We start from the raw sequence: 576,716 nt of genomic DNA on the forward strand, positions 1-576,716 counted from the left end.
TATGTGACAAAGCCGCTGATTTTGACACACGCCTAGCTGAAGCCAAGGCTAATAGCATGACCACTTTCCACGTGAGAAATTTTAACTCCACGGTTTTTAGTGGCTCAAACCAGTGTGACTTCAGGAAACTCAACACCACGTTAAGATCCCAAAGTGCCACTGGAGGCACAAAAGGGGGTTGAATATGCAGCACTCCCTACACAAACGTCTGGACTTCAGGAAGAGAAGCCAGTTCTTTTTGAAAGAAAATGGATAGGGCCGAAATCTGGACCTTAATGGAACCCAACTTTAGGCCCAAAGTCACTCCCGACTGTAGGAAGTGAAGGAAACGGCCCAGCTGGAATTCCTCCGTAGGGGCATTCCTGGCCTCACACCAAGCAACATATTTTCGCCATATACGGTGATAATGTTTAGCCGTCACGTCCTTCCTAGCCTTTATCAGCGTAGGAATTACCTCAACCGGAATGCCTTTTTCTGCTAGGATCCGGCATTCAACCGCCATGCCGTCAAACGCAGCCGCGGTAAGTCTTGGAACAGACAGGGCCCCTGTTGCAACAAGTCCTGTCTTAGAGGCAGAGGCCATGGGTCCTCTGTGAGCAACTCTGGATACCAAGTCCTTCTTGGCCAATCCGGAACAATGAGTATTGTTCTCACTCCTCTTTTTCTTATGATTCTCAGCACCTTTGGTATGAGAGGAAGAGGAGGAAATACATAGACCGACTGGAACACCCACGGTGTCACTAGTGCGTCTACAGCTATCGCCTGAGGGTCTCTTGACCTGGCGCAATATCTCTGTAGCTTTTTGTTGAGGCGGGATGCCATCATGTCCACCTGTGGCAGTTCCCACCACCTTGCAATCTGCGTGAAGACTTCTTGATGAAGTCACCACTCTCCCGGGTGGAGGTCGTGCCTGCTGAGGAAGTCTGCTTCCCAGTTGTCCACTCCCGGAATGAACACTGCTGACAGTGCTCTTACGTGATTCTCCGCCCAGCGAAGATTTCTGGTGGCTTTCGCCATCGCCACCCTGCTCCTTGTGCCGCCTTGGCGGTTTACATGAGCCACTGCGGTGATGTTGTCTGACTGAATCAGCACCGATTGGTCGCGAAGCAGGGTCTCCGCTTGACTTAGGGCGTTGTATATGCCCTTAGTTCCAGGATATTGATGTGAAGGCAAGTCTCCTGACTTGACCACAGACCTTGGAAATTTCTTCCCTGTGTGACTGCCCCCCACCCTCGGAGGCTTGCATCCGTGGTCACCAGGACCCAGTCCTGAATGCCGAATCTGCGGCCCTCTAGAAGGTGAGCACTCTGCAGCCACCACAGGAGAGACACCCTGGCCCTGGGGGATAGGGTGATTAACCGATGCATCTGAAGATGTGATCCGGACCACTTGTCCAGTAAGTCCCATTGGAAGGTCCTCGCATGGAACCTGCCGAAGGGAATGGCCTCCCTTCCCAGGACTCGAGTGCAGTGATGCACTGACACATGTTTTGGTTTTAATAGATTCCTGACCAGTGTCACGAGCTCCTGAGCTCTCTCTATCGGGAGATAAACCCTTTTCTGGTCTGTGTCTATGATCATGCCTAGGAGAGGCAGATGAGCTGTAGGAACCAACTGCGACTTTGGAATATATAGAATCCAGCCGTGTTGCCGTTACACTTCCAGAGAAAGTGATACACTGTTCAGCAACTGCTCTCTTGATCTCGCTTTTATGAGGAGATCGTCCAAGTACATGATAATAGTGACACCTTGCTTCCGCAGGAGCACCATCATTTCCGCCATTACCTTGGTGAATATTCTCAAGGCCATGGAGAGACCAAAGGGCAACGTCTGAAATTGGTAATGACAATCCCGTACCGCAATTCTGAGGTATGCCTGATGAGGTGGATAAATGGGGACATGAAGGTATGCATCCTTTATGTCCCGAGTCACCATAAAATCTCCCCCTTTCAGGCTTGCAATGACCGCTCTTAGCGATTCCATCTTGAATTTGAACCTTTTCAGGTATATGTTCAGGGATTTTAAATTCAATATGGGTCTGTCCGAACCATCTGGTTTCGGGACTACAACATGGTCGAATAATAACCGCCTCCTTGTTGAAGGAGGGGAACCTTGACCACCTGTTGAAGATACAATTTGTGAATTGCAGTTAACACTGTTTCCCTCTCGTGGGGGGAAGCCGGCAGGGCCGTCGGTGAGAGGGCATCTTCTCAAAGTCCAGCTTGTATCCCTGAGACACAATATCTATTGCCCAGGGATCTAACAGGGAGTGAACCCACTTGTGGCTGAACTTACGAAGGCGTGCCCCCACCGGGCCTAGCTCCGCCTGTGGAGCCCCAGCGACATGCGGTGGATTTTTGTAGAGGCCGGGGAGGACTTCTGTTCCTAGGAACTAGCTGTGTTGTGCAGCTTCTTTCCTCTGCCCCCGCCTCTGGCAAGAAAGGACGCACCTCGGACTTTCTTGTTTCTTTATTCGAAAGGCTGCATTTGATAATGTCGTGCTTTCCTAGGCTGTGCAGGAATAATAAGGCAAACTATCAGAATTACCAGCTATAGCTGTGGAGACCAGGTCCGAGAACCCTTCTCCACACAATCCTCAGCCTTCCATATGCCTCTTAAGTCGGCATCATCTGTCCATTGCATATTCTACAGGACACGTCGAGCAGAGATCGACATAGCTTTGACTCTAGGACCCAGTATACTCATGTCTCTTTGGGCATGTTTTATATATACATATCTCTTAAGACAGCATCTTTAATATATATATATCTCTATATATACATATATATATCTATATGCATACTAGGGTCTCAATCTCTGCTGATAAGGTACCTGTCCACGCTGCCACAGCACTATAAACCCATGCCGACACAATCGCCGGTCTGAGTAGTGTACCAGAATGTGCACGCTATCTGCAGGATCCCTGAGAATAGCTGTTACTTTTTGGGCAAACGTGACACCCTAGGGGAAGATTCCCATCATATCCTGGCCCTAGTGGGGAAAGGATACTGCCTGAGAATTCTTTGTGGGAAACTGCAGTCTCTTGTCTGGAGATTCCCGCTCTTTTTCATCATGAGAGGAGGGAAATTTACCTCAGCTTTCTTCCCCTTAAACATGTGTACCCTTGTGTCAGGGACAGATGAGTCATCAGTGATATGCAAATCATCTTTTATTACAATAATCATATATTGAATACTTTTCTGCCATTTTGGCTGTAACTTTGCATTATCGTAGTCGACACTGGAGTCAAACTCTGTGTCGATATCAGTGTCTATTATTTTGGATAGTGAGCATTGAGAAACTCTAAAGGTCTCTGTGACATAGGGACAGACATGGATAGATTTCCTGTCTGTTCTCTAATTTCTTGTGCAATAAATTCACCTTAGCACTTAATTACACATATCCAAACAGGTGTCGGCATTGTCGACGGAGACACCCTCTCACACACGTATTTGCTCCATCTCCTCCTTAGGGGAGCCTTTTACCTCAGACATGTCGACACACACGTACCGACACACCACACACTCAGGGAATGCTCATCTGAAGACAATTCCCCCATAAGGCCCTTTGGAGAGACAGAGAGAGAGTATGCCAGCACACACCCCAGCGCTATTAACCCAGGAATAACACAGTAACTTAATGTTAACCCAGTAGCTGCTGTTTATATTGATTTTTGAACCTAATTATGTGCCCCCCCTCTCTTTTTACCCTCTTCTACCGTGTAACTGCAGGGGAGAGACTGGGGAGCTTCCTCTCAGCGGTGCTGTGGAGAAAAAACATGGCGCTGGTGAGTGCTGAGGAAGAAGCCCCGCCCCCTCGATGGCGGGCTTCTGTCCCGCTTTCATGTACAATTTTGGCGGGGGCTCATACATATATACAGTGCCCAACTGTATATTATGCCAACTTTTGCCAAAGAGGTCTCTAATTGCTGCCCAGGGCGCCCCCCCTGTGCCCTGCACCCTACAGTGACCGGAGTATGTGGGTTTAGTGTGGGAGCAATGGCGCACAGCTGCAGTGCTGTGCGCTACCTCATATGAAGACTGGAGTCTTCTGCCGCCGATTTCGAAGTTTTCTTGCTTCTGTCACCGGCTTCTGTCTTCCGGCTCTGCGAGGGGGACGGCGGCGCGGCTCCGGGATCGGACGACCAAGGGTGCGATCCTGTGTACGATCCCTCTGGAGCTAATGGTGTCCAGTAGCCTAAGAAGCAGGACCTATCTTCAGTGAGTAGGGCTGCTTCTCTCCCCTCAGTCCCACGTAGCAGAGAGTCTGTTGCCAGCAGATCTCTCTGAAAATAAAAAAACCTAACAAAATACTTTCTTTTTAGCAAGCTCAGGAGAGCTCACTAAGTAGCACCCAGCTCGTCCGGGCACAGATTCAAACTGAGGTCTGGAGGAGGGACATAGAGGGAGGAGCCAGAGCACACCAGTATCCAATTTCTTTCTTAAAGTGCCCTGTCTCCTGCGGAGCCCGTCTATCCCCATGGTCCTTACGGAGTCCCCAGCATCCACTAGGACGTTAGAGAAAAATATTTTTGCATAACACTTAAGGTCACTGGGAGAACTGTCGGTACCCTTTACACAGCAGATAAGCAGTTGCCAACTATCAAGCTTACCTTTAATGCAAGTCAACATACCTATCTCTCCTTTTCTCCTACTGCTCTCTGAGAGGTTGGAAATGTTTAGTTCTAGTGACAGGTTCACCTCTGATAACTGAGACACTATCCTCTCCTGACTGGAAATAGGTTTGTTAAGTACTTAAATCTGAAATCTCTCTCTCTCTGTATATATATATGGGAATAGCCTAGTTCCCTAAAACTTGCGCCCTATACAGCGAAAAGCTCTATTTTAACTTGTGAACGATACACACTATGTTTGCTGTTTCTTCTTTTACATGTTATTCCTAAAATGATGAACACCGGCTTGAAGTTTTGATTTACCAGATAAGTTTCCAAGGCCATATTAATAACCTTTCAACCTACCTGAGCATTTCCGTTATAATTTTCATCACACTCATTAGCGCTTGTATTCTCCACTACCTATTGTTTTCTATGTGTTTACCATACACTAATCTTGTATTACGAGCTGCTACTCTTAAAAGAGCTAAACGAGTGTTTTCCTTCTTACGGTTTCCACCGCACGTTTGTACTGTAGCGCCTAGGTCTCTATTTCTCTCTCTATATATATATATATATATGTCTATCAGCAAACAAAGAAAAAGGCGTCACTCCAGGACTTTTTAAAGTGCAATGTTGCATTGTATTAAAACAAATCACAGGTCCAACGTTTCGGGGCCCGTAGCCCTTTGTCAAGGTGTGAATAAGTGTAAGGTGAAAAACCTCTTACCTTTAAAGCTGGTTATCACCACGTGAGGGGAGATGCTTCGGCCGCGCTGTCTGACGCTCCGGGGGCCGGGGGTTTCCGGCGCTGAGTGAGTGACGTCCCGCTAACAGCGCCTGCCTGCTCCGGCGCCCCGTTGCCATGACATTACGTCTGGACTACGGCTCAGTCGCCGTGGCAACCTGGCCGCTATCCATTGCGCTGCGCGCTGGGGTCTGCAAGAGAGAGTACAAACTAAAAGTAAATCGTATACAAGTTTAGATTATTACATGGTGCGCAACCTATACAGTGCCTTTATATGACAACAACTAGGTCCTCCATAACCTACAGCTGATAACATTAACCAAGCTGGTTACCAGTATTTATTTGCAAATATTTGGATTAATCAAGGACCCCTCCATTACCACCGTATCTGACCCCAGGGATGTCATACCTATACCGACCGTGGGGAGATTATCCAGCGTGAGGTGGTATTACCTATGGACTCAATCCAATACTAAACCCATCACCACTAATAGAGATGTATGGAATTAGAGGGTACCCTCCACCTCCTAACACTACACATTAACATTAAATGTAGCATAGTCCTTTAAGGGCCACTTCTTCTGTGGGTTCACAACTCTTGGCTCACTTCCTGCTCAATGTATTCCACAAGATCTGCTCATTCAGTCCATTAGGCTGGATAGTCTCCAATTTGAATATCCACCTGGCCTCCATTTTTAACAGCTTTCCATCTCTGTCTCCTCCTCTCAGGCTATGGGGGACATGGTCAATAGCCATATGTCTCATAGAGCTTAATGGGTGATGTTTGTCCGCAAAGTGTTGAGCCAGTGGTTGTTCTGATTTCCCACTTTTAATGGCTGCTGATATGGCAGAGCGATGGAGCGCCATTCTTTGTCTCATATTTCTAATAGTTTTACCTACATATCCTAGCCCACATGGGCATAGGATGAGGTAAACTACATGAGTAGTAGTGCAGGTCAGGATATGTCGGATGCTAAAGGTTTGTTCTCTTTTGGGGTGCTTAAATGTATTACCTATCATCATCGACTTGCATGCTGTGCATCCCAGGCATTTATAGCACCCTGGTGCTTTAGTGAGGAAGTTCATCGGTATATCTACTCCATAACCGGTGATGTCTGAATGCACTATACTATCTTTGATGTTCCTTCCCCTAGTGAAGCAACACATAGGTCTTTTTGTTTTAAAGCATCTAAGTATATCATCGCTTGCCACTATAGGCCATAACGCTTTGGTGGCTCTTTGGACTACCGGACTTGAGGTGCTGAACTTGCTCGTCCATGGTATCACGTCTTTAGAGGTTTTCTTAGTTTTAATCAGCAAGGTACTCCTCTCTAGGGACAGCACTTCTCGTTTCTGGTCCTGTAGCATTATTCGGTCATATACACGTTCTGCAAACCTTCCACTACCTTGTTCAATTCAGCTTCCAATGTGTCATAATTACTATGGATTCTCGCTGTTCTCATTAATTGTGACCTTGGTAGACCCCTAATTAAGGGCTTCGGGTGGTGGCTATAAGCCCTCAATAGTGTGTTTTTATCTGTAGGTTTGGAAAAGAGGGTGGTGGAAATGTGGTTGTCCGTAATTCTCACTGTGACATCGAGGTAGTTCATAGTTTCCGAGTCATTCTGGTATGTGAACTTGATGCAGGTTGCACTTGTATTGATGTCCTCCATCACTCTCCTGAACTGTTCCGCTCCCCCTGTCCATAACATAAACACGTCGTCTATGTAACGGCAGTATAGCAAAATGTGCTGGGCTATATTGTTATCGTCAAAGAATATTCTTTTTTCTTCCTTGAACATAAATACGTTCGCGTACGCCGGTGCGACGCTGCTGCCCATTGCACATCCATTTAGTTAACAAGAAAGGGAGGGAATACTGCACAGGATATAGTAAATATAAGTGAGTGATATTCTAAAACCAAAATCAAATGATTGCAAGAAAACAATGTTTTCTAATTCTGATATTGCTTGGTGGTGCACCCTGAGTCAGTATGAGAACATAGGACAATAAGGAGAAAAGAAGACTCTTTTGTGGGCGCACTCTTAACTTTAAATGAATATAGGAATTAGTCAGAATAGATTAAAAATTCATATTTTAATAATTTAACAGAATTAAGATGATCAGTGGTTCATAAAGAAAATAATGGTCAAAAAGATAATAATATATTCAAATAGCACAGAGTGCTGATACAAGATGGAAACTGAATTCCGGCTGACGGAAGAGATTCTGAATGTTTGTAAACAAATAGTTTACATTTTAGATGGTACGTTCTACTGATAAACAAAACACTGTTTTATTTTCCCTGTCAGGGTATAATTAATACAAATAATACAGTCTGGATACTGGTTATACTTATAGGTAGTATAAGGGTGGAAAGTAACATGGCAGTGTGAATCTTCTGTCAGTAGTAGACACTGTGTATGCTAAACCAATAAGCTCTACTAAACTGAGTATTCCTCAATGGTCACCCACTTGAGTACTGACCCAGCCCAACACTGATTAGCTTCCGAGATCAGACGGCTTCGGGCGTTTCCAGTGTGGTATGATAGTAGAGAGAATGAACAATAATTGGAAGCTCTGGAATCACTGATGAGAGTTCACGAATTTACATAGTTATTCAGGACAGATATCAGAGATAGAGGAAACCAGATGGATCTGCTGCCAATGTTAGACAGGGACGTGGCCCTGAATCAATGGTGAGAGTCCACAAAATAAAGAAAAGAAAGAAATAAGTAAACAATGCTTGTAATTTTGGCAATAATGGAATGAATTGTAACATCAATTCTATAATTGGCTGGATTCCTATAATGTAGTAATCAGAAACTGCCTAGGTATAGGATGTCTGAGATAAAGAGACAAAAGACAAATGGAAAAAGATAACAATGTAACCAGCAGACTATATAAAAGTATCCAACTGCAGGATGTTAATAATAAAGGAAACAGAAACAGATTACAAGGAGACTGTAGCCAAATTACAGTGGTGTATCCTGACTAGAACAGGTCTATTAGGGTTTTGATTAAATCACTGCCAATATCATAATGCATGTACAATGAATAATACATTGTGATATAAAATCAATTAGTGTTACTGATATTAATGTAGCTGGCAATGCTGGAAAAAACAGCTTATTGCCTGGAAAACCGCGAATGTAACCTAATTCAAACGAGAAAATAATAAATTGTTCACACAAGCAGGTGAAATCAAATGTACAGCCAGTGCGGGCCATCAACTGCTGATATGCACCATATAATCAAATAAATATGTGAAGGTGAAAAAAGAGCTGATATTACCCGCGCTGGGTATAAGGGTGGAATAACCCCTTATATAGTCCTGTAGACCGTCTCGTTTATACGGGTGCCGCTGGCTTGGTAGAGCCCCTGGTGTCTCGAGTCGTGAGAGAGGGGAAGGCGCCGCCGGCCTGGTGGTGACCCTGGCGGGTGCGGGAAGCCGTCCGCTGCTTCAATCGGTTCCGAGACGGGGAAGTCAGAAGAGGCGCAAAGCGCAGGCAGGTACTGGAGAACGTCCGTTACTCCGGTCAGCCAGGAGAAGGAAGGGTGATGTCGGAAGACGCGTTTCACCCGTCCACCGGGCTTGATCACTTCCTGTTGAGGTCTGGATCCCAGCGGTGTTTTTAAGAGCAGATTAATCTGGATCTTCCAAACAAACGGACGAGTGTGTGTCCTTTGATTAGCTGCTGGGAACATATGACTTGAATCCTCCGAATGAATTGCAGATTGCACTGAATCAATCGTTGATTAACAGGAGAAGCCATAATTCATGTGAAAAATAAAAGGAAAAAAGAAGGGGGGGTTTTTAAAACACAACCAAAATAATAATCTTATTTAATAACTAGAATTTGTAAGTTATAGATCATAACCAAAGAAATGCATTTAGATGTTGGTGATTGCAGGTGATTTATTTGACACTGCAAGTATATTAACAAAAATAAAATAACTAATAAGTAGCCTAATTTACAGCTACAGACTGTCTCATTGAGGCTCAGTAATCTAGCTGTCATCAGCTGAAACTGAGACACCTTATTAACGTTAATTAGTTCTATTAGTGAGCAATGTCTGTTCGGAATTAGGACTGCAGACAATCTACCAAAATCAATAATCCAGGCAGATAATAGGTAATAGACACTGCCCGCAATCATCTGTCCAAAGGCTCATTAATTCAGCAAGCAGCGTCCTTCACATTTTTCTCATTACGCTATTTTATTTTTGTTAATATACTTGCAGTGTCAAATAAATCACCTGCAATCACCAACATCTAAATGCATTTCTTTGGTTATGATCTATAACTTACAAATTCTAGTTATTAAATAAGATTATTATTTTGGTTGTGTTTTAAAAAAAAAAACCCTTCTTTTTTCCTTTTATTTTTCACATGAATTATGGCTTCTCCTGTTAATCAACGATTGATTCAGTGCAATCTGCAATTCATCCGGAGGATTCAAGTCATATGATCCCAGCAGCTAATCAAAGGACACACACTCGTCCGTTTGATTGGAAGATCCAGATTAATCTGCTCTTAAAAACATCGCTGGGATCCAGACCTCAACAGGAAGTGATCAAGCCCGGTGGACGGGTGAAACGCGTCTTCCGACATCACCCTTCCTTCTCCTGGCTGACCGGAGTAACGGACGTTCTCCAGTACCTGCCTGCGCTTTGCGCCTCTTCTGACTTCCCCGTCTCGGAACCGATTGAAGCAGCGGACGGCTTCCCGCACCCGCCAGGGTCACCACCAGGCCGGCGGCGCCTTCCCCTCTCTCACGACTCGAGACACCAGGGGCTCTACCAAGCCAGCGGCACCCGTATAAACGAGACGGTCTACAGGACTATATAAGGGGTTATTCCACCCTTATACCCAGCGCGGGTAATATCAGCTCTTTTTTCACCTTCACATATTTATTTGATTATATGGTGCATATCAGCAGTTGATGGCCCGCACTGGCTGTACATTTGATTTCACCTGCTTGTGTGAACAATTTATTATTTTCTCGTTTGAATTAGGTTACATTCGCGGTTTTCCAGGCAATAAGCTGTTTTTTCCAGCATTGCCAGCTACATTAATATCAGTAACACTAATTGATTTTATATCACAATGTATTATTCATTGTACATGCATTATGATATTGGCAGTGATTTAATCAAAACCCTAATAGACCTGTTCTAGTCAGGATACACCACTGTAATTTGGCTACAGTCTCCTTGTAATCTGTTTCTGTTTCCTTTATTATTAACATCCTGCAGTTGGATACTTTTATATAGTCTGCTGGTTACATTGTTATCTTTTTCCATTTGTCTTTTGTCTCTTTATCTCAGACATCCTATACCTAGGCAGTTTCTGATTACTACATTATAGGAATCCAGCCAATTATAGAATTGATGTTACAATTCATTCCATTATTGCCAAAATTACAAGCATTGTTTACTTATTTCTTTCTTTTCTTTATTTTGTGGACTCTCACCATTGATTCAGGGCCACGTCCCTGTCTAACATTGGCAGCAGATCCATCTGGTTTCCTCTATCTCTGATATCTGTCCTGAATAACTATGTAAATTCGTGAACTCTCATCAGTGATTCCAGAGCTTCCAATTATTGTTCATTCTCTCTACTATCATACCACACTGGAAACGCCCGAAGCCGTCTGATCTCGGAAGCTAATCAGTGTTGGGCTGGGTCAGTACTCAAGTGGGTGACCATTGAGGAATACTCAGTTTAGTAGAGCTTATTAGTTTAGCATACACAGTGTCTACTACTGACAGAAGATTCACACTGCCATCTTACTTTCCACCCTTATACTACCTATAAGTATAACCAGTATCCAGACTGTACTATTTGTATTAATTATACCCTGACAGGGAACATAAAACAGTGTTTTGTTTATCAGTAGAACGTACCGTCTAAAATGTAAACTATTTGTTTACAAACATTCAGAATCTCTTCCATCAGCCGGAATTCAGTTTCCATCTTGTATCAGCACTCTGTGCTATTTGAATATATTATTATCTTTTTGACCATTATTTTCTTTATGAACCACTGATCATATTAATTCTGTTGAATTATTAAAATTTGAATTTTTAATCTATTCTGACTAATTCCTATATTCATTTAAAGTTAAGAGTGCGCCCACAAAAGAGTCTTCTTTTCTCCTTATTGTCCTACATCAAATATTTCCCATCAAATAGGAAGTAATTTCTGTGTAGTGTCAGGTATAGGAGATGCATAAACAGATCCATGTCCACATCACTCATCTCCTCTTCTCCTAGGAATTCTTTGGTCGCTAGTAGTCCCTCACTGTGGGGTATACTAGTATAAAGGCTGCAGACGTCCATCACACACATCTGTGTGCCTGGTGGAATTATCCCGACCTTGCTCAGTCTGGCCAGGTCACAATTAATGAGATCAGCGAGAATCCATAGTAATTATGACACATTGGAAGCTGAATTGAACAAGGTAGTGGACAGGTTTGCAGAACGTGGATATGACCGAATAATGCTACAGGACCAGAAACGAGAAGTGCTGTCCCTAGAGAGGAGTACCTTGCTGACTAAAACTAAGAAAAACTCTAAAGACGTGATACCATGGACGAGCAAGTTCAGCACCTCAAGTCCGGTAGTCCAAAGAGCCACCAAAGCGTTATGGCCTATAGTGGCAAGCGATGATAAACTTAGATGCTTTAAATCAAAAAGACCTATGTGTTGCTTCACTAGGGGAAGGAACATCAAAGATAGTATAGTGCATTCAGACATCACCGGTTATGGAGTAGATATACCGATGAACTTCCTCACTAAAGCACTAGGGTGCTATAAATGCCTGGGATGCACAGCATGCAAGTCGATGGACTGAATGAGCAGATCTTGTGGAATACATTGAGCAGGAAGTGAGCCAAGAGTTGTGAACCCACAGAAGAAGTGGCCCTTAAAGGACTATGCTACATTTAATGTTAATGTGTAGTGTTAGGAGGTGGAGGGTACCCTCTAATTCCATACATCTCTATTAGTGGTGATGGGTTTAGTATTGGATTGAGTCCATAGGTAACACCACCTCACGCTGGATAATCTCCCCATGGTCGGTATAGGTATGACATCCCTTGGGTCAGATACGGTGGTAATGGAGGGGTCCTTGATTAATCCAAATATTTGCAAATAAATACTGGTAACCAGCTTGGTTAATGTTATCAGCTGTAGGTTATGGAGGACCTAGTTGTTGTCATATAAAGGCACTGTATAGGTTGCGCACCATGTAATAATCTAAACTTGTATACGATTTACTTTTAGTTTGCACTCTCTCTTGCAGACCCCGGCGCGCATGCGCAATGGATAGCGGCCAGGTTGCCACGGCGACTGAGCCGTAGTCCAGACGTGATGTCATGGCAACGGGGCGCCGGAGCAGGCAGGCGCTGTTAGCGGAACGTCACTCACTCAGCGCCGGAAACCCCCGGCCCCCGGAGCGTCAGACAGCGCGGTCGAAGCATCTCCCCTCACGTGGTGATCACCAGCTTTAAAGGTAAGAGGTTTTTCACCTTACAATTATTCACACCTTGACAAAGGGGCTACGGGCCCCGAAACGTTGGACCTGTGATTTGTTTCAATACAATGCAACATTGCACTTTAAAAAGTCCTGGAGTGACGCCTTTTTCTTTGTTTGCTGATATTATATTCCTACGGAGGGCACCCAGGCGAATGTGAGCAAGGACCAGGAGTGCCGGGCACTACACAAGGATATATATATATATATATATATATATATATGGCAAATACCACTGACTCATCACATAATCTCCTGAACCATGAGGCTGGACTTCCTTGTCATGGCAGAGCAGTCCATTATTCAAATAGGGGAGCCACACCCAGCGATGTTTGACAGTGTTTAGGCGTGCCAAGTGTGCCTGCGTCTGTGTGCAGGTGCTTGCGTATGCACGCGCACCCACTGAAACCAATGGAGCGAACGCCAGCTGCGACCAGTCGCAGCCAGGCACGTTTGCACTATGCCGCTATGCGTATGCCCGTGCATATGCATAGCGGCATAGATGAGTGTGGCTACATCTGTATGAACAGGGCAAAAGACCCAACCAACGCTGGCTCCTCCACCAGACCAGACAATGTTTCCGCCACCTGACGCGGAATCTCCTTGCAAGCAGTACATCAAGCATGCATTACCTCCTCCAGGCTTAACCTTAGGAGTTTTCCTCTCAGCAGACATTTTTACAGACTTTTCCAAAACAAAATACACAATCACATCATAAGTTCTGGAACATGTGGGTTAAGGGGGCAGCTTGCCCCCCCCCCCCCCCCCCTCCTAAAAATACTGGGTGCAGTACAGCCACCATCTACAGTACAGATAATTTGGCCTGTGTAAGGATGGAGACAATTCTCTTTCCAGCTTCTCCGCCTTCTCCCTCCCCTCAGCCTTTTTCCGCCCGCCTCCAGTGCCCTTCTCCCCCTGCACCAAGCTTCAGCCCCTATGGTTTGTGGTTAGTTACTGTGGGCTGGCTACTCCTCTAGTACCAGCCCTGCATCCTTCTTATCTCCCACTTCATATGTTCCTCACCTCTTCACCTGCAGCTCCGCTTTGTCCTCCTAACCCTTCCCTCATGGCATCCCCTGACCTCAACCAATTTCCAACTGGGTTCAGCTGCAAATGTACCATGTAAAGTCTCATCACCTTCCATGCACAGCCTCAGCCAGGGTGTGAGCTATAAGTAGATCTTACCTATTCGTCTTCTACATAAAGTCACTCACATGTTAAAGTTATGTTTTGGGGCATATTTATTATACAAAGTTTGTTGGAAATCGCCCAGAAAATCAGGATACCCTGAAAATGTAAGTATCCCCTGAAAGTATTACCGGGATTCTGCAGCAGATATCAAATATATGTACTGCACTTTCCCTGTTTCCCATCACAATAGTGATGGTATTAGCCACTGAAGCCTATATAGCACACAATTTACTGGGAGAGTAAAGTAAAGTGATCCCTGATGCAATCACTTCTGCTTACACATAGTTGGGATGGGATCCTATCAGAGCACCTGACCCTGGATATGCCAAATGACAGCAATAAGAAATTCTATTTATCATGTCTAAACCTCAATAAACAGTAAATGGGCCCCTTAATGTTATATTCTTCTTCTAATACACTATTCTCTGCATTCCCACGGTGTCCGCTATGCTGATTTTTCCATAAATATGTGCATATGTATATATAGAAATATCTAGATAGATAGATAGATAGATAGAGAGACAGAGAGAGATAGATAGATAGATAGATAGATAGATAGATAGATAGATAGATAGATAGATAGATAGATAGAGATCTTTGTCATCAGGTAGGTGGTGTGGTGGGTAAGTTCAGCTGGAGCGACATTCAGCGACAAAGGCGCGCCAAAATTAAATTATATCTTGACCCCCCTCCCCCCAACCAAAAAGGTTGTAGTGCCCCTGCACATTATATATAGAGCAGAAAACACAATACAGTAAAAAACTGAAATGGAAATAAAGTGACTTAGGACCTTATTCAGAGATAGACGCAGATCGCTGCATTGGCAGCCAGATCTGCGTACCTCTCCTCACATGCTGGGGGTAACCAGCACAGGAGAAGGTTGCCCAGCATGTGTGAGGCCGCCTCCCGATGCATCTACAGTTAGATTGCGGATGCATTGGAATTAAGGTCTGTGCAGATACCGGGTTCCAAATCACTCAGTCATGGTGGTAGATGAAAAACCAACACTGGTTTATTAAACAGAATGGGTTATAAACAGCTCAGCACACCTCTGTAATCCAATTCCACATGACAACTCCCACTACAAACTCCTGACAGAACATTATTTCTTAGTCTGGGAGCAGAGAGTCTCTTCTAGCAATACAAAGTCCCAGATAAATCCAATATAATGGGTTCCACAGCAGATCCCTGACAAAACATTACTTCTTAGCCTAGGGTCAAATAATCTCCCTCCAGCTCTCTGGGTAGCTCTATTTATAACCCCAAAAGCTTCATATTGCAGGATCTTGAAGCATTGGAATATAATACATATTCTAATCAAGGTGATTACATCAGCCAGCAAGCCCTCCTGTCTGGTCAGCTCACTGTAGGGTGTAAATAAAAAGGGACAATGGCACCTTATATGACTCATCCTCTGAGTGTCCACTGTGGTGTATGAAAACAATAGGAAACTATAGGTCTAACATAAATACATTATCTAAAGGGTAACAGATAACATAACACAATTGCATATATTAACAATATTAAGGTTGATTAAACAATATTAGGTGAGCAGCAATGTACATGTTAAGGAAAATTAACAGACAAATTGAATGTATACGGATATGGGTATAAAAAGTACATATTTGACACGGGAAATGAGGCATAGCTATATTAATTGTCACAGACCTCTCATTTCCTCACAAGGTCAAACCCTGGCAGCGCAGGCCAGCTGTGGTCAGGCAGTCGGCTGCCATTTTTTAAATTGGGCGGCTGCATATGATGTCACGCAGCCAGCCTAAAAACAGTCTTGGCTCGCCCCCACCCCCTACAATGCTGCATCACCGCCCCGCGAACGCCCGCAACTGTCAATCACATTGCAGTCGCATCCATCGGAGATTCGACCGCAATGTATGTGACCGCACAGCCGCTGCATAGTTTGGTGAGTCTTACTGACCTATATATATATATATATATATATACTTGTTGGATGGACCGGCACTCTACTCCTCAAATGACAGCCATACCCCGGTGCCCTCTGGAAAACTTAGTATAGACGCCTCTTTCAAACAGCAGCGGCACTCGTGGGATTCGTAATCAAGAAAAACGTGTATTTCACATCAAAATCATAGCCGACGTTTCGGGGCTCGCACGCCCCTTTGTCAAGGTGAGTAACACACAAACAGTACACAAGTGATTACCTTTATGCTGTGAAGAAGCCCGCCAGTGCGTCCCGCTCGGATCAGCGCCACGGACTTCCGTTCTGTTGCTGGTCCTTCTCCTATAACATCACCCGCCATGCGCCGCCCAGTCGTCTTGGCAACCGCAACGCTGGCCGGCCCCGTCAACCAAATGGTGCTCATTCCATTCTCCCCATACTCCGGAAACACCCACAGTGTTAGAGAACCAGTGTATCTCTATAGCAACAGAGACCCTCCACCTTATGGAAAAATAGATACTAAATGACAATAAACTAAAAAATTGTAAAAATTATCTCTTAAAACTAGTTAGACAACTGCGATGATTGAAGTAGAGGCAGGACCGTTTATTGTCATTTAGTATCGGCTATGATTTTGAGGTAAAATACACGTTTTTCTTGATTACGAATCCCACGAGTGCCGCTGCTGTTTGAAAGAGGCGTCTATATATATATATATATATATATATATATATACTACTCCAATTCAGCCGGCACTCCTCGCTGTAATGACAACTGGTCCTGGTGCCTCATGCAGGAATATCCATATAGCAATACAAAGACAGCCAGGCACTCCAAGGACTCTTCTGCAATCACCTTTATTGGTGTGTTAGTACCGCCAGATCATACATAATAGAACCTGTGAAGGGGAGCTTAACGCCGCCGCTCGTCCGAGCGGCGTGCGTTCCATTACCCGGAAGTCATGCGCCGGCTGCGTTCCACCAGCCGGAAGGACCCAACAGTCATTGCGGCCGTTACCCTGTATCGCGGTATAGACCCACTGTGCGGCGTTGCTAAGCAACGGCCGCAATGACTGTTGGGTCCTTCCGGCTGGTGGAACGCACCCGGCGCATGACTTCCGGGTAATGGAACTCACGCCGCTCGGACGAGCGGCGGCGTTAAGCTCCCCTTCACAGGTTCTGTTATGTATGATCTGGCGGTACTAATGTGGGCCCTGCGGATATGAATATTCATTGGGGACTTAGTATATTCCTCTCTTTAATATGGGAATAGGGTGATTTACCAGTTTGCCTGGGCTGATTGCACTTCCGGTTTTGTACTCATATAAGGCATGCAGTGCTCTTTAGGAAACACACAGTCACACTGAATGGACGTCTATCTTTTGCCTCCAGTGGTAAGAGTTACTATTGCCCTCTCCTGATGAGTATAGTTCTGATTGTTTGGCTTGATATCAGGTTTGGTTTATCTTTGAGATGTTTTTTATGATGCATTACTCATATTACAGAGGGTTTATTGACTGATGTGTCCCTGTATGGATAATTGCCCGGGAATTATGTGTGAAGTAAGTAGCATTCTTTATTAAACTTGATCTTGATGAAATCAGGTGTTATCTAGTATCACACCTGACTTTCATTATGTTGGGAACTTTGAATATATATTTGTTGTCCCCCTAATAGGGCTCATATGCCGACTTCGCCGTCTGTTTTATCACAGTGTTGTACTGTTGAGTTATTTCATCCTAGTAAGTATGTTACCAGTACCCTTTTGGTGATTGGTCCTTGTTGGGTTACTTTTCTTCACCTTACCTGGTATCCAAGATATATATTTATATGCTTGGTAGTATTTTTCTTGGCACTTTCTTTATTTTGCATATTGCACTTTAGTGGTGAATTTCTGATTGGGCCCGTGAGACTGATTGTATTTATTTATTTCATGTATCTGTTATTTGGACAGGTTATGACTTTTTTGCAATACGAAAATATGTATGGCTTGTCTTGATAAAGGCTCTGCTTGTTGAGCCGAAACGTCGACCCAATAAAGCCAATTATGATCTAAGAAAATACGATTGGATTGGATTTGTGAAGGAGAGTGCCCCCCAGGAAACTGGAACTACGACTATATATGTGGATCCACCGTGATTGTGTGGACTCTACTGGGTGCACCCCGCAGTTGACCACACACGGATGTGAGTGCAGGACTCCCTTGGATATATATGTATATATATATATACTGCTCAAAAAAATAAAGGGAGCACTTAAACAACACAATGTGACTCCAATACAATCATACTTCTGTGAAATCAAACTGGCCACTTAGGAAGCAACACTGATTGACAATCAATATCACATGCTGTTGTGCAAATGGAATAGACAACAGGTGGAAATTATAGGCAATTAGCAAGACACCCCCAATAAAGGAGTTGTTCTGCAGGTGGTGGCCACAGACCACTTCTCAGCTCCTATGCTTTCTGGCTGATGTTTTGGTCACTTTTGAAAGCTGTCGGTGCTTTCACTCTAGTGGTAGAATGAGACGGAGTCTACAACCCACACAAGTGGCTCAGGTAGTGCAGCTCATCCAGGATGGCACATCAATGCGAGCAGTGGCATGAAGGTTTGCTGTGTCTGTCAGCGTAGTGTCCAGAGCATGGAGGCGCTACCAGGAGACAGGCCAGTACATCAGGAGACGTGGTGGAGGCCGTAGGAGAGCAACAACCCAGCAGCAGGACCGCTACCTCCGCCTTTGTGCAAGGAGGAACAGGAGGAGCACTGCCAGAGACCTGCAAAATTACCTCCAGCAAGCCACAAATGTGCATGTGTCTACTCAAACGATCAGAAACAGACTCCATGAGGGTGGTATGAGGGCCCGACGTCCACAGGTGGGGGTTGTGCTTACAGCCCAACACCGTGCTGGACGTCTGGCATTTGCCAGAGAACACCAAGATTGGCAAATTCACCACTGGCGCCCTGTGCTCTTCACAGATGAAAGCAGGTTCTCACTGAGCACATGTGACAGATTCTGGAGACGCCAAGGAGAACGTTCTGCTGCCTGCAATATCCTCCAGCATGACCGGTTTGGCAGTGGGTCAGTAATGGTGTGGGGTGGCATTTCTTTGGGGGGCCGCACAGCCCTCCACGTGCTCGCCAGAGGTAGCCTGACTGCCATTAGGTACCGAGATGAGATCCTCAGACCCCTTGTGAGACCATATGCTGGTGCGGTTGGCCCTGGGTTCCTCCTAATGCAAGACAATGCTAGACCGCATGTGGCAGGAGTGTGACAGTAGTTCCTGCAAGACGAAGGCATTGATGCTATGGACTGGCCCGCCCATTCCCCAGACCTGAATCCAATTGAGCACATCTGGGACATCATGTCTTGCTCCATCCACCAACGCCACGTTGCACCAGACTGTCCAGGAGTTGGCGGATGCTTTAGTCCAGGTCTGGGAGGAGATCCCTCAGGAGACCATCTGCTACCTCATCAGGAGCATGCCCAGGCATTGCAGGGAGGTCATACAGGCACGTGGAGGCCACACACACTACTGAGCCTCATTTTGACTTGTTTTAAGGACATTACATCAAAGTTGGATCAGCCTGTAGTGTGTTTTTCCACTTTAATTTTGAGTGTGACTCCAAATCCAGACCTCCATGGGTTAATAAATTTGATTTCCATTGATCATTTTTGTGTGATTTTGTTGTCAGCACATTCAACTATGTAAAGAACAAAGTATTTAATAAGAATATTTAATTCATTCAGATCTAGGATGTGTTATTTTAGTGTTCTACCGGTAAATCCTTTTCTCTTAGTCCGTAGAGGATGCTGGGGACTCCAAAAGGACCATGGGGTATAGACGGGATCCGCAGGAGACATGGGCACACTATAAGACTTTGAATGGGTGTGAACTGGCTCCTCCCTCTATGCCCCTCCTCCAGACTCCAGTTAGAGAACTGTGCCCAGGGAGACGGACATTTTGAGGAAAGAATTTATTGTTTAAACACGGTGAGTGTCATACCAGCTCACACCTCGAACATGCCGCAGAACGTGGCATTCAATAGAACACCGGCCAACGGCATGAAAAATATACAGCAATATGCTGACCGAAAATGTAACACAACCTGTATGTAAACACGACCAATAATAGCATACCGCAGGCCATGCATGAATAACGTCAGCAACCGACTTGACTGAAAAGAAACACCACATGAGTGTAACCACCAACAGCTGCAGATACAGTACGCACTGGGACGGGCGCCCAGCATCCTCTATGGACTAAGAGAAAAGGATTTACCGGTAGGTATTAAAATGCTATTTTCTCATACGTCCTAGAGGATGCTGGGGACTCCAAAAGGACCATGGGGTTTGTACCAAAGCTCCAGACAGGGCGGGAGAGTGCGGACGACTCTGCAGCACCGATTGAGCAAACCTGAGGTCCTCATCAGCCAGGGTATCAAACTTGTAGAACTTAGCAAAAGTGTTTGAACCCGACCAAGTAGCTGCTCGGCAAAGTTGAACCGCCGAGACTCCACGGGCATCCGCCCAAGAAAAGCCCACCTTCCTGGTAGAATGGGCCTACACTGACTTCGGTAATGGCAATCCAGCCGTAGAATGAGCCTGCCGAATCGTATCACAGATCCAGCGTGCAACAGTCTGCTTAGAAGCAGGAGCCCCAATCTTGTTATGAGCATACAGGATAAACAGAGCCTCTGTTTCCCCAATCTGAGCCGTTCTGGCAATATAAACATTCAAAGCTCTGACTACATCGAGAGACTTCGAATCAGCCAAAGCTTCAGTACCCACAGGCACCACAATAGGTTGGTTCATGTGAAACGCTGAAACCACTTTCGTCAGAAATTGTTGCTGAGTTCCCAATTCCACTCTATCCACCTGGAAGATCAAATAGGGCTCTTGTGAGACAAGGCCACTTATTTCGACACCCGCCTAGCGGACGCCAAGGCCAACTGCATGACCACTTTCCAAGTGAGACATTTTAACTCAACCTTTCGTAAAGGTTCCACCAGTGTGACATAAGAAACTGCAACACCAAGGTCCCATGGTGCCACTGGGGGCACAAATGGAGGTTGGATGTGCAGCACCCCTTTCACGAAAGTCCAAACTTCTGGAAGGGTGGCCAATTCTTTTTGAAAGAAAATTGATAAGGCCGAAATCTGCACTTTAATGGAGCCTAACGTTAGGCCTGCATCCACACCTGCTTGTAAAAAAAGGAGAAAACGACCCAGCTGAAATTCTTCCGTAGGGGCTTTCTTAGATCCACACCAAGACACATACTTCCTCCAAATACGGTGGTAAAGCTTCGCCGTTACTCCCTTCCTATCCTGAAGCAATGTGTGAATGACTTCAACGGAAATACCCTTTCAGGCTAGGCTATGGCGTTCAACCGCCATGCCGTCAAACGCAGCCGCGGTAAGTCTTGATACACGCCGGGGCCTAGCTGTAACAGGTCCTCTCGTAGATGAAGAGGTCAGGGATCTTCTATGAGTAAGTCTTGAAGATCTGGATACCAAGCCCTCCTTGATCAGACCGGAACAATGAGGATCGCCTGAACCTTTGTTCTTATGTTTATCACCTTCGGAAAGAGTGAAAGTGGAGGGAACACATAGACCGACTGAAACACCCACGGTGTCACGAGGGCGTCCACTGCAATTGCTTGAGTGTCCCTTGACCTGGAACAATATCTCGGAAGTTTCTTGTTGATGCGAGACGCCATCATGTCTAACTGAGGAATTGCCCAAAGACTCGTCACTTCTGTGAAAACTTCTTGATGAAGAACCCACTCTCCTGGATGGAGATCGTGTCTGGTGAGGAAGTCTATTTCTCCGTTGTCAACACCCGGAACGAAGACCGCTAATAAAGCGCTTACATGTCTTTCCGCCCAGCGGAAAACTTTTGCAGCTTCTGCCATTGCCGCTTTTCTCCTCGTTCCGCCCTAGCGGCTTACTTGCGCCACTGCTGTTAAGTCGTCTGACAGAATTAAGATGGGCAGATCGTGAAGAAGATGTTACGTTGTAAATAGCTCTTAATTCAAGAATGCTTATAGCAGACAAGCTTCCCGGCTTGACCTTTTCCCCTGGAAATTCTTCCCCTGGAAAGACTGCTCCCCAGCCTCGGACACTTGTATCCATGGACCCCAGGATCTAATCCTGGATCCCGAACCTTCGTCCCTCTAGGAGGTGAGAACTGTGCAGCCACCCCAGGAGAGATATCCTGGTCCTGGAAAATAGGACTATTTTCCGGTGCATGTGCAGGTGAGACACGGACCACATGTCCAACTGGTCCCGCAAAAACCACTCTGGCATTTGACCTGCTCACCGAATGGCCTCGTAGGCCGCAACCATCTTCTTCATCAACGGAACGTACAACAGGACAATGTCCTGATCCTGACCCAACTATTGTATGGCGTCGCATACTACCTCCCTGTCCAGAGGAGAATCGGTAAGACCTATTTGAAAAAACAGTGAGGGAAATCATCTGGAAACTCCAGTATGTCCCCCTTTGGACTCTATTCTTAACTCACTGGTCCAAGTCCATTCTAGGACTGACTGAAGAGTACTAGACGAGTTCTCACCGGTGTGGGCTCCAGCAAGATAGACCCAGCGACATGCGGTGGATGTGGTAGAAACAAGGGACGATATCAACTTCTGCGAACTTGAAAAGGCTGCAGACCTCTTACCTTTTCACCTTCCTCTACCTGCAAAGAAGGGAGGGAAAAAACGGTATCCAACCGGTCAATACGACTGCATCCCACAAAAATGCGTCACCAACCGTTGTGAGGGAACATAGCTCAAGAAGGTAGACTTACCAGTGGTATCTGCCGAGATCAACTTAACAAAGCCATCCCCAAACCATGTTACACCTTCATAGGGAAGATACTCCAGTATTTCTCGGAGTCAGTCCATACCTCTTGTAGTCGCACGGCAGCATGCTGCAATGTTCTAGATAAGACCCAACTTAAGGAGTATCCCATCTCTCCCCAGGGAAATTGTATCGGATAACAAGATAACCGACCATCTCTGAATACAAGCACTCCCCCATGCTTATGTAATGCAGATTTCATCAAAGCATATAATTAAAATATCACTTAGTTTCCTGTATACGATCCTTTGTGACAGGGCCCCGTGCAGACCAGGGGTTACTTTCACTTTATTCTATCCACGGCGGAAAAAGAATAAACACTCGTACTCCTCGTGAGGATTTAAGACCATCTCGTCACGGCTGACCTAGAGCTTTATCAACAGAGCGACCAGCACATGAAAAGGAATAACTTTACTTCAGCATTCATTAGAAATCGTAATATGAATATACATATTTAAATACACATATACACACATATTCTATATATACATCATACGTATATGTATTTTGTCAGGAACAGCAGGGTCCCTAGTGACATTAATGTGTTTTGAATGTGTATGAACATGTACTGAATGTCAATATTGTGGATCTAAGCAGGAAACATTATGGTCGACATAAGACATAGTATTCGTCGACAACAGGGAGTAGTAACCGGGCAAAATAACATTCTTGCGACCCCGAGGGGTCTGCGGGAAATATTCAATGGATCCGTACCCTACATATATATATACATATACAGGTATAGGTTTTATGTTAATTTACACCCAGTCACACAGTCGGTGCCGACAGGGTCACCCACTTACGACTGTGTCTCCCATACAGTGTTTACTTTGGAAAAGCTTACAACTACCGACATGCTGACACTTCATCTACTGAATCCAGTACCATCAGGAGTCGGCAATGCCGACAGAGGGATTCCCATAGCTGTTTGTGGCAGTGCACTCACACATGTCGACACAGGTGTACTAAATCGCTATAATGGGTAGATTCCAGTATCTGACAGGGAAAACACAGAACTTTTAACAACTCATTAACCACATGCTCATATATATATATATATATATATAGTGCTCCATATATGAACCCATAGTGCACCAAACAACTGTGCCCCCCTCCGTTTTACACTGTTAGCCACAGTGTTTTGACGGGCCAGCGTCTCTGTGAGGAGAAAATGGCGCTGTATAGAGTTGTGAGGGCTAAGCCACGCCCCCTTCTCGGCATACTTCAGTCCCGCTGATTTTTCACATTTTATACTGGCGGGGTCTGTATACAGTGCCTATGCACTGTATACTGCTTTGCCAGGATGTATATATGAGGTATGTCAAAGTCAGAAAAATATCACGCTGCACATTGCCATATATGCACCTCATGCGTGTGCCCGCTGCACGAGCATGAGCTCTCCCGTGCATGCGTATACTCGCAGTCACGTGCACTCGCAGGCGCACGGTATGCGCATTTACGGTAGAGTTTGTGTTCGTCTAGCGGGCGACTCAATCGTAACATATTTTAGTTATATAATGTATTTTGTAGATTATGGTCCCTTTGATAGAATCTGAAAGTTTAGTTAATATAGCATGTTCGGGGACAAGGAGATTCCTCTTTGTTTGATACGAAGGGTCAGACAGGGGTTACACAGTGGTGTTTAGTATCCATCGGAAGAGAATATAATTAGCAATATTCCGGTGTTGGTTTGAAGCGGATTATTCGCTCGTGCGTATAGTTATGGACATAAGAAGTTTATGGACATTTACTATATTTGCACTTTATTACCCATGCGGCGGGAAACCCAGTTTCCCTCCCACCTGAGCAGTTTGAAATAGTCACAGCCCACCTGTATGAACCAACCTATGACCTTCTGTTATAATGCAGAGACGAATTCCTGTGTCCAATGAACAATAAGAATGTAGGGACCATTGTACTGTATTGTGTGTAGTGTATAAAAAGACAAGCCGATCTGGGCCAGCTCTCTACTCTACACAACGGTTCTCATCACTGATAATCGGGAGCTGTATATCCAGAAAGGCGCTTGCGATTGTTCCCCTTGTGCGTAAGTTCTCTGCAGCCATATTTATCTCCTATTTTGTTGTAAGCCATTCTCTCTCTCTTTCCCCCTTAAATGTAATTGTGTCTTTGTTGTATTTTAACGTGTAGTAACTCTGTTAGGTATTTTATGTTAGTTTGGTAGTGTATAACTTGTATTGTGTATTCTTTTGCGATTGAACGTTCATTCTCTCCCTTAAAAGGTGTTAGACCCTTAGACCGGTATTTGAGTGTTTATTATATTGCTAAAGGGTTCTCAGAGCGTAAGAGTCGCTCATACAGCTTTTAAACTAACAAGGTTACACTGTGTTGCTTTTACACCTTATCACTGCACAAAGGTTTAACTCTGTGAGTGTCAGCGCCGCTCGTGATCTCCTCGTGGTCTCGAGCGTCCGCTACGCTGATAGCGTATCATTACGTTAGTCGGCAGCCTATAGCGTGCTTGCCTTTACGCTTTAAGCCGTGAGCGAACGTGCCGCTCGTGCGTCTCGTCCACGGCTAAGCGTTTGTTACGCTACGTGCGTACTCTTACGGTATTCCATACGCCAATTGCGTACTGTGTTCATTAACCTTTTAGAGTGTTTTAATATAGGATATATATTAGGCTTTGACAATTGGGGGCTCGCCCGCTCTTCACATATCTGCACTAGGTAATTTCAGCAGACATTATCGGTCAGCAAAGGGCGGGAGGTAATATTCCTCGTAGTGCTGACCAGATAAGCGTCTGCTTCGCTTAGTAAGGAGTGCTGAAGGAATCCGGAACCGGAAGGTAAGAACAGTACGTTATTGTCCTTTAAAACCTGTTTAGTTTCTGTTTTGCGAACGTACGCATAAGCACACACACCTGTATTCCTTGTTTAGCATTATTTGTCCGTACCTCATTCTCCTGATTGCCACACACTAGTGATAAACGTGCTGAGACATTTGTTGTTATTAATAGTTAAAAGATAAAAAGTAACATTTAAGGGAATAATTGTAAAAGGCACGCACACAATCTCGCCTAGAATACAAGGGAGATTTGAGTGGTGTTCAGTGAAGGATTACTGTTAAAGATCATTCACATTGATAAACGTGTAGTGTGTTACTGTGGACGTACTTGGTCTGCGTACACGTGTCCTTACAAGGGCAGGGCGTACGCAACGCAAGGGTCAACGCACGGAGCGTATATCACGCAACGGAGCGTACGGATACGCCCACATAATACAAACCGCACGATAGTATTGTTTTAATAGGCGATAAGGAAGTAACGCGAAAATAACACAAATCTATCTCAAATCCAAAAGTTTAAAGTTAAAAGAAAAAGACTTTCTCTGTTGCAATTCTTCTGGGTTAGACTATTACTGAATGAAAGGAATTCTGTACAGAAATAAGAGTGTTCGAATGTAAGAGTGTGTATATATAAGATTTCTCTTTTATTACGGAAGTGGGAACCATAGGCCAGTAGAAAGAGGTACACCAGCGAGAGTGATATCGTGGGGTGGCTTGGGAGGCGTCCCTTGTTAGTCTCGACATATTAATGAGCAGTAGAGTCTGCTGTACATAACAGACCAGGAGGTCACAGACCAGGAGGTCACAGAACAGGAGGTTCAGGTACAGCAGACTAGAAGTAGAGAGCACAACCGAAGAGGGTTGGTGCGAGACCCATATAGGCCAAAGAAGCTCATCGCTGAAGGAATTTGCAGCAGAAATTTTCAATTCCACTGATCGTTCCGCACATAAGATTAGTTGCTTGTGTGCAGATACGATTGTACCGCATGTGATTGTGTGCATTAGCGTGTCTTGAATTCAGAAGAACGCTGCTTGCACATTGTTAACGTGATTTGTGTAATTTTTTTATTTTAAGGGAAGTAGCCTGATCACTCAGGGACATTCCAACAACCGATACTTGCTGGGGACTGGAAGGTCCAACACACCCCAGTAAATAAAGGTTCATAGGGGCCCTAGGTTGGGTACAGCAGCTCTGAGTCAGTGATTGCAGTACTGGCCAACGTGGGCGGAGTTAAGTGGGCGGACCTTGAGGCAAAACCCCCACCGCAGCCTTACCCCAGACTTTTTGTAAGGGTTGCCGAAGACCCTGATTTGAAGTCAGAGGTAGTGAAAGCAGCACCTGCAGAGATGGGGGCCAGTTGTTCAGGTAAGGGGCGATCAACCGAGGTTCAGGTTGATTTGGTAAACCGACCAATCGGGTCGGCAAGGTATATCATGTGTGAGAAATATGGTCATCACACAGAAAAGTTGTGCAATGAATGGGAAAGGATGACTGTGCATGACGGGGAAAAGTTTCCCCGGGTAGGTAGTTTTAACCCAGAAGTGTTACAGAATTTAAGGAGAAGAGTGTGCCTGATTAAATCTTCAAAAAGGCGTATTAGACATTATGACTATTTAAAATTGTGGCAACAGGAAAGTGAAATGCAAAGAAATTTAACTTACATATCTGACTCTCATCTTGGGAAGAGAGACATGGCAATGGAGAGGATTATGGCTGCAGAGAATGGCACAATGGTGTACGATAAAAATGCACTTAGTAACTGTATTAAGAATGAAAGTAACAAATGTAATAATGTTTATAAAAATGAAAGTGTAAAAATTACAAATATTAACCTGTGCAAGTCGCACCCCATGTCAAACTTCCCTCAGGACTACAAGCAAGAAAGTGAGCCCAGCACGATGTCGGCACCTTTTCCAGTAGCCATCCTACCAGACATCCAGGTGGACGCGACCAAATCGGTAAAGGCAGTAATCAAACCCCCTAACGGAGGGTCAGGTGAGGTCGTGTCCACAGGTACGTACGGTGTTATATATCACGCACAAACAAATGTACCTCATATTGTAGAACCAACGCAAGATGATGTAATTGAATTTAGTCCTGTCAGGGTGATCACAGTCCCCAATGGGAAGACTGACGCTCAGGGAATCATTCCCGCCAGGGACAGTGCAATGCGCCGTCCCTGGTCCCGGATGGAATTGAGAGCAATTATGTCTGAATTCCCTGATCCTAGGAAAGATCTAGTTGCATGTCAGAGATTTATTAAAGAACTAGGAAACTCCACAGAACCCACCAACAAAGATTGGCGGACAGTGCTGAGGGCATGTTTGCCCTCCAGTGTTGACCCTGCGAAATTTATTGCTGATTGTAAATTAAACACAGAGGTACCTCGTACGGAGGAACACAATCAGGAATGTATTAAGCAGATCAACCAGCAGTTAGGAGTATATTTCCCAGCCATTGCCAAGTGGAACAAAATCCTCTCCATAAGACAGGGAGAAAGGGAAAGTACTTCTGACTACTTCAATCGAGCACTGCAAGTAATGGCTAGAGACACTGGGATCACAGACATCAAAACAAATGCACAGCATAAAGAAATAGCGGTTAAGTTATTAATGAATGGTTTAAAGGAGGTGTTGAGAACAAGGGTACAGACCACCAACCCAAACTGGAGAAATATCTCGGTGGCTACATTAAGAGAGGCCGCTATTGATCATGATCGGAACATCACCAGACACAGGGAGTCACGGAGTAATAAGCTGATGGCCGTAAGTATACAGGCTCTAACCAAAAGGCCACTCCAGCATAAGCACCAAACCCCTGCGAGAAATTCAAATGTGGTAGTCTGTTACAATTGTCATAAAGAGGGACACTTTGCAAGAGATTGTAGATCAAGAAATATACAAAAGTCATATCAACCCCCTAGACAAGAGCACGAGCAGAATTATGACAAACCAAATTATAATCAGGGATCATATAGGAAGAATTTTGGGCCACACCCATGATATGTAGTCAGGAAAGGTGATCATTAGGACTGATGGTAAGCCTGAGGTTATTGTTAATAAATTGGGAGGTCATTCCCTGGAGACACAGAAATGACCGGGGTAAAATTTGTTAAGTATCTGTAAAATGTTTTTTTTTTCTCCCCATCTCTGACGGTCATCGGCAGGACTCAAACATTACATAGCTACTTGGTCTTTGCAGAAGTCTACCAAAACCCCAGCATGACCTACCCGCATCAATGTATCCTGGCCAGATACAAAGGGTGGAGTTTGGAAATGCTGGTGGGAGGGACTGCGCAAAGATACCATTGGACATGTAGGTGTGACAGCCTGATGATGAACGGAAGAACTGACAATGTTTTTTTCCTCTCTTGGAAAAAATGTTTGAATTTTTTTTTTCTGTTGTTGTTTATTGTTGATTTATGTGATGCATATATATATATATGAACGGTTCTCTCTCTCTCTTGTTGTTTTTTTTTCTCTATCTCTCTTCTTTCTCACGTTCTCATAACGTTACAGATGGTATGTCACACATTAGTTGGACAAATGGTAATGCAAGATTTATTCTCCTTACAGAAAGAGCGCTGAGCTAGAAGAAATATTGTATCACCAGAATGTTTAGAAGACTGAGAGACAGCACCTTTGAGATGACAGCAGAACAAGAAGAACAACAAGACTAGAGAACTAATTATCGTAACAAGTTTCTCTCCCCCTCAAACTGTTTTTCTGTACCCCCATTACAAATTTCTCCTTTTCTCCTCCTGTAAGATGGACTTGCCCCAAGAGACTGTGATATGGATTTTCCTGTTGACCATGATGTTGACCAGAGCAGTCTGTTTCGGTGAGAGTACCAGTGAGGTCGAGAAAGGATCCAGAAGGGTTTCTGATGACTGAGACGGAGGTGTAAATTTCCAATAGCAACACAATCACCGAGCAAAGGCGAGTACCGGAAACGATCTAGCAGCCATGTTAGTTGTAAACATTGTAAAGGATTGTTAGCTAAAGAGAACTGTATCTGTAGACTCTGTGACAGTGTAGTTGAGGAGGGGTGCATCAAGAAATGTCAGTCCAGTTTTAATATCCACATGGACCAGCATCCATTGAGTGACTATCACTCCTTAGTGGGTAAAGTGTTAAATCAGACAGATTGTTGGGTATGCTCTCAAGTACCTCAAGGCCATAGCAAATCAGGATTAGTACCATTCCCTTTAACTATAGGGGAGGTACTTGAGCTAAGTGGTGGGAGGCCGGTGGACAGGAGGTTTAATATCTCCAGTCCTCCTAGTTTGAAGCTCCACCAATATCATGTGGATAGATCCCTAGTATGTTTTAACATTTCCAATCCCCGAAAGCCGGGAAATTGGGAAGTGTCATGGAATAACAAAACCATGACCTTTTCATATAGAGCCGATAGAATGCCTACAGATACAGAACTTATACGCCACATAGCCGATAGTGGAAAATATTTCCGATATAGGTACACCCTAAGAAGTAGGACCATGAGAGTTGGAGAAGTATCACCAGGATACTGTGCCCAGATCGTACAAACTGATAGGTGTACTAAACAGATGGGAGAATTAGGGTTAGGAGAGTTCACATGGAAAATGTGTAACATGGTAATGACATATTCAGTCCCATATGTTCTCCCCGATGATGCATATTGCATATGCGGGAGAAAGGCGTATGAGCGGCTTGCCCCAAACTCAGAGGGATTGTGTTATATTGAAAAAAGTACCGCCTGAAGTAATGACTGTATCGCATAACAAAATTGATTTGATTTACGACCCAACCATTGAAACCACGCTGTGATAAAAGGTGATTCCACGACCTGTTTCTTTCACCCGTTTCTCCTTTGTTTTCCTCCAAGGTACAAAGACATCCGCTTGGAAGAAGGATTTGACAACCTTTTACACAGACAACTGATGGACTATGCCATAGACCCCCCATATCCCTAGTAACTTTAACTTTACGCTAGCCCAACATTTTTTGTAAGTCTATGGACATTGAAAAAGCTTTTTGCACACCGTTTATAGCAAAAGCATCGGGAGACTACAGTCAACATGTACATCGAGACAAGACAAGACAAGACACAAGACAAGACCTCAATCGGCAAATGTATATTAAACTCACATAGTTTATGACTGCATTTACCATAATTGCTTCTTATCTTCATCTCTACAACCTTCAGGTAATGACACACATAGTCGATAGGGAATATAGGCACAGATATCAGCACTCACATATCCCCCCATTCATGTATCATCAACTAAAATGTGCTCCCCCATTTTGTTGCAACCAAAAGCCGAAAAGAGCTCGGTAAAGTTTGACAGCCCATCCACAGACCCGTACCACGGGATAAGAAGGAATTCAAATGTATACTTCGCAATACCTCGAAGCTTGATTTAAAACACGTACGGCACGATGATACATGACCCCCCAAACATGGATTCATACACACATGCTTCTGCTATCTCACTAGGTCATACCGTTTTCCTACCTTCTTCTCTTCTCCCCTACCCAATCATAGAAATGTATTATACATGACATATATTTTTCTCTTTTTGAACTGTTTTAGGAAGTGGCAGTTATTGGTGACCGCCAAAGGGTGGACTGTCAAAGTCAGAAAAATATCACGCTGCACATTGCCATATATGCACCTCATGCGTGTGCCCGCTGCTCGAGCATGAGCTCTCCCGTGCGTGCGTATACTCGCAGTCGCGTGCACTCGCAGGCGCACGGTATGCGCATTTACGGTAGAGTTTGTGTTCGTCTAGCGGGCGACTCAATCGTAACATATTTTAGTCATATAATGTATTTTGTAGATTATGGTCCCTTTGATAGAATCTGAAAGTTTAGTTAATATAGCATGTTCGGGGACAAGGAGATTCCTCTTTGTTTGATACGAAGGGTCAGACAGGGGTTACACAGTGGTGTTTAGTATCCATCGGAAGAGAATATAATTAGCAATATTCCGGTGTTGGTTTGAAGCGGATTATTCGCTCGTGCGTATAGTTATGGACATAAGAAGTTTATGGACATTTACTATATTTGCACTTTATTACCCATGCGGCGGGAAACCCAGTTTCCCTCCCACCTGAGCAGTTTGAAATAGTCACAGCCCACCTGTATGAACCAACCTATGACCTTTTGTTATAATGCAGAGACGAATTCCTGTGTCCAATGAACAATAAGAATGTAGGGACCATTGTACTGTATTGTGTGTAGTGTATAAAAAGACAAGCCGATCTGGGCCAGCTCTCTACTCTACACAACGGTTCTCATCACTGATAATCGGGAGCTGGATATCCAGAAAGGCGCTTGCGATTGTTCCCCTTGTGCGTAAGTTCTCTGCAGCCATATTTATCTCCTATTTTGTTGTAAGCCATTCTCTCTCTCTTTCCCCCTTAAATGTAATTGTGTCTTTGTTGTATTTTAACGTGTAGTAACTCTGTTAGGTATTTTATGTTAGTTTGGTAGTGTATAACTTGTATTGTGTATTCTTTTGCGATTGAACGTTCATTCTCTCCCTTAAAAGGTGTTAGACCCTTAGACCGGTATTTGAGTGTTTATTATATTGCTAAAGGGTTCTCAGAGCGTAAGAGTCGCTCATACAGCTTTTAAACTAACAAGGTTACACTGTGTTGCATTTACACCTTATTACTGCACAAAGGTTTAACTCTGTGAGCGTCAGCGCCGCTCGTGATCTCCTTGTGGTCTCGAGCGTCCGCTACGCTGATAGCGTATCATTACGTTAGTCGGCAGCCTATAGCGTGCTTGCCTTTACGCTTTAAGCCGTGAGCGAACGTGCCGCTCGTGCGCCTCGTCCACGGCTAAGCGTTTGTTACGCTACGTGCGTACTCTTACGGTATTCCATACGCCAATTGCGTACTGTGTTCATTAACCTTTTAGAGTGTTTTAATATAGGATATATATTAGGCTTTGACAGGTATAATTGATGCCCAGGGCGCCCCCCCCTGTGCCCTGCACCCGTGTAGTGCCGCTTGTGTGTGGGAGCAATGGCGCGCAGCGAGACTACTGCACGGTACCTCAGAGACTCTGAAGTCTTCTGCCATCACTGAAGTCTTCTGTTCCTCTAATACTCACCCGGCTTCTTTCTTCTGGCTCTGTGAGGGGGGTGACGGCGCGGCTCCGGGAACGAGCAGCTAGGCGAACCAAGTGATCATATCCTCTGGAGCTAATGGTGTCCAGTAGCCTAAGAAGCAGAGCCTTGAAATTCACAGAAGTAGGACTGCTTCTCTCACCTCACTCCCACGATGCAGGGAGCCTGTAGCCAGCAGGTCTCCCTGAAAACAATAAACCTAACATAAAGTATTTTCAGAGAAACTCAGGAGAGCTCCCCTAGTGTCTGTCCAGTCTCTCTGGGCACAGAGTCTAACTGGAGTCTGGAGGAGGGGCATAGAGGGAGGAGCCAGTTCACACCCATTCAAAGTCTTATAGTGTGCCCATGTCTCCTGCAGATCCCGTCTATACCCCATGGTCCTTTTGGAGTCCCCAGCATCCTCTAGGATGTATGAGAAACTATGATATCTGCGCAAATGTCTTTGGACACACAGCTATCTGCAATCCGGTGAGTCTGTCTTCCAGTTCACAGTACACTGCTACAGAAGGCAGTCAAAATCCTGAAGATACACAGACAACCAGTGAAGTCTGCCCGCCATCAACCCTGATAATTGAGGACACACCTGACAAAAGCGAAGCTGAACATGACACATCCACCCACCTGTCCACGCATACATCTAGCCATAACAGCAGTGGGGTGAGCGCAAATGAGCCTCTCGCTGACTCGTTGTGCTCGCCATGCTGCACTCGCCGTGCTGCGGTGCCCGCATGTTATACCCCTTTCACATCGCACAAATAACCCGGTACCGACACGGCATATTGCCGTGTCGAACCGGGTCAGTGTGCGATGTGAAAGCACACTGGGCGATTTAGCGGGTCGCCTGACTCGGTAAATCAACCCGGTAAAAAAGAAGGGTTTTACCCGGGTTGATTACCGGGTCAGGTGCGGTGTGAATGGGAGCCGTGTCGATGCGACACGGTTCCCATTCACAAGATAGGGAGAGGCGGCGCTGGAGATGAGCTCATCTCCCGACACCGCCTCCACCCCCGCCCCTGCTGCTGCTGCGGCCTCCGTTGTCATGGCAACCGACCCGGCATATTGCCGGGTCGGGAAGCCTGCAACGGAGCGCAAATGCCGGATCCCACCCGGTAAGTACACGTTTGTCTTACCGGGTAGGACCCGGCATTTGCGGTGTGAATGCAGCATTATTCTCCCAAATCTATCTCTCTCTGCATATGTTATATCTGCCTCCCCTGCAGTGCACATGGTTTTGCCCAAATGCTAAAAAAAAGCCTGCTGCGATCAACTTGGAATTACCCCCCCAAAGTTCAGAGCTCAGTGTATACCGCAATTTAACTTGAACTTATGGGCACATTTATCAACGAGTGATACATTTCACTGTGAGCGATAAATTGCACCATCCAAACAGTTCCCAGATGTTTTTTTTCTTCTAACAGATGGCAGTTAGGAGCTGATTGGCCGGAGCAAATTATCATTCACAGTAAAATTTATCACTTGTTGATAAATTACCACAGTGTGGTTAATACAAGTGTTTATGCACAACTGTTTGTGCATTATGTTTAATTATAATGGTTTACGTTATTGCAATTTTTGTTTGGGATGGAGGTGGTACGGGATGAGTGAGGGTTTCTTATGGCTTTTGTGTTTAGTTTGTATAGTGTGTACAAAATTCAAAACAAAGTTATTTTTGTATTTTATACTGCAGGGATACTGTGGCTATATATTGGTGTAATTGCATCTAAAAGCCTACCAGTGTGCATTTTTGGGGGGGAATTCAAGTTATATGAAACTATATGCATAATGTACCCAAATGTGCGTATCAGTAGTCTATGTGTTCCTTGTTTGGGAACTAATAGAAACGATTGTTTCCCCATATATACACATGCTGTTAATGTGTTTCTTTTTTTGGCTACAAATTGCACCTAAAACACAAAGGTGGTAAACAAAATATAATTAACCAAACATGTTGTGATTACTTTTCTAATACTCAACTTTCCTAATACTGATGAAAGGGTTGTAACTACTATTGTAACAGTGATGCAAGGTGTTCCGTAATAGTGTCACGGATTTGTTCTGCTGTGGAGTTTGTGTCAGCACCAAAAAATGCACATCCAACAGATGGGTTTCCAACATCAGGGTCCTGCACAGTCCACTAAGGTAGCAATAGTTCATTTTTCTCTTACGCCCTAGAGGATGCTGGGGACTCCGTAAGGACCATGGGGTATAGACGGGCTCCGCAGGAGACATGGGCATTCTAAAGACTTTAGATGGGTGTGCACTGGCTCCTCCCTCTATGCCCCTCCTCCAGACCTCAGTTAGATCCTGTGCCCAGAGGAGACTGGATGCACTGCAGGGGAGCTCTACTGAGTTTCTCTGAAAATACTTTTGTTAGGTTTTTTTATTTTCAAGGAGCACTGCTGGCAACAGGCTCCCTGCATCGTGGGACTGAGGGGAGAGAAGCAGACCTACTTGATAGGCTCTGCTTCTTAGGCTACTGGACACCAGTGTCGTCCTCGCTGTTCGTCCCGAAGCCGCGCTGCCGTCCTCCTCACAGAGCCGGAAGATAGAAGCCGGGTGAGTATAAGAAGAAAGAAGACTTCACAGGCGGCAGAAGACTTCAGATCTTCACTGAGGTACCACACTCACACACACAGAAGGCACTGTAAGGGTGCAGGGCGCAGGGGGGGGGCACCCTGGGCAGCAATAATAACCTCAAGGGACACTGGCTAGCATGTTAGATACTGAAAAACCCCGCCAGTATAAAGAATTTGAGCGGGACCGAAGCCCGCCGTCGAGGGGACGGAGCTTGATCCTCCAGCACTAACCAGCGCCATTTTCTCCACAGCACGCTGCAGAGAAGCTGCTCCCCGGACTCTCCCCTGCTGAGCAAGTACAGAGGGCAAAAAAGAGGGGGGCACATTTAATTGGCGCAGTAAGTGTAATATTTATCTATAAAAGCGCTGTACAGACTGGGATTTGGTTCCAGTGCCAAGTGGCGCTGGGTGTGTGCTGGCATACTCTCTCTGTCTCTCCAAAGGGCCTTATTGGGGGGCTGTCCCCAGATTTGTATATCCCAGTGTGAGGGGGTGTCAGTACGTGTGTGTCTGCATGTCTGAAGCGGAAGGCTCGTCTAGGGAGGAGACAGAGCAGATGATTGTGGTGTCTCCGTCGGCATCGCCGACACCTGATTGGTTGGATATGTGGAATGTTTTAAATGCTAATGTGACTTTATTACATAAAAGATTGGACAAAACAGAGTCCAGGGAAATAGCAGGGAGTCAATCCATGGCTTTGACTGTGGCACAAGGCCCTTTGGGGGTCTCATAAACGTCCCCTTTCCCAGGTAGCAGACACTGATACCGACACGGATTCTGACTCCAGTGTCGACTATGATGATGCGAGGTTACACCCACGGGTGGCCAAGAGTATCCATTATATGATTATTGCAATAAAGGATGTTTTACATATCACAGTAGACCCCTCTGTCCCTGACACAAGGGTCTGCATGTTTAAAGAAAATAAACCTGAGGTAACGTTTCCCCCATCTCATGAGCTGAACGCCTTATTTGAAAAAGCTTGGGAAACTCCAGACAAGAAACTGCAGATTCCCAAGAGAATTATTATGGCGTATCCTTTCTCCTCACAGGACAGGTTATGGTGGGAATCCTCGCCCACGGTGGACAAGGCTTTGACGCGCTTGTCCAAAAAGGTGGCGCTACTGTCTCCGGACACGGCAGCCCTCAAGGATCCTGCTGATCGCAGACAGGAAACTACCTTAAAATCGATCTATACACATACGGGTGCCTTGCTCAGGCCGGCAGTAGCGTCGGCATGGGTGGGTAGCGCAATTGCAGCATGGGCAGATAACTTGTCATCTGACATTGACACCCTAGATAAGGATAGCATTTTATTGACCTTGGGTCACATTAAAGACGCAGCGTTGTATATGAGAGAGGCTGCGAGAGACATTGGGCTGTTGGGTTCAAGAGCCAATGCCATGGCAATTTCTGCTAGACGGTCCCTGTGGACCCGCCAATGGACGGGTGATGCCGATTCAAGGAGACATATGGAAACTTTACCTTACAAGGGTGAGGTTTTATTTGGGGAGGGCCTCGCGGACCTGGTTTCCACAGCTACCGCGGGTAAGTCTTCTTTTTTGCCTTACGTTCCCCCACAGCAAAAGAAAACACCTCAAAATCAGGGGCAGTCCTTTCGGTCGCATAAGTCCAGAAGGGGTCGGGGCTCTTCCTTCCTCGCCAGAGGTAAGGGTAGAGGGAAAAGAACGCCTGCTATGGCTAGTTCCCAGGAACAAAAGTCCTCCCCAGCTTCTACAAAATCCACCGCATGACGCTGGGGCTCCACTGAGGGAGTCCGCGCCGGTGGGGGCACGTCTTCGACTCTTCAACCAGGTCTGGGTTCAGTCGGATTTGGATCCTTGGGCGATCGAAATTGTATCCCAAGGATACAAACTGGAATTCGAAGAAGTGCCTCCTCACCGATTTTTCAAATCGGCTTTGCCAGCTTCTCCCCCAGAGAGGGAAATAGTTTCAGCTGCCATACAAAAGCTGTGTCAACAGCAAGTGATTATCAAAGTTCCCCTTATGCAACAGGGGCAAGGGTACTATTCAACCCTATTTGTGGTCCCGAAGCCGGATGGCTCGGTCAGACCCATTCTGAATCTAAAATCCCTGAACCTGTATTTGAAAAAGTTCAAATTCAAGATGGAATCTCTCCGGGCAGTGATCTCCAGCCTGGAAGGGGGGGGGGGGGATTTTATGGTATCACTAGACATAAAGGATGCATACCTTCATGTCCCCATTTATCCCCCTCATCAGGCGTACCTGAGATTCGTTGTACAGGACTGTCATTACCAGTTTCAGACGTTGCCGTTTGGGCTTTCCACGGCCCCGAGGATTTTCACCAAGGTAATGGCGGAAATGATGGTGCTCTTGCGCAGGCAAGGAGTCACAATTATCCCATACTTGGACGATCTCCTGATAAAAGCGAGATCGAGAGATCAATTGCTGAAAAGCGTGTCGCTCTCCCTGAGAGTGCTGCAGCAATACGGCTGGATCCTAAATCTACCAAAGTCGCAGTTGTTTCCAACGACTCGGCTATCCTTTTTAGGCATGATTCTGGACACGGGAAAATAGAGGGTTTTTCTCCCAACGGAAAAAGCCCAGGAACTCCAGAACGTGGTCAGAGACCTGCTAAAACCAAAAAGAGTGTCAGTTCATCAATGCACTCAAGAACTGGGAAAAATGGTGGCGGCCTACGAGGCCATCCCCTTTGGCAGGTTCCTTGCGAGGGCTTTTCAGTGGGACATTCTGGACAAGAGTCCAATTTTTGCCAAGGGATGGTGGTGGTCCTGATGAAGCTGGACTGTACTCATACCAGTGAAACGCGTTGAGCTTTTTCCACATCTATCTGGACTCCACTTTCCAAACAGACCTACAGGACCACCACCATCCCTTGGCAAAAATTGGACTCTTTCTCCCTTCTCTGGATAAAGTATACATAACCGGTTTGGCCCACACCTGCAGCTTTAAATGGACTTGTCCTAATGCTGATGCCTATCTGTGGATCCGGTAATTATCTGCAAAATACAGTACATCTACTTTGGGAGATTGTCCTAGCCTTAAGGATTGGACTTTGGTCATATAGGAAAGTGGCATATTGCACAATCAAGTTTGTCCAGATTAGACGAATGAATTTTACCAATTAGTGGTAATAGAGATATATTCCTTTTTAATTGTTTTTATATGAATTGTTAATAAATTGTTTATAATTATATACACGAAGCAAACCATCTCTTACTAATTTATCAGTCAGCGCCGGTATATTCATTTATTCATTTTATCCGCACTCTCCCGCCCAGTCTGGAGCTTTGGTATAATCCCCATGGTCCTTACGGGGTCTCCAGCATCCTCTAGGACGTAAGAGAAAATAAGATTTTAAACCTACCGGTAAATCTTTTTCTCCTAGTCCGTAGAGGATGCTGGGATTGTATATAGTTGTTGCTTACATAAGGGTTATGTTACAGTTTAGATCTTTGGCTGATGCTGTTTTGTTCATACTGTTAACTGGTTTCGTATATTCCATGTTGTATGGTGTGGATGGTGTGAGCTGGTATGTATCTTGCCCTTAGATTAACAAAAATCCTTTCCTCGTACTGTCCGTCTCCTCTGGGCACAGTTCTTTAACTGAGGTCTGGAGGAGGGGCATAGAGGGAGGAGCCAGTGCACACCCATCTAAAGTCTTTAGAGTGCCCATGTCTCCTGCGGAGCCCGTCTATACCCCATGGTCCTTACGGAGTCCCCAGCATCCTCTACGGACTAGGAGAAAATAAGAATTTACTTACCGATAATTCTATTTCTCGTAGTCCGTAGTGGATGCTGGGGACTCCGTAAGGACCATGGGAATAGCGGCTCCGCAGGAGACTGGGCACATCTAAAGAAAGCTTTAGGACTATCTGGTGTGCACTGGCTCCTCCCCCTATGACCCTCCTCCAAGCCTCAGTTAGGATACTGTGCCCGGACGAGCGTACACAATAAGGAAGGATTTTGAATCCCGGGTAAGACTCATACCAGCCACACCAATCACACCGTACAACTTGTGATCTGAACCCAGTTAACAGCATGATAACAGAGGAGCCTCTAGAAAAGATGGCTCACTACAGCAATAACCCGATTTTTTGGTAACAATAACTATGTACCAGTATTGCAGACAATCCGCACTTGGGATGGGCGCCCAGCATCCACTACGGACTACGAGAAATAGAATTATCGGTAAGTAAATTCTTATTTTCTCTAACGTCCTAAGTGGATGCTGGGGACTCCGTAAGGACCATGGGGATTATACCAAAGCTCCCAAACGGGCGGGAGAGTGCGGATGACTCTGCAGCACCAATTGAGAGAACTCCAGGTCCTCCTCAGCCAGGGTATCAATTTTGTAGAATTTTACAAACGTATTTGCTCCTGACCAAGTAGCTGCTCGGCAAAGTTGTAAAGCCGAGACCCCTCGGGCAGCCGCCCAAGATGAGCCCACCTTCCTTGTGGAGTGGGCATTTACAGATTTTTGGCTGTGGCAGGCCTGCCACAGAATGTGCAAGCTGAATTGTACTACAAATCCAACGAGCAATAGTCTGCTTAGAAGCAGGAGCACCCAGCTTGTTGGGTGCATACAGGATAAACAGCGAGTCAGATTTTCTGACTCCAGCCGTCCTGGAAACATATATTTTCAGGGCCCTGACAACGTCTAGCAACTTGGAGTCCTCCAAGTCCCTAGTAGCCGCAGGCACCACAATAGGTTGGTTCAGGTGAAACGCTGAAACCACCTTAGGGAGAAACTGAGGACGAGTCCTCAATTCCGCCCTGTCCGAATGGAAAATCAGATAAGGGCTTTTACAGGATAAAGCCGCCAATTCTGACACGCGCCTGGCCCAGGCCAGGGCCAACAGCATGACCACTTTCCATGTGAGATATTTTAACTCCACAGATTTAAGTGGTTCAAACCAATGTGACTTTTGGAACCCAAAAAACTACATTGAGATCCCAAAGTGCCACTGGAGGCACAAAAGGAGGCTGTATATGCAGTACCCCTTTTACAAACGTCTGAACTTCAGGGACTGAAGCTAGTTCTTTTTGGAAGAAAATTGACAGGGCCGAAATTTGAACCTTAATGGACCCCAATTTCAGGCCCATAGACACTCCTGTTTGCAGGAAATGTAGGAATCGACCCAGTTGAATTTCCTCCGTCGGGCCTTACTGGCCTCGCACCACGCAACATATTTTCGCCAAATGCGGTGATAATGTTTTGCGGTTACATCCTTCCTGGCTTTGATCAGGATAGGGATGACTTCATCCGGAATGCCTTTTTTTCCTTCAGGATCCGGCGTTCAACCGCCATGCCGTCAAACGCAGCCGCGGTAAGTCTTGGAACAGACAGGGTCCTTGTTGGAGCAGGTCCCTTCTTAGAGGTAGAGGCCACGGATCATCCGTGAGCATCTCTTGAAGTTCCGGTTACCAAGTCCTTCTTGGCCAATCCGGAGCCACGAATATAGTGCTTACTCCTCTCCATCTTATCAATCTCAGTACCTTGGGTATGAGAGGCAGAGGAGGGAACACATACACTGACTGGTACACCCACGGTGTTACCAGAGCGTCTACAGCTATTGCCTGAGGGTCCCTTGACCTGGCGCAATACCTGTCAAGTTTTTCCCAACGGTTTATAATCATGTGGAAGACTTCTGGGTGAAGTCCCCACTCTCCCGGGTGGAGGTCGTGCTGAGGAAGTCTGCTTCCCAGTTGTCCACTCCCGGAATGAATACTGCTGACAGTGCTATCACATGATTTTCCGCCCAGCGAAGAATCCTTGCAGCTTCTGCCATTGCCCTCCTGCTTCTTGTGCCACCCTGTCTGTTTACGTGGGTGACTGCCGTGATGTTGTCCGACTGGATCAACACCGGCTGACCTTGAAGCAGAGGTCTTGCTAAGCTTAGAGCATTGTAAATGGCCCTTAGCTTCAGGATATTTATGTGAAGTGATGTCTCCAGGCTTGACCATAAGCCCTGGATATTCCTTCCCTGTGTGACTGCTCCCCAGCCTCGCAGGCTGGCATCCGTGGTCACCAGGACCCAGTCCTGAATGCCGAATCTGCGGCCCTCTAGAAGATGAGCACTCTGCAACCACCACAGGAGGGACACCCTTGTCCTTGGTGACAGGGTTATCCGCTGATGCATCTGAAAATGCGACCCGGACCATTTGTCCAGCAGGTCCCACTGGAAAGTTCTTGCGTGGAATCTGCCGAATGGGATTGCTTCGTAGGAAGCCACCATTTTACCCAGAACCCTTGTGCATTGATGCACTGAGACTTGGCTCAGTTTTAGGAGGTTCCTGACTAGCTCGGATAACTCCCTGGCTTTCCCCTCCGGGAGAAACACCTTTTTCTGGACTGTGTCCAGGATCATCCCTAGGAACAGAAGACAAGTCGTCGGAACCAGCTGCGATTTTGGAATATTGAGAATCCAATCGTGCTGCCGCAACACTACCTGAGATAGTGCTACACCGACCTCCAACTGTTCCCTGGATCTTACCCTTATCAGGGAATCGTCCAAGTAAGGGATAACTAAAATTCCCTTCCTTCGAAGGAATATCATCATTTCGGCCATTACCTTGGTAAAGACCCGGGGTGCCGTGGACCATCCATACGGCAGCGTCTGAACTGATAGTGACAGTTCTGTACCATAAACCTGAGGTACCCTTGGTGAGAAGGGTAAATTTTGACATGAAGGTAAGCATCCTTGATGTCCCGAGACATCATGTAGTCCCCTTCTTCCAGGTTCGCAATCACTGCTCTGAGTGACTCAATCTTGAATTTGAACCTCTGTATGTAAGTGTTCAAAGATTTTAGATTTAGAATCGGTCTCACCGAGCCATCCGGCTTCGGTACCACAACAGTGTGGAATAATACCCCGTTCCCTGTTGCAGGAGGGGTACCTTGATTATCACCTGCTGGGAATACAGCTTGTGAATGGCTTCCAAAACTGTCTCCCTGTCAGAAGGAGACATCGGTAAAGCCGACTTTAGGAAAAACGGCGAGGGGGAGACGTCTCGAATTCTAATTTGTACCCCTGAGATATCACCTGAAGGATCCAGGGGTCTACTTGCGAGTGAGCCCACTGCGCGCTGAAATTCATTGAGACGGGCCCCCCACCGTGCCTGATTCTGCTTGTAAAGCCCCAGCGTCATACTGAGGGCTTGGCAGAGGCGGGAGAGGGTTTCTGTTCCTGGGAACTGGCTGATTTCTGCAGCCTTTTTCCTCTCCCTCTGTCACGGGGCAGAAATGAGGAACATTTTGCCCGCTTGTCCACGAAAAGACTGCGCCTGATAATACGGCGTCTTCTCATGTTGAGAGGCGACCTGGGGTACAAACGTGGATTTCCCAGCTGTTGCCGTGGCCACCAGGTCTGAAAGACCGACCCCAAATAACTCCTCCCCTTATTAAGGCAATACTTCCAAATGCCGTTTGGAATACGCATCACCTGACCACTGACGTGTCCATAACCCTCTACTGGTAGAAATGGACAACGCACTTAGACTTGATGCCAGTCGGCAAATATTCCGCTGTGCATCACGCATATATAGAAATGCATCTTTTAAATGCTCTATAGGCAAAAATATACTGTCCCTATCTAGGGTATCAATATTTTCAGTCAGGGAATCCGACCACGCCAACCCAGCACTGCACATCCAGGCTGAGGCGATTGCTGGTCGCAGTATAACACCAGTATGTGTGTAAATACATTTTAGGATACCCTCCTGCTTTCTATCAGCAGGATCCTTAAGGGCGGCCATCTCAGGAGAGGGTAGAGCCCTTACAAGCGTGTGAGCGCTTTATCCACCCTAGGGGGTGTTTCCCAACGCACCCTAACCTCTGGCGGGAAAGGATATAATGCCAATAACATTTTAGAAATTATCAGTTGTTATCGGGGGAAAACCACGCATCATCACACACCTCATTTAATTTCTCAGATTCAGGAAAACTACAGGTAGTTTTCACCGAACATAATACCCCTTTTGGTGGTACTCGTATTATCAGAAATGTGTAAAACATTTTTCATTGCCTCAATCATGTAACGTGTGGCCCTACTGGAAGTCACATTTGTCTCTTCACCGTCGACACTGGAGTCAGTATCCGTGTCGGCGTCTATATCTGCCATCTGAGGTAACGGGCGCTTTAGAGCCCCTGACGGCCTATGAGACGTCTGGACAGGCACAAGCTGAGTAGCCGTCTGTCTCATGTCAACCACTGTCTTTTATACAGAGCTGACACTGTCACGTAATTCCTTCCAACAGTTCATCCACTCAGGTGTCGACCCCCTAGGGGGTGACATCACTATTACAGGCAATCTGCTCCGTCTCCACATCATTTTTCTCCTCATACATGTCGACACAAACGTACCGACATACAGCACACACACAGGGAAAGCTCTGATAGAGGACAGGACCCCACTAGCCCTTTGGGGAGACAGAGGGAGAGTTTGCCAGCACACACCAAAGCGCTATATATATACAGGGATAACCTTATATAAGTGTTTTTCCCCTTATAGCTGCTGTATTGTTAATACTGCGCCTAATTAGTGCCCCCCTCTCTTTTTTAACCCTTTCTGTAGTGTAGTGACTGCAGGGGAGAGCCAGGGGAGCTTCCCTCCAACGGAGCTGTGAGGGAAAATGGCGCCAGTGTGCTGAGGAGATAGGCTCCGCCCCTTTTTCGATGACTTTTCTCCTGCTTTTTTATGGATTCTGGCAGGGGTTAAAATTCATCCATATAGCCCTGGGGGCTATATGTGATGTATTTTCGCCAGCCAAGGTGTTTTTATTGCTGCTCAGGGCGCCCCCCCCCTAGCGCCCTGCACCCTCAGTGACCGAAGTGTGAAGTGTGCTGAGGAGCAATGGCGCACAGCTGCAGTGCTGTGCGCTACCTTGGTGAAGACAGGATGTCTTCTGCCGCCGATTTTCCGGACCTCTTCTGTCTTCTGGCTCTGTAAGGGGGCCGGCGGCGCGGCTCTGGGACCCATCCATGGCTGGGCCTGTGATCGTCCCTCTGGAGCTAATGTCCAGTAGCCTAAGAAGCCCAATCCACTCTGCACGCAGGTGAGTTCGCTTCTTCTCCCCTTAGTCCCTCGATGCAGTGAGCCTGTTGCCAGCAGATCTCACTGAAAATAAAAAACCTAAACTAAAACTTTCACTAAGAAGCTCAGGAGAGCCCCTAGTGTGCACCCTTCTCGTTCGGGCACAAAGATCTAACTGAGGCTTGGAGGAGGGTCATAGGGGGAGGAGCCAGTGCACACCAGATAGTCCTAAAGCTTTCTTTAGATGTGCCCAGTCTCCTGCGGAGCCGCTATTCCCATGGTCCTTACGGAGTCCCCAGCATCCACTTAGGACGTTAGAGAAAAAGATTTACCGGTAGGTTTAAAATCTTATTTTAAGTTCACAGATGTTGTGCAATATACAGCACGCAGCTACTACATTAGGCATGATCTTTAGGTCAACATCATTTCGCTTCAGCAAACAACGCCATCTTCCTTTCAACCTGCCAAAGGCGTTCTCTACCACCATCCTTGCCGTACTCAGGGTGTGTGTGTATGTTTCTTTTTCAGGGCTCAACTGGACCTGTTGGGTGTAGCCAGAGGCGTCAGAATGGGGGGGGGGGGGGGGCAAGGGGGCAGCTTAACCCCCCCAAACATGATGGAGGCGCAGGTGCGAGAGAACGTTTATTTTCTGATCCCCGCAGGCGGTTTCAACTTTAAAAGTAGTGTGAAAAAAGTGTAACTGAGCGCTGTGTTCATGTGTGCAATATGAAGGAAAAAAGGGAGGAAATATAGTAGAAGTGAAGAGAGAAGCTGGAGAGTGCAGTGGGTGCAGTAAAAGAAATGAGAGAAAGGGTTAAGGATGGACACAAGAAATGGTTAAAAATAAACAAACAAACAAACAAACATGTGAAACACATGTATGACATAAAAAGACAATGGTCTAGTGACCCAATGTTTACAGCCCCTTCTGGGTGTTTGGTGTGGAGCTGGTTGGAGAAACAAATAGTCCCGCTTCAAGTGCTGTCCCTGGCTTACCCTAAGACAGGTCCTGCTGTGTGCGCTATGCGCTCTGGCCGGAAGTTCGGGTCTTTGGCTTCCGGTGACATCAGACGCTGGTGGCGGTGCTTTCTCCTTCTCTTGTGTCTGCTCCCACACTGTAACCAACGCGTTTCGAATCCTGTTGGATTCTTTCTCAGGGATGATGTGTGATTGTCTGTTTTGCTTCTTTTATTGATAAAACTTTAATAAAAAAACTGAAAAGACGGAAGTAGCCGGAACCGGAAGTGCCGTTTCCGGCGGCAACCATATGGTAAAAAACTATTCCTAAGTTGTCCTTATAGATGGGAAATAGAAAAAGGAAGAATAAGAAAGGAGGAAGTTTGAGTAATATATGTGGTGAGAAAAATAATGATAAATGAAAATAAATTAAATGAATATTAAAATAAATAAAATAAATTAAAATAAATAAATAAAAATCAAAAATAGAAAATAGTAGCATAGTAAGAGTAAATTATAAATAAAGATAAAAAAATAAAAAAAATGAATACAATAAAAAAATAAATAAATATGAAAATAAAATAAATATAAAATTGAATAATAAAACTAAAAAATGCATAATGTGATGAAGTGTTTGTGATGGTAATTTTTTAGAGGAAAACCTTAAGTTCAATATCAATGTTCAGACTATGAGGTTCCAGTATTTTCATCTTGTAGACCCATTCTGTTTCTTTTTTCTTTAAGGAATCAACTATGTTTTCGCCCCTCCAGTGGGCACTGATGTTCTTAATGCCAATACATTTTAGGCCTGCGGGGTATTTGTTGTGTTTGGGCAAGAAATGTGCAGATACGGTGTGTGTTTTGAAGCCCCTTTTTTATATTGCAGACGTGCTCTGCAATTCTGGTTTTTATTTTTCGTTTGGTTTGTCCTATATATTGTTTTTTTGCAGGGACATTCCAGTAGATATATTGCCCCTTCAGTCTGGCATGATATCTGGTCTTGTATTCTAAATTCTTCCTTCATTGTGTTTGATGTAAAATGTGTGGTTGGTTTTGTTGATGTAAGCCGATTTTTACAGCTAGCACAGTTTGTGCAATGATGGAATCCTTTTGTTTTGTTTGATGTTTTCGCTGTCGGAAGAATCGGTAGGTAACTGCTTGTGAATTGTTGCTTTAAATTGTAAGCTTTTTTGTAGATTATTTTCGGGTTTTTTGGGATGGATTTTTTCAACCAAGATATAAAGAAAATCCATACAAGCTAATCAAACAGTCATATAACAGAGGAACGAAACAGGCAAGGGATGATTAACAACAAGATTATGAAGATCTCATCAACAAAATTGAGAGGAGGGATGAAAATGTAGGAAGGACAAAACAACAAAAGAGATACTATGAAAACAAAGTTTCAAGTGACGATGAGGAAGATGACCAAGATTTTTTAGAGACAGTTTGGGTTGCAGTAAACCCGCCAGACTATGTACTCTCAACACAGAAGAAAAGAAGAAACATCACATTTACAGAAAGACAGGAATAAGAGGGGGGAAAAGGAAAAAGAACCCAACAAAGACCCCAATAGATGACCATACAGGATCAGAAACTATATTTAATTTAAGTAAGAAGATCCTTACAAAAGACAAAAATAACGTACTAAGAAAAGGCTTGAAATTTGCACCCCAATCAGGTATCAACAAATTCAACCGCTTCAGCGATACACAAAAATTCGTCAGAAAGCTATGTATAAAGAAATTCTTCACAATAGATCAGAAAGAACAAGCCATAGCACCCGTAACAGAATTCATACACACAAATCTAAAACCTCCATCAACTTTCTTTCCGAGTCATATCAAAGGTCCACATATCACCACTTTTCAAACTTTGGTGGAAAAAGAAATAGAAGACCTACCAGCAAAAGCAAAGAAAGAATATAACTTCACAAAATAAGAAAAAAACGCACTCAAAAGCTTAACAGATCACACTATAGTAATAAAAGCTGCAGACAAGGGAGGAGGAGTAGTCATCCAAGATGTCGAAAAATACAAACAAGAAGCAGAATGGTTACTTTCAGACGCAACAACCTACAAAAAATTATGGGCGGATCCAACAGATGAATTCTCAAGAAAACTACAGGACCAAATGGAAGAAGGATTGGAATTGGGAATTATCACCAGAAAAGAACATGACTACATTTGTACAAAAAACCCAAGAATACCAACCTTCTATCACCTACCGAAAATACACAAGAACCAAGAAACACCACCAGGAAGACCAATTGTGTTGGGAATTGGGTCCATTTCCTCTAACCTATCAAAATATATCGACCAATACTTGCAAGATCTAGTCGGAAACAAAGAAGCTTCTTGAAAGACACCACCAGCATCCTACAAGTTCTGATTACCATCAGCTGGCAACAAGGCTATTTATTGTGTACAAGTGACATCAAATCCCTTTACACAGCCATACACCATCAAGAGGGATGCGAGGCAACAAGACTTTTCCTTTCCACACAAACCACAATCACAAATATGCAAATAAACTTCATCATGGGCAGTATCGAGTACATTTTACATCACAACTACTTCTGGTATGAAGGAGAGTTCTACTTACAACAGTGCGGTACAGCGATGGGTACATCATTCGCGCCAAGTTACGCAAACCTGTTTGTATCATGTTTGGAAGACCTGAACATTTGGGATCACAACCCCCACCTGCACAACATCGTATGTTGGCATTGTTACATTGACGACATTTTCTTCGTGTGGAAAGGAACCCAAGACGACCTGACCAAATTCATCAAACACATCAATAATAACACAATGAATCTCGAATTTACAACAATTTACAGTAAAGAAAGCCGTTTTTCTGGATCTAGAGATTTACATAAAAAAAAAACAAATTCAGATACGAACACACTTCAAAACAGTGAATGGCAACACCATGTTATAATACAGCAGCAACCACCATAGACAATGGATCGAGAACATTCTGAGGGGGCAGTTCTGCAGACTGAAAAGAAACTGCACAGACGACAATGTATTCGAGCACCAAGGACAAGACATGAAAAACAAATTTCTACAGAAAGGATACAAGAACCACCTACTAGATCAACAATTAGAAAAAGTAAGAAGATTTAAAAGGACGGAACTCCATACATTCAACTCAAAGAAACAGAATAAAGACTTACTACTATCATTCATAACACAATTCAACAGCAATCACAAAGAAATTGAACAAATCCTCAAAAAACATTGGCATATTCTATTCCTGGATGAAGACTTGAAAAAATCCATCCCAAAAAACCCCGAAAATAATCTACAAAAAAGCTAACAATTTAAAGCAACAACTCACAAGCAGTTACTTACCGATTCTTCCGACAGCGAAAACATCAAACAAAACGAAAGGATTCCATCATTGCACAAACTGTGCTGGCTGTAAAAATCAGCTTACATCAACAAAAACCACACATTTTACATCAAACACAACGAAGAAAGAATTTAGGATACAAGACCAGATATCATGCCAGACTGAAGGGGCAATATATCTACTGGAATGTCCCTGCAAAAAAACAATATATAGGACAAACCAAACTAAAAATAAAAACCAGAATTGCAGAGCACGTCTACAATATAAAACGAGGCTTCAAAATACACAGTGTATCTGCACATTTGTTGACCAAACACAACAAAGACCCCACAGGCATAAAATTTATTGGCATTCAGAACATCAGTGCCCACTGGAGGGGCGAAAACATAGTTGATTCCTTAAAGAAAAAAGAAACAGAATGGATCTACAAGATGAAAACATTGGAACCTCATGGTCTGAACATTGATATTTAACTTAAGGTGTTCCTCTAAAAAATTACCATCACAAACACTTCATCACATTATGCATGTTTTAGTTTTATTATTCAATTTTATATTTATTTTTATTTTCATATTTATTTATTTTTTTCATTTCATTCAGTTTTTTTATTTATAATTGACTCTATTAGTATTCTCCTATTTTCTATTTTTTATTTAGATTTTTATTTATTTATTTTTTATTTATTTTTATATTCATTTAATTTATTTTCATTTATCATTATTTTTCTCACCACATATATTACTCAAACTTCCTCCTTTCTTATTCTTCCTTTTTCTATTTCCCATCTATAAGGACAACTTAGGAATAGTTTTTTACCATATGGTTGCAGCCGGAAACGTCACTTCTGGTTCCGGCCACCGCCGGAAACAGCACTTCCGGTCCCGGCTACTTCCGTTTTTTTAAATTAAAGTTTTATCAATAAAAGAAGCAAAACAGACAATCACACATCATCCCTGAGAAAAAATCCAACAGGATTTGAAACGCGTTGGTTACAGTGTGGGAGCAGACACAAGAGAAGGAGAAAGCACCGCCACCGCCGCCACCAGCTTCTGACGTCACCGGAAGCCAAAGACCCGAACTTCCGGCCAGAGTGCATAGCGCACACAGCGGGACCTGTCTTAGGGTAAGCCAGGGACAGCACTTGAAGCGGGACTATTTGTTTCTCCAACCAGCTCCACACCAAACACCCAGAAGGGGCTGTACACATTGGGTCACTAAACCATTGTCTTTTTATGTCATACACGTGTTTCACATTTTTTTTTTTAACCATATCTAGTGTCCATCCTTAACCCTTTCTCTCATTTCTTTTACTGCACCCACTGCACTCTCCAGCTTCTCTCTTTACTTCTACTATATTTCCTCCCTTTTTTCCTTCATATTGCACACATGAACATAGCGCTCAGTTACACTTTTTTCAAATATTGATCTCTCGATTCATAAACTGAGCTGCTCACCACAAGTGCAGAAAACTATTATTATATCTTTTTTAAAAGTAGTGTACTGTTACAAGGTGCATTCTTCACTGATGCATAAATGGGGGAGGCGTGGCTGTGGGATGTCCCAACAGGCTTTGCATAGCCACGCCTCCTCCCAGTAATGCATACTGAAGACGCACCTCCGCTAAGGTAGCTGGCTAACTGCGCCGGACGCCCCCTGATGTCAACATGAGAGTTCCCCTTCCAGCCTGTAGTCCGGGAGACAGATGATTTCCTCCTTTGTCAGTGCACGCTCTCCAGAGGATGCCCAGCATCTTCAGGTGCACATCGCAGCAAAGAGCTTGCATCTGCAAGTGCTAGCACAGAGCGGCGACCGCCCACCCGCAATATGCCTTAGGTAACTGCTAGTGAGGAAATGCCCCCCCTCATCTCCCCTTACTCTTAAATAATTTAAATGTGGCCTGACCTCTGGAAGGCGGGGCTTAGCGTCTTCACCCACCCTCTGAGGTGCGCCGTCTCACTAGTACAGAAGAAGGGGGGACCCACCGCACCCTGCGACAGCCGGCTACCTTTACAGATGCAGCCGCCCACGCAGATGCGGAGTATGGGGGGGTTGTATGTGGTTGCAGGAGAGGAGACTGCAGCAGGGGCGCCAAAACAAAATCCCAACTCCCCCCCCCCCAAGCCTGATATTATTCTGATGCCCCTGGGTGTAGCCCTTCATAATCCAGTGGCGTAAAGGGTATGCTGCATCCCCGATGATGTGAATGGGGATCTCCACCCCATTCGCGATCTTAGAATACTGTTTTCAAATGGGGAAAAGAATATATTGCAGAGAAGTCAGTCAAAACTATAATAAGATGGGAATAAAAAATGATTTAGGCAATTATATGCAAGAATTACAGCTAAAATACAACACATAAGAGAAAAAGTAAAAAATGTTTACCTCTTTGGGGTACAGACAGCCATCCTGCTTCTCTTCTACAATGTTGAAAAGATCTGAATTGGCAAGAACTCGGGAGCCATGAGATCGTCCTGGCCAGCCAATAAACACACCTAGGAAACTAAAACACAGTTAAGTTTAAAAAAGTTATACTGTAAAACACCCATGCAACTCATCCCACCCAAAAAAAAACCCACTTACCAATATTTGTGGTCCACAACAGCCTGTAATATGATTGAGTGCCATCCTTTCCTGTTAAAATAGTCTGCATGGTTGTCACGTGGGGCAATAATGGGGATGTGTGTACCATCGATCGCTCATGCACAATGCTGATAGCTTCGCTTCACAAATCCTTTTATGGTATCCTGTAAGCGCTGTCCTTGTGCTAAAGATATGAAGCACTTGTATAAGGTAGACACCATTGCCTGAGTCACCTGGTGGACTATGACACAGACTGTAGAGATCCCAACACCAAACAGGCATGAGATTGTGCGGTACTCTCCCGGGGTAGCATACCACCACAATGCAATGGCTAGCCTCCTGCTTGCTGCGATGGGTCCCCTAAGGTTTTCTGCATGTCAAGTGCTGGGGTAAGTAAGCCCAGGATGTAATCAGTTGCTGCCGCACACAGCAGATCGGACAACAGGAGGAGAAGGAGCTTATACCATCCGGGGTTTGCCGCATCCACCAGAAGTCTGTGTCTGCAGCCGGACCTCCTATAATGCACCTCACTGCTCCAGAGTACTGTTCCTCTGTGTTTTCCGAGACCCTGTGAATACTTTTTAATCATTAAAATTTTTTATGTGGATTACCTAGTCTGATGTGGAAAGATGATCTGTTAAAAGAAACTGCTATATGAACGCGGGATCGAAAGCTCATGTAAGTGCTTTTTCTCAAGTGTATCTACCATCGTATACGTGTCTATGCTACCCAGTGTTTGGGTCCAGCCCTAAAGATACCTTTCAGAGTCTGCGGATGAGAACCCGAATGAGGAAAGGGTGCGAAACTGGATCACGTACTGACTGACCGTACGCGTGCCCTGACGCAGGCGCAGGATCTCCAATGAGGCGGCAGAAGTCCTGCCCGGTTCGTCGAAGATTCTTCGAAAGGTGGGCATGAATTCTGGATAGTTAGATAAGATGGGATCCATCCTCTCCCACAAAGGTGAAGCCCATTCCAACGCTTGCCCGGTAAGTAAAGAAATTATATAGGCTACTTTGGTTCGTGCTGATGGTAAGTTGGCCGACTGTAGTTCGAACTGGATTTCGCACTGGTTAAGAAACCCGCGGCATTGTTTTGGATTCCCATCAAATTTACTGGGAGGTGGCAAATGCAAACGTGGAAATGGTACTGGTACAGGAGGAAGCGGGACCGGAAGTGCCAATGTGGGAGCAGCTGTAGATACTTGAGGGCCCGTCATGGCAACACAGAGAGAATCGAGACGTTCGGACATACTCTGCATGAACTGCACGATTTGAGATTGTGTGGCCTCCTGCTTACTTAAGCGAGACCAGATATCTGCAGTTGAATCCCCTCCTGAGGCCTGATCACCCGTCGAATCCATTGGGCCAGTGCTTACTGTCACGTCTGGCAGGGTTTGAGGATTCGGCAGCTGAGATTTGCCCGAGGAGGTAGCAGGCTGTGAATGAACCAGATGAGGGGGCTGGATATAGTTCCTTCGCATGGGACACGGAGCAATGAAGAACGTAGGCGGGGTTTGAGAGTCAATGGAAGGAATTTATTATGTACAGGGCTGAGGTAGGGAACTGAGGCTGAAGCACAATGGTTAAAGACGTGGCTGGAGGTGAAGAACTGCGGACTGTGATTTGAAAGACGAGACTGTAGATGATGAACTGTGGAACTGTGAATGGTAGTTGAAAACGTGGCTGGAGACAAGGACTGTGGACTGTGGTTTGGAAAACGAGGCTTGAAGATAATAATCTGCAGGCTGTGGTCAGTGGTTCAAAGGCGTGGCTGGTGAAGGAGATCTGTGGAGTGTGGCTTGAAAGACGAGGCAGAAGACCCGGGGCCGACTGTGCCCAAAGAGTCTTACTGGACCGGGTTTTCCAGGAGCGCTTCCACAGGCAGTAGCAGGCAAGAAACGGCAGGGCTGCAGCAGCAACAGAGAACCGACCAAGCAGGATCAGGAGGAACCAAGATACAGCAGGAATCCTGGGAGCACAGGCTAAAGCACCTACAACAGGGTTGTAACTTGAAGCACTGGCATCCCTGTCCTAAACCAGCCCCCTTTTATAGGGAGAGCTTCCCTGGATTGGCTGGAAGAAACAGGAAACAGGAACTATGCTTAAAACTTGGTCTCCAACATGGCGGCGCCCAGTAATGCAGACCTTTTTGCAAAGCCACATTGCTCACTGCCCCTGGTCTCCAAGCAATGGTTCAGCGAGAGCGACCCGCTGTAACGGCGTCCCGCCGCCACGAGCGGACCCCCTCACTGCCGCTACTGCTGCCCACGGATCCGGCGCAGCAGCCCACCTCCGCTGCTGCCCGCACAACGCCAAGGAAGCCAGCCCCGCGGCCCCAGCGTACCGGTAAGACTCCGGACGCTGACATTCTTGCTTCAACTTCCGTATTGCCCTGGGAAGGAGTGACACTGGAGGGAACACGTATAGGCAGCCGAAAGTTCCATGGAATTGCCAGTGCATCCACAAATGCTGCTTGAGGATCCCTTGTCCTTGCTCCAAAGACCAGAACCTTGTGACTGTGTCGAGATGCCATCAGGTCTACATCTGGTAGGCACCACTTGTCCACTAGGAGTAGAAAGACTTCGGGATGAAGACTCCACTCTCCGGCGTGCATGTCCTGACGACTGAGGAAGTCCACTTCCCAGTTGAGGACCCCCGGAATGAACACTGCCAATATGGCTGGCAGATGGCGTTCCACCCATTGGAGGACATTTGACACTTCCATCATTGCCATGCGGCTTTGAGTGCCGCCTTGATGATTTATGTACGCCACCGTGGTGGCGTTGTCTGACTGTACTTAAACAGGCCTGTTCTGTACCAGAGGCAAGACCAGTGTCAACGCATTGAACACTGCCTGCAATTCCAGAATGTTTATTGGGAGGAGAGATTCCTCCCTGGTCCACCGACCCTGGAGAAAGTGTTGCTCCAACACTGCACCCCAACCTCGCAGACTGGCGTCCGTTGTCAGGAGGACTCAGTTGGAGATTCAGAAGGGACGGCCCCTGCTCAACTGTTGGTCCAGTAGCCACCAGCTCAGTGACAGACGAACCTCCGGAGTCAAGGAGATCATTTGAGACCTGATCCGATGAGGCAGCCTGTCCCATTTGGAAAGGATTAACCTCTGCAGGGGGTGGGAATGAAATTGAGCATACTCTACCATGTTAAAAGCCGACACCATGAGGCCTAGTACTTGCATCGCCAAGTGTATCGACACTCTCTGGCGAGAGAGGAAGCATAAGATCTTTTCCTGAAGTTTCAGGACTTTCTCCAGAGACAGAAACAATCTTTGGCTGTGTGTGTCCAGCAGCTCCCCCAGGTGCACCATGCTCCGAGCAGGGACCAGTGAGGACTTCTTCCAGTTGATGAGCCACCCGTGGGCTTGTAGGAATTGGACCGGAATCTCCAGGGGCCTGAGGAGGATCTTGGGAGTTCGCTGGAATCAGCAAGTCATTTAGATACGGCAGGATCCTGATTCCCTGACGACGGAGGAAAGCCGTCATCACGGCCATGACGTGGTAAAAATCCGAGGTGCCATGGCCAGTCCAAATGACAGAGCCTGGAACTGAAAATGAAGGTTGCCAATAGCAAACCGCAGATATTGATGATGCAACATGGCAATAGGTATGTGCAGGTAGGCATCCTGGATGTCCAGGGGTTCCATGGCCAGCACAATAGAGCGCAAAGTTTCCATACGGAATTTGGACAAACTTGTTCAATTATTTGAGGTTGAGGATAGGCTGGAAAGACCCATTTGGTTTTGGAACTAGAAACCGGGTCGAATAGTATCCCCTGCCTCTCTGGGACAGAGGTACTGGCACAACCACTCCTGTTTCCAGGAGAGATTGTATAACCAGGTGTAGAGCTTACGATTTCAATGGATCCGAAGGAATAACCGTTGAACAGAACTGGTGAGGGGTCGTCTCTTTAAAGAGATTGCGTGCCCGTGAGAGATAACTTCCTGCACCCATGCGTCTGAAGTGGTCTTTAATGAAGCCTGGGCGAACTGCAGAAGTCAGCCTCCCCCCCTGCGGTCCCCCAGGAGGAGGCCTGCCCCATCATGCAGCAGGCTTGTCTTGTTTGGAGGCAGGCTGATAAATGGCCCAGGATTGTTTAGATTTGGGCTTAGTGGTTTTGGAAGTACGAGCCTGTCTTGGGTACGCCTGACCTTTTGCTTTACTTGGAGGTCGGAAGGAACGAAAAGTGGTACTCTTAGCCCACTAAGTCCACAGTTGCTGCCGCACACAGCAGATCGGACAACAGGAGGAGAAGGAGCTTATACCATCCGGGGTTTGCTGTATCCACCAGAAGTCTGTGTCTGCAGCCGGACCTCCTATAATGCACCTCACTGCTCCAGAGTACTGTTCCTCTGTGTTTTCCGAGACCCTGTGAATACTTTTTAATCATTAAAAACTTTTATGTGGATTACCTAGTCTGATGTGGAAAGATGATCTGTTAAAAGAAACTGCTATATGAACGCGGGATCGAAAGCTCATGTAAGTGCTTTTTCTCAAGTGTATCTACCATCGTATACGTGTCTATGCTACCCAGTGTTTGGGTCCAGCCCTAAAGATACCTTTCAGAGTCTGCGGATGAGAACCCGAATGTAAGTTCGTTTCCATTGGTTACGGTGTGTTAGAAGACTACAACTTTTGCCAGAGAAAGTTTTTTCCTAAGGAAAGACTGTTTAATTCAGCATACAGCGCCATGCACACTCAATACAATTTTTTCATATGAGATATTGTCTGGCAGTGTCATAACAATCCTGAGGTATCTCATCCTCAATTGCCTGAACCCATGCTTCAATTCCTTTTGCTGCCCAAGAGGCAGCCATAGTGGGTCTATGTACAGCACTGGTAATAGTGTAAATAGACTTTAGGCATCCCTCCACACGCATATCTGTCGGTTCCTTCAGTGAGGTGACAGTGGTGACAGGCAGAGTAGACGACACCACAAGACGGGCGACATGAGAGTCCACCGGCGGTGGAGTTTCCCACTTGTTACTCAACTCCGCAGGGATAGGATAACGAGCTAGCATCTTTTTAGACAGGGAAAATTTATTTCCTGGAGATGACCAGGATTCCTGACGTATGTCAATTAAAAGGTCAGAATGTGGTAAAACTACTTTAGCAACCTTCTGACGTTCAAACTTATCAGGTTTCTTAGATGTAACAGGAGGCTCAATGTAATTGTCAATTTGGAGAATCAGCTTGATAGCCTCCACAAGGTCAGGAACATCAACCTGGGTTGTAGATTCCTCATCAGAAGCAATTGTATCAGTGTCTGATGGATCAGTATATTCCCCATCTTCATCGGAAGAATTATCCGTAATATTAGTGGATTGTGAGGAAGAAATGGCCCGCTTAGATGACCCCTTGGCCCCAGAGGGACGTGGGGTGGACTTTTATTTAAATAAAGTCTGATTTAATTGCTGTAACTGGGTAGACAAAGTATCCGCCCATGGCGGATTAACAACAGGGACAAGATGTGGCTGTAATGGCACAGGAGGCCCCACAGGGGGTGTGAGACGCGATACAAGCGTAGTCAGTATAGTTGAAAAAGCTGCCCAAGGTGGGTCCTGATTGGCCCCCAGCGCCTGAACCAGCAGCTAACACTTCCCCCACTGGTGAATCGGTGACAACAGCACAGCATGATGCAGGAGCGTCCTCGGATGTCCCACCTGTTAGGCGCCGAGGGTCCGCCCGTCAGTGCGGCCCGGCGCCTAGCAACTAGGGACGCCGCAGACAGCCGCCGGCTCCCTAGCAACGCTAGACGCCGGGCGCACGGAGCCGATCAGACCCTAGCAACGGGGACGCCACGGTCGGACCGCGTTCCCCGTTGCTGGGTCTTAATTAATCAGTGCAAGTGTGTTCTGGCCGTGCTTGTAACCAGGCTTGTAACCCCTGGCCTGGTTGCTTAGTCAGAGGGCCCCTTGTTATCACCCTGTCTCGGATTTCCCTTTGTCTCCCATTAAGACCTGAGGGGGCATCGGGGTTGGGCAGACATAATCCGCCCTTCGAACGCGGCTGCCATGGGCTCAAGCAACCATAGTCTCGCAGGGGATTTCTGATAACACGGGCGAGACAACGGAGTTAGGGCGCCAGGGGTTACTAGGCTTTCCTGCTCCCGTAACCAGCATATCTTTCCAGTACCCAGACCTCTGCCATAAGATCTCCTCTGGTCTGGAGTACGGGAATCATAACATTATCACCGGCCAACAAAAAAAAAAAATTTAAAAATTAAACAGGAGTTAATTTTTTCCCTTATTCAGTTGGGAGATTTGTCAGCCTCATGAATCCCACCGGTGTTGGGCCAAATCCTGGCCAGCTTTTAGTTAGCCAGATTCAAGAGCTTACCCAGATGGTTCAGGATCTGTCCCTTCGGGTGAGGTCACAGGAAGATCTGTTACGGACTTCCCCGAGGGTCATTCCTGAACCAAAAATGCATCTGCCTGACCGTTTTTCTGGGGATAGAAAGCAGTTTTTTAATTTTAAAGAGTCTTGTAAACTGTATTTTCGTTTAAGACCAGTCTCCTCAGGTACGGAATCTCAGCGGGTAGGAATTATTATTTCTTTGCTACAGGGGGATCCTCAGACCTGGGCTTTTGGTTTAAAGACAGACGATCCGGCTTTATTGTCTGTAGACGCCTTTCTGGGGTCTTTAGGGCTATTGTATGACGACCCTGATAGAGAGGCATCCGCCGAGAGTCAGTTGCGTGCTCTCAGACAGGGTAGGAATCCCGCAGAGATTTATTGTACGGAGTTTCGCCGTTGGTCGAACGACTGTGGATGGAATGACCCAGCCCTGCGCAGTCAGTTTCGCCTCGGCTTATCCGAGTCTATAAAAGACAGTCTCCTTCAGTATCCCGCTCCTGAGACTCTCGATAAACTCATGGAGCTCTCTATTAAGATTGATCGTCGTCTCAGAGAGCGGAGGGCTGAAAAAGGAGCATCTGTCGGGTCTACTCCTTGTGTTTTTTCCATTCCTGTGGACATAGAGGAGCCCATGCAGATAGGCCTCTCCAAACTGTCTCCTGAAGAAAGAACCAGAAGGCAAAATTCTGGTCTTTGTTTATACTGTGGGGGTAAGGGACATTTTGCCCGTAGTTGTCCGAACAAATCGGGAAACGCCTCGACCAAGTGAGTTGTGAGGGGGTTCACTTTGGTCTGCAGCTTATCTCCTCAAATAATTCACTGTTGGTTCCAGCTAAAGTTTCCTTTGGCAGCCTCTGTTCCTCGGTCTCGGCTTTTGTGGACAGTGGAGCTGCAGGGAACTTTATGGATTTAACATGGGCCAAGGCCTTAGGTATTCCTCAGTTAGCCTTGGGTAGGTGTATCACCATGCATGGTTTAGATGGGAGTCCCTTGTCCAATGGGGTTATTTCTCTCTGTACACCTCCTGTTCTACTTTCGGTAGGAGCTCTGCATTCTGAAAAGATTGAGTTTTTCCTTACCCATTGCCCAGCAGTTCCTGTGGTTCTGGGTCACCCTTGGCTGGCCTTTCATAATCCCATCATTGATTGGCAGTCGGGGGAGATCTTACAATGGGGTACCATCTGTAATAAGGAATGTATTACGCTTCCCATCAGAATAGCTGCTGTCATTCCCGCACCCATTCCTGTGGAATACCAGGATTTTGTTGATGTGTTTTCCAAGGGCAATGCGGATATTCTGCCTCCCCATAGGCCTTATGATTGTGCTATTGAGTTAATTCCTGGTGCCACTTTGCCTAAGGGAAGGTTATATGCATTGTCCGGACCTGAAACTGTGGCCATGAATGAGTATGTTAAAGAAAGCCTAGGGAAAGGATTTATCAGGCCATCTAAATCCCCTTTAAGTGCAGGCTTCTTCTTCGTGGAGAAGAAGGATGGATCACTCAGACCTTGCATTGATTTTAGAGCCTTGAATAAAATCTCAGTAAAGAATACTTACCCTTTGCCGCTGATTTCTGTCCTCTTTGATCAGCTACGTTCGGCTGTGATTTTTTCTAAGATTGACCTGAGAGGAGCATATAACCTTATCAGAATCAAGTCAGGGGATGAGTGGAAAACGGCATTCAGTACTCAGTCAGGCCACTATGAGTATCTGGTTATGCCATTCGGCCTGTCCAACGCTCCGGCAGTTTTCCAGGATCTCATTAACGATGTGCTCCGTGAATTTCTTGGAAGATTCGTTGTAGTCTACTTAGACGATATTTTGATATATTCTGACTCTATAGAACAACATGTTACCCAGGTGCGTCAGGTTCTAAAAAAATTACGTGAAAATCACCTATATGCCAAGCTGGAGAAGTGTGAATTTCATGTCACGGAGGTATCCTTTTTAGGGTACATTATTTCCCCTCGGGGATTCTGTATGGAACCAAAGAAGCTCCAAGCCATCCTTAGTTGGGCGCAACCCACCAATTTAAAAGCAATTCAGCGCTTTTTAGGGTTTGCGAATTACTATAGAAGATTTATTCACTCTTTCTCTGACCTAGTGGCTCCCATTGTGGCATTGACTAAAAAGGGAGCAGATCCTACCAACTGGTCACGTGAAGCAGAGTTATCTTTTCAGGCCTTGAAACAAGCCTTTGTCTCAGCCCCTGTCCTCAGACATCCCAACCCAGAATTGCCTTTCATTGTTGAGGTTGATGCCTCGGAGGTTGGAGTAGGGGCTATCCTATCTCAGAAGGATCCGGATTCCCTAGAATTACATCCCTGTGCCTTTATGTCCAGGAAATTCTCGTCTGCTGAATCCAACTACGATGTTGGTAACCGGGAATTACTGGCTATTAAATGGGCTTTCGAGGAGTGGAGGCATTGGCTTGAAGGAGCCACTCATACCATTTCAGTTTTGACTGATCACAAAAATCTTCAATACATTGAATCAGCTAAACGGCTGAATGCCCGGCAAGCTCGTTGGGCTTTATTTTTCACTCGTTTCAAGTTCATTATCACCTTCAGGCCAGGTTCCAAGAATACCAAGGCAGATGCCCTGTCACGCAGTTTTCTTCCAGTTCAAGACAACAGTCCTGTTACTCCCATACTTCCGTCTTCAGTCATTCGGGCAGGCCTCACACAAGATTTATTTACCCAGTTAAAGCAGCTTCAACATCAAGCTCCTGGAAATACTCCTGCTGGTCGTCTTTATGTCCCCGAGTTTTTGAGAGCAACGGTTTTGACGGAGTTTCACGATAGCAAAGTTGCAGGGCATCCGGGGATCGCTAAAACCTTTGAATTAGTTTCCCGCTCGGTATGGTGGCCTGGTCTTTCCAAAGACATTAAGTAGTTTGTTTTTTCTTGTCAGGTCTGTGCGCAGCATAAGGTTCCCCGTTCCTTGCCTATCAGTCAACTTATGCCCTTGAATGTTCCTCTTAGGCCATGGTCTCATATTTCCATGGATTTTGTGGTGGACCTCCCTCTGTCAGCCGGATGCCGAGTCATATGGGTGGTAGTGGACCGTTTTAGCAAAATGGCCCATTTCATTGCTCTTCCCCGATTGCCATCTGCCCAGGGATTGGCAGTCTTGTTCCTCCGCCATGTTTTCAGACTCCATGGGTTACCCACTGATATTGTTTCTGATCGGGGTCCACAATTCATTGCACAATTTTGGAAGTCTTTTTGTGCCTCATTAAAGATGAAATTATCTTTAACGTCTGGCTACCATCCCCAATCCAACGGGCAGACTGAGCGAGTTAATCAATCATTAAAACAATATTTGCGTTTGTACTCGGCCAAACTCCAAAATGACTGGTCTGAGTTTCTTCCGTTAGCAGAGTTTGCTTACAACAATGCCTGTCATTCCTCCACCAATGTATCTCCATTTTTTACAGTTTTTGGTTTTCACCCCAGAGCTAATTCCTTTTTTCAACATTCCTCTGTCTCCTCACTGACCTTGACCTCTCATCTCAAACTCATTTGGAGAAAAGTGCACCTGGCTCTCAGAAAAGCGGCATTTCGGGAGAAAAAAATTTCTGACAGGCTCCGGCGGCCATGCACTTTTAAAGTTGGAGATAGGGTATGGTTGTCGACTCGCAACATTAAACTTCGACAAACCTCAGCCAGATTGGGTCCTAAATTTATTGGACCATTTCATATTATCAAAAAAGTCAATCCAGTGGCTTTCCGGTTACGTTTACCAAAAACTTTACGGATCGGAAATACCTTCCATTGCTCCTTGTTAAAACCATATGTTTCGTCCAGTAGATTTCCTCGCAAGATCTCTCAGGGGAAATCACCAATAGATGTACAGGGTCAACAGGAGTTCTTAGTGGAGAAGGTTCTCGATTCCAAGTTGTCCCGGGGTCGGCTTTATTTTTTGGTACATTGGAGAGGTTATGGTCCAGAAGAAAGGTCTTGGGTCCTGGATGAGGATCTCCATGCCCCGAGGCTCAAAAGGGCATTTTTTCGAGAATTTCCTCAGAAACCTGGCCTTAGGGGTTCCTTGACCCCTCCTCAAGGGGGGGGGGTACTGTTAGGCGCCGAGGGTCCGCCCGTCAGTGCGGCCCGGCGCCTAGCAACTAGGGACGCCGCAGACAGCCGCCGGCTCCCTAGCAACGCTAGACGCCGGGCGCACGGAGCCGATCAGACCCTAGCAACGGGGACGCCACGGTCGGACCGCGTTCCCCGTTGCTGGGTCTTAATTAATCAGTGCAAGTGTGTTCTGGCCGTGCAGCATGCAGCTGCACGGCATCATTGTGTGATTGCCCTGTATGGATCATGATTGGAGGGCTCCCAGATTTAAGCACTCTCAGGACTTCTCACAGACGCCGGTGATAGCTTCCTGTTTGCTGTGTCAGTTACAGAGAGTTTCCAGTCCTGCTCAATCCGGTTGTTCCTGTCCTCAGTGATCCAGTACTCGGAATTTGTCATCTATTCCTGGAGTCCGACCGAGCACCTTTAACATCCTGTGGTGTTCGTGAGTCGCGGCGTAGCCGTGTGTTGCGGCTTGACCGCTTACTATTTATTATTTAGTTTCTTTGTGTTCCGGAGCTTTTGCGGAGGATTCCGCTCCCACAAATCCACTCTGGTATCCAGCGGTGCTGGATAGGAGTAACGGATCAGTGGATCTTTTGGTTGTCCTTTTCCCTGGCGGTTTGTCCGCACATACTTTTGGTTTAAGTTAGATAGCTTGTAACCCCTGGCCTGGTTGCTTAGTCAGAGGGCCCCTTGTTATCACCCTGTCTCGGATTTCCCTTTGTCTCCCATTAAGACCTGAGGGGGCATCGGGGTTGAGCAGACATAATCCGCCCTTCGAACGCGGCTGCCATGGGCTCAAGCAACCATAGTCTCGCAGGGGATTTCTGATAACACGGGCGAGACAACGGAGTTAGGGCGCCAGGGGTTACTAGGCTTTCCTGCTCCCGTAACCAGCATATCTTTCCAGTACCCAGACCTCTGCCATAAGATCTCCTCTGGTCTGGAGTACGGGAATCATAACACCACCCTGTGTAGCAGACATTGTATGGGATGTGGCCTTAGGATGTAACACAAAAAAACAGCAAATAATCCCCTGTGTTTTGTGACATTAAATAAAGAGCACGAACAGAGGATTTATGTGGTGTGGGGTGACTGAAAAACATAGTGAGAAATACAACCAGTATACCCTGTGAAGCACTATATATTATATGAGACCCTGACGCACCTAGTTCCCCAGGGTACAGAATATAGTGATAGCAAACGTGTGATACACAAGAATGGAATCCACCCAGCAACTACAGTGCCTGGTACAATGCAGGAATTATCACATATAAACAATAAAACTGCACTGGACTAGTAATTACATACAGGTATGTATGTATACAGATATAACAATGCACAGTAAACACTGGATGTATATCACAGAATACTTGTACTAAATATTCAGATAGCAGTACACTTGTTCTTAACTAACACTGTTTAAAATGACATGTAGAATACTTAAGTGTCTGTAAATGCACAGCGCTGATGATACAGGCGGATTTACAGAGGAGACAGTGCCCAGCAGTCCCGGAGGGGTGTAGTATGGTATGCCGGTGGCCGGGATCCTGGCGGACAGCATACCGGCGCCAGGATTCCGACCGCCGACATTCCGACAGCTGGGCGAGTGCAAATGAGCCCCTTGCTGGCTCGGTGGTGAGTATTTATTCTCCCTCCAGGGGGGTTGTGGACCCCAAAGAGGGAGAATAGTTGTCGGTATGCCAGGTGTCGGGATTCCGACACCGGTATACTGAGCGTCGGGATCCCAACAGCCGGTATACTGAATACCACCCGTCCCGGAGATCAGCCCAGCTCTGTAATGGCGCCAAAATCTCTTCAGGGAGTGAGGGAGAGAGAGAGATGCAGCTCCAGGGTGGAAACACCAGTAGTAGATGGCGCCCGGAGCTGGGGGAGGGGCTACAGGTCAGCGCCTTATCCCGACTGCTGGACTTCACCAGCGAGTACTGTGGAGCCTTTAAAAAAAATGTTTTTAATAAATCCGACCTGTGCTCCTTGCCCTGGTCCATATAGTGGGGTCCCTGTGCGACAGTGTCCACGCCAGCGGTGCGGTCTGTCTCCTGGGACCGCGACTGGATCGCAATTTACCGGCAGGTCCCACCTGGGGGAACCTCTTACCTCCTCCCTTTAGTGCAGCCACGCGATCCTGGAGAATGACAGCGGTGATGTGCCTGAAAAACCGGTGTGTCTCCACTGCAAGTACCCGGAAACCAGGCCGCGGGAGTATGCAGAGCCGCTGAGGGAGGTGATGGAGCCGCAGCACAGCAAGTCATAAATACATAGAAAGTGCTGCGGCCCTTGAAGTCTTCTAAAAAGCTCTTTTCAGGGCTGCCTATCGCAGCCCCACCTGTTAGTGACCTGTACTGCAGGCACCAACTTACAAACTGAGCTCCAGTGCCTGGAGGCGGGGTTTATAGAGGATTCATTGACTTTCTTGTATAAGTGTTTTCTTTCATAGAAATTTGGGCGGTTGATGAATTTAAGTACACAATTTCACCATTTTAATATTAAAATTTTTATTATTAGATATTTTATTTTATTATCTAATAATTATTATTATTATAAGATTATTATTATTTTAATTGTTTTTAACTTGATTATGGTGCATTAAATAGGGAGGATTTTATAACTGGATTTTAATGCCTACCGGTAAATCCTTTTCTCTTAGTCCGTAGAGGATGCTGGGGTCACCATTACAACCATGGGGTATAGACGGGATCCGCAGGAGACATGGGCACTTTAACACTTTCAAAGGGTGTGAACTGGCTCCTCCCTCTATGCCCCTCCTCCAGACTCCAGTTATAGGAACTGTGCCCAGGGAGACAGACATTTCAAGGAAAGGATTTATTGTTAAACTAAGGTGAGATTCATACCAGATCACACCTCAAGCATGCCCCACAACGTGGCATTCAACAGAACACAAGCCAACGGCATGAACAATTTCAGCAACAGGCTGACTATAAACGTAACACAACATGTGTGTAACCCAATAATAACTGCAGATACAGTACGCACCGCGACGGGTGCCCAGCATCCTCTACGGACTAAGAGTAAAGGATTTACTGGTAGGTATTAAAATCCCATTTTCTCATACGTCCTAGAGGATGCTGGGGTCACCATTAGAACCATGGGGTTATACCAAAGCTCTAGAATGGGCGGGAGAGTGCGGATGACTCTGCAGCACCGATTGACCAAACTTGAGGTCATCATTGGCCAGGGTATCAAACTTGTAAAACTTTGCAAAAGTGTTTGAACCCGACCAAGTAGCTGCTCTGCAAAGTTGCAATGCTGAGACCCCCCCGGGCAGCCGCCCAGGACGAGCCCACCTTTCTAGTAGAATGGGCCTTCACCGATTTCGGTAATGGCAATCCAGCCGTGGAATGAGCATGCTGAATCGTATTACTTATCCAGCGTGCAAGGGTCTGCTTGGAAGCAGGACACCCAATCTTGTTGGGAGCATACAGGACAAACAGAGCCTCCGTTTTCCTAACTGAGCCGTTCTGGCGACATAAATTTTCAAAGCTCTGACCACATCCAGAGACTTTGACTCAATTAAGGCGTCAGTAGCCACTGGCACCACAATAGGTTGGTTCATGTGGAAAGATGAAACCACCTTCGGCAGAAATTGCTGACGAGTCCTCAACTCTGCTCTATCTTCATGGAAGATCAAATAAGGGCTCTTGTGAGACAAGGCCGCTAACTCAGACACCCGCCTTGCGGATGCCAAGGCCAACAGAATGACCACTTTCCAAGTGAGGAATTTCAACCCCACCTTCTGTAAAGATTCAAACCAATGTGACTGAAGGAACTGCAACACCACGTTAAGATCCCATGGTGCCACTGGGGGCACAACTGGAGTTTGGATGTGCAACACACCTTTCACGAAAGTCTGAACTTCTGGAAGGGAGGCCAATTGTTTTTGAAAGAAAACCGATAAGGCTGAAATCTGTACCTTAATTGAGCCCAACTTTAGGCTTGCATCCACACCTGCTTGTAGAAAATGGAGAAAATGTCCTAGCTGAAATTCTTCCGTAGGAGCCTTCTTGGATTCACACCAAGAAACATATTTTCTCCAAATACGGTGGTAATGTTTAGACGTTACTCCTTTCCTGGCCTGAATAAGTGTGGGAATGACTTCACTGGGAATACCCTTTTCGGGCTAGGATTTGGCGTTCAACCGCCATGCCGTCAAACGTAGCCGCGGCAAGTCTTGATACACGCATGGCTCCTGCTGTAACAGGTCCTCGCGTAGAGGAAGAGGCCAGGGATCTCCTATGAGTAATTCCTGAAAATCTGGATACCAAGCCCTCCTTGGCCAGTCTGGGACAATGAGGATCGCTTGAATCTTTGTTCTTCTTATGATCTTTAGAACTTTTGGAATGAGAGGAAGTGGAGGGAATACATACACCGACTGAAACACCCATGGTGTCACCAGCGCATCCACTGCTATTGCTTGAGGGTCCCTCGACCTGGAACAATATCTCTGAAGCTTCTTTTTGAGACGAGATGCCATCATGTCTATTTGAGGAATTCTCCAATGACTTGTCACTTCTGTGTAGACCTCTTGATGGAGGCCCCACTCTCCTGGATGGAGATCGTGTCTGCTGAGGAAGTCTGCTTCCCAGTTGTCCACTCCTGGAATGAAGATCGCTGACAGAGCGCTTGTATGCTTTTCCGCCCAGCGGAGAACCTTTGTGGCTTCTGCCATTGCCGCTCTACTTTTTGTTCCGCCCTGGCGGTTTATGTACGCTACTGCTGTTACATTGTCCGACTGGATCAGTACGGGTAGATTGCGAAGATGTTCCGCTTGTAGAAGGCCATTGTAAATGGCCCTTAACTCCAGAACGTTTATGTGGAGACAAGTTTCCAGGCTTGACCATCTTCCTTGGAATTTTTCCCCCTGTGTGACTGCTCCCCAGCCTCGGAGACTTGCATCCGTGGTTACTAGGATCCAGTCCTGGATCCCGAACCTGCGCCCCTCTAGGAGGTGAGAGCTGTGCAGCCACCACAGGAGTGAGATTCTGGTCTTGGAAGAAAGGATTATCCTTCGGTGCATGTGCAAGTGGGATCCGGACCACTTGTCCAACAGGTCCCACTGAAACACTGGCATGGAATCTGCCAAACTGAATGGCCTTTTAGGCCGCAACCATCTTCCCCAGCAACCGAGTGCATTGATGGATTGACACTCTTGCTGGTTTCAGAATTTGTTTGACCAGACTCTGAAGTTCCAGAGCCTTTTCTACTGGAAGAAAAACTCTCTGTAGTTCTGTGTCCAGTATCATTCCCAAAAACGACAACCGCGTCGTCGGAATCAACTGTGATTTGGCAAGTTTAGGAGCAAACCATGTTGTTGAAGAACTGTCAGGGAGAGTGCAATGTTTTGCACCAACTGGTCCCTGGATCTCGCCTTTATCAGGAGATCATCCAAGTACGGGATAATCGTGACTCCTTGCTTGCGAAGGAGAATCATCATTTCCGCCATCACTTTGGTGAAAATCCTCCGAGCCGTGGACAGACCAAACGGCAACGTCTGAAATTGGTAATGACAATCCTGAATTGCAAACCTCAGGTAAGCCTGATGCGGAGGATAAATGGGAACATGTAAGTAGGCATCCTTTATGTCCACCGACACCATAAAATCCCCTTCCTCCAGACTGGAGATCACTGCTCGGAGAGACTCCATCTTGAATTTGAATTTTTTAGGTAGAAATTGAGGGATTTCAGGTTTAAGATCGGTCTGACCGAGCCGTCTGGCTTCGGGACCACGAACAGGCTTGAATAAAAGCCTTCTCCTTGTTGTGACGGGGGAACCATGACAATGACCTGATTTTGACACAACTTTTGTATTGCGTTGCATACTACCTCCCTGTCCGGAAGAGAAGTTGGTAAGGCCGATTTGAAAAATCGGTGAGGGGGAACGTCTTGAAACTCCAGTTTGTACCCTTGGGATACTATTTGTAAAACCCATGGGTCCAGGTCCGAACGAAACCAGAACTGACTTAAGAGTTTGAGACGTGCCCCCACCGGTGCGGACTCCTGCAGAGGAGCCCCAGCGTCATGCGGTGGAGTTGGCAGAAGCCGGGGAGGACTTCTGCTCCTGGGAGCCCGACAAGGCTGGTGATCTTTTACCTCTTCCCCTTCCTCTAGTAGCAAGGAAGGAAGAACCTCGCCCTTTTCTGTATTTAATGGGCCGAAAGGACTGCATTTGATAGTGGTGTGTTTTCTTTTGTTGTGGAGGAACATAAGGCAAAAAGGATGACTTACCCGCGGTAGCTGTAGATACCAAATCAGCGAGGCCGTCACCAAACAAGGCACCACTTTTATATGGTAGAGATTCCATATTTTTCTTGGAGTCAGCATCAGCATTCCATTGGTGAATCCACAATGCTCGCCTAGCTGAGACTGCCATGGCATTGGCTTTTGATCCCAAAAGGCCAATATCTCTCGCAGTTTCCTTTAGGTATGCTGCAGCGTCCTTGATATAACCCAGCGTCAAGAGGATGCTATCCCTATCTAGGGTATCTATATCAGATGACAAGTTATCTGCCCACTTTTCGATAGCACTACTCACCCACGCAGATGCAATGACAGGTCTAAGTAGCGTACCTGTGGTCGCATAAATGGATTTTAACGTAGTTTCTTGCTTACAATCCGCAGGGTCCTTAAGGGCTGCCGTGCCAGATGACGGGAGAGCCACCTTTTTAGACAAACGTGATAGGGCCTTGTCTACAATGGGGGGTGACTCCCACTTTTCCCTATCCTCAGAGGGAAACGGATTCCTTTTGGGAATCTGAAACTTTCTGTATGGGCTTTCCCAGATTTTTTCATATAGAGTGTTCATTTCATGAGAGGGAGGAAACGTTATCTCAGGTTTCTTTTCCTTATACATACAGACCCTTTTATCAGGAACAGCAGGGTCCTCAGTGATATGTAATACATCTTTAACCGCCACAATCATGTACTGAATGCTCTTTGCCAATTTTGGATCTAATCTTGAATCACTATAGTCAACACTGGAATCAGTGTCCGTGTCGGTACCAGTGTCTGCCAACTGGGCAAAAGTACGTTTTTGTGACCCCGGGGTCATAAAATAACACATCCTCCACAGATTTCTTCCATGCCTGGGTCTGAGACTCAGACTTATCTAATCTCTTACTAATAAGAGCCACATTAGCATTCAAAGTATTCAAAACATTTACCCAATCAGGAGTCGGCAGTGCCAACAGGGTCACCCCCAAAGCCGTTTGTGTCCCTAATACAGCCTCCTCCTGGGAAGAGCACTCAGACATGTCGATACACGTGTACCAAACGCCCACAGACACACCGGGCATATAGGGGACAGACCCACAGTAAAGTCTGTCAGAGAGACACAGAGGGGATTTGCCAGCTCACAACCCAGCGCCAAATTGACGGGTCTGAAAACACAAAAAAATGCCCCAGACCTGTAGCGCTTTAAATATCAAATATATTGCACCAAATTATACTGTGTGCCCCCCCCCCCCGTTTTGCACCATGATACTTGTCAGCAGTGTGAGGAAGGACCAGCGTCTCTGCAGCCCTGTGGAGAGGAAATGGCGCCGAGCTGAGAGTGAGCTGTGAGGAAGAAGCTCCGCCCCCTTAAAGGCGCGCTTCTGTCCCGCTTATTTTAATAAATAATTATACTGGCGTGGGTTAGGACGGTGCCTTGGCACTAATGTCCCCCCTTGCCAGTGGAAATTGAGGATTTTTGCTGCCCAGGGCGCCTCCGCGCCCTGCACCCTTCAGTGCAGTGTGTGTGTGGGAGCATGGCACGCAGCGTTCTGTTCGTTGCGCGGTACCTCAGAATGTCGTCACTGAAGAAGTCTTCTTTTCTTCTGCTACTCACCTGTCTTCTAACTTCTGGCTCTGTAAGGGGATGACGGCAGGCTGTGGGAGTGAGCATCTAGGCGTACCCAGCGATCAGCACCCTCAGGAGCTAATGGTGTCCTGTCAGCCAGAAGCAGAGCCATTGAACTCACTAGAAGTTGGTCATACTTCTCTCCTCTAAGTCCCACGAAGCAGGGAGATTGTTGCCAGCAGCCTCCCTGAACATAAAAAACCTAACATAAGTCTTTTTCAGAGAAACTCAGTAGAGCTCCCCTGTGGTGCATCCAGTCTCACTGGGCACAATTCTAAAACTGGAGTCTGGAGGAGGGGCATAGAGGGATGAGCCAGTTCACACCCTTTGAAAGTCTTAAAGTGCCCATGTCTCCTGCGGATCCCGTCTATACCCCATGGTTCTAATGGTGACCCCAGCATCCTCTAGGACGTATGAGAAATCACAGTAAAGCGAAGTAATGAATGTCGATGGGCATAACAAGCTATGACAATCTTGATTTGGGGTGTAGTATTGTATGCCGGCGACCGCCGGCATACCGACAGCGCGGGGAGTGCAAATGAGCCACGATGCGGGCACGGTGGTATGCACGCCACGCTATTTATTCTCCCTCCAGGGGGGTCGTGGACCCCCAAGAGGGAGATAAAGTGTCGGTATGCCGGCTGTCGGGATTCCGGTGCCGGCAAACTGAAGACCACCCCTTGCTTTGTTATGTTAACACATGGGAATTTACATTATGTTAGGACTAAGATAAATAAACCTGTATTTGTTTTAACTACCTATTACAATAAATAGCGATTTAATGTACCCATAGGTGGCATATACATAGGTGGTATATATTTTCCATCATTTTCAAAAATGTTGTATGACTAATCAATGTATTTCATAAAAGAGTAAATAAAATAAATAACACGTGAGAACTGTGAGGAGGTATGCCAGGTCCCCTGTGCTCAGCAACACTGCCCAGCCCCATACTACTAGGTACTACTAGTGCTGCTACACCGACGACTCACTCAGTTCCACACACATTCCCAGGTCAACCAACAACACAGCAGCATCCCCGCCCGAACATACGGCATTGTGGGAAATGTAGTCTTGGCCACGCCCTGATTCGTCCGCAGAGAACTACAACTCCCGGAGTCACCCGTTGGCGGCTCCACTGTCCTGGCAGGTTTGCTGCCTACGTGTCTGCGGAGTTCAGGGTGGGCAGGAAGAGATGAGACCGATCAGACTGACAAGATGTGGCTGAGACCGGAGGAGGTGCTCTTGAAGAATGCCTTGAAGCTATGGGTGACCGAAATCTCCAACCCTTATTTCGTGCTGCAGAGAAGGAGGGGGTATGGCGAGGAAGGAGGGGGGCTGACAGGTACATGATCATCTGGGTGTACATGCCAAAGTCAGCAGCAGCGGGATCCCAAAGATACACCTCATGCATCACACTATATATAGTGACATTGTCACATAGTGACATACTGTGTATATGTGTGTGTGTGTGTGTATATATATATATATATATATATATATATATATATATATATGAGTGACACACACACACACACACACACACACACACACACACACACACACACACATATATAAAATCTCTAATAATGTCTTGTTGGCATATGAAGGCGTCCTTTGCCAGCTGCCGCTTCGTTAATATATAAAAAGAAAACACAACCACAGAAGACAGCTGCTCATGCAATGTTGTGGATTTTCTATTGTTAAACTCCTTATATTGCTTAGTAGTATCTTAATTATTTTTAGCACTACCGCTACATTTTATTTTGTATTAACCAAGGTTTGGAATGGGTTAATTAGTTTCTATGCCAGACTGTGTTGCCGGAAGGGCTTGTAAATAGTTAATAGACTGCAGTCCGTGTCATTGGAAGTGTCGCTGGTAGTAAATGTATACTTTCCTGTCAGCGTTTCAGCTCCGCTTTTATCCATTTTATTCCTCAAGGGTAAAAATATAGTTCTATCAACAGATGGATGAGTCGCAGATCCTGTTTCCAGTAAGGAACGTGTATGTCCTCCGTCTGGGTTTCTCCTTTGTGAAAAACTTTTGGGAAATGAAAACTAAATTTAACAGATCCATGGATTTATTTAAATCCTTCGATCTTCCTAAAATTTGCATTGGGGACCCAAGCTGTGCGCGTGTGTCACAATAATTGGATGTGTATCTACGGCAGTGTTTTTAAACCACTGTGCCATGGCACACTAGTGTGCCCTGAGCAGTCTCCAGGTGTGCCGCCATAGAAGCAGCGCCAGGCATGTCAGTGTTTTGCCACGACTGAGGCCCTGGAACGATCAATACTGGTGGGTTTAGTGGTTGCAGAATCGGTTCTAATTTTGGGCCCGGACACTGTTGGGCTCTTCTGGCTTTCTCAAATGTGGCTCAGGCGATACCTATGGAGAAGCTGCGAGATGACATCCTAGGACACGCAACTGCACCATGCATCACTATTATATTTGAGTGTGCCTTGGCAATATTTAAATCTTGTTCAGTGTGCCGCGAGTTGTAAAAGGTTAAAAATCTCTGATCTACGGTGTAATGGTTAGCATTACTGCCTCTTAGCGCTGAAATCATGGGTTCAATTCCCACAATGGCCCTAATTGTGTGTAGTTTGTACATTCTCCCCGTACTTGTGTGGGTTTCCTCTGGGTACTATGATTTCCTCCCACGATCCATAAATATACTGGTAGGTTAATTGGCTTCCTATACAGGGAATATAAACTGTAAGCTCCACTGGGGCAGGGACTGATGTCAATAGAAAAATGTTCTCTGCAGAATATGTGTGCGCTATATAAATAATGTGTATAATTAATAAGAAATTAGGTGTTACAGGAGAACTAGTAATTGGGATCCGTCATTCTCCGCATTGCTAGTCTTCACCTGACCGCAGGTGTTTTCTCACATGGCCACGAACTCTGCGGTGGCCCAGTCTGTCAGTCATGTGCAGTGTGAGTCATTGGCAGGGGGCTCACACAGTGCGTGACAGACGGGAAAGCTTTTGCCGACTTATTATGGTTTCCAAAGAGAAGTTTTTGTTATACAATTGGAATTACTGGACAGTATATCTGGCCTAAATTTTCATTTAGATTAAATTATGTCTTCAAAACATATACTATACTGTAAAGGGCCCTACTCATTTGACGATGCGCCGCCGAGGTGCCCGACGGCCGATACGGCCGACGAGCGACCCGGCGGCAGGGGGGGCAGTGACGGGGGGAGTGAAGTTTCTTCACTCCCCCCGTCACGCGGCTGCATTGAAGTGCAGGCAAATATGGACGAGATCGTCCATATTGGCCTGCATGCACAGCCGACGGGAGACCAGCTATGAACGAGCGCGGGGCCGCGCATCGTTCATCGCTGGAGTCTCCACACTGAAAGATATGAACGAGTTCTCGTTCATTTATGAACGAGATCGTTCATATCTTTCAGAAAATCGGCCAGTGTGTAGGGCCTATAAGAAGAAAGAGCTATTGTGCTCACCTACTATCCTTACTAAAGCTAATGTTATGCCCTGTACATTTTTATCAAGATCAAACTGTTCAATATTTGACACTGTTTATAGACTATCTAGCGTGTTTATAAATCGTCTTTGTTTGTTTATTGGTATAGGTGATGTTTTGGTAAGAAAGAATAAGTAAAACAATTGGGGGGTATCCAATTACCCACGATCGTGTCGAGGACGCAAAAAACAGGTGTTTTTTTTCTGTTTTTTTCTTTAATCACCCTATCCGGCTAATTGGATACCGCCCTTGGTGTTTCAAAATAAAATTGTATTGTCTGCAAACTGTTGCTTTAACATACAGGTCCTCAAACTCTGTCATCCGGAGCCCATACAGTTCATGTTTTCTAGGTCTCCTGACAGTATTGCGGGTGAAATAAATAGCTCTACCTGTGGATCTTTTAAAATGTGTCCGTGAGCAATGACTACACCTGCAGGGTATCCTGGAAAACGTGAACTGTTTGGGGTCCCGAGATTGAGAACCACTGCTTTAACAGGATTTTCATCTTTTGGATAAACTTTAATTAATTGACCTGTACAAGCCTTCCTTTGACTTTTACTAAACATGTGGCTTTCTAAATGACTCTTTATGTTTTTTCAGCTGTTTTTTTTTTTTTTTTTTTTTTTTTTGTAGGAACAGCAAATATTGAAAAGAGAAATTGGTTGGTTTTTACTTTGGGAATTTGCACAAAGTTGTTGTATCCAATCCAAAGATCAAGGCTGTGCCATTCCCATAGACCAGTGGTGCCCAACCTCGGTCCTCAAGTACTCCCAACAGTTCGTGTTTTTTCAGGTCACCTAGCAGTTGAACAGGTGTATTCATTACTCGCTGACACATTTTAAAAGACCCACAGGTGGAGCTAATTATTTCACTTGCAATCCTGTGAGGAGACCTGAAAAACATGAACTGTTGGGGGTACTGGAGGGCTGTGGTTGGGAACCACTGCTCTAGACCATAAAAAAATACAAAAAAAATAATAATTGAAAAACCATACATGCTGCTCGTATATATACAATGCTGAAAAGCACACAAAGAAGATAGGTAGAAAGGCAATTAGGTGAACGTTCGAAAGGTCATGCACATGCTACTAAATTAATGTATTCTGCAGGTGGGCATGCCCTTCATGGTATCTTGAAGAAGATTTATACAAGTTTAAGAAACGTGTCATTTTATTTGATGTGATTTTTGTGGCACAGAATATTTACACCTGTTAAGCTTGACAAGAATTTAACTGATATATCATTTTCTCAGTTGGCAGAAAGTGTGTAATTATTTTCAGTGCTAGATTATGTGGGTGTTTAATATTGTAGACACAGACTGGCAGTGTTGTATCTGTAGGAACAGTAGGAATATAATATAGTTTGCCAAACATAAACACTGGCTTGCCAGCTTTTTCTTTTTAGCGGCATCTGGTTTTTATGATGGACTAACTGCAGTTTATATGTTTCCTCAGGAGTAGTACATTTTGTTATAAGAAGTCTTTATCACAGACCTCTTACAGGGAAAATAGTTTGTTTCTTTAGAAAAATCAACAAACGACTTAATAATTTTGTGGGGTTTTCATTTGTATCTGTGTGTATTGTGTGAGAAAAATCAAACAATGTTTCTCTTACGTCTTAGAGGATGCTGGGGTCCATATTAGTACCATGGGGGTATAGACGGGTCCACCAGGAGCCATTGGCACTTTAAGAGTTTAATAGTGTGGGCTGGCTCCTCCCTCTATGCCCCTCCTACCAGACTCAGTTTAGAAAATGTGCCCGGAGGAGCCGGTCACAGCTAGGGGAGCTCTACAGAGGTCTTTTGGTAAAGAGTCATTTTTTCTTTCAGGTTTCTTTTATTTTACAGGGAGGCTGTTGGCGACAGCCTCCCTGCAGCGTGGGACTGGGGGGGGGGGGGGCAGTGTCCGCCCCGCGGGGTCTTGAGCCACTGCTCCCGCTGACTGGACGGTGGCTCCAGAGGGGTCTGATCGCGCCCCCGCCGCAGGGGAAAGCTCGCCCCAGCAGCAGGCCGCCACCCCCTCAGAAGCTGAAGTGTGGCGAGTCAGTCACTGTCCCCCCTTGCAAGCGGGGGGACAGTGTGAAGAGGTCTACGGGTCAGGAGCGCGGTTGTTCGCGCGCTCCTGGTAGGCTTAGCGGTACCTTGGTGTGGCGCTTGGGGGGGAGCGCCCTGGGCCAGCTCCAGACCCTACACTGGTTTTCTTCAGCGTGTCGGGGTCTGCGCCATTGAAGGGGGCGGAGCTTCTCCTCAGAGCGTACCCAGAAGCTTTCAGCGCCATTTTTCCTGCCTGCAGCCACGGTTCACTGGATCCAGGTCCCTCCAGAGCTTTCTCCAGCAGTCTGTACGGTACCAGGGGGCTGTAGAAGGGGGGGGGGCGGCTGCCTAAAGGCTGTGTCACCTATTAAGGGACACAGCGCTTGCCATTATGCAGGATGACACGGACACCGACTCTGACACTGCAGACGGTGATGGGGAGATGTTGCGGGGGACGGCAACGCTTGCCAGGGGGGTGCAGTTGATGATTGAGGCTGTTAGGGATGTTTTACACATTTCAGGCACAGCTCCGGAACAGGTGGAGGAGGCCTTCTTCACAGATAATAAGAAGCCCCCCCTCACTTTCCCGGCATCCAAAGAATTGAATGCTATCTTTGAAAAGGCATGGGAAACTCCGGAAAAGAAATTCCAGATTCCCAAGAGAGTCTTGGTGGCTTTTCCCTTCCCAGAGGAAGATAGGAAGAGGTGGGAGTTCCCGCCGATAGTCGACGCCTCTGTATCCAGGCTGTCCAAACAGGTAGTTTTACCGGTCCCGGGATCTACCGCGTTAAAGGACCCGGCAGATCACAAGGTGGATGCTACGCTGAAATCCATTTACACGGCTTTGGGGGCTATACTGCAGCCTACAATAGCCTGTGCTTGGATTGCTAAAGCTATTGCCAGGTGGTCGATCACTCTGCAGGAGGAATCGTCTACGCTGGACAAAGGTGACGTTGATTTGTTTTTACGTAATATTCTGGATTCTGCAGGGATCCTGGTGGATTCCATGAAGGACCTGGGTTTCATGGCTGCGGGGATCTCCTCCATGTCAGTCTCTGCTCGAAGGGGTTTCTGGCTGCGCAACTGGTCTGTGGACGCGGAATCCAGGAAGTGTGTGGAGGGCCTTCCGTACAAAGGTCAGGCTCTATTTGGAGAGGTGCTGGATGCGTGGATTGCCACAGCTACCGCGGGTAAGTCTCCTTTTCTCCCCTCAGATGCAGCGGCTTTGAAAAAGCCCTTTTCATCTAACACGTAACACTCCCTTCGGGCCGCGCGGCCTAGGAAGAATAAGCCTTCGAACACCTTCTTTAGAGGTGGTCGTGCCAAAGGAAAGAAACCCGCTCCCGCAGGTTCCCAGACCCAGAAGCCCGCTTCTGATACCCCTAAGTCCTCCGCATGACGGTGGAGAGCTAGGCCTGGAGGAAGGTCAGGTGGGGGCGAGACTCCGGCAGTTCAGCCACGTCTGGGTGTCGTCGGGTCTGGACCCTTGGGTTCTGGATATAGTGTCCAGGGGGTACAGACTGGAGTTCCAAGAGCCCCCCGCCTCACCGTTTCTTCAAGTCAGGCTTACCAGCGCTGCTGGCAGACAGGACAATTCTTCTGGAGGCCATCAGGAAATTGGTGTCAGAAGTCATTGTTCAGGTCCCTCTTCAGCAATGAAACAAGGCTTATTTTCTCTGGCTGGGTCCACAGGTTATCCACAGGATAACATTGGGATATGCCGGAGCGACAGGGGAAATGGCACCAAACGGTCACAAGCTTTCTGGCCTCCCAGGATGCATCGGGGCTTCACCATATAATCCCGCCCACTGACTCAGTCAAATCAGTTTTTTGTTTGGTGCGGCAGGAGCCGGACCATGGTCACAGGGCTGCTGTTAATAAAGTAGCCCAAAGCTTTTATTATTTTATTTTTATAGTCTTACTATGTTTTTTCAAGTGACTTTTCTTAACAGCGTCTTAAATGCATATTAGAAAGAGTCGCTCCCACAACTCCCCACCGGGTCGCAACAACGCTTACCTTTGCGGTACAGTGCTGTCTCGACGGACGTCTGTGTCAGATGTTCTAGCAGGTCCAGCAGACGTAACCAGGCTGTGGCCGGAGCATGGGGGGAAGGTAAGTCTATGGATTTCCTCTTACTAGAGGGGTCCGGACACAGCTACACTGTATTGGTGGAGACTACAAACAGTGTGTTGATGCGCCGAACACTCTCTGGTGCGACAGCGCTACGCTCTAGGGATCACAGGCGCCAGGACTAGGAGAGGCCGCGATCCTTAGAGTTTAAGTCAACAGGGGGATTCAGACGCTCTCCTGGCCGCCCCTCCTCCGAGTTCATGACCAGTTTCCGCGTGTCTCCCGTCCATGAACTGAATGACCTCACTTCCGTCTCAGACGCTACCACGAGGGTACTCTGTCGCAGCTTAGATGCTGCGGTTGTGTACACTAGAGATCCCGCCTAGACAGAATCGCAGGCCTTTGCGTCTGCATACACGTGGAAGTCGCTGAGCGTCTGTGTCCGTCAGCAAAGTTAAAAACAGGATTTGGTTTAACAACCAACAGAGCCACCGTGGAGTATGTTCGGACAGACTTTGTCTTCAATAGCGGACAGGTTAACTCCGGCAGCACCACCCCAGGGGTTAGGTTACACTATTAACCCATACATGCAGCTCCCTTCCTATGGTTTGGTTCCAGTAGCTTCTACAAGTAACCAAGGGACAGGTAAGACTAAGACAGCCCAGTAAAAGGTATAAGATTCCGAAAAAATGGGGTTCTTATGATCCATTTCCAGCTGCGGATTGTTCGAAAAGAGAAGTTCCTCCGAAAGTAGATGCACATGTGCTGTGACTTGTGCATAAATCTGCTTTACCACTGTCATCTACCTCACTAAATGATGTCACAGACAGAAGGGTAGATAGCTTTTTGAAAAATATATTTTCTCTCTCAGGAGCAGTGGTAAGACCTGCTATGGCTTAGGCATGGGTAGCAAAGGCAATGGGCGAATGGATAGAGGAACTAGAAAATGGTCTCTCTCCTCCTAATAGGGAGCAAGAGTATCATTTAAGCCGTTTAAGACAATCTGCCCAATTCTTGGAAGAAGCGGCAATTGATATGGGTACAATCGCTTCTAGAGCATCAGCCCTGACGGTAGCCGCTCGTAGAGCAATTTGGCTGCGCACTTGGAAAGCAGATGCTGAATCCAAGAAAGAATTGGAAGCATTACCTTTCATTGGTAATATATTGTTTGGGAAACGATTGTCAGATATTCTAGAATCGGAAGCTGAGTCAAAGAAGGTCAGATTTCCGACTAGTTATAACCCTAAGTCTAGGGGGTTCAAAGTTTCAGCCATTTCTATGGCAAGGCAAAGCAAAGGCTAAGGAGGAGTCTAAGCAACCCCAGTTCAAATCCAGGGGTAGGAAGCAGTGGGCTAGCAAAAAGCCAGCTTCCAAGCCTGAACAGAAACCATCAGCCTGAAGAGACGGGCCTCCGCCTGGAGCATTCCAGGGTTGGGGGCCGACTCCTTCGTTTTGCACACATATGGCAACAGTCGACGACAGATGCTTGGGTGCGGAAGGTGGTATCTCACGGGTATAGGTTCCCATTCAAGAGGCAGCCTCCTCAAAGATTTTTTTGCACCAGCCCATCTCGTATAGAGTCGAAGGCCAATGCCCCGCAAGAAGCAGTCCAAAAATTGCTGCAGTCAGGTGTGATTGTCCCAGTACCTCCATCACAAAGGGGTAAGGGGTTTTACTCCAATCTATTTTTGATTCAGAAGCCAAATGGGTAATTCTGACCAATTCTCAATCTCAAAATGTTAAACAAATACATTTGGATTCCAAGGTTCCACATGGAGACATTACGCTCCATAATGTTGGCTATGAAACCGGGAGATTACATGGTATCTCTGGATGTACAGGATGCTTACCTACATGTGCCTATAGCACGGTCTCATCAGTGTTACCTCAGGTTTGCCATCCTTCAGGAACATTTTCAGTTTCAAGCCTTGCCCTTCGGGCTAGCAACAGCACCCAGGGTGTTTACCAAAATGATGGTGGTTATGGCGGCTTATCTCCGCAAACAGGGGATAAGAATATTCCCATACCTCGACAACCTGTTAATCCTAGCACATTCGCAGGAGTTACTTTTGAGCCATCTTCAACAGACAGTAGTTTGTTTACAGAGACACGGGTGGCTCATAAATTGGGAAAAGTCGTCTCTGAATCCGTCACAGCGGATGGTTCATTTGGGGGCCATATTGGATTCAGGTCTACAGAGAGTATTCTTGCCAGAGAAAAGGATAGTCATGGTGCAGGTCATGACTCAGGAAGCGTTGCGCACTCAGACAATGTCAGTCCATGCAGCATTGCGACTGTTGGGTCTGATGGTATCAACCTTCGACATGGTGGAATATGCGCATTTCGACTCCAGACCATTGCAGCACCTTATTCTGACCAAATGGAACGGAAATCATCAGACGATAAAAAAGCAGATGATAAAGTTTCCAGTAAACGTAAAAAGGTCTCTAGCGTGGTGGCTACAGACAGACCGTTTAAACAATGGGAGACCCTTTTGGATAAAAGAATGGCAAGTCCTGACAACAGATGCCAGTCTTCAAGGCTGGGGAGCGGTACTCGAAAGCCTTTGGTTCCAGGGAAAATGGTCCATAAGGGAAAGTTGCCTGCCAATAAATCTGTTGGAAATAAGGGCCATTTATATGGCTCTAGTTCAGGCAAAGGACAGTCTGCAAGGAAGACCGGTCCAGATTCGCTCAGACAATGCCACAGCAGTAGCATACCTCAATCATCAGGGAGGAACTCGCAGCAAAAGATTGAAGGAGGAAGTAACTCCCATTCTAAGATGGGCAGAACTTCATCTTCCAGCATTGTCAGCAGTATTTGTCCCAGGTGTACTGAACTGGGAAGCGGATTTTCTCAGTCGACACACCATTCAGGAAACCGAATGGGCATTACACCCAGAAGTGTTTCAGACCATAGTGAACAGATGGGGTCTACCAGAGATAGATCTCATGGTGTCTCGTCTAAACAACAAAGTTCTGAGTACGGATCAAGAACAAAGGATCCCGGAGCGGTCCTTGTAGACGCACTGTCGGTAAAATGGAAATTTCATCTGGCGTATCTGTTCCCTCCAATATCTCTGTTACCCAGAGTAGTGAGAAAAATAAAGCAAGCAAAGGGAGCCATAATTCTAATAGCTCCAGCTTGGCCAAGAAGGCATTGGTACACAGATCTACTGAGAATGTCTGTGGAAGCACCAATACTGCTCCCTCAACGTCCAGATCTGCTAATGCAGGGTCCTTGTTGTCACAGCCATATGGATCGTCTGTCTTTGACGGCGTGGCTGTTGAAACCTCTATCTTAGAGGCTAGAGGATTTTCAAAGCAAGTAATTCAAACTATGCTTAGAGCAAGAAAGCCTTCTTCAGCTCGTGTTTATCACCGAATATGGCAAGCCTATATTCATTGGTGTAGTGAAAAAAGTTTGAATCCAAGATCTTTCCAGGATTTTGGATTCCCTTCAAGCAGGATTGGATAAAGGTTTGAAAGTTGCTTCCTTGAGAGTTCAAGTATCAGCATTAACTGTATGGTTTCAGCGAAAGATTGCGGACTTGCAGGATGTGCGTACTTTCTTTCAGGGAGTTGTACACATTCAACCTCCATTTGTTCCTCCTGCAGCTCCCTGGGATTTGAATCTAGTTCTTAAATTCCTTCAGGGACCTCCGTTTGAACGGAGAGCACATCTTAAATGGTTAGCGCAGGCCTGGCCAACCTGTGGCTCTCCAGCTTTTGTAAAACTACAAGTCCCATCATGCTTTGCCACAGTTTTGCTATTAGGGAATGCTAATACTATGGCAAGGCATGCTGGGATGTGTAGTTTCACAACATCTGGAGAGCCGCAGGTTGGCCAGGCCTGGGTTAACGGTTAAAGTACTCTTTCTACTGGCAATGGCCTCAGCTAGAAGAGTATCAGATTTAGGAGCGCTGTCGTGTAAGTCTCCTTTCCTAAGTTTTTTTCCAGATAAAGCAGTTCTCAGAACTAGATCTGGTTATCTTCCGAAGGTGGTTTCACCTTAATGAAGAGATTGTAGTCCCAGCTTTTCAGGTATCAGAACTTTCTGCGGGAGAAACGTCGCTGGACGTAGTCCGAGCATTAAGAATCTACATAGATCGTACTAGTGCCATCAGAAAAACAGATTCTCCCTTCATCCTCTACGGATTCATCGAAGAGGATGGCCTGCTAGTAAACAGACGCTCGCAAGATGGCTCCGAATGGTAATATCAGAAGCTTATTCTCATGCAGATCTCCCTACTCCGGCTAATGTCTCTGCTCACTCTACACGTAAGATAGGTCCTTCATGGGCAGCACAACAGGGTGCTTCAGCAGAACAGATTTGTAAGGCAGCCACATGATCTTCCATGAACACATTCATTAGACATTATGCCTTGGATACTTTTGCCTCTCATGACGCAGAATTTGGGCGAAAGGTCCTCCTGTGTAATCAGGAGCGTCCCCACCTCTAAAACTGGCTTTGGGAATCCCAATGTTATCCTGTGGATAACCTGTGGACCCAGCCAGAGAAAGAGACGTTATGGTAAGAACTTACCGTTGATAACGGGATTTCTCTTATGTCCACAGGTATCCACAGGGGTCCCACCCTGACTCGCCTGATTTGAGGATCTTGACAATCACTAAACCTCTTCCCTCTTGTATGGAAGGGTGTGCATGTGTGTTCTTATCGCCTAAATAGGTTTCTACCTGATGCTCCTGCCTAATCGCTGTGGAAAGAACTGATTTGACGGAGTCAGTGGGTGGGATTATATGGTGAAGCCCCGATGCATCCTGGGAGGCCAGAAAGCTTGTGACCGTTTGGTGCCATTTCCGCTGTCGCTTCGGCATATCCCAATGTTATCCTGTGGATACCTGTGGACATAAGAGAAATCCCGTTATCAACGGTAAGTTCTTACCATAACGGTAAATATTCGAACCTTTTTGTGGTACTGAAACCGGATGGTTCGGTATGGCCTATTCTAAATTTAAAATCTTTGAACCCTTTTCTCAAGGAGTTCAAATTCAAGATGGAATCTCTGAGAGCTGTCGTTTCAGGGCTGTCGGAGGGGGAGTTCCTGGTGTCCCTAGAGATCAAGGATGCCTACCTCCACATTCCCATTTGGGCGCCGCATCAAGCTTATCTCAGGTTTGCGCTGATGGACGATCACTATCAGTTCCAGGCGCTGCCGTTTGGCCTCTCAACAGCACCAAGGATCTTCACCAAGGTGATGGCGGAGATGATGGTTCTCCTCCGCAAACAGGGGGTGAACATAATTCCATATCTGGACGATCCCCAGATCAAGGCGTCATCCAGGGAGAGGTTGTTGCGGTCCATCGCGCTCACGACACAGCTGCTCAGGAAGCACGGTTGGATCCTGAACCTTCCGAAGTCTCATCTGGAGCCGACAAGGCGGCTGTCTTTCCTGGGAATGATCCTCGACACGGAAGTGCAGAGGGTATTTCTCCCGGCAGAGAAAGCATTGGTGATTCAAACAATGGTCCGGGATGTCCTATGGTCTACCCGGGTATCTGTTCATCAATGCATACGCCTTCTGGGAAAGATGGTTGCCGCCTACGAGGCTTTGCAGTACGGCAGGTTTCATGCTCGACCTTTTCAACTGGACCTCTTGGATCAGTGGTCGGGCTCTCACCTACACATGCACAAGAGGATACGCCTGTCTCCAAAAGCCAGGATTTCACTCCTCTGGTGGCTGCAACTTCCACACCTTCTGGAAGGGCGAAGGTTCGGAATTCAAGACTGGATCCTTCTGACCACAGATGCAAGTCTAAGAGGTTGGGGAGCGGTCACTCTGGGGGAAACCTTTCAAGGACGATGGTCGGATCAAGAGTCACTTCTCCCAATAAACATCCTGGAACTCAGGGCCGTTTACAACGCCCTTCTGCAAGCAGCACACCTTCTACAGGATCGGGCTGTTCAGGTGCAGTCGGACAAAGTGACCACAGTAGCCTACATTTACCGACAAGGCCGTACGAAGAGCAGAGCTGCCATGCCAGAGGTGTCAAAAATCCTCATCGGGGCAGAAAGGCACGCGGTGGCGATGTCGCCGATATTCATTCCGGGTGTAGACAACTGGGAAGCAGACTTCGTCAGCAGACACGATCTCCATCCAGGGGAGTGGGGCCTCCATCCGGAGGTGTTCAAGAAGGTAACCGGTTGGTGGGGGGTTCCTCACATAGACATGATGGCCTCCCGCCTCAACAAGAAGCTACGGAGGTACTGTTCCAGGTCAAGAGACCCACAGGCGGTGGCGGTGGATGCACTGGTAACACCTTGGGTGTTCAAGTCAGTGTATGTGTTCCCTCCACTTCCTCTGATACCAAAGGTTCTTCAACTCGTGAGAAGAACAAAGGTTCTGGCAATCCTCATTGCTCTGGACTGGCCAAGGAGGGCTTGGTACGCGGATCTGCTGGATCTTCTACTGGAAGATCCGCGGCCTTTGCCTCTTCGGGAGGATCTGCTTCTGCAGGGGCCGTTCGTTATCAAGACTTACCGCGGCTACGTTTGACGGCATGGCGGTTGAACGCCAGATCTTAACTCGGAAGAGTATCACAAGTGAGGTTATTCCTACCCTGATACAGGCCAGGAAGGGGGTAACGTCTAAGCATTACCATCGCATTTGGAAGAAATATGTCTCTTGGTGTGAGGCCTAGAAGTTCCCGGCGGTGGAGTTTCAACTGGGACGTTTTCTCCTTTTCCTGCAAGCAGGGGTAAATATGGGACTAAGACTGGGCTCCATCAAGGTCCAGATCTCTGCTTTGTCCATCTTCTTCCAAAAACAATTGGCTGTTGAAAGGGGTTCTGCACATCCAGCCTCCCTTTGCGGCGCCTACGGCTTCATGGGATCTTGATGTGGTGCTGCAGTTCCTACAATCTGCTTGGTTTGAGCCTCTACAGGAGGCTGATCTCAAGTTTCTCTCGTGGAAGGCGGCGGTCACCTTGTTGGCCTTGGCTTCTGCACGACGCGTGTCGGAATTAGGGGCTTTTACAAGATAAAGCCCCCATCTGATCTTCCATGAGGACAGGGCGGAACTTAGAACTCGTCCACCGTTCCTACCTAAGGTTGTGTCGGCTTTCCACATCAACCAACCAATTGTGGTGCCAGTGGCTACTGACTCCTCAATTACTTCAAAGGCCTTGGATGTAGTGAGGTCTATGAAGATTTACGTGAAGAGGACGGCTCGTCACAGGAAAAGTGACTCCTTGTTTGTCCTCTATGATCCAAAGAAAATTGGATGTCCTGCTTCTAAGCAGTCGATTTCACGCTGGATCAGGTTCACTATCCAGCATGCTTATTCCACGGCAGGATTGCCGTGTCCGAAATCCGTAAAGGCCCACTCTACTCGTAAGGTGGGCTCTTCCAGGGAGGCTGCCCGGGGTGTCTCGGCGATACAACTCTGCCGATCAGCTACTTGGTCTTGGTCGAACACGTTTGCCAAATTTTACAAGTTCGATACTTTGGCCTCTGCTGACCTCCAGCTTGGTCAAGCAGTGTTGCAGGAGCCTCCGCGCTCTCCCTCCCGTACTGGGAGCTTTGGTACATCCCCATGGTACTAATATGGACCCCAGCATCCTCTAGGACGTGAAAGAAAATAGGATTGTAATTACCTGAAACGTTAAATCCTTTTCTCGTAGTCCGTAGAGGATGCTGGGCGCCCGCCCAGCGCTTCGTTTTCCTGCATTGGTTATGGTTCAGTGTTACCTGGTTCCTAGGTAAGTTCTGCGTTATTTACTGTTTCAGCTGTTGCTGAGTTGTTCCGGCATGTTGGCCAGATTTTCATGTTTGTGTGAGCTGGTATGAATCTCACCACTATCTGTGTAATTCCTTCTCTCGAAGTATGTTGTCTCCTCGGGCACTGAGTCTGATAGGAGGGGCATAGAGGGAGGAGCCAGCCCACACTATTAAACTCTTAAAGTGCCAGTGGCTCCTGGTGGACCCGTCTATACCCCCATGGTACTAATATGGACCCCAGCATCCTCTATGGACTACAAGAAAAGGATTTACCATTTCAGGTAATTAAAATCCTATTTTCTCTAGCATCCATAAGGGATATTGTGGAGACTTAGTACAATAGGGTCCAAAGGAGCCGGTGCACTTTAAATTTCTTCACTGGGTGTGCTGGCTCCTCCCCTCTATGCCCCCTCCCACAGTCAGGAGAGGATGCACATCTCTGCAGCTCTAGAGAGTTTTTTTTAAACTCTTATTTTCAGTATGCTGTTTGGGCAACAGCATACCTGCACCGTGGAAGTTAGGGGGGAGGGGGCGGTCTCTTGCACTGCGAAGTGTCAGAGCCGCTTCCCCGCTGCAGGACCACCATACTGAGAGGTTGTTTGTTCAGTGGGGCACTGCGCCTTAGCTGTCGCAATCGCAGCACGCCGCACACCCCTAACATACCTGAAGGTGACGACAGAGAGTACAAACCGGGGGCCCCGCTAGGGGTGTCCCCCGGTTCATGGTGCGGCTGAACGTGGGTGCGGCATACGGGACCCTCCTGGGGGACACATGCTAGAGCCCCCTGTGTAAACTGGCTAGCGGTGGCTTAAACTAGCACTTGTGTGATGGTTTTTAAGCACTTTAGGAGACATTGCCAGTATAATAAAAAATCTGTAGCTTCGGCGCCATTGGGGGGGTGGAGCTACATCAGAGCGGGACCAGCTGCATTTTGTCACCTTCCTCTGCTTACTGCAGCAGCAGCAGGCGCACACAGCTCTTCCTGACACTCAGAAAATGCTGGAAAACTGGTACAGGGTGTAGCAAAGGGGGAGAGCCGCTATTGTACACAATCTGTGTCCTATACAGGACAGAAATCATTAGTGTTTCACTGTGATATAGTAAGCGGACAGCCTCACTGGGGCTGTGTAGGTGGGGTGTGCTTGTCTTCTCTCTCTGTATGTCTCTCTCTCTCTCACATACAGTAAGGGCAGGCTTGATAAGTTTTACTGTCTGTGTGTATTTCATTGTGATTTACTGTGAACATGGGTAAATACAAACAATCCAGTGTGTGCCACACCAGATTCGCTCCCTTATCTGATTCTGTTTCATGTGAACAATGCAGCCAATCTTCACACCTCAGTGAGGGGGCTGGGGGAGCGGGTACAGAGCCCTCCTGGCTAGGGTCCCTTAAGAATATGATGTCTGATATGTCATCACAACTCTCTGCTAATGTTCAGAAAACTCAGCTACTACAACAGGCTGTTGCAGACTTTACTGCTAGGACAGATGTTACACAGTCCCCCCTCTCTAACTCAGGACCACAAAAGCGTGGTTTACCTGCTCTATTCTCTAATTCAGATGAGGATATACAGGAGGATGGGGAAGACTTGGATTCCGTTTCTAATCAGGGTATTGAACCCCTCATTCTGGCTATACGGGACGTGTTAAAGCTCCCTCTAGAGGACGCTGCATCACAGCAGTCGTTTTCTTTACTCAAAAACAAGCCTAATGTCACTTTCCCTGAGTCTGCAGAGTTAGATGACCTATTTAAGTTAGCCTGGAAAATTCCAGACAAAAAATACCAAGTGTCAAAAAGGTTTTTGCACACTTTCCCATTTGCTCCTAAAGGTAGGGAATTCTGGGAAGAACCCCCGGGAGTTGATGTATCAATCTCCCAACTGTCAAAAAAGGTGGTTCTGCCTGCCCCAGGCTCCTTTACCATTAAGAACCCTGGGGACAGAAAATTAGAGACTACACTTCCTGTAAGTCTATCTACACAGCAGCAGGTGTATTGCAAAGGCCGGTAATAGCGGGTTGCTGGATGACCCATGCCATTCACACGTGGGCTTCTCAAATTCAGGAGGGCCTCTCCAGGGATATGCCTCTGGTCACTACGGTGACTCTCCTGAAGCACATTCAGGACACTGCACACGTCCTGTGTGACTCACTCAAGGAGATGGGCAATATTAATGCTAGGACTTTTGCCATGGCAGTGTCGGCGTGCAGGGCCTTGTGGTTGCGTCAGTGGATAGCGGATGCAGAATCCAAGTGCAGTGTGGAATCGCTCCCCTTTTCTGGGTAATGGCTCTTTGGGTTTGAGTTGGATACGCAGGTTTCTAAAGTCACTGCAGGGAAATCCACATTTCTCTGGGGCCCCGTCGGCTAGGCATTCCTACCAGGGGTCGTCTGTTCAGTCCTTTCGGTCTAACAGATTTCGATCTAGGGCCAGAGGTGCCTCCAATACGGCTAGAGGCACCAGAGTTAAGACAAGAAGACCTGCACACGCCAGTTCTCAGGAACAGAGCACCAGTTCTGCTTCCACTAAGTCCTCAGCATGACGGTGCCCACCCACCCCAAGGGGATCTCGAGGTGGGAGCTCGACTGCGTCATTTCAGCCGAGTCTGGGAGGTTCCCTGTCAGGATACCTGAGTCATACTCCAAAGCATACCAGCTTTGGAGTATACGCAAGTTACGTTACAACAGGCCATCCAAAAGTTGGTCCAGTCCCACGTCATTGTTCCAGTACCAATACCACAACGAGGAAAGAGTTATTACTCCAACCTGTTTGTGGTACCGAAGCCAAACAGTTCGATAAGGCCCATTTGAATCTAAAGTCCTTGAACCCTTACCTAAGGGTTTTCAAGTTCAAAATGGAATCCATGAGAGCAGTGATTGTGGGCCTGGAAGAACAGGAATTCAAGGTTTCCGTGGATATCAAGGACGACTACCTTCATATTACAATTTGGCCACCTTATCAGGCTTATCTGAAGTTTGCCCTACTGGACGATCACTACCAGTTCCAGGCACTGCCTTTCAGCCTGTCCGCAGCTCCGAGGGTATTCACAAAGTTAATGGCGGAGATGATGTTCCAGCTCCGGGTCCAGTGGGTCAATGTTGTCCCTTACCTGGACGATCTCCTGATAAAAGCAAGACCCAGAAAGCTTGGTTTGCTCCATATCGACTGCACTATCCAACTTCTGTCAAACCATGGGTGGATTCTCAATTTACAGAAGTCCCACCTGGAGCCAACTCATCGGCTCCTGTTCATGGGTATGTTACTGGATACTGTGGCCCAGAAGGTGTTCCTCCCGGAGGACAAAGCAAGAACACTTCAGGAGTCCGCTTGGTGCTCCGACCTGCTCGAGTATCCATCCATCTTTGCATAAGATTGGGGAAGATGGTTGCCTCATACGAGGCGATCAAATATGGGAGGTTCCATGCCAGAACATTTCAATTGGATCTCTTTAACAAGTGGTCCGGATCACAGATGCACCGGATGATATGGCTGTCACCTCAGGCCAGGATTTCCCTCCTGTGGTGGCTGCAGTTCTCCACTCTACTGGAAGGCTGGAGTTTTGGGATTCAGGATTGGACCCTCCTCATGATGGATGCGGGTCTGAGAGGATGGGGAGCTGTTACCCAAGGGGCTCAATTTCAGGGCAGGTGGTCAGCCCACAAAGTCCTCCTCCCGATCAACATTCTGGAACTTCATGCGATCCAAGTACAGTCGGACCACGCCACAGCAGTGGCGAACATCAATTGGCAAGGAGGGACAAAAAGCAGAGCCTGCATGCAAGAGGTGTCAAAGATACTCCTCTGGGTGGAAAGAAATGCAAGATCAATGTCAGCAATCTTCATTCTGAGAGTGGTCAACTGGGAAGCGGACTTCCTCAGTCGTCACGATCTCCACCCGGGAGACTGGGGACTCCACCATTAGGTGTTTCAGCAGATCATCAACCGGTGGGGCTGCCCACAAATAGACATGATGGCTTCTCGACTCAACAAGCAGCTTCACTGGTATTGCTGATGAACCAGGGACCCTCAAGCGAGGGCAGTAGATGCACTGGCCTTACCGGCTGGTCTACCTGTTTTCCTCCGATTCCGTTACTCCCAAGGGTGCTCAAGCGAATCAGAAATCAGGGAGTCCGGGCAATTCTGATAGCCCCGGATTGGCTTCGGAGGGCGTGGTACGCGGATCTTCTGGACATGTCCATCGAAGACCCTTGAATCAAGATAATGTTAATGGGACAATTATCATGTGCAATTATCCTATGCAGGGGCGTCCACTGTGCAATTATAGCAAAATTACGATAAGGACAATTATCATATGCAGTTATCCTATGCAAGGGCGTCCACTTGCATAGCCAGGATAAAGTGGTGATATGCGGTGATGCAGCAATTATAGCAATCCTGTTGCTGTTATAATTGTTGTATACTGGTTTGTGTGTTCAACATCAATAGTACAGTACATGTAGCCTCTAACAATTTATATCACACACACCGATCCAAATTCTCACTATGTATGAGCCTCTAAAGCCTGAACGTACATTTGCAAGAAAATTCTTACAACGTGTCAGAGAGGCTATAATGAGAGAGAGAGAGAGAGAGAGAGAGCGCAAATAAACAGCTGAAAATGTTTTCAATAACCATAGCAGACGGTAATGTACATGAGGGTAATTAAATAGCAGTCTGCTGCAAAATTAAAGCTAAAACACAGCTTAAAGATTCTTTGTACAATAATCTGCCATTGGGCCTTTGATGCCACTTATGAATATACCAATTTACTCCCAATACCTGTTGGGTACCACACAACTCCAGCACCTCTTGGAGCAACCAGAATATGCACATGCACTATAAAATTCAGATAGCTGTAGGACTTAACCTATCCGTGATAAGCACATAGAAACATTGTGTGAAAAAATGACTCACATAGTATCAATTTCTCCAGCGGAAAACTGTTAGATGTCTATGTATATATACACATACACAGGCAACATCTCAATGCATTGATTTAAAGCAGATTAGTACCCTAGTGTGGCTGCAATAATTATGCTAAAAAGTTTTTATAGAAGGTATAGGGGATGTGTTCATACGATACCAATACCAATCCTGCTGTGGGAGCTTTCTGTGGCCAATTACCACTGGTAAGTCCTACTGGTAAGTGGCTCCGGAGGTGCGGTGGAAATGAAGCCGTAATCTGACTTCAGTGTAGAGGGTGTGGAGAGGTTGTCAGCTGTTTCCTTAACGCCGCTGACTCTGATCCGCATGCAGCCGCTGCTCTCCAAGATAGTGCAGCGTGTAGTCGCGGTGTATCTCCCGACTCTCAACGGCTTACCGCCGTTGCCTGGGTAACTGTCCCTGAGTTCCGGTATTTGCGATCACGTGTGCGCACCACGTGACCGCAGAATAGAGTGACGTACGTTTCGCAGTGTAGCTTGGTCACAGAACGTGTAGCTATACTATTCACGTACAACTTACTCCTACAATCACTTTTTAATAGTGAACTAATAAAGTTATGTTTTATCAGAATTGATTAATATATATCTAATCCTCTGAATTAGAGTGCTCCCGCACAAGAGTCTACTTTCCAACTTTCTACTGTTGGTTTTTCTTAGTTGATACCTCTTTGACTCTCGGGAGCACCACTGATAGCAACATATATTTGCAAAAGGATTATCAATCCACATGCACAAGGTTTCTGTATCCATAAGCAATTTAGCTTTCAAATCAGTTTTTCAGAGGGCATTAAAAGTTTATTGTAGACTAGTGCGGTCCCAAAAAAAGCCTTTTTTTCTGTTCCTCAGTCTCTGAAGGCCCACTCTACAAGATCGGTGGGCTCTACCTGGGAGGCTTGCCATGGAGTCTCGGCCTTGCAACCGAGCTGCTACCTGGTCGGGGAGGAACACTTTAAGTTCTACAAGTTTGACACCCTGGCCAAAGTGGAAACCCAGTTTGGGCAGCCGGTGCTGCAGCAGTCTCTGCACATTCCCGCCCGTTCTGGAAGCTTTGGGACGTCCCCATCATACTAAGTCTCCCCAATATCCCTTATAGATGCTACAGAAAATAGGATTTTAATTACCTACCGGTAAATCCTTTTCTCGTAGTCCATAAGGGATATTGGGCGCCCGCCCCAGCGCGTTGACTTTTCTGCAGGGCCTCTTTAATATGGTTACCTGTTCAGCTGTTGCTGTTACCAGGCGTTGTTGTTATGTTCCTTCTCTCATATATGTCCTTTCTCCTTCGGGCACTGTTTTACCTATAACTGCCTGTGGGAGGGGGCATAGAGGGGAGGAGCCAGCATACCCAGTGAAGAAATTTAAAGTGCACCGGCTCCTTTGGATCCCGTCTATACCCCATCATACTAAAGGGCTCCATACACTTATGAGACATGCCGGTCTGACCAGGCGATCACCCTGGCAGCCTCCTGGGGGGGCAGGATCGTCCAAGATACATCGTATGCTGTCCTTTTGCATACCATGTATCCTGGGTGATCCCAGCCATGCCTGCGGGGTCGGACATGATTGAATGTGCAGCACATTCAATCTGAAGGATCCGATCCGATGCTCACGGGAACGCGCATCGGATCGGAAACACCTCCAAAATGCCCGATTTCATCCAATCTATCGGGCCGAATGCCCGAAATCGGATGAAATCGGGCATTATCGTCCTAGTGTATGGGGCCCTTAAGTCTCCCCAACATCCCTTATGGACTTTTAGAAAAAAATTTACCGGTAGGTAATTTAAAATCCTATTTTTAATGCCATAATTACCGGAAGTGTGCGCAGCCGCTCAGCGTGCGATCTTTCAACAAAACCTTGCAGTTAATTGAATATGCCTTAAATTATTACAGGTTACTTTTTAATCCAAAAATAGCACCGTATGGCTCTATATACCCCTAGTGACTTTCTAATTCTTTTTGACACAGTACATTTTGAGAGATGCAGAAAACATTTTTTACAACTTACAGTATGTTTTTTTACTGAGCACTGTTAGCCAAACAAATTAATATATATACACACACAGATGGAGCCACGCTAATCATGGCTCCATCTGCGACTGAGTGCATCGGTGTGGCGGACTGCCGGGCACGAATGGGATGCGCGTGCGTTGTAGCTGTGTACGCACCCCATTTAAAGTGAATGGCAGTGTCTCTGTGGCTCGCCGGCGTGCCTGGGTGCAGGTGTGTCCAGGCACGCCGGGTGCCCCCACCTGCGATGTGTATATATACAAGGTGATTCAAAAGTCGCAGTACACCCTTTTGTTTCAAAAACTGTGCAGTAAATGGGAAAACGGAATACTCCAATAACGTATGGGTGAGGTGGGCTATCTTTTAGGGTATGTACTGAATATGGGCGCCATCTTGAAATTGTCCATCTTGACCTATGTCCGTTTTTTCAAATGGAAAGGAGGTTGTGTAACATTTCAAAGAACATCAGAATTTGCAGAAAAGTTTATTGCTGCGTACAGATTTGAAATAGCAGTTATGGATCAAAAGATACAACACTTTTTTTTTTTCTTTTCTTTTGTTGCAGGTAACTGAAGATGGCTTTGACAAAGGAGAAAATTGAGGTCATTTTGATGTCAAACGTCGTGTGCTGCGTTGTGGGCTCTTCAAAAAGGTTGCCAAAACCATTGTTGAGGTTGTCTTGTCAGTAGAACTTTTTGGCCGACCACTCTGTGACTTGTCAGCCACAGTCCCAGTTTCTCAGAATTTGGAAATTAGGTACCTGACAGTGTTATGTGAAATTGGAGGTCTTTCTGGGTGCCAGTTGTTAAAATCTGCAGCTATGACACAGAAACTTCAAAATGACCTCAGTTCTCTCCTCTTTTGTCAAAGCCATCTTCAGTTACCTGCAACAAAAAAAGTGTTTCTCTTTTGATCCATAACTGCTATTTCAAATCTGTTTGCAGCAATACACTTTTCAGCAAATTCGGATGTTGTTTGACATGTTACACGACCCCCTTTCCATTTGAAAAAACTGACTTAGATTTAAGATGGCCAATTTCAAGATGGCACCCATGTTCGGTAAATACCCCAAAAGATAGCCCACCTCACCATACCTTACTGGAGTATTCAGTTTTCCCATTTCCAGCACAGTTTTTGAAACAAAAGGGTGTACTGTAACTTTTGAAACACACGCACACACTTTGATTAACTATGCCACAATTTTTTGTAGTCCCTTCATCCCCGGCGGCAGTTCTAGCCTCAACAGTGATAAGGGACCCTTTGTCCCCAGCGGTTCCAGCATCCTCTGCGATTTTAGGTCCCAGCATTCGTGGTGGTTCCAGCACCCGCGGTAGTTCAAGGTCCCTGTATCCTCAATGGTTTCACCATCCACAGTGAATTCAATCCCCTGCGTTCCCGTCAGTCCTAACACACAAGCAGTCACGCACACTTTAAGTAAGACGCAGTGTTAAAGCAGATTAACTTATAGGAAGAAAAGCAATACCTTAAACGTATATCTGTACAGGGCGCTGCGACCGCTAAGCGTGTGTGAAACCCCTAACAGATGCGTACACGTTGCGTGCGCACGCCGTCACACTGTAAGCACAGAGTAGCTACACGTGAGGCGGAATACACTTTATAACCCCTAGCAGGAAAGGGACACGACACCAATTGTATTTAAATATGTTGGGATCCGACCCACCAACAGTTATTTACTAAACAGGGGGTTACAACAATAATACAATCACAATAAGAGAAGAGGCTACAATCAATGGATACATATACGTTTGTTCGCCAGCGCCACCCGGTTCCGGTCCTCAGTCCATCTGGATAGATGACCTTCAGAGAATGTGTTTGACCGGCCAGGCAGCGTGGCTTTTATACATTAGTCCAAATCATGAAACAATGGAATATGTAATCTCTTTACCTATGTGTCAAAGGGCTGGTCATTTACAGTACAGGAGAGGGGTCATAGGTCGGTTTGAATAGGTGGGCGATGCCTGGTCCAGGTGCACTTGCAGATGGTCTCCACTGGGTTCCCGCCGAATATCAGAGTACAGTAAATACAGTGTAATATTAATATTCTGTTCCTGCGCATAGATATGCGCAGGAGCGTGCTATCTTCTGCAAACTGCTACCGGAATATTGCTCTTAAAATACTGTACAGCTGGATACCAAACACCACCTCCTAACCTAATTTTGTCCCCTCATATCCTGTAAAGGTGAATCCCTCTGTTGTTGTACCTTTTAAACAAATGAAACTCGCTGGTGTGGTGCGTGCAGACTATGTGTACATTATGTGCTATGTGAATTAAATATAAGATATGTCTTTGTGGCTTTTCCATGCGAATGCATATGCTACCGTAATTACTCATACCACGCACTAACACGCAAGACCGCGTGAGTGATTATGCGCAGCTTGCGAGTATGCGCACGCACGGCAGAACAAACACCCGCACGGAGGCCATCTGTATGGTGTTTGTACGTGATGAGTGTGCCTATAATATTTTCGACTTCGACAGCAGGTTTTTGCAGTCCATGCATCCTTGGCGGTTCCAGCATCCCCTGTGACTTTAGATCCTAGCATCTGTGGTGGTTTCAGGTCCCTGTATCCCTGGCGGTTCTAGCCTCAACATCGATATCGGGTCCCTTTGTACCTGGCGGTTCTAGCTTCCCGTGCGATTTAAGGTCCCAGCATTCGTGGTGGTTCCAGCATCCGTGGTGGTTCCAGGTCCCTGTTTCCCTGGCAGTTCTAGCCTCAATAGCGATATCGTGTCCCTTTGTTCCCGGCAGCTACAGTATCCCCTGCGATTTTAGGTGCAAGCATTCGTGGTGGTCCCAACATCCATGGTGGTTCCAGATCCCTGGCGGTTCTAGCCTCTTACATCCTTGCTGCAATCACTCTAAACAGCACTTCAAGTCATGCCATGACGTGTCGGTACTCTGTAGCGAAAATGCATTTTAGATGCAATGGAATGAAATAGGATGCACTAGCAACTTCTGCTGAATATAAAATGGTATGCAGCATGCCTATATTTTGTGTGTAATTGCGGCTGTATCTGAATAGGAACTGCCACAATTGTGTTTTCCAGGAAAATAGATCATGTGAAATATATTTTTTTGAGCATGTGTTTTGAATATTTTGTGCAAAGTAAATGTTGTTTCTCTTACGTCCTAGAGGATGCTGGGGCCACATTAGTACCATGGGGTAACGACTAGTCCACCAGGAGCCATTGGCACTTTAAGAGTTTGAGAGTGTGGGCTGGCTCCTCCCTCTATGCCCCTCCTACCAGACACAGTTTAGAAAATGTGTCCAGAGGAGCCGGTCACAGCTAGGGGAGCTCTCCAGAGTTTAGCTAGAGTTTCTCTAGTAAAGTTATTTTTTAGAGTTTATTATTTTACAGGGAGGCTGCTGGCATCAGCCTCCCTGCAGCGAGGGACTAAGGGGTGGGGGGGGGGGGGGGAATTCTGTCTGCCCTCACCTGTGTGTGTGTGTGTGTGTGTGTGTGTGTGTGTGTGTGTGTGTGTGTGTGTGTGTGTAGAGTGGTGGTCTCCTTTAGCTATGTCCAGGGACACTGTGTCATATGCTGCAGAGGATTTGTCCTCCCAGGATGATCCCATTCCATGTAATCAGGTTAGCACTGGTTTAGCACAGATACCAGCAAGCTGAGTGGTTTTCCTCTATCAAATCGAGGGTTGCAAGTAATGAATCCGCAACCCAGGTATTACAGAACTCTGTGGCAGTATGGCCGGTTTCTGGTACCTCAGGACGCTCCGCTATATACCCCCATAAGCGTGCGCTTGTGCATGTCACACAAGACGACACGGATACCAATACTGACACCACAGATCGTGATGGGGATGTGTCACGGGGGTCCGCCCCCCCCCCCCCCTTGCAAAAGGGGTGCAATTGATGATAGAGGCTATCAGGGATGTGTTGAATATTAATGATACCACACCTGACAAAGTTGAAGAGGCCTTTTTCACTGAAAATTAAAAAAGCCTCACTAACCTTCCCTGCGTCAAAGGAATTGAATGCTATATTTGAGAAAGCATGGGAAAACCCTGAGAAAAAATTCCAGGTCCCTAAACGGGTACAGGTGGCGTTTCCTTTCCCTGAGGAGGATAGGAAAAAATGGGAAAACCCGCTGATTGTTGACGCATCTGTGTCCAGACTCTCAAAGAAGGTGGTTTTACCTGTTCCAGGAACTACCGCCTTAAAGGAGCCGGCTGATCGGAAAATTGATAACACACTTAAATCAATGTACACTGCTTCAGGGGCCATATTATGTCCCACTATTGCTAGTGCATGTATTGCAAAGGCTATAGTAAAGTGGTCGGCTACCTTACTTGAGGATTTGGATACGGATGATGTTGCATTATTTTTACGCAACATACATGATTCAGGTTTTATGGTAGAATCCATGAAAGACCTGGGTTCCATGGCTGCGGGACTGTGGCTGCGCCAGTGGTCGGCCGACGCGGAATCCAGAAAAAGTGTGGAGTCCCTACCCTATACAGGTCAGGCTCTCTTTGGGGAAGCTCTAGACGCATGGATATAGATGGCTACAGTGGGTAAGTCTCCGTTTCTTCCCTCGGCAGCACCTGCTCCGAAGAAATCCTTCTCTTCATCTGCAACACAGTCCTTTCAGCCTAACAAGCCTAGGAAGGCCAGACCGTCCAATACCTTCTTTAGGGTTGGTCGAGTTAAGTCCAAGAAACCTGCCGCTGCAGGTTTCCTGGAACAAAAGCCTGCTTCAGTTACACCAAAGTCCTCCCCATGACGGTGGACCGCACAGCCTGGAGGTGGGGCCAGTGGGAGCAAGACTCTCAGTTGCGTCTGGGTATCGTCCGGCCTGGATCCTTGGGTGATAGATATTGTATCCCAGGGATACAGGCTGGAATTTCAAAGTCTCCCTCCTCATCGTTTTTTCAAATCAGGCTTGCCAGCTCTGTTGGCAGACAGCACTGTATTACAAGAGGCTGTCCAAAAGTTGGTGGATCACAGGTCATTGTGCCAGTTCCTCCTCCTGCGCAGGCCACAGGTTACTATTCGAACCTTTTTGTGGTACCGAAACCGGATGGTTCGGTCAGGCCCATTCTGAACCTAAAATCATTGAACCCCTTTCTAAAGGAGTTCAAGTTCAAGATGGAGTCTCTCAGGGCGGTGATATCAGGTCTGGAAGAAGGGGAATTCCTAGTATCCCTGGATATCAAGGATGCGTACCTCCACATTCTGATATGGCTGCCGCATCAGGCTCCGTTTCGCATTGCTGAACTGTCATTTCCAGTTCTAGGCCCTGCCATTCGGCCTCTCCACAGCACCGAGGGTTCTAGGCCCTGCCATTCGGCCTCTCCACAGCACCGAGGGTGTTTACCATGGTGATGGCAGAGATGATGATTCTTCTTCGTAAACAAGGGTTGCACATCATTCCATATCTGGAGGATCTGCTGATAAAGGCATCGTCCAAGGAGAAGCTGCTGCATTCCATTGTTCTCACAACACGCCTCCTCAAGAGTCATGGTTGGATTCTGAATCTTCCAAAGTCACATTTGGAACCAACCCAGAGGTTGTCCTTTCTGGGAATGATCCTGGACACAGAAGTGCAGAAGGTGTTTCTTCCACAGGAAAAGGCGTTGGTAATACAGACTATGGTCCGAGATGTCCTGAGGCCAGCCCGGGTGTCTGTTCATCAATGCATTCACCTGTTGGCAAAGATGGTGGCCTCTTACGAGGCTCTCCAGTACGGGAGGTTCCACGCTCGGACCTTCCAACTGGGTCTTCTGGACAAGTGGTCGGGATCTCATCTCCACATGCACCAGAGAATTTGTCTGTCGCCGAAGGCCAGGATTTCGCTCCTCTGGTGATTACAATTACCTCACCTTCTGGAGGGCCGCAAGTTCGGGATTCAGGATTGGGTCCTTCTAACCACGGATGCGAGCCTTCGGGGGGGGGGGGGGTATTCACTCAAGGAGTAACTTTCCAAGGACGGTGGTCAAGCCTGGAAGCCGGCCTGCCCATCAACATCCTGGAACTAAGAGCCGTCTACAACGGTCTTATTCAGGCGGCCCCTCTTCCAAGAAATCGGGCCATTCAAGTGCAGTCGGACAGCGTAACAGTGGCTTACATAAACTGACAGGACGGAACGAAGAGCAGAGCGGCAATGTCAGAGGTGACAAGAATATTCCTCTGGACAGAAAAACACCTGTTGGCGCTGTCAGCCATCTTCATTCCGGGAGTAGACAACTGGGGAGCAGACTTCCTCAGCAGACACAATCTCCATCCAGGGGAATGGGGTCTCCATCCGGAGGTATTCAAGGAAATAACAGACCTTTGGGGATTACCCCAAATAGACATGATGGCCTCTCGTCTCTACTGCCAAAACTGCGTGTCTCCCAAATACTAATCCTTCTGCTCCGAAGGCTAAGAGTACCACCTTTCGTTCCTTTCGACCTCCAGGGAAAGCAAAGGGCCAGGCGTATCTGCGACAGGCTTGTGCTTCCAAAAGCACTAAAGGGCCCTACAGACATGCCGATCCGCCAGATGGCGGATACGGGCGACCCGGCGGCGGGGGGGCAGTGACGGGGGGAGTGACGTTTCTTCACTCCCCCGTCACGCAGCTCCATTGAAGTGCAGGCAAATGTGGACGAGATCGTCCATATTGGCCTGCATGTACAGCCGACGGGAGACCAGCGATGAACGAGCGCGGGGCCGCGCATCGTTCATCGCTGGAGCCTCCACACTGAAAGATATGAACGAGTTCTCGTTCATTTATGAACGAGATCGTTCATATCTTTCAAACAAATCGGCATGTGTGTAGGGCCTATTAGCCTAAATCTAAATAATCCTTTGTCAGCCTGCTTCCAAACAAGACATGCCTGCCGCATGACGGGGCGGGCCTCCCCCTGGTGGGCCCCAGGGTGGGAGGCCAACTTCTGTAGTTCGCCCAGGCCTGGTTAAAGACCACTTCAGATGCCTGGGTGTGAGAAGTTCTCTCACGGGTACGCAATCTCTTTCAAGAGACGTCCCCCTCGCCAGTTTTGCACAACGGTTATCCCTGCAGATCCGTTAAAAGCGCAAGCTCTACACTTGGTTGTGCAATCCCTCCTGGATACAGTAGTAGTAGTGCCGGTACCTCTGTCTCAGAGAGGCAGGGGATACTATTTGACCCTGTTTCTATTTCCGAAGCTATACGGGTCCTTCCGGCCTATACTCTACCTCAAATCATTGAACAAGTTTGTGAGAGTATCCAAATTCCATATGGAAACTCTGCGCTCTATAGTGCTGGCTTTGGAACCTGAAGACTATATGGTATCCCTGGACATCAAGGATGCTTACCTCCACATATCTATTGCCATGTCGCATCAGCAATATCTGTGGTTTGCTATTGGCAACCTACATTATCAATTCCAGGCACTGCCTTTTGGATTGTCCACGGCCCCTTGGATCTTTACCAAGGTCATGGCCGTGATGACGGCTATTCTCCGCCATCAGGGAATCAGGATCTTTTCGTATCTGGACGACTTGCTGATCCTTGCAAACTCCCCAGAGGTTCTCCTCCATCTTCTGGAACTGACTATCCACTTCCTGCAAGCCCACGGGTGGCTCATTAACTGGCAGAAATCCTCACTGGTCCCTGCTCAGAGCATGGTACACTTGGGGGCATTACTGGACACACACAACCAACGTTTGTTCTTGTCTCCAGAGAAGGTTCTGAAACTTCAGGACAGAATCAGATACTTCTCTCTTGCCAAAGAGTGTCGATACACTCGGTGATGCAAGTACTAGGCCTCATGGTGTCGGCTTTCGACATGGTAGAGTACGCTCAATTTCATTCCCGCCCTCTGCAGAGGTTAATCCTTTCCAAGTGGGACGGCCTGCCTTATCGGATCAGGTCTCAAATGATCTCCTTGACTCCGGAGGTTCGTCTGTCACTGAGCTGGTGGCTACAGGACCAACAGTTGAGCAGGGGCCGTCCCTTCTGGATCTCCAACTGAGTCCTCCTAACAACTGATGCCAGTCAGGGTTAGGTCGCGGTGTTGGAGCAACACTCTCTCCAGGGTTGGTGGACCAGGGAGGAGTCTCTCCTCCCGATAAACATTCTGGAATTGCGGGCGGTGTTCAATGTGTTGACACTGGCCCTGCCTCTATTACAGAACAGGCCTGTTCAAGTACAATCAGACATAAATCATCAAGGCGGCACTCGAAGTCGCATGGCAATGCTGGAAGTATCAAAAATCCTCCGTTGGGCGGAACGCCATCTGCCAGCAATATCGGCAGTGTTCATCCCCGGAGTCCCCAACTGGGAAGAGGATTTTCTCAGTCGTCAGGACGTTCACTCCGGAGAGTGGAGTCTTCATCAGGAAGTGGACAAGTGGGGTCTACTATATGTAGACCTGATGGTGTCGCAACACAATCACAAGGTTCCGATCCTCAGATCAAGGACAAGGGATCCTCAGCAGTGTTCGTGGATGCACTGGCAATTCCATGGAACTTTCGGCTGCCATACATGTTCCCTCCAGTATCACTCCTGCCCAGGGTACTACGGAAGTTAAAGCAAGAAAGAGGAATACTACTTCTAGTCGCTGCAGCGTAGCCCAGATGGCATTGGTTCTCAGACCTGCAGGGACTATCAATAGAGCGTCCTCTTCTACTTTCTCAATGCCCAGATCTCTCGTTCAGGTCCCTTGTGTCTATGCGGACCTGGCCAGACTGGCTTTGACGGTGTGGCTCTTGAATCTTCACTCCTGAGGGCCAAGGGATTTTTTGAGGCGGTTATTCAAACTATGTTAAAGGCCCGCAAACCGGCTTCTGCACGGATTTATTACAGGGTCTGAAACTCTTACTTCACATGGTGTGCTGCTAAGAATTATGATGCCTATTCGTTCAGAACTTCTAGGCTTTTGGCTTTTCTGCAACAAGGCCTAGATTTAGGCCTTCTTCTGGCCTCCCTCAAGGTTCATATATCTGCCTTGTCGGTGTGGTTTCAGAGGAAAATTGCGTCTATTCCTGACGTTCATACTTTTACTCAGCGTGTTTTACGGATTCAGCCTCCCTAAGTCCCTTCTGTGGCTTCACGGGATCTGTCTGTTGTCTTAAATGCCCTACAAGAGTCTTCATTTGAACCTCGAGTCTGTGGAACATAAATGTCTTACGCGTAAGGTCATGTTTTTATTGGCTATTGCCTCAGCTAGGAGGGTGTCGGACTAAGGCGCTTTGTCCTGTCGTCCACCCTTTCTGATTTTTCACCGGGACCAGGCAGTTCTTCGAACTCGCCCTGGTTAGCTACCTAAGGTGGTATCATCTTTTCATCTTAGCCAAGAGATTATGGTTCCTGCCTTTTATTTCTTCTGGTTTGTCCTCCAAAGAGCGGTCTTTGGATGTGGTACGTGCTCTCCGTATTTGCGTAGAAAGGACTGCATCCCTCAGGAGGTCAGATACCCTTTTTGTACTTTTTGGTTTTCACAAACGTGGCTGGCCTGCGACTAAGCAAACCTTGGCCAGTTGGATTAGAATGGTGATTGCACAAGCCTATGCACAGGCTGGTCTTCCAGCTCCTGCTGCTATTAAAGCCCATTCTACTCTGTCTGTTGGACCTTTTTGGGCGGACGTCCGCTGAACAATTGTGCAAGGCGGCTACATGGTCCTCAGTGAACACGTTCATCAGGTTCTATTCCTTTGATACTTCCGCCTCCCAGGATGCTTCCTTTGGACACCGGGTTCTTGTGCCCACTGCAGTGCATCTCCTCCCATGAGGAACTGCTTTACAACATACCCAATGTATTCCCTGTGGAATCCCAGTGTACCCCGCTGCAGAAAAGGAGATTTATGGTAGACTTACCATGGTTAAATCTCTTTCTGTGAGGTACACTGGATTCCACAGGGCGCTCACCCTGACGCACTAAGCTTCTTTGGGTTTGTATGACATTAGCCGCTAGTCCCTTCTCCTGTCGTGAGAATGTGGTTCTATGTGACTAACATCTACCATCTTTTACCTGCTACTGCATTGGACTGGTTAACGAAACTGTGCTCCAGTGCCTGGAGGCGGGGTTATAGAGGAGGCGGTGCAATGCATCCTAGCAACAGTCAAAGCTTTAGCCTGTTGGTGCCTCGGATCAAGATCCAACTCTACACCCCAATGTATTCCCTGTGGAATCCAGTGTACCTCGCATAAAGAGATTTAACCATGGTATGTCTACCATAAATCTCCTTTCTTTATCATCCACTAGGGGTCACTGGAGTACTCTTGGGATATGGACGGGCTTCCGTAGGAACAGCACTGAATATTTAAATTTAGAAACACTCCACCCCTCCATATCCCCGAGCACTTCTCAGTGTTTTTTCTGTGCTGCACGTGGCAACAGCTTGGTAACTGAAGTCACGGTTACTTGAAGAAATTTTTATTTTTTATTTTTCATTTTTTATTTTTTCTACTATTTGACATCCCTTTCCCCCTTCCAAAAGGCAGGGTCAGGGATAGTGCAGCTGCTGATAGCAGCACGGGCGTGTCGGGCCTCTCTGAAAGAGCTCCCTCACAGCCACACACGCACACAGCCTCCTGCACAGGCTGGCCGGCGCTTGTTTAAGAAGCCCCGTCGGAGCCTCCGCACAACTGCAGGATTCAGGTATGTGAAAGACGGGGCGGTCAGCTCCCGCTGCCGCCCCGAGGTGTGGGGACATTGTTAGTGCTTAGCGCTCCAGGCGTCTGTCCACGCCGCTGCTCTCCCCACTCAGCGCCCTCCCAACGGCCACAGCAGACCTCCGTGCAGGCGCTGATCTCCTCTCAGAGGCCGCCGGCCGCCGCAGCTCTCTCGCTCACGGGGCTGGCCGCCGCTATTACTCCGGGTCCCATGACACGCGGCTCACTCGGGCTCACAGCGCTCTACGATAACCGCGGGGGCCCCACACGCTGCGCTGCCGCTGCTCTGAGTCGAAAAGAGCAGGCAGCCATTACAGGGGGGACAAACAATAATAAATACAGGGGCATATGAAATACTGCAGCAGCAGATAAGAGGCTGCAGGGATTGTTGCATTATAATCAGTGAATGTAACCAGCACTAAGATTATATGTATAAGATAGCATGGCAGCCATGTTTAACCATGCTTCCTGTGTCTTCCTGCTGTGATTCCAGAACGTTCCTGTCCTACATCTCTACTCCACCGGAGGCGCAGGGGTGTTAGAGGGAATTTGGGATCACATTTCATAGTACTGGCCACGTGTACTGCACTTGGCCAGATATATATACAGAGACACCTTATTGCTATTTTACTGAGTCGTGCAGGTGTCTGTTTTTTGTGTATTGTATTGTCTGTCGCCATAATGAGTAAGGCACCAGCAAAAACTAAAAAACATAATTGCAAAGTATGTGGCATGCATCTACCACATGTACAGTATGTTTTGTGGATTCCGTTCAGAATACCATTTCTGCGCCAGTTTTACAACCAATGTCCTCACCGGACCCTCCGTGGGGTATGTTAGTAAATGTACTGGATAGATTACAGACAGAAATGACCGCTGCTCGTCTGGAGCGAGAAACGATAAGATCTGAGTCTAGGGTGAGACCGCCAGAACTACCGGAGGCATCTCAGCCTTGCGTAAGGTCCAAATCCATTTTGGGCAAACGGGATAATTTTCATATGGCTTATGATTTTCCAGTGTCTGCTATGTTGCATTCTGACGATTCCATGCCAGACCTCACGGAACACGATGAGGGTGAGGAGGGCGAAGTGGAGTCAGATGGCGAGGATGTTAACAGTTCCGGCATTGATGATCTCATCAGAGCGGTACGTCAGTCTCTAAGGTTTCCTGAAGCTGAGCAGCCTCTCACCAATGATCAGGTCGTATTTACTAAACGACGGAAGACGCCAGTAAGTTTTCCTGTGTCGGATTCTCTAAATCAGATGTTAGTAGAAACACGACAGAATCCAGATAAACGGTTTTCTATACCTCGCAGATTTAAGTCTAGTTATCCGTTTCCAGACTCGGTAACGTGTACATGGGAGAATCCACCAATAGTTGATTCTTCAGTGTCAAAGCTTACCAAGAAATTAACCATACCAGTGCCAGCAGCTACTACGCTTAAAGATCCTTCAGATCGCAAGATAGAAACTATGCTAAAATCCATGTATGTAGCAGCAGGTGTGATGCTAAGACCTGGATTGGTTGGCATTTGGGTAACTAAGGCGCTCATAATATGGCTTACAGAACTCAAATCTTCTCTACATGATGAAAACCTAATAATTCTTGTAAATCAAATGATTGAGGCTGTAGAGTATCTCTGTACAGCGTCTACTGACGTCTGTCAGCTCACTTCTCGTATTTCATCGTCGCTAGTTACGGCACGAAGAGCACTCTACCTGCGTACTTATCAGGCGGAGGCAGAGGTCAAACGAAGTATAGAGGCGTTGCTTTACGATGGCAAGAAGGTACGCTGGACCTTCGTTCAAATCCTTTAGACCTCAGCTCTTTCGAGGACGTGGCAGAGGAACAGCCACGTCTGCTAGACGTGGTCGAGGACGTGGTTTCCATCAAACCAACACAACTCGCCAAGACGCTAAGGTTACCGACAAGCCAGTGGCATGACGGGTTACCAGCCCATCTCGGTTCTCCAATTGTGGGAGCACGCCTTCAGACGTTCCATGTGGCGTGGTTCCACACATCCGCGGAGGGCTGGATCCGCAATTTAGTGTTAAAAGGTTACAAAATAGAGTTCGACTGTCTTCCGCCTCTGCGGTTTTTCAAGACAGGATTGCCTCTGTCGGACGACAAGAGGACGGTTTTGCAAATTGCCATTCAGTCCTTACTGGATTCGGCAGTGTTGATTCCGGTCCCTGTACACCAACAGGGTCAGGGTTATTATTCAAGTCTGTTTGTGGTCCCGAAGCCGGATGGCTCAGTCAGACCAATATTGAACTTAAAGGGGCTCAATCAGTACGTAACTTACTACAGATTCAAAATGGAGTCTCTACGTTCGGTGATTGCGGGGTTAGAGACCAAGGAATTTATGATTGCGCTAGACCTCAAGGATGCGTACTTACACATTCCAATTTGGCAGCCTCATCAGAAATTCTTGCGGTTTGCAATACGCCAGAACCATTACCAGTTTCAGGCTCTACCGTTTGGCCTGTCATCAGCGCCTCGGGTATTCACCAAAGTGATGTCTGTGATGATAGCTCACCTCAGATCCCTGGGAGTGACAATAGTTCCGTATTTAGACGATCTGCTCATCAAAGCTCCGTCTCAACAGATACTTACCCAACATGCGCTGCTAACATACAATGTACTGGTTCACCACGGTTGGATTGTAAATTTCAAGAAATCGCATCTAATTCCGTCTCAACGCCTTCAGTTCCTAGGTATGATTCTCGATACGGTCAATCAAAGAATTTACCTACCACAACAGAAAGTACAAATGCTACGCCATCTAGTAAAATTAGTGCTCAAGCCACGCACAGTGTCGGTACACTTGTGCATTCGCCTTTTAGGCACAATGGTGGCAGCTTTCGAGGCGCTTCAGTTCGGAAGATTTCACTCTCGTCCATTTCAGCTGAACGTGCTTGCCCAGTGGTCGGGCTCGCATCTGCAGATTCACCACAGGGTGAGGTTGTCGCCAATAGCAAGAGTATCTCTGCTCTGGTGGCTCAAGGAACACAATTTAACCGCAGGAAGACGGTTCGGAGTTTGGAATTGGATAATTCTAACTACGGACGCCAGTCTCAGAGGTTGGGGAGCGGTAATTCAAAATTGTCAGCTCCAGGGTCTCTGGGCGGATCACGAGAAATTGCTGTCTATAAATGTTCTAGAACTCCGCGCAATTTACAATGCGCTACGACAAGCAGTGCACAGGATTCGCTCTCAGCCTGTCCAAGTGCAGTTGGACAATGCGACGGCGGTCGCATACATCAACAAACAAGGAGGAACGAGAAGCCGCATGGCAATGCGGGAAGTAGCTCGAATCCTCAATTGGGCGGAATGCCACCAGGTGATATTGTCGGCCGTGTTCATTCCGGGAGTGGACAACTGGGAAGCCGTTTATCTCAGTCGTCGGGATTTTCATCCAGGCGAATGGTCATTAAATCCAGAAGTGTTTCACATGTTGGTTCAGCGATGGGGTTATCCTCAGGTGGACCTGATGGCATCTCGACACAATCACCAAACGTTCCAGTATGTGTCCAGAACAAGAGATCCAAAGGCAGTGGCGGTGGATGCTCTCACTGTCGCGTGGCCGTACAGTCTTGTGTATCTGTTTCCACCGTTTCCGCTGCTCCCTCTGGTGCTAAAACGGATCAAAAGAGAGTCGGTCACAGTCATACTAGTGGCGCCTCATTGGCCTCGGAGAGCTTGGTTCTCGGATCTCCGAGGATTACTCGCAGACGATCCTTGGCCGCTCCCGATACGTCCAGACCTGTTACAACAGGGTCCGTTTCTTTACCCCGATTTAGCGCGGCTGCGTTTGACGGGGTGGCTGTTGAGACCGCCCTCTTAAGAAGAGAGGGCATTCCAGATTCAGTTATACCAACCATGTTACGAGCTAGGAAGCCGGTTACGGCAGCTCATTATTACAGAATATGGCGTGCCTATATAGGTTGGTGTGAAGCTCGGAAATTTCCGACATCAGCTTTCAAGGTAGGCCGCCTGTGGTTGTTTCTACAAACAGGGTTAGATGGAGGATTGCGTTTATCTACACTAAAGGTGCAGGTATCTGCTTTGTCAATTTACTTTCAAAGACGATTGGCTCTATTGCCGTCTATACGCACTTTTCTCCAAGGTGTACTCAGGGTACAGCCTCCATTCATTCCACCTACAGCGCCATGGGACTTGAATCTGGTTTTGGAGTTCTTACAGTCTTCATATTTTGAACCCTTACAACAAGTGGATATAAAGTTTCTCACTTGGAAAACAATTTTTCTTCTAGCTTTAGCTTCGGCAAGGCGTGTTTCGGATTTGGGTGCCTTGTCATGCAAGCCACCGTATTTGGTGTTTCATGATGACAGAGCGGAACTTCGGACGAATCCCGCCTTCTTACCAAAGGTAGTGTCATCTTTTCACATCAATCAACCAATAGTAGTTCCTGTGTTGACAGCACATTCTGGAACTCTGGATGTGGTACGCGCATTATGCGTTTATGTATCCCGAACGTCTTCAGTTCGTAAGACGGATACGTTATTTGTTCTCTATGATGCTGCCAAGATAGGTTGGCCAGCATCTAAACAAACTTTATCCAGATGAACAAAACTGACCATACGTCAGGCTTACCTTCATGCTAGGTTACAACCGCCTACGTCAGTAACCGCTCATTCCACACGTTCTGTGGGAACTTCATGGGCAGCTGGTCGTGGGGCTTCTGCGACGCAGCTTTGCCGGGCGGCTACATGGTCTTCAGTGCACACGTTTGTGCGCTTTTACAAGTTTGATACTTTTGCGGCATCAGCATCTTGCTTTGGCCGCCTAGTGTTACAAGTGCCAAACAGCTCTCCCGCCCACGGGGGAAGCTTTGGTACGTCCCAAGAGTACTCCAGTGACCCCTAGTGGATGATAAAGAAAATAGGATTTTGGTACTTACCAGGTAAATCCTTTTCTTTGAATCCATAGGGGGCACTGGACGCCCACCCAGAGCAGTTTTACCTACTTGTGGTTAGTTCTGAGGATCTTATGGTAACACAGTTTTACCTACTTGTGGTTAGTTCTGAGGATCTTATGGTAACACACTTTCACCGACTGGTTCAAATTACAAGTGCTGGTTAGGGTGTCAACTGTTTAGTTGTCAGTACCGTTATGTGTTAACTTCGTTATTGTCAGTTATGTTATATGTAATACTCCATTGTCAACATCTCTATAGTTCCTGTTCGGCTCAGTAAAAAACACTGAGAAGTGCTCGGGGATATGGAGGGGTGGAGTGTTTCTAAATTTAAATATTCAGTGCTGTTCCTACGGAAGCCCGTCCATATCCCAAGAGTACTCCAGTGCCCCCTATGGATTCAAAGAAAAGGATTTACCTGGTACTGTAAGTACCAAAATCCTATTTTCTCTATCGTCCTAGTGGATGCTGGGGTTCCTGAAAGGACCATGGGGAATAGCGGCTCCGCAGGAGACAGGGCACAAAAAGTAAAGCTTTTCCAGATCAGGTGGTGTGCACTGGCTCCTCCCCCTATGACCCTCCTCCAGACTCCAGTTAGATTTTTGTGCCCGGCCGAGAAGGGTGCAATCTAGGTGGCTCTCCTAAAGAGCTGCTTAGAGAAAGTTTAGCTTAGGTTTTTTATTTTACAGTGAGTCCTGCTGGCAACAGGATCACTGCAACGAGGGACTGAGGGGAGAAGAAGTGAACTCACCTGCGTGCAGGATGGATTGGCTTCTTGGCTACTGGACATTAGCTCCAGAGGGACGATCACAGGTACAGCCTGGATGGTCACCGGAGCCGCGCCGCCGGCCCCCTTGCAGATGCTGAAGTTAGAAGAGGTCCAGAATCGGCGGCTGAAGACTCTGACAGTCTTCTAAAGGTAGCGCACAGCACTGCAGCTGTGCGCCATTTTCCTCTCAGCACACTTCACACGCTGTCACTGAGGGTGCAGGGCGCTGGGGGGGGGCGCCCTGGGAGGCAAATGTAAACCTATATACTGGCTAAAAATACCTCACATATAGCCCCCAGAGGCTATATGGAGATATTTAACCCCTGCCAAACTTCACTAAAGAGCGGGAGACGAGCCCGTCGTAAAAGGGGCGGGGCCTATCTCCTCAGCACACAGCGCCATTTTTTCTCTCACAGAAAGGCTGGAGAGAAGGCTCCCAGGCTCTCCCCTGCACTGCACTACAGAAACAGGGTTTAAACAGAGAGGGGGGGCACAAATTGGCGATATAAATATATATATAAAGATGCTATTAGGGAGAAACACTTATATAAGGTTGTCCCTATGTAATTATAGCGTTTTTTTGGTGTGTGCTGGCAAACTCTCCCTCTGTCTCTCCAAAGGGCTAGTGGGGTCCTGTCCTCTGTCAGAGCATTCCAGGTGTGTGTGCTGTGTGTCGGTACGTGTGTGTCGACATGTATGAGGACGATGCTGGAGGAGGCGGAGAAATTGCCTGTAATGGTGATGTCACTCTCTAGGGAGTCGACACCGGAATGGATGGCTTATTTAGGGAATTACGTGAGAATGTCAACACGCTGCAAGGTCGGTTGACGACATGAGACGGCCGACAAACAATTAGTAACGGTCCAGGCGTCTCAGAAACACCGTCAGGGTTTTTTTTTATAAAAAACGCCCATTTACCTCAGTCGGTCGACACAGACACAGACACGGACACTGAATCCAGTGTCGACGGTGAATAAACAAACGTATTCCTCATTAGGGCCACACGTTAAGGGCAATGAAGGAGCTGTTACATATTTCTGATACTACAAGTACCACAGAAAAGGGTATTATGTGGAAGTGAAAAAACTACCTGTAGTTTTTCCTGAATCAGATAAAAAATAAAAAATAAAATGAAGTGTGTGATGATGCGTGGGTTTACCCCGATAGCAAATATTGGCGTTATACCTTTTCCCGCCAGAAGTTAGGGCGCGTTGGGAAACACCCATTAGGGTGGATAAGGCGCTCACACACTTATCAAGTGGCGTTACCGTCTCCAAATACGGCCGCCCTCAAGGAGCCAGCTGATAGGCAGCTGGAAAAATATCCTAAAAAGTATATACACACAGACGGTGGTTATACTGCGACCAGCGATCGCCATCAGCCTGGAGATGCAGTGCTGGGTTGGCTTGGTCGAATTCCCTGACTAAAAATATTTTATTGATATAGAGCATTTAATAGGATGCATTCTATATGTATGTATGCGAGATGCACAGAGGGATATTTGCACTCTGGCATCAAGATAAGTGCGTTGTCCATATCTCCCAGAAGATGTCATGGACACGACAGTGGTCAGGTGATACAGATCCCATACGGCACATGGAAGTATTGCCGTATAAAGGGAAGGAGTTATTTGGGGTCGGTCCGTCGGACCTGGGGGCCACGGCCACAGCTGGGAAATCCAACCTTTTTACCCCAAGTTACATCTCAGCAGAAAAAGACACTGTCTTTTCAGCCTCAATCCTTCCGTTCCCATGTGGGCAAGCGGGCAAAAGGCCAGTCATATCTGCCCAGACATAGAGGAAAGGGAAGTAGACTGCAGCAGGCAGCCCCTTCCCAGGAAAAGAAGCCCTCCACCAGTGGGGGGGTAGTCTCAAGAGTCTCAGCGCGCAGTGGGATCACTCGCAAGTTGACCCCCAGATCATACAAGTATTATCCCAGGGGTACAGATTGGAGAGTCGAGACATTTTTTCCTCGCAGGTTCCTGAAGCCTGCTTTACCAACGGCTCCCTCCGACAAGGAGGCAGTATTGGGAAAAAATTCACAAGCTGTATTTCCAGCAGGTGATAATCAAAGTACCCCTCCTACAACAAGGAAAAGGGTATTAGTCCTCCACACTATATTGTGGTACTGAAGCCAGACGGCTTGGTGAGACATAGTCTAAATCTGAAATCTTTGAACACTTACATAAAAAGGTTCAAATCAAGATGGAGTCACTCAGAGCAGTGATAGAGAACCGGAAAAAAGGGGACTATATGGTGTCCCTGGACAGCAAGGATTACCTCCATGTCCAAATTTGCCCTTCTCAACAAGGGTACCTCTGGTTCGTGATACAGAACTGTCAATATCAGTTTCAGACGCTGCCGTTGAATTATCCACGGCACCCCGGGCCTTTACCAAGGTAATGGCCGAAAAGATGATTCTTAAAAGAAGAAAGGCATCTAAATTATCCCTTACTTGGACGATATCCTGAAAGGGACAAGTTTCCAGAGAACAGTTGGAGGTCGGAAAAGAACTATCTAAAGTAGTTCTACGACAGCACGAGTGGATTCTAAATATTCCAAAAATCGCAGCTGTTTTCCGATGATACGTCTGCTGTTCCTAGGAATGATTCTGGGCATAGTCCAGAAAGAGGTATTTCTCCTGGAGGGGAAAGCCAGGGAGTTATCCGACCTAGTCAGAAACCTCCTAAATCCAGGCCAAGTATCAGTGCATCAATGCACAGGAGTCCTGGGAAAAATGGTGGCTTCTTACGAAGCGATTCCATTCGGCAGATCTCACGCAAAAACTTTTCAGGGGGATTTGCTGGACGAATGGTCCGGATCGCATCTTCAGATGCATCAGCGGATAACCCTGTCTCCAAGGACAAGGGTGTCTCTTCTGTGGGGGCTGCAGAGTGCTCATCTTCTAGAGGGCAGCACATTCAGCATTCAGGACTGTGTTCTGGTGACCACGGATGCCAGCCTGAGAGGCTGGGGAACAGTCACACAAGGAATAAATTTCCAAGGAAGTGTGGTCAAGTCTGGAGATTTCTCTCCACATGAATATACTGGAGCTAAGGGCAATTTACGATGCTCTGAGCCTAGGAAGACCTCTGCTTCAAAGTCAACCGGTGCTGATCCAGTAGGACATCATCATGGCAGTCGCCCACGTAAACAGACGGGGCGGCACAAGAAGCAGGAGGGCAATGACAGCAAGGATTCTTCGCTGGGCGAAAGATCATGTGATAACACTGTCAGCAGTGTTCATTCCGGGAGTGGACAACTAGGAAGATTTCCTCAGCATAAATGAATTCCACCCGGAAAAGTGGGAACTTCATCTGGAAGTTTCCACATGTTTGTAAACCGTTGGGAAAGACCAAAGGTGGTTATGATGGCGTCCCACATGAAGCGCCAGGTCTAGAGACCCTCAGGCAATAGCTGGGACGCTCTGGTAACACCGTGGGTGTACCAGTCAGTGTATGTGTTCCCTCCTCTGCCTTTCATACCCAGTGTATGGAGAATGATAGGAAGGAGAGGAGTAAGAACTATACTCGGGGTTCCGGTTTGGGCCAAGAAGAACTTGGTACCCGGAACTTCAAGAGATACTAGAAAGGATCTTGATTCAGCAAGAATCATGTCTGTTCCATGACTTACCGCAGCTGCGTTGACGCCAGGGCGGGTGAACGCCGGATCCTAAGGGAAAAAGGCATTCCGGAAGAGGTCATCCCTACCCTGGTCAGAGCCAGGAAGGAGGTGACCGCACAACATTATCACCGCTTAGGTGAAAATATGTTCCATGGTGTGAGGCCAGGAAGGCTCCACGGAAGAATTTCAACTAGGTTAATTCCTACATTTCCTGCAAGCAGGAGTGTATATGGGTCTCAAATTGGGGTCCATTAAGGTTCAAATTTCGACCGGTCGATTTTCTTCCAGAAAGAAATTGGCTTCAGTTCATGAAGTCCAGAAGTTGTTAAGGGAGTACTGCATATACAACCCCTTTTTGATGTCTCCAGTGGCACTGGGCGATCTCAACGTAGTTTGGGATTCCTAAAATCACATTGTTTTAAACAACTCAAATCTGTGGATTTGATATATCTCACATGGAAAGTGACCATGCTGTTGGTCCTGGCCTCGGCCAGGCGAGTGTCAGAATTGGCGGCTTTATCTCACAAAGCCATATCTGATTGTCCATTCGGACAGAGCAAAGCTGTGGACTCGTCCCCAGTTTCTCCCTAAGGTGGTGTCAGCGTTTCACCTGAACCAGCTTATTGTGGTGCCTGCGGCTACTAGGGACTTGGAGGACTCCAAGTTGCTGGATGTTGTCAGGACCCTGAAAATATAGTTTCCAGGTCGGCTGGAGTCAGGAAATCTGACTTGCTGTTTATTCTGTATGCACCCAACAAGCTGGGTGCTCCTGCTTCTAAGCAGACTATTGCTCGTTGGATTTGTAGTACAATTCAGCTTGCACATTCTGTGGCAGGCTTGCCACAGCAAAAAATATGTAAATGCCCATTCCACAAGGAAGGTGGGCTCATCTTGGGCGGCTGCCCGAGGGGTCTCGGCATTACAACTCTGCCGAGCAGCTACGTGGTCGGGGGAGAACACGTTTGTAAAATTTTACAAATTTGATACCCTGGCAAAAGAGGACCTGGAGTTCTCTCATTCGGTGCTGCAGAGTCATCCGCACTCTCCCGCCCGTTTGGGAGCTTTGGTATAATCCCCATGGTCCTTTCAGGAACCCCAGCATCCACTAGGACGATAGAGAAAATAAGAATTTACTTACCGATAATTCTATTTCTCGGAGTCCGTAGTGGATGCTGGGCGCCCATCCCAAGTGCGGATTATTCTGCAATACTTGTACATAGTTATTGTTACAAAAATCGGGTTATTGTTGTAGGAAGCCGTCTTTCAGAGGCTCCTTTTGTTATCATACTGTTAACTGGGTTTAGATCACAAGTTGTACGGTGTGATTGGTGTGGCTGGTATGAGTCTTACCCGGGATTCAAAATCCTCCCTTATTGTGTACGCTCGTCCGGGCACAGTACCTAACTGGAGTCTGGAGGAGGGTCATAGGGGGAGGAGCCAGTGCACACCACCTGATCTGGAAAAGCTTTACTTTTTGTGCCCTGTCTCCTGCGGAGCCGCTATTCCCCATGGTCCTTTCAGGAACCCCAGCATCCACTACGGACTCCGAGAAATAGAATTATCGGTAAGTAAATTCTTATTTTCTCATTCGTCCTAGAGGATGCTGGGGACTCCAAAAGGACCAGGGGGTATAGATGGGATCCGCAGGAGACATGGGCACTTTAAGACTTTAAATGGGTATGAACTGGCTCCTCCCTCTATGCCCCTCCTCCAGACCTCAGTTAGATTCTGTGCCCAGAGAGACTGGACACACACTAGGGGAGCTCTACAGAGTTTCTCTAGAAAAGACTTTTGTTAGGTTTATTATTTTCAGGGAGCACTGCTGGCAACAGGCTCCCTGCATCGTGGGACTGAGGGGAGAGAAGCAGACCTACTTCTGTGAGTTTAAAGGCTCTGCTTCTTAGGCTACTGGACACCATTAGCTCCAGAGGGTCCGATCACTTGGTGCGCCTAGCTGCTCGTTCCCGGAGCCGCGCCGCTGCCCCCCTCACAGAGCCTGAAGAGAGAAGCCGGGTGAGTAGCAGAAGCAAGAAGACTTCAGAGGCGCAAGAAGACTTCTGATCTTCGGAGGCAATGCGCATCGGTCGCGCTGCGCGCCATTGCTCCCACACACCAACGACACTATATGGGTGCAGGGCGCAGGGGGGGCACCCTGGGCAGCAATTAAACCTCATTTTGGGCACTGGCATGACAGTATACAGTGCATAGGCACTGTATACAGACCCCCGCCAGTATAAATAAACGCGGGACAGAAGCGCGCCATGTAGGGGTCGGGGCTTCGTCCTCCAGCTCTAATCAGCGCCATTTTCTCTCCATAGCAAGCTGCAGAGACGCTGGTCCTGGCCCTTCACTACTGTATCAAGTAACTGTGCAAAAGCAGGGGGGGCACAGTATATTTGGTGTTGTATTGATTTACATATAAAAGCGCTGCTAGGTCTGGGGTTTGTAAATTCTTTCAGACCGGGTGCGGCGCTGGGTGTGAGCTGGCAAACTCCCTTTCTGTCTCTCTGAAGGGCCTTACTGTGGGTCTGTCCCCTATAGCTCAGTGTGATTGTGAGTGTCGGTACACGTGTGTCGACATGTCTGAGGCTGGATGCTCTTCCCAGGAGGAGGCTGGTGCGGGGGCAGAACAGACTGTGGGAGTGACTCCGTCGGCACCGCCGACTGCTGATTGGGTGGATATGTGGAATGTTTTAAATGCAAGTGTGGCTTTGTTGCATAAGAGATTAGACAAATCTGTGTCTCAGAACCAAGCATGGAGACAATCCATGGGAGATGTTTTGTAACAAACTCAGACTTCAGGGTCTCAGAAGCGTATGTTTACCCAGATAGCAGATACAGATACCGACACGGATTCGGACTCCAGTGTCGACTATAATGATGCCAAGTTGAATCCCAAACTGGCTAAGAGCATTCAGTACATGATTGTGGCTATAAAGGATGTGTTACATATCACTAAGGACCACGCTGTCCCTGAGACGAGGGTCTGTATGTTTAAAGGAAAGAAACCTCCCTCTCATGAACTTAACGCTCTTTTTGAAAAGGCTTGGGAAGCTCCTGACAAAAAGTGGCTGATTCCCAGGAGAATTTATATGGCATACCCGTTTTCCTCTGAGGATAGGTTAGGGTGGGAGTCATCTCCCACGGTGGACAAAGCTCTGGCGCGATTGTCCAAGAAGGTGGCGCTACCATCCCCTGACACGGCAGCCCTTAAAGATCCTGCAGATCGTAAACAGGAAACTACTTTGAAATCTATTTATGTCACTACGCTGCTTGGGATCAAGGGCCAATGCCATGGCAATCTCGGCTAGGAGGGCGTTGTGGACTCATCAATGGAATGGTGATGCTGATTCTAAAAAGGCTATGGAAGCTCTGCCCTATAAAGGTGGAGTTGTGTTTGCAGAAGGTCTCGCGGACCTGGTTTCTACAGCTACCGCGGGTAAGTCTTAATTTCTGCCTTTTGTCCCTACACAGCAGAAGAAAACGCCTCACTATCAGATGCAGTCCTTTCGGTCTAATAAATTCAAGAAAGAACGAGGGTCCTCCTTCCTTGCTGCTAGAGGCAAGGGAAGGGGAAAAAGTTTCGCCGGCTGTGGCTAGCTCCCAGGAGCAGAAGTCCTCCCCTGCTTCTGCTAAATCCACTGCATGACGCTGGGGCTCCCATGCGGGAGTCCGCACCGGTGGGGGCACGTCTTCAGCTCTTCAGTCAGGTCTGGGTTCCCTCGGGCCTAGATCCTTGGGTGCTGGAAATTGTGACCCAAGGATACAAACTGGAGTTTCAAGACGTGCCCCCACACCGATTTTTCAAATCGGCCTTGCCAGCTTCTCTTCCGGAAAGGGAGGTAGTGTGTGCTGCAGTACACAAGCTGTGTCAGCAGCAAGTCATTGTCGCGGTACCCCTGTCACAACGGGGGGGAAGGTTTTTATTCAAGCCTGTTCGTGGTCCCGAAGCTGGATGGTTCGGTCAGACCAATTCTGAACTTAAAATCCCTCAATCTGGTTTTAAAAAGGTTCACATTCAAGATGGAATCTCTCCGAGCAGTGATCTCCAGTCTGGAAGGGGGGGATTTTATGGTGTCAGTCGACATAAAGGATGCTTACCTGCAAGTCCCCATTTCTCTAACGTCCTAGAGGATGCTGGGACTCCGTAAGGACCATGGGGTTAGACGGGCTCTGCAGGAGACATGGGCACTTTAAGAAAGACTTTGGATCTGGGTGTTCACTGGCTCCTCCCTCTATGCCCCTCCTCCAGACCTCAGTTTGATACTGTGCCCAGTGGAGATTGGGTGCTTTCAGGGAGCTCTCCCGAGTTTCCTGTGAAAGAAAGCATTTTAGTTAGGTTTTTTATTTTCAGGGAGCCTGCTGGCGACAGACTCCCTGCATCGAGGGACTGAGGAGAGAGAAACAGACCCACTTCTCTGAGTTTCAGGGCTCTGTTTCTTAGGCTGCTGGACACCATTAGCTCCAGGTCTCACCCTCGCCGTCCGTCCCAGAGCCGCGCCGCCGTCCTCCTCGCAGAGCCGGAAGAAAGAAGCCGGGTGAGTATGTGAGGAAAAGACTTCAGAGGCGGCAGAAGACATGATCTTCATAAGAGGTAACGCACAGCAGTGAAGCGGTGCGCCATTGCTCCCATTCACCTCAGACACTTCGGTCACTGTAAGGGTGCAGGGCGCAGGGGGGGCGCCCTGGGCAGCAATAAACACCTCAGGTGGCAAATACACATATATACAGTGCTGGGCACTGTACATGTATAAAAAGAGCCCCCGCCATGTTATTAGTAATTTTGAGCGGGACAGAAGCCCGCCGCCGAGGGGGCGGGGCTTCTCCCTCAGCACTCACCAGCGCCATTTTTTCTCCACAGCACCGCTGAGAGGAAGCTCCCCGGACTCTCCCCTGCTTGACACACTGTGAAAGAGGGTTTTAAAGTAGAGGGGGGGCACATAATTGGCGCATATACATTATACATAAGGTAAACATTCTGTGTTTTTTCCTGGGTCATATAGCGCTGGGGTGTGTGCTGGCATACTCTCTCTCTGTCTCTCCAAAGGGCCTGGTGGGGAACCTGTCTTCAGAAAAGAGCTTCCCTGTGTGTGTGTGGTGTGTCGGTACGCGTGTGTCGACATGTCTGAGGTTGAAGGCTCACCTAAGGAGAAGGGGGAGTGTATGAATATTAGGTCTCCGTCGGCAGCGCCGACACCTGACTGGATGGATATGTGGAATGTTTTAAGTGCTAATGTTAATTTATTGCACAAAAGATTAGGCAAAGCTGAAGCTAGGGTACAGTCAGGGAGTCAACCCATGTCTGTCCCTAAGTCGCCGGGACCTTCGGGCTCTCAGAAGCGCCCACTATCCCAAATAGTTGACACAGATACCGACACGAATTCAGACTCCAGTGTCGACTACGATGATGCAAAATTGCAGCCAAGGGTGGCTAAATGTATTCGATATATGATTATCGCAATTAAAGATGTTTTGCATATTACTGAGGAACCCCCTGTCCCTGACACGAGGGTACACATGTATAAGGGAAAGAAACCTGAGGTCACCTTTCCCTCCTCACATGAGCTGAACGAGTTATGCGAAAAAGCGTGGGAAACTCCAGACAAAAAACTGCAGGTTCCCAAAAGTATTCTAACAGCGTATCCTTTCCGATCACAGGACAGAATACGGTGGGAGGCCTCCCCTAGGGTAGACAAAGCTTTGACACGCTTATCAAAAAAGATAGCGCTCCCGTCCCAAGATACGGCTACCCTCAAGGATCCTGCTGACCGCAAGCAGGAGGTTACCTTGAAGTCCATTTACACTCATTCTGGTACGTTGCTCAGGCCGGCAATTGCGTCGGCCTGGGTTTGTAGTGTTGTAGCAGCATGGACAGATTCTTTATCAGCGGATATTGAGACCCTTGATAAGGATACCATTTTAATGACCCTAGGGCATATAAAAGATGCTGTCTTATATATGAGGGATGCTCAGAGACATTAGTTTACTGGGTTCCAGAATAAACGCTATGTCCATTTCTGCTAGGCGTGTCTTATGGACCCGACAGTGGACGGGGGATGCCGACTCAGAGGCATATGGAGTTTTTGCCGTACAAGGGTGAGGAATTGTTTGGAGAAGGCCTCTCGGACCTCGTCTCCACAGCTACGGCAGGTAAATCGAATTTTTTGCCTTATGTTCCCTCACAATCTAAGAAAGCACCTCATTATCAAATGCAGTCCTTTCGTTCAAATAAAAGCAAAAGAGTACGTGGATCGTCCTTTCTTGCCAGGGGTAAGGGCAGAGGAAAAAAGCTGCACAACACAGCTAGTTCCCAGGAACAGAAGTCCTACCCGGCCTCTGCAAAATCCAATGCATGACGCTGGGGCTCCCCTGAGGGAGTCCGCTCCAGTGGGGGCACGTCTTCGACTTTTCAGCCACATCTGGGTTCAATCACAGGTGGATCCCTGGGCAATGAAAATTGTTTCCCAGGGATACAGGCTGGAATTCGAAGAGGTGCCTCCTCGCCGGTTTTTCAGATCGACGCTACCAACTTCTCCCCTGGAAAGGGAGATAGTGTTACAGGCGATTCAAAAATTGTGTCTTCAACAGGTGGTGGCCGAGGTTCCCCTGCTTCAGAGGGGGAAGGGGTACTACTCAACCCTGTTTGTGGTCCCGAAACCGGACGGTTCGGTCATACCCATTTTGAATTTAAAATCCCTGAACCTTTACTTAAAACGGTTCAAGTTCAAGATGGAATCGCTCAGAGCGGTCATCGCCAGCCAGGAAGGGGGGGATTTTATGGTATCGCTGGACATAAAGGATGTATACCTGCATGTTCCCATATATCCTCCTCATCGGGCGTACCTGAGATTTGCGATACAGGATTGTCATTACCAATTTCAGACGTTGCCGTTTGGGCTTTCACGGCCCCGAGAATTTTCACCAAGGTAATGGCGGAAATGATGGTATTCCTGCGAAAGCAGGGTGTCACAATTATCCCGTACTTGGACGATCTCCTCATAAAAGCGAGATCACGGGAGAAGTTGCAGAACAGCGTATCCCTTTCACTGAAGGTGTTACAGCGACACGGCTGGATTCTCAATATTCCAAAGTCGCAGCTGGATCCTACGACACGCCTGTCCTTCTTGGGCATGATTCTGGACACAGACCAGAAAAGGGTTTTTCTTCCGGAAGAAAAAGCGCAGGAACTCATGACTCTAGTCAAGAACCTGTTGAAGCCGAAACAAGTGTCAGTGCATCATTGCACTCAAGTCCTGGGAAAAATGGTGGCGACATACGAAGCCATTCCCTTCGGCAGGTTCCATGCACGGACTTTCCAGTGGGACATATTGGACAAATGGTCCGGGTCACATCTGCACATGCATCAGCGGATCACCCTGTCCCCCAGGGCCAGGGTTTCTCTCCTGTGGTGGCTGCAGAGTGCTCACCTTCTAGAGGGCCGCAGGTTCGGCATTCAGGATTGGATCCTGGTGACCACAGACGCGAGCCTCCGCGGTTGGGGAGCAGTCATACAGGGAAGAAATTTCCAAGGCCTTTGGTCAAGTCAAGAGACTTATCTTCACATCAACATCCTGGAACTGAGGGCCATATTCAACGCCCTACGTCAAGCGGAGACCTTACTTCGCGACCGACCGGTGCTGATTTAGTCGGACAACGTCACCGCAGTAGCTCATGTAAACCGCCAAGGCGGCACAAGGAGAAGAGTGGCGATGGCGGAAGCCACCTGAATTCTTCGCTGGGCGGAGAATCATGTAAGTGCACTGTCAGCAGTGTTCATTCCGGGAGTGGACAACTGGGAAGCAGACTTCCTCAGCCGACACGACCTGCATCCAGGAGAGTGGGGACTTCATCAGGAAGTCTTCGCACAGATTGCAGGTCGGTGGGGATTGCCCCAAATAGACATGATGGCGTCCCGTCTCAACAAAAAGCTACAAAGGTATTGCGCCAGGTCAAGAGATCCTCAGGTGGTAGCTGTGGACGCCCTAGTGACACCGTGGGTGTTCCAGTCGGTCTATGTATTTCCTCCTCTTCCTCTCATACCCAAGGTGTTGAGAATAATAAGAAAAAGAGGAGTGCGGACAATACTCATTGTTCCGGATTGGCCACGAAGGACCTGCTATCCGGATCTGCAGGAAATGCTCACAGAAGATCCGTGGCCTCTTCCTGTAAAACAGGACCTGTTGCAACAGGGTCCCTGTCTGTTCCAAGACTTACCGCGGCTGCGTTTGACTGCATGGCGGTTGAACGCCGGATCCTAGCGGAAAAAAGTATTCCGGATGAGGTCATTCCTACGCTAATACAGGCTAGGAAGGGCGTGACATCTAAACATTATCACCGGATATGGCGAAAATATGTTTCTTGGTGCGAGGCCAGGAATGCTCCTACGGAAGAATTCCATCTAGGCCGTTCTTCACTTCCTACAGACTGGAGTGAATTTGGGCCTAAAGTTAGGCTCCATTAAAGTTCAGATTTCGGCCTTATCCATTTTCTTTCAAAAGGAATTGGCCTCTCTGCCTGAAGTACAGACTTTTGTGAAGGGAGTACTGCATATTCAGCCTCCTTTTGTGCCTCCGGTGGCGCCTTGGGACCTTAACGTGATGTTAAGTTTTCTTAAGTCACATTGGTTTGAACCACTTCAAACAGTGGAGTTGAAATATCTCACTTGGAAGGTGGTCATGTTGTTAGCCTTGGCTTCGGCTAGGCGAGTTTCGGAATTGGCGGCTTTATCACATAAAAGCCCCTATCTGGTTTTCCATATGGATAGAGCGGAATTGCGGACCCGTCCTCAATTCCTACCTAAGGTGGTCTCATCCTTTCATATGAACCAACCTATTGTCGTACCTGTGGCTACACGGGACTTGGAGGATTCCGAGTTCCTTGATTTGGTCAGGGCTTTGAAGATTTACGTGGCCAGAACGGCTAGGATCAGAAAAACAGAAGCACTATTTGTCCTATATGCAGCCAACAAGGTTGGCGGCCCTGCTTCAAAGCAGACTATTGCTCGCTGGATCTGTAACACGATTCAGCAGGCGCATTCTACGGCAGGATTGCCGTTACCAAAATCGGTTAAGGCCCATTCCACTAGGAAGGTGGGCTCGTCTTGGGCGGCTGCCCGAGGGGTCTCGGCACTACAGCTGTGCCGAGCTGCTACTTGGTCGGGGTCAAACACCTTTGCAAAGTTCTATAAATTTGATACCCTGGCTGAGGAGGACCTCTTGTTTGCTCAGTCGGTGCTGCAGAGTCATCCACACTCTCCCGCCCGTTTGGGAGCTTTGGTATAATCCCCATGGTCCTTACGGAGTCCCAGCATCCTCTAGGACGTTAGAGAAAATAAGATTTTAAACCTACCGGTAAATCTTTTTCTCGTAGTCCGTAGAGGATGCTGGGCGCCGTCCCAAGTGCGGACTATTTCTGCAAGACTTGTATATAGTTGTTGCTTTCATAAGGGTTAGGTTATAGTTTCGTCGGTTATGGACCGATGATATGTTGTTGTTCATACTGTTAACTAGATTGTATATCACAGGTTATACGGTGTGGCTGGTATGAATCTTGCCCTTAGATTAATTAAAATCCTTTCCTCGTACTGTCCGTCTACTCTGGGCACAGTTTCTCTAACTGTGGTCTGGAGGAGGGGCATAGAGGGAGGAACCAGTGCAGACCCAGATCCAAAGTCTTTCTTTCTTAAAGTGCCCATGTCTCCTGCGGAGCCCGTCTATCCCCATGGTCCTTACGGAGTCCCAGCATCCTCTACGGACTACGAGAAAAAGATTTACCGGTAGGTTTAAAATCTTAATATATCCTCCTCATTAGGCGTACCTGAGGTTCGCTGTTCAGGATTGTCATTACCAGTTTCAGACGTTGCCGTTTGGTCTTTCCACGGCCCCGAGGAAGCACGGGTCACAATTATCCTGTACTTGGACGATCTCCTGATAAAGGCGAGATCAAAGGAGCAGTTGCTGAAAAACGTTGCACTCTCCCTGACGGTTCTGCAGCAACATGGCTGGCTCCTACATTTGCCAAAGTCACAGTTGATTCCGACAACACGGCTATCGTTCTTGGGCATGATTCTGGACACGGAAATGCCAGAGTTTTTCAGTGGGACCTGTTGGACAAGTGGTCCGGGTCCCATCTACACATGCACAGGAAGATATGCCTATCTCCCAGGGCCAGGATTTCTCTCCTGTAGTGGCTCCAAAGTTCTCACCTCCTAGAGGGTCGCAGGCTCGGGATCCAAGATTGGATCCTGGTGACCACGGATGCGAGTCTCCGAGGTTGGGGAGCGGTCACACAGGGGGAAAATTTCCAGGGAAAATGGTCGAGCCAAGAAGCTTGTCTACACATAAAAATTCTGGAATTACGGGCCATTTACAACGGCCTGGTTCAAGCGGAACATCTGCTTCGCGGCCTACCCGTCCTGATTCAGTCGGACAACATAACAGCGGTGGCGCACATAAACCGCCAAGGCGGAACAAGGAGCAGAGCTGCGATGGCGGAGACCATAAGGATTCTTCGCTGGGCGGAAAAACATGCAAGCGCTCTGTCAGCGGTCTTCGTTCCAGGCGTGGACAACTGGGAAGCAGACTTCCTCAGCAGACACGATCTCCATCCAGGAGAGTGGGGTCTTCATCAAGAGGTCTTTGCAGAAGTGACGAGTCGTTGAGGACTTCCTCAAATAGACATGATGGCGTCTCGCCTCAACAAGAAGCTTCAGACGTATTGTTCCAGGTCAAGGGACCCTCAAGCGATAGCAGTGGACGCACTGGTGACACCGTGGGTGTTTCAGTCGGTCTATGTGTTCCCTCCACTTCCACTCATCCCAAAGGTGATAAGGATCATAAGAAGAACAGGGGTTCAGGCGATACTCGTTGTTCCAGATTGGCCACAGAGGGCCTGGTATCCGGATCGTCAGTAATTACTCATAGGAGATCCCTGGCCTCTTCCTCTAAGAGAGGATCTGTTACAGCAGGGGCCGTGCGTGTTCCAGGACTTACCTTGGTTGCGTTTGACGGCATGGCGGTTGAACGCTAAATCTTAGCTCGGAAGGGTATTCCCGGAGAGGTCATCCCCACTCTACTGAAAGCTAGAAAGGAGGTAACGGCGAAGCATTACCACCGTATTTGGAGAAAATATGTGTCTTGGTGCGAATCCAAGAAACCCCCTACGGAAGAATTTCAGCTGGGTCGATTTCTCCATTTTTTGCAAGCTGGTGTGGAGGAGGGCCTAAAGTTAGGACCTATTAAAGTGCAGATTTCGGCCTTATCAATTTTCTTTCAAAGGGAATTTGCCTCACTTCCAGAAGTACAGACTTCCGTGAAGGGCGTGCTGCACAGCCAACCTCCATTTGTGCCCCCAGTGGCACCATGGGACCTTAACGTGGTGTTACAGTTCCTTACGTCACATTGGTTTGAACCTTTACAAAAGGTTGAGCTGAAATTTCTCACTTGGAAAGTGGTCCTGCTATTGGCCTTGGCATCCGCGAGGCGGGTGTCGGAATTGGCGACTTTGTCTCACAAAAGCCCCTATTTGGTTTTCCATGTGGATAGAGCGGAATTGAGGACTTGTCAACAATTCCTCCCTAAGGAGTTTTCTTCATTTCACATGAACCAACCTATTGTAGTTCCTGTGGCTTCTGAAGCCTTGGGTGATTCAAAGTCTCTCGATGTGGTCAGAGCTTTGAAAATGTATGTAGCCAGAACGGCTCGTATCAGGAAAACTGAGGCGCTGTTTGTCCTGTATGCTTCCAACAAGATTGGGGCTCCTGCTTCTAAGCCGACTTGCACGCTTGATTTGTAATACGATTCAGCATGCTCATTCTACGACTTGTTTGCCGCTACCGAAAGCGGTAAAGGCCCATTCCACTAGGAAGGTGGGCTCGTCTTGGGCAGCTGCCAGGGGTGTCTCGGCGTTACAACTTTGCCGAGCAGCTACTTGGTCGGGTTCAAACACTTTTGCAAAATTCTTCAAGTTTGATACCCTGGCTGATGAGGACCTCATGTTTGCTCAATCGGTGCTGCAGAGTCATCCGCACTCTCCCGCCCGGTCTGGAGCTTTGGTACAATCCCCATGGTCCTTTTGGAGTCCCCAGCATCCTCTAGGACGAATGAGAAAATAGGATTTTAATACCTACCGGTAAATCCTTTTCTCTTAGTCCGTAGAGGATGCTGGGCGCACGTCCCAGTGCGGACTCTATCTGCAGTACTTGATGTTAGTTATTGCTTTGGTTACACAAAGGTTGTGTTTTGGTTCAGCCTGTGGCTGATTTTTTGGGGTTCATGCTGTTAACTGGTTAGTTGAATGCCATGTTGTACGGTGTGTTGTGGTGTGGACTGGTATGTGTCTTACCCTTGGTTAACAAAAATCCTTTCCTCGAAATGTCCGTCTCCCTGGGCACAGTTCCTATAACTGAGGTCTGGAGGAGGGGCATAGATGGAGGAGCCAGTTCACACCCATTTAAAGTCTTAAAGTGCCCATGTCTCCTGCGGATCCAGTCTATACCCCCTGGTCCTTTTGGAGTCCCCAGCATCCTCTACGGACTAAGAGAAAAGGATTTACCGGTAGGAATTAAAATCCTATTTTTTTACATACTTTTCTTGAAAATGTAAAGCAGTAGATGTCACAGATATCTCCTGCTCAGATTTCAGTCCCGATCTGGCCCGCTATTCCTATCACTATGAGGAGTTAAACTTATCAAGCTCTGAAAATACTAGAAGGAAGAGAGTCTACAACAAACATTTATATTTTATAACTATCCATGTATACCAGTTAATGTCTAGCCTGAGAGTTATCAGTAATTAATAATAATATTAATTACCTGTCTTTGGCGGTTCTACTCTATCTTCACTATATTCCTTGTAGCAAAGATGACCTCACAGAAGACCAGAGATGTAGTTTGCTTCGCTGTTCGACCTCACATTTTCAACCATGAAGAAGGCCCACCAGAAAAATATAAGAGGCGTGTGTATGTTCCTGATATACATGCATATTTACAATGATTATTTCTTGATATTTTGTCACAAAAAATGCAGTGCTGTACACAAGTAATTTATATTAGCACCTGCCCCATAGGAGCTTACAGTCTAACACACAAACAATCTGACACACACACACACACACACACACACACACACACACACACACACACACACACACATACACAAACAAATTCACATTGTGTTGCATTCATATCTCATTGCACCTGCCCCTGTTGGCAGGGTGAATTCGCACTATAACAGCTAGATTTTTGGAACAGCAATCTTAAACTATAACAAATGTGACAATGGTATAATCACAAATGCCAAATCTAACACTAATTTATGCAATGCTGTACCTAGACTATGTTGTTTAAGTTAGTTCTTGCTCCATTGGAACTTACGGTTTAAAGTTCCTAAAAGACGCGTAGATTAACTAAGCCACTTCAACAGCGATATCAGGTCCCTGGCGTTTCTAGCATCCCTGGCGATTTCTCAGCATTCGTCGTGGTCACAGCATCCATGGTGGTTCCAGGTCCATGTAGCCCTGGTGGTTCTAGCCTGAACAGCGATAACAGGTCCCTTTGTACCTGGCGGTTCTAGTTTCCCGTGCGACTTAAGGTCCCAGCATTCGTGGTGGTTCCAGGTCCCTGTTTCCCTGGCAGTTCTAGCCTCAATAGTGATACCTGGTCCCTTTTGTCCCTGGCAGCTCCAGTATCCCCTGCTATTTTAGGTTCCAGCATTCGTGGTGGTCCCAACATCCATGGTGGTTCCAGATCCCTGTCTCCCTGGCGGTTGTAGCCTCTAGCATACAGATGTGTCCTCTTACATCCTTGCTGCAATCACTCTAAATAGCGCTTCAAGTCATGCTATGACGTGGTGTTACTCGGTAGCACCGTTCATATTTTGTGTGATTTTATTTTGCAAAAATATGTTTTAGATGCAATGGAATGCAATATGACGCACTAGCAGCTTCTGCTGATTAAAATTTTATGCAGCATGCCCATATTCTGTGTGTAATTGCGGCTGTATCTGCATCGGAACTGCCACATTAGTGTTTTCCAGGAAACCACTGTAGCATAACCGTTTGCATGCAAATACATTTGCAGTCACACACAGAATATAGGCATGCTGCATACCATTTTAATCAGCAGAAGCTGCATGTGTAGCCTATTGCAACTAAGACGCATTTTCACAAAATAAAATAGCAAAAAATAAGATGCTCGGCATTATTGAATCATGTGGCACTCACGCGTAGTGGTTAACGCAACTTATAGCGCACAGAGCAAAGATGTAAAAAGACACATTTGTACGTGGCGGTTCCAGGTCCGTGTATCCTTGGCGGTTCTAGCGTCAACAGCGATATCAGGTCCAATTGTCCCCGGCGTTTCCAGCATCCCCTGCAGTTTTAGGCCCCATCATCTGTGGTGATTCCAGATCCCTGAATCCCTGGCTATTTTAATCTCAACAGTGATATCAGGTCCCTTTGTCCCCTGGTGGTTCCAGCATCTTCTACGACTTTAGGTCCCAGCATTTGACACTGCAGGTGTTTGCAGTCCATGCATCCCTGGTGGTTCCAGCCTCAACAGCAAACTCAGGCTCCTGCATTCCCATTGATCCTACTCCACAAGAATTCTCACACACACACTGGATTTAGTAAGCCACAGTTTCTTGCAGTCCCTGGATCCTCAGTGGATGCAGCATCTATGGCCATAGTAGGGCCCTGTATCCCCGTTGGACCTAACACACAAGCATGAGAACCGCCTAATACAAAAGCTTTCACTCACACACTCTATTACATTTACTAAGCCTCAGCAGTTCCAGCATCCATGGCGATTTAATGTCCTTTCATAACTGTCAGTCCCAGTATTCACGATGGTTCCAGGTTCCAGCATCCATGGCTATGTTACTTTGCTGCATGTCCAGCAGTTCCAGTATCTCCTGCGGTTTCAGGTCCCAGCATCCTCTGCACTTAGGGGTCCGTTTATTATCACTTCATTTTAACAAAAGTCCCTAACCCTATGAGGACCTAAACTTAACAAGCTCTGAAAATACTATAAGGAATAAACTCTATAGCAAACATACATAGTATATAAATATCCATGTATACCAGGACATATTACCACTAGAGATGAGCGGATTCGGTTTTACTCGGTTCTCAAAACCGAATCTTATTGGCTATCCAAAACACGTGACATCCGTGAGCCAATAAGATTCGGTTTTGAGAACCGAGTAAAACCGAATCCGCTCATCTCTAATTACCACGCCTCTGCAGCTCTAGAGCTAATATCTAGCCTGAAAGTTATCAGAAAGTAATAGTAATATTAATTACCTGTCTTGGGTCTGCTCTTGCTGAGGTTCATCTTTTTTTCCTGACTTGACTCCTACAGAAGTGGATGGCTGAATATGTACAAGTGGGGAGACGTATGATATGAGATCCAGCTCACATCGGTCTGCAGCTGAAGTCTGAGTTGCAGTATCTTCTTCAGCACGTGCTATGTTGTAATGATGATCTCACAATAGTAACTGACGCTGACCTCACAATAGTCCACAGATGTAGCAGCTTGGCTGCTGACCTCATATTTTCAATCATGGAGGTGGCCCACCTGAAAATATTTAGATGCATGAACATTTTAATTTCTATAGCATCTCCAATATATGCAGTGCTGTACGGGAGAACAGGTATGGGTCATTGGGTCGACAGTCATTAGGTCGACCACTATTGGTCAACATGCATTAGGTCGACAGGGTTGCTAGGTTGACATGGTCATTAGGTCATTAGGTCAACATGGTCTAGGTCGACATGACAAAATGTCGACATGAGATTTAAAAAAAAAAATGTGGTGTAGTTTTCTTCGTAGAGTAACCGGGAACCCCAATTAGTGCACCGTGTCCCCTCGCATGGCTCGCTATGCTTTGGGCAAGGTGCCCCGCACCGCTACCGCGGCACTCGGCATAGGTTACCGTTCCCAATTGTAGTCCACGTGGATCGTAAAGTATGAAAAAGCACAAAAAATTAATTTTAAAAACAAACAAACTCATGTCAACCTAGAACATGTCAACCTAATGACCATCTTGGCCTAGCAACCTGTCGACCTAATGCATGTCGACCAATAATGGTCGACCTAATGACCGTAACCCCGGGAGAAAACAACACATCCATGGCAGTCCTACTGTCTAAATTTGCTAACAAACACTATCAATGCAGCATGCTTTGCACTCCAGAATTCTAAAGGTTCAGTGCTGTCAGGTATCCTCCTGAGCCAGGGCAGTACAAACACGTACATAGGGGGGTATTCAATTAGTGCCGTTTTTTGACCAATCGAAAAAACTGGACCTTTTGCCCATTTCTCTGACGTCCTAGTGGATGCTGGGGACTCCGTCAGGACCATGGGGATTAGCGGCTCCGCAGGAGACAGGGCACAAAAGTAAAAGCTTTAGGATCAGGTGGTGTGCACTGGCTCCTCCCCCTATGACCCTCCTCCAAGCCTCAGTTAGATTTTTGTGCCCGGCCGAGAAGGGTGCAATCTAGGTGGCTCTCCTAAAGAGCTGCTTAGAGTAAAAGTTTTGTTAGGTTTTTTATTTTCAGTGAGTCCTGCTGGCAACAGGCTCACTGCATCGAGGGACTTAGGGGAGAGAAGTGAACTCACCTGCGTGCAGGATGGATTGGCTTCTTAGGCTACTGGACACCATTAGCTCCAGAGGGAGTCGGAACACAGGTCTCACCCTGGGGTTCGTCCCGGAGCCGCGCCGCCGACCCCCTTGCAGATGCCGAAAAGTGAAGAGGTCCAGAAACCGGCGGCAGAAGACTTTTCAGTCTTCATAAGGTAGCGCACAGCACTGCAGCTGTGCGCCATTGTTGTCAGCACACTTCATAGCAGCGGTCACTGAGGGTGCAGGGCGCTGGGGGGGGCGCCCTGGGCAGCAATGATAGTACCTTATTCTGGCTAAAAATACATCACATATAGCCCCTGGGGGCTATATGGATGTATTTAACCCCTGCCAGGTCTCAGAAAAACGGGAGAAGAAGCCCGCCGAAAAGGGGGCGGGGCCTATTCTCCTCAGCACACAGCGCCATTTTCCCTCACAGAAATGCTGGTGGGAAGGCTCCCAGACTCTCCCCTGCACTGCACTACAGAAACAGGGTTAAAACAGAGAGGGGGGGCACTTATTTGGCGATATGACTATATATATTAAAATGCTATAAGGGAAAAACACTTATATAAAGGTTGTCCCTGTATAATTATAGCGTTTTTGGTGTGTGCTGGCAAACTCTTCCTCTGTCTCCCCAAAGGGCTAGTGGGGTCCTGTCCTCTATCAGAGCATTCCCTGTGTGTGTGCTGTGTGTCGGTACGTGTGTGTCGACATGTATGAGGACGATGTTGGTGAGGAGGCGGAGCAATTGCCTGTAATGGTGATGTCACTCTCTAGGGAGTCGACACCGGAATGGATGGCTTATTTAAGGAATTACGTGATAATGTCAACACGCTGCAAGGTCGGTTGACGACATGAGACGGCCGGCAAACCAATTAGTACCTGTCCAGGCGTCTCAAACACCGTCAGGGGCGTTAAAACGTCCTTTTACCTCAGTCGGTCGACACAGACACGGACACTGACTCCAGTGTCGACGGTGAAGAAACAAACGTATTTTCCTTTAGGGCCACACGTTACTTGTTAAGGGCAATGAAGGAGGTGTTACATATTTCTGATACTACAAGTACCACAAAAAAGGGTATTATGTGGAGTGTGAAAAAACTACCTGTAGTTTTTCCTGAATCAGATAAATTAAATGAAGTGTGTGATGATGCGTGGGTTTCCCCCGATAGAAAATTATTGGCGGTATACCCTTTCCCGCCAGAAGTTAGGGCGCGTTGGGAAACACCCCTTAGGGTGGATAAGGCGCTCACACGCTTATCAGAACAAGTGGCAGTACCGTCTCCAGATAGGGCCGCCCTCAAGGAGCCAGCTGATAGGAGGCTGGAAAATATCCTAAAAAGTATATACACACATACTTGTGTTATACTGCGACCAGCGATCGCCTCAGCCTGGATGTGCAGCGCTGGGGTGGCTTGGTCGGATTCCCTGACTGAAAATATTGATACCCTTGACAGGGACAGTATTTTATTGACTATAGAGCATTTAAAGGATGCATTTCTATATATGCGAGATGCACAGAGGGATATTTGCACTCTGGCATCAAGAGTAAGTGCGATGTCCATATCTGCCAGAAGTTGTTTATGGACACGACAGTGGTCAGGTGATGCAGATTCCAAACGGCACATGGAAGTATTGCCGTATAAAGGAGAAAAAGACAACGTCTTTTCAGCCTCAGTCCTTTCGTCCCCATAAGGGCAAGCGGGCAAAAGGCCAGTCATATCTGCCATGGGATAGAGGAAAGGGAAGAAGACTGCAGCAGGCAGCCCATTCCCAGAAACAGAAGCCCTCCACCGCTTCTGCCAAGTCCTCAGCATGACGCTGGGGCCGTACAAGCGGACTCAGGTGCGGTGGGGGGGGTCGTCTCAAGAGTTTCAGCACGCAGTGGGCTCACTCGCAAGTGGACCCCTGGATCCTACAAGTAGTATCCCAGGGGTACAGATTGGAAATTCGAGACGTCTCCCCCTCGCAGGTTCCTGAAGTCAGCTTTACCAACGTCTCCCTCCGACAGGGAGGCAGTAGTGGAAACAATTCACAAGCTGTATTCCCAGCAGGTGATAATCAAAGTACCCCTCCTACAACAAGGAAAGGGGTATTATTCCACACTATATTGTGGTACTGAAGCCAGACGGCTCGGTGAGACCTATTCTAAATCTGAAATAGTTGAACACTTACATACAAAGGTTCAAATCAAGATGGAGTCACTCAGAGCAGTGATAGCGAACCAGGAAGAAGGGGACTATATGGTGTCCCGGGACATCAGGGATGCTTACCTCCATGTCCCAATTTGCCCTTCTCACCAAGGGTACCTCAGGTTCGTGGTACAGAACTGTCACTATCAGTTTCAGACGCTGCCGGTTGGATTGTCCACGGCACCCCGGGTCCTTACCAAGGTAATGGCCGAAATGATGATTCTTCTTCAAAGAAAATGGACGATCTCCTGATAGGGGCAAGGTCCAGAGAACAGTTGGAGGTCGGAGTAGCACTATCTCAAGTAGTTCTACGACAGCACGGGTGGATTCTAAATATTCCAAAACCGCAGCTGTTTCCGACGACACGTCTGCTGTTCCTAGGGATGATTCTGGACACAGTCCAGAAAAAGGTGTTTCTCCCGGAGAAGAAAGCCAGGGAGTTATCCGAGCTAGTCAGGAACCTCCTAAAACCAGGAAAAGTGTCAGTGCATCATTGCACAAGGGTCCTGGGAAAAATGGTGGCTTCTTACGAAGCGATTCCATTCGGTAGATTTCACGCAAGAACTTTTCAGTGGGATCTGCTGGAAAAATGGTCCGGATCGCATCTTCAGATGCATCAGCGGATAACCCTGTCTCCAAGGACAAGGGTGTTTCTTCTGCGGTGGCTGCAGAGTGCTCATCTACTAAAGGGCCGCAGATTCGGCATTCAGGACTGGGTCCTGGTGACCACGGATGCCAGCCTGAGAGGCTGGGGAGCAGTCACACAGGGAAAAAATTTCCAGGGAGTGTGATCAAGTCTGGAGACTTCTCTCCACATAAATATACTGGAGCTAAGGGCAATTTACAATGTTCTAAGCTTAGCAAGACCTCTGCTTCAAGGTCAGCCGGTATTGATCCAGTGGGACAACATCACGGCAGTCGCCCACGTAAACAGACAGGGCGGCACAAGAAGCAGGAGGGCAATGGCAGAAACTGCAAGGATTCTTCGCTGGGCGAAAAATCATGTGATAGCACTGTCAGCAGTGTTCATTCCGGGAGTGGACAACTGGGAAGCAGACTTCCTCAGCAGGCACGACCTCCACCCGGGAGAGTGGGGACTTCATCGGGAAGTATTCCACATGATTGTGAACCGTTGGGAAAGACCAAAGGTGGACATGATGGCGTCCCGCCTGAACAAAAAACTGGACAGGTATTGCGCCAGGTCAAGAGACCCTCAAGCAATATCTGTGGACGTTCTGGTAACACCGTGGGTGTACCAGTCGGTGTATGTGTTCCCTCCTCTGCTTCTCATAACCAAGGTACTGAGAATTATAAGACGTAGAGGAGTAAGAACTATACTCGTGGCTCCGGATTGGCCAAGAAGGACGTGGCACCCGGAACTTCCAGAAATGCTCACAGAGGACTCATGGCCTCTGCCGCTAAGAAGGGACTTGCTTCAGCAAGTACCAGGTCTGTTCCAAGACTTACCGCAGCTGCGTTTGACGGCATGGCGGTGGAACGCCAGATCCTAAGGGAAAAAGGCATTCCGGAAGAGGTCATTACTACCCTGGTCAAAGCCAGGAAGGAGGTGACCGCAAAACATTATCACCACATGTGGCGAAAATATGTTGCGTGGTGTGAGGCCAGGAAGGCCCCACGAAGAAATTTCAACTCTGTCGATTCCTGCATTTCCTGCAAACAGGAGTGTCTATGGGCCTCAAATTGGGGTCCATTAAGGTTCAAATTTCGGCCCTGTCAATTTTCTTCCAGAAAGAATTGGCTTCAGTTCCTGAAGTCCAGAAGTTTGTCAAGGAAGTATTGCATATACAACCCCCTTTTTGTGCCTCCAGTGGCACTGTGGGATCTCAACGTAGTTCTGGGATTCCTCAAATCACATTTTAAACCGCTCAAATCTGTGGATTTGAAATATCTCACATGAAAAGTGACCATGCTGTTGGCCCTGGCCTCGGCCAGGCGAGTGTCAGAATTGGCGGCTTTGTCTCACAAAAGCCATATCTGATTGTCCATTCGGACAGGGCAGAGCTGCGGACTCGTCCCCAGTTTCTTCCTAAGGTGGTGTCAGCGTTTCACCTGAACCAGCTTATTGTGGTACCTGCGGCTACTAGGGACTTGGAGGACTCCAAGTTGCTAGATGTTGTCAGGGCCCTGAAAATATAGGTTTCCAGGACGGCTGGAGTCAGGAAAACTGACTCGCTGTTATCCTGTATGCACCCAACAAGCTGGGTGCTCTTGCTTCTAAGCAGACGATTGCTCGTTGGATTTGTAGCACATTTCAACTTGCACATTCTGTGGCAGGCCTGCCACAGCCTAAATCTGTCAAGGCCCATTCCACAAGGAAGGTGGGCTCATCCTGGGCGGCTGCCCGAGGGGTCTCGGCATTACAACTCTGCCGAGCAGCTACGTGGTCGGGGGAGAACACGTTTGTAAAATTCTACAAATTTGATACCCTGGCTAAAGAGGACCTGGAGTTCTCTCATTCGGTGCTGCAGAGTCATCCGCACTCTCCCGCCCGTTTGGGAGCTTTGGTATAATCCCCATGGTCCCTCCATTGAGTGTTTTTTTCAATGGTAGTGTGCGTTACACCATTCCATCCAATGATTGGAATTGCACATGGCGCTCTGTGGCATGTGAGCCCCTATTAGACAATGGAAACGCAACCCGTGAATCTCCTGTCAAACAGTTCTTGTGCTGACATCGTTTTGTGCATCAGAACTCTGTGGTTCTGTTCTGTGATCCTGTGTGAGCTACTGCTTGCCAGAATTGTTTTTGCTGCTAGATGTTCCATTTGAAAACTGACTCTTTGGAAAGGTCACATGCTATGTCATTGTCACATTTAAAGTTACTTAAGCACTTCCAAATAAACCGTTCTAATGTAAATGTTTGACTATGGAGATTACATTGCTATATGTTTGATTTTATGCACCTGTTAGCAATCAATGAATGTGGCTGTGATTCAGGGATTCAGGCCTGATCACAGTTCTGCAAACTTAGCTGTCCCGTGTTCAGGTAGGAGCTGCCTCCAGGGGGAGTGTAAATTTGCAGTGCAAGTGTGCAATCCCAGGTGTACGCCGGGCTGCAAAAATCCACCGTGTGCAGAGCCCAGGACTTACTCCTCCAGTGCGATGAGAACAGGCTGATCGGGGCCAGAGCTGACGTCAGACCCCCCCCCCCCCCCCCTTCCCCCCAGAAACACTTGGGAACGCCTGTGTTTTTCCAGACACTCCCAATAAACTCTCAGTTACCACCCACAGACGGCCTCCACCTGTCAATCACCTGCAAACGCTCTTGCGATTCAATATTTTGTTTATCGCTCACCGGCGATGCCCTTTGTTGTTGTCCGACGAGCATGCGCATTTGCGGTGCATGCACAGTTAGTACCTGATCGCCCGCTGTGCGAAAACAACAGTGATCAGGAATGAATGAGGCTGTAGGTCAGGCATTCCCAACCTCAGTCCTCAAGGCGCATTAAGGCTGGGGCCACACATAGCGTTACAGAACGGGACCCGCTTTGCTGGAAGAAGGGTTTTGTGTTCAGACGGATCCTGTTCTGCCGGATGCCGCAGAACGGTATCCGGCCAGTGCCACGACGGGATTTCAAATAGAACATAGTGCGACAAAGCTGCACTGTGTGAACACATACATTCAAATGTATGTGTTCAACTTGAAATCCCGTCGTCCTGTCATCCGGCTCAACCTCAGCATGCTGCGGTTGGATCTGTCAGCTGTGGCACCGCCGCATATGTGTAGACGGCCGCATAGGAGTCCTTGTGCAGACTCCTTCCAACCAAGCGGGTCCCGCTGAACAGGACTCGTTGTGCCACTCTGTGTGGCCCCAGCCTTTCAGTCCAGGTTTTAGTGTTGTTCAGGCTTGAGAACAGGTGACTTTAATTAGAACTTCAGTTGTTTTTGATTTAAGCACCTGTGCTGAAGCCTGGATATTACTAAAACCTGCACTGTTAGTGTGCCTTGAGGACCGAGGTTGGGAATACCTGCACTAGGTAGATGGAGTGTCCACATACTTTTAGCCATGTAGTGCAGAGGTTCCTAAACGCATTCCTCAAGGCACCCTAACAATCCAGGTTATAAGGACAGATGACTTCATTAGTACGTCAATCAATGTGATTCACTCATCTGTGCTCAACCATGGATATCCTTGAAATCCGGACTGCTAGGGTGCCTTGAGGACTGTGTTTGAGAACCTCTGATGTAGTGTATTAAAAGAAAATGTCAAAGTAAATTTCTCTGTAGATGGTGTTATGTTGTATTACTCTTCACAGCATGTTTTGATTTTTTTAGTAAATACATGTGACATTTGTTTGAGAAATTGTGTGCAAAGGGTCCATTCCTGCACGTCTGGTACAACTTCTCAAAAGTTAAATAGCTATGGATGGAGAGCCTCACCATCCCTGGCAAAACAAATCCACATAACCCATAATGTCCCTATGCACTCATTTAATCAAAGTTTCCCAAACTCCACCATTACAGTACAGGTTTTAAGGACATCAAGGCTTGAGCACAGGTGACTTAATTAGTACCTCAGTCAGTTTGATTTAACCATCTGGGCTCGAGCATGGGTATGCTTAAAATCTGGACTGTAATGGTGGAATCAGACCAGTGCAATCACATACCGGATAGTGTCATCCTGGTAAAATCCCCACCCTCCTACCCTAAGGGTGTTTACTCTGGCATAGGTTCTATTTTCCCTCTAAGGGTGTCGTGGACACCCATAGAGAAGGAATCGCCTACCTCGCCGGTATGGTGCCCCTTTCATGATCCCGACGTTGGTATTGTGACCACTGGGATCCCGACTTTCGGTATGCTAACCGCATACCCGTCAAACATCTCTTTTTTGCAGAAAATGTGCCTTATTCGCATCGCTGTGTGACGTGTACGCACAAGCAGCTTATGCTGATTAAAATGATATGTGGCATGCTTAGATTCTCTGTGTGACTGCAGCTATATCTGTATATGAGATGGTATGTTACAGTGATCTCCAGGAGAACACTGTAACATAGAATTTTGTATGCAGATACAGCTACGGTCACACACAATATAGGCATGCTGCATATCATTTTAATCAGCATAAGCTAATTGCTATATGAATATGATGCACAATGTGACACATTTAAATTGAAAAAGTCACATGTAAAGACGCTCTGAGCTACCGAGGCACTCCATGGCGTGACTAGAAGGGCTGTTTAATGTGACTGCAGCAAGGATGTAGGAGGACACATCTGTATGTGTTTTCAGATTGCAAATACAATGATTTTTTTTTTCTTGTGTGTTTTCAGATGTATGTGTGAAAAATGTATGTCACTGTTCTATTGTTTCTTCATGAGTAAAATCGTATGAAACTCTTAAGGGGGGTACTGATGGGAGAGATGTGTGCTGCGCGATCTTAACACAGACCGCTCAGCACAGCATGATAGGCTGAGCGAGGGGGGGGGGGGCGCGCTCACTTCACACAGCGCTGAAGTGAGCGATCCGCTAGATTGAGCCTGTATGCAGGCTCAATCTAGCACCGGCGATAGCGATGCGCGCTATCCCTGGGGGGCATTCACACGGCAGATCCGTGCTTAAAATCTAGCAATCTAGTCAGATTGCTTAGATTTTAAACACTGATCTCTCCGTGTGTACCCCCCTTTAAAGTACAATGACAGACTCTCTTTATGTATTTTATCATTTTATCTGTCTGTTGTGTATATCCTATACTAATGACTAACCATTTGTATTTCCATCTCCTGGCCAGGTCTTCTCGTTGGAACTCTTGATGCTGTAATGGATTCAACTGCTAAAGTAGCACCATTTAGAATTCTCCACCAAACCCCTGATTCTCAGGTGTACTGGTCTATCGCATGTGGTGAGTACAGAAGATGCTCCACTTGGAACATTTTTTCAGCAGCTTGATTTCTGTATTATCCCTTTATCTAGAAACTAGCCATCATATAGGTTGCATTTTACTGTAGCTTACCTGCACCACACGGTCCTACAGTGGCTGCAGCATGATCCTAACAGTGTGCTGCTTGGAAAGGTGGATCTATGTCATTTTCTGAGGGCTGTTGTAGTGCTTCATGCAAGAGTTTATTGGCTTCAGTAACCCTGGCATGTACATTAAACCAGGTCCGCACAATATATTAAAGAAGTTCTTCACCTGAAGGAAGAAACTAACAATTTACTGCCTTGTGAAATTTGGGTAATCACCACTCCGCAATCCATGTAAATACAGCTGGTCTTTTCATTCCCCACGGTTGTTTCTCACTGCAGCTTGTTTGCAGAAGGCAGTACAGTAACTTGAACTGTATTATCTAACCTGCTAACTTAGATTAGATGTCCAATCCTATTATAAACTGCCGCCAGTTATGCTAGCATTTACACATCCACTACAGTGTGAGCTGCCGGCAGTGAACAGACACCCCAGATTTTGAACAGACACTGGATTTTGAGAGAGGATTTACTATTACAGGTTGAGTATCCCATATCCAAAATGCTTGGGACCAGAAGTATTTTGGATATCGGATTTTTCCGTATTTTGGAATAATTGCATACCATAATATCATGGCGATAGGACCCAAGTCTAAGCACAGAATGCATTTATGTTACATATACACCTTATACACACAGCCTGAAGGTCATTTAGACCAGTGTTTTTAATAACTTTGTGCATTAAACAAAGTTTGTGTACATTGAGCCATCGGAAAACAAAGGTTTAGCTCAAAAAATGCTGTATTTCTAAATATTCTGTACTTCTGAATATTTGGATATGGGCTACTCAACCTGTATTTCACGTTGTACTTTGTACAGTGCAAGGGTTTTTCTTATAGGGAAAGAAGTATCCCCTTTTAACGGTTATATAATTCTGCATGTCATTAAATTAACATTCTGTATTCTTTTTTTTCTCTTTTTTGTTAGCTTAAAAATTGTAGGCTCCCCTTTAATTAAATAAATGACGCAGCTTTCATATTTTTTTTTCCTCTTTTAATCCGCAATATTTCTCAAAAATGAACAGTTGTGTTTTTGTTTTTTGTTTACTTTGTCATGATGCAGTGGAAGTGTGAGAATCTCTAGGGTCTATGTGTGATTACACAACCATGTTGCTTTCTTGCTATGGTGCTTTCACACTCTGCTCTGTCCAGTCTTATCAGTACTTCATGGTCTGCCATTAGGGAATGGTGTCTCTACAAAGGCTATGACCACACAAGCTGCAGAAATGTTTTGAAGCTGAGGGTTAAAAAATAACCTGTCCAGGACAGGATTCTCCAGCACGTAATATTCTGAAATATCTCAATGGGGTTTAGTTTGATATCCCGTTGTTTGGGATGCCGGTGGCGACATGACCAAACCCGTGAATCCCGACACGTTTGGGGGGGTGAGTAGGCTAACACTCTCTCTCTCTCTCTCTCCCCCAGAACCCCCCTTCTCCCCCTATCCTAACACTAACCCTCCTCAGGTGGCGGCTAGTGCTTAAATTTTTTATTTGGGGGAGGGGGGTTGTGGCTAGGGCTAAATTTTGGGTTTTTTTGGCATTCTGGTGACAGCCAGCAGCTGGGGTGCCAAACGCATCCCCCATGAACATGACAGTGACATGTTTGACTAGGATGGGTAGAATATATGAAATTGTTGTTTTTTTTATTTTTTTTTATAATATAGTGTGATAATATGTCAAATACATGCAGCATTAGACCTTTTTTGTTTCTAGTTTTGAATTGTTTTCCAAAACCATTTGTGCACCATGGATATATTGTAACAGAGGTAAAAACAGACAAGCTGCATACTGTACTTATTTTATTCTCCATCTTCTGTTCATATTGCAGTGTGTAGAACTTCTTTTTACTATGTCATTTACAATTATTTTACTCACGAGTGAAGAAAACAAACACATGAAATCTAAAATGTTAAAACTTCAAGAGTTAGGCCACTTAAATTATTACATCAACCTGGTTACCATGACATTTAAGGTTTGTGTTCATGTGACTGCCAGTCACCATAACGACGGCGCGGATCCCGGCCTTTACATGGCCCGGGTGTGAGCGCAAGAAAGCCCCTTCGTACTCGTTGCGCTTGCCACACACTGGGCTTAGTGGCTCATTGCGCTCGTCACAGGTTCTATTCGCACCGTATGGGTGTCGTGGACACCCGTGAGTTGGAATAGTCCCTGTTGGTTGGCATGCCGACCGTTGGGCTGTTCACTGTGTGGGATCCCGGCGTCACTCACATAACAGCATCCCATATTTACTTACCTGGCTATGATTAAATGAATTACCCCTGCAGACTCTTCCCATGTGACAGAGCACACTACCACTAGACCGGTTATTTATACAACCATGTTGGGTGCTGTATGAACCGATGAATGTGCTTGAAAGGTTATCCATTTGTTTGGAGACCCAGAGGCAGATTTTGATTGTGATATGTAGCAATGAGGAGTCCATCAGAGTTTCATTGATTGACTCCTTACATAGTTCTTGTAACATATGTTCCACAGATTTACAGCATCAAGTAAAGTTAAGCAATTAATTTACTCACTGCATAGATCCATACTTGTCTACCTGACCCTCTCCATGAGGGAGAAAATGCTCTGTTCCTGGACTTTCCTGGTAATGTATGATTGCCATCACCTGTGGTGAAACACCTTTCTTATCAATTAACTAGCTCACCACAGGTGATAGCAATCATACATTACCAGTGATAAAGCCTAATTTATATCCTATATTAAACACGCTAAAAGGTTAAGAGGCTCAGTACTCAATTGGCGTATGGAATACCGTAAGAGTACGCACGTAGCGTAACAAACGCTTAGCCGTGGACGAGACGCACGAGCGGCACGTTCGCTCGCGGCTTAAAGCGTAAAGGCAAGCACGCTATAAGCTGCTGACTAACGTAATGATACGCTATCGTAGCGGACGCTCGAGACCACGAGGAGATCACAAGCGGCGCTGATGCTCACAGGGTTAAACCTTTGTAACAATATCATAAACAATGTACTTATATTGTAAACCTTTGTGCAGTGATAAGGTGTAAATGCAACACAGTGTAACTTTGTTAGTTTAAAAGCTGTATGAGCGTATGTGACGCTCAGAGAACACTTTTAGCAATATAATAAACACTCAACTACCGGTCTAAGGTTCTAACACCTTTAAGGGAGAGAATGAACGTTCAATCGCAAAAGAATACACAATACAAGTTATACACTACCAAACTAACATAAAATACCTAACCGAGTTACTACACGTTAAAATACAACAAAGACACAATTACATTTAAAGGGGAAGGAGAGAGAGAATGGCTTATAACATTAACAAGAGACAAAATGGTTGCAGAGAACTTACGCACAAGGGGAAACAATCGCAAGCGCCTTTCTGGATATCCAGCTCCCGATTATCAGTGATGAGAACCATTGAGAAGAGTAGAGAGAGCTGGCCCGAGCGAGTAATCCGCTTCAAACCAACACCGGAATATTGCTAATTATATTCTCTTCCGATGGATACTAAACACCACTGTGTAACCCCTGTCTGACCCTTCGTATCAAACAAAGAGGAATCTCTTTGTCCCCGAACATGCTACATTAACTAAACTTTCAGATTCTATCAAAGGGACCATAATCTACAAAATACATTATATGACTAAAATATGTAACGATCGAGTCGCCCGCTAGACGCACACAAACTCTACCGTAAATGCGTATACCGTGCGCCTGCGAGTGCACGCGACTGCGAGTATACGCACGCACGGGAGGGCTCATGCACGTGCAGCGGGCACACGCATGAGGTGCATATATGGCAATGTACAGCGTGATATTTTTCTGACTTTGACAGTCCACCCTTTGGCAGTCACCAATAACTGCCACTTCCTAAAACAGTTCAAAAAGAGAAAAATATATGTTGTGTATAATACATTTCTATGATTGGGTAGGGGAGAAGAGAAGAAGGTGGGAAAACGGTATGACCTAGTGAGATAGCAGAAGCACGTGTGTATGAATCCATGTTTGGGGGGTCATGTATCATCGTGCCGTACGTGTTTTAAATCAAGCTTCGAGGTATTGCGAAGTATACATTTGAATTCCTTCTTATCCCGTGGTACGGGTCTGTGGATGGGCTGTCAAACTTTACCGAGCTCTTTTCGGCTTTTGGTTGCAACAAAATGGGGGAGCACATTTTAGTTGATGATACATGAATGGGGGGATATGTGAGTGCTGATATCTGTGCCTATATTCCCTATCGACTATGTGTGTCATTACCTGAAGGTTGTAGAGATGAAGATAAGGAGCAATTATGGTAAATGCAGTCATAAACTATGTGAGTTTATGATACATTTGTTGATTGAAGTCTTGTCTGGTGTCTTGATGTACATGTTGACTGTAGTCTCTTTGGGCTTTTGCCAAAAATGCGAGCAAAAGCTTTCTCAATGTCCATAGACTTACAAAAAGTGTTGGGCTAGCGTAAAATTAAAGTTACTAGGGATATGGGGGGTCTATGGCATAGTCCATCAGTTGTCTGTGTAAAAGGTTGTCAAATTCTTCTTCCAAGCGGATGTCTTTTTACCTTGGAGGAAAACAAAGGAGAAACGGGTGAAAGAAACGGACCGTGGAATCACATTTTCATCACAACATTGTCTCAATGGTTGGGTCGTAAATCAAATCAGTCGTTGTTATTACAGTATCTTCACTTCTTAAACTCATCACTCGGGCGCTACGTTTACACTTTGTTAAAACCCGAACGCATCTAAATATCAGACCGACCAATATGATGACACCCAGAATACACAAAAGAAATTTCCCTACATCCATGATAATTCCTTGAGCCCATTCTCCTAAACCAGAGAACCAATTTCGCGGGTTCAACCATGACACCCAACCGGTCAGCTCATTACCCACAGCAGCGAGGGTGAGATTGTGTCTCCTGCGGAACTCCCACTTTAATTGGAGAATGTCGTCCATCTTTTGGTCTATGACCTCGACCGGGTCCTCGGTGCTATTTGTAATGTAATTGCAGCATTTTACGCCGTACTGCGTTGCCAGTGTGACACAATATCCACCTGTCACTGCCGTGAGATAATTAAGAACCATCCTATGCTGAACCAGTTTGTTTTATAAGCTTGGAGCTCCCTTCCGGTATACCTGAATGTGTCATCATACATTTCAGTGATATTGTCTAATAAATTTGCAAGCGCAGATATATATTTATAATTTATCACTCCTCTGGCGGTACGAGTGATATCTAACGCGATTAGGAATTGAATCCCGGTGGATTCATGGATCAGGTCAGAGGCCGGATGCTCTGTTCTTTCTATCAGGTGCCGTTTAACGATATGCTCGTAATGAATGTGAGTATAAGGAGCTTGGGCACTGCGGTGAATATCCTTCATTTTAGTGTGGGATACGGTCATTACCTCAGGCAGTACTTTTCCAATATAACATAACCCTTCTGAGTTTGGGGCAAGCCACTTATACGCCTTCCTCCCGCATATGAAATATGCATCATCGGGGAGAACATATGGGACGGAGTAGGACATAACCATATTACACATTTTCCATATGAAATCTCCTAACCCTAATTCTCCCATCTGTTCAGTACACGTATCTGTTTGTACGATATGTGCACAGTACCCTGGTGATACTTCTCCAACTCTCATGATCCTACTTCCTAGGGTATACCTATATCGGAAATATTTTCCACTACCGGCTATGTGGCGTATAAGTTCTGTATCTGTAGGCATTCTATCGGCTCTGTATGAAAAGGTCATGGTTTGGTTATTCCATGACACTTCCCAATTTCCCGGCTTTCGGGGATTGGAAATGTTAAAACATACTAGGGATCTATCCACATGATATTGGTGGAGCTTCAAACTAGGAGGACTGGAGATATTAAACCTCCTGTCCACCGGCCTCCCACCACTTAGCTCAAGTACCTCCCCTATAGTTAAAGGGAATGGTACTAATCCTGATTTGCTATGGCCTTGAGGTACTTGAGAGCATACCCAACAATCTGTCTGATTTAACACTTTACCCACTAAGGAGTGATAGTCACTCAATGGATGCCGGTCCATGTGGATATTAAAACTGGACTGACATTTCTTGATGCACCCATCCTCAACTACACTGTCACAGAGTTTACAGATACAGTTCTCTTCAGCTAACAATCCTTCACAATTCCTTCTATTGTCAATGCTACCAGATCGTTTTCTGATACTCGCCTTTACTCGGTGATTATGTTGTTCTTGGAAATCTACGCCTCCATCTCTGTCATCAGAACCCATTCCAGAACCTCTCTCGACCTCCATGGTACTCTCGCCGGAACAGACTGCTCTGGTCAACATCATGGTCAACAGGAAAATCCGGATCACAGTCTCTTGGGGCAAGTCCATCTTATAGGAGGAAATGGAGAAGAATGAGAAGGGGGAAAGAAATAATTGAGGGAGATGGGATGGGAAGTGGAGAAAAACAATAAAAGGGAACAGGGAATCGACAACTGCCTCCGATCTTATTATTCTCAATGCTCAGGTGCCGTCTCAGTCCTCCTGAAACAGACACTCCAGTGATACAACTTCCTCTACCGTCTGTTCTTTATCACGAGACCTCTCTGGATCAGCAACCTTCTTACAATGGGACGAATGAACCCAAGTCTCTCTCTCGGCAACCTTCAATGCTGTCGTGCTAATCAATAAGACTTGGTATGGTCCTTCCCATCTGTCAATAAGGCAACCTGAGCGTAGAAAATTCCGTATCATTACATAATCCCCAGGTTCAATGTCATGACAATTACTATCTGGCAGATCAGGAATCACCAACTTCAAATTGTCATTCTGATTCCTTAGCTGTTTACTCATCTTAACCAGGTATTTTACAGTCACTTCATTGTTACACTTCAAATCATCCTGAGGGTTAATCATAACATGCGGTTGTCGACCGAACAGAATTTCAAAAGGGGACAGATTAAGAGGGGACCTGGGAGTGGTTCTGATGCTGTATAATACAATGGGCAAAGCTTCTGGCCATGTCAATCCTGTTTCTGCCATAACTTTGCTCAATTTATTTTTAATAGTGCTGTTCACTCTTTCTACCTTCGCACTCGCCTGGGGGCGGTACGGAGTGTGCAGCTTACTATCAATTCCCATCAACTTACACATTCCTTGAAAGACATCACCTGTAAAATGGGTACCCCTATCACTTTCAATTATTCTAGGGATACCGTATCTACACACAAATTCCTGCACAATTTTCTTAGCAGTAAACATAGCGGTATTTGTGGCCGCAGGAAATGCTTCGACCCAATTTGAAAACACATCTATACAAACTAGTACATACTTCAAATTTCGACAAGGGGGTAATTGTATGAAATCAATTTGTATTACCTGAAAAGGGCCGCCTGTAGGTGGGATATGAGATGGTTCTGTTGGTATTGCCTTTCCGATATTCTTCCTCAAGCAGGTGAGGCATGTCATTGCCCTTTTTCCCGCATGGGAAGAAAATCCTGGGGCGCACCAATATGCTCTTACCAACTTGCACATCCCTTCCTTGCCTAGATGAGTCAGCCCATGTGCTGCTTCCGCTAAACTTGGAAGGTATGCTCTGGGTGCCACTGGTTTACCCTGCCCATCTGTCCAGAGTCCTGAGGACTCCTGGCCATATCCTTTTGCCCTCCAAACTGCCTTTTCCTGTGTGGAACACAAATTTTGCATTTCACACAATTTCTGTGTGTTGACGGTATTAAATACCATCAGTTGTGTGGTGTCTGTCTGTCTGGGGGTACCAGCTGCTAACTTAGCAGCTTCGTCTGCTCGGCTGTTACCAAGTGATACCGGGTCTTGGCTATATGTATGTGCTTTACACTTGATAACAGCCTCTCTGTCGGGTTCCTGTATCGCTGTTAGAAGCCTTTTGATGTGAGCTGCATGCGCTACCGGTGTACCAGCTGCCGTCATGAAATTTCTGAGGCGCCATAGGGCTCCGAAATCATGGACTACTCCGAATGCGTATCTAGAATCGGTATAGATATTGGCTGATTTGCCCTTAGCCAATTCACATGCTCTGGTTAGGGCAACCAGTTCAGCAACCTGGGCTGAGTGAGGTGGGCCTAGCGGTTCTGCTTCTATGGTGCCTTGGTCATCTACGACTGCGTATCCAGTACACAAGTCTCCCGAGTCCGTCTGTCTGTGACAACTACCGTCAGTGTAGAAAGTAAAATCTACATCTTCCAGTGGGTTGTCACTGATGTCAGGCCTTGCCATGAAATTTTGGGTCAAATATTCCATACAATCATGCATGTCTTTTCCTATTCTAAATCCTCCTTCACCATTACTCTCATCCTCCACCCTTTGTGCCTGTCCAGGCACACCTGGGAGATACGTTGCAGGATTTAATGCGCTGCATCTCTTTATGGTGATGTTTACGGGGGCCATCAATGCCAATTCCCATCTTGTAAACCGCGCTGATGAGACGTGTCTGGTTTGAGCCGAATTTAGCAAGGCTGACACTGCATGCGGTGTATGGATTGTGAGGTTGTGTCCTAGCACTACATCTTCGCTTTTCGTTACTAGCAATGCTATCGCAGCGACACTTCGCAAGCATGTGGGGAGGGATCGCGCTACCGTATCTAGCTGAGCGCTGTAGTATGCTACCGGCCTGCTGGCATCACCGTGCTTTTGGGTTAGGACGCCTGCCGCGCAACCAGCACTTTCTGTTCCGTACAGCTCAAAGGGTTTCCCATAGTCAGGCATACCTAATGCCGGTGCCTGTGTTAGGCACTGTTTAAGTCTCTCAAATGCCATCTAGGATTCGTCTGTATGCGAGATCCGATCAGGTTTGTTTGATGAGACCATCTCCTGCAAAGGTAATGCTAGAATGGAAAAACCTGGGATCCAGTTACGGCAATACCCACACATTCCTAGAAACGTTCTGATCTGTTGCTGGGTTTGTGGCAGAGTCATGTCTCGAATTGCTTGAATTCTATCAGCGGTCAGGTGTCTCAGTCCTTGTGTCAGGCAGTGTCCCAAATATTTTACTTTAGTCTGGCATAATTGCAACTTGTCTTTGGAAACCTTGTGTCCTGTGTCTGAAAGATGAAACAGGAGCTGTTTCGTATCTTTCAGGGATGCTTCCAGTGAATCTGAACACAGTAGTAGATCATCCACATACTGTATCAATATTGATCCACTCTCTGGTTGGAAAGACTGTAAACAATCATGCAAAGCCTGTGAAAATATACTTGGACTGTCTATGAAACCTTGTGGTAATCGAGTCCATGTGTATTGGACTCCTCTGTATGTGAAAGCAAACAAATATTGGCTTTCAGGGTGCAGAGGTACCGAGAAGAAGGCGGAGCAAAGGTCAATTACAGTGAAAAATTTCTCAGTGGGAGGGATTTGCATAAGGATGACAGCTGGATTTGGCACTACGGGGAACTGACTCTCAACTATTTTGTTAATCCCCCTTAGATCCTGCACTAGCCTGTAACCCCTCCCCCCACTCTTTTTCACAGGGAAGATGGGACTATTGGCAGTGCTGGATGTTCTTACCAGGATGCCCTGTTGTAGCAAGCGCTCTATTACGGGGTACACTCCTAACTCCACCTCTGGCTTCAGAGGGTATTGTGGGATTTTTGGAGCTATCCTACCATCTTTTACTTGCACAACGACTGGAGCTACGTTTGCCATTAATCCAGTGTCTTGTCCATCTTTAGTCCAAAGTGACTCTGGTATTTGGGATGTCATTTCTTCTACCTGGGATGGACTCCTATTTATCATAAGGGTATGTGACATTAATTTTGATGGGGAGTCTAGCATATCTTGTACTTCCTGGGCGTGTTTCTCAGGTATGTCTAAGAATACACCTTCAGGAGTACAATAAATGACGCACCCCATTTTACACAATAAATCTCTTCCCAGGAGATTAGTCGGTGCCGATGCAGCCAGCAAAAAGGAATGCTTGGTATGCAAAGGCCCTATTGTAATCTCTGCTGGTTTGCTAACAGGGTAGTGCTGTACTATTCCCGTTACTCCCATGGCTGGAATTGTCCTACCAGTGGTTCTCATGCCCACTGTCGAATTTATCACTGATTTGGCCGCCCCCGTATCTACAAGGAAATTTAATGGTTTACCAGCTACATCAATTGTGACCTCGGGTTCACTTCCAAGACTCGCAATTAATTTCACTGGCTGCAGATTACAGGTATGGCCACACCCCTATTGGGTATGGTGACCTCCCTGAATCGCGCTGGCAGCAATTACTTGTGGTGGGGGTAGATGGGAACTATCAGAGATTTGCCAGTCTCTTCTTGGGGGATGCCTTTTTGTTTCCCCTGCATGTGGCTCATAGCTCCACCTCTGCGGTCCTTGATCCCAATGTCTCGTATCAGGTCGTTGTCTAGGGGATTGATATGAATTTTGCCTTTGTTTTGTTTTACAATCACGTGACATGTGTCCCTCTCTGTGACAACTATAACATTTTATACCTCTCGACTTACCCACAGGGGTCACAGTTCTGGGCTGAGGTGGTGGCCCAGTAGTAAGAGCCTGTATGCTTACAGCCATTAATTTATCACTCTGTGACTCCCTGTGTCTGATGATATTCCGATCATGCCCAGCAGCAGCCTCTCCCAATGCATCCACCGACATACCTCTCCAATCAGGCCTAGTGGTTTGTATTCTATTCCTTAAAACATCTTTTAGACCGTCCATTAATACTGAAACAGCTACTTCCCTGTGGTGTACATTAGTTTTAATGTCATCTATACCAGTGTACCTAGCCATATCCTGCAGAGCCCGGTGAAAATACTCTGGTGTGGATTCACCTTCTTTTTGTTTTATTGTAAAGATTTTATTCCACTTTACTACTGCAGGAAAATATAGCCCTAACTGTAAATTGATTCTCTTTACATTATCCTGATTATACTCGTCTGTTAGTGGTACTTCCTCATCTAACTTACAATCAGAGATAAACTTTAACGAATCAACATTGGGGTGTAAACATGCCCTCAAAACTGTCCTCCAATCTTTGTTATTTGGCTCTGCAGAATTTCCTAGCTCCCTAATATACTTTTGACATGCAACTAAGTCTTTCCTAGGATCAGGGAATTCAGACATCATTGATCTTAATTCTGCTCGGGAAAAGGGACAGTGCATGGCGATGTTCCTGACAGGAGTTGCTCCTGAAGTGTCAGTTTTCCCATTTGGCACTGCTATTACCCTAACAGGATTAAGTCCAACAACATCATTCTGAGTAGATTCTACAACATGTGGTGAAATGGTTTCAGCATAGTGTATGGTGCCGTACTTACCAGTCGATACGACCTCACCTGTCCCTCCGCTAGGGGCCTTTGATACTAATCTTTCGGGTTGGGTCGTGCCCACTGCTGTTTCTGATATGGTGGCTGCTAGGGAGAGTGCTGATATTGTTGTGGGCTCATCCCCTTGGTCACAATCCTGGGGAAAATTCAAAACAGGGTACAACTTGCACGGATTAGTGTTAGCATTAATTACTTTAGTTACATTATCTTTAACTTCTATACATTTAACATGACCCTGAGTGCCATTCTCTGCAACCAATTTCTCTCTAGGTATGTATGGTGGTGGTGGTGGGTGTGCAGTGGCTATCAGTTTCCTGATAGGGTTAGATCCAGTGGCTTGCGCCAACCCCCTTTGTATTTCACCTTCCTGTTGCCACAATGTTAAATAATCATAATGTCTAAAACGCCTTTTTGAAGATTTAATCAGGCAAACTCTTCTCCTTAAATTCTGTAATACTTCTGGGTTAAAACTACCTACCCGGGGAAACTTTTCCCCGTCATGCACAGTCATCCTTTCCCATTCATTGCACAACATTTCTGTGTGATGACCATATTTCTCACACATGATATACCTTGCCGACCCAATTGGTCGGTTTACCAAATCAACCTGAACCTCGGTTGATCGCCCCTTACCTGAACAACTGGCCCCCATCTTTGCAGATGCTGCTTTCACTACCTCTGACTTCAAATCAGGGTCTTCGGCAACCCTTACAAAAACCAAGATGTCCGGGGTAAGGCTGCGGTGGGGGTTTTGCAACGAGGTCCGCCCACTTAACTCCGCCCACGCTGGCCAATACGGCGACCAAAGTTCCCAGAGGTTCCGTACCCAACCTAGGGCACCTAAGTACGTCTACTTGCTCGGGCGTGTGGGAGTGTCTTACCCTCCCCAGCAAGTATCAGTCGCTGGAATGTCCCTGAGTGATCAGACTACTTCCCTTAAAATAAAAAAATTACACAAATCACGTTAACAATGTGCAAGTAGCGTTCTTCTGAATTCAAGACACGCTAATGCACACAATCACATGCGGTACAATCGTATCTGCACACAAGCAACTAATCTTATGTGCGGAACGATCAGTGGAATCGAAAATTTCGGCTGCGAATTCCTTCAGCAATGAGCTTCTTTGGCCTATATGGGTCTCGCACCAACCCTCTTCGGTTGTGCTCTCTACTTCTAGTCTGCTGTACCTGAACCTCCTGGTCTGTGACCTCCTGGTCTGTGACCTCCTGGTCTGTTATGTACAGCAGACTCTACTGCTCATTAATATGTCGAGACTAACAAGGGACGCCTCCCAAGCCACCCCACGATATCACTCTCGCTGGTGTACTTCTTTCTACTGGCCTATGGTTCCCACTTCCGTAATAAAAGAGAAATCTTATATATACACACTCTTACATTCAAACACTCTTATTTCTGTACAGAATTCCTTTCATTCAGTAATAGTCTAACCCAGAAGAATTGCAACAGAGGAAGTCTTTTTTCCTTTTAACTTTAAATTTTTGGGTTTGAGATAGATTTGTGTTATTTTCGCGTTACTTCCTTATCGCCTATTAAAACAATACTATCGTGCGGTTTGTATTATGTGGGCGTATCCGTAAGCTCCGTTGCGTGATATACGCTCCGTGCGTCGACCCTTGCGTTGCGTACGCCCTGCCCTTGTAAGGACACGTGTACGCAGACCAAGTACGTCCACAGTAACACACTACACGTTTATCAATGTGAATGATCTTTAACAGTAATCATTCACTGAACACCACCCAAATCTCCCTTGTATTTCTAGGTGAGACTGTGTGCGTGCCTTTTACAATTATTCCCTTAAATATTACTTTTTATCTTTTAACTATTAATAACAACAAATGTCTCAGCACGTTATCACTAGTGTGTGGCAATCAGGAGAATGAGGTACGGACAAATAATGCTAAACACGAAATACAGGTGTGTGTGCCTATGCGTACGTACGCAAAACAGAAACTAAACACTTTTTAAAAGACAATAACGTACTGTTCCTACCTTCCGGTTCCGGATTCCTTCAGCACTCCTTACTAAGCGAAGCAGACGCTTATCTGGTCAGCACTACGAGGAATATTACCTCCCGCCCTTTGCTGACCGATAATGTCTGCTGAAATTACCTAGTGCAGATATGTTAAGAGCGGGCGAGTGCCCAATTGATAAAGCCTAATTTATATCCTATATTAAACACGCTAAAAGGTTAAGAGGCTCAGTACGCAATTGGCGTATGGAATACCGTAAGAGTACGCACGTAGCGTAACAAACGCTTAGCCGTGGACGAGACGCACGAGCGGCACGTTCGCTCACGGCTTAAAGCGTAAAGGCAAGCACGCTATAAGCTGCTGACTAACGTAATGATACGCTATCGTAGCGGATGCTCGAGACCACGAGGAGATCACAAGCGGCGCTGATGCTCACAGGGTTAAACCTTTGTAACAATATCATAAACAATGTACTTATATTGTAAACCTTTGTGCAGTGATAAGGTGTAAATGCAACACAGTGTAACTTTGTTAGTTTAAAAGCTGTATGAGCGTATGTGACGCTCAGAGAACACTTTTAGCAATATAATAAACACTCAACTACCGGTCTAAGGTTCTAACACCTTTAAGGGAGAGAATGAACGTTCAATCGCAAAAGAATACACAATACAAGTTATACACTACCAAACTAACATAAAATACCTAACCGAGTTACTACACGTTAAAATACAACAAAGACACAATTACATTTAAAGGGGAAGGAGAGAGAGAATGGCTTATAACATTAACAAGAGACAAAATGGTTGCAGAGAACTTACGCACAAGGGGAAACAATCGCAAGCGCCTTTCTGGAAATCCAGCTCCCGATTATCAGTGATGAGAACCGTTGAGAAGAGTAGAGAGAGCTGGCCCAGATCGGCTTGTCTTTTTATACACTACACACAATACAGTACAATGGTCCCTACATTCTTATTGTTCATTGGACACAGGAATCCGTCTCCGCATTATAACAAAAGGTCATAGGTTGGTTCATACAGGTGGGCTGTGACTATTCCAAACTGCTCAGGTGGGAGGGAAACTGGGTTTCCCGCCGCATGGGTAATAAAGTGCAAATATAGTAAATGTCCATAAACTTCTTATGTCCATAACTATACGCACGAGCGAGTAATCCGCTTCAAACCAACACCGGAATATTGCTAATTATATTCTCTTCCGATGGATACTAAACACCACTGTGTAACCCCTGTCTGACCCTTCGTATCAAACAAAGAGGAATCTCTTTGTCCCCGAACATGCTACATTAACTAAACTTTCAGATTCTATCAAAGGGACCATAATCTACAAAATACATTATATGACTAAAATATGTAACGATCGAGTCGCCCGCTAGACGCACACAAACTCTACCGTAAATGCGCATACCGTGCGCCTGCGAGTGCACGCGACTGCGAGTATACGCACGCACGGGAGGGCTCATGCACGTGCAGCGGGCACACGCATGAGGTGCATATATGGCAATGTGCAGCGTGATATTTTTCTGACTTTGACACCAGGAAAGTCCAGGAATAGAGCATTTTCTCCCTCATGGAGAGGGTCAGGTAGGCAAGTATGCATAGATCATCTATTTATGCTGTAAAGGTAGCAGGTACTAATTGAGTGTGTAGGAGTAGGGGGGTGGGGCAACAGATAAACCCAGGCTGAGAGCTTTCAGAGATGCAGACATTACAGTTTGATTTAATGAATTTATCTCTGACCAAAGTACACCAGCACATTTATATGTCTTAAGTTGACTTATTTGAATGGATGCAAAGGGAGGTAGTTACTCAGTCTGTTTTATGGAAGGATTACTCTAGAATTCCTGGCTCTCATACTGGCATTTTCTTTCCTAAACCAACCCACACACTCTTGTTTGTGTTTAGTTGGAAGGCTAAAATCTGCTGCTCATAAGTGAGTGGGAGGGTTCTGCAGGGACTGCATTTCATGTAGCTGCGGGAATACTTACTTTCCATTATCATACACTTCATTTCTGTGCCATTCACATGCATATCTGTTTACAGTAAGTAAAATACGAACCTTTTCTGCTTCCTGCAGAGAAATCGAACACAATTCCGGTTTTAAAGGTCTGCTGTGAATACAATAGAGTGGGTTGAGTGGAGTTTTGACTTGCTTTATTTCAGCTATAATGCTCTTCTGTTTTAGGAGCTAACAGAGAGGAGATTTTGAAGCACTGGCAATGGCTGGAGCGGAATCTTATGAAGACATTGACAGTGTTTGACTCAAGTGATGATATAAATAGCTTTGTTCAAGGTAAAATTAGAGTAAGTACATTTTAAGTTATATTTTCTTTTTAGTTGTAAATATACTAACTAAAAATAACAAGGGCTCCATTTAAGAACAGGTCATTGCCCCTTCAGCACTTGGTAGTTCTGTATTTAGCAAACAGCGGTAAGCTTAACTTATTGCTGAAAATTACTGTACAGTCCCCATGCTGACAATAGGTATCCAGTGAAGCCTTGCTTTTCTGCGTTCCTAACGGGTCCCATTACTATGCAAATGTCTGTACAGGCCCCATTGCTGACAATAGGTATCCAGCGAAGCCTTGCTTTGCTGCGTCACTAACGAGTTCCAGTGCTGTGCAAATTACTGTAAAGTCCCCATTGCTTACAATAGGTATCCAGTGAAGCCTTGCTTTGTTGAGTTCCTAACTGGTTCCATTACTATGCAAATATCTGTACAGGCCCCATTGCTGACAATAAGGATACTGTGAAGCCTTGCTTTGCTGAGTCCGTAACGGCTTCCAGTCCTGTGCAAATGGCTGTACAGTCCCTATTGCCGACAATTTGTATCCAGTGAAGCCTTTGTTTGGTGAGTCCCTAACGGGTTCCAGTACTATGCAAATTACTGTACAGTCCTCATTACTGACCATAGGTATCCAGCGAAGCCTTGCTTTGTTGAGTCCGTACAGATTCCAGTACTATGCAAATGACTGTACAGTCCCCACTGCTGACAATAGGTATCCAGCGAAGCCTTGCTTTGCTGAGTCCCTAACTGGTTACAGTACTATGCAAATGACTGTACAGTCCCCATAGCGGACAATAGGTATTCAGCGAAGCCTTGCTTTGCTGAGTCCTTAACGGGTTCCAGTATTATGCAAATGACTGTACAGTCCCCATTGCTGACAAAAGGTATCCAGTGAAGCCTTGCTTTGCTGAGTCCCTAATGGGTTCCATTATTATGCAATTGACTGTACAGTCCCCATTGCTAACAGTAGGTATCCAGCGGGGATGCGGTCAAGATGCCGCCGGCCGGAATCCCGGCGGTCGAAATACCGACGCCGGAATCCCGACCGCCACAATCCCGACATATTCTCCCTCTGTGGGTCTCCACGACACCCATAGAGGGATAATATAATAGTGTGCCGAGCGTAGCGAGGCACCGTGCCCGCAAGGGGCTGCATTCCGCTCGCCACCCCTGTCGGGATTGTGTGGTCGGGATTCCGGTGTCTGTATTTCGACCGCCGGGATTCCGGCCGGCGGCATTTAGTACTGATCTCATCCAGCGAAGCCTTGCTTTGCCGAGTCCCTAACTGGTTATAGTACTATGCAAATGACTGTACAGTGCCCATAGCGGACAAATAGGTATTCAGCGAAGCCTTGCTTTGCCGAGTCCCTAAAGGGTTCCAGTACTATGCAAATGACTGTACAGCCCCCAATGCTCACAATAGGTATCCAGAGAAGCCTTACTTTGCTGATCCCTAACAGGTTCCAGTACTATGCACATATGCAGACGTCTGTAGCACATAAATCAGCTGCCCGTCAATGGCAGTGGTAGGCTGCCAGCAGCTCAGCAGAGGACCACACGAGATGGGGGGCACTGTGCGATCTCACCAAACAGGTAAGTCAAGTTACATACTGGCAGCATATTTGTAACAGTTGTCCAGTGTTGGTCTTTGATGTAGTACAGGCTCCTTTAAGTAAAAATAGGATTTTGGTTACCTACCAGTAAATCCTTTTCTCGTAGTCTAGAGGATGCTGGGGTCCACATTAGTACCATGGGGTATAGACTGGTCCACAAGGTGCCATTGGCACTTTAAGAGTTTAAGAGTGTGGTCTGGCTCCTCCCTCTATGCCTCTCCTACCAGACTCAGTCTAGAAACTGTGCCCCGAGGAGACGGACATCTTCGAGAGAAGGATTTAACACAGATAGTGGCGAGATTCATACCAGCTCACACATAGAAGGCACATCAAGCTAACTTAGCTTGAAAACTCAGCAACCGCTGAAAAATTACTTACCAAGTAACAATGCAGTACTTAACTAAAAACAAAGTTGTACTGAACCAGATAACAATGGCGCCCAGCATCCTCTACGGACTACGAGAAAAGGATTTACCAGTAGGTAACCAAAATCCTATTTTCTCTAACGTCCTAGAAGATGCTGGGGTCCACATTAGTACCATGGGGATGTACCAAAGCTCCCAGAACGGGAGGTAGAGCGCAGAGGCGCCTGCAAAACTAATTGACTGAACTTCAGATAATCAGAGGCCAAAGTATCGAACTTGTAGAACTTTGCAAACATGTTTGACCCAGACCAAGTTGCAGCTCGCAAAGTTGTAACGCCGAGACACCCCGGGCAGCCGCCCAGGAAGACCCCACCTTACGAGTAGAGTGGTCCTTGACAGACGTAGGACACGGCAAGCCTGCCGTAGAATACGCATATTGGATAGTGAACCTGATCCAGGGAGAGATTGTCTGTCTGCTTAGAAGCAGGACACCCAATTTTCTTGGGATCATACAGGACAAACCGAGTCCAATTTCCTGTCACGAGCAGTCCTCTCCACATAGATTTTCAGAGCCCTTACAACAACCAAGGACTTTGATGAAATTGAGGAGTCAGTAGCCACTGGCACCACAATAGGTTGTTGATATGAAATGCTGACACAACCTTCGGAAGAAACTGCTGACGTGTCCGGAGCTCAGCTCTATCTTCGTTGGAAGATCAAGTATGGACTTTTACAGGACAAAGCCCCAAACTCCGACACACGTTTAGCAGAAGCTAAAGCCAACAACGTGACAGCCTTCCATGTAAGAAATTTGATCTCAACCTCCTGTAGAGGCTCGAACCAGTCTGATTGGAGGAATTGCAACACCACGTTAAGGTCCCAAGGCGTCGTAGGCGGTACAAAGGGAGGTCGGATGTGCAGAACTCCCTTCCAAAAAGTCTGAACCTCTGGGAGGGCAGCCAATTGTTTCTGGAAGAAAATGGATAGGGCAGAAATCTGGACCTTCACAGATCCCAACCTCAAGCCCATATCCACACAAGCTTTTAGGAAGAGGAGAAACCATCCCAATTGAAACTCCACCGCAGGTAATTTCTTGGCTCACACCAAGATACATATTTTCTCCAAATTTGTTGGTAATGTTACTCTTTTCCTAGTCTGTATCAGGGTAAGAATAACCTTGTTCGGAATGCCCTTCCGAGCTAGTATCAGGCGTTCAACCTCCATGCCGTCAAACGTAGCCGCGGTAAGTCTTGATAGGCGAACGGCCCCTGCTTGCAGCAGGTCCTCCCGAAGAGGGAGAGGCCTCGGCTCTTCTAGCAGTAGATCCAGAAGATTTGCGTACCAAGCCCTACTTGGCCAGTCTGGAGCAATGAGGATCGCTTGAACCTTTGTTCTCCTTATGAGTTTTAGAACCATGAGTTTTAGAACCCTTCGGATGAGTGGAAGTGGAGGAAAAACGTACACCGACTGGAACACCCACGTAGTCACTAGGGCGTCCACCGCCACTGCTCGACCTGGAACAATACCGCCGAAGCTTCTTGTTGAGACGGGAGGCCATCATGTCGATCTGGGGTACGCCCCAAAGATCTGTTACCTCCTTGAACACCTCCGGATGGAGACCCCGCTCCCCTGGATGGAGATCGTGTCTGTTGAGGAAGTCCGCTTCCCAGTTGTCTACTCCCGGAATGAATATTGCTGACAGCGCCAACGCGTGCTTTTCTGCCCAGAGGATGATTCTTGTTACCTCTGCCATTGCAGCTCTGCTCTTTGTTCCGCCCTGTCAGGTTATGTAGGCCACCATTGTCACATTCTCCGACTGCAATTGAATGGCCCGATTTCTCAGAAGATGGGCCGCTTGGAGAAGACTATTGTAGGCGGCTCTTAGTTCCAGAATGTTTATCGGCACCACCTTCCTTGGAAGGTTTCCCTTTGAGTGACTGCGCCACAGCCCCAGAGAGTTACATCCGTGGTTAGAAGGATCCAGTCCTGAATCCCGAACCTGCGGCCCTCCAGAAGGTGAGGTAATTGCAGCCACCAGAGGAGTGAAATCCTGGCCTTTGGCGACAGACATATTCTCTGGTGCATGTGTAGATGGGATCCCGACCACTTGTCCAGGAGATCTAGTTGGAAGGGCCGAGCGTGAAACCTTCCCGTACTGCTGATTTTGGAAGATTCAGGATCCAACCATGTTCCTTCAGAAGCTGGCTCGTGAGTGTTATGAACCGTAACAGCTTCTCCTTGGACGATGCCTTCATCAGCAGATCGTCCAGATACGGAATTATGTTCTCCCCCTGTCTGTGGAGGGGAATCATCATATCCGCCATCACCTTGGTGAATACCCTCGGTGCTGTGGAGAGCCCGAATGGGAGGGCCTGGAACTCAAAAGGACAGTCCAACAATGTGAATCGAAGATAAGCTTGATGCGGCAGCCAAATCGTAATGTGGAGGTACGCATCCTTGTTATCCAGGGATACTAGGAATTCCCCCTCCTCCAGACCTGATATCACTGCCCTTTAGAGACTCCATTTTGAACTTGAACTCCCTCAGAAAGGGGTTTAGTGATTTTAAGTTCAGAATGTGTCTGACCGAACCATCCGGTTTCGGTACCACGAAAAGGTTCGAATAGTAACTTTTGTTTTGCATATGAGTTGGTACTGGTACAATAACTTGTGCTTCCACCAACTTCTGGACGGCTTCTTGCAGGACAGTCCTGTCTTCCAGCAGAGCTGGCAAGGCTGATCTGAAAAATCGGTGAGGAGGGAGATTTTGAAATTCCAGCCTGTACCCCTGGGACACAATATCTTGCATCCAGGGGTCCAGGCCGGAGGACACCCAGACATGACTGAAATGTCTGAGTCTCGCTCGCACCGGCCCCACCTTCGGGGCGTGCAGTCCACCGTCATGCCACTTTGGTGTACCTGAAGCAGGTTTCTGTTCCTGGGAACCTGCAGCCGCAGGTTTCTTGAACTTGGGCCGACCTCCGGAAAGAAGGTGTTGAACGGCTTGGCCTTTCTGGGCTTGTTAGTCTGAAAGGGCTATGATGTAACATAAGAAAAGGGTTTCTTCAGAGCAGGTGTAGCTGAGGTGTGTAGGGTAGGGTCTCCACACTTCTCCTGGATTCCGCATCGGCAGACCACTGGCTCAACCACAGTCCTCGACGAGCTGCTACTGACATGGAGGAAATCCCCGCAGCCATGGAACCCAGGTCTTTCATGGATTCTCAGAAGAGAAAACAGAATTGCCTTACAGTGGTGCACATTAATTCATATAAAACATAACTTTTTAATTCATATATAGTGGTTAAAAACTTGCGAAATATAAAAGACAAATACTAGTGAAGAAATAAAGAAAAGTGTTTAAAATATGACTCCCTGTGCACTGGTCATCCACCAATGAAAATTCTATATAATTGTTTATTATATCGTATTCACGTAATGTCCGTGTCAACTTGTAATGAGCACATGCAATATTGAAGTTTGTTCAGTCAGCCTGAGTATGTGCGGCACTTTTGTGCCTGCAAGTGATCTCCATGAATGTTTGTATATGTCAATACACTATAGCAATGTTATATATTGGAGCATGGAGCAGATCTATATAGTCCAAGGTAATGCTATACCCGATATTCTTTATGTATACCAATTACCTGTGGAGGGACTTGCTCTTCACTGACAGCGTTGTGCAGGCAGGAAAATGGTGCTGAATGCTGCTGGGTCCGCTCTGAGGAGAAGCCGCCCCCAAAATGGGGCTGTCTTCCCGCTCTTCATAGGATTATACTGACCTGAGGATTTATGCTGGCTGAGATCCGGGGACCCCGACAGGCTGTGTGTCCAATGTAGGGTATAGGCGCTGGCTCAGGGCATCCCTCACAGTGCCGCACTATGTACCGCTGAGCCTCTGGAGCGCAGTTAATACTGCGCTCCTATCCTTATGCTGCCATCTTCACACTGGCCCCCTGCTTGCTAGAGGGGTCGGTGACTCACTCGCCACAAATCTTCCCCTTCCTTAGTCCCACGAAGCAGGGAGGCTGTTGCCAGCAGCCTCCCTGTAAAATAATAAACTCATAAACTTTACTAGAGAAACTCTGTAGAGCTCCCCTAGCTGTGACCGGCTCCTCTGGGCACATTTTCTAAACGGAGTCTGGTAGGAGCATATGACACAGAGTCCCTAGACAGGAGAAGTGTGGAGAACCTACCGTAGGTCAGGCTCTATTTGGGGAAGCATTGGATGCGTGTTTTTCCACGGCAACCGCGTGTAAGTCACCTTTTCTTCCCTCAGCTACGCCTTCTACAAAGAAACTATTTTCTTCCTCTACATCGCAGTCCTTTCGGACCACTAGAACAAAAAGGTCCATACCTCATACCACCTTCGTTAGGGGTGGTCGTGCAAAAGCCAAAAAGCCTACACCTGCAGGTTCTCAGGACCAGAAACCTGCTTCTTGTTCCTCAAAATCCTCAGCATGACTGTGGACCGCACAGCCTGGAGGACGGGCTGGTGGGTGCGAGACTCAGACGTTTCAGCAACGTCTGGGTGTCGTCCGGCCTGGATCCCTGGGTATAGGATATTGTGTCCCAGGGGTGCAGACTGGAGTTTCAAGAACTCCCGCCTCACCGATTATTCAAATAAGGCTTGCCAGCATTGCTGACAGACAGGGCGATCCTACAGGATAGCATCCGAAAATTGGAAATGTCACAGGTCATTGTCCCAGTTCCACCGCGTTTGCAACGCAAGGGTTACTATTCGCACCTTTTCGTGGTACCGAAACCGGATGGTTCAGTCAGACCAATTTTGAACTTGAAATCGCTAAACCCTTACCTGAGGGAATTCAAATTCAAAATGGAGTCTCTGAGAGTGGTGATTTCAGGGCTGGAGGAGGGAGAGTTTCTGGTATCCCTGGATATCAAGGATGCATACCTCCACATTCCGATTTGGCCGCCACACCAGGCTTATCTCAGATTTGTACTGTTAGACAGTCACTATCTGTTTAAGGCATTGCCGTTTGGCCTCTCCACAGCACCGAGGGTGTTCACCAAGGTGATGGCAGAGATGATGGTTCTCCTCCGCAGACAGGGGGTGAACATAATCCCATATCTGGACGATCTACTGATAAAGGCGTCGTCCAGGGAGACGTTGCAGTCCAATGCTCTCACGACTCATCTGCTCAGGAAACACGGTTGGATCCTGAACCTTCCAAAGTCACATTTGGAACCGACAAGGAGATTGTCTTTTCTGGGGATGATCCTCGACACGGAAGTGCAGAGGGTGTTTCTGCCGGAGGAGAAAGCATTGGTGATTCAAACAATGGTCCGGGATGTCCTGAGCCAGCCCGGGTATCGGTTCATCAGTGCATTCGTCTTCTGGGGAAGATGGTTGCCTCCTACGAGGCTCTACAGTACGGAAGGTTTCATGCTCGGTCCTTCCAGATGGGTCTCCTGGACAAGTGGTCGGGATCTCATCTACACATGCACCAGAGAATAAGTCTGTCGCCGAAAGCCAGAATTTCACTCCTCTGGTGGCTGCAAATGTCTCACCTTCTGGAGGGCCGCAGGTTCGGGATTCAGGACTGGAGCCTTCTAACCACGGATGCAAGCCTTCGGGGCTGTGGCGCAGTCACTTGGGGAGAAGCCTTCCAAGGAAAATGGTCAAACTGGAAATCCAGTCTTCCGATAAACATTCTGGAACTAAGAGCTGTCTACAACGGTCTTCTCAAAGCGGCTCATCTTCTGCGAGATCGAGCCATTCAAGTGCAGTCGGACAATGTAACGACGGTAGCCTACATAACCCGATAGGGCGGAACGAAGAGCAGAGCTGCAATGTCAGAGGTAACAAGAATCATCCTCTGGGCAGAAAAGCACGCGTTGGCGCTGTCAACAATCTTCATTCCAGGAGTAGACAACTGGGAAGCGGACTTCCTCAGCAGACACGATCTCCATCCAGGAGGGTGGGGCCTCCATCCGGAGGTGTTCACGGAGGTGACAAATCTTTGGGGTGTCCCTCAAATAGACATGATGGCCTCCCGTCTCAACAAGAAGCTTTGGAGGTACTGTTCCAGGTCGAGAGACCCACAAGCAGTGGACGCCCTGGGGACTCCGTGGGTATTCCAGTCAGTGTACGTGTTCCCTCCACTTCCACTCATTCCAAGGATTGTAAAACTCATAAAGAGAACAAGCGTTCAGGCGATCCTCATTGCTCCGGACTGGCCAAGAAGGGCTTGGTACGCCGATCTACTGCTGGAAGATCCGAGGCCTCTTCCTCTTCTGGAAGACCTGTTAAAACAGGGATCGTTCGCTTATCAAGACTTACCGCGGCTACGTTTGATGGCATGGAAGTTGAATGCCAGATATAAGCTCGGAAGGGCATTCCGAACAAGGTTATCCTTCCCTGATACAGGTTAGAAAAGGAGTAATGTCTAAGCATTACCATCGCATTTGGAAGAAGTTTGTCTCTTGGTGTGAATCCAAGAAGCTTCCTACGGTGGAGTTTCAACTGGGACGGTTTCTCCTCTTCCTGCAAGCAGGTGTGGATATGGGTCTGAGGTTGGGATCTGTAAAGGTCCAGATTTCGGCCCTATCCATTTTTTTCCAGAAACAGCTGTCTCCCCTCCCTGAGGTTCAGACTTTTTTGAAAGGGGTTCTGCACATCCAGCCTCCCTTTGTGCCACCTACGGCACCCTGGGATCTTAACGTGGTGTTACAGTTCCTCCAATCGGATTGGTTCAAGCCTCTACAGGAGATTGAGGTCAAGTTTCTCACATGGAAGGCTGTCACTTTGTTGGCCTTCGCTTCTACTAGACATGTGTCGGAGTTGGGGGCTTTGTCCTGTAAAAGCCCCTACTTGATCTTCCATGAAGATAGAGCTGAGCTCCGGACACGTCAGCAGTTTCTTCCGAAGGTTGTGTCTGCATTTCATATCAACCAACCTATTGTGGTGCCAGTTGCTACTGACTCCTCAATTTCATCAAAGTCCTTGGATGTTGTAAGGGCTCTGAAAATCTATGTGAAGAGGACTGCTTGTCATAGAAAATCGGACTCTGTTTGTTCTGTATGATCCCAAGAAAATTGGGTGTCCTGCTTCTAAGCAGACGATCTCTTGCTGGATCAGGTTCACTATCCAGCATGTGTATTCTATGGCAGGACTGCCGTGTCCTACATCTGTTAAGGCCCACTCTACTTGTAAGGTGGGTTCTTCCTGGGTGGCTGCCCGGGGTGTCTTGGCTTTACAGCTTTCCCGAGCAGCTACTTGGTCAGGGTTGAACACGTTTACAAAGTTCTACAAGTTCGATACATTGGCCAAATTTTAGGTCCTCAGAGGCCAATCAGTTCCGTGCTCTCCCTCCCGTTCTGGGAGCTTTGGTACATCTCCATGGTACTAATGTGGACCCCAGCATCTTCTAGGACGTAAGAGAAAATAGGATTTTTACCTACCGGTAAATCCTTTTCTCGTAGTCTGTAGAGGATGCTGGGCGCCCGCCCAGCGCTTCGTTGTCCTGCAGTAGTAGTTTGTCTCAGTACGACTTTGTTCTTAGTTAAGTACTGCGTTGTTACTTGGCTAAGTAATGTTTTCAGCTATTGCTTAGTTTCAAGCTAGGGGATCCTCATAACAAGCATCGATATTCAAATAGAGCAGATGAATTCCCAAAAATCTGAAAGATAAGTGCCTCTTTCCCCAATATGTATGGGTATAAAATAAGAGGCACCATTAAACACAGACCATAGTGTAGTAGTTTTGATAAAAACACGCACTGGTTTTAATGCACAGATAAAACTTACAAGAAGTTAAAAGAACAAAAGCATGTCATAAAAGACTTCATGGGATAACACAGATGTTATATCACCCAACGATTCCTTGCAGCCACAGCAGATGGTATTGGTATCTCCAAGTGTCCACTAGCATGCAGGATAACAGTGGGTAATTGTGTCCAGATGTCCCAGGGTCAGTCACAAATTAAAAACAAGAGCCACGCTTAACGCGTATCGGACCAAACGTCCTTCATCAGAAGCGTGGATTAATGGCTCCAAACTGGTGTTTTTATACCGTACTGATTGATGGTCCCAGCTGTCTCCAATTGTCATCCGCTCGTTTGCGCTCCGTCCAGCGCACATGCATGATGACAACCCGAAACCGGAAGTCGTCGGTGCGTGTCACCTGCGTTCCACATACCCGGAAGTCTTCAAATCGACTTTCCTTCACTGTAATACGTGGATATCCTTGCTGTTTATATGCGTTTCACTGACCAGGAAACGCACAGAACCACCATCCAGTCATTCCCTTGTACAAGGATCTCATAACAGATATGACATAGAGTCCCGGACTGTGCAGTAACACATTTCCCAGGGGAGGATTGGGACGCCGGGATATCGTATGTGCTGAAACACACTACCCGGCTTTTGCCATCCGACGAGCGGATGACAATTGGAGACAGCTGGGACCATCAATCAGTACGGTATAACAACACCAGTTTGGAGCCATTAATCCACGCTTCTGATGAAGGACGTTTGGTCCGATACGCGTTAAGCGTGGCTCTTGTTTTTAATTTGTGACTGACCCTGGGACATCTGGACACAATTACCCACTGTTATCCTGCATGCTAGTGGACACTTGGAGATACCAATACCATCTGCTGTGGCTGCAAGGAATCGTTGGGTGATATAACATCTGTGTTATCCCATGAAGTCTTTTATGACATGCTTTTGTTCTTTTAACTTCTTGTAAGTTTTATCTGTGCATTAAAACCAGTGCGTGTTTTTATCAAAACTACTACACTATGGTCTGTGTTTAATGGTGCCTCTTATTTTATACCCATACATATTGGGGAAAGAGGCACTTATCTTTCAGATTTTTGGGAATTCATCTGCTCTATTTGAATATCGATGCTTGTTATGAGGATCCCCTAGAGTGAATCTCCATACTCCATTCATTTCACCAATGAGAAATACCTTTATTAAGGGTGAATGCATTTTATTACTAGTTGTTCACACACTTTTGCATGTCACTTGGTGAGCGCTATTGTCATATGTGAAAGTTTTCTTTTTCCATTGTTATATTTCTTGAAGTGTGGGATACACCTCTTTTTACACTTGATATAGCTGCACTCCAAGTTTATTGCGCATACTATTGAAAACACCTGCTGTACCTAGTTTCAAGCTAGTTAGCTTGGTTTGCGTTGTTTGTGTGAGCTGGTATGAATCTGGCTACTATCTCTGTATTTCCTTCTCTCGAAGTATGTCCTTCTCCTCGGGCACAGTTTCTAGACTGAGTCTGGTAGGAGAGGCATAGAGGGAGGAGCCAGCCCACACTCTTAAACTCTTAGTGTCAATGGCTCCTTGTGGACCCATCTATACCCCATGGTACTAATGTGGACCCCAGCATCCTCTATGGACTATGAGAAAAGGATTTACCGGTAGGTTATTAAAATCCTATTTTTTCTAATATACTGTCCCTCCTCCACACACTGAAACCATCTTTTATCTTCTTGCTGGTTGTTATGGGCATCAAGCAATTCTCACTTATCTTTCACCAACATGAAACTGCAAGTGCGACTAGCAATTCATGCTTAACAGCAAGTTCTCAATGTACTTATGTTATCAATAGTGAAACAGCATCTATGTTAGGAATATATTAAGGAGGTTATGGAGAATAAGTAAAAATGTGTGGGAGTGATGTCGGTGGAATGAGGAGAAACTGCATATCCTCACTTTGCAATTTCTTTTAAGGGACTCATTGCTGAAGAAGGAAAGGGTTCCTTTGTAAAAGAAGAGGATCCTGAAAAATTCCGTGAAGCTCTTTTGAAGTTTGAGAAATGCTTTGGGCTGCCAGATCAGGAGAAGCTGGTGACCTATTACTCATGCAGCTACTGGAGGGGGAGAGTGCCCTGTCAGGGATGGCTGTATCTAAGCACCGACTTCCTAAGCTTCTATTCATTCCTGCTAGGCTCCGAGTGTAAGTCTGTTCATTAAAATTGGTCCAAATAAATTAATTGTAAACCAGTCCTTTTTTTCTTTTTTTGAAAAATCTGATTGTGTGATTTCAGTAGTATAGAGGAAATATAGATGTGTGACAAAGTCCCGTATCCCTGTTCCATTTGCCATCTTCAACGTACATAGAATGTCATTGAGAGTTCAGAGCAAGTAAAGACCGAAGGACTGCAGGGGGGCTATTTAGATTTGAAATAATCTATTTTGATTACTGGGCACTGGGCGTGTTAGAGCTTCTTATGGATAATAAATATCATTCTAATAATGGAGAGATTACATCAAATATATATTTTATATAATGGCACAACTCCTCCTGCTCTGTAATTTAGAGATATGATCTGTCCTCTTTAAGACGGTTGTCTTAAGAAGAAAAGCTCTATTCCATGATGTACAACTTTCACTTGTATTCTGCTGTAGTCTAAATCAATTCTTCTCAAAAGCATGTTTTCCAGGTCCTCACAGAATCACAAGTGACATACCAAGAACCACCTGTGGATCTTTTAAAATGTCAGTCCGCAATGGATACACCTAGAATATATAGAAAACTTATATTGTTATACCCCTTTCAGGTACAACCTGGCTGAGACTCCTTTCATACTGGCGGCCCATCCTGGCTTATTGCCGGATTGGTGGAGTCACCGCCAACATGTGCCGGGCGGCGCTTGGAGAGGAGATGATCTCCAAACGCTGCCTTTGCCTAATCAGCGATCCGGTGCCAGGTTACATCAACCTGGTTTACCCGTTCACACTGCACCGCGAGCCGAGGTGAAAAATTCGACCCGGATAATTTCTCTTACGTCCTAGAGGATACTGGGGTCCATTTAGTATTATACCCCACTAGGAGCCATGGGCACATTAAGAATTTGACAGTGTTGGCTGGCTCCTCCCTCTATGCCCCTCCTACCAGACTCAGTTTAGAAATGTGTGCCCGTAGGAGCCGGTCACGCTGAAGGAAGCTCCTGAAGAGGTTTCTGCATTCATTTTTTATGTTATTTTCAGGCAGGGCTGGTTGGCACCAGCCTGCCTGCTTCGTGGGACTTAGGAGGGGGGAGGGGTGGGGGGGGGGACGGCGGCTCAACCTCTTGAAGGGTTAATGGTCCTGTTCCCCGCTGACAGGACACTGACCTCCTGAGGGAAATATTCGCAAGCCCCACTACGGCGAGCGTACATTACCGCAGCACGCCGCCACCCCTAACAGAGCCAGCAGAATGAAGAGTGGTGAGTACTGAGCCAGCGTCCCGGTTATCGGGGCGCCAGCCATTATGGTGGCACGAGGGTATGGAAACGCATGGCTTCTAAACTGCTCTGAATGCGTCTCCACAGTACACAACTGTGTCTCAGTACACTGTACACAGTACCCAAACTGGCAAACACAGCCTTAAAACGGTTCTGCTCCATTTTAAGCACAAAAATGACCTCCGCCAGTATAAAAAAAAGCGGGAAGACCGCGCGCCATGGAAGGGGCAGGGCTTCACTATGAGAGGGTCCAGCAGCTCACCAGCGCCATTTTCCCTCTGCAGTGGGCACAGACGCTGACTGGCAGGGACACGCAGCTGCTCCGATGTGACTCCAAATTACATCAGCGGTACCAGGGGGTCATAGCAGGGGGGGAGCGACTATTAGTGTACTAAGGGGGTCATTCCGACCCGTTTGCACGCAGCGGTTTATCGCTGCGGGGCAAACGGGTGTGAAATGCGCATGCACGACGGGCGCAGTGCGCGTGCTCGACGTTGCCCGGCGACCCCGTTGCGACTTACAAAGGAAGATTTACAAAGGTTGCAGAGCCGACCGCTACGAAGATTGACAGGAAGGAGGCATGCCAGGACGGATCCGGACCGTTTGGAGCCGTTTTCGGGGAGTGGTGAGTATAACGCAGGCGTGTCCAGCAGAACGGAGGGCGGAAGAGTGACGTCAAAGCCGGGCCCATCATCGTTGGATCCATTGCAGGTATAGGCCTAGTCTAATTCTGCTTGAAATATTTCAGCTTGGCAGGGCTGCACAAGCGATCACAGCCCTGCTAAGCTAAAATACACTCCCCCATAGACGTATACTAGTTCATCGCAGCAGCAGCAAAAAGTTGCTGGCTGCGATCAACTTGGAATGACCACCTAAGTCCCCTATCAGGGTACTTAGTCTGCGACCCGGCTAAGCTTGGCATTAGCGGTAAGGGCGCGGTGGGGACTGGCTCCAAACAACTCTGTGTCTCCCTGAAGGGCTCTTTGTGGATTACTTGTGCTTAACCTTTTCCTGTGTGTGTGCGCTGTCACATTTACATTATGTCAGGCGAAGAGTGTGTTTCTTGTACAGCGGAGTGTTCCTCTTCACCAGGGGGCTCACTACTGGGTACTCAGGGTTCACAGAATAGTGGGGCTGAACCGGAGTGGGTTAATTCTCTTAAAGGAATGATCTCCACTCTTTCTACCAAATTTTCCCGCAATGAGAAAGAGACGCAATACTTAAAACAGACTGTGGATGAGTTTATGAAAAGACTCAGTCCCCAAAACAGCGTCTCAACCTCTCCCATTTTTCCACAAAAGCGATCTCTGGCCCATATCCTGCAGTCTGACTCTGACAGGTCAGACATGGATGAGGGGGAGGTGGACTCAGTGGGGGAGGGGGGGGGGGTTTGGGAAGATGCAGCTCTGCCACAGGGAATAGAGGCTCTTATAGAGTCTGTCAGAGATGTTCTGCATATTCCTGATAAGGTGTCAGAGGAGTGTGAGGAATCTTATTTCAATTTAAAAAAGTAGTCCTCAGTTACTTTTCCTCTGTCAAAGGAATTGAATACCCTGTTTGAAGAACCATGGGCTAATCCTGATAAGAAGTTTCAGATCCCTAAAAGGTTGCCCTCATCTTTTCCTCTGGAGGATAGGAAAAAATGGGAAAATTCACCGATAGTGGACGCATCAGTCTCTAGGCTGTCACGTAAAATTGTATTGCCTGTTCCTGGTGCAGCCTCCCTAAAAGACACGGCTGATCGTAAAAATTGAGACTACACTCAAATCATTGTACACAGCTGCTGTGGTGGCCCAAAGACCCACTATTGCATGTGCGTGGGTCACTAAAGCCATTGCTAAATGGTCAGGTAACCTAATTGAGGGGTTAAATTCCTTATCTAGGGGGGGTGTTGTCTTACTCCTGCAGCATATACAGGACTCTGCGAACTTTATGGTGGAAGCCATAAAGGAAATAGGTGTGCTTAACGCACGCACCACCGCTATGGCAGAGTCGGCACGCAGGGGCTTGTTGCTACGCCAGTGGACCGCTGACGCGGTCTCCAGGAAAGGCGTGGAAGACCTACCATTCACGGAGAGGCCTTGTTTGGAGATGAATTAGACAAATGGATCTCCACAGCTACTGCGGGTAAGTCTACGTATCTTCCAACCAAAAAGACTTATTCAGCTCCTAAGTTACAGTCCTTTCGGACGGCCAAGTTCAAGGGCAAATCCAGATGTGCTTCTATGTCCTCCAGTGGCGCAAGAGGTAAACCACGCAAACCAGCAACAGCAGGTGCTCAGGAACAGAGCTCAGGCTCTGCTTCCTCAATGACTTCAGCATGACGGTGGACCGCAATGCCTGGAAGGCTGTCAGGTGGGAGCCCGACTACAATTCTTCAATCAGATCTGGTCAAATTCGTGCCAGGATCCCCAGGATCCCTTATTTCCTAGGGCTACAGACTGGAGTTCCAAAAGCTACCAGCTCACAGATTCTTCAAATCAGGATTGCCAGTTTCACAAGAGGCAAGTATAACTTTACAGCATGCCATCCAAAAACAGGTACAGACTCAGGTCATTGTTCCAGTTCCACCTCATCTACTAAACAAGGGGTACTATTCCAACTTGTTCGTACCGAAGCCGGACAGTTTGGTAAGACCAATTCTGACCCTCAATTCTTTGAACCCATACTTACGAGTGTTCAAATTCAAGATGGAGTCTCTGAGAGCGGTGATCTCAGGTCTGGAGGAGGGGGAATTCCTAGTGTCTCTGGATATCAAGGATGCGTACCTTCATATTCCGATCTGGCCACCTCATCAGGCTTATCTCCGGTTTGCACTGCAGTACTGTCACTACCAGTTCTTGCCATTTGGTATCTCCACGCCATCGAGGGTGTTCACCAAGGTGATGGCAGAGATGATGTTTCTACTCCGCAAACAGGAAGTGAACATAATTCCGTACCTGGACGATCTCCTGATAAAGGCACCGTCCAGGGAGAGGTTGCTGGACAGCATTGCTCTCTCAACCAAACTCCTCCATGATCACGGGTGAATTCTGAACCTTCCGAAATCTCACCTAGAGCCAACACCGAGGCTTCCATTCCTGGGAATGATACTGGACACGGACTCACAAAAGGTATTCCTTCCGTTGGAAAAGGCATTGGTAATCCAGTCAATGGTTCGGGATGTCCTGAAGCAAACCCGGGTGTCGGTGCATCTGTGCATTCGTCTTCTGGGGAAAATGGTGGCCTCTTACGAGGCACTTCAATATAGAAGGTTTCACGCAAGACCTTTCCAGCTCGATCTGTTGGACAAATGGTCTGGATCGCATCTTCACATGCACCAGAGTATCTGTCTGTCGCCAAAGGCCAGGATCTCCCTTCTGTGGTGGCTGCAGTGTTCTCACTTCGTCGCAGGACGGAGGTTCGGAATTCAGAACTGGATTCTGTTAACCACAGACGCAACCCTCAGAGGTTGGGGAGCAGTCACTCGGGAGTGCAGTTTCAGGGTAGTTGGTCAAGTCAGGAAGTCATCCTTCCAATCATCATTCCGGAACTCGGGGTCATATACAACGCCCTTCTGCAGGCCTCACATCATCTTCAAGATCGGGCAATTCAGGTCCAGTTAGACAATGTAACGTCAGTAACGTACATAAACCAACAGGGCGGAACGAAAAGCAGAGCAGCAATGTTAGAGGTGTCAAGAATTATCCTCCGGGCAGAAATAAACGCTGTGGCGTCGTCAGCGGTCCTTATTCCGGGAGTAGACAACTGGGAAGCAGACTTCCTCAGCAAACACGACCTGCACCCGGGGGAGTGGGGCCTTCACCCGGAAGTGTTGAGGTGCTTGACAAGTCGATGGGGATATTCACAGATAGACATGATGGCCTCTCATCTCAACAAGAAGCTCAGGCGGTATTGTCCCAGGTCGAGAGACCCACATGCGGTGGCGATAGAAGCCCTGACAACTCCATGAGTCTATCAGATGGTGTACGTGTTTTCTCCACTTCCTCTGATCCCAAGAATTCTAAAACGAATAAAAAGGAAGAAGGTTCAAGCAACACTCATTGCTCCAGACTGGCCAAGAAGGGCCTGGTGGTATGCGGACCTTCTGGAGATGCTCCTTGAAGATCCGTGGCCTCTACCTCATTGCGAGGATCTTCTGCAACAGGGCCCGTTCGTCTATCAGGACTTACCGCGGCTACGTTTGACGGCATGGAAGTTGAGCGGCTGATTCTAGCCAGGAGAGGGATCCCTAACAAGGTTATCCCGACTATGATCCAAGCCAGGAAGGGGGTAACGTCTAAACATTACCATCATATTTGGAAGAAATATGTCTCTTGGTGTGAAAGCAGAAATTATTCTGCGGTGGAATTTCATCTGGGACGTTTCCTGCTTTTTCTGCAGGCAGGCGTGGATGTGGGCCTGCATCTGGGCTCCATAAAAGTCCAGATTTCGGCCTTGTCCATTTTCTTTCAGAAACAATTGGCTTCTGTCCCTGAGGTCCAGACGTTCTTGAAAGGTGTTTTGCACATCCAACCTCCCTCTGTGCCTCCCACGCCTCAGGACACTTGCAGGGGTGCCTAGGTTGGTGGTCCAGGACCAATTAAAACATTTTATAGTCCATGTAATAGGCAAAACCAGTGCTGTTGACTGTCAATCATAAAATATGTGGTCAAACAGAAGCAAATCTGGTCCCTCACCACACAATTGAACCTAAAGATGGTATCTAAAAACAATTTACTTAATTTAATACTTCCTTCTAAATTTCTCAATAAGAAACTTTTGGCCTAGGTGAGCCATGAAAAAAATTCCGATACTCTATGGCGCCATGATTCAAAAAAGTTTGGGAACCACTGTGCTACACTAAATTATTGATAAGGTTGTTTAAAAAAAAAAAAACTACTGCTCCCAAAAGTTCAACTTGCTTTTCACACACCAGATTGGTGGGACTGCCAGTGGACTGATGTAGTTAATTACGCAATAACCTCAGATAGCATTAAAGATGGCCATTTCACAGATCTACTATAGTAAAAAAAAAAAAAAAAAAAAAGATAACAAAAAATAAATGTACTCCACCAAGGCTGTGGCCCTATCTTGCAAACTATAATCCAGAGGTATCATTTTCAAATGTGTTTAATGTCACTCTTTTGTAGATGTTATACAGTAGAATGCAATGGCAAAGACCTTGTTTATGATTCCCTTTTATAATTATAACCTACAGTAAATAAATCCATTTTACGTTGTATGTAAAAGCAACGGTGCATATTCAAACCTCCATATGGATGCAGTGCTTGAAGCAAAGTTCTTCAAGCACAGCATCCATATGAGGTTAAAGTATACAGGGTTGTTTGGCCAGTAGCAATGGTCTGTTTTTCCTTCTGCCTCACAGCGGATGGCCTGATCGTTTCAGAGATTTATAATCTACTTTTTAGCTCAAGTGATAATCCTCTCGGGTAACGCTCGCTCCATGTGATTGTTTTATTACATTTGAGCTGCCTAGCAGATTTTCTGTCTCCTCTTATAAAAATCATTATAACAACATTGAGCAGAACACATCTGATTATGTTACACCATCCGAGCATGTAGAGCGTTTAGGAATCTGAGGCGGGGAGAATCTGAATAACACAAATCCTGTCATTTGTACTGTTGTGCTCAGCAATGTGTAGTTAAAATGTCCAAAAATCTTTAAACTGTGCATGTATAGTAATATTCAGTTGTATTGTTTTATCCCAGTTAAACTCATCATCTCATGGGACGAAATCTCAAGACTAGAGAAGACCTCCACCGTTCTTCTCACCGAGAGTATACATGTTTGCTCCCAGGGGGAAGACCATTACTTCTCTATGTTTATGCACATCAATGAGACCTTTCTTTTGATGGAGCAACTTGCAGGTTATGCTATTAGAAGACTTTTCGACAAGGAGAAATTTGAAAATGATCCCATATTGAATGATCCTATGCAAATCACAAAGAGGTAAATGATGACATTAAATATATGTATGCTTGATCATCTAAATGATTACTAACCAACATTTGATTCCCTGTTTTGTCATATTCACACATTCTCCGGTTTCCCTGCTCTACTTGTAAGTGGCCCAGGCTCTTCACAGTGTCAACATGGCTTTATGTAGCCATAAACAGAAAAATTATGCCAAGGGACTATCAGCAAATATAACAAAGTTCCATCTGACTAGTATTCAGTGCAGAGACTAATTAGTTCTTCACACTAGTCCATGTCCAAGTTTAGGTTACGATCTATATTCCATACGGACAGACACATACTGGTTTCCATGTTGGATGGGGGCCAACCTTCTGATCATCACCTGCGGGGACCACCCCTTCTAAAGATTCTAGAGATATGAAAAAAATGTGGTACTCTAACCATAGTTTCTCTATCGTCCTAGTGGATGCTGGGGTTCCTGAAAGGACCATGGGGAACAGCGGCTCCGCAGGAGACAGGGCACAAAAAGTAAAGCTTTTTCCGATCAGGTGGTGTGCACTGGCTCCTCCCCCTATGACCCTCCTCCAGACTCCAGTTAGATTTTTGTGCCCGGCCGAGAAGGGTGCAATCTAGGTGGCTCTCCTAAAGAGCTGCTTAGAGAAAGTTTAGCTAGGTTTTTTATTTTACAGTGATTCCTGCTGGCAACAGGATCACTGCAGCGAGGGACTGAGGGGAGAAGGAGTCAACTCACCTGCGTGCAGGATGGATTGGTTTCTTGGCTACTGGACATCAAGCTCCAGAGGGACGATCACAGGTACAGCCTGGATGGTCACCGGAGCCACGCCGCCGGCCCCCTTGCAGATGCTGAAATCAGAAGAGGTCCAGAATCGGCGGCTGAAGACTCCTGCAGTCTTCTAAAGGTAGCGCACAGCACTGCAGCTGTGCGCCATTTTCCTCTCAGCACACTTCACACGGCAGTCACTGAGGGTGCAGGGCGCTGGGAGGGGGGCGCCCTGGGAGGCAAATGAGTACCTATAAAGGCTAAAAATACCTCACATATAGCCCTAGAGGCTATATGGAGATATTTAACCCCTGCCTAATTTTTCTAAATAGCGGGAGACGAGCCCGCCGGAAAAGGGGCGGGGCCTATCTCCTCAGCACACGGCGCCATTTCCTCTCACAGCTCCGCTGGTCAGGACGGCTCCCAAGTCTCTCCCCTGCACTGCACTACAGAAACAGGGTAAAACAGAGAGGGGGGGGCACATTTATGGCGATATTTTGATATAACAAAGCAGCTATAAGGGAGCACTTATTATAAGGCTATCCCTGATATATATATAGCGCTTTTGGTGTGTGCTGGCAAACTCTCCCTCTGTCTCCCCAAAGGGCTAGTGGGTCCTGTCTTCGTTAGGAGCATTCCCTGTGTGTCTGCTGTGTGTCGGTACGTGTGTGTCGACATGTATGAGGACGATATTGGTGTGGAGGCGGAGCAATTGCCAAATATGAGGATGTCACCCCCTAGGGAGTCGACACCAGAATGGATGCCTTTATTTATGGAACTACGGGATAGTGTCAACACGCTAAAGCAGTCGTTTGACGACATGAGACGGCCGGACAATCAATTAGTGCCTGTCCAGGCGACTCAAACACCGTCAGGGGCTGTGAAACGCCCTTTGCCTCAGTCGGTCGACACAGACCCAGACACAGGCGATGACTCCAGTGGTGACGGTGACGAATCAACCGTATTTTCCAGTAGGGCCACACGTTATATGATTTTGGCAATGAAGGAGGCGTTACATTTAGCTGATACTACAGGTACCACTAAACAGGGTATTATGTGGGGTATGAAAAAACTACCTATAGTTTTTCCTGAATCAGAAGAACTAAATGACGTGTGTAATGAAGCGTGGGTTGCCCCTGATAAAAAGCTGATAATTTCAAAGAAATTATTGGCATTATACCCTTTCCCGCCAGAGGTTAGGGAGCGCTGGGAAACACCTCCTAGGGTGGACAAGGCGCTAACACGCTTATCTAAACAAGTGGCGTTACCCTCTCCTGAGACGGCCGCACTTAAAGATCCATCAGATAGGAGGATGGAAAATATCCAAAAAAGTATATACACACATGCAGGTGTTATACTACGACCAGCTGTAGCGACTGCCTGGATGGGCAGTGCGGGGGTAGTTTGGTCAGAATCCCTGATTGAAAATATTGATACCCTGGACAGGGACAATATTTTACTGTCGTTAGAACAAATAAAGGATGCATTTCTTTATATGCGTGATGCACAGAGGGATATATGCACACTGGCATCACGGGTAAGTGCTATGTCCATTTCGGCCAGAAGAGCTTTATGGACGCGACAGTGGACAGGCGATGCGGATTCAAAACGGCATATGGAAGTTTTGCCGTATAAAGGGGAGGAGTTATTTGGAGTCGGTCTATCAGATTTGGTGGCCACGGCTACAGCCGGGAAATCCACCTTTCTACCTCAAGTCACTCCCCAACAGAAAAAGGCACCGACTTTTCAACCGCAGCCCTTTCGTTCCTTTAAAAATAAGAGAGCAAAGGGCTATTCATATCTGCCACGAGGCAAAGGTCGAGGGAAGAGACAGCAACACGCAGCTCCTTCCCAGGATCAGAAGCCCTCCCCGGCTTCTACAAAAGCCTCAGCATGACGCTGGGGCTTCTCAAGCGGACTCGGGGACGGTGGGGGGTCGTCTCAAAAATTACAGCGCGCAGTGGGCTCACTCGCAAGTAGATCCCTGGATCCTGCAGATAATATCTCAGGGATACAGGTTGGAATTAGAGACAGATCCACCTCGCCGTTTCCTGAAGTCTGCTTTACCAACGTCCCCCTCCGAAAGGGAGACGGTTTTGGAAGCCATTCACAAGCTGTACTCTCAGCAGGTGATAGTCAAGGTACCTCTTCTGCAACAAGGGAAGGGGTATTATTCCACTCTTTTTGTGGTACCGAAGCCGGATGGCTCGGTAAGGCCTATTCTAAATCTGAAGTCCTTGAACCTGTACATAAAGAAGTTCAAGTTCAAAATGGAGTCACTCAGAGCAGTGATAGCGAACCTGGAAGAGGGGGACTTTATGGTATCCTTGGACATCAAGGATGCGTATCTCCACGTTCCAATTTACCCCTCACACCAGGGGTACCTCAGGTTCGTTGTACAAAACTGTCACTATCAGTTTCAGACGCTGCCGTTCGGATTGTCCACGGCACCTCGGATCTTTACAAAGGTAATGGCCGAGATGATGATTCTTCTTCGAAGAAAAGGCGTATTAATTATCCCATACTTGGACGATCTCCTAATAAGGGCGAGGTCCAGAGAACAGCTAGAGATGGGATTAGCACTGTCTCAAGAAGTGCTAAAACAGCACGGGTGGATTCTGAATATTCCAAAATCCCAGTTAATGCCGACAACTCGTCTGCTGTTCCTAGGGATGATTCTGGACACGGTTCAGAAAAAGGTTTTTCTCCCGGAGGAAAAAGCCAAGGAGTTATCCGAGCTTGTCAGGAACCTCCTAAAACCAGGAAAGGTGTCTGTACATCAATGCACAAGAGTCCTGGGAAAAATGGTGGCTTCTTACGAAGCAATTCCATTCGGCAGATTCCACGCGAGAATTTTCCAAAGGGATCTGTTGAACAAATGGTCAGGGTCGCATCTTCAGATGCACCTGCGGATAACCCTGTCTCCAAGGACAAGGGTGTCTCTTCTGTGGTGGTTGCAGAGTGCTCATCTATTGGAGGGCCGCAGATTCGGCATACAGGATTGGATCCTGGTGACCACGGACGCCAGCCTGAGAGGCTGGGGAGCAGTCACACAAGGAAGAAACTTCCAGGGAGTATGGACGAGCCTGGAAACGTCTCTTCACATAAACATTCTGGAACTAAGAGCAATATACAATGCTCTAAGCCAGGCAGAACCTCTGCTTCAGGGAAAACCGGTGTTGATCCAGTCGGACAACATCACGGCAGTCGCCCATGTGAACAGACAGGGCGGCACAAGAAGCAGGAGTGCAATGGCAGAAGCTGCAAGGATTCTTCGCTGGGCAGAGAATCATGTGATGGCACTGTCAGCAGTGTTCATCCCGGGAGTGGACAACTGGGAAGCAGACTTCCTCAGCAGACACGATCTTCACCCGGGAGAGTAGGGACTTCATCCAGAAGTCTTCCACATGCTGGTAACCCGTTGGGAAAGACCAATGGTGGACATGATGGCGTCTCGCCTCAACAAAAAACTGGACAGGTATTGCGCCAGGTCAAGAGATCCGCAGGCAATAGCTGTGGACGCGCTGGTAACGCCTTGGGTGTACCAGTCGGTGTATGTGTTTCCTCCTCTGCCTCTCATACCAAAAGTATTGAGAATTATACGGCAAAGAGGCGTAAGAACGATACTAGTGGTTCCGGATTGGCCAAGAAGGACTTGGTACCCGGAACTTCAAGAGATGATCACGGAAGATCCGTGGCCTCTACCTCTAAGGAGGGACTTGCTTCAGCAGGGTCCCTGTCTGTTTCAAGACTTACCGCGGCTGCGTTTGACGGCATGGCGGTTGAACGCCGGATCCTAAAGGAAAAAGGCATGCCGGAAGAAGTCATTCCTACTTTGATTAAAGCAAGGAAGGAAGTAACCGTGCAACATTATCACCGAATTTGGCGAAAATATGTTGCGTGGTGCGAAGATCGGAGTGCTCCGACGGAGGAATTTCAATTGGGTCGATTCCTACATTTCCTGCAATCAGGATTGTCAATGGGTCTCAAATTGGGATCTATTAAGGTTCAAATTTCGGCCCTGTCGATTTTCTTTCAAAAAGAATTGGCTTCAGTCCCTGAAGTCCAGACCTTTGTTAGGGGAGTGCTGCATATACAGCCTCCTGTGGTGCCTCCAGTGGCACCGTGGGATCTCAATGTGGTTTTGGATTTCCTAAAATCTCATTGGTTTGAACCACTAAAAAAGGTGGATTTGAAATATCTCACATGGAAAGTGACCATGCTTCTAGCCCTGGCTTCTGCCAGGAGAGTGTCAGAATTGGCAGCTTTATCTTACAAAAGCCCATATCTGATTTTCCATTCGGACAGGGCAGAACTGCGGACTCGTCCGCATTTTCTCCCTAAGGTGGTGTCAGCATTTCATCTGAACCAGCCTATTGTAGTGCCTGCGGCTACAAGTGACTTGGAGGACTCCAAGTTACTGGACGTTGTCAGAGCATTAAAAATATATATTGCAAGGACAGCTGGAGTCAGAAAATCTGACTCGTTGTTTATATTGTATGCACCCAACAAGATGGGTGCTCCGGCGTCTAAGCAGACGATTGCTCGTTGGATCTGTAGCACAATCCAACTTGCACATTCTGTGGCAGGCCTGCCACAGCCTAAATCTGTAAAGGCCCACTCCACAAGGAAGGTGGGCTCATCTTGGGCGGCTGCCCGAGGGGTCTCGGCATTACAACTTTGCCGAGCAGCTACGTGGTCAGGGGAGAACACGTTTGTAAAATTTTACAAATTTGATACTCTGGCTAAGGAGGACCTGGAGTTCTCTCATTCGGTGCTGCAGAGTCATCCGCACTCTCCCGCCCGTTTGGGAGCTTTGGTATAATCCCCATGGTCCTTTCAGGAACCCCAGCATCCACTAGGACGATAGAGAAAATAAGATTTTACTTACCGATAAATCTATTTCTCGGAGTCCGTAGTGGATGCTGGGCGCCCATCCCAAGTGCGGATTATCTGCATAAATTGTACATAGTTATTGTTAACTAATTCGGGTTATTGTTGAAGGAAGCCATCTTTCAGAGGCTCCGCTGTTATCATACTGTTAACTGGGTTTAGATCACAAGTTGTACGGTGTGATTGGTGTGGCTGGTATGAGTCTTACCCGGGATTCAAAATCCTCCCTTATTGTGTACGCTCGTCCGGGCACAGTACCTAACTGGAGTCTGGAGGAGGGTCATAGGGGGAGGAGCCAGTGCACACCACCTGATCGGAAAAAGCTTTACTTTTTGTGCCCTGTCTCCTGCGGAGCCGCTGTTCCCCATGGTCCTTTCAGGAACCCCAGCATCCACTACGGACTCCGAGAAATAGATTTATCGGTAAGTAAAATCTTATTTTCTCTAATTTCCTAGAGGATGCTGGGGACTCCGTAAGGACCATGGGGAGAGACGGGCTCCGCAGGAGACATGGGCACTTTAAGAAAGAATTTAGTTCCTGGTGTGCACTGGCTCCTCCCTCTCTGCCCCTCCTCCAGACCTCAGTTTGATTCTGTGCCCAGAGGAGCTGGGTGCTTTTCAGTGAGCTCTCCTGAGTTTGCTGATAGAAAGTTTTTTGTTAGGTTTTTATTTTCAGGGAGCTCTGCTGGCAACAGACTCCCTGCATCGTGGGACTGAGGGGAGAGAAGCAGCCCTACTCTCTGAAGCTAGGTCCTGCTTCTTAGGCTACTGGACACCATTAGCTCCAGAGGGATCGGTACGCAGGATCTCACCTTCGCCGTCCGTCCCAGAGCCGCGCCGCCGCCCCCCTCGCAGAGCCGGAAGACTGAAGCCGGGTGAGTATGAGAAGCAAGAAGACTTCACAGGCGGCAGAAGACTTCGTGATCTTCACTGGAGGTAACGCACAGCACTGCAGCTGTGCGCCATTGCTCCACACACCTACACATACTCCGGTCACTGTTAGGGTGCAGGGCGCAGGGTGGGGCGCACTGGGCAGCATTTGGGACCTCATTCTGGCAAATGAACATATATATACAGCTGGGCACTGTATATATGTAGGAGTCCCCGCCAAAGAAATAAAATTTAAGCGGGACAGAAACACGCCGCCGAGGGGGCGGGGCTTCTCCCTCAGCACTCACCAGCGCCATTTTTTCTCCACAGCACGCTGAGTGGAAGCTCCCCAGGCTCTCCCCTGCTGATACACGGTAGAAGAGGGTTGAAAAGAGAGGGGGGGCACATAATTAGGCGCAAAAAAGTATATAAACAGCAGCTACTGGGTTAACATTAAGTTACTGTGTTATTCCTGGGTTATATAGCGCTGGGGTGTGTGCTGGCATACTCTCTCTCTGTCTCTCCAAAGGGCCTCGTGGGGGAACTGTCTTCAGAAAGGACATTCCCTGTGTGTGTGGTGTGTCGGTACGCTTGTGTCGACATGTCTGATGTGGAAGGCTATGTGGGAGAGGAGCGGGATCAAATGAATGTGGTGCTCCGCCGACGGCGCCGACATCTGATTGGATGGATATGTGGAAGGTTTTAAATGATAATGTAAGTTCCTTGCATAAAAGATTAGACAAGGCTGATGCATTGGGACAGTCAGGGTCTCAACCCGTGCCTGATCCTATGTCGCAGGGACCGTCGGGGTCTCATAAGCACCCACTATCCCAAATTGTTGACACAGATACCGACATGGATTCTGACTCCAGTGTCGATTACGATGATGCAAAGTTACAACCAAAGTTGGCTAAATCACTCCGATATATGATTATAGCAATTAAGGAGGTTTTGCACATCACAGAGGATTGTCCCTGACACAAGGGTTTATATGTATAAGGGAAAGAAACCTGAGGTAACTTTTCCCCCCTCACACGAATTGAATGAGTTATGTGAAAAAGCTTGGGAATCTCCAGATAAAAAACTGCTGATTTCCAAACAGATTCTTATGGCGAATCCTTTCCCGCCAACGGACAGGTTACGATGGGAATCCTCCCCTAGGGTGGACAAAGCTTTAACACGCTTATCCAAAAAGGTAGCCCTGCCGTCCCAGGATACGGCTACCCTCAAGGATGCTGCTGATCGCAAACAGGAGGGTACCCTGAAGTCCATTTATACACATTCAGGTACCTTGCTCAGACCGGCAATCGCGTCGGCCTGGGTCTGTAGTGCAGTAGCGGCATGGACTGATACCTTATCAGAGGAGTTTGATACCCTAGATAGGGATACTGTTTTGTGGACCCTGGGGCATATTAAAGACTCTGTTCTTTATATGAGAGATGCTCAAAGAGACATAAACGCTATGTCGATTTCGGCCAGAAGGGTCCTGTGGACTCGGCAATGGACAGGTGATGCCGACTCAAAACGGCATATGGAGGTTTTACCTTACAGGGGTGAGGAATTGTTCGGTGAAGGTCTCTCGGACCTGGTCTCCACAGCTACGACTGGAAAGTCAAATTTTTTGCCTTATGTTCCCTCACAGCCTAAGAGAGCACCGCATTATCAAATGCAGTCCTTTCGTTCACAAAGAAACAAAGTCCGAGGTGCGTCCTTTCTTGCCAGAGGGAGGGGCAGAGGAAAGAAGCTGAACAATACAGCTAGTTCCCAGGAACAGAAGTCCTCCCCGGCCTCTGCAAAATCCACCGCATGACGCTGGGGCTCCACTGGGGAGTCGGGGCCAGTGGGGGCGCGTCTTCGGAATTTCAGCCACATGTGTGTTCACTCCCAGGTGGATCCCTGGGCAATAGAAATTGTGTCTCAGGGCTACAAGCTGGAATTCGAAGAGGTGCCTCCTCGCCGGTTTTTCAAATCGGCCCTACGGTCTTCCCCCCTGGAGAGGGAGATAGTGTTAAATGCAATATAAAAATTGTATCTTCAGCAGGTGGTGGTCGAGGTTCCCCTCCTTCAACAGGGAAGGGGTTATTATTCAACCATGTTTGTGGTTCCGAAACCGGACGGTTCGGTCACACCCATACTGAATTTAAAATCTCTGAACCTATACTTGTAAAGGTTCAAGTTCAAGATGGAATCGCTAAGAGCGGTCATCGCCAGCCTGGAAGGGGGGGTTTTTATGGTGTCACTGGACATAAAGGATGCGTACCTTCATGTCCCCATTTATCCACCTCATCAGGCGTACCTAAGATTTGCGGTACAGGACTGTCATTACCAATTTCAGACGTTGCCGTTTGGTCTCTCAACGGCTCCAAGGATTTTCACCAAGGTAATGGCGGAAATGATGGTGCTCCTGCGCAAGCAGGGTGTCACAATTATCCCGTACTTGGACGATCTCCTCATAAAAGCGAGATCAAGAGAGCAGTTGCTGAACAGCGTATCTCTTTCACTGAAAGTGTTACAACAACGCGGCTGGATTCTCAATATCCCAAAGTCGCAGTTGGTTCCTACGACTCGTCTGCCTTTCTTGGGCATGATTCTGGACGCGACCCAGAAAAGGGTTCATCTACCGATAGAAAAAGCCCAGGAACTTATGACTCTGGTCAGGAACCTTTTGAAATCAAGACAGGTGTCCGTGCATCATTGCACTCGAGTCCTGGGAAAGATGGTGGCCTCATACGAGGCCATTCCCTTTGGCAGGTTCCATGCGAGGACTTTCCAATGGGATCTGTTGGACAAGTGGTCCGGATCACATCTACAGATGCATCGGTTGATCACCCTGTCCCCCAGGGCCAGGGTGTCGCTCCTGTGGTGGCTGCAGAGTGCTCACCTTCTCGAGGGCCGCAGATTCGGCATTCAGGATTGAATCCAGGTGACCACGGACGCAAGCCTCCGAGGTTGGGGAGCAGTCACACAGGGAAGAAATTTCCAGGGTCTTTGGTCAAGTCAAGAGACTTGTCTGCACATCAACATCCTGGAACTGAGGGCCATTATACAACGCCCTACGTCAAGCGGAGGCCTTACTTCGCGACCAACCAGTTCTGATCCAGTCAGACAACATCACCGCAGTGGCTCATGTAAACCGCCAAGGCGGCACAAGGAGCAGAGCGGCAATGGCGGAAGCTACCAGGATTCTTCGCTGGGCGGAGAATCATGTAAGCGCACTGTCAGCAGTGTTCATTCCGGGAGTGGACAACTGGGAAGCAGACTTCCTCAGCAGACACGACCTACACCCGGGAGAGTGGGGACTTCATCCAGAAGTCTTCGCACAGATTGTGAGTCGGTGGGAACTGCCACAGATAGACATGATGGCGTCCCGCCTCAACAAAAAGCTACAGAGGTATTGCGCCAGGTCCAGAGACCCTCAGGTAGTAGCGGTAGACGCCCTCATGACACCGTGGGTGTTCCGGTCCGTATATGTATTTCCTCCTCTTCCTCTCATACCCAAGGTGTTGAGAATAGTAAGAAGAAAAGGAGTGAGAACAATCCTCGTTGTTCCAGATTGGCCACAACGGACCTGGTATCCAGATCTGTAGGAAATGCTCACAGAAGATCCGTGGCCTCTTCCTCTAAGGCAGGACCTGTTGCAACAGGGACCCTGTCTGTTCCAAGACTTATCGCGGCTGTGTTTGACGGCATGGTGGTTGAACGCCGGATCCTAGCGGAAAAAGGTATTCTGGTTGAGGTTATCCCTACGCTGATAAAGGCAAAACATTATCACCGTATATGGCGAAGATATGTTTCTTGGTGTGAGGCCAGGAATGCTCCTACGGAAGAATTCCATCTGTGCCGTTTCCTTCACTTCCTACAAACTGGAGTGGGTTTGGGCCTTAAATTAGGCTCCATTAAGGTCCAGATTTCGGCCCTATCCATTTTCTTTCAAAAAGAATTGGCTTCTCTCCCAGAAGTTCAGACTTTTGTTAAGGGAGTACTGCATATTCAGCCTCCGTTTGTGCCTCCGGTGGCGCCTTGGGACCTTAATGTGGTCTTGGACTTCCTAAAGTCACACTGGTTGGAACCACTGAAAACGGTGGAGTTGAAATATCTCACTTGGAAGGTGGTCATGTTATTAGCCCTGGCTTCGGCTAGGCGAGTGTTGGAATTAGCGGCTTTATCACATAAAAGCCCCTATCTGGATTTCCATATTGATAGAGCGGAATTGCGGACACGTCCTCAGTTCCTGCCAAAAGTGGTTTCATCCTTTCATATGAACCAACCTATTGTGGTGCCTGTGGCTACACGGGACTTAGAAGATTCCGAGTCCCTTGATGTGGTCAGGGCTTTGAAAATTTATGTAGCCAGGATGGCTAGAGTCCGAAAAACAGAAGCACTGTTTGTTCTGTATGCAGCCAACAAGCTTGGCGGCCCTGCTTCAAAGCAGACTCTTGCTCGCTGGATCTGTATCATGATTCAGCAGGCGCATTCTACGGCAGGATTGCCGTTACCTGAATCGATCAAGGCCCATTCAACTAGGAAAGTGGGCTCTTCTTGGGCGGCTGCCCGAGGGGTCTCGGCACTACAGCTGTGCCGAGCTGCTACTTGGTCGGGTACAAACACCTTTGCAAAATTCTGTAAGTTTGATACCCTGGCTGAGGAGGACCTCATGTTTGCTCAATCGGTGCTGCAGAGTCATCCGCACTCTCCCGCCCGTTTGGGAGCTTTGGTATAATCCCCATGGTCCTTACGGAGTCCCCAGCATCCTCTAGGACGTTAGAGAAAATAAGATTTTACTTACCGGTAAATCTATTTCTCGTAGTCCGTAGAGGATGCTGGGCGCCCATCCCAAGTGCAGACTTTTTCTGCAATACTTGTATATAGTTATTGCTTCAATAAGTGTTACGTTATTGTTGCATCGGGCGTGAACTGATGCTATGTTATTGTCATACTGTTTACTGGATTGTTATCACAAGTTATACGGTGTGATTGGTGTGGCTGGTATGAATCTTGCCCTTGGATTAACAAAAATCCTTTCCTCGTACTGTCCATCTCCTCTGGGCACAGTTCTCTAACTGAGGTCTGGAGGAGGGGCAGAGAGGCAGGAGCCAGTGCACACCAGGAACTAAATTCTTTCTTAAAGTGCCCATGTCTCCTGCGGAGCCCGTCTCTCCCCATGGTCCTTACGGAGTCCCCAGCATCCTCTACGGACTACGAGAAATAGATTTACCGGTAAGTAAAATCTTATTTTTGTTAGCGTATACACAAATTCAGTTATTTGAATTAATGAAGTAATGGCCTGACCATGCTAAATGGGGACCTGTGAAATCTCAAGTGAACGTGGCTGATGGGGACATAATTTTACATATTATTTCCATAGTTCACACAAATTCCCTTTTTATTAGTGGGGACCTTGCAACAAGTGTATTACTAATGACAAATGACATGCATCTATATCAAGTAAAGCCTCAGATTATTGAATTTGTTTAAAAAAAAAAAAAAAAGTGTTCATCTACAATTAAGGGCTCTATTCAATTCAATGTGAATTGAATTGAGCGCAAAGAAGTCCCTGGAGCTTTTCAGTTGATCGCGCTGTTTTCCCTGACAGAAGGATTTCTTCTCACACCCCTCCTGAGGTGCGAGCAGAAACCTGACAATTTTAGCTGCGATGCTGTTTTATCTTTGCGCCAGGCACTAGTCGGAGAATGCTGGTTCTTGTGACTGAACATCCGTGAGTACCGGCATTCTCTGACATAACAGCACTCTTAATTGAATAGCATCAGGACTTCCTTCCCAGCGCCATTCAATTTGTGCTGAATTGAATCGAGCCCTAAGAATTTTAAAGATACATTAGTTATACATAGTGGTGCAAGTAGAAAATAATTCTTAGTGGTACTGTGTGCCAGAAAATGGGTGTGGTCACATGGGGCATGGCCAATGAAAATGGGGGCGTGATACACATATGCCCCAAATAGTGCAGTGCCAGATACACATATGCCCCCAATAGTGCCAGATACACATATGCCCCCACAGTGCCAGATACAGATATGCCCTCACATTGCCAGATACACATGCCCCCTCAGTGCTAGATATGCCCCCACAGTGCCAGATACACATATTACCCCACAGTGCCAGATATACCCTCACATTGCCAGATACACATATGCCCCCACGGTGCCAGATGCACACATGCCCCCACGGTGCCAGATATGCCCCCACATTGCCAGATACACATGCCCCCGCATTGCCAGATACACTTGCCCCCACGCCGCCAGATACACACATTCCTCCACAGTGCCAGATATTCCCCCACATTGCCAGATACACATATGTCCCCACGGTGCCAGGTATGCCCCCATATTGCCAGATACACATATGCCCCCACAGTGCCAGATATGCCCCCAGCAGTGCAACTCACCGTTGTTGCTGCTGCCTGGGGCCGGCACTGTCTGCTGCTGCTATCGGGGAGAGGAGAGCACAGCACGCGCCGCTCCTGCCCTCAGCCTGGTTTCCTCCTGCTGCGGCGTTCTGTATCTCAGATCTGGCGCGGTCCGCGAGCCAATCAGAGCTCGCTGTCCGGCAGTGGCGACTCCTGATTGGCTGCCGGTTTGCGAGCTCTGATTGGCTCACGAACCAGCGTTTTAATCTAATGCCACCGCTGGACTTGATAGAGGAGAAACCGCCAGTCACCAGGCTGACTGAGCAGGCAGGAGAGGAGAGGTGCATGCTGCGCTCTCCTCTCTAGAACAATGTGTCTGCAAGGTGGTGGCCTGGCGGTACTGCGTACCGGCTGGTAATTTCGTACCGGTACTCAGTACCGCGTCATACCTGCTGCACTGGTTTATACATCAATAACAATTGAAAATATGAAATGTAGCTAAGTTTAGTTCATAGATAATGTAGAGAAGTAACATGAGGCCATGCAAATGGTGCTAGTGATGCATTACTTGGATAGAACACCTAGTACTTTCACTGGCCTTTCCCCGTAACATAAAGTCACGGCCACGCCCACTTACTAAAGCTGTTGGGAGCTCCTCCACAGACCTCTGTCCACCCCTTCCCCTGTATTCCAGCAATCCCTCACTATGACTTGACCTCTATCCTCCCTGTCTCCAGCTCTGGTTGCCATCACTTTATCTCTGCCCCTTATCTGTACCAATCTTTTGGAGATGAGGCAGCAGCAGCCCCTCTCCTCTTCTCTCCCCTGGTCTGGCTGTGCCTGCTCTCCGAGCACCTTTCACTCCTCTAGTGACTCGTCCTCTCCCACGGCCCAATCTCTGCTCCCTCACCATGCTCTTACATCCGCACTGCCCCATCACTGTGCTCCTACATCCACACTGCCCCGTCACTATGTTTCTACATCCACACTGCCCCCTCACCGTGTTCCTACCTCACTATGCTCCTACATCCACATTTCTCTTACGTCCTAGAGGATGCTGGGGACTCCGTAAGGACCATGGGGTATAGACAGGCTCCGCAGGAGACATGGGCACCTAAAAGAACTTTCTAATATGGTGTGCACTGGCTCCTCCCTCTATGCCCCTCCTCCAGACCTCAGTTAGATCTTGTGCCCAGAGGAGATGGGGTGCATTACATGGAGCTCTCCTGAGTTTTCTGTGAAAATAATTTTGTTAGGTTTTTATTTTCAGGGAGCACTGCTGGCAACAGACTCCCTGCGTCGTGGGACTGAGGGGAGAGAAGCAGACCCACTTCTTAAGCGTTTAAGGGCTCTGCTTCTTAGGCTACTGGACACCATTAGCTCCAGAGGGAGTCGGAACACAGGTCTCACCCTGGGGTTCGTCCCGGAGCCGCGCCGCCATCCTCCTCACAGATGCTGGAAAAAAGAAGCCGGGTGAGTATTAGAAAAGAAAGAAGACGTCAGGCGGCAGAAGACTTCAGATCTGCTCCCACGTAACACACACACACATGGCACTGATGGGTGCAGGGCGGAAGGGGGGGGGGCTCCCTGGGCAGCAATAAACCTCGTTTTGGCACAAAAGGATGTTATTAGGCTGCTGAGGCAGTAAATAAACGATTCCCCGCCATTATTTTCAGATACAGAACGGGACCAAAGCCCGCCGCTGGAGGGGGCGGAGCATGATCCCTCAGCACGAATCAGCGCCATTTTCTCCACAGAAGCTGCAGAGAACGCTGGCTCCCCGGACTCTCCCCTGCTGAAGAGCTCAGAGGGCTGAAAAAATAGAGGGGGGCACATAATTGGCGCAGTGAGTGGGGGAAATCAATTTATATATAAAAGCGCTTTCTGGGTTTTCGTGGGTCAGTTTGGCGCTGGTGTGTGCTGGCATACTCTCTCTCTGTCTCTCCAAAGGGCCTTCTTTAGGGAATTGTCCCCTTATAGTAATATCCCAGTGTGTGTGGGGTGTCGGTACGTGTGTGTCGGCATGTCTGAAGCGGAAGGCTTATCCAAAGAGGAGGTGGAACAGATGAGTGGTGTGTCACAGTCGGCGCTGCCGACTCAGGATTGGATGGATATGTGGCATATGTTAAATGCAAGTGTAGCTTCACTACATAAAAGGCTGCGCAAAGCAGAGTCCAGGGTGTCGACAGGTGTTCAATCTACGGATGGCACCGACTCACAGGACCCGTCGGGGTCTCAGAAACGTCCCTTCTCACAAATAGGGGATACAGATACCGACATGGACTCTGATTCCAGTGTCGACTATGATGAAGCAAGATTGCACCCCAGGGTGATAAAAAGTATTCAGTGCATGATTATTGCAATAAAAGATGTTTTACATTTCACTGATGAGCCCTCGGTGCCCGACACGAGGATACACATGTTTAAGGGAAGGAAACAGGTTATGAATCTTCCTCCTTCCCATGAACTAAATGAGTTATGTGAAAAAGCTTGGGAAACTCCAGATAAGAAGCTGCAGATTCCCAAAAGGTTCTTATGGCATACCCTTTCCCTACACAGGACAGGGTACGTTGGGAATCCTCTCTCACAGTGGACAAAGCCTTAACACGCCTTTCCAAGAGGCGCTACCGTCCCCTGACACAGCGGCCCTCAAGGACCCTGCGGACCGCAGGCAGGAGACTACATTAAAGTCTATTTACACACATACTGGTACTTTGCTTAGACCGGCAATTGCGTCGGCATGGGTATGTAGTGCAGTAGCAGCGTGGACAGATACCCTGTCAGCAGACCTTGATACCCTTGATAGGGATACAATTATGTTAACATTAGCTCATATTAAGGACGCAGTCTTATATATGAGTGACGCTCAAAGAGACATTGGATTACTGGGTTCGAGAGCCAATGCTATGGCTATTTCGGCAAGAAGAGCCTTATGGATCCGCCAATGGACGGGGGATGCAGAATCCAAAAGGCATATGGAGGTTTTACCTTACAAAGGTGATGTATTGTTTGGGGAGGCCTCGCGGACCTGGTCTCCACAGCTACCGCGGGTAAGTGTACCTTTTTACCTTTTGTTCCCCAACAGCCTAAGAAACCTCCACAATATCAGATGCAGTCCTTTCGGTCGCATAGATCCAGAAGAGGTCGGAGCTCCTCTTTCCTCGCCAGAGGTAAGGGTAGAGGCAAGAGGACACCTGCTTCGGCTAGTTCCCAAGAGCAGAAGTCCTCCCCGGCTTCTGCTAAGTCCACCGCATGACGCTGGGGCTCCCCTGCGGGAGTCCGCACAGGTGAGAGCACGCCTTCGACTATTCAGCCAAGTCTGGGTTCAGTCAGACGTGGACCCTTGGGTGATAGAAATAGTCTCCCAGGGTTACAAGCTGGAATTCGAAGAGGTGCCCCACGTCGATTTTTCAAGTCTGCCTTACCAGCTTCTACCCCAGAACGGGAAGTAGTGCTGGCTGCAATTCAAACGCTGTGTCAACAGTGAGTGATTATCAGGGTTCCCCTGAGCCAACAGGGAAAAGGGTATTATTCAACCCTATTTGTGGTCCCGAAGCCGGATGGTTCGGTCAGGGCCATTTTAAATCTAAAATCCCTAGGCCTGTACTTGAAAAGATTCAAATTCAAGATGGAATCGCTCCGAGCGGTGATAGCCTGCCTGGAAGGGGGGGATTTTATGGTGTCACTGGACATAAAGGATGCTTACCTTCATGTCCCCATATATCCCTCTCATCAGGAGTACCTGAGATTCGCGGTACAGGATGGTCATTATCAGTTTCAGAAAATTATGGTGATCCTGCGCAAGCAAGGAGTCACGATTATCCCATACTTGGACGATCTCCTGATAAAAGCGAGGTCAAGACAACTACTGGAGAACGTGTCACTCTCTGAGAGTGCTTCAGCAACAGAGTTGGATTCTCAATCTGCCAAAGTCACAGTTGGTTCCGACAACTCGACTGACGTTCCTAGGCATGATACTGGACATGGAACAAAAGAAAGTTTCTCTATCGTCCTAGTGGATGCTGGGGTTCCTGAAAGGACCATGGGGAATAGCGGCTCCGCAGGAGACAGGGCACAAAAAGTAAAGCTTTTTCCGATCAGGTGGTGTGCACTGGCTCCTCCCCCTATGACCCTCCTCCAGACTCCAGTTAGATTTTTGTGCCCGGCCGAGAAGGGTGCAATCTAGGTGGCTCTCCTAAAGAGCTGCTTAGAGAAAGTTTAGCTAGGTTTTTTATTTTACAGTGATTCCTGCTGGCAACAGGATCACTGCAGCGAGGGACTGAGGGGAGAAGGAGTCAACTCACCTGCGTGCAGGATGGATTGGTTTCTTGGCTACTGGACATCAAGCTCCAGAGGGACGATCACAGGTACAGCCTGGATGGTCACCGGAGCCACGCCGCCGGCCCCCTTGCAGATGCTGAAATCAGAAGAGGTCCAGAATCGGCGGCTGAAGACTCCTGCAGTCTTCTAAAGGTAGCGCACAGCACTGCAGCTGTGCGCCATTTTCCTCTCAGCACACTTCACACGGCAGTCACTGAGGGTGCAGGGCGCTGGGAGGGGGGCGCCCTGGGAGGCAAATGAGTACCTATAAAGGCTAAAAATACCTCACATATAGCCCTAGAGGCTATATGGAGATATTTAACCCCTGCCTAATTTTTCTAAATAGCGGGAGACGAGCCCGCCGGAAAAGGGGCGGGGCCTATCTCCTCAGCACACGGCGCCATTTCCTCTCACAGCTCCGCTGGTCAGGACGGCTCCCAAGTCTCTCCCCTGCACTGCACTACAGAAACAGGGTAAAACAGAGAGGGGGGGGCACATTTATGGCGATATTTTGATATAACAAAGCAGCTATAAGGGAGCACTTATTATAAGGCTATCCCTGATATATATATAGCGCTTTTGGTGTGTGCTGGCAAACTCTCCCTCTGTCTCCCCAAAGGGCTAGTGGGTCCTGTCTTCGTTAGGAGCATTCCCTGTGTGTCTGCTGTGTGTCGGTACGTGTGTGTCGACATGTATGAGGACGATATTGGTGTGGAGGCGGAGCAATTGCCAAATATGAGGATGTCACCCCCTAGGGAGTCGACACCAGAATGGATGCCTTTATTTATGGAACTACGGGATAGTGTCAACACGCTAAAGCAGTCGTTTGACGACATGAGACGGCCGGACAATCAATTAGTGCCTGTCCAGGCGACTCAAACACCGTCAGGGGCTGTGAAACGCCCTTTGCCTCAGTCGGTCGACACAGACCCAGACACAGGCGATGACTCCAGTGGTGACGGTGACGAATCAACCGTATTTTCCAGTAGGGCCACACGTTATATGATTTTGGCAATGAAGGAGGCGTTACATTTAGCTGATACTACAGGTACCACTAAACAGGGTATTATGTGGGGTATGAAAAAACTACCTATAGTTTTTCCTGAATCAGAAGAACTAAATGACGTGTGTAATGAAGCGTGGGTTGCCCCTGATAAAAAGCTGATAATTTCAAAGAAATTATTGGCATTATACCCTTTCCCGCCAGAGGTTAGGGAGCGCTGGGAAACACCTCCTAGGGTGGACAAGGCGCTAACACGCTTATCTAAACAAGTGGCGTTACCCTCTCCTGAGACGGCCGCACTTAAAGATCCATCAGATAGGAGGATGGAAAATATCCAAAAAAGTATATACACACATGCAGGTGTTATACTACGACCAGCTGTAGCGACTGCCTGGATGGGCAGTGCGGGGGTAGTTTGGTCAGAATCCCTGATTGAAAATATTGATACCCTGGACAGGGACAATATTTTACTGTCGTTAGAACAAATAAAGGATGCATTTCTTTATATGCGTGATGCACAGAGGGATATATGCACACTGGCATCACGGGTAAGTGCTATGTCCATTTCGGCCAGAAGAGCTTTATGGACGCGACAGTGGACAGGCGATGCGGATTCAAAACGGCATATGGAAGTTTTGCCGTATAAAGGGGAGGAGTTATTTGGAGTCGGTCTATCAGATTTGGTGGCCACGGCTACAGCCGGGAAATCCACCTTTCTACCTCAAGTCACTCCCCAACAGAAAAAGGCACCGACTTTTCAACCGCAGCCCTTTCGTTCCTTTAAAAATAAGAGAGCAAAGGGCTATTCATATCTGCCACGAGGCAAAGGTCGAGGGAAGAGACAGCAACACGCAGCTCCTTCCCAGGATCAGAAGCCCTCCCCGGCTTCTACAAAAGCCTCAGCATGACGCTGGGGCTTCTCAAGCGGACTCGGGGACGGTGGGGGGTCGTCTCAAAAATTACAGCGCGCAGTGGGCTCACTCGCAAGTAGATCCCTGGATCCTGCAGATAATATCTCAGGGATACAGGTTGGAATTAGAGACAGATCCACCTCGCCGTTTCCTGAAGTCTGCTTTACCAACGTCCCCCTCCGAAAGGGAGACGGTTTTGGAAGCCATTCACAAGCTGTACTCTCAGCAGGTGATAGTCAAGGTACCTCTTCTGCAACAAGGGAAGGGGTATTATTCCACTCTTTTTGTGGTACCGAAGCCGGATGGCTCGGTAAGGCCTATTCTAAATCTGAAGTCCTTGAACCTGTACATAAAGAAGTTCAAGTTCAAAATGGAGTCACTCAGAGCAGTGATAGCGAACCTGGAAGAGGGGGACTTTATGGTATCCTTGGACATCAAGGATGCGTATCTCCACGTTCCAATTTACCCCTCACACCAGGGGTACCTCAGGTTCGTTGTACAAAACTGTCACTATCAGTTTCAGACGCTGCCGTTCGGATTGTCCACGGCACCTCGGATCTTTACAAAGGTAATGGCCGAGATGATGATTCTTCTTCGAAGAAAAGGCGTATTAATTATCCCATACTTGGACGATCTCCTAATAAGGGCGAGGTCCAGAGAACAGCTAGAGATGGGATTAGCACTGTCTCAAGAAGTGCTAAAACAGCACGGGTGGATTCTGAATATTCCAAAATCCCAGTTAATGCCGACAACTCGTCTGCTGTTCCTAGGGATGATTCTGGACACGGTTCAGAAAAAGGTTTTTCTCCCAGAGGAAAAAGCCAAGGAGTTATCCGAGCTTGTCAGGAACCTCCTAAAACCAGGAAAGGTGTCTGTACATCAATGCACAAGAGTCCTGGGAAAAATGGTGGCTTCTTACGAAGCAATTCCATTCGGCAGATTCCACGCAAGAATTTTCCAAAGGGATCTGTTGAACAAATGGTCAGGGTCGCATCTTCAGATGCACCTGCAGATAACCCTGTCTCCAAGGACAAGGGTGTCTCTTCTGTGGTGGTTGCAGAGTGCTCATCTATTGGAGGGCCGCAGATTCGGCATACAGGATTGGATCCTGGTGACCACGGACGCCAGCCTGAGAGGCTGGGGAGCAGTCACACAAGGAAGAAACTTCCAGGGAGTATGGACGAGCCTGGAAACGTCTCTTCACATAAACATTCTGGAACTAAGAGCAATATACAATGCTCTAAGCCAGGCAGAACCTCTGCTTCAGGGAAAACCGGTGTTGATCCAGTCGGACAACATCACGGCAGTCGCCCATGTGAACAGACAGGGCGGCACAAGAAGCAGGAGTGCAATGGCAGAAGCTGCAAGGATTCTTCGCTGGGCAGAGAATCATGTGATAGCACTGTCAGCAGTGTTCATCCCGGGAGTGGACAACTGGGAAGCAGACTTCCTCAGCAGACACGATCTTCACCCGGGAGAGTGGGGACTTCATCCAGAAGTCTTCCACATGCTGGTAACCCGTTGGGAAAGACCAATGGTGGACATGATGGCGTCTCGCCTCAACAAAAAACTGGACAGGTATTGCGCCAGGTCAAGAGATCCGCAGGCAATAGCTGTGGACGCGCTGGTAACGCCTTGGGTGTACCAGTCGGTGTATGTGTTTCCTCCTCTGCCTCTCATACCAAAAGTATTGAGAATTATACGGCAAAGAGGCGTAAGAACGATACTAGTGGTTCCGGATTGGCCAAGAAGGACTTGGTACCCGGAACTTCAAGAGATGATCACGGAAGATCCGTGGCCTCTACCTCTAAGGAGGGACTTGCTTCAGCAGGGTCCCTGTCTGTTTCAAGACTTACCGCGGCTGCGTTTGACGGCATGGCGGTTGAACGCCGGATCCTAACGGAAAAAGGCATGCCGGAAGAAGTCATTCCTACTTTGATTAAAGCAAGGAAGGAAGTAACCGTGCAACATTATCACCGAATTTGGCGAAAATATGTTGCGTGGTGCGAAGATCGGAGTGCTCCGACGGAGGAATTTCAACTGGGTCGATTCCTACATTTCCTGCAATCAGGATTGTCAATGGGTCTCAAATTGGGATCTATTAAGGTTCAAATTTCGGCCCTGTCGATTTTCTTTCAAAAAGAATTGGCTTCAGTCCCTGAAGTTCAGACCTTTGTTAAGGGAGTGCTGCATATACAGCCTCCTGTGGTGCCTCCAGTGGCACCGTGGGATCTCAATGTGGTTTTGGATTTCCTAAAATCTCATTGGTTTGAACCACTAAAAAAGGTGGATTTGAAATATCTCACATGGAAAGTGACCATGCTTCTAGCCCTGGCTTCTGCCAGGAGAGTGTCAGAATTGGCAGCTTTATCTTACAAAAGCCCATATCTGATTTTCCATTCGGACAGGGCAGAACTGCGGACTCGTCCGCATTTTCTCCCTAAGGTGGTGTCAGCATTTCATCTGAACCAGCCTATTGTAGTGCCTGCGGCTACAAGTGACTTGGAGGACTCCAAGTTACTGGACGTTGTCAGAGCATTAAAAATATATATTGCAAGGACAGCTGGAGTCAGAAAATCTGACTCGTTGTTTATATTGTATGCACCCAACAAGATGGGTGCTCCGGCGTCTAAGCAGACGATTGCTCGTTGGATCTGTAGCACAATCCAACTTGCACATTCTGTGGCAGGCCTGCCACAGCCTAAATCTGTAAAGGCCCACTCCACAAGGAAGGTGGGCTCATCTTGGGCGGCTGCCCGAGGGGTCTCGGCATTACAACTTTGCCGAGCAGCTACGTGGTCAGGGGAGAACACGTTTGTAAAATTTTACAAATTTGATACTCTGGCTAAGGAGGACCTGGAGTTCTCTCATTCGGTGCTGCAGAGTCATCCGCACTCTCCCGCCCGTTTGGGAGCTTTGGTATAATCCCCATGGTCCTTTCAGGAACCCCAGCATCCACTAGGACGATAGAGAAAATAAGATTTTACTTACCGATAAATCTATTTCTCGGAGTCCGTAGTGGATGCTGGGCGCCCATCCCAAGTGCGGATTATCTGCATAAATTGTACATAGTTATTGTTAACTAATTCGGGTTATTGTTGAAGGAAGCCATCTTTCAGAGGCTCCGCTGTTATCATACTGTTAACTGGGTTTAGATCACAAGTTATACGGTGTGATTGGTGTGGCTGGTATGAGTCTTACCCGGGATTCAAAATCCTCCCTTATTGTGTACGCTCGTCCGGGCACAGTACCTAACTGGAGTCTGGAGGAGGGTCATAGGGGGAGGAGCCAGTGCACACCACCTGATCGGAAAAAGCTTTACTTTTTGTGCCCTGTCTCCTGCGGAGCCGCTATTCCCCATGGTCCTTTCAGGAACCCCAGCATCCACTACGGACTCCGAGAAATAGATTTATCGGTAAGTAAAATCTTATTTTTCCTCACGTGGGAAAAAGTCCAGGACCTCCAGAACATGGTCCGAGACCTGCTAAAGCCGAAAAGAGTGTCAGTTCATCAATGCACTCGGATTCTGGGGAAAATGGTGGCAACTTACGAGGCCATTCCCTTCGGCAGGTTCCATGCAAGGACGTTTCAATGGGATCTTCTGGACAAATAGTCCGGGTCCCATCTACAATTATCAAAAAATAACACTGTCCCCCAGGGCCAGGGTGTCTCTTCTATGGTGGCTGCAAAGTGCTCACCTTCTAGAGGGTCGCAGGTTCGGCATTCAGGACTGGATCCTGGTAACCACGGACGCGAGCCTCCGAGGATGGGGAGCAGTAACCCTAGGAAGAAATTTTCAGGGACTGTGGTCAGACCAGGAGTCCTGTCTACACATCAACGTGTTGGAACTAAGGGCCATATACAATGGCTTTCGACAAGCGGAGGGTCTTCTTCGCTACCTACCGGTTCTGATTAAATCGGACAATGTCACAGCAGTGGCTCATGTGAACCGCCAAGGCGGGACAAAAAGCACAGTCGCAATGGCGGAAGCCACCAGGATTCTTCGCTGGGCGGAAAATCACGTAAGCGCTCTGTCAGCAGTCTTCATTCCGGAGCAGACTTCCTCAGCAGACACTATCTCCATCCAGGAGAGTGAAGACTTCATCAAGAAGTCTTTGCAGAGATAACGAGTCTCGGGGGAGTTCCTCAAGTAGACATGATGGCGTCACGCCTCAACAAGAAGCTACGGAGGTATTCTGCCAGGTCCCGGGACCCTCAGGCAATAGCAGTAGACGCTCTGGTAATACCATGGGTATTCCAGTTGGTCGATGTGTTTCCTCCTCTTCCTCTCATCACAAAATTGTTGAGGATCATAAGACGAAAAAGAGTACAGACAATTCTCATTGATCCAGACTGGCCTCGAAGGGCCTGGTACTCAGATCTTCAGGAGATGCTCACAGAAGATCCTGGGCCTCTTCCTCTGAGAGAGGACCTGTTACAGCAGGGGCCCTGTCTGTTCTAAGACTTACCGCGGTTACATTTCACGTCATGGCGGTTGAACGCCGGATCCTAGCTGAGAAGGGTATTCCGGAGGAGGTCATACCTACTTTAATAAAGGCTAGGAAGGAGGTGACGGCAAAACGTTATCACCGTATCTGGCGGAAATATGCCTCTTGGTGTGAAACCAAGAATGCTCCTACGGAAGATTTCCATCTGGGTCGTTTTTCGCCACTTCCTACAGACAGGAGTGGATATGGGCCTAGAGTTAGGATCTGTTAAAGTACAGGTTTCGGCCCTGTCGATATTCTTTCTTTCTCTTCCAGAAGTCCAGATTTTTGTAAAGGGAGTGCTACACATCCTGCCTCCTTTTGTGCCCCCAGGGGCACCATGGGACCTGAACGTGGTGTTACAGTTCCTTAAATCACACTGGTTTGAACCCCTTCATACGGTGGAGTTGAAGTTCTCACCTGGAAGGTGGTCATGTTGTTAGCCTTGGCATCTGCAAGGCGTGTGTCAGAATTGGCGACCTTGTCTTACAAGAGCCCTTACTTGATTTTTCATGTGGATAGAGCAGAAGGGAGGACTCGTCCTCAATTTTTACCTAAGGTGGTGTCTTCATTTCATATGAAACAACCTATAGTGGGTGCCTGTGGCTACGAGTGACTTGGAGGATTCCAGGTCCCTGGATTTAGTCAGGGCCTTAAAGATTATGTAGCCAGGACGGCTAGAATTCGGAAAACAGAAGCATTGTTTGTCCTGTATGCTGCCAACAAGATTGGCACGCCTGCTTCGAAGCAGAATATTGCGCGCTGGATCTATAACACGATTCAGCAGGCTTATGTTACGGCTGGATTGCCGTTACCGCATTCAGTAAAGGCCCATTCCACTAGGAAGGTGGGCTCTTCTTGGGCGGCTGCCCGGGACGTCTCGGCATTACAGCTTTGCCGAGCAGCGACTTGGTCGGGTTCAAACACTTTTGCTAAATTCTACATGTTTGATACCCTGGCTGATGAGGACCCTAGCATTTGCTCAGTCGGTGCTTCAGAGTCATCCGCACTCTCCCGCCCGATTGGGAGCTTTGGTATAAACCCCATGATCCTTACGGAGTCCCCAGCATCCTCTAGGATGTAAGAGAAAATAAGATTTTAAACCTACCAGTAAATCTTTTTCTCCTAGTCCGTAGGGGATGCTGGGCGCCCGTCCCAGTGCGGAAAATCTGCAAGACTTGTATATAGTTATTGCTTACATAAGGGTTATGTTACAGTTAGAATCGGTCTTGGACCGATACTGTCGTTTGATCATACTGTTAATTGGTTATGTGTATTCCAGGTTATATGGTATGATTGGTGTGGGCTGGTATGAATCTTGCCCTTAGATTAACAAAATCCTTTCCTCGTATTGTCCATCTCCTCTAGGCACAGTTCTCTAAACTGAGGTCTGGAGGAGGGGCATAGAGGGAGGAGCCAGTGCACACCATACTAGAAAGTTCTTTTAGGTGCCCATGTCTCCTGCGGAGCCCGTCTATACCCCATGGTCCTTACGGAGTCCCCAGCATCCTCTACGGACTAGGAGAAAAAGATTTACCGGTAGGTTTAAAATCTTATTTTCCCCCTTAAGCTGGGTACGCACTGTCTGGGTTTATTTTTATTTTTTTGATTGGGACAGGGTAAATACTAGCTGCTTTATTTTAACACTGCAAATTAGATTTCAGTTTGAACACACCCCACCCAAATCTAACTCTTTCTGCACATGTTATGTCTGCCCCACCTGCAGTGCTCATGGTTTTGCCCATTAGAGAGACATTTTATTTTGCAATCAACCTTGAATTAGGCCCATTTTCCATAGAAGTCCCTGTGTTATATCCGCCAGCAATAACATAACTGTGTTTCCTGTTTGTATGCTGTGGTCTGTGTATTCCTGCATTTTATTTTTATGCATGCTCTTTATGGTGTTACATAGGACCTCATGTGGCTTTTCCAGTAGATGTGGAAATAAAAGTTTCAGTATGCCCTGGGGCAGTCTTCGCTGGGACTGCTAGTTCCATCATGGAAGGTCACAAATCGCCTGCTTCTGCTATAGAGGTATAGAGATGTGTTTTATATATATATATATATATATATATATATATATCTCACAAGTTCCAGGTCGTAGAGGGTGCACTCACACTACGATAATTTTGTCAATCACAGTCACATAGTTATTGAGGGAAATGGATAGCCTTGTTGTCGACGTTTCGATTCAATAATAGAGTCTTTTTCAAGACCGGCAATAAAAGTAATCCACAGACAACGTATACAGATTCATTGTAAAATGTGCATCTGCAAGGAAAACAAAAATACAACTTAGACTAAGCCTCCCAGGACCCAGCGTGGCACATGGATAATACTATCAATAAGTCAATAGATCTCAAAATAAATAGAGCAGGTACCAGAAGGAGCCAAACACCAGAAGGTTCAGGGTGCATATTTCAGCTATCACAACAAAGTAATCAGTGTGCACACACCCATAATGTGTATCACTCACGTTTCATATAAAGGAGAAACCTCAGGCCATCGGCTCAAAGTGGAACGGCAGTAGAGCCGAATATCAACATATACTGTATAAACACAATTTAAATTTTAACGCTCAATATGATGTTCATATGATTCAATGAATAGACCCCTGGGCTTTCGCAGTATGTTTTGGGTCATTGTCCATCTCTACTGTGAAGCACCATCCAATAAATTCTGTAGAATTTGACTGAATCTAAGCAGACAGTGTATATCCCCATACACTGCATAATTCATCAGACGGCTTCTGTCTTCTGTCATAAACAATAGTGACTCGGGAAATTTACTAAGCAGTGATAAAAGTGGAGAAGTGAGCCAGTGGAGAAGTTGCCCATGGCAACCAATCAGCTGCTCTGTATATTTTTATAGTATGCAAATTATAAATGTTACGTCAATGCTGATTGGTTGCCATGGGCAACTTCTCCACTTTTATCACTGCTTAGTACATGTCCCCCTCAGTGCCATTGGAAGCCATGCAGGAACATGCCATCAAATTGCCTCAACTGTGTTTTACAGAAGATGTACTGTATGCTTCAGATCATGAGCCATTCTAAGCTTTCTCCATACTTTTTTCTTCCCATCATTTTGATATAGGTTGATCTTCATTTCATCTGCCCAAAGAATGCTGTACCAGAACTGGAGTGCCTTTTTTTTTTAGATATTTTTTGGTCAAGTCTAATCTTGTCTTTATATTTTTGAGGTATATGAATGGTTTGCACCTTGTAGTGAACCCTCTGTACTGTATTTGCTCTTGGGAAGTCTACTCTTTGTTGTAGACTTTGATAATAATGTCCCTACCTCTTAGACAGTGTTCTACACTTGACTAGATGTTATGAAGTGTTTTTTTTTGTCTTTACAATGGCAAGGATCCTGCAATTATCCAAAACTATTGTCTTCTGTGGATGTCCAGGGCATTTTGTGTTGCCAAGCTCACCAGTATGATGTTTTCTTTTTTTATTCTCAGAATGTACCAAACTGCAGATTTGGACACTGCTAAGGTTCCCACTCTCTTTCTGAGATTTTTTATTTTTTTTTGCAGCCTAAATATTTCCTCTTTCACTTGCCTTGAGAGCTTTTTTGAGGGCATGTTGTGGGTTCACAGCATAAGCTTCCAAATGCAAATGCCACACTTTGGAATCAACTCCAGACCTTTTGTCTGCTTAATTGATGAAGAAATCACAAAGTAATAGCCCAGACCTGTCCATGAAATAGCTTTTGAGTCAATTGTCCAACTACTTTTGGTCCTTTGAAAAAGAGGGGGCTACATATTACAGAGCTGTAATTCGTAACCTTTGTGACAAGCAAGGGAAGGAGGAATAAAAGCTGCACTGCATTTTGACTGTCCAACCAGTGCCTGTGTTACAAATGGTTCAACACCGTTTGAGTGGAAATAGTATACGGTTATTAGCACATGTACAAGGAAGTTGCTGCGCTTCAGTGGCAAGTTCTCCTGAACTGCAGGCCTCCTTAAAAGTGGGACTCCCACAGTTCTGCTATTTAGGGGTGATGTTGGCTATAAATATGTTTTTAACGATCATTTTTCAGTTACCATACTAAGGGCCAAATTCAGTTAGGCTTGAAAGATTACCGCTCAATGAAAAGGATGGCAGCCTCGGACTTTTACGCCTGGAACTATTCGGCAACAACCCATTTTCTCACACAGTAAAATTGCGGCTAACACATGTTAACCCGTTGGTTCCGGTACAAGTACCCAGAGCAATGAGTTTACGCGTTCATGGCACTTACTGCGGATTTTCTGTTCAGGCCCGAATAGAAATCCGCCTTAGGTGCAGCCTGTGCGCTGTAATTTAATATCCCCATCCACCGCATTAGCTCACGGTTAATTACCCCAGCTAATTGAATCTGGCCCTAAGTATGTAAAATGGTGTTATTCTGTAACATTTGCAATTGATTGCTCTCTCCACTAGAGGTCTGGAAAGACGAGTTCACAGTGATCACTTCACTACCTACTTCAGACTGCCTAAAGAAGAGACCTTGCAGGAGGTGCATGAGTGTTTTCTGTGGATACCTTTCAGCCATTTAAATACTCTGGGAAAGATGTGCATTTCTGAGAACTACATTTGTTTCGCTAGCCATGATGGTAGTCTGTACAGCACAATTATTCCATTGCGAGAGGTAACGTTACATTACAGATTCCAAAGTAAATGTACATTTTACCGTGATAAAAGAATGCAGGAAGCGAGAAAAAATATCTTTTGTTATGCTACAATTATGGAATGTACTTGGGGTCTAATTCAGACCCAATCACTGGTACAACAGCGATTGCAAGCCTGAAGCCCTTTCTGAAGGCGCGTACGCACAGTAAGACCCAGTGAGATGCGAAAGCAGTCAGACAGAGGCGGTCACGGGTTGTGGCAACGGTGTTAGAACGCTGTTGCTGGGGCGCAGTCTGGACAATGCAGACATGTCCGAACCGTTGCAGGGGGCGGGCCGCGGCGGCTGCGTGGCATCACATGCAGCCACTGCGTCCCAGAATGCAGCGGGCAGGGAGCTGCTTGGCGGGTACGAAAGCATCGCACCTGTGTGTGTGGGAGGGGGGGGAGCTTGACATGCGGGGTAGACTGGCCCTGTGCTGGGCGTCCCACCGCATGTCAGTGAAACTGATCTGACCCCCAGTAGATTAACAGTTATAGTGCACTGCAGCATTCACGAGACGCTGCAAGTTGTATCCAGCACCATGAGGAAGTCTGTATTGCCTGTAATACCACTGCTATTATAGCTGCATTTTATAGATGTAGATGTTTATTCAGTTGCAAGGGTTTGTGCATATAATATATGTGTATATATAATATTTACACACACACACACACACACACACACACACACACACACACACACACACACACACACACACACACACACACACGGGAAGGGAGAGTGTAGCTGCCAGCACCCCATGTACATGAAAACTTTTTATTGGAGGGTCCGTGGCTACACCCCCCCAAATCTGGCCACTCCCCCTCAGTACCCATCCCCTTTACCACTCTCGGCAGCCCTGCACACACACATACACAAGCCCTTACATGTGAAATCTGCACCTGTTGTTTAAAGTGATAGCACTTTACCTTTCTGACATTTCTGCTATTTTATTCTTCTTTACTGTTCTAGTCTATTCATGTGTTTTTCATTTGCAGATTATTGCCATAGAAAAGTCTGATGCTACTACAAGGGCGGCTACGATTAGTACAAAAGGAAAGAATATATTCCGTTTCACTGATGTGCGAGATTTTGATTCTCTGGTCGCAAGGCTGAGGACCAAATGTGCAGTAACAAGTCCGCAGCATACTTCAACTGAGGTAACTTGTCATTCATCCCATAAACTACATCACATGTATCACCAAAAAGCTACTGGATGTAAAATTGCACAGAGAAAATAAACATTGTGTGCTAGGTTGTCATAGCCTAGTCCAGCTCCAAAATGTAGTGTAAAATGAGCTGGCTTGTATGTATGGGGAGCAAGCTAGCGTGTGTGCTGTGGAGTAAGCTAGTGTGTTGGTGAGTGCTGTGTGTGGGTGTGCAGCAAGCTAAGGTGTTTACTTTGTGTGGGTGTGTGCTGTGTGTGGGTGTGCAGCAAGCTAAGGTGTTTTCTTTGTGTGGGTGTGCAGCAAGGTAGTGGGTGTGCAGCAACTAATGTGTGCGCTGTGTGTGGGTATGCAGCAAGCTAGTGTGTGCCCTGCATGTGGGTGTGCAGCAAGCTAGCATGTGTGGGTGTGCAGCAACTAGCGCATGCGCTCTGTGTGGGTGTGCAGCAAGCTAGCATGTGCGCTGTGTGGGTTTGCAGCAAGCTAGCGTGTGTGCTGCGTTTAGGTGTGCAGCAAGCTAGCGTGTGTGCTGCATGTGGGTTTGGAGCAACTAGCGTGTGTGCGGTGTGTGGGTTTGCAGCAACTAGCGTGTGTGCTGTGTGTGGGTGTGCAGCAAGCTAGCATGTGCGCTGTGTGGGTGTGCAGCGAGCTAGCGTGTGCGCTGCGTTTAGGTGTGCAGCAAGCTAGCGTGTGTGCTGTGTGTGGGTTTGCAGAAACTAGCGTGTGTGCTGTGTGTGGGTTTGCAGCAACTAGCGTGTGTGCTGTGTGTGGGTTTGCAGCAACTAGCGTGTGTGCTGTGTGTGGGTTTGCAGCAACTAGCGTGTGTGCTGTGTGTGGGTTTGCAGAAACTAGCATGTGTGTGGGTGTGCAGAAAGGTAGCATGTCTGGCAGTGCAGCAAACTAGCATATAGGTGTGCAGCAAGCTAGTGTGTGCACTGTGTAGCAAGCTAGCGTATGCGCAGCAAGCAAGCTTGTGTGTGTGTGTGTGTGTGTGTGTGTGCTGCAAGCTAGCCTGTGTGCTTCCGCTTTTTTCCATCCCCAGCGACTTTACAGTGGAGAACTTCATCTGAATCGGCATCGGAAGCAAGCCGCGACCGGAAGTCCCGTTCTGCCGTGTTCAGCCTCTTGCGGAGACAGAGCAAGAACATAAGCACTGCCAGAATCCGCACGACAAGAGAAGGGGGGCCGTGAGTGGCGGCCGTAAGTCCCACTCCGTCGAGCTCGGCTACCAGCAGCATGTATCGAGAAGAACACCGCAGGGTAAGATAGGGAAAGTGTTTCTACCACCCGATGCCGGAACTGTGCTTTTTAAACAGATTTCTGCTGCGGGGTACACTGGGCTCCACAAGTCTGGACAATGGGGTGTAGAGTAGGATCTTGATCTGAGGCACCAACAGGCTCAAAGCTTTGACTGTTCCCAGAATGCACAGCGCCGCCTCCTATATCACCCCGCCTCCCAGCACAGGAGCTCAGTTTGTCAGTTGGTGCTGCAGTAAGCAGGCACTTAACAGAGGGGCTGCTCCAAGCAGCCCTGAGAAAAGCTTTTTATGAGGTAAAAAGTGAAGACTTCAAGGGCAGCAGCGGTGGTAAATGTCTTGTGACATTCACTGCTGCAGCTCCAGCTCTCCCCAGCGGCGCTGTACACTCCCGAGCCCTGGTTGCCGGGTACCTACAGCGGAGGCTCCGGTTTTCTTCATGTTAGACACACACGGCTGGGGCTCTCCAGGATCGCGTGGCCGCACTTCGGGAGGTGGTAAGTGGGTCCCGCTCGCGGGACCCGGTCTTTATCGCGATCCGGCGCGGTCAGTGGACACTGTGGATACAGGCGATCCCACTAGATCACCAGGGCATGGGCGCAGGTCAGGTTTTCTCTTAAAACCGATTTTAATATCGCCCACAGTACCTGGTGGTTTTGCCAGCAAGGGGGATAAGGCTTAGACCTGAAGCCCCTCCCTCAGCCCCAGGGCGCCATTTCCAGCAAGTGTTCCCGCCCTGGAGCTGCATCTCTGTCTTTTCCTCACTCCCTGTCAGTGTCTGCGGTGCCATTACTCCTCAGCTCACTGTTCCTGGGACTGCTTGGGCAAATCCTCCTATGTAAAGCCGCCTGGTTGTCAGCGCAGTGCCTTTACATGACACTTAAGTATTCTACCTGCCTTTTTAGTCAGTGTTAGTAAGAAAGAGTGCATTTAGTCAGGGGTACATAATACAATTACCCTTTGATATACATCCAGTTTCTTACTGTGTAGTGTTATATCTATTGACTATATAGCTGTGTAAGCTAGTCCAGTGCAGTATTATTGTCTGTACTAACCTCTGCATTGTACAAACTGTGACTAGTTGTGTGTGCATTGATAGCTGAGTGGTGTCCATCTCGTGTCTTTCACTCAACTTGCTATCCCTATATTCTATAACCTGAGGGGGCTTGGTGTGTCAGGTGTTATTTAATATAGGATTTTCACAAAGATAGACTGTATTACGTATTTTTCTCTGCGATTTAGTCACCATATCTCTCCTTTATCTCTGCTGGTGCTGACTACACTGCGCAGGGGTTTGGGTTTAGGGATATAGGGGGTAATTCCAAGTTGATCGCAGCAGGAAACTTTTTAGCAGTTGGGCAAAACCATGTGCACTGCAGGTGTGGCAGATATAACATTTGCAGAGAGAGTTAGATTTGGGTGGGTTATTTTATTTCTGTGCAGGGTAAATACTGGCTGCTTTATTTTTACCCTGCAAATTAGATTGCAGATTGAACACACCACACCCAAATCTAACTCTCTCTGCACATGTTATATCTGTCCCCCCTGCAGTGCACATGGTTTTGCCCAATTGCTAACAGAATTCCTGCTGCGATCAACTTGGAATTACCCCCATAGTGCTGCTAATAATTGTACTGTGTTACCTCATACTGCAAGTTATATCATGTCTGCTTCTGAGGGTAACGGTTCTGGGGCGGAACACACTGCTGGTGTTCCTGAAGCCACAGGCACATATGGGGAGAATTTAGCAGCTGTGGGCTCTGGTTCTGGGGGCTCCTTGGACTGTGGCAACGGAGGCACATATTGACCCTCCGTGGGACGCTTTTTCCACGCTTCTGCATACGCTAGTTCATAAACTAACACCCCCTATGGGACCCCCAATGCCGGTTCAACCGTATGTGGTCCCTGCAGCTAACCCGCCGTGGGTGGACGATTTATCTGCTCAATTAAAGAAGTTGAACCAGTCCCTGACTACTAAAAAGTCTGACCATCGCTCGCCTAAGTCCAAGAGGTCCTCTAAGCGAGCGCTCGTCTCCTCACAATCCACTGCTGTCACTGACACCTCGTCTGATGAAGACAGCACATACACTGACCCCACAGGTTCTGACTCCGATACGGCTGATGGGGAGGGTAGTTCACATGTGGATGTTCCTGATCTTTTGGAGGCTATTAAGTTAACTCTGCAGATTACGGATGATCCCGAGCCATCCGTTCCTCCTAAGAAACCAGATAGGTTCAAGCATCAGAAGGTGATTAAACAAGTGTTACCTCACTCTGACCACCTAGTGGTTATACGTCAGGAACCCTGGCAAAGCCCAGGGACGAAGTTTGTGCCTCAAAAGAAGATGCTGGCTCGCTATCCCCTCGCGCCAGAGCTGTCTAAGAATTGGGAAACGCCTCCTCCAGTAGACTCACATGTGGCTAGGATGGTGGTTTTCTCAGCTCTACCTGTCACATCTCTAAAACAGCCTACGGATAAACGTGTCGAGGGTTGTCTAAAAGCGATTTACACCCTCATGGGTGCTGCACAAAGGCCCACTATTGCAGCTACATGGGCGGCAGAGGCTATTGAAGCATGGGCCTTGGAGTTAGAAGCTGAAATCTCCTCTGACCATGCTAGACAATGCTTGTCCTATATTGTCACAGCTTCTTGCTATATTAAAGAGGCGGCTTCTGATGCCGGTATCCTAGCAGCCAAGGCCTCTACTACGTCAGTCCTGGCTCGCTGGATATTGTGGCTGAGATCCTGGTCTGTGGATCTGGACTCTAGAAAAACCCTGGAGGTACTCCCTTTCAAGGGGGATATTCTGTTTGGGGAGGACTTAAATAAGATAGTGGCTGACTTGGCTACTGCCAAAACTGCCTGTCTGCCTAATACAGCTCCTTCTGTGTCGAAGGCCAAAGGCATGTCCTTTCGCCCCTTTCGTCCTTCAGGTAAAGCAAAAGGTCAGGCGTACCATAAGCAGGCCCACACTTCCAAACCTGGTAAGCCGAAGCCCAAAAGAGCCTGGGCTGCACGTCAGCCAGCAGCCAAGACCGATAAGCCTGCCACATGACGGGGCGGGCCTTCCCCTGGGGGATCCCAGGGTGGGGGGCCGGCTTCTAGGGTATACCCAGGAATGGTTGAAGACCACTTCAGATGCCTGGGTACGGGAAGTCGTCACTCGAGGTTACGCTATAGCCTTCAAAAACCGACCCCCTCATCGATTTTGCCAGACAGACGTTCCGTCGGACCAGACAAAGGCAAACACTCTGCATTCGGTGGTACAGACCCTCCTGGATACAGGAGTCGTAGTACAGGTGCCTCTTGCTCAGGGGGCCGGGGGTACTATTCTCCGCTGTTTCTAGTCCCGAAACCGAATGGGTCCTCCCGGCCCATTCTCAACCTCAAGTCACTGAACAAGTTTGTGAAGGTTTCCAAGTTCCCCGGGGCAGGGGCGCCGCCATGACACCCGGCATCACGTGGGCGGGGAGCAGGTGACGTCATCAGACTGTTCCGCCAATCCAGCGGAGGCGGGAGATTCAAATGCAGACGCCGGGCAGAGCCTCGGCGCCTGAGTATCGTCTTTTCCCCTGAAGTGGATGCCAGTGCTCTTATTCCCGGCGAATCTCTCTGCAGTCGTACCCAGGCCCGGCGACAGGGGGGGTCAAAGGGGACACCCGTCCCGGGCCCCGCCGTTGTTAGGGGCCCCGAGGTCCAGGCAGCGGGCAGCAGCGGGTGCAGTGTAAAAAATAAAACAGTTTTCTCCCGAGTCCCGGCGCGGGCCGGGCGCCGCCGCCGGCCACTGCGTAGTGATTAAAGTGCCTGTGTGTGTGGCGGCCCCCGTCGCCCGCACACCCCCCCCCCCGTCCCGAGTTCAGTGTGCTGCTCAGCATGCGTGTTTGCGTGCGCGCCCCCCTCACCCTTGTCTCTCGAATCGTGTCACTGTTCACCCCTCAGTGACCCCAGCCCGCCCCCAGGTCACCTGGCAACAAGTCCCCAGCCAGAAATCTCGGCTGGACAGGTCACCTGCTATCCTGTCAGCCAGTCCCCAGCCAGGACCGCCCCTCCAGCGTCCTCACCGCACGCTGCCTCCCTGTCTCTCTCTGCTGGGTGAGTGAGGAGCCGGATTGAGGCACGGAGCGCACAGCAGGAGCTGCCAGCCAGGACGAAAGGTATGAGGGGAATGTTAAAAATAAATGTACAGCATGTATGTGTTTTTTTAAAACTGTATTATGCAGGCCCGGCGACAGGGGGGGTCAAAGGGGACACCAGTCAGGCCCCGCCTTTGTTAGGGGCCCCAAGGTCCAGGCAGCGCGCAGCAGCGGCTGCAGTTTATAACAAGTGTAAAAAAAAACAGTTTCCTCCCGGCATCGCGGATTTGCGGGCCGGCCGCTGCAGAGTAATTTAAGTGCTTGTTTGTGTTTGCAAGCGGCGGCCCCCGCCGCCCCCCCCTCCCGAGTTCCGTGTGCTGCTCAGCTCAGCCCGCATGCGTGTTTGCGTGCGCGCGCCCCCGCCCCCTTCTCTCCCGAATCGTGTGTGCTACTCACCTCACCCCTCAGTGCCCTGTTCACCCCTCAGTGACCCCAGCCCCAGGTCACCTGCCAACCAGTCCCCAGCCAGGAAGCTCGGCTGGACAGGTCACCTGTTAACCTGTCAGCCAGTCCCCAGCCAGGACCGCCCCTCCAGCGTCCTCACCGCACGCTGCCTCCCTGTCTCTCTCTGCTGGGTGAGTGAGGAGCCGGACTGAGGCACGGAGCGCACAGCAGGAGCTGCCAGGACGAAAGGTATGAGGGGAATGTTAAAAACAAATTTACAGCATGTATGTGTTTTTTTTTAAACTGTATTATGGAGGTAATTCCGAGTTGATCGCCCATAGCAACTTTTTGCTGCTTGTGCGATCAACTAGACGCCGCCTATGGGGGAGTGTATGTCAGCATAGCAAGTGTGCGATCGCTTGTGCAGCCCTGCTATGCTAAAAAAGTTTTGTGTAAAACAAGACCAGCCCTGCAGTTGCTAACCCTGTGCGATGATTCCAGCGATGAAGGTCCCGGAATTGACGTCAGACATCCGCCCTCCAAACGCCTGGACACGCCTGCGTTCGCCGAATCCACTCCCAGAAAACAGTCAGTTGACGCCTTGGAACGCCTTCCTCCTTTCAATCTTCTTGTGGTTGCTGCTGCGACCGGTTTCTTCGTATGCGGCATTGCTGCGGCAACAACGCGCCTGTGCAATGCGGCTGCCGAGCATGCACAGAACCGACCCGTTCGCACCGCTGCGATGAACCGCAACGTGCGAACGGGTTGGAATGACCCCCTATAAGTATTATTAGTAGTAGTAGTACAAACACATAAAAAGGTCCTGTTGGTATCTGTAGATCTTTGTTTTGCTTAGTTTTGACTGGTTGGCTAACCCTGATGTACAGTACATAAGACGAGCCAAGAAGCTAGAAATCACAGTACAAAACAGGACACCTTTATGGTTAGTGATACCGCTGTGCAGGGGAGGATTAAGTGAAGGAAGAGTCTAGATCAGTGTTTACCACCCTCAGTTCTCAAGGCACACTAAGGCTAGGGCCACACATAGTGGCCAATGCAAATGGGCACCTATGCAGGCACCCACACATGTGCGGCAGTCCCGCCGGCGGAGGATCCAAACGGTTGGGCCGGACGACGGGATTTCAGTGTGAACACATACATTTCAATGCATATGTTCACACAATGTGGCTGTGCCGCACTGTGTTCTATGAAATCCCATGTGTCACTGACCGGATCCTGTTCTGCGGCATGCCGCAGAACAGTATACGTGTGAACACAACCACCTCCCAGCCAAGTGGGTCTCGTTCAGCGGGACCCGCTTGGCCGCTATGTGGGGCCCTAGCCTAACAGTCCAGTTTTTAAGTATAGCCATACTTGAGCACCGTTGACTTAATCAGTACCTTTTATTTTGATTGTGCACAAACATAGATATATCATATCCTTAAAACATATACTATAAGTAGTGATGTGCACTGGAAATTTTTCGGGTTTTGGACTCGGGTCCGCGGCCGTGTTTTGGATTCGGACGCGTTTTGGCAAAACCTCCCTGAAAATTTTTTGTTGGATTCGCGTGTTTTTTTACAAAAAAACCCCCTCAAAAACAGGTTAAATCATAGAATTTGGGGGTCATTTTGATCCCATAGTATTATTAACCTCAATAACCATAATTTCCACTCATTTTCAGTCTATTCTGAACACCTCACACCTCACAATATTATTTTTAGTCCTAAAATTTGCACCGAGGTCGCTGGGTGGCTAAGCTAAGCGACCCAAGTGGCCGACACAAACACCTGGCCCATCTAGGAGTGGCACTGCAGTGTCAGTCAGGATGGCACTTCAAAAAAATTGTCCCCAAACAGCACATGATGCAAAGAAAAAAAGAGGCGCACCAAGGTCGCTGTGTGACTAAGCTAAGCGACACAAGTGGCCAACACAAACACCTGGCCCATCTAGGAGTGGCACAGTTCTTTGCTGTGCTTTTGAAATCTTAACTCTTTTAAGTTTTCTAGCAGGAGGATGAGTGCTTCCATCCTCAGGTGAAGCTGAACCACTAGCCTTGAACATAGGCCAGGCCCTCAGCCGTTCCTTGCCACTCCGTGTCGTAAATGGCACATTGGCAAGTTTATGCTTCTCCTCAGACGATTTTGATTTAGATTTTTGGGTCATTTTACTGAGCTTTATTTTTTGGGATTTTACATGCTCTCTACTATGACATTGGGCATCGGCCTTGGCAGACGACGTTGATGGCATTTCATCGTCTCGGCCATGACTAGTGGCAGCAGCTTCAACACGAGGTGGAAGTGGATCTTGACCTTTCCCTATTTTACCCTCCACATTTTTGTTCTCCATTTTTTAATATGTGGAATTATATGGCAGTAATATATCAATAGCAATGGCCTACTACTATATATACTGCGCACAACTGAAATGCACCACAGGTATGGATGGATAGTATACTTGACGACACAGAGGTAGAGCAGTGGACTACTGTACCATACTGCTATATATATAGTTATACTGGTGGTCTGCAAAATTCTGCACTGTCCTCCTACTGTATACTACAATGCAGCACAGATAAGGAGCGTTTTTCAGGCAGAGAACGTATAATACTGGTGGTCACTGGTCAGCAAAACTCTGCACTGTACTCCTCCTATATAATACTGCTGCTCCCCAGTCCCCACAATAAAGCAGTGTGAGCACAGATATATGCAGCACACTGAGCACAGATATGGAGCGTTTTTCAGGCAGACAACGTATACTGGTGGTCACTGTCAACAAAACTCTGCACTGTACTCCTCCTATATAATACAGCTGCTCCCCAATTAAGGAATAAGCACAAATATTTTTGCATCAAGATTAATAAACGGAGAGGACGCCAGCCACGTCCTCTCCCTAACATTTCCAATGCACGAGTGAAAATGGCGTCGACGCGCGGCTGCTTATATAGAATCCGAATCTCGCGAGAATCCGACAGCGGGATGATCTCGTTCGTGCGCGCTCGGGTTAACCGAGCCATACGGGAGAATCCGAGTATGCCTCGGACCCGTGCAAAATGGGTGAAGTTCGGGGGGGGGGGGGGTGTTCAGTTTCCGAGGAACCGAACCCGCTCATCACTAACTATAAGTGTGCCTAATAGTTGGGAAACACTGGACTAGATGATTGTATTACCTTTTCAGGTATCTTCAAGATGAATCAATATAAATCTGGGGCCCAAAAAAGGAAGGAAAAGAAAGACAATGAAAAGAGAGATGAAGGCCTCAAGAAGAAAAATGTCCTTTTTAAGTATTTTGAGAAGAGACAGAAGACTGACGAAGAGGAGAGACAGAAGACTGACGAAGAGGAGAGAAGTTTTGAGAAGTCATCTGAGACTGCGGCGCATTTCCAGGATGAACTAAATGCAATTTGTGAAGCATCAAGTTCAAGTTTATCCAACCTGGAAATACCTTCTGGGACTGTACCTCTCATTACTGATGAAGAGATGCCTGGCCAAAGCAATATGGAGCTGGATGTGAACCAGAAGAACACATTTAACCTAAAGGATCCAAGTGAATGGCCTGAAGTGCTATCAGACAATGACCGGCAAGTCATTGTGAAATTTGGTCTAAACTCTGAAGCTAAACTGAAAGAATTGGTTGGGCAACTGCCTGTAGATGTTGAAGGCTATTCATTTCCCACTTATCTACTTCACACACGTACACCAAATGGACGTGAGAAGTCACCCAGAGTTTGGCTATTTCCAAGTCTAGCAAATAATACCCTATATTGTGCCCCCTGCCGACTCTTTGCATCTGCTTCTCAGGCTAAGCATCATGTAAGCTCGCTTGCCACTGAAGAGGGTTTTAATCCTAAAAAACAGAAATGGAGGAAACTGTACAGAAGACTTCCAGAGCATGAGAGTAGTTTTCAACACAAGCAGTTTTATTTGCAATGGAGAACACTTGAACATGCTATTAGGGGAGACAGTAGAGCAATTGACAGTGAACTACAACAACAGTTGGTATCTGAAAGAGAGAAGTTGATTTCCTTATTGAAACGTTTTCTCGATGTTACCATTCATTTGAGCTCACGTAGTCAGGCATTCAGAGGCAGCTCAGATAAAATAGGAGATGTACATAATGGTAACTTTCTAGGATGTCTTGAATTATGTTCTCATTATGATCCTTTGCTAGAAGAGCACTTAGCTAAAGTGAAGAAGAGCCAAGAAAGTGGTAAACGGCTTCAAGCTCACTATTTGTCACATGAAACACAAAATGAGTTCATTGATTTGTGTGGGAAACGTGTCTTGGGTGTTATTCTGAATGAAAGATCCGAATCTATTTTTTTTTCTCTGATATGTGATGCAACACCTGACACAGCTCACATTGAGCAAAATGTCCTGATTTTGCGCTACATTCATAAAGATGTAGAAACAAGTCAATGGTCCACGCGAGAAAGGTTTATTGAGTTTTTTGATTTCTCACAGAAAACGGGGCTGGAAATTGCAGATGAGGTATTAAAAAGACTGCAGCACCATGGCATAAACATAGCTGATTGCAGAGGACAAGGCTATGACAATGGCAGTAACATGTCTGGAAACGTTAAAGGTGTTCAGGCACGTATTACAGAAAAACATCCAACAGCGATTTATTCACCATGCGCTGCACACTCGCTAAATCTTGTTGGTGTACATGCTGCATCATGCTGCGATGAAGCTATCACTTTTTTTGGATGTATTAATCGCCTGTATGCTCTGTTTAGTGGCAGCCCTGAAAGATGGAAGTTAATCACTGAAAAAACAGGATGTTCTCTACACAGTCAAAGTGACACCCGTTGGAGTGCTAAAAAAGAAGCGATTCGCCCAGTTGCTCGACACCTTCCCAGTGTTTTTGAAGCAATAGACGAATTGATTGCCACCAAAAAGAAACAACTTTCGCATAGTGCTTTCTCTGAACTCGGTGGTTTACGTTGCTATTTTTCAAGTTTCAAGGCTGTACTAATGGCAGCCTTCTGGGTTAAGATTCTAGAAAGTTTTGATGAAAGAAATGTCATTCTTCAGTCAAGAGCCATCACGCTTGAAATTGCAGCAGCAAACATAAATGACCTAACGTTAGAAATGAAATCACTAAGAGAACAATGGCCACTTCTTCTCTCTGAAGCCAAACTTGTTGCTGGAAATTTAAATATCCCTGCAAAGCTTAAACAGCCCAGAGAAACTGGCAAAAATAACCAAAGTGAACATGCTGCTGTTGTCACTCCTGAGGATACATTTAAGAGAGATGTCTTCTTTTTAATAATGGATTCCATTATATCTGAACTCACAGATAGGTTTCAGCACATGGACCTCATCTCAAGCTTGTTTTCACCACTTCTAAATTTCCATCTCCTGAGGGAAGTTGAGATCCGTCAACAATGCAAATCACTGCTGGACAATTATCCAGATGACCTTACTTCCAGTTTGGAAAACGAAATAATCCACCTTAAAAGTATCTGCAAAGCAACCTTTGGAGAACATGTCTCTGGCCCTCTTTCACTGCTTAATGCAATTTACAAGCTGCAGTTGGAAGACATTTTCGGAGAAGTTTGTATTGGATTACGAATCTTCTGCACTCTTCCAATTACAGTCGCAGAAGGGGAGCGAGCATTCAGCAAATTATAAAAAACCACATGCGAGCAACCAGTCTCTAATTTTATTTTTAATATACTTGTGTCCTGTAGGTTATATGGGTCCCTGTCCTATTTCCTGAGGGGGAGAAGGGGGCGGGGCGGGGGGGGGGGCCCGCAGAGATATCAGTGTACCGGGCCCCAAAATTTCTGTTGCCGGCCCTGGTTGTACCCCAGTGTCTCCGGCACTTCCAGGTGCCAGTTGCTGCACAGTTCCAGCGTATACAGCGGCTGGTGTGTTCCTCTGCAATCCAGTCACCAGTGCTTCTTGGAGTCAGCGTGGGCTGCGGGCTAAACGCCGCTCTCAAGTTCTACAAGTCATCAGTGTCTTTAAACACCGTTCTCAAAGTCTACAAGTCATCAGTGTCTTTAACCACCGCTCCCAAGTTTTGCAAGTTACCAGTGTCTTTAACCACCGCTCCCAAGTTTTGCAAGTTACCAGTGTCTTTAACCACCGCTCCCAAGTTCTACAGTGTCTTTAATCATCGCTCTCAAGTCATACAAATCATCAGTATCTTTAACCACCGTTCTCAAGTTCTAGTGTCTTTAATCACCGCTCTCAAGTCATACAAATCATCAGTGTCTTTAACCACCGCTCTCAAGTTCTATAAATCATCAGTATCTTTAGTCACCGCTCTCAAGTTATACAAATTATCAGTGTCTTTAACCACCGCTCACAAGTGTTTCAAATCATCAGAGTCTTTAACCACCGTTCACCAGTTCTTCAAATCATCAGTATCTTTAAAAACATCACTCACAAGTTCTTCAGTCATTATTATCTTGTACCAACACTCACAAGTACTTCTTTTCCTGGAATCTTTAACATTGCTTACAAGTTCTCCTATAGGCCTGGACATTCCCCCCATACGTTCCTTCTCTGCTATGTGACATTGTGTTGCTCCCTTCCTGCAATAAAGTTCTTTAATATTTTCACCAAGCTTTACGGTCAGAGTCCTGTATGAGGAAGACCTATATCAAGCCATCCCTGTTCCGACCTAACTGTGGTTCCTCTCCCCTACCATCGGGAGAACCCCCGAGTTCACAACACCCCCAACCTAGGTCAGTGACACACAGGTGGCTCATCAACTGGAAGAAATCCTCCCTGGTCCCTGCTCAGAGCATGGTGCATCTGGGAGCGCTGTTGGACACTCACAACCAGAGGTTGTTCTCGTCTCAGGAGAAAGTCCTGAAACTTCAGGACAGGATTCGTTGCTTCCTTTCTCATCCGCAAGTGTCGATACATTCGGTAATGCAGGTGCTGGGCCTCATGGTATCAGCATTCGACATGGTGGAGTATGCTCAATTCCATTTTTGCCCCCTCGAGAAGCTGATTCTAGCCAAGTGGGACGGCCTGCCTCACCGGATCAGTTCTGAAATTATCTCTTTGACTCCGGAGGTCCGTCTGTCGCTGCTCTGGTGGCTCCAGGACCGACAATTGTGCAGAGGCCGCTCCTTCTGAATATCCAACTGGGTCCTGTTGACAACAGATGCCAGTCTAAGAGTTTGGGGCGCGGTGCTGGAGCAACACTCCTTGCAGGGTCGGTGGACCAAGGAGGAATCTCTCCTCTCGATCAACATTCTGGAATTGCGGGCGGTCTTCAATGCGTTGAACCTAGCCCAGCATTTGATTCAGAACCGTCCTGTTCAAGTACAGTCGGACAACGCCACCACAGTGGCTTACATAAATCATCAAGGCGGCACTCGAAGCCGTTTGGCAATGAAGGAAGCCTCACTGATTCTACGTTGGGCAGAACGCCATCTACCGGCAATATCGGCAATATTCATTCCGGGAGTCCTGAATTGGGAAGCGGACTTTCTCAGTCGTCAGGACGTGCATGCCGGCGAGTGGGGCCTCCATCCAGAAGTGTTTCAACTCCTCATGGAAAGGTGGGGTCTTCCAGATGTGGATTTGATGGCGTCTCGACACAATCACAAGGTTCCGGTCTTCGGAGCAAGGACAAGGGATCCTCAAGCAGCATTCGTGGATGCGCTGGCAGTGCCATGGAGGTTTCGGCTGCCGTACGTGTTCCCTCCGGTGTCACTCCTGCCCAGGGTAATTCGGAATGTTCAAGCAAGAAAAAGGAAATCTGCTTCTCATAGCTCCGGCGTGGCCCAGACGGCACTGGTTCTCAGATCTGCAAGGCCTATAGTCAGAGCGTCCACTTCTACTTCCACAATGCCCAGACCTCCTCGTTCAGGGCCCCTGTGTCTACCAGGACCTAGCCCGGCTGTCTTTGACGGCGTGGCTCTTGAAGCTTCCGGCTTAAGAGCGAAGGGTTTTTCTGAAAAGGTCATTAAAACTATGTTGCGGGCCTGGAAACCGGCCTCTGCGCGGATTTACCATCGGGTCTGGCATTCCTACTTTGTTTGGTGCGCATCTAACCATTATGATGCTTCCAAGTTTAGTACAGCCAAACTTTTGGCTTTTTTACAGCAGGGCCTAGATTTAGGCCTACGTCTGGCCTCCCTCAAGGTTCATATTTCTGCCTTGTCGGTGTGGTTTCAGAGAAAAATTGCGACTTTTTCCTGATGTTCATACTTTCACTCAGGGTGTGCTGCGTATCCAACCTCCCTATGTCCTGCCTGTGGCTCCTTGGGACTTGTCGGTGGTTTTGGAGGCGTTGCAGGAGCCTCCATTTGAACCTCTTGGTTCAGCTGACCTTAAGTGGCTTTCCCTTAAGGTGGTGTTCTTGCTGGCTATTGCCTCTGCTAGAAGAGTGTCGGATTTGGGTGCCTTGTCTTGTAGTTCCCCATTTCTGATTTTTTCACCGTGACCGGGCGGTTCTTAGGACTCGTCCCGGATATTTACTTAAGGTGGTTTCTTCGTTCCACCTTAATCAGGAGATTGTGGTTCCAGCTTTTGTGTCTCCTGATTTGTCTACCAAAGAGCGGTCTTTGGATGTGGTATGGGCTCTCCGTATCTATGTGAAGAGAACTGCTTCTATTCGAAACTCTGATTCTCTCTTTGTTTTGTTTGGATTTCACAAATGTGGCTGGCCTGCTCACAAGCAGACCCTGGCCAGGTGGATTAGAATGGTGATTGCGCATGCTTATGTGAAGGCTGGTCTGTCAGCTCCTGTTCACATTACGGCCCATTCTACTCGGTCTGTTGGACCTTCTTGGGCGGCCCAACGTGGTGCGACCCTTGATCAATTGTGCAAGGCGGCTACGTGGTCCTCCGGGAACACGTTCATAAGGTTCTATGCCTTCGATACTGCCGCTTCCCAGGATGCTTCCTTTGGACGCGGGTTCTTGTGCCCGCTACAGTGCGTCCCCTCTCATAAGGAACTGCTTTAGGACATCCCCATTGTCCAGACTTGTGGAGCCCAGTGTACCCCGCAGCAGAAAACGAGTTTTATGTTTTAAGTTAAAACTCTTTCTGCGAGGTACACTGGGCTCCACAGGCGCCCACCCTGACGCACTTAGCTTCTTTGGGTTGATATGGCATTAGCCGCTGACACTTCTCTTATCGTGCGAGTGTGGTGAATGTGGCTACTAACCGTTGTTGTCTCTTTTTTTCCTGCTGCTGCATTGGGCTGGATAACTAAACTGAGCTCCTTTGCTGGGAGGCGGGGTGACATAGGAGGCGGCGCTGTGCATTCTGGGAACAGTCAAAGCTTTGAGCCTGTTGGTGCCTCGGATCAAGATCCTACTCTACACCCCATTGTTCAGACTTGTGGAGCCCAGTGTACCTCGCAGAAAAAGTTTTAACAAGGGTAAGTTCTTACCATAAAACTCGTTTTACTGCTCATAACCAAATATCAATACTACAAAAGAGAGCTGAAACATTGTGTCCTTTTTATTTTATTTTATTATTATTTTCTTATTATAATTTTTTTTCCTATTACGCAATTTAATAATTTTTCATTTCAATGTAATTTTATTTATTTTGAATTTTTATTAACTTTTCATTTTTCCAATTTTATTATTTGTGTAGCATGTATCATGTCCATACACACCATAGTTACATTTATATTTTAGCACTCGTTTTCAGTTTATGCTGAATTGGATACATAACTGATACTATTTATGCATGTATTTGTAGTGGGTTTTTCTGACATTACTCAGCATTGTGACTGGGAATAAAACCATATGCTTAATACAAATATAATCGCTCATCTGTGATACTCAACTGCAAATTAGTGTGACACACATTCATTACATTATAGTGTGACATTCACTGGTGAGCGCAGGTACCAAAACCAATAGTAATACACCAGAACCAGAGTTTTTGGACTAAACTCATTAGGTACCAGTAGCCCCCGAAACGAGGTGCTGATTACTGGAGCGCTCTGCACCAAACCCCGCAATCATTTAAGCTAAGCATGTGAACTGTGGGCCTAATTCAGAGTTGATCGCAGCAGCAAATTTGTTGGCTGTTGGTCAAAGCTATGTGCACTGCAGGGGGATGGGTCAGATATAATATGTGCAGAGAGAGTTAGATTCAGAGGGGGGGGGGGGGGGGGGTTGTTCAACCTGAAATCTAAATTGCAGTGTAAAAAATAAAGCAGCCAGTATTTACCCTGCACAGAAACAAAATAACCCACCCAAATCTAACTCTCTCTGCAAGTGTTATATCTGCCCCCCTCTGCAGTGCACATGGTTTTGCTCGACTGCTAACAAATTTGCTCCTGCGATCAACTCTGTATTACCCCCAGTGTGTGTGGGTTTGCAGCAACTAGCATGTGTTGTGTGTGTGTGTGCAGCAGGCTAGCGTGTGCGCTATGTGTGGGTGTTCAGCAAGCTAGCATGTGTGCTGCGTGGCAAATCTAGCGTGTGTGGCTATGTAGCAAGCTAGCGTGTGGGTGTGCTGAAAGCTTGCCTGTGTGTGTGTTCTGCATGTGGTTTTGCAGCAAGCTAGTGTGTGCGCAGAAAGCAAGCGTGTGTGCTGTGTATGAGCGTGCAGCAAGCTAGCCTGTGTCTTGTGTATGGATGTGCAGCAAGTTAGTCTGTGTACTGCGCTTGGGTGTGCAGCAAGCTAGCTTGTATGCTGTGTGTGTTTGCAGCAAGCAAGAGCCTACAGTATTTGTGCTGCATGGCAGAAAGTTATTGTTTAGCATTAGATTAACCCCGCTAATTTTATTTCCTGTACTACAGTATCTGGCATTTAGAAATCATTAATGCGCTTATTCTGCTGTAATATTTGGTTTTGCTCCCTATATGTCATGTCTCAAATCTTTTAGCCTGAATGTGTGTTCCTTGCTATTGACTCTATGATAACTATGCAGTATGCCAATCCTTAGCAGAATATAATATGCTAAATGCCCTGAAGCCCCCTACTCAGACATATTGAAGTAATATGTTACAGTCAGTGATACTACTTGTGTTGTGACTATATTTCTCATACGTCCTAGAGGATGCTGGGTTCACTATTAGAACCATGGGGTATAGACGGGATCCGCAGGAGACATGGGCACTTTAAGACTTTCAAAGGGTGTGAACTGGCTCCTCCCTCTATGCCCCTCCTCCAGACTCCAGTTTTAGAATTGTGCCCAGTGAGACTGGATGCACTACAGGGGAGCTCTACTGAGTTTCTCTGAAAAAGACTTATGTTAGTTTTTTTATATTCAGGGAGGCTGCTGGCAACATTCTCCCTGCTTCGTGGGACTTAGGGGAGAGAAGTATGACCAACTTCTAGTGAGTTCAATGGCTCTGCTTCTGGCTGACAGGACACCATTAGCTCCTGAGGGTGCTGATAGCTGGGTACGCCTAGATGCTCACTCCCACAGCCTGCCGTTACCCCCTTACAGAGCCAGAAGTCAGAAGACAGGCGAGTAGCAGAAGAAAAGAAGACTTCTTCAGTGACGGCATTCTGAGGTACCGCGCAGTGACCGGAATGCTGCGCGCCATGCTCCCACATACACAGCACTGCAGGGTGCGGGGCGCCCTGGGCAGCAAAAATCCTCAATTTCCACTGGCCAGAGGGGACATTAGTGCCAAGGTACTGTCCTAACACCTGCCAGTATAATTATTTCTCTATCGTCCTAAGTGGATGCTGGGGTTCCTGAAAGGACCATGGGGAATAGCGGCTCCGCAGGAGACAGGGCACAAAAAAGTAAAGCTTTTACCAGATCAGGTGGTGTGCACTGGCTCCTCCCCCTATGACCCTCCTCCAGACTCCAGTTAGATTTTGTGCCCGAACGAGAAGGGTGCAATCTAGGTGGCTCTCCTAAAGAGCTGCTTAGAGAAAGTTTAGCTTAGGTTTTTTACTTTACAGTGAGTCCTGCTGGCAACAGGATCACTGCAACGAGGGACTTAGGGGAGAAGTAGTGAACTCACCTGCGTGCAGAGTGGATTTGCTGCTTGGCTACTGGACACTAGCTCCAGAGGGACGATCACAGGTACAGCCTGGATGGTCACCGGAGCCGCGCCGCCGGCCCCCTTGCAGACGCTGAAGAGAGAAGAGGTCCAAAATCGGCGGCTGAAGACTCCTGAGTCTTCATAAAGGTAGCGCACAGCACTGCAGCTGTGCGCCATTTTCCTCTCAGCACACTTCACACAACAGTCACTGAGGGTGCAGAGCGCTGGGGGGGGCGCTCTGAGAGGCAAATAAAAACCTTATTAGAGGCAAAAAATACCTCACATATAGCCCACAGAGGCTATATGGAGATATTTAACCCCTGCCTAACTTCAAAAATAGCGGGAGACGAGCCCGCCGTAAAAGGGGCGGGGCCTATCTCCTCAGCACACAGCGCCATTTTCTCTCACAGAAAAGCTGGAGAGAAGGCTCCCAGGCTCTCCCCTGCACTGCACTACAGAAACAGGGTTAAAACAGAGAGGGGGGGCACTGATTTTGGCGATATTGTATATATATAAAAGATGCTATAAGGGAGAAACACTTATATAAGGTTGTCCCTATATAATTATAGCGTTTTTGGTGTGTGCTGGCAGACTCTCCCTCTGTCTCCCCAAAGGGCTAGTGGGTCCTGTCATCTGTCAGAGCATTCCCGGTGTGTGTGCTGTGTGTCGGTACGTGTGTGTCGACATGTATGAGGACGATGTTGGTGAGGAGGCGGAGAAATTGCCTGTAATGGTGATGTCACTCTCTAGGGAGTCGACACCGGAATGGATGGCTTATTTAGAGAATTACGTGAGAATGTCAACACGCTGCAAGGTCGGTTGACGACATGAGACGGCCGACAATCTATTAGGACCGGTCCAGGCGTCTCAGAAACACCGTCAGGGGTTTTAAAAACGCCCATTTACCTCAGTCGGTCGACACAGACACAGACACGGACACTGAATACAGTGTCGACGGTGAATAAACAAACGTATTTCTCATTAGGGCCACACGTTAAGGGCAATGAAGGAGGTGTTACGTGTTTCTGATACTACAAGTACCACAAGAAAGGGTATTATGTGGGAGTGGAAAAAACTACCTGTAGTTTTTCCTGAATCAGATAAAATAAAATGAAGTGTGTGATGATGCGTAGGGTTACCCCGATAGCAAATATTGGCGTTATACCCTTTCCCGCCAGAAATTAGGGTACGTTGGGAAACACCCCTTAGGGTGATAAGGCGCTCACACGCTTATCAAGTGGCGTTACCGTCTCCAGATACGGCCGCCCTCAAGGAGCCAGCTGATAGGAAGCTGGAAAAATATCCTAAAAAGTATATACACACATACGGTGGTTATACTGCGACCAGCGATCGCCATCAGCCTGGAGATGCAGTGCTGGGTTGGCTTGGTCGGATTCCCTGACTGAAAATATTTTATTCATGTAGAGCATTTAATAGGATGCATTCTATATATATGTATGTGAGATGCACAGAGGGATATTTGCTCTCTGGCATCAAGATAAGTGCGTTGTCCATATCTCCCAGAAGATGTCAGGGACACGACAGTGGTCAGGTGATACAGATCCCATACGGCAGATGGAAGTATTGCTGTATAAAGGGAAGGAGTTATTTGGGGGTCGGTCCATCGGACCTGGGGACCACAGCAACAGCTGGGAAATCCAACCTTTTTTACCCCAAGTTACATCTCAGCTAAAAAAGACACCGTCTTTTCAGCCTCAATCTTTCCTTTCCCATGAGGGCATGCAGGCAAAAGGCCAGTCATATCTGCCCAGACATAGAGGTAAGGGAAGTAGACTGCAGCAGGCAGCCCTTTCCCAGGAAAAGAAGCCCTCCACCGCGTCTGCCAAGTCCTCAGCATGACGCTGGGGCCGTGCAAGCGGACTCAAGGTGGGGGGGTAGTCTCAAGAGTCTCAGGGCGCAGTGGGATCACTCGCAAGTTGACCCCTAGATCGTACGAGTATTATCCCAGGGGTAAAGATTGGAGAGTCGAGACATCTTCTCCTCGCAGGTTCCTGAAGTCTGCTTTACCAACGGCTCCCTCCGACAGGGAGGCAGCATTGGAAACAATTCACAAGCTGTATATCCAGCAGGTGATAATCAAAGTACCCCTCCTACGACAAGGAAAAGGGTATTATTTTTCCACACTATATTGTGGTACTGAAGCCAGACGGCTTGGTGACACACAGTCTAAATCTAAAATGTTTTGAACACTTACATAAAAGGTTCAAATCGAGATAAAGTCACTCAGAGCAGTGATAGCGAACCGGAAAAAAGGGGACTATATGGTGTCCCTGGACATCAAGGATTACCTCCATGTCCAAATTTTGTCCTTCTCATCAAGGGTACCTCTGGTTCGTGGTACAGAACTGTCAATATCAGTTTCAGACGATGCCGTTTGAATTATCCACGGCACCCCGGGCCTTTTTACCAAGGTAATGGCCGAAAAGATGTTTCTTCAAAGAAAAAAGGCATCTAAATTATCCCTTACTTGCACGACCTAAAAAGGGCAAGTTCCAGAGAACAGTTGGAGGTCGGAAGAGCACTATCTAAAGTAGTTCTTCGACGGCACGACTGGATTCTAAATATTCCAAGAATCGCAGCTGTTTTCCGACGATACGTCTGCTGTTCCTAGGGATGATTCTGGACACGGTTCAGAAAAAGGTTTTTCTTCCCGAGGAAAAAGCCAAGGAGTTATCCGACCTGTCAGGAACCTCCTAAAACCAGGAAAGGTGTCTGTACATCAATGCACGAGAGTCCTGGGAAAAATGGTGGCTTTTTACGAAGCAATTCCATTCGGCAGATTCCATGCAAGAATTTTCCAAAGGGATCTGTTGGACAAATGGTCAGGGTCGCATCCTCAGATGCACCTGCGAATAACCCTGTCGCCAAGGACAAGGGTATATCTTCTGTGGTGGTTGCAAAAGGCTCATCTATTGGAGGGCCGCAGATTCGGCATACAGGATTTGATCCTGGTGACCACGGACGCCAGCCTGAGAGGTTGGGGAGCAGTCACACAAGGAAGAAACTTCCAGGGGGTATGGACGAACCTGGAAAAGTCTCTTCACATAAACATTCTGGTACTAAGAGCAATCTAAAATGCTCTAAGCCAGGCGGAACCACTCCTGCAAGGAAAACCGGTGTTGATTCAGTCGGACAACATCACGGCGGTCGCCCATGTAAACAGACAGGGCGGCACAAGAAGCAGGAGTGCAATGGCAGAAGCTGCCAAGATTCTTCGCTGGGCGGAGAATCACGTAATAGCACTGTCAGCAGTGTTCTTCCCGGGCGTGGACAACTGGGAAGCAGACTTCCTCAGCAGACACGATATTCACCCGGGAGAGGGGGGTCTTCATCCAGAAGTCTTCCACATGCTAATAAACTGTTGGGAAAGACCAATGGTAGACATGATGGCGTCTCGCCTCAACAAGAAACTGGACAAGTATTGCGCCAGGTCAAGAGATCCACAGGCAATAGCTGTGGACGCACTGGTAACACCTTGGGTGTACAAATCAGTATATGTGTTTCCTCCTCTGCCTCTCATACCAAAGGTATTGAAGATTATACGGTGAGGAGGAGTAAGAACAATACTAGTGGCTCCGGATTGGCCAAGAAGGACTTGGTACCCGGAACTTCAAGAGTTGGTCACGGACGACCCGTGCCCTCTACTTCTGAGAAGGGACCTGCTACAACAGGGTCCCTGTCTCTTTCAAGACTTACCGCGGCTGCGTTTGACGGCATGGCGGTTGAACGCCAGATCCTAAAAGGGAAAGGCATTCCAGAAGAAGTCATTCCTACCTTGATTAAGGCAAGGAAGGAAGTCACCGCGAAACATTATCACCGCATTTGGCGAAAATATGTCGCGTGGTGCGAGGATCGGAGTGTTCCGACGGAGGAATTTCAACTGGGTCGTTTCCTACATTTCCTACAATCAGGATTGTCTATGGGTCTCAAATTGAGATCTATTAAGGTTCAAATTTCGGCCCTGTCAATATTCTTCCAAAAAGAATTGGCCTCAGTTCCTGAGGTACAGACTTTTGTTAAAGGAGTACTGCATATACAGCCTCCTGTGGTGCCTCCGGTGGCACCGTGGGATCTAAATGTAGTTTTAGATTTCCTCAAATCCCATTGGTTTGAACCATTGAAAAAGGTGGATTTTAAATATCTCACATGGAAAGTGACTATGTTACTGGCCCTGGCTTCCGCCAGGAGAGTATCTGAATTGGCGGCTTTATCTTATAAAAGCCCTTATCTAATCTTCCATTCGGATAGGGCAGAACTGAGGACTCGTCCGCATTTTCTCCCTAAGGTGGTATCAGCGTTTCACCTGAACCAACCTATTGTGGTGCCTGCGGCCACTGGCGACTTGGAGGACTCCAAGTTGTTGGACGTTGTCAGAGCCTTAAAAATATACATTTCAAGGACGGCTGAAGTCAGAAAATCTGACTCGCTGTTGATACTATATGCACCCAACAAGTTGGGTGCCCCTGCTTCTAAGCAGACGATTGCTCGTTGGATTTGTAACACAATTCAACTTGCTCATTCTGTGGCAGGCCTGCCACAGCCTAAATCTGTTAAGGCCCATTCCACAAGGAAGGTGGGCTCATCTTGGGCGGCTGCCCGAGGGGTCTCGGCATTACAATTCTGTCGAGCAGCTACGTGGTCGGGGGAAAACACGTTTGTAAAATTCTACAAATTTGATACCCTGGCAAAAGAGGACTTGGAATTCTCTCATTCGGTGCTGCAGAGTCATCCGCACTCTCCCGCCCGTTTGGGAGCTTTGGTATAATCCCCATGGTCCTTTCAGGAACCCCAGCATCCACTTAGGACGATAGAGAAAATAAGAATTTACTTACCGATAATTCTATTTCTCGGAGTCCGTAGTGGATGCTGGGCGCCCATCCCAAGTGCGGATTATCTGCAATACTGTACATAGTTATTGTTAACAAATTCGGGTTATATTGTTAAGGAGCCATTTTTAAGAGGCTCTTTCTGTTATCATACTGTTAACTGGGTTTAGATCACAAGTTGTACGGTGTGATTGGTGTGGCTGGTATGAGTCTTACCCGGGATTCAAATTGCCTCCCTTATTGTGTACGCTCGTCCGGGCACAGTACCTAACTGGAGTCTGGAGGAGGGTCATAGGGGGAGGAGCCAGTGCACACCACCTGATCTGGTAAAAGCTTTACTTTTTTGTGCCCTGTCTCCTGCGGAGCCGCTATTCCCCATGGTCCTTTCAGGAACCCCAGCATCCACTACGGACTCCGAGAAATAGAATTATCGGTAAGTAAATTCTTATTTTATTAAAATAAGAGGGACAGAAGAGCGCCATTAAGGGGGCGGAGCTTCTTCCTCACAGCTCAGCGCCATTTCCTCTCCACAGGGCTGCAGAGACGCTGGTCCTTCCTCACACCGCTGACAAGTATCATGGTGCAAAACGGGGGGGGCGGGGGCACAGTATAATTTGGTGCAATATATTTGATATTTAAAGCGCTACAGGTCTGGGGCATTTTTTTGTGTTTTCAGACCCGTTATTTTGGCGCTGGGTTGTGAGCTGGCAAATTCCCTCTGTGTCTCTCTGACAGACTGTCTGTGGGTGTTTGGTACACGTGTGTCGACATGTCTGAGGCTGAGTGCTTTTCCCAGGAGGAGGCTGTATTAGGGACACAAACGGCTGTGGGGTTGACCCTGTTGGCACCGCCGACTCCTGATTGGGTAAATGTTTTGAAAACTTTGAATGCTAATGTGGTTCTTATTAGTAGGAGGTTAGATAAGTCTGAGTCTCAGACCCAGGCATGGAAGAAATCTGTGGAGGATGTGTTACAAGTCCAGGACCCCTCGGGGTCACAAAAACGTACTTTTGCCCAGTTGACAGACACTGGTACCGACACGGACACTGATTCCAGTGTCGACTATAGTGATTCCAGATTAGATCCAAAATTGGCAAAGAGCATTCAGTACATGATTGTGGCGTTTAAAGATGTATTACATATCACTGGACCCTGCTGTTCCTGATAAAAGGGTCTGTATGTATAAGGGAAAAGAAACCTGAGATAATGTTTCCTCCCTCTCATGAACTCCGGTGGCTTATCCGTTTCCCTCTGAGGATAGGGAAAAGTGGGAGTCACCCCCCATTGTAGAGAAGGCCCTTTCACTTTTGTCTAAAAAGGTGGCTCTACCGTCACCTGGCACGGCAGCCCTTAAGGACCCTGCGGATCGTAAGCAAGAAATTACGTTAAAATCCATTTATGCGACCACAGGTACGCTACTAGGACCTGTCTTTGCATCTGCGTGGGTGAGTAGTGCTATCGAAAAGTGGGCAGATAACTTGTCATCTGATATAGATACCCTAGATAGGGATAGCATCCTCTTGATGCTGGGTTATATCAAGGACGCTGCAGCGTACCTAAAGGAAACTGCGAAGGATATTGGCTTTTTGGGATCAAAGGCCAATGCCATGGCCGTCTCAGCTAGGCGAGCATTGTGGATTCACCAATGGAATGCTGATGCTGACTCCAAGAAAAATATGGAATCTCTACCATATAAAGGTGGTGCCTTGTTTGGTGACGGCCTCGCTGATTTGGTATCTACGGCTACCGTGGGTAATTCATCATTTTTGCCTTATATTCCTCCACAAAGAAAACACACTACTATCAAATGCAGTCCTTTCAGCCCAATAAATACAGAAAAGGGCGAGGTTCTTCCTTCCTTGCTACTAGAGGAAGGGGAAGAGATAAAGGATCACCAGCCTTGTTGGGTTCCCAGGAGCAGAAGTCCTCCCCGGCTTCTGCCAGCTCCACCGCATGACGCTGGGGCTCCTCTGCGGGAGTCCGCACCGGTGGGGGCACGTCTCAAACTCTTCAGTCAGTTCCGGTTCGTTCGGACCTGGACCCATGGGTTTTACAAATAGTATCCCAAGGGTACAAACTGGAGTTTCAAGACGTTCCCCCTCGCTGATTTTTCAAATCGGCCTTACCAACTTCTCTTCCGGACAGGGAGGTAGTATGCGACGCAATACAAAAGTTGTGTCAAAATCAGGTCATTGTCATGGCTCCCCCGTCACAACAGGGAGAAGGCTTTTATTCAAGCCTCTTCGTGGTCCCGAAGCCGGACGGCTCGGTCAGACCGATCCTAAACCTGAAATCCCTCAATTTCTACCTAAAAAAATTCATATTCAAGATGGAGTCTCTCCGAGCAGTGATCTCCAGTCTGGAGGAAGGGGATTTTATGGTGTCGGTGGACATAAAGGATGCCTACTTACATGTTCCCATTTATCCTCCGCATCAGGCTTACCTGAGGATTGCAATTTAGGATTGTCATTACCAATTTCAGACGTTGCCGTTTGGTCTGTCCACGGCTCCGAGGATTTTCACCAAAGTGATGGCGGAAATGATGGTTCTCCTTCGCAAGCAAGGAATCACGATTATCCCGTACTTGGACGATCTCCTGATAAAGGCGAGATCCAGGGACCAGTTGGTGCAAAACATTGCACTCTCCCTGACAGTTTTTCAACAACATGGTGGCTCCTAAACTTGCCAAAATCACAGTTGATTCCGACGACGCGGTTGCCGTTTTTGGGAATGATACTGGACACAGAACTACAGAGAGTTTTTCTTCCAGTGGAAAAAGCTCTGGAACTTCAGAGTCTGGTCAAACAAATTCTGAAACCAGCAAGAGTGTCAATCCATCAATGCACTCGGTTGCTGGGAAAGATGGTTGCGGCCTACGAGGCCATTGTTTGGCAGATTCCATGCCAGAGTGTTTCAGTGGGACCTGTTGGACAAGTGGTCCGGATCCCACCTGCACATGCACCGAAGGATAATCCTGACTTCCAAGACCAGAATCTCACTCCTGTGGTGGCTGCACAGCTCTCACCTCCTAGAGGGTCGCAGGTTCGGGATCCAGGACTGGATCCCAGTAACCACGGAAGCAAGTCTCCGAGGTTGGGGAGCAGTCACACAGGGGGAAAACTTCCAGGGAAGATGGTCAAGCTTGGAACCTGTTACAGCAGTGGTCGTGCGTGTACCAAGACTTACCGCGGCTACTAGGGAGGCCAATCCCGGGATTTGGGCCCAAAAATGCCAGGATTTGAATCCCGGGATTGGAGCATCCAATCCCGGGATTCACGGGATTACAATGCGCATGTGTGGGAGGGTGGGTGTGTAAGTAATACTTCTTGCTATTAGGCGGGCGGCAGCCATAGACAAACGCTGAACGCGGCGGCACATCAAATGTAGCGCCGGCCGCCAGCCAATCAGGGAAGCTGCCAATCAGGAGCGACTGCTGCGGCCGCTTCCCTGATTGGCTGCCGGTCCGCCAGCTCTGCTCCGCTACCTACACCCTCCCTCCGTGCAGTAATCGCTCTAACAGCCTCCCTCCCTCCCGCGCCGCTACCTACACCCTCCCCCACCGCTACCTACACCCTCCCCCACCGCTACCTACACCCTCCCCCACCGCTACCTACACCCTCCCGCAAACCTACCTACGCCCTCCCGCACTGCTACCGACACCCTCCTGCCCAGCTACCTACACCCTCCTGCCCAGCTACCTACACCCTCCTGCCCAGCTACCTACATCCTCCTGCCCAGCTACCTACATCCTCCTGCCCAGCTACCTACACCCTCCTGCACCGCTACATACACCCTCCCTCCCTTCCGCGCCGCTACCTACACCCTCCCGCACCGCTAACTACCCTCCAGTGCTGCTCCCTACACCCTTCTTCACTGATCCCTACTGCAATACCGGGATCCCGGGAATCCCGGGATTGAGTGTTTTTCAATCCCGAATCCCGGGATTGAAAAAATGGTGCGGGATTGGCCTTCCTAGCAGCTATGTTTGACGGCATGGCAGTTGAACGCCAAATCCTAGCCCGAAAGGGTATTCCCAGTGAAGTCATTCCCACACTTATTCAGGCAAGGAAATGAGTAACGTCTAAACATTACCACAGTATTTGGAGAAAATATGTTTCTTGGTGTGAATCCAAGAAGGCTCCTACGGAAGAATTTCAGCTAGGACGTTTCCTCCATTTTCTACAAGCAGGTGTGGATGCGGGCCTAAAGTTGGGCTCAATTAAGGTACAGATTTCAGCCTTATCGGTTTTCTTTCAAAAACAATTGGCCTCCCTTCCAGAAGTTCAGACTTTCGTGAAAAGTGTGTTGCACATCCAAGCTCCATTTGTGCCCCCAGTGGCACCATGGGATCTTAACGTGGTGTTGCAGTCCCTTCAATCACATTGGTTTGAACCTTTACAGAAGGTGGGGTTGAAATTCCTCACTTGGAAAGTGGTCATTCTGTTGGCCTTGGCATCCGCGAGGCGGGTGTCTGAGTTAGCGGCCTTGTCTCACAAGAGCCCTTATTTGATATTCCATGAAGATAGAGCAGAGTTGAGGACTCGTCAGCAATTTCTGCCGAAGGTGGTTTCATCTTTCCAATTGAACCAACCTATTGTGGTGCCAGTGGCTACTGACGCCTTAATTGAGTCAAAGTCTTTGGATGTGGTCAGAGCTTTGAAAATTTGTGTCGCCCGAACGGCTCAGGTTAGGAAAACGGAGGCTCTGTTTGTCCTGTATGCTCCCAACAAGATTGGGTGTCCTGCTTCCAAACAGACCATTACACGCTGGATGTGTAATACGATTCAGCTTGCTCATTCCACGGCTGGATTGCCGTAACCGAAATCGGTGAAGGCCCATTCTACTAGAAAGGTGGGCTCGTCCTGGGCATTGCAACTTTGCCGAGCAGCTACTTGGTCAGGTTCAAACACTTTTGCAAAGTGTTACAAGTTTGATACCTTGGCCGATGATGACCCCAAGTTTGGTGAATCGGTGCTGCAGAGTCATCCGCACTCTCCCGCCTGTTCTAGAGCTTTGGTATAACCCTATGGTTCTAATGGTGACCCCAGCATACTCTAGGACGTATAAGAAAATGGGATTTTAATGCCTACCGGTAAATCCTTTTCTCTTAGTCCGTAGAGGATGCTGGGCACCCGTCCCAGTGCGTACTGTATCTGTAGTTTTTAGTTGTGGTTACACACATGTTGTGTTTATACGTTTATAGTCAGCCTGTTGCTGAAATTGTTCATGCCGTTGGCTTGTGTTCTGTTGAATGCTACATTGTGCGGCATGCTTGAGGTGTTTGCTGGTATGAATCTCACCTTAGTTTAACAATAAATCCTTTCCTCAAAATGTCCGTCTCCCTGGGTACAGTTCCTATAACTGGAGTCTGGAGGAGAGGCATAGAGGGAGGAGCTAGTTCACACCCTTTGAAAGTCTTAAAGTGCCCATGTCTCCTGCGGATCCCGTTTATACCCCATGGTTCTAATGGTGACCCCAGCATCCTCTACGGACTAAGAGAAAAGGATTTACCGGTAGGTATTGAAATCCCATTAAAATCACAGTCTTGGCATACTACTCTTTTTATGTGCTTGCTATGCCAGCTCTGTGTTTTACTATATGCACCACATTGTTCCCATCTTCTTAGACTGGATATAATGATAGCACGGAAGCCTTCCTGGAAGAACATCCTATGGTGGGTCCAAAAGGTACTAGTAAAACGGTGAGCACAGAGGCGCTGATGACCGTTTTCCACCCCCAAGACGCAGAAAACTTGGATCCAATAATGGTAAGGAAAAAAGTCTCTTATGTCCCTTAGTAATGAATCATCTTGTATAGAATTTCCTTATAAACAGTATTTGCTGATCATGAGTTATCTCATAAGGGGTGTAATACATTTTACCGGTGGTTGGGATGCCTACAGTCGGATGACCGTCACCTGGATTCTGCCAATGAGAATGCCAACCGGGGACATTATTTTATTGCACCCCTACCCTAACCTACCTGGGGTGATGGCTAGGGCTAAGATCCGGGGGTGGTGGATAGGGCTTCCCCCCCTTCCCCCTCTAGTGCATAACTCTAATCCCCCTGGGCCATAACAGTGACTCTGATATTTACCTTCGGGATGCCGGCGGTCTGTATTCCGGCGACAGGATTCCAAGTGGAGTCGGGAATCTGGCGTCTGTCACAAGACCGCCGGCGTCCCGACTGCCGATTTCTGTTGCTGCAAAAATATATATTATAAAGAATGGCTGAGATACTTTACATTGTTTATTTAGAGATTATCTGAAGCCATGTGTGAATAATGCCTTTAAGCCTTGTTCCTCTTTACTATAGACTATTATTTAGTACTAGTTACCAGCCTGTCAAAATGAAGGAACAACATATCAGTAATGTCAGCGCCCTTAATGGACAAAACTTGAATTGCTCCATTGGGCACAATCTAGTTGCTGCCGGTGCGCAAAACACTTGAATTCCCCCCCATAGAGGTGAGGAGCAGCATTAGCCTTTTATTATATAGAATAATGGTAATGTATGATACAGAGTTAACTATACCTTCACGTCTCCTGTGCTCATAAAGTGTCTGCTTGCCAAGATAAGTGTGCACAAGATTCAATAAATGTCAATTATTTCTTCAGTTAAAAGAAAAAATGAAGGAGCAGTCTTGGAAAATCCTGTTCACAGAATGTGGCCGTGGAGTTAGTATGTTTCGGACAAGAAGAACTCGGAATTTAGTAGTTAGGGGTATTCCGGAGACATTGAGAGGAGAACTCTGGTTACTTTTCTCAGGTAACCAATTACATCATGTTCTCGTAACTACAGTAATTTATGTCAACCAATGGAATCCATAGAACCAAAATAAGTTACAGATGTGTCCACATCTAGCTTCCCTGCATGTTAAACAGCCCTTCTAGTCACACCGCTGTGACTTGGTAGTGCCAAGCGTCTATTCATGCAACTTTTTCCATTAAAAAACATCTCTCGCTGCTTGGCGTATTGAGGCAAGATGCATGAGGACACATCTGCACGGTGTAGTTTAAACTTTGGCTTTGTGTGCTAATGATGATTGATACATATTGACAAGGTAATGTCTTCTGTTATTGGCAATCCTTAGTTCCTTTGTTGTAGTTTAAGGTCTTAGACCGATTTTCTCTCCCAGTATAACCCAAATGAATATATTTTCTCTTTCATCCATCTGGGGGACGCTGCATCTGTACTGATGGGTAAGAGTGTGTGGAAGGGAGCTTTGGCTCAGACCTATAAAAACGAACTCCTCCCCCCTCCAACCCTTACCATCTCCAGCCTGACTAGCAGATCACCTTTGTTTTGTGCCTGGAGAGTGCAGGCACAGTTCATATCTATAGATTTTAATTAGTTTTTCTTTTATTTATTTATTTATTTTTTTTAAGATATCCTAAGTCCCTGTTTACAGTTGACAGGTATATGTTGAGTGGGGAGTAGTTAGTTAATTTTTTTCCCCCCTCTCTACAGCGTCTGGGGACGTCACCACAATATAACACTGGGGCTCCCTGTATCCGGACTTGTAATAAACGAGGAGGCTACTATTAATGTAGGATACGGGCAGCCACAACCTGTATAACAGTGTTGGGCTGTTTGATTTCTTTCCCCCTTGTGTGTATGTGAGAATTGTTATGTATGCAGCGCGCGCTGTGACTACAACAGCGCGAGGGGGGGCACTGACGCTCTTTAACGCGCTCGGACAGTACCCCGGACATTACTACCAGAGAGATGGGCAGGACGCTACTTTTTGAAGGGGACCGTCAGCCACGTTGGAAACAGAAGGGGAAACAGGACTTCCCGCCTACGTCTCCCGCTCAGTACTGCGCCACCCATCTCAGTCTGTGGGGGCGGACTTCTTCTCTGGGCGCCATTTTCTCCACGCTGCTGCACTGCGGGGGATGCTGCGCTCCGGATTACATATACACAACATATCAGGGGGATTCAGCCTCTCACCCTGTCAGGCGGGGATCATCTTACCGCAAGTACACTGTACCTTTCTAATTACAGTAGTCTATCTAGTTTTTCTCTGTTTATATACTGGTTCTCCCCCTTTTTCATTATACAGAGGTTTTTTAGAGCTATAGAAGGGGTAAGGAGTTACATTTTGTAGTTAGTCAGTACTGAGTGCTTCCTTCTTAGGACACTTGTGACTAATAGCAGGAGCATCCAAGCAGAGGGACCAGAGTTCGAATCCAATATAAGATTAATTTTAATCCTTAACACAGCAGTATGGCCAATAAACCGGACAAATCTGCTGTTTACTTTGCCTGTTCTCAATGCGGATCCAAACTTTCTAAGGGTAGCACGGATCCAGGTTCTCCGTGCACTGCATGCGCTGGGACGCCTGTAGTTGAACAGTCTGGTGGGTCTGCAGATCAGTCTATTCCTCTCTGGGCCAGGAACATGGCCGATGTTATTGCGGATTTGTGTCAGTGCCAGTCAGGTACTGATACAAGTCAATCTGCTGAGGAACCACCTTTGGCGAGACATATGGGCAAATGTCTTTCGGATATAGCACAGTCTATTAACAAAATTGTGACTACTTTGGGCTCAGCGGCCACTAAAAGACAGCATCCGCTATCACCTTCCCAGGTAAGGAGTTAGATCCGGTCACTCCTTTGGAAGAGGGTGAATTGGATTCTGAGTGGGAAGATTCTTCCGCTTGGGAGGAAGAAGAATTGTCTACAAGTTCAGGTGTCAGGTTATTGATCGAAGCCATACGTCAAATCCTTAATCTTCAAGATACGGTAGAGGCGGAGACTTCGACTGCCTTTTTCAAGCGACAGAAGAGACAAGTAGCTGTCTTTCCTTCATATACGCATTTTGCAGATGCCTTGAAAGAACCTTGGCTTAAGCCGGATTCACGTTTTCAGAATCCTAAAAAAATTACGGTTTCTTTATCATTTTGCAGAGGAAGACAGCAAATTCTGGGAAACTGCTCCGAAGGTGGATGCTCCTATTTCTCACTTGGCGAAAGCTACAGTAATTCCTTCGGTACAATCAGTGATGTTAAAAGATTCAAAGGATAGAAAGATTGAGGCGATTCTTAAATCTATGTTTGCCTTATCAGGTATTTCTTTGCATCCAGTCCTCGCTGGTGCCTCGGTCCTTAAAGCCGTAGATGACTGGTTAGCGCGAGTGGTATCGGGCATGCAGTCTGATGACCTGTTAGAGGCTATTCAATTAGCTGAGCAGAATTCTGAGGCTCTCACTTATGTTGGTGAGGCCTTGTTGGATTCAGCTTCGCTACATTCATGTGTTTCTGCTCTAGCGGTTACTGCTAGGCGTTCGCTCTGGCTTCGTGTTTGGAATGCTGATTCTGGTTCCAAACAGACATTGACAGCCGTTCCGTTTGACGGATAATTCCTCTATGGTCCGGAATTTACGAAGATTATCTCCAATACCACGGGTGGCAAGAGCCTGTTTCTTCCAGTTGCTCCTCAATAGCCGAAACCAACTAAATTTCGGTCCTTTCGTACTCAGGGCAGGGGCATTTCCAGTCCTTTCGAGCCTTTCCAAGAATCCCACGCAGAGGGCACCTCGCAAACCGGCAGTCAAGCCTGCCGCATGACGCAGGGAGGTCTCCGGAGGGATCCTTGGTGGTTGGGGCACGGTTACTACAGTTCAAAGAAGTGTGGCTCCTGTCACAAACGGATCGTGGGTGATGGGGGCCATAACCTGAGGTTACATTTTGGATCTCGAGGAACCTGTCCCAGACCGCTTTTTCATCACTCCTCTCCCAAGCGATCCCTCCAGACAACAAGCACTAATTCAGGCAACTTCCACGCTTTTACAAAATGGAGTAATTCTTTCAGTTCTCAAACTACAACGGGGTCAAGACTTTTACTCTAGTTTTTTTCTCGTAAACAAACCGGACGGTTTGTTTCGACCCATTTTAAATCTAAAATGCCTGAATCTGTAGCTCTCTGTTCAGAAATTCAATATGGAATCGATTCATTCAATCATTGCGGCCATGGAACCGGAGAAGTATTTGTCATCTATCGACAGAAAGAATGCGTACCTTCATGTTCCCGTTTGGTCAGGTCATCAACATCTGTTGAGGTTCGCAATTGGTCCTTGTCATTTCCAGTTTCAGGCTCTTCCCTTTGGTCTTTCCACGGCCCCTTGAGTATTTACAAAAATAATGGGTCATATAGTGGCGATCCTCAGATGTCAGGGGGTCAACATTACTCCTTACCTGGACAATTTTGTTGCTAAAATCTCTGTCACAGGAACTAATTCAACAACACCTACGACTCACGACGGACACTCTACAATCTTTCGGATGGATTGTGAATTTCCGGAAATCTTCCTTGATCCCCTCTCAGAAGATGTTTTTTCTAGGTCTCCTATTCGACAGGAGAAGTCAGAAGGTTTTTCTACCTCAAGACAATCTTCAGGATCTATACTCCAGAGTCCGCTCCCTGTTACAATTACTGAAGGTCTCAGTTCTCCGATGTATGCAAGTATTGTGCAAGATGGTGGCGACCTTCGAAGCAGTACCGTAGGCTCTTGGAATCAAACAGGTCCACATCTGGGCTTGCAATTGTGCCGGCTGTTGGCTCAGAATCGTCAGTCTCTCCATTGGTGGCATCACAGTCCGCATTTAACCAAGGGGGCACCATTCACTGTTTGGTCTTAGATGATGATCACCACGGACACCAGCCTTACTGGTTGGCGGACAGTGTTTCAATCTCAACACTTCCAGGGACTCTGGAACAGTCCGGAATCAATGTTACCAATCAACATTTTGGAGTTGAGAGCAATTCGCTATGTTCTGATTCAGGTACAAACCAGTGTTCAGAGTCATACGGTACACATTCAATCAGACAACTCTGTGGCTTACATAAACAAACAAGGTGGGACTTGCAGCTGGAGAGCCATGAAGGAGGTCGCCCATATTCTCCAGTGGGCGGAACGGTGGATTCAGACCATCTCCGCAGTTCATATTCCGGGCGTGGACAACTGGGAAGCAGATTTCTTAAGCCATCACACAATACATCCGGGAGAATGGGAAATTCATCAAGAAGTGTTTCTGACCCTGGTGTCTCTATGGGGAACACCCGACATCGACCTCATGGCATCTCGTCTCAACCGAAAACTATGCCGGTACTGCTCTCGAACTCCGGATCCTCAAGCAACGCTGACCGATGCATTGACCGCTCCGTGGCATTTTCAACTGGGATATGTATTTCCGCCATTCTCCCTGATACCACGCCTGCTTCAACGCATTTGGAGAGAAGGTCTCCCAGTCATTGCCAGACTGGCCTCGTCGTCCGTGGTACTCTCTTCTTCGCAGCATGGAGGCCAGGGAACCGTTCCGTCTACCTCTGTGACCCGATCTACTTCTACAAGGTCCTTGTCGCCACCACAATTTACATTGTCTGGCTTTGACGGCATGGTTCTTGAATCCAGCATTTTAAGAGCTAACGGGTTATCTCAACCAGTGGTAAAAACTATGTATGCTTCAGGCTAGGAAACCTGTCGCCTCTCGTATTGATCATAGAGTATGGCGTATCTACATTGCTTGGTGTAAAAGGCGTGAGTTGTCACCGCACCTTTTTCGTTTACCTCATCTGTTGTCTAAAGGACTTCGTTTGTCTTCCCTTAAGGGTCAAGTTTCGCCATTGGCGGTTCTTTTTCAAAAAAGATTGGCTCTCATTCCGGAGGTCCAGACATTCCTTCAGGGTGTCCTCAGGATTCAACCTCCATTTGTTCCTCCGGTTCCACCCTGGGATTTAAATCTGGTTCTTTGGGCTTTCCAGAAACCTCCGTTTGAGCCACTAGAGGCTGTTGAATTACGTTTCCTTACTCTGAAGGTGTTTTGATTTGTTTTTTTCTTTTGGCCATTACTTCAGGCGTGTTTTGGAGTTAGCGGCGCTTTCTTGCAGACCACCTTTGTTGGTCTTTCACGACGATCGCGTGGTCCTACATACGAAGCCTTCCTTCTTACCAAAGGTTATGTCAGCCTTCCATATGAATCAGGACATAGTGCTTCCAGCGTTGTTCCAGAGTTTTCTGGAAAAGATTTTTTGACGTTGTTGGATGTGGTTCGAGCCTTACGCATTTATTTGTCCCGTACAGAGTCAATTTGTCGTACGGATACCTTGTTAGTTTTGATTGATGCACCCAAACTTTTGGTTTGGAGACTGTCTCTGTTGGGCGTCAAGTTTTAGAGACGACTCTGCCGTCTGTTTCTCCCTCCTCTATTTAGCTGGCTTTGGGAAATCCCATCAGTACAGACGCAGCGTCCCGCAGATTGATGAATGAGAAAGAGAGGGATTTTTGTTTACTTACCGTAAAATCTTTCTCTGATTCCATCTGGGGGACGTATTTTTGTCTAGATTATTGGTTATATTCCCTCTGCCTTTTACAGCTTTGCTAAATGTTAACTGAGGTGATCTGCTAGTCAGGCTAGAGATGGGAGGGGTTAGAGGGGGGAGGAGTTTGTTTATATAGGTTCTGTGCCAAAGCTCCCACCCACTCTAACCCATCAGTACAGGCGCAGCTGGATGGAATCAGAGATAGAGATTTTACGGTAAGTAAACAAAAATCCCTATTTTTGGCTAACATTTGTAGGAAATGTTCATTGAGACATCGGGCCCGAGGTGGACGCAATACTAATATTTATGTATTTGAGTGATTTGTTTTGCTGCTGCATAAAAACTTTATAAAATCCCTTTGGCGCATGCGTTCTCTTGTTTGTACGCAGAGATCAGTGGTCGTTCCTGGACGGTGACTTAGAGGTGGCTGTGTTCCCAGACCCAGATCCACAGCCACAATGGCCATGTTCAGAGGTATCTGAGACGGATACACTGAGCAGCCCATAGGCCCTCATTCCGAGTTGATCGCTTGCTAGCTGCTTTTAGCAGCATTGCAAACGCTAAGCCGCCGCCCTCTGGGAGTGTATCTTAGCTTAGCAAAAGTGCGAACGAAAGGATCGCAGAACGGCAGCAACATTTTTTTCGAGCAGTTTCTGAGTAGCTGCAGACCTACTCCTACCTTGCGATCACTTCAGACTATTTAGTTCCAGTTTTGACGTCACAAACACGCCCTGCGTTCGGCCAGCCACTCCTCCGTTTCCCCAGGAACGCCTGCGTTTGTATCTGATACTCCTGCGTTTTTCAGCACACTCCCTGAAAACGGTCAGTTACCTCCCAGAAACGCCCCATTCCTGTCAATCACTCAGCGATCAGCAGTGCGACTGAAAAGCATCGCTCGACCTTGTGTGAAACTACATCTGCTTTTGTGAAAGTACGTCGCGCGTGTGCAATGCGCACCATACGCATGCGCAGAAGTGCCGCTTTTTCTTTTTCATCCACTAGGGGTCACTGGAGTACTCTTGGGATATGGACGGCTTCCGCAGGAACAGGGCACTGAATATTTAAATTTATAACTCTCCACCTCTCCATATCCCAGAGTACCTCAGTGTTTCTTCTGTGCTCGAAGTAGCAACAAGGCTTGTGTGGAGCTCCCACACTTCTTTTGAATATTTTTTTTTATTTTTTATTTTTCATTTTTACTTTTTACAATCTTCAGCACATCCCTTCCCAGTTTATAAAAAAACGTGGGTCCGGGATAGTGCACGCTGCACGGAGGCAGAAGGCTGCTCACAGAGCATAGGCTGCATGCCGTGCTGCAGGGGTTATAATAGGCTGCATGGGTTTAAATATTGCATATGCTGCATCCATTATGTTAATAGGTTGTTAAGCCTATATTGATTCCACAGTTAGGTACAGGTTATAAAGACATGTGTTGTAACCTGACCTGTGATTTCACTGTAAGCATGCTATGGGGGCCATTTTAACCATGCTTCATGTGTCTTCCTATGATTCCAGAACGTTCCTGTCCTACATCTCTACTCCACCGGATGGCGCAGGGGTGTTAGTGGAAATTTTGGATCAGGTTTCATATAGTACTTGCCACGTGCACTGCATTTCGGCTATATATATATATATATATATATATATATATATATATATTACACACACCTTAGTACAATTTTACTGAGTCGTGCAAGTGTCTTTTGTATATTGTATTGTCTGTCTGCATAATGAGTAAGGCACCAGCAAAATCTAAAAAGCAGTTTCACTGCAATGTCTGTAAGAGTGTGTTACCGGATGGATCTACCACAGAAGTCGTCTTTACTAAACGAAAGAGATCTCCAATGTGTTTTCCTGTTTCGGAATCTCTTAATAAGATGTTAGTAGAAACACAAAAAAATCCAGATAAACGGTTTTCTATACCTCGCAGATTTAAGTCTAGTTACCCGTTTCCAGAATCTGTGACACGTACATGGGAGAATCCGCCAATGGTGGATTCGTCTGTGTCAAAACTTACAAAGAAATTAACCATACCAGTGCCAACGGCTACTACGCTTAAAGACCCTTCAGACAGTAAAATAGAAGCTATGCTAAAGTCCATGTATATAGCAGCAGGAGTGTTGCTTAGACCTGGGTTGGTTGGCATTTGGGTCACTAAGGCGCTAATTGTATGGATAACAACTCAAGTCTGCCCTACATGACGATCACCTTATACTTCTTGCTGATCAAATCTGTGAAGCTGCTGAGTATCTATGTACAGCTTCTACTGACGTCTGTCGGCTCACTTCTCGCATTTCATCGTCGCTAGTTACAGTACGACGAGCACTCTGGCTGCGTTCTTGGCAAGCGGAGGCAGAGGTCAAAAGAGGTATAGGTGGCGAGAAGTTGTTTGGTCCTGAATTGGACAAATGGATTTCTGAGGCTACGGGAGGAAAGTCTGTTTTCTTACCATTGCCTCCAACGGTACCAAGACGGAAATACTCTGGTCCGGCGTTCAAATCCTTTAGACCTCAGCCCTTTCGAGGCCGTGGTAGAGGAACAGCCACGCCTGGTAGACGAGGTCGAGGACGTGGTTTCCAACAAACCAACACCAGTCGTCACGACGCTAAGGTCACCGAAAAGCCAGTGGCATGACGGGCTCCCAGCCCATCTCGGATCTCCAATTGTGGGAGCACGCCTTCCGACGTTCCATTTGGCGTGGTTCCAGACATCCACAGATGGGTGGATCCGCAATTTAGTGTTAAAAGGTTACAAAATAGAGTTCGACTGTCTCCCGCCACTGCGGTTTTTCAAGACAGGACTGCCTCTGTCGTACGACAAGAGGGCGGATCTGCAAATTGCCATTCAGTCCCTGCTGGATTCAGCAGTTTTGATTCCGGTCCCTGTACAACAACAAGGTCAGGGTTATTATTCCAGTCTGTTTGTGGTACCAAAGCCGGATGGCTCCGTCAGGCCAATATTGAACTTAAAGGGTCTCAATCAGTACGTCACTTACTACAGATTCAAGATGGAATCTCTGCGGTCAGTAATTGCAGGTTTAGAGCCACAGGAATTCATGATTGCACTAGATCTCAAGGATGCGTAGTTACACATTCCGATTTGGCCACCTCATCATAGGTTCTTGCGTTTTGCAATGCGGCAGAACCATTACCAGTTTCAGGCTCTACCGTTTGGCCTCTCGTCAGCGCCTCGTGTATTCACCAAGGTGATGTCTGTGATGATAGCTCATCTCAGATCCCTGGGAGTGACAATAGTTCCGTACTTGGACGATCTGCTTATCAAAGCTCCGTCTCAACAGATGCTCCTCCAACATGCGTTGCTAACGTACAATGTACTGGTTCACCACAGTTGGATTGTCAACTTCAAGAAATCACATCTAATTCCGTCTCAACGACTTCAATTCCTAGGTATGATTCTCGATACGGTAAATCAAAGAATTTACCTACCAGAACAGAAAGTACAGATTATTCGTCATCTGGTACAATTAATGCTCAAGCCACGCACAGTCTCGGTACATTTGTGCATTCGCCTCTTAGGCACAATGGTGGCGGCTTTCGAAGCGCTTCAGTTCGGAAGATTTCACTCACGTCCTTTTCAACTGGATGTGCTCGCACAGTGGTCAGGCTCGCATCTGCAGATTCACCACAGGGTGAGGTTGTCGCCACGGGCCAGCGTATCTCTACTCTGGTGGCTCAAAATACACAATCTAACTGCAGGGAAACGGTTCGGCGCCTGGAATTGGATAGTTCTAACGACGGACGCAAGTCTCAGAGGTTGGGGAGCTGTAGTTCAAAATTGTCAGCTCCAGGGTCTCTGGGCGGATCACGAAAAATTGCTGTCTATAAATGTCCTGGAACTCTCGGCAATTTACAATGCGCTACGACAAGCAGTACACATGCTTCGGTCTCAGACTGTCCAGGTGCAGTCAGGCAACGTGACGGCGGTCGCGTACATCAACAAACAAGGAGCAACGAGAAGCCGCATGGCAATGCGGGAAGGAGCTCGAATCCTCAATTGGTCCGAGCATCACCAAGTGATATTGTCGGCAGTGTTCATTCCGGGAGTAGACAACTGGGAGGCGGATTATCTCAGCCGTCGGGATTTTCATCCAGGAGAATGGGCATTAAATCCAGAAGTTTTTCACATGTTGGTCCAGAGGTGCGGTTACCCTCAAGTGGACCTGATGGCATCTCGCCACAATCACCAAACGCCCCAGTATGTGTCCAGAACGCGATATCCAAAAGCAGTGGCGGTGGATGCTCTCACAATCGCGTGGCCGTACAGCCTCGTATATCTGTTTCCACCGTTTCTGCTGCTCCCTCTGTTGCTAAAACGGATCAAGAGAGAGTCCGCCACAGTCATACTAGTGGCGCCTCATTGGACTCGGAGAGCTTGGTTCTCGGATCTCCGCGGACTACTCGCAGACTATCCTTGGCCGCTCCCACTACGTCCGGACCTGTTACAACAGGGTCCGTTTCTTTACCTCGTTTTAGCGCGGCTGCGTTTGACGGGGTGGCTGTTGAGACTGTCCTCTTAAGAAGAGAGGGCATTCCAGAATCGGTAATACCAACCATGTTACGAGCTAGGAAACCAGTTACAGCAGCTCATTATTACAGAATTTGGCGTGCCTATATAGGTTGGTGTGAAGCTCGGAAGTTTCCGACATCATCTTTCAAGTTATCCCGTCTTTTGTTATTTCTACAGACGGGGTTAGATGGAGGACTGCGTTTATCTACACTAAAGGTGCAGGTATCTGCTTTGTCAATTTACTTTCAAAGACGATTGGCTCTATTGCCGTCTGTACACACCTTTCTGCAAGGTGTCCTCAGAGTACAGCCTCCATTCCTTCCACCTACAGCGCCATGGGACTTGAATCTGGTTTTAGATTTCTTACAGTCTTCATATTTTGAACCCTTACAACAAGTGGATATTAAGTTTCTCACTTGGAAAACAATTTTTCTCCTAGCCTTAGCTTCAGCAAGGCGTGTTTCAGATTTGAGTGCCTTGTCATGCAAGCCACCGTATTTGGTGTTTCATGATGACAGAGCGGAACTTCGGACGAATCCCGCTTTCTTACCAAAGGTAGTGTCATCTTTTCACGTCAATCAACCAATAGTATTTCCTGTGTTAACAGGAGATTCTGAAACTTTGGATGTGGTACGCGCACTACGCGTTTATGTATCCCGAAGACGGATACGTTGTTTGTTCTCTATGATGCTGCCAAAATCGGTTGGCCAGCTTCTAAGCAGACCTTATCCAGATGGATTAAACTGACCATACGTCACGCTTACCTTCATGCTAGGTTACAGCCGCCTACATCAGTAACAGCTCATTCCACACGTTCTGTGGGAACTTCATGGGCAGCTGGTCGTGGGGCTTCTACGACGCAGCTTTGCCGTGCGGCTACATGGTCATCAGTGCACACGTTTGTGCGCTTTTACAAGTTTGATACTTTTGCGGCATCAGCATCTAGCTTTGGCCGCCTAGTGTTACAGGTGCCAAACAGCTCTCCCGCCCACGGGGGAAGCTTTGGTACGTCCCAAGAGTACTCCAGTGACCCCTAGTGGATGAAAAAGAAATTAGGATTTTAGTACTTACTAGGTAAATCCTTTTCTTTGAATCCATAGGGGGCACTGGACGCCCACCCAGAGCAATTTTACCTGGGTTGTGGTAAGTTCAGGGGATCTTATGGTAACACATTCTCACCGACTGGTTCAAAGTTTCAAGTTCTATCGGTTATGGTGTCAACTGTTTAGGTTCAGTAACGTTATGTGTCAACTTTATTGTTGTCCGTTATGTTATATGTAATTCTCCATTGTCAACCTCTCTATAGCTCCTGTTCGGCTCAGGAAAAAACACTGAGGTACTCTGGGATATGGAGGGGTGGAGAGTTCTAAATTTAAATATTCAGTGCCCTGTTCCTGCGGAAGCCGTCCATATCCCAAGAGTACTCCAGTGCCCCCTATGGATTCAAAGAAAAGGATATACTTGGTAAGTACCAAAATCCTATTTTTGCCTGATCGCTGCGCTGCGAACAACAGCAGTTAGCGATCAACTCTGAATGAGGGCCATAGGCTGTTGGTGATGCGTGTAATGTTGAGCTGATGGTGGAGTGGTCAGAGCCACCAACACAGTTGCACAGTCCGCAGACACTGACAGTGGACGTCTCAACGCTTGTATGTTCCATCGTAGGCTGATACACAAGAGGAAGGTGAAGATCAGCATTTGCATGTTATTGCTCCCCAGTGCCAACTGTTACTTTCACAGAAGCGTCCACCTCTGGATCAGATTCATTATTGATGCTGACAAAAAGTGGGGCTGAAGGCTATAACAATATCTAGTGTGTCATCCATCTAGAGACTGATTCTTCTAGTAAAAGTAACCGTCTATATCAAGGGTGCTCACCGTGTGGCCCTCCTTCTGTTGGGTACCTACACCTCCCTGCCTGTTCTGCCACAGTTTTAGCATTCCCTAATAAATAAAAAAATAATGGTGGCAGGGCATGGTGGGATGTGTAGTTCCACAACAGCTGGAGGGCCTTATGTTGAGCACCCCTGCCCTACATTATAACGAATATCTGTTCAAATCACAAACTGGCTGCCACACTGCACATAATGAACAATTTCATTTTAATAATGGGATAACATGTTATCACTGGCAGGTGCTGTGAATGACATGGCAGCTAACCCAGGCTATTACACAGAAGTTGTGGAGAAGTCTTTAGGTACGTGCACATTGGCTACTGATGAGATTGAACGAGATTTGCGCAGATCATTACCAGAGCATCCTGCGTTTCAGAGTGACACCGGCATCTCTGCATTGAGGAGGGTGCTGACTGCATATGCTTACAGGAACCCCAAAATTGGATATTGTCAGGTTAGCAGATTTCACCTTATTTGTGGTAACGATGACCTATGCATGGATGTGTGCAGTGGACTTTATTAACGTTTATTAGATACTGGACAATGGGCCCAATTCAGACCTGATCAAAAACCATGTGCACTGCAGGGGGTGGGGGTGGGGCAGATATAACATGTGCAGAGAGAGTTAGATTTGGGTGGGTTATATTGTTTCTGTGCAGGGTAAATACTGGGTGCTTTATTTTTAAACTGCAATTTAGATTTCAGTTTGAATAAACCCCACCCAAATCTAACTCTCTCTGCACATGTTATATCTGCCCCACCTGCAGTGCACATGGTTTTGCCCAACTGCTAACAAATTTGCTACTACGATCAGGTCTGAATTAGGCCCAATGCTTTATCAATCTACAGCTTCTTAATTGTGCTTAAACATGATTATATTTTCTTTCATTCATCTGGGGGACGCTGCGTGTGTACTGCTGGGTTAGAGTGTGTGGGAAGGGAGCTTTGGCACAGAACCTATAAAAATGAACTGTGTGTTGTGTTTAACTGTGAGAGGCGTGCGCTGTGTCTGATGCTTCTGACAGGGCGCGCGCGCTGGGGGGGGGGGGGGGGGGGGGGGCACTGCTGGCAGTCCCCCGGACACACGTGTGCTGAAGGGAAAATAGGCGGGACGTGGTTTCCACCTAGCTCTAGCTCAGTGTTTGAGCTTAGTTCCCTTTCCTGAAGGGGACCGTCCAGCCGCGGCGGAAACAGAAGTGGAAGAACAGCTTTCCGTCTTCGTCTCCCTCTCAGAGGATTGTGCTGCGCCGCCCACCTCAGTCTGTGGGGACGGGCTTCTCATACGGGCACCATTTTCTCCATGCTGAATGCACACTGCGTGGGGATGCTGCGCTCCGGATCACCTCACACACATTCACACAAATAAGGGGACTTCAGCTTCTCACCCTGTCAGGCTGGGATCAGCTGTCTGCAAGTATACTGTTATTTACTCTTAATTCCTTGATCCTTTCATTACAGTACTGGGGCTAGCTATTTTCCTCTGTTAGTAAACTCGTCCCCACCCCCCTTTTTCATTATACAGGGGGTTTTATATCTATCAGACATTGGGTAAGGAGTTACAGATTTAGTTATTCAGTTACAAAGTGCTTACTTATTAGGACACTTGTGGGAATCGATACAGCAGTATGGCCAATAAGCCGGACAAATCTGTTGAATGGAAGGCAGGCTCTGCTGTTTATTTTGCCTGTTCTCAGTAAGGATCCAAACTTTCTAAGGGTAGCACGAATCCAGGTTCTCTCTGCACTGCATGCTCTGTGACGCCTGTTGTTGAGCAGCCTGGTGGGTCTACAATCAGTCTATTCCTCTGTGGGCCAAGAACATGGCCAATGCTATTGCGGATTTGCGTCAGTCCCATTCAGGAACTGATTCAGGTCAATCTGCTGAGGAATTGGTTACCAAGGGGTACTCAGGCGCTCTGGGTATGAGGTGCTGTACCGAGCAGCGGCCTCAGAGAGAAATTCCTGGCTGCTTGGGTAACCCAAAAATCATTTACTATACCATTTGTGTTTTTTAACTATTTATTATTGATGCATGCATTCTTAGGATGTATTTACTTTTAAAATCTAAGTATATTAATTCCTTATAAATAAACTGTGTAATTATTAGATACATCATCATTGTTGTTATATTTAACTAATTTAAGCGCAGCCTCCACTTTGCTTTTTGTCAATCTGCTGAGGAGCCACCTTGGGCAAGACATATGGGCAAATGTCTTTCGGACTTAGCACAGTCAATTAACAAAATTGTGACTACTTTGGGCTCAGCGGCCACTAAAAGACAACATCTGCTGCCCGCTATCACATTCCCAGGAGAGGAGTTAGATTCCGAAATCACCCCCCTGGAAGAGGGAGAACTGGATTCTGAGTGGGAGGATACTTCCGCTTGGGAAGAAGAGGAGTTGTTTACAAGTTCAGGTGTCAGGTTATTGATAGAAGCCATACGTCAAACTCTTAGTCTTCAAGATACGGTAGAGGCGGAGAGTTTGACAGCCTTTTTCAAACGACAGAAAAGACAAGTAGCTGTATTTCCTACATATACACATTTTGCAGATACTTTGACAGAACCTTGGCTTAAGCCGAATTCACGTTTCCAGGCTCCTAAAAAATTTAAGATTTCTATATCCTTTTGCAGAGGAGGACACAAATTTTTGGGAAACGGCTCAGAAGGTGGATGCTCCTATTTCTCATTTAGCGAAGGCTACAGTAATTCCTTCGGTACAATTAGTGACGTTAAAAGATCTAACGGATTGGAAGATTGAGGCGATTCTTAAAACCATGTTTGCCTTATCAGGTATTTCTCTGCGTCCAGTCCTTTCTGGGTCCTTAAAGCCGTGGATGACTGGTTAGCTCAAATAGTATTGGGCATGCAGTCTGATGATCCATCGGAAGCTATTCAACTAGCTGAGAAAATTTCTGTGGCTCTCTTATGTTGGTGAGGCCTTGTTGGACTCTGCCTCGCTACAGTCACGTGTATCTGTTCTAGCGATTTCAGCAAGGCGTTCACTCTGGCTTTGTGTTTCGAATGCTGACTCTGATTCCAAACAAACGTTGACAGCCGTTCCATTTGAAGGAGAATCTCTCTTTGGTCCGGAACTTACGAAGATCATCTCTAATACCACGGGTGGCAAGAGCCTGTTTCTTCCAGTTGCTCCTCAAAAGCCGAAAGCAACTAAATTTCGGTCCTTTCGTACTCAAGGCAGGAGCAGTTTCCAGTCCTTTCAAGCCTTTTCAAGATTTCCACGTAGAGGTGCGTTCCGAGGTAGGGGATCACAAGCACCGCGTAAACCGGCAGTCAAGCTTGCCGACAAGCCTACCGCGTGACGCAGGGAGGTCTCCGGAGGGATCATTAGTGGTTGGGGCTCGGTTACTACAGTTCATGGAAGTGTGGCTCCTGTCACAACCGGATTGGTGGGTGATGGGGGTCATAACCCGAGGTTACATTTTGGATCTCGAAGAGCGTGTCCTAAACCGCCTTTTCGTCACTCCTCTCCCATGCGATCCCTCCAGGCGAAAAGTACTGATTCAAGCAACTTCCACACTTTTACACAATGGAGTAATTCTTCCAGTTCCCAAACTACAACGGGGTCAAGGCTTTTACTTGAGTCTCTTTCTTGTAAACAAACCGGACGGTTCATTTCGACCCATTTTAAATCTAAAATGCCTGAAACCGTATCTCTCTGTCCAAACATTCAAAATGGAATCGATTCGTTCAATCATCACTGCTATGGAACTGGAGGAATATTTGGTATCTATAGACATAAAGGATGCATACCTCCATGTTCCCATTTGGTCAGGTCATCAAAATCTTTTGAGATTCGCAATCGGCCCTTGGCATTTCCAGTTTCAAGCTCTTCCGTTCGGCCTATCCACGGCCCCTTTACAAAAATAATGGGTCATGTTGTGGCGGTCCTCAGATTCCAGTGGGTCAACATTACTCCTTACCTGGACGATTTGTTGCTGAAGGCTCCATCACAGGCACTTCTTCGCCAACATCTTCAACTCATAACAGCCACCCTACAGTCATTTGGGTGGCTTGGGAATTTCCAGAAATCCTTGTTGCTCCCCTCTCAGGAGATGGTCTTTTTAGGCCTCCTATTTGACATGAGAAGTCGGAAGGTTTTTCTACCTCTGGACAAGCTTCAGGATCTACAATCCAGAGTTCGCTCCCTGTTACAGTTGCCGAGGGTCTCAGTTCTCAGATGTATGCAAGTGTTGGGCAAGATGGTGGTGACCTTCGAGGCGGTACCATATGCCAGATTCCATGCTCGGCCCCTTCAGGCTCAAATTCTTGGCTATTGGAATCAAACTGGTCCACATCTGGACTTGTAATTGTGCCGGCTGTCTGTTCAAACTTGACAGTCTCTCCATTGGTGGCTTCACAGTTCCAATCTAACCAAGGGGGCACCGTTCACTGTTTGGTCTTTGGTTGATGGTCACAGTGGACGCCAGCCTCACTGGTTGGGGGGCAGTGTTTCAATCTCAGCACTTCTAGGGACTCTGGAACGGTCAAGAATCAAAGTTACCAATCAACGTCTTGAAGTTGAGAGCAATTCGGTATGTTCTGATTCAGGTACAAACCAGCGTCCAGGGTCATCCAGTACGCATTCAATCAGACAACGCCACGGCGGTGGCTTACATAAACAAGCAAGGTGGAACTCGCAGCTGGAGAGCCATGAAGGAAGTCGCCCATATTCTTCAGTGGGTTCCGACCATCTCCGCAGTTCACATTTCAGGAGCGGAAAACTGGGAAGCGAATTTCTTAAGCTGCCACACGATACATCCGGGAGAATGGGAACTTCATCAAGAAATGTTTCTGACCCTGGTGTCTCTGTGGGGAACACACAACATCGACCTCATGGCGTCTCGTCTCAACCGAAAACTACCTCGGTACGGCTCACGGACTCAGGATCCTCAAGCAACGCTGATCGATGCCTTGACAGCTCCGTGGCATTTTCAACTGGGATATGTGTTCCCACCATTTCCCTTGATACCGCGCCTACTTCAACGCATCCGGAGAGAAGGTCTCCCAGTCATTCTTGTATCGCCAGATTGGCCTCGTCGTCAGTTATACACTCTTCTCCGCAGCTGGTGTCCAAGGACCCGTTCCGTCTACCTCTGCTTCAGTCTAGAAAACTTGTATGGCGTATCTACATTGCTTGGTGTGAAAGGCGTGGTTTGTCACCAGACCTCTTTCGTTTACCTCGTCTTTTGTCTTTCCTTAAAGGACAAGTTTTGGCATTGTCTGTCCTTTTTCAGAAAAGATTGGCTTTCATTCCGGAGGTCCAGACATTCCTTCAGGGTGTAATCAGGAATCAGCCTCCGTTTGTTCCTCCGGTTCCACCTTGGGATTTAAATTTGGTTCTTCAGGCTCTCCAGAAGCCTCCGTTTGAGCCAATAGAAACTGTTGAATTATGCTTTCTTACTCTGAAAGTGTTGTTTTTTCTTTTGGCCATTGCTTCAGCTAGGCGTGTTTCAGAGTTGGCGGCGCTTTCTTGCAGTCCGCCCTTATTGGTTTTTCACGACGATCGAGTGGTCTTATGTACGAAGCCTTCCTTCTTACCAAAGGTTGTGTCGGCTTTCCATATAAATCCGGACATAGTGCTTCCAGCGTTTGTTCCAGAGTCTTCTGGCATTACTAGATGTTGTTAGAGCCTTACGCATTTATTTGTCCTGTACAGAGTCTATTCGTCGTACAGATACCGTGTTGGTTTTGATTGATGCACCCTAACGTGGCTGGCCGGCCTCTAAGAACACGGTGCCGCGTTGGGTTACTTCTGCTATTCGGCAGGCCTATGTTTCTTCGGCTTTACCTGTTCCTGACTCATTGAGGACTCATTCGACTAGGGCTGTTGGAGCCTCCTGGGCTGTTTGTGATGGTGTTTCAGTTGAGCAGCTGTGTAGAGAGGCAACTTGGTCTTCTGTGCATACTTTCACCAGGTTTTTACAATTTTCATACTTTTGGTTTGGAGACTGCCTCTGTTGGGCGTCAAATTTTAGAGACTGTTCTGCCATCTGTTTCTCCCTCCTTTATTTTGCTGGCTTTGGGAAATCCCATCAGTACAGACGCAGCGTCCCCCAGATTGATGAAAGAGAAATAGGGATTTTTGTTTACTTACAGTAAAATCTTTCTCTGATTCCATCTGGGGGACGCTGCGATCCCTCACGTATTTTTGTCTAGTTTATTGGTTATATTTCCTTTGCCTCTTCCGGCTTTGCTAAATGTTAACTGAGGTAATCTGGTCAGGCTGGAGATTGGAGGGGTTAGAGGGTGTAGTAGTTTGTTTTTAGAGATGTGCGGGTTCGGTTTTACTCAGGTTTTTCAGATTTTTCTTGATTATTTCCCTTTGAAAAGTGAGAGGCACATATAGAAACCATTGTAATTCCTACATCTTTCACCTGATTTGGATGTAAAAACCCTCAAATTAAAGCGGAAAGTCTGCAGTTAAAGCACATCTTGTTTGTTTCATTTCAAATCCATTGTGGTGGTGTATAGAGCCCAAAATATGAGAGTTGTGTCGATGTCCCAATATTTATGGACCTGACTGTATTTTAAAGGTGAAACAGTGCACAGTCTCATTTTAATCTCTACTTTTTCCTTACTATGTGTTTTTTGAGATATATCTGTAAAGATCATCACTTATTCTTAATTCTTACAAGACAATAGTGCACTCCATTATTAAGACTACCTTTGTCTCATTTTTTTTTAATTTTTTTTTTACTTCTTGTGTGTATTGTCGTAGCACCCAACTGGAGAATAATTTTTGACCTGACTATGGAAACCTTAAGATAGGGTAGTCTTGCTTATAAAAGTGTGATCTGGGGCGAACACTTACTCAGGTTCATTCTGTGAGAGGAAAGAACTGGAAGTACCAAAAATAAAGAGGACATATTTGACCAGAGCTTTTGCAGCATTTTGGACTAGCTTCCATGGAGGACATATGCAAAGTTGCAGTGTGGTCTTCCTTATGCACCTGTTCAAGCACTATATCCTTGATATGGCTAACTCGGGAGATACAGTTTGGAAGAAACTTTGTACTTGATTGTTCCTTGACATATGCCTCCCATATAAACTGCTTTGGTAAATCCCATTAGTCGGTGCTGCCGTTGAGTCTGAAAAAGAAATAAGCAAATTATGTTCTTAGCTGCTCATCAGCTGATTTAACCCAATAGTCAGGTCTGCCATGAAGTTCTTCAAAGAAAATAAACTATCGGGTAATTTGCTTATGTATTTAATCAGAAAGTATGTGTTAGGTGATTGGGCTGCCCTCTGATGTAAGACGGGATGTAGTCAGGATCCCAATGGTCACAATCCTGGCAGCGGATTACCGACTGTCGCAATCCTGCTGGATACCAATGGTGAGTATTAGGGTTAGGCTGCTGAAGGAGAAGGTTAGGGTTAGAACACTTACTGCAGTACGTCGGGATTGTGACCATCGGGATTCTGCTGCCAGGATATTGTACCCACACTGTAAAACATACCTAAGTAAAGCTGCATACACACGATGCGATTATATATAGTCCATATCACACGGAAACATAGTGTATATCGCACCATGTGTATGCACTTGCGATGCCGATGCGCGGTCCCACAAAGATCAGCCTCGCAAGAAAATATAGTGTGTGCAGGCGGGGCTGTTACTGACTACATGCCTCCGGGCACAATGTAGTCAGTATCGGCCGTTAGCCTGCATCGGTACGTGTGTACACACCTTTAGTGAGGATGTTATTTGTAAAGAGTAACAAAAGTAATGGTGGCGTTTGCTGTCAACTCCAACTGGTACATTTAATATTAATAAACTGAAAGGTAATTGCTGGTTGTTACTGATCACCTGATCTGGGGTTCATATTTACAAACTTCATAACTGAGAAGTCATAGTTACAAACTTCATAATTGCAGCCTTATAATATGCAGTAAAAGTCTTGCATTGTAGAGTTACAGTATGTGGATTTGTTAAACAATATGTTCCTTGTTCATGAATAAAGCATTTTAGGGCAGTATTTGACCATGATGATCAATTAGACAAGGCTGTTAATAACAAGAGCACCAATGAAGGGGAGAGGATTCGTCTTACTACCAGCATGCTTACTACATGTATGTAGCAAATATTACGAACCAGGACTAGCACCTACAGATGTGTCCTCAAACATTCAGCCTTAATACACCACGCAGTGTGAGCTGCCTGGTGCATGTGAGCCGACAGGTTCCGTGCATGTCCTTTATAAAGTAGGAATACACTCTTGTTTCTGTGAAGCTGAGAAGAGATAGGATCTTCCCGTCATACATTGATAAGTGCATGATGCAGCATGATTGCCCAATGCAATCAAATAACATTTACATTAAGCATCCCCTATGGACACCTAGTAGTTGGTTACATGTAAATTAATTATTGCTTGTTATAGTGGATCCAGAAAGCAGACAGTCAGAATGATGACATCAGAATGTTGACATGGTCTGACAATTGACACATTGTCGACATGTCATTTTTGTGTTCTGCTTAGTTTAGTCTGAGCAGAAAACAGCGACGACATTCTGGTATCTATATGGTAAATGTCCATACGTGAACCATGTCAACATTTGTGAATGTCTACTTATTTTCGGTCAACCTATTTTCCTTATTGACCTACTGACTGTCGGCATTCTAAACCAGTCAACATTCCGAGTGATGACGTTTCATACCGCACCCTGTTATAAGTATAGTGTTTTTTTCAGAGACCTTTTTATTCAAGTGTAGTTGCTCTTGCTGTTCTTATATGTTTCAGCCTTGATAGCACAGAAATGCCAGTCTGTTGTATTAGATTTATATTTCTGAGTAAATGATATTGTACTTTAATTAATTTAGCTTTTAGATACGCATATATTCTGTTTTCGTTCAGCTGATAGTTGTCAGTAGAAATATGATAATTGTCTTCCCTTGTGTTTTCCCAGGCGATGAATATTCTCACTTCTGTCCTACTACTTTATGCCAAAGAAGAGGAGGCCTTCTGGTTGCTAGTGGCGGTGTGTGAGAGAATGCTCCCCGATTACTTCAACCGGAGAATTATTGGTAATCATTGTGTTTTATCTTATTTGTGCCAAGCACATCTGTTATCTGACATACAGTACTGTACGTTTACCTCGGTATAGAGTTGAGCTCTTTCTCGTTGAACATAAGTCATTGTTTCTCTCCATTGTGTTTCAGGTGCTCTGGTAGATCAGGCAGTATTTGAAGAACTCATTAAGGATTATTTGCCCCAGCTGACTGATCACATGGTTGACATGACGTTTTTCTCCTCGGTGTCCCTCTCGTGGTTTCTCACTCTCTTTATCAGTGTCCTGCCTATTGAAAGTGCTGTCAGTGTTGTGGACTGCTTTTTCTATGATGGGATCAAGGCCATTCTCCAACTGGGACTGACTGTGCTGCACTATAACATAGAAAAGCTGCTAGTTTGCAAAGATGATGCTGAGGCTGTCACTGTTCTTAACCGGTATGAAAGACACATGAGAAAATGTACCTGTTTTGCAGTTGTTTTGTACTAATTTGATAGAATTGAGGAACAGTGTCTCTGCTGGTCTACAAAATTATTTGCTGATTTTGACAGTGGACCTGATTACTATGTGGTTGGAGTAGCTATTGCTGATCCATGGAAGCAAATGCGATAGCTCTAATATGGTAATGCAGCAGGAGGCTGCATGCATAACTGATCTGAACTGTGTCCTAGGACACAGAATCGACTCAACCGCGACACCATCAACTGGCTGTGTAACCCTTGGGATGGTGCAAGCTGGCTGCCGCAGGTCCCCAGCAGCATACAGTATATTAGGAGATGCATAATATGTCAGGCGGGACAGGGCTGCACGTGACAGGGGCAGTGACATGATGTGAGGACGGGAATGGAGGTAGCACGAGCACACACACCGAGAGTTATATAGTGGAAGTAGCAGGCTTCCCCAGCAGCACAGAGTATATCAGGAGATGCATAATGTGCTGCGCTATATAAGAAACTAAATCTATAATTTCACAGGGGCACTGACATGATGTGAGGAGGGGAATGGAGGCAGCAGGAAGTCACAGACTGAGAGTTGTATAGTGAAAACAGAACAGCAGGGTCCCTTTGGGGACCAAAAAGGGATACGGCCACTACACAAAGTGGGCCAGGGAAGCAAGATATGCCTATATAGTAGATCTCCAACCAACGTAAATGAACGATCAACTATAATTCCAATTACGTCCTAGAGGATGCTGGGGACTCCATAAGGACCATGGGGTATAGACGGGCTCCGCAGGATACATGGGCACTCTAAAGACTTTAGAATGGGTGTGCACTGGCTCCTCCCTCTATGCCCCTCCTCCAGACCTCAGTTAGATCCTGTGCCTAGAGGAGACTGGGTGCACTGCAGGGGAGCTCTCCTGAGTTTCTCTAAAAAAAGACTTTTTGTTAGGTTTTTTATTTTCAGGGAGCACTGCTGGCAACAGGCTCCCTGCATCGTGGGACTAAGGGGAGAGAAGCAGACCTACTTGAATGATAGGCTCTGCTTCTTAGGCTACTGGATACCATTAGCTCCAGAGGGTCGGAACGCAGGTCTCACCCTCGCTGTTCGTCCCGGAGCCGCGCCGCCGTCCTCCTCACAGAGCCGGAAGATAGAAGCCGGGTGAGTATTAAGAAGAAAAGAAGACTTCACAGGCGGCAGAAGACTTCAGATCTTCACTGAGGTAACGCGCAGCAGTAACGCTGCGCGCCATTGCTCCCACACAGACACACACACAGCGGGCACTGTAAGGGTGCAGGGCGCAGGGGGGGCGCCCTGGGCAGCAATAAAAACCTCTAGGGACACTGGCATATACAGTAGATACTGCGGAGGCAGTATATTAATAAACCCCCACCAGTATAAATAATTTGAGCGGGACCGAAGCCCGCCGGTGAGGGGGCGGGGCTTGGTCCTCCAGCACTAACCAGCGCCATTTTCTCCACAGCACACTGCAGAGAAGCTGGCTCCCCGGACTCTCCCCTGCTGAACAAGGTTACAGAGGGCAAAAAAGAGGGTGGGGGGCACATTTCATTGGCTCATTGAGTGTATTTATATAAAAGCGCTGTACTAACTGGGATTTTATTCCAGTGTCAGGTGGCGCTGGGTGTGTGCTGGCATACTCTCTCTCTTTCTCTCCAAAGGGCCTTATTGGGGGACTGTCTCCATATAGATATATCCCTGAGTGTGTGGGAGTGTCGGTTTGTGTGTGTCGGCATGTCTGAAGCGGAAGGCTCATCTAAGGAGGAGGTGGAGCAGATGATTGTGGTGTCTCCGTCGGCAACGCAGACACCTGATTGGTTAGATATGTGGAATGTTTTAACTGCAAATGTGGCTTTATTACATAAGAGATTGGACAAAGCAGAGTCCAGGGATAAAACAGGGAGTCAATCAATGGCTTTGACTGTGTCACAGGGCCCTTCAGGGTCTCAAAAACGTCCCCTGTCCCAAGTTGCAGACACTGATACCGACACGGATTCTGACTCCAGTGTCGACTACGATGATGCAGGGTTACACCCAAGGGTGGCCAAAAGTATTCATTATATGATTATTGCAATAAAAGATGTTTTACATATCACAGATGACCCCTCTGTCCCTGACACGAGGGTATGCATGTTTAAGGAAAAGAAACCTGAGGTAACCTTTCCCCCATCTCAGGAGCTGAACGCGTTATTTGAAAAAGCTTGGGAAACTCCAGACAAAAAACTGCAGATTCCAAAGAGGATTCTTATGGCGTATCCTTTCCCTGCACAGGACAGGGTACGGTGGGAATCCTCCCCCAGGGTGGACAAGGCTTTAACGCGCTGGTCCAAGAAGGTGGCGCTACCGTCTCCAGACACGGCGGCCCTCAAGGATCCTGCTGACATTGATACCCTAGATTTTATTGACCTTAGGTCACATTAAAGACGCAGTCTTATATATGAGAGACGCTCAGAGAGACGTTGAGCTACTAGGTTCAAGAGCCAACGCCATAGCGATTTCTGCTAAGCAAGCCCTGTGGACCCGCCAATGGACGGGTGATGCCGACTCAAAGAGGCATATGGAAGTTTTGCCTTACAAGGGTGAGGTGTTATTTGGGGAAGGTCTCGCGGACCTGGTTTCCACAGCTACCGCGGGTAAATCTACTTTTTTGCCTTATGTTCCCCCACAGCAAAAGAAAACACCACAATATCAGATGCAGTCCTTTCGGTCGCATAAATCCATAAATTGCAAAAGTTCAAATTCAAGATGGAATCGCTCCGGGCAGTTATCTCCAGCCTGGAAGGGGTGGATTTTATGGTGTCACTGGACATAAAGGATGCATACCTTCATGTCCCCATATATCCCCCTCATCAGGCGTACCTGAGATTCTCTGTACAGGGCTGTCATTACCAGTTTCAGACGTTGCCGTTTGGGCTTTCCACGGCCCCGAGGATTTTCACCAAGGTAATGGCAGAAATGATGGTGCTCCTACGCAGCAGGGAGTCACAATTATCCCATACTTGGACGATCTCCTGATAAAAGCGAGATCGAGAGAACAGTTGCTGAAAAGCATGTCGCTCTCCCTGAGAGTGCTCCAGCAGCATGGCTGGATTCTAAATCTACCAAAGTCACAGTTGGTTCCAACGACTCGGCTATCGTTCTTAGGCATGATTCTGGACACAGAACAAAAGAGGGTTTTTCTTCCGATGGAAAATGCCCAGGAACTCCAGAACATGGTCAGATACCTGTTAAAACCGAACAGAGTGTCAGTTCATCAATGCACTCGAGTAATGGGAAAAATGGTGGCTTTTACGAGGCGATTCCCTTCAGGAGGTTTCATGCGAGGACGTTTCAATGGGACTTTCTGGACAAGTGGTCGGGGTCCCATCTTCAAATTCATCAGAAGATAAGCCTGTCCCCCAGGGCCAGGGTGTCTCTCCTGTGGTGGCTGCAGAGTGCTTACCTTCTAGAGGGTCGCAGGTTCGGCATTCAGGACTGGGTTCTGGTGACCACGGACGCGAGCCTCCGAGGATGGGGAGCAGTCACACAAGGAAGACATTTTCAGGGACTATGGTCGAGCCAGTAGGCTTGTCTACACATCAACATTCTAGAATTAAGGGCCATATACAATGGCCTACGACAAGCGTAGAATCTTCTTCGCGACCTACCGGTTCTGATTCAATCAGACAACGTCCCGCCAAGGCGGGACAAGGAGCGGAGTGGCAATGGCGGAAGCCACCAGGATACTTCGCTGGGCGGAGAATCACGTAAGCGCTCTGTCAGCAGTCTTCATTCCGGGAGTGGAAAACTGGGAAGCAGACTACCTCAGCAGACACGATCTCCATCCAGGAGAGTGGGGACTTCATCAAGAAGTTTTTGCAGAGATAACAAGTCGTTGGGGACTTCCTTAAATAGACATGATGGCGTTGCGCCTCAACAAGAAGCTTCGGAGATATTGTGCCAGGTCAAGGGACCCTCAGGCAGTAGCGGTAGACGCCCTGGTGACACCGTGGATGTTTCAGTTGGTCTATGTGTTCCTTCCTCTCATCTCAAAAATATTGAGAATCATAAGACGAAAAAGAGTTCGGACAATACTCCTTGTTCCAGATTGGCCTTGAAGGGCCTGGTATTCAGATCTTCAGGAGATGCTCACAGAAGATCCATGGCCTCTTCCTCTCAGGGAGGAACTGTTGCAGCAGGGGCCCTCCGTATTCCAAGACTTACCGCGGTTACGTTTGACGGCATGGCGGTTGAACACTGAATCCTAGCTGGGAAAGGTATTCCTGAGGAAGTCATCCCTACTCTGATAAAGGCTAGGGAGGAGGTGACTGCGAAACATTATCACCGTATCTGAAGGAAGTATGTATCTTGGTGTGAAGCCAAGAATGCTCCTACAGAAGATTTCCACTTGGGCCGTTTTCTCCACTTTCTACAGACAGGAGTGGATATGGGCCTGAAGTTAGGCTCCATTAAGGTACAGATTTCGGCCCTATCTATATTCTTTCAGAAGGAATTGGCTTCTCTCCCAGAAGTCCAGACTTTTGTAAAGGGAGTGCTTACACATCCAGCCTCCTTTTGTGCCCCCAGTACACCTTGGGACCTTAACGTGGTGTTACAGTTCCTAAAATCTCACTGGTTTGAACCTCTTCAAACAGTTGAATTAAAATTTCTCACTTGGAAGGTGGTCATGTTGTTGGCCTTGGCATCTGCAAGTCGGGTGTCCGAATTGGCGGCTTTGTCTCACAAAAGCCCCTATCTGATTTTCCATGTGGATAGAGCAGAGCTGAGGACGCGTCCTCAAGTTTTGCCTAAGGTGGTTTCATCGTTTCATATGAACCAACCTATTGTGGTGCCGGTGGCTACGGGGGACTTGGAGGATTCCAAGTCCCTGGATGTAGTCAGGGCCTTAAAAATTTACGTAGCCAGGACGGCTCAGATTAGGAAAACAGAGGCACTGTTTGTCTGTCCTGTATGCGGCCAACAAGGTTGGCGCTCCTGCTTCTAAGCAGGCTATTGCTCGCTGAATCTGTAACACGATTCAGCAGGCTCATTCTGTGGCTGGATTGCCATTACCAAATTCGGTAAAAGCCCATTCCACTAGGAAGGTGGGCTTTTCTTGGGCGGCTGCCTGAGGCGTCTCGGCGTTACAGCTTTGCTGAGCAGCTACTTGGTCGGGTTCAAACACCTTTGCAAAATTCTACAAGTTTGATACCTTGGCTGATGAGGTCCTCATGTTTACTCAATCGGTGCTGCAGAGTCATCCGCACTTTCCCGCCCAGTTTGGAGCTTTGGTATAATCCCCATGGTCCTTACGGAGTCCCCAGCATCCTCTAGGACGTAAGAGTAAATAAGATTTTAAACCTACCGGTAAATCTTTTTCTCCTAGTCCGTAGAGGATGCTGGGCGCCCGTCCCAGTGCGGACATATTTCTGCAAGGCTTGTATATAGTTGTTGCTTACATAAGGGTTATGTTACAGTTAAGATCAGTCTTTGGCTGATGCTGTTTTGTTCATACTGTTAACTGGTTGCGTATATTCCAGGTTATACGGTGTGGATGGTGTGGGCTGGTATGAATCTTGCCCTTAGATTAACAAAAATCCTTTCCTCGTACTGTCAGTCTCCTCTGGGCACAGTTTCTCTAACTGAGGTCTGGAGGAGGGGCATAGAGGGAGGAGCCAGTGCACACCCATTCTAAAGTCTTTTGAGTGCCCATGTCTCCTGCGTAGCCCGTCTATACCCCATGGTCCTTACGGAGTCCCCAGTATCCTCTACGGACTACCAGAAAAAGATTTACCGGTAGGTTTAAAATCCTATTATACCATCCTCATCCCGCAGCGAAGCACGGTTATTCAGCTAGTGTATGTATGTGTGTGTGTGTGTGTGTGTGTATATATATATATATATATATATATATATATATATATATATATATATATATATAGAACAACAAAACAGAGTGCGCTTAATGATTACAACTGGTTAAAAATTGATCAATTCCAGATTCAAGGCGGGGCTTCTCTTGAGTTCTTTTTCCCTTAGGGAATTCCTGATTGAAGCCTATAGAGAAACCCTCTCACCAAAGAAATCACCCGACAAAAAATCACAGTTTAATTACAGGAGTTCTTTATATAAAATAGACTTTAGTCCATAATCATAAAATTAACATGATACAAAACATCATAAGACCACAATTATTTGGACACGCACCAAAATGCTTTTAGATGTTACAAGGTAAACCTCCTCACCTTAACGGTGTGAGCTCTTGGAGGAATACTTAGAGCAAAGGGATAGTGTACAATAATTGATAAACCCTACGCGTTTCGTCCACTCGGACTTCTTCAGGGGTAAAATATGTTCAAAATAATGATGTATTAAAATCCGCACAGAATGATTAGTGATGCAGATTTGATCTACTGGAGTCCAGTGTGTCACATATGGAATTGAACCCAAGAGTGTAGAATATAATAAATTCCACTAGAGATGTAATACAGACATAGTCTGCTGGTGTTCCATGTGTGTCACAGAAATGTTTTTGATCCGAAAAGTGAATAAAATTCACATTTGAAACACTGGATATCAAGGATGCGTACCTCCACATTCCGATTTGGCCGCCGCACCAGGCTTATCTCAGATTTGCACTGTTAGACAGTCATTATCAGTTTCAGGCACTGCCATTTGGTCTCTCCACGGCATCGAGGGTGTTTACCAATGTGATGGCAGAGATGATGGTTCTCCGCCGCAGACAGGGTGTGAACATAATTCCATATCTGGACGATCTGCTGATAAAGGTGTCAACCAGGGAGAGCTTGTTGCAGTCCATTGCTCTCATGACTCGTCTGCTCAGGGAACATGGTTGGATCCTGAACCTTCCGAAGTCACATTTGGAACCGATAAAGAGATTGTCTTTCCTGGGGATGATTCTCGACACTGCAGTGCAGAGGGTGTTTCTACCGGAGGAAAAAGTGTTGGTGATTCAAACAATGGTCCGGGATGTCCTGAAGCCATCAGTGCATTCGCCTTCTGGGGAAGATGGTTGCCGCCTACGAGGCTCTACAGTACGGAAGATTCCATGCTCGATCCTTCTAACTGCATCTCCTCGACAAGTGGTCGGGGTCTCGCCTGCATATGCACCTGCAGATATGTCTGTCGCCGGAAGCAAAGATTTCACTCCTCTGGTGGCTGCAAATGTCTCACCTTCTGGAGGGCCGCAGGTTCGGGATTCAGGACTGGATCCTTCTAAATACGGACGCAAGTCACCGGGGTTGGGGCGCAGTCACTCAAGGGAAAACCTTCCAAGGAATCCAGTCTTCCAATAAACATTCTGGAACTAAGAGCCGTGTACAACAGTCTTCTCCAAGCGGCACATCTTCTGCGAGATCATGCCATTCAAGTACAGTCGGACAATGTAACGACTGTGGCCTACATCAACCGACAGGGCAGAACGAAGAGCAGAGCTACAATGTCAGAGTTAAAAAGAATCCTCCTCTGGGCAGAAAGGCACGCACTGGCGCTGTCAGCAATCTTCATTCCGGGAGTAAACATCTGGGAAGCGGACTTCCTCAGCATACATGATCTCCATCCAGGAGAGTGGGGCCTCCATCTGGAGGTGTTCACGGAGGTTACAAATCTTTGGGGTGTACCTCAAATAGACATGATGGCCTCATGTCTCAACAAGAAGCTTCGGAGGTATTGTTCCAGGTCGAGAGATCCGCAAGCAGTGGCGGTGGACACCCTGGTGACTCCGTGGGTGTTCCAGTCAGTGTACGTGTTTCCTCCACTTCCACTCATTCCAAGGGTTCTAAAAATCATAAAGAGAACAAGAGTTCAGGCAATCCTCATTGCTCCGGACTGGCCAAGAAGGGCTTGGTACGTGGATCTTCTGGATCTACTGCTGGAAGATCCGAGGCCTCTTCCTCTTCTGGAGTGCCATGTGCAACAGGGGCCATTCGCTTATCAAGACTTACCACGGCTACGTTTGGCGGCATGGAGGTTGAACGCCAGATATTAGCTCGGAAGGTCATTCCAAACAAGGGTATTCCTACCCTGATACAGGCTAGGAAAGGAATTGCGTCTAAACCCTGCCATTGCATTTGAATAAAGTATGTGTCTTGGTGTGAATCCAAGACGTTTCCTACGGTGGAGTTTCAGCTGGGACGGTTTCTCCTCTTCCTGCAAGCAGGTGTGGATATGGGCCTGCGTTTGGGATCCATAAAGGTCCAGATTTCGGCCTTATCCATTTTCTTCCAGAAACAATCGGCTTCCCTCCCTGAGGTTCAGACTTTTTTGTAAGGGGTTCTGCACATCCAGCCTTCCTTTGTGCCGTCTATGGCACCCTGGGATCTTAACGTGGTGTTGCAGTTCCTCCAATTGGATTGGTTCGAGCCTCTACAGGAGGTTGAGGTCAAGTTTCTCACATGGAAGGCTGTCACTTTGTTGGCCTTAGCTTCTGCTAGACGTGTGTCGGAGCTGGGGGCTTTGTCTTATAAAAGTCCCTACTTGATCTTCCTTGAAGATAGAGCTGAGCTCCGGACACGTCAGCAATTCCTTCCAAAGGTTGTGTCGGCTTTTCATATCAACCAACCTATTGTGCCAGTTGCTACTGACTCCTCAATTCCATCAAAGTCTTTGGATGTTGTAAGGGCTCTGAAGATTTATGTGAAGAGGACTGTTCGTCACAGAAAATCGGACTCTGTTTGTTCTGTATGATCCCAAGAAACTTGGTGTCCTGCTTCTAAGCAGACTCGCTGGATCTCTCGCTGGATCAGGTTCACTGTCCAGCATGCGTATTCTACGTCAGGATTGCCGTGTCCAAAATCTGTTAAGGCCCACTCTACTCGTAAGGTGGGTTCTTCCTGGGCAGCTGCCCTGGGTGTCTCGGCTTTACATCTTTGCCAAGTGGTTACTTGGTCTGGGTCGAACACGTTTGCTAAGTTCTACAGGTTTGGTTCTTTGGCCTCTGAGGACCTAAGGTTTGGTCAATCAGTTCTGCAGGAGCCTCCGCGCTCTCCTTTCTGTTCTGGGAGCTTTGGTACATCCCCGTGGTACTAATGTGGACCCCAGCATCCTCTAGGATGTAAGAGAAAATAGGATTTTAATTACCTACTGGTAAATTCTTTTCTCGTAGTCCGTAGAGGATGCTGGGCGCCCGCCCATCGCTTTGTTATCCTGCAGTGGTTATTTGGTCAGTACTGCTTTGTTCTTCATTAAGTACTGCATTATTACTTGTTTCAGTAATGTTATTCAGCTGTTACTGAGTTTTTAAGCTAGTTAGCTTGGTTTGCCTTGTTGTGTGAGCTGGTGTGAATCTCGCCACTATCTGTGTAAATTCCTTCTCTCAAAGTATGTCCGTCTCCTCGGGCACATTTTCTAAACTGAGTCTGGTAGGAGGGGCATAGAGGGAGGAGCCAGCCCACACTGTTAAATTCTTAAAGTGCCAGTGGCTCCTAGTGGACCCATCTATACCCCATGGTACCAGCATCCTCTACGGACTACGAGAAAAGGATTTACCGGTAGGTAATTAAAATCCTATTTTCACCTCATTCTGACCACCTGGTTGATATTCGTCAGGAATCCTGGGAAAATCCGGGAAAGAAGTTTTCCTTGTCTATGAAAATGCTGGCTCGTTATCCTCTCGCTGCAGAGTTGAGTACAAATTGGGAAACACCGCCGCCGGGGGAATCGCAAGTTACGCGTCTGGGGGTCTGAAGGAACCGACGGATAAGAGTGTGAAGGGTTGCTTAAAGTCTATTTACACTCTTGCTGGAGCTGTGCATAGGCCTACTATTGCAGCCTCTGGGGCTGCTAAAGCGATAGAGGCCTGGGTTCAGGAAGTTGTAGCGGAACTGCCGTCTAATTTTCCTGATAATGCTAGACAATGTCTTTTATATATTATTACAGCCTCTCATTATATTCAGGAGGCGGAATCTGATGCAGGTGTCCTGGCGGCCAAGGCAACCTACTACATCCATTCTGGCTCGCCGAATTCTCTGGTTGCGGTCCTGGTCAGTAGATCTGGACTCTAAAAAGACCTTGGAGGTAATCCCTTTTAAGGGAAACATTCTTTTGGGGAAGATCTCAACAAGTTTGTAGCTGACTTGGCATCAGCTAAGACTGCATGCCTTCCTAGTACTTCTCCTTTGGCTCCGAAGGCTAAGTACTTCCTTTCTTTCCTTTCTACCTCCAGGTAAAGCAAAGGGTCAGGCATACCCAAAACAGGCTCGCACTTCCAAATCTGGTAACCCCAAACCTAAACGTGCCTGGGCTGCCCGTCAGCCTTCTTCCAAAACATACAAGCCTGCTGCATGACGGGGCGGGACTCCCTATGGGGGATCCCAGGGTGGGTGGCCGACTTCTACGGTTTGCTCAGGCATGGTTACAGACCACTTCGGACGCCTGGGTACGTGAAGTCGTCACTCACGGATACGCCATCTCTTTCAAGAAGCGTCCCCCTCAACAGTTTTGCTCAACAAACATCCCTTCGGATCAGGTAAAAGCAAAAACTCTCCACTTGGTGGTACAATCTCTCCTGGATACAGGAGTGATAGTGCCGGTACCTCTGGCTCAGAGAGGCAGGGGGTACTATTCCACGCTGTTCCTAGTACCGAAACCAAATAGGTCCTCGCGGCCCATTCTCAACCTCAATTCTTTGAACAAGTTTGTGAAAGTTTCCAAATTCCACATGAAAACGCTTTGCTCTATTGTTCTGTCTTTGGAGCCCAAGGACTATATGGTATCCCTGGACATACAGGATGATTACCTGCATATACCTATTGCAGTGTCGCATCAATAATACCTGCAGTTTACTATTGGCAACCTACATTTTCAATTCCAGGCCTTAACCTTTCGGTCTGACCACGGATCCAAGAATTTTCACCAAGGTCATGGCAGTCATAACTGCTCTTCGTCGCCGTCAGGGTATCAGGATCCTGCCGTGTCTCGACGACTTGTTGATCCTGCCGAACTCTCTAGAGGTTCTCCGCCGTCATCTGGAACTGACTATCCAATTCCTGCAAGCACACGGGTGGCTCATCAACTGGAAGAAATCTTCCCTGGTCCCTGCTCAGAGCATGGTGCACCTGGGAGCACTATTGGACACCCACAACAAGCGGTTGTTTTTTTCTCCGGAAAAAGTCCTAAAACTTCAGGACAAGATAAGGTGCTTCCTCTCTCGCACACGTGTGTCGATACACTCGGCGATGCAAGTACTGGGCATCATGGTGTCGGCTTTCGACATGGTGAGGACGCTCAATTTCATTCCCGCCCTCTGCAGAGGTTGTACTCTCCCAATGGGACGGACTGCCTCACCGGATTAGGACTCACATGATCTCCTTGACTCCGGAGGTCCGCTTGTCACTGAGCTGGTGGCTACAGGACCAGCAACTGAGCAGGGGTAGTCCCTTCTAGATCTCCAACTGGGTCCTTCTGACGACGGATGCCAGTCTGCGAGGTTGGGGCGCTGTGTTGGAGCAACACTCTCTTCAGGGTCGGTGGACCAGGGAGGAATCTCTCCTCCCGATAAACATTCTAGAATTGCGGGCTGTGTTCAATGTGTTGACTCTAGCCCTGCCTCTGGTACAGAACAGGCCTGTTCAAGTACAATCGGACAACGCCACCACGGTGGCGTACATAAATCATCAAGGCGGCACTCGAAGCCGCATGGCAATGATGGAAGTATCAAAAATCCTTTGTTGGTCGGAACGTCATCTGCCAGCCATATCGGCAGTGTTTATTCCAGGAGTCCTCAACTGGGAAGCAGACTTCCTCAGTCGTCAGGACGTACATGCCGGAGAATGGAGCCTTCATCCTGAATTCTTTCAACTTCTAGTGGACAAGTGGGGCCTACCAGATGTGGACCTGATGGCGTCTCGACACTATCACAAATTTCCGGTTTTCAGAGTAAGGACAAGGAATCCTCAAGCAGCGTTCGTGGATGCGCTGGCAATTCCATGGAACTTTCGGCTGCCGTACGTGTTCCCTCCAGTGTCACTCCAGCCCAGGGTGATAAGGAAGTTCAAGGAAGAAGGAGGAATACTACTCATCGCTCCAGCGTAGCCCAGACGGCATTGGTTCTCAGACCTGCAGGGTCTCTCGATAGAGCTTCCGCAGCGCCCAGACCTCCTCGTTCAGGGCCCTTGTGTCTAGCCTTGGCCTGGCTAGCTTTGATGGCATGGCTCTTGAAGCTTCGGTACTGAGGGCGAAAGGTTTTTCTGAGGCGGGCATTTAAACTATGTTTTTAAAGCCCGTAAACCGGCTTCTGCACAGATTTATCATAGGGTCTGGAATTCTTATTTTGCTTGGTGTGCAACTAACAATTATGATGCATACAAGTTCAGTACGGACAAACTGTTGGCGTTCCTGCAACAGGGCCTAGACTTAGGCCTTCGTCTGGCCTCCCTTAAGGTTCATATTTCTGCCTTGTCGGTATGGTTTCAGAGAAAGATTGTGACTCTGCCTGATGTTCATATATTCACTCAGGGTGTTTTACGGATTCAGCCTCCCTATGTCCCGCCTGTGGCTCCTTGGGATTTGTCGGTTTTTCCGGACGCCTTACAAGAGTCTCCGTTTGAACGTCTACAGTCTGTGGACCTTAAGTGGCTTACTCTTGTTCTTGCTGGCTATTTACTCTGCTAGAAAGGTTTTAGACTTTGGTGCCTTGTCCTGTAGATCACCCTTTCTGATTTTTCTCCGTGACTGGGCGGTTCTTACAACTCGTCCTGGTTATCTACCTAAGGTGGTGTCATCTTTCCACCTTAACCAGGAGATTGTGGTTCCGGCCTTTACCTCTCCTGGTTTATCCTGCAAAGAGCGGTCTTTGGATGTGGTACAGGCTCTCCGTATTTATGTGAAGAGAACAGCTTCGCTTAGGAGATCTGATTCTCTCTTTGTTCTTTTTAGTTTTCACAAACGTGGCTGGCCTGCTAATAAGCAGACTTTGGCTTGATGGATTAGAATGGTGATTGCAGATGCTTATATACAGGCTGGACTTCCTGCTACCATCAAGGCCCATTCTACTCGGACTGTTGGACCTTCTTGGGCGGTCCGCTGTGGTGCGACCCTTGAACAATTATGCAAGGCGGCTATGTGGTCCTCAGTGAACACGTTCATAAGGTTCTATGCCTTCGATACTTCCGCCTCCCAGGATGCCTCCTTTGGACGCCGGGTTCTTGTGCCTACAACAGTGCGTCCCCTCCCATGAGGAACTGCTTTAGGACATCCCCGATGTTATCCCTGTGGAACCCCAGTGTACCCCGCTGTGGAAAAAGAGATTTATGGTAAGAACTTACCTTTGTTAAATCTTTCTGCGAGGTACACTGGGTTTCACAGGGCGCCCACCCTGACGCACTTAGCTTCTTTGGGTTTGTATGGCATTAGCCGCTGGTACCTTCTCCTGTCGTGAGAATGTGGTATATGTGGCTACTAACTACTGTCGTCTTTTACCTGCTACTGCATTGGACTGGTTATCGAAACTGAGCTCCTGTGCACAGAGGCGGGGTTATAGAGGAGGCATCGCTGTGCATCTTGGTAACAGTCAAAGCTTTTAGCCTGTTGGTGCCTCGGATCAAGATCCAACTCTACACCCCGATGTTATCCCTGTGGAACACAGTATACCTTGCAGAAAGAGATTTAACCAAGGTAAGTTCTTACTGTAAATCTCCTTATTTGTATGGTGCTCTTTCTCCAATAGGACTTAAGGCGCTTAACAGACAGAATGAACATAATACAGTTCAGAAGCAATGAAGTACAGAAAGCTTTTCATAAAATACAGAGAGCAGGGAAATACAATTACAAAGTGAAAAGCAAGTTTGTTGGAGGTTTTTTTGTGCCGTTATTTGCTTTGTATTTTAAATAGACCCCTCTGAATATTACCAAATACACAAGTCTTACATTATTAAAATCAACAGGAGCATCTTACAGGAAATGCCAACTGTCCTACACTCTGGGAAATCAGAAGTTCGGTGAAGTTGAATGTTAAACACATCTCTGCTTTCTGTACACATAAGGGCAGATTTACTTAAAAATTGATGCGTTTAGAAATTTTAATATATCTACTCAATGGCGTATTCCTAAAAAAAAGTCATGTGCACGGCATCCTAATGTTTTAACAACCATTCATTATCTACAGGTTTTTTGATAATGTGATAAATAAAGACAGCCCACTTCCTTCAAGTGTACAGCAAGCCTCTGTCATGTCTGAGAGAAAAGGGAACAGCATCAAAGTGGACATCACTGAACTTATCAGGGAGTCAAATGAGGTATGATATATTTGTTTAGTGTTTGGTTTCTTGTATTTAATAATGGTGCTTCAGTCACAAAGCTGACCTTAAATATGCACTTTTGAATTTTAATCAACCATTATTATTGTAAAAGATGTTACGTGAAATAGCTGATATATTGAACATGCCATAAAATAGTTGCTCAATTGTGATTAATCTGTCTGCACACATATGGAGACTTTTTTTTTTTCAGTGATTCAAATGTTCAACCTCCATCAATTTTTATATTGGAAACGCTTGATTATTGAGGCTGCAATGGTTGTTTTTCTGTTTTACTGTGGGCAGTTGGCAATAGTAACCACTTGGTTAAACCCTCCTCAATAAAAAACTAATATGAGCATGGGTATAATAGTACATAGTTACTCTACCCATGATAACACAGAGCGTATTAGTAAAGCTGAGAACGGGTTAGTGAGGGTTCACAGATGGTAAATGTTAGGCAGTTCCTATGATAATCATCAGACTTTTGATGAATTTGGAGGTATTTCTCCAAAGGAAAGTAGAAAAGTCCCAGTAGGGTTACTTGCCTGAAAGTGGAACTTAGGTGAAGATTGTTCGAAAGCCGGCGTGGGAAATAGTGTACACTGAGATATCTGTTCCCTGACATCCAGAGCAGTGTTGAGGTTCCACCTGTTGTAGGTTGCAGCCAGACCGTTGGAGGTTGAAGCCAGGAACCCAAAACAGGACACTTTGATGCCGATATGATGTGTCTGGGAAAAGGTATACAGCCAGGATTTAGCCGTGTGGAGGAGGGTGGAGGAGGGTAGCGGCAAAGGTTTTGCTAGGTCTTTGCTGTGACGGATGCAATTTGCAGATTATGTGAGGGGGAAGGCCAGTAGCCTCACTCACCTATGTGGGGCTCCTACTGAGAGGGCACATCTAGCCTCGGCTAAATCTTTGCATCAGACTAATGTACAGCTTATTCAGCTTGCCTCTTTCCAGGCAGTTGAGTAAGGGCTAACCCTCCATTCCAACAGGAGGCAGGGAGCAGGAGATATACTGTAGTACAAGTTGTCCTGCAGACTAAATATTCAGTATTATGAGGAATCTGAGGTTCCTGATAACTAATTGTTTTAGCTCAAACAGAATCTGACTTTTTCCCCCCATCAGTTTGACCTGGAAGTATAAAGCTCTCTTCACTCTCTGGACATTATTAGGGCTTTGGCCCTTGAAGTGCACGATTGAGGGCTATTTGGTCTTCTGTAACACCCACGAGAGACTTTGGCTAGCATTAAAATAGTTCACTGCTAGATTGATAATTCGCCAGTCTTAAATTTGTATAGGTGAGCCTGTTTCCGAAAATGTGATCTCACAATCAACCAGATTAGGCCCTGCACACAGGGCCTTGGCTGGATGGCCAAATAGCTGATACAAATGTTCACAAAGTTTTACAGTTTAAAAATGTTTGCAACCAAAGATGCCAGCTGTTGTACGTCCACAGTGTTTCCAGTGTCCCTCACATTGATGAAAGAAGGGTTTTTATACTTCTGTTAAATCTTTTTCTCTGGATAGCCCCACTTTAAACATGTTCTTTGTTATTGTTTTCTGATTGTTATGGTTTGTAGAAACATATTATTTTCTATCTAGTTTGACTCATTCCATCCTGTTTCATTAACCATCAGGCTACAGGGTTATAGAGGGGTAAGAGCTTGAAGCTAAAGTTAAAGTTCCCATTCTAGCCTCCATATCCCAGTGTTTCCAGAGAAAATGTGGTACAGTATGTACTAAATGTTGGTTCATGCAACTCCAGAAAAGGAGCTCAGAGTATGGAGGATGGGAGGGCATATATGTTGATCATATTTCCCTCGCCTGCAGATGTGTATTCATACATGTTGCCTCAATATGCCATGCAGCGGGATATGCCTAGCGAGAGTGAACTGACAGATACTGTGCAACGGCGTTAGTGTGAGGCCTTTTTCTTTTGCTGAAATGTAAATAGGACGCACAAGCAGACTCTGCTGATTAAAGTTATATGCGGAATGCCTGTATTCTGTGTGCGACCATGACAGTATTTTAAAAATACTGTAGTGTAGCATTTCGTATACAGATACAGCCATAGTGGCAACACATAGGCACGCCACATATAATTTTAATCAGCAAAAGCTACTTGTGCGTCGTCTTCGCATCATTTTGTGAATAACACGCATTTTAATGGAAAAAGGCTCATGTAAAGATGCTCGGCTCTACTAAGTCACGCTGCGGTATGGCTCGACTAGAAGGGCTGTTTAACGTGCAGGGAGGCTAGATGTCAGTGGACACATCTGTATGTGCCTCTCCTATATTTATCCTTAATGGATCCAATTCAAAATTATAGAATTAACTAATACAGCAAATACAGTTCTGTTCAGTTTGCCTTTATTTATAGTATTTCATTACACAAGGGACCTGATCTGCCATGCATTTAGTGGGGCTTTTGAACTCTGTGACAATATAAGGATTTCCTACTTCCACAATTCACTGTTAAAGTTGTATGTAATATTCCTGGGACAGGACTCTGTATGTTTCCTGACCCAACCTCACCCTTGTTGGTGTATACATATACGTACACACACATAATACTGTATGTATTAAGAGTCCTTTAACATTGCAAATGTGGTCTAAATACTAAATGAAAAGCTTTGAAGTGGTGAGTTACCCATATACTGTGTAATCTAAACCCAGAAAATATGTAGAATGTAGCAAAAATGTAAACAAAGCTTAACTGACCACAAAAGTCATCACTTCTTCTTCAGGGTCCATAGTCTCGACAGGGTTACCTTGGGGTATGCTTGGTGGAGACCAGGACAGGCATCGAACAACAAAGCTTTTCAAGATAACCCAGGATGCACTGGACCCCTCTTCCCTCATACCCCGCCTACAGCTCAGGCTCTTCACTTTTTGTTTGGTGCCAGCAGGAGCTGGTCTCCGGGTAACAGTGGGGCTGCATTTTGCAGCCCAAGCTTTTTCATTTTTAATTTTTCTTTTTTTTTTCACTGAGCAAGCAGCGCCAGGCAGTCCCTTGGACGCCAGCGCTGCTACTCCATCACCTGCGCCGTGACACCAGCCACTCTCGGCGGGATCCTGCAGCCTTCCACTAGCGGGAGCACACAGGGGAACCCTGGACTGCATCCGGACACTGTGGATTCCCACTTGCGGAACCCGCAATCAGGGCAGCAATATCCCTCCAGTCCCGGGAGACTGACCGCCGGTGCTGACGTGGACCCAGACCATGGCGTGCCTTGGGGCTTCACTAGACCACCAGGGCACATATATTACTGGTGCTGGCGACACATGTTAATGCCAGGGAACATCAGCAAGGGGAGGCAGCATTTTCTCAGCGACCCCTCCCCAGCTCAGGGTGTCCTTCTGCTGAGCTCCTAGGCTCTCCTCCTTCACTCTACTCCCTCACAGAGATGCTGAACAACTATTGCAAGAGCTCTGCAGGTCTCCAGGAACGCTGGGTTTGGTCTTCCTGAATACCTCTCTTTGGAGTCAGGTTATAAACAGCACTGTTTCCTACCAGCTCTATTAGCTGGGTAGATGAAATTAATGCCCACTGCAGTTAAATTGTATTTTCTGCATTGTATGTGACTTATGCTAGTTCTGCTGTCTGTGCTTTTCTGACATTATATCCCTTTCCCTGTGCTTTTCCTTTCTCAGTAACCCATAGATACTGGTGTGTACAGGGTTTACTTTGCCCACATTACAATTTATTGTATTTGTGCCGGCTTATTGTCACATACTGTTCTCGGTTACACTCTGCCAATTACCATATTGTGTGTGTACTTTCTTTGCAAGGCAGCTAAACAGACTGGGGCCCCTGCCATAGTGTCATGTAGAACCTGTTCAGCAGAGGTTTTACCTCAGGATTTATTGCAAGACGATCAGTGCACCTCTTGTTTTGTCCCTCCGGTCAAATCCCAACTTGCCAGCATAGGAGCCTCCATGGGCCTCATTTTTGCACATGCTGACTAAAATTGCTAACCATATTGCAGCCCCATCTGTGACTCCCCCTATGATTCTAGTCTGGCAGCTTCATCAGCTGCGTTCCATAATATATTGCAAGGCCAGGTACCACTACCTATGCCTACTGCCACCAAGCGTACTGTGCCATCCTCACCACTCTCAAATTCTGAGGACTCTTCTGCTGAAGCAGATAATGCTGATCTCTCTGAGGCTAACTCTTTCTCTGGGGAGGAAGAGGTGCAAACCTAAATTTAATGTAGCGGCTATAGGGGCTAATTCAGGTTGGATCGCAGATCATGATCCAACCAGAATTTTTGCGATCACCCCGTGGACACATGCACAGGGCCCGTCCTGCGCACGCGCCCATATTTACTGCAGGTGACTCGCAGTAATTAGGAACACCTCTGCCTGATTGACAGGCAGAGGCGTACGCAGGGTGGCAACGTTCCATTTCCATACGGAGACTGAGTGTTGCGGGGGAAGCGGCAGGGGAACAGGGGCTTGTCTGTGTTAGCAGGGGGGGCACTTTGGTGGCGTTATTGGGCGACATGCAGCCACTCTGATCTTAAAAATGGCGCTGGGCCTTCTGCTGTTGCAGCCTGGCTGCGCCCACAGGAGGCTTCCATAATTTCTGAGTTCACTCTGAAATTGCGATCGTGCCACAATTTTAGCGTGATCACAGTGTGTGCGTGGCGGGCAGTGGCTTCCCGCTTGCGAGTGAAAGGATTGCAAATTCTGCTGAAAAGCAGAATTTGCAATTCTTACTGAATAAGATCCTTAGTTATGGCAGTTAAATTCTCCCTCCAACTAGAAGATGCTTAACCAGCACCTAAATCAAAAGATCCTTGGTGTAAACGCCAAAAGGTGGTAGTGGCCTCAGGTCTAATTCAGACCTGATCGCAGCAGCAAAGCCATGTGCAGTGCAGGTGGGACAGAATAACATGTGCAGAGAGAGTTAGATTTGGGTGGGGTGTATTCAAACTGAAATCTAAATTGCAGTGTAAAAATAAAGCAGCCAGTATTTATCCTGCACAGATACAATATAACCCACCCAAATCTAACTCTTTCTGCACATGTTATATCTGCTCCCCCTGCATTGCACATGGGCCCTCATTCTGAGTTGTTCGCTCGCTAGCTGCTTTTAGCAGCATTGCACACGCTAAGCCGCCGCCTACTGGGAGTGAATCTTAGCTTAGCAGAATTGCGAACGAAAGATTCTCAAAATTGTGAATAGAAATTTCTTAGCAGTTTCTGAGTAGCTCGACACTTACTCTGCCACTGCGATCAGTTCAGTCAGTTTCGTTCCTGGTTTGACGTCACAAACACACCCAGCGTTCGCCCAGGCACTCCCCTGTTTCTCCAGCCACTCCCGCGTTTTTCCCAGAATCGGCAGCGTTTTTTCACACACACCCATAAAACGGCCAGTTTCCGCCCAGAAACACCCACTTCCTGTCAATCACACTCCGATCACCAGAACGAAGAAAAATCCTCGTAATGCCGTGAGTAAAATACCTAACTGTTGAGTAAAATAACTAAGCGCATGCGCTCTGCGAACATTGCGCATGCGCAGTAAGCGACTAATCGCAAAATAGAGAAAAACGGCAACGAGCGAACAACTCGGAATGAGGGCCATGGTTTTGCCTATTGGAGAACAAATTTGCTGCTGTGATCAGGTCAGAATTAGGCCCTGAGTTTCCACACTCAGACCATTTCTCAAATGCTGTGAGCGAGGCATGGAAACTCCTAGCAAGGAATTTAACGTGCCTAAAAGACTCAATTCCTTTTATCCGTTACCTGCTGCTGATTGTACAAAATGGGAAAATCCACCTCCTGTGGATTCTCATGTGACATGCTTGATAAGGAGTTCCATTCTCCCTATTCCTACTTCTTCCCTCAAGTACATGCCTGATAGACAATTAGACACATGTCTAAAGTCTTTATATTCACTTACAGATGCCACAGCCAGACCTGTCACAGCTATGGCCTGGGTGGGTAAAGTTATTGAAAACTAGGCGGATACTCTTAAAAACAGTTTCCCTTTTGAGGCGACCAAGGAACAACAGTCATTAATTGCCAACATCAGGGATGCGCCTATTACATTGGCGAGGCTGCTCTGAATACAGCCCTTCTGTCATCTAAGGCTTTGGCTACTTCAGTAGTAGCCCGACTTCTTTTCTGGAATGCGGACTCTGACGCTAAGAAGGCCCTAGAAGCACTTCCATACACAGGCGAATTTCTTTTTGGATCAGAATTGGACAAGACTGTCAATAACCTGGCAACCTTCGGGAGCAGGGACTCCAGATACATCCTTACCTGGACGACCGCCTTCTACTCGCACATTTTCCGGAGGTCCTCAACCATCATCTCCAGGTGAACATGTCATTCCTTCAGGTTCACGGTTGCTGATCAACTGGACCAAGTACTCTCTCATCCCGTCTCAGAGGCTGCTCCATCTCGGAGCTCAACTGGGTGCTTAGGTGCAACGCATCTTCCTTCCTCCGGACAAAATAACAGCACTGCAATTAGGCATCCACAACTTACTCCACAGTCGCAGAGTCTCTATCCACTCTGCGATACAGATCCTGGGCTCAATGGTATTTGCCTTCAACATGGTGGAATATGCCCATTTCCACTCCAGGCCTCTCCAACGCCTGATACTCAACAGGTGGAATTGACAGCCCAAGCAGATCAAATCTCAGACTATGGTATTGCCTCTGGCTATCTAGACGTCCCTCTCGTGATGGCTACAAGCCTCCAACCTGGACAAGGATAAACCGTTCAGAATCTAACACTGGGCACTTTTCTTCATGGACACCAGGCTGCGAGGATGGGGAGCTGTCACGGGCAGTCACTCCTTTCAGGGTCGTTGGACCCCAACAGTGAGAGCTCTTCCGATCAACATTCTAAAACTTTGGGCATTTTAGAAGGCCCTCCAGATGGCTCAGGACCCACTTCACGGCTCTCCCTTGCAAGTCAGTAGGACAACGCAACGGCAGTGGCTTATATCAATTGGCATGAGGGCATTTGCAGTGCTGCCACAATGCAGGAAATAGCTCACATTCTTGCCTGGACAGAACACCATTTTCCCGCCATCTCCGCCATCTTCATTCTGGGGTCCTCAACTGGGAAGCAGACTTCCTCAGTCGCCTTGATGTGCACGCCAGAGAGTGTTCTCTACAACCAGAAGTCTTTCAGCTTCTGGTGAATAAATGGGGTCTTCGTGGACCTCATGACCTCAGGACACATCCACAAGGTACCCGTGTACGGGTCCAGGACAAGGGATCCAGGTGCAACTTTCGTGGATGCTCTAACAGTCCCATCTAGCATATCTCTACTTCCCGGAGTGCTACACAAATTCAAAGAGGAAGGCCCCAGCGGGGCCAGATGCGATTGGTTCACAGATCTCCAGCCCCTCTCTATAGACGTGCCCTTCCCACTTCCTCTTCAATCAGACCACTTATCTCAAGGTTTCTGTCTACACCCAGACCTAGCTCGCTTACTGACGTGGCTCTTGAGCCATCAATACTAAGAGATAAAGTTTTTTCCTGTTCGGTTATTCAGACTATGTATAGTGCTCGTAAACAGGTTTCTACTCGCATATATTATGACATATGGCACTCTTACTTTCAGTGGTGTGCGTATCGACACTATGATCCTCTGGTGTTTCGGATTTCTTGACTCCTGGCATTTCTACAGGCTGGCCTTGATATGGGCCTCTGCCTTGCTTCTCTAAAGGTTCAGGTCTCTGCTCTGTCTGTCTAGTTCCATAAAAGACTTGCTCCCTTGCCAGATGTATGTTACCTTCCTTCAGGGGGTACTCCGAATTCAACCTCCCTTTGTAACTCCAGTGGCTCCTTGGGATTTGTCCTTGGTTCTTTGGGCCTTGTGACAGCCACCGTTTGAACCTTTGGGTACTGTTGGCCTCAAAAGGTTGACTGCGAAGACTCTTTCTCATGGCCATTGCCTCAGCTTGTAGAATATCTGACTTGGGGGCACTCTCCTGCCGCCCCCCTTTTTGGTCTTTCATCGCAACAATGCTGTCCTCTGGACTAAGCAGGGATATCTCCCCAAGGTAGTGTCCAAGATTTATATCAGCAAAGGAATTCGTGTCCCGGCCTTCCATGCACATGGCCTTTCACCTGAGGAAGCTTCATTGGATGTGGTTTGTGCTCTCAAGATCTACGTGGACCGTACTGGTTCCACTGGGAAAATGGATTCCTTGTTCGTTCGTTTGTTCGTTCATTCCTTCTCTATGATTTCCACAAGCATGGCCGGCCCATAAACAAACTTTGGCTCGCTGGCTCTGCTTAACAATCTTACAGGCCTACATGCAAACTGATCTTCCAGTACCGATTACAGTCTCTGCTCACTCTACTTGCTCTGTGGGGCCTTTGTGGGCAACCCGTTGTGGCGTGTCTGCTGAGCAACTATGCTAGGCCACTGCATGGTCTTCTGTCCACACGTTTCTTAGGTTCTATACCTTTGATACGTTTGCCTCTCAGGATGCAATCCTTAGCTGCAATGTCCTCCTTTCAACCCAGGAGCGTTCCCTTCCTATTACTACTGCTTTAGGACTTCCCCAGGGTAACCCTGTGGATACTATGGACCCTGAAGAAGAAAATAAGTGTTATAGTAAACCTTAACCTTCGTTGACTATTTTTCTTCGAGGTCCATAGGACCCACAGGGCGCCCACTCTGATGCAACTAGCTTTAAGGGGATACTCTTCTCGGTCACCAGTTCCCGTCTCCTGATTGTGAGAGCGTGTTTTCTGTGTGTGCCATCCTTCCTTCTTTCCTCTCCTCTTCGGCTCATGCTTTGGGCTTGTTATATAAAAATGAAGAGCCTGAGCTGTGGGCGGGGCTGAGTACATCCTGAGAGCCTGTCCTGGTCTCCACCAAGCATACCCCAAGGTAACCCTGTGGATCCTATGGACCTTGAAGAAAAAGTTAACGAAGGTAAGTTTTAGCATAACTCTCTTATTTTTATATGAAGTGATGATCTTTTTCTTGTCCTAGAGATTTGGAGCCATTCGCTATGAAGACGTGGAAAGCATGCGCACAAGAAACCGTCTATACGTCATCCAGACTTTAGAAATGACCACTAAACAAAATGTGGTATGTGCTAAATGTCAGTGTGTCACTGAAAACATTTTGTCACCCTTGTTTTAGAATATTAAGTACAGTTTAAATAAACGTACCATAGCATTAGAGTATTAAGTACCCCTTATAATTCTGTTTCTAATTAAATAAAAATATTGATGTTAAAAAAAATAATATGAAGTACAGTATAAATAAACTGACCATTGCATTAGAATATTAAGTACATTATAAATAAACTGAAAACATAGTTCTCTTGTTTTAGGGTGAGCTGGTGAAGTAGGATTTCCCCACCATTCTCGTAGGTCATAATATATTAAGCAGGCAGTCTTTGAGGCAACTGAAAATCATCTCTACAAATGGAGTATACTAGCACACCGTTTGTCATTACACTTTCAATGCTGTAGACCTAAACTGTACATCAGGGCTTACTCCACTATTAGGAGGCCATTATAATGTATGTTTCTTGTCACCTTCCCTCAGAGCTGTGTATGGGCCGATTTCAAATGCCTGCAACTTTGCAGTTATAAGCATAACCGTTTTTACAGTACAAAAGTCCTGTTATTTGGTTGATCCATATTGGGTTCCAAATCTGCCACTAGGGGTAAGTACGCTTAACAGTTGCTGAGTGCCCGTAAACAGTGTCCATAGATTAAAAAAAAGACATTAAACCTGTGACATTTTGTGAAGGCATGGACAGAAGACCAACCTGCAGCTCGGTTTCCTTGAGGCTCCATGCCATGCCAGCTAGGAAGCTTCACCGACCTGGTGAAATAAGCGGTCTCCCTCTCAAAGGTTCTCCCGAGTCATGTTAAGCATGTACCACCTGTCATTCCCACTCCCAACCATCATTGGGGTGTGACTGGGGAAACCCATTGTGTCTTGTACTGTTCAGCAGCACTCCCTCTGTATTAGTGGCAGTTATATTTTTAATACGGGCTGTCCACTTCACAAAGAGAAAAGTTCATTTTTCAGAGTGGACAACTTACAAGTCCCTTCCCTGCTGTGTACGCAGAATGACTGGGACAGCTGAGGATAAACTCAAACTCTCTGACGCAACTCTCGGAGTGCAGGTCACGTGGCTGGGTGCCATTACAAGTCACAGGTAACCAGTCCCAGTTTACTACATGGGCCGGGTATCCTAAACTTCCAGGAGCCCATTGATGGAAAGCTGAGGTACACAGTGTCCCCCTCAATGGATGAAAAGTGAAATGGAGCTTATGATATACATGTTAGGTATGGTAGGTAGGTGTTCCATGAACTACACAAGAAGCATATGGTGTCAAAAAGAATTATGGGATGTCTAGTTTTGTTTTAAAGACATACAATAAAGCACATATCTAATTTGGCTTATATACAGACTGAGAATTGGAGTAAATCATACGTGTTGCTGTATATGAAGCAACTGTAAGTATTCACAGCTACTGCAAATGTAGAGCTTCAAGAACTTGTCAAGATTACAGATTATGTAAAAATTTATTTTTTTGGAAGATGAACAGCGCTATCCACTTAGAATAAAAATAGTAATTCACTAGATCTTTTCTAAACATCTTGAAAGTAGTGAAGATAAAGTCCTGATGCCACTCACATCCTGGATCACAAGGACCCAGTACCCGCTGGTTCCAACCAGTGTAGATCTATTTGAGTTCTTTCCCTGATCTCAAGCGTTCTCCATACTATTTAAACAGGTCAGCAACATAGTTGTAAAAGTGGCTTAAAGTGTACAGAAATGTGTATCAATTGTTCACGGCCTGCCTGCACTATGTATTCCCAGTGATTGTTTTTATAAATGTCCCTCATTATATAATAAATGCCCCTTATGTATGGCATAATAACCATAGCATACATGCTTTTCCCTTATGTTTTTCTGCAGGTACGAGTTGTCATGCAGGATGTGAAGTTCAGCCCCGCTGATCTAGATGAGCTGTTTTACTTATTTAAGGTAGTTCTAGGTCATTAACTGTTTGTTCTTCCAAGCAAAGGTATTTGCCCACATTGAATATGCTGTCAGAAGTTACACTTCAGATCCTGTTTACTGCATTATGTTTAATGACATCCAGGAATATATGTTCGTTTTCACATATTAGGACAAATAAATGTAATTCAAATCTACTACATGCAACTGGGCAAATTGGATAATATGTGACCGTTCTACCCCTTGGTGGACGAATGACTTCTAGTATTGGGATAGAAGCTGAAGTGGAAAACCAGGTTGTACCTGTAGACAGTGATCATTTTTAGATCATATGCATATGTTCTATAGTCCATTTTCAAGCATAAGGGTCATACATTACTTTGTTCAGTCAATTGCGATATTGTACAGCACTTGCCCCGATGTAGGGGTTTCAATGTGCTAAATTAGACCAGGTTCAGAGATGTACGCTGAGCCAGAGGTCTGCAAACATCTCCAATGTTTTGAGATCTGTACTGCGCATATTTAGATATATGTTTGTGGCAATAGTCACAGAGTCCCCTAAGCCAAAGCATTATTGACATGCTGCAGCTGTTTGTGGACGGGGAAGGGGCAGACATGGCCAGCATTCCAGAAAACGGGGAGGGGGATGTTGGCCCCATGTTCTTGGCGTGCCGATGCCAGTGGCTGAGTCATTACTGGCCCTAGGTGTGTGAAGACACCGGCCATCCTGAGTAACCTAAGCGATACTTGAATGACCGATAGTCCTGTTGAGTGGTCCAATGCCATGTCTTCAAATGCAACAGCAGATCACAGAAGCCAGCAGGAGGCCTCTATTTACACAGTACGCCTCCTGCAACATAGCATATTTTAGCACAGCTTTGCTGATACGTCCATCTCAGAATCAGGATCTCAGTCAGGTAAATACAAAGAGAAAATGTAATAAAATACTAACAAGAAAAATGTTTAAGATCATACTATTAAATTTGGACACATTAAGATGTTTGGGTTTTTTATGTATTTCTCTTACATCCTAGAGGATGCTGGGGACTCCGTAAGGACCATGGGGATAGACGGGCTCCTCAGGAGACATGGGCACTAAAAAAGAACTTTAGGTATGGGTGTGCACTGGCTCCTCCCTCTATGCCCCTCCTCCAGACCTCAGTTTGATACTGTGCCCAGAGGAGACTGGGTGCATTACAGGGAGCTCTCCTGAGTTTCCTGAAAGAAAGGAATTTGTTAGGTTTTTTATTTTCAGGGAGTATGCTGGCAACAGTCTCCCTGCATCGAGGGACTGAGGGGAGAGAAGCAGACCTACTTTAATGCTAGGCTCTGCTTCTTAGGCTACTGTAGTAACTCCAGAGGGAACGGAACGCAGGTCTCACCCTCGCCGTTCATCCCGGAGCCGCGCCGCCGTCCTCCTCACAGAGCCGGAAGATAGAAGCCGGGTGAGTATTAGAAGAAAGAAGACTTCAGAGGCGGCAGAAGACTTCGGATCTTCACTGAGGTAACGTGCTCCCACACAACACACACACATGGCAGGCACTGTAAGGGTGCAGGGAGCAGGGGGGGGCGCCCTGGGCAGCAATGGGGAACCTCCGATCTGGCAAAAATTAGTATATACAGACTCTACACTGTATATGAGAGATCCCCTGCCACTTTTTTTAATGATTTCAGCGGGACCGAAGCCCGCCGCTGAGGGGGCGGAGCTTGTTCCTCAGCACTCACCAGCGCCATTTTCTCCACAGCACACCGCTGAGAGGAAGCTCCCCAGACTCTCCCCTGCTGAACACGGTGAAAGAGGGTTTGAAAGAAGGGGGGGGGGGCACATAATTTGGCGCAGATGAATATAATAGCACTATCTGGGTAAAAGATATATTGTTTTTTCCCTGGGTCAATTTGGCGCAGGGTGTGTGCTGGCATACTCTCTCTGTCTCTCCAAAGGGCCTTGTGGGGGAACGGTCTTCAGATAAAAGGATTCCCTGAGTGTGTGGTGTGTCGGTACGCGTGTGTCTGCATGTCTGAGGTAGAAGGCTCTCCTAGGGAGGAGGTGGAGCAAATGACTGTGGTGTCTCCGTCGGCAACACCGACACCTGACTGGTTGGATATGTGGAATGTTTTAAGTGCTAATGTAAATTTATTGCACAAAAGGTTGGACAAAGCTGAGTCCAGGGAGTGTACAGGGAGTCAAGCCCTGCCTGCCCCTATGTACAGGGACCTTCGGGGTCTCAAAAGCACCCACTATCCCAAATAGTAGACACTGATACCGACACGGATTCTGACTCCAGTGTCGACTACGATGCAAAGTTACAGCCAAAATTGGCTAAAAGTATTCACTATATGATTATTGCAATAAAGGATGTACTGCATATCACAGATGACCCCTCTGTCCCTGACACGAGGGTGCACATGTTTAAGGAAAAGAAACCTGAGGTAACCTTTCCCCCATCTCATGAGCTGAACGAGTTATTTGAAAAGGCTTGGGAATCTCCAGACAAAAGGATTCTTATCGCGTATCCTTTCCCGAATAAGGACAGGATACGGTGGGAATCCTCTCCAAGGGTGGACAAAGCGTTGACACGCTTATCCAAAAAGGTAGTGCTGCCATCCCAAGATACGGCAACCCTCAGGGATCCTGCTGATCGCAAGCAGGAGGCTACCTTGAAGTCCATTTACACACATTCTGGTACCTTACTCAGACCGGCGATAGCGTTGGCTTGGGTTTGTAGCGCTGTAGCAGCGTGGACAGATACCTTATCGGCGGAACTTGATACCCTGGATAAGGATACCATTTTATTGACCCTGGGTCATATTAAAGATGCTGTCTTATATATGAGAGATGCTCAAAGAGACATTGGCCTACTGGGTTCTAGAGTCAACGCTATGGCGATTTCTGCTAGACGAGTCCTATGGACCCGACAATGGACGGGTGATGCCGACTCGAAGAGGCATATGGAGGTTTTACCTTACAAGGGTGAGGAATTGTTTGGGGAAGGTCTCTCGGACCTAGTTTCCACAGCCACGGCAGGTAAATCAACTTTTTTGCCTTATGTTTCCTCACAGCCTAAGAAAGCGCAACATTATCAGATGCAGTCCTTTCGGTCGCATAAAAACAAGAGAGTACGGGGATCGTCCTTTCTTGCCAGAGGTAAAGGTAGGGGGAAAAAGCTGCCAACCACAGCTAGTTCACAGGAGCAGAAGTCCTCCCCGGCCTCTACAAAATCCACCGCATGACGCTGGGGCTCCGCTGAGGGAGTCTGCCCCAGTGGGGGCACGTCTTCGACTTTTCAGCCACATCTGGGTTCACTCACATCCCTGGGCAATAGAAATTGTTTCCCAGGGTTACAAGCTGGAATTCGAAGAGGTGCCTCCTCGACGCTTTTTCAAGTCGGCCCTACCAGCTTCTCCCCCAGAAAGGGAGATAGTTTTAAATACAATTCAAAAATTGTGTCTTCAACAAGTGGTGGTCAAAGTTCCCCTGCTTCAACAAGGGATGGGGTATTACTCAACCCTGTTTGTAGTTCCGAAACCTGACGGTTCGGTCAGACCCATTTTAAATTTAAAATCCTTAAACCTATACTTAAAAAGGTTCAAGTTCAAGATGGAATCGCTCAGAGCGGTTATCGCCAGCCTGGAAGGGGGGGATTATATGGTGTCCCTGGACATAAAGGATGCATACCGTTCCCATATATCCACCTCATCAGGCATACCTGAGATTTGCGGAACCGGATTGTCATTACCAATTTCAGACGTTGCCGTTTGGGCTTTCCACGGCCCCGAGGATTTTCACCAAAGTAATGGCGGAAATGATGGTGCTCCTGCGCAAGCAGGGTGTCACAGTTATCCCGTACTTGGACGATCTCCTGATAAAAGCGAGATCACGAGAGCAGTTACTGAACAGCGTATCACTCTCGCTGAATGTGTTACAACAACATGGCTGGATTCTCAACATCCCGAAGTCACAGTTGGTTCCTACGACTCGTTTGGCCTTCTTAGGCATGATTCTGGATACGGACCAGAAAAGGGTTTATCTTCCGATAGAAAAGGCCCAGGAACTCATGACTGGTCAGGGACCTATTGAAGCCAAAAAGGGTGTCAGTGCATCACTGCACTCGAGTCCTGGGAAAGATGGTGGCGTCTTACGAGGCCATTCCCTTCGGCAGGTTCCATGCAAGGCCTTTCCAATGGGACCTACTGGACAAGTGGTCCGGGTCACATCTACAGATTCATCAGATGATCACCCTGTCCCCCAGGGCCAGGGTATCTCTCCTGTGGTGGCTGCAGAGTGCTCACCTTCTAGAGGGTCGCAGGTTCGGCATTCAGGACTGGATTCTGGTAACCACGGACGCGAGCCTCCGAGGTTGGGGAGCAGTCACACAGGGAAGGAATTTCCAAGGTCTCTGATCAAGCCAGGAGGCTTGTCTTCACATCAATGTCCTGGAGCTGAGGGCCATATACATCGCCCTTCGTCAAACGGAGAATTTGCTTTGCGACCTACCAGTTCTGATTCAGTCAGACAACATCACCGCAGTGGCTCATGTAAACCGCCAAGGCGGAACAAAGAGCAGAGTGGCAATGGCGGAAGCCGCCAGGATTCTTCGCTGGACGGAAAATCACGTAAGCGCACTGACAGCTGTGTTCATTCCGGGAGTGGACAACTGGGAAGCAGACTTCCTCAGCAGACACGATCTACATCCAGGAGAGTGGGGACTTCATCAGGAAGTCTTCGCACAGATTGCAAGTCAGTGGGGCCTGCCCCAGATAGACATGATGGCGTCCCGCCACAACAAGAAACTGCAGAGGTATTGCGCCAGGTCAAGAGACCCGCAGGCGCCGACAGTGGACGCCCTGGTGACACCGTGGGTGTTCCAGTCGGTCTATGTGTTTCCTCCTCTTCCTCTCATCCACAAGGTATTGAGAATCATAAGAAGAAGAGGAGTACAGACAATTCTCACTGTTCCAGATTGGCCGCGAAGGGCCTGGTATCCGGATCTGCAGGAAATGCTCACAGAAGATCCGTGGCCTCTTCCTCTGAGACAGGACCTGTTACAACAGGGGACCTGTCTGTTCCAAGACTTACCGCTGCTGCGTTTGACGGCATGGCGGTTGAACGCCGGATCCTAGCGGAAAAGGGCATTCCGGATTAGGTCATTCCTACTCTAATAAAGGCTAGGAAGGACGTGACAGCTAAACATTATCACCGTATATGGCGGAAGTATGTTTCTTGGTGTGAGTCCAGGAATGCTTCTCCGGAAAAGTTCCATCTGGGCCGTTTCCTTCACTTCCTACAGACTAGAGTGAATTTGGGCCTAAAGTTAGGCTCCATTAAGGTTCAGATTTCGGCCCTGTCCATTTTCTTTCAGAAGGAATTGGCTTCTCTTCCAGAAGTATAGACTTTTGTCAAGGGAGTGCTGCATATTCAGCCTTTTGTACCTCCAGTGGCACCCTGGGACCTTAACGTGGTGTTGCGGTTCCTTAAGTCTCACTGGTTTTAACCACTTAGAACGGTGGAATTAAAATATCTCACTTGGAAAGTGGTCATGTTGTTAGCCTTGGCATCGGCTAGGCGAGTGTCGGAGTTGGCGGCTTTGTCTCACAAAAGCCCTATCTGGTTTTCCATGTGGATAGAGCAGAATTGCGGACTCCTCCTCAATTCTTGCCCAAGGTGGTTTCATCTTTTCATATGAACCAACCTATTGTGGTGCCTGTGGATACGCGAGACTTGGAGGATTCCGAGTCCCTTGATGTGGTCAGGGCATTGAAAATTTATGTGGCCAGAACGGCTCGGGTTAGAAACACAGAGGCACTGTTTGTCCTGTATGCAGCCGACAATGTTGGCGCTCCTGTTTCGAAGCAGACTATTGCTCGCTGGATCTGTAACACGATTCAGCAGGCCCATTCTACGGCTGGATTGCCGTTACCAAAATCAATAAAGGCCCACTCCACTAGGAAGGTGGGCCCTTCTTGGGCGGCTGCCCGAGGGGTCTCGGCATTACAGCTAAGCCGAGCTGCTACTTGGTCGGGTTCAAACACCTTTGCAAAGTTCTACAAGTTTGATACCTTGGCTGAGGAGGACCTCATGTTTGCTCAATCGGTGCTGCAGAGTCATCCGCACTCTTCCGCCCGTTTGGGAGCTTTGGTATAATCCCCATGGTCCTTACGGAGTCCCCAGCATCCTCTAGGACGTAAGAGAAAATAAGATTTTAAACCTACCAGTAGATCTTTTTCTCCTAGTACGTAGAGGATGCTGGGCGCCCGTCCCAGTGCGGACTACATCTGCAAGACTTGTATATAGTTTTTGCTTACATAAGGGTTATGTTACAGTTTTGATCAGTCTCGGGCTGATGCTGTTTTGTTTCATACTGTTAACTGGTTCGTATATTCCAAGTTTACGGTGTGGATGGTGTGGGCTGGTATGAATCTTGCCCTTAGATTAACAAAAATCCTTTCCTCGTACTGTCCGTCTCCTCTGGGCACAGTTTCTCTAACTGAGGTCTGGAGGAGGGGCATAGAGGGAGGAGCCAGTGCACACCCATACCTAAAGTTCTTTTTTAGTGCCCATGTCTCCTGAGGAGCCCGTCTATCCCCATGGTCCTTACGGAGTCCCCAGCATCCTCTACGGACTAGGAGAAAAAGATTTACCGGTAGGTTTAAAATCTTTTTTTTTTTTTTAGCCCACAGATGGACTAGGGAACTAAGGCCGGGTAAACATTAGAATGATGGGAATCATTCTGTCCTTTATTATACTGCACCACCTTGCATGCGATATGTTCTGATTGTTCGTGCAGCATAGCAAACCAGAAGATATTGTGTACGAGTCGCAGGAGCATGCAGTCGGGCATACAGACTGCACGATTTGTCATTCTAGTGTGCAGGTGCACTTGGTAACCCTTTTCCCTTAGATTTCTGAAAGAGTTAGTTGTATATAGGCTTTTATGACTTAAAAATAGCTGAGATTGAATCAGTTAACTTGTTAGCAAAGTATCAAGCATGACATTTCTTTATAGGGTTGTCAAACAATTATATTTGACCTTTTATTGTAATGTACTGTATCTCATTGTGTTTATTCAAGAGAGAACACTTCTTGTCTTGCTACTGGAGTGTGAACAACAGTAGTATCCTCAGTCATCATGACCCAAGCCTGCCGTACCTAGAACAATATCACATAGACTGCCAGCAGTTCCGGACTCTCTACCATCTTCTCAGCCCCTGGGCATACTCTCCCAGCGTAGACTCACTTGCATTGTGGACTTTCCGTCTCTTGGATGAAAACTCTGATGGTCTAATTAATTTTAAAGAATTTTCATTTGCATTTGGTGAGGAAATATCCTGTATTCTGTGTGTTTTGAAATTAAATGCGTCACTATATAAACAGCATGTTGGAAAAACCTGTATCCTATATAATTGTTTATCACTTTTCATTTTAATGTTTTAGATGTGATGTTCAATGGCAGCTTTACTGACCGGCTCAAGCTACTCTTTAAAATGCACATACCTCCAGGTAAGTTGTTTATGTTTTTTCACGTGGTCTCTTGAAATAAAAGTATGGACCTTTTAAATAAAGTATTCTAAAAACTGCAAAAATGTATACGCTTTAAATAAACCATTACTTGTACAATATTTCTTACATTTTAAATGCTATGCATTGATATTCAAAGGATTAATGTGATGATGTGACATATAGAGAGAACCGGAAAATGCTGGGGAAATAGTTTTATTTTTAATGCTTTTTATATATTTTAGCTTTTACTGATGTGGGAGCTACGAGCCCTTCAGAGGAAGCCAAGCTTTCCAAGGAGGATCTGATGCATTTTAGCCAACTTCATGGTAAATATAATTGTAATGACATTGCAGTAGAGAGGAGACAGATGACATTATGCTTTACCTCTACGAACACCTTTATACTGTATATTACCTGAAACAATGTTTAGTCAAGTTCAGGAGTTATGTGTCTGCTCTTAAGTTATGTATCCCTTGTATTCTTTATGGCAATGTATAGCTGTGTTCTCTTGCCCTGGGCTCTAGATTCGAAATATAGGCTCTGTTGGCACGCCAGGTCCCACGCACCTCAGCCATGCTTATTTTTCACTCAAAATGTGAGTCCTATTTACATAAGTAAAACAACTGGGAGTGATAAAGTACATTGCTAGCTTGCACTGATCAGTTTGTACATCTGTGTGCGACTGAGTCTGGATCTGTACACAAAGTGCTGCGATGCCACAGATTTTTCTCACGCCATGTTCAGTTGTGCTTCTTCTGTGACTTTGCATGTGTAAAACTAGTTCCTGTGCGGTTAAAGGCGTAGCCCAGCATTTCTAATACACTATGAGTGATGTTTCGCTGCACCTGGGATCTAAATAAGATGCAAAACGTAAAGAGAAAATGGTTCGGTACTTCTCACGGAGCGGCTAATTCGCACCCGACTTGTCACACCATATGGTTTACAGTATGGACGATAGGTGTATGAGGCCACAGCTGTATAGATGTGGAATGCAGTGTGTCCCTTCCTAATACCCTCTGCCGCTGTGCAGCGCTAAATGGCCCTCATTCCGAGTTGTTAGCTCGCAAGCTGCTTTTAGCAGCATTGCACACGCTAAGCCGCCGCCTACTGGGAGTGAATCTTAGCTTAGCAAAATTGCGAACGAAGTATTCGCAATATTGCGAAAAGATTTATCTGTGCAGTTTCTGAGTAGCTCGAGACTGACTCTTCCAGTGCGATCAGTTCAGTGCTTGTCGTTCCTGGTTTGACGTCACAAACACACCCAGCGTTCGCCCAGACACTCCCCCGTTTCTCCAGCCACTCCCGCGTTTTTTCCCAGAAATGGCAGCGTTTTTTCACACACACCCATAAAACGGCCAGTTTCCACCCAGAAACACCCACTTCCTGTCAATCACCATACGATCACCAGAACGAAGAAAAAACCTCGTAATGCCGTGAGTAAAATACCAAACTTCTTAGCAAATTTACTTGGCGCAGTCGCAGTGCGAACATTGCGCATGCGCAATTAGCGGAAAATCGCACCGATGCAAAGAAAATTACCGAGCGAACAACTCGGAATGAGGGCCAATGTGCGTCTTTTTGCACTACTCATGCTCAGAAAATGAGCGCGCATGCAGTCACATTTTATTTCGGTTCTTTGACAATTAAGACCATATTGTCGTAAGGGTCAAAGAATCCATTCTCACAGCATTCTCACAAGTTCAGTGAGGGCACGTAACACAAAAGTGAGCAATGCAACCCTGCAACAAAATGTAAGTGACCATCTTCTTGTGTCAGTGAGGGGAACAACTGCTGTAAGCCTCAATGGCTAGGGCCTGCATGGAATGCAGTGCCTGGCAGTCTGTAATGCGTAGTAAGGTGCGTGGATCCTATGGTAGACAGTCATGCAGAAGGCACTGGTTTGGCAGAAAGGGAAGCAACCTTTATACTTGCTTGAAATGTTATTCTAATGGTGGGTACACACTGATAGATATATCTGCAGATCAATTGATCTGCAGATATATCTATGGACGGATCGGGCAGTGTGCTGTGCATACACACTGCCCGATCCGTCGGGGGCTGACGTCATGAACTGGGCGGGCGTGTACACACGCCCGCCCAGTTCAGCTGTCGTCCACCACCGGCTACCGCAGCTTGTGTACGGGCGGTCAGCTGGTCGCCCGTACACACACAGCGATGCGCCAATATATTGGTAGATATATTGGCCGTCGGCTGTGCTGCAGGGCCAACGCGATATGTCTGTGAACGACGGAGTTTACAGACATATCGCCCGTACACACTAGCCGACGGATCCCGCGATATATCAGCCGTTCAGTAGAACGGACGATATATTGGCCAGTGTGTACGGGCCTTAAGTTTCCTAGTGGACAGTCAAGCAGGAATGACTTATACCCAGGTTACAAAGTTGCTGTATAACCTTTGAACTGAACCTTTGAACTGCACTTGCAGGTTCTGTCACTGACATATTACCAACTTTTGCTAAATCCTTGGTTCAGTCATAAACTGTCTTTCCCAGGTGATAGATGAATGGAACTGTTCCTCTACATGCTTAGCTGAATCTGCAGCATGTGAACCCTTGTACCTGAGTGCGCTTGGAAAGCTTTCAGCAGGTGCCACCAGATAAGCCAGTATTGAAGCAGGCACTGGCTCATTCATTGCAGGTTCTAGTTCAAGTTCCTCTTCTTTATAGAGAATTCAAGAGCACTCTTAAGGGCTAGGTCCTGGAGTTTGAGTTCTATATTGGACAGCCTTGGACGATTTGATTCCAAGGGGTGAATTTACTAAAGCTTCTAAAAAAGAGAAATAAGATTTTGTCTTTTAGAAAATGATAGACAATATCTTATTGGTTGCTATGGGCAACATCACCAATTCTCTGTTTCTCTTACGTCCTAGAGGCTGCTGGGGTCCACAATACTACCATGGGGTATCGACTGGCTACTAGGAGACACTGGCACTTTAAGAGTTGAGAGTGTGGGCTGGTTCCTCCCTCTATGCCCCTCCTACCAGACTCGGTTTAGAAAATGTGCCCGGAGGAGCCAGTCACAGCTAGGGGAGCTCCATAGGCGTTCTTTTAGGGTTTTTTTTTTTTGTTTTTTTTTAGAGTTTAGGCACAGGGAAGCTGCTGGCAACAGCCTCCCTGTGTCGAGGGACTAAGGGGGGTGGGGGGGTGGGAGTAGTGTCCGCCCTGAGGGGTCTGAGCCACTATCTCCGCTGACAGGACACTGAGCTCCTGAGGGGATCGAACGTTCGCCACCACAGGGGATCGCTCACCACAGCAGCATGCCGCCACCCCCTTACAGAGCCAGAAGACTTCAGTGGCGAGTTAGTCACCGGCCCCCTGGCGAGCGGGGAGCCGGTGTGAAGATGGCAGCAACAGTGTAGGGAGCGCAGTACTAACTGCGCTCCAGGGCTCATCGGTACATGGTGCGGCGCTGTGAGGGGCGCTCTGAGCCAGCGCCTACACCCTACACTGTCCAGCAAGCCTGTCAGGGTCCCAGGATCGCTGCCAGCACAATTCCTCAGGCCAGTATAAACTACAGGAGAGCGGGAAGCAGCGCCATGAAAGGGGGCGGAGCTTCTCAGAGTGGACCCAGCAGCGTTCAGCGGCATCTTCCTGCCTGCAGAACCGCTGACAGGGAGAGCTGTCCCTCCAAGTCAACTCCAGCTATCTTGTACGGTACCAGTGGGTTGTAGAAGGGAGGGGAGGCTGTGTAAAGTCTGTGTAGTCTTTTAAGTTACACAGACAGCGCTGGTAGTTTAATTAGTTCTACCTTAAAAAGCGCTATGTGTGGGTTGGCTCCAATCTCTGTGTCTCTCTGTGGCACACTTGGGGTAAACTGTGTTTGACATTTCCTTGTGTGTGTGTGTCTGTGTGTGTATTTGCTATCTCACATAGCCATGTCTAGGGACTCTGTGTCATATGCTGCAGAAGATGTTTCCTCTCAGGAGGGATCCATTCCATGTACACAGGATTGTAATGCTTTGTCTCAGATCCCTATTGTTGAAGCTAATACTGAGATTGAAACTCAGGAGTTGAAGAAGTCTATGGCAGTTTGGTCAGGCTCTGTCCCTATTCCTGCAAAATCCCCTAGCATGTTCCCACAGAAATGTGCACTTGCCCAAATTATGCAAGATGACACGGATACCGATTCTGATACTTCAGACGGTGATGGGAACATGCTGAGGGGGGCAGCATCCCTTGCAAAGGGGGTGCAGCTCATGATGAGGCCATTAGAGATGTGTTAAACATTAATGACATTACATCTGAGCAGGTGGAGGAGGCTTACTTCACTGATAATAAGAAAGCCCCGCTGACCTTTCCCGCGTTTAAAGAATTAAGCGCTATATTTGAGAAATCATGGGAAAACCCGGAGGAAAAATTCCAGATCCCAAAAGGGGTTTTGGTTGCTTTTCCCTTCCCTGAGGAAGATAGGAAAAAATAGGAAAACCCACCCTTTGTTGACGCATCTGTCTCCGGACTGTCTAAAAAGGTGGGTTTTACCTGTCCCTGGATCTACCGCGTTAAAAGAACCGGCTGATCGTAAGATTGACACTACACTCAAATCCATTTCCACTGCTTCAGGAGTGGCGTTAAGGCCCAGTGTTGCCTGTGCATGGATTTCTAAAGCCATAGTAAAGTGGTCAGGCACACGACTAGAGAATTTGGATACAATGGATAGAAGTGACATTGAATTGTTCTTACGTAACATACAGGATTCTGCAGGATTCATCGTGGAATCCATGAAGGACCTGGGTACGCTGACTGCACGGATATCTTCCATGTCGGTCTCAGCCCGCAGGGGTCTCTGGCTACGCCAATGGTCTGCAGACGCAGAATCCAGGAGAAGTGTGGAGAACCTACCCTACACAGGTCAGGCTCTATTTGGGGAAGTGTTGGATGCGTGGATTTCCATGGCAACCGCGGGTAAGTCACCTTTCCTTCCCTCTGCAACACCTTCTACGAAGAAACCATTTTCTTCAGCTGTGCCGCAGTCCGCTAAGGCAAAAAAGTCCAAGCCTCCTACCACTTTCTTTAGAGGTGGTTATGCAAAATCCAAAAAGCCTGCACCCGCGGGCTCCCAGGACCAGAGACCTGCTTCTGGTTCCTCAAAATCCTCAGCATGATGGTGGGCCACAAAGCCTGGAGGACGAGCTGGTGGGTGCGAGACTAAGACATGTCTGGGTGTCGTCCGTCCTGGACCACTGGGTACAGGATATTGTGTCCCAGGGGTACAGACTGGAGTTCAAGAGCTCCCGCCTCACCGATTCTTCAAATCAGGCTTGCCAGCTTTGCTGACAGACAGGGCTATCCTACAGGAAGCCATCCTAAAATTGGAAAAGTCACAGGTCATTGACCCAGTGCCACCTCATATGCAAAACAAGGGTTATTATTCCAACCTTTTTGTGGTACCGAAACCGGATGGTTCACTCAGACCAATTTTGAACTTGAAATCGTTGAACCCTTACCTGAGGGTGTTCAAATTCAAAATGGAGTCTCTCAGAGCAGTGATTTCAGGTCTGGAGGAGGGAGAGTTTCTGGTATCCCTGGATATCAAGGATGCATACCTCCACATTCCGATTTGGCTGCCGCACCAGGCTTATCTCAGATTTGCACTGTTACAGTCACTATCAATTTCAGGCACTGCCATTCGGCCTCTCCACAGAATCGAGGGTGTTCACCAAGGTGATGGCAGAGATGATGGTTCTCCGCAGACAGGGGGTGAACATAATTCCATATCTGGATGATCTGCTGATAAAGGCATCGTCCAGGAAGACGTTGTTGCAGTCCATTGTTCTCATGACTCATCTGCTCAGGGAACAAGGTTGGATCCTGAACCTTCCAAAATCACATTTGGAGCCGACCGGGAGGTTGTCTTTTCTGGGAATGATCCTCGACACGGAAGTGCAGAGGGTGTTTCTCCTGGAGGAGAAAGCTTTGGTGATACAAACAATGGTCCGGGATGTCCTGAAGCTAGCCCGGCTTTCAGTTCATCTGTGTATTCGCCTTCTGCGGAAGATGGTGGCCTCTTACGAGGCTCTGCAGTATGGAAGGTTTCATGCTTGGCCCTTCCAACTGGATCTCCTGGACAGGTGGTCGGGATCTCATCTACACATGCACCAGAGAATACGTCTGTCGCCGAAAGCAAGGATTTCACTCCTCTGGTGGCTGCAACTACCTCACCTTCTGGAGGGCCGCAGGTTCGGGATTCAGGACTGGATCCTTCTAACCACGGATGCAAGTCTCCAGGGCTGGGGCACAGTCACTCAGGGGGAAACCTTCCAAGGACAATGGTCAAGCCTGGAATCCAGCTTTCCAATAAACATTCTGGAACTAAGAGCCGTCTACAACGGTCTTCTCTAAGCGGCCCATCTTCTGCAAGATCGGGCCATTCAAGTGCAGTCGGACAATGTAGCAACGGTGGCTTACATAAACAGACAGGGCGGAACGAAGAGCAGAGCTGCAATGTCAGAGGTAACAAGAATCATCCTCTGGGCAGAAAAACACAGGTTAGCGCTGTCAGCAATCTTCATTCCGATAGTAGACAACTGGGAAGCGGACTTCCTCAGCAGACACGATCTCCATCCAGGAGAGTGGGGACTCCATCCGGAGGTGTTCACGAAGGTAACAGATCTTTGGGGTGTACCTCAAATAGACATTATGGCCTCTCTTCTCAACAAGAAGCTTCAGCGGTATTGTTCCAGCTCGAGGGACCCGCAAGCCGTGGCGGTGGACGCCCTAGTGACTCCGTGGGTGTTCCAATCTGTGTACGTGTTTCCTCCACTTCCACTCATTCCAAGAGTTCTAAAACTCATAAGGAGAACAAAAGTTCAGGCAATCCTCATTGCTCCGGATTGGCCAAGAAGGGCTTGGTACGTGGATCTTCTGGATCTACTGCTAGAAGAGCCCAGGCCTCTTCCTCTTCGGGAGGACCTGCTGCAGCAGGGGCTGTTCGCTTATCAAGACTTGCCGCGTCTATGTTTGATGGCATGGAGGTTGAACATCAGATATTAGCTTGGAAGGGCATTCCGAACAAGGTTATTCCTACCCTGATACAGGCTAGGAAAGGAGTAATGTCTAAACATTACCATCGTATTTGGAAAAATATGTATCTTGGTGTGAGTCCAAGAAGTTTCCTACTGGGATGGTTTTGGGATGGGATGGATGGAGTTTCAACTGGGATGGTTTCTCCTCTTCCTGCAAGCAGGTGTGGATATGGGGCTGAGATTGGGATCCGTAAAGGTCCAGATTTTGGCCCTATCCATTTTCTTCCAGAAACAGTTGGCTTCCCTCCCCTGAAGTTCAGACTTTTCTGAAAGGGGTTCTGCACATCCAGCCTCCCTTTGTGCCGCCTACGGCGCCCTGGGATCTTAACATGGTGTTACAGTTCCTCCAATTGGATTGGTTCGAACCTCTACCTACCGGAGGTTGAGGTCAAGTTTCTCACATCGAAGGCTGTCACTTTGTTAGCCTTAGCTTCTGCCAGAGCCGTAACTAGACTTTTTGGTGCCCTGTGCCAAAAGAGAAAACTGGTGCCCCCCATTCTTCCAATAGAGACAAAACTAAATAATCAGCATTGAGCTTGAGCAGATCTATGTAGGGTGCAGCCACACATCCAATCTCTTGCAGCCACACACTACATAGAACTGCTCAGCCGCAATGCTGATCATTATTTCACAAAGTATAAGGTAAGCATCAAATAGTTAGAATTCTCTAGCTTACAATTATCTACCTTTCTATGCAAGGGCAGATAGCTCAATGAATAGAGTATCTGACTGCAATGCCACAGGCAATGGGTTCGAATCCTGGGTCTGTCAGCATATTGAAGTGTAATAAAGAACAGTGTGACTGAATATCAAAGAAATCTCAAGTTGAGTTTATGAACGTTGTATAGGTATCAGCGACAGAAGGGGTCAGTGTAGGAGACAGGGGTGGTCAGGAGATGCTGGGCTTCAAAAGGGGGGGGAAACTGCAAGTGAAAGTAATTAAAACAGATAATTGACAAGTGCTGCCAACAGCGCCCCCTACCCTGCAGCGCTATGTGCGGTGCCCCCTCCGCACACACCTAGTTACGGCCCTGGCTTCTGCTAGACGTGTGTCGGAGTTGGGGGCTTTGTCTTGTAAGAGCCCCTACTTGATCTTCCATGAAGATAGAGCTGAGCTCTGGACTGATCAGCAGTTCCTTCCGATGGTTGTGTTGGCATTTCATATCAACCAACCTATTGTGGTGCCAGTTGCTACTGACTCCTCATTTTCATCAAAGTCCTTGGATGTTGTAAGGGCTCTGAAAATCTGTGTGAAAAGGACTGCTCGTCACAGAAAATTGGACTCTCTGTCCTGTATGATCCCAAGAAACTTGGGTGTCCTTCTAAGCAGACGATCTCTCGCTGGATCAGGTTCATTATCCAGCATGCGTATTCTACAGCAGGATTGTCGTGTCCAAAATCTGTTTTGGCCCACTCTACTCGTAAGGTGGGTTCTTCCTGGGCGGATGCCCGGGGTGTCTCGGCTTTACAACTTTGCCGAGCGGCTACTTGGTCTGGGTAGAACACGTATGCAAAGTTCTACAAGTTCGATACTTTGGCCCCTGAAGACCTGAAGTTTGGTCAATCAGTTCTGCAGGAGCACCCGCACTCTCCCGTTCTGGGAGCTTTGGTACATCCCCATGGTACTAATGTGGACCCCAGCATCCTCTAGGACGTAAGAGAAAATAGGATTTTAATTACCTACCCGGTAAATCATTTTCTCGTAGTCCATAGAGGATGCTGGGCGCCCGCCCAGCGCTTCGTGATCCTGCAGTGGTTACTTGGTTCAGTACTGGTTGGTTCTTTGTTAAGTACTGTTTTGTTAATTGGTTAAGTAATCTTTTCAGCCGTTGCTGGGTTTTCAAGCTGGTTAGCTTGGTTTGCATTGTATGTGTGAGCTGGTGTGAATCTCTCCACTATCTGTGTATAATCCTTCTCTCGAAGTTGTCCGTCTCCTCGGACACAGTTTCTAGACTGAGTCTGGTAGGAGGGGCATAGAGGGAGGAGCCAGCCCACACTCTCAAACTCTTAAAGTGCCAGTGGCTCCTTGTGGACCCATCTATACCCCATGGTACTAATATGGACCCCAGCATCCTCTACGGACTACGAGAAAAGGATTTACCGGTAGGTAATTAAAATCCTGTTTTTAGAAGCTTTAGTAAATTTACTCCCTAGTGTTCATCACAAGAATAAAGAGTGTAGTTTCACAGGGTATGCGGTAAATTGCCGACTGTCTGGATCCCCGACGGACAGGCTACAGACGTTGGAATCCCAGCAGCCGGGGAAATGCCGGCAGTCAGAATCCCGACCCAAGGTCCAGATTCACGCCACCACCCAAGGGGGAATATAATAGTGTTGGTCGTCTCTAGGCCCGAAGGGTGGCGAGCACAGCGTGACCGCGAGGGGACTCGCTGCTGGGATTCTGGCTGTCAGATTCCCGGCGTCGTCTCCTGACTGCCAGGATACCGACCGCCGAGATCCCATACCGATCACGTTTCACAGGAATCCAATATGGACAACTCACTGTGTTTTCATGCAGACTTGAAAATGCAAAACAGTATGGGATTAATGAGTTAAGGTCCCCATACACTACTGCAACTTCTCCGAGGGGAGAAGTCGCGTACGATCTCCCTTGAACTGCCCGGCAGCTTCCCGGGCGGCAGGATCAGTCCTTTTGCATACAATGTATCGTATGCATTCCCAACCAAGGCTGCCAGATCCGTTAAATCTGTAGTGCAGCCCTTGCAGTCTTCGGCTCTGATCCGATGCGCACGGGGCTATGCATTGGATCGGAATCGGAGGTAAAACACATGCGATTTGACACTTTTCATCCGATTTTCTCTGCCCGATGTATCGAAATAGGATGAAAAGGGCCCAAATCGCACTAGTGTATGGACACCTTTAGGGTGGCTGGTATACACACCAGGGCTAACAGGATCTGGTAAAGCTTGTGCTATATGCAGGGGCGCATGTTCGGGGGCACTAGCAGAAACTCCCAATGGGGGAGGAGCATGATGAGTTTAAATCTGACTCTTCAGACATTCACGCACCCATATCTCTGTGCTCAGGGAAAGTGTGTTCACGTCATTTCCTGTCTGAGCATCATGCCATAGGAGCCAGAGCATGCAGAGGCACAACGGAAGCGTGTCCCACTAAGTAAAACGTTAAGGGAGCAGTGAGAACGATCTTAACCCTGGGTAAGAAATACGTAGCTTCACCTCTGTAGAGATTCATATACTGTAAATGGGAATATATGGATGCTCCTATAGTGAGATTGTCTATGGTCAATACTATGCTTATCTAGAGTTCAGAGCACTTAAGGATAGTCTGAATAGGAAAATAGGTACCATCTTTTTCCATTTATATAGTGGCTGGTGCCCCTCTGAGACATTTCTGCTCGGCTTGGATCAGTAATGTGGAAAAATGGTCTGAACAACTCCAGCAAAGTCTTGTAGGCTTAAGGCTTGGAGGGTGTATTCTGTGTCTTAGAATACCCTAAAGTCTTTGCATTTTTTGGGTGATTTATTTTATCATGACAAAGCTGGATAAGATTATTGGATAGGCAACGGGCAAGAAGACATTCCCTCCTAATGCTAAGTCTGCCTAAACAGCTGGGATCACGGACCTTTCGCGCAACCAATAAAAGTAACGCAGTTAAGAGAGCAGTCCTTGTGGGGACAACAAAAGCAAGCAAATAAGCTGGCAACCAAGCCCCCAGAAAAACGGTCTGCGTGACAGGTTGTCAAACCACCCTGTAAGCAGCTTTGATGGGAGCCCGTTTGATTCTCTTCCAGGATCAGTTCCACATCAGATTTTTAGGTAAATATCACTGTTACTAGTGGTCTTCCAGAGCACATGGTAAAATATTAGACTTTGTTAAAAGCCATTTATCTATAACTCACCATGAGTGTAATCACCCTGATGCTAGCAAAACAGAGGAGAACAAGGTTTAATTCAGGATTGAATTGTAACAATAGTTGTGAGCTGCGCTTCCTGTCATGTCTAGTGGTGGAGCTGCACTGCCATTAGATCTAGAGAGGTGGGCACCGAGGGCAGACTAGTCTCGACCTTCCGTCTATGTTGAACCTTTTCCTGTATTGACCTAGTGCATGTTGAACAAAAGTGGTTGACCCAATGATCCACAATTGGTCTGGTCGTTCATACATTGCCCTGCACATTGGCGTGCCTTCTTGTAGATAGAAGCACCAATATAGACATGCGCCACTGTCATGAAGCGCACACCGCCGCTGTAATACATTGGGAGAAAAGCGTTATCAGTGCACATAACGTGCGCTGATACAACTTCTCCCCCATATCGAGCCTTCTTACATCTACCTCGGTCACACACAATATATAAGTGTCACATATCAAATTAATCTGCACTGTCTCCTGGTGCATCCTAGTTTCATTGCGTGGCTAATAAGACACATTTCGGAGGAAATAGACGCCTAATGGTACCAGAGTTGCACAGGACCTAGCGACTAACTCACGCCAGGCATCTCTCGCTGCATGGCATATGGAGGCTAGATGCACACGTACACATCTGTACTTTAAATCACATTTATTCCACCTACAGTCCTACCCCCTTATTCCTTAACAACTTTAAGGTCTCTTTTCACCCCATTTTGAACCTGAAGACCCCCAAACTTATGTAGATAGCTTCAGGACAGAATATTTGATTTGTCCTCAACAGTAAGGAGCAGAGGTTCATTTATGTGCTTGTTCCAGACTGCAAGGGTCACCAACCCTTTTTCAGATTTGCAATGCATCTTGCAATTTCCAGTTTCGCACTTTGCCATTTTTTAGTTTTGAGACAGTCTCTTAGGTGTTGACAAAGATCATTGAGAAATGGCTGCAGCTTGACTTTGACATGAATTCGAAGGGGAGCAGTTCCTCTCAAGTGTCAGAGACCCAAAGGTGTTGCCTGTCATTGCCTAATCAGTTCTATGGAATTTACAATTGATTTATCTGGTCCCTTTCTTTGGCATTGCTTCCACACATCCTAAAAAAAGTGAAAAGTTAGGGCGCTAGAGTTCTGTTGGTGGATAGATAATATTAATGTGCCCGCTGTGGTGTCTTCTTAGGAAGGTTCTGTTACCTCATAGGCAGTTTTAACATCTGAGATTAGCACAACTTTAATGGTATGGCAGTTGAAGGGGAACATTATATAAAATGAATAATATCTTGTCAAAAGAATTATGTACAGTAAACAGTTGGTGGTGGCTATGGTGCTCTTTCATATGATGCTGTACTACTAATTTAGGGGCTCATTTATTAACGAGTGATAAAACTGGTTGTTAATGATAAAGCTTGTTGTGTATGATAAATTGTGCTCCAGCCAATCTGCTTCTGTCATGTGTTAGACAAAATGACAGTTGGGAGCTGATTGGGTGAAGCACCATTTGTCATAAGCAACGAGTTTTAGCATTCACAATGAGTTTTGCCACTTGTTGATAAATGGGCCCCTTAATTTCATTTAGAAGCAGACAGAAGCACAAAACAGACAGACAGCATGTATTAATTTCCCTTTGTGCTTATTGATATGTAACTATAAAATGCTATTTTTCCAACAGTAACCTCACCTACAGAAGATCCCAGTCCCGATGACAAAACAAAGAGCCCTGAAAAAGGTACTTTTGAAAATGTATTAATTATAACATGGGTGTAAGCCTAGTTGTTGCTGCTTAAAGACGAATTTTGATTTGGAATAGTAAATATTACAGTCTATAACTCTGAGCTTTTCAATTATGCATAGTTGAGGCAGTAATGATCAGAATAAAGCTTTTCAATCAGTAGGCGTCCATGACATCTTTGAAACCATAATTAATTATAATTGTCCCTCTGATCAATTCACAAAGAACTGATTGTATTACTGGTTGTGACATTCCCTTGTAATACACTGTTGACTATTTTTTACACTTCAACTTCATCATTGGCAAATTAAAATATTACATAAAACTTGCTCCTAACATCAGCAGCCGTACAGTACCTAACAACATGAACTACTAAAGTCCTCATAATGAAATAAAGCAAAACAGGGTACAGTAAATGGTGCTGATGAATTACCAATTTCTCTGACGTCCTAGTGGATGCTGGGAACTCCGAAAGGACCATGGGGAATAGCGGCTCCGCAGGAGACTGGGCACAAAAGTAAAAGCTTTAGGACTACCTGGTGTGCACTGGCTCCTCCCCCCATGACCCTCCTCCAAGCCTCAGTTAGATTTTTGTGCCCGAACGAGAAGGGTGCACACTAGGTGGCTCTCCTGAGCTGCTTAGTGAAAAAGTTTAAGTATAGGTTTTTTATTTTCAGTGAATCCTGCTGGCAACAGGTTCACTTCACCGAGGGACTAAGGGGAGAAGAAGCGAACTCACCTGCGTGCAGAGTGGATTGGGCTTCTTAGGCTACTGGACATTAGCTCCAGAGGGACGATCACAGGCCCAGCCTCAACAAAAAACTAGACAGATATTGCGCCAGGTCAAGGGACCCTCAGGCAATAGCTGTGGACGCTCTGGTAACACCGTGGGTGTACCAGTCAGTGTATGTGTTCCCTCCTCTGCCTCTCATACCCAAGGTACTGAGAATCATAAGAAGGAGAGGAGTAAGGACTATACTCGTGGCTCCGGATTGGCCAAGAAAGACTTGGTACCCGGAACTTCAAGAGATGCTCACGGAGGACCCGTGGCCTCTACCTCTAAGAAAGGACCTGCTCCAGCAGGGACCCTGTCTGTTCCAAGACTTACCGCGGCTGCGTTTGATGGCATGGCGGTTGAACGCCGGATCCTGAAGGAAAAAGGCATTCCGGATGAAGTCATCCCTACCCTGATCAAAGCCAGGAAGGATGTAACTGTGCAACATTATCACCGTATTTGGCGTAAATATGTTGCGTGGTGTGAGGCCAGGAAGGCCCCTACAGAGGAATTTCAACTGGGTCGTTTCCTGCATTTCCTGCAAACAGGACTGTCTATGGGCCTAACATTATGGTCCATTAAGGTTCAAATTTCGGCCCTGTCGATTTTCTTCCAGAAAGAACTAGCTTCAGTTCCTGAAGTTCAGACGTTTGTCAAGGGGGTACTGCATATACAGCCTCCTTTTGTGCCTCCAGTGGCACCTTGGGATCTCAATGTAGTTTTGGGGTTCCTAAAATCACATTGGTTTGAACCACTCACCACTGTGGACTTAAAATATCTCACATGGAAAGTGGTAATGCTGTTAGCCCTGGCTTCAGCCAGGTGTGTCTCAGAATTGGCGGCTTTATCCTATAAAAGCCCTTACCTAATTTTTCATACGGACAGGGCAGAATTGAGGACTCGTCCTCAATTTCTCCCTAAGGTGGTTTCAGCGTTTCACTTAAACTAGCCTATTGTGGTACCTGCGGCTACTAGGGACTTGGAGGATTCCAAGTTGCTGGACGTAGTCAGGGCCCTGAAAATATATGTTTCCAGGACGGCTGGAGTCAGAAAATCTGACTCGCTGTTTATCCTGTATGCACCCAACAAGCTGGGTGCTCCTGCTTCTAAGCAGACTATTGCTCGTTGGATTTGTAGTACAATTCAGCTTGCACATTCTGTGGCAGGCCTGCCACAGCCAAAATCTGTAAAAGCCCATTCCACAAGGAAAGTGGGCTCATCTTGGGCGGCTGCCCGAGGGGTCTCGGCTTTACAACTTTGCCGAGCAGCTACTTGGTCAGGGGCAAACACGTTTGCTAAATTCTACAAATTTGATACCCTGGCTGAGGAGGACCTGGAGTTCTCTCATTCGGTGCTGCAGAGTCATCCGCACTCTCCCGCCCGTTTGGGAGCTTTGGTATAATCCCCATGGTCCTTTCGGAGTTCCCAGCATCCACTAGGACGTCAGAGAAAATAAGAATTTACTTACCGATAATTCTATTTCTCATAGTCCGTAGTGGATGCTGGGCGCCCATCCCAAGTGCGGATTGTCTGCAATACTTGTACATAGTTATTGTTACAAAAATCGGGTTATTATTGTTGTGAGCCATCTTTTCAGAGGCTCCTCTGTTATCATGCTGTTAACTGGGTTCAGATCACAAGTTGTACGGTGTGATTGGTGTGGCTGGTATGAGTCTTATCCGGGATTCAAAATCCTTCCTTATTGTGTACGCTCGTCCGGGCACAGTATCCTAACTGAGGCTTGGAGGAGGGTCATGGGGGGAGGAGCCAGTGCACACCAGGTAGTCCTAAAGCTTTTACTTTTGTGCCCAGTCTCCTGCGGAGCCGCTATTCCCCATGGTCCTTTCGGAGTTCCCAGCATCCACTACGGACTATGAGAAATAGAATTATCGGTAAGTAAATTCTTATTTTAAAAGTCTCAATACATTTCTTCAGGTACAGCAAACAGAGAGGGGGGGTGCTCCCCGCCTGGTATTCCCCCAGCACACTGACTATAATACCCGCAACAATACCTGAACCTATCTGGTAGTAGAATTTCAGAGATATTTGTTACATGAATTAGCAAATACATGGAAAAGCTGCTGAGCCATGTCAAGGCTTCTCTGATATCAGCAGTCCTACACTAGCTAATAGCAGTGCCCACGTAGTGCCATGTGATTTTTATACAGTAAGGGCTCATGATAAAGGCTCATACAAAATTACATCCATATTGAGGGCTAGCTTACCTGAGAGCCACCCCTAAGATCTCCCATTAGCGCTACAAGGAAGGGCATACCTTCCAAATGCTGCTCCCATTCAATGCCTTCTCACACATGCAAACAAGCAGTGGTAGCAGCTCAATCAATCTGAAGTTACTTGTCAGGTGCTAGAAAAGGGGAGGGGTCACAGCAAACAGAGAAGGAGGGGTTCTTCCCCTCCCCCTGGTATCCCCCAAGCACACTGACTAATACCCGCAACAATACCTGAACCTATCTGATAATAGAATTTCAGAGATATTTGTTACATGAATTTGCAAATACATGGAAAAGCTGCTGAGCCACGTCTAAAGCTAATCCTCAATCTGGATGTAATTTTGTATGAGCCTTTATCATGAGGCCTTACTGTAGGCAAATCACATGGCCCTATGTGGACACTGCTATTAGGCAGTGTAAGACTGCTGATATCAGGATAGCCTTGACGTGGCTCAGCAGCTTTTCCATGTATTTGCAAATTCATGTAACAAATATCTCTCAAATTCTATTACCAGATAGTTTCAGGTATTGTTGCTGGTATTTTTTCAGGTACATAAACATTCCTTTCAGGTGAACTTAAATCCACATCTTCCACTGCTTCTGTTGTACAACTATACATGTAAAAGAAGAGAGAACTGGCAATAGTGATATCTTCAATGCACAGGTCACCCGGTACACTAAGTAAATGATATGATGTCCCAGATGGTAGAGTCTCCTCAGGGCATGTCCCAGATGGTAGAGTCTCCTCAGGGCATGTCCCTATGCATCTGAAGTATACATGTGCTTGAAATTTGGAGTTCTGTAATTGTATTCACCTAATTTTTTTTCTTTCTTTGAAGGAAAGGGAAAGATTGACATTCAGGCATATCTAAAACAGTGGCAAGATGAACTGGTGCGTAAGGAGGAAAGCATCAAAGACTTGCCCAGAATGAACCAGGTAAGGAGTAACAAAGAGCAAGCGATACGTGTGTATATTTATGTACATTATAATATATAATATGCGTTAACATTCCATATTAGCTGTACTGTAATTGTTAGTCATTTTGCATTGGGGAAATAGGATGATGTTGCTTTCCATTTGTACAGTGTCTCATTGATCTCTCTAAAAAGGAACCAGCAGTAGTCCCCCATCACTGCAGGGTCCCAGTGCCCTTGGTAACGATGCTCCATTGTCAGAAATCCTTGGTGAAAACGTTGCCCCTGTTTATCACTTACATTGCCCAGGATGTCAGGGAAAAGTCTAGATGTAGATGTAAAGAGTGAATTTTAAGTGACATTCTACAACCCATATTCTTGTAGTTGTCAATAGTTCATTCACGATGGACACGTAGTTTGCCTCTTTTCTGTTCCCTTAAAATCCACACACATCAGCCTTGAAGGAGAAACAAGCAGCAGACTCCATTTCTGTCAATTTAGGTTTAAATATTTAATCCCTAAACAATTTGCTTATTTGGTGGCCAACAAATATTCCGCCTTTTATCGCTTAACTTTGGAAATGTTTCCTTCAGATAACTGAACGCCAGGCCTTCTTTATCCAGAGCTTTCACTAAATTCTTCATTAGGCCCAAAATAATGTTGAAGCGGAGGTAAAATGATTTTATGCAGCACAAGCAATGGAGTGTGCTGGGCAGTTTTCTGTCCCTACTCTGACATCCCATGTGGTATTCGTTTGCTGAGATCAGTTATGTTTATGTGGGTATACGTCTCTCCTCCACTCTTCATAATCTTCATCTGTGTTGAATATGATTATTACTCTCCACTTATGTGCTAGCTCTTATCATGTTGTATTATTTTAAATCTCTCATTAGACCCAATTCATCCAGTTTTCAAAGACGTTATACAACTTATTTCATGGGGACCCTGAAGAAGAGCTTCTGTACCGCGCTATTGCAGTGGTCACCAGCCTCCTCCTCCGAATGGAAGAAGTGGGGAGGAAACTGCAGAATCCTGCTTCACCTTCCTCAGAGGCAGGTACTGAACACAATGACACAACTCAGGGGACTAACTCTCCAGCGGACAACACCTCTGCCCACCCTTCCAAAGAAGCCACAGAATGGTCGTTTGCTTTTGAACAGATCCTCGCTTCACTACTGAATGAGCCTTCCCTGGTCAGATTTTTTGAAAAACCTAGTAACATAAAAGCCAAGTTAGAAGCTGCTAGAACCTCACAAATGCGAGCTAGTAAAAGGGTATAAAATATTAACTTCTCATGTCCATTACATAGGCCACTACATGACATTGCCACATAACCTGTTACGTTCTGTTTTATTCAAGTGGGTCACAGTTCTCAGACACTTTTCTACGTTTTCAGGGCTTCAGTACAGTTTTTCTTATGGCGGAGAGGCCACTTTTCAGATGCACTGTAGATGTTTGCATTCCAGTGGAGGGTGCATTATTGATGTTATTATGTATAATAAATGTTCTGTATGCTTGCATTAAGAGCGTCCCTTTTTAAATATTCTTATATTTAAAGCCAGCGTCACACAGACACTTGGTATGTAGCCTAGGAATTTATCCACTCTGTATACATGCAGCATTTGAAGAGAACTTTACTGCGTCTTAGGTGCAGGCAAAGGGTGGATGAATGGCAAGCTCGAAGGCTGAAACGTGGCATTAATCGAATATGCTCACGGCCTCTTGTGTTAGCGAGAAATTATAATTATGCTATGCCTTTATTCTGACTTGTGTTCTGTTACATAGGCAGATTTCAGTTCCCACTATTAGAAAGTGAAGCATATAGTGTACTGCAGTTTTGTTTTGTTTTTGTGATCAAAGTGTTTAGTTGTGTACACATAGCAATGTCTGTATAGTGTTCCGTTAATTTTCTGTGTAAAATAATTGCAATGTCTGGATAATGCATGTTTTTGAAAACTCTTGCTTTTCAGATACTACGGTATTGTTACTCTTGTAATCAGAATATTGTGTTAAATCGCATAATGTATTTGTGCCCTCCGCACATTGAAATCTGTGCAGAAGAATTATTCATGAGATTGCAGCATATCAGTCCACTAGGTACTAGTGATAACATTGAGCTATGAAGCATGCCTCTCAGAGGTTGATAGTCTGAATATTGGTTCCGTCTACAAAATTGCTGCCTCCGCTGTGTGTAGGTGGAAGATAGACTTTAACATTTTGTGGTAGGCATTTCACAAACTACCACATTGGTTTTTTCAAACATTAGCTCAGGATTTGTCTGTGTGTTGTGTGTTTCACTTACTATTCACTCTTGCCCCTAAATATACAATGGAAGAAGCCATCTTACTTTTTAAGCTACTAAAACTAGGAAACTGATAGATTTTTCCAGACTTGTCTTTCCACTCTCATTTCTACTGTGCAATTTACAATCCACAGGGCATTCTAGCAACCTCCTGTACGATCCACAGAGCATTCTAGCGACCTCTGTACGATCCACAGAGCATTCTAGCAACCTCTGTACGATCCACAGAGCATTCTAGCGACCTCTGTACGATCCACAGAGCATTCTGGCGACCTCTGTACTATATACAGAGCATTCTAGCGACCTCTGTAACGATCCACAGAGCATTCTAGCGACCTCTGTAACGATCCACAGTGCATTCTAGCGACCTCCGTACGATCCACAGAGCATTCTAGCGACCTCTGTACGATCCACAGACCATTCTAGTGACTTCTGTACGAAATACAGACCATTCTAGCGACCTCTGTGCAATCCACAGAGCATTTCTAGGGACCTCTGTACGGTCCACAGAACATTCTTGCGACCTCTGTGCAATCCACAGAGCATTTCTAGGGACCTCTGTACGATCCACAGAACATTCTAGCTACCTCTGTACGATCCACAGAGCATTCTAGTGACCTCTGTGCAATCCACAGAGCATTTCTAGGGATCTCTGTACAAGCCACAGACAGGAACATAGAGAGGTTAGTCAGGGTCAGGTGCAGTGCAATTTACGATCCACAGAGCATTCTAGCGACCTCTGGGGGTAATTCCAAGTTGATCGCAGCAGGAAATTTTTTAGCAGTTGGGCAAAACCATGTGCACTGCAGGGGGGGGCAGATATAACATTTGCAGAGAGAGTTAGATTTGGGTGGGTTATTTTGTTTCTATGCAGGGTAAATACTGGCTGCTTTATTTTTACACTACAATTTAGATTGCAGATTGAAACACCACACCCAAATCTATCTCTCTCTGCACATGTTATATCTGCCTCCCCTGCAGTGCACATGGTTTTGCCCAATTGTTAACAAACTTGAAGCTGCGATCAACTCAGAATTACCCCCTATGTACGATCCACAGAGCATTCTAGTGACCTCTGTACGATCCACAGAGCATTTTAGCAAACTCTGTAAGATCCACAGAGCATTCTAGTGACCTCTGTAAGATCCACAGAGCATTTCTGGGGACCTTTGTACAAGCCACAGACAGGAACATAGAGAGGCTAGTCAGGGTCAGGTACTGATTGCCCCCCGCCCCCCCAAAAAAAGTCCAAAACAGCAAACACATATGCATACAAAATTTATATGTGGCCCGTGCTGCACAGGGAGGGTGCTGTGTGCCCCTCAGCCAGGGCCAGATTTTCAGGAAGGGGGGGTGACCTGGCTCTGGCAAGTAGTACCCTTCTCCCCAGTGGCACCATCTTCCCAGTGATATTCGTGAAGATGACGCATGTGCACTTAAGAGCACAGTCTCTAGCGCAGTACCACAGTCTTTGCTTGCAATGCACAGTGACATCTTCCCGAAGATGTCACTGGGAAGGTGGTGCCATGGAGGAGAGACACGCTTGCCAGGGCAAGGTAAGTATACTTGGGGGAAGGGGGGATCCACTCCACCCTACCACTCACCCTTACTCGGCGGCACTGGCTACAGGGCATTCTAGCGGCCTCTGTGCAGCCCAAAGGGCATTCTAGCGGCCTCTGTGCAGCCCAAATGGCATTCTAGCGGCCTCTGTGCAGCCCAGAGAGCATTCTAGCGGCCTCTGTGCAGCACAGAGAGCATCCTGCTGGCCTCTGTGCAGCACAGAGAGCATACTGGTTTAAAATGTTTACTCTATTCTAGCTGCTGAGACAAAATTGAAAGAGAGACTGTATTTTTAGAAAAGGTCATCCTTGCCAGCCCTCCTCAGGCCCACTTATGTCTGAAATCTTACATTTTGGGGGTTCAGGGGGTAACTATCAGAACTAGTTTTAAAGTGTGAGATAAGTGTGCCTTCATCTGTCACAAAGGACATTTTTCCGTATTGACATGAATCTATGGATAGTTTTTGATATATTATTGAATTATAAAATTATGTTGATAGTTCAAATTAAATTGTAAATTTAGCATTTCTAAAGAAAGCCATAATAAGATGCAGGTGTTTCCATTTGTCCTACATGCCTTCTTCAAGATGAAATTTTAATATTGAAGATTTACAAGTAAACTCGCAACATTATTGAAATTACACAAACATGTACTGTAGCCTTACCTTCCAGTAAGACAATTGCTGGTGTTATTTACTTGCAATTCGCTGTCCTATCAAAAATGACTGTATACTGCGCACATTACTCCCTGCGTGCCCATTGCAATGCTTCCGCCACCCGCTAAACAGTTGAAAAGGAAATTGTAAACAAAATACAAACTGAACACAAAGCTGTTTTGTCCTGTATACAGTGCTGCTATTGGTCTAATCCAATCCAATTGTTAATCTGTGTGTGCTTTTTCCACCATTGTTGCAGATTTATATTTCTTTAATCAATGAATTTACTTTGTTTATATAAAACCATTCCAGTTTTTTTTTTTACTTGCATATTTATATTTATTTTGCAAACAATATGTATATATTTTAGCTGTGCCTCAGTCTTTCAGCTGCATATTATGAAACCACTCGGCTGTGTAAGGGCTGAATTAATATGCAGGGATATAAAAAACCTGAAGCTTACAAAACAACCATTAATACTAAAGTTAATTTCTCTAACGTCCTAAGTGGATGCTGGGGACTCCGTAAGGACCATGGGGAATAGCGGCTCCGCAGGAGACTGGGCACATCTAAAGAAAGCTTTAGGACTATCTGGTGTGCACTGGCTCCTCCCCCTATGACCCTCCTCCAAGCCTCAGTTAGATCTCTGTGCCCGAACGAGAAGGGTGCACACTAGGGGCTCTCCTGAGCTTCTTAGTGAAAGTTTTAGTTTAGGTTTTTTATTTTCAGTGAGACCTGCTGGCAACAGGCTCACTGCATCGAGGGACTAAGGGGAGAAGAAGCGAACTCACCTGCGTGCAGAGTGGATTGGGCTTCTTAGGCTACTGGACATTAGCTCCAGAGGGACGATCACAGGCCCAGCTTGGATGGGTCCCAGAGCCGCGCCGCCGGCCCCCTTACAGAGCCAGAAGGCAGAAGAGGTCCGGAAAATCGGCGGCAGAAGACATCCGGTCTTCAACAAGGTAGCGCACAGCACTGCAGCTGTGCGCCATTGCTCTCAGCACACTTCACACTCCGGTCACTGAGGGTGCAGGGCGCTGGGGGCGGCGCCCTGAGACGCAATAATAAACACCTTGGATGGCAAAAAATGCATCACATATAGCTCCTGGGCTATATGGATGCATTTAACCCCTGCCAAAATACATAAAAAAACGGGAGATAAGGCCGCCGATAAGGGGGCGGAGCCTATCTCCTCAGCACACTGGCGCCATTTTCCCTCACAGCTCCGTTGGAGGGAAGCTCCCTGGCTCTCCCCTGCAGTCACTACACTACAGAAAGGGTTAAAAAAGAGAGGGGGGCACATATTAGGCGCAGTATTAACTATACAGCAGCTATAAGGGGAAAAACACTTATATAAGGTTATCCCTGTATATATATAGCGCTCTGGTGTGTGCTGGCAAACTCTCCCTCTGTCTCCCCAAAGGGCTAGTGGGGTCCTGTCCTCTATCAGAGCATTCCCTGTGTGTGTGCTGTATGTCGGTACTTTTGTGTCGACATGTATGAGGAGAAAAATGATGTGGAGACGGAGCAGATTGCCTGTAATAGTGATGTCACCCCCTAGGGGGTCGACACCTGAGTGGATGAACTGTTGGAAGAAATTACGTGACAGTGTCAGCTCTGTATAAAAGACAGTGGTTGACATGAGACAGCCGGCTACTCAGCTTGTGCCTGTCCAGACGTCTCATAGGCCGTCAGGGGCTCTAAAGCGCCCGTTACCTCAGATGGCAGATATAGACGCCGACACGGATACTGACTCCAGTGTCGACGGTGAAGAGACAAATGTGACTTCCAGTAGGGCCACACGTTACATGATTGAGGCAATGAAAAATGTTTTACACATTTCTGATAATACGAGTACCACCAAAAAGGGGTATTATGTTCGGTGAGGAAAAACTACCTGTAGTTTTCCTGAATCTGAGAAATTAAATGAGGTGTGTGATGATGCGTGGGTTTCCCCCGATAACAACTGATAATTTCTAAAATGTTATTGGCATTATATCCTTTCCCACCAGAGGTTAGGGTGCGTTGGGAAACACCCCCTAGGGTGCGTTGGGAAACACCCCCTAGGGTGGATAAAGCGCTCACACGCTTGTAAGGGTTCTATCCTCTCCTGAGATGGCTGCCCTTAAGGATCCTGCTGATAGAAAGCAGGAGGGTATCCTAAAATGTATTTACACACATACTGGTGTTATACTGCGACCAGCAATCGCCTCAGCCTGGATGTGCAGTGCTGGGTTGGCGTGGTCGGATTCCCTGACTGAAAATATTGATACCCTAGATAGGGACAGTATATTTTTGCCTATAGAGCATTTGAAAGATGCATTTCTATATATGCGTGATGCACAGCGGAATATTTGCCGACTGGCATCAAGTCTAAGTGCGTTGTCCATTTCTACCAGTAGAGGGTTATGGACACGTCAGTGGTCAGGTGATGCGTATTCCAAACGGCATTTGGAAGTATTGCCTTATTAAGGGGAGGAGTTATTTGGGGTCGGTCTTTCAGACCTGGTGGCCACGGCAACAGCTGGGAAATCCACGTTTGTACCCCAGGTCGCCTCTCAACATGAGAAGACGCCGTATTATCAGGCGCAGTCTTTTCGTGGATAAGCGGGCAAAAGGTTCCTCATTTCTGCCCCGTGACAGAGGGAGAGGAAAAAGGCTGCAGAAATCAGCCAGTTCCCAGGAACAGAAACCCTCTCCCGCCTCTGCCAAGCCCTCAGTATACGCTGGGGCTTTACAAGCAGAATCAGGCACGGTGGGGGGCCCGTCTCAATGAATTTCAGCGCGCAGTGGGCTCACTCGCAAGTAGACCCCTGGATCCTTCAGGTGATATCTCAGGGGTACAAATTAGAATTCGAGACGTCTCCCCCTCGCCGTTTCCTAAAGTCGGCTTTACCGGTGTCTCCTTCTGACAGGGAGACAGTTTTGGAAGCCATTCACAAGCTGTATTCCCAGCAGGTGATAATCAAGATACCCCTCCTGCAACAGGGAACGGGGTATTATTCCACACTGTTGTGGTACCGAAGCCGGACGGCTCGGTGAGACCGATTCTAAATCTAAAATCTTTGAACACTTACATACAGAGGTTCAAATTCAAGATTGAGTCACTCAGAGCAGTGATTGCGAACCTGGAAGAAGGGGACTACATGATGTCTCGGGACATCAAGGATGCTTACCTTCATGTCAAAATTTACCCTTCTCACCAAGGGTACCTCAGGTTTATGGTACAGAACTGTCACTATCAGTTCAGACGCTGCCGTATGGATGGTCCACGGCACCCCGGGTCTTTACCAAGGTAATGGCCGAAATGATGATATTTCTCTATCGTCCTAGTGGATGCTGGGGTTCCTGAAAGGACCATGGGGAATAGCGGCTCCGCAGGAGACAGGGCACAAAAAGTAAAGCTTTTCCGATCAGGTGGTGTGCACTGGCTCCTCCCCCTATGACCCTCCTCCAGACTCCAGTTAGATTTTTGTGCCCGGCCGAGAAGGGTGCAATCTAGGTGGCTCTCCTAAAGAGCTGCTTAGAGAAAGTTTAGCTAGGTTTTTTATGTTACAGTGATTCCTGCTGGCAACAGGATCACTGCAGCGAGGGACTGAGGGGAGAAGGAGTCAACTCACCTGCGTGCAGGATGGATTGGCTTCTTGGCTACTGGACATCAAGCTCCAGAGGGACGATCACAGGTACAGCCTGGATGGTCACCGGAGCCGCGCCGCCGGCCCCCTTGCAGATGCTGAAGACAGAAGAGGTCCAGAATCGGCGGCTGAAGACTCCTGCAGTCTTCTAAAGGTAGCGCACAGCACTGCAGCTGTGCGCCATTTTCCTCTCAGCACACTTCACACGGCAGTCACTGAGGGTGCAGGGCGCTGGGAGGGGGGCGCCCTGGGAGGCAAAATGAGTACCTATAAAGGCTAAAAATACCTCACATATAGCCCTAGAGGCTATATGGAGATATTTAACCCCTGCCTGATTTCTCAAAATAGCGGGAGACGAGCCCGCCGGAAAAGGGGCGGGGCCTATCTCCTCAGCACACGGCGCCATTTCCTCTCACAGCTCCGCTGGTCAGGACGGCTCCCAGGTCTCTCCCCTGCACTGCACTACAGAAACAGGGTAAAACAGAGAGGGGGGGCAAATTTATGGCGATATTTTTATATAACAAAGCAGCTATAGGGGAGCACTTATTATAAGGCTATCCCTGATATATATATAGCGCTTTTGGTGTGTGCTGGCAAACTCTCCCTCTGTCTCCCCAAAGGGCTAGTGGGTCCTGTCTTCATTAGGAGCATTCCCTGTGTGTCTGCTGTGTGTCGGTACGTGTGTGTCGACATGTATGAGGACGATATTGGTGTGGAGGCGGAGCAATTGCCAAATATGGGGATGTCACCTCCTAGGGGGTCGACACCAGAATGGATGCCTTTATTTATGGAACTACGGGATAGTGTCAACACGCTAAAGCAGTCGTTTGACGACATGAGACGGCCGGACAATCAATTAGTGCCTGTCCAGGCGACTCAAACACCGTCAGGGGCTGTGAAACGCCCTTTGCCTCAGTCGGTCGACACAGACCCAGACACAGGCGATGACTCCAGTGGTGACGGTGACGAATCAACCGTATTTTCCAGTAGGGCCACACGTTATATGATTTTGGCAATGAAGGAGGCGTTACATTTAGCTGATACTACAGGTACCACTAAACAGGGTATTATGTGGGGTATGAAAAAACTACCTATAGTTTTTCCTGAATCAGAAGAACTAAATGACGTGTGTAATGAAGCGTGGGTTGCCCCTGATAAAAAGCTGATAATTTCAAAGAAATTATTGGCATTATACCCTTTCCCGCCAGAGGTTAGGGAGCGCTGGGAAACACCTCCTAGGGTGGACAAGGCGCTAACACGCTTATCTAAACAAGTGGCGTTACCCTCTCCTGAGACGGCCGCACTTAAAGATCCATCAGATAGGAGGATGGAAAATATCCAAAAAAGTATATACACACATGCAGGTGTTATACTACGACCAGCTGTAGCAACTGCCTGGATGGGCAGTGCGGGGGTAGTTTGGTCAGAATCCCTGATTGAAAATATTGATACCCTGGACAGGGACAATATTTTACTGTCGTTAGAACAAATAAAGGATGCATTTCTTTATATGCGTGATGCACAGAGGGATATATGCACACTGGCATCACGGGTAAGTGCTATGTCCATTTCGGCCAGAAGAGCTTTATGGACGCGACAGTGGACAGGCGATGCGGATTCAAAACGGCATATGGAAGTTTTGCCGTATAAGGGGGAGGAGTTATTTGGAGTCGGTCTATCAGATTTGGTGGCCACGGCTACAGCCGGGAAATCCACCTTTCTACCTCAAGTCACTCCCCAACAGAAAAAGGCACCGATTTTTCAACCGCAGCCCTTTCGTTCCTTTAAAAATAAGAGAGCAAAGGGCTATTCATATTTGCCACGAGGCAAAGGTCGAGGGAAGAGACAGCAACACGCAGCTCCTTCCCAGGATCAGAAGCCCTCCCCGGCTTCTACAAAAGCCTCAGCATGACGCTGGGGCTTCTCAAGCGGACTCGGGGACGGTGGGCGGTCGTCTCAAAAATTACAGCGCGCAGTGGGCTCACTCGCAAGTAGATCCCTGGATCCTGCAGATAATATCTCAGGGATACAGGTTGGAATTAGAGACAGATCCACCTCGCCGTTTCCTGAGGTCTGCTTTACCAACGTCCCCCTCCGAAAGGGAGACGGTGTTGGAAGCCATTCACAAGCTGTACTCTCAGCAGGTGATAGTCAAGGTACCTCTTCTGCAACAAGGGAAGGGGTATTATTCCACTCTTTTTGTGGTACCGAAGCCGGATGGCTCGGTAAGGCCTATTCTAAATCTGAAGTCCTTGAACCTGTACATAAAGAAGTTCAAGTTCAAAATGGAGTCACTCAGAGCAGTGATAGCGAACCTGGAAGAGGGGGACTTTATGGTATCCTTGGACATCAAGGATGCGTATCTCCACGTTCCAATTTACCCCTCACACCAGGGGTACCTCAGGTTCGTTGTACAAAACTGTCACTATCAGTTTCAGACGCTGCCGTTCGGATTGTCCACGGCACCTCGGATCTTTACAAAGGTAATGGCCGAGATGATGATTCTTCTTCGAAGAAAAGGCGTATTAATTATCCCATACTTGGACGATCTCCTAATAAGGGCGAGGTCCAGAGAACAGCTAGAGATGGGATTAGCACTGTCTCAAGAAGTGCTAAAACAGCACGGGTGGATTCTGAATATTCCAAAATCCCAGTTAATGCCGACAACTCGTCTGCTGTTCCTAGGGATGATTCTGGACACGGTTCAGAAAAAGGTTTTTCTCCCGGAGGAAAAAGCCAAGGAGTTATCCGAGCTTGTCAGGAACCTCCTAAAACCAGGAAAGGTGTCTGTACATCAATGCACAAGAGTCCTGGGAAAAATGGTGGCTTCTTACGAAGCGATTCCATTCGGCAGATTCCACGCAAGAATTTTCCAAAGGGATCTGTTGGACAAATGGTCAGGGTCGCATCTTCAGATGCACCTACGGATAACCCTGTCTCCAAGGACAAGGGTGTCTCTTCTGTGGTGGTTGCAGTGTGCTCATCTATTGGAGGGCCGCAGATTCGGCATACAGGATTGGATCCTGGTGACCACGGACGCCAGCCTGAGAGGCTGGGGAGCAGTCACACAAGGAAGAAACTTCCAGGGAGTATGGACGAGCCTGGAAACGTCTCTTCACATAAACATTCTGGAACTAAGAGCAATATACAATGCTCTAAACCAGGCAGAACCTCTGCTTCAGGGAAAACCGGTATTGATCCAGTCGGACAACATCACGGCAGTCGCCCATGTGAACAGACAGGGCGGCACAAGAAGCAGGAGGGCAATGGCAGAAGCTGCAAGGATTCTTCGCTGGGCAGAGAATCATGTGATAGCACTGTCAGCAGTGTTCATCCCGGGAGTGGACAACTGGGAAGCAGACTTCCTCAGCAGACACGATCTTCACCCGGGAGAGTGGGGACTTCATCCAGAAGTCTTCCACATGCTGGTAACCCGTTGGGAAAGACCAATGGTGGACATGATGGCGTCTCGCCTCAACAAAAAACTGGACAGGTATTGCGCCAGGTCAAGAGATCCGCAGGCAATAGCTGTGGACGCGCTGGTAACGCCTTGGGTGTACCAGTCGGTGTATGTGTTTCCTCCTCTGCCTCTCATACCAAAAGTATTGAGAATTATACGGCAAAGAGGCGTAAGAACGATACTAGTGGTTCCGGATTGGCCAAGGAGGACTTGGTACCCGGAACTTCAAGAGATGATCACGGAAGATCCGTGGCCTCTACCTCTAAGGAGGGACTTGCTTCAGCAGGGTCCCTGTCTGTTTCAAGACTTACCGCGGCTGCGTTTGACGGCATGGCGGTTGAACGCCGGATCCTAAAGGAAAGAGGCATGCCGGAAGAAGTCATTCCTACTTTGATTAAAGCAAGGAAGGAAGTAACCGTGCAACATTATCACCGAATTTGGCGAAAATATGTTGCGTGGTGCGAAGATCGGAGTGCTCCGACGGAGGAATTTCAACTGGGTCGATTCCTACATTTCCTGCAATCAGGATTGTCAATGGGTCTCAAATTGGGATCTATTAAGGTTCAAATTTCGGCCCTGTCGATTTTCTTTCAAAAAGAATTGGCTTCAGTCCCTGAAGTCCAGACCTTTGTTAAGGGAGTGCTGCATATACAGCCTCCTGTGGTGCCTCCAGTGGCACCGTGGGATCTAAATGTGGTTTTGGACTTCCTAAAATCTCATTGGTTTGAACCACTAAAAAAGGTGGATTTGAAATATCTCACATGGAAAGTGACCATGCTTCTAGCCCTGGCTTCTGCCAGGAGAGTGTCAGAATTGGCAGCTTTATCTTACAAAAGCCCATATCTGATTTTCCATTCGGACAGGGCAGAACTGCGGACTCGTCCGCATTTTCTCCCTAAGGTGGTGTCAGCATTTCATCTGAACCAGCCTATTGTAGTGCCTGCGGCTACAAGTGACTTGGAGGACTCCAAGTTACTGGACGTTGTCAGAGCATTAAAAATATATATTGCAAGGACAGCTGGAGTCAGAAAATCTGACTCGTTGTTTATATTGTATGCACCCAACAAGATGGGTGCTCCTGCGTCTAAACAGACGATTGCTCGTTGGATCTGTAGCACAATCCAACTTGCACATTCTGTGGCAGGCTTGCCACAGCCTAAATCTGTAAAGGCCCACTCCACAAGGAAGGTGGGCTCATCTTGGGCGGCTGCCCGAGGGGTCTCGGCATTACAACTTTGCCGAGCAGCTACGTGGTCAGGGGAGAACACGTTTGTAAAATTTTACAAATTTGATACTCTGGCTAAGGAGGACCTGGAGTTCTCTCATTCGGTGCTGCAGAGTCATCCGCACTCTCCCGCCCGTTTGGGAGCTTTGGTATAATCCCCATGGTCCTTTCAGGAACCCCAGCATCCACTAGGACGATAGAGAAAATAAGATTTTACTTACCGATAAATCTATTTCTCGGAGTCCGTAGTGGATGCTGGGCGCCCATCCCAAGTGCGGATTATCTGCATAAGTTGTACATAGTTATTGTTAACTAATTCGGGTTATTGTTGAAGGAAGCCATCTTTCAGAGGCTCCGCTGTTATCATACTGTTAACTGGGTTTAGATCACAAGTTGTACGGTGTGATTGGTGTGGCTGGTATGAGTCTTACCCGGGATTCAAAATCCTCCCTTATTGTGTACGCTCGTCCGGGCACAGTACCTAACTGGAGTCTGGAGGAGGGTCATAGGGGGAGGAGCCAGTGCACACCACCTGATCGGAAAAGCTTTACTTTTTGTGCCCTGTCTCCTGCGGAGCCGCTATTCCCCATGGTCCTTTCAGGAACCCCAGCATCCACTACGGACTCCGAGAAATAGATTTATCGGTAAGTAAAATCTTATTTTTTTCAAAGGAAGGGAATTTTAGTTATCCCTTACTTGGACGATTCCCTGATAAGGGTAAGATCCAGGGAACAGTTGGAGGTCGGTGTAGCACTATCTCAGGTAGTGTTGCTGCAGCACGGTTGGATTCTCAATATTCCAAAATCGCAGCTGGTTCCGACGACTTGTCTTCTGTTCCTAGGGATGATCCTGGACACAGTCCAGAAAAAGGTGTTTCTCCCGGAGGAGAAAGCCAGGGAGTTATCCGAGCTAGTCAGGAACCTCCTAAAACCGAGCCAAGTCTCAGTGCATCAATGCACAAGGGTTCTGGGTAAAATGGTGGCTTCCTACGAAGCAATCCCATTCGGCAGATTCCACGCAAGAACTTTCCAGTGGGACCTGCTGGACAAATGGTCCGGGTCGCATCTTCAGATGCATCAGCGGATAACCCTGTCACCAAGGACAAGGGTGTCCCTCCTGTGGTGGTTGCAGAGTGCTCATCTTCTAGAGGGCCGCAGATTCGGCATTCAGGACTGGGTCCTGGTAACCACGGATGCCAGCCTGCGAGGCTGGGGAGCAGTCACACAGGGAAGGAATATCCAGGACTTATGGTCAAGCCTGGAGACATCACTTCACATAAATATCCTGAAGCTAAGGGACATTTACAATGCTCTAAGCTTAGCAAGACCTCTGCTTCAAGGTCAGCCGGTGTTGATTCAGTCGGACAACATCACGGCAGTCACCCACGTAAACAGACAGGGTGGCACAAGAAGCAGGAGGGCAATGGCAGAAGCTGCAAGGATTCTTCGCTGGGCGGAAAATCATGTGATAGCACTGTCAGCAGTATTCATTCCGGGAGTGGACAACTGGGAAGCAGACTTCCTCAGCACGACCTCCACCCGGGAGAGTGGGGACTTCACCCAGAAGTCTTCCACATGATTATAAACCGTTGGGAAAAACTCGACAGGTATTGCGCCAGGTCCAGGGACCCTCAGGCAATAGCTGTAGACGCTCTGGTAACACCGTGGGTGTACCAGTCAGGGTATGTGTTCCCTCCTCTGCCTCTCATACCCAAGGTACTGAGATTGATAAGATGGAGAGGAGTAAGCACTTTATTCGTGGCTCCGGATTGGCCAAGAAGGATTTGGTAACCGGAACTTCAAGAGATGCTCACGGAGGATCCGTGGCCTCTACCTCTAAGAAGGGACCTGCTCCAGCAAGGACCCTGTCTGTTCCAAGACTTACCGCGGCTGCGTTTGACGGCATGGCGGTTGAACGCCGGATCCTGAAGGAAAAAAGGCATTCCGGATGAAGTCATCCCTATCCTGATCAAAGCCAGGAAGGATGTAACCGCAAAAACATTATCACCGCAATTGGCGAAAATATGTTGCGTGGTGCGAGGCCAGTAAGGCCCGACGGTGGAAATTCAACTGGGTCGATTCCTACATTTCCTGCAAACAGGAGTGTCTATGGGCCTGAAATTGGGGTCCATTAAGGTTCAAATTTCGGCCCTGTCAATTTTCTTCCAAAAAGAACTAGCTTCAGTCCCTGAAGTTCAGACGTTTGTAAAAGGGGTACTGCATATACAGCCTCCTTTTGTGCCTCCAGTGGCACTTTGGGATCTCAATGTAGTTTTGGGTTCCAAAAGTCACATTGGTTTGAACCACTTAAATCTGTGGAGTTAAAATATCTCACATGGAAAGTGGTCATGCTGTTGGCCCTGGCCTGGGCCAGGCGCGTGTCAGAATTGGCGGCTTTATCCTGAAAAAGCCCTTATCTGATGTTCCATTCGGACAGGGCGGAATTGAGGACTCGTCCTCAGTTTCTCCCTAAGGTGGTTTCAGCGTTTCACCTGAACCAACCTATTTGTGGTGCCTGCGGCTACTAGGGACTTGGAGGACTCCAAGTTGCTAGACGTTGTCAGGGCCCTGAAAATATATGTTTCCAGGAGGGCTGGAGTCAGGAAATCTGACTCGCTGTTTATCCTGTATGCACCCAACAAGCTGGGTGCTCCTGCTTCTAAGCAGACTATTGCTCGTTGGATTTGTAGTACAATTCAGCTTGCACATTCTGTGGCAGGCCTGCCACAGCCAAAAATCTGTAAATGCCCACTCCACAAGGAAGGTGGGCTCATCTTGGGCGGCTGCCCGAGGGGTCTCGGCTTTACAACTTTGCCGAGCAGCTACTTGGTCAGGAGCAAATGCGTTTGTAAAATTATACAAAATTGATATCCTGGCTGAGGAGGACCTGGAGTTCTCTCATTTGGTGCTGCAGAGTCATCCGCACTCTCCCGCCCGTTTGGGAGCTTTGGTATAATCCCCATGGTCCTTACGGAGTCCCCAGCATCCACTTAGGACGTTAGAGAAAATAAGAATTTACTTACCGATAATTCTATTTCTCATAGTCCGTAGTGGATGCTGGGCGCCCATCCCAAGTGCGGATTGTCTGCAATACTTGTACATAGTTATTGTTACAAAAATCGGGTTATTATTGTTGTGAGCCATCTTTCAGAGGCTCCTCTGTTATCATGCTGTTAACTGGGTTCAGATCACAGGTTATACGGTGTGATTGGTGTGGCTGGTATGAGTCTTACCCGGGATTCAAAATCCTTCCTTATTGTGTACGCTCGTCCGGGCACAGTATCCTAACTGAGGCTTGGAGGAGGGTCATAGGGGGAGGAGCCAGTGCACACCAGATAGTCCTAAAGCTTTCTTTAGATGTGCCCAGTCTCCTGCGGAGCCGCTATTCCCCATGGTCCTTACGGAGTCCCCAGCATCCACTACGGACTATGAGAAATAGAATTATCGGTAAGTAAATTCTTATTTTAAGTGTTCTGTATGTATTCTTATTTTCCTGATTAAATTAAGAAAACCTATATACTGTATATACCCAGGACCACTTTTAAACACTGTGACCTAAATATTTGCCTTTACTTACTACAGGAGATTGGGGTCTGGCCTATCTGTTATGTACTAAATTGTGATGGGGAATGTTAGTAGTTATTGGGATTTTTTATAATTGCCCTGAATTCTGGACCCAGCTCTATATTGTCATCCTCCAATGACATCATACCCCTTGATTGCATTTAGGCCACACCCCTTAGGTGTTGTATGATAGGCTTATTATACATAAGATTGACAAGAGGCTTGGAAGATGTAACTGGATTATGACATACATAATGACGTCCATCTGAATGCTTCAAACAAGACTAACACTATCAAATTAGGGTTATAACGAGTTTACATTTTGAGTTCTGTCATTATGATAATGCTTTATTTGATTTCCACTGTAACATATTGTACTGAATGATATGCCACCATCATTAGGGCAAACCCTGAATTGTATTGTGTATTTGTACTCAGATACTTACAGCCATGCTTCATAATCAATATCCCAGATTGCCCATTCCCAAATGTGTCGTTGCGCCTTTTCTTTTAGCGTTCCAGGGGTCACAGCTGCTTGGGTCACTTTTATCTGCTTGGCAGCGTTTCATTTTATTTCTGCATTTGCACTTTTAACTTTTTTATACATTGTATCCATTGCAAGACTGATGTAAATGGTATGCTTAATAAACTCCATCTTTTCAGAATGTTTAAGGATTGTTCTGTTTCTTGTGACAATTTTTACATCACTCATTTGTCATCTAAAAATCAGTGTCTACGACCACAAATACCTTAGTTATTATATGTAATAAAGTAATGCCAAATGCAGTGCTGCCATTCTTGCTGCAGTCTGAGATGATAGCCTTTTGGTATCTTAATAGGAGAGGAAATTAGAGTCGCTGCAGCACTTTTGTTAATAAAGTAAGTCCACTGGGTGTAAATGTACATTGGTACAGGGGCAGCTTTGGTTTCCTCTCATTCCATGTGTGGTATCATTTCCTGAATGCAGAACATTAGAAGACACCTTGAACAGTGCAATCAGCCGCAAACCAGCATCAGCATTGAAGTTAGAAGTACATAATCGCTACTATTGGTCAGCACATAAATTTGTCAGCCTGCTATTCCTATTATTTCATCTGTCCTCCATGCCCAGCTGTTTTTGCACAAACAAGAACATTATTAAACAGCCATAGGGGGGTATTCAATTGGCTCTGACAATTTCGGAGCTATCAAATTCACCCCCCTGCATATTCAATTGTGGGCCATTTTTTCGCCTGTTTTTAAGGCATTTTAGCCAATGCCTTTTCGCTTTTTTTTTTTTTTTTTTTTTAGTGAAAAGGCATTGGCGAAGAATGCCTCAAAATTGGCGAAAACACTTGGATTCGCTGATCCACATGTTATACGCTCCTGCTGAATTTTTCGCATAGGTGAAAAAAACATCCCTACTATTAAATAGGGTGAATTCCCATTTGCCCTAAAAAAAAAATAGTGAAAAGTGCAGGTTTTTTTTGCCTAGGCGGGAAAAAACCCAGCCCTAATTGAATACCCCCCATACTGTCCTAGATTCATAGAATGCCAGTTCTGCTCTGTGTTTCTCCACATAATAAGTAGAGATGAGCGGGTTCGGTTCTTCGGGATCCGAACCCCCCCCGAACTTCACCCATTTTACACGGTTCCGAGGCAGCCTCGGATCTTCCCGCCTTGCTCGGTTAACCAGAACGCGCCCGAACGTAATCATCCCCCTGTCGTATTCTCGCAAGATTCGTATTCTATATAAGGAGCCGCGCGTCGCCGCCATTTTCACTCGTGCATTGGAGATTGAACGGAGAGGACTTGGCAGCGTTCTCTCCCTGAAAAGCTCCGTAATCTGTGCTCAGTGTGCTGCAAATATCTGTGCTCAGTGTGCTGCAAATATCTGTGCTCAGTGTGCTGCAAATAATCTGTGCTCAGTGTGCTGAAAATATCTACGTTCTCTGCCTGAATACGCTCCATATCTGTGCTCAGTGTGCTGCAAATATCTGATCAGTGTGCTGCATTGTGGGGACTGGGGACCACCAGTATAAGTATATACATGATGTGGCCATTCACTGGTACCTGGTGACAGAACGTATACTGGATTCCCCCACAATGTAACTTTATATCTGTCACCTATATACATGATGTGGTCATTCACTGGTACCTGGTGACATAACGCATACTGGATTCCCCCACAATGTAACTTTATATCTGTCATCTATATAATAATTATAGTAGTACAGTACAGTAGGCCATTGCTGTATCTTGCAGCTCTGTGTCACTGCAAGTATCCATTCCATATCTGTGCGGAATTTTTGTGAGCAGTGTGTATATATATATATATATATATATATATATATATATATATATAGTATTACAGTGCAGCATTTTGGTGACTAACAGTATATAGTTGTACAGTAGGCTATTGCTGTATCTTGCAGCTCTCTGTCACTGCAAGTATCCATTCCATATCTGTGCGTTATTTTGGTGAGCAGTATATATATATATATATATATATATATATATATATATATTCCCCACGGACCGGCACTCCCTCCTCCGTTTGCTACAATGGCTCCGGTGCCCTCCAAGGAAGTCCTCATAAACAATGAAAAAGAGGCGGCACTCGGAGACTTAAAAGTTCAAATAGTGTATTCAGCAAAACAACCAACGTTTCGGGGTCAGATGCACCCCTTTGTCAAGGTGAATAACAATGTGCAATGTGTTTAACATACCTTAAATAGAGAGACATCCCTCCGTGAATCACGCCCGCCCGGCCACGCTGTTTCCCGCATCATTTCCGGCTGTCCAAGTGTGACGTCAGCGCTGTCGCGTATGGTCGCCATAGCAACCAAAGAGACAGCCCGTCCTCTCTGCTGGCTTTCGGCTGGTGTGTCTTGCGTGGTGGCGTCTGGTTGTTATGGTAACCAGGCTTCCAGAGCGGCCGGGCTGCGGCGCTATGTGATAAAAAGGAAGTAGATAAAGTGAAAAGTGCATGGCTTAAATAAAACAGTACCCTATTACCACTAATGAAGCTAGCCATAAGAGGGATCTCCACAATTATTAAAACGAAACAGCTATATTTAGCAGTAACGCTGCCGGCCCTGCTGTAAAACTTAAAGGGGCTGGAGTGTCATAGATATGCTTAGGGGGATGAATGAGGGGGCGGATCAAGGCCACCAAGTCTCTACTAATGCCCCAGGGGACTATCCATTAGTAATCCCCAAAGGGGAACAATGGATCACATAGTAACTACTCCTTCGATGCAGTATGTGTACTGCCTATGGCCACTTGTGGAGATGACTCTAGACTAGAAGATGAAGACATATAGTAAACAACTTATAGTGACTAAAGAAAGAGGTGTTAACCACAATGTTCCTAAAAGATGTTAAAGCTCAATTTCTCGTTGAGGCCATTTGGATTAGTGGTCCCCAACTCAAAGATCCACCGGGTTTCCAACTGCAGCAGTCTACCATCCCTGTCTCCTCCCCTCACATGTTTGGGGACATGATCAATAATAAGGTAACGTAGATCTTTCATGGTGTGTCCAGCTGTTGCGAAGTGCCTCGCCACCGGTTGTTCCGATTCTTTACCCTGTAGCGCTTGCTTAATGGCTGAACGGTGAAGGGCCATTCTTTCCCGAAAGGATCTGATAGATTTCCCCACATAATGGAGATTACAGGGGCATTTAATAATATAAATAATGTGGGTGGTGGTGCATGTTAATACATATTTAATACTAAAGATCCTTTCACTATGGGGGTGTTTAAAATTGGAGCCTGTGATCAGGTACTCGCATGTCGTGCATTTGATGCATTTGTAGCAGCCAGGTTTCTTTTCTAGAAAGGCACCTTGAGGTCGGCGATGCCTGTTTGCCTCAGCTTGAAAACCGGTGACATCCGAGTGGACCACTCTGTCTTTGATATTCCTGCCCCGTTGGTAGCAAATCATAGGTCTTTTATTGCGAAGTGAATGGAGGGCTTGATCTGAGGCCACTATTGGCCACAAGGCTTTAGTGGCCCTCTGTACCACCGGGCTGGATATGTTGTATTTGGTCGGGAAAATGATGACTGGTTTCTGTACTGAATTCTTGGGGGTTAATAGCGTTTCCCTGGGGATCTGCATAACCTCTTCTTTATGCTTCAGTAGCAATTGATAGTCATATCCCCTCTCCAAGAATTTTGCGACCATATGGTTTAATTCTTGTTCCAGATTGCGGCGGTCACTTGTGATACGTGAAACCCTAATCATCTGTGATCGGGGTAACCCCTCTTTCAGTGCCCTCGGGTGGTGACTGCTTGCTTTGAGCAGGGTGTTTCTATCGGTGGGCTTACAGAATAGACTCGTGTGCAGGGTTCCATCCCGGATGGTAACTTGAACATCCAGATAATTCAAGGTGCTTGTACTTGTCTGGTAGGTATACTTGATGCTAGAAGCCCTGGCATTGATAGTAGACATCAGTGACTTAAAGAGATCCAACCCCCCTGTCCACAAGATGAAGAGATCATCTATAAATCGTGTGAACAGGAGGATATGGGCTGCTGTGGACTTGTTCTTGAAAAATGACTCAAATTCCTCCTTAAACATGAAGATATTGGCAAACGAAGGGGAGACATTGCTCCCCATCGCGCACCCGGTTTTCTGTCGATAGTACTTGCCGTTAAACAGAAAGTAGTTCTTCTCCAGAGTCATACGTAGTAGGGTCAGGAATAAAGTATGATCAAGTGATTCCATCCTCTCTTTTATTAAGAATTCCTCCATGGCTATTAAACCTGCCTCATGCGGAATACTGGTGTATAGACTCACCACGTCAACCACACAAATCAAAGTATCATCTGGAACATTTTTGATTTCACCCAGCCGGTTGATAAAGCTTGTTGTGTCCTTGATAAAGTGCTGGTGCTTGAGGATTAAGGGTTGCAAAATACTGTCTAAAAAGACAGACACAGGTTGGAAGATGGAATCCCGGGCTGCTATTATAGGCCTTCCGGGCGGGAACTGGAGGTTTTTATGTACTTTAGGTACCGTGAAGAATATGGGTACAAGCGGATGTTCTTGCTTAAGTGCTGAATAAATCTTAGAGGTAATCTTGCCGGATGATTTGGCTTGATCTAAAACGGCAAAGAGTTATTTTTGGTACTCGACGGTAGGATCGTAAGGTAGTTCCTCATAGGTGGCTGTGTCAGCTAATTGGCTGTAGCTCTCTTTCAGATAATACTCCAGGTCGAGCACCACCACTCCTCCCCCTTTATCCGCTGGGCGGATCACAATGTCTCGATAGTCCCCCAACGTTTTCAAAGCACCCCATTCTGCTTTTGACAAGTTACAGTGAGTCTTAGGTAGTTCTGGAGCTTCATTGTACCTTTTAACTGAATCTCCCAGCAGTCTTGTGAACGATCTAATGGATGCATTTGTAGAGACCGGGTCAAAAGAAGATTTTGAACGTTGGTTCAGGAATTTCTGGTGAGTGGTGTCTAATGAGGAGGGGGAGGGGGGCTCTTTCATGGTGGACTGGAAGTATTCCTGGCGTCTGAGTTTGCGAGAGAATTGATGTAACTCAATATGCCAGTTGAAGTCGTTAAAAGGGTTCGTAGGAACAAAAGACAGCCCTTTTTCCAACACCGCTTGTTCCACCTCTGAGAGGCTCCTGTGGGACAGATTGTAGACTAAGGTTTTTTGTTTGCTGAGGCTCCTCTGGTTCCGTGAGTTTTGGCCACCCCTGCGGGTGGTCGTCCTCTTCTTCCTTTTTCTGTCGGTATGCTCGACGCCGTCCCTAAAGGGACCGACATCCGTTGGGACAGTCCTTCTGAGTCTACCGGACCAAAGTCACTGTCGCTATTCGATGTACCAGGTGCACTCTGCTGTGCTTCCCTCCTTTTCCGCCAACTGTGCTTGCTCCGAAAATTGTATGGTTTTGAGTTAGCTGAGTTGTCTCCCATCAGCCATCTATATACACGATTGGAATCATAGTCCTCCTTAACAATTAGTTGTTTGTTACGCTTGAATTTAACCAAGTCGCTTCTGTATTTGTCGACTTGTTGTTGGAGTTTGACCATCCATTCTTGGTTGAGGTCACTATGTAATGCAGTTTTGTGCGTATTCTCTATTGTGGAAATTTTTCCCCGGGTGATGCCCGCTTCTTCCACCACCAATAGCATGAGGTCTAAACTGCATTTATTTAAAATCCCGACCCATTTCCTGCAAAAGTCGGGATTAAATCGTCCTATGGTGGGGACATTCCTGATGCGGAATCCTCTGGGCACCATTTTTTGCCGGTGATAATCTGAGAGGGAGATTCCATGTAGCAGAAAATCGATCTCCCGTCTCTTAAGCTTCAGTAGCTGATGATAAAGATCCTCTATATTACCTGATGACTCCTCAGGGTTGAGATGTTCCTTAAACCGCAAGCGTTCCGCGTCATCATCAGTATAGCTAAAGGATTCTCCTAATGTGGAGAAAATACCTTTGCATCCAGGTGAGTCATCAGTGTCGCCCAGCTCCATGTGGGAAAGGTGCTATGTGCTAGAAGTGAACGTGCCACTTAAAGTGCTGGGTGTCCAAAGTGCTGCAGTGCAAAGTGCAGTGTATCCACTCCTGACGGAGAAATGGCCCCTGCTATCGAGGCTTAACGAGGTGTGGGGGGTTGCCTTGTCCCAAGCTGATGGTGCTACCAGTGTCAGTGGTCCAACATCAATAAGATATATTCCCCACGGACCGGCACTCCCTCCTCCGTTTGCTACAATGGCTCCGGTGCCCTCCAAGGAAGTCCTCATAAACAATGAAAAAGAGGCGGCACTCGGAGACTTAAAAGTTCAAATAGTGTATTCAGCAAAACAACCAACGTTTCGGGGTCAGATGCACCCCTTTGTCAAGGTGAATAACAATGTGCAATGTGTTTAACATACCTTAAATAGAGAGACATCCCTCCGTGAATCACGCCCGCCCGGCCACGCTGTTTCCCGCATCATTTCCGGCTGTCCAAGTGTGACGTCAGCGCTGTCGCGTATGGTCGCCATAGCAACCAAAGAGACAGCCCGTCCTCTCTGCTGGCTTCCGGCTGGTGTGTCTTGCGTGGTGGCGTCTGGTTGTTATGGTAACCAGGCTTCCAGAGCGGCCGGGCTGCGGCGCTATGTGATAAAAAGGAAGTAGATAAAGTGAAAAGTGCATGGATTAAATAAAACAGTACCCTATTACCACTAATGAAGCTAGCCATAAGAGGGATCTCCACAATTATAAAACGAAACCGCTATATTTAGCAGTAACGCTGCCGGCCCTGCTGTAAAACTTAAAGGTGCTGGAGTGTCATGACACTCCAGCCCCTTTAAGTTTTACAGCAGGGCCGGCAGCGTTACTGCTAAATATAGCTGTTTCGTTTTAATAATTGTGGAGATCCCTCTTATGGCTAGCTTCATTAGTGGTAATAGGGTACTGTTTTATTTAATCCATGCACTTTTCACTTTATCTACTTCCTTTTTATCACATAGCGCCGCAGCCCGGCCGCTCTGGAAGCCTGGTTACCATAACAACCAGACGCCACCACGCAAGACACACCAGCCGGAAGCCAGCAGAGAGGACGGGCTGTCTCTTTGGTTGCTATGGCGACCATACGCGACAGCGCTGACGTCACACTTGGACAGCCGGAAATGATGCGGGAAACAGCGTGGCCGGGCGGGCGTGATTCACGGAGGGATGTCTCTCTATTTAAGGTATGTTAAACACATTGCACATTGTTATTCACCTTGACAAAGGGGTGCATCTGACCCCGAAACGTTGGTTGTTTTGCTGAATACACTATTTGAACTTTTAAGTCTCCGAGTGCCGCCTCTTTTTCATTGTTTATATATATATATATATATATATATATATATAGTATTACAGTGCAGCATTTTGGTGACTAACAGTATATAGTTGTACAGTAGGCCATTGCTGTATCTTGCAGCTCTGTGTCACTGCAAGTGTCCATCCATTCCATTTTCTTCCAGTGATTTGGACCAATAATACCATTGATTAGAACAAATAATTCCAGTGATATTGAGGTGTTTGTGTCACTTAGCTTTGCCGTCCCCAGCGACAACAGTGCACCTCTTTTTCTATTTTCTTTGCATCATGTGCTGTTTGGGGCCAATTTTTTGAAGTGCCATCCTGTCTAACACTGCAGTGCCACTCCTAGATGGGCCAGGTGTTTGTGCCGCCCTCTTGGGTCGCTTTGCTTAGTCATCCAGCGACCTCGGTGCAAATTTTAGGACTAAAAATAATATTGTGAGGTGTTCAGAATAGACTGGAAATGAGTGGAAATTGTGGTTATTGAGGTTAATAATACTATAGGATCAAAATTACCCCCAAATTCTATTATTTAAGCTGTTTTTGAGGTTTTTTCTTTTAAAAACACCAGAATCCGCCAAAAAAATTTCAGGGAGGTTTTGCCAAAACACGGCCGCGTAACCGAATCTAAAACCAAAACACATTTTATTACTGGGAAGGTGCATAGTTTTGCCCATTATATACTCTACACTCCAGGCCTGATTCAGATGCTGTTGCAATGCTGATATTGATTTGACCCTTTGAAGTAGTTAGTTGTGACGAAACGTGTTGGGCTCCCTGTGGTGACTCCCTTGCCTATTTTTAAAAGCTAAGTCAGAATTCCTTACCTTTTACAAAGACCTTTTATGTTTATATGCTTTTATCAATATTTTGAAGTACATTTTATGTTTTGATCCGCTTTTATGTGATATTAAAGCTCATTTGTATTATTATATATTTTTTGGCTTTTAAATCTATTTTTAACTATTGCATTTTAAACAACACAAGTCGCCGGTACCCTTATCCCCCCATTTATATACTTTTCCCAGCAGTACTGTACCAGGATTGCACTCTTAAGGGGTGGCAGACACCTTTTAACAAGGTTACGTGTGTTTTTTAGCAATTTTATTATTCATGTTTTACTGAGAACCTACCTCACAAGTGGCGCTGTGTCGTTCCTTTCTACACTGATTCAGATGCTGTTGCAATGCTGATATTGTACGCAAATGACCCGGTGTTTTCTTACTGCGCATGCTTCTGAGCCGAAGTGAGCATGCTCAGCGAGTGAATTGTGACTGCGGTCACATTGAGGAATTAGTCGCAAAATGAGTGACAGGAAGACAGCGTTTGGGGGTGGAACAGGGAGTGGTTGGGTAAATGCAGGCGTGTCATTCACAGAGTTTTCTGGGCATGCATTAATTAGCAGTTGCGGTCTTACTTGCGGTCTGAGAGCCCTTTGCATCCCGGGAGAGTAGCTCAGCCTGCACGTCTTTAGAAGCACTCAAGACAATCCAACATGATCCGATTTGCGACGATGGTACCGATGTATCAGCAATTATACGCCGTCAGACGGAAATGAAGAGACAGCAGTGGGCTACCCTATGCTCAGATTAGCTTCTGTCCATATTAGCATATAATTGCAATTGCGTACCTCAAAAGATAGCAGCAGCAAGAACAATCACATGTGAATCAGGCCCTTCATGCGGACATAAGAGCCCAACATGCCATGATCATAACATGGTTATACTGTAAGTCCATAATGGGGGTAATTCCAAGTTGATCGCAGCAGGAAATTTTTTAGCAGTTGGGCAAAACCATGTGCACTGCAGGGGGGGGGGGGGAGATATAACATTTGCAGAGAGTTAGATTTGGGTGGGTTATTTTGTTTCTGTGCAGGGTAAATACTGGCTGCTTTATCTTTACACTGCAATTTAGATTGCAGATTGAACTCGCCACACCCAAATCTATCTCTCTCTGCACATGTTATATCTGCCTCCCCTGCAGTGCACATGGTGTTGCCCAACTGCTAACAAAGTTCCTGCTGCGATCAACTCAGAATTACCCCCATTGTGTGTTAAATTGCGAATAACTAATATGGCATAGGGGACAAGAACTAATGAGAATGGGGAAGTGTCAATTTCCAAGCAAAAGTTTCCAGGGGCTAATTGCCAAAACCCGGGACTGTCCCTGGAAAGTAGGGAAACAGTAGCTAGTAACTATACAATGATAATAGTTTTTTTTTTTTGGGGGGGGGTTAAACTCATTGGTTATAAAATCTAAGGAATCAGGTACTGAGCCTCCATAAGCCAAAACCACTGCTTTATCTGCTTTACATGTTTAAATGGAGTTTATACTGTATGTAAGATAGAAAATTTCAAGCCCCAACTCTTACAGGTTGAGTATCCCATGTCCAAATATTCCGAAATACGGAATTTTCTCCGTCCTAGAGGATGCTGGGGACTCCAAAAGGACCATGGGGTACAGACGGGATCCGCAGGAGACATGGGCACTTTAAGACATTAAATGGGGGTGAACTGGCTCCTCCCTCTATGCCCCTCCTCCAGACCTTAGTTAGAGTCTGTGCCCAGAGAGACTGGACACACACTAGGGGAGCTCCACAGAGTTTCTCTAGAAAAGACTTTCTGTTAGGTTTATTGTTTTCAGGGAGCACTGCTGGCAACAGGCTCCCTGCTTCGTGGGACTGAGGGGAGAGAAGCAGACCTACTTCTGTGAGTTAAAGGCTCTGCTTCTTAGGCTACTGGACACCATTCGCTCCAGAGGGTCTGATCACTTGGTATAGCTTAGCTGCTCGTTCACGGAGCCTCGCCGCCGTCTCCCTCACAGAGCCAGAAGAGAGAAGCCGGGTGAGTAACCGAAGCAAAGAAGACTTCAGTGAAGGCGGCAGAAGACGATCAGTCTTGGAGGTACCGCGCAGCGGTCGCACTGCGCGCCATTGCTCCCGCTCACAAACGGCACTAAACGGGTGCAGGGCGCAGGGGGGGGGCGCCCTGGGCAGCAATAAAACCTCTTTTTGGGATCTGGCAAAGAGGTATACAGTGCCCAGACACTGTATACAGACCCCCGCCAGTTAAAAAATAAGCGGGATTCAAGTGCGCCAGTAGTATAGTGAACCACTTTCCGTCAAACTCATTTTTGACAGGTACCACGCCTACTTTCCACCCTAACCCCGCCCAGATCCGTCCTACCCCCACCCCTAACCAAGCCTCCTGATACGCCCACTTTTCATTCACTTTTGATGGTGTATCATAAAAATAAGCCTACAAAATCAGTTCTAAGCGCTTTTTATACACAGTGTATTATCACTGATGATGCAACTATGTATATTATTCCCAATTGATTTATAAAATAAGTATTAACTCTTAATATTAACAATATTATATGAAGAAATCATTGTGTGTTTAAAGTATTTTTTTCTTCATACATTCACTGTGGTTCTGGGATCCTCTTACACGCTGAAAGTCCGGAGGGGGGATGATGAGTGGCCTGTTGTTTAAGATAAATGCTAATAATGAGGGCTACCAGCACCCAACATCACTTGTGTAACTAGATAAGAAACTGCTAACTTTTTAAAAAAAAAAAAGCATATTACAAATACTCAGCAAAACACAGTACACATTTTTTTTTTTTTTGATCAGAGTGCTGATGCTAATAATAATAATACAATGTTTTACACGTCTATTTGTAATATGCTGGTGCTTCATCTTTTTGACTTTGCCCTTGATATTTTAGGAACAATAGTATATATTGTATATGAATCAATGTTTTGGCTCATAGGACCGTTATCATGAGGTATACTGCAAATATGGCTTATTTATAATCATTCTGATGTTATATTAGTGTATACTATTCCCAATTGATTTATCACTGATGATGCAGCGTTGTATATTATTACCAATTGATTTATAAAATAAACGTGCTGATTCGATCATGATATAATTTTGCATTTTAAAATGAATTTTAAAATTAGTCAATGCTGGAGGACGTATTTTTTTTTCTTCATACATTCACTGTGGTTCTCGGATCCTCTTACATGCTGAAAGACCGGAGGGGTGATTGAAAACCGTGTTAAATGAAAGACACAAGCGTTATTGTGGCTTATAGAATATTAGTTCATCACATCATATGTACTTTCAAAAAGGGGCATGTTTAGACATGTTTTCTATATGTCTGTATATATATATATATATATTGTAATTAACTCTGCTGATGTGGATTTTTTATGGGCATATTATTATGGAAAGCTTGATAAAGGTCCGGATGGACCGAAACGTCGCTGCTATTTCACTGCCATGCAACTAAATACGCCTTGCATCTCTATGTTGTGAGTATTGGATTAAAAATACCTTAAAAAGCTTGCTAAAGTCTGGAGAGTGCCTATGTTTGGACTATATATATATATATATATATATATATATATATTAGATATATCAGTTTATCACCTGTGCATATTATATTCTTACACTGATGATATGTATCATAAAGGTCTGAGTATGTGATAAAATTGTTACTGTTCCCTTGATATTTTAGAATATAAGGCATGTCCAGACATGTATATTAACGAAAAAAAAGATTTACACCATTTATATAATTGCATACATGCCACATATTATGGTGTATTACACCGTCTATAAAAATGCTTACACCAACAATGTTGTCAACCTGTGATTAGTCAATCAGTAATACGATGGTAGGCGTTTACTCTAACTCTACATCCCTAGCACGCTGTTACCCGCCTACCTCCTGTTTCCTGCGCTGTTTGCGCTTTCTCAAACTGGTTAATGTTGTTACATCCTGTTACACCTTTACACGCCGAAATAACTGTGAGATTTTGTATGTTACACAAGTTTAATTTGTGATTTTTTTACAGACATTTAAATTTAAAACATGTTTCAAACGTAGCCGATTATGCCTAGTCACGGATCGGTTTCAATTACTTCTGCAAAATGATGTATGTTAGATTTAATAAAAGCAGTTGTCTAAACTGACCGATCTATGTATTTTAGCAGGCCATTCATATATATCTCAACAACTTCTTTAATAATATCATGTTTACATTTAGCACTGTGGCTCACACCTTTAATGGGTTTTAACAAATATCAGGCATTTACACCCATGTTCTCAACACCTACCCGTATCTTACCCATCAACGCATAAAATTGTATTTCAGCGTATTGGTCTACTTGTTCTGTATTTTGAATTCCACCAGCTATGTCGGGTGATAACCCGTGCACCTGGACTACTACATCGGACAAAGTATGGCCTTGTGATAAACCGTGTGCCAAGGCACACACGTTGGTCGATGTGCGTGCCCCAGCGTCCGTGGTAAAAATATTTGGTGTAGCTGCTACACAATCAACCGCTGTAGTATTACCAGGAATTCCTGCAACAACTATTAACATTTCACCAGAACTACTCTGCTGTTCTTGTGTAATTGTCTCTATTTTGCTGTTACAGCGGCTACGTTACTGACGCTTGATACAGTTTGTAACGCAATCCTACTCCGTTGAGGCGCATCATCTTCGGAATATGACAATTTCTTTTAAGATCAGTAAAATGCTGAATTATAACCTTTGTCATTCATTCTTGGTCGAGGCGGTCTGCGTTTGTTCGGGTTGATACAGCCGTGATGTATCCCCATAACCAATGGCCAGGCATTCTTCTTTAGGCTGTTATGTCCAATTGAGGGCGTTGCAAATTGTTAATTCGCTGTTTCAGCGACTGTTGTGCGAATTGATGTTTTCCCAATTATGCTAGGACAGTGCATTAGCGCATATGTAACATTGCAACTTGCTATCGTTGAATCATATTGTTGCGCTACAGCATCATCTGTAATACATATATTATAGGGTTTTTTTTTTCTCCAAGTCATAGGGAGATCACAAAAGTCTCTTACACTACATGTGTTGTTTTAGATAAGAGCTTAGCTACACCACCACACCGTTGTGCAAAATTAACCCTTAGATGGTGCAACTTAGAGGAAGAATGATAAAGCCCCAATTTACATTATCCCAATATGGTATATTACTACTCTATACCAATATTCTTTACAAGCCATCATATGGAATGGATCATGTTGTGCACTAACTAACATTTGCAACTTAGAGGAAGAATGATGTATATTATACCCAGAGAGGCACTGGTCACAGATACACAATGCAGAGGAATGGCACATTAGGTGTAAAATTAAATATTTGTTTTCTACACTGGGCTGTGGTATCTGCAGCTCCCACACAAAGCTGTGGTTTAGCCTTCTGGGATCTTCCATGTTGGTAGACCCATTTGAATTTGCTACCAGTATTAGCATTGGAATCCCTGAAAAAATACCAATTGTCACAGTAATGGGCTTACCTATATATCTGCCATTGGAAAGGTATAGCGGATGAAATGTAGTTCATAGGGGTTGTATTCTAATCCAACCTTTTCAGATTTTATACGGCATCAGTGGTTTATCTGAATGGGCATAACATTTGTTCTCCTTGTTATACAAGGCATTGGGACTGTATAACTGTAGAATCATCCCCCTGGTAAGGTTGCTGGGAAAGGGGAAGAGATTAGCAGGGACAAGCTTTGCCCCTGGCTCCTGAATACACACTGCCTCATGAAAATGTTATTGTGGATGCTGAAAGTTCCATTTTAACTTTCTAAGGTGTGTAAATGTTTTTTCCTTTTTTTAATTTCAGGTGTTCAGTTATGCAGGTGGTTTACGTTTATCTCGTCTTTGCTGGGGATTTTGTGGTTGTTTTTATTGCCAAATGCTTTTAATGAAATAGTGCAATCTGTCGGCCTTGTCAGCATGTCATTAAATTATTCTACAACGGTTCTTTCTGAGAATATAGTTAAACGTATTAAGACAAATAGATCACTTTACCACTATTATAATACACATGTCAAGTTAACCTATAAACTCCTGTGAAATATATATGCATGTTATCCATTGTAATTGTTGATGTCTGGTAGATATAACGGCCACCAACATACATAGTTATGGTTATTAGAAGTCACTTCGGATCTCCATCCTGCGTTATCATTGACTTTTATACAGTGCTTAGAGAAAAGGGCCCAGTACTCTGATAACCTATGGCAACAAGTTGGTGCAAGATTTACAGTCATTTCCACACTTTAAGAATTAAAATGACTCCAAGAAAATAGGGGTTGATACTGCGTCCCACTGAGTGCCATCAGAAACAACATTGCTGTAACAATTCCTGTCATTTGCAATAGTGGTTAAATAGACTTTAATCTGTGTTCCCCCATATGCAGCTGTAAGCATGACATACTTAGTTTGCAAGTATACAAACCTGGCAACAGAAAATGTTCACACAGAAACTCCTATCAGACAGTTATACTATTACCTGTGAATCACATGGCTTCCAGTAGGGTCGTAGCCAGAACTTTGTGGACCCCATTGCAACATTTTGAAGGGGACCCTGTCCCAATGGTTCTAGAGAGACACCTCACCACAGAAGTTGTTCATTTTATGCCCCATAATAGTGCCCTACAGTAGCTGATTGTCTAATCCATAGTAGTGCCTTAGTTAATGTATTCCTTATAGAAGTGTAGTAGTTTATTTTATAAACATTAGTAGTGCTCTGGTGGTTCATATTATGTCACTTTGTAGGTCGGCCAATTCATATTATACAACACAGTACCCCCAATTTGCATTATGACATAGAGTCCCCAGTTCATATTATGCCACATTACAGTGCACAGACTTCCTATTATGCTACATTATAGTGCCTCCACTTCATATTGTGCCACATTGCAGTTCCCCAGATCATGTTATGTAACATTCTAATGCCCTCCAGTTTATTTTATACCACGTTACAACGAGCAGGTACTGGGGCATAACTAGATATATTGTAGGCCCCAAGGCAAAAGTTTGTAAGGCCCCTATGTATCACCCAATGGTGAAAAATGTTTATAACACATGTAACTGTGACAGGGAAGTTGAGCCCCTATCGGCTCTGGGCCCATAGCAGCTGCACTCCCTGCACCTATGGTAGCTACACCCTGTATATAACACATGTAACTGTGACAGGGAAGTTGAGCCCCTCTCGGCTCTGGTCCCCATAGCAGCTGCACTCACTGCACCTATGGTAGCTACACCCTTGGCTTCCAGCTTCCATTAGAATGAGCATGAAACTGTCACATGTGGCTCTGTATTAAAAACTGGAAGATCCCTGGAAATGATGATTGCATGCACTATTTATTTCATTGCTCTGTAGTTGGTTTTGCCTGAATTGTACTCACTAGTAAAGTGGTTCCCAAACGCAGGCCTCAAGGCACCCTACAGTCCAGGTTTTAGGGATTTCCATATGTGGATTTCATTTATTTATTTAGACATATATTGTGCCTGAGGAGGAGGGTAGCTATATGTTTCTGCAGGCAAAGGCATAGTTTAACTTGTGGAATAGGCAGGCCTCCCAGCTCTTATAGAACTACAAGGCACAGTAAGCCCTTCTAGTCATAGGTCTTGCAGTTCCATAAAAGTTGTAGAGCCACAAGTCTACACTGTATTGAAGGGGCCTTAGTATTATTAGTATTATTATTATTATTATTATTGTTATCATTTATATGGTGCCACATGGGTTCTGCAGCGCCTAACAAAGTACATTAACAAGTGAGCACAAGAAAACAAGACTAACAGTACAAGAGACTGTAGGGCAAATACATGGTATATAATAACTGCGGCATCAGGGGACAGGACGCTGAAATAATTTGTTTGTATCTCATATGTTATAAATAGCTTTTGTGACTTATGTTATTACATTGTCAGATTTACACACAGCTAGTATTTTACATAGTTGTCAACAATGTGTGTGGGTAACCCGCTGTATGTCAGCCATTTGTAGAATTGGTAAGGACTGTAAACCTGTGTGATGGTGTTTTGTTTATTTAGGTTTTTGTAATGGCCAAACCAGGTTTTTTTAAATATATTTTATTATCTGTTAGATTTTTTTTATTTATTTATTAAATGCAAAAAATACATTGTAACTTCTGCAATCATATGATGGGTGACCGCTGTCTGTCACATGTAACATCTTGTCTTGCATATACTGTACAGCAGTAAATGTAAAATGTTTTCAAAAGTTGACAGTTGTGTACTATTAGTATATCGTGGCAGCTGTTTACTCTGAAAAAGTTAGAAGTTTCTCATCGCATGTTGCCATATCAGTGTGAAAGCTGGTCCCACAGTCCTAGTTTATGGTCTTCTGTTCTTTGGGGTTTGTAAAGTAATATTTCAACAAAAAATTTAAAATATCAAATGAAAATTAAACCGAAATGATGAAGATTACCAGGAAAAAATACACACTTTCCCATCTGTAACTATTACTGTAATTGGAAAAAAACAAACGATATCAAATTATTATCGGATATAAATTTGATATAATTTAATAGTTACAGATGGGAAAGTGTGTATTTTTTCCTGGCAATCTTCATCATTTCGGTTTAATTTTCATTTGATATTTTAAATTTTTTGTTGAAATATTACTTTACAAACCCCAAAGAACAGAAGACCATAAACTAGGACTGTGGGACCAGCTTTCACACTGATATGGCAACATGCGATGAGAAACTTCTAACTTTTTCAGAGTAAACAGCTGCCACGATATACTAATAGTACACAACTGTCAACTTTTGAAAACATTTTACATTTACTGCTGTACAGTATATGCAAGACAAGATGTTACATGTGACAGACAGCGGTCACCCATCATATGATTGCAGAAGTTACAATGTATTTTTTGCATTTAATAAATAAATAAAAAAAATCTAACAGATAATAAAATATATTTAAAAAAAACCTGGTTTGGCCATTGCAAAAAACTAAATAAACAAAACACCATCACACAGGTTTACAGTCCTTGACCAATTCTACAAATGGCTGACATACAGCGGGTTACCCACACACATTGTTGACAACTATGTAAAATACTAGCTGTGTGTAAATCTGACAATGTAATAACATAAGTCACAAAAGCTATTTATAACATATGAGATACAAACAAATTATTTCAGCGTCCTGTCCCCTGATGCCGCAGTTATTATATACCATGTATTTGCCCTACAGTCTCTTGTACTGTTAGTCTTGTTTTCTTGTGCTCACTTGTTAATGTACTTTGTTAGGCGCTGCAGAACCCATGTGGCACCATATAAATGATAACAATAATAATAATAATAATAATACTAAGGCCCCTTCAATACAGTGTAGACTTGTGGCTCTACAACTTTTATGGAACTGCAAGACCTATGACTAGAAGGGCTTACTGTGCCTTGTAGTTCTATAAGAGCTGGGAGGCCTGCCTATTCCACAAGTTAAACTATGCCTTTGCCTGCAGAAACATATAGCTACCCTCCTCCTCAGGCACAATATATGTCTAAATAAATAAATGAAATCCACATATGGAAATCCCTAAAACCTGGACTGTAGGGTGCCTTGAGGCCTGCGTTTGGGAACCACTTTACTAGTGAGTACAATTCAGGGAAAACCAACTACAGAGCAATGAAATAAATAGTGCATGCAATCATCATTTCCAGGGATCTTCCAGTTTTTAATACAGAGCCACATGTGACAGTTTCATGCTCATTCTAATGGAAGCTGGAAGCCAAGGGTGTAGCTACCATAGGTGCAGTGAGTGCAGCTGCTATGGGGACCAGAGCCGAGAGGGGCTCAACTTCCCTGTCACAGTTACATGTGTTATATACAGGGTGTAGCTACCATAGGTGCAGGGAGTGCAGCTGCTATGGGCCCAGAGCCGATAGGGGCTCAACTTCCCTGTCACAGTTACATGTGTTATAAACATTTTTCACCATTGGGTGATACATAGGGGCCTTACAAACTTTTGCCTTGGGGCCTACAATATATCTAGTTATGCCCCAGTACCTGCTCGTTGTAACGTGGTATAAAATAAACTGGAGGGCATTAGAATGTTACATAACATGATCTGGGGAACTGCAATGTGGCACAATATGAAGTGGAGGCACTATAATGTAGCATAATAGGAAGTCTGTGCACTGTAATGTGGCATAATATGAACTGGGGACTCTATGTCATAATGCAAATTGGGGGTACTGTGTTGTATAATATGAATTGGCCGACCTACAAAGTGACATAATATGAACCACCAGAGCACTACTAATGTTTATAAAATAAACTACTACACTTCTATAAGGAATACATTAACTAAGGCACTACTATGGATTAGACAATCAGCTACTGTAGGGCACTATTATGGGGCATAAAATGAACAACTTCTGTGGTGAGGTGTCTCTCTAGAACCATTGGGACAGGGTCCCCTTCAAAATGTTGCAATGGGGTCCACAAAGTTCTGGCTACGACCCTACTGGAAGCCATGTGATTCACAGGTAATAGTATAACTGTCTGATAGGAGTTTCTGTGTGAACATTTTCTGTTGCCAGGTTTGTATACTTGCAAACTAAGTATGTCATGCTTACAGCTGCATATGGGGGAACACAGATTAAAGTCTATTTAACCACTATTGCAAATGACAGGAATTGTTACAGCAATGTTGTTTCTGATGGCACTCAGTGGGACGCAGTATCAACCCCTATTTTCTTGGAGTCATTTTAATTCTTAAAGTGTGGAAATGACTGTAAATCTTGCACCAACTTGTTGCCATAGGTTATCAGAGTACTGGGCCCTTTTCTCTAAGCACTGTATAAAAGTCAATGATAACGCAGGATGGAGATCCGAAGTGACTTCTAATAACCATAACTATGTATGTTGGTGGCCGTTATATCTACCAGACATCAACAATTACAATGGATAACATGCATATATATTTCACAGGAGTTTATAGGTTAACTTGACATGTGTATTATAATAGTGGTAAAGTGATCTATTTGTCTTAATACGTTTAACTATATTCTCAGAAAGAACCGTTGTAGAATAATTTAATGACATGCTGACAAGGCCGACAGATTGCACTATTTCATTAAAAGCATTTGGCAATAAAAACAACCACAAAATCCCCAGCAAAGACGAGATAAACGTAAACCACCTGCATAACTGAACACCTGAAATTAAAAAAAGGAAAAAACATTTACACACCTTAGAAAGTTAAAATGGAACTTTCAGCATCCACAATAACATTTTCATGAGGCAGTGTGTATTCAGGAGCCAGGTGCAAAGCTTGTCCCTGCTAATCTCTTCCCCTTTCCCAGCAACCTTACCAGGGGGATGATTCTACAGTTATACAGTCCCAATGCCTTGTATAACAAGGAGAACAAATGTTATGCCCATTCAGATAAACCACTGATGCCGTATAAAATCTGAAAAGGTTGGATTAGAATACAACCCCTATGAACTACATTTCATCCGCTATACCTTTCCAATGGCAGATATATAGGTAAGCCCATTACTGTGACAATTGGCATTTTTTCAGGGATTCCAATGCTAATACTGGTAGCAAATTCAAATGGGTCTACCAACATGGAAGATTCCAGAAGGCTAAACCACAGCTTTGTGTGGGAGCTGCAGATACCACAGCCCAGTGTAGAAAACAAATATTTAATTTTACACCTAATGTGCCATTCCTCTGCATTGTGTATCTGTGACCAGTGCCTCTCTAGGTATAATATACATCATTCTTCCTCTAAGTTGCAAATGTTAGTTAGTGCACAACATGATCCATTCCATATGATGGCTTGTAAAGAATATTGGTATAGAGTAGTAATATACCATATTGGGATAATGTAAATTGGGGCTTTATCATTCTTCCTCTAAGTTGCACCATCTAAGGGTTAATTTTGCACAACGGTGTGGTGGTGTAGCTAAGCTCTTATCTAAAACAACACATGTAGTGTAAGAAACTTTTGTGATCTCCCTATGACTTGGAGAAAAAAAAACCCTATAATATATGTATTGCAGATGATGCTGTAGCGCAACAATATGATTCAACGATACCAAGTTGCAATGTTACATATGCGCTAATGCACTGTCCTAGCATAATTGGGAAAACATCAATTCGCACAACAGTCGCTGAAACAGCGAATTAACAATTTGCAACGCCCTCAATTGGACATAACAGCCTAAAGAAGAATGCCTGGCCATTGGTTATGGGGATACATCAGGGCTGTATCAACCCGAACAAACGCAGACCGCCTCGACCAAGAATGAATGACAAAGGTTATAATTCAGCATTTTACTGATCTTAAAAGAAATTGTCATATTCCGAAGATGATGCGCCTCAACGGAGTAGGATTGCGTTACAAACTGTATCAAGCGTCAGTAACGTAGCCGCTGTAACAGCAAAATAGAGACAATTACACAAGATCAGCAGAGTAGTTCTGGTGAAATGTTAATAGTTGTTGCAGGAATTCCTGGTAATACTACAGCGGTTGATTGTGTAGCAGCTACACCAAATATTTTTACCACGGACGCTGGGGCACGCACATCGACCAACGTGTGTGCCTTGGCACACGGTTTATCACAAGGCCATACTTTGTCCGATGTAGTAGTCCAGGTGCACGGGTTATCACCCGACATAGCTGGTGGAATTCAAAATACAGAACAAGTAGACCAATACGCTGAAATACAATTTTATGCGTTGATGGGTAAGATACGGGTAGGTGTTGAGAACATGGGTGTAAATGCCTGATATTTGTTAAAACCCATTAAAGGTGTGAGCCACAGTGCTAAATGTAAACATGACATTATTAAAGAAGTTGTTGAGATATATATGAATGGCCTGCTAAAATACATAGATCGGTCAGTTTAGACAACTGCTTTTATTAAATCTAACATACATCATTTTGCAGAAGTAATTGAAACCGATCCGTGACTAGGCATAATCGGCTACGTTTGAAACATGTTTTAAATTTAAATGTCTGTAAAAAATCACAAATTAAACTTGTGTAACATACAAAATCTCACAGTTATTTCGGCGTGTAAAGGTGTAACAGGATGTAACAACATTAACCAGTTTGAGAAAGCGCAAACAGCGCAGGAAACAGGAGGTAGGCGGGTAACAGCGTGCTAGGGATGTAGAGTTAGAGTAAACGCCTACCATCGTATTACTGATTGACTAATCACAGGTTGACAACATTGTTGGTGTAAGCATTTTTATAGACGGTGTAATACACCATAATATGTGGCATGTATGCAATTATATAAATGGTGTAAATCTTTTTTTCGTTAATATACATGTCTGGACATGCCTTATATTCTAAAATATCAAGGGAACAGTAACAATTTTATCACATACTCAGACCTTTATGATACATATCATCAGTGTAAGAATATAATATGCACAGGTGATAAACTGATATATCTAATATATATATATATATAGTCCAAACATAGGCACTCTCCAGACTTTAGCAAGCTTTTTAAGGTATTTTTAATCCAATACTCACAACATAGAGATGCAAGGCGTATTTAGTTGCATGGCAGTGAAATAGCAGCGACGTTTCGGTCCATCCGGACCTTTATCAAGCTTTCCATAATAATATGCCCATAAAAAATCCACATCAGCAGAGTTAATTACAATATATATATATATATATATATATATACAGACATATAGAAAACATGTCTAAACATGCCCCTTTTTGAAAGTACATATGATGTGATGAACTAATATTCTATAAGCCACAATAACGCTTGTGTCTTTCATTTAACACGGTTTTCAATCACCCCTCCGGTCTTTCAGCATGTAAGAGGATCCGAGAACCACAGTGAATGTATGAAGAAAAAAAAATACGTCCTCCAGCATTGACTAATTTTAAAATTAATTTTAAAATGCAAAATTATATCATGATCGAATCAGCACGTTTATTTTATAAATCAATTGGTAATAATATACAACGCTGCATCATCAGTGATAAATCAATTGGGAATAGTATACACTAATATAACATCAGAATGATTATAAATAAGCCATATTTGCAGTATACCTCATGATAACGGTCCTATGAGCCAAAACATTGATTCATATACAATATATACTATTGTTCCTAAAATATCAAGGGCAAAGTCAAAAAGATGAAGCACCAGCATATTACAAATAGACGTGTAAAACATTGTATTATTATTATTAGCATCAGCACTCTGATCAAAAAAAAAAAAATGTGTACTGTGTTTTGCTGAGTATTTGTAATATGCTTTTTTTTTTTTAAAAAGTTAGCAGTTTCTTATCTAGTTACACAAGTGATGTTGGGTGCTGGTGGCCCTCATTATTAGCATTTATCTTAAACAACAGGCCACTCATCATCCCCCCTCCGGACTTTCAGCGTGTAAGAGGATCCCAGAACCACAGTGAATGTATGAAGAAAAAAATACTTTAAACACACAATGATTTCTTCATATAATATTGTTAATATTAAGAGTTAATACTTATTTTATAAATCAATTGGGAATAATATACATAGTTGCATCATCAGTGATAATACACTGTGTATAAAAAGCGCTTAGAACTGATTTTGTAGGCTTATTTTTATGATACACCATCAAAAGTGAATGAAAAGTGGGCGTATCAGGAGGCTTGGTTAGGGGCGGGGTTAGGACGGATCTGGGCGGGGTTAGGGTGGAAAGTAGGCGTGGTACCTGTCAAAAATGAGTTTGACGGAAAGTGGTTCACTATACTACTTGCGCCATTTAGCGGGCGGGGCTTCGTCCTCCCAGCTCTTGTCAGCACCATCTTCTCTCTTCACAGTAAGCTGCAGAGACGCTGGTCCTGGCCCTTCACTTCTGTCACAAGTAACCGGGTGCAAAAACAGGGTAGGGCACAGCATATTTGGTGTTGAATATATATATGTAAAAGCGCTGCAAGGTCTGGGGCATTGTATATTCCTTCAGACCGGGTGAGGCGCTGGGTGTGAGCTGGCAAACTCCCTCTCTGTCTTTCTGAAGGGCCTTACTGTGGGTCTGTTCCCTATAGCCCAGTGTGTTAGTGGGTGTCGGTACACGTGTCGACATGTCTGAGGCTGAATGCTCTTCCCAGGAGGAGGCTGGTGTGGGGGCAGAACAGAATGTGGGAGTGACTCTGTCGGCGCCGCCGACTGCTGATTGGGTAGATATGTGGAGTGTCAATGCAAGTGTGGCTTCGTTGCATAAGAGATTAGACAAATCTGAGTCTCAGAACCATACATGGAGACAATCCATGGAAGATGTTTTGTCACAAACTCAGACCCCCTCAGGGTCATAAAAACGTTAATTTACCCAGATAGCAGACACAGATAACGACACGGATTCGGACTCCAGTGTCGACTATGGTGATGCCAGGTTGAATCCTAAACTGGCTAAGAGCATTCAGTACATGATTGTGGCAATAAAAGAAGTGTTACATATCACGGAAGACCCTGCTGTTCCTGAGACAAGGGTCTGTATGTTTTTAAAGGAAAGAAACCTCCGGTAACATTTCCTCCCTCTCATGAACTGAATACTCTTTTTGAAAAGGCTTGGGAAATTCCTGACAAAAAGTTGCTGATTCCCAAGAGAATTATTATGGCATATCCGTTTCCCTCTGAGGATAGGAAAAAGTGGGAGTCGACCCCCAATGTGGACAAGGCTCTAGCGCGGCTGTCCAAGAAGGTGGCGCTTCCGTCCCCTGACACGGCGGCCCAAAAGGATCCTGCGGATCGTAAGCAGGAAACTACCTTGAAATCTATTTATGTCACTACGGGTACACTGCTCAGACCAGCCGTGGCATCAGCATGGGTGAGTAGTGCTATTGAAAAGTGGGCCGATAACTTATTATCTGACTTGGACACCCTGGAGAGGGATAGCGTTCTTTTGATGCTGGGTCATATCAGGGACGCTGCAGTCTATCTAAGGGAGGCTGCGAGAGATATTGGCCTCTTGGGATCAAGGGCCAATGCCATGGCAATCTCGGCTAGGAGAGCATTATGGACTCATCAATGGAATGGTGATGCTGACTCTAAGAGGGCTATGGAGGCACTGCCGTATAAGGGTAGTGTTTTGTTTTGTGAGGGGCTCGCGGACCTGGTATCTACAGCTACCGCGGGTAAGTCATCTTTTCTACCTTTTGTCCCTCCACAGCAAAAGAAAACGCCTCCGTATCAGATGCAGTCCTTTCGGTCTAGTAAATTCAAAAAAGGACGAGGGTCCTCCTTCCTTGCTGCTAGAGGTAAGAGAAGGGGAAAAATATCACCGGCTGTGGCAAGCTCCCAGGAGCAGAAGTCCTCCCCGGAGTCCGCACCGGTGGGGGCACGTCTTCAGCTCTTCAGTCGGGTCTGGGCTCACTCAGGCCTGGATCCTTGTGTGCTGGAAATTGTGGCCCAAGGATACAAACTGGAGTTTCAAGACATGCCCCCCCCACCGATTTTTCAAATCGGCCTTGCCAGCTTCTCTTCCGGAAAGAGAAGTGGTGTGCGCTGCAATACAAAAGCTATGTCAACAGCAAGTCATTGTCACGGTACCCCCGTCACATCGGGGAGAAGGGTTTTATTCAAGCCTGTTCGTGGTCCCGAAGCCGGATGGCTCGGTCAGACCGATTCTGAACTTAAAATCCCTCACTCTATATTTGAAAAGATTCATATTCAAAATGGAATCTCTCCGAACAGTGATTTCCAGTCTGGAAGGGGGGGATTTTATTGTGTCAGTCGACATAAAGGATGCTTACCTACATGTCCCCATATATCCTCCTCATCAGGCTTACCTGAGGTTTGCTATTCAGAATTGTCATTACCAATTTCAGACGTTGCCGTTTGGTCTTTCCACGGCCCGAGGATTTTCACCAAAGTAATGGCGGAAATGATGGTGCTCCTGCGCAAGCAGGGTGTCACAATTATCCCATACTTGGATGATCTCCTGATAAAGGTGAGGTCAAAGGATCAGTTACTAAAAACGTTGCGCTCTCCCTGACCGATCTGCAGCAACATGGTTGGCTCCTAAATTTGCCAAATTCACAGTTGATTTCGACAACGCGGCTGTCGTTCTTGGGCATGATTCTGGACACGGAACTACGGAGAATTTTTCTCCCGATGGAAAAAGCTCTGGAAATACAGAACACGGTCAAGGGGATTCTGAATCCGGCAAGGGTGTCGATTCATCAATGCACTCGGGTGCTGGGGAAGATGGTGGCGGCCTACGAGGCCATCCTGTTTGGCAGGTTCCATGCCAGGGTTTTTCAGTGGGACCTGTTGGACAAGTGGTCCGGGTCTCACCTACACATGCACCGGAAGATAAGCCTCTCTCCCAGGGCCAGGATTTCTCTCCTGTGGTGGCTCCAAAGTTCTCACCTTCTAGAGGGACGCAGGTTCGGGATCCAGGATTGGATTGTGGTGACCACGGATGTAAGTCTCTGAGGTTGGGGAGCAGTCACACAGGGACAAAATTTCCAGGGAAAATGGTCAAGCCAGGAGGCTTGTCTGCACATAAACATTTTGGAATTAAGGGCCATCTACAACGGCCTTCTACAAGCAGAAAATCTTCTTCGCGGCCTGCCCGTCCTGATTCAGTCGGACAACATAACCGCAGTGCCGCACATAAACCGCCAGGGCGGAACAAGGAGTAGAGCGGCGATGGCGGAGGCCACAAAAGTTCTTCGCTGGGCGGAAAAACAGACAAGCGCTCTGTCGGCGGTCTTCATTCCAGGCGTGGACAACTGGGAAGCAGACTTCCTCAGCAGACACAATCTCCATCCAGGAGAGTGGGGTCTTCATCAAGAGGTCTTTGCAGAAGTGACAAGTCGTTGGGGAATTCCTCAAATAGACATGATGGTGTCTCGCCTCAACAAGAAACTTCAGACATACTGTTCCAGGTCGAGGGACCCTCAAGCAGTAGCAGTGGACGCCCTAGTGACACCGTGGGTGTATCAGTCGATCTATGTATTCCCTCCAATTCCACTCATCCCAAAGGTGATGCAGATCATAAGAAGTACAAGGGTTCAGGTGATACTCGTTGTTCCAGATTGGCCACGGAGGGCCTGGTATCCGGATCTTCAGGAACTACTCATAGAAGATCCCTGGCCTCTTCCTCTATAAGAGGATCTGTTACAGCAAGGGCCGTGCATGTTCCAAGACTTACCACGGTTGCGTTTGACGGCGTGGCGGTTGAACGCAAAATCCTAGCTCGAAAGTGTATTCCCGGTGAGGTCATCCCCACTCTACTGAAAGCTAGGAAGGAGGTAACGGCGAAGCATTACCACCATATTTGGAGAAAATGTGTGTCTTGGTGTGAATCCAAGAAGGCTACTACGGAAGAATTTCAGCTGGGTCGGTTTCTTCATTTTTTACAAGCAGGTGTGGATGCGGGCCTGAAGTTAGGCTCCACAAAAGTGCAGATTTCGGCCTTATCAATTTACTTTCTTCCGAAGTACAGACTTTTGTGAAAGGCGTGCTGCACATCCAACCTCCATTTGTGCCCCCAGTGGCACCATGGGACCTTAACGTGGTGTTACAGTTCCTTATGTCACATTGGTTTGAACCTTTACAAACGGTTGAGTTGAAATTTCTCACTTGGAAAGTGGTCATGCTGTTGGCCTTGGCGTCCGCAAGGCGGGTGTCGGAATTGGCGGCTTTGTCTCACAAAAGCCCCTATTTGATTTTCCACGAGGATAGAGCAGAGTTGAAAACTCGTCAACAATTTTTACCCAAGGTGGTTTCTTCGTTTCACATGAACCAACCTATTGTGGTACCTGTGGCTTCTGAAGCCTTGGCTGATTCAAAGTCTCTCGATGTGGTCAGAGCTTTGAAAACTTATGTTGCCAGAACCGCTTGTATTAGGAAAACGGAGGCTCTGTTTGTCCTGTACGCTTCCAACAAGATTGGGGCTCCTGCTTCTAAGCAGACTATTGCACGCTGGATCTGTAATGCGATTCAGCATGCTCATTCTACGGCTGGATTGCCGTTACCGAAATCAGTGAAGGCCTATTCTAACAGGAAGGTGTGGGCTCATCTTGGGCGGCTGCCCGGGGTGTCTCGGCGCTACAACTTTGCCGAGCAGCTACTTGGTCGGGTTCAAACACTTTTGCAAAATTCTACAAGTTTGATACCCTGGCTGATGAGGACCTCATGTTTGCTCAATCGGTGCTGCAGAGTCATCTGCACTCTCCAGCCCGGTCTGGAGCTTTGGTATAAACCCCATGGTCCTTTTGGAGTCCCCAGCATCCTCTAGGACGAAGGAGAAAATAGGATTTTAATACCTACCAGTATATCCTTTTCTCTTAGTCCGTAGAGGATGCTGGGCGCCCGTCCCAGTGCGGACTCTATCTACAGTACCTGTTCATGGTTATTGCTTTTGCTACACAAAGGTTGTGTTTTAGTTTCGATCAGCCTGTTACTGATTTTTTGGTTCATGCTGTTAACTGGTTTTAGTTAAATGCCATGTTGGACGTAGTGTTGTGGTGTGAGCTGGTATGTATCTCACCCTTGGGTAACAAAAATCCTTTTCCTCAAAATATCCGTCTCCCTGGGCACAGTTCCTATAACTGAGGTCTGGAGGAGGGGCATAGAGGGAGGAGCCAGTTCACACCCATTTAAAGTCTTAAAGTGCCCATGTCTCCTGTAGATCCCGTCTATACCCCATGGTCCTTTTGGAGTCCTCAGCATCCTCTACGGACTAAGAGAAAAGGATTTACCGGTAGGTATTAAAATCCTTTTTTTTTGAGTGAGATATTGAAACCTTTGTTTTCTGATGGCTCAATGTACACAAACTTTGTTTAATTCACAAAGTTATTAAAAATATCGTATTAAATGACCTTCAGGATGTATGAATAAGGTGTATATGAAACATAAATGAATTGTGTGAATGTAGATACACTTTGTTTAATGCACAAAGTTATTGAAAATATTGGCTAAAATGATATTATAAATGTATATAAGGTGTATATGAAACATAAATGCATTCTGTGCTTAGACTTGGGTCCCATCATGATATCTCATTACGCTATGCAATTATTCCAAAATACAGAAAAAAACGATATCCAAAATACTTCTGGTCCCAAGCATTTTGGATAAGGGATACTCAACCTGTATTTTACAAATTCGACTTACTTTCTTAATAATTGTTTTCATTGCTCAAACAATTGCTGTGTATGTATTGGAAGCTGTGTACAATTACCCCACTGTTACCTCTGCAGCTGTGATGGTGTTCGTCTGATGGTCACTGGTGGACAGGCACAGAGGTGGAGATGCATGGTCCTGTTACCATGGCAGCGTGATATCCCACCAATCAGGAAGCAACATTTATGCAGATATCTGGACTATGTTGAAGCTTTATAATCCTTAATGAACCAATGATCATTGTCTGCCATCTCTTTCCAGCTCTGGGCGCTCGCAGGAGGTGGCTAAGTCAGAGCTACTCTGCTGACCAGAAGGCCTGCAGGAGTCTATCAGCTAGAAGATCATCATATAAGCATTATCATCATCATCTGCACACAATCTGTTTATTCAGTAACGCATCCATTTATAACTATGAAACTGAAGTTAGTGAACACAGATTTTTACATAGGGATAAACAGTATATGTTACAGGGCGTCATTCCGACCTGGTCGCACGCAGGCTATTTTTTGCACTGCTGCGACTAGGTAATCACCGCCTACAGGGGAGGGGGTTAGAGCTGTGCAGGTCTGCGATTGGCTGTGCAGAATATTGGAGTGCTGGACTCCTGGCCTAATTCAGATCTGTACATGAACCTGATGTTTACTCACATCTCCAATGTTTTTCCATCTGTGCATATGCAGAAGCCGCACTGCACATGTTAGGGATGACCATCGGTGTTCCTACCATCGATGGTGATATGGCAGGTGTCTATGGGTGGTTGCATTCTATGCAATAGATGGCCACTCTGCAAAAAATCAATGGCAAAATTATTCAACATTGATCATAAACCATCGATGATTTGGCATCATCAATGGTCAATGGCCATCCCTAGTATATGTGCAGATCTGTACGATGTTGCTCTCAGTTCCCCGAATGCCGCAGCATGAGTGACGTCCTATGTTCACACTGAGGGTTCCAATGCAGCCAGCGGATCACAAAAGCCTGCAATGTGCGTCTATTATACTAGATTCCTCCTGCAGTTCTTGCATGTTGCGGCTGTGCTATAGCATCCACCTCTGAACCAGCTCTTCCTTTCTTTAGCTCCACATATAAAAATAATCTATGTTCTTTATTTAAATTATTTAGCTAGATCATTCTAAGGACATTTAAAGGAACATAAACATGAGTTAGAATGATAAAAAAAGTCATTAATTCTGGTTCGCAAAAGCAGCATTTCTATAGGGATCAGTTATTTAGTAGCTTCTTTGATGTGCATCTTACCAAGTTGATCATGTAATTCCAGTTCTATTTTTGTATGAGCATTGACGGTGTATGATAGAGCAAGTACAGTACAGTTAACCTTGGGCATAATAGGCAAGTATCTTTGTACAAGGTTTTGAGTGACTGTTATCTTTTCATTGTAGCCTCGTGCAAGCACTATTCTGTTTCATGTATTTTTTTCTGAGCAGATACTCTCTGGGGACAACCTCACCTACTTCATGTGTAGGCATTTCTACCACAGCTGCTTTTTTCTAAATGCTTTTGTGCAGTTTTTATGTCTTGTTATACAACTGAGGTTATCCTTCTATCACAGGGTTCTCAGGAAGGTGGTGGCTTTTATCAGCTCTGTTTAATGGAATATGGAAGCTAAAAACATTGGGGCAGATGTATTAACCTGGAGAAGGCATAAGGAAGTGATAAACCAGTGATATGTGCAAGGTGATAAAGGCACCAGCCAATCCGATCCTAACTGTTAATTTACATACTGGAGCTGATTGGTGCCTTTATTACCTTGCACATATCACTGGTTTATCACTTCCTTATGCCTTTTCCAGGTTAATACATCTGCCCCATTGTTTTCCTCCGCAGTTTTTGGTACAAATGTACTGTATATATTTATTTTTTTCAGATTTGTTTTACTTTTTACGGTGTAATTTTAGAGAATTACTAATATCCCTCATTGTAGCAACAATGCTATAGAGATGTCTTCATACACTGTCACTTCGGTCACCGCAGCTAGCCCCTCTAGGAGCTCCAGATCCCAGCAGGACACGGCTGTGCTGAGTGTCTTTTTTGCTCACAATTTTCATCTTATTTGCATAAATAAACAACTGGAAGTGACAGAACTACTTTGTTATATCGCACTGATCAATTTGATTGGTGACATTTGTACATCTGTGTGCAAAGTGCTGCGATACAGTGTCCGTAACTTTTTCTCATGTTCTGTTATGCTTCATCTGACTTTTTCCTGTGTGGTTAAAGTGGGCCTTTTGGAGTTGTGCATACATGTAAATACACCCGTTTTCTAGTGGATATTTTGCACCAAGGATATGGCTGGTGCACTGATATAAATGACGGATTTTACAGCAAAGTGAACTGAGACTGGGGGGTGGCACACTTGAAAAGATGCAGTCCTTAATATAGGTGAATATATACATTTCATTCGGTTTAAGCAATGCGTTAACAATTACAGATGACATGATTTATTTTACATTGGTCCTAGGTGGTCCCAATGTGGTATGTCATTTACACCCATCAGCCATAACCTTAAAACTACGTGCCTAATACTGTTTAGGTCCCCCTTGTCCCCCCAAAACAGCACCCATCGAGGCTCCACAAGACCTCTGAAGGTGTCCTGTGGTATCTTGCGCCACAACATTAGCAGAAGATCCTTTAAGTTCTGTAAGGTGGGGGTGGGGGGGGGGGGGCTCCATGGCTTGGACCTGTTTTTTCGGCAGATTCCACAGATGCTCGATTGGATTGAGATCTGGGGAATTTGGAGGCCAAGTCAACATCTTGAAATCTTTACAATGTTCCTCAAGCCATTCCTGAGCTGTGTGGCAGGGAGCATTATCCTGCTGAAAGAGGCCACTTCCATCAGGGAATGCCATGAAGGGGTGTACTTGGTCTGTACCAATGTTTAGGTAGATGGTACGTGTTAGAGTAATATCCACATTAATGCCAGGACCAAAGGTTTCCCAGCACAGAAATGTCTCAGCCAGCTTGCCTTCTTATCCAAGTACTGTAAATGAAACACACGGACCCAACCGTTCCCATGACGTAGAAGAAAATGTAATTCATCAGACCAGACCACCTTCTTCCATTGCTCCATATTCCAGTTCTGACACTCATGTGACCCTTGTAGGCACTTTTGCAGGTATACATGGGTTAACGTTTTCAGCCATTGCTACAGTAGCTCTTCTGTGGGATTGACCCACATGTGCAAGTCTACTTTTCCCACGTGCATCAATGAGCCCTGGTTGCTCATGATCCTGTTGCCAATTAACCGGTTGTCCTTCCTTGGACCACTTTTGGTAGGCCCTAACCACTGCATACTGGGAACACCCCACAAGACCTGCCATTTTGGAGATGCTCTGACCCTGGCCATCAAAATTTGGCCCTTGTAAAAATCACTCAGATCCATAGTCATGCCCATTTTTTCTGCTCCCAACACCTCAACTTCAAGAACTGAGGGCTTGCTTTAGAGATAGACGCAGGAGAGGGGACACTTTCAGATTCCTGATTATTGTGAATCAGCAGCTGCACAGAGGTCCATTCTGCGTGTGCGCAGAATGGGCTTTGTGATGCCGCCTATAGGCAGCGGTGTTGAGAGGGTGGGGAAGGGGCAGGGTAGGCCTGCATTCCTGGAAACGGGGTATGTTCCCCCTATTTTCTGGGAGGGCAGCGCCAAGGGTAACTTCCTGGCCTTGCAGACCCCCTTCCGTTGGTCAGCTGCGTAAGCTGAGGCTTACTCAGTAGGCCATCTGTGTGACCATTGCAACCAACGTTAGATCCCAGCTTGCAATGTCGGTCACAGTGCCAGGATCGCAGCTACATGCAGGAGGTGTCTCTTCTACTGAGACGTCTCCTGCATGTTCCTCCTTAAAATCAGACGGATATTTAAAGCTTCTTACAAGTGGCATTCAATTTCTGTCCATCTCTGAATCAAGCCCTGAGGGGTAAATTTACTAAGGGGTATATGCAATTGCGGTCGAATTCCCGAAATTGTCGAATTTCGGGACTTTTTCGCCAAAAAAAATAAATCGACAATGCAATTCAGTACTTTCTGTCAAAAAAACGGACTTTCAAAATTCGACTTTTTGAAATTCGACTTTTGTCAAATTCGACTTTTCTGCAATGATACAAGTGCTGCAATTCGACCAAAGTATATTCAATTGAAGTTTGGAAATTCGACAACAGTGCTTTTAGACAGTAAATTCGTCATTTTCAATCCGCCATACTTTGGTGGGTGAAACTAATAAAAAAAATTTAAAACATGTTTTTTTTTGTGGGTTTTTTTCTTGGTAATAGCATATCTATTTATATTAGAAGGGATTAGGTACTTGGTTTGTCTTTTTTGGAGGCACAAGTATTATTTATATATTTATAAAAATAATATTTTTTTTATTTATTATTTTTTTAGATGGAATGGTAAAATCCCAGAAAAAAATGGCGTGGGGTCCCCCCTCCACAGCATAACCAGCCTCGGGCTCTTCGAGCCGGTCCTGGTTCTAAAAATCCGGGGGAAAAATGGACAGGGGATCCCCCGTATTTTTAAAACCAGCACCGGGCTCTGCGCGTGGTGCTGGTGCAAAAAATACGGGGGACAAAAAGAGTAGGGGTCCCCCGTATTTTATACACCAGCATCGGGCTCCACTAGCTGGACAGATAATACCACAGCCGGGGGTCACTTTTATACAGTGCCCTGCGGCCGTGGCATTAAATATCCAACTAGTCACCCCTGGCCGGGGTACCCTGGGGGAGTGGGGACCCCTTCAATCAAGGGGTACCCCCCCAGCCACCCAAGGGCCAGGGGTGAAGCCCGAGGCTGTCCCCCCCCATCCAAGGGCTGCGGATGGGAGGCTGATAGCCTTGAGGAAAATGACATGAATATTGTTTTTCCCAGTAGTACTACAAGTCCCAGCAAGCCTCCCCCGCAAGCTGGTACTTGGAGAACCACAAGTACCAGCATGCGGGAGAAAAACGGGCCCGCTGGTACCTGTAGTACTACTGGAAAAAAAATACCCAAATAAAAACAGGAGACACACACCTTGATAGTAAAACTTTATTGCACTCCTGCCGACACACACATACTTACCTATGTTGACACGAAGCAGTCGGTCCTCTTCTCCAAGTAGAATCCACGGGTACCTGAAAATAAAAGATAATTATACTCACCTGATCCACGGTCCAGAGATAAATCCTCGTACTTGTCAAAACAACAAAACGAACACCCGACCAGCAGACTGAAAGGGGTCCCATGTTGACACGAGACCCCTTTCCACGAATGCAGACACCCCCGTGACAGCTGTCACTGAAGTGTCTCTTCAGCCAATCAGCGAGTGCAACGTCCTTGCACTCTTCTGATTGGCTGTGTGCGTCTGAGCTCAGACAGCGCATCGCAAAGCCTCTCCATTATATTCAATGGTGGGAACTTTGCGGTTAGTGGTGGGGTCACCCGCGGTCCACGGCTGACCGCGGGTAACCCCGCCGCTGACGGCAAAGTTCCCACCATTGAAAGTAATGGAGGAAGCTGTGCGATGCGCTGTCTGAGCTCAGACGCGCACAGCCAATCAGGTGAGCGCTACGACGTGGCACTTCCTGATTGGCTGAAGGGACCTCGGTGACAGGAGTCACGTGGTGTCCCGGCATTCGGGGAAAGTGGTCTCATGTGTCAACATGGGACCCCTTTCAGTCCGGTGGTCGGGTGTTCGTTTTGTTGTTTTGACAAGTATGAGGATTTATCTCTGGACGTGGATTTTTCTCTGGACACTGGCAGGTGAGTATAATTTTTTTCACAGGTACCCTCGGATCGCCGGAGACTGTGGCAGTCGGCGTGTCAACATAGGTAGTATGTGTGTGTCGGCAGTGTGTAATAAAGTTGTACTTGTCACGGTGTGTGTCTCCTGTTTTTATTTGGGTATTTTTTTCCAGTAGTACTACAGGTACCAGCGAGCCCGTTTTTCTCCCGCATGCTGGTACTTGTGGTTCTCCAAGTACCAGCTTGCGGGGGAGGCTTGCTGGGACTTGTAGTACTACTGGGAAAAACAATATTCATGTCATTTTCCTCAAGGCTATCAGCCTCCCATCCGCAGCCCTTGGATGGGGGGGACAGCCTCGGGCTTCACCCCTGGCCCTTGGGTGGCTGGGGGGGGAGACCCCTTGATTGAAGGGGTCCCCACTCCCCCAAGGTACCCCGGCCAGGGGTGACTAGTTGGATATTTAATGCCACGGCCGCAGGGCACTGTATAAAAGTGACCCCCGGCTGTGGCATTATCTGTCCAGCTAGTGGAGCCCGATGCTGGTGTATAAAATACGGGGGACCCCTACTCTTTTTGTCCCCCGTATTTTTTGCACCAGCACCAGGCGCAGAGCCCGGTGCTGGTTTTAAAAATACGGGGGATCCCCTGTCCAATTTTTCCCCGGATTTTTAGAACCAGGACCAGCTCGAAGAGCCCGAGGCTGGTTATGCTTTGGAGGGGGGACCCCACGCCATTTTTTTTCGGGTTTTTCCCGTTTTTTTAAAATCGCGGCAAAATCCATCAAATCGGCCGTTTTTCGCCCGCGCAACTGTCGAATACGTTTTCCATTGAATATGGTGAATTTCGGCAACCACTTGCCGAAATTGGACGGTCGAATCGTGTTGAATTTAAAAACGGCGATAATTTGCCGCGATTCGCCGCTAATTGCATATACTCCTAAAGCTTTTAAAAATGCAAAGTGGTGATGTTACCCATAACATTCAATCAGATTCTGTCTATCATTTCTCTATTGCATTCTAGAAAATGATAGACAGATCTGACTGGTTGCTATGGACAATATCACTACTTTTCAATTTTAGAAGCTTTAGTAAATATACCCCTGAGCGTTCACTTCCTGCCTAACATATCCAACTCCTTCACAGGTGCCACTGTAACAAGATTATAAATGTTAATTCACTTCACCCGTCAGTGGTTTTAATTTTATGGCTGATCGGTGGATTTCTATTGTGAAATCTGACCTGCTAAACATGTAGTGTACTCAAATGTACTCGTACTGTATATATTATAAGTACAATAAATGAAATATTTTAAAAAAAACATAAATAACTTCACCTAAGTTCTGCCAGGATTTAAAAGTAGTCTTTTATTATTCTCCAAAATATTATATGCACTCTATTAAAGCTTTTCACGTTGCAACAGGCTCAACAAGAAAGCTTGTGCAAGACCAGAAAATAAATCTACCTGCCTGTCTTTGTAAGACACTTTTCATTACAAAATTATATCAATAGGAACATTTATAAACGCATCTCTATTTGACATCATATAAAATAAACTAATTTCAATATTTGACTCAAGATTTGTACATGAAACATTTACAATATTTACACGGCAATAATATAACAAAAAAAAGTATTTACAAAAAGTCGAAAGTGCAAGGCTGTATTAACCCTTTAAGTGCCGCATACCAATGTAAAAGGAACAAATAAAAAAAATGAACACACGTAAAGTGGGGTTATTTGATAAACATGAAACAATATTTGTAAACATTAGCCTATAAAAAAGGGCATTTTTGAAATTGTTCTATAGGAAACTGTACAAAACTACTATCTGATTGTTTTCAATGGGCAATACCTCATTTTCACACACCTAATTGTTCTGTTTAAGCGTTTTAAAAACCCATATTGAAATATGATATATAATTTGCAATCATAATATTCATGGTAAATAATGTTTCAAATGACAGCTTAAAAAAACTTAATTTTATTTTTTCTGTTAGAATTTGTGATGTTTAAAAGAAATGGCATTTCTAGAACTGACCCACTTCCAAGTTAATAAATTATGTGCAGTTAGCTTAGGTAGAAAAAAAAATACTTACACTATAGATTATTCCAAGAGTGAGAATTAGGTTTTGTTTGTTTTTTATAGACCACTTTTTACAAATTCCACTTTTATAAAATACCTCTCATAGGAATAATTATTATAACATATAACCCGCTTAAAAACATTAAGAAAAAAATGACAGAGGAAATTCACACCCATGGCAGCAAAATCTGGAGAAAAGTTAGTATACACACATTCTAAACCGAGTGAAAATTGGAAAACCACAGGTTTCCTACATCTGAACAAACACTGAAAGAAACAAAAACAAGCACTTGATCCATAACATCTCCTTAACATGGATCTAAATTAATTCAGGTTCTTTTATACACGCCCAAAAAAATTTGGCTCCTGTAATGCAGACTGTTTGAGTAGACAGAAGCTAAAGTGAAAATGCACAGTAATCAATGACAGCCAATAAAAAAATAGCTTTCTTTAGTGTGCCATACATCTTAGGAGCGATTCCCCGATAGTGACCCAATTCTCAGATAGGCAGACTCTGATGATTGGCAAAAATCAGCATGTTAAAAATCCCAGACTCACAGAATTGGGGGAATCAAGATTGTCCAAAATATTGGAGTTTGCCGATCACCCAACCCAGGCATCGGCAGAACAGGGAATTGCCCCAATAGATACCTGATGTATGGGCCCCTTAACTTGCACTAGACTTATTGAAGTTAATTGCTGACTGGCTATTTTTTTTTATCTATGGCATGCTCATACTTTACTCTCACTGTATCTAGACCAGGTTTGGACTGGCCCACAGGGGTACAGGGGAAACCACCGGTGGGCCCCACTGTCTGGGGCCGCTCCTCCTCCTCTAAGGATCAGGTTCCAGACTGTGCACTTGAAGTATACATATGTTACCTTATACTGGACTACGGTGTATTTTCTACAGTGCATTGCTGTTATTAAACTGTTATTTATCTGGTACATTATCATGCATGCAGTAGCTGAATTGACTGTATATATTTATGAAGGGGCCCAGACCTTGCACTCCCTAAGGGTTAGTCAAACCAATGTGGTGGCAGGCCACACCCCCTGTGCAGACTGGCCACACCCCTAAACATGGGCCCCTACCACTGCATTCCTCCGTCGGGCCCTACATGTCCCAGTCCGACACTGATCTAGTCTATCGCTATTCTAAAAATAAAAATAAATGGTGGTAACACAAAAAGTCTGAACTTAGTATCGTTCACATATGTGCGCTGGAAAGAAGCAACACATGAAAATGATTTCACTCTTTAACAAATACAATATATTGTGGTAACACATGAGGAATAGACTGTGCCATGTTGTAAAATGTTAAATGCAGTGTTAATATTTTAGATTTTAATAGTGTGAATGAGCCAACCATACAAATAATGAACTCATCCTATTTTTTAAATGCCCTTTAGGTTTTAGTGTGGCTTAAAAGTATATTAACAAACAGGTGTGAATAAGCTTCTAAGTTAACAACGGGATATATTTACAAAAGTGCGGGTTTACAGAAGTGGAGATGTTGCCAATAGCAACCAATCATATTCTTGTTATTTATCTAGCACCTTCTAGAAGATAATAACTAGAATAAGATTGGTTTCTATGGGCAGCATATCCACTTCTAGAAATCTGTACTTTAGTAAATATACCCCCTGGGGAATTTATAAGTAAAATTTGATACAAACACATCATTTTTTTCTCCAGGGTCCATAGGCATCCACAGGGATGACCTTGGGATATGATAGTGGAGACCAGGAACAGGTACTAAACAGTTAAGCACCATTACATGTAAGTGTCAAATCCAACATACAACGCTATTGTATTATATCTTAGACAAAAATAAGATATAAAGAAAAATTATTTTTCCACCCATATGTTTGTGTAACTGCCTGGAAATGAATCACTTGTCAAAATGTGTATTTTTTGGCACTCAGATGGATAAAATGAGAGTTATTACACTGCATTTATTAAAAAGTCAGTTATAATGAAATCTAAATATAGCACCTAATGGTTTTGTTAAAGGGTTTCCAAAATATCCTTTTTAGTGTTTATTGCTTTTTAATAGTGAGATTCCGCTAACCAACAGTGACATTATACTGTGCTATATGATGTATCACAAGTTCTAAATAACTTCTTTCAATTCTGCACAAACATTAAACCTTAAAGTCACCATCAGGTTTACTCATGATGCAGTGAAGAGTGTAGGAGTGAGCCAGGGGAGAGGTTGCCCATTGCAACCAAGCAGCTGCTCTGTATAATTTTACACAATGCACTTGATAAATGTTTCTTCAAAGCTGATTGGTTGCCGTGGCTCACTTCTACACTCTTTTCACTGCTTCATGAACATACCCCATGTCACTTACAGATAGCAGAAGTCATTATGTGGGGGCAGATTACTAAATCTTCTAAAAATTAAAAGTGGTGCTGTTGCCCTTAGCAACCAATCAGATTCTAGCTATCATTTGTCTATTGAATCCTACAAAATGATAGACAGCATCTGATTGGTGGCTATGGGTAACCCCAGAACTTTTCATTTTTAGAAGCTTTGGTAAATCTATCACTCAGACATCACATTCCAGCTATGATTTTCCTAGGCATTAGTACATCACATTACATACTCATGAATACTAATTCAACACATTAGTGTAGGGTTGCTATATGTTCCAGTTTTCCTAGACATGGCCATAACTAGGGGGGGCTAAGGGGTCACGTGCCCCGGGCGCGAAAGTTTAGGGGGCGCGGGGAAAGCTGCCTGGCTCCCTCGGCCAGCTGCTCCTCCAATCTCGCCTCCCTCAATTGCCTCCCGCAGACGCGTATGGTGCCGTCATGGACCTGCCCCTGCTGCAAGTCTCTATGTTGGCCTCTGTCTTCCCGTCCGGCAGTGTCTCCTGCCTACTGGATTATAGATGCTGCGCGGAGCCGAGGCGGCAGCTGTGCACACACCGTCACCTGTGGCCCCTCTGATATCCGGCACCCGCTCCAAGCCACGAACGCTGGCCTCACTGCATGTAGGCTAAGGACCAAACTCCACTCTCGGCTATCTACTCCAGCGGTGAGTGGAGATATATTATTTATATATTTTTATTTATTTATTTTATATATATATATATATATATATAGTAGATATATAGATAGATATATTCAAATAAGTCCGGCACTCTCCTCTTAACCTCCTGCGTACCAGTGCAGCTGTAAATATACTCTGGAGGTTCGCAATTATAGAAAACATGCACTGCACTGCAGTTGTTAAGAAATTAATATTTTACTCTATGCTAATTACAACGTTTCTGGGATTGCACACCCCGTCTTCAGGAAGCATACAAAAAACGTATGCTTCCTGAAGATGAGGTGTGCAATCCCGAAACATCATAATTATTATGAAGTAAAATATGCAGTGCATGTTTTCTACCATTGAGAACCTCCGGAAGAGTGTGAGTGAGTGTGTGTGTGTGTGTGTGTGTGTGTGTGTGTGTGTGTGTGTATATATATATATATATATATATATATATATATATATATATATAAATATATATATATATACATACACACACACACATCTGTGCATGGAAAGCCGGCACTCACTGTTAATAAACTGGAAGTGTGCCTGGGTGCCATCAAGTAAAGTTTCATGTATTCATAAAAAATTTAGTCAGGACATTACGAAATTTATATGAATAAATTAAACCTTGGCAAGCCAGGAAAACCTCCTGCAAACTGCTTGCATTTGGACCCATGAGTGCCGCATCTCGTTGGATGGATATTTATATATATATATATATATATATATATATATGTGTGTGTTAATAAGGGGTACTACTGTGCAGTGTAATGAGATTAAGGGTGCACTACTGTGTGGCGTAGTTTGGAATTTTTTTGTAATTTTATTGAATTTTGTTTGTGTGTGTGTGGGATATACCAGAATCAGAGACTGTATCCCAGCGTCCCAAAGACCGTCTTCGGGATGCTCAAATGTTCAGTTTCATGGAGAAGACGGCTGGAGTGGTAGTCTAGTGCCAAGCCAGGATCTGCGGCTGGTTACATGGAGGATGTGGGGAGAAGGCAGCCATTTGGGGGACAACGAGAGGTGGGGAATGCATAGAGGTAACATAACTCAAAGGGGTGGCTACAGAGAGGAAAGAATCGCAGACTGCACACTGACCACCACCTCACAACCACTACACCTCCTCCCCCCCCCCCAGGAGCCACACACAGTATTTTAAACATATTTTTTTAAGAGGGTCTGGCCAATCCCATCGCAATCTTTTTGTATGGGCTCAATGGGCAGTTATCCAAGAGCCCCAGGAGTATAAGGGCCCCAGGCTGATAGCGGAGGGTCTCCATGGGTGCTGTATTTTTGAAAATTGGCCCTGGGGAAACGGAGATATCCAACTTCAAAGCAGTGGTTCCCATCCAAGCTTGTTAATTGCTCTTCCGAGCCAGAGGGTATACTTCAACGCTGGGACTCTCCCCTGTCGGTGGACACTGTCAGCTCTTCTCTGCCCAAAAGCAGAGATAAAAGCTTTCCAGCAGCTGATCCCTGCTCCAGCTCCACACGCCTGGAATGCAGTTTTATATCTTTATCGGTGGATTGCTCTGGTTCCAGAACTCTGATCCCCAAGTCCCCAGTACCTCCTGAAAGGTGGGACATTCTAGTTTGGTATCCTATTGAAAGCTAAGAAATCTATTTCCAGGAACTGGAGATATCTGCAGTCAAGCAAGCTGCCCTCCCACCGGAACATGATAAATATTAAGCCCACTCTACTATTCACCGCTACATGGAAGTCATGTACCGGGGCCCCTTTATTCAGCCCAATGCCCCCTTCTACAGTTTAGTGTTCTCCCTCCCACTACATCTCCCACCATCTGTGCAGTAAAGGAGTAATTAGCAGAAATTTCTGCTCCAGGACCTACATGCTGTGCAGAAGATAGAACACCCCCTACCACCCACGGGACATCGAAGCTGCCAATGATAGCACCCCTTACCCCTACCGCTGGAGGATGTGTAGGGGCCCCAGTGCATTGCTTTGCCCAGGACCCTACAATGCTGTTAAGACGGCCCTGGTCATGCCTATGGATTTGTCCACTCACCCAGTGCGTCCTCAGATTTTTATTTTTTAAATATAGCAACCCTACATTAGTAGGTGAAATGTCCAGTGAGGAACAATAATACCCTCTATAGCTTTCTATTTACAGAACAGGCATTACAGTACCTTTTGTGAATCAGTACAAAACTAATCCAATTTGCTTGATAAGTGTTATTTTTCAATTTTGATAAAGTTATTTAAGAAACATAAAATAACAATTCTTCTTCGCCATCACCTCTGGTTGATAAAAAATAGCCAGTAATTAATTAGCTTAGTTTGCTGTATGAATAGACACGTCATTTTTTTTTTCTTTTTGGATATATTATTTATAAAATAATAATAGCCCACAGTGTTATCCCATAAGGGACATAAATATAGAAGAAATAATAAAATAATATATCATTAGCACAACAGCGCTATAGCTGGGACGGCTTGGCGGATTGCACCTGCCAGTACACATCAACCTGACACACACTTTTAGTTAAAGGTACCAAATGAAATCCTACCTTACTTATTCAGCAAGTATGAATTAAGGATAGCTGGGTTCAGGGAACATTCTGTGGTAATTTCCAATGCAAACAAAGCACCACTTTAACAAACTGTATAAAACCAAATAAACAGGACTAACATAGCGTTTCAGCATACAATCTACCTTTGATCAGACTATTCATAGGATGACTTAATACAAATTGAACGTCGTTTTTAACATGTAGCACATTAAATAACATATGACAAAAACATTCAAATAAATCTGCTCCACGGTATAAAATAATATCCATATAATATTTTCCATTAAAGTCACCTACAGATCCTGGAGGCAGCCATTTTTTGGGCTACCAATTCATTAACTGGTGACACTGATGCATGAGGCACTTCATCCTGCGGGTAAGCTTCCAGTACAGATTATAAGCCATAGGTTTGCTACTTTTGTATGTTTAAATGATGGTTCTGTGTTATGGACCAAAACACACTTATGCAAAACATGTTATTATCACTATGACAATCAAGGTCTTATGGAAGTCCCTGAAACTCCCACCCCCAGCTTTGGCTTACAGCCTAGCATCAAATATGACATGGAGATGTTAATAAAGAGACTTTATTTTCCTCTGACGTCTGCAAAATCATTATCACATTCTGAGAATCCAGTAGCTTAGTGTGTATAATATGTGTATTTGCATACCACCCAACAGTCCTGTTATTTAGTGTTATCAGGTGTTGCCTAAACTGCTGCAATATCTCATTTATGACTGTTGTGAAGTATGTGTGTTTGTCATACTACGTTAGCCCATGTCTGGATTTACTGGCGATAACCCAGTCCGACACTGACAGTGTAACCAGTGCTTTAATATAGCCCTTATTCATCATTTTGCGGCATTTCATAGGGCTCTGGCATATATAGACTGTCTGTGCTAAGTAACAATCTATCACTACAATGAAATCATTTGGTATTCCAGAGATATCCTACCAACTAGCAAAGCTATTCATTTATATTCCTTTCTTTTGATACAAAACAATACAAGCTGGGTATTTACAAAATGTGTAAATGTCTCATAAATAAATAACATAATATGTAAAAGTGACACTTAAATTACAAGCTGCCACTGTTTGCTGTCCATTAGCGCAGTCATTCTAACTGTGGATAATTGTTTTCTGAGACAGGAAGAGACAATAAAAAAAACGGTCTGCATGTTGTGCCCAGATGTTCAGTCTGGTAGACTGGCATAACATGCCCCAAGCTGCCCATTCTGCAGTCTAGGAACAGTTTCATGTGTAATTCATTTATCCCATGCATTTGCTTTGGTATGTAAGCACATAAGCAGCGCGTCAGTTTTGTTTAATAACCTCTCAGTAAAAACAGTTAAGCAAAACTAACGGCTAAACAGATACTATCCTCTCTGTGCTAGAATGGGTATAGAGCAGTGATGGGGAACCTTTGACACGCCAGCTGTTGTTGAAGTACACATCCCAGCATGCCCTGCTACAGTTTTAGCATAGCCAAGTAGCAAAACTGTAGCAGGGCATGCTGGTATGTGTAGTTTAACAACAGCTGGAGCGCTAAAGGCTCCCCATCACTTGTATAGAGTGTTGGGGTGCATCTACTTGCAATACATTTTTCAAAAAATAACGCGTATCTATGCAATAAATATATATATTAAACTCTGATCTCCTGTAATAATATATGAACACATATGATGCATACCTACATACAGTAAATGCAGCATTCATCTGTATTACAATACTGGAAATACCCATACAACCAGGCCATATAAAGGACATATATTCAACTTTTGATGTCTGGCCTGGAAACTCACGCTATATACTGTAGCCAACCAGCACCAGGCTGGAGTATGAAGACAAGCTACCTGCAGGACTCAACCGTAGGTTGGAGCTCCTATAATATATCTCTTGCTATTTGGTACACTTTGGCATTAAACTTCAGATTAATTTATGGACAAACTGATGACCAGTTTAGAAGCACAAATCTAAGCAATTTTGAAACAAAAGTAGTCTTAAAATAATTGGCTAAGTAAATTTATCTTTTATGGTACAGAAAAATAGTGCCTGAGGTTATTTTATCTAGATAAATATAGCTATATTGTGACTGCCACACTGACCGACATTATCTGTATGACACTGTATCACCAAGTATACTTTGCTGGACATGAATATTCTTAAAATAGTCCTTAGTCACTTGTTCGGTAAGCTTTGGCAGTCCAGAGAAGAACCCCTGATATACACTTTGGTATATAGGTGTATAGTCTAGAACTCAGAGTTTTTCTTGGTTCTTGATAAAGGCAGCTGGGAATCCAATTTATTGGTTTGTTGCTTTATGCCCTTGCTTCTTTTGCCCATTGTTGCTCAGCCTGTCTCCAATGAACACTTAGCCCTTCAACACCATCTCCTGTGGGCTGGGCCTGGGCTAGACATTGGGCTCCCTTTAGCCCTTCAGTTACTGTTGCACAGCTATGGTTTCTAAGGTCCTATTCTCCTTGCTGTTGTGTCATGGGAGCTGCATCTCTGGGAGATCGGATATATTGCCAGACTGACTTTGCTGTTGCGGATGCAGAAAATAGCCCATAGTTGTCTGCTGTGGAATGTGAGGCTGCTGGAACATGTGCTGGGACTGGTTTGCCTGCATTGATTCTGGAGTCTGCATCTGAAACGCACAGGGCAAAGTCAGCGGCCGCATTTACATGCAAAAACACACGCACCAATATGTTCAGAAATTAATATATATACATACATACAGTGAATACTAAAAGGCACCTCTTATTTTCTGCTAAAAGCAAACAATTGTGACTTGAAATATATTTTTAAAAAAATGTGCCCTCCTTAAATCCTAAATGCAGCTAAATATCAAATTGCTTAAATGTGTAAAATCCCATTCCTACCTCATTCTAAGCCACCATTAGCTTTGTTTACCGTATGGAGTATATTACTGCCACTCTCCACGACACTCCAGATCACTTTATCAAAACCTGGTCTCCTTGGGCTGAACACTTCGAGGCTGAGCCACTTTACAGTTTAAAACTTGCTTAGATGTAACCTTCTATAGCGAGGCACAGCGATGCACAGACCGTACCTTTCCTATTCCCTGCTCCTTTGCGTCTCTTCTCCTCTACTTTTGCAGTGCACACTTCCACATATTTTTTTCTTTGATTTGTTTTATCTCATATCTACTGCACTGGCCTAATTTTTCCCCTGTGTAAACAGTCACACAGGGCTTTATTTATGGAGTAGCGACTTTTGTAAGCTACCACTTCCCAGCAGGTTAAATATGAAAACTGAAAGCAGTACTCACAGTCAGTGTAAAGCACGCCAGACTTTGACACTGAATGTTATTGCCGCTTTAAATTTTAACCAGAAAGCAATTAGGAGGTTAGGGTTAGGCATTATGGGGAAGCATCCAGAAGTCACTGTCAGCTGACCACCAGATCTGGAATACACAGCTGGAGCTGCCAGAACCGCCAACCAGGTAAGACACCACTGGACCACTAGGCATGTTTTGTTGACATTCTAATCATGTTGGCATTTCATCATGATGAATGTTGACAAATTATACTGAACACATCGAGGTATACAGCCATGGCCAAAAGTTTTGAGAATAACACAAGTATTGTTTTTTACAAAGTTTGCTGCTTAAGTGTTTAGACTTTTTGTCAGATGTTACTATGTTATACTGAAGTAAAATTACAAGCATTTCATAAGTGTCGACGGTTTTTACTGACAATTACGTTAAGTTTATGCAAAGTGTCAATATTTGCAGTGTTGACCTTTCTTTTTCAAGACCTCTGCAGTTCGCCCTGGCATGCTGTCAATCAACTTCTGGACCACATACAGACTGATGGCTGCCCATTCTTGCCTAATCAATGCTTGGAGTTTGTCAGAATTTGTGGGTTTTTGTTTGTCTACCCACCTCTTGAGGATTGACCACAAATTCTCAATGGGATTAAGGTGTAGGGAGTTTCCTGGCCATGGACCCAAAATTTTCAACGTTTTGTTTCCCAAACCACTTACAGAAGTTATCACTTTTGCCTTACGGCAAGGTGCTCCATCATTCTGGAAAAGGCTTGTTTGTCACCAAACTGTTCTTGGATGGTTGAAAGAAGTTGCTCTACCATTCTTTATTCATGGCTGTGTTCTGAGGCAAAATTGTGAGTGAGCCCACTCTCTTGGCTGAGAAGCAACCCCACACATGAATGGTCTCAGGATGCTTTACTGATGGCATGACACAGGACTGATGGTAGCGCTCACCTTTCCTTCTCAGAATATCAGTCTGTCCCTGATGTTTTTCCTGGAGAGAAGTGGCTTCTTTTCTGCCCTTCTTGACACCAGGCCATCCTCCAAACGTTTTCGCCTCACTGTGCGTGCAGATGTACACCTGCCTGCTGTCATTCCTGAACAAACTCTGCACTGGTGATGCCCTGATACCGTAGCTGAATCAACTTTAGAAGATGTTCCTGGCACTTGCTGGACATTCTTGGGCGCCCTGAAGCCTTCTTCACAACTATTGAACCTCTCTCCTTGAAGTTCTTGATGATCCGATAAATGGTTGATTTAGGTGCAATCTTACTAGCAGCAATATCCTTGCCTGTGAAGCTCTTTTTGTGCAAAGCAATGATGACTGCACGTGTTTCCTTGCAGGTAACCATGGTTATCAGAGGAAGAACAACGATTTCAAGCACCACCCTCCTTTTAAAGCTTCCAGTCTGTTATTCTAACTAAATCAGCATGACAGAGGGATCTCCAGCCTTGTCCTCGTCAACACTCTCATCTGTGTTGACGAGAGAATCACTGACATGATGTCAGCTGGTCCTTTTGTGACAGAGCTGAAATGCAGTGGAAATGTTGTTTTTTGGGATTAAATTAATTGTCATGGCAAAGAGGGACTTTGAAATTAATTGCAATTAATCTGATCGCTCTTCATGGCATTCAGGAGTATCTGCAAACTGCCATCATAAAAACTGAGGCAGCAGATTTTGTGAAAATTAATATTTTTGTCATTCTCAAAACTTTTGCCCATGGCTGCACATGTTCCCATATAAAATATGACACATGGCTCAACAAACTCCTAAAAATTAGGTCAAAGAAGCTGTGCCCTCGATGAACAGGACATGTGTCCTTCTCAATGTACAGGCTCCAAAAGAGAGCCAATACTAACATCTAACTGGCACCTCAGAATGCCATGATCATATCCTGGTTTTCTGGAGCCCCACATTTGACCATGCTTAGAGGGGAAATTGTCACAGATCATGTTGGCATTTATACATTTTTGCTGATAACAAGAATGAGGGTGGGTTAACAATGATGCACAATGACAGATTTAAGACTGATGCAGAGATTAGTGATGGAAAGTTGACTGTAATAATAATGTAAGAAGGTGGGGTTACTAATGACTGACGATTGGACGGATTATTGAGGATGAGCTGGACCATTATGATGGGTATAATGATGAATAGGTAATGGATGCAGGCTGACCATTATAGGAGGGGCATACCAATAGGGGCATTACAGAGATAGGATGTTAGCAATATGGTATTAGTGAGCTGTGATGTTAGTAAATAAGTTTGAAATGAAGTAAAGGGAATAAAGAATACATTTTAGAGAGAGGTACATGAATAAGAAGAAAATCTTTATGGGGAGTAGGGAATTGTTATTTGATGGATGAAAGACGCTATGAGTGTGGAGTTTACGTGTACTCCCTGTGCTTGTGTGTGTTTCCTCTGGGAATTCTGGTTTCCTCCCACACTCCAAAAATATATTGGTGGGTTAATTGGCTCATGTGGTAGGGAGTATAGAGTGTAAGCTACACAGGGGCAGGACTGATGTTACAGGCCAAATATTCTCCATAAGCTGCGGAATATGTGTGTGCTATATAAATAACTGCTAATAAATAAAGGGTGAGTTGTGTGGAGAGTGGACGAGGGTATGTATGGTTTGCTATATATTAGCAGATAATGCATACAATGTTCTAAAAAAAAGCACTGATTTGACATATTATGTCATAGTTACCATATGGCTGCACGTAAAGGCATAAAGTAAGTTACCTGAAGGTAGAGATGCTGAGGCTGGACTGTTTGCTGCTGCAGGTGATGTAGATGAAGTGCAGTGTGAGTCTGTTGTGGAGCGAATGTAGTCTGGGGGATCATAACTGAAGGGGTATACGCTGGGGGTGGAGGAGCAGCAATCACTGCGCTGCATGTGATTGGCTGCATCTGCAATGAGGGAGGTCCCATTTGCTGATCCTGGACAAACCTGGCAAAGAAATACAAGAAATATAAATGTGACAAAAAAGCATAAAGTAGAACTAAGAAAATATGCTTACAGGACACAAATTATACATGACTTGGCCTTATAGCCATATTTTGGAGGCGTTACAGTCTGTATTATCATAAATATTGGTTCAGCCCACAGAATTAGTAACTAAGCCAATTGCATTAGTGAACCTGTTACTGTGCCACCAGTGGGTGTAGGTGATAGGTTCCAATTTCCAGCCATCATTGTTTTTAGTTTGAAACGAGATACGCGAGTACTGTACATCAGATATTTCCATTCATCAAACAAGCACAGACTCAAATCCAGTGCTATTCGTTTATTAAACACCTATTTGAATGGCAGCGACCGCTGGCATCTCATTCATATACAGTACATAGTTTAGTAGTTTTCCCTTTAGTTATGTAACTGCCTTGAGCACTTGCTGAGATATTACATTTGTACCTCAAATGCCTGTCTTGTGTGTAGTCAGGTGGCTGCCCTCTGTCCACACTGTCTGCTGGAATCCGTGAAGAAGCAACAGTAGAAGGGTGAGTTTGTGAGAACATCATAGTGTTGTTGTATAGGGGCATCACAATGTTACCATGAGTCTGTAAGGATAGAGCTGCGTGCTGTGTCTGATTGCCTCTCATTAACCTTTGATGCCGTTGTAACTGTTGCTGCTGTTGCTGTTTCTGTAGCTGCTGATGTTGCTGCTGCTTTTGCAACTGCTGCTGCTGTTTCTGCAAATGTTGCTGGTGATGCTGCTGCTGTTGTAGCTGTTGCTGCAGTTGCTGTTGGTGCTGTAATTGTTGCTGCTGTACTCGGTGCTGTTGGGTCTGAGGGTGTTGCTGGTGTGTTGCATTCTTTTTAAATCCATGCAAAATATAAACAAATATTAAATATAAAAATGGCAAGATTTTAAATAGTACAAATACATAGTTTTAGGTATAGGCACACACTGTAAATGTCATGAATGTGTATTTTCTGCAATCATTCGTATAGGACTACAATTACATACATTATTCACAATTCATATGATTCATTAGTGTTCAAAATGTTTCATATTCTTTTACACATAATATTTTACAACCTTAGGCGGTTATTTGTTAGCAAACCAAAAAAGCACACAAGTGGGCAAAACCATGTTGCACTGCAGGTGGGGCAGCTGTAATATGTGCAGAGAGATTTGGGCGGTTTATATTATTTCTGTGCAGGGTAAATACTGGCTGCTTACTTTTTATACTGCAATTTAGATTTCAGTTTAAACACACCCTACCCAAATCTAACTCTCTCTGCACATGTTACATCTGCCCCACCTGCAGTGCAACATGGTTTTGCCCAGTTGCTAACGTTTTTGGTTTGCCAACAAACCTGAATAAGGCCCTTAGGGGGGTCATTCCGAGTTGATCGCACGCTGCCGATTTTCGCAGCGATCAGGTTACTACTGCGCATGTGTAAGCACCACAATGTGCACGCGCGTCATACGGGTACAAACAGCATTGTTGCTGTGCTAGTGACGATTCCATTCGCACAGCCGTTCGCAAGGAGATTGACAGAAAGAGGGCGTTTTTGGGTGTCAACTGACCGTTTTCTGGGAGTGGTAGGGAAAACGCAGGTGTTTGCAGGGCAGGTGTCTGACATCAATTCCGGGCCCAGATAGGTTGAAGTGATCGCAAGGGCTGAGTAAGATCAGACCTACTCTGAAACTGCAAAAAATGTTTTCGTCCCGCTCGGCTGCACATGCGATCGCACACTTGCAAAGCGAAAATACACTCCCCCGTGGGCGGCGACTATGCGTTTTCACGACTGCTAAAAACAGTTAGCGAGCGATCAACTCGGAATGAGGGCCTTAGTGTCTGACCTTAGAATCTATGATACTTTTAGGTACAGTTATTGAGTAATATATTTGAGTTTATAGAAATACTCCATTTCCCTCCACATTTAAATGTTTTTTTGTTGGGCGTGTATGCAATTTGAGAAACGCCACTGGCGTCATTAGGGGGTGTGTGAATTGCATTGGGTGTCACCCTCTGATGGGATGGCACAGAAATGCTGGCTCCTTCTCAGTGACCGGGAGCCGGGTGCTGCGGTGTGACATTATCATGCAGGGCCTAGTTCCTGTCACTGGGTAGGAGCTGACAGTGCAGGGAGAGTCTCTGGGGTAGCCCACCATCTTTGGGAAAGCTGGGCATGCCCCAAAGAGCTGCAAATCGTGAGGCTACAGTATGCCCCCTTTTTGGTTGTAATAAGGTATGGGCAGTGCATGGGGAGGATGTTTGTCACATTGAGTCTCACCAACTCCGGTAACGCCACTGGATCACGCTACCATGAGTGTGTTGTAGGGAGGCCAATCCCGGGATCGGGATTGGCGGGATCCCGGGATTTAGGCCCAAAAAACGGATGGAATTCAATCCCGGGATTGGAAGCTCCAATTCCAGGGATTGAGGGATCAGCGTTGAGCATCCTCAGGACGCTCAGACGCTTCCCGGCTTCCTCCTAACGATTCCCCAGCGCAGCGTGACATGCAGTGAGAAGTCACGCTGCGCCATCACCCACCGCTGACCGCCTCCGAGAGAGAGAAGATGATGTTTTCCACCTGCCTGCCTGCGATATATGGTTGGTTATGTATGCGGGGCTGGGCGAGGGGACGGCCACATAGGAAACCCAGGATTGACCATTTTTCAATCCCGATAGCCGAGATGGAGAAAATGACCCAGGATTGGCCTCCCTAGTGTGTTCTATAAACTCGCAGATTTAACATCTGCCTAAGGAAAATATAATAAACAGTAAGGAGTGAGCAGCCATAACAATGACTGAGCTGCTATTGTTGATGATGTGGCGGTGGAGTTTTGGCATATATGGAAGACAGTATATACTCGCCCACTGAAAGTGAAAACCCTATAGGGGAGATACATGATAAATACATTGTTAGAGAGTTATTAGAAGGGATATAGGGGTTATAATTGTATATTAAGGTCCACTCCAAAACTTGTCCTTTAAGATGTTTGTGGGTTCCAAATTCCTTGACAACACCTAATGGGTTACTTGCAACCCAAAATAAGACTGCTCCAATATAGAGATGAAAATAAGAATTTACTTACCGATAATTCTATTTCTCGGAGTCCGTAGTGGATGCTGGGGTTCCTGAAAGGACCATGGGGAATAGCGGCTCCGCAGGAGACAGGGCACAAAAGTAAAGCTTTCCGATCAGGTGGTGTGCACTGGCTCCTCCCCCTATGACCCTCCTCCAAGCCAGTTAGGTACTGTGCCCGGACGAGCGTACACAATAAGGGAGGAATTTTGAATCCCGGGTAAGACTCATACCAGCCACACCAATCACACCGTACAACTTGTGATCTAAACCCAGTTAACAGTATGATAACAGCGGAGCCTCTGAAAAGATGGCTCACAACAATAATAACCCGATTTTTGTAAGTATGTACAAGTATTGCAGATAATCCGCACTTGGGATGGGCGCCCAGCATCCACTACGGACTCCGAGAAATAGAATTATCGGTAAGTAAATTCTTATTTTCTCTATCGTCCTAGTGGATGCTGGGGTTCCTGAAAGGACCATGGGGATTATACCAAAGCTCCCAAACGGGCGGGAGAGTGCGGATGACTCTGCAGCACCGAATGAGAGAACTCCAGGTCCTCCTTAGCCAGGGTATCAAATTTGTAGAATTTAGCAAACGTGTTTGCCCCTGACCAAGTAGCTGCTCGGCAAGTTGTAAAGCCGAGACCCCTCGGGCAGCCGCCCAAGATGAGCCCACCTTCCTTGTGGAATGGGCATTTACATATTTTGGCTGTGGCAGGCCTGCCACAGAATGTGCAAGCTGAATTGTATTACACATCCAACTAGCAATAGTCTGCTTAGAAGCAAGAGCACCCAGTTTGTTGGGTGCATACAGGATAACAGCAAGTCAGTTATCCTGACTCCAGCCGTCCTGGAACATATTTTCAGGGCCCTGACAACATCTAGCAACTTGGAGTCCTCCAAGTCCCTAGTAGGTGCAAGGCACCACAATAAGCTGGTTCAGGTGAAACACTGACACCACCTTAGGGAGAGAACTGGGGACGAGTCCGCAGCTCTGCCCTGTCCGAATGGACAAACAGATATGGGCTTTTTTGAGAGAAAAACCACCAATTTGACACTCGCCTGGTCCAGGCCAGGGCCAAGAGCATGGTCACTTTTCATGTGAGATGCTTCAAATCCACAGATTTGACTGGTTTTAAACCAATGTGATTTGAGGAATCCCAGAACTACGTTGAGATCCCACAGTGCCACTGGAGGCACAAAAGGGGATTGTATATGCAATACTCCCTTGACAAACTTCTGGACTTCAGGAACTGAAGCCAATTCTTTCTGGAAGAAAATCGACAGGGCCGAAATTTGAACCTTAATGGACCCCAATTTGAGGCCCATAGACACTCCTGTTTGCAGGAAATGCAGGAAACGACCGAGTTGAAATTTCTTTGTGGGGCCTTCCTGGCCTCACACCACGCAACATATTTTCGCCACATGTGGTGATAATGTTGTGCGGTCACCTCCTTTCTGGCTTTGACCAGGGTAGGAATGACCTCTTCCGGAATGCCTTTTTCCCTTAGGATCCGGCTTTCCACCGCCATGCCGACAAACGCAGCTGCGGTAAGTCTTGGAACAGACATGGTACTTGCTGAAGCAAGTCCCTTCTTAGCGGCAGAGGCCATAAGACCTCTGTAAGCATCTCTTGAAGTTCCGGGTACCAAGTCCTACTTGGCCAATCCGGAGCCATGAGTATAGTTCTTACTCCTCTACGTCTTATAATTCTCAGCACCTTAGGTATGAGAAGCAGAGGAGGGAACACATACACCGACTGGTACACCCACGGTGTTACCAGAACGTCCACAGCTATTGCCTGAGGGTCTCTTGACCTGGCGCAATACCTGTCCCGTTTTTCGTTCAGACGGGACGCCATCATGTCCACCTTTGGTATTTCCCAACGGTTTACAATCATGTGGAAAAAACTTCCCGATGAAGTTTCCACTCTCCCGGGTGGAGGTCGTGCCTGCTGAGGAAGTCTGCTTCCCAGTTTCCATTCCCGGGATGAAACACTGCTGACAGTGCTATCACATGATTTTCCGCCCAGCGAAAAGTCCTTGCAGTTTTTGCCATTGCCCTCCTGCTTCTTGTGTCGCCCTGTCTGTTTACGTGGGCGACTGCCGTGATGTTTTTCCCACTGGATCAATACCGGCTGACCTTGAAGCAGAGGTCTTGCTAAGCTTAGAGCATTATAAATTTACCCTTAGCTCCAGTATATTTATGTGGAGAAAAGTCTCCAGACTTGATCACACTCCCTGGAAATTTTTTCCTTGTGTGACTGCTCCCCAGCCTCTCGGGCTGGGCTCCGTGGTCACCAGCATCCAATCCTGAATGCCGAATCTGCGGCCCTCTAGAAGATGAGCACTCTATAACCACCACAGGAGAGACACCCTTGTCCTTGGATATAGGGTTATCCGCTGATGCATCTGAAGATGCGATCCGGGCCATTTGTCCAGCAGATCCCACTGAAAAGTTCTTGCGTGAAATCTGCCGAATGGAATTGCTTCGTAGGAAGCCACCATTTTTACCAGGACCCTTGTGCAATGATGCACTGTTTTTAGGAGGTTCCTGACTAGCTCGGATAACTCCCTGGCTTTCTCTTCCGGGAGAAACACCTTTTTCTGGACTGTGTCCAGAATCATCCCTAGGCACAGCAGACGTGTCGTCGGATCAGCTGCGATTTTGGAATATTTAGAATCCACCCGTGCTGTTGTAGCAGTATCCGAGATAGTGCTACTCCGACCTCCAACTGTTCCCTGGACTATGCCCTTATCAGGAGATCGTCCAAGTAAGGGATACTTAAGACGCCTTTTCTTCGAAGAAGAATCATCATTTCGGCCATTACCTTGGTAAAGACCCGGGGTGCCGTGGACAATCCAAACGGCAGCGTCTGAAACTGATAGTGACAGTTCTGCACCACGAACCTGAGGTACCCTTAGTGAGAAGGGCAAATTTGGGACATAGAGGTAAGCATCCCTGATGTCCCGGGACACTATATAGTCCTCTTCTTCCTGGTTCGTTATCACTGCTCTGAGTGACTCCATCTTGATTTGAACCTTTGTAAGTGTTCAAAAAATTTTTTAGAATAAGTCTCACCTAGCCTTCTGGCTTCAATACCACAATATAGTGTGGAATAATACCCCTTTTCTTGTAGTAGGAGGGGTAATTTAGTTATCACCTGCTGGGAATACAGCTTGTGAATTTTTTCCCATACTGCCTCCTTGTCGGAGGGAGACCTTGGTAAAGCAGACTTCAGGAGCCTGCGAAGGGGAAACGTCTCGACCTTCCAATCTGTACCCCTGGGATACTACTTGTAGGATCCAGGGGTCCTGTACGGTCTCAGCGCCATGCTGAGAACTTGTCAGAAGCGGTGGAACGCTTCTGTTCCTGGGAATGGGCTGCCTGCTGCAGTCTTCTTCCCTTTCCTCTATCCCTGGGCAGATATGATCTTATAGGGACGAAAGGACTGAGGCTGAAAAGACGGTGTCTTTTTCTGCAGAGATGTGACTTAGGGTAAAAACGGCGGATTTTCCAGCAGTTGCCGTGGCCACCAGGTCCGATGGACCGACCCCAAATAACTCCTCTTCCTTTATACGGCAATACACCTTTGTGCTGTTTGGAATCTGCATCACCTGACCACTGTCGTGTCCATAACATCTTTGGCAGTTATGGACATCGCATTTACTCATGATGCCAGAGTGCAAATATCCCTCTGTGCATCTCGCATATATAGAAATGCATCCTTTAAATGCTCTATAGTCAATAAAATACTGTCCCTGTCAAGGGTATCAATATTTTTAGTCAGGGAATCCGACCAAGCCACCCCAGCTCTGCACATCCAGGCTGAGGCGATCGCTGGTCGCAGTATAACACCAGTATGTGTGTATATACTTTTTATGATATTTTTCCAGCCTCCTGTCAGCTGGTCCTTGAGGACGGCCCTATCTATAGACGGTACCGCCACTTGTTTTGATAAGCGTGTGAGCGCCTTATCCACCTTAAGGGGTGTTTCCCAACGCGCCCTAACTTCTGGCGGGAAAGGGTATACCGCCCATAATTTTCTATCGGGGGGAACCCACGCATCATCACACACTTTATTTAATTTATCTGATTCAGGAAAAACTATGGTAGTTTTTTCACATCCCACATAATACCCTCTTTTGTGGTACTTGTAGTATCAGAAATATGTAACACCTCCTTCATTGCCTTTAACGTGTGGCCCTAATAAGGAATACGTTTGTTTATTCACCGTCGACACTGGATTCAGTGTCCCTGTCTGTGTCTGTGTCGACCGACTAAAGTAAACGGGCGTTTTAAAACCCCTGACGGTGTTTTTGAGACGTCTGGACCGGTACTAATTGTTTGTCGGCCGTCTCATGTCGTCAACCGACCTTGCAGCGTGTTGACATTATCACGTAATTTCCTAAATAAGCCATCCATTCCGGTGTCGACTCCCTAGAGAGTGACATCACCATTTCAGGCAATTGCTCCGCCTCCTCACCAACATCGTCCTCCTACATGTCGACACACACGTACCGACACACAGCACACACACAGGGAATGCTCTGATAGAGGACAGGACCCACTAGCCCTTTGGAGAGACAGAGGGAGAGTTTGCCAGCACACACCAAAAACGCTATAATTATATAGGGACAACCTTATATAAGTGTTTTCCCTTATAGCATCTTAATATATAAGCATATCGCCAAATTAGTGCCCCCCCTCTCTGTTTTAACCCTGTTTCTGTAGTGCAGTGCAGGGGAGAGCCTGGGAGCCTTCCCTCCAGCCTTTCTGTGAGGGAAAATGGCGCTGTGTGCTGAGGAGATAGGCCCCGCCCCTTTTTCGGCGGCCTCGTCTCCCGCTCTTAACGGATTCTGGCAGGGGTTAAATATCTCCATATAGCCTCCGGAGGCTATATGTGAGGTATTTTTAGCCAAAATAGGTATTCATTTGCCTCCCAGGGCGCCCCCCTCCCAGCGCCCTGCACCCTCAGTGACTGCCGTGTGAAGTGTGCTGAGAGGAAAATGGCGCACAGCTGCAGTGCTGTGCGCTACCTTTAGAAGACTGAGGAGTCTTCTGCCGCCGATTCTGGACCTCTTCTTACTTCAGCATCTGCAAGGGGGCCGGCGGCAAGGCTCCGGTGACCATCCAGGCTGTACCTGTGATCGTCCCTCTGGAGCTGATGTCCAGTAGCCAAGAAGCCAATCCATCCTGCACGCAGGTGAGTTCACTTCTTCTCCCCTCTGTCCCTCGTTGCAGTGATCCTGTTGCCAGCAGGACTCACTGTAAAGTAAAAAACCTAAGCTAAACTTTCTCTAAGCAGCTCTTTAGGAGAGCCACCTAGAATTGCACCCTTCTCGGCCGGGCACAAAAATCTAACTGGCTTGGAGGAGGGTCATAGGGGGAGGAGCCAGTGCACACCACCTGATCGGAAAGCTTTACTTTTGTGCCCTGTCTCCTGCGGAGCCGCTATTCCCCATGGTCCTTTCAGGAACCCCAGCATCCACTAGGACGATAGAGAAAATAGATTTCTTTTCTAGCCACTCACTGTGAAACGCGTCATCATGACCCCACCCCACAGTGTGATGCTCATCTATGGAGCCTGTCAACTATAATGGCCACTATAGGCCTGGCTGCTGCTGCTTAAGTAAAATATGGGGTAAAGAGAGAATATGGCTCTGTTGTAACTGTTTAGTTACCTGGTTGGATGTCACATACTGGTGACTTGAGGATAATTGAGATCCACAAAAACGTTTGGAACTCATGATGGGTTGAGACTTCTTTCCCATTGCCAGACCTTGCCTGGCCACTACACCCTGCTGGCGGGACACCCTCCTCGGGTCCGGATGCTGCACATTATTTAATCCCAGTGGGATCGGCTGCTGCATCATCATCTTTACAGGAGACACAACAAAATATGGTGTGAGATCTTTGGAGTACGTTCATAGCAAGAGGTAGGCCTAACAAGTGTGTAGTCTGAGGCTACAAATGAATAATGCCCCTCTCACCGCTTTCACAAACAAACAGAATAAGTTGTATTAGTGTGGTGTCCATTGTAAAATACAAATATCAGCACTTTATTCATCAGTATCTTGATGAGTAGGAAGAAAATACTCAATTAGACCTTATTATAGGCATTATATAGATTTTGTTTTAATAACAAGAATTCTCACTACAAACCTTCTTTTTTAGAATTTCAGAATTGTAAACAGGCATTTTCAGGATATCTTTTGTGTGGGATCCGGTCTGAAGATCGACAGTGTCTAGGTCGACAATGTTTAGGTTGACAGTCACTAGGTCGACATGGATGGAAGGTCGACAGGGTTTCTAGGTCGACATGTGCTAGGTCGACAGGTCTAAAGGTCGACATGAGTTTTTCACATTTTTTTTTCTTTTTTTTAATTTTTTCATACTTAACGATCCACGTGGACTACGATTGGAACGGTAAAGTGTGCCGAGCGAAGCGAAGGCACCATGCCCGAAGCATGGCGAGCGAAGCGAGCCATGCGAGGGGACGCGGTGCACTAATTTGGGATCCCGGTCACTCTACGAAGAAAACGACAAAAAAAAACCCTCATGTCGACCTTTAGACCTGTCGACCTAGCACATGTCGACCTAGAAACCCTGTCGACCTTCCATCCATGTCGACCTAGTGACTGTCGACCTAGACACTGTCGATTTGATGAACCACACCCCTTTTGTGTAACCCATGAATCATGGCCACTTTCTACTGTATATTGTTTTTCAACTGTAACCATACATGAGAGAACTGTTGAGGGTCCTTTCTCCCCAAAGTTGGTCACTTCCATATATTTCCCATCTGGGCTATTGTAACCTCCCCCTTACTAACTTTCAGTTCATTTTCTATTTCTCCATTATAATATGACTAATGCCAAACTCATTTAGATCACCCATTGCTCTATCTCTGCTTGTTCTTTCTGTGACTCCCTACACTGACTTAATATGCCTGTTAGGGATCAATGAACTATCCGATAATGTTGGACTAGCCTCCACTTTGGTAAACTCATTATACTCATCATGTCTATTTTCCCCAATAGAACGTAACTTATGAAATGCACTGCCTGCTTTATAATCATAATGTTTTCACTCAAAAAAGGAAAGTACAGTATATCCAAATACTTTCTCACTCAACCATTGTTTGAACACGTTCTCATTCCATCACATACAGTACATATATAGTACATACTGGTTTGACAACTGCAATCTTCCTTTCCCTGTGTCTCACCAACTCCTATCACCCTTAGATTGTAAACTCATGGGGGCTTTGGCTAAGGAATATCTGTCTATTTCAGCAAAATGTGATACACAGATCATCTACATAAACACTACAGTGTTTTGTATTTGCATTTTTAAATTCTTTTCTACTTTATCTTTTTTCATGTTTATCTGTTTGACTTTTATTCTCATTACTGGCAAATTAACAGGAACATCAAAAATCAAACTAAAAACACAATGTCTACACAAATTAGAACAAACTGAAAAATAAATCCGAAGAAACAAAATACAAGTGTATGCATTACCGTGGACATTCATTTCTTTGGTGGTTTTGTGTTGTGCTTGCAAACTGCACACACACCGGACGAAGAAAGTACCAACACTTACCGACCTTACAAAACAGCGCTTACTGCTCTTATAGCACTGGCGATCTGGCCTATAATGGGGAGTGACCCTACCATGATTTATATCCACTTATCTGTTGTGATTTCCTAAACCTTTCTTAGAAACTCATATATTTGTTTCCTGTGGTCTCATGCTTGATACCTGCAGATTGGAATCCTGCACTAGCTGTAGTTGCTCCTTGATGACATGCAGTTCTTCCTGCTGAGTTTTTATGTCTGCTTGTAATATCCGCGTTCTTTCCTCCAGCTGCTCTTTCAGTTGGTTCACCATTTGGTTGGGATAATGATACACTGGCTGCAAAAGAAATATAAAAGTATTATGCAAGGAACAGTAAAAGAATAGGCCCTGTTGTGTGAATGTTTTAGGCCAGTGCTTAAAACACATTACAGTTGTTAAATACAGCTGCCACCCCTCCACCTCACTATGTAGTCTCTGCCCTATTCTCCCAATGTGTCCACCCATATTTCCTATTGGGGGAATTCAATTAGCTGTGTGTAGCAGGCTAATTGATCCCCTGGGGCTATCCAATTAGTTCCAAAGCCAGCAGTGGTCTAGGATTTTTTTCACCTGCCTCAGCAGGTTGAAAATAATAACCTCCATAATTTGGGGGTTCTGTGTGTTACTGTTAACGGCCGTTAATACATGTTAATGCCCATTAACACATTAAGGTAATTTGTCGTTAACTAGGCTATCAGGAGAAGTTGGGAGTCTAAGTGAATAGCCTCGGGCGCCTCCTGTTTTCACCTGCTGTAATTTGCCATGGGTAATTGAATTCCCTCCATAACAGAGTACAAACTCGTATAAATTAAGAGCCTAAAGTTAGTCATTATGGTCCCATGCAACCATGGAAGATAACCCCATATGAGGACAAAGAAAATAAACTCTTTTGATTTTAATTAAACTACAGTTCATAGTTTTTCACCAAATGTTAATGCCATGTTGCTAATGTTAGAAAAGTGCTGAAACAATGTTTTTTTTATTAAATAAATATGTTATTTTTTCACTGCTCTTTTAAAGAGAATAGGGAGATGACCCTCTTCAGTTGCTCAAATCTGCACTTCCAGTTGCACTATCATGAACTATCATCCACAATCTGGCCGGCCTGCTCACCCACACATACACACAACGGAGACTGGCCCACTGAGTTACCTCTCTGGGCCAGATGATTAGTGCTCAGCTGCAGTTCCCTTTGTAATATTATTTTGCTAAATATGGTTGAAGGAAATCATGGTGGTACAAATGGATCCGGTTTGCAAATAATGAAAAATAGGTAGACTATATACAAGGTATGACTGAGGAAAATATATCCTTACGGGCACATTTCAAATAATGGTATTATTTCCAGAACGGGTAATCATGTACGGGCATTTTCGCAGACACTCCACCTCCGGCTGCTGGCACCCTATTACATTTACCCCGTCATGTGTGATGTTGAGTTTGTCCATAAGACCAATATATACCAATATATGATTATGCACGTATTAAACTGATGAAGTACAAACACACAGCATTATCATAGCTTGGCATGACCAAGATATGATACTTATCAAACCTTCCACCTTACTGCAGGTAATTTGCCACGTCTACCTGTGATATTTATGTAACAATGTACAACTACTGATGTGTTACTATCGTATTAGTCATGTGATTAGAGCTACCATTATGTTAGTAAGATGTGTTGAATCTCCCCTATTATTTAGTTGGTTTTAACTCAAAATATTACCAAGACAGCTTTTTGTGTTGGAACTGTTGTTTGCGTAACGTGGAGTTGAGGAGCTAGATGTTCCGGTGGAGCTTGTGGAGGTACTACAGGCTATGGAAAAACAAACAAGATTATTAACATTAATACACAATAATACATATACAGAATATCAGTGACAGTTCCTCACAAACAGTAAGGCAGTGCAAACACAAGAATGTTATTGCAGGCTGAATTATATTTTGTTTCTCCTAGATGGCTGTTTATGATACACACATTTGCAGACCGCTAATATTTAATTATAAACATACAGCTACAAACGAAAAACCACTAATTTTCTAATAATTACAGTAATTGTGATGTTACAGAAAACATATTGTAAACAATACAAATATATTATTGGCTCATAACCTGTTGTTTCCACATTACCAAGTTGCCAACGCGCAAGCACAGCATAGATCTTACTATGCTGAATTCTGCATAGCAGAAATGTTAAATCACTTGAGTAATGTTCAAGAGAGAAGCACATTCTGTTACACATGCCAAAGAGCGAAATTAAGCTCCTGAAATAATGTACTAGTTTACTGTGTCCTGTGCGCCTTAGTAAACACATAATATACCCCTTTATCATCCCTGTTGTGTGGCCCTATGAAAGGGGAATTCAAAGCGAGGCAATAACAACGGAAAACTTTTCATATACGTATGATGTACACAGTAATACATTTATATTTTGACATATGAAGCTAATTCCTATACGTACCCATAAATACTTATATTAAACTAATCCACCTGCAGTATAGCTTTGCTATACCTATCTTCCAAATGCAGTTTCTGTGTAAGTAATCCTGTGTTCTGTTCGTCTGCCGTCTGTCATTTGGTATTGCATGCCTTCTCCTGTGTCTCCAGCAGAGGGCTCACTTTCAGAACTAATTTCCAGCCTGTTCTATCTGTGTGTCTGTCTCTCATACTCCCACTCATTGGGGGTCATTCCGAGTTGTTCGCTCGTTGCAGATTTTCGCTATGCTGCGATTTGTTGCTAATTGCGCATGCGCAAGGCACGCAGGGCGCGTGCGCTTAGTTAACAAAAAATGTAGCAGTTTTGCTGTGGATTCTGCGGCGCTTTTCAGTCGCTCTGCTGATCGCTAAATGATTGACAGGAAAGGGGCGTTTCTGGGAGGTAACTGAGCGTTTTCTGGGAGTGTGCTAAAAAACGCAGGCGTGTCCGGGAAAAACGCGGGAGTGTCTGGAGAAACGGGGGAGTGGCTGACAGAACGCAGGGCGTGTTTGTGGCGTCAAACCAGGAACTAAACGGACTGAGCTGATCGCAATCTGTGAGTAGGTCTGGAGCTACTCAGAAACTGCAAAGAATTATTTATTAGCAGTTCTGCTAATCTTTCGTTCGCTATTCTGCTAAGCTAAGATACACTCCCAGAGGGCGGCGAATAGCGTGTGCAATGCTGCTAGAAGCAGCTAGCGAGCGAACAACTCGGAATGTGGGCCCTTGTTTTCTCTGCTTTGGGGGAATCATCTATTTTTGCTCATTTTGCTGGCTATTTTTTAAAACGCTACAGTTATTAAAGGCAAAACCCACTACTTTGATAACATTGGCATTTTATAACAGCTGGCAAATTGCAGAAAACCATTGATTTTGTAAACTCTGAAAATATTACACTTCTCACTTTGTCTGTTTTTTGTGCTTGTTTTTTCTTCAGTAAATCTGTATCTATTTGAAACTAGATGTTGTAATTTGGATGTATGGGCCTAGAGATTACCCTCATTTTGCACACCTGCAGACACTGCCATCTTGTACCACAAATCCATGCGCCTTTCTTTAATATGGGTGCATTTGTGCAAAGGGCATGGGTACTTCAGGAGGCACGCGTTTTGCAATTTACTAAATGAGCTTTCTGCTTTTCAAGTAATAATCTATATTACATGAAACAGGTGGTAATGCTAGAAATAAACATTAAGGGGGTCATTCCGAGTTGATCGCTCGCTCGCTAGCTAGTTTTTGCAGCCGTGCAAACGCTATGCCGCCGCCCACTGGGGAGTGTATTTTAGCTTAGCAGAAGTAAGAACGCATGTGCAGCCGAGCTCAGCAAAAACAGTTTGTGCAGTTTCAGAGTAGCTCTGAACCTAATCGGCTCTTGCGATCACTTCAGCCTATTCGTGTCCGGATTTGACGTCATGCACCCGCCCAGACATGCCTGCGTTTTTGCAAACACTCCCTGAAAACGGTCAGTTGACACCCAGAAACGCCCCCTTGCTGTCAATCTTCTTGCGTCCGTCAGTGCGACTGAAAACTTCGGTAGAACCTGTGCACAACCAAAACGGGCTTTGTACCCGTACGTCGTGCGTGCGGCTTGCGGGGCATACGCATGCACAGAAATGCCGTTTTTTAGCCTGATCACTGCGCTGTGAACAACGGCAGCTAGCGATCAACTCGGAATGACCCCCCAAGTGTCAGCGTAAAGGATTCTTTTTTGCCTACAGCGTAACACCTAAAAAAAACCTTAAACTAGATTTACATCTTAATAGGAATATAAATGAGCAGTATTTCTATAGTATAATTGTAACAACTTTTACTCTTCTTCACCTCATAACTTTTTAAAGAACTTTATATTTCAAGTATGTTAAAAATAAAAAGCTAGTATAAGAAATAATGGGGCAGATGTATTAACCAGGAGAAGGCATAAGGAAGTGATAAACCAGTGATATGTGCAAGGTGATAAAGGCACCAGCCAATCAGCTCCAATATTTATATTAACAGTTAGGATCTGATTGGCTGGTGCCTTTATCACCTTGCACATATCACTGGTTTATAACTTCCTTATGCCTTCTCCCGGTTAATACATCTGCCCCAATATTAGTAGTACTCTTACACAGATATGACCACAATCTAGCAGAAGCTTTGTTCAACAATTGAATAGGCAGATGTTTGAGGCAGTCTGTGGCTAGGCACAGTGTTTTACTATACTTTAGGCATGGTGCTACAAATTACTGTACCCGGCAAACCTTTAGGCAGAAACCCCAACTACAAAACCTTACACTCAGTAGACATTATACCTATACAACTGAAAAATAAATACGCAATGGGTCCCTAAAGATGGTCAAACAAGCAGCCCCTATATGCGTCACCTCTGAAATGTCACCACACTTCAATGCAAACAGAAACTTCACAAAAAAAAGGAATGACATATAAAGTGACGCTAAATGTGAATACTGTAAGTAAAAAGCAAAAATGTTACATGCTATGAATTATACTGGGATGCGGCTGTTGGGATGCCAGCGGTCATGTGACCGACGCCAGAATCCCGACACCACTCAGGAGACCAGCGCCAGATTACCGACAGCTGACATCCCGAATATGAGTTTCGGAGTTCAGGCTTAGGGCCTGGGGGAAAAAGAGGGGGGGAAGGGTTAGGATTAGGCACTGTGGGGGGTTTAGCCCCAACCACCACTCCCTGAGGGTTATTCCTAGCCGCGCCACCCCTCGAGGGTTAGGGAAGGGGGGGGGGGGGGGTAGAAATACTTTCCCCCCCTGATGTCAGTATTTTCAGTGTCAGGATGCCGCAGTCGATCATGTGACTGCCGGCATCCCGACCACCGGCAAATTGTATGTATTCAATTATACCTATATATACTATGTATATTAGATTAATTTATTATATTAAACTTTTTAGAATGAATCACGCTTTGAAGTTGATAAGTCTCTTGCCTCTGTGGCTTCCAATACTTGTATAATCTACATTGTAGCTTTCTTAACATTGCAATAAGTATGTTAGATAGATAGATAGATAGATAGATAGATAGATAGACAGACAGACAGACAGACAGACAGACAGACAGACAGACAGACAGACTATGCATGGAAGAAAATAACGGAGTTTATAGCAGTTACAATAATAAAAGTACTGTAGTATTTTGACCAGGTGTCCTTGCTGGCAAACCCCTTCTCAATGCGTTTTAGCAGCTTAGAACAAATGACACTGGTATATTATTAGCATCATGTGTAAGTACCTGGGTTGCAGTGGGTGGCAGTCTGATTTGTGGTACATCCTGTTGGCTTAAGGACTTTGAGTGTCTAGAAGGTGTGCTGGCTTCTGTATGCCTCATTGATGATGTTGCTGGAACACACACAGGCAAGGTAACATTACATATACTGTATACACAAAGGATCTAAATTCATGAACTTTATAATAAGGGCAAGAGAAAGATTTTTCTATGGGGATTAGAACACACTTTACCTTCATATTTCAGTTCAATGTAACCTGTTGTGTATACTCTTAAGGGGGGTACTCACGGAGCGATCGCTGCTTAAAATCTAAGCAATCTGACTAGATTGCTTAGATTTTAAGCAGGATCACTCCGTGTGTAGCCCCGATAGCGATGCGCAGCCCCGCGCATCGCTATCGCTGGTGCTAGATTGGCCAATCTAGTAGGTCGCTCATTTCACCCACTGGGTGAAATGAGCGGCCCCCACGTCTCCCCCCCCCCCCCCCCCCGCACGCTCAGCACACATCGCGCTGTGCTGAGCGGCGGGAGAGATGTGTGCTGAGCGGTTTGCTCAGCACACATCTCTCACACATCGGCCAGTGAGTACTGGCCTTTAAACTGTGACATCCTTGAGAAAGGTCCCTGGAGGGACCGAAATGTTGTTATATTCTGGACCTGCACCAATAAACCATGTGACTTTTGTTGAACTAAGTTGGACAAGACTGGTGAGTGCCTTTTATTCCACGTTGCGGAACAATACCTACATTGAGTTGGACTTCCTTTGGGATTTTCACCTTTATTTTGCTCATTAGGCCTAGTCTAGTAGGTGGATTCTGGAAAGCTGTAATTCCAATCATCACCACCACCACCACCTCCTATGTCTTTGCCTGTCATTATTCATTATAGAAAATCATGTAAAATAATAAAGGGTCCTACTTATACAGGTTGAGTATCCCTCAAAATGCTTGGGACCAGAGGTATTTTGGATATCGGATTTTTCCGTATTTTGGAATAATTGCACACCATAATGAGATATCATGGTGATGGGACCTAAATCTAAGCACAGAATGTATTTATGTTTCATATACACCTTATTCACACAGCCTGAAAGTAATTTTAGCCAATAATTTTAATAACTTTGTGCATTAAACAAAGTGTGTGTATATTCACACAATTCATTTATGTTTCATATACACCTTATACACACAGCCTGAAGGTCATTTAATACAATATTTTTTATAACTTTGTGTATTAAACAAAGTTTGTGTACATTGAGCTATCAGAAAACAAAGGTTTCACTATCTCACTCTCACTCAAAAAAGTCCATATTTCAGAATATTTGGATATGGGATACTCAACCTGCAACAATGACATTTTTCATGACTTTAATGTCCATCCAAGACGTGTGCCGTAAACGGGCGGATTAGGAAAAATTTGTACTAGTGGCCCCACATGGGCAGCACCAGAGGTGTAAGGTCTAGCCATGGACCTTGGCAGCAGCACCCTCCCCCCAAGACTTTCCAGATAGTGGGCATGTCCAGCATCAAGGGGAAGTTAAAAGGAAATAAAATTAAATATTATGAGCACATTATATGATACACCTTTAGAATTTAGGAAATTATTATCATTCTTTAGAAAGATATATGTTCTTGCTTATTATATCAACCGCGTATCCCAATCACTATTCACTCAATCTTATATGTCAGCCAAGCAGGCAGACAGAGCATACACTAGATCATCTGCAATCACAGGCTAAGTGTGCAAGGAAATTTTCATATATGCAAATTATTTTGCATCTTATTCATTATGTCTATAAATAGGACCACATGTCCTCAAACAAAACAGGCCCCGTGGGTGTGCCGGCCCACCGGGAATCTTCCCTGAAAGCCCTATGGCCAATCCACCTCTGGCCGTAAAGCACCAATACAGAGATTGAAACAAAGGAAATACAGAAGTTGACTGAAGCAGGGAAGGCAGTGAATGAATGATGAAGAGAAGGTGCAGGGATTCATTTATCAACTGAAAGGGCAGCTCGTGATGACTGAGAAAATGGTTTGAATGGAAAAAAAGAAGGATGTCATTAGGCGGGGAAAGCCATGTAGAAGACAGACAGAAGGGAAAGGTATGGGAGGAAGGGGTGATGGAAAGGACGTGACCAGCTACACAACAGAATCATTTTGATGTTTCAAAAATTATACTAAAATGGGTTTTAAAAAAGTGAATAGTATACATACAGGCAGAATCTGAGAGAGCTGTGTGAGATGATCTGCGGGAGCTGTGTGATGATACAGACATTCCATCCCTGCTCTGCTCCTGGTTATTTGTGCATTGTGTAATATCTAGATAGGTGTTTTGGACCTAAATGGAGAAGAAAGGACAATACCATTTGTTATACAATGCAGGTAAACAGTACAATGCAAGTTACATGGTTGTTTAGGTTAAAAAAGACATACTGCATGTATATCAAGTTTAGCTATTCATACACTAAAAACCTTAGCTGATCCAGTGGAAGGTAAAAAAAAAATCCCCATTTTACCTTCTGTTTAATTTGACAAGCTTGTATCCAAATATACGAGTTTTTAATTCTATGTGTCTGCTATTCTTAAATACTATATACTATGATTGGCATTGGGGCTTTTATGTGGCTGTGTCTGGTGCTGGGTTCCACTTTTAGATGGAACAGTGACATTTATTCTTGGAAGAAGTAACAAGAGAGCCGCTACTGGTCCCAAAAAGTGATGTCAGGTAAGCTTTAAACTAGAGATGAGCGGGTTCGGTTTCTTTGAATCCGAACCCGCACGAACTTCACTTTTTTTTCCACGGGTCCGAGCGACTCGGATCTTCCCGCCTTGCTCGGTTAACCCGAGCGCGCCCGAACGTCATCATGACGCTGTCGGATTCTCGCGAGGCTCGGATTCTATCGCGAGACTCGGATTCTATATAAGGAGCCGCGCGTCGCCGCCATTTTCACTCGTGCATTGAGATTGATAGGGAGAGGACGTGTCTGGCGTCCTCTCCATTAGAATAGAGATAGATAGATTAGATAGAGAGAGATTGTGCAGAGTCGCAGACAGAGTTAGTTTACCACAGTCAGTGACCAGTGCAGTTGCTAGTTAACTTTTATTTAATATAATATATCCGTTCACTTCTCTCTGCTATATCCGTTCTCTGCCTGAAAAAAAAAACGATACACAGCACAGTCAGTCACACAGTGTGACTCAGTCTGTGTGCACTCAGCTCAGCCCAGTGTGCTGCACAGTCATCAATGTATAAATTAAAAGCTTATAATTAATTGTGGGGGAGACTGGGGAGCACTGCAGGTTGTTAGCAGGAGCCAGGAGTACAATTATATTAATTAACAGTGCACACTTTTGCTGCAGGAGTGGTGACCAGTGCCTGACCACCAGTATAGTATTGTTGTATACTACTAATATCTCTTTAAATATCAACCAGTCTATATTAGCAGCAGACACAGTACAGTGCGGTAGTTCACGGCTGTGGCTACCTCTGTGTCGGCACACGGCAGGCAGTCCGTCCGACCAGAATTGTATTATTTATTATTATATACCTACCACCTAACCGTGGTTTTTTTTTCATTCTTTATACCGTCATAGTGTCATCCTAATTGTTACGAGTATACTACTATCTCTTTATCAACCAGTGTACAGTGCGGTAGTTCACGGCTGTGGCTACCTCTGTGGCGGCACACGGCAGGCAGTCCGTCCGACCAGAATTGTATTATTTATTATTATATACCTACCACCTAACCGTGGTTTTTTTTTCATTCTTTATACCGTCATAGTGTCATCCTAATTGTTACGAGTATACTACTATCTCTTTATCAACCAGTGTACAGTGCGGTAGTTCACGGCTGTGGCTACCTCTGTGTCGGCACACGGCAGGCAGTCCGTCCGACCAGAATTGTATTATTTATTATTATATACCTACCACCTAACCGTGGTTTTTTTTTCATTCTTTATACCGTCATAGTGTCATCCTAATTGTTACGAGTATACTACTATCTCTTTATCAACCAGTGTACAGTGCGGTAGTTCACGGCTGTGGCTACCTCTGTGTCGGCACACGGCAGGCAGTCCGTCCGACCAGAATTGTATTATTTATTATTATATACCTACCACCTAACCGTGGTTTTTTTTTCATTCTTTATACCGTCATAGTGTCATCCTAATTGTTACGAGTATACTACTATCTCTTTATCAACCAGTGTACAGTGCGGTAGTTCACGGCTGTGGCTACCTCTGTGTCGGCACACGGCAGGCAGTCCGTCCGACCAGAATTGTATTATTTATTATTATATACCTACCACCTAACCGTGGTTTTTTTTTCATTCTTTATACCGTCATAGTGTCATCCTAATTGTTACGAGTATACTACTATCTCTTTATCAACCAGTGTACAGTGCGGTAGTTCACGGCTGTGGCTACCTCTGTGTCGGCACACGGCAGGCAGTCCGTCCGACCAGAATTGTATTATTTATTATTATATACCTACCACCTAACCGTGGTTTTTTTTTCATTCTTTATACCGTCATAGTGTCATCCTAATTGTTACGAGTATACTACTATCTCTTTATCAACCAGTGTACAGTGCGGTAGTTCACGGCTGTGGCTACCTCTGTGTCGGCACACGGCAGGCAGTCCGTCCGACCAGAATTGTATTATTTATTATTATATACCTACCACCTAACCGTGGTTTTTTTTTCATTCTTTATACCGTCATAGTGTCATCCTAATTGTTACGAGTATACTACTATCTCTTTATCAACCAGTGTACAGTGCGGTAGTTCACGGCTGTGGCTACCTCTGTGTCGGCACACGGCAGGCAGTCCGTCCGACCAGAATTGTATTATTTATTATTATATACCTACCACCTAACCGTGGTTTTTTTTTCATTCTTTATACCGTCATAGTGTCATCCTAATTGTTACGAGTATACTACTATCTCTTTATCAACCAGTGTACAGTGCGGTAGTTCACGGCTGTGGCTACCTCTGTGTCGGCACACGGCAGGCAGTCCGTCCGACCAGAATTGTATTATTTATTATTATATACCTACCACCTAACCGTGGTTTTTTTTTCATTCTTTATACCGTCATAGTGTCATCCTAATTGTTACGAGTATACTACTATCTCTTTATCAACCAGTGTACAGTGCGGTAGTTCACGGCTGTGGCTACCTCTGTGTCGGCAGGCAGTCCGTCCATCCATAATTGTATTATTATTATAATATATACCACCTAACCGTGGTTTTTTTTTCATTCTTTATACCGTCATAGTGTCATACTAGTTGTTACGAGTATACTACTATCTCTTTATCAACCAGTGTACAGTGCGGTAGTTCACGGCTGTGGCTACCTCTGTGTCGGCAGTCGGCAGGCAGTCCGTCCATCCATAATTGTATTATTATTATAATATATACCACCTAACTGTGGTTTTTTTTGCATTCTTTATACCGTCGTCATAGTGTCATACTAGTTGTTACGAGTATACTACTATCTCTTTATCAACCAGTGTACAGTGCGGTAGTTCACGGCTGTGGCTACCTCTGTGTCGGCAGTCGGCAGGCAGTCCGTCCATCCATAATTGTATTATTATTATAATATATACCACCTAACCGTGGTTTTTTTTTCATTCTTTATACCGTCGTCATAGTGTCATACTAGTTGTTACGAGTATACTACTATCTCTTTATCAACCAGTGTACAGTGCGGTAGTTCACGGCTGTGGCTACCTCTGTGTCGGCAGTCGGCAGGCAGTCCGTCCATCCATAATTGTATTATTATTATAATATATACCACCTAACCGTGGTTTTTTTTTCATTCTTTATACCGTCGTCATAGTGTCATACTAGTTGTTACGAATATACTACTATCTCTTTATCAACCAGTGTACAGTGCGGTAGTTCACGGCTGTGGCTACCTCTGTGTCGGCAGTCGGCAGGCAGTCCGTCCATCCATAATTGTATTATTATTATAATATATACCACCTAACCGTGGTTTTTTTTTCATTCTTTATACCGTCGTCATAGTGTCATACTAGTTGTTACGAGTATACTACTATCTCTTTATCAACCAGTGTACAGTGCGGTAGTTCACGGCTGTGGCTACCTCTGTGTCGGCAGTCGGCAGGCAGTCCGTCCATCCATAATTGTATTATTATTATAATATATACCACCTAACCGTGGTTTTTTTATACCACCTAACCGTGGCAGTCCGTCCATAATTGTATACTAGTATCCAATCCATCCATCTCCATTGTTTACCTGAGGTGCCTTTTAGTTCTGCCTATAAAATATGGAGAACAAAAAAGTTGAGGTTCCAAAATTAGGGAAAGATCAAGATCCACTTCCACCTCGTGCTGAAGCTGCTGCCACTAGTCATGGCCGAGACGATGAAATGCCAGCAACGTCGTCTGCCAAGGCCGATGCCCAATGTCATAGTACAGAGCATGTCAAATCCAAAACACCAAATATCAGAAAAAAAAGGACTCCAAAACCTAAAATAAAATTGTCGGAGGAGAAGCGTAAACTTGCCAATATGCCATTTACCACACGGAGTGGCAAGGAACGGCTGAGGCCCTGGCCTATGTTCATGGCTAGTGGTTCAGCTTCACATGAGGATGGAAGCACTCAGCCTCTCGCTAGAAAACTGAAAAGACTCAAGCTGGCAAAAGCACCGCAAAGAACTGTGCGTTCTTTGAAATCCCAAATCCACAAGGAGAGTCCAATTGTGTCGTTTGCGATGCCTGACCTTCCCAACACTGGACGTGAAGAGCATGCGCCTTCCACTATTTGCATGCCCCCTGCAAGTGCTGGAAGGAGCACCCGCAGTCCAGTTCCTGATAGTCAGATTGAAGATGTCAGTGTTGAAGTACACCAGGATGAGGAGGATATGGGTGTTGCTGGCGCTGGGGAGGAAATTGACCAGGAGGATTCTGATGGTGAGGTGGTTTGTTTAAGTCAGGCACCCGGGGAGACACCTGTTGTCCGTGGGAGGAATATGGCCGTTGACATGCCAGGTGAAAATACCAAAAAAATCAGCTCTTCGGTGTGGAGGTATTTCACCAGAAATGCGGACAACAGGTGTCAAGCCGTGTGTTCCCTTTGTCAAGCTGTAATAAGTAGGGGTAAGGACGTTAACCACCTCGGAACATCCTCCCTTATACGTCACCTGCAGCGCATTCATAATAAGTCAGTGACAAGTTCAAAAACTTTGGGTGACAGCGGAAGCAGTCCACTGACCAGTAAATCCCTTCCTCTTGTAACCAAGCTCACGCAAACCACCCCACCAACTCCCTCAGTGTCAATTTCCTCCTTCCCCAGGAATGCCAATAGTCCTGCAGGCCATGTCACTGGCAAGTCTGACGAGTCCTCTCCTGCCTGGGATTCCTCCGATGCATCCTTGCGTGTAACGCCTACTGCTGCTGGCGCTGCTGTTGTTGCCGCTGGGAGTCGATGGTCATCCCAGAGGGGAAGTCGTAAGCCCACTTGTACTACTTCCAGTAAGCTGTTCAACAGTCCTTTGCGAGGAAGATGAAATATCACAGCAGTCATCCTACTGCAAAGCGGATAACTGAGTCCTTGACAACTATGTTGGTGTTAGACGTGCGTCCGGTATCCGCCGTTAGTTCACAGGGAACTAGACAATTTATTGAGGCAGTGTGCCCCCGTTACCAAATACCATCTAGGTTCCACTTCTCTAGGCAGGCGATACCGAGAATGTACACGGACGTCAGAAAAAGACTCACCAGTCTCCTAAAAAATGCAGTTGTACCCAATGTCCACTTAACCACGGACATGTGGACAAGTGGAGCAGGGCAGGGTCAGGACTATATGACTGTGACAGCCCACTGGGTAGATGTATGGACTCCCGCCGCAAGAACAGCAGCGGCGGCACCAGTAGCAGCATCTCGCAAACGCCAACTCTTTCCTAGGCAGGCTACGCTTTGTATCACCGCTTTCCAGAATACGCACACAGCTGAAAACCTCTTACGGCAACTGAGGAAGATCATCGCGGAATGGCTTACCCCAATTGGACTCTCCTGTGGATTTGTGGCATCGGACAACGCCAGCAATATTGTGTGTGCATTAAATATGGGCAAATTCCAGCACGTCCCATGTTTTGCACATACCTTGAATTTGGTGGTGCAGAATTTTTTAAAAAACGACAGGGGCGTGCAAGAGATGCTGTCGGTGGCCAGAAAAATTGCGGGACACTTTCGGCGTACAGGCACCACGTACAGAAGACTGGAGCACCACCAAAAACTACTGAACCTGCCCTGCCATCATCTGAAGCAAGAAGTGGTAACGAGGTGGAATTCAACCCTCTATATGCTTCAGAGGTTGGAGGAGCAGCAAAAGGCCATTCAAGCCTATACAATTGAGCACGATATAGGAGATGGAATGCACCTGTCTCAAGTGCAGTGGAGAATGATTTCAACGTTGTGCAAGGTTCTGATGCCCTTTGAACTTGCCACACGTGAAGTCAGTTCAGACACTGCCAGCCTGAGTCAGGTCATTCCCCTCATCAGGCTTTTGCAGAAGAAGCTGGAGGCATTGAAGAAGGAGCTAACACGGAGCGATTCCGCTAGGCATGTGGGACTTGTGGATGCAGCCCTTAATTCGCTTAACAAGGATTCACGGGTGGTCAATCTGTTGAAATCAGAGCACTACATTTTGGCCACCGTGCTCGATCCTAGATTTAAAGCCTACCTTGGATCTCTCTTTCCGGCAGACACAGGTCTGCTGGGGTTGAAAGACCTGCTGGTGACAAAATTGTCAAGTCAAGCGGAACGCGACCTGTCAACATCTCCTCCTTCACATTCTCCCGCAACTGGGGGTGCGAGGAAAAGGCTCAGAATTCCGAGCCCACCCGCTGGCGGTGATGCAGGGCAGTCTGGAGCGACTGCTGATGCTGACATCTGGTCCGGACTGAAGGACCTGACAACGATTACGGACATGTCGTCTACTGTCACTGCATATGATTCTCTCAACATTGATAGAATGGTGGAGGATTATATGAGTGACCGCATCCAAGTAGGCACGTCACACAGTCCGTACTTATACTGGCAGGAAAAAGAGGCAATTTGGAGGCCCTTGCACAAACTGGCTTTATTCTACCTAAGTTGCCCTCCCACAAGTGTGTACTCCGAAAGAGTGTTTAGTGCCGCCGCTCACCTTGTCAGCAATCGGCGTACGAGGTTACATCCAGAAAATGTGGAGAAGATGATGTTCATTAAAATGAATTATAATCAATTCCTCCGCGGAGACATTGACCAGCAGCAATTGCCTCCACAAAGTACACAGGGAGCTGAGATGGTGGATTCCAGTGGGGACGAATTGATAATCTGTGAGGAGGGGGATGTACACGGTGATATATCGGAGGGTGAAGATGAGGTGGACATCTTGCCTCTGTAGAGCCAGTTTGTGCAAGGAGAGATTAATTGCTTCTTTTTTGGGGGGGGTCCAAACCAACCCGTCATATCAGTCACAGTCGTGTGGCAGACCCTGTCACTGAAATGATGGGTTGGTTAAAGTGTGCATGTCCTGTTTTATTTATACAACATAAGGGTGGGTGGGAGGGCCCAAGGATAATTCCATCTTGCACCTCTTTTTTCTTTTCTTTTTCTTTGCATCATGTGCTGATTGGGGAGGGTTTTTTGGAAGGGACATCCTGCGTGACACTGCAGTGCCACTCCTAGATGGGCCCGGTGTTTGTGTCGGCCACTAGGGTCGCTTATCTTTCTCACACAGTCAGCTACCTCATTGCGCCTCTTTTTTTCTTTGCGTCATGTGCTGTTTGGGGAGGGTTTTTTGGAAGGGACATCCTGCGTGACACTGCAGTGCCACTCCTAGATGTGCCCGGTGTTTGTGTCGGCCACTAGGGTCGCTAATCTTACTCACACAGTCAGCTACCTCATTGCGCCTCTTTTTTTCTTTGCGTCATGTGCTGTTTGGGGAGGGTTTTTTGGAAGGGCCATCCTGCGTGACACTGCAGTGCCACTCCTAGATGGGCCCGGTGTTTGTGTCGGCCACTAGGGTCGCTAATCTTACTCACACAGCTACCTCATTGCGCCTCTTTTTTTCTTTGCGTCATGTGCTGTTTGGGGAGGGTTTTTTGGAAGGGACATCCTGCGTGACACTGCAGTGCCACTCCTAGATGGGCCCGGTGTTTGTGTCGGCCACTAGGGTCGCTTATCTTTCTCACACAGTCAGCTACCTCATTGCGCCTCTTTTTTTCTTTGCGTCATGTGCTGTTTGGGGAGGGTTTTTTGGAAGGGACATCCTGCGTGACACTGCAGTGCCACTCCTAGATGGGCCCGGTGTTTGTGTCGGCCACTAGGGTCGCTTATCTTACTCACACAGCGACCTCGGTGCAAATTTTAGGACTAAAAATAATATTGTGAGGTGTGATGTGTTCAGAATAGGCTGAAAATGAGTGTAAATTATGTTTTTTGAGGTTAATAATACTTTGGGATCAAAATTACCCCCAAATTCTATGATTTAAGCTGTTTTTTAGGGTTTTTTGAAAAAAACACCCGAATCCAAAACACACCCGAATCCGACAAAAAAAATTCGGTGAGGTTTTGCCAAAACGCGTTCGAACCCAAAACACGGCCGCGGAACCGAACCCAAAACCAAAACACAAAACCCGAAAAATTTCAGGCGCTCATCTCTACTTTAAACACATCGGTGACTTTCCGGTGAGTCTACCTAATGTTTTAAAGGATCATCATTTAAAAGAGATGTGTCCTACACAGTATCAGCCTCTATATCTTGATGTAGAGAGATTACTTTCCATCATTGAGCATTAGGGGGGTCATTCCGAGTTGATCGCTAGCTAGCTACTTTTAGCAGCCTTGCAAACGCTATGCCGCCGCCCACTGGGGAGTGTATTTTAGCTTAGCAGAAGTGCGAACGCTTGTGCAGCCGAGCTCTACAAAAACAGTTTGTGCAGTTTCAGAGTAGCTCTGAACCTACTCAGCGCTTGCGATCACTTCAGCCTATTCGTGTCCGGATTTGACGTCATACACCCGCCCACCGAACGCCCAGCCACGCCTGTGTTTTTTCAGACACGCCTGCGTTTTTGCAAACACTCCCTGAAAACGGTCAGTTGACACCCAGTAACGCCCCCTTCCTGTCAATCTTCTTGCGGCCGCCAGTGTGAAGGAAAACTTCGCTAGAACCTGTGCACAACCACAAAGAGCATGCGCAGAAATGCAATTTTTTCACCTGATCGCTGCGCTGCGAAAATCGACAGCGAGCGATCAACTCGGAATTACCCCCTATAAACTCTATCATTTTTTACTGACTCTTGCAGGAGGATATGTATATAAGCATGCAGTGATCAATTTGTTCTTTGGTGTAGATACAGTAAATCTAATTCAGACAATCATTGTTCACAGATGAAATCTCCCATGCCTGTTATTAATTTAGTTGCCCGTCTCTGCACTCTCTCCAGTTCCAAGACATTCTTTCTGTGATTTGAAGCCCACATATTTAAGGAGAGGCCTCACTAGTGTTTTTAAAAGAGGTGAGGAATTACTTGAGTTTATACCCATTTTAGTACATGATACTATCCTGTTGGCTTTGGATGCAGGAATTTGGCGTTTCATGCTATTGCTTAGTTTCTGATCTAAATTATACCTAGATAATTTTTTATCATAGATTTACTCATTTGTTTTCAACCTCGCTGCTAACATACTTTTAGCCACCAAAATGCATAATATTATAGTATTGTACATTTACATTTATTTACACTGAATTTAATCGGCCATGTTTTACTCTTATCTAGACCCCTTTGTGATAATACATTTTATATGAACTCAGTTATACTGCAGTACTATTAACTCTGTTTGCACCATTTCTAAACAAATAAAACGGCACTGATTCCGCTGCAGAACCCTGGGCACAACCCATGAACCATTAATAACTATTACTGTATACTGACTCCAGGGTAGAGCTACCAAAGCGCGAACATCCCTACAGCCGGTGAACATTACTTATTACTGGCGATAGCATTTTTTTGTAGTTACCTTTGGTGATAATACTGCTGTCTCTGGGAATAACCAAGCCTTAGTGCTTAACAAACATTGCATGGTATTACGGCAATACTTGCTCAGTTATTTCCAGCACAAGATGTCAAAAATAGATTAAAATACATATAAAAAGCAAACTACAGTATATTCCTTGAGTAAATAATTTTTAACGCATAATGGGGGTCATTCCGAGTTGATCGCTCGCTAGCTGTTTTTAGCAGCCGTGCAAACTCTAAGCCGCCGCCCTCTGGGAGTGTATCTTAGCTTAGCAGAAGTGCGAACGAAAGGATCGCACAGCGGCTGCAAAAAAATATTGTCCAGTTTCAGAGTAGCTTCAGACCTACTCAGCGCTTGCGATCACTTCAGAACATTCAGTTCCGGATTTGACGTCACAAACACGCCCTGTGTCCGCCCCGCCACGCCTGCATTTTTCCTGGCATGCCTGCGTTTTTCTGAACACTCCCTGAAAACGGTCAGTTGACACCCAGAAACACCCATTTCCTGTCAATCACTCTGCGGCAAGCAGTGCGACTGAAAAGCTTCGCTAGACCTTGTGTGAAACTACATCGTCCGTTGTGAAAGTACGTTGCGCGTGCACATTGTGCCGCATGCGCAGAAGTGCCATTTTTTTGCTTCATCGCTGCGCAGCGAACATTTTCAGCTAGCGATCAACTCGGAATGACCCCCAATGTGTTTTTACTTTTATTACTAACAAACGTGATTTTATTTTCTTATTTTTTTTTCTGTATTAGTGGAAATTAACTGTAAAAGTCCACTGTGTAAACTGCAATCCGTTACTGAGGATTGGACCACATCTGAGCTTCCCCAATACATTGCTGTCATAACAGTCTGTAGAGAGTCTCAAAGTAACACAACACATGTATATAAATGAATAAATGTTCCTTGTAAGGGTGTTTGGGCAAAGCAGCCTTCTCTGTTTGTGTTATCTGTAACTCAATCAATTGAATGAAAAGGGTGTAATTACAGATAATAATAATAGTAGTCATTGGCAGGGCCGGATCACGGCTGGTGGGTGCCCAGGGTCAGCGAAGTTGTGGGGGGGGCCCAGTAGTAAAATTGCTCATAAATGCCAGCTCCCCCCCCCCCTCCTCCCCATATACACGCACCTGGACCATCTGTCACAGAACAGCAGCTGACATAAGACCAGCATGTCGGAGCAACACTCACTGCCAGCTCCCGCCCACAGGATTTCACCTCCCATTCCATGACACTCGCTGGACACGGATGACCTCCTTGCTGGCAGCACAGCCCTGCCACTGGAGGAGTACTACTCTAGGGGTCCCACACACAGCTGTGTTTTACTAATGTGTGGGGGCCCCATGACGACCGCCCCTTGCGCCCCTCCTTAATCCGACCCTGGTCATTGGCCACTGAATGCTAATCATTCAAACATAAATTTGCAGATTCATTGTAACCTATTAGATTTTTGTCACAGCAACTATCGGATTGGTTTTCTGATTTGGACAAATTCTATCTGAAATGAAGGGGTAGAATTTTAGAATGAAAAGGCAGTATTGCTCCTGGTTTCCCACACTGGACTGCAGTGGTTAGCTGGTGGCACTGGGTAAAATGCATGGGTGTAGACGTGTGTACAGGTGCATGGAGATTTCTTCCTTGCTGTCCTTTGCAAAGGATTTATAATAAGGTTTCCGGGTGGCTAGTCATAGTGACTGCAGTAGACGCAGTGTACCTTTATTGATGAGTCTCCGAGTTCTAAAGCGGACTCCTCGAGCCCCAGGTCTCTCCTCCTCTCCGCTCGGACCTCGGCATAGCTGTAACATAACACAATGAGGGAAGCATGAAATGTGATGTAAAGGAATATACTATTTCAGTAGTCATATAGTCAATGACTTATAGCCTGCAGATCAATCCTGCTTCACTATGTATTTGTTTTGTTATTATCGGTAGGATTATATATATCTGTATAGTAGACTTTATGTAGATAATCAGAAATCAACTAGGCATCGCGTGTCAAATATAGTATATTTGGAAGGGACTCTCTACTACTTTAGCTCCCATCCCCGGTTTATAAAAAAAACTTTATCTAAATTATGTATGGAATTACTCAGAGAGTGTGCAGGATCATCAGGTCTGACTTAAGTGTGACATGAAGATCCAAAGCAAGAACCATTAAAAATATAGGATGAGAAACTAAAGAATACCAGCTCTGAATTAGATCTGATGATAGAATTGCAGCTAACTACTGTATTATGATGATGATGAATACATTCAATGTTTACCCTACACACTGATTATAACAGTAATCCTGTATATTGCACGGTTATCTATGACCCCTGCATGCATTCATCACTTTACAATGTTCTCTTATGACTGTTAGTTACAGATAAAGCAATGATGCTACCAGGGCCGCAACTAGGGGGAGGTCTAAGGGGGCATGCGGCCTGGGTGCAGGATTTGAGGGGGCGCCGAGGAGTTATAGAGGAGCAGGTTTTTTTTTTTTTAACAAGCAGTGCTGTGCTGCTCCAGTGAGACAGCAGACGGCTCCCACCTGACTGCCCACAGCTGGCTCCAACGAATTGCGGCTAAGCTCCAGTACCTGGGAACTCTCCTATGCCGGCTACTGTCTTAAACTCTCTTCTTTGCTATGCAGTGCTGCGACTAGCGTGCGGTGCACCGTGCAAGCTATAGAAGCAAGCTATTGGTGCTGTGTTTTTAAGCAGGCTATGATCTTTGCTGCCTGCCCATCACCAACTGATAACAAGCTGCCAGCTACACACCACTGAGAGGACACGCTGTAGTGTAGTGGTGTAGTTCAGCATGTAGGGGATGTAGAATAGTGATGTGGTGCAGTGGATATGGGAATGTAGTGCAGTGATATTGTGCAATGTATGGGGACACACGTGGGGCATGTAGTGGAACACACTGCTGGGGGGCATGTGACGCTTAGGGCATTTGATTCACATTGGGTAATATTGTCACATAGTATCTCCTTTTGTTTCAAACTTTTTGATAATCTGATTATTTTAGTCTGACAGTGTTTGTTTGTTTGTTTGTTTGTTTGCTTTTTGGTTTTTTTATTTATTTATTTTATATATTAAAAAAAAATTGGGGGGAGGGGGGGTGGCGCAAATTACCGCCTTGCCCCAGGTGACCGAAAATCCTAGTTTCGGCTCTGATGCTACTACTAACTACAATAACAAAACTGTAACAATACTCCAAAAACATGGAAGCTGCTACCAAACTTTTTTTCTGTAAAGAAAAAGTAAACTCATAAAGGAAATACCAGAAGAGGGCGCTGTTCTCTGCATTTAAAAACAATTGATCATTTTACCTATATATGTGTATATACTTAATGAACATAAAAGGTTTGTTACACAAATTAATATCTGTTAGATGTATTCAAATACTAATTCGGGTATAACGCAGATGCTGACTGTGCACAGTTGCAGATTTGTCCAATCACCCCTGATTTACAAACTAACAAACGCCAACTGTTGACACTAGGGTTGCAACCTCTCCCTGATTTCCTGGATTCTCCAGGATTTGGTGGCAACCCTCCAGGAGGCTTTTCCCTTCACCCGGATTCTCCAGGATTAAAGGGGACCCTGGGAGCACCAGCTCTGCTGCTTGGCAGCCAAGGAACTCAGTGAACTACAGTGACTGTCTTGCGAGATGATGACATCAAATCTCGCGAGACTCTGTTCAGCCCAGACTGAGCCGAAACTGCTGTGACGCTGCCATCAGCAGCTCTTCCTCAGCATTTCCCCGGTCTGCGCCTGCGGACCACAGACTGAGCCGAAGCTGCCATGACGCTGCCATCGGCAGCTCTTCCTCAGCGTTTTCCCAGGCTGCAGTGGTGAAGTGACACCAGCCCGGCTCATGTGAGAAGAGCAACGAGAGCTGACAGACATGTCACACATATATTTATAATATAGTGAGCATGCATGAAACAAATAGAGGCTCAAGTTATATATAAATGTATATTTTTAATCACTAACAGACACCTTTTAGTAGTGCATTTGTTTGTTTAACCTGTTGAAGCTTGATATTGATTAGGTTGTGTGCAACACTTACACTTCCATGGTTCTTCCCTTTTTCACACAACCTAGTTCTAAGGCACCAAATGCCTGTAATTTATCCAAGTGGCGACTATTATATTCCTATTTATATACCAGGTTGAGTATCCCTTATCCAAAATGCTTGGGACCAGAGGTATTTTGGATATTGGATTTTTCCGTATTTTGGAATAATTGCATACCATAATGAGATATCATGGTGATGGGACCTAAATCTAAGCACAGAATGCATTTATGTTACATATATACCTTATACACACAGCCTGAAGGTAATTTTAGCCAATATTTTTTATAACTTTGTGCATTAAACAAAGTGTGTCTACATTCACACAATTCATTTATGTTTCATATACACCTTATATACACAGCCTGAAGGTCATTTAATACAGTATTTTTTAATAACTTTGTGTATTAAACAAAGTTTGTGTACATTGAGCCATCAAAAAACAAAGGTTTCACTATCTCACTCTCACTCAAAAAAGTCTGTATTTCGGAATATTCCGTATTTCGGAATATATGGATATGGGATACTCAACCTGTATATACACTGTTTCATTAAGATTGTTTGAACGTAAAATATTATATAAATATGGTACATCATTTTATTTACATGAACATTGCTAGGTTCTGCGGGGGAATGTTTGGGATTGGGGGGGTGGATCTCCAGGAATCGATGATGCATGAGGTGGCAACCATAGTTGACACTGACACTCCGACAGGTTTTCCGGTTTGTGGAGGAGGCTTTTAAAATAGTTTTTAGGTGCATTTCTATTCTATAGTGTATTGGAAACTTTATAATTGACATTTATCCTAGAAACATACCTCCCAACATGTGAAAATCCCAAGCTGTATGCTAGGAACACTATCTCTATATATGCTATTACTGCTATCATCTCCCTAATGTCCGCAACTACAGTATGCTCCTGACGTAGAGGAAAAAGATGCAGAAGGCATTCTACCTGTTTTAAAAGAAAGATGGCCTCTGCCACTATTGTACTAGTAAAGGAATGACACTGTAATTACAGCAGTTCATATGTGTTTATAACATCTCAAAAATGATATGTTGAAACGTAGAGCTGTGTTATATTACCTCTCCTTTAATGCCATAGCATTTCTCAACACTCCTCAATCTCATTACAGTTAGCACCTTGTTTGTGCATATGTTTATGTTAGTTATCACCTAGTTTATTGTCCCCCTCCCAGCAGGGCAGCCATCAGGGGGGGGGACTGGTGTCCCGGGCCCTTACAGAGAGGGGGGCCCACCCCTGTCTCCTACCGCCAATACCTGTGAATCAACTGCAGGCTGGTGTGCAGAGAGAACGTCTTAAAACAAGCCTTCCCTGCACATCAACTCTCTGTGAATCGTTCTTGTAGGTCCACAACACTCCACTCATATGTAACGTCACAATGTAGGACATCACATAGGGGTGGAGTGGTGCGGCAGAATCTTTTTTTTGTGGAGAGATGGGCCTTGTCCATTTAGTCAGTGTCGGGCCCCACAAATTCTGAAGGCAGCCCTGCCTCCCAGTCGCCCCCTTCACAATTTTTCTGTACCTCTTTTATGTTAAGAATCCACTAAAAAACCAATGATAAAAATAAACCATTCAGAAATCATTCACTGATTGCTGTCACGTATATGTCTGTGAAAGTCCATTATAGATCCAACACTGAATAGCCCTCAGAGCGGAATCAGTATATAAATAGCATGGTATCCTGCAGCCTTTGCCTACACTTTAATGGAACAAAGTATTCATACCAGAGAAATGTCATTGTCTTCATTATATATAACACAGAACCTGCGGCATTGACAGACATCATCCCCAATCCACTAAAGGTGTAAAAGATGCCATTTATCTTAATTTAGCATGGAGCAATATTTATATGGGTAGATAAGGTGTTGAAATTCCTGTCTCTTGGCACGCTTATTGTGCCTCCACCTCTGACTGCACCACACTTCCACTGTTATATTATGGAATGGGTGGGAAGACTGTGCTATGATCCGGTAGTACTCTCACATCAGGAGCCGCCGGCAGGTCCTTACGCACTGTAGCAGGTGAGGGCATCACCCTTAACACTGTGAGGTTTGGTGCAGGGCTCAGCGGTAGCAGCCTTCCTCCCCTGCGGAGGTTCCATGGAGGTTGCTGAAGCTGAGCAGCACCAGTCTTCTATCCCTTCATAATGTCCTGCTGCGCTGCTAAACATCTGCCAGCGGTAATGGATGGGTAAGACACATCAGCAATGTCCTCCAGCCGGGAAGGCACCCTGAGAAGGTGGGCTTGGGACACTCAATCCCTGTGAGGAATTAATGGAGCATTCAGTGGCTGCGAATAGTTGCAGCCTGGCATGCCTTGCAGCAAGCCTTGTTGCAGCATGCTACATCACAGCAAAGATGAGCACGGCTACATCTGTAATTGTCAGTTTGTAGCCCCCATTGGTAATAATGGGGACTGTGGTCTGTAGTGCTAATGAGCATTCTCAATAGATTTGTGTTAAATCTCCTGCATTATGCTATTTGCACATAACCACAAACCATAACACTATGCAGAAACTTCAGTTTCTAAATAATTTTATGGGGAAAAAAGCTTGATATATAGGCCCCTTAGTAATTTCAGATACACGCTATTCATTTGCTGCTACTGAAATATTTCTACCATATTCCATCTGTGCTAGTTGAAGACACCTACGAGGGATGAAACCCTGCACGCTTTTACCGGGAGTTAATGTGATCAGTATCATGCATTTTAAACTTATTGAGGTCTATCTTTTTGAGAAAGTTGTACTGATAACGATAATTGGTCATTAGCATAAGAACGCTTTTTTAGAAATATTTAATAAAACACAGATGTGACAAGCTGTATGTCATTTATATCACGTGGTTCCAACAATCATATTAAACTGCAGTCAATAGCAATATGGGGCCAAACAGCTGCAGGATTTTGGCGTTATACTGTGTTCTCCTCTGGCCTATAAGTCACATGTTGAATGAATGTTTAATACCCCACAAAAGTATGTATTATAACAAAAAAATAATTTCTTACCTAACAACAGTGTGTGTGCAAACAATGAACTCTGGCTTGGAGTTCCACTGGTGGTAAGTGATGTAGTAGTGCGTCTGTAGCCAGATCCACTGTTGGCCTTTGGTTAAGAACCTGTAGTAACAGGATTTTCCTTTCCCGTATTGCATCACTGGTTTCCAATAAAAGAAAACAAAATAATCAATGTCAGATTTAAATACAATAGCCAAGAAATGCAGTGAAAGCATATTAAAGTACAGAAAGAAAAACAGGCTGGGGGGATTATACTGTAGTAGGGCACTCATTCAGCTTCAGTTGCCGTTTTGAGACTATAGCAAAACTTCAACTATTATCAGTCGCATGCCAGGGGCTGCCCAGCACTGGGCAAGGCCACCCTGCATGCTAACAGCGGGCAACGATGCAATCGCACTTCAATTGCGATATCATTGCTTAATAAGCCACCATGAATGTGCAGCCTGACTGTGAAGGCAGTCGGGCTGCCACCATTTTCTCCATTGCAGCAGCTGCATACCCTCCAACATGACCCATTCCATTAGGTACAAAATGCTCTGTTCCTGGACTTCCTTGCCAGTGGCAGTTACAGAGATGGGGCTGCAGCACAGTCCAACATTCAACTAGGGGAGCCACACCAACTGCCACCCCAAACGCTGCCAAACATCACCGGCCAGGACTCACTGGCAGTTGGTGTGGCTCCCCTAGTTGAATTTTGGACTGTGCTACAGCCCCATCTCTATAACTGCCACTGGCAAGGAAGTCCAGGAACAGAGCATTTTGTACCTAATGGAACGGGTTATGTTGGAGGGTATGCACATGCGGCTGCCCCGTCAACGGCCCAGATACGCCCTCATTTCTGATGCCACGCCCCGCAATGCCGCATTGCCGCCCTTCGAACGTCTCTGTCTGTCAATCAGGCAGACGCGTTCTCATCAAAGTGATGTGCATGCATTGCCAGGCACGTGCATATCAGGCACTGCGCGTTCGCACTCATTAGTAATTCGTCGGTATGCGATTGCATCGCTGATGCGATCCATACTGAATAAGGCCCTATATCACCATGCTATAGTATTGGCTCATGAAGCATGGTGGCAGTTGTTTTTTACAGTATAGATGTAAAACCATATTGGCTATACATGTAAATGTCAAGTTATCATTTTAGTAATTCATTTGTATAACATACAGTAATAGAACTAAAATAGCTCATATTGGGCATTAGTACTATGAAGAACACAGCAACGTTGTTCTGTAACCATAGCAACTAACTTCCACCCTTTGAATCACATTTAAATTATTATTATTATACTTTATTTATATGGCAACAACATAATACAAAGTCCTTTATAGAGATGTTTTAACATCATTACTCCCTACCTCAGTTGAGTCTACAGTCTGAATTCTCTGCCACACACTGAGGCTGGGTACACACTTCACGATGCGCATAAGATGCAACAGCGTCAAGTGAAAAGATATCGGACATAAACACTGAACGATATCGTCACCGATATCGTCAGTGAAGGGCCAACCCACAACCAGGTGCATGCAGTCTTGTCCAATATCTTTAGATTTCAAGGTTGGAACTAAAGATATTGGACATCGTTAACGATACGTGGGAACGTGCATCGTTAACGATATAGTGTATACACACTGGACAATGTAACCGATATATCGTCTGATCCGGTGGTTCGGATGATATATTGGGTGCATATCGTCAAGTATGTGCCCAGCCGAAGATAAATATTGTCAGAAGCCAGTTACCAGCAAGTACTGTGGCCCAGATTTATTAAGCCTTGGAGAGTGATAAAATGCACGGTGTTACAGGCTGGGTTTTAAAAATGTCAGTAGCTGATTGGTTGTTACTTCATCCCTGTGCAATTTATCAATCTCCAAGACTTGATAAATCTGGGCCACTGGATGTTTTCTGGACTATGGGGTGAGGCAGGTGAGGCCGAGCCTTTCCTGTCATACTAACGTTTGCATGAGAGTTTTGACTGTATAAGGGGTATATGCAATTGCGGTCGAATTCCGGCTGGAATTCGACCGTTTTTTAATTCGACACAATTCGACAGTCAGACACCCTCCCGCCGGGACCCGAATTCGACATATTCAATAAAAAACGGATTTGACAGTCCCGCTGTCGAAAAACGGACCAATTTACAATAGTGTGCGTCCTGGATTCGACTTCATGGACGGCACAAAAGTGTTTAAAAAAACCTGAAAAAAAATGCGTGGGGTCCCCCCTCCTAAGCATAACCAGGCTCGGGCTCTTTGAGCTGGTCCTGGTTGTAAAAATACGGGGGGGGAAATGACAGGGGATCCCCCGAATTTTAACAACCAGCACCGGCCTCTGCGTCCGGTCCTGGTGCAAAAATACGGGGGACAAAAGACGTAGGGGTCCGCCGTATTTTTCACACCAGCACCGGGCTCACTAGCTAGAGATAATGCCACAGCCGGAGGACACTTTTATACCGGTCCCTGCGGCCGTGACATTAAATCCCCAACTAGTCACCCCTGGCCGGGGTAACCTGGAGGAGTGGGGACCCCTTAAATCAAGGGGTCCCCCCCCCTCCAGCCACCCAAGGGCCAGGGGTGAAGCCCGAGGCTGTCCCCCCATCCAAGGACGGCGGATGGGAGGCTGATAGCCAAGTGTAAAAAAAATATATATTGTTTTCTGTAGCAGAACTACAAGTCCCAGCAAGCCTCCCCCGCAAGCTGGTACTTGGAGAACCACAAGTACCAGCATGCGGGGGGAAAGGGGCCCGCTGGTACCTGTAGTTCTACTGCAAAAAAAATACCCAAATAAAAACAGTACACACACACCGTGACAGTAAAACTTTATTGTGTTTTATTATTTTGCCAAGTACGTGGATTACAAGCAGAAGAGGACAGATCTACACAGGATTTTTGTGAGTATAATTTTATTTACAGGTAAACCGTGGATTCTACTGGTGAAGAGGACCGACACTTCGTGTCAACATCGGTAAGTATGTGTGTGTCGGTGTGCATGTATGTAATAAAGTTTTACTGTGTGTACTGTTTTTATTTGGGTATTTTTTTTGCAGTAGAACTACAGGTACCAGCGGGCCCGTTTCCCCCCCGCATGCTGGTACTTGTGGTTCTCCAAGTACCAGCTGCGGGGGAGGCTTGCTGGGACTTGTAGTTCTGCTACAAAAAAAAAACAATATTCTTTTTTTTTACACTTGGCTATCAGCCTCCCATCCGCCGCCCTTGAATGGGGGGACAGCCTCGGGCTTCACCCCTGGCCCTTGGGTGGCTGGAGGGGGGGGACCCCTTGATTTAAGGGGTCCCCACTCCTCCAGGGTACCCCGGCCAGGGGTGACTAGTTGGGGATTGAATGCCACGGCCGCAGGGACCGGTATAAAAGTGTCCCCCAGCTGTGGCATTATCTCTAGCTAGTGGAGCCCGGTGCTGGTGTGAAAAATACGGGGGACCCCTACGTCTTTTGTCCCCCGTATTTTTTGCACCAGGACCGGACGCAGAGCCCGGTGCTGTTTGTTAAAATATGGGGGAACCCCTGTCATTTCCCCCCCTATATTTTTACAACCAGGACCAGCTCAAAGAGCCCGAGGCTGGTTATGCTTTAGGAGGGGGGACCCCACGCATTTTTTTTCAGGATTTTTAACCCATTCCCACCCCTTCCCACTGAAAAACATGCTCTGATCTCTCCATATTATATTAGTCAGTAAAAAAAAAAATATATTCTTTTAAAAAATATATTAAATAATACTTGTGGCTCCTAAATAGACAAACCAAGTAGATAATCCCTTCTAATATAAATAGATATGCTTTTAGCAATAAAAAAAACACAAAAAAAACATGTTTTTAAAAATGTTTATTACATCACGCCAGCAAAATGAGGCGGACTGAAATTTACGAAATGACTGTCGAAAAGCACTGTTGTCGAATCGACATTCTTCAATTGAATATACATACTTTTGTCGAAAAGCCGCATTTTTACCATTGCAGACATGTCGAATTTGACAAATGTCGAATTGCAAAAAGTCGAATCTGAAACGGACTTTTTTTGTCGAAAAGTACTGTATTGCATTGTCGAATCAGTTTTTACTGTCGAAAATGCCCCCTAATTCGACATTTGCGGCAATTCGACCGCAATTGCATATGGTCCTATATGTGAAAAATACAAAGATCATTTTTATAGTCAAAACTCTGGAGTAAAAAGTCTATAGCAGATGCCTATCTTTCCCACACATCTTTAATCAAAACCTACAAAATTTCCAGGAGTTTATACTGTTGCACCTGTGTATAATGCCCTCATGATTCTTTGGCTCATAGTTCATGTGTAAATCTGTTTTTGGTACTAGCCAGTGCCTCCTGAGATATTTATCTCACCACACGTCCCTGTATGGGACTAAACCTACACAAACATGTTTAGAACATACAAAAGTCACACAGACAGGGCCTAGTCTGATCCCAGTCCACCTCATATCACAAGACCCAATCTTGAGCCCCCTCCAACATTCCTCAGTACAAATCCATGAACTTCTGATAAAAAATGAGCCAATTCATGAAACATGCACTTAGGGCAGACATGTCCAAACTGCGGCCCTCCAGCTGTTGTGAAACTACATATCCCAGCATGCCCTGACACAGTTTTGCTGTCAGAGAATGCTAAAGCTGTGTCAGGGCATGCTGGGATGTGTAGTTTCTCAACAGCTGGAGGGCCGCAGTTTGGACATGTCTGACTTAGGGGAATGTTCAATTAAAGTCGGATCCATTCTGACATGCATTTGTCGGAATGGATCCAACAAGGGCTATTCAGTGAACGGCCAAATCCTATTCCGCCAATCCACGTGCTTCCCGACAAGTCGAATTTCCAGACTTGTCGGAAAACTGAGGGGGGAATTGAATAGGTCGGAACCCCTTCCGACCTGAAAAAGTCGAAACCTGCCGTCTTATATAGTTTTGCACTGTCATAAATGATTTTTAATGACTTCAAATGACGTTTTCACTATCAGCAGCTCTGACTGTGAAGAAGTTCTTCAGAAGCTGCAGACTTTTAACTACTATATATTCCACTATGTCCCTCTATGGAAGATGCTAATAAATACATTATACAGTTATACATTATACCATACAGTGACAGTAACTGAAGCTCTCCTATCAAAGAGATAAGATTTCTGCTACTTTGAGTAAGTGACATAAAAATATTCTATTCCACCAAATAAATGACAATAAGCCAAACTGCCCAGTACCAACACAGTTACATGCTGTGACACATTTATTTGAGTCACAACCCACCAGGACCACAAGTTTTATAAGCTAAGTTGGCATTACACTTTTCCACATATTATAAACAACTGCATGGGTCCTATTGATCTTTCCAAAGTCATTTCCTTCAGTCGGAAGTCATGTGAAATGAATGAGCCATTGGTTGGTTATGTGTGAAAGGTGCATGCAGAGCTTATTAAAGAAAAAAAGAAATATCTTTATTTTTGGACAGAGCTCTGGTATCTACATCACGTTAATTGTCAGAAGACGCTAAATAGAACAGGATGTATCAAAAGGCTGACACAGAACACAAGTGAAAACGTCAGAACTTGTGATTTTCCTTCAATTTATTTGAGACTACTGTATACTATTTGAGGATAAAACATGCAGGAGAATGTATACTAGTGCGTAACCTACCAGAATGCGGGTGGCATAGCAGATCTACAGTGTCTAGACCAGGGGTGGCCAACCAGTCAGAGACAAAGAGCCAAAAAAATCATGTTAGGTATGTCAAAGAGCCGACATCGAGGCGAAGGCGTGCATATAAAAATGGGGTGTGGACTTGTGCCTGCTAGGCCTTGCCCCTTGTATAAAATACATTTAAAAAACAAGATCCCCATAAAATAAATCTTTAAAGACAGATCCAACATAAAATACATTGAAAAAGCCACTTCTACATAAAAGAATTAATAAAAGACAGGTCCACATAAAATATATTGAAGAAGCCAGATTCACATAATACCCTTCAGCCAGCATTCTCCTGTCACTTCAGCCAGCACCCTGCTGTGTCACTCCAGCCAACTGCCCCATGTGTCACTCCTGCTAGCACCCTCCTGTATCACTCCAGCCAGCTCCCCCATGTGTCACTCCAACCAGCTCTCCCTTCTGTCACAACAGCATACTTGCCTACCCTCCCGGAATGGCCGAGAGGCTCCCGAAAAACGGGTGACCCTCCCGGCCCCCCGGAAGAGCAGGCAAGTCTCCCGATTTACGGGGGTCACCCCTGCCCGCCGCCCACTTAACGAGTAAAGTGGGCGGTCCGGGCAGGTGATGACGCGATTCTTGTTGAATCGCGTCATCGTAACCACGCCCCCTGCTGTATAATGCCGGTAATCGCGGCATTACACAGCGGGGGGCGTGGCTTAAATGATGCTGCCCGGAAGCCACGCCCTGTTCCGCCTCTGGTCCGCCCCCGTCCCGCCTCTGGCCCGCCCCCCTGACACATCACCTCATTGCCCGCCTCCCCCTGCCGAGCCGACGGGCTGCTCTCTCCCGGAGAGAGCAGCCCAGAAGTCGGCAACTATGCACTACAGCCTACGCTCATGTGTCACTACAGCCCCCCCCCCCCCCCCCCCCCCAACCCAACTCGTGCTATTGCAACAGCCACTTGTGTGTCTTCTGTATGTCTCACCTTTAGTATCTGGCACCCTCAGTTCTCAGTCCCTTTAGTGCTGCTGCTGCTGCTGCTGCTGCATGTCTGGCTAGAGTGCAGCGGTGTCCAGATCTGTTGTGGTCAAGTGACTTAGCGTGTCGGAAGCCACCTTTGAATAAAGAAAGAGCCGCATGCGGCTCAAGAGCCACAGGTTGGCCACAGCTGGTCTAGACAGTCAATAGGTCGACAGCATTCTGTCGACAGGTACATAAGGTTGAAGGATAAAAGGTCGACAGGTCCAAATATTGAGAGGGTCAAAATGAAAATGGTCGACACACTAAATGGTCAACACTTTTTTTTTTTTGGGGGGGGGGGGTTAAATCCTGTATGTTTGGAAATATGTAACCACCATCAGTACAAACGCTTTAGGTAAGGCTACTATACAAAGTCATAGTACACACAAACAATAAATCAAGCAAATCTTGGGAAAACATGGAAAATAAACCCAAAACATGTGTTAACCATTTGTGTGTTAACCATTGAACATGTCGACCTTAAGCACTGTTGACCTTTTTTACCTGTTTGCCTAATGCATGTCGACCATATGGTGTCGACCTATTGACTGTCTACCTAGACCAGAGGTTCTCAAACTCGGTCCTCGGGGGCACACACAGTGCATGTTTTGCAGGTAACCCAGCAGGTGCACAGGTGTATTAATTACTCACTGACACATTTTAAAAGGTCCACAGGTGGAGCTAATTATTTAACTTGGATTCTGTGAGGAGACCTGCAAAACATGCACTGTGTGTGCCCCCGAGGACCGAGATTGAGAACCTCTGACCTAGACACTGTAGATATCTCATCCAGATAACAGAATTACTATCCACTGATGCTTTTCAAACGGCAATTGTAATTAATGCAGAATCTAGCTTATTTAGCATCAATTACTATTGAAAATGTTATAGATAGCTAATCTAGCCCCACCTCTCTGAAAATATATTACGATAGGTGTGAAATATGTAGTATATCACAGGAATCAACTACCAATTAACTTGTATCTGTTTAGTGCCAGTTTCACAATGAAACGTGTTTGCTGACATTTTACGCAAGATGTTGGGGGCTGGATGACATGATTTGTATCAATGTGAGAAGGGGGAAGGGCATGATGATTCGAATCTAGTCATTGAGCCCCCAGATCACCCAGAAAAGTGGGTGGACCCAAGAGGCTTCTCTACTTATCAGGAGCCCAGGAGAGGTTACAGAACTTGTGAGTCTTCGAGAGAGAAGGAGCGTATGCAATGGTTGCAAGCATCTGATTGGCTGCTGTGAGTTGGTGCAAATTTTGCATCTACTGCATATAAACCGGTTATTTCTAACTTTTTGTTGTAGTTCAATTCAGTTTCCTTCCATGTACAGTAGATGGAGACTAGTGCTGATCTGTGCTATGCATGGATAGTGGAAGGCCAGAAGCTACATAGAACGTGAATGGTCACCTCATGTGGTTGTGAGATGGTGAACAGGGAATCAAAGGGCAATGTAAACTGCTGTAACAGAGGAGTGCATGCTTTCCCCAAGTTGCAACATCTGTTAGTTGCAACATCCATTTTGTACCCACTCTGGGAAAGAGTTCTAATACAAGATCATTTGTTCTATATTTTGTAGCATAGAAGTTAGTAATAATAAGAATTTTATTTATATAGCGCTCTTTCTCCAATAGGACTCAAGGCACTGTACAGATAGAATGTACATAATACAGTACAGAAACAATGAAATACAGAAAAGCTTTAAATATACAGAGAGAATGCAGATACTAAAGGGACATTAAGGACATACTGAGTAAACAAGAAAGTCTTAATTCTAGAGTGGGGGTCTCTTGAACTGTAGGTAAAGCAATTTCCATAGAGTTGGAGGCGGAGCCACATAGCTAAAAGCTTGAGCCCCAGATTAATTCCTAGAAACTCTAGGTGCTGCTAAAAGTCCTTCATCTACAGATTGTAGAAATTAGATCTTCTAATTATTTCAAATTATGCAAGCAAATATCTGTTGCTATAGTAAAAACACATTTTCCCTGTGCACCAGAATTAACAAATAGCCCATTCTCTGTTTAGTATATTAGCACTCATTTAGCCTTTGGTGAAAAGAGCAGAAGAAAGATGGAAGTATGTTATGCAAATTTGAAATGACAGTGATAATATGCGCAGAAAGATGTAACTTGGAAATAATTAGAAGTACTATGGCTTCTTAAAGTGGGCGAATGAAAATGGAATCAGAGTTATTTCAGTGTGTAATGAAAATATAACTCACAGTGTACATGGCACCTTGCTAACAGCTCCAGGTCATCTGCATGGTAGTAATCATAACCTGACGTCCCCAGCACTTCAAAGGGTAGGTAGCCAATAATAGGCGGCGCCCTGAAAGATTAAAAGAGAGATGATAATTGAGATCTAACTAAAAGCTATTTTCAGATGAGCATATGAAGATACTGTACATGGTACTATGAGCCACTGTTCTGCTTTCAATGACAAAGACAATGGTTTGTAGAGCACAATCATACTTGCTGATTTTTTTATTTTTACCCAGACCCTCCGAGAGATACTGGAGAAGGAATCCTAGGTGTAAGGTGTTTGAGTCATGGTGCAGTGAATAGCATTACTGTGGCCTTCCCCTGACTGTATATTGCTGCCACTTGTTGCATTGTGCATCAGGTGGCATCGCAAATTGCATAATCGATCCCTCAATGACTAGAATACTCTCTTGCGAGTCTGTGGGGTATAATTACTAAGTCTATTTTTTAAGGTATTTTTGGTCAATTTGCAGTTGATTTTCCAAATAAGATAGCCAATGTTCTATAACTTCATGCCAAGAAATGCAATTCATATTCTGGCTAAGTGCTGATTGGCTGAGAGAGAAGCGCCGGACTGTGCAGTATAGTCCGTGGGCTCAGGATATAGCATTTTATTTTATTTTTCCAAGACCCCGGATCCTACAAGTGAAGAGGGCTGACCGACACGTGGACAAGGTGAGTATGTAGTATAAGTGATGAGTGTGAGTGCGTGTGAATGTTTATTCAAATATTACAAAATTAGGTGTGTGTACTGTGTTTTTTTGTTTCTTGTATAAGGTGGATTATAGGTGCCAATGGGCACTTGCTGCGGTTCTACAAGTACCAGCATGCTAGGGCTGCCTGTCTGGGACCTGTAGTCCCATTATAAGGGACAATATTCTAATTTTGACACAATCAACCCTGCATCCACCAGCACAGGGGTGCGGGGGATAGCCCCGGCTTCACCCTAGCCCTGGGGTATCCGTGGAAAGGAGGGGTGTCCCCACTTTCTGAGGATTCCTAGGGTTTGGGTAACCACTTTGTGGATGAGAATAATTTTTCAGGGAGACCCCGTCAAGTGTGTTCCCCTGCTGTGGCATTACACCCCTGCTGGTGGAGTCTGGTGCTGGTTGATGGAAATACGGTGGATGCATTTTTCACCTGTATTTGGAGAAACAGGACCGGCTCATGAGCCCGCTGCTGGTTATATTTGGGGGGGACCCCACATCATTTTTTCCCCTTTTTTAACTTTTTCAATATTTGTACAGCAAAACTGAAAGTTCAAAACTGACTGCATTTAGAAGGGCAAAATCCGATAGTCGGGTTTCAGTAGAAGTTGAAACACGACTGATGATAAATTAGTGGATTTATCAGTCGGTTTACCAGACGTTGTCAGTCGGATTTAGATCGATTTTAAATCGATTTAAAACTGACCATTAGTAAATTTCCACCCCCAGGTGAGCTTCAGAAATTCAGGACACTCCCAGACATTACAGAATAGTAGGCAAGTACAGTATGCTTATAGTGCATGCTATTCCTTTAATAGCTGTATAGTGTTTTACTATGAAAAGCAAAACCACTTCCTCTTATTATTATCTCTCTGTAAAAGACATTCAAGACATAATTAATACTGCAGTTCCCTGGTGGCAGTATAATACACACAGCTACTGTAGAGATTAATCAAACATATTATTTCACAGAACAAACTTGTGTGAACTGCTGCTTTATTGAGTGCAAGGGACACATCTTAAATATATTTTAATTGTCATCCTCTTTACACAGAATTAAAATAATTTTACAAACAATATTAGTCTAATTGTTACATTACAGCAGTGATGGCTATTGCTGCAGCTTCTGTACTTGTCCTCAGTCCTAATGAATGATTACATAATTTGACACAGTATGTACCTAGGTTCCTTCTTTTTCATCTCGTCAGGTTACAAAATAACCGCTTTAATTATTAACACATACTGTATAATGACAATAGTTATGTGGCTTATTTGCTAGTCAATCTACAGTATACACTGCCTTATAGTAATCAACCACAGAACTTCAGCACATAGATATCATAATGCTATTTAGCAGTGGCGTAACCCCCAGAGGCAGTGGAAGCATTGGCCTCCAGGACACCTGTTGTCAGTGGGGCCCCAGGGGGTTAAGAAGGGGCAGTGGTAGACATGCAAGGGGGCTGCTGAGCAATAACTGTTCTCCCTCCACCAGGGCCGTCTTAATTCACTGTATTCCCCTGAACAAACCAATGCACCAGGGCCCCTATCCTGGGGCCCTTAGGACCTGCCCACAGCCTCTGTCCATGTCTCAAATCCCGTCGGCAGCCTATGCCTACCATATGTCTTGCTTCCTGCCCCACAGCCTCTTCACGTGTCTCTCCTCCCACCCGTAGCCTCTGCCTCTGTGCTTACCAGGATCCTCCGCTACAGCACTGCATAGTCCTCTACCCCACAGCAACAGCCTGACACAGTCCTCTTCCCCGCATCAGCAGCCTGGCACAGTCCTTTTCCCCGCATCAGCAGCCCGGCACAGTGTTATCCCCCACATCAGCAGCCAAATACAGTTCTCTCCTCTGCAGCCTGGATCTGACAAGCCCTGGTGCGGAGCTGCAGAGTGCAGGCACACTCAGGGAAAGGACGTGGTGAGGGGTACTTTTAGTGGCAGCTGTTCTTTCCAGGGGGGGGTGCTGTTGTTGGCAGCAGATAGGGTTCTTTGCAGAGGGAGGGTTGTCACCTATGGCTACAGCAGTTCTGACTGGCGGGGGGGGGGATCGGATATGTACGCATAGTATCCTGGGGCCCTTGGGCAACTGCCCATTGAACCCATAGGAAGAGAGGCTCTGCCCTCCACTCAATTTATAAGTGATTTACTGCATTTACTGATGTCTTTGCTCAGCAGTACCCCATAGTGGCCCCCCAACAAAGCCTTTAGCTGAACAGTCCTGGAATGGGTAACAAGCAGCAAAGCAGGGTACACCACAGTGGCTTATCTCTTCTGCATGTAACTGTATACAGTTAGCTGCTATAAGGTCTGCTGCTGTGTTTTGTGTAATGAAAGAAAATAAAAAAGTTGTTTTAAGGTAGTGCATTAATTGTTAAAATAAAACTTTTATGGCTCTATTATCACCTGCGCTCAGTCCCTGAAAATAACGTTTCCTTATCATCACCACAATGAGGAATCTTTATTTGCACAGATTTATTATTGGTGAGTCTGGGGACAGGACTTTGATAGGAGATCACCCCAGCGATCACTGAGAAGTAATGTGATTCCATTGCGATAACAATACTTCCTCCTTTGCCCCCTCAGCTGTTCTACTGCGCAGGTCCAATGGACATCGGCACATTCAGAAGTCGGAGCCACCACCGTCTGCTTTGCCTCCGAACTTATGCCCCTGCTAGTAAGGATTCATATTATAATACATTAGCTTGATCATTAAGTTGTACAGCATGAAATTGGGCCAATGGGTGCCTTTTTTTAAAGATTATAAATATATTTTGTTTTGGAATCTATTGAAATCAATCAAACGTGTTCTGCCATCTTTCATCTTAATAGCCAAAAAGGCACAATAACAAAGAAAGTAGGGAAAGGGGGAATGTAGGTCTAAAACAAGCACAGCCCTTAAAAATGGGGACAGCTGGTATGGATGAGGCACAGCAAAGCGCCATAACCCTAACCACTTATGTGATGTCATCTAGGTGCATACAGTCACAACTTGCCCATTGATAAAGACAAACCAGAACTGTATATGTGGTTTATGCAGGCAAATCACATAAAATGTAATCCCTTTCCTAATCCCAAACCAAAGATTAAACCCCTTGGCTAGTCAGTAATTCAATCTACAGCTTATGTCTTTCACACACTTTCAACCTTACTGTAAGAGCTTATTTGAAAGCTAAATACATATATGTTTTAGTAAACATAACACTGAAAGAAATCTTCATTATGATTTATTTTCAATGTACAATTTATAGCATCTTCAACATCTACAAAAAGATAAACCATCTAATATGATGAAATTGAAACACTATAGAACAGTAAAGATAACTAAATCAACCCAGATGCAGCAAAAGTCACTTTGGTGCCCAGTCCAGGCCCCAGAATAATAATGAAGTGACCTATTTATGCCACTGTTATTGCCCGATATACATGCAGAGCAGCTGTCCCGAAATGAATGGCAATTAGCCCTGATGCTACATCCCTTATCGCTACCAAAAGTAGTGATAAGGAAGGAATGTTAGTTATCACGGCAAATTACTGGAGGGCTATAAATAGACCCCTACATTTCCTAGCAGGCCATCCAATAGTATATCACACCCAGGGTTTACAAATGTCATGAAATGTTTTAGCGCTCTCAAATAACAGGTGATTGTGGGAGATGTGTTACTACAGAGGTAATGGTGGGGGATGTGTCAATACAGAGGTGATATCGGGGGATATGTTACTACTGAGGTGATGGCGGGGGATGTGATACTACAGAGGTGATGGCGGGGGGTGTTACTACAGAGGTGATGGCGGGGGGGTGTTACTACTGAGGTGATGGCGGGGATGTTATACTACAGAGGTGATGGCAGGGGGGGTGTTACTACAGAGGTGATGGTGGGGATGTTATACTACAGAGGTGATGGCGGGGTGTATTACTACAGAGGTGATGGCGGGGGGGGGGTGTTACTACTGAGGTGATGGCGGGGATGTTATACTACAGAGGTGATGGTGGGGGGGTGTTACTACAGAAGTGATGGCGGGGGGTGTTACTACTGAAGTGATGGCGGGTCTGTGATACTACAGAAGTGATGGCGGGGGATGTGGATGTGATACTGCAGAGGTGATGGTGGGGGGTGTGATACTACTAAGGTGATGGCAAGGGATGTGATACTACAGAGATGATGGCAGGTGATGTGATACTACTGAGGTGATGGCGGGGGATGTGCTACTACTGAGGTGATGGTGGGGGATGTGCTACTACAGAGGTGATGGTGGGGGATGTGCTACTACTGAGGTGATGACAGGGGTATGATACTACAGAGGTGATGGCAGGGGATGTGATACTACTGAGGTGATGGCGGGGGATGTTACTACTGAAGTGATGGCGGGGGCTGTGATACTACAGAGGTGATGGCGGGGGATGTGGATGTGATACTGCAGAGGTGATGGTGGGGGATGTGATACTACTAAGGTGTTATACTACAGAGGTGATGGTGGGGGGGTGTTACTACAGAGGTGATGGCGGGGGTGTTACTACTGAAGTGATGGCGGGGGCTGTGATACTACAGAGGTGATGGCGGGGGATGTGGATGTGATACTGCAGAGGTGATGGTGGGGGATGTGATACTACTAAGGTGATGGCGAGGGATGTGATACTACAGAGATGATGGCAGGTGATGTGATACTACTGAGGTGATGGCGGGGGATGTGCTACTACTGAGGTGATGGTGGGGGATGTGCTACTACAGAGGTGATGGTGGGGGATGTGCTACTACTGAGGTGATAGCGGGGGATGTGCTACTACTGAGGTGATGGTGGGGGATGTGATACTACAGAGGTGATGGTGGGGGATGTGCTTCTACAGAGGTGATGTTGCGGGATGTGTTACTACTGAGGTGATGGCAGATGATGTGATACTACAGAGGTGATGGCGGGAGGGGGGTGTTACGACTGAGGTGATGGTGGGGAGGTGTTACTACAGAGGTGATGTCGGGGGATGTGATACTACAGAGGTGATGGCGGGGGATGTGCTACTACTTTACTGAGGTGATGGCAGGGGATGTGTTACTACAGAGGTGATGGCAGGGGGTGTTACTACAGAGGTGATGGCGGGTGATGTGATACTACAGAGGTGATTGTGGGAGATGTGCTACTACTGAGGTGATGGCAGGGGATGTGTTACTACTGAGGTGATGGCGGGGGATGTGATTTTACTGAGGTGATGGCGGGGGATGTGCTACTACTGAGGTGATAGCGGGGAATTTGATACTACAGAGGTGATGGGGGATGTGTTACTGCTGAGGTAATGGTGGGGGGGTGTTACTACAAAGGTGATGGCGGAGGATGTGCTACTACAGAGGTGATGGCAGGGGATGTGATACTACAGAGGTGATAGCGGTGGATGTGAAACTACAGAGGTGATGGTGGGGGATGTGCTACTACTGAGGTGCTGGCAGGGGTATGATACTACAGAGGTGATGGCAGGGGATGTGATACTACAGAGGTGATGGTGGGGGGGATGTGTTACTAATGAGGTGATGGTGGGGGATGTGCTACTACTGAGGTGATGTGGGGATGTGTTACTACAGAGGTGATGGCAGGGGATGTGCTACTACTGAGGTGATAGCGGGGAATTTGATACTACAGAGGTGATGGTGGGGGATGTGTTACTACTGAGGTAATGGTGTGGGGGTGTTACTACAAAGGTGATGGCGGAGGATGTGTTACTACAGAGGTGATGGCAGGGGATGTGATACTACAGAGGTGATGGTGGGGGATGTGAAACTACAGAGGTGATGGTGGGGGATGTGTTACTACAGAGGTGATGGCGGGGGATGTGCTACTACTGAGGTGATGGCAGGGGTATGGTACTACAGAGGTGATGGCAGGGGATGTGATACTACAGAGGTGATGGTGGGGGGATGTGTTACTAATGAGGTGATGGTGGGGGATGTACTACTACTGAGGTGATGTGGGGGTGTGTTACTACAGAGGTGATGGCTGGGGGTGTTACTACAGAGGTGATGGTGGGGGATGTGCTACTACAGAGGTGATGGTGGGGGATGTGATACCACAGAGGTGATGGCGGGAGCGGGGTGTTACTACTGAGGTGATGGTGGGGGATGTGCTACTACAGAGGTGATGGTGGGGAGGTGTTACTACAGACGTGATGTCGGGGGATGAGATACTACAGAGGTGATGGCGGGGGATGTGCTACTACTCTACTGAGGTGATGGCAGGGGATGTGTTACTACAGAGGTAATGGCGGGGGGTGTTACTACAGAGGTGATGGCGGGTGATGTGATACTACAGAGGTGATTGTGTGAGATGTGCTACTACTGAGGTGATGGCAGGGGATGTGTTACTACAGAGGTGATGGCGGGTGATGTGATACTACAGAGGTGATTGTGGGAGATGTGCTACTACTGAGGTGATGGCAGGGGATGTGTTACTACAGAGGTGATGGCGGGGAATGTGATATTACTGAGGTGATGGCGGGGGATGTGATACTACAGAGGTGATGGCGGGGGATGTGATACTACAGAGGTGATGGCGGGGGATGTGATACTACAGAGGTGATGGCGGGGATGTGATATTACAGAGGTGATGGTGGGGGATGTGATACTACAGAGGTGATGGCGGGGGATGTGATACTACAGAGGTGATGGCGGGGGATGTGATACTACAGAGGTGATGGTGGGGGATGTGTTACTACAGAGGTGATGGCGGGGGATGTGCTACTACTGAGGTGATGGCAGGGGTATGATACTACAGAGGTGATGGCAGGGGATGTGATACTACAGAGGTGATGGCAGGGGATGTGATACTACAGAGGTGATGGTGGGGGGATGTGTTACTAATGAGGTGATGGTAGGGGATGTGCTACTACTGAGGTGATGTGGGGGGGTGTTACTACAGAGGTGATGGCAGGGGATGTGCTACTACTGAGGTGATGGCAGGGGATGTGCTACTACTGAGGTGATAGCGGGGAATTTGATACTACAGAGGTGATGGTGGGGGATGTGTTACTACTGAGGTAATGGTGGGGGGGTGTTACTACAAAGGTGATGGCGGAGGATGTATTACTACAGAGGTGATGGCAGGGGATGTGATACTACAGAGGTGATGGCGGGGGATGTGAAACTACAGAGGTGATGGTGGGGGATGTGTTACTACAGAGGTGATGGCGGGGGATGTGCTACTACTGAGGTGATGGCAGGGGTATGGTACTACAGAGGTGATGGCAGGGGATGTGATACTACAGAGGTGATGGTGGGGGGATGTGTTACTAATGAGGTGATGGTGGGGGATGTGCTACTACTGAGGTGATGTGGGGGGGTGTTACTACAGAGGTGATGGCTGGGGGTGTTACTACAGAGGTGATGGTAGGGGATGTGCTACTACAGAAGTGATGGCTGGGGGTGTTACTACAGAGGTGATGGCTGGGGGTGTTACTACAGAGGTGATGGTGGGGGATGTGCTACTACAGAGGTGATGGTGGGGGATGTGATACCACAGAGGTGATGGCGGGAGGGGGGTGTTACTACTGAGGTGATGGTGGGGAGGTGTTACTACAGAGGTGATGGCGGGTGATGTGATACTACAGAGGTGATTGTGGGAGATGTGCTACTACTGAGGTGATGGCAGGGGATGTGTTACTACAGAGGTGATGGCGGGGAATGTGATATTACTGAGGTGATGGCGGGGGATGTGCTACTACAAAGGTGATGGCAGGGGATGTGATACTACAGAGGTGATGGCAGGGGATGTGATACTACAGAGGTGATGGCAGGGGACGTGTCACTAAAGAGGCGATAACTGGGAATGTGATATTACAGAGGTGATGGCGGGGGATGTGTTACTACAGAGGTGATGGTGGGGATGTGTTACTACAGAGGTGATGGCGGGGGATGTGATACTACAGGGGTGATGGTGGGGGATGTGATACTACAGAGGTGATGGCGAGGGATGTGATACTACAGAGTTGATGGCGAGGGATGTGATACTACAGAGGTGATGGCAGGGGATGTGATACTACAGAGGTGATGGTGGGGGATGTGATACTACAGAGGTGATGGCGGGGGATGTGATACTACAGAGGTGATGGCGGGTGATGTGATACTACAGAGGTGATGGCGGGGGATGTGATACTACAGAGGTGATGGCGGGGATGTGATACTACAGAGGTGATGGTGGGGGATGTGATACTACAGAGGTGATGGCGGGGGATGTGATACTACAGAGGTGATGGCGGGGGATGTGATACTACAGAGGTGATGGCGGGGGATGTGATACTACAGAGGTGATGGCGGGGGATGTGATACTACAGAGGTGATGGCGGGGGATGTGATACTACAGAGGTGATGGCGGGGGATGTGATACTACAGAGGTGATGGCGGGGGATGTGATACTACAGAGGTGATGGCGGGGGATGTTATACTACAGAGGTGATGGCGGGGGATGTGAAACAACAGAGGTGATGGCAGGGGATGTGTCACTAAAGAGGTGATAGCTGGGAGTGTGATACTACAGAGGTGATGGGGAAGCAAGTTACAAGAGCGAGGTGTGATGTGCTACTATGGTGGTCAATGGATGTAACTGTTGTACTACAGAAGAGAGGGATGATTCACACTCTTAAGGAACAGGCTGCACCATACAGGATGGGTGGTATTCAGTATACCGATTGTTGGGATTCCAGCCACAGTATACCGGTGCCGGAATCCCGACAGCTGGCATACCGACACCTTTTCTCCCTCTTGGGGTCCACGACCCCCCTGGAGGGAGAATAGATAGCGTGGCGCGCAAGGGGCTCATTTGTGCTTGTCCCGCTGTCGGCAAGCCGACGGTCGGGATCCCGGCGCCAGTATGCTGGCCGCCGGCAACTCATACTACACCCATATGGGATGGCCATAACATTGCTGTTGGCACACACTTATGTTTTTAAGAACTTTTTAACAATGTTGAGGGGCAAGGAATGGCATAACTGATGTATGGGATAACTGCAAATAGGTTTCCCTCTTCCTCTAGTAAATTCTTAACTGTACATGTTTCAGCCATTTAATTTTTTTGTGACCCCTTCAAAAGCCTGTGCACTTCTGCTATAATGTGGGCACATGAAAGCGCTGAAAGAAGCACACACTCATCTTACTTTGCTGCAATTGTCAAATTAATTGGAGTGGAAATGCTTCCTTACTGTATGTTTTGTAGAAGTGTAATTCATGGACAAATTGTAAGTTTCTGAAACATGAAGTAAATGCACTTCCTGAAGAAAACCAGAGCTGTTGTTGAACTGCAACTACCATAGTTCCCACACATCTGCAATGCTGCTTAATGAGGTTACGTCCGATCCGTACGGGAATTCAATATTAACATAGTTGGTTCAACCAGTCTTTCTGCATTCCTGGCAGTGAACAGGTTAAAGAACAGTTTGTGCTAACAGCATGTTATAAGAAAAGAGAGATTACATCAGCCGCCATTAAGTGGAACACGAAATGTTCTTGGGTGTGATTATTTTTGCAAACAAACTAATTGTGTGCCCTTTTCGGCACCTGTCTGGTATCCATATATTTAAAATCTCTGCAATTAAATTGGTAACTTCCCAACTCAATCATGTTTCTGCTGAAATCCTAATCCGTTTTGGAAAGAACAGTAACGATGCTTATAAGTATATAGGTGAAAATACAAAAAAAATCTAAATAAAGTAGTCCATCCTACCCTCTTGGATGGTATCACACAAAGTTTAGATATCACACACTAATGTAGCCTTTTTTTGCTGCAGATCAGTTACTAATAATGATGTACAGGGGTGTGTCAATAAGTAAGGTAACAAGGCACGTGAAAGGTCTTGTTACCGTACTTATTGAACCACCCTCATATAATTGCTATAGTTGTCTTTACTTGTGAAAGTTTCTGTGCCAAGGACAGACTGGCATCATGAGACTAGGAGTAATTCATTTTACATTGGTACTAGTGCACTCAAAACAGGTGAAGGACGGATGTGTCCACTTTAGCAATCCATAGGCATAACCAGCATTGAAAAAAAATAGGTATGATATTTAAGAGTCTATTCATGAAGCAGTGAAACATGTGGAGATGTGAGCCAGTGGAGAAGTGGCCAATGGCAACCAATCAGCACTGAAGTAACATTTTTAATTTGCATACCATACAATTGTACGGAGCAGCTGATTGGGTGCCATGGGCAACTTCTCCACCGGCTCACTTCTCCACACTTTTCACTGCTTCATGAATAGACCTCTAATCACAAAACCACTAAATTAAATGGGGAATGAGTGTACAGAAAAGTAGTCAAAGTTACTGCTTAACATAATTATTTTAATCCACAATAGGACTATATGGTGGTCTATGGGCCTACAACATGCTGTGAGGTGCACCAAAAATATAATTAGGCAACTGATGGAACTTTGTCTCGTTGGTTAATTTCTTTTTGTTATTAAACAATGACAAAACCACTAGAACATGCAGTGGGTGTTTTGTTGGCACTATTTTCACTATAAGTCTGCTTACTGGTGACATCAATAGACATCAATAGAATGGGCATTTTGAGGATCGCCTGTAACTACAGGTCTGCAATTACAAGCAAAACCTCAGTTTAGTATGTCATAAAATATAATATGGATCTAAATATCACAGATTTACACTAGCAAAAATAGAATGGTTTGCGAAAAAATATGTAGCATGTCTGCTCTATTCCAATCACAACCATTAATCGCTAGCACACTAAAAAGAGGTATGTCCCTTTCTGTACAGCCACGTCACTTAAAAAAAACAAGGCTATAAAGACCAATGCAGCAGGTAACTCCGGATACAACAAACAAACATAATATGTGTGCAATAAAATAAATGACATACACAAAATCAGTATACTTAGGGCCTGCATCTGTGTCACACGCAATGACAAGTTGAGCGTTTATTTTGCAACTGTTAGTGCGCGAAAATCCCCATTAACTCATAAAGTGCATGTGTTACACTGTGTGCATGCACGGTGGGTGAAATGTATTGGGCATTTTGTGGGTGGTGACTGGGAGGTGGCTATGCAGACGCACAGAGATGTACCCATTAGGGGCAGTGTTACGGATGTGTCACAGAACTCAGATGCCTATTCGCTCACATTGGAGGCCATACTCTGACGGAGAATCCACCCCTTGCATAGGGCTATTGCAAGTTTCGATGGTGTGATCAATGGTTTATTCTAAAGATGCACCAAGCAGGATTTCAGCATCTAAAAAGCTCAAAATGCGCATCTTAGTCCTTGCATATTTAGACACATGGGTGGTCATTCCGAGTTGATCGCTAGCTGCATTTGTTCACAGCGCAGAGATCAGGCTAAAAAATGGCAGTTCTGCGCATGCGTATGTGGCGCGATGTACAGGCACAACGAACGATGCAGTTTTGCACAGGGTCTAGTGATGCATTTCAGTCGCACTGGTTGCCACAGAGTGATTGACATGAAGTGGGCGTTTCTGGGTGGCAACTGACCGTTTTCAGGGAGTGTTCGGAAAAACGCAGGCATGCCAGGGAAAACGCAGGCGTGGCTGGGCGAACGCTGGGCGGGTGTGTGACGTCAAATCCGGAACTGAATAGTCTGAAGTGATCGCAAGTGCTGAGTAGGTTTTGAGCTACTCTGTAACTACACAAAAAAAATTTGTAGACGCTCTGCGATACAACCGTTCGCACTTCTGCTAAGCTAAAATACACTCCCAGTGGGCGGCGGCATAGCGTTTGCACGGCTGCTAAAAAATGCTAGCGAGCTATCAACTCGGAATGACCCCCATGGTTGGACACCAGGGGAGGACTTGTACTGGTATGAGCATACAGATGCATACGCAAAACCAGCAAAAGTCGCAGACAGATGCGTCAACGTCCAAGTCAGACTCAGCTACTTACTGACAGCACTATGCAGAGTGAGTATGGAGAAACACTGGGAGACACATATATTGTAGGAATGAATTTGTACCATGCAGAGAGCAATGTACACATTGTTAACACAGTGGGTGAGCTGAAAGAACCAGCAAGTTCCAACACATTAAGCTTTCTCAGCAGATGTACAGTATTCCCAGTGCACAGAAGCAGAGTCCAATACATTTAGCCAACGTGTATTAGCCCTGGCCAAATCATTTACCCAGCAGTAGTCAGCGCGTGTCTGCAAAACAAAAATACTCATCACTGACAGGATGTGCCTATGGTATAAATGACAAGCTCCATTATGGCCGATGATGACTTCCGTCTTGCCATAACTGGCATCAGTTGAGCCACTAGTGCTCTTTGTTGTAAGAACTTGTGCCTAGTACAGATCAAGGGTCACTGTGGTACTATGATATAATGGCCTGGCAATACTATATGCCAAGATCAACATGTATGTTCTCTTATTTATTAGTCATAACAGAATGCTGGTGACCAGCATTTCCCCAGTCCAATCTTAATTATTGAGGATCTCTAAAGATTTGTTGTAAAGATGTAAATTATTTTTAATATATCCATGGCAACTAAAACATGCACAGTAATACTATACATGGCGCTGGTAGTACATATTTTGGAGCCAGACCCTTTTAGGAGCCAATAGAGGGGCTTAAAAAAGAAAGACAGCCAAGTAGGAAGGACTGGATGCCCTGGGCATGATTATAGTAATAGATAGCATATAGGTGAGTAAAATAAGTCATTTCTCTTTCCTAAAAATAAACCACATTGTTTTATACTGCAAAATACTGTACTGTGACATGTTTGCCACAATTCTGCCAAGTGCTGGCTCATTTTTCTCTTGGCCTAACTAGCTATTACCAAAGTGTGGTACAACATCTTACCCACTAATACCCCTTTTCCACTAGCTCCTTAAAACACGGGTAAATGACCGGGGGCACGCATTTACCCTTGTTTTTCCCTAGTAGAATATGGTCCCCCTGCAAATTCCCGGATTAAGTGATCCGGGAATCCTACCCGGCTATCCTCCCGGCTCCCGTTCACAGTGTATAGGGAGGGCGGTGCTGGGAGATCATGTGATCTCCCAGCGACACCCAGAGCTGTATTAACAGCAGTGTAGGCCCCTGGGCACAGCAATGCACTGGGCCCCCTACCCATGCTCCAGCGGTAGGGGTGGGAGGAGCTATGTCCCGCAGGCAGTAGGGGGTGTTCTATCTTCCGCTCAGCATGTAGGACCTGAAGCAGTGATTTCTGCTAATTACTCCTTTACTGCACAGATGGGGCTAAACTGTAGAAGGGGTGATTGTGCTGAATAAAGAAGCCCTGGTACATGACTTCTGGGGTGGTAGGGGGTGTTTAATACGTAGGGGAGGGGTGGCTAGTGGAGTGGGCTTAATATCATTTTACGGTGGGAGGGCAGCTTGCTTGACTGCAGATATCTCAAGGTCCTGAAAATATATTTCTTAGCTTTGAATGGAATAAAATACTAGAGAGTTCCACCTTTCAGAAGGTTCTGGGGATTTGGGGATCAGAGTTCAGGAGCCAGAGCAATTCACCAACGAAAATCTAAAACTGCATATTAGGCATGTGGAGCTGGAGCAGGGTCCAGCTGCTTGAAGGCTGATATCTCTGGTTCTGGGCATAGTAGAAACAAGCTGCCAGTGTCCACTAAAAGGGGAGAGTCCTGGCTTTTGGCTTATACCCTTAGAAATACTCAAAGTCAGACAGAACCCGAAATATCTGGCTGGGAAGAGCAATTAACAGGCTTGGATGGGGACCACTACTTTGAGGTCGGATATCTCCGGTTCCCCATGGCCGATTTTAACAAATCTGGTACCCCTGGAAAGAGGGGACCCTCAGCTATCAGCCTAGGGCCCTTATTCTCTTGGGGCCCTTGGGCAAGAGCCCATTGAGCCCATACGAAAAGACGGCCCTGGCAACGCCCCAGCCGCGTCACTAGCAGCGTCACCAACCAGGCAATATGCCGGGTTGGTGAGCACTGTCTGAAAGGGGCTGTAGCACGGGTCGCAGCCATGTCAGGCGACACGGCTGCGACCCGTGCTATAGTGGAAAAGGGGTATTACTGTGACAGAGCCATATAGGCTCCTCACTGACTCCACACTTAGAATACCAGCTTGGATAAAATGCACAGAACAATGGGCCTAATTCAGACCTGATCACTGTGCTGCAAATTACACTGTCCTGCGATCAGATAGTCGACGCCCAAGGGGAGTGAAAAGTTGCCCCGTGCAAGTGTGCGATTGCATGTGTACCCTGTGCGAAAATTCCCCTCACTGAGCGGACAGCTACAACACTCTTTGCATCACACTCACCATCTAATGTTTTTCCATTCTGTGCAGTCTGTGCGTAGCTCAATACTTACTCCTCCAGTGCGAAGAAATCAGGCTGATCGGGTCCGGAGCTGATGTCACACACCATCCCTGAAAACGCTTCGGAATGCCTGCGTTTTTCCAGACACACCCAGTAAGCGGCCAGTTAACACCCACAAACAGCCTCTTCGTGTCAATCACCTTGTGTACGCCGTGCAAATGAAATTTTCACCCAGAATTATCGATGCTGTCCATTGCGCATGCGCATTGCGGTGCATACACATGCGCAGTAGTTTGATAATCACCTGCTGTGCGATAATGCACAGCAGCGATCAGATCTGAACCGGGCCCAATGTTCCACAAAACAATACAGACTGTAACCTCTTGGCTGAGCTGATAAGTACTGATACAATTACTAAATAAACCTGCTTAGCCACAAGACACGGTGTCGGAACCTGGAAGTTCATTCACCCCTGTATAAGTTCAATGGGACAGTCATCACCATCATGGATAGATGTCCGACGTCTTTAATCATAAATTGCTCTGATGTCTCCGGCTGGTTGTAACACAGTGCGAAACGGACGGAACGCCGAGATTCCATCCAACTTCGTACATTGCTTTGTTTTTCAAGCGGCAATCGTTTAAAAGGCAAAACCTGGTTTTGCCTTGTAATTGATTGCCGCTTTTAAAAAACATACGAGTTTGGACAGAATCTCTGAGCTCCGGCCGTCTCGCACAGCATTACATCCAGCCAATCATCTGTTGTCACTGGGAATAGGGGCAGTAACAGTTGTTACTTAATGGGCATAATACTTCATGGGCTTAATACTTCATATGAGCATTGATAAATATGTCCCAAAGTCACTTTCTGCACACAGACACAGACGTAAAAAAAAGTAAAGCAACCAGACCACCAAATATATATGCTGAGTAATGCAAATGTCCCCAATGTGCTATATTCTTTATTTAATCAGTTAATGAATTCTATGTTCATCAATTAATGACCTTCTGGGTCTAACGCTTCGGACGTTTTCTCTGGCATGCTCTACTGTATATCTGGGTTATGGCACTTATAACTCTACAGCAATGAAACGAGAGAGCATGCTGGGACTTGCGGTTCTACAAGATCTAGTGAGACGCATGTCTACCTTGCTATATATCAGGCATGTCCAAACTGCGGCCCTCCAGCTGTTGAGAAACTACACATCCCAGCATGCACTGACACAGCTTTAGCATTCTCTGACAGCAAAACTGTGTCAGCGCATGCTGGGATATATAGTTTCACAACAGCTGGAGGGCCGCAGTTTGGACATGCCTGCTATATACTGTACTCTTCCTCCAATCTATTCTCTTTCTTAGCCTCTGCATGTCTGCTGTTGCGAGTAATGTAGCATGCAGCGCAATAAAGCATTGATTATAAGATCATATACATAACATGGAGTGCAGCATTTTACCTGTGGTCTAAGAAGAGAAACTTCCATTCCAGACTGTGCCTTGATGTAAATTCTTCACATGGCTCCTCTACGTTGCACAGCTCCTGCACATAATGAACAGACAGATGGGGGAGACAGGGAGAGGAGGAAAGGGGCCGTAACAAGTGTCATTACAAATAGGCAAGGGAAAACAATCCAATGAATCCAAAACAGCACAAGACTGATATTTATTTATAACAACCTATACAAATGAGTGAAGTGGGAAAACATATTTAAATAAAAATGTGCAAAGCAAAAAGATCTGAAAAGTAAATGAATAACATCCCACAAAAACTTCATCATGCTTCACTGATGGGTGGGGGCAGCCAGAAAGAAGGCACGTAAGGCCCAGTGTACTAAAAGGAATCGTTATTATCAGTGCTCACTTGCACTTATACTATACTGCCCATAAGAGATCCGCATGCAGGCAGGCCCCGTTTTCTATGCATGCAGAAGCCGGTGGCTGTGTCCCTGGACGCAGCTTCACTGGCCCCCGGCTGCTTGAAAACCCTGCCAGCCTGAGTAACCTGAGAGTTACAGAGGATCCAATGCTGTGTCTTCAGATGCATCAGCAGATCACAGAAGGCGGCAGTGGGCATCTATTTGCACAAGACGCCTCAAGAGGCATTAGCATATTCTGCACAGTTTCCGTGTCCTAAAACGCAGCTGCTGTATGAATAGCATATCTGAATCATGCCCAGAGTAGGCAGTTGCAACCACACACTCTCAATAAACCTTGCTTCTGTGAGCCCCACTACAAGCTGCATAAGACTCTTCACTCATCAATGTAGGTGCGATTAAAGTGCGTATGATTTGCAAAAACACACAAGCAAAAGACGTGTGTTCAACTCTGTATCAATACATATCAATGTTATGTAATTGTGGGTGATAGTCTCTACGTTATTTTCCACACAATAGAAGGATCTTATTATATCCAGCTGTACTGATAGGCTGCACATAGCACAGTTAAAGCTGATATGGCATATAACAAATAATTGTGCAGGATTAATAGTAAAGTGTTGGACATACTTACCTACTTTCTTACTGCTCCCTCCGGGAGGGAGCAGCCGAGTCACACAGGAGGTGGGCGTGGATGAGGTGGTATGGGGCGTGGCGGAGGCGATGTGTTTGCGTCATTGTAGCCCGGCCCACCTCTTTACAATGCCCGCATTAACGTCATTGTGAAGCGGGGGCGGGGCTACGATGATGCATTTTAATGTGAATCGCGTCATTGCTACCGCTCCCTACTCCTGTGACTGGATGCTGGCGGTCAGCGGCTGGCGGTCAGCGGGGGGGGGGATCGCAGCTGGGGGGAGCTGAATGCGGGGGGCTTGCCCACTTTCCCGGGGGGGCTGGGAGTGCCACCCGATTTTCGGGAGCCTTTCCGGGAGAGCAAGCAAGTATGGTGTTGGATCTTTACTTCATAAAACATTTTAGGGGGCAACAGACATAGAGCTTTATTCAGGTTTGTTAGCAAACCAAAAAAAGCACAATAATGGGCCATGCCATGTGCACTGCAGGGGGGGGGGGGGGGGCAGATATAACATTTGCAGACAGAGTTAGATTTTGGTAGGGTGTGTTCAAACTGAATTCTAAATTGCAGTGTAAAAATAAAGCAGACAGTATTTACCATACACAGAAAATAAGAATTTACTCACCGGTAATTCTATTTCTCGTAGTCCGTAGTGGATGCTGGGACTCCGTAAGGACCATGGGGAATAGCGGCTCCGCAGGAGACTGGGCACAACTATAAAGAAAGCTTTAGACTACTGGTGTGCACTGGCTCCTCCCACTATGACCCTCCTCCAGACTTCAGTTAGGATACTGTGCCCGGAAGAGCTGACACAATAAGGAAGGATTTTGAATCCCGGGTAAGACTCATACCAGCCACACCAATCACACCGTATAACTCGTGATACAATACCCAGTTAACAGTATGATAACAACTGAGCCTCTCAACAGATGGCTCAACAATAACCCTTTAGTTAAACAATAACTATATACAAGTATTGCAGACAATCCGCACTTGGGATGGGCGCCCAGCATCCACTACGGACTACGAGAAATAGAATTACCGGTGAGTAAATTCTTATTTTCTCTGACGTCCTAAGTGGATGCTGGGACTCCGTAAGGACCATGGGGATTATACCAAAGCTCCCAAACGGGTGGGAGAGTGCGGATGACTCTGCAGCACCGAATGGGCAAACTCTAGGTCCTCCTCAGCCAGGGTGTCAAACTTGTAGAATTTAGCAAACGTGTTTGACCCCGACCAAGTAGCTGCTCGGCAAAGTTGTAGAGCCGAGACCCCTCGTGCAGCCGCCCAAGAAGAGCCCACCTTCCTCGTGGAATGGGCTTTCACTGATTTAGGATGCGGCAGTCCAGCCGCAGAATGTGCAAGCTGAATCGTACTACAGATCCAGCGAGCAATAGTCTGCTTTGAAGCAGGTGCACCCAACTTGTTGGGCGCGTACAGGATAAATAGCGAGTCAGTCTTCCTGACTCCAGCTGTCCTGGAAACATAAATTTTCAGGGCCCTGACTACGTCCAATAACTTGGAAGCCTCCAAGTCTTTAGTAGCCGCAGGCACCACGATAGGTTGGTTCAGATGAAAAGCTGATACCACCTTAGGGAGAAATTGGGGACGAGTCCTCAATTCTGCCCTATCCATATGGGAAATCAGATAAGGGCTTTTACATGACAAAGCTGCCAATTCTGATACACGCCTGGCCGAAGCCAAGGCCAACAACATGACCACTTTCCACGTGAGATATTTCAATTCCACGGTCTCAAGTGGCTCAAACCAATGTGACTTTAGGAAATCCAACACCACGTTGAGATCCCAAGGTGCCACTGGAGGCACAAAAGGGGGCTGAATATGCAGCACTCCCTTAACAAAAGTTTGAACTTCAGGTAGTGAAGCCAGTTCTCTCTGGAAGAAAATCGATAGAGCCGAAATCTGGACTTTAATGGATCCCAATTTTAGGCCCATAGTCACCCCTGACTGTAGAAAGTGCAGGAAACGGCCCAGCTGAAATTCTTCCGTTGGGGCCTTCCTGGCCTCGCACCATGCAACATATTTACGCCATATGCGGTGATAATGGTTTGCCGTTACTTCTTTCCTAGCTTTAATCAGCGTAGGAATGACTTCCTCCGGAATGCCCTTTTCCTTCAGGATCCGGTGTTCAACCGCCATGCCGTCAAACGCAGCCGCGGTAAGTCTTGGAACAGACAGGGCCCCTGCTGCAGCAGGTCCTGTCTGAGCGGCAGAGGCCATGGGTCCTCTGTGATCATTTCTTGAAGTTCCGGGTACCAAGCTCTTCTTGGCCAATCCGGAACAATGAGTATAGTTCTTACTCCTCTTCTCCGTATTATCCTCAGTACCTTTGGTATGAGAGGAAGAGGAGGGAACACATAAACCGACCGGTACACCCACGGTGTCACTAGAGCGTCCACAGCTATCGCCTGCGGGTCTCTTGACCTGGCGCAATACTTTTCTAGCTTTTCGTTGAGGCGGGACGCCATCATGTCCACCTGTGGCCTTTCCCAACGGTTTACAATCATTTGGAAGACTTCTGGATGAAGTCCCCACTCTCCCGAGTGGAGGTCGTGCCTGCTGAGGAAGTCTGCTTCCCAGTTGTCCACTCCCGGAATGAACACTGCTGACAGTGCTAACACGTGATTTTCCGCCCATCGGAGAATCCTTGTGGCTTCTGCCATCGCCGTCCTGCTTCTCGTGCCGCCCTGTCGGTTTACATGGGCGACCGCCGTGATGTTGTCTGACTGGATCAGTACCGGCTGGTTTTGAAGCAGGGGTTTTGCCTGACTTAGGGCATTGTAAATGGCCCTTAGTTCCAGAATATTTATGTGCAGGGAAGTCTCCTGACTTGACCATAGTCCTTGGAAGTTTCTTCCCCGTGTGACTGCCTTGTAGACTGCAGGGAGCTTCCTTCCAGCGGAGCTGTGAGGGAAAAATGGCGCCAGTGTGCTGAGGGAGATGGCCCCGCCCCTTTTCCGGCGGACTTCTCCCGCTTTTTCTGGAATTCTGGCAGGGGTATTTTTACACCTATATAGCCTTCCTGACTATATATGGTGTAGATTTGCCAGCCAAGGTGTCTTATATTGCCCTCAGGGCGCCCCCCCCCAGCGCCCTGCACCCATCAGTGACCGGAGTGTGAGGTGTGCATGAGGAGCAATGGCGCACAGCTGCAGTGCTGTGCGCTACCTTGTTGAAGACTGAAGTCTTCTGCCGCCGATTTTCCGGAACACTTCTTGCTTCTGGCTCTGTAAGGGGGGCGGCGGCGCGGCTCCGGGAACGAACACCAAGGTCGGGTCCTGCGGTCGATCCCTCTGGAGCTAATGGTGTCCAGTAGCCTAAGAAGCCCAAACTACCACCAGTTAGGTAGGTTCGCTTCTTCTCCCCTTAGTCCCTCGCTGCAGTGAGTCTGTTGCCAGCAGATCTCACTGTAAAATAAAAAACCTAAAATATACTTTCTTTCTAGGAGCTCAGGAGAGCCCCTAGTGTGCATCCAGCTCAGCCGGGCACAAGATTCTAACTGAAGTCTGGAGGAGGGTCATAGTGGGAGGAGCCAGTGCACACCAGTAGTCTAAAGCTTTCTTTATAGTTGTGCCCAGTCTCCTGCAGAGCCGCTATTCCCCATGGTCCTTACGGAGTCCCAGCATCCACTTAGGACGTCAGAGAAACAATATAACCAACCCAAATCTAACTCTCTCTGTATATGTTATATCTACCCCACCTACAGCTAACATGGTTTTGCCCATTAGTGTGCTTTTTTGGTTTGCTAACAATCCTGATTAACCCCCATATTATACACTTATAGGCAAATGATGCAGATTAAAGATTAAAACAACACTTACGTGGGGTCCGGCATTCCACCCGAATCAGCTGGTCCCCTGATGCCTGATGCTGTCCTTGCTCCTAGCGAAGCATGCATTTCTATACAGGCAGAATGCTGTGGCTGAGGGACAGAGTAGAACATCGCTGGCTGACATCAGGGGTTCCCGTGGAGATGGGTGGAATGCCGGAGCCTACAGTAGTTCAGGAATATACTCAATTAATGTTTAAATGAACAGCACCGAAAACATTTTTAGATTTGAGTGGACCTATCCTTAAATAGTACTCTGTCACCTACACAAGACTGCAGGACCATCTTAACGTATGGGCACACTGGGCAGTTGCCTAGGGCCCCACGATTCAAATGACCTTCGAGCATTGGCGGGCTGGGCTGGAGGCATCTGGCCCTCGGGCTGGTGCATCCGGAGCTTCTTGGAAAGCAGGTAGAGAATGGACCTTGGACACCCTGATTGTGAATTACAAAAAGAGTTTACCTGCATTCTCTACCTGTTTCCAGCCTACAGCCAGATAGTCAATAGCTGTCAGAGTGCTGATTGGTGTATGGCTGGAGACATCCACCAATCAGAGTGCTAATAGTCATTCATTGTATTGAAGTATATGGAGAGATGGCACATGTGAATGGGTGGTTAGAGCCACAGTGCATTGCTTTGCTCAGGGCCTACAAAAAGATGGTCCTGCAAGACTGCACATGAAACAACATATAGAACAGACCATGCATTGCTCTTTGTATAAAGTAATTAGCGTGTTTCTAATTAGTGCTAGATGCCCACCTTTAATAATATTTTTTTAATTTTAGGTATTTATTTTATTTTCAAAATAAAGGTCCCCATACATCCGTGACATATTGCTGCAATGTCCCGATCCCTAGGTCGGGAATCAGGAATATTAAACATGTTTAAAAATCTCAAATTTCTTTTCGAGACCAAGGGGGTAATTGTGAGTTGATCGCAGCAGCAAGTTTGTTAGCAATTGGGCAAAACCATGTGCACTGCAGGGGTGGCAGATATAACATTTGCAGAGAGAGTTAGATTTGGGTGGGTTATTTTGTTTCTGTGCAGGGTAAATACTGGCTGCTTTATTTTTACACTGCAATCTAGATTCCAGTTTGAATACACCCCACCCAAATCTAACTCTCTCTGCACGTTATATCTGCCCCTCCTGCAGTGCACATGGTTTTGCCAAACTGCTAACAAAATTGCTGCTGCGATCAACTCAGAATTTGGCACCAAAACCGGTCAAGATCAGCAAATCTGGGATTTTTAAAATGAAGAATTTCCCCGATTCTCCGATGGATCGGTGATCATTGATAGCCGAATATCGATGATTCTGGCGGGTTTGGGAAGAGGGAGTTTAGATGTATGGGGGCCTTTAGATCTATTGACAACAGCCATACAAACGGTATACATACAGGTAAACAGATCGCTATGCTTAACACTATTTGATATAAACACACCTCACGTAGCTATAAAATAAACTATTCCTGACTGTGGATCATGTTAGTGTTATCTGAACAAAAATGAAATAGCTGTATCTTGCTAATTCTAATTTAATTACACTCTATGTAGTAAGTGTGTAGTGAACTAATATTATAGAAAATAGAAAATTAACAAACCCAGGCCTGAAACAGTAGTACAAGCATACATTATATTCCAAAGTTATTGCATTCACCTTCAGAAATTGTGGAGTGACAAGACGGACTGTAGCTACAAGACATATATGTTCTTCACTGGCTGACCGGAATGCCCTTGCAACGGCTGACTCAAAGCCATTATATGAAGATGTAGGCACTGTAATAAAAAGCGATAGTGCCCACATCAGCAAATGCTAAGATTAGATTTTTTTACCGATCAGAACACAAAGATTTTTCTGTCAGCAATTCAGGTGCACACATATAGCATGATCTTATCACAATGCTACAAAACTGTACTTACACACATAAAACAAATAGAACCAATTACTTAAACCAGTAACTTTGGGCAAATCATTTTCCTCCATATAAAAGTGCTATATATACTGTATGTATGTTTATATACAGTTCAGTCTGACACCAGGATATACAGTATACTGGCCCTCATTCCGAGTTGATCGCTCGCTAGCTACTTTTAGCAGCCGTGCAAACGCATAGTCACCGCCCACGGGGGAGTGTATTTTTGCTTTGCAAGTTGCGTACGCCTGTGCAGCCGAGCTGGCCGAAAAAGTTTTTTGCAGTTTCTGAGTAGCTCTGGACTTACTCAGCCCTTGCGATCACTTCAGTCATTTTGGTCCCGGAATTGACGTCAGACACCCGCCCTGCAAACACTTGGACACGCCTGCGTTTTTCCAAACACTTTCTGAAAACGGTCAGTTGCCACCCACAAACGCCCTCTTCCTGTCAATCTCCTTGCGATCGGCTGTGCAAATGGATTCTTTGTTAAATTTATCGCCCAGCAACGATCCGCTTTCTACCCGTACGACGCGCCTGGGCATTGCGGTGCATACGCATGCGCAGTAGTAACCTGTTCACTGCACTGCGAAAAACAGCAGCGAGCGAACAACTCGGAATGACCCCCATTAGCCTTAAGCCTTACGTGATCCTAAAACACCACTAAAAATACAATGCTAGTGACTCCAACATAAAAACTAATCTTGAGACTGTCCCAAATACATACATTTAAATGTCTCTATATTTAAACATTTATCTAGATACTGATACTGTATTAACAGATGAGTTCTTATGAGTTATTATTTCCCCCTCTGTATGATTACTGACATGAAGTCAACCTTCCATAGCAAAAAAAAAAGTTTATAAAAATGAATAGTGGAGGTCAGAGCCGTAACTAGCCATTTGGTGCTTCCCATCCCCCTCCCCCTATATTTAAAATTGGGACAATGCACAACAAAGGTGCGTGCAAAAAATATAGGGGCATGGCTTCATGGGGAAGGGGCATGGTCACAAAATAAAACCAATTCATATTACACCACACAGTAGTCTCCATTATTTAAATTACTCCACACCATAGTGCCACTTACACATATTACACCAGTTAGAGCTCCTTATACTATTATACTTATAATATTATCATGCCAGACAGAGCCCCCTTTTACACACTGTGCCAGACAGAGCCACCTCTTACACATTATGCCAGGTAGAGCCCCCTTTTACACATTACGCCCGACAGAGCCCCCTTTTACACATTGTGCTAGACAAAGCTCCCTTTTACACATGACGCCAAAGCCCCCTTTTACACATTACGCTAACCAGTGCCCCCTTATACACATTACGCCAGGTAGAGTCCCCTTTAACACATTACGCCAGATAAAGTCCACTTTTACACATTACGCCAGACCGAGCCCTCTTTTACACATTATGCCAGGTAAAGCCCCCCTTTTACACATTACGCCAGGTAGAGTGACCTTTTTACACATTATGCCAAAGCCCCCTTTTACACATTATGCTAGATAGAGCCCCCTTTTACACATAACGGCAGGTAGAGTCCCCTTTTTACACATTACGGCAGGTAGAGTCCCTTTTTACACATTACGCAGGCAGAGTCCCCTTTTACACAGCCAGGGAAGGAGACAGAGAGAGATGGATAGAGAGAGAAAAAAAGAGTGCGTGTGACTGAGGCCTCTAGTCCTTCCCGCCCTACGCTGCAAATCTTCGCAGAACAGGGCACTGGGTGTGGGCTGGGGGCGGGCATGGAGAGATGTCATCTCTCCAAGAAGGAGGGGGGGCAGAGGAGGGGGAGCAGGGAGGCGGGTGTTGCCAGTGGTCCTGCGTCCACAGTGCATATGTGCTGTGTGCCAGGCACCACTGGTACACCGCTAGTTATGGCCCTGGTGGTAGCAACCGATCAGATTATTAGCTATCATTTCTCTACTGCATTCTAGAAAATGAGAGATTCTGATTGGTTGCAAATTGCAATGGGCAACATCGCAACTCACTGTGCGCAGTATACTCATATTAGGGTTCAGACATTGATGGCTTACTGCAATATTGGTGTTACCATGACATCAATGTCATTTGAAAAAGAAATTTGCTACAAAACATCAATGTTTGTGGACAGGCCGTAGCCAGAACTTTGTGGGCCCCATAATAACATTTTGAATGGTCTCCTGTCACAATGCTACTAGAGGACAACTCTCTGCAGCAGTTGTTAATGTTATATTAGTGCCCTAGTTCATTTTCTGTATCATTTTCTGTACCATAGTAGTGCCCTAGTTCACATTATGTCACATTGTAGGGCTGCTAGTACACATTAAGACATACAGTGTCCCCAGTTCATATTATACCACATTATAGTGCCTCCAGTTCATATTATGCCACAATATAGTGCCTTCCTCCACTTTACTGTATATTGTGCCACATTACAGTGCCCCAGTTCGTGCCAGAAGGGACTGTTTGGCGGAACTGCAGAAAAGATGAATGAGGACATATCTATACATTTCCAAAACTGTGTTATACTTGGATTTCTATGTGGACTTCTGGGATTTCTATGTATGGATTTCTTGAATTAACAGTGGTATGGATGTATTTTGATTACCCAACTGTTGGGTCATCAAATCTATATCAGAGAAATCAACCCTGTAAGGGATAAGGCTTAAAGTAATGGAAAAAAAATAAAAACAGAGCACCTGACACTATCGTGCTCTTAGAACAAGATATCTGTCAAATTAGCACAATAGTAGAATTAGTCACAATGACTTTAGAAATAGTGAAATTAGTCATAATTACAATGTTCAGCAGTCAATTAATGCAGTAAATATGTATGGATATTACAGGAGCTCATTATCCTTCCAACAAAAGGTTGATTGCAAGCATACAGAGCTTAACATTTTGCAAAAGGTTAACAAGCTGTTGTCATCCATTTTACTTACAGCAATTATGTTCACACGTAGGTGGCGTTAACCCCTTATACAGTGATGAGTCACTGTCATTTATTTGCTTTCTCAGTTCTACGCTTAAAATTCTCCTGTGAGGTTTTTATGTAGTTTATCCTGATTATTCCTCCACTGCCATCTCTATTTCCTTTGCCCAGGCACTAGTATTTTGCCTGGCAACTTATTAGCCGGCTGTATCTTAATGCTGCATCATGCCCGACCACCTACTTTTACTATCATCACTTACACATTCCCTACCCCATGATGACTGGTGCTGGTGATATTTTCCATCCTAGCTGGCCAAGTAATTTATGGGTTGGGTGGTAATGTAGATTTTAATAGCAGTGATGCACTACTGTATCAGCATGCCTTTTATAGAGAACTCTCTATCTGAACCAGAAAAGTAAACAAAAGGTTAAGTATCACTCTTTTCATTTCTCCAACATTTCAGATTTATAGTGTCGGCCAAGAATAATAATATTAATAGTGAGAAATAAACCTGAAAATGTACACATCACTTACATGTTGCATACATGAGTCCATTGGAATTTCTAATTTGTAAGGAATCTCAATGTTTCTATAACTCAGTTGGAAGAACAGCCCAGTATAAGTTCTGGGTCATTCATTTTGAGCTTTAGGATTCTCTATTGATCATGGAGTAGAGATTGTTTCCTTTTATTCCTTCTGTGACAATTCTTGTGGGTTTTCTAGTGCTTAAGAAGGCTGCATCTCTCTCTGTCCACCTAAGGCTTCTAACTTGAAGAGTCACAAGTATTCTTGTGGAGCAGCAATTTCACCCATTCGAATGTAATGTGCCCTTATTTGTTCAAGTTGCCCTCAGATTTCTAATATAATTTTTTGCTGTTTGCAAGGCTACTTATACAAAAGCATCAAACACAGGTTGAATAGAACTTTAAGAGGAGAGTTGTCTCCAATACTTAGCTCTTATATCATATTTTCTACAACAGTAGAAACAGCCTCTAATCATGAACACGTTTACACAAACCTCAATTTTCATTCATATGATGCTCATCACTGGAATAGGCAAAATAGTGGATGTTGTTAAAGTAACACAATCAACAATCTGATTTCAAATTCTTTTGGATAATTTTTCAAGACACTGTCAGTAGGCTACTTGTCTGCCATCAAATAAAAAAAATAAAGCAACTGATCAAATCAGCTATTGATTCCCTGGTGCCTTCCTTAACTAAGCCTCCCAACACCAACAGCTGGTTTTGAACCCTCACAATTTTCCAATCTGATGCTGTTGCTTTTGAAGATCCTATTTTATTTTAGCTACATCTTTCCTCATTAGAGTCTATAAGGTCTTTTTCAGCATTTTTCTGGAATATCCACCTAACTTGAATTGGCAGCCTCTGTTCAAAGAAAAATTTTGGAAATAAAATCTCTTTTCCTGTGATAGCATCATTTGAATGTATCTTTTTTAAAGATCTGTCAAAGATGTGAGTTGCTAAGGCCTAATATAAATGTCATGATCTGCAGTTTGTGAATCACTTATAAATGAAAACTGACCAACATAATACATGTGGCATGACAAATCACTGCTACATAGTAAAACATAGAGGTTGAGCTCTGTTTCATGTCAGCCTGTTCAGCATCAGCTCTGGTCCTCTGAGAGCGGTGGGTAAAATGATAGCGCTCTAGCTCCTAGAGAGTTTCAGTCCAGTGCCACAGAAACAAGTGTAAAAAACTGTTGCCCCAACTCTAATAAACAAATTATGATATGCCCAAAAGTAGCAATTTATATTGCCATCTGAAAAATAATAATGCTTACCTATCATATTCATCTGTTTTTAGGACGTAATCCAAAGACCCAGCACAAAGTGAAATAAGCTCTGGTGAGTACAGCCAGGAAACAGCCAGGTAGCCAATCCGGCCACCTCACATCCCATGCAGTTTGAGTTTTTAGCCATCAAATTGCTTGATAGCAAGTCTGAAAGTTTGGCTCTGAAAATTGCATGCCATGTACTGTAAGGTGGTGTCACAATGACAAACCATGTACAGAGCCACTAGTTAGTAGATTTATCCCGTGTAGCCACTTTTCCTTTTTAACACTTTCATTCTCTAATATAAGCACTTTAACTTTCCCTTAAATGCTGTGTTAACAAGTAGATAATTTAGTGATGGCCAATATGTATGTCACATATATTTTCAAGGGATATGTCTTATTTCTCCAGTTGTTATGGGGACACAAATATTAGGGGGGAAGGGAGGGGGGGGGGACAGATTTAGTTTTATTTTTATATTTAAAAGTCTCACTGGTTTTGAATCTTTTCATCAAAAATTATTTCATTAAAATTATTCTGCTTTTTTTTTCATAATTTTTTTCCATCTTCTATTATAATTTTTAATGTCATTCTCTCTGTTCTTTTGTTTGTTTTCTTTTCTTGTCCTGTGTGTGTGTGTCGATGTTACCTCATTATATAACTAAGTCGGGTGGTCTTCAGTTTGCCGGCAGTCGGGGTCCTGGCGCACAGTATACCGGCGCCGGAATCCCGACAGCCGGCATACCGACACCGTTTCTCCCTCTTGGAGTTCCACGACCCACCTGGAGGGAGAATAGATAGCGTGGTGCTCATTTTCGCTCGCCACGCTGTCGATATGCCGGCGGTCGGGATTCCGGTGCCGGTATGCTGTGCGTCGGGACCCCGACAGCCGGCATACCATACTACACCCAACTAAGTCATACCACATCACTCCCTTTTCTTCTTAGCCTCGTTTTTCTCCAATTCTTTTTCTTTTCCTTTGCCAGAGATTAGCATTTTGCCTGGCAATCTACTGTTATTGGCCCACTGAGGCTTTATGCTGCTCCATCACTGACCACTCTGCCTGCCATCACTAACATGCCCTTCTCCTGATGTCAGTTACACAGCGGTCACTCTCAGCTACCCAGGTGACTGACAGTTGGGCAGTTCTGTGAGCCGCAGCAGTAACCGCTGCACAAGTGCACCCAAATATGCTGGCCCACAAGATGCTGGCACTAAACCACAACATACTGTATTGGCGGGCGCTAACAGATACATGCATGGGACTATAAAAATAAAAAATAGAAACAGGCTCACTGAATAGTAATGTTAGCCCATAAAATACTGGCACTGATCCACAAGGTATAGTTAATACAGAAGTTATTTGGGCTCCTGTTGTAAGTATATGTGCGCTGAATGTACCTGTAAACAGGAATAAACAGACACACACAAAATGGCACCTGATAATGGTACTAAATTACAAGTTACTAGTCCACCACCCATCAAACACAGTGGTAGCCCACACAATACTGCTACTAACAAATAAGATACTAGCCCCCAACACAGAGACATTTGGCCACATAATACTGTCAGTAAAACACAAGATGAAGACGCTGGCTCCCACACAATTCATGTCATTTCCACAGAGCCGGCCATAGGTATAGGCAAACTAGGCAATTGCCTTGGGCATTTGATATGCCTAGGGGCATCAGCAGCTTCTGCAAATTAAAATGATATGCGGCATGCCTATATTCTGTGTGTAGCATTTCATATGCAGATACAGCCACAGTCTCACACAGTATATAGGCATGCAGCATATAATTTTTATCAGCAGAAGCTGCTTGTGCATCCTAGCCACATAGCAATGCAATGCTTTGTTAAAGCAGATTATTTATCTTATATAATACCCTTTATGAGGTCTAAGAACACTGTACGCTAACTACGTATGAAGTACCGTAAGGGTACGCACGTTGCGTAACAATCGCTTAGCCGTGGTCGAGACGCTCAAGCGTTACGTTCGCTCACGGCCAAGAGATCACTGGCAGGCACGCTATTGGCTGCCGACTACCGTAGTGATTCGCTATAGCGATGCGACCGCTCGAGACCACGAGGAGATCACCAGCGGCGCATACACTCACAATGTAAAACCTTTATATCTAAACCATAAACAGTGTATTATGCAGTAAACCCTTTGTGTAGTGATATGGTGTAAATGCAACACAGTATAACCTTACTAGCTTAAAAGCAGTTTGAGCGTCACCGACGCTCTGAGAATACTTAACTCTATAAGAAATACACAGATACCTGGGCTTAGGGTCCAACGCCTAATATATATATATTTTGAATGATATACTTGCAAAAGAATTAATACAAATACAAATCATACACTACAATATAACATAGACTAACTAACCAGGTAACTACACAGTAAATACAATACAATTAAGTTTAAGAGAAAAATGAGAGAAAGAGAAGAGAGAGAAAGATATGGCCCATAATAACAAGAGAGAAACAGTATGATTACGGAGAAAAACTTACGCACAAAGGAAACGATCGCATGCGCCTCTGGACATCCAGCTCCCGATTTTCAGCAATGATAACCGTTGAAGAGTGAGCGCTGGATGTGATCGGCCTTTCTATTTATGCCCCACACACAATGCAATTCAATGGTCCCTACAATCTCATTGTTCATTGGACACAGGAATTCCTCCTCGCATTATAACAAAAGGTCATAGGTTGATTCATACAGGTGGGCTGTGACTATTTCCAACAGCTCAGGTGGGAGGGAAACTGGGTTTCCCGCCGCATGGGTAATAAAGTGCAAATAAAGTAAATGTTCATAAACTTCTTATGTCCATAACTATTCGCACGAGCGATTGATCTGCTTCAAACCAACACCGGAATATTTCTAATTAAATATTCTTCCGATGGATACTAAACACCACTGTATTACTCCTGTCTGACCCTTCGTATCAAACAAAGAGGGATTTCTCTGTTCATGAACATTCTATATTAACCAAACTTTCAGAATCTATCAAAGGGACCATGATCTACAAAATACATTATATAGTGAAAATATGTAACGATTGAGTCGCACGCTACGATCACATAAACTCTACCGTAAATACGCATACCGTGCGCCTGCGGGTGCCCGCGACTGTGAGTATGCGCACGTACGGGAGAGCGTACGCATGCGCAGCACGGACCTGTGTGAGGTGCAAATATGGTAGTGTGCATAGAGATATTTTTCTGACTTTGACAGCTTGGATACAGATTTAGATTTGACACATCTGTATCCAAGCAGAGACAGAGGTCACAGTGTTAGTGGCAGTGTGAGTGCTGTGTGCATGTGAGTGGGTTGGTTGTGCAGTAGTGTTCGAAATATGTGTAAGGAGCATTATGTGTGTCATGTAAAAATGCATTAATAATGTGAAACATATGTGTAAGGGGCACTATGTATGTCATTATGTGTATAAGGGCATTAATAATAAGAATTTACTTACCGATAATTCTATTTCTCGTAGTCCGTAGTGGATGCTGGGAACTCCGTAAGGACCATGGGGAATAGCGGCTCCGCAGGAGACTGGGCACAAAAGTAAAGCTTTAGGACTACCTGGTGTGCACTGGCTCCTCCCCCTATGACCCTCCTCCAAGCCTCAGTTAGGATACTGTGCCCGGACGAGCGTACACAATAAGGAAGGATTTATGAATCCTGGGTAAGACTCATACCAGCCACACCAATCACACCGTACAACCTGTGATCTGAACCCAGTTAACAGCATGATAACAGAGGAGCCCCTGGATAGATGGCTCACAACAACAATAACCCGATTTAGTTAACAATAACTATGTACAGGTATTGCAGACAATCCGCACTTGGGATGGGCGCCCAGCATCCACTACGGACTACGAGAAATAGAATTATCGGTAAGTAAATTCTTATTTTCTCTGACGTCCTAGTGGATGCTGGGAACTCCGTAAGGACCATGGGGATTATACCAAAGCTCCCAAACGGGCGGGAGAGTGCGGATGACTTTGCAGCACCGAATGAGAGAACTCCAGGTCCTCCTCAGCCAGGGTATCAAATTTGTAGAATTTAGCAAACGTATTTGCCCCTGACCAAATAGCTGTTCGGCAAAGTTGTAAAGCCGAGACCCCTCGGGCAGCCGCCCAAGATGAGCCCACCTTCCTTGTGGAATGGGCTTTTACAGATTTTGGCTGTGGCAGGCCTGCCACAGAATGTGCAAGCTGAATTGTATTACAAATCCAACGAGCAATAGTCTGCTTAGAAGCAGGAGCACCCAGCTTGTTGGGTGCATACAGGATAAACAGCGAGTCAGATTTTCTGACTCCAGCCGTCCTGGAAACATATATTTTCAGGGCCCTGACTATGTCCAACAACTTGGAGTCCTCCAAGTCACTAGTAGCCGCAGGTACCACAATAGGTTGGTCCAGATGAAACGCTGAAACCACCTTAGGGAGAAAATGAGGACGAGTCCTCAATTCCGCCCTGTCTGAATGGAAGATCAGATAAGGGCTTTTACAGGATAAAGCCGCCAATTCTGACACGCGCCTGGCCTAGGCCAGGGCCAACAGCATGACCACTTTCCATGTGAGATATTTTAACTCCACAGATTCAAGTGGTTCAAACCATTGTGACTTTAGGAACCCCAAAACTACATTGAGATCCCAAGGTGCCACTGGAGGCACAAAAGGAGGCTGTATATGCAGTACCCCTTTTACAAACGTCTGAACTTCAGGAACTGAAGCTAGTTCTTTCTGGAAGAAAATTGACAGGGCCGAAATTTGAACCTTAATGGACCCCAATTTTAGGCCCATAGACATTCCTGTTTGCAGGAAATGCAGGAATCGACCTAGTTGAAATTCCTCCATCGGGGCCTTACTGGCCTCGCACCACGCAACATATTTTCGCCTAATGCGGTGATAATGCTTTGCGGTTACATCCTTCCTGGCTTTGATCAGGGTAGGGATGACTTCATCCGGAATGCCTTTTTCCTTCAGGATCCGGCGTTCAACCGCCCTGCCGTCAAACGCAGCCACGGTAAGTCTTGGAATAGATAGGGTCCTTGATGGAGCAGGTCCCTTCTTAGAGGTAGAGGCCACGGGTCCTCCGTGAGCATCTCTTGAAGTTCCGGGTACCAAGTCCTTCTTGGCCAATCCGGAGCCACGAGTATAGTTCTTACTCCCCTCCGTCTTATAATTCTCAATACTTTTGGTAAGAGAGGAAGAGGAGGGAACCCATACACTGACTGGTACACCCACGGTGTTACCAGAGCGTCCACAGCTATTGCCTGAGGGTCCCTTGACCTGGCGCAATACCTGTCCAATTTTTTTGTTTAGGCGGGACGCCATCATGTCCACCTTTGGTTTTTCCCAACGGTTTACAATCATGTGGAAGACTTCTGCTGAGGAAGTCTGTTTCCCAGTTGTCCACTCCCGGAATGAACACTGCTGACAATGCTATCACATGATTTTCCGCCCAGCGAAAAATCCTTGCAGCTTCTCTACGTGGGCGACTGCCGTGATGTTGTCCGACTGGATCAGCACCGGCAGACCTTGAAGTAGAGGTCTTGCTTGGCTTAGGGCATTGTAAATGACCCTTAGCTCCAAGATATTTATGTGAAGTGATGTCTCCAGGCTTGACCACAAGCCCTGGAAATTTCTTCCCTGTGTGACTGCTCCCCAGCCTCGCAGGCTGGCATCCGTGGTCACCAGGACCCAGTCCTGAATGCCGAATCTGAGCCCTCTAGAAGATGAGCACTCTGCAACCACCACAGGAGAGACACCCTTGTCTTTGGTGACAGGGTTATCCGCTGATGCATCTGAAGATGCGATCCGGACCACTTTTCCAGCAGGTCCCACTGGAAAGTTCTTGCGTGGAATCTGCCGAATGGAATTGCTTCGTAGGAAGCCACCATTTTTCCCAGGACCCTTGTGCACTGCTGCACTGACACTTGGCCTGGTTTTAGGAGGTTTCTGACTAGTTCGGATAACTCCCTGGCTTTCTCCTCCTGGAGAAACACCTTTTTCTGGACTGTGTCCAGGATCATCCTTAGGAATAGAAGACGTGTCGTCGGGATCAGCTGCGATTTTGGAATATTAAGAATCCAACCGTGCTGCCGCAACACTACTTGAGATAGTGCTACCCCGACTACCAACCGTTCCCTGGATCTTGCCCTTATCCGGAGATCGTCCAAGTAAGGGATAATTAAAACTCCCTTCCTTCGAAGGAGTATCATCATTTCGGCCATTTCTTTGGTAAAGACCCGGGGTGCCGTGGACAAACCAAATGGCAGCGTCTGAAACTGATAGTGACAGTTCTGTACCACAAACCTGAGGTACCCTTGGTGAGAAGGGTAAATTGGGACATGGAGATAAGCATCCTTGATGTCCAGAGACACCATATAATCCCCTTCTTCCAGGTTTGCCATCACCGCTCTGAGTGACTCCATCTTGAATTTGAACCTTTGTATGTAAGTGTTCAAGGATTTCAGATTTAAATTAGGTCTCACCGAGCCGTCCGGCTTCGGTACCACAAACAGCGTGGAATAATACCCCTTTCCCTGTTGTAGGAGGGGTACCTTGATTATCACCTGCTGGGAATACAGCTTGTGAATGGCTTCCCATACCGCCTCCCTGTCGGAGGGAGACGTCGGTAAAGCAGACTTTAGGAAAACGGCGAAGGGGAGACGTCTCGAATTCCAATTTGTACCCCTGAGATACCACCTGAAGGATCCAGGGGTCCCCTGTGAGTGAGCCCACTGCACGCTGAAATTTTTGAGACGGGCCCCCACCGTGCCTGAGTCCGCTTGTAAAGCCCCAGCGTCATGCTGAGGACTTGGCAGAAAACGGGAGAGGGCTTCTGTTCCTGGGAACTGGCTGTTTGCTGCAGCCTTTTTCCTCTCCCTCTGCCACGGGGCAGAAATGAGGAGCCTTTTGCCCGCTTGCCCTTATGGGGCCCAAAGGACTGCGCCTGATAATACGGCGTCTTCTTATGTTGAGAGGCTACCTGGGGTAAAAATGTGGATTTTCCAGCCGTTGCCGTGGCCACCAGGTCTGTTAGACCTACCCCAAATAACTCCTCCCTTTTATAAGGCGATACTTCCATATGCCTTTTGGAATCAGCATCACCTGACCACTGTCTTGTCCATAACCCTCTTCTGGCAGAAATGGACAGCGCACTTACTCTTGATGCCAGTCGGCAAATATCCCTCTGTGCATCACGCATATATAGAAATGCATCTTTTAAATGCTCTATAGTCAGTAATATACTGTCCCTATCTAGGGTATCAATATTGTCAGTCAGGGAATCCGACTAAGCCACCCCAGCACTGCACATCCAGGCTGAGGCGATTGTAGGTCGCAGTATCACACCCGTGTGAGTGTATATACATTTTAGGATATTTTACTGCTTTCTGTCAGCAGGTTCCTTAAGGGCGGCCGTATCCGGGGACGGTAGTGCCACCTGTTTAGACAAGCGTGTGAGCGCTTTATTCACCCTAGGGGGTGTTTCCCAACGTGCCCTATCCTCTGGCGGGAAGGGGTATGATGCTAATAACTTTTTAGGAATTAACAGTTTTTATCGGGGGAAACCCACGCATCATCACACACTTCATTTAATTCCTCAGATGCAGGAAAAACTACAGGCAGTTTTTTCTCACCCAACATAATACCCTTTTTAGTGGTACTGGTATTATCAGAAATGTGTAAAAACATTTTCCATAGCCTCAATCATGTAACGTGTGGCCCTACTGGAAGTCACATTCGTCTCTTAATCGTCGACACTGGAGTCAGTATCCGTGTCGGCGTCTGTATCTGCCATCTGCGGTAACGGGCGTTTTAGAGCCCCTGATGGCTTTTGAGACACCTGGACAGGCACAGGCTGAGTCGCCGGCTGTCTCATGTCATCAATCTTTTGTAAAGAGCTGACTCACATAATTCCTTCCATAAGCTCATCCACTCAGATGTCGACTCCCTAGGGGGTGACATCTCTGTTACAGGCAATTGCTCCGCCTCCACCTCATTTTCCTCCTCATACATGTCGACACAACGTACCGACACACAGCACACACACAGGGAATGCTCTGATAGAGGACAGGACCCCACTAGCCCTTTGGGGAGACAGAGGGAGAGTATGCCAGCACACACCAGAGCGCTATATATATATATATATATATATACAGGGATAACCTTATATAAGTGTTTTTCCCCTTATAGCTGCTGTATTGTTATACTGCGCCTAATTAGTGCCCCCCTCTCTTTTTTAACCCCTTTCTGTAGTGTAGTAACTGCAGGGGAGAGCCAGGGAGCTTCCCTCCAACGGAGCTGTGAGAGAAAATGGCGCCAGTGTGCTGAGGAGATAGGCTCCGCCCCCTTCTCGGCGGCCTTTTCTCCCGTTTTTCTGTGGAATCTGGCAGGGGTTAAAATTCATCCATATAGCCCTGGGGGCTATATGTGATGTATTTTCGCCAGCCAAGGTGTTTTTATTGCTGCTCAGGGCGCCCCCCCCTAGCGCCCTGCACCCTCAGTGACCGAAGTGTGAAGTGTGCTGAGGAGCAATGGCGCACAGCTGCAGTGCTGTGCGCTACCTTGGTGAAGACAGGATGTCTTCTGCCGCCGATTTTCCGGACCTCTTCTTGCTTCTGGCTCTGTAAGGGGGCCGGCGGCGCGGCTCTGGGACCGAGCTCCGAGGCTGGGCCTGTGTTCGGTCCCTCTGGAGCTAATGGTGTCCAGTAGCCTAAGAATCCCAATCCACTCTGCACGCAGGTGAGTTCGCTTCTTCTCCCCTTAGTCCCTCGATGCAGTGAGCCTGTTGCCAGCAGGTCTCACTGAAAATAAAAAACCTAAAACTAAACTTTCACTAAGAAGCTCAGGAGAGCCCCTAGTGTGCACCCTTCTCGGCTGGGCACAAAAATCTAACTGAGGCTTGGAGGAGGGTCATAGGGGGAGGAGCCAGTGCACACCAGGTAGTCCTAAAGCTTTACTTTTGTGCCCAGTCTCCTGCGGAGCCGCTATTCCCCATGGTCCTTACGGAGTTCCCAGCATCCACTAGGACGTCAGAGAAAATGTGCGGCATATGTGTAACAGGGTAGTACTGTATGTGTGTCATTATGTGTATAGGGGCACTAATAATGTGCAGCAAATGTGTAGGGGGCACTATGTGTGTCATTATGTGTATAAGGGCATTAATAATGTGCGGCATATGTGTAACAGGGTAGTACTGTATGTGTGTCATTATGTGTATAGGGGCACTAATAATGTGCAGCAAATGTGTAGGGGGCACTACGTGTGTCATTATGTGTATAAGGGCATTAATAATGTGCGGCATATGTGTAAGGGACATTATGTGTAAAAGGGCATTAATAAAGGTTGTCATAATGTGTAAGGCGCATTATGTTTATAAGGACATTAATAATGTGTCTCATATGCGTAAGGGGCATTACTGTGTGGAATTATGTGTATAAATGCATTACTAATGTGTGGCATTATGTGTATAAGGTGCTCTACTATGTGGCGTTGCGTATAGAAAGGGCACTACTGTGTCGTCTAATGTGAATAAAGAGCAATAGGGTGTGGTGTAATGTGAATAAGGAGCAATTCAGTGTGATGTAATGTGAATAAGGGGCTCTACTGTGAGGAGTAACGTTTAAGGTAAAGTGGTACTACTGTGGGATGTAATATGAATTATGGACACTATCGCATGATCAAATGTGAATAAAGTTGCAGTACTATGTGGCGTAATTGGAATTGGGGTTACTATTGTGTGGCCATGCCCCTTGCCAGCAAAAACACACCCCTTTATGGGCTGTGCGCCAAATGTGCGAACTGTTCCTATTTCAAATATAGGGGGTACAAACACCAAAATAAGGACTGCTATGGGTGAGGGGTGATGGTGCTGGGAAAGAGGTGCAAGGTCAGAGGCGGAACCAGCGGTTGTGCTAGGGGGCACCAGCCAAAATCTTGCCTAGGGCATCATATTGGTTAGGGCCGGCTCTGCATTTCCACCACACTAGTGCTGGGCCATATATTACAGACAGTAGCACACATGATGAAAGCACTGCCCTATAAGATACACAGGCACTCAACTACAAGGTCCTGGCACTGGCCCACAATATATAGGCATGCTGCATAGAATTTTAATCAGCATTAGCTGCTTGTGCGTCCTATTCACATATCAATGTGGCTTAGATGCATTTAAACAGAAAAAGATGCACATAAATACGCTCAGCGCTACCGAGTGCTAGAAGGGCTGTTTAACGTGACTGCAGCAAGGATGTAGGAGGACACATCTGTACATAATGAATTCAGGTTATATGTTACGTCCTACTAATACGTACAGTAGTCAGTCATACATGTCACAGGCTACCATTGTCTGGTGTCACTTAGGACTGCACCAGAATCTCTTTCCAATGCTGTCTTACCAATCAGGTCCTTAGGCTGTTGCCGTCATTGTTTAACATTGCCATAGTATTTATTTTAAAAAAGTAATAAAATAGTACTCACCGTGTGTAAAAAACTTAAAATCTACAACAAATTTCACATATTCATAAGTGGGAGGTTCATTTGGATCTAGACTTCCTCTTGCTAAGTGACAACAGAACTCCACTTGCTTTTCATCTGCGAAAGGGAAGAAAACAGCAATAATAAATGCATTAATCTGGGCTTGAAACATAACTACATATTTATCAAGATAAGAAGTATTACTTTTTTCATATGTTTACAATAAAATTAAATTTTTGGGCATATTATGAACTCTCACACCTCTTCATTGTCACTGGGAAAGCACATCCATTCTATACAAAAGATATATTGAACCTCATTTAAACTGCTAAGCACTTGCGCACCAAAAGTATATGGAGTAACAAATGGGATGTAGTTATGTGATTGGCGGTAGTTATGTGACCGGCAGTTCACAATGGGACCCGGTCTGAAGATCGACATTGTCTAGGTCGACAATGTTTAGGTCGACCACCATAGGTCGACAGTTACTAGGTCGACAGGGTTGGAAGGTCGACAGGGTTTCTTGGTCGACATGTGCAAGGTCGACAGGTCAAAAGGTCGACATGAGTTTTTCACTTTTTTTCTTTTCTTTTTTTTACTTTTTCATACTTAATGATCCACGTGGACTACGATTGGGACGGTAATCTGTGCTGAGCGAAGCGGTAGCCGGGCGAGGCACCTTGCCCGAAGCATGGCGAGCGAAGCGAGCCATGCGAGGGGACACGGCGCACTAATTGGGGTTCCCGGTCACTCTACGAAGAAAACGACACAACCCCCCCCCCTCCCAAAACCTCATATCGACCTTTTGACCTGTCGGCCTAGCACATGTCGACCTAGAAACCCTGTCGACCTTCCAACCCTGTCGACCTAGTGACTGTCGACCTATAGTGGTCGACCTAAACACTGTCGACCTAGACACTGTCGATCTAATGATCCACACCCGTTCACAATACCTCCTCCATCATCCTGCCCCCTTAGAATCCCGACAGTCGGCATGCCAACTAGCAGGGACTATTCCCACTCGTGGGTGTCGCTCGCCACCGAGCCCACAAAGGACTTGTTGGGCACGCCCCCTCCTCCCGATGCCGGGATCACGGTGTTAGTATGGTGACCGCCGGTCACACATAACCAACCCGTGACAAACACACAATAAAAAGCATGTTTGTGTACATGTTGAGTAACAGTAGTACTTGCACAAGACGTACAAGCATAAATACTTAATGATAGTGATGCAGCTTGTCCGTGTCATTAAGTCAGATAATTGTATTTTGTCAAAGAATAATAAGAAAGAACTTTCATCCTTTCTTACAACCACATTGCCATGTTTAAAATAATAAAATAAGATGTATCTAATTAACTGTGTTTCAAAACGAAAATAATCTTTTTATTCCTTTTAGGAATGTTATGTTGACAGTGGTCATTTTTCATTTTATATTAAATAGTATTATTGTAATTGATTTGTGAGGTGGCATCCACAATACCAGACAGTGGGGGAAACAAGACATTCTGTGCATAAATCAGGGACATAGAATGAAGACAGAATACACAGCAACACGAAACAGAGGGTAAAGAGGGCCCTCCTTGTGGTAGAGCAGACAATGAAGTGGGAACAGTGGCCAGTTGGGACAAGCAGAGCAAATATGGTGCAGATTGTAAAAGCAGCAAAGGACAACTGAAGGTTTGATTTTAACTTGATAGTAATTTAATTCCAAGGACAGTGGCTCATCAGGGCACATGGCCACATATTTTTGCAATATGGGTGGTTAGGATAGGGTTAACATTTACTCATGTGTTGTGTGACTGTAAATAAGTGGAATGTGATTGGTGGTTTAGGTGGGGTGCTTTTATTCTTGTTCTGTTATCTAAGGGTGGAACTTCCTGTCCTGAGGCTCACCCTTACCCTTGATTTGTTTTTTCTTTCTCTTACCATGGCCTTACAGAGTTTCTGCCTTGTTTATTGTATTTGTCAGTATGAACATATGCTTTTGGGTTGATTTAGTCATGTTAAACAGGTGTGGCCCCATTAGTTTGGTGGTAGCTGATGACCCCTCATCCGTGTGGGTCAACCATAAGTCGTATCTAAAGGAGGGTGGTTCTAGGGAGGGTGGTTCTAAGGGAGGGTGGGTCACCAGCGAACATTGTGTTGGTTATTTATAGTTTTTCATCCGTTCTTTATTTGCCATAGTACTACCCTCCTTCCTACATAAAATTGTTGTTGTTTTTTTACGACACTATGTTTCTTTATTTATGATTATTTGGTGCTATTTAATATGTCATTATTAGTATTAAATGTGGTGTTACATGGACATGTCTGGTAGTGAGTCACAGGCTGTTAGGGAGTTTTCGTGCACTAGTGTGAGTGGTATATGCTGGAGTAGAAACGTAGGCTTTTAGACAGCATATTTAGAGTAATAGGTTGGAGGAGATGGTGTGGTAGGGAAATAATAGCTTGTTATCAGACAAGAGACAAAAAGTAGGATAGAAGCAGATCTAAGAGGGTGTGAATGGAAGTATATTGAGGTCAGGTTTGTGATTCTATGGGGGAGACGTACAGTACTAAGCCTTGGAGAGTGATAAAATAGGGAGAGGTAAAGTAACAGCAACAGAGTAACAGAGGTAAAGTAACAGCTCCTATCATATTACAGGCTGTGTTTTAAAAATGAGTTAGGAGCCGACTGCTTGGTACTTTATCTATCTCCATTTCATCACTCTCCGAGGCTTAGTACATCTGCTGTTGAGGGATTTGTAATTAAGAATGAATAATCTGTAACCTGGTGGATTTGGGGAGACAGAGTAGGGACTACATTTAGAATACCTTTCCTGCCTTTACTTCTCAAAGTATGACGCTGGCAAATGCAACAGATTATCAGGAAAGGAGTGCAACTATTTATCTAGAACTTTTTGCAACATTATAATGTTCTAGAAATCACTCTTTGTTAATGGCTCTCCGGTGCAAAGATATCATTAATATAAAATACCACATATTCAGTAAATCATACATGACCATCTAACAGGAGTCTTACGTACTGTTGAAAAATTCTTCAGTGATTGGTTCCGACATGAGTATGTGTGGTGCCAGCAACTTGTACACCTCAGCATGTTCCCGCTCCGGCAGGAAATTCAATATATTTTGGTCCACCAAATCTGACTGGTACAAAAGAATGCTTTGTCATGTTCAGCAAGATGACAGCTTTATATGTAACTCTTTTGTTATACTGACAGCAATATTACATTATACAGTGGTTGAAAAATCCTTATACTTGCATTTTGCTTGCACAGCTGTAAGGGGTGGTCTTCAGTATGCCGGCTGTCGGGATCCCGGCGCCGGGATCCCGACAGCCGGCATACCGACACTTATTCTCCCTCGTGGGGGTCCACGACCCCCCTGGAGGGAGAATAAAATAGTGTGGCGCGCCACCGTGCCCGTAGCGTGGCGAGCGCAGCGAGCCCGCAAGGGGCTCATTTGCGCTCACCACACTGTCGGTAAGCCGGCGGTCGGGCTCCCGGCGCCGGTATGCTGGGCGCCGGGAGCCCGACCGCCGGCATATCGTAGTGAACCCGCTGTAAGCAATGAAGCAGACGAGTGGTGTCACACGAGAGCTTTTCACACAGCAGACAATAAGCGATGGTAAAAAGCTTTACAATACTGCTGAGCATTTTCTGCTAGCAGGATAAACACAGCTTGAAAAGTTCTACAGAGTAACTAAGCTATTTTCTAGTAGCTGTTTAATAGCTTGTGTGAGAGGTGCTAGGAGGTATCCAATCAGATTCCTCTCAGGGACAATGTGAAAAGAAGCCTATAGACTTCTATTGGGTAATTCCATCTAAAGATGGATGTAGACTGGCCATATACCTAAGTATTTATTGTCCAATATGGCTGGTTGGAATGTAAAACTGGTAATGTACAGGAGCAAGTGACAATTGACCACTTGCTCCCAAACACTGAAAACCAGAAATGGACAATAAGACAAATTGGTTAAATTCATTTGATTTAAACAATTTCTCTGAAGGACTGATTTTTTTCTTCAGTTTTCCGGCATTTCGGAGCAAATGGACAGTTGTCATTTGCTCCCATACATGACAAGATTTTTATTCCAACCAGCCAAATTGGACTATAAATCTTTAGCTGTATGACCAGTTTTACCCACTGGGCTCAATCTCCAGAAGGTATCGCAAATCAGAAACTTTTTACATACGGGAATACAGCCGAACCTCCGAAAACTGGATTTTCTTACTTTTGGCCAAATTTTCGGCTTTAGTACATCCTGCCCAATATCATTTAAAAGAACGGAAAGAAAATAAACACCTTAACACTTGTGTGACACCAGCCCAAAGCTAAAACTGAAAGGTCAAACTGGGACTTTCAGCTCAGCGACAGTAGTCCCAAAATTTCCTTTTTTTATTTTCATATTTTCTAGTTGACCTTGTTCTTCATATTCAATTTAGGAGAAAATACTTGAAAATAAACATGTTATATAACTTATAAAATTCTTATTTTAGTTAGTTAATATCAGTGTATTCCTCGAGCATCATTACATAAATGAGTCTATCACATAAAACCGATTAGCAGAAAAACCAGGGAAGAAACAATCACAATATATTTGGGCCCTATTTATCAACAAACCTGATGACCCCACATAGATTGACAGGCCCTAATCTATCTACACCACTGGCGTTTCAATAATGGGTGCAGTGTGTGTGGTGCACACGGGCCCCTGAGTCCAGAGGGGCCCCCACCGCACACGCTGCATCCATTTTTAAACTACTCACCCCTCCGGAGTCCAGCGCCGGCATCCACAGCGCTGTGAAAACACAGTGAAAATGGCTCAGCGGCCATTTTCACAGAGTTTTGCACATGCTCAGTAGAGAAATCTCAGGGAAAATGGCAACCGCGCCATTTTCCCAGAGATCTGCGCATGCGCAGTAGAGTCTGAGCCCTCTAGTGCTCAGACTCTACAGCGCTCTGGCAGAGAGAAGGGGGCCCGAACGGAGGAGGCTGAACACGGGCCTCCTCCTCTCTTAAAGCACCCCTGATCTACACATTGGTCTGGTGAAGTGACAACTGCTGTAATAAGCACTGACACTTCCAACACTAATAGTAATGGCAGTACACACGGTGAGGGTTGGTGGAGGCGGAGAGATCCAAATGAATTCCTCTTCATAATACAGAGTCTCTTCAGCGGGCAAACACAAACGATATGAAAATGGCATTAGTTAAGTTCAGAAAAGTACAGTTTTCAAAGCCTGATACGTTGGATAATAACAAAATCCCTATACATTGTACAGGGTGGCTTTTGACATTGATCCTCAAGTTACCACAGAAGATATCAGCAAATTTGTCTTGGTTAGCCCCATCATAAATAGGGCGGTTACTTAGATTTGAGTGCATCGAGCCATAACTGATGTTTCTACATCATTATCAGGCATAAGGATGTTGATAAATAGGACCCTCAGTACTTTTATAATTTAACAAAACACTATAAACTGATTTACATGGGAAACATGTTAAAGTCTATAGCAATATATGGTAAATCAGTTTTTTCCAACTTCTGCTAGAGTATACTTATACAATTCATATTTGAAATATTCCCCTCTGTAGACACAGCAGGAGAATTAATGACACAGCTAAATAGATTAGTCACCTATGCATGGTTCTGGGATAACTTTATACAAGTAGCGGAGGATACAGAGGGAGAGTGCCGGTCCAGTATGTGTGTGTATATATATATATATATATATATATATATATATATATATGGCTGAAGAGGCATTGGCTAGTACCAGAGCCAGATTTACACATATATATGAGCCCAAGGGTTCATGTCGGCATTATACAAAGGTGCAGCTGTATATACTGCTGGGAGATGTGCAAAAAAGTTAGGCAGTGGAGACACTGCCTCACCTGTCAGAGGGTAATTCAGACCTGATCGCTGCTGTGCATTTTCGCACAGTGCACGTTCAGATCTGAACTGCGCATGTGTGTGAGCCGCAATGCGCCGTCGCGTTGCACAACAGTGTCAGGCGCCGGTGCCTAGCAACAAGGTGATTAACAGGAAGTGGCCGTTTGTGGGTGGCAACTGACCGTTTTACAGGAATTTGCGGAAAAACGCAGGTGGGATCTGGCGTTTTCAGGGAGGGTGTCTGACGTCAGCTACGGCTCCGATCTCGAGGATACAATCGTAGCGGCAGAGTAAGTCCTGGGCTGAGCAGAGGCTGCACAAACATCTAATAAAGCGAACGCACACTTGCACAGCATTATCCCCTCCCCCTGTAGGCGGCGACTCTCTGATCGCAGGGCAGCAAAAAACGCAGCCCATCGATCAGGTCTGAATTACCCCCACAGACTTTTTACTGCAGAGTTTTAGCTATAAAAATGACTAGAGTAATACAAAAAGCAGTAAGAGATGCATCCAGCATGCAGAAACACTATTTAATGTGACAAATCTTTGAAGTATGAAATTACTGGAAATTATGGCAGACATCTCAACATGTATGCATTGCTCCTACACTGAATATAAGGAAATCAACACTGTGTAATTGTTGCATTACTGTGCAATGTGAAGTCTGTGACCGCACATAGGGGGTCATTCCGAGTTGATCGCTCGTTGCCGATTTTCGCAACGGAACGATTAAAGCTAAAATGTGCATGCGCATGGTACGTAGTGCGCATGCGCTAAGTATTTTAGCACAAAACTTAGTAGATTTACTCACGTCCGAACGAAGAATTTTCATCGTTGAAGTGATCGGAGTGTGATTGACAGAAAGTGGGTGTTTCTGGGCGGAAACTGGCCGTTTTCTGGGAGTGTGCGGGAAAAACGCAGGCGTGTCAGGGAAAAACGTGGGAGTGTCTGGAGAAACGGGGGAGTGGCTGGCCGAACGCAGGGCGTGTTTGTGATGTCAAACCAGGAACGAAACGGCCTGAGCTGATCGCAATCTGTGAGTAAGTCTGGAGCTACTCAGATACTGCTAAGAATTATCTATTTGCAATTCTGCTACTCTTTCGTTCACTATTCTGCTACACTACACTACCAGAGGGCGGCGGCCTAGCATTTGCAATGCTGCTAAAATCTGCTAGCGAGCGAACAACTCGGAATGACCCCCATAGTAATTGTGAACAAGCGTGTTGTGCAAGTCCTGCCTAGGTGTGAACACACAGCTTTTTATGTTCACACCAATCTAATGTGTTACTCTGGCCCTCTGAAACAAAGAGAGAATGGAAAATGACATAACTTACCGGTAAATGACCAAGGAGAGATGATACACTGTCAGAAACATAAATGATCATCCCATCGGTGGTAAGTGCAATAAGGAAGCCATCCAGGGCCTAAGAAAAGAAACTCTGGTTACTTTTAATACATTAAACCAAACAGCACATTGGGCCTGATTCGGATTTGCAAGCAAGACAGAAAAAGCACGTTACTTTGTATCTGGAATAAACCATTTTTTCAAAACAAGGGGAGGAAATACATTTATATTGTTCCTGCGCAGGGTAAATACTGGCTGCCTTTGAATGTAGCTCACAAATGTTAGACAGCTTTATTTTTACACTGCAATTTAGATTTCAGTTTGAACACACCTCACCCAAATCTAACTCTCTCTGCACATGTTACATCTGCCCCACCTGCAGTGCAGCATGGTTTTGCCCATCAGTGTGCTTTTTTAGTTTGATTCCACATCTGAATAACCCTGATTGATTTCAAGGATGTCACCACGAGTATATATTTATATAGACTCTATAGATGGCCGTTCTATTTATTTTAATTTGAGCTTGTTTTTAGAAATGGCTAAAATAAGCCTAGAACATCACATAACTTTAGGCCGGACCAGCCAATGCCACACACGTACATCTGTTAGACATGGGGAGTGCAGTCATTACTGGTTGTGACGTGAGTCATCCTGCGCAATTCTATGGAATCATTATTGTCAGTCCACAACGGGCTAATTGCCTGATTTATATACTGTAATATACGGCATCTCAAAACTAAATGTCAAACATACTTCCATCATTGTAATTGTCAGCTCTATATCGCCACACAATTATTTATCAGAATTATCTCCCCTATGTTGTTGTATTTGACAGGCTCCTAACACCTAGTGATAAGCGTCAGCAATCACAGTTGTCATCAAGGGGGTAATTCCAAGTTGATCGCAGCAGGAATTTTGTTAGCAGTTGGGCAAAACCATGTGCACTGCAGGGGAGGCAGATATAACATGTGCAGAAAGAGTTAGATTTGGGTGGGTTATTTTATTTCTGTGCAGGGTAAATACTGGCTGCTTTATTTTTACACTGCAAATTAGATTGAAGATTGAACACACCACACCCAAATCTAACTCTCTCTGCACATGTTAAAATCTGCCTCCCCTGCAGTGCACATGGGCCCTCATTCCGAGTTGTTCGCTCGCTAGCTGCTTTTAGCAGCATTGCACACGCTAAGCCGCTGCCCTCTGGGAGTGTATCTTAGCTTAGCAGAATTGCGAACGAAAGATTAGCAGAATTGCGAATAGAAAATTCTTAGCAGTTTCTGAGTAGCTCCAGACTTACTCAGCCATTGCGATCAGTTCAGTCAGTTTCGTTCCTGGTTTGACGTCACAAACACACCCAGCGTTCGCCCAGACACTCCCCCGTTTCTGCAGACACTCCCGCGTTTTTCCCAGAAACGCCAGCGTTTTTTCGCACACGCCCAGAAAACGGACAGTTTCCGCCCAGAAACACCCACTTCCTGTCAATCGCACTCCGATCACCAGAACGATGAAAAATCCTCGTTATTCCGTGAGTAAAATACCTTACTTTTGTGTAAAATAACTAAGTGCATGCGCTCTGCAAACCTTGCGCATGCGCAGTAAGCGACTAATCGCAATATAGAGAAAATCGGCAATGAGCGAACAACTCGGAATGACCCCCATTGTTTTGCCCAACTGCTAACAAAATTCCTGCTGCGATCAACTTGGAATTACCCCCCAAGTTGTGATAATTGTGCATCTAATAAGATTGTAATATTGCATGTTCTGACCATTAGGATCCCGTGCGCCGGGATAACGATACCAACCCAACCTTCAGAAGATTTGCTCTTTTTCACCATGGACTTTTCATCAATTCTTTATATACAATGTTTAAAAAACAAAATAAATCATTTCTATAAAAAAAATGGTGGATTTTATCTTATGAATGTAAAAAAGTCTTTGAATAAGTAAAATCCAAGAGCTCTTTTATATATAAGCCATCAAACTGCTCTTAAAAGGTATCTTTCATGTTGATGATACGAGTGTATGTATGCAGCACTGACACTGGGGTGCCCATCCAGCTAGCAGTGACTGCAGTCGGTTGTCATTGGGATGGGATCAGTACTAAATCCCGCTGGACGGGATCCCGGCAGTCGAAATACCGACGCCGGAATCCCGACCACACAATCCCGACACGCTCGCTACACTCGGCACACTATCATATTCTCCCTATATGGGTGTTGTGGACACCCACGGAGGGAGAATATGTCGGGATTGTGCTGGTCGGGATTCCGGCGTCGGTATTTCGACCGCCGGGATTCCGTCCAGCGGGATCTTGACCGCCTCCCATTGGGATCACAATGACAGCTGCATTTTTTAATCACGGTTTGAGGACACAAAGCAAGTAACATAAATGGAACATAATTCAGTGTAGCATTACATACTATGAAACACAGGACAGTAACATTCCAATTTAACAATACAGAAAAATTATTTTCTGCTCTGTATTATTTAAAGAACTTTAGTTAACTGTAACTTTTCCTTGTTGGAAAGCCTACATAGAATGTTACTCTGGAAAGACAAGCCAATATAAAGGATACAGTGTAGTTAATAAAGGGGGTAAGTCAGACCTGATCGTAGATATGCGGAAAAAATACACATCTACGATTAAATTCATGGACATGCGGGGGGAGGGGGGTGGGGGAGCTTTGGCACCAGCCCCGTATGCCGGATCCAGCCCCGGCGATGCTTTTGCATGTTTCAAGTAGCCCTCTGCCTACGCATCCTAGCTGTGAAAGCAGGTGGCTACCCGCCATGTTTAGAATCACAGCGGCCGCATGTGACATCACACAGCCACCACGTCCTGCCTCACAGACAGTCCTTACACGCCTGCATTGTCCGAACTGTGCCCCCCCAACGCCGAGTTGATACATCTTTAACACCACCGCAACGCCCCCTTTCCGCCCCGCAAATGTCTCTGCCTGTCAATTAGGTAGAGGTGTTCGCACAAGTGAGATGCCGTTGCATCTCACTGTGTGCGCACGTGCAGTGCGGCTTATGCATGTTCACAGAGCTTCAGCCTGCGACCGCTGTCGTAGCAGCATCCAGGTCTGAATCGACTCCAAAATGTCTCTGCTGCTGTTTTATTTTCAACAGCTGATCTTGAGTGAGAGCACATTGGGCCTGATTCAGGTGTGGTTGGAGTTGCTATCACTGCTGCTTCCTTGGTGACACAGCAAAAGGCGTCTATTACAAGCGACGCCTTCTGCTGCAGCAGTGATCTGAGCTGCATCCTGGGACACAGCATCAGATTATTCTGTCACCACGGGGTGGTTTACGGAACACTTATCTATCATGCAATACAATCAGGGAGGCACCTGATTGGCTCCACATTTATTCTGCATCAGGACAATGGCCCCAAACATACAGCCAATGTCATTAAGAACTATCTTCAGCATAAAGAAGAACAAGGAGTCCTGGAAGTGATGATATGGCCCCCAAAGAGCCCTGATCTCAACATCATAGAGTCTGTCTGGGATTACATGAAGGGACAGAATGATTTGAGCAAGCCTACATCCACAGAAGATCTATGGTCAGTTCAGGCCCGGTGACAGGGGGGGGACTAAGGGGACAACCGTAGAGGGCCCCCAGGCACAAGGGGTCCCCAAGGATCAGCCTTCCCCCCCCCATCGTTTACCCTATCACTTGTTCCTGACTCCTGAAGTCTGTGTACGCGTCGCTACTGATCGGGCAGTCAGCAGCAGCGTTGCAGCCTGATCTACTCACTCATTCGCCAGCTAGGGCACCTCCTCCTCCCTTTGTGTGACTGCTGCCATGGTGACCGACCTCCGCAGCCCACCTCAGGCAGGTTGGTGCGATCACTGCCCCCACCGCGGCATGCACAGCCGCCGCCGGTTGTCTCAAGCTGAGCGCCTGCTATGAAGCATGAAATGCTAGCGGCGCACATGGTCCCGGCTGTCCCCGGCTCCCATTTAGTTGTACAGTGCAGAGAGGAGCGCTGCTGCCTGTCTGGGAATGTGACACCCTGCAGAAACAGCCCCCAGCCACAATCAGATAAAAAAAAGTAAATAAAAAATATATTAGGAGGAGTGGGGTAGGTGGGGTGAGGTGGTAGGGCATAAATGCATAATGTATATAAGTGGTGGAGTGATTAAAATAACATATATAAGGGGTGTTAACAATCATAAAGCAGTATATATTTGTGGGGTAGGGGCACAAAATTATTAAATATCTTTAAGTTATAGGGTAGACAAAATCATTAAAGATAAATATGGGAAGGAGTGGTGAGGGGCATTTATCGGTTGGTGGCTGTGAGTCCCTGTATGTGTATACGGGGAAGTGCAGGTGGGGACAGGCCCGGTAGCGGTTATCGGGAAACACACAGACACCCCAGGAGCAGTGGCAAGCACCGGAGAGAGGTGATCTGGAGCGATTCTCACTTGTGTTTTGGTTGTATTCTTTTGCTGAGCACGCAGCTCTCCCTGAACCACCCCCTACCTGCCTGGAATGGACGAGTCCTGTAACACCTCTGTGCCGGAGTGTGAGCTGTCCTGTGCTCAGAGTTACCAGCTCTTAAAATATATTATATAATAATAATAACTGTTAATAATAGAGTATATATAATTTGTTTAAAGCCACCCTCTGCTTTAAAATGGGTGGGCCAAGGTGGGTGTGGGGGCCCCAAAGATACTGCTGTACCCGAGCCCTAAGATTGCTGTTGCCGGCCCTGGGTCAGTTCTCCAAGATATTTGTGCAAGTACCTAGATGAATTGATGCTATTTCAAAGTCAAATGGTCGACCCAACTATTGATTTGATTTAAATTCTCTTCTGCTCATTCACTTAGCATTTTGTTAATTGATCAAAATAAGCTATTAATACTTCTATTTTTGAAAGCATTGTTACTTTGCAGCATATTTCCACACCTGCCTAAAATATCTGCACAGCACTATATATATATATATATATATATATATATATAAATTGCACTGCAGTGTCTTACTGATATTAAGTATTTTCAATGTGAATTTATTTTTGGAATCCTACCTGGGTGCACGTGCATTTTTAGAACATATCTTAAATGTCTCTATTTGGCCATTTGTGACCATTTGGGAGGTACAGTATCTCCCACTGTGTCCAACAATGCAACATGCGGCTACTGAAAGACACAGCAGGGTGTTGTTTTACACAGTGACTAGGACATAAGCAGTATAATGGAAAATGTGCGCCTTTCATTACATATAAATAGCACGTTAAAGTTCCCTGTGGCGCCTCTTGTACAGATCTTGGGTTTGTATGTTTGATAATCTGTAAAACATGACGATTCTGTGTTTTGCTAAGCACAATGGCCCTCATTCCGAGTTGTTCGCTCGCTAGCTGCTTTTAGCAGCATTGCACACGCTAAGCCGCCGCCCTCTGGGAGTGTATCTTAGCTTAGCAGAATTGCGAACGAAAGATTAGCAGATTTGCGAATAGAAAATTCTTAGCAGTTTCTGAGTAGCTCCAGACTTACTCAGCCATTGCGATCAGTTCAGTCAGTTTCGTTCCTGGTTTGACGTCACAAACACACCCAGCGTTCGCCCAGACACTCCCCCGTTTCTTCAGACACTCCTGCGTTTTTCCCAGAAACGCCAGCGTTTTTTCGCACACTCCCATAAAACGGCCAGTTTCCGCCCAGAAACACCCACTTCCTGTCAATCACACTCCGATCACCAGAACGATGAAAAATCCTCGTTATGCCGTGAGTAATACCTAACTTTTGAGTAAAATAACTAAGCGCATGCGCACTGCGAACCTTGCGCATGCGCAGTAAGCGACTAATCGCAATATAGCGAAACTCGGCAACGAGCGAACAACTCGGAATGAGGGCCAATGTTTAGTGCTGCACTAAGAAAATTACCTTAATAAATGTCCTGTTAAGGCATGTCATGTTATTAAGTTGATGAGGACATGGAGCATAGAAATTAGTGCATGGAAAATATTTGCAAATGTGCATAGCGCTGAAGAGATTGGGTAACGGGTTATAGTAAATCTAGACTTTTCTTATCACATAACATATTATGCACACAAAGATCTACTTCAGATACATGTCTATTTATACTAATCAACTCTAAAGGGGGGTACACACGGAGAGATCCAAATTTAAAATCTAAGCAATCTGACTAGATTGCTTAAATTTGAAGCATGGATCTCTCTGTGTGTATGCCCCACAGCAATAGCGATGCTCGGCCCCGTGCGTCGCTATCACCGGTGCTAGATTGGCCTGCATGCAGGCACAATCTAGCACATCGCTCATTTCACAGCTGGGTGAAATGAGCGGCCCCTACCTCTCGCACAGCACACACCGCACTGTGCTGAGCGGGGGGTGGGGGGGGGGGGGGGGGAGAGATGTGTGCTGAGCGGTGTGACAGATCGCTCAGCACATATCTCTCCTAGTGTGTAGTGGCCTTAACGCCTTTAAACACGTTCAATATGATAGATATATTTTGGATTAACTTTAAGTGGCCAAACTACCCTTTGAATATCTTAGAAAGAACACAATGGGAAAGTAATGATCTAGCGCCAATTCTGCTTCAATTCTTAAAAGATCTGTGTGGCCAGTTTGTGATGTCTTCACTAGAAGTCCTTTAGACCGCATTACGTTCTCAGAAGTTTTTATATGTAAAATGAAAAATGTATGGATTAGATGTATATTACTCTTATGTGAGGAAATATGTCAGTCAGTGAGTGTGGGTATCTCCCAGTTAAACGGACACCCAAATGGAATAGATATCAGAATGCTCACATTTGTGATTACATGCAAAGTGTATGGTGAACTCTTATAAAGGTCTATTTAAAAAGTCCCTCATTGCCACTGAAGAAAAGTGAATAATCATCACAGATTGTGCTTACACTATACCTTACATATAAACAGTGCTTTGCAATCACATCTAGGTTTCTTTCAATCCTCTCTGTTGAAAGTCCAATGAGTACCTATGTCGGAGCACCCTAAAACCATGCAATAATTCTGCAATTTCTCTTGATTCTCTTGATTGGAGGCTCACATTTTCATACTGAAAACGCTCACACAGATAAGACTGCATCTCTAAGAAGAATGATAGCGTCCAGCGGTATAGCCAAAGTCTGCCATTATCAGACCCTTTCTCACCCTAGAGGCAACAAAGGTCCCCTTCCACTCACTGGTCACCTGTAGACTGGACTTGTCACAACTCTCGCAGGGATGGAGTAAATGCTGCATGTACAATAACATTTGCGAGGACCCAGAACAGAGACGCAGAGTCTAATGTATAAGTGGCCAATACTAGCAACTACGCTATACCCGATACACAGCTTGTAGCCCTCTGAGTGGGTTCTTATGTACAGAGCTGGTGGACACTGGAGGATCTGGAGGCAGAAAGTGAGACCGGTCTTGGCTCGGCAGACTTGTCAAGCAGTAAGGATACTTGCGTGACTGAAGAACACTGGATTTAAGTGTTGAAGAATGAATGCTGCAGACGTGTGACTGAAGAACACTGGATATAACTGTTGAAGAATGAATGCTGTAGTGGCGTGACTAAAGAACACTGGATATAACTGTTGAAGAATCAATTCTGCAGAGACGTGACTGAAGGGCACTAGATATTGCTGCTTTGAAGACTGAGGAATGAATGCTGGATATACATGGCTAGGGGGCAGTGCGGATGACCGGGGAGCCACTCTACAGTCGCAGGGCTCCCGGAGTGCCGCCTGGAGAGAGGACAGAGGTGCAGTGGAAGGTGACAGACAGGCTTGCACAGCGGAGTTGGAGATCCTTTGGATCACGGTAAACCACAGGGAACACCTGAGGGAGCTCAGAGCTGGAGCTTCTGCTCCAGGCAGTAACATAAAGCACTGGCAGCATGGAAGAATGGGCTGACCCTTTTTGTAAGAGGAAGCTGCCTCCCATTGGACTAAGCATTCCACAGAGCTCAGGGATTAGACATAGAGAACATTGGTCTCCAACATGTCGGCTCCCAGTGCTGCAGACACACAGGAGCTCGCCCTCTTACCCAGCAGGTCCCCCGTCTCCCACACTCCGGCAGCCACACCGTCACCGCCGCCAGCCCCGCCACGGCTCACCACAGCCACGCAGCACCGCCAGCATATTGAGCACCAGAGGATCGTTTCTTTTCCACAAGCTGGAGGCCAATGCCAAGGTCTGTCCTGACAGTAAAGAAATGATATAAGCCACCTTTATTCTTTCCATGGGAAAAATGAAGGTCTGTATTTCAAATTGTATTTGAACAAGTTTTGCGGTTCCCATCAAGAGGGTTTGATCTTCCTTGCGCCCAATATGCAGGTCTCAGCCCTATGGGTTCCTATGTATGGGGCTGGTGGACAGTGGAGGAACTGGAGGCAGGTAGTGAGACAGGTCGCTGTGAGATATACTGGAATGTAGTCAACAGAAGTGGGTCAGAACCAAGAGTTTTCCTTCCTCAATGTCTCTCCCCTCTGATTCACATGTCTGTCCGCCCCTTCTCTTTAGACTGTAAAGCTCTCACGAGCAGGGCCCTCTTCCCTTTTGTGCTCCTCCCCTGTCCATATTGACAGGAAACCTTTAGACTCAACAGGCAGTGCTACCTCTGTGGGTACTGTGACTGTATATGAAACAATCCCTATGGGGTATATTCAATTAGGGTCGAAAGCTGGCGTCTGTCGAAAAGACGTCAGTTTTCGACTTTTTAAGGTCGAATCGTAATTCGACCTATTCAATCCCAGCTGTTTTTATCCGACAAGTCTGGGAATTCGACTTGTCGAATAGTACATGAATCGGCGGTATAGCTGCCGATTCACGTACTTTTGAGGGAAACGGTGCCAAATTCAACAGTATTTGGCCCCGTGTCCAACCATCTCAGTCCGAGGGACTGTGGAGGAGAGGGGGGAGAGTCGCGGGGCTACAGCGCTGCTCTCCCCAGTCTGCCCGCGGCTCTTCCCCGTCTAGCTCCTGCATCTCAATTCAACCTTTTTAAAAGTCGAATTTAGATGACATTGAATAGCCCAAGTTGGATCCATTACGACAAATGAATGTCGGAATGGATCCGACTTCAATTGAATATACCCCTATATCACTTGTATCCCATTTCCTGCAATGTTTTGTACTGTAAATATTTTGCCCCCCCCCCCTCCTATTTTGTTTATACTGTTTACGCTTAAGTACTTTGGAAGGCACTGCAGAACCCTTGTAGCACCGTATACTTAAATAAAGGATAATAATAAAATATCCCTTATCTGAAAGTCGGATCATTTGTGTGCATTAATAACTCACACGACAGAGGGGTAATTTACTAACAAAGCACAACTGTACCGTATATCATAAATAAAGCACTTTGTTGCAGCAATTTCCTGAATTTTTTTTTTCACTAACAAAAAAAACAAAAAAAAACGAGATATTTAGCAGACGGCACCTTAGGTTCCTTAGATGAATCTGTATGGTGATTCTAGTTTAGTGGACTGGTTAAAGAGCAGCAGGTTGAGAAGGAAAGGAAGTGAGGCTGATTTGGCATATAATGTGCAGGAACCACAGTAAAAATGTATTTATTTACGTTATTTATTGTGTGCGTTAGGCTATTAAAGCAAATGTATGAGGCGATATAGGTAACCGTAAACTTGGACTTTGTTAGTAAATTTCTCTCTAAAGAGGAAAATATAATTTTGAGGATTACATGTGGCCCTGTCCCAGGTGCAAGCTGCAGGTCTGACCTGCTGGTCTTGGTCATTTTAGAAAATAAACAGAGCTGACCAGGTCACATCGTGTTCTCATCCTCAGCCGCATTCATTATTATTCCCTCTCTTCATTTCCTTCCTTCTTCCCAGAATAGTGCCAACCCAGTATTTCCCTACAGGCAAGAGTGCATGAAGAACAGCTTCTTCAAATGCTTACGCGATTACTAGTATAATTGCAGCTTTACTGATGCCAGTTCTACCCACTCCCTTCTTCACAGAGAAAACAAGCGTTTCACTCTTGACACATTGTGCCTCCACTTGCCCAAGTGGAAACATGAAGGGAAAAAAAAGAATGAATTATAAGCAGTACAGGATTCATTGTTTCTCAGAATAAATTAACCTGATGACTAAAGAGCTGGCACTGATTTGTAATGCTTGCAAATTGCCAGCACAGGCAGAGGAATCAGACTGCTAATATAGATAGACGTGTAAGGATGTTACAGTCCTTTGTGTCTCTCAGGCTCGTGTGTTTATTAACCGTTTTTTTCCCCAATGCTCAATGTGATAAAATTAATTTTCATGAATATAATAACTGGGGGCCTAATTCATGTTTGTATGCAATGCTGATGTTCACGCAACTGAGTGATTATCGGCAGACGGCAAATGTGCTGCAATAGCAGAGTGCATGTGCCTAGGGACCGCTGCAGTGCTGCTCGCAGTGAGATTTTCGCACCGAATGAATGACAGGAAGTGACTGTTTAAGGGGAAGTAACGGGGAGTGGCAGAAAAAAACGTAGATGGGTCACGGCCGTTTTCGGGGCATGCATATGCCGTCAGCTGCGATCATGTACGTACAAAGCATGGCACCTGTGCTGCTACTGCCGCGGCCAGTCTGTGTAGGCACGGGGCTACCCCAGCAGTCCATGTTCCTCGTTATTGTGTATAGTCCGCATATGTGTTAGCAGTTACAAATGAGTTTGCGATTTGTCCGGCATCTATCTTCTTTTCTGGGCGGCAGCTTCACTTGTGATGATTAGCAATTCTGTAGCCTAAAAAAAAATGCATTTCTGTACAAACATGACTTAGGCCCCGAGTGACATTGCTCCTGTTAAACACCTATTAGATCATATAGTGATAAAATCTCTCACTGGGCTCTAATCACAGTACGTTTACTTGTGATACTTTTTCTTTACATATTACATTATTATTCCACTTTAAGCACTTGTTTGTATATCAGACTGCACTCAGAGCACGTTCCCTTGTTAATAAAACAACAGTGAAGCTGCACATGGTCTCCTTACATCTTGCACCTTAAGGAGAGGTACAGTGACATAGAAATCAATGATGCTGATGTCTTCTGTATTTTCAGCAGAGCCGTGACTAGGTATGTGCGCTGTGTGCCTTGCACACAGCGCAGGGTGACCTGGGGCGCAACCAGCAGCAATCTATACTAGACAGCGCCGGTGCCTGAGTGTCAGCTCTGCCTCCCACCTCCCCAAGCTGGAGCTCAAAGTGCAGCCTCAGGAAGCCGAGAGTAATCCACGGCTTTTACCAATCAACAGAACATATACAGGTTGAGTATCCCTTATCCAAAATGCTTGGGACCAGAGGTATTTTGGATATCGGATTTTTCCGTATTTTGGAATAATTGCATACCACAATGAGATATCATGGTGATGGGACCTAAATCTAAGCACAGAATGCATTTATGTTTCATATACACCTTATACACACAGCCTGAAGGTCATTTTAGCCAATATTTTTTATAACTTTGTGCATTAAACAAAGTGTGTGTACATTCACACAATTCATTTATGTTTCATATACACCTTATACACACAGTCTGAAGGTCATTTAATACAATATTTTTAATAACTTTGTGTATTAAACAAAGATTGTGTACATTGAGCCATCAAAAATCAAAGGTTCCACTATCTCACTCTCACTCAAAAAAGTCCGTATTTCGGAATATTCCGTATTTCGGAATATTTGGATATGGGATACTCAACCTGTATCAGTATTGCAGGGCAATGACAGTTATGGAACTACCTTACCTCTAACATCAACTGGGTAAACTCTTCATTACTAAGGAAGGAAGGTTTCCAGTCCTGCCTGATTTCACAGGCCTCCGTCTGTGCTGTGATTTCTAAGAGAGACAAATACATAGACTTGTTTGCCTTCATCTTACTACGGTGACAATGTTTCGGTTCATGTTGAATCTGTATAGCATTACCTTTCTGTTTCTGCAGGAAGTCAATGGTTCTTTGGAGTATGGTGGACTTGTCCATTTTGAGGGGATGTCCATGTCCCTGCAGCATTGTACACAGCTCCTTAATGAGGACATTAAATTGGTCTCTTCTCTTCTTCTCAGATTTATTCCGTGATGCCCTGAAAATAAATGAAACAAACAAAAATTGTGTTTAGGATTACAATAGAAATTTCTGGCAGGCTACAGGGAAGACTACAAAAACTAGATGTGCAGGTGATATGGTGAATATGGGTGTGGTTCATAGGGTTGACCACACTTAGGTCGACGGTGTCTAGGTAGACCACTCTTGGTCGACAGTAACTAAGTCGACACCTAAAATAGATCGACTCAAGCATTAGGTCGACATGAGCAAGGTCGACATGAGTTGTTTTTTTAACAAATTGGTGTTGTTTTCTTAGTAGAGTAACCGGGAACCCCAATTAGTGCACCGTGTGCCCTCGCATGGCTTGCTTCACTCGCCATGCTTCGGGCACGTTACCATTCCCAATAGTAGTCCACGTGGATCATAAAGTATGAAAAAGTAAAAAAAAAATTTTTTAAATTGTGAAAAACTCATGTCGACCTAGTAACCATGTCGACCTAATGCATGTCAACCTAACTGTGGTAGGCGTAGAGACCGGATACCGGTCAATACATGGCCAGTCGGAGCATTGGCTCAGATACATGGTGGGGTGGCTCGGTAGCCCGATGCTATTATGGTTATCATTACTACCTTAGAGTGCTGAGGTCAGCAGCAGGATGTAATGGAGTCCGAGATTGCCGGAGGTGCAGGATGCTGGCCGATCTTGGATGTTTTTTTAAAGGGACAAACACTTACAGGGCACAACCATGCCTTGTAAAATGATTGCCCCTTTAAAGAAACATCCAAGATCGGCGGCGTCACACACCTCTGGTGATCTCGGACTACATTACACCATTACATCGTGCTGCAGAAGTTTAATTCCCAGTAATGGCCTATCTGTTTAAATACTGTGGTTTCTTCCCCCAATCCAAAAAAATACTGGTAGGAGGATAGTGTATATGTGTCCCTGCACTTGTATGTTGAGGAATTTACATCCAATGGGGTAGGGAGTCATATAAATGATATATAGTCTCTGTACAGCACTGCATAAACTGGTAGCGCTAAATAAATAATAATAAAATATAAAACGCCTACCACTGATGCTCATAACTAGTATGTACTGTTTTATGACGCCATAAAAAAAATAGCAGATTTTGTTCTGGAGCACAAAAAATGTACTGTAAAATAAAAAGGACAATTGTCTTCACCTGGTTACTGGAGCGTCAGAGCCTCTATGGCTGATTTCAGTGGTTGAAGCATTGCAGACTTACTATAATAACCTCCTCAGTATAGTCCACCCTCATGTCACATAATAATGTGGTTTGGAAGTAAAGATTTCAATCTGAGTCCTGTGGATTCTAGTAAATGCCTATGATTGCAAGCAGCAGGTCCTCCTTATGGAAGCAGCATGTAATGACCGAGAAGGCCAAAGAGCTCCACTTTTACTCACCTTTACACAGTATTTCTACAATCATCTTTCATCTCTGTGCAAAAGCCTAAAAAACTATACAGTATAAAGCTCTGACCAGTCTAGACATAGAAACAGGCTGGTGCTGGGTACTCGTCTGACCCCTGTCCCGATGGTGCCTCACTGCATCTGTACAAATGAGATGACACTGTGCACGTACTACCCCTGCCCTGTATCTCCAAGCCTGCTCTGATGCCTCCATTCCACTCTCTGTAGAGTGGAGTGCTTGTGGGAACAGCACCTGCACAGGAAATAAATACGTTCATTCGATATCTGCCAGATGTGAGGCTACTGCAATGGTCCCAAATATAAGAGTACTGGGGAAAAGTTCTGAAAGCCACTTTAATATGAAAGAGTCAAATAAGGGAGAAAAAGATAACTGTGGCTTAAACGTAAAGTTAACAAAGCAGAGCTTTGCCATTCCCATGTTCCCTAGTTTGCCAAATTGCTTCCCTAGCCCTGCAATCTCTGTGCTTTGCTACTACTAGGTCATTCCTGTCTACTCCCTCTGTATTGTCCACCTGCCATGTGCATGTGTTCCATTGCACCTACTGTCTCCATCACCTGGATGGTAAGCTCTCACAAGCAGGGCCCTCACTTCCTCCCATCTGCTCACTCTGTAAATTCTGCTTGGAAAACCTTTTTTAGATTTTACTTTAGTCACTTTTAGAGTTAAGAGAACTATGATCAGAAATCATGGTAGAATCTGTCTGCATAGTATTAGTTGGGCCAATAGCTTAGTGCAATTTAACATGCTTCATTGACAGTTATACCGTGCACAGCGCTGATATATACAAACCCTACTGCACATTACAGAGATAATCTGCCATTGTCTGTTTAAGTCTACTGTAGTTGTAGAGGAGTCATCAATATAGTATATTATGCTCCAGAACATGGATGTTTTCCTCAGTGCCTCCTGGGTCCTACATTGCCATGCTGCTTGTTCAATGGACCTGAGCTGGATTCTTATTATGCCTGTGCAGCAACTTCCAGGTTCAGCTCTGGGTCAGTAATCAGCTACAAGAGGACTCTTCGGAGATATTTAAGCTGGTAACACATTTGACAATGGTATGGAACAGCGAGGCGATGTAACGATACATCGCACCGCCGTACACACTAGATCAGGGCTGGCCAAACCAGTCCTCGAGATCTACCAACAGTACACATTTTCCAGACCACCTAGCTGGTGCACAGGTGTAGTCATTACTAATTAATGATGTGCTGCATTCATTCCTAACTGACAATTCTACAGATCTCCAGGAGGCCTGGAAAACATGAACTGTTGGTAGATCTCGAGGACCGGTTTGGCCAGCCCTGCACTAGATGATCCAGAGCAATGTGTAGGTATATATAGAGTTTGTTATAAAATGCATAAAGTATTCAAAAATAACACAAGTCGATTTTTTTTGCTACAAGATTTAAAGACTGGTAACATCATTTTGGGGGGGTTCATACATTATTTTGTTGACAAAATAAATCTACAGTTATAGTCCCGGTGTAAAGAAAGGTGTAACACTGTACGTTTTTATTTAGTGCAGAAACACGCAGAATAAACTTTTTGATGGTATGAATGCTGTATAAGAGATACACATATAGGTAAATGTACCTCTTTGCTCTGTCTTTCTCATCTTCATCCATCAGCTCGTTTAGGCAACACAGGATTCTAGAACAGAAATGAAGACAGCAGTTAATGTAATTAATGAAAATTGAATTTAGTACCTGAAACAAAAAATCCATATAAATTTGCAGCCTATCTGTGACGTTACCAACACAGCTGTGCCTATTCCCTGCGGGCAATCTCTCTGCAATCTCCACTGAGTAATAAGGTATCAGCAAAACATCTGTGTCTGCTGCAGAGCCACCACCATGCATGGTCCATGATCTCCAGTACACTGGGGGGACACCAAGGATTCTGGGACTTTCAGCTACAGTACATAGCACTTTATTGTAGTGGTACTCTATGCTACATCTGCTTATGAACAGCTGATGTCTGACCATCAAACTGTGACATGCAAAGTCATCACTTTATTTCATACATATCGTGGAAAACCTTTGGAAACATCATTATCAAGCAGAATACTGCCTTAATATTTTTTATTTTTTTTCTGTGTGGCAACAATAATAAGAATTTACTTACCGATAATTCTATTTCTCGTAGTCCGTAGTGGATGCTGGGGACTCCGTCAGGACCATGGGGATTAGCGGCTCCGCAGGAGACAGGGCACAAAAGTAAAAGCTTTAGGATCAGGTGGTGTGCACTGGCTCCTCCCCTATGACCCTCCTCCAAGCCTCAGTTAGGATACTGTGCCCGGACGAGCGTACACAATAAGGAAGGATTTTGAATCCCGGGTAAGACTCATACCAGCCACACCAATCACACTGTACAACCTGTGATCTGAACCCAGTTAACAGCATGATAACAGCGGAGCCTCTGAAAAGATGGCTCACAACAATAATAACCCGATTTTTGTAACAATAACTATGTACAAATATTGCAGACAATCCGCACTTGGGATGGGCGCCCAGCATCCACTACGGACTACGAGAAATAGAATTATCGGTAAGTAAATTCTTATTTTCTCTAACGTCCTAAGTGGATGCTGGGGACTCCGTCAGGACCATGGGGATTATACCAAAGCTCCCAAACGGGCGGGAGAGTGCGGATGACTCTGCAGCACCGAATGAGAGAACTCCAGGTCCTCCTCAGTCAGGGTGTGCCCCTGACCAAGTATCAGCTCGGCAAAGTTGTAAAGCCGAGACCCCTCGGGCAGCCGCCCAAGATGAGCCCACCTTCCTTGTGGAATGGGCATTTACATATTTTGGCTGTGGCAGGCCTGCCACAGAATGTGCAAGCTGAATTGTACTACACATCCAACTAGCAATCGTCTGCTTAGAAGCAAGAGCACCCAGTTTGTTGGGTGCATACAGGATAACAGCAAGTCAGTTTTCCTGACTCCAGCCGTCCTGGAAACTATATTTTCAGGGCCCTGACAACATCTAGCAACTTGGAGTCCTCCAAGTCCCTAGTAGCCGCAGGTACCACAATAAGCTGGTTCAGGTGAAACACTGACACCACCTTAGGGAGAAACTGGGGATGAGTCCGCAGCTCTGCCCTGTCCGAATGGACAATCAGATATGGGCTTTTTTGAGACAAACGCCGCCAATTCTGACACCCGCCTGGCCGAGGCCAGGGCCAACAGCATGGTCACTTTCCCTGTGAGATATTTCAAATCCACAGATTTGAGCGGTTTAAACCAATGTGATTTTAGGAATCCCAGAACTACGTTGAGATCCCACAGTGCCACTGGAGACACAAAAGGGGGTTGTATATGCAGTACTCCCTTGACAAACTTCTGGACTTCAGGAACTGAAGCCAATTCTTTCTGGAAGAAAATCGACAGGGCCGAAATTTGAACCTTAATGGACCCCAATTTGAGGCCCATAGACACTCCTGTTTGCAGGAAATGCAGGAAACGACCGAGTTGAAATTTCTTCATGGGGCCTTCCTGGCCTCACACCACGCAACATATTTTCGCCACATGTGGTGATAATGTTGTGCGGTCACCTCCTTCCTGGCTTTGACCAGGGTAGGAATGACCTCTTCCGGAATGCCTTTTTCCCTTAGGATCCGGCGTTCAACCGCCATGCCGTCAAACGCAGCCGCGGTAAGTCTTGGAACAGACATGGTACTTGCTGAAGCAAGTCCCTTCTTAGCGGCAGAGGCCATGAGTCCTCTGTGAGCATCTCTTGAAGTTCCGGGTACCAAGTCCTTCTTGGCCAATCCGGAGCCACGAGTATAGTTCTTAATCCTCTACGTCTTATAATTCTCAATACCTTGGGTATGAGAAGCAGAGGAGGGAAGACATACACCGACTGGTACACCCACGGTGTTACCAGAACGTCCACAGCTATTGCCTGAGGGTCTTTTGACCTGGCGCAATACTTGTCCAGTTTTTTGTTCAGGCGGGACGCCATCATGTCCACCTTTGGTCTTTTCCAACGGTTCACAATCATGTGGAAGACTTCCCGATGAAGTCCCCACTCTCCCGGGTGGAGGTTGTGCCTGCTGAGGAAGTCTGCTTCCCAGTTGTCCACTCCCGGAATGAACACTGCTGACAGTGCTATCACATGATTTTCCGCCCAGCGAAAAATCCTTGCAGTTTCTGCCATTGCCCTCCTGCTTCTTGTGCCGCCCTGTCTGTTTACGTGGGCGACTGCCGTGATGTTGTCCCACTGGATCAATACCGGCTGACCTTGAAGCAGAGGTCTTGCTAAGCTTAGAGCATTGTAAATTGCCCTTAGCTCCAGTATATTTATGTGGAGAAAAATCTCCAGACTTGATCACACTCCCTGGAAATTTTTTCCCTGTGTGACTGCTCCCCAGCCTCTCAGGCTGGCCTCCGTGGTCACCAGCATCCAATCCTGAATGCCGAATCTGCGGCCCTCTAGAAGATGAGCACTCTGTAACCACCACAGGAGAGACACCCTTGTCCTTGGAGATAGGGTTATCCGCTGATGCATCTGAAAATGCGATCCGGACCATTTGTCCAGCAGATCCCACTGAAAAGTTCTTGCGTGGAATCTGCCGAATGGAATCGCTTCGTAATAAGCCACCATTTTTCCCAGGACTCTTGTGCAATGATGCACTGACACTTTTCCTGGTTTTAGGAGGTTCCTGACTAGCTCGGATAACTCCCTGGCTTTCTCCTCCGGGAGAAACACCTTTTTCTGGACTGTGTCCAGAACCATCCCTAGGAACAGCAGACGTGTCGTCGGAAACGGCTGCGATTTTGGATATTTAGAATCCACCCGTGCTGTCGTAGAACTACTTGAGATAGTGCTACTCCGACTTCCAACTGTTCTCTGGACCTTGCCCTTATCAGGAGATCGTCCAAGTAAGGGATAATTAAGACGCCTTTTCTTTGAAGAAGAATCATCATTTCGGCCATTACTTTGGTAAAGACCCGGGGTGCCGTGGACAATCCAAACGGCAGCGTCTGAAACTGATAGTGACAGTTCCGTACCACGAACCTGAGGTACCCTTGGTGAGAAGGGCAATTTGGGACATGGAGGTAAGCATCCTTGATGTCCAGGGACACCATATAGTCCCCTTCTTCCTGGTTCGCTATCACTGCTCTGAGTGACTCCATCTTGATTTGAACCTTTGTATGTAAGTGTTCAAAGATTTCCCATTTAGAATAGGTCTCACCGAGCCGTCTGGCTTCAGTACCACAATATAGTGTGGAATAATACCCCTTTCCTTGTTGTAGGAGGGGTACTTTGATTATCACCTGCTGGGAATACAGCTTGTGAATTGTTTCCAATACTGCCTCCCTGTCGGAGGAAGACGTTGGTAAAGCAGACATCAGGAGCCTGCGAGGGGGAGACGTCTCGAATCTCCAGTCTGTACCCCTGGGATACTACTTGTAGGATCCAGGGGTCCACTTGCGAGTGAGCCCACTACGCGCTGAAACTCTTGAGACGACCCCCCACCGCACTTGAGTCCGCTTGTACGGCCCCAGCGTCATGCTGAGGACTTGGCAGAAGCTGTGGAGGGCTTCTGTTCCTGGGAATGGGCTGCCTGCTGCAGTCTTCTTCCCTTTCCTCTATCCCTGGGCAGATATGACTGGCCTTTTGCCCGCTTGCCCTTATGGGGACGAAAGGACTGAGGCTGAAAAGACGGTGTCTTTTTCTGCTGAGATGTGATTTGGGGTAAAAAAGGTGGATTTTCCAGCTGTTGCCGAGGCCACCAGGTCCGATGGACCGACCCCAAATAACTCCTCCCCTTTATACGGCAATACTTCCATGTGCCGTTTGGAATCTGCATCACCTGACCACTGTCGTGTCCATAAACATCTTCTGGCAGATATGGACATCGCACTTACTCTTGATGCCAGAGTGCAAATATCCCTCTGTGCATCTCGCATATATAGAAATGCATCCTTTAAATGCTCTATAGTCAATAAAATACTGTCCCTGTCAAGGGTATCAATATTTTCAGTCAGGGAATCCGACCAAGCCACCCCAGCGCTGCACATCCAGGCTGAGGCGATCGCTGGTCGCAGTATAACACCAGTATGTGTGTATATACCTTTTTAGGATATTTTCCAGCCTCTCAGCTGGCTCCTTGAGGGCGGCCCTATCTGGAGACGGTACCGCCACTTGTTTTGATAAGCGTGTGAGCGCCTTATCCACCCTAAAGGGTGTTTCCCAACGCGCCCTAACTTCTGGCGGGAAAGGGTATACCGCCAATAATTTTCTATCGGGGGAAACCCACGCATCATCACACACTTCATTTAATTTATCTGATTCAGGAAAAACTACAGGTAGTTTTTTCACACCCCACATAATACCCTTCTTGTGGTACTTGTAGTATCAGAAATATGTAACACCTCCTTCATTGCCCTTAACATGTAACGTGTGGCCCTAAAGGAAAATACGTTTGTTTCTTCACCGTCGACACTGGAGTCAGTGTCCGTGTCTGTGTCTGTGTCGACCGACTGAGGTAAATGAGCGTTTTACAGCCCCTGACGGTGTTTGAGACGCCTGGACAGGTACTAATTTGTTTGCCGGCCGTCTCATGTCGTCAACCGACCTTGCAGCGTGTTGACATTATCACGTAATTCCTTAAATAAGCCATCCATTCCGGTGTCGACTCCCTAGAGAGTGACATCACCATTTCAGGCAATTGCTCCGCCTCCTCACCAACATCGTCCTCATACATGTTGACACACACGTACCGACACACAGCACACACACAGGGAATGCTCTGATAGAGGACAGGACCCCACTAGCCCTTTGGGGAGACAGAGGGAGAGTTTGCCAGCACACACCAAAAACGCTATAATTATACAGGGACAACCTTTATATAAGTGTTTTTCCCTTATAGCATTTTAATATATATATACATATCGCCAAATAAGTGCCCCCCCTCTCTGTTTTAACCCTGTTTCTGTAGTGCAGTGCAGGGAAGAGCCTGGGAGCCTTCCCACCAGCATTTCTGTGAGGGAAAATGGCGCTGTGTGCTGAGAGAATAGGCCCCGCCCCCTTTTCGGCGGGCTTCTTCTCCCGTTTTTCTGAGACCTGGCAGGGGTTAAATACATCCATATAGCCCCCAGGGGCTATATGTGATGTATTTTTTGCCAGAATAAGGTACTATCATTGCTGCCCAGGGCGCCCCCCCCAGCGCCCTGCACCCTCAGTGACCGCTGCTATGAAGTGTGCTGACAACAATGGCGCACAGCTGCAGTGCTGTGCGCTACCTTATGAAGACTGAAGAGTCTTCTGCCGCCGTTTCTGGACCTCTTCACTTTTCGGCATCTGCAAGGGGGTCGGCGGCGCGGCTCCGGGACGAACCCCAGGGTGAGACCTGTGTTCTGACTCCCTCTGGAGCTAATGGTGTCCAGTAGCCTAAGAAGCCAATCCATCCTGCACGCAGGTGAGTTCACTTCTCTCCCCTAAGTCCCTCGTAGCAGTGAGCCTGTTGCCAGCAGGACTCACTGAAAATAAAAAACCTAACAAACTTTTACTCTAAGCAGCTCTTTAGGAGAGCCACCTAGATTGCACCCTTCTCGGCCGGGCACAAAAATCTAACTGAGGCTTGGAGGAGGGTCATAGGGGGAGGAGCCAGTGCACACCACCTGATCCTAAAGCTTTTACTTTTGTGCCCTGTCTCCTGCGGAGCCGCTAATCCCCATGGTCCTGACGGAGTCCCCAGCATCCACTTAGGACGTTAGAGAAAAATGGCAATAAACAGAAATTAATTGGAGATGTTATTTTTTGTTCATAGTTTAGTGAGAGTCTGGTGGGTATTTCAGTTTTTTATGTGACCAGCACCAAAGCTTTACTTTACGTGGATTTTCGCACGCACCTCAGGGGAGAATGAGCAGAAATCCACGATCAGTGCAGCCTCGGGGCTGGTACCCAAAACAATTGAACTAGCTCAAGACCACTTTAGACGGGATATTATTCTCTACAGTTGAATCACCTCCTGGGACTCAGGCTTTCTCCGATAGTTCTTGCCCAAAATACTGTGGTCAATGTGAGCTTGTGTACTCCTACTGCTTCAATTGTTATACTATCACATTTCATTTGCTTGCATGTCCTATACCAACACTTTTATATTCCTAGTTCAACCGCTGCCAGAATCAACAAAAATCTTATTGGGCTGTAGTTTCATTGTAATAACTTTATTTGATTTATCAGATCCTTATAGCAGCATGCATATTGCCTTGTCAGTCTAAGTTGCGCGGTGGAGTAGGTTAGGTTAAGGCTATGGGGGGAGGGTTAGGTTTAGGCACCTCCCAGTTAGGGTAAGGCTGTGGAGAGGGAGGGTTAAGGTTAGGGGGCCGGGGGAGGGGAATAGTATACTGTCGGGATTCTAACCATCAGAGTGCCGCTGTTGGTATTCTTACCGCCGACATCCCGAACGCCGGCAAATCAAACCCAACCCTTAATACACACTAATACTTTTGCACATAATATAGCCCATATACTGTAGAGATGGACATATGTGATACCCTGAAACTGCAGCCCAAATCAACTGTGGCACTACAGGTGCCAGCATGACTTTAATAAAAGTAAAATGTTTGCTGGAGTTGCATAGCACTGTGCCAGCAGCCTACGGCTTGCAGCACAGAAGGCGTTAACAGCACAGCTCATAGCTATACAGATTAGTCTGCAAAATGCAAAGGGCATGACTCACTCATTTGCAGACTCAGAGCGGGAAACTGAGAGCGGGAAACACAGAGTGGGAAATCCCAGATAGAATGTGTACCTGGGAATGCAGGGTTATAAAAAGGTTGTCCTGCAGCAGCCTAGAGAGAGGACAGTCAGTGAGGAGAGTGAGCAGACAGTGAGGTGAATTTAGCCAGAAAGATGTAGCCCCAGTGAGGGCTCCCCACATGTTTAGGTGGGGAGTGATGCCAGCCACAGCAAAGCACTTGATGACAGAGGGAGACATCGCAGTGTGAGAGCAGCAGTATGCAGAATCCAGTGAAAGGGTGATGCCAGGAGAAAAGTGTGCTAATGGTGTGAGTCTCAAGAGGTATCTGGGTGAAGTGGTCGGAAGCCACGCGGCGTGAGTAAGCGCCCCCCATGGAAAAGTATCTCGAGAGGTATCTGGGTGAAGTGGTCGGAAAGCCACGCGGCGTGAGTAAGCGCCCCCAAGGAAAAGAATCCTCGCTAAGTAAGAGAGAGAGAGACGGTCACCTGATGTGTAGCACTACTGGTCACAGAATGCCCTGGTACGTAATGCTGTTTGCCATGTATATGCTGCTGCGACTAAGCGATGCGCTGGAGGAGGTGCCCTGATGTGTGATCCACTGTAACTTATGCTTTGTGCTGGAGGAGTGTTCACAAGTTATCCCTGCAATCTCCCTGTTTGATGTTTGAATAAACTTTATGCTGTTTATCTGAGATGGGCTGGCGCCCAATTCTTTATGCGCTGCACCGACACCTGTAGTCCACACCCACAATGTACTTGTAGTTAAAGACCTGATTCTTCAGGGGACCCTCTGGTAACTGTGCCTGAACCCATGACCAGCCGGGGCAAGGTAAGGGTGATGTACTATACACAGTGACTGCAGATCTTGCATACCTAATGCTAGTGGGCTACCACATTTGGCGTCCGCGAACAGTATACGAGCAACCATGGTTACCAACGTGGGGCTCTAAGGGCAATATTTGTGGAGGTGGAACTCATGTAACAGGACATCGGGACTATGCAGTGCACCCGGTCGGAGCAACACCCTTGGGGGCACTGTGTTTGGCCATTTCTGAGTGCCCGAAAGAGCCAAGGATCGCAAGGGGAATGTAGTCCCCTATATCTATTTTCCTAAAGTTGGAGAAACTTGTTTAATGGGAGGGGCCCACGAGAGCCACCTGTCTCTTTTGACCCAGACGTGGGGGGAGACAAGGGCAGGCGAGGGCAGGTTCTCTGTGTTTGGCGCAATTGCCACAAGATGTCTGGAACATTTTACTATCACATGTGACTCTGGACTGTAACTCGTTTGAAAACCGCAACAGAATATGTGATTTGTATGTAATGTGATGTTTGATATGCCATGTTTTCCTGAATATGTGATTGTTGTTTTTTTTGTCACATGTACTGTCATTATATGTTATGTTGAAAACTGCTGTTGCGTGAGGACACACAAGATTTCAGCAGGGGTGCATGTGATACCCTGAAACTGCAGCCCAAATCAACTGTGGCACTACAGGTGCCAGCATGACTTTAATAAAAGTAAAATGTTTGCTGGAGTTGCATAGCACTGTGCCAGCAGCCTACGGCTTGCAGCACAGAAGGAGTTAACAGCACAGCTCATAGCTATACAGATTAGTCTGCAAAATGCAAAGGGCATGGCTCACTCATTTGCAGACTCAGAGCGGGAAACTGAGAGCGGGAAACACAGAGCGGGAAATCCCAGATAGAATGTGTACCTGGGAATGCAGGGTTATAAAAAGGTTGTCCTGCAGCAGCCTAGAGAGAGGACAGTCAGTGAGGAGAGTGAGCAGACAGTGAGGTGAATTTAGCCAGAAAGATGTAGCCCCAGTGAGGGCTCCCCACATGTTTAGGTGGGGAGTGATGCCAGCCACAGCAAAGCACTTGATGACAGAGGGAGACATCGCAGCGTAAGAGCAGCAGAATCGAGTGAAAGGGTGATGCCAGGAGAAAAGTGTGCTAATGGTGTGAGTCTCAAGAGGTATCTGGGTGAAGTGGTCGGAAGCCACGCGGCGTGAGTAAGCGCCCCCATGGAAAAGTATCTCGAGAGGTATCTGGGTGAAGTGGTCGGAAAGCCACGCGGCGTGAGTAAGCGCCCCCAAGGAAAAGAATCCTCGCTAAGTAAGAGAGAGAGAGACGGTCACCTGATGTGTAGCACTACTGGTCACAGAATGCCCTGGTACGTAATGCTGTTTGCCATGTATATGCTGCTGCGACTAAGCGATGCGCTGGAGGAGGTGCCCTGATGTGTGATCCACTGTAACTTATGCTTTGTGCTGGAGGAGTGTTCACAAGTTATCCCTGCAATCTCCCTGTTTGATGTTTGAATAAACTTTATGCTGTTTATCTGAGATGGGCTGGCGCCCAATTCTTTATGCGCTGCACCGACACCTGTAGTCCACACCCACAATGTACTTTTAGTTAAAGACCTGATTCTTCAGGGGACCCTCTGGTAACTGTGCCTGAACCCATGACCAGCCGGGGCAAGGTAAGGGTGATGTACTATACACAGTGACTGCAGATCTTGCATACCTAATACTAGTGGGCTATCACACATACAGCTGTTTTTTTTCCCTTAAAATAGGTACTCCTGTACTGTGTATGTGCCGAGGTGCAGCCCGCAGCACAGACAAAGGGCCCCATCAGTGTCACACTGTCTTACTGGGAGATTCAGCAGATCTGAAACAATTAATACGTCTTATCCCTTGAGTGTTAAAGAACGGGTACACAATGCAAGAACACAATGTGAGAAATTTAACTGCGCTCTATCCCTGATGTTCATATGTCTCAATCTGTTTAAATCGGAAATACCTGTGCTGTTTCTTAGCTTGAGATCAATAATACCAGTGAGTGGAAAAGTATAACTATAAGGTGTTTTATTGATTGCTAATTGGACAGGGTATGCGTTCCAAACAAAGTCCAAATGCTGTCCTTCTCTTAAGTAAAAGTCCAACAAGCTCTTTCTATTACTGAAAGTGCCCTTTTTGATGCAAGGAGTAATAACTTCAAAACGTCCTTTTCCTAGTAATAGTTCACATTGAATTGACAGTCTTTGATCCTTAATGAAGTAACAGAGACCGGCGTCCCGTGTCTCTGTTGAGGTCTTGTGGATTAAAGTCCTTACCGTTGCGGCCGTGTTCGTGAGGAGTCCGGGTGCGGGTCTGCGCCGAGATTCTGGAGGGGCTCTGGACCAGTCAGCTAACGGCGGTCAGCACTTGCTCGCTCGGTTCGTCCTTGTACGGATTCACCGTGAGCCTGCTGTCTTCACCGTGCCGATCCTGTGTCCATGGAGAGGGTGCGCCGCTGTGGAACCTGTCCGGGAATCCACAGCGAGGCACACCAGTCCACTTGTCGAGCCGCACCTGCAGTCTCCCTCCTCACCGCCCGTCCGCCTGCACTCACTTACCCATCTTGCTGCGCTGTTACTGCAAGCTCGTCGTCGGTGCTCCGGGGTTCCTCTTGCATCCACTGACCGCTTTGATGTAGTTGCTTTCCTTGGTGTCCTCCTAAGGAGGACACCAAGGAAAGCAACTACATCAAAGCGGTCAGTGGACTGGTGTGCCTCGCTGTGGATTCCCGGACAGGTTCCACAGCGGCGCACCCTCTCCACGGACACAGGATCGGCACGGTGAAGACAGCAGGCTCACGGTGAATCCGTACAAGGACGAATCGAGCGAGCAAGTGCTGACCGCCGTTAGCTGACCGGTCCAGAGCCTCTCCAGAATCTCGGCGCAGACCCGCACCCGGACTCCTCACGAACACGGCCGCAATGGTAAGGACTTTAATCCACTAGACCTCAACAGAGACACGGGACGCCGGTCTCTGTTACTTCATTAAGGATCAAAGACTGTCAATTCAATGTGAACTATTACTAGGAAAAGGACGTTTTGAAGTTATTATTCCTTGCATCAAAAAGGGCACTTTCAGTAATAGAAAGAGCTTGTTGGACTTTCACTTAAGAGAAGGACAGCATTTGGACTTTGTTTGGAACGCATACCCTGTCCAATTAGCAATCAATAAAACACCTTTTAGTTATACTTTTCCACTCACTGGTATTATTGATCTCAAGCTAAGAAACAGCACAGGTATTTCCGATTTAAACAGATTGAGACATATGAACGGTAGAGCGCAGTTAAATTTCTCACATTGTGTTCTTGCATTGTGTACCCGTTCTTTAAGACTGTAACAATAGGGACTGGACATCCCCTGAACTTGCAGCACACCCCGACCCAGCTGACACCTAACACCTCAGTGCGCAGATTACGATCACCTGTTCTTATCCCTTGAGTGGATTGGCCCAATGCAGCGGTGGCCTTCGCTGTTAGGGAATGTAGGGGTTGTTTGGGATGTAGTCATAATGTCGATACCACCATGATGGCAGTATGATATCGACATTGTTAAAATCTCAACATGCAACATGTCAACACCCTCAGAATGTCGACATGTGAAATGTCGACATTGACAGTATTTTGACATTAGGATTAAGCTGTGTGGGGGAACACTGAAGGATCACAGGTCTGACCCAGAAGACAGCCGGAAGCCATGCTGGAGCTACTGCAGCCGCCAGGATCAGGTCAGTGACCATTGGGCCACCAGGGATGATATGTTGACATTTTAACAAGTCGACATTTCATCGCTGTCTGATGAATGTCAGCATTATGACTGTTGACAATATCATACCACAACCATTCAGTTCAAGGCTTTGCAAACCGCTATATACTGAAAGTGTCCAACTGCAGGAGACTCAGGGGTCTATTTACTAAGCCTTGGATGCAGATAAAGTCACTGGAGATAAAGTACCAGCCAATCGTCTCCTAACAGCTATGCCACAGACTGTGTATGAAAAAATAAGAATTTACTTACCGATAATTCTATTTCTCGTAGTCCGTAGTGGATGCTGGGGACTCCGTAAGGACCATGGGGAATAGCGGCTCCGCAGGAGACTGGGCACAAAAGTAAAGCTTTAGAACTACCTGGTGTGCACTGGCTCCTCCCCCCATGACCCTCCTCCAAGCCTCAGTTAGGATACTGTGCCCGGATGAGCGTACACAATAAGGAAGGATTTTGAATCCCGGGTAAGACTCATACCAGCCACACCAATCACACCATATAACTTGTGATCTAAACCCAGTTAACAGCATGATAACAGAGGAGCCTCTAGAAAAGATGGCTCACTACAGCAATAACCCGATTTTTTTGGTAACAATAACTATGTACCAGTATTGCAGACAATCCGCACTTGGGATGGGCGCCCAGCATCCACTACGGACTACGAGAAATAGAATTATCGGTAAGTAAATTCTTATTTTCTCTGACGTCCTAGTGGATGCTGAGGACTCCGTAAGGACCATGGGGATTATACCAAAGCTCCCAAACGGGCGGGAGAGTGCGGATGACTCTGCAGCACCAAATGAGAGAACTCCAGGTCCTCCTCAGCCAGGGTATCAAATTTGTAGAATTTTACAAACGTATTTGCTCCTGACCAAGTAGCTGCTCGGCAAAGTTGTAAAGCCGAGACCCCTCGGGCAGCCGCCCAAGATGAGCCCACCTTCCTTGTGGAATGGGCTTTTACAGATTTTGTCTGTGGCAGGCGTGCCACAGAATGTGCAAGCTGAATTGTACTACAAATCCAACGAGCAATAGTCTGCTTAGAAGCAGGAGCACCCAGCTTGTTGGGTGCATACAGAATAAACAACGAGTCAGATTTTCTGACTCCAGCCGTCCTGGAAACCTATATTTCCAGGGCCCTGACAACGTCTAGCAACTTGGAGTCCTCCAAGTCCCTAGTAGCCACAGGCACCACAATAGGTTGATTCAGGTGAAACGCTGAAAACCACCTTAGGGAGAAACTGAGGACAAGTCCTCAATTCCGCCCTGTCCGAATGGAAAATCAGATGAGGGCTTTTACAGGATAAAGCCGCCAATTCTGACACGCACATGGCCCAGGCCAGGGCCAACAGCATGACCACTTTCCATGTGAGATGTTTTAACTCCACATATTTAAGTGGTTCAAACCAATGTGACTTTTGGAACCCAAAAACTACATTTAGATCCCAAGGTGCCACTGGAGGCACAAAAGGAGGCTGTATATACAGTACCCCTTTCACAAACGTCTGAACTTCAGGGACTGAAGCTAGTTCTTTTTGGAAGAAAATTGACAGGGCCGAAATTTGAACCTTAATGGACCCCCATTTCAGGCCCATAGACACTCCTGTTTGCAGGAAATGTAGGAATCGACCTAGTTGAAAATTCCTCCGTCGGGGCCTTACTGGCCTCGCACCACGCAACATATTTTCGCCAAATGCGGTGATAATGTTTTGCGGTTATATCTTTCCTGGCTTTGATCAGGATAGGAATGACTTCATCCGGAATGCCTTTCTCCTTCAGGATCCGGCGTTCAACCGCCATGCCGTCAAATGCAGTCGCGGTAAGTCTTGGAACAGACAGGGTCCTTGCTGGAGCAGGTCCCTTCTTAGAGGTAGAGGCCACGGATCCTCCGTGAGCATCTCTTGAAGTTCCGGTTACCAAGTCCTTCTTGGCCAATCCGGAGCCCGAATATAGTGCTTACTCCTCTCCATCTTATAATTCTCAGTACCTTGGGTATGAGAGGCAGAGGAGGGAACACATACACTGACTGGTACACCCACTGTGTTACCAGAGCGTCTACAGCTATTGCCGGAGGGTCCCTTGACCCGGCGCAATACTTGTCGAGTTTTATAAACATGTGGAAGACTTCTGGGTGAAGTCCCCACTTGTTGACAGTGCTATCACATGATTTTCCGCCCAGCGAAGAATCCTTGCAGCTTCTGCCATTGCCCTCCTGCTTCTTGTGTCACCCTGTCTGTTTACGTGGGTGACTGCCGTGATGTTGTCCGAATGGATCAACTCCGGGTGACCTTGAAGCAGAGGTCTTGCTGAGCTTAGAGCATTGTAAATGGCCCTTAGCTTCAGGATATTTATGTGAAGTGATGTCTCCAGGCTTGACCATAAGCTCTGGAAATTCCTTCCCTGTGTGACTGCTCCCCAGGCTCGCAGGCTGGCATCCGTGGTCACCAGGACCCAGTCCTGAATGTCGAATCTGCGGCCCTCTAGAAGATGAGCACTCTGCAACCACCACAGGAGAGACACCCTTGTGCTTGGTGACAGGGTTATCCGCTGATGCATCTGAAGATGCGACCCGGACCATTTGTCCAGCAGGTCCCACTGGAAAGTTCTTGCGTGGAATCTGCCGAATGGGATTGCTTCGTAGGAAGCCACCATTTTTCCCAGAACCCTTTCATTGATGTACTGAGACTTGGCTCGGTTATAGGAGGTTCCCGACTAGCTCGGATAACTCCCTGACTTTCTCCTCCGGGAGAAACACCTTTTTCTGGACTGTGTCCAGGATCATCCCTAGGAACAGACGACGAGTCGTCGGAATCAGCTGCGATTTTGGAATATTGAGAATCCAATCGTGCTGCCGCAACACTACCTGAGATAGTGCTACACCGACCTCCAACTGTTCCCTGGATCTTACCCTTATCAGGGAATCGTCCAAGTAAGGGATAACTAAAATTCCCTTCCTTCGAAGGAGTATCATCATTTCGGCCATTACCTTGGTAAAGACCCGGGGTGCCGTGGACCATCCATACGGCAGCGTCTGAAACTGATAGTGACAGTTCTGTACCATAAACCTGAGGTACCCTTGGTGAGAAGGGTAAATTGGGACATGAAGGTAAGCATCCTTGATGTCCCGAGACATCATGTAGTCCCCTTCTTCCAGGTTCGCAATCACTGCTCTGAGTGACTCAATCTTGAATTTGAACCTCCGTATGTAAGTGTTCAAGATTTTAGATTTAGAATCGGGGGAGACGTCTCGAATTCCAATTTGTACCCCTGAGATATCACCTGAAGGATCCAGGGGTCTACTTGCGAGTGAGCCCACTGCGCGCTGAAATTCATTGAGACGGGCCCCCACCGTGCCTGATTCTGCTTGTAAAGCCCCAGCGTCATACTGAGGGCTTGGCAGAGGCGGGAGAGGGCTTCTGTTCCTGGGAACTGGCTGATTTCTGCAGCCTTTTTCCTCTCCCTCTGTCACGGGGCAGAAATGAGGAACCTTTTGCCCGCTTGCCCACGAAAAGACTGCGCCTGATAATACGGCGTCTTCTTATGTTGAGAGGCGACCTGGGGTACAAACGTGGATTTCCCAGCTGTTGCCGTGGCCACCAGGTCTGAAAGACCGACCCCAAATAACTCCTCCCCTTAATAAGGCAATACTTCCAAATGCCGTTTGGAATCCGCATCACCTGACCACTGTTGTGTCTATAACCCTCTTCTGGCAGAAATGGACAACGCACTTAGACCTGATGCCAGTCGGCAAAAATTTCCGCTGTGCATCACGCATATATAGAAATGCATCTTTTAAATGCTCTATAGGCAATAATATACTGTCCCTATCTAGGGTATCAATATTTTCAGTCAGGGAATCCGACCACGCCAACCCAGTACTGCACATCCAGGCTGAGGCGACTGCTGGTCGCAGTATAACACCAGTATGTGTGTAAATACATTTTAGGATACCCTCCTGCTTTCTATCAGCAGGATCCTTAAGGGCGGCCATCTCAGGAGAGGGTAGAGCCCTTGTTCTTACAAGCGTGTGAGCGCTTTATCCACCCTAGGGGGTGTTTCCCAACGCACCCTAACCTCTGGCGGGAAAGGATATAATGCCAATAACATTTTAGAAATTATCAGTTGTTATCGGGGGAAACCCACGCATCATCACACATCTCATTTAATTTCTCAGATTCAGGAAAACTACAGGTAGTTTTTCCTCACCGAACATAATACCCCTTTTTGGTGGTACTCGTATTATCAGAAATGTGTAAAACATTTTTCATTGCCTCAATCATGTAACGTGTGGCCCTACTGGAAGTCACATTTGTCTCTTCACCGTCGACACTGGAGTCAGTATCCGTGTCGGCGTCTATATCTGCCATCTGAGGTAACGGCCGCTTTAGAGCCCCTGACGGCCTATGAGACGTCTGGACAGGCACAAGCTGAGTAGCCGGCTGTCTCATGTCAACCACTGTCTTTTATACAGAGCTGACACTGTCACGTAATTCCTTCCAACAGTTCATCCACTCAGGTGTCGACCCCCTAGGGGGTGACATCACTATTACAGGCAATCTGCTCCGTCTCCACATCATTTTTCTCCTCATACATGTCGACACAAACGTACCGACACACAGCACACACACAGGGAATGCTCTGATAGAGGACAGGACCCCACTAGCCCTTTGGGGAGACAGAGGGAGAGTTTGCCAGCACACACCAGAGCGCTATATATATACAGAGATAACCTTATATAAGTGTTTTTCCCCTTATAGCTGCTGTATTTTTAATACTGCGCGTAATTAGTGCCCCCCTCTCTTTTTTAACCCTTTCTGTAGTGTAGTGACTGCAGGGGAGAGCCAGGGAGCTTCCCTCCAACGGAGCTGTGAGGGAAAATGGCGCCAGTGTGCTGAGGAGATAGGCTCCGCCCCCTTCTCGGCGGCCTTATCTCCCGTTTTTCTGTGTATTCTGGCAGGGGTTAAATTCATCCATATAGCCCAGGAGCTATATGTGATGCATTTTTTGCCATCCAAGGTGTTTTTATTGCGTCTCAGGGCGCCCCCCCCAGCGCCCTGCACCCTCAGTGACCGGAGTGTGAAGTGTGCTGAGAGCAATGGCGCACAGCTGCAGTGCTGTGCGCTACCTTGTTGAAGACAGGACGTCTTCTGCCGCCGATTTTCCGGACCTCTTCTGTCTTCTGGCTCTGTAAGGGGGCCGGCGGCGCGGCTCTGGGACCTATCCATGGCTGGGCCTGTGATCGGTCCCTCTGGAGCTAATGTCCAGTAGCCTAAGAAGCCCAATCCACTCTGCACGCAGGTGAGTTCGCTTCTTCTCCCCTTAGTCCCTCGATGCAGTGAGCCTGTTGCCAGCAGGTCTCACTGAACCTAAAAAACCTAAAACTAAACTTTTCACTAAGCAGCTCAGGAGAGCCACCTAGTGTGCACCCTTCTCGTTCGGGCACAAAAATCTAACTGAGGCTTGGAGGAGGGTCATGGGGGGAGGAGCCAGTGCACACCAGGTAGTTCTAAAGCTTTACTTTTGTGCCCAGTCTCCTGCGGAGCCGCTATTCCCCATGGTCCTTACGGAGTCCCCAGCATCCACTAGGACGTCAGAGAAATGACCGTTAGGAGCTGATTGGCTGGTACTTTATCTCCAGCGACTTTATCTCCATCCAAGGCTTAGTAAATAGACGCCTAAATCCTACAGCTTGGAACTGAAAGCTGCATTGGTTGTGTGGCTGACTGCAAATTACATACTAAGCCATAGTTGCATTATCCCTGGTCTTGGCAGTATCACATCTATGACAGACATTTGTGCTACTTACACATTAGGGTTCTTTCTGAGATTAAGTACAATGTATTCCTGGGCTTCTTCTTGAAATCTGTTAAAAATGAAAAGTAAATGAATGAACTATATGTATTAACTATATTATTATTTCATATCACTTAAATATACATCAATAGTAAGATATAATGTGGTTTATAGAAAATACACAAAATTACTTGGTTAATGTATTTTCTATTTGCTCACTGTTCGGTGTGGTAAAGCAATGTGGTTCCATAATAATAATAATAATAATAATAATAATAATAATAATAATAATAATAATAATATTTAAGTACTGAAAAAAACTATACATACAACCTTGTAAAAACATGCTGTTTTGTGAAAGACAATGTGGAACATGGAAAAGAAAAGATAAATATAAACTTTACATTACCAAAACCAGTAAAGCCCTGCACTCCTTATCACAGTATAAATCATATGACTGGGAGACAATTCAGATGTGAACATGTGATAGTAAATAAATCTAATGCAAAATATTTTACAGTCTGCAGAAACAATTGTAGTGAAATTCTGAAGTATTGCAGTTACCCAAACTCCTCCATTACAATCCAGGTTTTCAGGATATCCATGCTTGAGCACAGGTGACTTAAATAGTACCTCAGTCAATTTGATTCAACCATCTGTACTCAGCCATGTATATCCTGAAAACGTGGACTGTAATGGTGGAGTTTTGGAAACTCTGAAGGATTGGCTTTGCAAAACATTACAGCTCACAGCCAACCAAATAAAACCATCACTTCTACCTCAAACAAAAATAAAATATTTAGCTTTCCTTCTCTTTCTCCTCATAACGTACAGCATGTATTGACAAGATTGCCCCTTGTATTACAAACAGTGACAAGTGAGCATTTCATATATAAACCAGTACAGTAAAATTCATCATTCAGTGACAATGTTACGTTAGTGACATTCTATTGCAGCTCTGTTTAAAAGGACAGGCGAACATGGGCCAACAGATCACTCTGAAGGTGCAGGAAGCTGTGAAGCAGAGCAGCTTCCTGCACCTTCAGAGTGAACTGTTGGCACAGGCTCTTGTTAGAGGATCAGTTGTGCTCTGGCCGTGACCTATCCCTTTCTAGATACGGCGGTGTGATATCATAGGTCGCGGCCGCCGTGTATCACCACCCAGCCCACCCGCCTGCATACACATTTTCCAGTTCCTGCCGGCATGCACAGCTTTCCTTGCCGACCCACAGCCACACCTGCCTGACCGCCCGCTGCTCAGTATTCGCAGCACTCCACTATGAACAACCCCCGCCACTGAGGGACAGGGAGGAGGACAGCTGACCGTTAGGGGCTAATATTTGTTATTTTATTTCTCCTGTGGGGAACAACAGGATTTCAATAGGATTTATGTGAGGAGAATAAGGGTTTATGGGGGTACAATGTGAATAATTCATGTGGGGAGCAATAGGATTTATGTGGAGAGCAATGTGATTGATTTATATGTGGAGCAATAGGATTTATGTAGGGAGCAACATGATTTATGTGGGGAGCAATGTGATTGTTTTTTCTGTGTAGGCCAATGTATGTGTGGAAATTTTTTTTATACTGTGAGGGCCAATGTGTGTTTTTTGTTTTTGTTTTTTTCTGTGGGGAACTGATGGTGTGTTTTGGAAATGTTAAAATATTGTTTGGTGTGCCGCGAGTAAAAAATGGTTGAAAATCACTGGTTTAGTGGACTATTTGATAGCTAATTGTTTTCTCTTTATTTCTATTACTTATCTGCTTTATCATCCGACCAATTGTTCTCAAATCCCTATAGTAGACCATATTCCTGCAAAACACCAAAATACCCTCTCATCTTCATTACTCCAATTCTCCAAGTATCACTCATTAACTTGTTTTGTATCTTCATTCCTTAAGTGTAATATCAGCAAATTATCACCACAAAATGATACTATATACAGTAATTCCTCCAAACCACTCTATACTTCTGCTTCTAGTATGGGTGATTTATCCTCAAATCTAGCTCCACCCAGACACACACTCACACCCCATACACCTAATCCTTATGCTACATACAGTGGCAAACGCAGGATTTGCATGGGGGGGTTTCCAGAACTGGGTGGAGCCAAACACGGGGGTGGGGATTGAGGTGACCCAGTATATGACGGGTCCGTAAAACTAGTGTGTCTGTGTGTGTGTGTGTGTGTGTGTGTGTGTGTATATATATATATACTTATCTACACACATATATATACCGTATATACACCTCTCTCTCTCTCTCTATATATATATATATACACACACACACACACACACACACACACATATATATATATGTATATATATATATATTCATACATAGCATATTGAACATGCATATACGTATATACAGTACACATATATATATACACCCATGTATATATATATCATATGTGTGTGTGTTTATATGTATGTATATACATGTGTATATAATGTATGCACTTGGATATATATGTACTATAATTAAAATAAAGTAAACTTTTATTAAGCACTTATAAGTACCACCAGGAAGACAGCAGGCATAATAATAGTCATGCAGAAAAAAAACTAAAAAAAAAAAAAAAAAAAATTTTTTTTTGTGAGGGGGGGTTTCTGGGTACTCGGAAACCCCCCCTGCGTGCGCCACTGACATACTATAGAAATCCAGAAAAATTCAAACATATCTCCCACCACTTATATCCTTTTAATGTTCCCCAGTCAATGTGCTCTGTTTGTAACAATCTGTGACCTCTATCTGTGTCCACCTCCTCTGAAACCCCCCTCACCTGTCTGACAAAAACATAAACATGGCTCACACAATCAAAAAATTACTATCCTAAATCCCTTTCACAGGGCATTCTCCTCTTCTCCCGTACTTCCAGGCCTCTAAGTAGCCAGGAAAATTGGACTTCTACCTTCCCCACTTTGCCAATCAAGTTCCACCATAGGTTCTATCACACACGCTGACATCTTTTGATGAACATTGTATCTGGATTTCAACTCATTCTCTTTGCTACTGTCCCACTTGACCACAACAATAATCCCTGGAACATGTCTCTGGTTGTTGTCCTATAAGATCGGGACCCACCATCATCTTGGGTAACTTCAACATCCAAAGCAAGTATCCATAGTCTTCAAATTACTCTCTCTCTCTCTCTTTCTCTCTCTCTCCTAGTGGACTCTTTTACTCATCATGATGGTAACTACCTTGATCTTTTCTTCCGCAGGCTCTGTTCAGTTCTTATGCTTCAACAGTCATTTCTCTATCAGAGCATCACCTACAAGCTCTTCTCCACTACTTTAACACTCTGCTCACAAACTCTACCACAGAAATCTCAGATATATATTAATTTTCAGGGACTTTTCACCTTCGCAACAAATCCTCTCTAATGTCTACATTCTCTTTTCTACATCTGCCTGTAAAAAAATGTTACCAAACCCTAACAACAACCCTTGATCAAGTGTGTCAGGAATCTGCATTCTCCATTGCATCACTACTGTGGAACTACAGGTTCCAGCAGTTCAGTTCCAGTTCCAGTTGTCAGTCTACTGCAGCCTGGAGTACACAGTGCTTCAGCTAACTCACAGCTGATCTGAACACCCAATCCAGCGGGATGTGTTCTCACAGAGATGCAACATCCAATCATCACAGACCAAGGGGTATAAACTCCAGTTCCTGGCTCAGTCTCAGGGCCTTGGACAATGCGTCACATCCTTTGAACAGGCGTCTCCTGGCCTCTGTCTGCAGAGATTCCCCAGTGTATTGGACCTGTGGAACTACAGATTCCAGCAGTTCCAGTACCAGTACCAGTCTACAATCCCGTTCCAGCGATCTCCTATTTCTGGCATTTCCAAGTTGTTTCCCTGTTCCAGTGTTCCTGTGGAACTACAAACTCCAGCCACAGCCTGCCACAGTTCATCAGCAATAAGAGATTCTCCTCAGGTGTTATTCATTGCCTAACTTGTGCACCTTATTACCAGCATTCCATTCTGTGCATTGCATCCAGCACTTAACAAGCATGCTGAGTTAGGACTGTCTCCTGCCTGGGCCTTGCTTGGCTAAAGAACTTGTATGTTACAGAGACTGTGTGCTTTTACAAGTATTACCGGAGTTCTGTTTTCAAACCCATTTGCATTTATCAAGTTATTTCACGTTTGTGTTACCAGTGACTTTATTTGCTTTAAACTAGTGATGAGCGGGTTCGGTTTCTCGGAAACCGAACCCCCCCGAACTTCAGCCTTTTTACACGGGTCCGAGGCAGACTCGGATCTTCCCGCCTTGCTCGGTTAACCCGAGCGCGCCCGAACGTCATCATCCCGCTGTCGGATTCTCGCGAGGCTCGGATTCTATCGCGAGACTCGGATTCTATATAAGGAGCCGCGCGTCGCCGCCATTTTCACACGTGCATTGAGATTGATAGGGAGAGGACGTGGCTGGCGTCCTCTCCGTTTAGACTAGAGTACTAGAGACACTTGATTTACTAATTTTGGGGAGCATATTAGGAGTACTACTTGCTGATAGTGTGACCAGTGACCACCAGTTTAATTAATCCGTTCTCTGCCTGAAAAAAAACGATACACAGTGTGACACAGTCACATACCATATCTGTGCTCAGCCTCAGTGTGCTGCATCATATGTAATACTGTATATCTGACTGTGCTGAGTGCTCACTGCTCACACAGCTTAATTGTGGGGGAGACTGGGGAGCAGTTATAGCAGGAGTACATATTTTAAGTACAGTGCACACTTTTGCTGCCAGAGTGCCACTGCCAGTGTGACTGACCAGTGACCACCAGTATATTGTGATTGTCTGCTGACCACCAGTATATTGTGATTGTCTGCCTGAAAAAGTTAAACACTCGTCGTGTGGTGTTTTTATAAACGCATTCTGCTGACAGTGTCCAGCAGGTCCGTCATTATATAATATATACCTGTCCGGCTGCAGTAGTGATATATATATATTTTATATCTCATTATCATCCAGTCTATATTAGCAGCAGACGCAGTACGGTAGTCCACGGCTGTAGCTACCTCTGTGTCGGCAGTCGCTCGTCCATCCATAATTGTATACCACCTACCCGTGGTGTTTTTTTTTTTCTATCTTCTTGATACTAGTAGCTTACTTTAGGAGTCTGCAGTGCTGAGCTGACAGTGTCCAGCAGGTCCGTCATTATATAATATATACCTGTCCGGCTGCAGTAGTGATATATATATATTTTTTATCTCATTATCATCCAGTCTATATTAGCAGCAGACGCAGTACGGTAGTCCACGGCTGTAGCTACCTCTGTGTCGGCAGTCGCTCGTCCATCCATAATTGTATACCACCTACCCGTGGTGTTTTTTTTTTTCTATCTTCTTGATACTAGTAGCTTACTTTAGGAGTCTGCAGTGCTGAGCTGACAGTGTCCAGCAGGTCCGTCATTATATAATATATACCTGTCCGGCTGCAGTAGTGATATATATATATTTTTTATCTCATTATCATCCAGTCTATATTAGCAGCAGACGCAGTACGGTAGTCCACGGCTGTAGCTACCTCTGTGTCGGCAGTCACTCGTCCATCCATAATTGTATACCACCTACCCGTGGTGTTTTTTTTTTCTATCTTCTTGATACTAGTAGCTTACTTTAGGAGTCTGCAGTGCTGAGCTGACAGTGTCCAGCAGGTCCGTCATTATATAATATATACCTGTCCGGCTGCAGTAGTGATATATATATATATTTTATATCTCATTATCATCCAGTCTATATTAGCAGCAGACGCAGTACGGTAGTCCACGGCTGTAGCTACCTCTGTGTCGGCAGTCGCTCGTCCATCCATAATTGTATACCACCTACCCGTGGTGGTTTTTTTTCTTCTATCTTCTTGATACTAGTAGCTTACTTTAGGAGTCTGCAGTGCTGAGCTGACAGTGTCCAGCAGGTCCGTCATTATATAATATATACCTGTCCGGCTGCAGTAGTGATATATATATATTTTATATCTCATTATCATCCAGTCTATATTAGCAGCAGACGCAGTACGGTAATCCAAGGCTGTAGCTACCTCTGTGTCGGCAGTCGCTCGTCCATCCATAATTGTATACCACCTACCCGTGGTGTTTTTTTTTTTCTATCTTCTTGATACTAGTAGCTTACTTTAGGAGTCTGCAGTGCTGAGCTGACAGTGTCCAGCAGGTCCGTCATTATATAATATATACCTGTCCGGCTGCAGTAGTGATATATATATATTTTTTATCTCATTATCATCCAGTCTATATTAGCAGCAGACGCAGTACGGTAGTCCACGGCTGTAGCTACCTCTGTGTCGGCAGTCGCTCGTCATCCATAAGTATACTAGTATCCATCCATCTCCATTGTTTACCTGAGGTGCCTTTTAGTTGTGCCTATTAAAATATGGAGAACAAAAATGTTGAGGTTCCAAAAATAGGGAAAGATCAAGATCCACTTCCACCTCGTGCTGAAGCTGCTGCCACTAGTCATGGCCGAGACGATGAAATGCCATCAACGTCATCTGCCAAGGCCGATGCCCAATGTCATAGTACAGAGCATGTAAAATCCAAAACACCAAATATCAGTAAAAAAAGGACTCAAAAATCTAAAATAAAATTGTCGGAGGAGAAGCATGAACTTGCCAATATGCCATTTACCACACGGAGTGGCAAGGAACGGCTGAGGCCCTGGCCTATGTTCATGGCTAGTGGTTCAGCTTCACATGAGGATGGAAGCACTCAGCCTCTCGCTAGAAAAATGAAAAGACTCAAGCTGGCAAAAGCACAGCAAAGAACTGTGCGTTCTTCGAAATCCCAAATCCACAAGGAGAGTCCAATTGTGTCGGTTGCGATGCCTGACCTTCCCAACACTGGACGTGAAGAGCATGCGCCTTCCACCATTTGCACGCCCCCTGCAAGTGCTGGAAGGAGCACCCGCAGTCCAGTTCCTGATAGTCAGATTGAAGATGTCAGTGTTGAAGTACACCAGGATGAGGAGGATATGGGTGTTGCTGGCGCTGGGGAGGAAATTGACAAGGAGGATTCTGATGGTGAGGTGGTTTGTTTAAGTAAGGCACCCGGGGAGACACCTGTTGTCCGTGGGAGGAATATGGCCATTGACATGCCTGGTGAAAATACCAAAAAAATCAGCTCTTCGGTGTGGAAGTATTTCAACAGAAATGCGGACAACATTTGTCAAGCCGTGTGTTGCCTTTGTCAAGCTGTAATAAGTAGGGGTAAGGACGTTAACCACCTCGGAACATCCTCCCTTATACGTCACCTGCAGCGCATTCATCATAAGTCAGTGACAAGTTCAAAAACTTTGGGCGACAGCGGAAGCAGTCCACTGACCAGTAAATCCCTTCCTCTTGTAACCAAGCTCACGCAAACCACCCCACCAACTCCCTCAGTGTCAATTTCCTCCTTCCCCAGGAATGCCAATAGTCCTGCAGGCCATGTCACTGGCAATTCTGACGAGTCCTCTCCTGCCTGGGATTCCTCCGATGCATCCTTGCGTGTAACGCCTACTGCTGCTGGCGCTGCTGTTGTTGCTGCTGGGAGTCGATGGTCATCCCAGAGGGGAAGTCGTACTCGTAAGACCACTTTTACTACTTCCACCAAGCAATTGACTGTCCAACAGTCCTTTGCGAGGAAGATGAAATATCACAGCAGTTATCCTGCTGCAAAGCGGATAACTGAGGCCTTGGCATCCTGGGCGGTGAGAAACGTGGTTCCGGTATCCATCATTACTGCAGAGGCAACTAGAGACTTGTTGGAGGTACTGTGTCCCCGGTACCAAATACCATCTAGGTTCCATTTCTCTAGGCAGGCGATACCGAAAATGTACACAGACCTCAGAAAAAGACTCACCAGTGTCCTAAAAAATGCAGTTGTACCCAATGTCCACTTAACCACGGACATGTGGACAAGTGGAGCAGGGCAGGCTCAGGACAATATGACTGTGACAGCCCACTGGGTAGATGTATGGACTCCCGCCGCAAGAACAGCAGCGGCGGCACCAGTAGCAGCATCTCGCAAACGCCAACTCTTTCCTAGGCAGGCTACGCTTTGTATCACCGCTTTCCAGAATACGCACACAGCTAAAAACCTCTTACGGCAACTGAGGAAGATCATCGCAGAATGGCTTACCCCAATTGGACTCTCCTGTGGATTTGTGGCATCGGACAACGCCAGTAATATTGTGTGTGCATTAAATATGGGCAAATTCCAGCACGTCCCATGTTTTGCACATACCTTGAATTTGGTGGTGCAGAATTATTTAAAAAACGACAGGGGCGTGCAAGAGATGCTGTCGGTGGCCAGAAGAATTGCGGGACACTTTCGGCGTACAGGCACCACGTACAGAAGACTGGAGCACCACCAAAAACGCCTGAACCTGCCCTGCCATCATCTGAAGCAAGAAGTGGTAACGAGGTGGAATTCAACCCGCTATATGCTTCAGAGGTTGGAGGAGCAACAAAAGGCCATTCAAGCCTATACAACTGACCACGATATAGGAGGTGGAATGCACCTGTCTCAAGCGCAGTGGAGAATGATTTCAACGTTGTGCAAGGTTCTGCAACCTTTTGAACTTGCCACACGTGAAGTCAGTTCAGACACTGCCAGCCTGAGTCAGGTCATTCCCCTCATCAGGCTTTTGCAGAAGAAGCTGGAGACATTGAAGGAGGAGCTAACACAGAGCGATTCCGCTAGGCATGTGGGACTTGTGGATGGAGCCCTTAATTCGCTTAACAAGGATTCACGGGTGGTCAATCTGTTGAAATCAGAGCACTACATTTTGGCCACCGTGCTCGATCCTAGATTTAAAACCTACCTTGGATCTCTCTTTCCGGCAGACACAAGTCTGCTGGGGTTCAAAGAACTGCTGGTGACAAAATTGTCAAGTCAAGCGGAACGCGACCTGTCAACATCTCCTCCTTCACATTCTCCCGCTACTGGGGGTGCGAGGAAAAGGCTCAGAATTCCGAGCCCACCCGCTGGCGGTGATGCAGGGCAGTCTGGAGCGACTGCTGATGCAGGGCAGTCTGGAGCGACTGCTGATGCTGACATCTGGTCCGGACTGAAGGACCTGACAACGATTACGGACATGTCGTCTACTGTCACTGCATATGATTCTCTCCCCATTGAAAGAATGGTGGAGGATTATATGAGTGACCGCATCCAAGTAGGCACGTCAGACAGTCCGTACTTATACTGGCAGGAAAAAGAGGCAATTTGGAGGCCCTTGCACAAACTGGCTTTATTCTACCTAAGTTGCCCTCCCACAAGTGTGTACTCCGAAATAGTGTTTAGTGCCGCCGCTCACCTTGTCAGCAATCGGCGTACGAGGTTACATCCAGAAAATGTGGAGAAGATGATGTTCATTAAAATGAATTATAATCAATTCCTCCGTGGAGACATTGACCAGCAGCAATTGCCTCCACAAAGTACACAGGGAGCTGAGATGGTGGATTCCAGTGGGGACCAATTGATAATCTGTGAGGAGGGGGATGTACACGGTGATATATCGGAGGATGATGATGAGGTGGACATCTTGCCTCTGTAGAGCCAGTTTGTGCAAGGAGAGATTAATTGCTTCTTTTTTGGTGGGGGTCCAAACCAACCCGTCATTTCAGTCACAGTCGTGTGGCAGACCCTGTCACTGAAATGATGGGTTGGTTAAAGTGTGCATGTCCTGTTTATACAACATAAGGGTGGGTGGGAGGGCCCAAGGACAATTCCATCTTGCACCTCTTTTTTCTTTAATTTTTCTTTGCGTCATGTGCTGTTTGGGGAGTAGTTTTTTGAAGGGCCAGCCTGCGTGACACTGCAGTGCCACTCCTAGATGGGCCAGGTGTTTGTGTCGGCCACTTGGGTCGCTTAGCTTACTCACACAGCTACCTCATTGCGCCTCTTTTTTTCTTTGCGTCATGTGCTGTTTGGGGAGTAGTTTTTTGAAGGGCCAGCCTGCGTGACACTGCAGTGCCACTCCTAGATGGGCCAGGTGTTTGTGTCGGCCACTAGGGTCGCTTAGCTTACTCACACAGCTACCTCATTGCGCCTCTTTTTTTCTTTGCGTCATGTGCTGTTTGGGGAGTAGTTTTTTGAAGGGCCAGCCTGCGTGACACTGCAGTGCCACTCCTAGATGGGCCAGGTGTTTGTGTCGGCCACTTGGGTCGCTTAGCTTACTCACACAGCTACCTCATTGCGCCTCTTTTTTTCTTTGCGTCATGTGCTGTTTGGGGAGTAGTTTTTTGAAGGGCCAGCCTGCGTGACACTGCAGTGCCACTCCTAGATGGGCCAGGTGTTTGTGTCGGCCACTTGGGTCGCTTAGCTTAGCCATCCAGCGACCTCGGTGCAAATTTTAGGACTAAAAATAATATTGTGAGGTGTGAGGTGTTCAGAATAGACTGAAAATGAGTGGAAATTATGGTTATTGAGGTTAATAATACTTTGGGATCAAAATGACCCCCAAATTCTATGATTTAAGCTGTTTTTGAGGGTTTTTTGAAAAAAACACCCGAATCCAAAACACACCCGAATCCGACAAAAAAAATTCGGTGAGGTTTTGCCAAAACGCGTTCGAACCCAAAACACGGCCGCGGAACGAACCCAAAACCAAAACACAAAACCCGAAAAATTTCCGGCGCTCATCACTACTTTAAACCTTCTGCATTCTGCCATCAACTTGTCACCAATATATATTTGTGTTGCCAGAGACTTTTTAATATTACCTTGGATTCAGTTACCGTTTATCATTTCAGTTCTGCTACTCCCAATTAGTGATGAGCGGGTTCGGTTCCTCGGAAACCGAACCCCCCCGAACTTTACCCATTTTACACGGGTCCGAGGCATACTCGGATTCTCCCGTATGGCTCGGTTAACCCGAGCGCGCCCGGACGGATTCTCGCGAGATTCGGATTCTATATAAGCAGCCGCGCGTCGCCGCCATTTTCACTTGTGCATTGGAAATGTTAGGGAGAGGAAGTGGCTGGCGTCCTCTCCGTTTTTATTCATTGTTGATGCAAATATTTGTACTTGCTTTGTATTATTAATATAGGAGGAGTACAGTGCAGAGTTTTGCTGATCAGTGACCACCAGTTTTATCCGTTCTCTGCCTGAAAAAAACGCTCCTTATCCGTTATCTGTGCTCAGTGTGCTGCATATATCTGTGCTCACACTGCTTAATTGTGGGGACTGGGGAGCAGCAGTATTATATAGGAGGAGTACAGTGCAGAGTTTTGCTGACAGTGACCACCAGTATACGTTGTCTGCCTGAAAAACACTCCATATCTGTGCTGCATTGTAGTATATAGTAGGAGTACAGTGCATAATTTTGCTGACCACCAGTATATAATATATAGGAGTACGGTACAGAAGGCCACTGCTGTACCTACCTCTGTGTCGTCAAGTATACTATCCATCCATACCTGTGGTGCATTTCAGTTTTGCACAGTTTGCTGACCACCAGTATATAATATATAGCATTACGGTACAGTAGGCCACTGCTGTACCTACCTCTGTGTTGTCAAGTATACTATCCATCCATCCCTGTGGTGCATTTCAGTTTTGCACAGTTTGCTGACCACTAGTATATAATATCAGGGGTGTATCTAGGGGTCCGAGCGCCCCTGGCAAAGTAAGGGGCTGGCGCCCCGCCTACACACATTTGCAATAAGGTGTGAGTATTGGAAATGGGGCATGGTCTTGTGGGGGAAGGGCGTGGACACAATAGTACTTCCAATTCAAATGATGCCACACAGTAGTGTCCCTCATTCACATTACACCGCACAGTAGTGTCCCTTATTCACATTACACCGCACAGTAGTGTCCCTTATTCACATTACACCGCACAGTAGTGTCTCGTATTCACATTACACCGCACAGTAGTGTCCCTTATTCCCATTACACCGCACAGTAGTGTCTCGTATTCAAGTTACACCATCCCTCCACCCTAACCCACCTTTCGCACAGCCTGACCTTAACCTGCCCACCCCCCAGCCTCTTCGGTGGTGCCTAACCTTAACCCACCCTTCCTAATCTCCCTCCCTGCAGCCTAACCCTCCCACCCTCGCAGCCTAACCCTCCCATGTGGCTTGCCAGTGGAGACTTTTGGCACCAACTCAATCCTGATTTGGCATTCTGCATCGCTATCTATGTTGGGATGCCAGCATCAGCATTCCGAGCAGTTTCGGGATGCTGGCGTCAGCTTTACGACCGCTGGGATGCCAAACGCCGGCATCTAGACTGCATCCCGAATGAGCTGCTGTGAGATGGACCCAGCCATTAACCAAACACCATTAGTTGGATGGTAGAAGTGCTTCCTGTTAGAAAAAAACATCAGGATGCCATCACTTCCAAGATAAAATGATCAATTATACAATTATCTGATATACATTTCCTTGAACCTGGCCTTCAAATAGGTAAGATATGTATTTTCTTTATTACACTCAACAAGTTAAAGTTTTCGCTTACTTACTACTTACTTACATCTAACATGCATGAAAATCGTGTAGTTTTCCAGGTACTACAGTCCCTTCTCCCAAACACTGACACTTTTATATTATCTTCAACAACAGATAGATCTATAGCACTGTGCTGTATAACAATTGCTGTGTACCTGGTAGAGTCTGTTACTGCCAGCGCGGCCCCGGTGTCCGTCGGCACCGCACTGCACTAGTGATCAGACTAGTGTCCGGCAACACCGCACTTGTAATCAGACTCACAATAAACTACAGTTCCCAGCAGCCCTTGCTGCCGGGAGCTCCCAGCAACAAGGGCTGCTGGGAGCTGTAGTTTATTTTGAGTCTGATTACAAGTGCGGCGCTGCCGGACACCGGCACCGCTCCAGCAGTAACAGACTCTCACCAGGTACAATCTGACAGTACTGCTTTTCTACCCTTTGGCTGCGGGTGGCACAGCCTGGCGGCGCCCCCTCCTTGCCTGGCGCCCCTGGCGAGTGCCATCCTGGCCAATGGGTAGATACACCCCTGTATAATATATAGCATTACGGTACAGTAGGCCACTGCTGTACCTACCTCTGTGTCGTCAAGTATACTATCCATCCATACCTGTGGTGCATTTCAGTTGTGCGCAGTATATATAGTAGTAGGCCATTGCTATTGATACTGGCATATAATTCCACACATTAAAAAATGGAGAACAAAAATGTGGAGGGTAAAATAGGGAAAGATCAAGATCCACTTCCACCTCGTGCTGAAGCTGCTGCCACTAGTCATGGCCGAGACGATGAAATGCCATCAACGTCGTCTGCCAAGGCCGATGCCCAATGTCATAGTAGAGAGCATGTAAAATCCAAAAAACAAAAGTTCAGTAAAATGACCCAAAAATCAAAATTGAAAGCGTCTGATGAGAAGCGTAAACTTGCCAATATGCCATTTACGACACGGAGTGGCAAGGAACGTCTGAGGCACTGGCCTATGTTCATGGCTAGTGGTTCAGATTCACATGAGGATGGAAGCACTCATCCTCTTGCTAGAAAACTGCAGTGCCACTCCTAGATGGGCCAGGTGTTTGTGTTGGCCACTTGGGTCGCTTAGCTTAGTCACACAGCGACCTTGGTGCGCCTCTTTTTTTTCTTTGCATCATGTGCTGTTTGGGGACAATTTTTTTGAAGTGCCATCCTGCCTGACACTGCAGTGCCTCTCCTAGATGGGCCAGGTGTTTGTGTCGGCCACTTGGGTCGCTTAGCTTAGCCATCCAGCGACCTTGGTGCAAATTTTAATACTAAAAATAATATTGTGAGGTGTTCAGAATAGACTGAAAATGAGTTGTTGAGGTTAATAATACTATGGGATCAAAATGACCCCCAAATTCTATGATTTAAGCTGTTTTTGAGGGTTTTTTGTAAAAAAAACACCCGAATCCAAAACACACCCGAATCCGACAAAAATATTTCAGGGAGGTTTTGCCAAAACGCGTCCGAATCCAAAACACAAAACCCGAAAAATGTCCGGTGCACATCACTACTACCAATGCTACGTACCATTTATTATATCATTGTTCTGTGACCTTTGTGTTTATTAAACATCAGCGCATATGCGCAGGACTTTATTCAGTCTCCATGCTTCATACGTCATTCCAACACTGACCCACTAGTGCCCCCTCCGGGAACAGACAAAATCAGAATCCTGACAAAGTGGCTCCAACTACACTTTACTCTCAGCGTCACTCATGAAGTTACATGCAACACATTAATGAAATGCAATGCCATCAATTAGATTGACACTAATGAAAGTCTCAAATGTCTAATGACTTCCTCAAATATAGCGCGGGATGTAATGAAGTCCGAGTTTAGCGGCCATGCAGCATGCTGGCCGAACTAGGCCGTTTATTTTAAAGGGGCAATCATTTACAAGGCTAAACCATGCCTAGTAAATGATTGCCCCTTTAAAACAAATGTATGAGTACGTCCGGTATCCCACACGGCTACTGAACTTGGACTTCAATATATTCAGCCGCTAATATTATATTCCTTTTCTGTTTAAATGATCAGGACACTGCTAAACAAACACAATTCCAATCTCTTATGTCTGCTGAGACTTCTAACCCAAAACTCCCCTTTAATACATTCACATCTTTTTTCTGCCCTCCTATGACAATCAGTGGCCAAGATCTTACTTCCTACTTCAAGGACAATATTGACAAGATCTGTCATGTAATAGTATCCTTTTCCACGAGCATTGGGGGTCATTCCGACCCTTTCGCATGCTGCAGTTTGTCGTAGCGGTGCGAACGGGTCGGAAATGAGCATGCACGGCGGATGCCGCCAGCAGAAAAGTGAGCGCAGCGGCGATCGCAAGAAGACTGACAGGCCGGAGGTGTTCCGAGGGGGCGTCAACTGACCGTTTACCAGGCGTGGTGAGGCAAACGCAGGCATGTCCAGGCGTTTGGAGGGCGAATGTCTGACGTCAATTCTGGAACCTTTGTCGCTGGATCGATCGCACAGGGTAAGTAACTCATACCCTGGTCTTGTTTTGCAGGAAACTTTTTTTAGCATAGCAGGACTGCACAAGCGTTCACAGCCCTGCTATGCTAAAATACACTCCCTTGTCTCTCAACCATTGGTGTCCTCAGCAACCATCTAGGTTCACCTAAAGGTGCTGGCCCTCCTCTTAAAAGGAGAATATATAAAATGACAGAAAACGGCATAAGGTATCACTGCTCTGCCCAAATAATCTACCAATGTGATGTACAAAGTTGGGGCCACAGGTCCATTTAATAAAATACTGCCCCCTAACCCCCCCCCCATTAAGTAAAAGTAAATGTATGACCTTAAAAAATTAAAACAGCTGAAGGAATTGTCGGAATTGTCCCACTTTGGCGTCATTGTCTTGTATTATTTAAATAGTCAATATTTTATTTATACAACAATTATTCATATTCTTTTAGTTAAAAAAATATCTTAAAATGTCAATCCTAACAGCATCCAAACCATCTGTGACCTATATGGGTGTGGAAAAAAAAAATCACATTGTTTACAGGCATTTCATAATCAGACGTGACATAATTAAAGAGAGACCTTCTTTATTTATTCATATAATCTGTTATTGTGCTCTAATTAATGAATGTTCATACAATTTGTAATTCCCAACTAATTGCTCTCTTCACTTATTTCTTTCTTAAGATCCCGAAATTGAACACTTTAATTAGTGATTGTATTACTATTGTAATTCAGTTACTAATTGTGACAACTTCATAGGTGGCCATTTAAAAAAACATCAAGCCAAATGACCTATTACAACAAACACATTTTCTTTTTTTTCTTCTCTACAGTATATTATTTTGTGGATTACAAACATATTAAATACAATGTGTATCAAAGATTCTTCCCCATGGGTTAATCACCTACACATTAGGATAGGCTTTTTGCCTCTTTTCAACCTCATTAACTATGTTACTATGTATATAATTAAGATTTTAAACCTACCGGTAAATCTTTTTCTCCTAGTCCCTAGAGGATGCTGGGGACTCCGTAAGGACCATGGGGTATAGACGGGCTCCGCAGGAGACATGGGCACTCTAAAGACTTTAGATGGGTGTGCACTGGCTCCTCCCTCTATGCCTCTCCTCCAGACCTCAGTTAAAGAACTGTGCCTGGAGGAGATGGACAGTCCGAGGAAAGGATTTTTGTTAATCTAAGGGCAAGATTCATACCAGCCCACACCATCCACACCGTACAACATGGAATATACGCAACTAGTTAACAGTATGAACAAAACAGCATCAGCCAAAGACTGGTCTTAACTGTAACATAACCCTTATGTAAGCAATAAGTATATACAAGCCTTGCAGAAATATGTCCGCACAGGGACGGGCGCCCAGCATCCTCTACGGACTAGGAGAAAAAGATTTACCGGTAGGTTTAAAATCTTATTTTCTCTTACGTCCTAGAGGATGCTGGGGACTCCGTAAGGACCATGGGGATTATACCAAAGCTCCAGACCGGGCGGGAGAGTGCGGATGACTCTGCAGCACCGATTGAGCAAACACGAGGTCCTCATCAGCCAGGGTATCAAACTTATAGAATTTTGCAAAAGTGTTTGAACCCGACCAAGTAGCTGCTCGGCACAGCTGTAATGCTGAGACGCCTCGGGCAACCGCCCAAGAAGAGCCCACCTTCCTAGTGGAATGGGCCTTTCCCGAATTTGGTAACGGCAATCCAGCCGTAGAATGAGCCTGCTGAATCGTGTTACAGATCCAGCGAGCAATAGTCTGCTTAGAAGCAGGAGCGCCAACCTTGTTGGCTGCATACAGGACAAAAAGTGCCTCTGTTTTCCTAACCCGAGCCGTCCTGGCTACATAAATTTTTACGGCCCTGACTACATCAAGGGACTTGGAATCCTCCAAGTCACCCGTAGCCACAGGTACCACAATAGGTTGGTTCATATGAAACGATGAAACCACCTTAGGCAAAAACTGAGGACGAGTCCTCAACTCTGCTCTATCCACATGGAAAATCAGATAGGGGCTTTTGTGAGATAAAGCCGCCAATTCGGACACCCGCCTTGCAGATGCCAAGCCCAATAACATGACCACCTTCCAAGTGAGAAATTTTAATTCAACCGTTTGAAGAGGTTCAAACCAGTGAGATTTTAGGAACTGTAACACCATGTTAAGGTCCCATGGTGCCACTGGGGGCACAAAAGTAGGCTGGATGTGCAGCACTCCCTTTAAAAAAGTCTGGACTTCTGGGAGAGAAGGCAATTCCTTCTGAAAGAAAATTGATAGGGCCGAAATCTGTACCTTAATGGAGCCTAACTTTAGGCCCATATCCACTCCTGTCTATAGAAAGTGGAGAAAACGGCCCAGATAGAAATCTTCCGTAGGAGCATTCTTGGCTTCACACCAAGATACATACTTCCTCCAGATACGGTGATAATGTTTCGCCGTCACCTCCTTCCTAGCCTTTATCAGAGTAGGGATGACTTCCTCCGGAATACCTTTCCCAGCTAGGATTCGGTGTTCAACCGCCATGCCGTCAAACGTAACCGCGGTAAGTCTTGGAACACGCAGGGCCCCTGCTGCAACAGGTCCTCCCTGAGAGGAGGAGGCCATGGATCTTCTGTGAGCATTTCCTGAAGATCTGAATACCAGGCCCTTCGAGGCCAATCTGGAACAATGAGTATTGTCTGCACTCTTTTTTTTGTCTTATGATTTTCAATATCTTTGAGATGAGCGGAAGAGGAGGGAACACATAGACCGACTGAAACACCCATGGTGTCACCAGGGCGTCCACCGCTACTGCCTGAGGGTCCCTTGACCTGGCACAATACTTCCGAAGCTTCTTGTTGAGGCGTGACGCTATTATGTCTATTTGAGGAAGTCCCCAATGACTTGTTATCTCTGCAAAAACTTCTTGATGAAGTCCCCACTCTCCTGGATGGAGATCGTGTCTGCTGAGTCTGCTGAGGAAGACTGCTTCCCAGTTGTCCACTCCCGGAATGAAGACAGCTGACAGAGCGCTTATGTGATTTTCCGCCCAGCGAAGAATCCTGGTGGCTTCCGCCATTGCCACTCTGCTTGTCTGATTGAATCAGAACCGGTAGGTCGCGCAGAAGATTGTCCGCTTGTCGTAGGCCATTGTATATGGCCCTCAATTCCAGTACGTTGATGTGTAGACAAGCCTCCTGGCTTGACCATAGTCCCTGAAAATTTCTTTCTTGTGTGACTACTCCCCATCCTCGGAGGCTCGCATCCGTGGTCACCAGAACCCAGTCTTGAATACGGAACCTGCGACCCTCAAGAAGGTGAGCACTCTGCAGCCACCACAGGAGAGACACCCTGGCCCTGGGGGACAGGCTTATTTTCTGATGTATTTGTAGATGGGACCCTGACCACTTGTCCAGAAGGTCCCACTGAAATGTCCTTGCATGAAACCTGTTGAAGGGGATGGCCTCGTAGGCCGCCACCATTTTTCCCAATACTCGAGTGCATTGATGGACTGACACTCTTTTTGGTTTTAGCAGGTCCTTGACCATGTTCTGGAGTTCCTGGGCTTTTTCCACTGGGAGAAAAACCCTCTTCTGTTCCGTGTCCAGAATCATGCCTAAGAAAGATAGCCGAGTCGTTGGAATCAACTGTGACTTTGGTAGATTTAGAATCCAGCCGTGCTGCTGCAGCACTCTCAAGGAGAGCGACACGCTTTTCAGCAGTTGATCTCTCGATCTCTCTTTTATCAGGAGATCGTCCAAGTACAGGATAATTGTGACTCCCTGCCTGTGCAGGAGCATCATCATTTCCGCTATTACTTTGGTGAAAATCCTTGGGGCCGTGGAAAGCCAAAATGACGTCTGAAACTGGTAATGACAGTCCTGTACAGCGAATCTCAGGTACGCCTGATGAGGAGGATATATGGGGACATGAAGGTATGCATCCTTTATGTCTAGTGACACCATAAAATCCCCCCTTCCAGGCTGGAGACAACTGCCCGGAGCGATTCCATCTTGAATTTGAACTTTTTTAAGTACAGGTTTAGGGATTTTAGATTCAGAATGGGTCTGACCGAGCCATCCGGTTTCGGGACCACAAACAGGGTTGAATAGTACCCTTTTCCCTGTTGGACTAGGGGAACCTTGATAATCACTTGCTGTTGATACAGCTTTTGAATTGCAGCTAAAACTATTTCCCTCTCTGGGGGAGAAGCTGGCAAAGCCGACTTGAAAAATCGTCGAGGAGGCACCTCTTCGAATTCCAGTTTGTAGCCTTGGGATATAATTTCCATCGCCCAAGGATCCACGTCTGACAGAACCCAGACCTGGCTGAAGAGTCGAAGACGTGCCCCCACCGGCGCGGACTCCCTCAGTGGAGCCCCAGCGTCATGCGGTGGATTTAGTAAAAGCCGGGGAGGACTTCTGCTCCTGGGAACTAGCCGTAGCAGGCATTCTTTTCCCTCTACCCTTACCTCTGGCGAGGAAGGAAGAGCCCCGACCTCTTCTGGACTTATGCGACCGAAAGGACTGCATCTGATATTGTGGTGTTTTCTTTTGCTGTGGTGGAACATACGGCAAAAAAGAAGATTTACCCGCGGTAGCCGTGGAAACCAGGTCCGCGAGACCCTCCCCAAATAAGACCTCACCCTTGTAAGGTAAAACTTCCATATGTCTCTTTGAGTCGGCATCACCCATCCATTGGCGGGTCCACAGGGCTCGCCTAGCAGAAATAGCCATGGCGTTGGCTCTTGAACCTAACAGCCCAACGTCTCTCGCAGCGTCTCTCATATATAAGGCTGCGTCTTTAATGTGACCCAAGGTCAATAAAATGCTATCCCTATCTAGGGTGTCAATGTCAGATGACAAGTTATCTGCCCATGCTGCTACTGCGCTACATACCCATGCCGACGCTACTGCCGGTCTGAGCAAGGCACCCGTATGTGTATAAATTGATTTTAAGGTAGTTTCCTGTCTGCGATCAGCAGGATCCTTGAGGGCTGCCGTGTCCGGAGATGGTAGCGCCACCTTTTTGGACAAGCGCGTTAAAGCCTTGTCCACCCTGGGCGAGGATTCCCACCGTAACCTGTCCTGCGCGGGGAAAGGGTACGCCATAAGAATTCTCTTGGGAATCTGCAGTTTCTTGTCTGGAGTTTCCCAAGCCTTTTCAAATAAAGCGTTCAGCTCAAGAGACGGGGGAAAGGTTACCTCATGTTTCTTTTCCTTAAACATGCATACCCTCGTGTCAGGGACAGAGGGGTCATCTGTGATATGCAAAACATCTTTTATAGCAATAATCATATAATGAATACTTTTGGCCACCCTTGGGTGTAACCTTACATCATCGTAGTCGACACTGGAGTCAGAATCCGTGTCGGTATCAGTGTCTGCTACGTGGGACAGGGGGACGTTTCTGAGACCCTGACGGGCCCTGTGACACAGCCAAAGCCATGTTTTGACTCCCTGTTTCTTCCCTGGACTCTGCTTTGTCCAATCTCTTATGTAATAAAGACACATTTGCATTTAAAACATTCCACATATCCAACCAATCAGGTGTCAGCGTCGCCGACGGAGACACCACAATCATCTGCTCTACCTCCTCCTTAGATGAGCCTTCCGCTTCAGACATGCCGACACACACGTACCGACACCCCCACACACTCAGGGATATATATCTATATGGAGACAGTCCCCCAATAAGGCCCTTTGGAGAGACAGAGAGAGAGTATGCCAGCACACACCCAGCGCCACCGGACACTGGAATAAAATCCCAGTCAGTACAGTGCTTTTATTTATACACTGCTCAAAAAAATAAAGGGAACACTAAAATAACACATCCTAGATCTGAATGAATGAAATATTCTTATTAAATACTTTGTTCTTTACATAGTTGAATGTGCTGACAACAAATTCATACAAAAATTATCAATGGAAATCAAATTCATTAACCCATGGAGGTCTGGATTTGGAGTCACCCTCAAAATTAAAGTGGAAAAACACACTACAGGCTGATCCAACTTTGATGTAATGTCCTTAAAACAAGTCAAAATGAGGCTCAGCTTAAATCATAGAATTTGGGGGTCATTTTGATCCCAAAGTATTATTAACCTCAATAACCATAATTTCCACTCATTTTCAGTCTATTCTGAACACCTCACACCTCACAATATTATTTTTAGTCCTAAAATTTGCACCGAGGTCACTGGATGACTAAGCTCAGCGACCCAAGTGGCCGACACAAACACCGGGCCCATCTAGGAGTGGCACTGCAGTGTCACGCAGGATGGCCCTTCCAAAAAACACTCCCCAAACAGCACATGACGCAAAGAAAAAAAGAGGCGCAATGAGGTAGCTGTGTGAGTAAGCTAAGCGACCCTAGTGGCCGACACAAACACCTGGCCCATCTAGGAGTCGCACTGCAGTGTCAGGCCGGATGGCCCTTCCAAAAAATACTCCCCAAACAGCACATGACGCAAAGAAGAAAAAAAAGAGGCGCAATGAGGTAGCTGTGTGACTAAGATAAGTGACCCTAGTGGCCGACACAAACACCTGGCCCATCTAGGAGTGTCACTGCAGTGTCACGCAGGATGGCCCTTCCAAAAAATACTCCCCAAACAGCACATGACGCAAAGAAGAAAAAAAAGAGGCGCAATGAGGTAGCTGTGTGACTAAGATAAGCGACCCTAGTGGCCGACACAAACACCTGGCCCATCTAGGAGTGGCACTGCAGTGTCACGCAGGATGGCCCTTCCAAAAAACACTCCCCAAACAGCACATGACGCAAAGAAAAATGAAAGAAAAAAGAGGTGCAAGATGGAATTGTCCTTGGGCCCTCCCACCCACCCTTATGTTGTATAAACAGGACATGCACACTTTAACCAACCCATCATTTCAGTGACAGGGTCTGCCACACGACTGTGACTGAAATGACGGGTTGGTTTGGACCCCCACCAAAAAAGAAGCAATTAATCTCTCCTTGCACAAACTGGCTCTACAGAGGCAAGATGTCCACCTCATCATCATCCTCCGATTCATCACCGTGTACATCCCCCTCCTCACAGATTATCAATTCGTCCCCACTGGAATCCACCATCACAGCTCCCTGTGTACTTTGTGGAGGCAATTGCTGCCGGTGAATGTCTCCATGGAGGAATTGATTATAATTCATTTTAATGAACATCATCTTCTCCACATTTTCTGGAAGTAACCTCGTACGCCGATTGCTGACAAGGTGAGCGGCGGCACTAAACACTCTTTCGGAGTACACACTTGTGGGAGGGCAACTTAGGTAGAATAAAGCCAGTTTGTGCAAGGGCCTCCAAATTGCCTCTTTTTCCTGCCAGTATACGTACGGACTGTCTGACGTGCCTACTTGGATGCGGTCACTCATATAATCCTCCACCATTCTTTCAATGGTGAGAGAATCATATGCAGTGACAGTAGACGACATGTCCGTAATCGTTGGCAGGTCCTTCAGTCCGGACCAGATGTCAGCATCAGCAGTCACTCCAGACTGCCCTGCATCACCGCCAGCGGGTGGGCTCGGAATTCTGAGCCTTTTCCTCGCACCCCCAGTTGCGGAAGAATGTGAAGGAGGAGATGTTGACAGGTCGCGTTCCGCTTGACTTGACAATTTTCTCACCAGCAGTTCTTTGAACCCCTGCAGACTTGTGTCTGCCGGAAAGAGAGATACAACGTAGGTTTTAAATCTAGGATCGAGCACGGTGGCCAAAATGTAGTGCTCTGATTTCAACAGATTGACCACCCGTGAATCCTTGTTAAGCGAATTAAGGGCTCCATCCACAAGTCCCACATGCCTAGCGGAATCGCTCAGTGTTAGCTCCTCCTTCAATGTCTCCAGCTTCTTCTGCAAAAGCCTGATGAGGGGAATGACCTGACTCAGGCTGGCAGTGTCTGAACTGACTTCACGTGTGGCAAGTTCAAAAGGTTGCAGAACCTTGCACAACGTTGAAATCATTCTCCACTGCGCTTGAGACAGGTGCATTCCACCTCCTATATCGTGGTCAGTTGTATAGGCTTGAATGGCCTTTTGCTGCTCCTCCAACCTCTGAAGCATATAGAGGGTTGAATTCCACCTCGTTACCACTTCTTGCTTCAGATGATGGCAGGGCAGGTTCAGGCATTTTTGGTGTTGCTCCAGTCTTCTGTACGTGGTGCCTGTACGCCGAAAGTGTCCCGCAATTCTTCTGGCCACCGACAGCATCTCTTGCACGCCCCTGTCGTTTTTTAAATAATTCTGCACCACCAAATTCAAGGTATGTGCAAAACATGGGACGTGCTGGAATTTGCCCAGATTTAATGCACACACAATATTGCTGGCGTTGTCCGATGCCACAAATCCACAGGAGAGTCCAATTGGGGTAAGCCATTCTGCGATGATCTTCCTCAGTTGCCGTAAGAGGTTTTCAGCTGTGTGCGTATTCTGGAAAGCGGTGATACAAAGCGTAGCCTGCCTAGGAAAGAGTTGGCGTTTGTGAGATGCTGCTACTGGTGCCGCCGCTGCTGTTCTTGCGGCGGGAGTCAATACATCTACCCAGTGGGCTGTCACAGTCATATAGTCCTGAGTCTGCCCTGCTCCACTTGTCCACATGTCCGTGGTTAAGTGGACATTGGGTACAACTGCATTTTTTAGGACACTGGTGAGTCTTTTTCTGAGGTCTGTGTACATTTTCGGTATCGCCTGCCTAGAGAAATGGAACCTAGATGGTATTTGGTACCGGGGACACAGTACCTCAAACAAGTCTATAGTTGGCTCTGCAGTAATGATGGATACCGGAACCACGTTTCTCACCGCCAAGGATGCCAAGGCCTCAGTTATCCGCTTTGCAGCAGGATGACTGCTGTGATATTTCATCTTCCTCGCAAAGGACTGTTGGACAGTCAATTGCTTGGTGGAAGTAGTAAAAGTGGTCTTACGACTTCCCCTCTGGGATGACCATCGACTCCCAGCAGCAACAACAGCAGCGCCAGCAGCAGTAGGCGTTACACTCAAGGATGCATCGGAGGAATCCCAGGCAGGAGAGGACTCGTCAGAATTGCCAGTGACATGGCCTGCAGGACTATTGGCATTCCTGGGGAAAAATATATATATATTACTACTGCAGGTATATATAATATAATGACGGACCTGCTGGACACTGTCAGCAGACTCCTAAACTACTAGTATGAAGAAGATAGAAAAAAAAAAACCACCACAGGTAGGTATACAATTATGGACGAGCACTGACGACACAGAGGTAGCTACAGCCGTGGACTACCGTACTGCGTCTGCTAGTATAGAGATGATAATGATATAAAAAATATATATATATCACTACTGCAGGTATATATAATATAATGACGGACCTGCTGGACACTGTCAGCAGACTCCTAAACTACTAGTATGAAGAAGATAGAAAAAAAAACCCCACCACAGGTAGGTATACAATTATGGACGAGCACTGACGACACAGAGGTAGCTACAGCCGTGGACTACCGTACTGCGTCTGCTAGTATAGAGATGATAATTATATAAAAAATATATATATATCACTACTGCAGGTATATATAATATAATGACGGACCTGCTGGACACTGTCAGCAGACTCCTAAACTACTAGTATGAAGAAGATAGAAAAAAAAACCCCACCACATGTAGGTATACAATTATGGACGAGCACTGACGACACAGAGGTAGCTACAGCCGTGGACTACCGTACTGCGTCTGCTAGTATAGAGATGATAATGATATAAAAAAAATATATATATATCACTACTGCAGGTATATATAATATAATGACGGACCTGCTGGACACTGTCAGCAGACTCCTAAACTACTAGTATGAAGAAGATAGAAAAAAAACCCCACCACAGGTAGGTATACAATTATGGACGAGCACTGACGACACAGAGGTAGCCACAGCCGTGGACTACCGTACTGCGTCTGCTAATATAGAGATGATAAAGATGATAGAGATGAACAAAAAAAATATAACACTACTGCAGGTAAATATTTATATAATATAATGAATGACGGACCTGCTGGACACTGTCATCAGAATGCGTTTATAGAATAAAAAAAAAAAACACCACAGGAGTGTTTAACTTTTTCAGGCAGACAATATACTGGTGGTCACTGGTCAGTCACACTGGCAGCAAAAGTGTGCACTGTACTCCTGCTATAACTGCACCCCAGTATCCCCCACAATTCAGCTGTGTGAGCAGTGAGCACTCAGCACAGTCAGATATACATAGATGATATTATCATGCAGCACACTGAGTCTGAGCACAGATATGGTATGTGACTGTGTATCGTTTTTTTTCAGGCAGAGAACGGATTATATTAAATAATAAATAAAACTGGTGGTGGTCACTAGTAACTATCAGCAAAACTCTGCACTCTGAGTACTCCTAATGCTCCCCAAAATTACTAAGTTAGTAGTAAATCAACACAAGTGTCTATATCTATTCTAACGGAGAGGACGCCAGACACGTCCTCTCCCTATCAATCTCAATGCACGTGTGAAAATGGCGGCGACGCGCGGCTCCTTATATAGAATCCGAGTCTCGCGATAGAATACGAGCCTCGCGAGAATCCGACAGCGGGATGATGACGTTCGGGCGCGCTCGGGTTAACCGAGCAAGGCGGGAAGATCCGAGTCTGCCTCGGACCCGTGTAAAAAGGCTGAAGTTCGGGGGGGTTCGGATTCCGAGGAACCGAACCCGCTCATCTCTACTAAAGTCTTTAGAGTGCCCATGTCTCCTGCGGAGCCCGTCTATACCCCATGGTCCTTACGGAGTCCCCAGCATCCTCTAGGACGTAAGAGAAATAGTTTAGTAAAATTCTAGTGAAGACTCATATACATTATATTGTAGATGTTGCAATCAAGCATGAGAAGTCAAATTGTAGTGCAATAAACATAACATCTTGCATGTCATGAATATAATCACATTACAGCAGTGACGTCAGGAGAGGCTGAGCCTCACCTGTCATATTCCAGTATACTCCAGAGTTTTGACTCTAAAAATGATTAGACTAAATACAAAGAAGATATTTATAACTTATACATATCTTTAAATATACATAAATATAGGGTAACAAAATATATAGTGCTGCACCTTTTGTATAATGTCCACATGAACACTTGTGTTCGTATATGTGTGTGTAAATCTCGCACTGATACTAGCTAGTGCCCCCCTCCAAGCCATTGACCTTACCGCATGTCACTGTATTACAGCAATGTGTAGAAAAAAGTGCACCTTCGATTAAATATATATTTTTAGAAATCAGGATATATTTAATAATTATCTAATCCTCGTCAACTCCTGCAAGTTTCTAAATCAAACCTTGTGTGCCAAATAACAAATAACAGATTTGAATACAGCCGAAAGAAGAGAACGCTTTATTTAAATAATACAGAATATATATATATATATATATATATTCAGCACTTTTGAAATATCACAATTCTCTACTTAATCAGCTGTGGACCCTGAAGAATTGCACTGAAAGTCTGCTGTTCAGTGCACCCATACTCAACAGGATTTTCCTAACACTTTTAGAAGTCTGCTTTCTAACACCATCACTTCCAGATCACCCTGCTTAGAGGAAACAGTGCCCAGAACATTGCATCTAATATGTATTACAGCTACTACGAGACCTGGCGCTGATAGTTCCTGGTGTTACTGGGCCATATGCAACAGATGCCCCTGCTCTGCTCAATGCACATGTACAGAGGTCGGCACATGTACAATGCCGTAAAGTCTGGGATCAGGATAGAGCAGCCAGAACGGGTCACTGGGCCCAACTGCCATTTTTATATGGTTTTTAACAGGGGCGCAGCCAGAAATTTGTGGGCGCCATAGCAACTTTTTGAAGGGGGCCCCCAGTCCCAATGCTTTTAGAGAGACACCTCTCCTCAGCAGTTGTTAATTTTATGCCTCATAATAGTGCCATAGATAATTTATTAAACCATAGTAGTGCTTGAGTTAATCTTATGCCTCATAGTAGTGCCCTAGTTTATTGTATGAAGCATAGTAGTGACCTAGGTCAAGTTATGTTACAGTGTACACATGGGGGGTAATTCCAAGTTGATCGCAGCAGGAATTTTTTTTGTCGACCTAATGACCGTATCCCGTTCATATTATGCCCCACCATAGGGCCTCCACTTTACATTGTGCCACATTACAGTGACCCAGTGCACATTACGTATCATTATTTATTATTATTATTATTATCCCTTCCAGTTCATTTTATACCACATTACAATGAGCAGGTCCAGTGGCATACCTAGATATACTGTAGGAGCCCAAGACAAACGTTTGTAAGGCCCCCTATGTACCTCCAAATGATGAAAACTGTATATAACACATGTAACTTTGCCAGGAAACGTGGGCCCCTCTCAGCTCTGGGCCCCATAGCAGCTGCACTGCCTGCACCTATGGCAGCTACGCCCATGGTTCTTAACAAATGATGAGGGGCAGATGTATTAAGCCTGGAGAAGGGATAAAGCAGTGATAAAGCAGTGATAAGTGCAAGGTGATAAACACACCAGCCAATCAGCTCCTAACTGTTAATTTACATACTGATCTGATTGGCTGGTGCGTTATAACCTTGGACTTATCACTGCTTTATCACTGTTTTATCACTTCTCCAGGCTTAATACATGCGAGTATGAGTGTTACTCAGATTTTTCTCTCTCTAGAAATGCCAGCTTATTGTATATTATGGCAGAAACTTGCCATTTTACTGCATTAAACTCTACTCTGAGTATTATTCAACGTAAATAGCATGGCATACTAACTTTCAGCTAATTAACTGTGCTCTGGTTAATTAAGTCAAACAGTAAATGTGAAATCCTAAACCAGACAAATGCCTCCATCAAGAACTAGGTCATGTCAGCATTTCTGCTCAAACCTTGTATAAGATGCTTATATTTCATGTCCCGATACTGGGAAGAAGTTGCTGATTAAATGTTTAACCACACTTCTTACAGTTGCACAATGCAGCACCTCACAAAAAACAACAGCACAGTTTTAATACTCCATAGGAGTCAGGGAACCCATTGTAAAATTGCTGAGTGGTCAGCTTGGGGAGACAACTGACATTGGTGGTCATTCCGAGTTGTTCGCTCGTTGCCGATTTTCGCTTTGCTGCGATTTGTTGCTAAATGCGCATGCGCATGGTACGCAGAGCGCATGCGCTTAGTTATTTTACACAAAACTTAGTAGATTTGCTGTTGTCCGTGCAGCGCTTTTCAGTCGCACCACTGATCAGTGAGTGATTGACAGGAAAGGGGCATTACTGGTTGGTAACTGAGCGTTTTCCGCGAGTGTGCTAAAAAACGCAGGCGTGTCAGGGAAAAATGTGGGAGTGTCTGGAGAAACGGGGGAGTGGCTGGCCGAACGCAGGGCGTGTTTGTGACGTCAAACCAGGAACTAAACTGACCGAGCTGATCGCAATCTAGGAGTAAGTCTGGAGCTACTCAGAAACTGCAAGAAAATATTTAGTAGCAATTCTGCTAATCTTTAGTTCGCTATTTTGCTAAACTAAGATACATTTCCAGAGGGCGGCGGCCTAGCGTTTGCAATGTTGCTAAAAGCAGCTAGCGAGCGAAAAACTTGGAATGAGAGCCATTGTTCTACAAACAATATGTGGCTTGCTGCACTTGTGGATCTACTGTAAGTGCCACAGTGCTGTGACTTGTAGTCCTGTAACACCTAGGGTCGGCAGTCCTGCCAGGAAATATACTTGGGCAAGCTTGAATGCTCTATACAGTTCGTCTAGATTCCAACCAACTCTGGCTTGCTGGACATACTGTACTGTAGTAATACTCTGACTTGTACAGATGTTACCGGGCATGCTGCAAACGTCCTACTTGGACTTGTAGTTCTGCAACAGGGACTTGCATTCTACCTGAGACTTGCAGACTGGCTGGAAGTGCATTCTAGGAGTTATAGGCTGGCAGGCAGTGGAAAAAAAATATTATCATGGCTAGTGTTCCAACCTATTTTATTGGCAGGTAGAAATGGGACTTTATATCAGTGTTACTAACAGAACACAATTCTAAATGTGCAAGCGGTCGCTCATGCGCCCGGTAGTTTGACGCGGTGGGGACGAGGCAAAGCCTTCCTATGTAGCTTGCCCCCATTGCCAGGTATAGCCCATTGCCAGGTATAGGATATGGTCATCTCAAGATGTAACTACAGTACCAAGCAATAAAAATGGAAGCTTATGATGCTTAATAAAATTCAATAAGCTTCCACCCCCATAGATGTCTATAGTGACAGAGGTAAGCAGCCCTGACTAGGTGAGCACTGGAAAGAAACATCTCTGATTTCTCCTATGTTACCTATTTGTATATTGTGAAAAGTTGAAAAAAGCCATTTGTCTAAGGAAACATCAGGAAAAGTGCTTTCTAAGAAAACCCCATATTGAGGCCAGAATATGCTTTACAGAAAAACTATGGACCTTAGATGGCGCTAAAGCCATGGGTCTCCGCATCACTTTTTATTGTACCTGCTTGCTGACAGGAACAGCTATAGTTAGTTATTAAATAAATTATACGGACCCTTTTATTTTTTCAAATTTGAATGCAATCCAAAGCATAGCCCTCAGTGCAGCAAGCTTCATACGCCACATGCTTTGCAATAAAAGGCATTACAATTTACAAACTTCTGAATGGCTATGAATATGCAGATATTTTTCCCTGAGATGTGTGGATCTCACATCAAAAAGCCAAGGATGTGTAGCACTGTAGTGAATGTGTGAGTGGAAGGACCAATAAGAAGCCATGATCACAAGATTAAGACTTCTGATTGGTCCTCCTGCAGTAATTTTAAACTAGAAAACCTTAATATTCAGCCACTTAGGGGGTCATTCCGAGTTGTTCGCTCGTTATTTTTTTGTCGCAACGGAGTGAATAGTCGCTACTGCGCATGCGCAATGTCCGCAGTGCGACTGCGCCAAGTAAATTTGCTATGCAATTAGGAATTTTACTCACGGCATTACGAGGTTTTTTCTTCGTTCTGGTGATCGTAATGTGATTGACAGGAAGTGGGTGTTTCTGGGCGGAAACTGGCCGTTTTATGGGTGTGTGTGAAAAAACGCTACCGTTTCTGGGAAAAACGCGGGAGTGGCTGGAGAAACGGAGGAGTGTCTGGGCGAACGCTGGGTGTGTTTGTGACGTCAAACCAGGAACGACAAGCACTGAACTGATAGCAGAAGTGTCTATTCGCAATTCTGCTAATCTTTCGTTCGCAATTTTACTATGCTAAGATTCACTCCCAGTAGGCGGCGGCTTAGTGTGTGCAAAGCTGCTAAAAGCAGCTTGCGAGCGAACAACTCGGAATGACCCCCTTAATACAGTTTGAGCAACTTTGAGAATCCTTAAGAATAATATAAGAATTAGTCCAGGCAAATCTAGTATAGAAGAACACATGATTATAGTAACCATTCAGTGATTGCCAAAATATCTACATGCCCTTTATTGCAAAGATTAAATCAAGATCCTTGGAGGTCATTCCGAGTTGTTCGCTCTCAAGGCGATTTTAGCAGAGTTGCTCACGCTAAGCCGCCGCCTACTGGGAGTGAATCTTAGCATCTTAAAATTGCGAACGAAGTAATCGCAATATTGCGATTACACACCTCGTAGCAGTTTCTGAGTAGCTTCAGACTTACTCGGCATCTGCGATCAGTTCAGTGCTTGTCGTTCCTGGTTTGACGTCACAAACACTCCCAGCGTTCGCCCAGACACTCCTCCGTTTCTCCGGCCACTCCTGCGTTTTTTCCGGAAACGGTAGCGTTTTTTCCCACACGCCCATAAAACGGCCTGTTTCCGCCCAGAAACACCCATTTCCTGTCAATCACACTACGATCGCCTGAGCGAAGAAAAAGCCGTGAGTAAAAATCCTAACTTCATAGCAAATTTACTTGGCGCAGTCGCAGTGCGGACATTGCGCATGCGCACTAAGCGGAAAATCGCTGCGATGCGATGAAATTTACCGAGCGAACAACTCGGAATGAGGGCCCTTATTTCAGAAACTGAAGCAGAATCCAAAATTGTAGGAGCCCTTTGTATTGTTTTCTTTCTTTGAAAAAAAGTGAAATAATATATCTCTTAAAATACATTTTGTATGGGGCTGAAATCAGTGTTGGGATCATGGTCATGAAAATATATCCACTTGTTATTTATAGGTACAATTCTAACACAGATATAAACAGCACGTGATGGATTAAAAAACCACTTGATTTCTAATTAATGTATTTCATCTCAGAGTGCCGCTGCTTGTTTGAAGTTATTAGTATGTATATATATATATATATATATATATATATATATATATAGACATACAGACAGACAGACATACATGTAGCGATTCTGATCCCCGGTATACATATATATATATATACACACATATATATTTTGTCCAGAATGATACGGATATGGATTAGCAAAATTTTACTTTGCAATATGAATATCAAACGTCCTGCTTCTATTATAAAAACAATTACAAATACATATAAACATAGAGACAGCTGTCATTTTACCTTCTCAATGTGACACGGCCACTGGATACCATCACAATACAAGTATATTACAATCAAGATTGACATACAGTAGAAGAATATACCTACTCAACATGACCTGTTCACTAGATATAATCATAATACAATTCTACTGAACTCTATAAAGTCATACAAAAATGTATTTACCCAACACAAGCTGAAATATCTTACAATCTTACAGACAACAAAGAACACACATAGGATGTGTAGACACGGTGAGATCCTTGCTATGCCCGATTTTAACTTGCGATTTCCCTTGAACTCCCTGGAGCCCAGGTAGCACAGATTTTGACTAACTTTTCTTGAGATATGGACTATGTGTGCTTACGATTTTGTCTTATGTGAGATGTCATTGACATGTGAGATGAACTAGATAGTACACTGATCTAGCAAGGATTGACTTGCCTATCTTTTCTTGCGATGCCGACCTGGCTGGACCGCGCATCGGGATCGAATCGGGATCGCAAGGTGACTTTCACCTTGCAATCTGCACTAACTTTTCTTGCGATTTTGACTATATGGTCGAAATCGAAAGAAAATATCTCACCGTGTGTACACAACCTTATGCACACACAATCTGACCCCTGTGTATGATATTAATACAATTATATTACAATCTAGCAGATTAAAAAAGAATACACCTACCATAACAACGTGACCACTACATATGATCATAACTCAATTCTATTATATTAGTTCTATACATAGAAGAATACCCCCAACCAGCATAACCTGACAACTGCCCATGGTCATAAAACACTTTTTTTCCACTCATTACAAACAGAAGGATACACCCAACTAGCATGACCTGACCACTAGACAGCACCATAACACAATTCTATTACATTCCCTACAGACATAGAAGAATACACCCAACCAACATGACCTGACCACTGGACATGATCATTATAAAATTCTAAAAAAAAACAAAATATGTGGATGCAATGTGATATGTGAAGGGAAGAGGAGCTGTGTGGAAGAAGTGTGATCTGTGTGTGGAGCTGTGAGGGGCAGTGAGATTTATAAGGGTAATCTGTGTGAAGGCAGTGTTATCTGTAAGGGGGCTGCATAAGCAAACACATGGGGGGTTTCTGGGAAACCCCCATCTCTTGACAAGTGGCTCACATTGGGGTGGGGGGGCTTGTGAGAAGGCAGTGTTATCTGAGAGGGGGGTTGGGATAAGTGCAGAGGCGGAACTCCGGGAGGCAATGGAGTCTGCTGCCGCCGGGCTCCTGTCCTGAGGGGGGCATTTCGCCTCCATTGTCTCCCGTTCCGTGTGCCGAGTGCTGACCTCTATTTTTCTGATGTGAAATGGGGGCTAAGCGGAGCGATATCAGCATACGCACTTCCGCTTCCTCTATACACAGGAGCGGAAGCAGCCCGAGGCATAGCAGGACCCAGTCTATGACAGCCTTAACTGTAACTCGCTGCGCTGCCTTGCTGTTGATATACAGCAGTAGAACATGCGGATGGTGAGCGCAGAGCCATAGACATTTCCTCATTGCTGCCTGAGTGCCTGCCATCTCCCTCAAGTCCCCGTCACTACACACACACAGTAAGTAACATCAGCTCCAGTGACTCCACACTCTACAAACTTTGTGCTCACATTATAAAGCTCTGTGATAATGTAACCTGCTTTAAAATTTATTTATCCCTATAATCAGTCCCTCAGGTAAACTTGCTCATATTTAGGGGGTGTACTAGCAGAGTCATATGTATTGGGAGTACTATAATAATATATGATGAGTGTACCACCCAATATATATGCCACTTATATTACTTCCAACACATATCATGACCCTTCTATCACACTCACTACATTTGACCCTTATAGTACTCCGTCCTAATACATATGTAGTAAATATGCTATAAGGCGATGCAGTCAATATACCGTCTGTCAGGATCCCGGCGTTCAGGACACCGACACCGGAATCCCGACAGCTAGCAATTTTACCAACATACGGAATCCCAACACCCAACCGATATTCCCACTCAGTGGGTGGGTCCACGCCACCCACCAAATTAGAATAGAACCTGCTGGGATATCATATGTATACCGCTATAAGGGGCATATGTATGTATTGAGAGTACTATTGGGGGTATATCTCTTGGATATGATATAAGAGGCATATGTTTTGTATGTACTATCAGGGGCTCATGTGCACAGTATTAAATGTACTATTGGAGGGGGGCTATATCGTATAGCACCCACTAACCTGTGGTCTGTATTTATTGTAGTGTCACCAAAGACATGTGTCTGCATTAGATAAAATATTGGGGTCCATGCCGCTATACAGCAATCTTCAAATCTCTGAGTGGAATTTTTATTATACAGTATACTGACCACTAGAGAAAGATAAGTGGGATTTGACATTAATGATTAGAATGGGCTTTATTATATATATTCATCAGATGCACTGTATATGGCTTTTTGAAATTTGATATATGGAGTCTTTCAAGATGGTCAAATAAAGTGACCTTTTAATCTTTAGACCTTTGGTTATCCTGATGACAGGGATTTGACCCTGAAACGTCAATTAAAAGGTCACTGTATTTAACCAACTTGAAAGCTTCTGAGTGCCGCCTTCTGTCTGCAGTGTGTATGTCGGGGGTGCTTGCCTCAGCAGGGTGGGCACTAGAGCAAGGTATTTATAGTGGAGAGATTGCTTGAGTGCCGGATCCATAGAATTTGATATCTATATTATTATTATTAATAACAGTTTCTTATATAGTGCAGCAAATTCCGTTGCGCTTTACAACTGGACACAATGATAAGACAAAACTGGGTAATAACAAACAGACACATGTACGAAGGCCCTGCTCGCAAGCTTACACTCTATTATTTATTATTATTATTATTATTATTATTTTTATATATGGGGGCACCAATATTTATTTTGCCTCCGGGTAACTGGTACAAACTTACGCCACTGGGTAAGTGTAATCCTTGAGAAGGATTCCTGTGTGTGGGGGCAGTGAGGGGAGCTGTGTGAGGGGCATTCTGATCTGTACGGGGGAACCTGTGTAAAGGCAGTGTTACATGTAAGGAGGGGCTTGTGAGAAGGCAGGGTTATCTGTGAATGGGGAGAGGGACTGTGTGGAGGCAGTGTGATCTGTGAGGAAGGAGAGAGGCTATGTGGAGGCAGTGTGATCTTTGAAGGGGTGCTGTGTGGAGGCAGTGTGATCTGTGAGGGGTGATGGGGATTATGTGGCGGCAGTGCAATCTGTGAGGGGAATGGGAACTGTGTGATCTATGAAGGGTGAATGGGGCTTGTGTGGAGGCAGTGTGATCTGTGAGGAGGGGGGGCTGTGTCGAGGAAGAGTGATCTGTGAAGGGGGGCTTGTGAGAAGTCAGTGTTATCTGTGAGGGGGGGTTGGGGTAAGTGTGATCTGTGAGAAGGATTTCTGTGTGTGGGGGTAGTGTGACTTGTGAGGGGGGCAGTGGGGGACACTCTCACCTTGGGCTCCACTTGGTCTAGAACCGACCCTGTGTACATTATCACTAAAATAAATGTTAAATGGCATCAAATTAAGGAAACTGACATCATCCCCTCAAACTATAGTCCTTATTTACAAATCATATAGGATACATACAGTAAATCACCTTGATTTTACATTGACCGGCTGCCCAATACCATCAAGGTGCCCAACTGCTCTTGTGTAACACCTCTAGGAACTAGAAATGCTCTGAGAATTGTAAATGGGCATACAAATGTGATGTTTTATGTGATGTGTCACAGCTTTCACTAGCGCATGCAGGGGGGGTTTCCGAGTACCTAGAAACCCCCCCTGCAGCCGATTCATCGCCATAGTAGACCGATTTTTTTTTTTGGGGGGGGGGAGACAGAGCAGCGGTATGGGGGTAGAGCTTGGCAGGGGCTGGGGGTGATATCTCCCGGCTGGTCACTCTGCTCTCCTCCTCAGAGATCTCCGGAGATCAGGCGAGGGGAGAGCAGCCGGCAGGTATGCAGAACTCACGGTCGGACGGAGCTGGGAGGGAGACGCTGCTTCAGTTTTTCTTTGCGCTCCCGGTCATGACAGGTGATGCTGTAGCTGTCTCCTCCAGTTGCAGCGGTAGCGCACTGCTCCTCCTGTGTGTACCTCTATGCTGTAGTCCTAGGTCTCGAATCCCGATAGCAGCAGGTAAAGCTGCAGTGTGTGTACAGCGCATGGCAGGCCGTGGGTGGGTGGGTGGGTGGGGGGATGGGGGGTGGGGGGGGGGGGTTGTGGAGATACCTCTGGCTTCAGATTATGAGGGGGGAGGGGGGATACAAGAGTAAATTCATTTTTGGATACCTCTGGCTTCACATTATGAGGGGGTGGGGGAGGACATACAAGGGTGAATTCATTTTTGGATACCTCTGGCTTCACATTATGAGGGGGTGGGGGAGGACATACAAGGGTGAATTCATTTTTGGATACCTCTGGCTTCACATTATGAGGGGGTGGGGGAGGACATACAAGGGTGAATTCATTTTTGGATACCTCTGGCTTCACATTATGAGGGGGTGGGGGAGGACATACAAGGGTGAATTCATTTTTGGATACCTCTGGCTTTAGATTATGAGAGGTGCAACACTGTAAATGCGACGGGATACTACTTGGTTTTGGTATTGTAGGGCAGGATTAAGGATGCCCCATGGACTATAAATTGTGTGTGTATGTAATATATATATTATGTGTTATTGTATATATATAACACATCAAAGGTGCAGCGCTCACCATAATAAAGACATAATGCAGGTAGATTCTGTCAATGGGCCGGAATCAATTTATATTGCACCCGCTATCTCCCGTCTAAAGTGACGGGAGATCACAGGGCGATATGCAAATGTACCCCATTATTGCGCTAATCGCGCTCATTAAAGTCTGGATTAGGTGCGTCAAGCGACTAAACCCGACTAAAGTAATGGGCGAGATTGTGAAGAGACCCGTTTGGTCTCTCAGCTGGCTACCTCAGGGGGTAGCGAGCTGAAATTAAGTTGTCGCGCCTGTCGGCAGTAACATTAAAATACCGCCGGCGGGCGCGATAAGGGGAGGGAGGGTGAAAGATTTTAATCTGGCCCAAAGTGTCAGTGTTGCCATTATTGTCATGGATGATAGTAGCATCACTGAAACGTTGACATAAACTACCTGTGTTATATGTCTGTATTATGCTGGGTGCTGCACCTTTGACGTGTTATATTTTTGGACTGTGTGTGCACTGGCTATAGCTGTACTTATTATTTGAGTGCCGGACTGTGGTGAGAGTATATATATATAGATTTTTTTATATATATGTATATGTATCTACATATGCAGTATAGAAATGGTGGCACTCACAGACTCTTCGTCACCCAGAAATGAAGACCCATAGACGCCCGCAGGCTATATCCAATATTTTCCTTTATAATAACATTTGTCAGCGATACCCTGACGAAGGTTATTATAGAGCGAAACGTTGGACTAGCCTGCGGGCGCCTGTGGGTGACGAAGAGTCTGTGAGTGCCATAATTTCTATACTGCATATTACATTACTGTTAGAAGGCACTGCAGCAGGTTACAGAGTGCATACTACCTCAGTCTCCACCCCCTCTTAGGAAACCCCCCTTCACAAATCCTGCGTTTGCCCCTGGCTTTGTTATCAAACACAATGCTGATGTGCATACAATTGAGTGACCTTTTGCTACTGCGCTTGCATGAAACTCCCTACAAACTCAGACAGTGAAGTGTCCCACAGTGCATATGCAGAGATGTACAGTCTCAGAAATGTATAGGAAATTTATTGGGTATTCCTGGGCGGTGACCAGAAGGTGGTTATTCAGAGGCATGAAGATGGCCTGTCATATGGGCTAACATGCCATGTTACAGAACTGGTTGGGAACTTAATTGGTATTACAGTGTGTCTTTGGGCATCTCAGTCCTTGCACAGTTAGATGCACTCTTGTACATCACGGAAAAGACTGGTACTAGCTGTAGCATAAAGTCGCAGATGCCACTATGGCAGAAGATGCTAAAGCGATCACAGCAATGTTCAACAGAGCCCCAAAGTAACTATTTATATTATTTTGTAATGCAAAAAAATCTTGTTTCATTGACAACATTTTAACATGACTTTATTTACAATATGGACATATTTACATTTTACAGATACTGTATTTAGCAAACTAGTAAAAAATGTAGCTAATATGTTTTGCATGACAGTGCTCCCAACAGACACCCATTTTACATAATGTAATCACTATAGATGGTTCTGTACTATCACAGTCATCTGCCCTTGCCTGATCATGTGATGCACTTTATTACCAATCTTGCACAAAGCAAACTACATATTTAAATTGTTATGGTGGATATAGTGAATCAGCACTTTTGTAAGCATTATGAGATTTTATGTCACACATGATTATAATAACACAGATTTATCGTTGAACGTCACCCTCTATCTGGGATTGGCATTTTAACGGCCAATCAATAGTAAGGAAAAAATAGCTAAAACTAAAGTGTAGATTTATGTAATATAGAATAACATAACATTTATTATTAGCATAAACCCAACCTAGAGGTAAGAACTCATATTATCTTTCCTGAGAATTTCAGTTTTATAATAATAATAATAATAATAATAATAATGATAATAAAAATAATAATATATTTATTTTAAAATCCTAAAGGTGGGTACACACTAGGTGATGTGCATGGTGAGCGACATCGCCTACTGTTTCCCCTCCCAGGGCTGGCACGCTCGACGGCGGGCATACACACTGTGCGATATCGCCAGCTTTGGACAATGAGACCAAATTGAGCTGCATGCACAGCCGAGACCAAGGGTGTTTAATGACCCGTGGGGCCCGCCCAAAGCTCGTCGTCAGCTGCATACACACTGGGCACTTAACAAGTGCATCCTTCTATCTGTTGACATGAAAGTAAACAGGGTTTTCTTTTACTTTCAAATAAAACAAAGCATTAATTGGGGAATCCTAACCCCTATTTTAGTGTGGTACAATTTATTTGACTATTATTTTAGGGTTATTTTCTGTTTATTTCAATGGTAGTGTGGCATTGCATGTAAACGAATGACATACTTTTTTACATCTCACTCTGCATTACATTTTTAAACTGTGAAATTCTATAATATTTTAATTCACTTATGTTTTACATTTCTCTTTTTTTTTTCTTCACTTTTCACTTCCATGTGGTATTTTACAAAATGTGAAAATACATAAAATGTCAGAAAACAGACTATAGGGCTAATTGATCCCCCGGGGCTATCCAATTAGCACCGAAAGCAGCCCAACGCTGACACTTATTGGGGATTTTTTTGGGGGGGATTGCCGAGGTCCCAGAAAAAGAATCCCAGACAACTGTCCTGTTTTCGCCCTCATGGCCGCAAAAACACATAGGTCCAGGAACTGACCAGGATTCTATGGGGTATATTTACTAACATTCGTAATTTTCGGAAAAAGGTCAAAGTTCAATCACGAATGACATCGAAAGTGTAAAACTGCAACTTTTTGAATTTATTACGACTAATTTACTAAGCTGTCGTATTCGGATTTTTCATTTGTTCCGATGTCGATGTCATTCGTGTTTTTTTTACCTTTTTTACGGCAGTGATTAGCAAAACACTGCCGACTTTTTCAAAATGAATCTCGGCCGGATCTGTGTGATCCGTGCTGGGGTTCATTTTTTTTTTTTTTTTTAAATAAACACTGTAAAACGGAGAAAAAAATGCGTGGGGTCCCCCCTCCTAAGCATAACCAGCCTCGGGCTCTTTGTGCCGACCCTGGTTGCAGAAATATGGGGAAAAAAATGACAGGGGTTCCCCCATATTTAAGCAACCAGCATCGGGCTCTGCGCCTGGTCCTGGTTCCAAAAATACGGGGGACAAAAAGAGTAGGGGTCCCCCGTATTTCTAAAACCAGCACCGGGCTCCACTAGCTGGACAGATAATGCCACAGCCGGGGGTCACTTTTATATAGTGCCCTGCGGCCGTGGCATCAAAAATCCAACTAGTCACCCCTGGCCGGGGTACCCTGGGGGAGTGGGGACCCCTTCAATCAAGGGGTCCCCCCCCCCAGCCACCCAAGGGCCAGGGGTGAAGCCCGAGGCTGTCCCCCCCATCCAATTGGCTGCGGATGGGGGGCTGATAGCCTTTTGTGAAAATGAAAAGATATTGTTTTTAGTAGCAGTACTACAAGGCCCAGCAAGCCTCCCCCGCATGCTGGTACTTGGAGAACCACAAGTACCAGCATGCGGCGGAAAAACGGGCCCGCTGGTACCTGTAGTACTACTACTAAAAAAATACCCAAAAAAAGACAAGACACACACACCTTGAAAGTAAAGATTTATTACATACATCCACACAAACATACAAACATACTTACCTATGGCCCCACGCAGGTCGGTCCTCTTCTCCAGTAGAATCCAAGGGGTACCTGTTGAATAAATTATACTCACCAGCTCCAGGGTCCCAGGCTCCTCGTAGCATCCATTTGTAATCCACGTACCTGAATAAAATAAAAAAACGGACACCCGAGCCACGCACTGAAAGGGGACCCATGTTTGCACATGGGTCCCCTTTCCCCGACTGCCAGAAACCCACTCTGACTTCTGTCTAAGTGGGTTTCTTCAGCCAATCAGGGAGCGACACGTTGTAGCACCCTCCTGATCGGCTGTGTGCTCCTGTACTGACTGACAGGCAGCACGCGGCAGTGTTACAATGTAGCGCCTATGCGCTCCATTGTAACCAATGGTGGGAACTTTCTGCCCTGCGGTTGACCGAAAGTGACCTCACCGCTGAGCAGAAAGTTCCCACCATTGGTTACAATGGAGCGCATAGGCGCTACATTGTAACACTGCCGTGTGCCGCCTGTCAGACAGTACAGGAGCACACAGCCGATCAGGAGGGTGCTACAACGTGGCGCTCCCTGATTGGCTGAAGAAACCCACTTAGACAGAAGTCAGAGTGGGTTTCTGGCAGTCGGGGAAAGGGGACCCATGTGCAAACATGGGTCCCCTTTCAGTGCGTGGCTCGGGTGTCTGTTTTTTTATTTTATTCAAGTACGTGGATTACAAATGGATGCTACAAAGAGCCTGGGACCCTGGAGCTGGTGAGTATAATTTATTCAACAGGTACCCCTTGGATTCTACTGGAGAAGAGGACCGACCTGCATGGGGCCATAGGTAAGTATGTTTGTATGTTTGTGTGGATGTATGTAATAAATCTTTACTTTCAAGGTGTGTGTGTCTTGTCTTTTTTTGGGTATTTTTTTAGTAGTAGTACTACAGGTACCAGCGGGCCCGTTTTTCCGCCGCATGCTGGTACTTGTGGTTCTCCAAGTACCAGCATGCGGGGGAGGCTTGCTGGGCCTTGTAGTACTGCTACTAAAAACAATATCTTTTCATTTTCACAAAAGGCTATCAGCCCCCCATCCGCAGCCAATTGGATGGGGGGGACAGCCTCGGGCTTCACCCCTGGCCCTTGGGTGGCTGGGGGGGGGGACCCCTTGATTGAAGGGGTCCCCACTCCCCCAGGGTACCCCGGCCAGGGGTGACTAGTTGGATTTTTGATGCCACGGCCGCAGGGCACTATATAAAAGTGACCCCCGGCTGTGGCATTATCTGTCCAGCTAGTGGAGCCCGGTGCTGGTTTTAGAAATACGGGGGACCCCTACTCTTTTTGTCCCCCGTATTTTTGGAACCAGGACCAGGCGCAGAGCCCGATGCTGGTTGCTTAAATATGGGGGAACCCCTGTCATTTTTCCCCCCATATTTCTGCAACCAGGGTCGGCTCAAAGAGCCCGAGGCTGGTTATGCTTAGGAGGGGGGACCCCACGCATTTTTTTTCCCGAAAATAACCACTTTCCCACCCCTTCCCACTGATATACATGCACGGATCTCATGGATCCGTGCATGCCTATCCAATCACGGGAAAAAAAAGCAGGTCTGTTTTTTTTTAGCACTTTTTTACGAGTTGTAATTTTTCACGGCAGTGTTTTTTTTTTTTTTGCTTTGCACTTCTTAGTAAATTACCGAGATTCATAGTTAAACAGCCGCGTTTTGACCGATGGTGTATTCATTCGTAATATTTTTCTTGGACTTCCAAAAAATTACGAATGCCCTCATCACTGCCGTGATTTGAGTTTAGTAAATTACCGAGATGACACTTTGAAGAAAAAACGGCATCTCGGTCAAAATCGGGACCTTAGTAAATATACCCCTATGTGTTTTCGCCTAAAAAAAAGAATTTTTTTTGGGAGAACAAAGAAAACGGGCTACGACAGAATTGCTGTTTTTTTTTCCGGGGCTGATTGGATTCCTTTTAGTGCCTATTTTTTCCTTTTTCCTTCTTTTTTTTACACTAATTTCTCACTTTAATACCAGATACCAGGCTACAACTATTGAATGCACTGTGTAAGCAGGAAACATACATTTAAAACAAAAATAACCAGTGAGCACGAGAGCTGACAACTGCTTCCTTCCCTGGGACTAGAAATTAAGAAAATATTCAAAATGCAGCCAAAATATTTTGCCTTTTTCAAGATTTAGTCACAAAATTTGGCATGCTTTGCTGACGCAAATGGCCTTAAGTGGTCCCACCCCTACCACACCCACGCAGCTGAGCAGATTGAATTGACTATCGTCAACCAAGCTCCATTCATACATAGATCAATTCCAAAAAGGCTACTTTATAAATACTAGTGATGAGCGGGTTCGGTTTCTCGGAAACCGAACCCCCCCGAACTTCACCCTTTTTACACGGGTCCGAGCCATACTCGGATTCTCCCGTATGGCTCGGGTAACCCGAGCGCGCCCGAACGTCATCATCCCGCTGTCGGATTCACACGAGATTCGGATTCTATATAAGCAGCCGCGCGTCGCCGCCATTTTCACTCGTGCATTGGAAATGTTAGGGAGAGGACGTGGCTGGCGTCCTCTCCGTTTATGATGATTCATTGCAAATATTTTGTGCTTGCTTATTACTTAATTGTGGGGACTGGGGAGCAGCTGTATATAGGAGGAGTACAGTGCAGAGTTTTGCTGACAGTGACCACCAGTAATACGTTGTCTGCCTGAAAAACACTCCATATCTGTGCTCAGTGTGCTGCATATATCTGTGCTCACACTGCTTAATTGTGGGGACTGGTGAGCAGCTGTATTATATAGCAGGAGTACAGTGCAGAGTTTTGCTGACAGTGACCACCAGTATACGTTGTCTGCCTGAAAAACACTCCATATCTGTGCTAAGTGTGCTGCTTTATTGTGGGGACTGGGGACCACCAGTATAATATTATATAGGAGGAGTACAGTGCAGAGTTTTGCTGACCAGTGACCACCAGTATATAATATATAGCATTACGGTACAGTAGGCCACTGCTGTAACTACCTCTGTGTCGTCATTAAGTATACTAGTATCCATCTACATTCTATACCTGTGGTGCATTTTAGTTTTGCAGTTTGCTGACACAGTGACCACCAGTATATATAGCAGTACGGTACGGAAGGCCACTGCTGTACCTACCTCTGTGTTGTCATTAAGTATACTATCCATCTACATCCTATACCTGTGGTGCATTTTAGTTTAGCAGTTTGCTGACACAGTGACCACCAGTATACTATATATAGCAGTACGGTACGGAAGGCCACTGCTGTACCTACCTCTGTGTCGTCATTAAGTATACTATCCATCTACATTCTATACCTGTGGTGCATTTTAGTTTTGCAGTTTGCTGACACAGTGACCACCAGTATACTATATATAGCAGTACGGTATGGAAGGCCACTGCTGTACCTACCTCTGTGTCGTCATTAAGTATACTATCCATCTACACTCTATACCTGTGGTGCATTTTAGTTTTGCAGTTTGCTGACACAGTGACCACCAGTATACTATATATAGCAGTACGGTACGGAAGGCCACTGCTGTACCTACCTCTGTGTCGTCATTAAGTATACTATCCATCTACATTCTATACCTGTGGTGCATTTTAGTTTTGCAGTTTGCTGACACAGTGACCACCAGCATATATAGCAGTACGGTACGGAAGGCCACTGCTGTACCTACCTCTGTGTCGTCATTAAGTATACTATCCATCTACACTCTATACCTGTGGTGCATTTTAGTTTTGCAGTTTGCTGACACAGTGACCACAAGTATACTATATATAGCAGTACGGTACGGAAGGCCACTGCTGTACCTACCTCTGTGTCGTCATTAAGTATACTATCCATCTACATTCTATACCTGTGGTGCATTTTAGTTTTGCAGTTTGCTTACACAGTGACCACCAGTATACTATATATAGCAGTACGGTACGGAAGGCCACTGCTGTACCTACCTCTGTGTTGTCATTAAGTATACTATCCATCTACATTCTATACCTGTGGTGCTTTTTAGTTTTGCAGTTTGCTGACACAGTGACCACCAGTATACTATATATAGCAGTACGGTACGGAAGGCCACTGCTGTACCTACCTCTGTGTCATCATTAAGTATACTATCCATCTACATTCTATACCTGTGGTGCATTTTAGTTTTGCAGTTTGCTGACACAGTGACCACCAGTATACTATATATAGCAGTACGGTACGGAAGGCCACTGCTGTACCTACCTCTGTGTCGTCATTAAGTATACTATCCATCTACATTCTATACCTGTGGTGCATTTTAGTTTTGCAGTTTGCTGACACAGTGACCACCAGTATATATAGCAGTACGGTACGGAAGGCCACTGCTGTACCTACCTCTGTGTCGTCAAGTATACTATCCATCCATACCTGTGGTGCATTTCAGTTTTGCACAGTTTGCTGACCACCAGTATATAATATATAGCATTACGGTACAGTAGGCCACTGCTCTACCTACCTCTGTGTCGTCAAGTATACTAGCTTAGTCACACAGCGACCTTGGTGCGCCTCTTTTTTTCTTTGCATCATGTGCTGTTTGGGGACAATTTTTTTGAAGTGCCATCCTGTCTGACACTGCAGTGCCACTCCTAGAAGGGCCAGGTGTTCGTGTCGGCCACTTGTGTCGCTTAGCTTAGTCACACAGCGACCTTGGTGCGCCTCTTGTTTTCTTTGCATCATGTGCTGTTTGGGGACTATTTTTTTGAAGTGCCATCCTGCCTGACACTGCAGTGCCACTCCTAGATGGGCCAGGTGTTTGTGTCGGCCACTTGTGTCGCTTAGCTTAGCCATCCAGCGACCTCGGTGAAAATTTTAGGACTAAAAATAATATTGTGAGGTGTGAGGTGTTCAGAATAGACTGGAAATGAGTGGAAATTATGGTTATTGTGGTTAATAATACTATGGGATCAAAATGACCCCCAAATTCTATGATTTAAGCTGTTTTTTAGGGTTTTTTGAAAAAAACACCCGAATCCAAAACACACCCGAATCCGACAAAAATTTTTCGGTGAGGTTTTGTCAAAACGCGTCCGAATCCAAAACACGGCCGCGGACCCGAATCCAAAACCAAAACACAAAACACGAAAAATGTCCGGTGCACATCACTAATAAATACAGTAAGAAATGGTGAAGGACAGATATCCAAAATGTTGCCCTGGAACATAAGGAAATGGCCCTTTTCAATTGCAAAACCTGATATGTGCAAAATTGTTACATTAATTTCTGTTTATGACATACAAATATCACTTAACGGGATGGAATCACCATGCCGGCTGTCAGGATCCCGGATATCAGGATACCGGCCCCGGAATCCCGGCAGCCGCAATCCCGGCACAACCCCCCATTCCTCCTCAGGTGGTGGGCCACGTCACCCCTATAGGGGGATTATAACTCTGCTTGCCACCGGGCCCAATGCGTGGTGAGTGCAGCAAGGAAACACACTGTGCTTGCTCCTGGGATAGCGGCTGGCGGGTTTCCGGCGTCAGTCTCCTAACCGCTTGCATCCCGACAGCTGGGATCACATACTGATTCCCACTTAACATAGTGCATACCTCCCAACTGTCCCGATTTTTGCGGGACAGTCCCGTTTTTTTGGGACTGGCCCGCCGTCCATCCCGCACGGTGGGGGGGAGGGGGGGCTGTTGGGAGTCTATTCACTGAGTCAGGAGGGACAGGGGGCATGCCAGCAGCTCACAGAGCGTTAGCCATGTCTCCATCGTGACGTGTAATGGGGACGTGGCTCGCGATCGCGGCTTTATTGTGAGATCATGCCCCCAATTCTGAGGCCATGCCGCCTTTTCCCGGTGGGTGCGGCTGCGTCGCGCAGGGAGTCCCTTTTTCTACCTCCCAAAAGTTGGGAGGTATGACCATGTATTTACTGACATTAGGATATATTTATTTTTTGATCAAATGCACTTTAAAATATTAATCCAAATGGCCTGTTATCAATTGCAACATACAGTCCACAAAACTGTTAGCCTATCTTTTTTCTCCTCTCTAATGCCTGTCTATGAGCTCCCAGCTGAGAGGTTATCCAATCTCTATTCCAATATGTCAATGAGCAAAATGCTAAGTCATGGAAGAATCATTTTGCTTTGTCATGTCTTCTCCATAGGCTGTACGCCTCCTGGACAACACTCAGTTGTGGGAGGAGAGAGAATGGAGACTAATAAAATGAGTCATCTGAATAATACTTGGGAAGGGTCATCCTTTTCACCATGCCAAAAAAACTTCTTGGAACAGTATATGCTCAATGTGGACTGTGGACATGGCGAAGTTTAATAAATGTCACATTGATCTTGCAATCATCTTTAATAGATGCTATAGAATATCTTCCTATATACTGTATGAAACAGCATACTGTTATTTTTTAGAATATGAACCACCGTACATAATTAGTGCACCACACCCATGTCTGGCAGAGTTAAACAATGAGACAGATTCAAATGATAGTTATTGTTGTTCACAAAATATTAAACTCTCTAGAGTGAAATATGTTTTCTGCTGTATTTGATCTGTACAAAATCAACATAAAAGCAAATAAGCTGTTTTAACTGGGCTATAGGACAGGCTATACAACAGTTGTATGCAATAACAATTCCACTTACCTCTCAATTCTTCAATGTACTGTTAGGGAGATGTATGTGTCTAGTAACAATTAGGAATAGAGGGATACATTAAGTAAATTCTGAGTTATTAAATAATTCCATAGTGAAGATTTTTGACATTACTCAATTTTCTGCTCCAGTTTATCAACACATCTGGTTCACAAATGTCCAACAGTGTGTTCTACCTTTAACTGATTTTAAAAATGACCACTTAGGTATCTATTTAGTAAGCCTTGGATGGAGGTAATGCTGCATTCACACCGCAAATGCCGGGTCCTACCCGGTAAGACAAACGTGTACTTACCGGGTGGGATCCGGCATTTGCGCTCCGTTGCAGGCTTCCCGACCCGGCAATATACCGGGTCGGTTGCCATGACAACGGAGGCCGCAGCAGCAGCAGGGGCGGGGGTGGAGGCGGCGTCGGGAGATGAGCTCATCTCCAGCGCCGCCTCTCCCTATCTTGTGAATGGGAACCGTGTCGCATCGACACGGCTCCCATTCACACCGCACCTGACCCGGTAATCAACCCGGGTAAAACCCTTCTTTTTTACCGGGTTGATTTACCGGGTCAGGCGACCCGCTAAATCGCCCAGTGTGCTTTCACATCGCACACTGACCCGGTTCGACACGGCAATATGCCGTGTCGGTACCGGGTTATTTGTGCGATGTGAAAGGGGTATAAGTGGATGGAGATAAAGTACCAGCCAATCAGCTCCTAACTGCCATGTCACAGGCTGTGTTTAAAAACTGGCAGGAGCTGGTTGGCTGGTACTTTATCTCTGTCCACTTTATCTCCAAGGCTTACTAAATAGACCCGAGTCACATGTAATCACCTACAGCAGTGGTTCCCAATCTGGGCATCCTCTGGTGCTGTGCGCCACTTGCAGGGGTGCCACGAGTTGGCGGTACAGGGGCAAATCAAATTATTTATGATAAATGTGATAGGCAAAATCAATGCAGGTGGATACCAATCTTAAATATGTGGATAAACAGAAGTGCCACCCTGTCCACCAACACGTACCTGAACCTAAGCATTACATGTAAACACAATGAACTTAATTTAATAATTTTTTAATAAACTTTTGGCCTAGGGGTCCCGTGAAAAATAAAATACTAATACTCCTTGGTGCTGTGATTCAAAAAGGTGTGATATGACCACTGGCCTACAGTATACAGAGTAGCAGCAGAGAAGGGGGAGGATTAGCACCTCCCCCCCCCCCCCCTCCTTCCTCATTGAACTTTGGCCCTCATTCCGAGTTGTTCGCTCGGAGTTTTTCATCGCATCGCAGTGAGAATTCTCTTAGTGCGCATGCGCAATGTTCGCACTGCGACTGCGCCAAGTAACTTTACTATGAAGAAAGTAAGTTTACTCACGGCTTTTTCATCGCTCCGACGATCGCATTGTGATTGACAGGAAATGGGTGTTACTGGGCGGATGCACGGCGTTTTAGGGGCGTGTGGCTAGAAACGCTACCGTTTCCGGAAAAAACGCAGGAGTGGCCGGGGAAACGGTGGGAGTGCCTGGGCGAACGCTGGGTGTGTTTATGACGTCAGCCAGGACCGAAAAGCACTGAACTGATCGCACAGGCAGAGTAAGTCTGAAGCTACTCTAAAACTGCTAACTCGTTTGTGATCGCAATATTGCGCATACATCGGTCGCAATTTTAAGATGCTAAGATACACTCCCAGTAGGCGGCGGCTTAGCGTGTGTAACTCTGCTACATTCGCCTTGCGAGCGAACAACTCGGAATGAGGGCCCTTATTTGTTGGATAACCTGTACCATTCACTATTGTTCTAATGCAGCTGCATGCCCCAAATGGGTAAAAATAAGTATTTATAATTATTATTATTATTATTATTATTATTATTACACTTTTTTATATTGCGCCACAAGTGGTCCGCAGCGCAGCACATAAAGCAAACAGTAAGACAGAACAGGGTAAAAATGAACATTACAGCAGCCAAAGCATAAACAGAACACAGGTAACAATTAGCACCACAGATCTCAGTACACTATACAGCTGATAAGTAAGTTGAGCGGCGAAGGTAGGAACCTATCACTAGTGGTGACGGCTACACTAGCAGGTTATGAGCCACTGGACGAGATGAGCGGCTACAAGCAGATGGAGTTCTGGAAGAAAGCCAGTGTGTAGGTGAGGGTTGTAGCAGAAGTGCAAGAGAAGAGAGCTGGGAGAACAGAAGGGAGGAGGATCCTGCTCCCAGGAGCTTACAATCTAAGGGGAGGGGGAAACAGACAGATAACATGAGGCATGAGCAAGTCAATGGGTACTTGACGGCAGGAGTAAGTGAGACTGAGATGGCGAGCCCCGGGTTAATGGCTTATATGGTGGATGGGTTACGCTGTGATGAACATGTGGGTTTTTAGTGCATGTTTGAAGCTCTGCAAGGTCGAGGAGAGACTGATGGAGCGGGGAGAGTGTTCCAGTGAAGGAGGCAACACAAGCAAAATCTTGGATTTGTGTGTGAGCTGCAGTAATTAAGGTAGAGAGAGGAAAGGCAACGGTCATTGGCCGACCAGAGAGGACGGGAGGGAGCATGTAGCAGTGGCATGCGGTGAGGTGAGGCAAAGCTTTTCCTGTCATACTCCAGTATACTAAATAAAGTATATGAAAAATACAAATAATCTATTATACCGTATATACTCGAGTATAAGCCGACTTTTTCAGCACTTTTTTTTGTGCTGAAAAAGCCCCCTCGGCTTATACTTGAGTCAGCGTTAGGAGGGACACGGAGAGCACAGCGCGCAGCTCTCCTGTGTCCCTCCTGCATCTCAGGCGGCAGCGGCGTGTGTGTGTTAAAGGAAGTGCACGAACCGGCACTTCCTTTAACACACGCCGCTGCCGCCGGAGACGCAGGAGGGACACAGGAGAGCCGCGCGCTGCGCTCTCCGTGTCCCTCCTTCAGAAGACAGCGCGGGAGCGACTGAGGGTAAGTATCTAGCACTGTGGGGCATATCTGGCACATCTGGCACTGTGGGGCATATCTGGCACATCTGGCACTGTGGGGCACATCTGGCACTGTGGGGCATATCTGGCACATCTGGCACTGTGAGGCATATCTGGCACTGTGGGGCATATCTGGCACTGTGGGGCATATCTGGCACATCTGGCACTGTGGGGCATATCTGGCACTGTGGTGCATATCTGGCATATCTGGCACTGTGGGGCATATCTGGCACTATGAGGTCTGTGTACGGCTAGAGCTGCATTTCCCACCCTAGGCTTATACTCGAGTCAATAAGTTTTCCCAGGTTTTTGTGGTAAAATTAGGTGCCTCGGCTTATATTCGGGTCGACTTATACTCGAGTATATACGGTAAATATCTTCTTTGTATTATTCTTATCATTTGTATAGTAAAAACTCTGTAGTAAAAAGTCTAACAGGTGAGACAGTGCCTATCTTTTCTGCACATCTCTGACCTCTGACCTCATCAAATTTCCAGCAGTATATACTGGTGCACCTGTGTATAATGCCCACATGTACCCTTGGGCTCATATATTTTGTGTAAATCTGACTCTGGTACTGGCCAGTGCCTCCTCAGCCATTTACCTCACAGCACGTTCCTGGTATGTAGGAAGATGGGGTTGGAGATGTAAGGAGCAGTGGAGTTTGAGAGGACCTGGTATGCGAGGGTGAAGAGTTTGTAGAGGATTCTGTAGGGGAAGGGGAGCCAGTGTAGATTATGGCAGAAGGGAGTGGCGGATGGGGAGCGACGGGAGATGAAGATGAGTCTAGCTGCAGCATTGAGAACAGATTGGTTAGCTTGTATTGCAGAATTGGCAGAGCCCTTGGAAGAATTGATAGACGTAGCAGCCCACAGATTTAGGGGCACCGTAGTAAGATGCTATTTACAGATGTAGCCATACTCATCTTGCTTTGATGCGGCATGCTGCATGGCGTGCCAAGTTGTGGATATTCGCAGCCGGAAATCACTCCATTAATTCCATTAGGAACGAATAGTTGCAGCCTGGCATGCCACGCAGCAAGCTGTGTTGCAGCATGCTGTATTACAGCAAAGATGAGCATGGCTACATCTGTATGTCATAGTGCAGCTTTACAACTTAGGGGGAGATTTATCAAACCTTCTAGAGAGGACATGTGGAGGCATGGCTATTCATTTTATAAAATGTACTAAATAAAAGATAACCAGCATCTGATTAGTTTTTATGGACATCACCTCCGCTCCTCCGCAGTGTCAGGAGCCAGCTACTTAAGTGTGACATGTCCTGTAGCAACCAATTCCTGTCACAGAGAAGGAGACGGCATTGCAGGTTCAAGTCTCTGGGGTCTGCCAAGCATCTCCTGGGATGCTGGGCACGCTCTGGAGTGATGTAAATGGGGAGGATTACCACTAGGCCACACCCCCGTGATGGCAGTGGGAGGACTCTGCGAGACCATGCCCCTTTACAGTGGCGTAGCCAGAACTTTGTGGGCCCCATAGCAATATTTTGAAGGAGCCCCTACCCAAATGCTTCTAGAGAGACACTTCACCGCAGCACTTGCTAATTTTATGCCCCATAATAGTGCCATAGTTCATTTTACCTTGGTTTATATTATGCCCCATAGCAGTGATTTCATTAATTTTCTGAACCATCGTAGCAAGTCACATTGTAGCGCTGCCAATACACATGCCACACAGTAACAATTCACATTATGTCACACAGTATCAATTCACATTATGCCACACAGTATCAATTCACATTATGCCACACAGTATCAATTCACATTATGACATACAGTGTCCCTGTCACGCCTGAGATCTGTCTCTGGCCAGTGGACATCTCAGGCATAGGGGCTGACCGGAATATGAATCTGGGTGCTTTAATAAAGTTCTTATACATAAACCAGGATGTGGTATACTTGAGCGTAGGGCCGAAGGCATGACCAGAAAGGAGGAGAATGTAAAGTAAAACAAGTCTTTTTATTCAGCACGCAAGATGGTATAGATAGCGGCAGATGGTATTAGACTTAATAATCGGTATCACAGATAATGCAGTAACATAAGCATACGCAATGCGGCAGCAGATGTAACATCGATGGCAAGATGTAATATCGGATGCAGTGTGAACCACTGATGAAGTCCCAATATAAATGAATACACAATAGCAGACAAAGTTGCAGTGTAAACCACTGATGAAGTCCCGATACCTATAAGCATAAGGTTATTGACCTTTGTAGATGGGAAGGGTACCGATGGTACTGGATATTGGGGCCGCAGCACCAATGTAGCTAGAGCTCGATGGCAGAGCACCGATGGTGATGAGTATCGATGGCAAAAGACTGATGGAGCTAGAGATCAATGGTGGAACATCAATTGAGCAGGCGATCGATGGCGGAACACCAATGGAGGCGAGTATCGATGGCGGAACACCGATGGAGGTGAGTATCGATGGCGGAACACCAATGGAGCTAGAGATCGATGGCGGAACACCAATGAGCCAGGCAGAGCTGCAAGCAGGATGGAACTCAGGTCTCAGGGCAGAATCAAATCTCCTGGAGCAAGGTAACCTGGCAGCAGCTGAGCGCAAACAACCATACAGGGTATGACCATCATAGCACTGGCAATTAGGCAGTCCTTACCCAGCATTCTTATAGGAGCCAGTGTGCAGAGATTGGCTGGGGCAATCAGGTGGTACAGGGAAGCTCAGACAGTCACATGATTGGCTGTGCTGCAGTCAAGTGATCAGGACTTGTCACAGCAGTACTCCAGGCTTAGGCTCTGATGTGGATTGAGGCCTAGTAGGCCCAAACACTAGGAAGCAGAAATTATGCTGAGAGAGCTATGCAGGAACAGCATGTACTGACTTTACTGCCAGCTGGGTGTGATAAACAGAGAGCCTGGTTGATGAACACTGGATCTTGGCAATTACTCACACAGAGGAATTCCTACTCGGTGCTAACCGGTATCCGTTCACATGGTCGACCATGTTATGGTCGACAGTCATTAGGTCGACCACTATTGGTCGACATTGACATGGTCGACATGGACACATGGTCGACACATGAAAATAGTCGACACATGAAAAGGTCGACATGAGTTTTTTTACTTTTTTTTCTTTTGGGGAACTTTTCCATACTTTACGATCCACATGGACTACGATTGGATCGGTAATCTGTGCCGAGCGAAGCGGTAGCAGAGCGAAGGCACCATGCCCGAAGCATGGCGAGCGAAGCGAGCCACGCGAGGGGACGCGGTGCACTAATTGGGGTTCCCAGTCACTTTACGCAAAAAACGACACCAAAAAAAGTAAAAAAACTCATGTCGACCTTTTCATGTGTCGACCTTTCATGTGTCGACCATTTTCATGTGTCGACCATGTGTCCATGTCGACCATGTCAATGTCGACCAATAGTGGTCGACCTAATGACTGTCGACCATAACATGGTCGACCATTCATACCGGAACCGTGCTAACCAGCAAGTAATCAAGACTGCAGTTAATAAGTGAATCAGATGCATGTTTGCAGAATATACAGAGGTAAGTCACAGAACATAAGAAATTCAGTCAGGATTGTGACAGTCCCCAGTTCATATTGTGCCACATTTCAGGGCCCCAGTTCATATTATGCAACATTATAATTCCCCTCTAGTTCATTTTATACCACATTACAATGAACAGGTCTAGGGGAGTAACTAGATTGTAGGCTCCAAGGCAAATATTTGTAAGTGCTCCTATGTACTACCCAATGATAAAAAAAATGTATACACATGTAACTGTGACAGATAAAAGGGCCCCTCTCAGCTCTGGGCCCCACAGCAGCTGTACTGCCTGCACCTATGGTAGCTATGCCCTTGCCCCTTTATCAGAGGCCATGCCCCTTTTTCATCTGGCACGCAACACCGATGCCGCCACTGGCTCAAGTAGACTAAGGTTGGAATTCAATTATGCATGATATTTTTGAGAATGTTACCCCATTTTGCTTTTTAGGCTATTCAATTAGCCCCCATTTCTTCCACGTGAAAAATATATATTTTGGGGGAAAAACACAGAATCTGTAATAAGTTCACTTTCCTATGTATTTTTGCTGCTGGATTCCTGAAAAAGCCTAATTATCAGGCTCAAAAAAAAAATCTCGGATACCAGTTGCCGTGGCCGCTGCTTCAGGGATAATTCTATAGCTCTGGGGGATCAATTAGCGATTCCCCCATAAATGAGAGCAGCATTTGTTTTGTATTAGCATGTGTACAGTCTTACTCTGTTTCAGTTTATCACATGATTATGCTTTGATTAAAGAACATTTAAGTTTGTACTGTACGTACTTTCAAGCTGTGTCAAATTCCTCTTATTTGTGAGTGAAGAAGCTGATGTCAAGTTCCTCTATTCACTAGATCAACTTCAACAAAACTACTGTGTGATGATAGGGGGCACTGTACCTTCTGCTATGAAAGCCTCAGAGGGTGCTTCCTGTTTATCGCACATCATGACACTACCACAGTCACATGCAGACTAGTTCTCACTGGCATAATTATATGTATGGGTTTGGTCACTGACACATAACCTGCACACACATCTCCTGAAGACTTCTTTGCTGCTGTGCACAGACCAGAGTATTGATTGCTTATAGGGGTCATTCCGAGTTGATGGCTAGCTGCCGTTGTTCGCAGCGTAGCGTTCAGTGAAAAAAACAGCTAATCACTGCATGCACCGCAATGCGCACGCGCGGCGTATGAGTACAAAGTCCTTTGCGGTTTTGCACAGGTTCTAGCGAAGCTTTCAGTCGTACGGCCGAAAGCAGGAAGATTGACATGAAGTGGGCGTTTCTGGGTGTCAACCGACCGTTTTCAGGGAGTGCTTAGAAAAACGCAGGCGTGTCGGGGAAAATGCAGGCGTGGCTGGGCGAACGCTGGGTGGGTGACGTCAAAAGCCGTCCCTCTGTCGTTAGAATCAACGCACACGAAGAGTAACTACAGGGTTGGTCTTGTTTTGCACAAAATGAATTTGTAGGCGCTCTGCTGCACAAGCGTTTGCACTTCTGCAACGCGAAAACACACTCCCTGGTGGGCGGCGACAATGCGTTTGCACGGCTGCTAAAAGTAGCTAGCGAGCGATCAACTCGGAATGACCCCCATAGTTTCTAGTATCTCCACCAACTTTTTGGGGGTATGTTATCAAGCAGCAGATCCAGGGCCTGATTTAGAGATTGACACAAACCTGATTTTTAAGCAGATGAGTAATTACCGGCAGTCTGCAAATGCGTCTTCACTGCACTGCTCATGTGCCCCAAAGTGACTGACAGTCAATGACCATTTGGGGGTGTTAACAACAGGAATGATGGCAACAAAAAAGGCATGTTGTGACCGTTTTGTGACTGTGATCCTGTAATCAGTTTCAAAGGCTCTGACGTCAAAGTTCAATAATCGGCTGATCAGTGGCAGACACTGCGTCTTTGTACGCAGCCGCTGCGCCTCGCAAAGCTGGCGGTAGGTGTCTCAATACAAATCCAGGTGGCTGCGGCATTTGCATATTTTCGCACAGGCACAGCATACACATTCGCAGCTATGGCACCATTAGTGTACATCTCTGAATCAGGCCCACATACAAAATGATATACTGATCTTCGCTAAATGCACTTTAACAAGTGTTGGATCTACTAAAAGTATTGTAAGAAAGGAGCAGCCCCTTTATCCAACAAGATCGTACACAATCCTACTATTGGACAGAGAATGCAGAGCAGAACAACTCAGTGTGGAACTACACAGGGGTCTATCTGATTATCACATAACCCACTCCAGGGCCGTCTTTTCGTATGGGCTCAATGGGCTCTTGCCCAAGGGCCCCAGGAGTACAAGGGCCCTAGGCTGATAGCTGAGGGTCCCCTCTTTCCAGAGGTACCAGATTTTTGAAAATCGGCCATAGGGAACCAGAGATATCAAACTTCAAAGCAGTGGTCCCCATCCAAGCCAGTTAATTGCTCTTCCCAGCCAGATACCTCAGGTTCTGTATGACTTAAGAGTTTTCTGAGGGTACAGTTCAAAAGCTGGGACTCTCCACTTTCGGTGGACACTGGCAGATTTTCTCTACTATGCCCAGAACCAGAGATATCAGCCTTCAAGCAGCTGGTCCCTGCTCAAGCTCCACACGCCTAATATGCAGTTTTATATATTCATTGGTGGATTGCTCTGGCTCCTGAACTCTGATCACCAAGTCCCCAGAACCTCCTGACAGGTGAGGCACTCTAATATTTTATCCCTTTCAGAGCTAAGAAATTTTTTTCCAGGAACTTGAGATATCTGCAGTCAAGCAAGCTGCCCTCCCACCAGAAAATGATGAAAATGAAACCCACTCCACTGTCGACCTCTCCCTTACATATTAAACACCCCATACCACCCTGCAAGTCATGTACCAAGGCCCCTTCATTCATCCCAATGCCACCTTCTACAGTTTAGTGTTCTCCCTTCCTCCCCATCTGTGCAGTAAAGCAGTAATTAGCAGAAATTACTGCTCCAGGTCTTATATGCTGAGCAGAAGATAGAAAACCCCCTACCGCCCGCGGGACATCAAGCTGCCGCTGATAGCACCCCCCCTGGAGGATGGGTAGGGGCCCCAGTGCATTGCTGTGCCCAGGGGCCCACACTGCTGTTAAGACGGCCCTGACCCACTCTAATAGAAACAAACTGATCTCTACTGTAAAGTACTGTATAACTTACTAAATAAAGCCCCAAAAGTCCCAAACACAAAACGTAACAGAAATAGCCTCACAGCCGATGCGAGCGGCCAGACAAGCTGCGTAGAAAACCATTTCTTGTCCGTGGAAGGTAACAGTAACAGGATGGTATCTCTAAACTGGGGCTGTATGGATAATATTAGCAGCCATAATCTTAGGGCTACGTGACTTGCATATAGGCCTGCATACGTGTGGCTATATAACTTTACATTGGAGCTTGTACATTGTTTTATCCCGAGTGAACTTTCTATTGTTAGAATTTTGCCTACAGAATGAATGTGTTTGAGATTGATTTACTAATACATATATAAAGTTATCCTCTATTTTGAGGGACAAGATACATTTTATACCCAGAGGTAACCTGACGGGATCAGTATGAAATACCTCCAATCAAAATCCCGACGTTCAAAATCCCGACACCAATTGACCGATGGTCAAAATCCCGACAAGGTCAAAATCCCGACATGGGCAAAATACCGACATTTAAAGTACCGTCAAGGTCAAAATACCGACATGTAAAATGCCGACAGGTCAAAATACCGACATGCTTTTTGTTTTTGTTTTTTGTGTGTATGTCGACATAAGTCAACATGGACACCATATAAAGTGTACCGCATCCGCTCGCCATGCTTCGGGCACGGTGCCTCGCTGCGCTCGGCACACTATTATATTCCCCCTCCAGGTCCACTGGGATGGTGAAGTATGAACAAGTCGGTTTCAATGAAAAAAATCATGAAAAACTCATGTCGGTATTTTGACCTGTCGGCATTTCACATGTCGGTATTTTGACCTTGTCTGTATTTTAAATGTCGGTATTTTGTCCATGTCGGGATTTTGACCTTGTCGGGATTTTGACCATCGGTCAATTGGTGTCGGGATTTTGAACGTCGGGATTTTGATTGGAGGTAAACTGACTGCATCCCAACCTGACACCACATGTCGCTTTTACCTTTCACAGCACATTTTCTAATTACCGGTAACTTTGGACAATCATTTTCTGCTGTCTACTTCACATATTCACCTCTGCTTTTCCCTTTGCGTTTCCTTACTTTTACAGCAGTACTAAGGTGTACACAGATGTCATCGCATTTTCAGATACGTGAACATTTACAAATGGACGATTACCTGAATTATTCTGGGCATGCTTCGTTTGAGCAATGTACGCCCAATTTATTCTGCATCAGTCTTGTGATTAGATCAAGTATGAGGTTAACATTATTGTGTCAAATGTTTGTTTAGATACAGTATGATGCTATAATTATATGTTATTGTTTCTTGGCTGTGATTCATTAATACATTTTAAGTGTAACACCAGCCTAAACCAGTTAAGAAGTGCTGTGTTCCAGATCACGTTCGCTAAGTATATGTAGAAAGCATTCAGCAGGCTGAGGAAACCATTATTTGATTATAAACATCTTGTGCGTTTAGTCATACCATACGTTTATATATGAAATCATTCAGAATACTGGTTCTTCATTATTCATTTCTATGACATTATGTATATCATTCGCTTGGATGGACTGTATAATATATAGCTTCTGCCTTCATCATCATATGGTATGTAACCAGGATATGTAGTCAGGGAGGTCAATCAAGGACAATCAACTGACCTAAAGGCATTCCCATCATTAGTATAGTAGGCAACTTCCTAATAACGTTCCCATCTTGCTGCTTCCAAAAGCAGGTGCTAGCGGAAGGGGGTATAAGCAACCATTTACATAAAAGCAGGGTTTTTAACATCAGCGGGTGATTGGCATAAAGAAGATGTTCAAAAGAAATTTGGTAAAATAGAGCCTCGCATGTATTTTTAATCCAAATCATTGTATTCATCCTTTACCCTGTGCTCTATGGTGCATCGTGCTTTCAGTTCATGTGGAGGATTCTGTCGCAGCCCAGGACGACTGACTCATATTACTTTAGTCACCTCCTCTTCTGTGATTCTAAAATTCCTAAAATGTCATTTTTGACTCTAACCGAGGTAACATTTGAAAACAGGGTGAGAGCCTGGGTACCTGTGGAAGTGGAGACAACCCTAGAAGTCCAACATTGGGATTCTAATCTATTGGAGTTTGGCAAAGACCAAAGCATTTAATCAAGCCTTGGAGGTCACCGCCGGCATTTACTTATAAGCCATCTTCCATCACTGAAGTGCCCTTTATATGTAGGGACCATGATCTTCATTGAAGGACAACTCACAACCAAACATCAAGTGCTTTCTTTCCCAGGGACTGTGGCAAGTCTCCCAGGACATTATATCAAATCCCAGCATAAGCATTAAGCTAACATTACAGCAGTGCTATCTGTGTACTCTATAGTGTACATTTTTCTGTTGCAACAGTAATGCTTTTATGAATATGCTTTTTTTATTTTCTTGTATAAATAAAAGTTATAACTGGTTTTATACCATATCCAGCTTAAAGCGCTGTTTTTATATTTATCTTATTCAACATTTGAAAACAATGTTTGTTTATGTTTTTTTACAAAGAGAAAAAGAGTGCTAGAACACTTCAACCATCTATCTTTCTGTGTGCTGGATGAAAATTTTCAGTATTATACTCCTTTTAGACCGCCTGAGGGGAATCTCACCCGGAAGCATGACACGGGTGCTTCCCAAATGCTACCCGCCTCAGACCCCTCGCCGCTGCTGTTCCTAACCCGGGTTGGTGACATCAGCGGTGGCGCAGCGGAGGTGGCGCTTAGAGATCACATGATCTCCAAGCGCTGCCCGTCCACATAGTGTGAGCGGGAAACGGGTCGATGCGTCCCGGCTTCCCGTTCACACAACACAGCGAGCTGGGTTGAACACGTGTTCAACCCTGCTCGCTACTCAAGTTGGAATACCGGGTCGCTCGACACTGAATATTCCAACTGGGCCCTTTCAGACCACACAGCAACACAGGATATGCGCGCTCATGTGCAATAACCTGTGTTTAAAGCTGGCGGTCTAAAAGGGGTATTAGTGTGCCATATAATAATCCCAATTATCTAAAGCTGGCAGATGGCCGCACTATGGACCTGATTCAGATTTTTATGCAAACCCGATGGCTTACATACAAATCCGATTGTTGGGAGACTGCGCATATGCAGAATGGGTCCTGCTTGATCGCTGTAATCCCTCCTTAGCCGCAACATGTCAATCACTTAGGGGACAGAGTGGTGGTGGCAACCGGGTTTGAGGGCTGTGACCTGGTTGATTGGTTACTTTGGGCAACTTAACCACTTTATCTCTCTCCACTCTCCAGTGCTTGATACATCTCCCCTTATACTTCATGCCACTATACATTACATCCTAATGCCAGCATGCCATTATACTATACAATGTGTGTATGGAGGTATGATACACTAATGCTAGTATCATACCTCCCAACTTTTAGATATGTCAGGTCGGTACCTTTGTGTACCGTGGACATGCATGACACAGAAAGGGTGTGTGGCTGTGAGTGGGTTGGCGTGGCCTAATGTGAGAGAGGCATGGCCTCATGAAACGGACCCATTTTAGGCATTTTGGGGGGGGTGCCCAGCGCTCCTACAGCAGCTGGGCAGACCCAGCTCACCTCGCTGCACTGTATACATGCCGTGTGCATTCACATGCACATGGCATCTATTCAGGGATCACTCGCTGCTTTGCAGAGCAGTCGGTGATCAGGGGATCCCTCCCCCACCCACAGGTCACTACGGCCTGCGGGTGGGACAGAGCGGCAGTGTCCGAATAGCGGGACTGTCCTGCTGGAATCAGGACAGTTGGGAGGTATGCAGTATACAGTAAATAACATATACAGTGCTGCCCTTTTGCTGTACATGGTACAGTGCCATAGCAGTATAATGAATGACATCCATGGCAATATAAGTACAGCACCTGTGTCAGTATACTGAAGAGCCAGAATACAGTACAGCCCCCTTACTAGTACACTGTATAAACAATATGACAACAGCCTCCAAGGCATGTATTATTATTACTGTTAGCCTTAATTTACACAATGACAACATACTATGTAGCACAGTACAATTAGGGTATCATAGCACAAATAAATGGTGCCACGTTGGTGAAGCAATAGGAATTAGTAGAAGAGTGGAAGATGGGGAAGTGAATTATAAACCATTGTACAAATGTCATACAGTCAGCTGGACTTATTTCTTCTTCTATTTCTGGAAAAGTATATGCAAGAGGACCCATGCCCATCACTGGAGCGCCGGCATAACGTAATAGACGCCACAACACTGACCCCATTAGATGTGCACGACTGATGGTTGGTGTAACTGAACTCATGTGAACTCCAGCTGGAGTCCCTGGCTGAAGTGCCACCGCAGTGAACATGATCTGATTGCACAAGTTATGTAGATATTGGTGTGTTGGTACTGTACTTCTTACTTTAGTGGGATGCTTCTACATGTTAAATGTACATTTATAATGTGAAAGGGGAAGGTTTCGGGCATTGGTATTGGATCCTGGCGGTCGGGATCTCGGCTGTCAGGATACCGACGCTGGGAACCCAACAGCCAAAATCCCGTCAGTGAGCGCAGCATGTTCCTTCGCGGGCTCGCTGTGCTCGTCACGCTTCCCCTGGGGTGGTGGCATGGACTACGAGGTGTTTTGTTTTATAGCATATCAGGCAAATGTCCGTCCGGAAGAATAAGTATTCCATCCTGCTTTCCAAGTTTATTATTAGTTGTCAAAATTAGAAAATAGATGTTCCCAATGGGATATCTATGCATCACATGCAAGTCAGCGCAAACCAAGGGTAACGCAACAGAAACAGCTGCAGCAGGCGCCAAGGTATCGATAGGTAATCTAAATGGGGCATTAAAGCCTAAACACATTGTTTATTCCCATCTGTCAAGAAGACATGTGCTCATCAATAGTCCTCTATTGGTAAGGCTGTTTTCCATATCTACGCAATTTATGATAAATATTGCTGAGACAGAAGAGCGATTCTATACCTCCGCAGCAAGAATGACCCAGATGGTGTTACCTGTCTGCAGATGGTGTTACCTGTCCGGTAATTAGGGATGGTGGTGGTATAGAAGATCTACATTTAGTAAGTCTACAATCATTAGGTCAACCCCATATGGTCGACATGGACAAAATGTCGACATCGACAAAAGGTCAACACCGTAAAAAGGTCAACAGGGACAAAAGGTCGATTTGGCAATGGTCGACACAAAAAAATTCGACATACTTTTTTTTCTTTTCCATTTTTAGTGTTAGTGTGGATAGTTTTTTTTTTAACTAGGACCACCATTTATAGAAACACAGGTTACTAAAGGTTATGATTTGTGACATGGATAATCAAGGAAGGAAAAAGTCCACAAGCATGAAAAAAACAGCACGTGTCGATCATACATGTGTCAACCATTGTCATGTTGACCATATGAACCTGTCGACCTTTTGAACATTGATCCTCTTGGAAGCTGTCGTCCTTTTCCAGTGTCAACCTTTGATATGTCAACCCTTTGTCCATGTCGACCTTGTGCCTGTTGACCGTATGAGGTCGACCCGATGACCGTCGTCCTATAGTCTGGATCCCATTAGGGACAGCTATCAAATACTGTATATGTCTCTAAAAATAAGTCCCGACATATCCAGGCATATCTTTGGACTTTGTATAGAGAAGGCACACTGGTACGATAATTAGTAGCAAGCCAAGCAGACACATGGATGGGAGAGAAGTCTGGGCAAATATATGCATGTGTCCTATGCACGCAGTTTGGAGCAACACGCGCCCAAACCAAGATCCAACTCTGCATCAGAACCAATATTGTTAAGGTTCAGAATAAAAGCGTTTGTCTGTGCACACAACAGAGAGCAGCCATTTGTCTGCACAGTTGGAATTATGATCAGATTATCTTGAATAATCTGTGAATTGGACACAATAATCATGACCTGTGAGAGCACGCCGTCTCCTATCAGTAAGTCCTATGATAAGCAGACTTCGGAAATGTGCCAACGAGGTATAAAAGGTTACAATCACTTTCGGCATTGGTTAAAGAATAATTGTGCATGCCTCATTCATACCTAAACAGATTTCAGAAATGACAGGTGTTATTAAGAAAGTGTTATTGACATTACCAGTGATATTCATGAGTTACATAGTCTAGCCTCAGCTGGAGGTTCACAAAGTCTCTTTTGTGTGTAGCACTAGAATACCTCCCAATCTAGTGCATACTGGGACAAACCTACAGATCAGGGCCTTAACTAGGGGCAGACGAGTGGTGTCATTGCCCAGGGCACAGGCGCTGAGGATGCACCATTGCTGCACCAAAGCTCCTGCATTTGTCTTTTAGAGTGCATGGGACCCTTGCAGCCAATAGCGCTGCCGCAGAGCTGCCCGGATAACACGCAGCCTGTGAAGATGCCCAGAGAGCCCTTAGTATCCCATTTCCTAGTATATCCAGCTCTGCTCTGACGCTGATAGCAGACAGTCCTCTGAAATCAGGACTGTCCCACCAAAATAAGAATGGTTGGGCGTTATGAGATTACAGATGATCACAGCGTTATATTACAGCTGAGTACAATTTCTATAAAACTACATACAAACAGAACATTGCAGCGTAACAGGTCCACTGCAAAGGTGCAAATCTCTAGCAATTCCAAGTTCAAGTTACAGCACACTTTTATACCCCATACAGTGACACGCCAATCTGAACTGAACTTCTCCGTTCACACATCATTTAATAAACAGCTTACAATGGTCAACTGATCTGCCTGGTAAGTGACAAGCGTAGTACTTACGGATAAATTCTGCCTGGCAAAACCTGCAGTTTCCCACTCATATGCAGCACATTTACATGACAGTTTATCAAATTCCCCTTATCAAACTTAAGGATAAATGTAATAGTACCCTGCGACTTGCAGCCCTCAGTGACTTCCCGGTGAGTCTGCACAATGTTTTAAAATAGCAATAATTTAAAAGTCTAAACCAGGTTGGTTTTGATACTTTAAAGCACAGGTTCTCAAACTCGGTCCTCAGGACCCCACACAGTGCATGTTTTGCAGGTCTCCTCACAGAATCACAAGTGAAATAATTAGCTCCACCTGTGGACCTTTTAAAACGTGTCAGTGAATAATTAATACACCTGTGCACTTGCTGGGTTACCTGCAAAACATGCACTGTGTGGGGTCCTGAGGACCGAGTTTGAGAACCACTGCTTTAAAGCAACAGCCAGGCTCACGGGGTAGTCGCTGATGCCTGAAAGATGCAGGCTATTACATTTCATTTACCCCTTAATGTTTTTACATTACATGTTCACAGGTTATTTGTAAATACTTTATATAAAACTACTTGCACTTTATGTAAAATGGTGATCTAAAATATATACTGTACATGAATGAAGAACATAAAACACAAAAATTGCAGTATAATTTCTCCAACAGGTTTTTGCTTTATTTTTAAGTGAACTATTTAATTTTGTTCTAAACACTGATTTTAATGTATCAATTAAAAGATAAAGAATCTTGAAAATGATATAGTTCACCTGTACAATCCACCTATACCTATATTGATGAATAATATAATCTGTGTTCCAGGTGATTTGGCGAATTTACCAAACCATTTTGATTTGTGTTGTCAGCCGCCATCTGTTCATGAAGAATGCAGCAACTAGTCATAATTTCCGGCATGCAAGTCATGAACAGGATATTTGGAAATCCTGGTATAGGAACCACATGTTTTATTTTTTATATTTCCCTAGGATACAGTGCTACAGTACGAATCAGACATAAAATGGGTATAAAATGTATTAAACGATTTCTTGTTTGAGAGGTAGAGTGACAAAATGCATTTAATAATATGCGGGTTTTTAAACACGAGGATGAGTCAGCCACTTCTGACTGGAGTCCGGATGGGGAGTTTTTACTTTACATATAGACACTTTCATTGGTCAGTTAGGGGTGGAGTGTAGGCATGTTTTAGGGTATGCCTATACCCTGTGGAACTTTCTAGTTCCTCTTGCTTGTTGGACATCCCCATCCCTCTATAGTTTTTATCATTTTTTTATGGGTTTGTGGAAAAGAACGGATGCAGCGGCTGCATTGCTTTGGATCTTGAGTTGCGCTCCTCGTTGATTCCACCCTACTAGGATCAATGACATCACAGGTCAAGGTGGGCCTTATGGATTTGTGTCATTGGGAGGCGAGCTGGATAACTTGAGTGGAGTATGCTGGGACTGCAGAAAGCCCCCATCCAGGACATGGTTTTGAGTTTGTTGATGGTTATACTGTCTGTAGGGCATTCTTTCTTCCCCCAACTTTTTAATTTATAACATCATTTAAAAGGTCCCATGCAACTCTGTTAGCAACATGTACCTTATTTGTAAAAAAACATGTCTTAGTCGCAATGTGATGCTGATTAATTGATACGTGACACTTGTATATCTATGTGCGACTGACTCTGTGTATGAAGCACAACAAATAAAGCCACATCTGCTGCATTCTGGCACTTACACAGATTCAGTGATTCAGTGACTCTCGCACATGGGGGGTCATTCCGAGTTGATCGCTTGCTAGCTGTTTTTAGCAGCCGTGCAAACGCTATGCCGCCGCCCTCTAGGAGTGTATCTTAGCTCAGCAGAAGTGCGACCGAAAGGATCGCAGAGCGACTACAAAAAAAAAATTGTGCAGTTTCAGAGTAGCTCCAAACCTACTCCTAGCTTGCGAGCACTTCATACTGTTCAGTTCCGGATTTGACGTTACAAACACGCCCTGCATTCGGCCAGCCACACCTGCATTCTCCCAGACATGCCTGCATTTTTCCTGGCACACCTGCGTTTTTTCGAACACTCCCTGAAAACAGTCAGTTGACACCCAGAAACGCCCCTTTCCTGTCAATCATTCTGCGGCTGCCATTGCGACTGAAAAGCTTCGCTAAACCTTGTGTAAAAATACTTAGCCCGTTGTGAAAGTACGTCGCGCATGTGCACTGCGCCGCATACGCATGCGCAGAAGTGCCGCTTTTTCACTTAATCTCTGCGCAGCGAACATTTTTATCTAGCGATCAACTCGGAATGAACCCCATAGATATAAAAGTGTTGCATATCAACTCAATCAGTACGGTCTCCTAGCACATCCTACTTGCATCCTGTTATGACCAAGACACATTTTCAGCCCCAAAAAAAGACTAAAAAAGATGCCTGATGCTAGCAGAGTCTCTCGGGACCTGGCGCACAAAGAGGGGCTATTTGACATGACTGCAGCAATGATGTAAGAGGACACATCTGTATTGCCTGTTTAAGTGGAACAAGTACTCACTACTGCCATCTAATGATGATGCATACATGCCGCCCTTTAGTTGCTAGCTCCTCTCCGGGAGAGGAGATGCAACTGACCATTTTGGAGACAGCTCTTCGCATCTTTGGCATCACCCCTGTTGCAGCAAAATTACGCGAATGACAAGTTCTAGAGGGAAGAAGTGGGGCAACAAATGATGCAAATTGCATCATTGTAGTCCGCCCCCTCCATACGTACCCACAATTCCCTGAACGACAGGAAGTGGGAGATCTACCCACTCTTCAGGGAGTCCGGGAGACTACTGCAAAATTGTGAGTCTCCCACACATCTCGAAAGTATGCAACAGGGAGAAGCAGGAAAAGAAAAAATGCTTTATTAATATGTACATAAGCTGTACCTCATGCTCACGTGAGAATGGGACAGGCCAACTATGTGGTAAGCCAGGTAGTATAGCCAGATTTTATTTATTTTGGGGTTTTTTTGTTAAAAAGTCATGAAAAAGATTTTATTGTTTGGAAATTGTTGTCCAGTGTCATATGATACAGTTTCAATTATGAGGGCAAAAAAATGTATCACCACTTTTTATGAGACTCTAGAATTTTATAATGATTGTGAGTGTGCCCTCATTCCCTGATTTATATACAGTATGTTTCATTTTGTTGCTAACTTGAGTCACTTTGTACTATTAGACCTTTGAATAAACCTAATGTTGTACTTAGGGCTTTTTTCTTGTTCTATTATTATTATTATTATTATTATTGTGATTATCCTTTATTTATATGGCACCACAAGGGATCCGCATCGGCCAATTACAGAGTACATATGCACATAATCAAAACAAGAAAACAGGGACTTAAGGGGGGTACACACGGAGAGATCCGTGTTTAAAATCTAAGCAATCTGACTAGACTGCTTAGATTTTAAGCACAGATCTGTCATGTGTAGGCCCCCCAGCAATAGCGATGCGCTTCACCGATGCTAGCTTGAGCCTGCATGGAGGCTCAATCTAGAGGGTCGCTCACTTCAGCGCTGTGTGAAGTGAGCGGCTTCTCACCCCTCGCTCAGCACACATTGCGCTGTGCTGAGCGGGGGGAGAGATGTGTGCTGAGCGGTCTGTGTTAAGATCACTCAGCACACATCTCTCCCGTCAGTACTGGCCTTTACAGTTAAAGACAATACAGAACAATTACAGGGTACATAAACATAGCTGCATCAGCAGACGATACTGAAATAAATATCAGGGTGGCAGAAAACCACAGGATTTGGTGCCATCAAAGATGATTTAAGTAAGAAAAGGATAAGCACATGAGGTAATGTTTATCTGTTATCATGTAAATTCTTTGAACAATGATGACAAGTATTGGGTGTAACCTGTTCCTATCATTGGATAAAAGAATATAACTAGACCTCTAAAGACGACACTTAAAGCTGTAGAAATAAAAAAAGTGCTGGAAATTTAATGTGTTTAAATGTCAATGTACTGTACTGTACTTATAATACATGAAATTAAATAATAATACAGATTTTATTTAATAAAGTGGAAAAGATAAACTGTAGCTGAATTATAACAAATAGAGGAAGGATTAGAGTCAGATTTATAAAATAATTCAATATATAATAATAAAAAGCCAGCATGAAGATACATCAGCCATGAAATTCTTGGCTTTTGTTCTATCAATAAACAATAACCAAAAAGTTTCCTCTATCTACACTCATAGTCTGCATTGTTAGTGGAAACTCCCACAGAGCTCCAATCATGTACATTTTACCCGGGCCTGAAGGAGTTTCATTTACATATTATTAACTGTGTTAATTCCCTGGTACTTCCACAACAGATTCATTTTTTGGCATTACACAAAGCATTAACACTGATCAACACTCATTTTACTGCCAATCATATTACAGATTTTGGGGTGTTTTTGTGGTGCAGATTCCGAATAAGACATCTCTAATTTTTGCGATACATGGATGAGAAACAAGAAAAAGTCAATAGACATCACAACCGCTTAACTGTCAACTGCCAACTGACATTGGCCAATCACTTCTTATATACAAAGGAAGAATATTCTAGAATGATCGCAGAGTGAACACCTAGAATATTTGCATGTCTCACCTTCTAGAATGTCTCGCCTTCTACAATGTTCTAGCATATTCCCATATGCACGCGATATAGCGATGCTCTCTATTAATTAAGGGTATGATTTATCTCGAGAACCGGAGCCAATAAAAAAAAACTACTTTCATTTTGGAATTCAGCAACCCAAAATACACTAAATTTATTCAAATATCCTTTGCAACTAAACAACATTATTTTATTTTATTTTGTTGGGCCGTATAATTAGTTAAGATATAGATATATGCTTATATGCCACGATTATCAGAAAAATCAGTTTTTGGGGCCAGATTGATAAATAGGCTTCATAGGCTCACTAGTTTTTTTTACTCCAGTTTAAAAAAGCAGATGTGTCATTACTTTCTTTGTTATTCTGCATTATGTTGCAACTGAAGGTTTATTTGGCACAGTCAGTGATGGAACTGGATGGAACTACTGCAGGAGGTGCTGGGTCACCCCTCCCTTCTGAGGTGACTGCTACTCTCCAAGACCAACTGTGCTCTCAAAATAACATAGCAGAGTTTGTTCGGATCCAATTCAAATCCAGCAGAGGTCCCCATAGACTAGAAGGGGGTGTAGTATGGTATGCCGGCGGCCGGGCTCCCCGCGGCCAGCATACCGGCGCCGGGAGCCCGACCGCCGGCATACCGACAGCGTGGCGAGCGCAAATGAGTCCCATGCGGGCACGGTGGCGCGCGCTTTATACTCCCTCCAGGAGGGTCGTGGATCCCCAACGAGGGAGAATATCTGTTGGTATGCCAGGTGTCGGGATTCCGGCGCCGGTATACTGTCCGCCGAGATCCCGACATTCGACAACCTGAAGACCACCCCTAGAGGGGCCTTTTGTGATGCACCACCTTTGGATACTGTAATGCTACAAATAAAAGTGAGTACAGAAGCTACTTCATGGCATTTTCTTTAGTGACCACCACATTTTATGTAACAAATTATATTGTATGTAATTATTAGATGATGAATGCTACATGAATAACTCCCGCTAATCCCCCACACATAGAGGGCTACAATGCAGTTTTTGGCAACCTGTTTTGTTTTCCTATGCCCCAATCATAGTTTTTTTCCCATGCCAGCCTTGTTTCCTTATTGCTCAATGGCTTATTCCTGTTCCTCCAGTCCGAGTGCCAAGCGACAGAGCCTAATGTGTCATTCTATGTTAAAAACAAAATCCAAGATGACTGCAGAGTCAAAGTTAAGTAAGAACATGTCTAAATAAAGATGCGTTCTAGTGACCCTAACATAGTTATTGGATCAACCACAGTAGCTACAGGTTTACCACTGGCGCACAGCTGGCAACATATTGGGCCGAATGTAATAGAGTGAGAGTTTCAGAAAGTGAGAGATTTGGTAAGGTTTTTCAGGTTTTTTTTTAAAGTGGCAATCATTTACACTGCAAAACCAGGTTGATCTTGCTGTGTAAATTATTGCCACTTTAAAAAAAAACCTGAAAAACCTTACCAAATCTCTCACTTTTTGAAACTCTCACTCTATTACATTTGGCCTATTATGTTTATTGGATGATACTCGTGTGATTTAGGCAGATGTAGAGCATTACACCCCTGGCAGGAGACGAGTACTGGGTGTGCTGATGATTCACATTTAGTATATTTTAAATACCTCCATTAAAACTTAACTTGTCCATATATAAGAACAGATACTAAGAGCCATAAACAGAACAACAGAAGAGAAACTCCACACAGCTAATTTTTGGAAATGTCAATGAGTCACCAATATAGATCCGTAAATGGAGCAGACATGCTTTCAACAAAACTCTATACATACAGAGATTCACTACAGAGGCTGTGTCACACGTACAATGTCAATAGTTGTGGATACCACCTAATGCAAGAATCCATAAGTCTGATGTGGGAATTTGTGCGTCCACAAAGGGAGCCTGTGCCGCCCACTGATTTACATCAGACACTGCAATGGTCATTATTTGTATCGCCACTTGCACCAGCCCCATGCTAGGTGGAAAAGATCTGACCACTTCTCTACTCCATACACATGACTCAGAATAGCAAGGAGCTTTAGATACACGTCCATGATGAGGGCTAGCCCTGGGACTTGGCAACTTAGACAGCTGCCCAGGGCAACCTAGTTCCAGAAGGGATGCACATGGGTAGGCAGCAAGGTTGCAGTTAGTTGGGGGGCTGCCAGGACATCCTTGAAATATGTGTCGCTGTGCAGGCTCAGAGTGCAGGGAGGATGGAAGTAGGCCAAAGGAGTTGGAAGCAGAGCTGGGAGAAGAACCCAGGAGGGACAGAAAGAGAAGGGAGGTGGGTTGGGAGGACACAGGGCTGGTAAGAGAAAGAAGGTGGGTAGAGAAGATAAGGTAGATGGACAAGAAGATGTAGCCGGGAAGAAAACACAGGTGGGCCAGGAAAAGAAAAGAGGTAGGTAGAGAAGATAAGGTAGGTGGGCAGGAAAAGGGGAGGCAGGAGGAGGCAGCAGGTGGGAAGAGTGCAGGAGAAAGGAGTCAGGGATGTGCAGTGAATTTGAAATTATCGTTAATATAATGAAGCAGAGTTTTTGGAGAGTAATCTGGACAATGCAGGCATGCCCGGATAATGCAGGCGTGTCCAGAACAATTTTAGAGTGGCTAAGTGACATCACACACAGCCGCTGCAAATAAAAAGATGGCGGTGGAGTGCTTGTGTTGCGTATGCAGGGGGTCTTCCTTAGTTTGCCTGGTCTGCGATGCGTTCGCAATAGAATTGTTAATACAATTATGCTGTACTCATATAACAGATATAATTTCCATAACATAGTTATAACTTGTCAAGAACAGACATAGGGGTCTATCCAATTATTCTCGGATCCTCTCCGACAGAGAGGATCCGACAATTCAGTATTCAATTTGTGGGCATTTCGCCCATTTTCAACAATGCCAATCTGATTTTTTTTAAAGTCAGATCAGCATTGTCGAAAACGGGCTAAAAACCTGTCGGAAACGCCCGCAAATTCAACAAAGAACGTGGATCAGCAGCTAATCCGCCGATCCACGTGTTTTCCGACAAGTTAGAAAAATGGCACTGGACTTGAATAGGTCGAATCCAGATTCGACCTAAAAAAGTCGGAAAGTTATGTTTTTCCGACAAGTCTGGAATTCCGACAATAATTGAATAGACCCATTAGAATTAATTAATGTTACTGTTTAGACAAGGATTTGTGGCTGCTTCCCTTTGACAATTCTCTTTTGTGTTTTCAGACCTTCTGGACATCCCAACCTGCCACACCATTCATTACATTATACCAGGAGCTTGATGACATCATACCCTTTCACTAAGCCATGACACAAACCCATTCTTTTATTATACATAAATAGAAATGATCGGATAAGGATTGTGGTTAGATAAGAAGATAACGCGGGTGACAGATCAAATCTTGAAGAGAGATGAAGTGAAGAAGATGCTTATAGGAACCAGCCTGTCATTATTCTAGTACAGCTTATAAAATTACAGTTAGTAGTTGACTGGTTAGTATGGGCAACTTCTCCACTTTAACTCTCTCCAAGATTTGATAAATCTCTCCCTAAGTCACTAAAACTTAAGAAAAACTACTGAATGGAGAAACTTTATAAGAATCTCATACGATCCTACATTTAGACATTTACAAAATGTTTTATTCAAACTATAATGTTAATAATAGAGAAAGGATTATTGTAAAATGGAAAAGTCCTATAGAAGCCTGAAACAGGAATGTTGCTTTTCGACCTTTGATAACTTCCTGTAAAACAGGTAAGGAAGTCAACTATACTAGAAATACTGAAAAACCACTGCTTTCATTAAACTAAAAAAACGGATCCTTTCTCACCATAATTCAGATTGCTCAAGCACCCAAAATAATAGAATAAGTGAGAATAGGCTCCTATGACTGTTATACCTTATTTGGCACACAAAAGAAGGCAACGAGTGAGTAGGTTTTATGAACTACATTACTGTAGGCAAACAACCAATGACCTGGGTGTAACTTGCCATACTGTTATTCAAGTTGTATTAGGGCAGGAGGGATGGATCAGCAGGACCCAAGTTAGGAGTTACCCACATCCAACACTGTAATGAGCTGTGGCATAGAGAAAACATGTACCTGAAGCCGTGAGGAGTAATGGTCAGAAAAAGAAAAATGTCCATTTCATCCTCCTTGCAGATAAATTAAGTCAAGCCCCTGCCATAGCATAGCCAACCCCCTGTCACTAAGCAATAATGAATTATGATGGTCCTGTCTTCCTATTTTTCTAATGATTCATTGGACGGTATTCAATTATTTTCACCCCCCTTCCACACCCGTTCTGTTTCTGCTGATGGGCGTGGTATAATCAATTAAGCTCGCTACCCCCGAGGTAACAAGGGCACCCAACCCGTTACGTAGCTAAACCTGATTACTATGGGTGCAATATGCGCAATAACGGGGATCACTTTAGAAAGGAGATTGAGCATGATATATAATTTGAATATGACCCACCATCCATGTGACTAAAACACAATGTTAGTGACAGAGGCAGCACAAATATTGATGGCATCCAAGCAATCAATGCGCCCACAGAGTTGCCATCTATACTCTTAATTACTCTTCCTTTGAACTTTGCTATGCTCCAAGAAATTTATTATTATGTGAATATTTATAGGGACTCTCGTGATGAACTGTATAAGATTGAAAGGAAGTGATTAAAATTTTGCACCAAACGTGGTGGCAAAGGTTCTCAAACGCGGTGCTCAAGGCACCCTAATGGTCTCAGTCAATTTGACTTAACCATCTGTGCTGATCCATGGATATACCTAACACCTGGACTGTTGGGGTGCCTTGAGGACTGCGTTTGAGAACCTCTGGTCTAAGGGAAACTCCGAGCACTGACAAGTATAGGCTTTAATAAATAACACCAGCATTACAGTCTTGTGCTTCCCTGTGCAAATTCTATTGTAGTTCTGTTACCGGTTCCTGACACTCCTGTGTCTCCTGCCGGTTCCTGCTACTCCTATGTCCTATTCCCAGTTCCTGCCATCCCTGTTCTGGTCCCGACCCAGTCTGATGACTCCATGTTTATATGAATTCAGTGGCAGAATTTCTGAGTTATGGGCCCAGGTGCAAAATATAATTTGGGTCCCCCTCCCCTCCCCACCCAAGTTCACAATATGCCACACAGCCAGTGCCAGATTAAGGTCCACATGGGCCTGGAGCTGAAACTGATGAAGGGCCTATTGTGTGCCTTGGTAGTAGGTGTGACAAGTGCTGGAGTGGGGGTGGTCTAAACAGGGAGTGTGGTCTGTACCATGGGTGTGGCACCACCTTTTGGGCGTGTCCAACACCGCCCAGGCACATGTCTAGCACTAGTTTACAGTCTCTCAATAAATTAACATGGCTTAATCTAATTTATCAATAGTTCCTAATAATACAGTAGATATAATACACCCAAGAGAAATAAAATGAAACATAATGGTGCGATCACCGTCCGGTACTGAGTGTGAGCAGATATTCACATTACCCCACACAGTATGAACCAAATTCACATTATGCCACACAGTATGAGCCAAATTCACATTACGCCACACAGTATGAGTCAAATTCACATTACGCCACACAGTATGAGCCAAATTCACATTACCCCACACAGTATGAGCCAAATTCACATTATGCCACAGTATGAGCCAAATTCACATTACGCCACACAGTATGAGCCAAATTCACATTACGCCACACAGTATGAGCCAAATTCACATTACCCCACACAGTATGAGCCAAATTCACATTATGCCACACAGTATGAGCCAAATTCACATTACGCCACACAGTATGAGCCAAATTCGCATTACGCCACACAGTATGAGCCAAATTCTCATTATGCCACACAGTATGAGCCAAATTCACATTATGCCACACAGTATGAGCCGAATTCACATTATCCCACACAGTATGAGTCGAAATTCACATTACGCCACACAGTATGAGCCAAAATTCACATTACGCTACACAGTATGAACCAAATTCACATTACACCACACAGTATGAGCCACATTTTTTTGGTAACTTGATGTATATACTGTATACACACAGAAAGTATATTCCCCATTGATGGTCCCCTCTCTTTTCCCTGCAGAAGCATGGCAGGCTCCTCAGCTGCAGCACTAAGTGGTGGGTTACTTACTGTGACAGTCTCCGCTGAACTGTCTCTGTCTGCTGAATTCATCCTCCGAGTCCTTCTGAGAGGAACGCTGTGGCGGTGGCGTGGCGGCACACAAGTAGAGAGAGAGCACGGCTGGGAGAGGGAGAGCACATGGGCGCCCGAGAGGGAGGACATGCGGCGTGACACCATCACGTCACATCACGAGGTGGAGCCGGGAGGAGAATTAACGTTAATGCACCCAGTGTGGCCGATAATATACTCATGACCGGGCGGCGGGCACAGTTAGGGGCCACAGGAATGAGCCAGAGTGCTTGGTGATCATTGTGCTGCAGGCGTGATGTGAGAGGGGTGCCGGACATTAGGGGATGCCTGTGCGCACCAGGCCCTGTGCGCACGCCTATGATTGTAGCCCCCTCCTTCTAGTCTTAATGTACATGTAATGTGTCTTTTCTCTCCCATTCCCTATAGTTTGTAGTCTGCTCCCTGGGTACTTTCCTGCTCTCATCACTTGTTCCTTTAGGCAGCTCATCACCTCCTCCATTCTCACCCTCTGGCATCCAGGAATGCAGTATAAATGGCCGTGGAGGTGGTCTCTTAGGGCAGCCAAGAATAGCTGCTGCTGAGTCCCAGGGCGAACATATCAATGGCCATCCCTATTGTGCATCCGTTGAGCCCCAGCAGGAAAGGGGAGGAGCTGAGAGAGGCCCCTCCTCCCCAATCGTCCAGGTTGTCCTCATCAGCGGCACTAAGTCTGGGGGGAGGAGCTGTGGGTAGAGCGGCTCCTCCTCCAACCGGGCTGGGCAATCTCGTCACTGAGGCTGAGCACAGCAGCACCACTACTAATCTGAGGGGAGGAAGCGCTCGAGAGGAGAGTGACTCCTCCCCTCACTCTGGCTGGGACTTCAGTGTATATGTATATACGGCGGGGCACTGTCACTCTCTGGCGGTGGGCAAAGTGCTGGCGGCGGATGCGACATACAATGAGTCATTGTGACTCATTGTAATGATGGCGGTTATGGGACCTTTCACTGCTGCGGGCCTATTTTCAATGCAGCTCCATCCGCCCCACTGTTAATACAGCTCTGCACACGGCAGTGGGTGACAAAGCGAAGCAGAGAACAGGTGCAGAGAACAGGGGGCATTTACCAGTGCGTTACACCAGTTGTGAGCTACTTTTTATTCACAGACAGCAGTAAATCAAAAATAATGTACATCTGTCTGTTAATTAGAAGCAGTATGTGGCTGTGATCATCAGCGCTGACAGGTAGCAGGACTCCTCTATCAGTCTGGCACACACAAGGTCAGCCCTGCCTCTCTAAGGTAAGGGGCAGTGGGGCTCACCCTGCTCTCTGCACTGGGACATTCATCTGACACTGCTCAAAATGGTCTGCAGGGAAAGGGAGCAGTGGTTAACTCATTGCTGGTCTGGGCAGCAGTGGGTTCCTTAGTCACCAGAGGCCCCAGCAGTAGCGTGCAGTAGGGTGAGGCAGGTGAGGCAGAGCCTGTCCTGTCATACTAACGTATACACCAGAGTTTTGACTATATAAAGTATATGACAAATACAAAGAATATATTAGAAATATCTTCTTTATATTATTCTAATAATTTTTATAGTCAAAACTCTGGAGTAAAAACGTCTATGGCAGGTGAAGCAGTGCCCCCCCTCCCCTGCCTACCTTGTCTGCTGTCGAAGTCAAAAATATTATAGCCACACACATCACGTACAAACACCCCACAGATGGCCTCCGTGCGGGTGGTCGTTCTGCCGTGCGTGCGCATGCTCGCAAGTTACGTATAGTCGCTTACGTGGTAATGTGTATTAGCGCGTGGTATGAGTAAATACGGTAGCATACGCATTCGCATGGAAAAGCCACAAAGACATATCTCATATTTAATTCACATAGCACATAATTTACACATAGCCCACATGCACCACACCAGCGAGTTACACTTGCTTAAAAGGTATAACAACAGAGGGATTCGACTTTACAGGATATGAGCGGACAGAATTAGGTTAGGAGGTGGTGTTTGGTATCCAGCTGTACAGTATTTTAAGAGTAATATTCCGGTAGCAGTTTTCAGAAGATAGCACGCTCCTGCGCATAGATATGCGCAGGAACAGAATATTAATATTCACTGTATTTACTGCACTCTTGATATTCGGCGGGAACCCAGAGGAGAACAACTGCAATTGCACCAGGACCAGGCATCGCCCACCTATTCAAACCGACCTATGACCCCTCCTGTACTGTAAATGATCAGCCCTTTGCCCTAGCTACTCTGTGCTAACAGCGTGACAGTGTGCGCACGCAACGTGTACGCATTTGATAGGGGTTTTACACACACACGCTTAACGGTCACAGCGGCCTGAACATTTGTGTTTTTAAAGTAATGCTTTTATTCCTGGAAGTTAATCAGACTTCACACTGAACTAAACTCCAAATTTCCAGCAGTATATACTGCTGCGCCTGTGTATAATCCCCACATGAACACTTTGGCTTATACAGTATATTGTGAGTAAATCTGGCTCTGGTACTAGCCAGTGGCCCCTCAGCCATTTTCCTCACTGCATGTCCCTGGGCCCCGGTGCAATGCACCTGCTGCACCAATGGTAGTTCTGCCTCTGTACGAATGACTCCAGTACTTCCCAGCCCAGGTATGCGTGACCGGCAGTCACCATACTGACACCGGGATCCCGGCATTGAGATGGCCGGCAGGGGAGAGCGCAATGAAGCCCCTTGAGGGCTTGGCGGCGAGCATCAGGTTCTGTTCCCACTCTATGGGTGTCATGGACACCCACGAGTGCCAGTGGCGGATTCAGGGGGGGGGGCACCAAGGCACGTGCTCCCCCTGTCATTCAGGAACTTTTATTTAATACTGCCTAAAGCTTACAGCATTAAGAAATGACACCCGTCCACCGTACACAATGATGGCTGCTGGCTGTCAGTCAGACGCTGTCAGCCCTCCCCTGTTCCGCCTCCGTTAGTAGGATTACTGGGCTATTGGCTCACTGCACCATGTGACATGCAGCGCTGCTGCGCACAGGAGCCCAGCAGCCACCTTGCTGACGCCATCACAGTGATCTCCGCTGACAATCCAGCCCAGCGGACTAAATCAAATATAGTGCCGCTGAGGGACAACATGCTGCAGGGACTCCCAGCCAGGAAAGACGATGTTGCCTCCGAGGACGCCGATAACACGGTCCAGACGCCGAGCAAGCCAGAGGAGGATGCAGTGGGCACTGAGTAGTGGTGCTGCTAGGTAAGGGGAGAAGGTCCAGGAGTTAGGAGGTTGCTGTTGAGTAGGAGAGTCAGTCTACAGTGGGTGAGGACGGAGGCTGGATGCTGCTGGGGGAGGGTAGTCTGGTGTGGGCGAGGAGCTGATTAGCTGTGCTGCTATATAAAAATAGTGTCAGTATTGGGTGTTAACCAGTAGGGAACCAAAATACTAGGTGAGTGAGCTGATGTGAGTACAGAATTAATATAGCAAAATCAAATAAAAGAAAATGTTAAATTATTACACATAGTATGAACCACTTCATTGACTCTCATTTCATATACACCTATTGTCTTTTATGCACTGTTATGCCATTTAATGGGTGTGGATCATAGGGTCGACAGTGACTAGGTTGACATGGTAAAAGGTCAATATGATTATTTTATATATTTTTGGTGTCGTTTTCTTTGTAAAGTATCGGGGAACCCCAATTAGTGCATTGTGTACGCTCGCCATGCTTCGGGTAAGGTTATTATTCCCAATCGTAGTCCACGTGGATCATAAAGTATGAAAAAGTAAAAAAAAATAGAATAAATATGAAAAACTCATGTCAACCTTTTCATGCGTAGACCTTTGCCATGTCGTCCTGATGACCATGTCAACCTAATGCATGTTGACCAATAGTGGTCGTCCTAATGAGTGTCGACCAAAGTGCTGTCGACCCAAAGACCGGATACCCCATTTAATAAAGTAACATATTTTGTGTTATACATTTGACATTCTCTTTTAATTGATTTTGCTATATCAATTCTGTACTCACACCCACTCACACTTGGTCACGCATACTCCACCCCTCCTCGGTAGCCCTACTACTGATGGTGCCCCCCCCTGTCATTTTTTTCTGGATCCGCCCCTGACGAGTGCGAATAGTCCCAGTTAGTCGGCATGCCGACTGTCGAGACTATAAGGGGGCGAGATCCCGGCGTCGGTATTCTGACCAGCGGTCTCCTGACTGTCGGTCACATAACTACCTCCCGACAGAAGGCCACAACCTGTGTGTCGGCCGCAGCAAAGCCCATACCTTCTTGCGGGTGTCCCTGGTGGAAACAACCGGCAAGTTAGATTCCGCGCCTCTGCTCTGGCTCTCAAACAATCCTACAGTACGGCTCAGCATCCATTATCCATCCGTAAGTTGTGACACGGACAATGTGACTGTCCACACTGTGACTGCCGGGTAAATAACTATCTTCCACAAATTACATTTAAATGAACACCAGTATAAATAATATAAAATGCAACAATATTAAATAGGAAAGAATAGTAAGTCAGAACTGAGCACAGAATAGAAGAACTAAGAAACCGTAGACAACAACACACACAGTAGCATGTGGTTACACAAAGGTCTTGATTGCTATAACAGAAAAAGCTAATAACAAGCAGATTCCATTCATAATAGGACAGCCAACAGAGCTGGAAGGAGTCATAATATAGTTATAGTTATTAATACCATAAAAATAAGGCCAGATCCTTAATGTTCATAACAATCTTCCATTCAGTTTCTGTAGAAGCATACAACCAGATCAAAGAATATAGGCCCTCATTCCGAGTTGTTCGCTCGTTATTTTTCTTCTCATCGGTGCGATTTTACGAAAACTGCGCATGCGCAATGTTCGCACTGCGGCTGCGTCAAGTAAATTTGCTAAGAAGTTTGGTATTTTACTCACGGCATTTCAAGGTTTTTTCTTCGTTCTGGTGGTCGGAGTGTGATTGACAGGAAGTGGGTGTTTCTGGGCGGAAACTGGCCGTTTTATGGGTGTGTGTGAAAAAACGCTGCCATTTCTGGGAAAAACGCGGGAGTGGCTGGAGAAACGGGGGAGTGTCTGGGCGAACGCTGGGTGTGTTTGTGACGTCAAACCAGGAACGAAACTGACTGAACTGATCGCAGTGGCAGAGTAAGTGTCGAGCTACTCAGAAACTGCTAAGAAATTTCTATTCGCAATTTTGAGAATCTTTCGTTCGCAATTCTGCTAAGCTAAGATTCACTCCCAGTAGGCGGCGGCTTAGCGTGTGCAATGCTGCTAAAAGCAGCTTGCGAGCGAACAACTCGGAATGAGGGCCATAAAGCAGTATTTCCATATAAATGTGTAACAAAAGACAGTATAAATTTAAAATACAGAATCTTTCTTGGTTTTATTTATGGATGTAGTATTAGCAATTAAAATAAGATACCAATAGAAGAGTTTCCACAGTATTCATTTAAATAAACTTTGTCATGTACTCCTAAATTAAATAGTAAACTTCTGACCATCTGTTGGTAACCTAACTGAGGATTTCCTGCTGTTGTAGAAACCATGGGGGTCATTCCGAGTTGATCGCTCGCTAGCAGTTTTTAGCAGCCGTGCAAACGCTATGCCGCCGCCCACTGGGAGTGTATTTTAGCTTAGCAGAAGTGCGAACGAAAGGATCACAAGAGCGGCTACAAATTTTTTTTTGCAGTTTCAGTTTTGCAGTTTCAGGGTAGCTTCAGACCTACTCAGCGTTTGCGATCACTTAAGACTGTTCAGTTCCTGTTTTGACGTCATGAACACACCCTGCGTTCGCCCAGCCACGCCTGCGTTTTTCCTGGCACGCCTGCGTTTTTTCAAACACTCCCTGAAAACGGTCAGTTGACACCCAGAAATGCCCTCTTCCTGTCAATCACTCTGCGGCCAGCAGTGCGACTGAAAAGCTTCGCTAGACCTTGTGTGAAACTACATAGTTAATTGTAATAGTACGACGCGCGTGCGCATTGCGCCACATACGCATGCGCAGAAGTGCCTTTTTTTTGCATCATCGCTGCGCAGCGACCGAAAGCAGCTAGTGATCAACTCGGAATGACCACCCATAGTACCAGCACACTCGGATCAACAGTTATTTCACCCCTCAGTAAATTTGAGAATTTTGAATTAGCGAGGTTTTCGCTAGTCAGCTGGGTATGGATGTCTTAGTCGACCAGAAATAAGTCAACAGTGGCTAGGCTGACTCCAAAAGGTCGACAGGCACACGGTCGACACACAAAAAAGGTTGACATGACAAAAAGGTTGATTTTTTTTTCCATTTTCTGAACTTTTTCATACTTTACGATCCACGTGGACTACAATTGGGAACGATAACCTGTGCTGATGTGCAGTGGTAGCAGAGCAAGGCACCTTGTCTGAAGTGAGGGGACGCGGTGCACTAATTGGGGTTCCCCGTCACTCTACGAAGAAAACGACACCCAACATTTTTTAAAAACTCATGTCAACCTTTTTTCATGTCGACATAGTACACGTCGACCTAGAGTCCCTGTCGACCTAGAAACCATGTCGACCTACTTACTGTCGACCAATAGTGGTCGACCTAGACACTGTTGACCTAAGTCTATTCTATCTAACATACCACACCCCACCAAGAAGCTTCAGTTCTTCAGTCTCAGACCAGGGATGTGCATTATATTCTGCTAATCAGTGTGCAAAGGGAGCATGGAGACAGATTCCAGAGGAGGACTAGTGACTTATAAGTAGTGATGTGCACCGGACATTTTTCGGGTTTTGTGTTTTGGCTTTGGATTCGGTTCCGGGGCCGTGTTTTGGATTCGGACGCGTTTTGGCAAAACCTCACCGAAAATTTTTTGTCGGATTCGGGTGTGTTTTGGATTCGGGTGTTTTTTACAAAAAAACCTAAAAAACAGCTTAAATCATAGAATTTGGTGGTCATTTTGATCCCATAGTATTATTAACCTCAATAACCATAATTTCCACTCATTTCCAGTCTATTCTGAACACCTCACACCTCACAATATTATTTTTAGTCCTAAAATTTGAACCGAGGTCGCTGGATGGCTAAGCTAAGCGACACAAGTGGCCGACACAAACACCTGGCCCATCTAGGAGTGGCACTGCAGTGTCAGGCATGATGGCACTTCAAAAAAATAGTCCCCAAACAGCACATGATGCAAAGAAAAAAAGAGGCGCACCAAGGTCGCTGTGTGACTAAACTAAGCGACACAAGTGGCCGACACAAACACCTGGCCCATCTAGGAGTGGCACTGCAGTGTCAGGCAGGATGGCACTTCAAAAAAATTGTCCCCAAACAGCACATGATGCAAAGAAAAATGAAAGAAAAAAGAGGTGCAAGATGGAATTGTCCTTGGGCCCTCCAACCCACCCTTATGTTGTATAAACAGGACATGCACACTTTAACGAACCCATCATTTCAGCGACAGGGTCTGCCACACGACTGTGACTGAAATGACTGATTGGTTTGGGCCCCCACCAAAAAAAGAAGCAATCAATCTCTCCTTGCACAAACTGGCTCTACAGAGGCAAGATGTCCACCTCATCATCATCCTCCGATTCCTCACCCCTTTCACTGTGTACATCCCCCTCCTCACAGATTATTAATTCGTCCCCACTGGAATCCACCATCTCAGGTCCCTGTGTACTTTGTGGAGGCAATTGCTGCTGGTGAATGTCTCCACGGAGGAATTGATTATAATTCATTTTGATGAACATCATCTTCTCCACATTTTCTGGAAGTAACCTCGTACGCCGATTGCTGACAAGGTGAGCGGCTGCACTAAACACTCTTTCGGAGTACACACTGGAGGCAGGGCAACTTAGGTAGAATAAAGCCAGTTTGTGCAAGGGCCTCCAAATTGCCTCTTTTTCCTGCCAGTATACGTACGGACTGTCTGACGTGCCTACTTGGATGCGGTCACTCATATAATCCTCCACCATTCTTTCAATGGTGAGAGAATCATATGAAGTGACAGTAGACGACATGTCAGTAATCGTTGGCAGGTCCTTCAGTCCGGACCAGATGTCAGCACTCGCTCCAGACTGCCCTGCATCACCGCCAGCGGGTGGGCTCGGAATTCTTAGCCTTTTCCTCGCACCCCCAGTTGCGGGAGAATGTGAAGGAGGAGATGTTGACGGGTCACGTTCCGCTTGACTTGCCAATTTTCTCACCAGCAGGTCTTTGAACCTCTGCAGACTTGTGTCTGCCGGAAAGAGAGATACAACGTAGGTTTTAAATCTAGGATCGAGCACGGTGGCCAAAATGTAGTGCTCTGATTTCAACAGATTGACCACCCGTGAATCCTGGTTAAGCGAATTAAGGGCTCCATCCACAAGTCCCACATGCCTAGCGGAATCGCTCTGTTTTAGCTCCTCCTTCAATGTCTCCAGCTTCTTCTGCAAAAGCCTGATGAGGGGAATGACCTGACTCAGGCTGGCAGTGTCTGAACTGACTTCACGTGTGGCAAGTTCAAAGGGTTGCAGAACCTTGCACAACGTTGAAATCATTCTCCACTGCGCTTGAGTCAGGTGCATTCCCCCTACTTTGCCTATATCGTGGCCAGATGTATAGGCTTGAATGGCCTTTTGCTGCTCCTCCATCCTCTGAAGCATATAGAGGGTTGAATTCCACCTCGTTACCACCTCTTGCTTCAGATGATGGCAGGGCAGGTTCAGGATTGTTTGGTGGTGCTCCAGTCTTCTGTACGCGGTGGCTGAATGCCGAAAGTGGCCCGCAATTCTTCGGGCCACCGACAGCATCTCTTGCACGCCCCTGTCGTTTTTTAAATAATTCTGCACCACCAAATTCAATGTATGTGCAAAACATGGGACGTGCTGGAATTTGCCCAGATGTAATGCACGCACAATATTGCTGGCGTTGTCCGATGTCACAAATCCCCAGGAGAGTCCAATTGGGGTAAGCCATTCTGCGATGATCTTCCTCAGTTTCCGTAAGAGGTTGTCAGCTGTGTGCCTCTTCTGGAAAGCGGTGATACAAAGCGTAGCCTGCCTAGGAACGAGTTGGCGTTTGCGAGATGCTGCTACTGGTGCCGCCGCTGCTGTTCTTGCTGCGGGAGGCAATACATCTACCCAGTGGGCTGTCACAGTCATATAGTCCTGAGTCTGCCCTGCTCCACTTGTCCACATGTCCGTGGTTAAGTGGACATTGGGTACAACTGCATTTTTTAGGACACTGGTGACTCTTTTTCTGAGGTCTGTGTACATTTTCGGTATCGCCTGCCTAGAGAAATGGAACCTAGATGGTATTTGGTACCGGGGACACAGTACCTCAATCAAGTCTCTAGTTGCCTCTGAATTAACGGTGGATACCGGAACCACGTTTCTCACCGCCCAGGCTGCCAAGGCCTGAGTTATCTGCTTTGCAGCAGGATGACTGCTGTGATATTTCATCTTCCTCGCAAAGGACTGTTGGACAGTCAATTGCTTACTGGAAGTAGTACAAGTGGTCTTCCGACGATCGACTCCCAGCAGCTACAACAGCAGCGCCAGCAGCAGTAGGCGTTACACTCAAGGATGCATCGGAGGAATCCCAGGCAGGAGAGGACTCGTCAGACTTGCCAGTGACATGGCCTGCAGGACTATTGGCTTTCCTGGGTAAGGAGGAAATTGACACTGAGGGAGTTGGTGGTGTGGTTTGCAGGAGCTTGGTTACAAGAGGAAGGGATTTAGTGGTCAGTGTACTGCTTCCACTGTCACCCAAAGTTTTTGAACTTGTCACTGACTTATGATGAATGCTCTGCAGGTGACGTATAAGGGAGGATGTTCCGAGGTGGTTAATGTCCTTACCCCTACTTATTACAGCTTGACAAAGGCAACACACGGCTTGACACCTGTTGTCCGCATTTGTGTTGAAATAATTCCACACCGAAGAGCTGATTTTTTTTGTATTTTGACCAGGCATGTCAATGGCCATATTCGTCCCACGGACAACAGGTGTCTCCCCGGGTGCCTGACTTAAACAAACCACCTCACCATCAGAATCCTCCTTGTCAATTTCCTCCCCAGCGCCAGCAACACCCATGTCCTCATCCTGGTGTACTTCAACAGTGACATCTTCAATTTGACTATCAGGAACTGGACTGCGGGTGCTCCTTCCAGCACTTGCAGGGGGCGTGCAAATGGTGGAAGGCGCAAGCTCTTCCCGTCCAGTGTTGGGAAGGTCAGGCATCGCAACCGACACAATTAGACTCTCCTTGGGTATTTGTGATTTAGAAGAACGCACAGTTCTTTGCTGTGCTTTTGCCAGCTTAAGTCTTTTCATTTCTCTAGTGAGAGGATGAGTGCTTCCATCCTCATGTGAAGCTGAACCACTAGCCATGAACATAGGCCAGGGCCCCAGCCGTTCCTTGCCACTCCGTGTCGTAAATGGCATATTGGCAAGTTTACGCTTCTCCTCAGACGCTTTTAATTTTGATTTTTGGGTCATTTAACTGAACTTTTGTTTTTTTTATTTTACATGCTCTCTACTATGACATTGGACATCGGCCTTGGCAGACGACGTTGATGGCATTTCATCGTCTTGGCCATGACTAGTGGCAGCAGCTTCAGGACGAGGTGGAAGTGGATCTTGATCTTTCCCTATTTTAACCTCCACATTTTTGTTCTCCATATTTTAATGTGTGGAATTATATGCCAGTATCAATAGCAATGGCCTACTACTATATATACTGCGCACACCTAAAATGCACCACAGGTATAGAATGTAGATGGATAGTATACTTAATGACGACACAGAGGTAGGTACAGCAGTGGCCTTCCGTACCGTACTGCTATATATAGTATACTGGTGGTCACTGTGTCAGCAAACTGCAAAACTAAAATGCACCACAGGTATAGAATGTAGATGGATAGTATACTTAATGACGACACAGAGGTAGGTACAGCAGTAGCCTTCCGTACCGTACTGCTATATATAGTATACTGGTGGTCACTGTGTCAGCAAACTGCAAAACTAAAATGCACCACAGGTATAGAATGTAGATGGATAGTATACTTAATGACGACACAGAGGTAGGTACAGCAGTGGCCTTCCGTACCGTACTGCTATATATAGTATACTGGTGGTCACTGTGTCAGCAAAACTCTGCACTGTACTCCTCCTATATAATATTATACTGGTGGTCCCGACTCCCCAGTCCCCACAATAAAGCAGCACACTGAGCACAGATATGGAGTGTTTTTCAGGCAGACAACGTATAATGGTGGTCACTGTCAGCAAAACTCTGCACTGTACTCCTCCTATATAATATTAATTATACTGGTGGTCCCCAGATCATACTTGCCTACTCTCCCGGAATGGCCGGGAGGCTCCCGAAAATCGGGTGACCCTCCCGGCCCCCCGGAAGAGCAGGCAGGTCTCCCGATTTCAGGGGTCCTCTCTGCCCGGCCGCCCTTTTAGCGAGTAAAGTGGGCGGTCCGGGCAGGATTCTTGTTGAATCGCGTCATCATAGCCACGCTCCCTGCTGTATAATGCCGGTAATAGCGGCATTACACAGCGGGGGGCGTGGCTTACATGACGCGAATCCACAGCCACGCCCCCATCCCGCCTCCACCACGCCCTGTCTCGCCTCTGGCCCGCCCCCCTCTGGACGTAACCTCACTGCCCGCCCCCCTGCTGAGCCGACCTGGCTGCTCTCTCCCGGAGAGAGCAGCCTAGACGACGGCAAGTATGCCCCAGATTAAAATAAAGCAGCACACTGAGCACAGATATGGAGTGTTTTTCAGGCAGACAACGTATACTGGTGGTCACTGTCAGCAAAACTCTGCACTGTACTCCTGCTATATAATACAGCTGCTCCCCAGTCCCCACAATTAAGCAGTGTGAGCACAGATATATATGCAGCACACTGAGCACAGATATGGAGCGTTTTTTTCAGGCAGAGAACGGATAACTGGTGGTCACTGATCAGCAAAACTCTGCACTGTACTCCTCCTATATTATACAGCTGCTCCCCAGTCCTCCCCACAATGAATTAAGCAATAATGCACAATCAAATTCAACAATAACGGAGAGGACGCCAGCCATGTCCTCTCCCTAACATTTGCAATGCACGAGTGAAAATGGCGGCGACGCGCGGCTGCTTATATAGAATCCGAATCTCGCGAGAATCCGACAGCGGGATGATGACGTTCGGGCGCGCTCGGGTTACCCGAACCATACGGGAGAATCCGAGTATGGCTCGGACCCGTGTAAAAAGGGTGAAGTTCGTGGGGGTTCGGTTTCCGAGAAACCGAACCCGCTCATCACTACTTATAAGGAAAGATTACTTCTGTCCCGGGTCCTAATTCTACACACATTAATTATCAACATATTAAATAGATTTATTAGTACAATTTAAAATAAGATTTACTATACAAAGCCAGGAACACCACACAGCACATACAACCAATAGTCACTGCACAATACTAACTACGCAGGGCTGTTCCAGTTATTCTGAATGTAGGAGTTAGAACATCAATCCCTTTTCTCCCTTTTCTCTCTCTACTTAGACTGACTTTTGAAGCGCTCAATAAAGAAAAAATAAGATTTTACTCACCGGTAAATTTATTTCTCGTAGTCCGTAGTGGATGCTGGGGACTCCGTAAGGACCATGGGGAATAGACGGGCTCCGCAGGAGACTGGGCACTCTAAGAAAGATTTAGTACTACTGGTGTGCACTGGCTCCTCCCTCTATGCCCCTCCTCCAGACCTCAGTTAAGGAAACTGTGCCCGGAAGAGCTGACATTATAAGGAAAGGATTTTGGAATCCAGGGTAAGACTCATACCAGCCACACCAATCACACCGTATAAATTGTGATAACTTACCCAGTTAACAGTATGAACAACAACAAAGCATCAACCACGGATGCCAACATAACCCTTTATTAAGCAATAACTATATACACGTATTGCAGAAAGTCTGCACTTACCGGTGAGTAAAATCTTATTTTCTCTAACGTCCTAGTGGATGCTGGGGACTCAGTAAGGACCATGGGGATTATACCAAAGCTCCCAAACGGGCGGGAGAGTGCGGATGACTCTGCAGCACCGAATGGGCAAACACAAGGTCCTCCTCAGCCAGGGTATCAAACTTGTAGAATTTTGCAAAGGTGTTTGAACCCGACCAAGTAGCTGCTCGGCAAAGCTGTAATGCCGAGACCCCTCGGGCAGCCGCCCAAGAAGAGCCCACTTTCCTTGTGGAATGGGCTTTTATCGATTTTGGATGCGGCAATCCAGTCGCAGAATGAGCCTGCTGAATCGTGTTACAGATCCAGCGAGCAATAGTTTGCTTTGAAGCAGGAGCACCCAGCTTGTTGGAAGCATACAGGATAAACAGCGAGTCAGTTTTCCTGACTCCAGCCGTTCTGGCCACATAAATCTTCAAAGCCCTGACTACATCCAGCAACTTGGAATCCTCCAAGTCACGAGTAGCCGTAGGCACCACAATAGGTTGGTTCAAATGAAAAGATGACACCACCTTCGGCAGAAATTGTGGACGAGTCCGCAATTCTGCCCTGTCCACATGGAAAACCAGATAGGGGCTTTTACATGACAAAGCCGCCAATTCTGACACACGCCTAGCCGAAGCTAATGCCAATAGCATGACCACCTTCCACGTGAGATACTTTAGCTCCACGGTCGGAAGTGGCTCAAACCAGTGGGATTTCAGGAAACCCAACACCACGTTGAGATCCCAAGGTGCCACTGGTGGCACAAAAGGGGGCTGAATATGCAGCACTCCCTTAACAAACGTCTGAACCTCAGGAAGAGAAGCCAGTTCTTTTTAAAAGAAAATGGATAGGGCTGAAATCTGGACCTTTATGGACCCCAACTTCAAGCCCATAGTCACTCCAGACTGTAGGAAGTGCAGGAACCGGCCCAGCTGGAATTCCTCTGTAGGGGCCTTCCTGGCCTCACACCAGGCAACATATTTTCGCCATATACGGTGATAGTGTTTTGCTGTCACATCCTTCCTAGCCTTTATTAGCGTAGGAATAACTTCATCCGGAATGCCTTTTTCCGCTAGGATCTGGCGTTCAACCGCCATGCCGTCAAACGCAGCCGCGGTAAGTCTTGGAACAGACAGGGCCCCTGTTGCAACAGGTCCTGTCTGAGAGGCAGAGGCCATGGGTCCTCTGTGAGCATTTCTTGCAGTTCCGGGTACCAAGTCCTTCTTGGCCAATCCGGAACAATGAGTACTGTTCACACTCCTCTTTTCCTTACGATTCTCAGCACCTTGGGTATGAGAGGAAGAGGAGGAAATACATAGACCGACTGGAACACCCACGGTGTCACTAGTGCGTCCACAGCTATCGCCTGAGGGTCCCTTGACCTGGCGCAATACCTTTTTAGCTTTTTGTTGAGGCGGGACGCCATCATGTCCACCTGTGGCAGTTCCCATCGATTTGCAATCTGCGTGAAGACTTCTTGATGAAGTCCCCACTCTCCCGGGTGGAGGTCGTGCCT

General features: G+C 46.0%; 2 protein-coding genes and 2 pseudogenes across 5 annotated transcripts in view; 2 read left to right on the forward strand and 2 right to left on the reverse strand.

The window, feature by feature from the left end:
• Nucleotides 1-7,797: 7,797 nt before the first annotated feature.
• Nucleotides 7,798-7,916, reverse strand: LOC134951621 (5S ribosomal RNA; annotated as a pseudogene).
• A 3,062-nt stretch (nt 7,917-10,978) lies between these two features.
• On the forward strand, nt 10,979-11,097 carry LOC134951633 (5S ribosomal RNA; annotated as a pseudogene).
• A 59,553-nt stretch (nt 11,098-70,650) lies between these two features.
• On the forward strand, nt 70,651-305,973 carry TBC1D8B (TBC1 domain family member 8B). 3 transcript variants are annotated; one of them, XM_063937365.1, is made up of 21 exons: nt 70,651-70,987; nt 136,444-136,554; nt 152,162-152,280; nt 163,952-164,177; nt 171,161-171,401; nt 199,427-199,634; nt 200,654-200,815; nt 229,009-229,149; nt 230,000-230,150; nt 242,367-242,581; nt 251,053-251,170; nt 251,306-251,591; nt 265,715-265,844; nt 274,827-274,925; nt 276,781-276,849; nt 283,892-284,135; nt 284,255-284,320; nt 284,563-284,646; nt 296,917-296,973; nt 300,822-300,919; nt 301,791-305,973. In XM_063937365.1, exons 1-21 carry the CDS (start codon nt 70,861-70,863, stop codon nt 302,175-302,177), a joined length of 3,339 nt encoding a protein of 1,112 aa, XP_063793435.1. In that variant the 5' UTR covers nt 70,651-70,860; the 3' UTR covers nt 302,178-305,973. The 3 variants fall into 3 exon arrangements, with proteins under 3 accessions (XP_063793435.1, XP_063793437.1, XP_063793436.1); XM_063937367.1 differs by having other exon boundaries at nt 70,651-70,911; XM_063937366.1 differs by lacking the exon at nt 70,651-70,987 and adding an exon at nt 127,425-127,530.
• A 54,085-nt stretch (nt 305,974-360,058) lies between these two features.
• Nucleotides 360,059-576,716, reverse strand: part of PASD1 (PAS domain containing repressor 1) — a 252,224-nt gene continuing 35,566 nt past the window's right edge. The window contains exons 2-21 of one of the 2 annotated variants that reach the window (XM_063937368.1): nt 488,565-488,621; nt 471,035-471,091; nt 467,864-468,018; nt 467,685-467,776; nt 455,944-456,033; nt 451,737-451,857; nt 448,713-448,826; nt 433,231-433,349; nt 426,672-426,754; nt 410,224-410,330; nt 401,307-401,454; nt 395,922-396,003; nt 384,389-384,512; nt 382,179-382,285; nt 378,183-378,272; nt 376,601-376,753; nt 374,518-374,712; nt 366,199-366,599; nt 365,529-365,736; nt 360,059-362,137 (exon numbers count right to left, since the gene is read on the reverse strand). In XM_063937368.1, coding sequence (XP_063793438.1) covers nt 361,982-362,137; nt 365,529-365,736; nt 366,199-366,599; nt 374,518-374,712; nt 376,601-376,753; nt 378,183-378,272; nt 382,179-382,285; nt 384,389-384,512; nt 395,922-396,003; nt 401,307-401,454; nt 410,224-410,330; nt 426,672-426,754; nt 433,231-433,349; nt 448,713-448,826; nt 451,737-451,857; nt 455,944-456,033; nt 467,685-467,776; nt 467,864-468,018; nt 471,035-471,066 — 2,577 coding nt within the window. In that variant the 5' untranslated portion in view covers nt 471,067-471,091; nt 488,565-488,621 and the 3' untranslated portion in view covers nt 360,059-361,981. The remainder of the gene's footprint in view (nt 362,138-365,528; nt 365,737-366,198; nt 366,600-374,517; nt 374,713-376,600; nt 376,754-378,182; nt 378,273-382,178; nt 382,286-384,388; nt 384,513-395,921; nt 396,004-401,306; nt 401,455-410,223; nt 410,331-426,671; nt 426,755-433,230; nt 433,350-448,712; nt 448,827-451,736; nt 451,858-455,943; nt 456,034-467,684; nt 467,777-467,863; nt 468,019-471,034; nt 471,092-488,564; nt 488,622-576,716) is intronic. The other variant, XM_063937369.1, reaches the window with a different exon arrangement.

The sequence above is a fragment of the Pseudophryne corroboree genome, chromosome 8 (genome assembly GCF_028390025.1).
Source record: "Pseudophryne corroboree isolate aPseCor3 chromosome 8, aPseCor3.hap2, whole genome shotgun sequence".
NCBI lineage: Eukaryota > Metazoa > Chordata > Amphibia > Anura > Myobatrachidae > Pseudophryne > Pseudophryne corroboree.

Excerpts from the sequence above, each read along its gene's own strand:
- TBC1D8B (XM_063937365.1), top strand. The coding sequence starts at position 70,861 with ATGTGGCTGAGACCGGAGGAGGTGCTCTTGAAGAATGCCTTGAAGCTA. Across the intron at positions 274,926-276,780 it reads TGACCACTAAACAAAATGTG|GTACGAGTTGTCATGCAGGA; the intron begins GTATGTGCTAAA and ends GTTTTTCTGCAG. Across the intron at positions 296,974-300,821 it reads AACAAAGAGCCCTGAAAAAG|GAAAGGGAAAGATTGACATT; the intron begins GTACTTTTGAAA and ends CTTTCTTTGAAG.